Consider the following 576716-nt stretch of genomic DNA (forward strand, 5'->3'; position numbering starts at 1 on the left):
CTAAAGCAAACAATGACCACACCTGGAGTACTGCATCCAGTTCTGGGGTTCCCAGCACAGGAAAGAAATGGACCTGTTGGTCCAGAGAAAGGCCATAAAAAGGACCAGAGGGATGGAGCACCTCTCCTGTGAAGAAAGGCTGAAAGAGTTGGGGTTGTTCAGCCTGGAGAAGAGAAGGCTCCAGGGAGACTTTACTGCGGCCTTACGATATGGAAAGGGGGCTTATAAGAAAGACTGGAGAAAGACTTTTTTACCAAGGCCTGTAGTGACAGGACAAGGAACAATGTTTTTAAACTGAAAGAAGGTAGGTTTAGATTGGATACAAGGGAGACATTTTTTACACTGAGGGTAGTGAGGCACTGAAACATCTTGTCCAAAGAAGTTATCCATGCTCCATCATTGGAAGTGTTTGAAGTAAGGTTGGATGGGGCTCTGAGCATCTTTCACTCTGGTCTAGTGAAAGACGTCCCTGCCCACGTCAGGGGGATTGGATTAGATGATCTTTGAAGGTACCTTCCAAATCAAACCATTCTATGATTCAATGACTCTACGATACATCTGGTTGCTGGAAGCAGAGGAAAAACTCCTTGTAACTGCTGAAGTCAGCAAGCTACCATGAGACATATACAGCACCCACAGCTGTATGTGACCATGTAGCTAAAGGAGAAATCTCTACATTATTTCTACTGGTTCCTGACCTATTCAGTTTCCCTGCATAATTTTTTCCCCACCAAAAGTTGCAGCAGTAAAACTCCAGCTTGCTTTGTCCTCCAGAGGTGTGGACATTGCCCAGTAGGCATGGGAATGCTGGAGCCCAGCCCGGGCACCTCAGGCTACCACACAGCTGTGTTAACATAGCACACATGGTGACTGCTTGTTTAAAGGCATCCACTGGCCTCTTGTTTTCCAAATCAGATGCACATTTGTTTCTCTCTGAATAAAGGCAGAATAAGAGATGCTGACGTCCCTTTCAGATCAACTATGCATTTTGAAATGGAATGAAATAGGCTTTTAGTGTCTCCTTTACATGCAGCTCACTATGTGTTTTCCAAGAGCACATTTGAGTTTTTACGCTTTCTGGCAACTGTAAATTTTACTCTTGCTGACAGCAGCAGTAAATGCTTTATGCAGAACAAAATCAACTCTGTGAAAAGTTGAACTCTGTTTTCTTGCTCCATAAAATATCTCTTGGTGCTAATGCAAACAGAAAGCTTCTTTGCTCTCAGCGAAAGGTGAGGGGAATAGAGGTGCTAGTTTCTTGTAGACTGCATGCTACTGCTTTTAGTGGAATTTTGCAGGCAATAAAAATGCTATTTTTCTTTGTAAAGTGTACTCTTGCTTTACTTAAAAAAGTAAATCTAATGCACTTGTGAAGTAAAAGCTGCTCACAACAACCCATTAGATGCTTTTCTCTACGTACCAAACTCTATGTGCGTGCTTTAAGTTAACAAATGATGTCACTGGGACCTGTATGTGTATGCTTATGTGGTTTTCTTCACAAGACCATTAAGCACATGCTAATATTAAGCTCCTGCTCCTCTGCAGGCTTTTTTATGGAACAGGGCTAGAATGCTTAGCTTTGTGAAGTACGGATGAAGTCATCGGGGACTGATGCTACTTCAACTGAAATCAGTTACAGAATTCCTTTAGTCTTTGTACAGAGAAAAACATTATCCTCTTTTGGATATATCTGACTACTGTCATGATTACAAAAAAACAATGTCCACTGATTTTGGTGGAAGTGATGGAACAAAAGGGGCAATAGTCATCGTACCATTACTATAAGAAAGAATAATAGAAGGGGCTGAATGCAGAATACAAGTATGATCACACTTTAAAAATTAGACCTGGTTCTATACTTTACATTATACTTCACTATAAATGACCAAATATTTAAATGTATACACCTGAAATAAACACTTAAGTTTTCATTTTTTTCTTTTGGGGCAGGAAACACTAAAGAAAAGGAGGTAAAGATCATACATACATATTTGGCACTTCACAGGTCCAACTATAATTAATGCACTTCATAAACATTTAATGAAAAATTAATTTATGTCACTTAGCCAAATTTATTTGTGTTTGCATTTTCAATCTTTCTAGATTTTTTGTGTTCCATATTGCTGAAAGGCACAAAATTTTCTCAAATTTATTCAAGCTGTTAGAAAAGAAATGCACACAGAACATTAAGTAGTTGCTCAAATGTTGCTGAGCAGTAAAATACTATGATAAAGTGGCATCTTGCTGTGTCTCTATTACTTCTTCAGCACTAAAATTAATTTATGATCAGTCATCAATTCATTTACATGTCATTTTATGCTAAATCCATCGTTGCTGATGAATGCATATCCCTAGATCCATTAAGCTAGAGTAAAGTCTGTGCTTTATAATATGACCCTGCTAATTGTTGCATTACCATTTTTATGAGATACAAAAAGTAGCAGTTTCTTATTTTCTGAGCACACATTTAATCCATGAACCACATTCTTCCTATTAAATGCAATCTGTCTAAATGCTAATAAAATAGAATCTTTTGCAATAGGTATCCCTAAACAAATCAATATAAATATTGAACTCTGCCATGGTAAAATATGGCTCATCAAAATGATTTTGTGTAATTTTCAAGAATTATTCCATTTGTGCTCAGACACAATGAATGAACAACTTTTACCATACAGACAGTGATCAGTGATCCTTTTAATCAAGAGTAAAACATGCCAAATAAGGGATTTTCTTCCTTGCTGAGCTATACAACACATGGAGATCTTTCTAATTTCAGATCTATATAATTTTATTGAAAAAAAATAATTATCCATTTGCAGTGTCACTGTTTACAAGAATATCTCTCTACCTACATCAGCTTGTATCAGTTAGGTAGAAAAGGGCTGGTTATAATTTCCATGCTACTTAATGGGTGTAGCTCTCCCCTAAGTCAAAAGGACCAGAACTGAAGATAGAACAGCTCTCATGACAAGCTTTGCTGGTGGTGCTGGGGAAGGAGAAGATAAGGAGAGGGCAAAGAAAATCCCAAAAGCATAATACTTTGATCTGAAAAAATCTATTGTTGTTGTTAGGGTAATTTCAGTGAGAAGGAAATTCATTTCTTATACAGTCATCATATGCAATTAATTAAGTCTATTAAAGTAGAATAATATAACAGACTCTTCATGACCATTCATGCCATAACTTTGCACAGCAATTCATTATAAAGCCAAACATTAAACATAAGCAAAAGAAAAAAAAATATCATTGTGTCTCTGAAAGCTCAGATAACCCTGAATAACGGTGAATTAAAAGTCAAGTGAGCAGAAGTTTTACAGCTGCTTTTCAGTTTTCTTCTTTTTAAAAAAATCAGAATCAGTAACTCGGTATCCTAACAAACCATGCTGGGAATGAAGCAAAACCTTGGCCTTAATTTCATGTTCCATCCCATAAACGTTCAAATCTAAACCTCCCTCCTTGAGTTTTCTTTGCAATATCTGGAAAATGTTAAGATATAGTTACTGTGCACTCCTCCTTTCTTTTCACATTATTATACATGTCAACATTATGTCTCTGCCACCTGCAAAGAGAAAAGCTTAATAGCGCAGATTAAACCCTTGTCTGAATCTTCAGTTAGCTGTAACTAAAACTCAAGGGCCTGGAAGACAACCTGACTTTTAAACAGTTTAAAGGAGCAACATTGTGGTTTCAGAGGAATTTAGCAGTTGGAGCTCAGCTCACACAGTGCCAGTTTTCCCCCTCAGAGAATCCCACATTTGGAATTGGATGAAAACTTTGGTCTCGGCTCAGCCATAAAGAACAAAGTACCATTTCATTCCAAGAGTGGGTATCTTCAAGTCATCACTGAGGCATGGAAACAGTACAGGGTGAAGCAACTTGCCCTGCTCACCCTACAGCAACTCCATCCAGAGGAAGACTGGACCGAGGGATGTCAATTTAGATTTCTCACAAACACTTAACTCACAGCGCACGCTTCAAAATGAACAGAAATATTGCTTCATCTGGGTCAGCTGTTCTCATTTGCCTCCATTTTTTAATATGTTTAAAGAAGTGAAAACATGGTATATAAATTTCTAGGAAAATACTGATTTAAGTCACGACAAGCCCTGTGAAAAGAAGTAGCTTATATATTCTCAGTGCAAGAAAGAACAATTTAGTTGTTCTACAGCATTCTAAAAGCAATCAGATTAAAGAATGAGAAACAGCTTAGATACAATGAATGCAATTTGTTATATACCCTTCTTAACACCAGTAAATGCAGCCTGGAAGAGTCAACAGGAACAGATACAAAAAAATTAAAATTCTCTTTTGAAACAATTCGCCCAGTATAATAAGCACTTTCCTTCCACCCCCAGAAAAAAACACAAGCCTAAAGCAAGCCCTCAGAAAATCGAGGTTTTACCTATATAGCAACTGAGGAAAACATAAGTAGTTTTGTTATTTGGAGAATTTGCCATTTTACAGATCATTTACACTAATGCTCTGGCTGTATTTTTGTAAGGTTATAGTTCCGTGATTGTTTTAAGTCAATCTGAGCGTTGGCTATACACTATGGGGCAGTCTGTCATTTTGCTTCCCTTACAGCTGCACGTTCCCTTCCTGCAGTGCTGGCAAACACCTTGCCGTGCGGTGAACCAGATCAAGGAACAGATCCCGCTAGTAATTAAACAAGAAAAAGCAAAAGCAAAACCTTAATTTTCAGCTGAATGAGGTCACATCAAGATAGTGGTGGAAATGAGCGAGAGTGCATCTAGATTACCCTAAGTACACTCCCAGCCTATGTTACCAGGTTCTGCCCAATTTCTTCCAAAAAAATACACCAGCAAAGTTTTTAACACTCCAATAATTAAACATTTAACAATCCAATAATTAAACAAGTTTTTAAACTATTAGAACAAGCTTGAATGATATTCATAAAGGAGAAATTGTAATAAGCACAAAAGTCTATGAATTGGAGCAAAAATGCAGATACTCCTTATATACTTCAAACCGGGACAGCTATGTAGAGTGGTCCAAAATATTAGGTGAAAATGCAAATGTGAAAAACATTAATTTTCTGATTTACAGATATATCAACATTGACATATTAATATATACCAAATGGAAAAGATCGTGCCACCTGATTTTGTATTTATTTATTTATTTCTGCATTACCAGTGCAAAACCCTTACTGCATTCCTAATGGAAAGGCTTCTGAGCCATTAGTGAGATATGCAAAAATATGCAGAATTGTAGCCCGAAGGAGATTACACTAGAAATTCAAGCGAAGTGACTTAACGTACTTATGCACTAATAAGTTAACCTTCTCAATTCAGGGATTTAAACTTTAACTCTATGGCCTTCAGTTGGATCCGGATTTCAAATCACAGCAGCAGAGATACAATTCTTAAATCTTAATTAGATTGGCAAGCAGCCTGGCCCTAGGGTGAAGGAAAACCTGGAAAGTGGGATTAAGCTACACACTATTTAATTCAAGGGAAAAAGAAGAAAATTATAGGTATTGATGCTCTGTCACTGTCAAATTCCTGCAGTGTTTTCAGAATAGCAATGTTTAAGTAAGGGTGCAAAATCCTTAGAATTTCAAAGGTCCAGGACAATGAGATGAAATTTAACAGTGCTATGGTAGTAAATTGTACTAAGTGAGTCTCCCTTAAGGTACAACTAACAATCAGTGTTCTTCTGCTGAGATCAAAGACTGAGGAAGCACCCACTAGCTTTTATGGACTATCGACACTATGTACATTTGGGTCTCCAATAAAGCTCTACTCTATGGATCCAGAACGGTATATAGAGGCCCAAGTTTAACCTAAGGGGAAATATGCTGATGCCTACAAAAAGTTCATTACATCCATATAAAATCTGTATTTTTAAAAAAATATTTTTCACTGCCTACATTTCTTCAACAGCAATTTTATCCAGTCGGATTCTGTGCATGAGTATAGCATGCCTTTCTAGGTCCCCCTTGATGATCCGTGTTGTAACTTTCCAAGGCATGCAAAAGACAAGAAGCAATGAAGGAACGAGTGTCAGAATAATTAAATGTCTTCATGGAAAAGGAACAATTACTACATTCAGCAATACAAAGTAGGTTCAAAATACACTTTTTCCTACATAAATGTTGTATTGACTCAACAAATAAACGTTGTGCTGATCTAACTACACTTATTCTGAAGTCTTTTAACTTCCCTGTGTTCATCTGTGAAAGAATTTACTCAACAAAATATCTAAAAGTGCTTTAAGACAGCATTTTTATGCTGCTCCTGATTTATGAAATATATGTTCCTAAGCCAAAGTCTTCCCCCTCCTTTTTGTGTAACTGGCTTGCTTCTCCAGTAGAGTGAACTTTTCATGAAAGCTAGGATATAATTGAGTTTGCTTTCAAGTCTTTAAAGCTTTTTAAAATTCATGAATTTTCTTATCATTTTGCAGCAAAGCAAAGTATTTTCAAATCCTTCTTTAACTTTAGAGTTTAATATTAACACATTTTAAATTTTACAGAAATAGAGTGGAATAAATTTTCACTTAGAAAGTGTTTGATTGATGATGTATTTTACTGTTAGGAACAAGTTGGTGTCACTGTTAACTGTGTTTGGTTACCTGTCACAGAGCTGTCTAGATTGTCCATACTGGAGCCTGGAGTATGCTCTAGACCTCTTAGTGGCCTACTGATTTCTACAGTTTCTTCTTCAATATCATCCTCGTCATCATCATCATCTGGAACATCTGTTTCCAAATCTGAAATAAGGTTTCCAGATACATATCCTAGGGGTGGAACTGGAGCCTGAGGAGGTTGTGTATTGCTTTGGATGTGCCTACACAAACAAACAGGAAAACATCATCAGAATGGATGAGACTTCGTACCACTTGGTGAATAGAAGATAAGCCTTCCCATAAGTCCTGAAGCAGATTTACAAAACGTGCTTGTTAGGTCAAACTCAAGAAGAGTCAGTTCAGTTATTCACCATAGCTTCTAATACCAGAGTAGCTATGCATGTTCAAGTCTTATAGATACTTCCCCTTCTGAAAGATGGGGAACGTCAAGATTGTCCTTTTACAGATGAGGAACAATGTACACAGAGGCTACATAAATCAGGTAGGAAGTCCACAGAAAACACAATTCTGAATCCCAACCTAGCATATAAGTGTCTCACCCAATATTCTACCTTGCAAATTACACCTTGAGCCAAAATTAAATCTCACTCCTTCTGCTTAAACAGATTCAGTACCCTTAAGCAGAACTCACCCTAAAGAGGAGGAAATGACCAGTGGGACAGAAGAAATTTTCAAGTCCAATGAACCTATTATCATCGAGGCCTTTTTTATTTTGCATTATTCCAAGTAGTTTAATTGATTTAATTGCAGCAGTATTAGGGCATGCATGTGTGAAATTACTGCATGCAGCAATCACAATTAAAAAAAGAAAAACAAAGATAAAAACCACCCACAGGATAGTTAAATGGCCAAAGGCAAGCACAGGAATTGGAGTTTCATTTGTGTGGTCTCTGAGAGACTAGAGAGGAAAAGAACAACCATCAACTTTCAATGCAGCGTTCTCCACAGCACTACAGGTACACAGCAAGCTGTGCCAGGGGACCCAGGAATGACTGGCCTTGGCATGAGAGCATGTACCATGCTTGAAATTGCTAACTTAGGCACGTGGGAATCCTTGCGTGGCTGTTCATGAGGTGCCGTGACCTGATTTGAATCGGCAGCACTCTGGATGGGATCCAGGATTCTGCTGGTCTCTTGCTTGGACAAAACAGAAAAAATTACAACTGTCACCTGTTTGTTTTCCTAGCTCTAATATCATTTCAGTGAAAATTTTGTGCTGTATTATTGCCTACATTTGATAAGTGCAGTAATTCTCTTTATTCAAACAGCTTTTTATTTTTCATAATGTAAATCTTTTGGATCTGAGAATGTCACAGTAAATGTTATGTACCACTGGAATCTCTCTCCACCTTGGTGTAGGTTTTAAATTACTGGTTATTCTGAAGCTTATTTGCAGAGAAAATGCTTCCCTTCTGATATACAACCCCCTTCTGATTAGTAGTTCTTGAATACTTTTCTGTCTGGCCACCAGATTCTTAGTTATGCAGTCTTCAGAACACTGTACTAAAGGGCACTACCATCTAACTAACCCTCAATAAACAGTGTGATTAGCTCCCAATCAAGCAAAATACTTAAGTATATGCTTAATGTTAAGCATGTGATAGAACAATTGAAGTCAATTTCTCATGTACTTGTAGTTAAGCATATACTTAAGTGATTTGCTGGATCAAGGCCATAACGATTATGTACTGTTCCAGTAATCTCTAATGTGCTCTTTCTTAAATTTCTAGCTGGCTGGTCTCTACATTTCTCTTCTGTTACTCCTACAGTAACCTACCTGACAGGTCTCATCTTGTTGTGTTTCCTCCCCCCTCTACACAGGGGGAACAGGTTAAGTATGTGAAAAGGAAACTAAGAACTCTTCCTTTCCACTTGAGACAATGGAGGACTTTCCACTGACTTTGCACACCATTGGCTAAACAGCATGATATGTATCTAGCCAGCCATGTCACAACTACTGCAAAAATAACTTGTATTTGCAACTCTCAGTATTTACCCCAGTACCTGCTATAAGGTTCTAGTATGAAAATAGGGTTTATTTCCTCTATATTTTTTTCAGAGTTTCATGCTCAATTACTGTGACCTTACACAGGAGCAATGTTAAAATCTGTATATTCCTAAGCACATCATGAAAGTTTCCAATCAATTTTCATTTCTCCAGAAAGGGAACAAGACCTTTCCTGTCAGCTGCAAGAGGCTTTGCTACAGAGTCCTACTACATTATCCACTCCCAGACTGGCACCCGTGGTTTGTAGGGTGTAGAAAGGGTAACAGCTGCAAAATGCAGTAGCCATTGACTGCGGAGACAGGGTATGCATCTGTGTGATGGCTCAGAAGTCAGTTACCTTCAATAGGCCAGGTCTAGCTGCTGCCTGGGATTTGGGTCTGTCCCACAGGCAGCCCGGGGTCTGTGCTTGGCAGCGTGGTGCTGCAGCGGGACCAAAGTACCCTGTTGATTGAGTGCAGATTGCAGACAAGCCTCCAGGCTTCGAAGGTGTCCAGGGAAAACAGCTGGCTTTGATTTGGCACCGCCTGCCTACCTGCCTGATCTATTTATGGTAGCTCAAGCTGAATAACTTTGTGGCTTTATTTACCAGAGAAGAAAGGCTACTCCTTTGCTGGCAGCACGCCATTCGGTAACTAGCTCTGCTCCTCTCCTCTGAGATTCACGGGCTTTGTCTGGGTAGAAAAGTTGTAAAAGGACAACTGCCGCTTAGGGAACATCCAGAAAGCAACTGACCTTCACCGTATCCCCAGCCTGGTGCAGTTGACAAGTTCTTTTTCAGTCCCTGAAGAGATTGCTTCTGTTTGTTTTGCACGGGAAATGTTACTGTGGTATTTGCTTGCTCTTCCCTTAAATAGGCATAAAGCACTCTAAAAGGCTAGAGCCATTTTGTACATTCTAACAACTTCCTGCTATTTCTAGGTTTTTCCCTATGAATCAGAAATTTCCTTGGGATTTCAAACTACAGTCAGAGATGCAAATGCTTCATTCTCATGTAACACAGGGGGAAAGCTGCTACATTGCTGTTTCAGGTGGCTAGCATTATTTTTAACCAGGAATTTAGAACCTCAATATTTTTGAAAATCCTAAAAAATTTGTATCTTTTGTTAGCCTGAAAAGAGAGTATTCTGAACTGTATAGAAGTTGTTAGTAGGTGGGTGTTAACTACTTAGTTGAATATATGTAAAACTCCAGAGGAATCTTATTTTTACATGATTTAACACATTACCAAGCATTATGGTTTAAATAGCACCTACTAATGATTAAGGCCTTCCCACTGTAGATACAGTTTTGCTATTTCTCCTTCCATTTCACTGCTTTGGAAACATTACTGAAATGTTGTTGAACACAGATGATATTTATGTCACCAAGGAATAAATTATTATTTCCGAGACCGCAGTGCCCCCTTCAAACATTTACCATGTCTGCTTTGCTATATCAAACTGGTAAGCCCTAGTTAATTCATCAAGGTGGGCTTGAAGCATTGGCTGCATCTCCTCCCGTGGAGAAGGTGTGAGGGTTGCAGTTGACTGTTGCCCAAAGGAGATCGCAGGTGATGAAGCTACTCCTCGGACAGGAGGCGTAGGGACACGATCATCATCTTCTTCGAGCTCATCCTCCATGCCCTGATGTAGGTAGGTCTGAACTGGCAAAGGCGGACACCAACCATCACTGTCATATCTAAAATAAAAACCAAGTAAACTTAATATATGTTGAATCTCATCTCTGACATGCAGTAGAGGGTAAACAGGACTTCTGCTACAGTTTGAACCTTCACATGCAGTGTGAGCTTTAAAATGTACTGAAAAAGAGGGTCATAATTGCTTAAATTCTCCTGAGTGTTTAATTTTTCCCACAACAGTTAAGCAACTTGAACAAGATGTGCAACAAAAAAATTACTGATCCATTATCATGTTTGTTAATGGTGATTAGATAATGTTACGCCACAATCAACAACAAAATGAACTAACTCACTTCCTGGATCATTAACCTAGGAGAACGTGTTGAAGATTGACCCAAATATGAAAATAGCAGCATTCTTAAAAGGCAGAGCAAGTTTTATGTAGTTGCACTTATGCACTTCCTTACTCCCATCCTCCCCTTAACTTGTCTACAAATGTACTATTGTTTTTATTTTGTAGCTTAAATACAAAGTGACATTTTCCACATAAATTCTGGTCTTTTCACACTGCATATAGGTATCTACTATGATAGGTAATACGTTCGTGTCGCCGTAGTACTGACCCAAGGCATATGCTATGTCCCAGCACCAGCTGATAAGATACATAAGTACACATGTTGACAGCTCTGCCAGCACCCCGCCTCCTAACCAATCTTTACTGGGACTTACCTAGGCAGTCCTGCAATTCTGAACACTTTCAACACACCTTCCCAAAGTAACTTAAAAGATTAACAACTACCAATATTCTTCAGCAGCGAATTCTTCTCTCTTCATATATGAGCTGTTCTGATAGGTTTCTGTGGCTCAATTTTTAGTCTTATACCAAAGGTGTAAGAGGTGATGCTCCATCTGATAAGGGCTAGAAACAGAAACCTTATATTCTATTACCACTTCTTATGCAAGCTTTGCCAGCAATTCAATCCTTTTCTGTCTCTGTCCTCATCACAGTGCCTTTCAATTCAGTGTTGTATTACAGTATCATCCCAGGACCCTGTCCCTTAGAGACACCAGCACCACTCAAGACGCATAGGCCCTAGTGACTGTGGTCATTCCCTGTGCATTATCTCCCCAGAGTAATTCCCTAATCGGAACACAACTTCAGTTCTGCACAGCTCTGCTGATGATCACACTACTCAGATCTCAACACTGTCTACTCTTCCCATCTTCAAAACATCCAGTCAGTCTGCAGTCCCTTGAGCATCTGCACACATTTCTTCTTAACTCCCAGTGTATTCCAAAATACCTCAGGATAGACAGCTCTTTTCAAAAGGCAACCAGACAACCAAAAGCTCTCACAGCTCCTTCACTGTCAATGCATCTCACACTCTAAAGGCCATTCCCCAAGTATCATCTAAGTCACTTTATCTTTCCATCTTCAGGGACTTCTGACAAGGTACACCCCTTTTTTCTGCAGTGCAGGTAGGCAATGCATTGCGTTATACAGTTAATTTCTCAAGCCAGTTTAAAAATACTCCTTTAAGGCTTCTGAATTATCAATTTCCCAGAGAAAAATGAATCACTGCCGGTTTTCTCAAGTGTGAAGCTGGGTTACAAAAAGGCTAGGAATGCTGAGACAGAGAAGTTTCAAAATCTGTATTATGAACAGAACATTTACTTTAAGCAAAACCCAAAGATTACTAAAACTAAACAACTTTTTCTTTATTCAAAAGTCAGTAGCCTGTATTTAAATGTACAGATCCAGCATAGCTAAACCAACCTGACTTAATAATCCAAAACTTGGTGGAAGACATATCTGGTAATTAAGGCTGGTATCACTTCAAATCTATATCTAGATATAACCATATATAGATACACAAAAATACGTATATGTGCAGAGGTGCAAATAAATGCTGCATCTTAACACTTGGCATTTAGGAGCTTTTGAGTGATTGATCATTACCATTTTCATAACACAAAGATTTAAGAAAATGTTATATGATACATATTCAATTCCTTAGGAGACAATTAAGATATGACTAGCTCTAATTTGCCTTTCCTTGCAATATTCACTCATGACATTGCCACCCAAGGTTGAAGGGACCATCCTAGCTCATGCTGCTAAAAATGTACAGTGCAACAGCTCTGTCACTTACTTTTACCCTCTCAATCTCATGCTTTGGTATAATGGCTTCTGCTTTAAAAGGGACAGGGCAGAAAGATGCTCCCTAGTGACTTTTCAGTAATGCATAAATGAGCTTTGGATGTGCTCGCCTTTTGACCCTACTTGCTTCAAATCCCCAAATGTTCAGCTTGATAATAAAAAGATTTCTTAGCAAAAAAGATTTCTTAGTAAAAAGATTCTGCACAAGTACTCTATCTTTATCTAGATTTTGTTTGAAATGGAAAGGAGCCTAAGCCTGAAGTTCAGGACATTGAGATTCAAGATTTCAGGTACTTTTGTCGTCATAATGTAGGATGACCGACAAGCCACCAGTTCTAACCTCCATTTTGCAAAAAAAAAGACCCAAAAACATAGTAACTACACCTCATATAAATTATACAGTTACTGAAAGTTCTGGAACCAGCATGGTGAATATTTGTCACATCCATGTTCTTTTGGTTTTCTGAGTAAATACAGCTTGGCGAAAATGCAACCTTTTTCAAATACTTCTTATTAAGATCTAGGCACCTTAACTTCACGAAGGATCTCTGATTGTAATTTCATGATAATTAAGTCCCTAATAAGTTCTGGTTAACAAACATGACTCTCTATGTTTCTTATCTTTTTTATTCTATTCTGAGCGCTTTTATTCTATAGTAATCTTTTGCTATTAAAAAGCTTGGTTCATTGCACTGATATTTTTTTTTTCTTCAAAATAAAAAATAGAGGTAATAGATAAGGGCTACATTCTATAACAATTCTGTTTCATTACATACATTGTTGCAACAAAGAAAGCTTCCCTCTCTAGCCTTGCCAGAAAGGATTTTTTGATGCAAAAGGTATTATCCTTTTCACTTTTCTGAAGACAGAAAATGACTGTCAAATATATTGACATCCAGCAGCTAATATGCCATTTCAAGGTGTAATCAATAGTAAGAAATAAAAATAACCAATGATAACAATATGGAGATTGTCTTAACTGGGATTGGCTCTAGATCATGTATATTATTGGTGAAAAAATATAAGTAGATGATAATGAGTAAGTAATAAGCATTTCCTTACTGCCAAGTTTATTAGATAAAAACCAAGCAAAAAGCGTCTTCTCTGACAAGGGTGTGAAAGGGAACATGTTTGGTTGGGAGCTACTACCAGAAAAGAAAAACTTCAAAGACTCTGTGGTATATACAAGAGAAAATTAAGGAAGACAATAAGGAACAAGCACAGAGTTTGTAGAAGACCACAAAAAGGGGAAAGTTTCACAGGAAAGAGCTTGCTAGGAAAACAATAGTATAAACAGACTTTCAGCACAGGTTAAACAGGAATTTAAGACATGCCAAAAGCTACCACATTATATAAAATGGCTGCGTGGATGTTAGGTGACCTTTTTTTTTTTTTTTTTGTACCTGCTGCTATTGTGGATTTCATTTTACAATTTATAAGCTAATAGATCAACAGTGTTAATTTCTAGTATGCAAAATAAGGTGTCAATATTGTTTAGTTTGTTTGGGATACTCATGCCAATGAAACTCACACTTGAATTCAAGAGTTATAGGAAGACACACACACACAAAAAAGTTTCTGTTTAGATGCCAACTTCCTTGTTTTATTGCTCTAAACATTCACCTTTCATATCACATTATGAGAACTTTAATAAAGTTTTCAGTTTTTCTAACTGGAAGTTCATTTTTCAATTGTAATTCACAATGTAATTACATCTGCATGTAATTAATTCTAAAATTAAAACACATTGAACTTGTCATACATAGTATACATCAAAGCAAATAAAGAAAAACAAAACAGTTTAAAAAAATTGCTTGCTTCATTTTTTTTACTCAATGTGTCAATATTAAAGGCAACATAAGGAATGCAGTCTATAATTCGTTCCATTTTAGCATGTTGAAAACCATAGAAACAAGATCAACCCCCTGAACACAGAATAACCATTAGTATTGAATACATCCTCAGGAAGTATGGGCATTGCAGATTCATTGGGTTCAGCGAAGTTGGTTGGAAATTACTGTGGTTCAGGATAACCCAAGTCTAATCTTCAATTTTTTTTTGTGTTTGGTAAAATGTACAATAGAAGGTCTTGTTACAACCACTATTAATGAGATACTACAAAAACCAGAAAAGAGTAATTCAAAAGATAATCAGAGGAAAAACTAAGTCTGAATTGTTGAGAACCTGGAAGGCTGGTGATTACCTTATCCTTAAATAACCAGTGTTGTCTTGGTGACCAACACCATTCCTTCCAGCTAAATAACAGATACTTATGCAACTGAGGAGTCAAGCCCTATGTCACAAGGGATTTCTCTAGAAGGTATTTCTGTTTATCTTTTATGCTATTCATTGTCCTGAAAGAAAATCCAAGTTGTTTGCCTTCTAAAGCGTAATTACTTTAGTGAAATGGCTGCACATGTGTTTTAAGGATATAAACTGATAAAGACAAATATTATACGGTGAAATCATCTTAAATTTATTTTAGCTTTTTATAACAGAACACAGAACGTAATGATTATATGCAGTTTTTGCCTTGAGATTTAAACAACACTCACAAAATGTTACTCATTTTCCTTTATATTTGATTTGAAATTCTAACTATAATACAGCCTGAATGGACCTTTATTTTAAAAGGAACTCCACTGACTTAAACAGTTAATTATTATTAATTTGAAGAGTTGAAGGACTTCATATAAACTCAAATATTAATATTTAATTCTTCTAATTTTCATTATAAAAGTAGTGATGATAAATTCATGCTAACAGCAGAGAGAACGCTTGAAATATCTTTATTCAGTAAAGCTATTACAATAATTTTTAAAACATATGTTTCATCCTTAGGAAATATTGATTAATCCATGTATCTAAACAGGCAGGAGTTTGTCCCTGACCGAACACTGATTCTCCAAAGCTCCAACAGAGCTGACCACAGTACACTATTTTTCTATATACTCTATATACTCTGATTTTCCTCCAGAGTTTGATAACCTGGTATTTCGTATAATTCAACTTTATAAAAATCATTCCATAATTGTTCTCTGTGCAGGAAATGTCTCTTTCCTCTCATTTCATGCTTTTTGTGTGATTTTGTGTCCTTGAGAACAACTTTAAGATATCCAAAAATAAGTGTAAGGTTCCAGAAATTCAAGAGTTGTTTAAATAACAAAATAAAAGGCCTGTAAATAGGATACTTTCCTCAACTGAAATTTCTTCTAAAAGCTGATGAGATTACTATCCACTGGTTGATCTTCTAAAATTAATCCAGTTTAGTGTGGGGGTTTTGTGCAGTTGGTTCTAATATTTTTAAACATCAAAGTAGTGAAAAAATACAAGGAGCCAGATTATGTCATCCTTACTCATTTTGAGTCCCATCATCTGCAAGCAGTTCCAACAAAATTCAATTAAACTACATGTGAAGTGAGATACATCTCAGCATGAGTAAGCGGAGAAGCCCTACATGATGATGAAGCAAGGTCACTTTTATTTCCATCTTCAGTCACTATCAAGAGAAGCTATTCAAACATTCCTCCTCCATAGCCTTGAGTAAGTCTATAGGACAAGGTGCTCTCTCTCTCTTTTTTTTTTTTTTTTAAACAAAACAGAATAAAATTGTCACTTAGCAAAATTTAAAAAAAAACCAACAAAAAAGCTCATCTCTGCAAACCACCGATTTTTCCTCAAAAGAAAAGGAAAAAAATTACCCTGCTTCTTGCTGATCCACCCCATAGTGTTCCAGCTCTGTGCCTGGAAGGGGCTGCACGGGAGGGGGTGGGAGGGGAACACTGGCCCAGTTTGAACCATTATTTTTCTGGGGCTTGGCAGCATTTTTGTTTTTCTTCTTTTTCCCTCCTTTGCCACCTGCAAATCCAAAAAGAAAAATAAAATGTTAGAGATATAATGTGGGGAAAAAAGCTAGCTATTTACATTTCTTTGAAAGAATTCTGATTCCAGATGGCATACCCCAAAAAAGAAGATGTATTTATATCTCAGCAGAATCAGCATCAACGTGCTAATGCTGTTACAAGGTTATAAAGAATAATAGAATGGAATGGAAAAATATTCTGAATAATTGCTGAAAATCACTTCTTTTTAAAACTCCATACATTTGCACTACAGTAGTGCACAACCAAGGAAAGACATGTTTTGCTGTATCAGAAATATATTTACTGATTTATTCATGACTTCTTGAATTCACTGTTAGATAAAAATATTACAGACCATAGCAAATTGTTTCAAATGTCAGAATCCGATGTGCTTATAACACTGTTTTGCATAATCTCTTTCTGTGGAAAACACAGAGGTTAAGGACATGATCTGAAAAAAATGTCATTAGACTCAATATTTTTCAGCCAGAATGACAACTCTAAGTTGTCAAAACAAAAAGAAATAGGGTTTTGCTGGTAGGAATTTACTAAGCTCCATTTTTTAAAAACATCAGGAAGTCACCTGCAATGTTTTAGGACTGTCTGTTTCACGGCATTCAAATATCTTGTGCCACTACGGAGAAGAGGTTCTATTTCTGACGTACAACTTTAATGGAGGAGGCTGTTAGAAATCAGGTGAGCAATGCATTTTGCTTAACCCCACTTCTCTTTTCTTACTGTCCTTGTACCCACTTCTCCAGTTGAGACACTTCCATTTGTGGGAAAGTGATCTAACAGAAAAAGGTCTCTTCACACTTGTTTACCTTCCTTTATTTTGCCCTGACTCCTTTTTCTTATCAGGAATTCATTAAGATGAAGAATGGCACAAGATTTCAAATCCCTTGACTGCTATTTCCATATATTTCTTGCCATTTTGTTGTGGCTTTCAAACTCTCTGGATTGTTGGGTGGAAGAACAGTTTGCCATATGCATTTTCAGTGGGGTAGCCAGATGGCAGTCAGTCATCCTTTGCCTGGTGCAGAAAGCACAGTGTAATCCATCTTACCCACTGACATCTCTTGCTGATTTATAAGGATCAGTCAAAAAAAAAAAAAAAGCAAAAAGTTCTCATCAGTAATGAATCAAAACCCCACAAGTGACTTGTAAAGCAGGGGGGAACAGTGTGTACTGGAAGGTACCACCCTCTTTGCCATGGCTCTAGCTTTAGGCACAGAGACATCCAGAAGGAAGTGCAATTCCAGCAATAGAGAAAAGAACGTGTCACAGGACTTTTCATCTGAGAGACAGTGGCTTGCTTCTGTTATGCCCAAATGTCAGCTGGACCAATAGAGAGGGAAGAAACAAGGTGATTCTGTGACTCAGAAGCAGCCAAGACTTCTCTTTTCACCTCCTGTTGTGGCTGCTAAGGACAGGCAATAAGTCCAGCAAAGTTTCTAATCCTCTTGGCTGGCAGTATGTTGCAAACAAGACTTTGCTTTTCACTACTCAATTCCAGACCAAAGCTCTTCCTTCCTTGTCTTGGAGTATTTACAGTAAGTCCAGCCAAGATCCTGTCATTCGCTATGTTGGAACTAAGTTGATATTTCATCTATTAGGATGCAAGACAGGTTCTTCCCTCCTTTTGTAGCCTGGCAGAGAGAGAAGCTTTCTTGAAAAGGGAAAGAACATCTTGATCAACAGAAAAGAAACCCCAGTGATGGTGGCAATGGTGGAACAAATACATGAACCCTTTGGATGGAAAAAGAAGCTTTCAAAGCACAGGTATGGGGGAAAGCAGAGTTAGAAGTCGGGTCATAGAACAGTACAAAGGAAGTATGTTCATTTTAATTTGTGGAACATGGGGGAATTTTTGAAAAGTCAGCAGGAGTAGGAACGAACAAGAGCTAAGGCAGGAGGGGCTGCTTTAGGAGGAAAGCACATGCATTAGAGTGTATGTGTGTGTGTGTGTGAGTGTTGCAGGGGGATTTAAACTAGGAATACTCAGAGAAGAGAAATGCATAGAAGAACTTCAGCTTAAAGATTAGTTGAGGTGGAGAGGAACATTTTGGAAGTGTAGTATCTTGGTAATCTTAGGAGACTGGTAAAACAGAGGTTGGATGTGTAGGGTTCCACTACAGAGACGCTTGGATTTGGGAGATTTTGGAAAGAAAGGCCAAAGGTAATGGAGCTGTTAGAAAGAGTGAAGCAGAGCTGAGGGACTGTTCAGATGAAGAAATAAAAGTAAGGAACTCCAAGGTCATTACTGATAGGGAAAACAGCCTACACTGTACAGTTGGGCAGGAGATTTCTCTTCTGTCCCCATGGGCAGAGTTACTCCACTGTCAGACTAGTGGAACAGACACCTCATACATAATGCCTGATTTGTGTTTGAAAACTGTTGCAGCGAAGCCTTGTTTCCCCATAGCAATGATGCTTGATGTTTCAATGTCTCCTCACACTGAAATTCAATTATATTGTTTAAATCTCTAGATGAATTGGGTCCTGGAAAAAGAATTTGCCAGTCAGGCTGATGATCATAGCACTGACATAAGCTGGGAGCTGTGCAAAGTACAGCCACAAAATTTCTCTGCCTCACAAAGCAGTTGAGTTTTTAGCTATTTTCCATTCCACAGTGGGATAGGATTTCTCATGATACTTATTTGAGAGAGACAGAAACTTAGTCAGAATAATAAGTAGTACTTAAAGTACTAACCAAGGAAGTGAGAGAACAAGTCCCTGCTCACCCTGATGGGGACTAGGTAATCAAAGCTGGTCTCTGATTCTAGTGATGCTCTAATTATCAGTCTATTTGAAGGTCTCCCCCAGTTTCTCATGTATTACAGACATAATTAGCCTGTATTAAAGACATAATTAGTGGACAAGGGAGAGCAAAATACTCACTCTGCAGTCCAATAATCTGACGCTCATCTGAGCATTGGGGCATTCAGGTGTGAGCTGCTCTGATCACAACAGGAGTGCCCTGGCCACAGAAAGACTAGCTAACCTGAAGTTTCTGTGTGTCGTCAGAAATTTTACTTCAAACTGAGAAACACTACACAAAACATACTTCACTTGAAATATTTGTTCAAAGTCCAGCTTTTGATCAACTGGTATTTTCCAATGAAACTTCATATTTTCTGAGAAAGTTCTTAGGCAGTTGTAGCTGTCAACACATCTAAAGTGGGATACTGCCCTCTGATAACTTGCACATATGTACCTCAGCATATCAATTTCTACATTTCCATGCAGCCAGAGGAGCAAGCTGATTTCCTGAGCTACTTGCCAATACATCTCATATACAAGGAACAAGAACCTTTTTTGAACTATCTTATGAATTTAGCTCCCAGATACCTCTCTGTCAATGCCATAAGCCTATTTTTCTGTTTCACTCAAATCAGCTGATACTCCCATTGAGAACACAAGACTTGCAAACACATTTGACTACTTGAGTTATGGGCCAATGATTATAGGCTTCTAATCTCAACATTCAATTTGAATAGTCATTTAAATTGGCATAAAGAAGCCACTTCTATGGTTAATCTGTTACTGTTACAATTACTCCAACTTATAGTGGAAATTCAAAAGGCTACAGATATAGTATGAATTTGAAACTGAAGTCCCTTCAGCTCTTTCATATGTCAGTTAAGGGAAACAGCAGACTTTAATTTTAATTGCTGGCTTTTCAGTTTTTGTCTTAAAAAAAAAAGACATAGTTATACATAACATAAGCAACAAGTAAGCAAAATTAAAGAAATCAAGAAAAAGGTGTGTTTAAATATAATACACAACCACACGTACTACAATAATTTTCATTCAATGAAAATGCATCATGTTTCCAATATAACATGCAGCACACACATAAAATTTATATTGTGTTTGTATGCGGACTTAGCACAATTTTTGAAACCGCAGTCATCTTGCAGGGCCCTACATTTATTTCTGAGCTGCTTCACTGAGAAACAGCATTTAGAAACAGCTTGTGGGAGTGGGGAATCTGTTAACAACTCAAGAAAAATATTAATCTTCTCATGAAGTTCAGTGTGGGGAGATCTATAAACTGAGGGTTGATACAGAAATATATGTGGTCCATGAACTGTGCTGTCAGGGGAAGCATGTGACAGGGCAAGGTTTGCAATTGAGCCCACAAACGCTGGTTGAGAGGATTCCCTGATTATCTAAGAGGTTTTGCAAAAGACATTTTGAGTTGTTTCTTTTCAGCAGAGGCCAACGTGAGGCTGCTCTCTGATGTTCCAGTGGGCAGGCACCCTCATGCCTATCCACAAAACGCAGCTGGGAGGTTTTCTGCCTCCCTGGCGAGCTGCTCGCCAACACCCCTCCGTCCCTCTCCCACCCACGGCGGTGGAACCAACCTGAGAGGCTGCCACTCCTTTCAGAGCTGTTGTGGGAGCTGGTGGTGCTGAAATCCTGTGACTGGTTGTGTGGCAATCTATTAGCCAATCCCTCAGCCACGCGGTAGTCAGGGATGTAAAGCAAGGCTAAGGGTTAAAGGGCAAAGGTCACAGTGGCATCGTGTGATTAGTTGACAGCACAAGCACATGCAACACATGCAGTTAGCGAGTCAACGGCAGATGTGGTGGGGCAGCAAGCTGTAATTTTTTCTTTTTTTTTTAATGGATACCTATCCTAGTCTAATGGAAGGCAGATGGCCTGGTGATTAGCACAAGACAACAAGAATTAAAAGCACAGAACAAGATATTTTGTGACTGTGTGAGGTTCAGCATGCATGCAATGTCTATAAGCATTAGTTACCGTTAATATGAGCCGTGTTTCACATACTAAAAAGATTTTTCTAATTCATGCATCGATGATACAGTATAAAGTCAAGGGCTCTGGAAAATAAGAGCTGTAATTACCATTGTTGCCTTTGCCTTGGTCTGGGAGAGAGTAACCAAATCCCATCAGGTCATTTTTTTGCTGAATTGAGCTTTTCCACTGAGGATCAGGTAAGTCGACAGCCAACTCATGGATGCTGTTGGAATGCAGTATCTGGGTGGTGGCATATGGCGTGGCTTGCGTTATTTGGCTGGAACTGTTGTAACTAGTCTTTGTGGTGAAGTCAATGCTGCTGTAAATGGCTCCATCAGAAAGCATAGTAGCAGTTTTATCTCCTTGCCCTGGCACTGGTGGCAGCACATCTGTGGTGAACACAGGGGAATGAAACAAATCACTGATGCACAGGAAGCCTGAAAGTATCAAGGTTTAAGATGAAAAATAAATGTGTCATTTTGCACGTTTGCGTTTCAGCTGAGACAGGTCCATGAGCCAATGAAGGGAAGATGATGTACAACCATCGCCAAGCTATCAGCATCTGTGACAGGCCTACCACTTGTCCTTCACGTCTCACTGCCTAAAACCATCTTTTTTTTCCCTATACCTTCAACTGTGAAAGTGCAGTTTGGAATATTGCTGTACTGAAGAATGTTTTCAATTGTTCACTCTATGTGAGAACCAATGAAACTGTCTGGGCTTCAGGGAAATGATGAAAGGAGTGAATCTACAAATTGCACAGGAAACTTTCCCAGCAAAGTTCTTAAATGGATGCCAAAGCTCTCAAAGTAGTTTTTTAAGGGCATCACCTTGACTTTCTTGAAGTTTTACACATTAGCTTACTTAATTTTCTCTTTGACACTGGCTAGTACATTTCTCCTTTTCAACAAAAAAAAAACCACCTGACAAAACCAAGTTGTTCCTGAAAGGTGAAAGAAAATCTGTTATTCTGAAGGGATTTAAGTGATCAGTCTCTTAAAATGGCAAAGCAGTGTTGATAATGGAGAACAACTTGTTCAAATACTCCCGAACATTTACCTGAAAAACAGTACAGCATATTTAACTAAATATCTGTTCACTTTTCTACATCTTTTGAATCCTATCACACACTGCAGTTTGTATCTTTAATCAGTTAGACTGGCAATCTCTCCTTACTAAGCATTGCAGTGACCTTTGCTGGTGGAATACTATATTTAGAAGCTGAGACTACTGAAGTGTGAAGAATCTAATGATGCCAGAATCTAATGATGACTGGCATGATGTCCCAAGAAGAACCACAGCTCAGCAGATAACCCTCTTCCTGCACTCTCAGAGGTCAATATATCAAATGGTACTATTTTTATAATTTATTTCAGTTCTGAAAAGTTGAATCCATTCTGGAATTTGCTTGTTAGAAAAATGCATCATTTATATGCCATTTCATTTTATATAGCTGGATGGCAGATTTGGACTCCAACTGTTAGATCGTACTTGAGATAATGCATACCCCTATAGTGAAGATGTTCAGATCCCATTCTAGGTATCACAGACATCTTTATATACCTTAAGCCCCAAAGAGAAAAGATGATTCTTGCACCCAGACAAGAGTTTAGGCTCAATTTCAGGCTCAGACATGGGCTTTGTGAAACCTTAGGGAATACAGTTGTTCTCTGACTGTCTCAAGACTTCCAGCAATGAGACATGATACCTCCCACTATTTTTTTTTGCTTGGTTTGTTTGGTTTTTTTCTTGGGATGAGCATTTAAGACCACAGAACCATTTTCTACTGCATTCATGTGTGCAACTGAACATTTTAATATGGACCCTAACAACATCTGCAGTCTCAGGGCAACAACATAATATTAACAATAAATATGGCAATAACAAGGGCTCAGTAGAGAGACTGCAGAAACAAAGATTAAATCTGGGTCTATCAGTATGATCTGTTTTTGCAGACAACAATAACAGGGAAATAGGCACAATCAAGTATTTAAATGCCTTAATTGTATTAACTTATATCTGCAGATAAATTGTAAGTGCAAAAAAAAAATAGAATCAATGCAAACTACAGGTCATATTTCAAAATCAGGTTATTATTATCTATCTGCACATATCCAATGTGCTTCCTAAGGGTAGTACACAATCATAAAAACATCTATGGGCAAATACAGTATGAGATGTAAGAGATAAGCAGTCCTATCTTTCTTGCATTTCATCCACAATAGGAAGATTTTTCCTTTCCACAATTGGTTTCATCAATGTCTAATGGATTGAAGTTCAGTAAATAAATTCTGTTGTTGATGTATAAAATGAAGTAAGTCCAGCTCAACATGTCTGTGTGGGATTTGCAGACTCACGTAAGTAAAAACTAGCAAAATGCTCACCTCTCAAGTACTCAGACACACATCTACCTTTAAGAACAGGTTTCTGGCAACTGAAGAGGTAACATCTCTATACAGTCATTTTAACATGCAGAACTATACATTTGCACACACTTGACAGGAAAGTTGCATAGCTCCCCACCAGCCAAGAATTTTCAGTCACTCTTACTAATAATCTGAGTTTCTCCAGACATTCTGAGAATTTTCAGTTCAACCACAGATTACGTTTTTGACCTCAATGAGATGTATACACTAAGCACTCAAAGAGCTATTAAAGTGCCATTTTACAAAGTGCCATAATCACTTAGTAAAAATCAAGTGTGATTTTCCCACCAAGTTGTCATAGCAAAAAAAAACATGCTGCACACTTCAGACCACAGATGAACACACATTTCCCACTGGACACTTCCCTAGAAACTCTCCAAAATCCTACTTGTTTTTTAACTTTTGAGATAAATGAAATCGTGCTGAAGTACTTCCTGAGGGAGACTCTTTCTTGCCACTTTGTGAGATGCAGTACCATTTTGTGGCCTTATGTGACTCCAAACCTAACCTGTGCTTTCCACTTACAGCCTTGCTCTCAAATGCCTATCTAGGATATAACGTGGATTTCACTCTTAAAGGCAATGTTAGAACTGCCTGCCTCAGCTTCTGAGTTTCCAGGGTGGTTGACTGTCACCTTACTGTTTTCAAAACTCTTACAGACCTTTTATATTATCAGAGACCTTTTAACCCCTAAAAGAGGCCCAAGTTCTATCCATACAGTTAATTTATGTTTAAAGACATCTGACTTTTAATCCATCTTTAATGCAGAAGCAACCAAACTCAACTGCTGAAACAGATAGGGATAAGTGGTCCCAAACCAGCCAGAATAAAAGTGTCAGCTCAACTGTAAGGATCATGGGTGGAATTAAGCTGCTGAAATTCCAAATATAACGGTTTCACCTCTTGGAAAAATTTGGACCCACGCCTCATCCACAATGAAGCTTTAAAACATGCTTCCAATTTCAGTCGTATAAAGCCAAATGCTAAAAGAAAATGGTAATTTTTCTGTAGTATGTGAGTTTACGGAAAGATGGAAAAGTACTGAAGAGTTTTATTTTCAAGATATTCACAACAAAGAAGCTGGCAGATATTCAGTTGCCTTCTAAATATTATAAAAAATTTTGGTTGCTTTATAGTATTTTTCTAAGACAATAGTTTTACAATATTTTTATATGGAAAATAAATCCAAAGTATCTTGTAATTTGAAGTCACAGTAGTCAAATCACAGGCAAGAAGTTTTGCACAGGAATGTATAACTGATGTGAGGGATAGTTTTCAAAAGCACATTCCGGTACAGTTCAAAATGGAATTCTTTTCACATTTACCACTTTGATGGTTTTATAGGTATTTTGCATTTTAATGTATTTTTGATCTATAAAGTTGCCTTGATTTTTATGTACTTATTTGTGTCTTAAAATTATTTGCTATACTCATTTGCAATTGGAAGTCTTGTTCTGAACACCACTCTGCAGAACTAGCTGTGTTATAACATCACAGAAACCAAAGAAGTAACAGAGATGTGAATATTACTATGACTTTTAAAAATCCCAATCATACATCTTGAAATTCCCATTTGAATAAAATGTTTGAAAGAAAATAACCCCTCTAAAGATTCATCACCATAATTATAAATCATTACCTCATGTCCCCAAAGGGCCTCCCTCAGTTCAAAATGGTAATAAAAACCTAAAAAAATTGAAATAGTTCCCTCTTATGTATTCTTTCCTCCAGTAAGAAGAAAAGTTTCTGAAGACCTTTGAGGCCTTCTTCATGGATTATGGTTGAGATTGAGAGCAGTTCCTCAGCAGGAAGGGGACGGGTAAGGTGACAGCAACAATGTTTTTCTGTCTTCTGCTTAAGGAACATCCTTCCTGCATACTCTGAGTTCTTCTCTGCTCTATGGATATCCTCTATCCTTGGCTACATTGCCCTGCACAGCAGATTGCTCATCTCCACAGAAAAGGTAATTAGTTGGAGCAACAAATACATTTCTCTTGAGATGATAAGACTCTCTCTCACCACTGTGGGGTAAATTACAAACTAGATCTAAATTTTAAAGACAAAGCAAAATGAATGTTTTAAAGTCCATTTAAAATCAAATCTTCAGTCAATCATAGAAAGAAATATAATGATAAAAAATAATGCAGAGTGCTTATCACAGATGTTAACTAGCAGAAACTTATTGCATACTATACGGTGACTTAATAAAACGAAACCTACCCCCACGACCGAAATTGCCAAGATCATTGGGTCCACTAGTGCTGTTGTTTACCGGCAGACTTGTGGCAGGCCAAGAGTCTGCAAGCCAAGGATAACTGGGGTCACTTGCATTCAACAGACCTGGTCGACTGAAGCAGAATAAGAAAAAAAGATATACATATGTATATTTATATATATATTTTTACAAAATTAAAATATCTGTGACACAACTAGTGACTGAAGAGACCGCATCACTGTTCTCCTAACACCGTAGGTAACAAACAGTTTAGGAGACTTTAATTTATTTCAAATTAAAATTGTGTAGCCTTTGATGATTTAAAGACCTTGAGCAGTTAATTAAGGATATATACAAATCAACTCTGTCAGTAGAAATGAGACTAGGCATCCTTCGTGATTCTGCCAGAATCCAAATGAACTCAGTTGTCTGTGTGAAACAGGGGTTGGGCAGTACCATCGTGGGATCCTGCACCAGGGCTGCATGATAAATTACCACCTCAAGGGAGCCATCACTCAAACTGATTGCTCCGTATCAGCCATTTCCAGGACTTTGGGATACTATTTCTTCCTTCCCTTGCATCCCAAATGCACGCCTGTCATCTACAGGCTGGTAACTCTTTCTTTGAGCACTCTTGGATGGTTTAGAGGCAAACAGGTTTGAGTAGGATTAATGGAAAGTCCACAGCTACCTTTATCTGCCACTACTGCATGGCTTTTATATCGCTCTAATTCCCAGCTTTGAGAGCAGTATTAAACAGCGAGTATGTTGAAAGAGAAGGTACACTTGGGCCATAAGGCACCGTGCCTCTCTCACCCCAGGATAAACAGCCAGGAATTTAGCAAGGCAGGTGGATTGTTTGTATTTGTATTTAACAGGGAAAACAAATCATTTCCTGCAGACACCCCCTTCCCCCAAACGAAAAAGAAAAGAAAAACATCCACAGTTCTGCAGCTTTTTAAGTTATTAATGCACTCATGAAGTTGGAGCAACATCTCCGATCACTGTGTGTTATAGACCCCTGCCTGGTACAATCCCTAAGAGAAACATCGGTTTCTATGGAAACGGCAATAAGAAGACCCAGCCGCTTTCTTGCCACATCTACTCGCTCTCATTAGGCCTAATCTCTTTTTGCTAAAATATTGATTAAATGGGAGATTGGAAGTTATTACCAGGGCCTAATTACAATCTCCATATTGGCAAAGGGAAAATAGATGAGGATATATGGGCCCGTTATCAGCTTTTATCAATTTCAATTGAGTAGCCAAAGTTGTGGAATCCAGTCCTATCAATCTACAGCCTATTCATCATCCATGAATCATTTATTTCGTGATCGATTAAGTGTAATTGTTCACTCACAGCAATTTAGGGGGAGCCAATAAGGAGTCTTAAACAACAGCAACTTCATTTGCTAATGTCTAATTAATGCAATAAACATCCCGGTAACAAATGAACACATTCTTTGTGATATTTACTACTCATTTCTTCCAGGGCATCTGGGAGATATGAAACATCTGGGCTTGATTCCTCCAAAGTGCACAACAGATAGGTCATTAAACCTTGTGGTAAGCTACTTAACTCCTCCTAGCATTGTCAATCTTCCAAACGATCGGTTATTACCCAAGTGCATCACCTATAGCATTTTTCAGATCCCTAATTTTAAAAATAAACAGGATGGAAAGACCTTTATACAAAGAAACATACCTTCCATTGCTCATTAGTCCTCCATCTCCTCTTTGGAAAGTGACTGTGTTTTGGTTGGAAAAACGAAACAAACAAACAAACATACACACACACGCACACACATATAAGACAGGGAAAAATCAATTAGTAATAATTAAAAGTAACAATTCAAACTGCTCAGTGTCTGACATCGGGGGCCTCTTGGCATCACCACATAACAAAGTGCAGAAAATATGAGAAAAGGATCAAACACATTAGGGTTACAATTTGTTTAGGATTTCACTGCACCTTATTGACTAACGTCAATTTGCTCTGTAGCTTGCAAGGCAAACCAGCTGCCCGGGTAAAAGGCCTGAATTTACCACAGGCCCCTTCATATGACTTTGTGTTGTGAGACTGTGCCATGAGATGAAATTGTTTTCTTGGCATGCTTTTGCTTCAGTACATAATGACATTGCACCAGTGAGTTAATAACATCATGTCGTAATACAGTAATATAATGTCACCACACAAATATGCCATTTCCCAAGACAAATACAAAGGTGGCAGCTCTATTAGAGCTGAAGAGGTGAAAAAAAAGCATACAGCTGCACCATTTCCATTAAAAGTACAGTATAAGAACCAGCATCCACACATAAATGCATAAACATCAGTATCACTGGGAGGAAAAAGTGTTTCCACTCTTGCCATGAGGGATGCCAAGGATATGTTCAGAGGGAGACAATTGTTTTTATGGCTCCATTCATGGGTGTTTGACAAAAACCAGCCTATCCCTTATCTATCTTATTAACAGGATTACATTTCAGGGCAATATAGGTAAACCCACATTACTGGTGAGATGCTAATTGACAACATTTGATGGTCCTTTTTGAAGCACTGGCAGATCTTTTGAATCAAGGCCAACAAACTACTCTGGTTCTCAGTGGCAATATCCCATTATTTATTGTCAGACATAGATAAGGCAGACTATTAAATTATATCAATGTTCTGGACACCTGCCTCCTTACAGGCCCCTGACAAGATGAGGGTTCGAATTTCAGAGAGGAAAGGAAGAATCTGTGGCCAGTTTAATTTGAAATAGGCCTTGGTTTGGAAATACTATTTACTTTTGCAAGACAGACATTCCCATCATTAAATTATAGCTGCCAGAGTATTTGCAAGATTTTCCAAATATTAGTCCAAACTACACTAGTTCAAGATTAGGCGTTCTATTATACACCATTCTAATCAGACAAAATTACTACACCCAATAGAAATGCTGCGATCATGAAAAAAAATTAGTAATGACATAAATCCACTGGGAAAATACTTCTGATACCATCTAGAATCCTTGTCACTTTATTAACTCCCAGGATAATTTCCCAGTCTACATTCAGCAAAGGGAGCAAAACTGGCCCCTCTGGAAGCCCTCTGGAAGAGTGCTTGGGTACGGTGATTAATTATCCTTCACTGCAGAACAGACTAATATCAATATCAGAAAATCACTGCAGTCATATGTCACATCAAAATGGTTAATAGCTGAATTTTGAAAGGATGTAATCAAACCAATTAATGAAAAGAAAATCAAAATGCAAGTATGGGAAGTATTAAATAAAAGTCTGCTTTGAAAAACAAGACATGGTAAAACATTGCAGCTAATTAATTTTAGAGTCGATGCTACTTTCATTCACGTTGTTTCTAACAGGCTGTCAAATGACTGTACCACTCGCTGCTTAAAAGTGAATAATCTGAAGTGCTATGGATATCATGTGCAAATATGCAAAGAGGTGGGTACTGTCTGGCTGTGTTTCAAAGTATGTTGGTCAAAAGTACATTAGATGCTATTTCCTTTCTCCTCCTCCTCTTCAATTGTAATACTCCATTTTGCCAGCTTTCTGCATTTGTCAAAGTGACAAGAAATAAGGAAAAATGAGAAACAAAGACGCAGTTTGTAATAACCCTTATAAATAAAGTTTACAGATTTAAGGGAATTGCACTAAAACACACTTTCTGAAAATTTCTAGGGATTAATATTCTTGTTTAGACTATCATCTACCACAAATAATTTTAAAGTGATATTGTCGCCACTTTTATAGCACATACAGGTGTATGAGATTTTAATTGTGCATGTCATGTGGAAAAAAAAATAAAAACCAATACTTGTGGTCTTCGAAATATTTATATCCCTTGTGTATAGCAAAGCTAAAATGGGGGAGCTAGTAGGAGATTGCAGCAATGTTTGCCAGACACATTTTATTTTCCGTGTAGTGAGGTATGGAGAAAACTCCCAGGCATGCTGTGAGAAACATATCAAGAAGACATGACATCGAAACCTCTTCTCTAGAGCCATAATTGCTGCAGATTGGCTGTGGCATATGAGCTTGTTGCAAGAGACAGGTATCACAGCATTTACTCTTTTTTCTTCTGTCTGTGTATCCTGGTGGTAGTAACCGTTTCCTGTTTTTTTCCTGCATCAAATAATCTTACGCCCTCCCAATATAAACACTGTTTTTAGAAGAAAGGTTAGGCTTAGTTTATTAAAAAAAGAATTTGCCTTGCAGTGACATTCTTTTTCCTGGGGAAGGCTGTGCCTGGCTTATGTGATGTCTATGGAACCTGGGAGGAATACAGGTTCTTTCGTTTACCCTCCACCCTGTATACCAATGCACAGATGGTTATAATCTTCATGAGAAAATAAACAAGAAAATATTTTATTTACTATCCTTGATGGAAAAAGATCCAGAATATCAACTAAGCTAGCCAAAATTCCTCCTGAAGTTTGGACATGTCACCAGGATGTTACAGAAAAAAAAAATCATATTCCCGATGCCAACCATAAATGGGCTACCTGAGGCTGGATAGAGAAGGTGCCTTTCTTTTAGCATCAATATTGTGAAAGGAAAGACAGCTAACAACAGAAGATATGGTCAGGCTGCCAACACAAGCACTATGTTTATCATTCCTGCCGTACGTTTTGTCAGCATTTTTGCCTGCAGTTTGATTTCTGCAATTACAAAACAAGTCTAAATGCCTGAATAGGAGCATACTTAATGCAATGCAGGCTTGTAGATGTCACTGTAAAAATAAAACACACAGACAGCTGGCTTTATTCATCCTGTCTCCACTTCAAAAAGAAGCAGAGCAATTTCAAGGGGCAATGTAAGAGGAGGAAGGGAAGGATGTCCCTATCAGTGACCCACCCATCTCCCTTGCTTTTTATCACTGAGGAAGCAAAAAAGCTCTTTCAGCACTCTTTGCATCTGATATATGTTCTTAGGGAGGCTGAAGACCTGCAGGGATGAGATTAGTTTTCAAAAGAAGATGCAAAAATAACCTCTGCATAGAGAGATTTTGAAGGTATCCCCAACAGCTTACACTTCAAGGACTGTAAAAATGCAGAAATATAATCCAAAGTGCATTTTAAATGCATAAATATTTAAGGAAATTATATTGTATATATTTGTATGAAGAACAGCATACGATAAGGAGCTTTTCACATGCTTTTTATTAAATATATAAGGAGGTACCCAAATCATTTACTAATATTATCTGACAAGGTTAAACTTAATCTTCATGCCTGCTAGAATTGGAAAAATAAGAATGTATAGTAAGTTGACATTCTGAGGCAAGAAAGCTTTAGAAAGCTTTCTGTATGCCTATCTCTAGTAGGCCACATTTTCCTACCGCAAATGAAAACTTTAATGTTGCCAGCCTAGACTCATTCCTTTTTCTGATAAGCTGTTCCTCAAATATGAATGTAGATTAATCCTCTTTTAATAAGCATTAACTCAGAACAGATAATCAGCATATAAAAATTCCATCAAATCTTCTGTCTACTTTTGGATGATTCCGTCAAATAATTTGTCCTCATTTAACAGTTTCAGGAGTTGCACACAAAATTTGTAGTATTCCATAATTCTCTATCTATTTTTAATTTGTTTTTGTTTACTCAGTTTCATGAAATCTTTTATCCCAAGGAGGACTAGTCACTAAATAAGCTTACCTACTCGTAAGTGAAAATACATATTTACTTTCTTTGCATGACTGATGGCCTAGACACTTGAAAACACCCGAGTATTCAACTGAGTGGGTACTGGCACAACAATGAATTTGAGGGCACAGGAAAGACAAGCAGATTTCTCTTATTTCTACAAGTGGATTCCAGGCCTTTGTTGTATGACTCCTTATACCACAATATGAAAAGAGAATTGCAACTTCCAGTACAAAATAAACACATTCTGTTCTGTCACTGTAATACAGGAATGAAACAAGTCATCTATTATACAAGAAGTGGTCAGATATCTTTTTTTTGCCACCTGTCTTTTCTTGTACCATGTAGAAATCTACAGTGCGTCTTTATATCCAGGCAATCTGAGTAAAGGATAACCTAAAAATCCAGAAACAGGGCAACAGTACTTTAGATTTTACAGAAACTCACAAAATTAAGACCAATACACCCTTTACATCACAGAACAGATGACTGAAAAGGGGTAGCATTTGTATTTAGTGTCTCGGTGCCAGATTTGGTTTTGCTAATAGTATGCATGGTCCCAAAACCATATACTTCTTGTATAGCTGCAGAGGATGACACTAGTACTTACCAGTAGGAATCTAACAAACATAGTCAAAAATCATATGTTTTGTAGTACTGGTATTGCCGAGAATCAATGCTTGGTGAGCCATGATGGGGAAAAGGGAAGGGGAAGAATAGCGACGTACAGAATTGTGGCTCGGTAACTATTAGAGTCAGTTCAACCGAAAACAAGTAAAAAGATTGAGCTATGATTTTCAATGTCGCTTTATTAGTGACCATCTGAGAAATCAATCAGTGCTTATGAAAATATTCACAAAGTCAGAAAGCTTAATGGATTTAACTCAATTATTTATCAATTATTCTTCTGTGGCACCAAGCTTCACCAATTGCCTGACATTTGCTGTTTACCGTTCTCCTACACAGAGTGTTACAGTAGTTTATAGTCACACAGCAGAAATTATTCCTCTTAGGAGCCTAATAACAGAATACAAATAACAAAGTCCCAGTGAATGGCCCATAATCTGAAAATGACCCGAAAGAACATTTTTAGCAAGTAATTATGTAACTGCAGAATCTAAACTTTTAAACAACTATTTTTAGTGTTTTAAATTCTACATATATGCCAATACCACTAAAACCAAACCAAAACAAAAACATTTACATCACAAATAACTGAAAAAATAGGTTTTTGGTTTATGTCTGAAATAGAGTAAGTGTATCAATGTTCCAATAATACATTCTCTTTATTACACAGCCAAATCTGCACGTTCTACAACTTTCTGAATTTAAAAAATTGAACAAAAAGTGTGCACCTCCTAAAATCACTGTATTAGGATAAATTCATCTATGGTAAAACTTTATTGACAGCTGTCTCTGATGCAATTCTGAAAGCTACATACCACTGTCTAAATATCTAGATCTGAAACTAAATTATTTGTGAAATTATAACTTTGAAGGGAACAACTCACAGTTGTGAGTGTCATCAAACCTCCACAAGCATAGATAAGTTTGTCTAAGTGATATTACCAATGGCAAATTCAAATATTAGAGAACTAATGATGTTTTTAGGGAACTCTGGGTATAAACATTAAAAACATGGACTATGTTCTTTCAGAAGAACAACATTTTTAAAAAAAAATTAATGATTTTTTTTTTGGACTTGAATACTGGATGACTTACATTCTCAGTGCCTCCAGAAATTATTATAGGACAGGAAACAGAACTATGTGCTGTTATAGTTCTATAAAGTCCATGAAATGTCAAAACTATTTTTATAAAAGCAAATTTTTGGCAGTGCCTTTGACATGAGCTGACAATGTGCACTTGCAGTCCAGAAAGCCAACCGTATCCTGGGCTGCATCCAAAGAAGCGTGGCCAGCAGGTCAGGGGAGGCGATTCTGGACCTCTACTCTGCTGTGGTGAGACCTCACCTGTGTCCAGCTCTGGAGCCTTCAGCATAGGAAAGACATGGACTGGTTGGAGCGGGTCCAGAGGAGGGCCACAAAGATGATCAGAGGGCTGGAGCACCTCTCCTATGCAAACCGGCTGAGAGAGCTGGGGTTGTGCAATCTGGGGAAGAGAAGGCTCCAGGGAGACATCATTGTGGCCTTTCAGTACTTAAAGGGGGCTTACAGGAAAGATGGGGACAAACTTTTCAGTAGGGCCTGTTGTGATAGGACAAGGGGTAATGGTTTTAAACTAAAAGAGGGTAGATTTAGACTAGATATAGGGAAGAAATTTTTTACAATGAGGGTGGTGAAACACCGGAACATGTTGCCCACGAGGTGGTAGATACCCCTTCCATGGAAATCATGAATCATGTACAGTCACTCTGGCTCCAGCACAACCCTGTGTCATGCCAATGTATGCTACAAAGACATTGGAAAAAAGTCACGACAGTTACAGACAGCTGCCAGTGGCATAATGTAGGAACTGAATGCAAATATGCATTATTTCATTTTGGAAAAAAATGTTTTGTTGTGTCTCAAAGAAAAGCAAGTAAAGCATTTAGGGTAGGATGTGTTGTGCCACATCTTACACTAACTTGACCAAACCTGCCCAGAAGCCAAAGGAGCAATTCCTGAGCCCCCAGAGCTTCTCCACAAGGACACTTCTCTCTCACAATGTCACAAGGCCCTGGAGCAGAAATCACCACCTTCAGTCAATCTGCTCTTTCCTCCTAAGCTAAACACTGTTGTCGTTTAACCTCAGCTGTCAGCCAGGACCACTCAGCCATTCACTCACTCCCCACCCCCCAGATAGCAAAAGGAAAAAAAAAAATTAAAAAAAACTCATAGGTTGAGATAAAGACAGTTTAATAGAACAGTAATAGAAGAGAAAATAATAATAATAATAATGGCAAAAGCATATACAAAAAGAATGATGCAATACAATTGCTCACCACCTGATGATCGATTGCCCAGCCTGTCCTGAGCAGTGATCACAGATTCCTGCCCCCTGGCCAACCCCCATTTATATACTGAGCATGACGTCTATAGTATGAGATATGCCTTTGGCCACCTTGTCCTGTCTATGCTCCCTCTCAGCTTTATGGGAAACTGAAAAAGTCCTTAATATGAACACTACTTAGCAACAACTAAAACAATATGTTTTATCAACATTATTCTCATGCTAAATCCAAAACACAGCAGCTACTAGGAAGAAAATTAACTCTATCCCAGCTGAAACCAAGACAACACTCAAGCTGTGGTTGAAGATAAGCAAGAGCAAGAAAGCAGCTAGCTGAGCACAAGGGCCAACTCAGCAGTGCAGTGGGAAGGCTGGCCTGTATCACATGGATGGCAGAGGGGACAGAAGAAAAGCTTTGGTAAGTGCAACTGAGGGGACAAGCTACATGCAAAAAACTTTACAGACTTCTGTTGGAAAATGCTATATCAGCCTTTTCCACTGTAACACTGAGGTATAATTATTTTTGAGTTTTTGAATCTCGAGTTTAGGTATGAGAGCAGAAGCTAATTATTTGTATTAATTATTAATATTAATTGTATTCTCTATTTTTCATGACTATCTATATGTTGACTAAGCTGTTTGCAACCTGCTGTTCCAGCCACACTTCGTTTATTCTTCACATATCTTTAATCACGGTTACAATAATGGTCTACTGTATGCTATGTTTATTAAAGATATGAAAACTAGGATATCATGTTTGAATTGGGTAGGCAGAAAAAACCCAAATGCTTCAATTTCAAAAAACACTATAAAGACAATGCATGCATAGGTTAATCACTAGATTGCTTGAAGATCTGAACACCTCACAGTAAGACCAACATATATGCAACTAACAGCTAAAGCGGAAGAAAGTTCCATTTCTCCAGTTAGATCTTAAAAAATGTTCAAGATACCTTTTTCTTGAGCTTTAAGATAAAAAATGAGTTATATACAACTAACTCTTGTTTATGTTAAGCTAGTTCAAGCATTTTGTCCTGCAAATTACTTTCAAAACTGTGTTATTTTGAGGAGTTACATGAGTAAGTAGTATGCAGAATTATAATGACAGGGACATTAATGCTGGTGGATTTTATGTGCCCCTGGAATCACTAGGAGAAAGAATGCTACACTTTCATCACAGATAGGCAGCAGAATTATTTCTCCTTGTATTTGGTTTTAATTCTGCATATCTCACATGTTCATAAACACTTAAATAGCTAATGTTTGCAATGATGTGTTGGTGAGGTAAGAGACAGACTAATGGACAGTACCTGCAGGGGTGAAGGTGAAGGACTGAACTGCAAAACAAGAAAGCAAACACATTGTGAGTTACACACCCTGATAACAAGTGTTAATTGCAGGGTACGAGTTTCTTCTGGAATTAACTTAGTTGTGGTTGAATAGCATAAGCAGGACATAACAGTTGAGCTTAAAGCACTGACCAGCCAGCAGCCAATGAGAAATGATGGTTGGAAAGGCGAGCAGTGAATTTTGACAGTCAAATTTGAAGACTTTCTGTGTGGACATGCTGTTCTCCAAATTATGAATTCTGAAGCATGATCTGTTATGAACTTTCTTTGCCGAAAGCATACATTATTTCGTAATTCTGATGATGGGAATTCTGTGTCATGATGCAATGTTCACATCACACTTAGATGCAGCAAACATCATGAGAAGGAATGAGTTGCAGGAGACACACTGTTTATAATGAGTATTATAATTATTTACAGCTACACATTTTAAGGTATAAAAGGCTTTGCTCTCCATCTCACACCCACAACATGCCAACTCACATTCAGGGCTAATAATTCTGCTTTCAAAAAAAAAAGACTAGTCTTAACTTGTGTCCAAATTTTATGTATAGGGCTCTTTCCTAAGAGGAATAACAATACAGCTGTCTCTTAACATAAAAAATCATGGGGTATAGACTGATATTTCATATAAACATATGCGCAGGTGTGTGTATTATATATTAGTTTCTCAATCAACACCATTCCACCTCTGGGAGAGTAAAAGTCATTGCTATCACAGGAAAGAAAAAAACACCTCATCAAAAAGCATAACCTATGAATGATACAGGCCACATGGTGATGCAAAGTGAGGTTCCACGGAAACCGAGTCAGTCTAAGAGCCACTAAAAGGGTCTCTCCTCCCTCTGCTTCCACTGCTTGTCTGATTTCTTCTTAAGCTGCCCTGTTTCACTAAGCCAGTGGAAAACCAATCCAGCAGGTAGGATTGTAAAATAACATAGAATAGTTTCCTTATGGTTTATTGAACCCAATCAGGACATTGAGGAGTCTGATGATGGCTAACATCAAGGTGAGGAGGCATACGACTACTTGGCGGTGAGCAGGGAAAGAGTGTTGGGTTTTGGCTAGTTGTTAGAGATGCTCAGCCACTTAGGGAACCTGTGTCCTTGGGTTCACATGTGATAACTTGTAAATAGAAGAGTACTAGTGTAACTTTAGTGTGATATGTCAACATTAAATATGCTGTGTCCTCAACTGTGCAAATCTTGCTCAAAAAGGAAATGTTTTCTTTTTTAAAATGTTAATAAGCACTATAAGGCAACCTATCCCAATATTTGAAGAACAGCTTTTTTTTGTGTTAAATTAGGCTTCAGTGACCCATTTTATGATAATTCACCTGACTTCCTAAAAATCCATAAGAATCTTGAAGCACAGAATAATACACAAACCAAACAGTTTGGGGGAGGAAGAAAATATCTTCATTTGGCAAATGTATTTATTTTTCCAAATGTAGTTTTCAAAAACTAATTTGCAACTGGAGAAACACATTTGGTGCAAGAAGGATCACACTGTGAGGGCATTCCAAGGTGTTCTACCTTCAAGACAAAACTTTCTGTGGCTTATGCCATAGGTAAATTTTGACCATACTTTTCTATCTAATACTATTCTCCTCCGGCTATAGATATAGAGTCACTGATTAAGTACCTCCGTTCATTTCCCATGCACATGGCTTCAAAGACATGGAAATGCAGGGGAATGAAAAAGGAGAAGACCAAATACTCTTTCTAACCATCCTTGTAAAGGTCTGGTCTAATTCATGTTTGAGCACACAAATGGGGCTTTACTGTTAACAGAGTGCCTTCTGAGCAAGGAATAAGAGGTACAATTAATCCTCTTCATACTTTTTTTATGCTAGATGTGCTGGAGATGTAAAAATAAAGACTGCCTTATGATAATGATGAAATGTGGTACCGAGCAATGCATGTAAAGCTTCCCATACACTAGCATTTTCGCAGCATACATTTAAAACAAGCATCCAAAATTCACCCAGGCCACCTTGGCTGTAAGTTCAACAAGTTTTTTAAGTAGGTTTAACAGCACCTGGTCTCTTCATGATAGAACCTGATGAGATGGTAATAAATAATTACTGTTCTTACCAGCATAATTGCTGAGCCCCTTCCTCTTCTTTCTGCGCCAGTAGAGCCAGATGCTGAAACCCATCAGAATTACCCAACATGCACCACCGATGCCAGCTATAAAGGCGGGCTGTTTGACAACATCAGTGATTTGCTCGGTTATACTGTTGTTATTTTCAGTGATGACAACTTCATTACGACCTCCTGCACAAAAGAAATTCCAGAGAATGTTGTTACTATGGATTCTGTAATACAAGCAGGAACCAAATACTGCAAATGAAAATTAAAAAAAAAACAGTAATGCATCTCAAAAGAATTAACTACAGTAAGAGAGCTTTACTGAGTACCAATGCACACCTGAAAACCAATGTTTCTAGAAAGTAAATCCATAATCCATTGCGATTTTGATAACATATTTGGAAAGACAGTTCTATAGCACTCTCCCAAGTAATCTAAGAGATGAGAGTCCAGACACTTTTTTTAACAATATACATGTTTGTTGGGGTTTTTTTTACATAATTATAGAATGAGAAAATCGATCATAGGAAACCAATCAAAAAAAAAAATAAAAATCAAGCAATCAAGAAATAGCTTTTTCTAAATAAGAATCCAAATACAAAATATATTACAACATCAAATGACAGTTTCTTCTCTCATTGTCAGCATGCCAAAAATTCTTATTTAACTCATTTTTTCTCATGGCATGCTAGAATTTCCAAATTTAAAATAAAAAATATATATTTTCAACTGGGGTAAAGATGCATTTTTCCAGCAATTCTTTCATGGGGAAAACAATCCATACAAATCCAAAGTTCACCAGCTTTGACACAAAGTAGAAAATCACACAGTTAACTGTAAATTCTAAACAATCACAGCAACAGATGCTATTTTTTTTTCATGTAGAACAGGCATGAAAAATTCCTAACATCAACCTGTAAGAAATAATCATGATGTGGAATACCAATTAAAGTGACATGCATCAAAAATTACTATATAGGATCTTAAATAGGATATATTACATTAGAAAACTGCAAATTTCAGTAGATGCTCCCACTGTTTTTTTCTCCCTCTTTCTCTAAAAAGGAACTTTACTGAAAGGAAAAGCTTGGTGTCTGTCTTGAAAACAAATGAACATAAAAAATGTGAATAGAAATTCAGGAAATGCTAAAGCATATTGTTCCAGGGACAGCACTTTTCTACTTCAAACCTTCCACTGTCAAAAATGGTTAGTTTTAAAATTAGGAAATGCGGAACATATTTTTCTGAAAAAAATATGTATATTGATTATATATACATTTGATATAAACTGCCCACATCTGCAGTTTTAAAATTGGTGAAAGAATTATCCATCATTTCCAGTAAAAGCATTTATATAGCTCAATCCTTGAAATGTTTATGCAGTATTACCAGATGCCTGTAAGCATGCTGAAGAGATGCAAGAGTAGCTACTCTACTGAGACAAAAAAGATGCAAATTATATGATTCTCAATTATAAGAGTCTGTCGCACACACATAAAGGTAGTAGAACTCAATAAAACCCTGAAGTGGTCACTCAGAGGAAATTATTAAAAGTATTGTAGCATTATGTCTTGCTGTGAAAACGTGCATATTCCTCTTCTAAAATTCAGCAATGGTTAAATTTACCGCTCACTTCTTTCAACAGCGTCAGCACACCGGCCTCAGCCTAAAACAAATAAACAAATCGTTGGCTTAAGCAGATGCGAGAAGTCTGACACTTCCAGTTTTATTTCCTCAGACACCTCTTTGCAGGAGACCCAGAGTTTACACCAGTCAAGCTGCGGATGAGGATCCCTCCTGGAGGGCTGGTTGGACTGAGGGCACCTTCCCTGCCCAGGCTGTCACCCTACCAAGGGGACCGGCGCTGCCCTAGCCAAGACACAGCTTCAGGCTCTAAGTTATGTTCAGAGCTGGACTGAGACGCTCGGGAAGAAATGCGATGCACTGCATTACATTGCTATCACAATGTTAATGATCTCAGTGATTTTATTAAGCTTTCTCTCTTTCAGCACCATGTCAATATTTAGTAATGATGACCGTCTGCTTTTGCAAACAGACTGCTGAAACTGTGCTAGAGCTTGGCTTGCTTTCAGTAGTACTGTGCAAGAAACAAAACAGACTTCCCGGACACAAAATAGGTCCCACAAGAAGGATGCTGACAGACTACACCGGCTAATGTATAAAAAGGCAGTACACCAGTACTTGGGTCATGTACCAGTCTATACTGGCCATGCTGGTAAGCTTTACTAGTGACAGGGCCTGGTGGCTGCAGCTGTTCTTCAATATTTTGTCTTACTGCTGCCAAAGGACCGATGGTTTCCAGTCCTGATGCAGTAAACGAGAATAAAACTCAGCGAGCACCTGTGACAGGAAAAGAAGGGAGGCGATGACTCCTTCATCAAATCTTCCCCTTTTTTTCTGCCCATGGAACCAATCCATAGGTGCACCCCAGTGCTGAAAGACGAAGTGCTGAGAGTAAAACTAACAGAAAGAAGCACTCTATGGCATGCCCTTCCAAGCCCACAATTGATTTGCTAGCAGAAATCAGCATGGGAGCTGATGCTCTAATTGTCATTAACTTTCGGTTAATTTCTGTGCCCTTTGGAGGAGAGGTAAAAGCAGTGTGACGGTGAGGAAACAGGTAAGGTCAGCACTGCTTCTGAGGCAGCTGTGCTGCTACAGAGAAGAGCGGGCAGGGAAGCACTTCAGAGACATCAGCTTCGGGAGCAGACACTCCCGGACTCAAGAAAGGAACAACTGCTTCCCACTAAAGCCTCCAAAAAGTCTGAAGATCTTGGTTTCTTCTCTAAGGTCAGAAACCAGTCTTTTGAGAATGGAGGAAGTAAGAGCAAACTGCAGAGAGCCTGGGGAGAACTTTCAGTGAACTTTATGCTCTCCCTCTTTTCTAGGGAAGGTGTAATCTATCTATAAATTACCTTCTAAAGTTTGCAGTATAGCTGTTTGCTCTTAATCCTCAGTGTCTAGCAAACGCAACTGCAAAAGTAGCAGTTCATTTACATTTCAAAATAACATATACTTTGTGAATTCGATGAATAAAAAAATAAATGGATACAGATGAATCTTACTCAATGACGTTTGATAAAATTAATATAATCGTTGGGGTTTGGGGAAACAAACACCATGCATTTTGTATTTCTTTATATAATATTTAAACAGAAGTACTAAATATGTCATCCAAGGTACCAGTGTACTATTTCATATACTGCAGCTGTTTCTGTAAAAATGCTGTCAGTTCAACTAATTAGAACATAGACAAGGGAAGTGTGCGACCTGTAACGCTCCATTGTTCCTGAAGACAAAAACATAATGAAATATAATGTCTTCCTCCCATTGGAGAGTAATGAAGAACAAAACTAATTTGTCAGACCAAAAATTAATTAGACACATCAGATTCGATTGTACCTATTACTGTGAAAGTTTGCAGCTGTTCCTCATATTATTATGCCACTGATGGAATGTAAGAGTGAACAGGTTAACTGATGAAGAGAAATAATAGTTATACCATTAACCAACATTGTCATTATCTCCAAATTTATTTCTGGTTTTCCAAGTGAAATTTTTTAGCATATCAAAAGTGATCATAAAAATTTTATTGTTGATTCTCTTTGAGTCTTCCATAAAATTTTTCAATGTCCTGCTTAAAGTATGGGGACAGGATTCCTGTAACAGTGACACAATTTCTAACCAAAGAAATAATATACTTTCTATTGCTCCATATTCTTCTGGTTTTATTTTCTGGATTGTCACAAGTCTGTTATCTAGAATCGGTCTGGGAATTCAGTAGTTGATTATCCACCATGAAAATCAGTTATTTTCAGAAAAAAACCCCACCTTTTTCTTTGAAAAACATAACTTATATTTAAGAATAACATTTTCTTTCTTTTTATACACTGGGCTCTGCATTTCATGATGATTAAAGTCATCCTGTTTAGCAACTTGGCTTAACTCTTCTGCATCACTGACCTGCTCTCTCCATAATTCAGCATTTCTGCAATTGTTCATTCTGTTTGCAAGCTATTAAATAGTATAGCTACAGACCAGATCATATAGGAATCCATTATAATACAATAATTCAATAATGTTTTCCCATCCATGATGATGTTTTGAGGTTTGTTCATTAGCTCATTTTTAATCCATGTGATTTATTTTTGTTAGATTTACCTAAAAAAATAATTTTCTTATTTTATGTTCTTGATTCTCAGTCAAACATCGAGTGGTACCAAGTCAAAGTTTCCAGAAATGATATCACTTAAGCATTGTTACCTTTATCAAGCAAATTTATAGTCTGAGAAATAACTGCCAGCACTTGGTAAGCAATACAAAAATGCTTACAGAAAAGGGAGATACAGACCATACAAGTAATAACCACATCCAGCTTTGGGCTCCCAAAAGGGAAAACAGAAATGAGAACAGAAACACAATCCAAACAGAAAAGACTCTCCTTTACTTTTCCTGCAAAGGACTCTTAAATTTGCAAAGATGCCAGCAGACAGACTAGTTGAAGCAGACATTCTGGGATCATTTAAGCAACAAATAAATATCACCGTAAGTTTAACAATGAGAATTTAAGTCTCTAAATGCCAAATAGCTTTTTTCTTTCTTTTGTACTTTATTTGCATCCTAACATTCCTTTCCTCCTTCCTGCAACAACGCAGATCTCTCTATATTTAACTCTTGATTATAGTAGTCATTTTTTGTAAGGGAAAAATCAGGACGAAGGACTGTACCCAGATGCTGAACGTTCTGGGATTTATCCAGCAAAGCACTTTGGTGTAAGTTTAACTCACACCACCTTAAGTGACACAAGGCTACTCACATGCTTAAAATGCAACACACCTAAATGTTTTGCTGGAACAAGCCAGTGTGTTTAGTGCCTGGCTAGATGGACTCCTTAGTGAAATAAGAAAATGTCCTGCTCAAAGTGAATGCAGTGACAGACTAGTCTCACAACATCAGTTATTTACACAGCGGTCCAAAATTCAGGCCTGTTGGATGACAGGTTTCTTACACTTTCAAAAATCAATTTCTCACTTTCAGTTCTAGAAAGCTTTTTTTCCCTCTTTTTCTTTGGTGTTTCTGTGGCTGCCTTTTTCTAAAACCATTGCTACCTTCACCTCCGGTCTTATATTTCCTTCTCCGGTGACAATATATTCAAAGTTGGTGTACCCCAATCTCTGGTTTGATGCATAGGGAACCTGAATATCATTAAACATTTAAGCAATGCTTAGGGTACGGCCTTTTCTAAAGGTCTCCACATAACAGAATAGTCCATGTTTGGGACATCATGTTGGCAAGATTTTCTATAAAGAAAATGTTTAATAACAAAATAACGAAGAAAAGCCCATTTAAGTAATAACTAAATCAGGCCATACAGATAAAAGCAATAAAATTCCTGTATTACACACTTGAAAGAGGTACTGCTCTGCACAGCTCAATTCAATTTTTTGCTAAATATGATTGCTTCTCCTATTCTTACTTTTCCCATATTGTTCCTGCCTTTATATTTTATATTTGAGAAGAATTTCAGAAGAAACAGAATCCATGTTTCCCTCAGGTCAGGAAATTAATTCAGCATGGAAATCACTAATAAGAAGCAATCCTTTCAAAGGCAGGGATGACAATACTACCTTTGCTCTCTATTTGGACTAGAGGCCACTTATTCTTTGAGAAAAGAAGCTTGTGTGCTTGGGATACCTGAGAAACACTGACTTCAAATATTCAGAAAACCAACTGTAAATAGTGCCTTAGGCACCAACAGTATGAGTAAGGCAACTTCACAGTCATATGAATGGGAGGAAAAGGGAGCTCAAGCTGTTAGTTCCATAAATCCGTCAACCTGCAGAAGTGGTAAATTCATTTAAAAAAAAATATTAAATCAGTTTCACTAGATTATCTGCATTTTCTCATATGGCTTGGGAACATATTTCCCTTCATTGGCTGTGAGAAGTCTGCACAAAGAGAAAACACAACGTCAGCAGGCAGTGGGACGTTAAAAGCTAACTAGCTCTATTCAAATCTCGTCTTTTGCTCCATGGATTTTTATGCTTCCAGAAGCGATTTATGAAAGCATCTCTGAAAGCCAAAACAGGCAAAACAAAACAACAAAACAGACAATCACTTACCAATTATTATGGGTTGTGGCTCACTTTTTACTCCCACACCTGCACTGGTGCTTGCAGCAACTTCCACGCGGTACTGAATACCTGGATATAGGCCACCTATTACTACAGACCGAATGGCTGCATCTACTGTTTTGTTGATATGAAATCGAGTCTCATTACCTAGGCACCAGATCTGGGACAAAAGTTGATGTGTTAAAAAATATGAAATTCTCCATACTTATAAACAATCGTGCATAGATAGATATGACATATCAAGGTACTACATGACAATCACTTATTTTGGACTTCTTAACAATGTTACTGTCCAGGAATAGCTAGAATGGGGATGATTTAGTTTAGTAAAATATCCCAGATTAGCATAGGATCAAACCAGCCGCAAAGACTGCTTGCAAATACCCCTCTGGTCTCTGGTTCTCCATGGAGTGCAAATTCTGTGGTTACACTTCTTAGAAGCACAGACCAGAATCATCCAAGTGAAAAAGAGGCATTATACATTAATTGAAATCTTGTTCAGTAATACGATTAACACCAAACCTTTCCTTAAAAAAACACACATTTTTTTCATTCTTAATTTCTGACTGAATAGCAAAAGGACACCAAATAATACAAGCACAGGTTGAAACACTTCTTAAAGTACTAAAGAAGAAACAATTTTGAAAATTCTTTTTAACTTCCTTTCACTGCATAATAGGGATATGTGAAATTTCTGAAATGGAGCAAGTACAAACACACTTTTTACCGCTGTTTTTGTGACCACTTACATTGTTCAGGAATCCAGATATCAGTTCCTGACTCAATTACTCTCTAATTAAACAGTAAAAACACTCTATAATCTCAATTGGCATTTTGTGATGAGAACAGTCTGTGATTTCAGTGTTACGTCTCTCGTGCATTTTTCCATAGGCTTTTCCCAAAAAGTTTCAAAACTAAGACCATTTAGGGATTCTTCTTCAGTTAATGTTATCTGCATATGCTGCTTCTGTATTATTTACTACCACTCAAGAAAATCAATGCATAAAGATATCACATGTACACTACATAACTACAACAGCAGAAGAAAGCAATACTGGTGGAGCCACTATCAGCAATCAACTGATCTGTCTAAGCAATAGTAATGTTTCCTCTTCCCTTATTTTTTACCCTGCTCGGTGTTTTATCACACCTTATATTTTTTCTGTGGAACACTAAGGAAGATTTGGAGAGCAAAAGAAACCCTTGTTCTCCTAAGCTCAAGTAAATCTTATTTGCAGGCCAGAATACTTTAGAGTGAGAAAGCATTGCATTCATTCTTTCACTCTCTGTCTGTCCCGGTCTTAGGTTACAGCAGCTATGAGATGCCCCTAATTAAAGGCATTTAATTCATAAATGAATTTACAGGCACTCTGATGCTTAAGTGGAATCAACAGATCTACATTCAATTTGCTAGAAAATGTACTATGAAACCTCAGTAGTCATTTTATACTCAAGGAAGTATTAGACTCTTTGCACTACATTCACTGTAGCCAGCTCACAAATCAGGCAACCACCTAATCTCACACAGAAGGGATATAATAGGTAGTGACTCCAGCTGTTTTTATAATCACCCTAGAGGTCTGAGCACTCACCTGGAACATGGCTTTTATTAACCATCAGCCCACTTTGTTTCATATCTACATATTTTGTGGTTTAGGAGTGTGCTTCACTTGTTTTCCTATAAGCCCTTGATGGTTAATATTGACTTACACTGGAGTCAGTATCAAGATTAATTAAGCCAAAAGATAATTATTAATTGATATGAAAATGAGATCAATAAAATACTGCGATTAATAAATCTTGATATTGACTAAAAGCAAAACAAAAGAAGTGCTATGCTAAACATAAATATTGTGAGCATTTAATGCATCCCTCTGACCAAGTGATAAGCTGGAAGAGATTGAACCATTAGTTGATTGAAAAATTCAAGTACTTTCCCCCTTCTCGATGCTGTGTTCCTTCAAGATAGAGCATGGGAAAAAAAATACATCTTTTTGTGTGAAATAAGCTGTATCCACCACTTCCATCCTTTGTGGGACTGTCAAGAAAGCTGCCCTGCTCTATTTCAATTGAAAATTTCACACTAGGTATACAAGCCAGCCACAGCAAAGTTATTTAACAAACAGTGTGTTCCATGGTCACAAGCCTGTGACAATGCTGAACCTTGCCTGATCATTTTCTCCGTAATCCTCCACCCCAAAAACACACCACACTTTTTCCATGTTGTAAAAATATACTTGTGCAAAAGTGAGCTTGGTGGGGAATTACAGACTACAACAAAATTTAAGATGATACATAAAGAGTGGATACTTCAAACCATCATAGCAACAAAGAAGGAGAAAACACAACCAATGCAGGCAATTCTCATATAAAAACTCTGGATATTGTAGTGGTGTTCAACCCGCTCCTCAGAGCAGACATCCTAGCACTTTAAGTTGTGCATCTTGACAGAGACAGAAGTCATATTCTCCCAGAGCCACAGTCCTTGACTTTGACCTTGAAGCGTTAGGATTAGCATTTTTGCAGCAGAAAGAAGAGGTATCTTTCCTGCCAGCTTTTCTGTCAGATTGAAGGCACTCTAAGACAGGGACTTCACTGCCTGTCTTGAGAGTGCAGAAGCCCTTAAGAAAAAAAAACCTTCTTCTTGTTCTGCAGCAGGGAAAAGCAAGAATGAGAAGCACTGTAAACTAGATGGCAATTACAGCTCTCTTCCAGATCTAGCTCATGGTATTTTTGCTTTTAATATGACAGTAGTACTGCTTAAAAAAAATAATAAAAAAAATATTCCATAAGCAGTCAGTCCTCCATATAATTACATGGGCGGCTGTAAACACTGTCAGAATCTAAATCCATACACACATTATTGTTCTGTAATTCAAGCAGGCTGTTTCCTTAAACACACAACCCTCCCATTAAACATCTTTTCTACCTTATACTCCTGGATGACTCCATTTTGGTGATCTGGAGGGGGAGGATCCCAGGAGATGCTGATGCTTGTGCTGTTGTGGCTTCCAACTGTCAGGACAGTAACAGACTGAGGAGGGGCACTTGGAGCTACACCAAGGAGAGGAAAAAAAAAAAAAACAGAAGCAAGACATTAATCCATTTGTAAGAGTATGAATTTTGCTGAAACAGTATAAGAGCAAGCAGACAGTATAAAAAGTTCATGCTCCCTGCAGGCCTTGGTACGCACAATTTGTTAGGCACTGGCAATTTTGAAAAATGCCTTTCTGAAGAGAAGCATAGCACTGGATGACAATGTGGAATTTGTGGCAATGGAGAATCAATACAAATCACTCCTCATTTACTTATATTTAGCATTTCTTAAGTTTGCATTGGAATTATTCTCATGTTTGCATTTGTTTTCCATAATATGCATAGATAGCTATGGATATATCAACTAAGTTATAATGTGAGGCTGCTTCACCTGGCCTGAAAAGTGTTTTGATTCTTTTTTCCCCACATGGTCTAATAATAATATGAGCAGCAGATGTTTAAGGATCATTTTTGGTTTCCTATTTGTTCTCCAGGAAGATATTAACTTAACAGGTTTAAACATAAAGCCTCACAACTCCTAGGTGGGAAAGGGTTAAAGTGTTCAGGGCTTTACATCAAATGCTAGTGAATAGGGGAGGTGCTAAATTAGGTCAGATATATACTTATATCCTCTTTTCCCTAGGCAAATTGCTTTCTCTTCAGAGTCCTGTTCAGTTCAACCATTCACAGCTGTTTGCTTGGTGACTGCGTATCGAGGCCATATCTACAAGACAATTGTTTGCCAGCCCTGCTACATTGGCTAGAAGTGTGGAAAAAAACCAACAACAAACTCATAGCTGTTAGTGATCAGAGCTATGCTGGCAAAGCCCCTCTTGGAGCTACACCAGCAGCAGGGTGCCCTTGTTGGCTCAGGACAGGTTGTTTGGAAAGTGGCGCAGAAGCTCTGCTACAGAAAAGTCCCTTCTGTGAGCATCTGCTGCATCTCCACGTGGGGGCTCTCCCACCATAGCTATAGCTGCCACGGCAGAGGGCTGTGGCATATGTCCCTCCTCAGACACTTAAAACTTCTTATGAGGCCCCCTCTACCCTCCCTTACTTCTAGGCAAGTGTTGAAAATCCATGACAGTGGCAAGCGAAGTAACCAAAGTCGAGTGTATTAAGACTTATAGTAGACCTTGTATCAGAAACTAAAATATTTATCACTCCTCTCTGCACCAATTTCGAATCTAGACAGTGCTCTGCTTTTGGGAATCTCACATCATGTGTCATGGCTCCCTGACTCCATTCTCCTGGTTTACAGTATTCCTATCCAGAGAGGACTCCTTCACTGCTATGCTCTACAGCAACAGGACTCTTGCCTTATCTTTAACAGATATTCATGACTGCATGAACATCTTTGGACCACGCTTCTCGGAAAAGCACAGAGCCATCGGCATCTTTGTATTTAAGTCTGTCAGGTCTAACACAACTAAACACAGCCACAGATATCGGAAGTATTCAAGTTTCCTGAGTCAATTCAGATTTCCTTATTGTTCCCTGTGGCCTCTTTGAGACTGACTACGTTCCCACTTTGGATGCTCCTCAGCACTTGACCTGGCACAGGCTCAAGGACCTCAGCTCAAATCCTTACCCTGATAACCCTGAAGTGGTTGGAGTAGCCTGTTGCAGGAATCACACAACTTAAGACTAGGGTATCAGAAGTGGAGACAAAGGACCATACAAGATTACCTTGAAATAAAATATTTTAGAGGCAAAATGACAAATATATTACTGTCCTGTGAGGCTGCACATTTGACAACTACATTTTCAGATGCTGGTTTAGCTGCAAAGCGAATAGCGCTTGGTAGAGTCCTTGTGACCTTGAATGACGCAGAGGAACAGTGTACTAGAGGGGTAAATGGAGCTGTATTGTGGACACTGACTCTTAGCCAGCTCAAGTGAAGCACAGAGAGGTGGCCTTAGGCTACTCCTTGCAATCGTGCAAAGCATAAAATTGGTGAGGTTAATAAGCGCATTGTGTATTTTATGGCAAGTGAAATAATTTGCCACCCAGTAAAAAAATTAGCATTTTAAAAGTCTTCAAGTTATTCAATAACAACAAAACCATGAATAAATGTATGTGTGCGATATTAACTAGCACAACACTTTATATTAAAATAATAATCATAAAAATGGCAAAGCTTAATGCTGTATAACTCATTTTTGTTTTTAACTACAATGGAACAACTTGCTGAAATGTATTTACTTTCTTCCTCAAACACAAAGGGCATTCAGAAATGTAATTTCTTATATACACATAACCTGGAAATACAGAGAGAGGAGAATAAATTATAAAGAATCTAAAATTAATATCGTACTCTAACATTTAAAGAAAAAACATACTGTATTCATTTGTCTTTGTATTTAAACTGCATGAATATTCTAGTTAATATTCTACCAGTGTGTAGGTTTGGGGTTTTTTTGGTGGATATATGGTACGTTTGAAGCAAAATTAAAATTGCAGCTGATGAATGCAGCAGAAAATATAATTTTAAGAGCTGAACTAAGGCAAGAAGGAATTGACAGACAGCACTGATAAAAACTATGGAGACTTCCATTACTGACTGTGATATTTTTGTGGTGACAAACAATAAGCAGAACAAATACTACTCCACAAAGTTATTCCAAAAGAGATTTAAAACAGTGGATGTAATTGAAAAAAAAAATCATCTATCTTTAGGGAAAGTGTGAAAGAAATAGAGAAAATTCTAAAATAAAATATTTTATTTCGCTCCTTTTTATATGTGTATACACATATATTTATATAACAGTTCTGCTTCCTCTCTCTGATAACATCACTCTGTAAGCTGGCACCATGATATAAATTAAGCCACTCATCTGACACTGCTGCAGTTATTAAATAGACCACATTGAAAAATAACATTTTTAAAACCGTTTTCTCATTTCCCTTGCTGCTGGCTTGTGGAGAACACCTTGCCTGCTTCTTGACAGGTCAATTATTCCAGTGCTCAGCTTCTTCTTACAGATATGAAAGAACCCAAATCGCTGCTCATCTTTTCCAGACGCAGCCAAACAGAATTCCATTTGTTACCTTCACAAGGCCAAAGAGGCAGGAGATGGATGGATACTGAATTGTGACAAATGTCTGATCTAGAGGAAAAGTCTAACTGCAGTAAAATTGATTTTTGGAGGTAGGCCTCAGAAGTAACATTGCATGTAAAATTCAATCCAGCAGAAAGCTGCCACTACGTTTTGGTCACACTTTGCCTTTACCAGGGCTATTCATTTTGATGTCGCAAAAAACTTGCAACACACGTATCAGTCTTCCAAATTATTTCCTAAAAATAGTATACCTGACATTTTTTAAAAGTCAAGTCTAAAAAAGCTCATTTTAGAAATGGAATCACAGGCAACACAGCAAGTGGGATACCTTTAAATAGACTACCATCTTTCTTCATTGGATGAAAAGCAAACCACTGTCATTAAAAATTTAGTTGATGTTATTTTTGAAATATATGAACACTGACATAATTACAAAGATAATGTGAGGAATTAAAGGAAATACCTGTAGAACTCCATCTACTGTATGTCTTAATTTTCTCATGGAAGTACTTAACTTTATCACCCGAGCAAGAGGAATAATTATTTACAGGGGCTGACATTTGTCTGGTGGTAATACTATGTGTTATAGGTTGATGTTTTTTTGAGAGAGACACTTGTAAACAGACTCCTTGAAGGTTATGTTAATCTACAAAGCAGATCTTAGGCTGTGAGTTATACATATCTGTAGGCAAGAAAAGTTTTTAAAATCTTCACTATGTGGAAAGTTATTTCACATTAACAAAATGGCCTTTAAAGTAGGAAATTACCTGGCAGGCTCTGCTGGGAGATGAGGTTTATAAAAGAAAATGTCATTCCTCAAGTATTTTATAGAAATAGACAGGAGGTACAAAATCTCCTCTCTTTTTCAGTAGTTCTGAATTTACCTTTACCAAAAGCCAGTTAGATGAACTACATAAACAACAAAAATCAATTGAAATTGGACAAGGAAAAAAAAAATCTGTTAGTAAGGGGGTAAAATCCTACATTTTAACTCTAGAAAAGGAATTTCATCTGTAGAAAAAATTTTCAGTTTTCTTTTTTTTTAAAAGCTTTGCTCAGACTGCTGCAAAGATATTCTTTACTGACTGATTTAGGCTTTATAGTCTGAACAAAGAAATGGGAACCATAAGGTCCCAAATTCTAAACCAAACTTGAACAATGACTTCCTACATGCTCTTCTACCTGTTGCAGGACATTGAATTTCCTCATCTATAAAGTAGGGATGGCAACTAAGTTATCTTCAGGATTACTTACTAGTGGGTTAATAATAACAAATCAAAGAGAAAAGTGAGTAATAAGTGAGTCTGTTCTAGAATTAAAAAGTACTTGGCAATCAGCACTAAATTAAACCTCAGGAGAATACCGTAATTTATTAAGATGCATCTCTTTAAGAGGAAGAAAAGAGTCCACTCAAAACCCATGGAAACCATAAGAGCATTTTGAAACTTCACTAGTACTTCTTTCCCCTCCTTTGAAAGAAATCAATAAAACAGAGAGAAGATGAACCCTCATTGTTATGATCATCCTTCTACTTTCACAGAAAAGATTCTCCAGGCAAAGGTTGCATTAGATATGTAGAAAGGTAAGTTTCTTGTACAATTCTAAGAGAAAAAGATAAACATTACTTATACCTCACCTCACTCCCTTTACTTTTCAATAAAAAAGCAGTCCTGATGTGCATATGTTTTAGCAAAACTATATACCATGCTACGTGCTATAGATAGAAATGCTAGAAACTTCATTAAACTGTTTACTATGTCTGCATCCTGCATGTTTTACATAGGCTTGAAAGGAACTTAAAGAAACTCTTCAAAAAATTAAATAGGGCAGTTTCCTGAATGGTGTGCTAACAGACACAACAAAGTGGCATGCCCTTGAGACTGGAATTCCTTCAGACTAGTTAAATGTCTGTCCTTCACTAGTCCCCATTTCCCAAACAAATTGTTCATCTACATTATTACCCATTCAGAAAGACATACTTAACATCAAACACTCATCTGCAAAAAGTTTCATTTATTAAATACATTTTCAAATGCAGACCAAAGTCTTTTATTGCAGCAAGACTAGTTACAAAAGAACGGTTGCTGTGTGCACTTTTTGGAAGACCCAAAGCCACCTGCACAATAGAGGGATGTATCAGCCAGAATAATATAGGACTGGCCCAGCATTTTCTTCTGGAATACTTGCAGCACAAAACTGAATATTATGTTGAATTCCAGTACCAACCCTATCTCTAACAAACAGAAATCACGTGGAAGAAATAGAGCTGAACACAGGCATACGCACAATAACCCAAGTGGTCGCTCTTGATTTCACCTCCAGTGCTAAGTAAGGAAGTCTGTCACTTTACTGACTCTTTTACTAACCTTCTTCCGTGGTACGAGCGGACTTTGATTCGCTGTCCATTCCTTGGAATTCATTGAAATAAGGGCGAACTTTAATTTCATAAGTGACCCCCTTCTTCAAGCTGACGAGAACAGCACTGCGCTCAGTTGGGACTTTGACCTCCAAATTCTGCCATACAGCTGGAGAAGGTAGGCCAGATGTTTGGCGATACATTACTCGGTAGCCTTGAATAAATTGGGATTGGCGGTCAACCTAGAAATGGCATTAAATGACATGTCAATAAATATATTAAAGTAACCAAACAATATAAAATGAAAACAAAACATATGCCTAGAATGCCTTTGTCCTTATGACAAAGAGAAAAATAACAGTTGTTTATGCTGCTGAATTTAAAAATTAAACTGCCTTCTTGTAAGTCAGTTGATTAATTGACTATAAAGAACATTTTTCTCACATTACTTGTTAAATAACATTTCTTTCTATTTTCCCCAGCTGTATATATCATGATAATACCACCTTAAATCATAAAACAAGGCCCCACCTGCAACAAATCATGAAAAGAGAACTTTGGCATAATGCTTACTGCATGTAAACTTATTAAGCACATCTTGGCTACTGATGTGCTGAAATATGAGAAGAAAAGAAAACCAAATTTTTTTCAGAAATGGACAAGTCTTTGAAGATGCCCTACATGCTTTCAGTTAGTCCATTACTTGGCTCACAGTTCATCTTTTCATGAGATGCTCAGGAAAGTAAAATAAACATAAGACAGATGCAGAGAAAACAACTTCCAAGGACATTGCCATTTCTTGCGTTCACAGTTTAAGCAGTGTCTTTGCTTCCTGGGGTTGTGATGCTCCCAGGCCATCAGATGGAGATGGAATGTTGGTTTTGGTTTATATTTTATATGTTGCTAGGCAAGCACAATTCAAGATTGGACCATACATAGAAGTTTAACAATTCTAACTTATCATAATTGTAAACAGGATTTTTATTTGAAGGGAAAAAGAAGTGTTTTATCTTGGAGAGGTTACATGCACTTTTTCACTTAGAAAAAAAAAAAAGGGCACAAACCAATGATTTGAGCTATTATCGTGTTTACATGAACTTTGCCTGAAAAAAACAGTCAAAACAATTTGATGGATAAAACCAAACCAAATCCAGCTGCATCCGTAGCCATCAAATAAAGAGCCAAAGAAAGTGCAGCACAAATAACAAAACTATACAACTAGCTGTTCGGTACATTTCTGGGTCATAACTAAGATTCAACAAGTAGGATTTTTTTTCTGTTCTTGGGAATTTGCTAGCTCAAAAATATTTCAGAATTAGAGATACATTTGTTTGACTTCTCTTAAGAATAAATGAATTTAAGGCTGAAAACACAAACCAGGGTCTATTACGCTTCTCCTATAATCTTGTTACAGTTTATTGAGGCATTCAGAGGGGACACAGATTCATAGACATTAAAAAGCAGGGCAAGCAAGAGAAAGCTTTATTTATGAGAGCAAAGTAGAAATGTCTTTCATCAAAACTGTCACTGTTAAAAACCTTGCAACATATGTTACAACAACATTAAGCTTGCATTTTATAAACTTCTCTACATTCACTTTAAGTGAATTTATGCACTGAAAGAGGGGTATAACTCACAATAATAGCTTGTTAATACCGAAAGAATCAAGCTGTGTTTTTAAGAAGAACATTAAGCAGCTGTTTCCAGATGAAGGGAGTCTGTAAATCAGAGTAAATTGTTTTTATCCATGTTTGACTTTCATTAATTAAATGTTTTACGGACATAAAGACTTTATGAACTTCATGTTTACTACAAAATTCAGCAAGAATAACACTTTCATGCACTTTCTAATACATATTATCAACCTAAATTACAATATAAAGCTATGATGTTTAATAATCAAACACTGAGTTTGATTCCTGTTTAACTTCTGGGTTAGAAGCTACACTTAAAGATGGTGTAACTTTGTTAGAACTTTCCATTTTGTCATTGCTGCTCTTTTAAGCTCTACTGACTGCTGCCTAGTGGAGAACATCTGAAAATTCAGAATTGACCAGGTTGAACAGTAACATTCTGTTGCTACAAAATGGTATGGAAACTGTTTTGTACAGCACAGTACAAACACAAATGCACCCAGCAACTCACTAAGAACCGGACCCCTATAGTATACCTATAGCGTACAAATTTTGAGTCCGTCACACTTTGGTATCTACTTACGTATAGGTAATATACAAATTATTCATACACCTCTTTTCCCCCTAGCCTTTTAAGTTCCTAACCTAAAAGACTAAACGATACAAGAAATATGAAAACAGAACGCAGTAGTACAAGGGTATATTATATGGGTGCTATAAACTAGCTTAATTTGGGGCTCACACAAGATTCATAGAGCTTTCAATTAGAAGTTTGATCATAACAGGGCTGAGTGATCTGCCCAAATTTCGGATTATCGACAGTGATTCCATTGTTCAGTAAGTAACCCGGAGGTTACTTACAAAAGAAAATAGTATACATTTTTAAAGCTTTCTATAAACATCCAGTTGCATTCAATAATGAGGAGAGAATACAAAGCTCTCTCTCTCTACCCACTTAAAGCTAGTCCGAATGAACAGGGCCTTTCATATGGTCAAAATGTTGCGAAACCACTCAGAGGACACTTCACTTCTTGAGAAAGGTGATTTTTTGTTTTGAGTTTTCTGAATAGTAAAATGTTGGATAACTTGGTGCAGTTACAGAAACACGCACCGCGATGTGATGAAAGAATGTAATAATTTCTAGCTATTCTCCTTCCTCTTTTTTTTTTGTAAATGGTTGACACTTCCTCACACAAAGTACCTAGCATTATTACAGAGATTGCAGGAACTCTCTGCACTGAATACTGGGATCAGAAAATATTTCTAGTCTTCCTATGACACTCTTAACTACTCTTGAATTTGTACAAGCAGCAGTGACACCCACTCAAAGGAACTGCAACAGTTGCTGATCTAAAGATACACTTTCTCCCTCAAAAGACAGATGGCAGAAAACGCAGATGCTCCTTTAAAAGACAGAAGAGAGCAATGTTCAGCACTGACCTAGGGTTTTAAGGGGACCTACAAGCATAATTGGTCCTATACGCTCCTTCTCACCCTCTTTTACGATGAATATGTAGTGAGGGAGGTATCTACAAAACTGATGATAGCTCTCCATTTTTGCAGAACAAGAAACTTGTTTTCCCTGCACGTTCAAATCTGCATGTCCGCAGCTGAACACTGGACAGGTTCAATGGGTATTAGATCATTCAGTTAGGCTATTAGGTTGTTAAAAAGATGGCAAGAAACTCATAAAGCAGGTTATGCTGCCAATATAAGCTCCTTTCAGGCAAACCTGCTAATCTGCACCCTAAAAACATTTTGCAATATGCTCTTTAGTATGTAAATTTCAAACCCAAAATACCAAGGTAATACTCTGCTCCCACATATACCCACAGTAAGTCTCCATATGGGCAGAACACCTTGCACACTGAGCTGAGCTCACTAGTACAGACTCACAGTAATTTCTGGAAATTCAAACAGCACTAGCATTTACCTGTCCTACAGGAACAAGGTGATGATACACCAGAAGACTGTCTAAAAGACTTGAATCTTGAAGAATCCAATGAAGTGCATTCATTTAAAATCAATGTCAAATTAAAAGGTAGAGGTAAATAAACCATCCTTCTGCTTGGTAGCCTCCTAGAAGGCAGTCAGGAATTCAAAGCAACAATTCTTTTGCTGTATTAAAGATCTGATTTTTGTTCATGCTTGTGCCACAGAGCTCCTTTATAACGCTAGGAAACTTTTCACATTTGGTCACATGAAACTCAGTTTATTGCACAGTGAGGCTAGAAGTGCTGAACTATAGTTCAGGTCAGCTAAAAAAGTGCTTGCAGTACACCATGCACTGTTGCAACGCAAAATGTTTTGATAAAAGTAAAAATAAATCAGGCCCAAGGTTTAAAATTAGCCATCTGATAACAGAGGGCATATCTGATTCTGTAAGTCTCATCAGCAAGAAAATATCTCCGTACCTCACCTCTCTATGTGTAAAGTTAGGATAATGACACATTTTTATCATTGTGATGTTAAATTCAGTATTGCTTGTGAAGCACCCGAATGTTACGGTTGAGAGCATGACAGATAAGCAAGTATGTGAGACAAACTAATAATTTTTTATTCAATGCAAGGTTTCAATGGTATGAATTTAATAAGACCTGGCACCACATAGTGAATAAAGAAGATAAAAAGAGATGTTGAATAGCTCCATGAAGAAAAGATCCTGTATGAGACCAGATAATTACAGCTATGCTTTAATACTTATGCACAAGAGGAGTAAATTTAAGTGACAATGAAAACCTAACTTCTGACATTCCTCTTCTTCTGTTTGACACTGACTTTGTAAGCATCAACTTCTTTTAAAACAGACAAAATATGTGTATATGTATGTGTATATTTTAAAATTGCAATGCAGTAGCAGAGAACTATTTCTGAAATTTTAAACTCAAATTTGAAACAAAAGAGAAAGTAACACCAAAACAATCTCAGAAAGAAGGGAGAAATTGGTGTTAATTTTCTGAGAGTCAGGATGCCAGAAACTCAGTAATCAAGGAAGTTCCTTGGCATTCAGTCTTGGAATTGCAGAAAGTCAACACAGAGTCTTACTACTCTCAAGGAACTTCTGTCCTTTTCTATGATAGCTACACTATCTAACCATTTCATATTAACAGTGTGGACTTTGTTCTCTGGATAGAGTGGCTTTTTTCCAAGAGACTATGGTTAATGAATTCGGGGGTTTTTTCTGGTTGCTGGAAAGTTTCTAATTAGTTGTTCCAGAGATTTTTTTGATGTTTTTTGGTCTTTCTTCTCTTGGGCAATTCTAAAAAGTCTCTACAGAGGCCTGTATGCTTCTCAGGTGGAACAGAGTCACTGCTTTGAGGATCTTCCCAATAAGCTGATATCCATAGCATCCCTAACAATTTACCTTTACCTTACCATGTTTTCTTCACTCGTTCAGTAGGGGCACCAAGAGACTCTTGTGTGTGTATACATATATATATATATGTATACACACACATAAATACATACATGTATATTTTATTATAATATAAAGACACTGGTTACATTGTGTAAAATTGAATTCTGTTTATATTGGGACTTCCTTTTGTAGTATATGCTAAAGCCACTGTATTTCTGACAGCTGCCACACCCAAGACAGGACTTGAAGGAGCACTATGTGGATGTGATCCAGGTTTACAATTACTGGCTGCTAACATCCAAAGTTCCTAAACTATGGACCCATCTGCTTGGGCAAAAGGGTTTGCTACAAATGTTAGCCTGTTCTGGAGTTACGTAGCTGAAACAGACAGCATTTTCAGAAAGGCAAGCTGTGTGTTGACATCATCAATGGCAAAATGTAGCGACACATTTTTCTAAATAGTCTTCTAAGAAAGACAAACTTGTGGGTTTTCTTATGTATTCTAACCTGCCCCCCGACCACTGAAATCTGTCAGAACAAGGATGGTGCGTAAGTCCCCATAAATATGGCTGAGTTGTGCAAAAACAACAGTAAACCTTATAATACACAATCTATCATCACACTTCTTATCTCCTGTTATATAATCTCTTAGCAATTTTACATGTAGAAGAAAAGCCCTGAATATCGTGAATACCTCTTGAGCAGAATTCATCCGATGTAATACAACTGTTTCAGTGGCATGCAGTGCAGTACCATTTCTCTTACTCTTCCACCTGTGGCTCACCTTTCTCTGGGGCAGATACACTAAAAGCAAAGCACTCTTTTCTGTTGTGCAGCACCCTGGGAACTGTCTCCTTCTACAGTTACAAATCCTTTCCTTCAAGCCTCAGGAAGGGAAACATAGCATTTTGAAAGCCAAACACTATATCAGAAATTCTACCCGGTAGTTTGACCCCTCAAATAGAAATGTTGTTAAGTACTGCCAAAAAGATTCTGGTCTTCTATAATGAAAGAATATCCACTCATTGTGGGTAAGGCTTATGCTAGAAAACCAGATGCTACACAGTGGATCGGGTATCAGCACCACAGGCTTCTGACTTCACTACAAGTGCCCTATAGGAAAGCTGGGTTTGCATTTTAGGCTCACCAAATAATAGGGTATTGTCAGAGGTCCCTATGCCTTGAAGTAGAAAGGGCTTTTTCATACAGCAATTTCGTGTTGATATTTAACTTTTATTATTTTTGACATGCACGGTAATGAGTCTACAGATCAATTATCCTTTAGATTATCATGCCAAGCGTATTCATTTTTATAATACTTTTTCTAGTCAGACAGCTAGATCACTTTGAGCTGAACACTGAAGACTTGAACCTGCCTGTCTTGAAAGAGAAAATAAAAAAACCATTTCATTACCACATATATATGCCTGTATACTGCTAGTTTATCAGAGCACTCACATCGGGATCATGACTGGAGATTTTCAGGGTAGTAAAAAACTGCAGGGATAAAAGGGAAAAATTAAAGTGCTGTTAAGGTAATAACAACAGAAGCCTTACCGTCCAGGTGACTTGAACCGTAGTGGGTGTCAGCACAACAGGATTATGCAGTCGTACAATGACATCTCCCAGTTCTTTCTGGACTTGCCTGTGATCCACACCTTGTGCTGGTGGGCTGATATCTGCCAGACCAGGCACACACATGAAAGCATTATTTTAATGGGAAGAGCTACATATGGCATCAATAAGAATTAGTAAATAGCTTAACAACCTGATTTAACACCCTTTTTCTGTTTTTTAATAATAAAAACAATACAGTACTAAGGTTTAAATATGAACTCCAAAGCATATCAAGTAATGCAAACAAACCATTCACTTTTAGCTGCTTAGGAAATAATAAAATACAAAGATTTTTAAATGAGTAATCAGTCTTGATGACAAAGTCTTCTCAGTCTTATAAGAACTGAGAACGGTAAGAATGTGATGAGAGGGGCACAATATTCATGAGTTGCAAAATACTCGGGTAATAATAATGTTGCCCAGATGTCTGGAACCAAATTGGTTAGTATAACTGAAGAAAATCAACAGGTTCATTGGGTTTTTTTTAAATTTTTTTAGACCATACATGACATTAAGTCATTATATGTTTCCAAACTTCCACTAAGCTTCCCATCCCCACATGCCACACACACAAGAAACCAAACACTAAAAATAGCATTTTCTTCTGCAAAGCAATTTTTCCCTTTACAGATATAGATAATGAAATCTAGTGAAATATGAAAAAAGAATTAATTTATGAAGCCAAACTAATTCTGATCCAAGAAAAGGCCAGCAAAAACTCTCTACCACAAAAAATGACTCTTCAAGATTATGTCAAAAATTCCTTCAAACTGTGTGGAGAAATTATTTCTTCTAGTCAAAATCTGAAGGAATTTGATCACTTAATATACATCTATGGAAAAATGTGACTCCATCTCCAGCACCACATGTGGCCTTAGTACTTAGACCCTAGGGATCACATTTGGGTTATAACAGTGTTAAATTGAATTAAGGTCTATTATCTTTGCTAAATAGGAACTGAAAAAACAAAATATGTGTCAGAAAATGAAGAGATGTGCAAAATGTCTTTTTAGTGATAGCTTCTAAAAATCATAATTTTCAGCTACATTGCACCAAAGAAGAATGTTGGGCTACAGCTATCACCTAGCTAATATATCACCATAGTATATTCCTTCCCTCCAACCTCTGGCAGTCAGTGAAGTCTGGATCCATTCAACAGATCCTTCAAGGATCTTACACCACCATTCTTGCTCAACAGTTACAGATGCCCTTACTATGTCAGTTGTCTATGTGGTTTGCATAATATCTGTTAGAAACACACATACTGATTATTTCTGCTGGAATTTGCTTGTAATTTTTCCAGAAGAGAGGATTTGGAACATAAGCACCTGATACATTATGGTCTTGCCTGTCTAGGCATCCGTGAATTCTGCTTGGTTTTGCCATGGGATTCACTTGCCAAAGCCACTTTCCCTCTTTTTGGATCAACATCATGTCCTTGCAAAAAGAATACATACATAAAAGGGTTTTTTCCCCCTCTGATGGTCTTAGATATGGGAGTATGCAGCATGTGATATCTTTCTATCTTCTAAATATTATTAAGAAGAAATAATAGTGCTCTTAAAAATGAAAAATTTAAAGATAACAAATGAGTTTGAATCACATGCCTCCAGATTTTGAAAGAAAGTTTTTGATCATCAATATTTCAGCTTCATAATTCTGGATTATGAATTATGAGTTCTGAGCCAGCAATAAACAACATTGCCACAGGCTTCTATTGATATTCAAATGAAAATGGCTCCATGAATCTCCAAAGGGAATATAATCCAAATACGGATGTTATTGAAGGAGCTTATCTAGCAAATTATGCCTATTCAAAGTGTCCAAGATACAGAGAGATATAATAAAATAAATCTGTAAGACAGCAACTCAGACTGGTTTACATGATGATAATTTATGCTGTTATCCACAAAAAGCTATGAACCTTGGTACAAAATACCTACAGCTACCCATGGCTACATTTTGGGTTAAGTTATCCTGTGGTATACAACCAACAAAATACCTATATTCCCTCAGGAGAAAAGACGTTTCCCCACAGTGTGTTTGTATGAACTGCATTTCATCATTTTAATGTGACATAGGTCCAAAAGTAAGGGAGCAACATGGGCTAATAACAATAAGAAATTAGTATCAAGATGTATATGTGGAATTCTGTTTTCTGATATGTACACTTGGAAATACATGCATATGTGATTTTCACAGTGTAATCCTAGTCTTGTAATGTCATTTTCACATTACTAGGAGACTCCTGGCTGAAAAGTATTTGGTCTCTCTCTAAGGATATAATCAAATACTGGAATAATAAAATCACGGCTCAGGCAAAACTGGCTCAAGAAGCTATATTCTGATCCCAATTTAAAGGTGTCTAAAATTAAATAGGTTATATATTTTCTCTAACCTCTCTTTTAACAGACTCTACTGAACTTCCTATGAGTTGCTAGTAATGTAAATTCCAGTGACAGAATTATATATAGTACCTTTAACGTGTTTTTTAATATATGGCTTGGTCTGTTAATAATCCAAGCAAGAAATCAACTCCTTTCTTAGGATTTACTAAGAAATTAGTAATTACTAAGAATTAGTAATTACTGATTTCTCTGTTCTTATTTGATATGTCATATAAGGTAAACCTTTTGAAAGTGCCTGATTGTCTACTTGTAGTCCACTGGTGAAAATATGTATAAAATCCTATTACTTGTATTTGCTATACTTAATACCAGGAAATTAAATGCTTAGCTATTAAAGCTACCACAGACACCTGTTGCAAGGTAATATTATATAGCACTATTATAGTTGCTTTTTAATTCCTCCATGGCCACTGTGAATAGGCTTTCTACTGTGTGTCAGCTTCCTCTGTGAGCCTGAATTGAATTCAGGCATAATTAGAAATCACATCAAAACATTATGTTAATTTTCAATTGATTTTATGATTTAATTCTATTAAACTGCAGGCTTGCAAAGAAGCTATAAATCCTCTACATGTCTCAGTGTGCTTGACTGCTAAACAGCTTCTGGAAATGGAAGCTGCAACACATGCTGTAGCTAATTAAAAGACATGTTTTTACTGAAATCAAATTGCTTGTCAGTATGTCAGATAAAAAGTCTATACTTGACACTCAAATGCCAAACAAAGTTGTTTTTTTAACTAGGTGATAAGTTATGCAGACTAAAAGGCTGGTGCAACGAAAAGCGTGAGTCACCCTATAATAGTGGGAGAGTAAGAAAGAGAAGAAAACTTGTGATACTCTGTGGATATTAAAGCCATGAAATCCCTGCCCAACCCACTTCTTCAGCTTTTCAGAAAGCAGCTCTGTTTCTCTGTTTACAGCAATAATTACTATTTTGAGGGCGTTATTATTAAGGACAGCTTTATTCAGGAACAGACTGGGATGAGAGAGGCTGGGTGTGATGGTTATGTGATAAAGAAATACCACCCTACTCTTGTTTCTCTCTTTCCACCTAGGACCAGCAAAGGAACCAAACCCCTTACACATGCTGGAGGCTGACACAGGATGCACTCTCCACACACACTTTTGTAACTTCCATAAACAGGGGATCTCATTCTAGATTAACTGTGAGAGAAGGAAGCTATTACTTTGGACTTGAAAAAATTATTATTCGAAAAAATTATTAATTCCTGTATTCCAACCTGTTTAACACAGAACTACACTCTTCAATGAAGTATTCAAGCAATGTGTTGTCAACGCCAAAAAAATCCATGCTGTGAAGAGAAATTTACTTGTGGCAGTTATATGCGGTTAGTGCTTGATGTAATGTGAACAAAATTCAATATTCAATTCAATAGCAATGGAGGATCACAGCTATCAATTACATCACCACCCTATAAATGAGGTATTTCACTTCAGCCTTCCCCCTCTTTGTTTATGCAGTGGATTAATATAAAGAATTCAGAAATCTAGATATATAAATAGAAGACACACACTTTCCTCAGAATAACTTCAAAATATTCTTAGCATGCAGATGACTTAATTTACACGACTTCTCTGCCCAAATGTTGGACTAGATTAATCAATTCAGGTATCTTGTGCAATTTTTTGATTAAAGCTAATGCTAAGCACAGTGTCTGTCTGTCATAAGCACTTGTTACTAGATTTATTTATATACGTATATTCTATTATAATAATATATATTTATGTTATATTAATTATTATATATTATATATTATTTTATTATATTATTTATATTCTATTATTATAATATATATTTATATTATCAGAGGGATGGAGCACCTCCCCTATGAAGACAGGCTGAGAGAGCTGGGGTTGTTCAGCCTGGAGAAGAGAAGGCTCCGGGGAGACCTCATAGCAGCCTTCCAATATCTGAAGGGAGCCTACAGGAGAGCCAGAGAGGGACTCTTTGTCAGGAGATGCAGTGACAGGACAAGGGGTAATGGTTTTAAATTGGAAGAGGGGAGATTTAGATTAGATATTAGGAGGAAATTCTTTACTGTAAGGGTAGTGAAGCACTGGAACAGGTTGCCCAGGGAAGTTGTGGATGCCCCATCCCTGGAAGTGTTCAAGACCAGGCTGGATGGGGCTTTGAACAACCTGCTCTAGTGGGAGGTGTCCCTGCCCATGGCAGGGGGGTTGGAACTCGATCATCTTTAAGGTCCCTTCCAACTCTAACCATTCTATGATTCTATGATAAACTGAAAGAGGGGAGATTTAGATTAGATATTAGGAAGAAATTCTTTACTGTGAGGGTGGTGAAACACTGGCACAGGTTGCCCAGGGAAGTTGTGGATGCCCCATTCCTGGAAGTGTTCAAGGCCAGTTTGGAGGGAGCTTTGAGCAACCTGGTCTAGTGGGAGGTTTCCCTGCCCATGGCAGGGGTGTTGGAACTAGGTGATCTTTAAGGTCCCTTCCAACCCAAACCATTTATTTATAATGGAGAAGAAGGAAGGATATGGAGATAAAATAATACTGAGGAGAGCACAGCATTCAGAGCACTTTTCAGAAAAGCTTGGGTAAATTGCATTACTTTCAACAGAAACTAGGCATCAAGGAGTACACCAAGTCTAAGTGAACTGTGAACCTACAGGTATACAATGTACAAAGAATTAAAGAGCTAACCTATCTCTCCTGAACTGCAAATTGATGCAGCAAACATTGGAGTGTTTTTTATCTTTATTGGTTAAGCTCAATTCATGATACCTTCAGTCAGAGTGCTAAAACCAAATGGCCAAACTGAACTACTGTTCTCAGTTCCTTCTTTTTATTTTAGCTCAAGCATGTAAGCCTTAATAATTACTATTACCTTGTGTTCGGACAGGATCTGACATAGGGCTGGGATCACTCAGACCTTGTGAATTGATAGCTCTCACCATAAACAGGTAGATTGTATTGGGGCGCAGTCCTCTCACAGTGTAGAGAGTGGTCTTCACATGGTTAGCCACTGTTTGCCAACTATTGCTCACAGACTGACTGCAATGAGAAGAGGGTTGAATATTATAGGCTAATTCAAGAGAAAAATAAAGTAGTGAAAGGACCTACTTTTGTAACCCCATATCAAGAATAAATACACGGAAAAAAAAGTAGTAAAGCAGGGTAAAAATAATGATTAAAAAAATTGTTTCAGTTAACTCATCCAGATGGGATAAAAAAAATAACACAACTGTCAAGTGTTTCTCCTTTCAACAGAAGCAAAAGCTTTTGCTATCTCTCTAAAATAAATACCTGCAAAAGGAAAGTATTGAAAGCTGTAAAGTAAGTTCGAATGATAAATGGGGCACTCTTGAACATAAACCTTAGAAAAGAAAATCCTGTTAAAAGAATAATTTTCTATACTGCTAAGTAAATTATGCCAATAAATTGTCATTGGAAGAAAAGTATTCTCCTTGAACTAAATTCATACTTAAAGTTACAAAAAAACCTTCTGACAACATGCTTGTAAATGAAGAAAAGCATATGAATATTTTTTCTGTCACTACATTTTCCATTGGACATTATAATTAGATTACAATCCACTGTATGAAGAGATTTCAAGTGTGATTGTTAAAACAGCTTTTAATGAAAATGTCTGGCTCTTGTTAAAGTTATTGAAAGGATGCCATTAAAGCTTAACTAGGGTGAAATATCACAGAAGTTTAAAAGAAAATTTTATTTTATTGTGCTTTGATGTATTGCACTGATAAAAAAAAAGTCTTTAAATATATTAAAAGGAAAAAGAAAATGGAAAGCTATGGGTTTCATGTTGTTTCAGTTGTTTTATACATGTAATGCATAAAGGGTAAGTTCCAGAACAAAATCAACAACCTGTACATACAGTAATGTTCTTTGCATATTAACATAGCAAGATGAAGCATTATCACTATATGTCCTTAGATTTGCATGCATACTATTTTGACAAATTCTTGCATGTATTTTAATTAAAATATGACCTAAATTATTTGTCATTTGTTGAACATCTTTATTAAGGAAAACATTTAAGAATATGCATATTTTTAAGTCAAAGCGTGTAGTACTGATGCATGTGAGAGGTAGCCCATGCTTAAACAAACTTGCTGAATTGGAGCCCAGGAGTTCTCACGTACCATATATTTATTAATTGCTGCTGTGTGGAAGGGAGCAGCTGGATTCTGTTCAGCCTCAGGCTGCAGGATGAAATCCTAAATTATCAATACTTGCCTTTTCAGTTAAAAGTTTTAATCTGTCTAAAACAGTAAAAGATAGAAATGTAAAGTGGTTTGACTCTTTAATATGTGCTGCTTTAACAAGAACAGGAATTAAAGTATGCAGAGAGGCTTCAGGATTACCCATTTATTTTCAGATTATTTGTACTATGATAGTCAAGATACCACTGGCCCAAATTATTTGACCTGCAGCATTCCCACAGGAGACTCTCACTGATCATCAATGCTAAGGAAAAAGTAACAAACAATGACTGCATTGTCCTGTTATATTCCTGTTGACCTGAAGAAATAGTTAGATGCTCCTTTAATTAATCACTTAGAAAAAAGTGACAAATTAAAAAAAAAAAAAAAAGAATCAATGCCTGCAATAGGAGTTGAGCCTTTTAATGAACTTCTAGTGATATGTGTAGAGTCCTAAAGAACACCACAATACCAAGAGAACAGCTGGTACCAGGGCTCAAGCAAAATTAGAAAGGAAGGAGATTAAAAGTGGAATAATTCACATACCTAAAAGCCTCAATGATATATGCACTAGCTGGTAGGCTTCCAGGGGTCCCTGGTTGCCAGGACAGGGTGACGCTGTTCTTAGTAACATCAGTAACCTGAGGTTTGGATGGTGGCCCAGGGAGGTCATTTATATCATAATTTTTACTGACTGTTGCTCCACCGGATTCTGTTAGGGGCAAATACAAACCAATTACTTTTTATCCTTGATGTATAAATTTGATCAAAGTAGAAGATTGCAGAAGATGCCAAACTTCTGCAAAATCAGCATAACCAATGTTCTTAATCTGTAAAGAACTGTCAACAATTGCATTACCACATATATTTTTGGATGAAGAGCTATCGTTTTTTAGGTACATACTGAAAGAAAAAAACCACAAAACTCAAAAGGTTATATATAAATATATTAAAAAAGAAAAGAAAGAATAACAAAAAAGACCAGCTTTGCTGAAATTTACATAACATACCAAAACCTTAGTTATTAGAAGGCTGAGAAAGTTCCTCTGTCCAAATCAACTCCAGTACTCACAGAGAGCACATTGGATTTTGACAGGGCCTCTGTGTAGGCATAATATTTTTCTTGCCCAAGTCAATGATTCATTGAATTCACAGTTTATTAATACCTCTGTTTAGAATAGTTATAGTATGTCGTTGGCACTGGTGACAAATACAAATTGTTGCAATATCAATAGGCATTTTAAGATAATAGCAATGAAATTCAAGACATGTAAAGGAACCCAGCCTTCCCACCTACAACTCCTCCATCTCAATCCCAGAATTTCTAGAACAGATTACTTGACTCAGATTGCTCCAATACAGTCTACACTTTCATTTTGTGCCAACTGGAAACTAGCCCCTGGCCATTGCTTACCTGTCACCTCCAGCACAGCACTCCAAGATGTCTCCCCACTGGAACTTGTAGCAACGCAAGTGTAAGTCCCAGTATCAGACAACTAGATGTAAAAAACAGTTAAGGGCAGTTTTAACAACCTTTTAGAATCAGCTGACAGCATTTACTCTAATTTTCTCTTCTCAGTGTTTCTTGATAAGAAGGATTTAGCCCACATTTTACACCAGACTAGAGGGCATCAGACATTTTCAAACAATCATTTAATGGTGGCTTACTTTCAGAGAACTATAATAATATTTTTCTAATTGTAATTTTTATATTTTAATGGTACCAGTACAGCATGTAAGCACTACAGAAGGGATGTTTTAGACAGTCAATCTTTGTATTGTTTACAACAAATGCAGGTGAAATCAGGTAACAATATAACAGCAATTAACTTCTTAGAGGATAAAAATCTCACCATTCATTATCCCATGATGACCCAGATATAGAGTCTCCAGTGCCAGGAAATCTGTTACATCATCTTAGACTCTTATGTCAAATGAAGTCATTTTATAAAGGCCACCACACATACAAATACTGTTGCTGAGACTTAATAGTGGTTCTCTCTACACAGACAGTCCTCCAAGCCATTTTCAAATAGCAAAGTTAAATCAGATCCTACACCAGGCTTACCTTTCTTCTGTTTCACATAGGATTTTATTTCAGGTTTGCAATTTCAGGCACTTTGGTAGCCAAAAAAAAAAAGAATTTGTTTAAAACTGTTGTGATTCCCTTGTCAGTTCATATATTTAAAATTTATTTGGGGAAACCATTTTGAATTATATTGTAAATATTAATCTCATTGATGTCTAAATTGCTCTACCGGAAAATTTGTCAAGTGCTTTGCTATTCCTTACTTAAATTTAAAGCAAGATTTCTGAGACAGGAACCAGTGAAGACTAAAGAGATGGGTGGAAAATGGTAACTTTACAAAGCACAAAACATATAGAGGCTCTCCTACTGCTATGTATAAAGCATGGTAATCTGGAGATGGAAGCAGAAGAGGGAGAGTGCTGACTCTAGTGATAAAAGAGAAGAATTATATTCAACATCAGATGACTTGACGGAAATAGGACTGCATCCAAGAAGCTTTATTGGACTTTAAGGAATTGTAATGAGTGTTCTGCTAAATGCAGATTGGCACAATAGCAAAAGTGCTTATACCCCACTCTTCAAGAAGAGTGTCAAGGCAAATAAGTGAGATGCCCTTTAGATTACTTGTTAATATATAATGTAATTGATTTTTAACTTGGTCATGTTTGAATTTTGTTGGTATTTTCTTAGATACACTGGGACTGCAGTGTACCATTCTTAGGGGCAGGAAGCAACTGGTTAATGTCAGTTCAAGAGTCTGAATGACCATGACTTGCATTTTAAGAGGTGCTTTTGCTGTGAAATACAAGTAATAATTAAACCACCCTGACAATGCCTCAGAGACTCAAAATATAGAGGAACTGCTAACGAAATGAGAAAGACTCTTGAAAGGAGACAGATTTTTCAGAGGATAGCGCCTTATTGTATTCTGAAGTAGTGTTTTATTTTGCTGCTTCTGAGCTTTTATTAAATATATAATTCTTCATTATGTGATAATGAAGAATATTTCTTAAGGCTATGGTTCTCAACTTCATTTGTGTACTACCGTGACAGATGGTGTATGGCATACTCAATGAAGTATGTGGTATACACAACAGAGTAACTTGCAGAAGGCAAACTCAACATATAAAGCAAGCTGGAGATATGCTGCCTCTTGCAAGTCATGGTGAATTATCTGACTTCCAGACTGTGGATGGATTAGATACAGACATAGTGTATTGATAATTCAATTATTTATACTTTTTTTGTGCTATGGAAAAACAACAGGGGAGGTGAATGGAAAATCTTTGCTATTCAGTAAAATAAACAGTTTTCTTCCTTAGTGCAGGTGTCTAATTCTGGTGTTGTACAATTTTACAGAGCAGAAGGGAGTTTTCCAGCAGTGTGGTCCCATCTGAAAGGGTACTGAGTGAGTGACATATGTAAGTTTTTAGTTGTCTTCCTCAGAGCAAATGGGAAGGTTGCCTCATCAGAAAAATCACTAGGTTCATGTGTATGACTGTGGCCCATGGTTCATCGTAACTGCTGCAGACTCCTGAATAACTGGATTTACACACACAAAGAGAAGAGGATGGTCTCAAAGGTTTAAATAGTAGTGGCTCATCTTTACCCATATCTTGAAATCTTTTATGATTGCAATAGTGATTATTATTTGTGAGTGGAGGAGATGGCTGAGGACATGTGGGTGATAAATATGAATTTGTTTTGAACTTGAGTATGTAACTGTACTCGGACATATCTCATGGCCATTTTTTGTTTCGGAAACATTGCTAGTCCTTGCTGAGGAAACACTCCAGATTTAAATCCATATTTAATTCATAAAAATTGCAAGGAACATGAGAAATCTGGTTTTTATGGTTGTGTGTGGTTTTTTTTTCTTAAGGCTGAGTCAAACAGTGCACATTACTGCAATCAAGGGGTTTATAAAAAATATCTTTCTGAGCCTTTAAGGAAAATTGGTTACTAGTGAATGAGCCACTTAAGGATCAATAAAAGCTTCATGTCTTTCCAAACCACACTCACTACTAATACTGTTTTCTTCTCCCCTTGCAAGCAATTTTTTTTCCTTTCGTTTACAGACCTTTTGCCTCTAATAGCGAGATTAATGCGCTGGCACGATTCAGAACCAATTTCATTGTTTGCATAGCTGCATGCAGACAGGTATCCCAGGAGCTTCTGCCTCATGGACACTCCACAGAAGCCCATCATTAATGCCTGAAAGTTTGTTTGAAATCACTAAGCTTCCACCTTTAATTGCTGCTTTCTAACACTACTGGGGAATCTTGACTATTCAAGCGCACTCTTTAATCCAGCTCTACAGGAAAAATGCATTAACCTTCATGGCCTAAACCTGCCTTCAGCCCAGGGAGGAAGGATAAATTGTTTACTCAAGGAAAGCTAGCATAAATTTTTTAATAAATTCCATTTTGTTCCAAGGAAGTTAACAATTCATCTATGATCACTGATGAGATGGTATCAGAAAACAAAACTGCACTTTATGTATTGTCCACAGTAGCTATGTTTATTGACATTTTTTTGGATGGCAAAGCTAAGAGCAGAAATTACTGCTGATGAAATTAAATGGTTTCTGAAATCGTTTTTAAGTTCTTGACAAATAATTACATTTACCTTACTATTTTTCCATATAAATGCTTGTCCGCATACACACAAACAACTAAGCATTTTTATCTTTGAAAGGAAAAAATTAAAAGCCCAAAGATTAGTAATGCAATGTTTATCAACAAAATCTGGCATTATACTATTTGGAATATTATAAGATTTCTTTGTACTTTTAAGATATCCTATTATGCGTCAAAATGTAAATATTATGATAGGCATTTCGTTGTGAATAGAAATCTGTCTGCGTATATGTTACAGTATTAGATATCTTCTCCTGTTCGCAGTCTTATGAAACATCTCCAGCGAGCGTAACATTGGAATAAATCAGCCAGCTCAAGACTGCCAAGATTCATTGACAGAGAAAGTGCACAGCCAAATCCTGACGAACTCCAAAATCACTTGCCAGCACAATAGCTCCTTGGAAAACTATGATCAGGTGTTGAAAATGAACTGCTCTAATTTTTAACAGAGACAACTGGCCAGTGGCTTCATGGTAAGACCAACTGAAAAGATAAGGAAGGTCTGTCCTTTTGTATGTCTATGTATCCCCAACTCAGTTTTCTTTATAGCAACATAAGTAAAATTGTAAATATCAATGCTATGTTTAGCGAATTCCAATAGAAATATTTGATGCTAGTTTGTCTTCAAAATTAATTTTTTTATTAGTTGGAGGTTTTTTTATTAGTTAGTAATTATTTTTTTTATTGCAACATAACTAAAATTTTAAATGTCAATTCTATGTTTAGGGAATTCTAATAGTAATATTTGATGCTAGTTTGGCTTTTCTCCCCCCCCCCCCCCCCCCCCGCCTACACAACATCATAGAATGAAATAGGATACAGACTTGGTGAGAATTTAATAGTAAAAGAGACAATTAAATTAATTTTGAAGACAACAGACAGCAAAACAGAAGAGCTGCTTGAGACGCACACCAACAGCTTAACACTAGCCATATACTACTTGTTTTGTTAGCACTACTCACCCGCAGAGTTTTAATCTGAAGTGTACCCTGATCCTGTATGGATGTTCGAGGGTCTCTGCCCAGGAAGGTGAATCCCTCTTTTAACCAGCTGATGACCGGAAGGGGGTCACCCGTTGCCTTGCACTTCAGCAAAGCTGTCCCATCCACTGCCAGTGTCTGATTGACTGGCCCTTGAAGGATGATGGGTGGAGGCCTATCTGTCAAGACTAAACAGTGACACACACGTTGGCATCCACACCTTTAACGACACAGTACCAATTTTAACAGACTGGTTTAAGTTAGCCTCTAAAAGCCCAAAACCATTAGTTTTGGAAGACCCACAGATATATGTTAACAATTAAATAGTATATTAAAAAGCATTTTTTGTAAGAATTTTATTTCACCACTGTGAGATAACACCTAGATATATAAACTTCTGTTAGCAAAGATCATCAGACACATTTGATTAAGACAGGATGAAAATTAAGACCTTGATCCAGAAAAGAACTGAGGTGCATCTCTTATTTCTTCTGATTTAGGAAAGCACTTAAAGCACATGTTTAATGTCACATCAAAATGTGCTTAATTGCTTACCTGATTTAGGGCCTAACAGAGAAAATCTGTTAAAGTTCAAAGTGAAACACTGTAGCCATTCTAGCATGGGTACCAACCACATCCCCCATTCACGCTTAACTTCCAAGTTTTCATCAGCAAAAATATCTAACAAATAATGCAAAACATTTTCATAATCTCAGTGGTCTAAATGACTGCACCACTCTTCCCAGTGGAGAAAAAATCAAACTCCATCAAGCCATTTAACAGCTTACTTATCAAATAATTTCATCAACTTTTAAAGCCATGAGCTCTCTTAATTTTTTCCCCTAATAATTTACATTTGCATGCTTGAAGTACTGCTTAAAGGACTCCACAACCAGTGAGTGAATACATGTCTGTGTATAAACCTCATTCTGTGACCAGTGAGATATCTTGAAGTTGAGGTAAAATGCTCATGTTCACTCTTCTTGAAAGACCAATTTTTCAGAAATAATTTTGCTGTTGAACCTATTCTCTGAGCCATCTGTTAAGCAGCAAAATATATCTCTTTGTTTCTAAAGAATGTGTTTATACAAAATGAATGTGAACTACTTGAATATAAACAAGGCTATGACTCCTGCATAAAATCAGTATAACAGAACTGAGAATTCACTTTTATATATTTACCTGCCACACTGCTGCTGTTTTAAATCTTTGAACAACTGAAGAATTATAAGATTGGTACTAAATATTGTAACAGGAAGGATTAGTTCCTAAACCAGTGTAAGTTAGCCTGCCTCCACTGATGTCAATTGAGTTTGAATCATTTAGTCTAGCTGAGAATCTGGTTCATTATAGTTCGTACACAACACCTGACTTTAACAATGAAGTGAAAATAAATTATTGTGAAACAATATGGCTTCTGTTGTATTTGAGCTGTTTGAGATGCAAACCTCTGGAACCTTCAAGAGATCCAAAGCACTTTCATTATGTTATTTAATAAATAAAAAATATTAATGAGATGTTACTGGTACATTTTATACCTCAAATAATTGTTTCTGAAATTTTAATGTTGCAAAAACACTAACTACTTTCTTTTGTTAACAGTATACACAAAGGATAGAACCAACAGTGTTAGTAGCACCTTGGAGTATGAGTTTGTCACATTTATTGAAATTGAAAGTGAAAATAGAAAGCAAAACCAGACTATTTATTAACACCAGAATGTGAAAGCTATTTTGGAAATTCTGAAATATCACCCACTGAACGCAGAGATAGGACAGGAAACACTGTATTACAAGAAAAGAGAAAATGTAATGCATTTTCACCTTGATATGACTTTTTTTTTAATCTCATTGAGGTTCCTTATGACCATATAGTTCAGCCATTTGGTGAAATAAAGATTGATCTCAGCTCATATGTACTATCAGCAGCACGAGTATATTCAAATAAAAACTCGGCTGTGTAAGTTTTCATTTAGATTTAAGGTAAAACAGCAAATCCTAGTTTTCTAGGTATTCCTAAAAATAAAGGAAGTACTACTGAAGGTGCTAACTATTCCATTGCAGTTATTTGCTGCATCTAGTTGCCTTTCATATGTGCAGCAATGTAGGTATTTTCAAAACCTACTGCATTACAGATATTGTTCTTTGGCACATAATTAGTTTTTTTACAGCCCAAATGAGGAGCTCATAATCCTTTAAATAGCTCTGATCAATAGTGTAATTGAAAGTCTCCTGGCCAGAAGGAATCTTCATTTTCAAGGGTGTTATGGGTGAAAGACCACTACAGGTTTCCATGACACTAAGGCTAAAGGTTAAATGAACACTTAGGGTTTCCACTGATCTGTGAACGACTGTATTGTCTTCACAAGTATGACTTGTAAATCTTCTCTAAAACGTGTATACGTGCCTGTATTCCTACTACAGAGGTCTCCAGTACAAGGATTCAAAACTCGGTTAGAAGTTTAAAAAGATATATAATGAGAATTCTGAGGAACAAGGAGGTAATGAAAAATATGCATAAAAGGGGGATTTTGCTAGTTTCTTTTACAACATTTAAACTTTTTATTTAAATTTTATGTTGCAGGAAACTTTTATATCTGTTGCATAGAAACATTTTGGGTGGCTAAAACACATTTTGCATAGTAAAAGAAAAGTTGATTTCAAAGTTAATTTAATTTTTAAAAAATGCGTTTTTTTATTTATCAGAAACCACATATGCACATATTCTGGTAACTGGAAAATTATCAGGTTCCTTTTGTGATAAAATGCAGCTTAAATTTTGAGCAGAGGATCAGAAAAGAACAAATTATATTTGTTAATGAACAGTTTATTCACTACAAATGCAACTTAGATGAACTGAAACTATGTTTAAATTTGAGTGGAATTTGGTCAAATTACAACAGGAAATTAAAATAAGAGAATGATAAAATGAAGTCTTTACTTTGGCACTTCCAAAGTCAACATTTCAAAAGCTTTCCTGGTGAATTAATGGGGAAAATCAAACACAAGTCACAAAATTCTCATGACGAACACTATCACGGTAGGGCAGGGTGCTCTCCTGAGAGGTGGAAAAGCAGAGACCAACCCTTCCTCTGTCTTTTTTGAGGAAGACCTTCACAGGAGGCTGTGAAGTTGTTCTGATTTTCTCCTATTTGAAACTGTCACACTTGCTATAAAACATATGATATGTTTTATATTTATATTTATTTATATATATATGACAGGAATCACGGTGGCCAGATTTGCAGATGAGTAAACTGTGAGTGATATTAAATTCTTCCAAGAGAGTTTCAGAGAGACATATCCCAGAATATTTAATAGACTTATAGTCAAAAAATAGCAGAGGAGTTTGCGAAAAAAGCATTAGGTGTCTATTCCAAATCAGTGGAGAGGAAGCTGTTGAGGTGTGCTGCCAACTCCTTCTCTCTTGGTTGTTTTTACTTGGCTTTTTTTTACTTCTGTTCTGAATTCTCATTATAGGTCCAGCCTTTTGTTTTCATTCAAAAGTCCATAAATGTGATTTTTTTTTTAAAAATTAGTTGAATATCCTAAAACACTTCATTCTTATATTGTAATCCACTGGGCGAGGTTAAGCTTGCTCCTCCGTTCCAATATTCGTCCTAAACTGCAACTGCTGGGCTGTAGGCTGATCCTACAGTTCAGCATGCAGTGGTTGAAATTTTTATTAATAAGTATAAATAATGACTAGATTTGGAGAAACTGAGATCTTCTCCAAAACACTCTGTGTATGATGGATAAATTTATGGAATAAATTACTAATTGTAAACTATTCTTTTTATCTTGAGCATAGACATAGTTAGGTGTAAGCATTTGGTTTATTTGCATGATCTGTCATTTTAAGACTGTGAACTGCATATTCACTTCTTCAGTTTGAAAGGATTGCTAAGATTGTCTCAATTTTTAAAATGATTTTGCTTTTCCAGATGTGCGTTAGACAGCGGATTATATGATAGCCTTTCAAGAAAATACAAGATTTGAATTTCAAATACACTGAAGGCTCTTAGCACAGTCCATAATCAGCAAAATTATCACTCAACTCAGCACATTTCATCACAGCTAGTAATCTCTTCTCATGTGAACACTTGAGTTAAAAATATTTCCAGTAAAGACTTGTAAGTGCAAAAATGTAACAACTGAAACACTGCTATATATGGTGTAATTAAGCACTTGTTTTTCTGCACATGACATATGTTTTCATTCTGTATTGGAACTTCAATTGGATCTAAATTACTCTGGATCAAACAAAAATGTGTTCAAAATGAAAAAGATGGCTCGCCACTATTATTAAATCATTAACCAAACAGAAAAATTCTGGGCTATGAAGTAAAACTGAAATCACCAGCCAAAAACTAGAACACTAATGCTTAAGTATATAGCTAGCAAGCACAGTGTTTATCTTTTATTATATTTTTAAAACCATTAAATTAGATTTCCCTACTAATAAAAATCATTAGCTTCCATAACTTCTCCTCAGCATCAACTAAAACAGATTATTTAGACGTTTATGGTTAACTTCCTAACTGAAAACAATTAAAAAAATATCTGTGATCTAATGGTACATTTATTTATATAATATCAGTTCCACAATATTGTTCTGGCACTTTTGTCCTGACCTCACCTGCCCTTTGACTCAAGGATGAAATGCTATTTCTATAAAGCAACCTTTTGGGTTGCTTTATAGACAGTGGGTTCTGGAAAGTGTTTGAAGAACGCAGGCCTTGCATTCCTTGAGCAGCAGAGCCACCAGCTAATGCTTTCTCTAGCAATGTGGAATGCACACTGCCTTTAATCAGAATTAATTGTAGTTGAGTTTGCATTTTTAGCAGGGACACCTTTGTGAGCTTTCTGTTGACTCGTTAAATAAACTAATGAAAATTCCAAAGAGGTCATTAGGATTTATTATTTTTTCTCCCCCATAAGAAATAGATAAAGATGGACCACAGACCTTGTCTGTCAAAAGGAAGAATTTCTCATCACTAATATCCTTGAACCTGATTTGATCCTCTCGGTCTCTATTGCAGTAAATCTGTACAGCATCAGCAGGTGCAACCATTAACAGCTCAATGTCCTCTTAGCCAATGTTTGTGTGTTCTATTTATTCCAATCACAGTCATGGCACTGAATCAGGCAGCGCTATGGACAGATATTAAAAAATACTGCCTTTCCATTAATTTTAAATGACCTTTTAATCTACATTTAAATTTGAATTGAATGAAAATGCATCATTTTGTCAGAGACCATGAGAGAAAGGACTTAAAGAGACTGCAGAGCGAAGGTTAGCCTTTAGTCTCCAGAAACTAGTTTACAGAAACGCAATGTGCTTGTAAAGATGCAGGGATAAGGCAGAAATTATCTCCCCTTGACATAAAAATATAGACAGCTTTTGGAAAACAAAGAAAAGGCATCAAATTAATGCTCAAACCTCTATAACATGAGCCTGAACCTCTCTACCTGTCACTTGTGATGAATATGTTCTAGTGAAAAGCCAGATTATTCAGAATCAGACATCTTTTCAAACTTTCATGGTGCAGGCAGGTCTCTAAGGGAACGGTAAAAGTAGACCTCTGCATATAACAACAGTTTTAATGGCAAAAATTCATCAAAGTCTGTCAGGAGATATTTAATGAGTCAGTTAAGATAGGGAATAATGATGTCAGGGAATGCAACAATCTCCTAGTATAAGAGGAATTCTGTTGTTTTCTTCGCTAACGTTAAAGGTTGCAAACTGCCTTCTATCCACAATGGAATGAAGAGGGATATCAACAGGATTCCTGACACATGAAAAGGATTCACGTTTGTAGATGGACTGAGATAAACTTCAAGGCAGGATAACTTTCAAACCCAAAATTTTGAAATGGAAAACATTAAGACAGATCATGTAGTGCTTTGCTTTTCCTTTCCTGAAAACCCTACCTACTTATTTACATGTCTCTTCTCACATCTAACCATACTGTGAAACTCTTAGAACACAGCTCTGAGGTAAGAAAATATCTTGGTGCCTTACTGACACAGGGACTAGAGGGCTACATGTTGTAGCTGTTCTAAACCAACACTACTCCATTAAGTTCAAGGCAACTGTGTTGATTTAATTAAGCTAAGGACACATCCCCAAACTAGCTGCCTAAGATGATGATGAAGACTGGGACCGAGGAAGGAATTGAGCCTGATTTTTCTGCACACCAGTTCACTCCTTTAATCACAAACCTATTCATTCTTCACAATATTTTTTGCAGTCCTATCTTAGCTCTATCGAGCTAAGACACTTGCTTTCTCACCAGCCCTATTCTAAGCTGGTTTGTACTACCTTGTTTGTACTGTTGAGGAACCTCCAGAAAGCAAGCGAAAGGCAAGCTAGATTTTGATGCTTTTTTGATACCATAAAGAATTGCAGAGACCCCTTTTTCATTGTATTTTCAGTAGAAACTTGTCTGGTTTTCTTCTATGAATTATGTGATCTCATATGCCTTTATTTACACTACATTTAAAATACTTTTGACAGGAAAAAACAATAGGAATTTCCATAGCTCACCATCAGTAACCTCCAGCTGAGCTTTTGCTAAAATGCTTCCAGCAACCGTCAGTGCTTGACAAATGTAGTAGCCTGCATCAGACCGCTGAATGTTGGTAATAGTGAGGTCTCCGGTTGGTGACACTGAATACCTGCTGTTGGGTTGAAGAGGCTGGTTTGGGAAGAGTAGATTCTGCAACGACAATTCATCTCACATCAATTCAGAACCCAAAAGCACCACTTTTCCCTCATCGAGAGAGACAATGATTTTTCCCTAAAAGTACTATATATAGAACTAGAAGAAAAAGTAAGTGTGGTTATGACCTTATGAACACATAGAGCTAGCTTTCCCTGCCGTTGGCAAGTTGCAGTTTAAATTAGAAACAGCCATTTGACAGCACACAGTGGTATATTCTGGCTGGGGGTCCAGGCAAGGAGAAATTTTCCAACAATCACACTTGAGTGATTTGTATTTGTGACACATTCATCTTCATTCTGAATGTAATTGAAATAATATATTTTGTTGGCTGTCAAACCATGAGAACACAATACTACAGTAAACATGAGAAAACTAGCAGAAAGAATTGAATCCTGAGGACTTGAGGGAGCACAGTAGTATTGTTTGGCTGCAAGTATGTTCTGGGCAAAGGAAAAAGTAAGAGCATGGCACAGAAGGAAAGCTGTGAGGAAGATACAAACAGGTCATAAAGTAGGAGAAGCTGTCAGAGCATGAGATCTTAAAGAAGTAAAAGGCAATTAAAACTGAGATATACCAAAGGAGAAAAGAGCATGGAGCCTTGAGGGTGAAGAAAAAGGGTATAAATCTGATGTGGAAATCATCAGAGAGAAAAAATAATTTCATGTAGGCTAAGACATCAGTTAGAACAAAACAGGGAGATTAGCTTTTGCCTTTGGGCTGGGTTGGAGAAAAGAGAGATGTCAATAAGAATAACTAGAATGGATGTAGCAGTCATTGCATATGATGAAGGACTGAATGAACCAATAATACAGAAAAGGACAGAGAAGCTTTCAGTCATGACGTCAGTGTTTCCAAGGAAAAAGTTATACTGTCTGGCACAGCTCTTGATGTGAATAAAAAAGAACAGGAAAAGGGAAGCAATGTGAAAGGAAGGGTCAGTAGCATTGCCCAATGTGACAGAAAGGGGAACAGATTAAACAATAATTAAACAACAGTAATTCAAGTCTGGCTTTTATGTCAACTCAACAAGCCTCTTTGAAAAATACAATTGTTTGTATCAGGAATACCCCAACACACTGTTACCATGCTGTGATAAGCTTTCAGTCATTACTTGCAGCTCTGTATAGCTCAGTTGTGCTCTCTAATGATGACTCCCTTCTAACTTTTAAGCTTGTCTGTATGGGCTAAAAAGAAAATCTAAAAGTATAGAGTAGGGTATTAAATTAATTTTCTGTAAGTCTTCTGCAGTAGACCTTAATGGTTCACAAAAAAAATTTATTTGGAACTGACAAGCAATAAACTTGGATTTTAAAAAATTCTGTTTTCAAGTGAAACTCACACCTTTATCTCTCTGGTTTTGGCAATAAGAGGAGAGAGGTATGCTTTAAATAAGATCCAACACTCCAAGTATTGTTATAATTGTATTAACCTACTAGGTTGTGTGTTACCCTAGGGTGAGTCTTTCCCCTTATCCCCTTTCAATGTCAGTGTTCAAGAAATTTTTCACAGCAAATTTTCCTCAAAAATCAATATGCACCCAATAAACACGTCAGATCCAATAAGAAAAAAAGTGTGAAAATTCTGAAAGAATTTCAGGCTACAGAGCTAAGTGGGTCTTGAAAAATTGCCCTGTTTTCTGAATTGTCTTGAAACTTTCAGAATAACATCTGCCTGGCAAAGATACCTACTGAATGAAGGTATTACGAAAACTCCACTAAATATTATGAGAAAGTAGAGAATTTTGATACGGCTGAGCTTGACTCCGTTTATCACTCATTATGCAAAGTGTAAAAAGAAACTCATTATGAAAGACAATGCAAGGATCAAGCTCCTAATTCTTAAGAGGAGAAAGATCTCTTCACTGCATTAGAAAGAGGAGGCTAGTCTTCTTGTTATCTTCAGCATGGTCTTATCTGTTCTTCAGAGGTACCACATCCCAGGGAATATTCCACACTTCAGGAGGAGCTCATCAGTCTCATGACTCCTTCCTTCAAAGACCAGATAACTATGAATTATAACTTGTCCTAAACTACAGTACAATCCCTTTTAAAATGTTTTTACAATTTCACTGGTTTTAACTAGCTGTTAGGTTGCTCATCTGGGCACAATGGTGGCATGCTGTGTTGCAAACAGGGGGATCAGAGTCATCCTGATGTAATACCACTGAATTTATCTCAAGGAATAATTTAATTCAGAGAGTCTAAAGGTTACACATGCCCTGCCCTGGTGCATTTCATTGGTGGGCAGCTGTTAGGCTCTGGGGAAAAGGCTACCGGGTACAAAGGACCAGCTGTTTATGCACAAGTTGGCACAAAAAATGACTCAGGAGGGAACAGCTCCCCTCCCTTCCAGCTGGTTGTGCTCAGAAACACTGGATCGAGAAACGGATTCACAATGAAAAATGCCCTACAATCACTGGAGTGGGCTAACATGACTACATAACATTACTCTGAACACTAACAGCAGTGCTGCTAACAGTTCCTTGAGTGATACCAGAAGCAAGCATCGTAAAGCCAAGAAACAACTTATAGATGGGCATGGAAAGGTGAAAAGTCATGTCTGTTCAGTGGACTGTGCCTAATTTAACCAAAATACCATCCTTCAGGTTTGTATGATGATATACAGTATGTGGAAATTCACCTATTCTATGGCATCTCATTGCAAAATCTGTCAAGTTGTATGCAGACACAGCAACACTAACCTGTGTTACTTCACTGATGCTCAATTAAGATTAACATGAGAGTGTAGTGAATCACATTGAGCTATGTTTCCAGGTTTGATTATAAACCATGTAGGTATCAATTTTTACGTTGCATTTATTTGCCAAAAAAGACCATTCTAACCCTCAGGGATCTGGTTCTCAATATGGTAATTAATTTTCCAGGTTTGTAATTAAACAACTTCAACATGGTACAATCAGTAGGTAATAACATTCAATTAAAGACGCAAGATGCATTTTCACCTTAAAATGTTTTTACCCTTGAAGTGATACCAATGGAAGAGGATAAAATACAGTATTAACACTTTTCAATTACGCTAAATGACTTTAATCCTGCAAATGATGCCCTACTTTAATTAGAAGCTCTTCTCTTTATTACAGCATGATGGATGTCCACTTTATTAGATTCAAGTGTGACACTATAAGCTCACTTTACATAAACATTACCATGTTATTAAAATGCTCTACAAGGAAGGGTTTTGAAATGTTTGCTAGCACAACAGTAGTACTTCCTCCTTTAATTTCAATATGCTATTCTACTTTCCCCTTGGAACAATTTTCACCATAGTGAGACTCACAATACTGTGCTTTTCCAGGATGTGATCCATGGAGGCTAGATGTAAAGTTCTCTGAATAATACACTGAAAGAAACACACTGAAGACTAAGCTTACTCTCATACAAGCTTACACTCATAAAACAATAGTGTTCTATCTTTGTAAGCCACAAATGCAACGTTAGACAAAATGCTGCAAGCCTTGGTCCTGTTATTCTGGACCAGTTATCTGACCTCGTGAGAAGGTGAAGCAGAAGCAGGTGGGGCAGAGCGGGAGATCTGTGGTTCAGTTCTTATTAAACTGAGCTGGTACACATAATGCCTTTAGACAAAAGGCAGACCTGTATTGCACACCACATATTACTGTATGGGGAAAAGTAGCACAGGACTCTGAAAAGACTCACTTAGCCAACGGAGAAGGGTACACAGTATAGATACACAAGAGAGACGTAGCCACGACAGGCTTCATCAGGAGCTGTAGAAAGCACTGTCCTTGGGCACCCATTTACCCCTTTTAATCTTTTCTCAGGTGCAAAAGAGAATCTGACACATAGTTTACAGTGTTCAAACTTAACATACTCACATGAACTGCATGTTGAAAGTGAGAAGGCCTGACTTCTGCTGTAACATAGTACCATAGTAACAGCAACAGCAGTAAAAAAATGTTATGGCATGACATTCAAATATTAAGCTATAGAAGTTAGTATTGGCTGAGGACAACATTGACTGCTACATCAGAAATTTTGCTTTCAGAAAGTGACAATAAGGATTAGGGAAATATTTCCAAAACAAGATTTGGAAATTTCCTCAGACCATGTTACTGAAGAAAGCATCGTGTTCAAAACCTAGATCTGTATGCACTATGAGAATATGCCAATGTAAATCAGCTTGTTAGATATATATCTGCTTGATCGTGTCTAGACAGGTTGTGAACTGTAATTACTGCACTGATTAGTTAAAAATTCAGTCGTATCTTTTTTATCTACTATGTTTGTCTCATCCACCTGTTTGTTGGGGTCATTAGAATGAAAAGTCTTTAAGATACATACTGTTGCTTTCTATATGTTTATACAGCACCTAGCACAAGTTTCACCAACTTAAATGGCCTTTGAGTTCTTCATAATATTTTTTTTTTTTTTTAAAAAAGGCAACAAAATTGTCGGTAGAGAATAGTGATAGTTTAAAAGACAAATACCTGTGAAAGATTAAAAGAATCTATGAAAGGTAAGATAAATAATATTCCTAAAAATTTAACAATATAACTATTTAGAAAGGCTTGAAAGACTTATAGGGTGCTTATAGCTTACCTGGCTTCCTTCTTTTTGCCAGAAAACAGCTGGCTGGGGATTTCCTTTAGTTTCACAAGGAAAAGTCACTGTTCGACCCTGGGCTACAATCTGGTCTCGTGGTCTCACCACAAACTGTGGGGGAGCTACAATGTAAGAAAAACCATGGTGTAAATTTAGGATATTTTGCAAGGAGGATATCAGGAATATTAAAGAAAAGTGACAACATTATGGAGGTTTGTTTTATGCCAGAGGACATAACACCAGAAACATTAATTAGTATAGACAGAACTAATATATAAACAAAAACAGCAACAGCAACAAAAATAGCAGCAATATCAGTATGTGATATCCCCAGTTGTACAAAAAAAAGAAAAAAAAAAAGGAAAGAAACATTACAACCATACATGCTAGAATAAATTCTGATGACAATAAATGCTAAGGAGCAGCAGTCAGGTGTACATGATGTTGGCTGTGGATGTATTCTACCTTTCATCTGGGCAAATACCCTCCACACTTCACAGAGCTTCTTGTTGTGCTGGAGTTATCATGTATCACAAGATATGAGTTAGGATATACAGACTGCCTTTTTCAATCTGCCCCGCTAGACTTGTACAAATGATTGAGAAAGGAGAGGAAGGGTCAAGAGTTCCTTCACTTGTCTTAGGGATAGTGTGGTCAAGAATGGAGTGGGAAGGAGGACTTGCTGTAAAAAAGAATTGTATCCAGATTTCAGCTTGTGTAAATACAAGAAAGAGGCAAGAGTTGATGAGTTAGTAGGCAGCAGTGAGTGGTAAGGAAGAAGGAATAGGTATTCCAGGAGATCAGGGAGAGACAAGGAAAAGAGAAAAGGAGAAAGTGGAGTTAAAACAAGAAAAAAGAACAAGGACTGATTATGTTTTCAAGTAGATGGCATTAACCGTGTTCAGACATAGGGGAATAGGATGCACAGTCAGAAGAGAACAATTTCTAAAAGAGAAGTACAGTTTTACTTGTCTGGGGATGGAGAATAGAGAGTCAACGTTTAGTGGGAATAAGAAGGGAGAGAAAAGGTGTTAATGGGCAGAAGGAAAGTGGGGAAGAAGCAGTGTTGGAGGATTTGAGAGAAAAAACTTGACATCAGCAACTATGTTGAGCATGATGTGATAAAGTAAATGACTTTTCTATGCATGATATGCAAACCTTCCAGTTAGTTCAACAGTGAAGTTCACTTGAATTGGATTTATACTATTTGGCATATCTTAAAAATGCAAGCAGTGTAAGGCTGCTAACTCTTGGGGCAGGCTGAAGAAAGGGACAAAATAATAATAAAAACCCCAACATTAATTTTCTTCTATTACACTATTGGTTTGGTTGTTGTGGAGAGGGATGGTTTAGGAACACTAAGCTTTTAGGTAAACAGAATTTAAGTGTTTTAGAAAACCATATTTTCACCATTATAATTACAAAGTATTTAATTAGGCACGAAGAGCAATCAAGACCCAGCTTCCGATTACACCTGCTGACAGCAACGACATAAATCTGCTAACTGCATAGAAATGTATGCAGATCTGATTTTTTTTAAATACACGAGTTATCTTATGAGGTACTTCCCAAGGCTTTACCGATCAGCAGGAGTCTAAAGAGCACCAGTTCAACAGCTCTGGTCTAATGCATTCTTAAAACAAGAACTGCAAATCACTTAATAAACATGAATCACCATCAATTTAGAAGGCAGAAGGTGGGGACAACACAAGGACTCCTCCTTCTGTCTCATAATCCTAAGCACAGTTTTTGGCCTCTCTGAAGAGAGAAGTATCCACCTCTTCCCCGGGCCTCAGCAGATGGACAAAGGGCTAGATGCCCTGCTGCTGCCTGTTGATACCCATATGTTTTGAGGTTTCTATAAGAGCATAGTTGTTGTTACACATACTCTAGGATCCAAACTCATCCTGTACGATTCCTAAAGTGCTAGACTGAAGAAGTTACTTGTTTTTCCCTCACCTTGTTTTACCTAGCATATCTGTATGCAATCCCTACAGGTGTCAGAAAGCAGTAATGTGGTAATGAGTGCATGTGTTTGTTCAATCAATCATATGGGAAGGGAAAGAGAGAAAGACCTCTAAGTTGTGAATTAGAAACCTCCATTCCTATAGGCATACCTTACACTAAGGTATCTCTACAGTTCTGACTACCCGCTTAATAAAGGTCACCGCATTAGTTCCGTGTTTGCTGCTCAGCCATAGGAGTTCATTGCCCAGGATATTAATATAGAATCAATAGCAACTTCAGGCAGAAGGGAGAGCAGAAAACCTCTAAACTCTTGAGGTGCTATATCTGCATTTGACAAGAACTATGCATGAGTCCTATGCTGCATTATGGGGGTCCTCAAGACCATAATCTTTCTATCATGGCGCTAAAAACCTGGTGTCAGGAGACCATTCCATAGATCATACCTAAGCATTATCAAAGCCTAAGATCACTTCGTAGGCATACTTTGTGCAATGGGGGTATGTTATACAGAGAGTGCTCAGAAACAGCTCAACAGAAAGAAGAAGGGCATGGCGTTTCCATGAGCCTATCTTTCAAATCACATAACCAAATAAATGCAAGGTAGGCAAGTTTAAGTGTTCATCTGAAACATTCTTACACACACAAGGCTGTACTGTAAGTCAGTAATTCAAAGCTCTGAGCAGATGTAATAGCACTGAACTTGTTGCTGTAGCAGACTTTCCAAGGACCAAATTAAGATAATTTGGTAGTCCAGGAACAGAGATAAACATCCTACTTTCTAGTTTTTGACTTAGCCCTAACTTTGAACATCTCTCACTTTCCTAAGAGCAGAAAACTGATCCTTTCTTTTGTAAAAAGAGACAAGGAAAAGAAATAGGAATTAAGGCTGTCGCTCAGCCCAGATAACCCAAATGACATGGACTGACCCCATTGCTCTGTTCTCTCCCTGCCAAACACTAAGTCCCATACAGCATTTGCCATACTAGGTGAACAGAAGATCCATGGCCTCATAGTTACTAGTTTAGACTTTCTAAAGACTCCAGTCAACAATGATATAGTTATGCAAGAGTGTATTTTCTAGCTTTTCTCTGCAGCCATAATTACTAGAAATTCACTATAAAAATAAATAAATGAATCAGAGTTTTTATTTAAATATAATTTCTTGATCTCACAAGGAGATTGTGAGTCACAAGGAGTGACTTTTATTGGTCACTACGTTAATTAGAGCACAAAACCAATTCCTTCAGCCAAACTATATAATACCATAATTTTAAAGAACATGAAAAACGTCGTTTTGGAAAAATAAAACCTTGTATGTGTTTTCTTAATTTATTCAAATTAATCAAAAATCAAAATCAGGGTTCTATAATGAAGGAAAACTTCATTTGTTGCAGTTTATTGTCATATTCAGCTCTGTTTATAGACAGCCTCTGATAAAAATGACCTTGTTTAGAGCATTTAAACAATGTTTACACCATATCAGTTTTGCCTATCAATTTCCACTTGAATAATACAAATTGAAAACTGAAAGTAACAGTTAATGATTGCAGGAGTAATTCTTGGTCAAGTATAACTACCAAAGCGGTAAGACTGCCATTATCCTCAGAGAACACAACGTGACCTTGCTCAGAGACAGCAAGGCTTCTTTGACAGAATAAGCACTTGGGCTCTTCAATTTTCCTAAAAATAGACCTCATTATCTTCATGTATAGATGCTGTTTATAAAGATAGATAAATATTATTACTCCTATTTTGCAGAAAGGTTAACTGAGATCATGACTTCCTCAAAGCCCAGCTTCAGTGGAACGATGGACAAAACCTAATTCAAGCCATTATTGCTTCTCTTGAAGTAGGTCAATTTTTAAAACATTCTGAAAAGGTACTGTTAGAGAAATCACAGCAGGCTTGATATGCTTCAGCTGTTAAAGTTATGTGGTACTTTAATGCTTAATTCTAGCTAAGCATTAAGGTCATTAGAAGAATCTTTTGAAAAAACTGTTATGAAGCAGCAAACTGAGTGTTGTGCCTATCAAACTATTACCCTTTACTGTTTCAGATGTAACATTAACTGGATTGGAATAAACAGAGTGGAAAAAACTCTTGCTTAATTGACATTTGAAAGTCAAAGACAATGGCTCAAAAAGGAAATATATTGCTTGGATTCCAGAGGACTAGACAAAAATATGAAAAAAGAACAATTAAGACCACAGACCTAGTATACGTCTATTGAAATATCTTTTTTCTTTTTTTAGAAATTTAAATAGTACACAGTAAATTAGATTTGATTTCTGGCAAATTATGCTTTGATACTGCATTCAGCAAGCACTGGCTTCAATCAATGTCACACTAAAGCTCTGTTATGCTAATAGCCGCTTGTGAGGCTGAGCGGGATGATATGGAAATCAGATGGTTGAACATGAATAGAAAGCATAGGCCATGTACGAGGGGGCTTTGAGATGAGGGGATGGGGGGACCCTTAGGTTAATCACATCATGTTTTTACAGCACAGAACAATATTCTACTGCAAGAATTAAAATGAAGATAGAAAAGCATGAGCAGTAGTGAGCATTAGTTATGTTGTTCAAAATGGGAAGAGTGCATTCTGTTGCAATCTTTCTAGACGCTGTTTTATGCATGACTGAATGGATCTTTTATTCTATTAATAAATGTATATGAAGGCAGCCTCTGCTCAAGTTTTAAAGAGCTTTAGGAGGAAAAAAAAAAGAAACAAATACTGCAAATTATTTCAAAGGGATTTCTCAACTCTTCTCCAATCTTAATAGTTAGCAGAATCTCTAATCTGATGTGACGGATTGCATATATTTCTTTCCCAGTGTTGTTACTGAATACTAAAGGTTAAGCTGAGTAACCAGGAGCTGATAAAGCTGCTGATGTAGGGAGGCTTGACTAAGACAGTGAGTTCATGCCTCCTAGGTGAACTCTGGTCACCTGCTAAGAAACATGGCAGAAGACTCAGGGAGGGGAAAATTACCCCAGGAAAAAGTGAATTTATAGCAAAAAGTACACTGATCCCATATCAAGTACTAGCAACATTTTCTTCCAGTGACAGTTTTCTAACTTGATCTTGTGATTTGTGGTTATCATTGAATTCAGTGAACCTAAGGGAATTTTATTACCATGACTTCCTCACAGCTCCTCCCTCAGCCCATGTACCCTGGGGTGTGTACATTATATTGCTGTGATTTTAATTAAAAGTAGATACTGTAGCAAGTTTTAGTCCAGTATTGCTACCACAAGCAGAAATAGAATTGTAACCACAGCAACTAATATCAGTGGGATTTTTGCTGTTGTTGTTTGGTTTATTTCTAAACACCCTCAATTACCTAAGGCTGCCACTATGAGATCAAACTCATTTTACATAATCCAAACAATTTCCAGATAATGAAAACTTTAGTAATCTTTTAATTACATGTACTGAGATAAAATGTCCTCACATACCATGGCATATGAGGCTTTATTCAAAGCTCATTGAAGTTGGCAGAAATTCTCCTATTGACTTATATGGTCTTTGGATCACATTGAAAAAATAATATATTACAGGAAAACGGTGACAGCAACAAATATTAAAGGTTTAAATACAGATTTGACAACCTTTAATTGCAACTAATTTCAGTTGATAGTGAACTGCAAATCAAATTCATCGTGAAGATTACTTAGGCAAGCTAAAGTGATAAAGATGAGTGCTTAATTTTAAACTGGAATTGTTTATTACCCATTAACATATTTCTGTGACTGGTTCAAAGGGGGCAAGGGGAAAGATGCTGACTTGTAAATGTTCTAAGCAAAACTCAGATAATGATCACCAATAGGGGAAAAAGATTTGAAGAACAAGCAGAAAAACACTGGCCAGTAAAGCACTAAGACTCTTTAAGACTCAGCGCTGATTCCAGCAGGGAAGAGACAGCTGACCAACCTAATATTCCAATATGCAGTCTTTTTCAGCATTGTACATTTGCAGCAATAAATTAATTTCATATTAATCCTTTGACCAATCAAAGTTACACCTGGTACAATACTCAGCTGCTCGGCCTGGGAGTAAGAAATTCAGTTAGGGTGATAAGATAATGCACCTTCTCCAAATTGTCTTCTGACTTTTAGAACCCCATCAACATCACAATCTTCTTTTGCAAAGCCCTGAAAGACTTGAAACTGGATATCTCAATGCTCATCTCAAACCCTTACCACAGTGACAATATTCATGTGGCCACTTCAGATGATCTTCAATACTTGTTGATACTTTAAGAGAGCAAACTGTTCCAGTCTTACCTAATCCAGATCAATACTTTGTCTCTAAGATGTTTACACAGAGGATAGTAGAAACTCCCAGAGCTCCAGCTGAAGTATTATGTATTTTGAAAAAAGAGGTAACCCTTCATCATCTATGGAGTAGGATTACTTATTTGTTGGATCACTTTGCTGGTTCCAGATACTAGCTTAGACAACAGTTGAAGGCAGTACAGGAATTCTTGAAAGAAAATAATGATCCCTCACCTTTGTGTGTCATTGTTAAATTTGTCTAGAAGGCCTGGTAGATATTGGGCTTTTGGATGCTTTTGTGATACAAATGTAAAAGAAAACTGTAAGACCCTACTTATATAACTTGCTGTAGCAACATTTGCCCTTTGTGTGGCATAAGCTGCCAAAAACTGCAGATATGAAAGTCTAGGAGTTTTGAAAGATGGTTTGCAAGGCTACTGTTGCTGATGGAGTAAACAGAGGAAAACAGAAAATATTTCCAGTCTCAAACACCAGAAACCTTGGCTGAGTCAGCAGTTCTTTCCTCAGAAGTTCAAATCTTCTTAATCAGTACTGAAAGTGATGTGTGATTCTTATAACACAAAGTTATTAGTGCACTATTAGCTACGACTAATGATAAATCAGGAGTGTAGCCTCTGACACAGGAGCCATTACAGAAGCCTGAGAGGATGACAACTTAGGCCTATTACTAATTCAGATATTTCTTGTCAGATAAACTAATGGAAGTTTAGGATGGTCATTTTCTTTAAAGTGAAAAGACTTTTCAATCTTATGATGTGCTCCACTGATTAGGTGTGTTTGCAGACTGGGAAGGAAGTTAACTTTTTGGCATGCTGGTTACAATTGACTTGCCTGGGAAGTTAGTTTCATTTTTTTCTCTCCCACGAGTATCATGTTAGCATAGGAATCTATAACTATTGCCTAGTCTGTATGAGTGAAGCTGGACTTTGAAACAAGGGCATAGATCTCATTTTGTGCTAATTTTTTTTCTCTTTAATTATGTTATCTTCCTTGTTAATTTAGTGTGTTCTCTTTCTTCCATGATTTCTTCTTCATGGGGATGGTTCTGTCAATAAAAATAAGGAATGGGTACATTGTGGGGATAACAAGTGATTCATGAAGCTGCTCATTAGACCTATGATATTATTTTAAAATGACACAAGCGTGGAGGCAGCAAAGCAGGTACTAGGTTTGGATTCATCTGAAAAGCAGCTTCCCATAATCTAGGGGAGTATCTATAATCCATAGCCCAGATACCATCTTTAACATTGACACTGCTTCAAAATTAATTCTCATATGTCCTGGAACAGTAGATCAAATACACAAAATTAGAAGCACAGGGGGCAAGCGGGGAGAACTTTTAGGAAACTGAATGTAAGGAAGCACTGGGGGAGAGGAATCAGGCTACAATGAGGCAGCGGTAGAAAGCAGGGGGAGGTGAGGTCTCAGCAAGATTATTGCTAGAACCAGTTCTGGTATAAGTGTCCTTCACACTGCTCCTGTCTTATGGAAAGCGAGAAATTCCTTTTGTTTTGTTTGCTGTTTTCAGATGAGCCATGTAAAAACACAACAGTGAAAAGATCACACTTCAATCATTTGAGAATGCTAAACCTTCCTTCATACCTGGACTAATTGTTCTAATCTTCAATTTAAATTCAGGTTCTGAATTTCATATATAACAACATTTTTATCCTTCAGTTGTTCTGAAACACTAAAGCAGATAATCTCTGAAAGCGTGGAAGCATAAGCATGTTTTTCTTTCTTTGCAAGAGGTGAAAGAAGTCTAGAGAATCAATAAATAAGAAACACTAACTGTCCTACATATTTTGGCACATAAAATCTCTCTTTTATCCCTGGGCGACCTAAAAGAAAGAAGTGGGATAAATCTGCACAGTGGAAAAAAAAGAGATGGGAGATAAAAAGTAATGAAAAAGAAGGTTTGGTTTATATTCAAAGTTTCCTTGCCAATTTCAATTAACAAAACTGCCAAATCTGCATTTATCATTTTTATAACAAAAGTTGAAGCACAAAAAAAATAAAATTACTACCAAGGATTTGTTCTTCCTTCTTACCTAGGACTCATGACAATAAAACAAAACTATGAGAATAACTATAAAACAATCCAACTGTCTCCTACATAGTAAAAAAGAAAGGCCTCTACTCCCCCCCCCCCCCCCTCAATTTCCAGTGGTATGAGTTTAGCAGCAGCATCTTTCCTGACCCCCTCATCCTCTTCATTTTACAGTACATTTATACATTAAGTTTAAATATCCAAATTAGTTTAAATAGTCCAAATTCCATCTCAACATTAGACTGTAGCCTGCTGTTCTTTAATCAAACATCTATCTTATTATACCTTGTCCAATCACCCCTTTTCAGTGGCCCCTGCACCTTACAGATGCTCCTGGAAAACCCCATCTAGAAAGTCCTTCACTTAATTTTGACACATATAAAGAGAAGTAGCACTGATTCTGTCTGTCCTATAACTTACATTACTCAGGACTTTCTCTATTCTAGACAATGCTTTGCTTTTTTTTTTTTCTCAAGTATCTGAGATTCAGGATACACCTTTTGCTCAGATCAGATAGAAAAGATGTGCTTTCCTAAAATCTTAACACTTTAGACCACTTGTTAATGTAAACCATACCATTAGAGGATGGCTGGTGCTACTATACCTTCTGTGAGTATAGCAAATGAAACAAATTATGCCAACAAAAAGACGTGTAATCTGGCATGATTCCTTTTGTCATGGGAGATAGCAAGAGGGTTTTCTGGTAATGTGTTCAAAAAGGAAAAGCATTCCCCTCACTGATATAGTAAGATTTCATCAAAATAATGAGTGTAATCTGGTTATCCCCTTCAAAAAACCATGAATTCACATGCTGAAGAGAAGAGCTAAGGAGATGATGAGAAGAGTAAAGGGCCTAGATAGGCTAATAGGCTACATCTATATTGAGAAAGATGATAAGTTTCTGGTTTGTTTACCCTTGAGAATAAAAACGGCTGAGAGGAGATATTCTGCTAAACTTGTACCACTGTAAAGTGCAGAGAGGAAAAGGAGCGAGGAAGAGAAAAAGACTATTTATGCTGATTGACGATGCTAGCATTCAAGGAATAGGGCATACAGTCATTTTGCTGTTGAATAATATTGAGATTATATCCAAACTGTAATATGGCTAGCAGCAATTGAGCAAAGGCGGTAAAGGGAAAAGTGAATGGATTAATGTATTGATTTCCACACTCCTCTTGAAGGAAAAATAAGCAATTTCTCTTTTTAGAAAAAGGAAGGGAAAAGTTTGAGGGGAGCAACACATCAAAAGACTTTTTCATACACTAATCTTCAAAGACTTATGGCGAGACTCAGAATCCACTGAAGTAACAAAACAATTCCCACTGATTTGAGTACGCTTCAGGGAAGTTAAAAAGAAATTACACATTAAACTTCTTAAAACTTTCACAAGGTAGAGTTCAGCAATAAAAAAAAGCAAAAAAAAGGGAAAAAAAAAGGAGGCCCTTGATCACTTCCTGTGATCACTTCCTTCCAAGTACTGCTGTGACTGGGTTTGCTGTAAGAGAAACAGTATGAGTACTGGCACATACTTGGTGCTATGGTGGAATGAGCCAGGACATCACAGTATGACTTGCTAAAACTTCAAGGACGTACGCTGCCATCTCTCACACTTATCATTGAAGAAGATGCCTCTGTCAGATCTTCTATGTTTCTGTTCTGATCACTATCTGGCATACCCAAGAAGACTTGGAGCAGCTGGAAATAAAGCTGAGTTTTGTGGCCTAGCACTTAAATACTTGGTGGTTAATGAGCTCAATGTCCACTTGCAGAGCCATTCTGCCCCATACACTGCAAATGTTGTATTTCTATGATATCTGAAGTCATTATAGGATTCAAGTGTAATTCAAGTGTAAGGATTCAGCTAGTGGAGTTTTGTCAAAGTAGAAATGCTAAGGACTTTAGGATTTTTAGACTGGTCTTTAAAAGGCTAAGAAATGTCAGAACAAATCAGCTCCATATTTTAATTTCTTATTGGTATAGAAAGAAATCTAAATTTCTTTCTATGGCAAACTTTTCTCTTTAATCTAAAGAATTTGCCTATTTTTAAACAAGAATGATGCATTATTCTTTCACCTAAGGAAGAAACAAATCCAAAAACCTAATGCCTACTGGTGTCCTTACTCCCTTCTGAAAATTTCTAGAGGTGGTAGCAGCAGGCAGACAGTAAGCATACCACACTTTGATATAGATTTGAGATTTCTGCCAGTGAAAGATGGCACCATAGTGCCAAGCATGATCTCATCTCTTCTGTCACACACTAATTGCCATTACTGATATTGTATAAATCCTCAGTGCCTCAAGCGAAGGTGATAGTTTCATGAACATACTAAAAATAAAAGCATTCATCCTACATAGATGCAAGACAATGAAGAAGAATGGAGATCTTTCTCACTTACCAGTCTGAACCATCTGAACAATATAATTTCAAGCCACAACACCTAATACAACTTTGTTTAAAATACAGCCCCTGCTATTGTATGTTTCTTTCTGCACCACTCTTAATAGAACATTAAGTCATGCCAGGCTGATTTATGACAAGAAAACTTCCCAGAGCAGAGTGAAATACATCACACAGTCACATTGCACACTTAAATGCGAACAGAATGTGTTTAATTAGTCTGAAATTTGGAAAATTCATGATAGGTGTCATCTGTTTCTCTGTTCTCCAACATGGTAGGGAAGTGATGTTTTTGTAACTTGGTTGGTCTCCCCTCACTTCCCTAGTTAATTCCAAATACTTAATTTCTATCCAGGTGGCAAAAGTATCTAGCTATTTGCTGCCTGTCGCTTCTATCTGGGAAGATGAGTCATAGCATATGACAATAAATTAAGTAAACTTGACTTACTGCAAGGCAATTGAAATGCAAAGAACTGTATTTTCACTTGGACGCAGTTGAAATTAATTTGAAAACTGAGTACTCTGTCATCTGAATGACTCTTTGGATGACTAGTAAAAAGGAAACTGAAACATCAGACAGATCACCCTAGGTCTTCTATTTGAACTTTAGGTCTTCTGTCTCAAAGTAGTATAGCAAATGTTTTTGGAAAGAGGGTCAGTGTTGCTTTCAGTAGGACTATATGAAACTTTTGGGCTCCTCCCATCTTTTCCGCTTCTTTTAACAGCTATTCTCCTTCCCAACTCCCATAAGAAATACAGCAGAATATGCAAGTGAGAAAACACTAACTTGCTCATCTGGAATATCCATCTAATGAGTGAAATAAAAACAGAAATGGTCTAAGTAGGGATAAATATCTTGTTTCCTAAATCCGTCTGTTGTAAATCCTGTCGGAAATCTTTTCAAAAGGTTATAAATAAGAGAACATCTATTTTAGAAACAGACAACACATTTGTTCCTAGCAGCAGATCCAAATGTGATGAGTAATCTGGCATAGAGCTGTTAAATTCACCAGCTGCCATCCACCTTGGGCAGAACCATGCCTCATTTTGTCTATGTAGTATATACCATATGTTAATAACTGCTTGAACCTAACATGGCCATTGGTAATCCCACTCCTGAATTTTCCACCCAAGATGAAATTTAAATGAAGTATCACAACTAACAGAATGTAAATACTTGAAACAGGCAAAAACTGAATAGAAAATGAAAATTATTCAGTTTGCAAAAAGAATTGCAATCCTGGAACACTAAAAAACATTCCTCTATTCTTCAGTGACAAGACATTGAAAGAAAATGGTCTGGTCTTGTTTAAAACACAATAAAGACAAAACATGTCTGCTTTGAATTGGAGGTAGTAATGAAAGGTAGAGGTACATAGATAATTCTTAGGTGTCACGAAAGAATATAAACTTTTAAACTGCTCCCTGAAGTTTAACATATACAGAAATATATAAATATACTTCTGTTACAATGTCATCCTCCTAGAGATCTGTGAGCTTAATAACATTAAGTAGTGTTTGCTTTAGCTTCCTTTCTGTAAGGAGAAGTATTTTTACACTGCATTCCAGTTAACTTCCTGAACAAAAAGATGCTGCAAAATTTGACTCACCATTCCTGTCAAATGACAATTTTAACACAAGATTGTTTGGGCTTCCTGGTGGGAAACTTGTGGTGGAGAAGGAAGTTACTTTGTTTTGCTTTACTGGGTGTTACATTTTCAAAAAAACAGGATAAGTAGTCACCTGCTTTGCCTACTCTGGACTGAACCAGAGATATGAACTGTAGAAATCAGTTTCACTTCAGGCCCTTAACCAAAAAACAATAAAGGCATACACTATCATAAGGACAGCATTGCCTTTTCTACAGGTACAGGATCAGATAAAAGTGATCAAAAGAAATTGATCTGCTTGTATACAGCCATCACTACACACACACTTGTATGGGAGTTCTACATGTTAAATATCATTGGGGTTGGACTTATTTACTTAACAATCTTCTTCCAATTCGCAAAGATAATCACTAAATTCAATAATTTCATAAAGACCATATGACCATATAATAATTATTTTAAAGTAACCATTCTAATTTATGCTTCCTGAATAAATAACGTAAAAGAATATTTTTCTTTGTACCAGGTGTTCACTTGTAACAAAATAAAAAAGCATAGGCAGGGTATATGACAAATTGACCACAGCATGGTCACACAAGGGGATCATATACCTGGACAAAAAGTAACTTGAGACCACGAGCCTCTGTATAAGCTTTGGAGATGGAATCATGGATGACTAAACGTCCTGAAAAGTCTTAAAAAAGAATCAATGTTCTGAAATGAGACACCACCAACACCGCTGAAACCTATCATTTTCTTGTGAATCTCCAGTCATTTATTTCATGTGGCTTTCACATAGCCTGAAACAGTCTCTGCTTTGTGATTTTTTTCTTGCCTTTCTTTTAAGAGTGAGCAAAGTGAGAAAAATATCTAGAAGTAAAAAAACTTTTAATCTTGTAGCATTTTTTTAGTGAATGAAGAAGGAGATTTCATTATTAGCCATAAAGCCTCCCCCCTCAACATAAGAGATTTACATTAGAAGCATACTAAATTCATACTATATTTTCAAGCAAAAGAAAATTTTCTTATGAGTTTACTCCAGTTTTATGGTTACAACTCCTGGCAATGAATTTCTTGAGAACTAGCATAATGCCAAAGCAATAAATTAATGACTGGGGTTTAAAGCTTGCTATCAAAATCCCAAATGGAGAACAGTGAATTTCCATTCTGCACAGGGTATTCTCCAGGTATGGATAAACCATGTCATGGCTGCGGCTTGTCTTGGCTCTATGTATGCTAGTTCAAGCACGTGAATAAGCATGGGATCACCTTAGTTCTGGAAAAAGAAGCCTAACCTGGATTTTATCTTTGAATTATTCCAACCTCTCTTCCTCCAACTTGTAACAGTGAGAGCTGACACAAGTTCAAACTCACAAACTTTAGTCAAATGCATATCTAACATAAGTTTTGACAACATAAAGACAGACCAAAGCCCTCAGCAATCTCACCAGTACATGCTTTGCAGACTAATCCATAAAATCAGAGTAACAATATTATTATTCTAAAAAGATAAATCTGAACACAAGCTACAAAAATCAGAGGAGTAGTCCAACTGGTTAAATTATTTAGAAAATTCACACAGGCACAGAGTAAACATCCGTGAATGAAAATTAAATAATATGTTTGGGATATTTCTGAACACCAAAAGCGAATTTCAGCTACCAACAGTTGCAATTTTTCCATTATGTTCAGTTAGATTTTTATAAATTTTCAGGAGCAATTTCAAAGGTATAGGAAGGAATCAAATTTTCAGTGTGTGGAAATTCAAAATCCAGAGGTTGTCTTCCTCTGGACTTGTTATTCAAAACAGTCTGCATCCTATACAATGCATTCCAAAACACATTCCAAGATGACCCAAGGGCAAAAATCAGTGATGAACTTTCTTAACAAGCACGGAAATCTACTCCATCCCCTCTTCAATTTCAGGACTACTTTCAAAACTCTTTGAAAGACAGGACATGCAAAGCCTGTGCTTTTACTGCTATGCAGTAAAAGCATAATGACCTGATCGTTTAGGGCCTGATAGAAGCTCACCGAAGTCAATACAATGCTCTCTGTTGATTTCAATGGCTTTTATACCAGGCCCTTTAAATAGACTGTTAAAAACGTCTGAATGAGTGATTTTGGCTCAGTATCACCACACCCACCCTGTTTCGCTGATTGATATTTGTTGGTGATTTGGCAAATGCGTTTATACATGACACAGCAGAAAACACAAAGTTCGGAAATAGCACTTTGTCAGTCAAAATCACTTGCCTGGTGTTAGACAGTTAAAACTATTAAGCACTGGCTTCCAATTTCAGCCAGTTAAATGCTGTTGCAAATGAAAGATGAAGCATTGCATGAAGCCATGCTAAAATGGATAGAAGGATGGTTACTTACCAACGGGGCGAGCTGTTGACATTACAATGGTGTAGTGAGAACATAAAAAAGAAATTAAAAAAAGAAAAGAATATCTGTCAGAATGCATGACGTGTAATGTTACCTTCCACTACGGATACTACCATGATTGTTAACCCCTCAAATGACAGCCTAAGTAAAATGTTTACTGCTGTTACTGTTTACTTATGTGCCACTATTATCACATTTACTTGAGCATAGCATCTGAACAAGCTGACCGGAACCATTCTCTGAGAAATGTTTTTATTATCTTCACGTGCCATCATCAAGTATCATTGCTAATGCCTGATAAAAGAAAAATCGCATTACATTAGCACAAACTTTTAGATCCTGATGAACATATCAATTTAAGCCGCAGACTGCCAAGTGTCATGCCAGTAGATGCAATGCATTTGCTTTCCGAGTCAAATACCAATTGAATTATAAGCACGGCCAGTCAGTACAGCAGTAAGGGCTACAGAAAGCCCAGGACGGTTTTTCTCATTCAATACTGGGCATGAAAGCTTACAGCACACTACTTTTTCCTCACTGACAGTGCTGATGAAAATACAACAAAGAGGCTGAAATGGCCACAGGGAATTCAACCCAGAACCTCCCAAATTACTGCTTAGATAACTTCTACTTCCTAAAAAAATTGCTGCTGAATGATCGACAGTTTAATACTGTTTCAGGTTGATATCAAGATTGAAAGCTGCTGCTGCAAAAGTAATTTCTTGATTATAGCAACAGCCCTTCGTTATACTTGTGCTGGGGAAGAGGGCTGTCAGTCCTTCTGTTAATAAAATACAGACATCCCCTTTCAGAAGAGCTGAAAAGTTGGATATAAAATTCACTCCAGGTAGCATTTGGGTAGGCCAAACTTCTCTTATCTTAGCAGGAGAAGTTACACATTTCTGAGCAACAGTAATTTTTTTTTTAAAGGTAACCAGCTCTGTATACTTATGTGCAGGCTAGGGTCAAACGTAAGATATGCAGATCCAGAGGTAACACAGTATGCAAGCACTCTCTTAGTTCTCAGCCTTTCTGCAGCTTTATCCTTACTTTGGCATACCCACTTCATTTAACTATTTCAAGACCTTTCTCACCCCTCACCTATTTGAAGCCTTTCTCTCTGCTGGCGTTATGGACATATTCCTTCTTCTACAGAGAGAGAAGGAATAAGAGTGATGTTCGCTTTTCCGAGAGAGGACATGAAGGCTGAGCCACAGAGTTCAAATTCTATTATTGTTTGTGACAGGGTAATGCAAACTCCTTGACTGCATCCCCATCCTCTGCTTTGAGAAGATGGAGCCATGAATGAGGGATCTAGGGATAACGCTGCTGTTGCCAGGTTTGAAGCTGTAACCACATGACACCAGTAACGATTAAGGCATCCTCGAAGTAAATTTTGAAGTGCTAAGTATTTTTGCTCCTCTACATGATGAGTGGTTATGCTAAAAGCAGTTTCAGACAAAACTGGCAAAAATTTAAGAATTCAGAATTAAGGCTTCCTTTAACTAAAAGAACTGCTGTTCGTGGACCCTTAAAAGTCAACGGGTGTTTGCATAGTCCTTTGCTTTCAGAAAATTCAGAGTAATAACATTCTCCATTGAATTTCTTGGCTTTTCTCATTTTCTGTCATATCCTGAACATTTAATATGCTTATAACATCGTGGCTTCCTTTGTGTTGGATAAACACTATGAATTTGACTATAAATGACAAACCCAGGGGGGAAAAATACCCAAGATAATGAAAACCTGCTTTTACTGTAGGAAAATCGATTAAATTATATATTTCCTCAGGTTTTTTTACCTTGATTTCATCAGGTTCAAGCTTCAGTGATTTCAAAGGATTTTTTGCTTGGTTCTAGCTATTGTTTATATCACCAGTCTGGGTAGCAAATCTAAAAGGCTTGCTCCAATAATGTATACACAGTTCTAGGAGTGTTTAAAGGCTATCGAATTGGTTGCCAGATTTATTGGATACCATGATTCTGCCTGTGACAAAGGAACAGAGTGAGAGTATTTCTGGGAGTTCGTTGTAGTGACTATTTTTCTCACATTATGAAATGGAAGAACAATCTCTTACATGTAAGCATGTAGCAGGTAAACCTATTTCTTCAGCTTAAAACAGGAAGAGCTGTATTATCACTCATTGTCTAAGTGAACACTGTGGTAATATTTCAGCAGATGGATTATCACAATACTTTCTTCTCTTTGTTACATACTAACATCTCCTCCCCTACAAAGCCACTCGGTGTTTGGTTTTTTTTTCCCTTTGAATTCAGCAAATTAAACTGAACTGTGTCCATGCATTAAATGGATGGAAATGGAAGCTGGCCTCTTGGGTCAGTTGACCCTAGTTCTAATAAAGCAATCCATTGAGACTTTGAACATTTGATTTAATGTGTATGAAAAGAGAAGAACAGATAAAGCTAAAAATGTTTTTATTAACCTTTCACAGCTCTACTGAAAACCGTCAGCATGCACCACTAAACTGTGAAATAGTGTCTGCATGATATCCATTGTGCCAAATTGCTGCTTATCTTTCGGAATGGAGTAATAACTATTATATTCTATTTACTCATATGGAAATATTAGCCTAAAAACTTTTTCTCTCCCCATAATCTTTAGCATGTCTGTATCTACTGTCACAAAAGACATTTTGGCAACTCATTATTCTACTGGTCTTAAAAACTCCTTACCACATCAAACAGCAGCACATAAACACTGAGTGGATACTAGAGACCAAGAATATTTCAGAAGAGAATATGTTACTCTTTACCTTGTAATAATTACAAAATTTAATTAGGATTTTCTTTTTCCTTTAGCTGGGGTTTATCTTTCAGATAAAGAATAACAGCAGAGAGTTTAATTATGGCACAGCTAATAGCATAATAATACTATGTGCATTATGTTTGGCATTAATAAACAGAGTTACTTACTACACTCCTTATACTTATTGGAGAAAGGAACGTGAATAACAGCATAAACCGATGGCTCACATATTAAAGTCTATCCCCACAGTTACGTAGTGCTTTCTTATGCATATATACACATTGGTTCTTCAATAAAAAAAACATTGGAAGAGTTTTTTAACTGCAGGGAGATACTATCCTATTGAAGTCAATTAAAATTTTGACTGAGATATCAAGAGGACCAGGATTTCACCTTTGCTGTATATCAGTGCCAGCACCCGCAATTGCAAAGGATATGTGAAACCCAAACAATGCCAGGTAAGTATGTGGCCCATTTTGTCAGAAAGCAATTTATCCCTACAGGACACAGGCCCTCCCTCCATAGGAACACTCACCTCGCACAGTGAGGGTAGCAGAGGCTTCCACTTTTCCAACTCGATTCTCAGCAATGCACGTGTAGGTTCCTTCATCTGTGCTCATGGCCTTCTTAATGCGCAAAGTGTAGTCATCTTTGATGTCATACCTGCGTTACAGAAAAAGAATGAAAACTCTTTCTGTAGATAACAGAAATGAATGAAAAATCTCACCTGGTATATGCCAGTCTGAATCTATCTTGCAGCCAACTTCGGAAGATAAATTATTATCTAGCACTAGATAATTCCACCAAGCATTAATCTTCATGACATTTTTATTGCACTCTGCATTAGTTAGAAACTTTACATAAAATTAGTATTGCTATGTTCACTCAGTATTAGGGCTTTATTAATAATATCATTCACTTTGTCCTTGATCTAGAGCAATAAGATAAAATTAAGCTATCAGACATCAGTTATCAATTCATGACAGCTCAGGTTTATCATGCCTTTAACTATGTGAGCTACACATTTTACCTTTTGCTGATTTGGAAATTTCCCTTTATACATAGTTTTTCTCTACTGCAGCAACCCCTTAGGGAAACTGTGAGCATGTTGGTAGGATCTGACACGACACGATTACAAACAATAAAAAATATATTTAAGCTCTGGAGGGTGGCATTTATTGAAGAAGCACATTAAAGAAGATTTATCAGTTTCACAGAAATACTACAAAATGATTCATTAATGGTGGACAATAATGTTTTCTCTTTCTTAAAAGAAATTAGAAACAATTCAGTTATGCTTTGTCCATTTCCTTGTTTTTACTGTTGTAATAATTCTGAAACTATGAGGATGTACAAAACTTGAAATAATGCAAAGTAATTCAGCATGCAGTGAACATTCATTCTCAAGGCATTTAGAGTGCTTACACCTAGAAAAAATATTTTCAGTTAAATTGTTATTATCCTGCAGAAGTCATGCTTAACAAACTATTTTAGGCTCTGATCCAAAGCTCATTAAAGTCAACAGGGGACTTTATTTTGTATGAAATGCCTTTGGCTCCCAAATCAGGAAAACCCTGGTTTTCAGCATGGATATTTTACTCTTGAAATACTCTTTTGTAAAATTATTTTCAACAACCTTTCTTCTAGACATAATAAGCCCATGATACCTTAAGTCATCTTGAATCTAGAGGTAGCTTCAGATTCTCATGTATCAAACAGTGAAACAGGAACGCAAAACTAAAGAAAGATTGAGACTTCAGGTGACATCAATACTCTTTCTCACTATATACACACTCATGACATAACTTCAGAACAACTAATTTATGTTCTCTTTGTTATACGGCAAAGACCTCGTAGACTTGTTCAGCAAACATACTGAAATCATATGGAAGAGCATCCTTAAATGTTTTGATGAATAAGAATGTAATGGAATTAGTTACAGGAATGTTGTGAGTATTTGGGAATCTGAAACAATAAATTCTGTGTACATAATACACATTGCTATTGGTTCCTTTATTATAGATTTGTAGAGAGAGCACTGTGCTCTAACAGACTTTAAAGCATCTTAACTCAAAAGGACCCTGTGTGTTGAAGTATTTAAAGTTCTGTCTAATTAATGCTCACAAAATCAATTAGAGCATTACTAGCAATTCCAAGAATAAAGAGAAGTCAAGACACCTTTTCACATTCACAATACAATACAGCTTCATTCTATATTCAGTAAGTCCATTTTAATCATTAGCAAAAAAAAATAAATATTAAAAAAGACCAAACTGAGGCTAACCATTCTGTCAGAGATAAACATAAACACATATAATACCCCTTTCGTTAGGATTTAAACTTAATTATATCTATATGCAGTACCTCAGATATGCCAAGGGAAAGAATAAGTAGGTGCCATGGCAAACTTCAGAAACTTTTAGGGACAGTTTTTTTACTAGTGTAGTATCATTATGTGTGTTTATGTGTTGGGGGTGAAGTTATTATGTCGGAGAACTTAAGATGCAGTTTCTGGAGCAGTAAAGATCTATTGCAACTACATTCAACAGCCATATGCAGTTGAGGTACATTTCTTCTTGACTGCTCACAAATTATGTCATTTTGCATGCTATGCTGCACTAGTCAATGGCAAATAGAAATCACTGTTTTCATAAGAGAGAAAGGCAAATTGTCTCCCTTTAAAATCTCAAGAATATGACAACAGTATCCCACAATGATGGAGCAGTTATTTGTCTTCGGCGACCACAGAGTTGCAGACAAGAGAAAATGCTTATTTTCTTGACAGGAGGCCAGCCCTAGGGAACTAAAAATATAAAGTTGTATTCAGCTCCTGTAAGATGGATGAGAAAACTACGATGAGCTGTAATATGAGTTTGATACAAGAATCATAGTTATAAAGCTGGACAACAATTAACCATTTATTTAATTGTGTGTTTGTCTGTTGGGTTTTCTTCCCCGGACAAATAACATCCCTGTGGTTCGCTTACCGCTGCCGAGATAAAAACAGACAGGCAGCAGGACTGTATCTGACTGAGCGGCTGCTTGAACTGGGATGCAGGCAGCCTGGGACAGGGCCCTCCAGTCTCCTGTGGGCTGCAGCTGACTCGCTCTTCTTCATCTCACGGATGTGCTGGTGCCGGCATGCCAGCCAGCTGCCTTGGAGGCTTCGGCAGTCTTTATGCTTGCACCTGCCAATCATGCAAATTGTGCAAAGGCTGCTGGGGGAACGAGCCAGCTGCATGGCATGCCAGGACGCAGAGCGAGGGTACAGCCACCATCTCCCACTTGGGTCGTGAAACAGGGGGTGGTGTAAACATGTCACTTTCATGGCCCAGTTATCAATTACTTCAAGGAGAGGTCCAGGTCTCTCAGTCTGCTTCTTCAGCAAGGCCATACTGGGTTTTTGGACCACCCTGACAGAACGGGCCATCTAGCAATTAGATTCATACATAGATGGACCCATGGGACATTACAACCATCTGCTGTCCTGAAGTATTGATACGCTGCCCCTCAGTCATCTGTTCCACCCACATTGTCCCCAGAAGTCACCACGGTTCAGTGAAGAGCTTTGACAGATGAAGCAGGCAGGAAGGAGAAAGGAAGAAGACTGGCTTGTAGCTTGATCCACAGCAGCAAAAGGAGCTTGTGTGAGAAAGGGACCGTGAAGTAACAAGGAGTGAAGCCTCAATATGTTTTCAGTTTCTCAAGCATCCACCTGCACAGTCTTCAACAGTGTCTTGTCTCCTCTCCGCCCCAGAGCCTCATATTCCCATAGCAAGTTTTTTCCATCTAAGTTTCTGAAAAAATTAACTCTCATCTGCATTAGTTCTACTGAACACTTGGGAATCAGGATCAGGGCCTCTCTGACTGCAAATACCAACCACAGAAAGGTTACCAGGCCCCTGGATTGATGACGGAATGGTGGAAAATCAGAGTGTACTGGTTAAGCTGGTCCTTAACGTTGCTAGTGCACTAAAGCAATGCCTTCAAAATATGTGCAGTGTCAAGAAACACCTTCTGACATACTGCCCAAATATTGCTGACTCCTAGCCAATTAATGCCAACATTCAGCTTAAAACATAGGGCTCAGACATCAGTTTCGCATGTTTACAGCCATCTAATTGATTTGAAATACTTCTCTTTGTTAAACATTTGGAGGTGCTTAACCTTTCAGTTCAGCTTAGACTTCAACCATCAGACTGAGCTGGGAGAGGTCTTTTAAACAGCTAGTCAGCCTGTGCCTAGATATAAACCGGCCACTTTTGGGCACCACGTTACATAATTTCTATTCTACAAGTAATAGAGCAGGTCTGCCTTTAATTAACCGAGAAGGAAGGGGTGGGGGCAGGGGACTGGAAAGGAAGAAAGAAAAAGAGAAACAACAAGCAGATGAGAAAACACTGCTGGTGAGGAAATTCTAATAGAAATTGGGTGATTTTGAGTGAAATCTGGCAGTCTCTGGCACATATGAATGCATTCATTGTTGCTAGTTTTGATTAATGACAGTTGTACAATAGTGTGCTGACAGTCACTGCCATACAGACACATTTTTTTTTTGATATGAAACACTGCTGAAAATGCAACCCAATCAGATTTGGCCCCTGAACAACATGTGCTATCATCACTGTACCGTGAATTGAGATTGATTGGTAACCAGCTGTGACAAAGTGGGAAAAAGAGCCTTGTCTATTTCAAGAAAAGAAACGAAGAAAAATAAAAAACTGAATTGTGTCAAAACCATTACCATCTGCTCAACCAAATAACAAATAAAAAAACCCACATTAACTGTTTTTAAGTATCACAAATTAACGTACTGAGGTTGGATTCATGCATTGGCTTAAGCATCTACAAATAATCTTGAATTAAACTGCTTTTGACAGACTTAACATTTTTTTCCGCCACATTCGAAAGTTTATCTGTCCATACTCAGCCACCAATCTTCCATGATTATCAAAAAAAAAAGAAAGGGAGAAAGAATTTACTGAACTTGGAGAGATTTAGCAATATGCTTTTTTGTATTTGAGATATATTTTATTGAGTGCTTCACAGAGCCCCTAGATTTCCAGATTTTCAAAAATGTGCATGGAGCTCTGCATAAAAAAACCATATGCACCTGTTTGTCTTTCACATGCACAGGTAGCAAAACTGTGTCTGCAGCTGCAGCTGTTATGTTCCTAGATATGCAAGTAGGCCTAGCTGGTAATACAAGGATGCACTTGCTTCAGCAGTGTATTTTAAAGTTGTAAGAATGCATTACTGAATTCAACAAAACCAACTCAAAAAGACCTATTACATGCTAAAGGAGTTTGTAAGAGAAAAGGTCACATCTTAACTGTTGTGAACTGATGCCACTGGCCTCAAAAAATTTACATCAATTTAGACCAGGCACCCATTTTCTTCTAAAACATTACCATAAATAATAATAATAAAAATATAATAGAATACTTGTATGTAGGCTTTGTAGGCTGTCCTTTTTTTTTAAAGATGGCACAAAAATTGCTTTGCTCTATTTTCTTTTGCCTGTTTGCCAGGCTATTTTGCAAAACACGCACAAAGCTTCAAGATTACTCACAACATCAATGATTAGGGAGCCCAAATAGAGAGATGCTACTGGCCAAAACCAGAGTAAACAGGAGGCGGTTAAGGAGGCTTAAGCTTCTGTCTCCACTTCTCTTTTGTGGTGCTGGCACTTCAGCTCCCAGCACAGTGCCACAGCTTTTCACTGGCTCCTCGACCTTCTGTGCCAGATGGAGGGAGGCAGAGAAAAGCTGCAGTGAGATAGGAAGCGTGAGATCATTACCTGCTTCAGCCCTGGGTGATCCAGAAGCAGAACAGAGAGCTTCCATTCTCATCAGTGATGCAGCCACCCCGACTGCCAGTTCCCTTACAAGAAACGTTCTTTTTTCACTTCCATCCTATGCATTAATAAGTGGAAGAAAAAAGAAGCACAAACCTATGTGAGTGACAGCTTTCTGAGGGAAAGATAAAGGAGTCTCTGGTTTTCTTTCCCTAGCAAAACCCAAATCAAGGACAGAGCAAGCATGAACGTATATATTTGTGTGCACTGATCTCAAGTTACTGTGTTGTACCCTTGAAATCAAGGCAGCTCATTGCTGGGTGGCTCCAAGACCCTGCTTACAGTTATGATAAATTGACCTATCTGGGAGCTATCCCCAAGGTGCTGACAGGATGGCTGCCACTCACATCCATATGTCTAGATTTCCATTTATTCTTTGGCTGTGCCTTTCATGCCAGAGAAAGGTATAAGGCAATGTGACATTACCTTGAATTTCTTTGTGCGAGACATATATGTAAGCAGTCATATAAAATGGTTCACTGGCCTCATTCCAACAAATGAGAAAAAGAGTTAAGTGATACGGGTTACTATTCACTATTTTGATTTTCTTGAAATATACTGACAGCAGGTTATGCTTTAGTCTAAAATCTTTCATGGGCTGTGATCAGGAGATTATTTGTAATTTCTTTTAGTGGACACTCTCAATTGCAATAATATAAAACATACATAAATTCACAATGTACTGTGCCTTAAAGCAAGGCATTCAATAAAACAGCCCAAATCTCATAAAAGATGTATATAACAGTTACAGTCATTGGGCCAACATTATGAAACCATAGCTATGTCCAAGGAAAGGGAGTTTTTGAACTTCTTTGGAAGCATTACACTATGCAGTACTACTCTTACGTGCAAAAACATGTATATGACTGCACATAACTAGTCTCACAAAATCAGTAGCCAGGTGCTCAGTAGAGAATCAAGAAGGAAAAATGAGACTGCTTTTTTATTCTCTTTGAAATAATTTGGAAACAAACAGAAGTCAAGAACAAAACATATGTTTGGGAATTAGTGACTCAGTAAATATCTGAACTGATGCAGGCTCCATCTTCTACCTCTACATCTCTGTGTGCACAGAGAAGTACTCATAGGGAATTACCACATGATAATTACCCAAAATGGGCTTCTGATTCGATTTTAGTTCCAGACAGAGCTCCACATTTCAAAAACTGGAACGTTGGTGGAAGTATGAGCTAAGAGACCATGTAATGACTTGGCATGGAGACCTATCCTCCTATCACCAGAAGTAGTGCTTTCCCTCACAGATGAGACACATTTGTCAGGCACTTGGGGAGATTTGTATTATTAATGCCTATGTCATAAATTCATCCATCAGAAAAGCACCCTTGATTCTCAGGGTTATCTGCTCAGCACATGTCACTGAAATTAATTTTAAGGAAAAGCAAAATACTGTTTTTGTCCATTTTGGTTTTCAAAAAATTGAAATCATGTTTCAAGGACTGGAACACAGTAAGAAGATCTGAGCCCAATCTGGCATCTTACACTCACTAAATATGGCTTGATGCATTTTTTTTAACATGAGCACACAGATTATGAGTAGTTTGAAATAAACAGAATTTGTGTTGGCTTGTCTGTTATTATTTGCCTTAAGCATGACGAATAATTACAATAAACTTGTCAGAGAACTAACTGAAATATTTTCTAATCTGTATTTTGAATCTGTAACCAACCTTGAAGTGGTAATTAAAGATGAAGTCATGTTAATGTTTTAATGAAAGTGCCTTCAACATTACAGTTGAGCCAGAAGTCATATTATTAAAAAGTACATTTTGCTAATGTTAAGTAATTCTCAACATTGGACTTACCAATAGGAACTGGAAAGTAGTTCTTAGGGTTAAAACTATAAACTTGCAGTGTTTTCACTGACAGTTTTTGTGTGTTTGTTTTTAACTGAGATGACAACTTTTGTATCCCATCCAGGCATGGAATGTGTTAAAGCAGAAGAAATGACAGCAACTCCAGTAGCGTCAATGACCCTATGGTCAGAGCTCTTGAATCTTACTCCCACTTGAACATAACTACCAGCTTCCCTCTCCCTGCTCTCCTGAGGGCTTTACAGAAAAAAAAACTGCATAGTTAACTATCTTTACTTTTTCATTCTATAATTTTAATAGTCAATAAACTAATAACAGTGAGCTTAAAATGGTTGATATCCTTATACTTTTCAAGAAAGCAGGCTACCTCAATATTCTGAAACTTATAAATACAATGTATAAACTATGTGATTAGTAAACTTTTAGTTAGCATGCTCTGCTTTTCTGATACTAAAGAAAGATTCAAGCACTAGAATGAGTATTCTGAGTGAAATTCTACATTAAGTTTTCTTGGGCCTCCAAGAAAGGCCATTTATTTACTTCAGTCTTCTGTGAGTGGAAAATTCAGAGAAATCCATGTTTGAGGCTGGCTATAATTTTTTTCTCAGAACTCTGCTAGTGACTTCATGAATTCTATGAAATTTAACAATTTTAGGATGTTAAATAAGAGACAATTAAAAATTAAAGCATTCTCTTGTCAAAATCCTATTTGGACTACACTGCCAGTGATCACTTCATAGATCACCAGTGGCTCACGTGGCGTAAAGAGAAAACATGTAGGCAGGACTGCTAGTTGACACAATTCCTTTATGGTTGCTGTCCGTGCAGGTGTAAAGCTATTTTCCCAACCTTGACCCTTATGTAAGCAACTGGAGACTGTTTTCATGCATCCCCAAACAGACTGCCTGAAACAATAGCTCTTCTTCAGCTCTGTGGTGAGAACTGACACTTAACATGAAGCCAATTTAAATGTCAATGTTATTAACTGTTTCTCTGCTGATCAGTCTAGCAGAGCCACACATCTAACACTTTCGCTTGCAGCATTTAATATTTCATACAAATTGAATGGCAGGTAACTACTGGGTTTGACTACAGACCTCCAGGGTAACTGTAGGACGATGCATTTACAGGACTTTATTCAATGCCATGCCTTGAGGGATTTAAAATGTCAAAAAATACTCTAATTTACACTTTCACTTGGCCATGTATTCCTCAGAAAACTGTAAGGCATATTTTTCCACTTACAGAACAGGAAGGGATCACTGTCGGGCAAAATATCAATCAGAGAAGAGGTATACTCAGCCAAAAGAACAACAGGAAAAGGTACCCCACCAGCACTGGGGTACTTCATCTTGATGATATATACACAAAAATAAACCAGTCCCTGCCTCCCTATTAGACCTCATCACCTCTCTATCTCTAAATGATATCTCTGGCTTTAGAGGAGAAGTTTCCTTAAATGATTCAACTTAACAGCTAAAAAAATGCTTATCTTGCACTCTGCTGAAATCTACCTGTGTTCAGTGAGGCTACACGGACTCTCTGCAAGTTGCACTTCAGCTTGCCCTGTGCCAGCCTTGCGCTGCATTTAACCCAAAATAACAACATCATCTGCAAACCTCCTCTACTCCCTGCAGATGTAGGTAAGAATACAAATAGCATATTAAACCTCTTTCTTTCACTGTCACCTTTTGACAAGCTATTAAGAACATCCAATCTTCTCCCCTATGCTCCTCATAAAGGGACTTAATCTCTCCTTGATGCTTTAGCTTAGGAAACAAAAGATGGGCACGCAAATCATACTGGATCTAACCAGAGGTGATGAATGGTACATGTGATACAGCTAATATGAAAAACATCCTTTTTCTCTGACCCTTTATTTAAAGCCATTAATTGTTATTAATTGCAACAGAAATTTGCTGATGTAACCAAAGATTATATCCATTACACTACTAAAACACACTCTTTACTCTAATTAATTTTCAATACACATTAGACTGCATTTTGTTACAATCTGCACAGAGATTAACTCGACCAAAGCACACAGCGCTGTAGTGTTATTAACTCATATTTCATTGAAAGGTCATTCTCCCCTTGGTTGTATCTAGAGGAGGCTGTAGTTAAATACCTCACTATCCCATCCACAGAATATAAATAGAATTATGTAACACCATGTTTATTCTTAAAAATTACTGTCTCTCTGGCTTACAGGGCCTTATCGTTTGATCACGGAGAAATACAAATGCAGAATATCTCTGGCTATCAGACCCTTTCTGGATCTTCTCTTAAAAAAATCTAAATTTTATGAGTTTATTTGGATAAAGTTTGCTGTCAATTGCTTTTAAATCCATTTGAAAGATTTGCATCTGGAAGATAGTAAGATATTTTTAGAATTTCATCATCTACCTTTAGTTTTGAGCTTACAAGAAGCCATGGAGGAAAGCACAGAAATTATAGTACTCACTGAAAATGCACACCTATCAGAAGTGTGACAGACAGGATTTCTGCCCAGGCTATGTGTATGCAATTACTTTTCAGGCACAAAGAAGCCAGTTTTAAAAAGATAGCAAGACTAATATTTACACAGATTTTTGTTGTTGGATCTAATACATAACTTTCTAAGTTAAGACTATGCATTAAGAATGCATTTTCTCAAATAATTTTTAATTAATATTCTTAATCTTTAGTAAATAAGAAACCTTACTGTCCTATTTATGATTTTCACTGCTGTGTGTCACTGCTCTGTTTCACTTAATAACCTACAATCTCGTAACACTTAGCAATATACTTTGTGTAAACTACACACCATTTTTGTTCTGAAGCATCACTCTTGGTTTTTCTGCCTACACTTCTATTGCATGGGTGGCACGTAAAACAAATACCTCTTCCTGCTGGTGCAGTTGCCACTTTTCATCTCTAGTACAATATTCATCTAATCAGACAGTGCCTGTAAATGAAACTTACAAGAGCAGGTTGTAATTTCATTAAAGATGTATTTACTGAGCTAAACCAGCTGTTCTGGGCTGGAATGCAAAAAAAAAGGCCCACGTGATTGCTACTCAGTCATTTTTAAGGCAACTGAAAAATACATTTGCTGAGCTAACCTCACTCTCCCAAAGAGCTGGCACTGCTAGCTTCTTCTGTGTAAAAGGTTTAAACAGTTATTATAGTGTATCATAAATTTTAACTTGTAATTGAAAATCTCTTCACTTCCTAAAAAAAAAATAAAAATCTGTATTACTTGCTATGTAATTACAGACTATGCAGCTGCTCTCTTCGGCTTCACTGGAAAATTTGAAGATATGAAATATTCTACAAACGTTATTCAAATTTTTTTAAATTGCTAATCATAGATATGCCACTCCCATACTGGAGACTCTCAAATAATATCACTTTCTTCCTGTTACCAGGACTAAAAAGCAGATGAATCAAAAGTTGATCCAGGCCATATTGAATTCCTCACCACACGGGACACCATCATCTCCTTAGCAGGGAAGTGTAATCTCTATTTCTGCCAAGCAGAAATCAAAGGGAAAGTTACCTGAACATATGGCTGGAAAAAGACTTAAATGTATAAAGACAGTTTTTATTTAATTTTCAATAGATCCTGGTCATTATGCATGGCAACAGTTGTCTGAGTCACTTTAGCACATTTTTTTTGCTATTTCCTTGTGTCACTTAAAATGAAAAGAAACTGTTCACGAAATAGCAAAACTAATATTTCAGCCAAAGGCATAAGACTGGTGACCCCACAATATCCTGTTCACGTCCAATAGTTTGACATGAGTCATACTTGATTACCTATTCCCTAGCCTTTGTGTACTGTGGGAGTTATGGTGTGATGCTGAATTTTTAGAGCAATTAAAATAAAATATACACCATGCACCTCTACCCTTGATTCACAATGCATTTCAGTCTTGGGTCACTGATTCAAAATGAACAGCTTCTGGAAAAAAGCTTTGCACACCCCTGACATCACACTGTACTTTGTTTCTCTCTGTTGGCACTGTATCAACCTTTTTAATAGCAAGTTATTAATTTCCTGAGATTGGTTTAGGTTCTAAAAAGAAGTTTCAAGTCTGAAGAATTTAATTCATTCATTATCAGAACACTGTAAAAGAACTATGAAAACGGTTAGCACACATGAGTCACAATACTGTTTCCACCTTGTCCTTCTTATTGCCTTCTTAATTCCTGCCCAGCCATACACAGAAGAGCTCCATGATGTATAACACAGACCTTGAAATCTCAAGTCAGGTCTAGAGGTTGTTGGACAAGCAACTTCCTTTCACTGCTAGTGAGACCTACTTTTCCTTGACATTTTGAAAACTTCCACCATAAGAACCACTTTTAGATTTTAAATTCAAAATATAGACTATCATAGTTGTTTGGGATCATCAATTCAAAATAGCTAAAACCTGGAATGAAGCCTTAAGTCCATCTGTTCTCAGTTATAAAGCATTGTTATTATAAATTTCTGGTTAATTACATAGACAATTCAACAGAATGGACACAAAATTTTTTTTAAATAGTCATATTTTCAAACATAATAATTTCTTTAGAAGTTGCTCTTTTTTTTCTCATTCAATCCAATTGCAACTGGAGATGCTTACAGTTCACCAGGGACCTTTATAATTAAAAGTGTAACAGCCTGAAATTATTTTCCAATTATTACTCAACACACCAATCGGTGCAGCAATACTGTTTATATTTGTCACTAGAAATTACTGTGATTACTCTTCTCTTTGCTTTCACATGTCACTAAAAAAAGCTAAAAGGAAGTAAGACGGAAAAATAGAGAAGGATTTCTGAAAGACCATGGATCCAGTATCACTGATTCTGGCATTCACCAGAAGCAAATTACGGAAACCAAATGCATACAAAAATTCAGTCTATCACACTTTGCTGTCACTGAACTAGACACTTTTGAAAGCTGAACTAACAATAGATACATTTAAAAATTTGCAGTAATTGTTGAAACAGGTACCTATTGTAATTGTCTTGTAATCTAGGGATGAAGCCAAAAATAAATTATTGAAAAAACAAAAACAGACAGATGTGCAAAGAATGTTGTTAGCTGTAGAAACAGGAAATTGATATTGAAAGCTGTAAGACAAATAGCTGCATAGATCTGCTCAGAAGAAGGATTTATGCATGTAGGAAAAATAACAAAGAGAATTCATTGACGATTTCATATTTTACTGTAGATGTTCAAATGCTTAAAATAAAGGAGTTCATATGCTGAAAGCTAATTTCAGTTTTACCTCAAAAAAGAAAAAAAAAATCCCACTAAATGTCCCACTGCATCAAGGAAGAAAGACTTAGAAATTCTCTTCTTAATTTATAAAATTGCTATATTATAATTTTCTCATCCTTCCATTCATTCAGACCACACCTGGCCATATTTTTCCTTGCTTGCATTAAAAAATCCATAAAAAACAATAACTTTTCATTTAGATGTTTCAAGTTTATCCTCCTTCAAAAAGCATCATGCAGCATGGTTTGGAAATTTCCACTTTTTGGACAGTAAAGACTCTGCTCACATATCTTGCTATACAAACGATACATTTTAGAAAAGAAAACACAGTCCCAATCATCAGAGGTGTTTGCTTTTGAAGTGTAGATGTTAGACTCTACTAGATGACCAAAATACATGTGGCTCAGGTGGTGGTAACCACTACAGGACAGGGGCAATGGTAGTCCTCTATCACCCAAGATGGTCTCCAGCCTAAGATTCTGCAAGCTTGCCCCTTCTTTACTAACCCCTCTGATGTCCTAGGAAGCAGACATAAATGAAGACCTACCCCCACATTCTGCTTTAAAATGTCAAAACACAGTTATGAAATGTTAAACAGCAGTGTAAGAACACTGCAAAACATTGTGAGTAGATTCTGAGCCTGAACTTGATTATGATCAGAATGCATCTGATGAACCTTCTTTTCCTATGCTTCCTGTTACATTTCTTCTTCCTTTGAAATACATCATGAATGAGCAGAAAAAAAATTACCCTGAAGGATATAGTACTATGTTTTTCACAGTAAGATATAAAAGAAAAAGAAGGAACATAGTCATTAGAACAACCCTAATAAAAGCGCAACCTAATCAAAGGCACTGTTTGTTCGTCATCTATTACTTCTGCTTATGAGACCTAGAAGCAGACGGATGTCATGGTTTCGGCCGAATTTACCAAAACCGGACCGACAGATGGCCCTTTCCCCCGCTTCTTCCCCCCCAAAAAGAGGAGAGAGGAGGAGAAAGAGATAAGGAGATTCAGAAGTTTAGAATGAACTAAACTACTTTGATGAAGAATTAATATTAAAATAAAAATAAAGAAGAAAATAATGAAATAGATACAATATATACAAAACCGTATCAAGCTCCCAGGATGACAGTCACATCACCGGCAGGCACTGGGGAAGTCCCAGGCTGGACTCAGTGATGAATGGGAACTGGATTCCAGCTCTGGAGTCAGGAACACACGGATCGGGATCAAAGGCAGATGAACAGACAGAGTCCTCTCTGGACGTCGGCCATCGCAGGAAGGGGGCTGACCCTTTGATCCCTCAGCCTTTATACTGAGCATGGGGCAGATGGGATGGAATACCCCAGTTGGTCAGGTTTGGGTCACCTGTCCTGTCCACTCCTCTCCACCGATGTGACCCCTCTACGTTTTTTCCATTTCCGACCCTCTAAGGGGGCAAATAACGAAATTGGCTGACCTTGGTTGTTATGGCAATAAGTATAAGCAAGGGCCTCCCTGCATACCATTCCTTGGCATGGAGCACAAACATTGGTCTTATCATTCTGAGAATGAGCAGTTTTCTCCACAATGTGCTGTTAATTTCAGAGAGTTAGAGGAGGCCTAGCTAGGATGTAAAGTTACAGAACAGAAAATTGGTTCGGTTTTACTTCAAACCGGGACAACGGAACAGAAGTAGCACAACAGTAAGAATAAATCACAGAAGCACAATGTATTTACTATGGACTACTCTACAATGCATAGTTAAATAGGAAGTAAAGAGAAAAATTCATGCTGCCATCCACAAGTCTGCTCTTCAAAATAATATATTATGTATTACATGCATACACATTGACCAATATAATTAGCAAAAAAGCTATGTAATTTTTTAATTTGCAAGGAAATCAATTTTAAAATGTAAGTATTTCTGTATATATACATATGTATCTGTACTCATACAGAAACATTTTTTCTAGATTATGTATCATTATATTAATATATTTAAATGAAGAATTGTAAGACGTCTTAAAGAGTTGAGGGTGTGGAAACTAAAACAGGTATTCTCCAATTTGAGTTTGGGGATTTTGTTAAAGATTTAGAAATTGAGAAACAAAAGCTATTAACCCAAGATGCAAACATGACTGTGTTGTATGACTCAGGAGTTTTGCCACTGGCTTTCATGAGAGTGTATGTGACAGTAAACACCATATTTAGCAAGTGGACGAAGACTGCTAGATAACAGTCTTACCATATTTTTCACCTTGTTGGGTTGAAGATGCAAAGCATGCTGTGATAAAGAAAGCAGACAGCAATGTCTAGCTTTAGTTAGGTCCAGTCTAGTATTGTGCTCACAGCGCACTTAATATACACTGACACAAACTAGCCGCAAACACCATTGCAGCTGCTCTCTTTTTAAGATCATGATTGGAGAAGCAGAAATAACACTGTCAGCCCACCTATGTAAGTCCGATGTTTAAAACACTTGTTTGAAGAACAGAAGATTTAGATTGGTTTGGGTTTTTTTCCTTTTCTTCAAATTCCATCAGCAACATCCCAGGAATAACCAACAGTGAAGGAAAACAACAATCAACTGTTCTGGGAAACAGTGTGTGTGTGGGGGGAAAGGTGGCACTATTCATGTCTCTCATTGAAATTAAAAGCACTGTGCAAAAATTAATCAGGACTCACAGGGCCAGAAGAATTGGTTGGATTATGGAAACCTAGGTTCTCATTTCTGTTCCCAGAACTATTTCTGTGTTGAGATTTTTTAATCTAATAATGATTCAGCATCAAAACTTCCACAAAGTGAAGACCAAACTCTTGCTCTGTTAGCTGAAATGAGCCAAGCTAATTTAATGTCCTTTTATAGGACAGACTCTTATCCCCTGCTCACTCTGGAATTTTCTCCACATTTGTTCCAGCCTAAATGAATCTTTCTTGAACACAAGGGGCTTATTCCAGATTTCAACTTTGTTTTCCACTTCTGCTAGTTTGGTTTTTTGTTTCCTCAAGAGGAAGGTTTCTCTCTGAGACTTAAAGACATGAGCTAAGGAGCCAGCAAAGCCAACCACAGGGCTCTGCTTCTAATTCATCCTGATAGTGCAACAGGGTGGCTCTGCAACTCTCCAGCCAAGTTTTCTCCCTTTTGGTATCAACGCATTATTATGAAGGCTACTATCACTAGCACATTCCTAAACCATCTTTACTTTCTCCAGCAAATTCAGTGAATACCCCTGTGCTCACAATACCTATGCATCACTTTCCCTCCTTCCACAGGCATCTATTACCTGGACAATTCAACGCAGACTGGGTTTCCATGCTCAGCTGGCTTGGGAACAGGTTTTGTAGTGCCAAAGACAAGCAATACTGGAAATAAATCTTGGTCATGGCATCAAATAACAAACTATAAGTAGTAGGGAGTGATTCCAGTACTAATCAACAACTCAAAGTATGGGAACATGAATGTTACTCTCACCTTCCTCTCGGTAAGTCTGCATCATCTTTCTTCCACCGGACTGTGGGTGTGGGGTCCCCCTGCACCTGGCACCGGAAATCCACGGCCTCCTCCTCCAGCACCACTTGGTTAATCGGTCGCCTGAGAAACGTGGGCCGTTCTTGAAAGAGACATTAAAATTCCTTAGTGAGTCAAAGGGTTGAAATGAACACTTTTGACTTTTCAGCATCTTTTTGTTTACTGATTCACAGAAGGAAGAAAGGAGGCTGAGCTCCACAAATTCAGACAAGTGGAACTGATGATGTGCATAAAGAGCTTGGAAGACGACTGCCAGGCAGGAAAGGCAGGGGCTGTCACCTCTGGCTCTCACGCAAGAGCTGAGTGCCACCAGAAGGAACCCTGTGCTAGCACTGACTGCCCACCTGCCACGTCAGCAGAGATGTCTCCAAGATGGTGCCCTTCCGTGAGAATGTTTTGGCTCTGCGCTGCTGCATATACAGAGCACAATCTAAAAGTTCCTGCCTGCTCTAGCGATATATGAGCTGCCAATGGAGACAGCCTGCCTTTGGCAATAATCAATATCTTGATGCTTTGGAGGAAACTGTAAACTCCGCGTTATGCATCTCAGACAATTGTGGGCTATTGTGCAGAGGTCAGAGCTTCCCTGATACCCATCACTAACTTCACCATGGAAAACTAAATTAAGGTCTGAATAATAAGTTCTGTTTATCCTTGTTATGTTAGCCTGCACGGCTACAAATATTATTAATCATCATAATGTTGCACAGGCCTGCTTAAAATCCAGATGCAGAGCCACAATCTGATCTCAGTTATACTGGTACAAACTCAAAGTACCGGTAATTTCATTTGAAAGGATGTCACTGGGGTTAGTTTCTAAGTTGCCTTTGGATTGTATAAATTTTGTTCTGTCCTCTCCTAGCCATTCCACACTTCTATTGTCATAAATCATTTATGCTAGAGCCAAACCATTATAAGACTGGGTTTATATGAAGCAGTATTTCCACTCGAGACAGGGAATTATTATAAAGATATCTAAAACTGGCTACACACTACATTTCACATTTCATTCTCAGAAAGCTAAAGGGTATGATGTCACTTGAGAAATTGTTCAAAATTCACACAGATGTAAGCAATACCAGATTCTGACTCAGGTAGTTTGTCTTGATAACTACAGAGCTGAGTTTATGGGAGCTATCCATGTTTATTATATCCAAATAATAACAATAATTTTTTTTTTTTTTTAAAGGACATTAATAAGATTGCAAAATCAAGCATGCAGCACCTCAGTGCCAGAACTAAGGCTGTCTGCGTGCTTTTAATCACTTCCTTTCTGTTTATGCCTTATGGGACTGGTTGCAATTATACGATCACGTACTATTTTTTCCCCAAACATCTCCAGATTGTTGGTGTTCATTTAATGAGCAGGTGTTTAATATTTCACTTTAGTTGTACCATTTAGTGGGTGGCCTCCTGTCATACTACTCAAACTTCACTTCAAAGGCAGAATTATTAATTTCCTCATGACCTCCATTACACCTATCTTAATGCTTCATAAACAATTCACTTATTTTCATATCTTCTCTCTGAGGTGCGATGGAGATCTAAGAAAGCAAGGTAAAAAATATCTGCTAAATATTGATGCTTAACCTGAGATACAAAACTGCCATTTTTTTTTTTTTTAAGAATTTAGCATTAATTTTGTGTGTTCAAAGCTCAACTTCCATTGAATTCAGTTGCAGCTGATAAAACGTTCATCGCTTACAAATTGGAATATTAAGACAGAAAATAAGGAACACAAAACCACCTGTTAACAATTATGTAAATGGGTGACAGCACCACATAGGAATTCCATGATACTAGCAGGGGGACCTATTGGCTGGGAAAACATATTTTGTCAGCAGAAGAATAGACATGCTCAAGAATCTATAGCACTTTTCCAGATGCTAGAGATAAAAACATGTCTAAAAGGCAGAGATTCTTCTCTGTTTCTCCCAAGCTATGGCTTTTGTCCCATTCCTAGTCCTGCCAGGGACCTGCAGATTCCAGCAGTGTTTGGGCAAGTGAATTCAGTTCTAGTCTCTCTCTGTACCTTGAAATCTAAGTCTTTATTCCCTGTTTTAAGTCTGTGTGCAAGCCATATATAACCTTCACTATAGCTCCTTGTCCTGAGTGTGTTTCATGAGATTTTTTCTTCCATGTGTATGTAGTTTCCCGACCTTTCCCAGTCTCCAGTTAGGTTTGCTCCTACCCTCACCTATGTGTCTTTGCCAGCCTATGACAGTGCCTCAAGTCCCTCTCTGTTTCAGCCACTGGCTGTGCCAGCTCTTTCCAGCTGTCAGCTGCTTCCTTAGTTGATTTGTCTCCTCCTAGCTCAAAATATTGCTTTTCACAGCTGGAACTCAGCAAGTTCACAAGTCCAGTCTCCCTTCCAGCTATCCACGGCCCTCACTTCTCCGTACCTCACAGCAAACTGACTCTTCTCTGCTGTGTGTTTGAACTACACTTGAACTGGAGCTTCTTTTCTCTGTGTCACCCAGATAGAGCCCATTCACAATATTAACACAAGAAGAATCGGTTGAAGTAACCGAGCATCATCCCAGGAGAGTGACAGCAGCAGGAGTGCAATGCAGTTGCACGAAAATGTTGTTCAGACCTACATTCTGCCTGGTGTCTCTGGCGTATGAATTGATGATATTTTTTTTTTTTTTGAGAAGTGTGTAATTTACTAAATTTAGTGAAATTTTTTTGGACAAGCAAGAAATTACACGTCCACCATAGTGTAGCTATTTCCCATCAAATTTTAGGTCCCTATTATTCAATATGAGCAATCTGCATTTCTCAGGACAAAAAGTTTCCTCCATTCCTCTCCTTCAAATCCTCCCCCATTTCCTTCCAATTACCCCAGTCACATCCAAACTGCAGGAACTTCAACATTCTTGGAGAAGAATTAATTATTTTGGCAATTAAAAAAACCCCACAGATTAAATTTTCCAATTAGGCATGGAAAATTTTGGATAAAGCCTTTTAGTTTGACAAATTTATTGAAACTGGACAAAGTAACAAAAGCATTAGTTGTTAACCTTAATGCAAGCAATGCACTTGGCCTGCCTGTAATAATGTGGATCTAGAAGGGAATATATTAATGAAACTTTCTGTAAGTTTGCAACACTGTCTTACTCACAACTTCTCTCCTAAGAAGAGCTCAGACCAACCTCTGCTCTGAGCTCACACACAATACACTCTTCATTTTGGTATTTGTTTTTCAAGACATGATCCTAAATCAAGAAAATTAGATCCAGATTAGCATCCTTATAGGTGATTTAGAGACCCGGTTCATCCACACTGAATTTAAATAATTCTGCATATGCCTCTATGTTGGCTTGGTCTGCATACAAAAATTATTTTAGACCATGTTTATAAAAGCCGTCTGTAAACAGCTAAGAAACTAACGTATGCATATTTATGAAATTGCTACTTGTGGCTGTACATGCTTCTATACAGGAGATGAGAAAATAAATTCCTATTACATTTGAGGACAGCCCAGCTGATAACACAGTAAATGGCCCAAAGGTCATTAGGTGAATCACTTGATTCCACATCCGGGCAGTTTAGGTGTATACATACGTTTGTTTCAGATCAGCTTTTCAAACTGTGTATTTTCCAAAACAGTTAAGAATTTGCTAGAAAATAAATAGCTATGTAAGTACAGATCCCAGTTAGCAAGGGCCTGCAAATGCCAATAATGGCTATTTCAATTTTTCCATCATCTCTGCATTTTGCACAATGTGAATCAGGAAAGAACAAGTTATCTCTCATGTTGTTTCCTGTATTTGTATCACTCAGACAACCCCTTGAATATGTCCAATAGCTAATTACACAGCTATAAAGTGATCAGAGTGAATGCCATTGCCAATGCAATTAACATTCTTTATGTGAGATTAACTGGATTTGAGTCACCTGTATAACTTGCTTACAATGTTAATCTCTCAGGAGACGGAGCGCTGCTTGCCCAAGCATGCTAAATGAAGAAGGTTTCTTCACACAGCCAGGTCAAATTTAGTTTCAGAGCTAAACTTGAGAAACAACATTTTATTTTTTTCTTTTGATATGGATTGCCCATAAATAAAGCCTTGTGGTATAATTAAACATTGTTACTCTGTCAACAGCATTCAGAACACAATATATTTGAGAAACAACAAGAAAGGGTAATAAATTAAAATCATAGATACATATAAACATTTTAATATAGCTATTTTATAAGCTTTCACGGAGTAAATAAAGTACCCACTTCCCAGATGTTCTCTGATGAATATTAAAAATCTTTGAAGAGAACTATAAAATAGGTCATGGTTATATGTCATGTCAACCAGTCGTGCTATTACTAGGGTGACCTTTATAACTTCAGAATAAACTTTGCTTGCAGTTATAAAAAGGGATTGTTAATGCAATCTGGACACACACCTACAATCTGTTGCAGTGCTTGAGATATGTGCTGCAAGAAAACCTACAGGACTTATCCTAACCAGAAACATAGGAAAATCCTTTCCTTGCTTTAGGTGCTGACACAAGTTAACCTGAGAACTCAATTTTTTCTCTATTTAACAATCAGTCTGAGTATCACAGTTTGTTAGAGAGACTCAGATGACCTTCAGATGTATTACTGCCCTTTCTCTGTTCCTCAAAAAGTTAGACAGCCATATATGGGACCTCAATCTAATTAAAATGATCCTAACTACCTTAATATATTTTCTCTGCTGTGGCAACTGCTAGAGTGAAGGATTTGATGGTCGCCATAATGTAGAGGCTCAATCTGATTTAGAACTGTTTTCTCTGCCTTTGCTGGAGAGAAGGCATTATTTTTAAAAAATGTTCTCATGTTCTAGAAAGAAGTATTAAAACAAATTAAAAGGCTTTGGGGAGGGATTTAAGAGCAAATAGTTTAAAATTAAAAGCTTTCTTCACTGTAGTGTTCTGATGTAAAGGAAAAAAAGAAACATTACATGGTTGGAAGTAAGTTTCACTTCAGAATGCTGTCACTAGTGTAGATATTTCATTAACTGCAACACGATCTGGATAAAGTAAAGTGCTCTGCCAAAAATGAAGATGTGGAAGAAGACAGGATATTAGGATCACACTAAATTCACCTATGTTTGCCAAATAAATGAAAATACAATTACAAAAGCAGATGAGTTTATATGTAAAGACATTTTTCTACTGTCTCTTTTTAGTCACTTTTCCATTTTGTATTTGAGAAATAAGCACTTGTGTAGACATTGCAAATTTCTACACTCTAAATAATACCCAAGATGTGATGAGCTTGCACAGTAAAGGCAGGGAGCACTGTTAAGAGGTGCATACAAATAAAGTAGAATGATTTTTTTAATTGTTAGCGTTTTTCTCCTTTTATATGCATTTACAACCCTGTTAATTTCAGTTTTTACTGAGCATTAGGTACGAGAAAAATCAGACCCTTTTTCACAGCAGCATCATTATCCTGTGACAACTTGCCAGTATCTGTGGATAACAAATATTGCAAAGCCAAAATGGCTTTATGCAAACTGCCACAAGTACACTGCAAGTGGGAAATAGAAGGATTTGAAGAAAAATAGGAGGAGCTTTGCTCTGAAGGACAAAATACATACTGCCAATTTTTCTGTCTTGAACTGTGAATATGTACCCAGTTCTGGTAGATTTTCCACATGGCTGGGAAAGCTTCTGGAACTAATTTTCAGGATACAGTGGGACAAGACTCTCTGCTAAGGCCTTCCACATAGTGAGAGCCCAGGAAAGTAAAATGAGGCACAATGTCTTCATTAAGGGGTTTTTGGATTTTTCTCCTGTAACATCATGTCATCATAGTATACTCTTCCTGGAACTATGGTATCACTTTCAGCCTATTGTCTCTGACAATGTCTAGAGAACATCAAACACAAATACTTCTTCAAGCATCAGACAGAAATACCTCTTCATCCCACAGGACCTTATTAGCTGAAAAAAGGTTCAGGTACTAAAGCTAAAATCAAAGATTAACCCAAAACAATCTTTAATATGTCTGAATTGACATATCTTTTAAGGCATTTTTGTGCTAAGTTATGCTTTATATTCTTTTGAGGCTCTTCTAAATATATTTTTTTCCACTGCTTGATGTCATCCTCTTGAAGTTGATGTATTAAGGCTTTCATTGATTTTACTGAGCTTTAGAATCAATATACATGATATACCTTTGTACATTCTCTTCAAACATACCATTTTAAGTCCAAAGGAACAAGAAGGAGTCTGAAATAGTTAAAACAACTTGAAAACTTATCTGAGAACAGTGCAGTAGTATGGCAAAATAATAAAAGGTTAATTTAAGCAGTAATGTTTACTTTATTTAATTTCTGGCTCCATATTATGTATTCACAAACAAATTGGAATGAAACTGTTTATGTTTTGCATCTCGCTTTAAGTCTGTTGAGCCAAAGGCTATGAGCCCACAAGCAAACCAGCCTAATTTGTATCACTTACACTTCTGAATTTGGCCTTTAGAATAGCGCGTCCATAATAATAAAGTACCATGCTGCCTCTTTTTGGGAAAGTTAGGATTGATGGATTAGTTATTAACTTCCTGTAAAGGCCAACTTAGAGTCTGTGACAGACGCTGCCTTCTTGCTTTACTCCAAAATTACACCTTGGAGCCTCATAAAAGCAAAAACTAGCAGTAGCACTTGAAAGAGAAGACTAGCAAAATTTAATGCATCATTGTCACTATTCAAAACACAGGAATAATTTTGGGAAGCACTGCTTATATAGTCAGTATGCTTTATGATATTTTATTACGAAAGTTTGCCAATTTTCTGCTAGTAGGAAAATCATGACTTGGGAACAAAAGAAATGCAATCTGCACCGATGTTAACAGTATGCTGTTACAGTGCCTAAACGTTGAAAACTAGGTTTCTTATGCAGGCTGCATTGAAAAAAAGTTACTTGTTTTGTGGAAGTTCTACATGTACTATCCGCAACTATCTCTCAGAAAAGATTACTGAATGAGTACCCTGCCAAGTGGATACATTCTGCATATGGGAAACTTTCATTTTCTCCTCCTACTTCTTTCCAAGGTTCTTATTGTCCATTTTATTATTATTATTTTTAAACTCAGGAAAGTTGTAATCTTTTAGGATAGGTTTCCATGCTGTTCCCCTCGGGCCACCAGTTACCACCACACTGACTCAGTTTTTCCAGAGGCAATGCCTCAAGCTAAATTTACTGTACAGAGAGCCAGAGATCTGTCACAAGTCACATGCAGAAATTAACTTCAGGTATTACAGAAAAAACTTGTGAAGCCAAAAGTAACAAGTGGCTGATTCCTGGAAAGGATTGAGAACTAGTATGAAACAGTTCCTTTTCCTACAGGGTAGTGTGTTTACTAAGGCCCCCTTCACACTATGGAAAGGATTTGGGGGTTTGCTATTTGGAAAAGGAATAGAGACATTAATAATCAGCTAATTAATACACATTCCTCTCTAGAATCAGCACCAGCTGTAGGCTTGCCAGCCACTTTATTAAATTCTCCAAGTCTCTTAGCTAAGATATCTTAATTTTAATTATAAAGCCTGTTTTCAAATGTGTTCCAAACAGTTTAAGTTGGGCACATGAATAATATATAAGTATTATGATATATTTAGCATATTTTCCCTCAACGTTTGCACTATTCCCATGTTCCTCAAACCTGTGAGTCCTATAAGTGGACTTAACAGATGACCCGTGGTTCTGCCTGTGTTCTGTAAAGTCTATCTGAACATGCACAGCTAATCTGACATTTCCCAGAATTGCTGGATTTATTGGATTTATTGTGTATGCTTAGACTGATTGGGCTGTCCAGTAGATACATTGCTTCCTGGAAATATCATGGATAATGCTCTCCAGTGCACTGATGCACACACCCACCCACACACAAGCTGCTGCCTGAAGTCCAGGAATGGAATACAATTGTTCTGATGGTGGAACGCAAAGCCAAACCACCTTCTTTTGCACAGAGAGGATCAGGATTAACCTGGACATGTCTATACAGTGAGCCAAATACACCAACACAGAGCTTCTGGGCCAGGTGGTAGCCAGAGAATAGACACATGATAATCGAATTGTTTTGTCAAACAGCAGAACATAACCTGAGCATCTGCTTCCTACATACTGTTCTTATACAGCAAAAAGGAAGATAGGAAGGGAATACCTAGATAGAAGGGGAATTTCAGATAGGAAGATACCCAGATAGGAAAGGAAATTTAAATAAAATTTTCTTTAGGTAGTCTAACACAATTATGAAGAACTAAAATGTCTAATTTAGTTTATTGTATTTTTTGATAGTTTATTGATTATATAGTTTATATTTTTATATATATAATAAATATATAAAATATATATAAATATATATATTTATACTATTGATTGTATAGTTTATTGATTTTTTTCAGTATTCACAAAATCGGCTTAGATTGTATTTTACAAGTTGATTGCTGTGAATAAATCCTGTAAAAAAAAATCAGAATATTGTAATTGGCTATCAAGACAAACCAAATACTTTTTGTAGCTCTGCAGGATATGAAATTGCATGCATATTTCAGTTTTTATTCCTAGTTCAATGCTTTTTAACAAATTATTTTCTTAAGGATTTCTTAAGGCTTTGTAGTTTAGGACTGCAATCTGCTTGCTATCCACAGGGAGTATTACCAGAGATTATCAGTACTTAAACTGATGAAGAAGATATGTCATGTCTCTTTTACATCTGTATAAAGGCACGACTTCAACAGATTGGCTGAAAAGGACATAATAATTTGATAGACATTCTTTCTGTGGTTTTTTGCAAGGTATACTAATTCTGTCTTTAAGTCATATGCTTCCATGAATCCACAACAAAGTAAGTAGAGTTGAAGCCTTTACAGTGTCGTAATGTTGGAAAGCAGCAAATTCTCTGTCTCTCACAGATCTTGTCTAGCAGAAACTTCTCTATGCCTTTTGTGAATCCCATAATATGTTTTTTTAAAGTGGGCAAACAAATATTGAGTTGCACATACATACAAACACATATGTGTGACTGGGCTTTCCAGTGCACCATACTCGGCAGAAGGTGAAAAATTTAGGAGCATCTGCTTCAGAAAGGACCTTCAGATTTCTATGAAAAGTCTTACTGGATTTACAAGCAGTCTTGTTTGGAATTTTGGTATCATATCAAGGATATCAAAGAGGTGTAGCAGGAGGAAACATTAACACTATTTCTCTTTCTTTTTTCTATGTATGTATGTGTTTTCTTTAGTAGTGAGGGTTTTTTTCTTACTGATTTTCTTTTGCTTGCTCAAGACCTCTTGACTAATTCTTACAAAACCACAGCTAATCGTAAGTAGAAATGTCATGACTGCAAGATGTTCCACGGTAGGATTTTGCTGCTTTCCCTCTTATCTAGTTGTTAGCAGGACGTTAGCTCTAGGTTCAGTATTACTCTATTTTTGCTCTAGACCCTAACCATAGGGCAAATGATCCCAGTAAGTACTTGTTTTGCCCATCAGGTCTGGAAGCTCTTTCACACAGGAAACCTATTCATTTTTGATTCATTCAGCAGCACCAAAAACCTAAATGATGCCCTAGCTTACAGGATGAAAAGCTGTTTCACGCCCTTTAAAAAATGAATGACAAAACTATCTCTATATATTCAAAAAGCTGATCTCATGGTTTTCTCCAATGACTTTTTACTGATCCATTGAGTTCTTTTGTGCTCTCCTACAAAGGTTTGATTTCAAAACCCCACAGGAATAAGGAATTATTTAAATAGGTGATGCTGGTCCAAATCTCTGTTAGGCAGGCATTGTCAACTGTATTAGAAGTAGCTTAATTACATTTGGCAATTTTGTGAGAGAGAGCATTATGTCCTGCATTACCGTCTCTGAGTGTATGCATATCACTAAGGACCTCCAATTAGATTGAAACTATGCACTTAGAAGGAAAATGTTGAGCCATCACAGCTCCATAATTATAAATTGAAGGCTTTGAAACCTGGTCTTCTCCAGAAACTGTGAAATGCAGCTTAAGCAGTACCATTGTGTTTTGTTAACCTTGTTTTGTCTCATGTTTTGATGAGTCACCCAGGTGAATTCAGTTTACAACATTGGTAATGAAAAGGAAGCAAAAGCTTGAGTCGCTTTACCAAAGACAGTGAGCTCTGCCGGATCGCTGTCTCGCTCCCCCACCATGTTTGTTCCAACACAAATGTACATGCCGGCATCACTTTTTCTTGTGTTGGAGATCATCAGCTTCCCACCACGTATCTGTTTCAAAACAAGGAATACATTTTTAACTTCAGATAAACAAAAGATATCAGAAAAAAAGCTACCTTCTAAGGCAGTAAGTTCCACAACTAAGGCATTTAAAAGTTCTGTTTGTAAATATACATACAGCTTTAAAATTATCATCCTATATACTTAAATACCTTTAAGCTGTTGTAGAATATATTTATCCTACTGACTGATTTTAAATGCATTCCAGTTTTTTTTCTTTGGTTTTCTTTAGATGCTTTACATTTCAAAGATTACATTTATTGCTGCGTCTTTGGCAATGCAGAGTGCTTGCATTTCCTGCATTATGATATGTAATGCACTCTTGACATCTCTCTCAAGAAAAAAGCAATTTTACTTAGCTTTACTGAGTTCATTTTATTTTACTGTGTCTGAACAGTTTTCTTGTTCACTGATTAAGAGAGATTTTGTCTTTTCCTTGATGCAAACAGACTAAATTTAGCCCAAACTGAGAATTCACCTGACTCCTATAACACAACATTTTCCTGGCTACAAACGGTGCTTATAGAGTGAAAGAGCAGGGTAGCTGAAAGAAATAAAGTAAAAAATTTGCAGCTTGTGAAGTCACAGACAGTGTTAAAAGTTAGACAATGGGGTGCTTCAGAATAACCTATGAATATAGCCAAAGAAATTTGAGTCAGGGAATGATAACCAGTTCCCTTCCACTCTTCCTTCCTCTGCTGTAGAAGCAGAGACAGCCTGGCCCACAAATAGCAACTACTTAGACTTTTTAGCTTGAAATACTTCCTTAGGCATCCAAAGCAACAAACAAGCATCCTGATAGTAGTTTCATGTTGAATAAAGTCAGAACTGAATGAGTTACATATAATTACATACAACATAAAACTTCACTGAAGGAATATTAAGAGTGAAAAGCTAAGCATTTAAAAATTAGGAATTAAATATACCCCCGCACTCTTAATTTATCCCATTTGCTTGCACATCCCATGGTATAATTTTTAATCACTTGATAAGGTAGGTATTTCTGCTGGATCCTTTTTCATCCAGTACATGGAATGAACTGTCACAAAATTCGTCCTGTGTTATTCATTTACTCAATATGTATTTCTATTTAGGAACAATCATTCTTTAGAGTATAACTTCAGCCTCTATTTAGAATACACATCCCAATTACTACACTAAGTACATTATCAATATCATCCTAAGATGTTGGGGTTTTCCCATGGGGCATTTGTGTACCTCATAGATATTACTGGTTAGGTCTTTAAAACACCTCTCTGACATAAGGTCTGATAGTCTCATTTCACTGAATCGAGATCTAGAAAAGGTAAGGCCAAATCGGTCAAAGACATCCACTGAGCCCCCCATCTAACAGAACATCTGACATGACCAAATCTACAGCTCTAATGGACCTCATTGCACTGGTTATACAAACAAAGCCTCAAGAAGTTCAAGTTGGAGACCCAAACCAGAAGGAATAAATAACCTCCCCCATCCACATTTGGGAAAGCTCAGAGAGGCAAACCATCAAGAGTAATGACAAATCTCTGTGGGAAAGGCTAAAAAACTGTAAAGTTCTGCTGCACTCAGCTGTGGGGCTTCAGTGCAGGCCCTGTGTCTGTAGACAACAGCTGAAGTTGTACTCACACTGATCCGCTCTTCCCTGTCATCAATACGGACTTTATCTTTCTTCCAGAAGATGGTAGGCTCAGGGTGTCCACGAGGTGGCTGGCATTCCAATATGGCAGGCTCTCCAGCTGCCACCACAACATCTGTAGGGTTTTGGCGGAAGTCATCCCGCAGTACTAATGCAATAAATGAGGGAAAGAAGAAAAAAAATTACTAGAAGTGATGACATTGTAAGGGGGGCTGGAGGGTGGAATATATGCAGATACATATAATATTAAACAAAAACAAAAAAGTATCAACCATTATTAGGTAATGACTTTGCATCTTATATTTACTATAAAAAAATCTCATAAAAGAAGTTGGTGAGGTGTGACTTTTTGTTCAATGGAGGCAGATTTCACATACATGGGGTTTTATTCCTTGGTTTTTCTCCAGATAAGAACACTGCTCTGCATTTAAATTAGAAAGACCTGTAGCACCCATCACTCTTTTTAACCTCGACAGGGTCACTTCCCATCCTTGCAAATGTAACATCACAGGTCTGATGTTGAGTTCTTTTCACAATAGAAAACAACACCCTGAATATCTGGCTTGCCTGGATCTCCAACTTCAGCATAAGCTAGGTAAAGAGGTGACACGATACCAAATTCCAGAGTTACACCTTGATTAAGGGTATTGCTATTACTACTGTTATTGTTATCATCATATACATGCCGAAGTGGTCACCACTTCTGAAAGATGTCAGAGAAATCAAGCTGATGGTAGCGTGCTTCCAGCATATTTACATCTTCCTGTTATTTTTTTAGTTTTAATATTTCTGTAACTTTGACCAGTGCTGTCCCACGACATTGAAAGAAAAGATCATTTAAATCTCCAAGCTGTTTGAGAACTAAATTAGGCAACACAGGCCAGCTTCTTATGTAAATCAAGCTTCTATAAAGAAGGATTAGGTCCAACTAGTTGGCTTGAGTGTGTTAAAATGATATCCACTTCATTGTTATTCTTCCATGTGAGTCCTAGTCTCTAGGTTAATTGACATTCTTATAAACATAAAACTGAAAATAGCTCTAGATGAGCTACTGAAATAGAATTTAGGGCATTTCCCCTCCTTGAATTTCAGCTACGTATGGCTTTCATTACAGCTTTAAAACAGTTCTCGCCTTTAATGGAACCAGGGCCCTCTGAGAAATTAGAAAACACTGTATCCTAGTGAAGGGGCAAGTCAGGAAGAGTTCAGCAGAAATTGCTCAGTCTCATTTCATAAGCAGAGATAATTTACTGCTTTCAATGTTAATAAAATGTGCCCCATTTTAACATTTGGAACTGAGTATTTTTCTGTTCTGCAATAAGCCAGAAGAAAATATGATTAATACATACAAGAATTGGTCTCTGAATGGGCGAGGTAAGCAGGCTGTATATATGTGGCACTCAAAATGACATATGAGGTAACTTTTATTGTTCCCCATTTTGGGATAGACAGGTAGATCCCAGAGGAAGGAGGGAATTAATTGGAAGTTAATTCCTTTTCTAACACAAAAAAGAGTGATTATTTAGGTCTTGCTCTTAAAGCATAAAATAAATTGACAGGTTGTAGTTGGCAAAGAATGCAGCTCTGGCAAGAACCCGTAGTCTTCTTAGGTGACACACCCAACTGATTTTTTCCAACAGATAACAAAAGACTCAACCTCAAAACATTTCTGATTAATACGAATTACTCACATACTTTTGATTCACAATAATCAAATCGTCAGAAATGGAATTTATAGAATTTCAAGATCAAATGGAAGAAATAACATATGCAATGCACAACACAGAAACAGTACCCGGAAAGTCATGGGCTGCTCACTATTTGGCACTACAACATTTTGCAAAGCCAAGAAAGCTAATACCACAGCAATTTCAGAGTAAGAACCAGAAAAAAATGTCCTACAAAATCACTTATTTTAGGAAGCATCTTCATATGTGTCTGTGATCACTATGACACACAGGAAAAAAAAAATACTTCTAAGCAATGCTATGCCCTCTTTCATATAACTGGCAAATGGATAAATGTCAACTTCTTCCATTATTATTACACACAAAATAAATATTGATTTTTATTGGCTTGATTCTTTTTACAATTATAGAACTTTAGTGGAAAATCCCCAGAAAATCAGCAGATCCTACAACATAATGACTTTATACTCCTGACTCCTAACTCCTGGCAACAATATTAAGGAAAGCATTTTCCTTTAACATTTCACACTGCTATATGAAGCTGACAAATATGGTTTCTTGGGGTGATATACAGCAAATTACATTAACTTTCTCTGAATCATCCCAGCAACTGTGTAAGGTTCCAATCAGTCACAGAATGTGAGGCTAAAAGGTGATTTGATTTTATCACATTCCTTTACCCAAGCCTTACTGCAAATCTGGCTTGAATGGAAGAAAAAATTGATGCTACAGGGCTTAGTTAATCTTGCTCTGTACCTCAACACATATGCGAATCTTGAATAGATATATCTCACCATTTCCATCTGAAGCGTTCTATGTTTTGGAGGAAAACAAAAAATGGTGAGAGAAAAATGAAATAGGGAAAAAATAAAGCAGGGACAGAAAGACAAAGATAAGAGAAAAATGTGTGGAATATAAATTAAAGAGAGAAAACAACTCAGAGAGGAAGTGGGGGAACACTAAGTCTAAGGAGAGTGAAAACAAAAAGCCAGGTAAAGGAAGGAAAAGAGAAAGAATAAAAGCACAGAGAAAAACAAAGCAAAGAGCAGAGGGCACAGGCTGCCATTCCTGTGATTTGGTGCCTTTAATGCAACATAAAACAACAATACAAAGCACAGATGTTGATCTGATCAGCACAGCCAACCAAGCACATCCAAATGTCACACTGAGAGAAGGAGCAGGGAAGAGGAAGGGTGCCTGTGAAGGAGACCCGAGCACGAGCTGGCGAGCTCAGATGTCCAACTCCAGCAGCACAGAAAACCACAGAAGAAGGGAGCATCAACTGGAAGTTGAGTTCACACTTATTAGCACAGTAAGTGGAAAAAGTTGCAGCACAGCTTAGTGCATTCACCATATCTAATGGCGCAATCATCTGTGAAAACAAGAAAAATGGTTGAGAGCTGCAGAATATTCCTCAGCCAATTATCCACAATTGCTGGGTACTTCCAAATAGCTATCAGTGTGCCTGAGCGGATCACTTTCTTCACACACTGGCAAGAGGCTTTTGTTCACTTGAGAAGCCAGCCCTCCTCAGAGCCCTCTTGGCAGGGCACAAATACTAGCGATTTAAAAATTCAGCACAAGCGGCGAAACATTGCCATCAGGCAACTCATCCCATGTTCTTATTTCCCTTTATTCTGATTTTAACATAGGTTACGCAGCTCCCTTTGTGCTTGTATGGGTGTTATCCTACCTTTGACACGGGATGCCAAAGAGAAAGGTGGCCAGCATCCTGCCCTGCCTCGCCCACCCCAGCTGGAACTGCTCCCCTCTGCCAGCCTGAGGGCAGCACAAACATCTTCACGTTTGAGAGGCAAAGCCTCAGAATCATAGAATCGTAGAATCATAGAATGGTTAGAGTTGGAAGGGACCTTAAAGATGATCGAGTTCCAACCCCCCTGCCATGGGCAGGGACACCTCCACTAGAGCAGGTTGTTCAAAGCCCCATCCAGCCTGGCTTTAAACACTTCCAGAGATGGGGCATCCACAACTTTCCTGGGCAACCTGTTCCAGTGCTTCACTACCCTTACAGTAAAGAATTTCCTCCTAATATCTAATCTAAATCTCCCCTCTTCCAATTTAAAACCATTACGCCTTGTCCTGTCACTACATCTCCTGACAAAGAGTCCCTCTCTGGCTCTCCTGAAGGGCAAAAGCTTCTGGATGGCTACAACTCACTGTCTGGAAAGGCATCGGGGGACCGGAGAGCTGGAAAGGACAGCTAAATCGTACACGCCGCCTACAACGGTGCTGCGGACAAAAGTTAATTAAAGTTTGATCGGTCTCTTTGTAGCTCGAACAAGCTGATGCTGCTCAAACAAGATAGATGTCTGCAAGCTGTCTTGTCGGTCTTTAAGGCATGCAAAGTCCTGTACGGCCATTTTCAGGTACCTACAAGCATAATGATGGCAGGCAAGCCCGTCTCGCAAAGGGCAGTGCTGAGGCAAACACTCGCGGGCCACGCACCTGCCACAGCGAGGGAGAAAGAGGGAAAAAGAAGTCCCCGCTACCAAGGCAACTGCTCACCAGCACCTGCCAGCTTAGGCCCAAATCCAGGACTCGCTCGTAAACTCAGGGAATTACATGGAAGCTGAATTAATTTCCTCGACCGCGGCTCCGGCAATTTGTTTAAAGGAAGCAGAGATAAAGCCACGACGTTTATGGGGTAGGAGGGAAGGTGGTGGGGTCAAAATTATTCTAGGGTAGATATCCATGCCTTAATCCTGCTTTCCACTACAACGGCTTTCAGGCCCTTAGAAAGAAAACATTTTTATAGGATTTACATTTACATGATGATTACAAATAACCATCTGTCTGCTTCCACTTTTTCAATCTGGTCCATGTCCCACGAGCCCCCAGCCTGTGGTCAGAGCAGCTAAGCTGGAAGGAAGAAGTGGATGCCCGTCAGGAGGCTTTGGGATAATTGCATTCTTCTCCCACCAGCGCTCGGCTTGCCACCTCCTCCCCCCGGCGTGCACGGCGAACATCTGAGATTACCAGGGATGGGAGGGAGGGAAAGACTATCTTTTTTGCCTTTTTCAATGAATGATAATGTCTTAAAACACAGCTACATCTGTCATGTTGACTAGAGGGTATAAAGAGATATTGAGGAAATATTAATGTGCTTCTGTAACTTGAGTCCTGGTAGTTTATCTTCCCCCTCCTATTTTGTTTTGTGCTTATCTCAGGATAATATTATTCTCATATAAACATTTTACACAGCCACATCAGTGGCTGGTTGGTCACCTGCCACATGGAGGTAGGTCTCCTCTGATCCAAGGCACTACCCCACAGGCATTTTCCTAAATCCTCATCTCTTCACCACTGCTTTGGCACTTCTCTCCTCTGATGCACACTGATATGCACAATCAACATGAATTATTATGTCAAATAAATGCCCAGATGTCATGCAGTCGACAGATTAAAGGATTATTATACTTTAAGTAGCGTATGGTGCAGGGGGGTATTTTAGAACTTGGTTAATGTGTATGATCTACTGAAATCATCCCTGAGCAAGCCAGCACTACCTGCTGAAACAAGGTGACAGAAAAAACCCAAGGGGTCACAGACAACCTTCCTCATGAAGAATAATACACTTTGTTTGAGGATGTTGCTGCCGCCCTACCTCTTTGTTTCAGCAACTGCCTCTGTCACATTTTGTAAGGAAAATCGAAAAAAAATAATAATCACAACCAAGGCAACAGTCCTAGCAAGACTCCCAGGGAGTTCCTGAGCTCTTTTTCCACATGCACCGCCTGAGAAGAGCTGCCATCTTTTTCTAAAAAAAGATGATAAGGAACTATACATTCTTTTCCTCCTGTTCATTTTTCCATCCTTCACCTATCTTCTTATACAGATATTGCCTAGGAACATGAAACAAAGCTCATTTACCATGACTCAAAATGTTCAGACTTGACTTTAAAATGAGGCCCTAGACTCACAAGATTCATTTTCAGAGCTATTAGGTATTTTCAAAGAGACCAGTAGCTTCAACAATGTTTGATTAGTAGGGTCCCTAGAAATCAAAGTGTGGAAAAGAGGAGTAGGGAGATACCTGCATCAGGTAACAAGGAGAATCTTCTTCCTTTCAGATTCAGCAGCTTTCTGAGTCTTCATCCCTTTTCCTCACTCAGAATTTCATGTGTCTCATGTAACTCAGTAACCTACTCAGTACTTACAAGTTAAAGGTAGCTTGGTCTTTATTCTCATGCCTCAGCAAAGACCAAAATGTGGAAAAAACACTCCATTCTGACACATCCTCTAAAACTTCTAACAGCTCACACATACAGATATAGACATTTATAGAATTTGGACTTTGTGATGAGCATTAATTTCTAAACATTAAAGTGGAGACAAAGTTCTATCACCTGTCTTCATTGCAATGAAGCCCCTTTTCTAAACTCCCGCCTCCTTCCACCAACGAATTCTGAATACTGCAGTTAACAGTCAGCAATCTCATTACCCATCTGCTATAAATCTTCAAAAGCATCACTGTGTTTTGACAGTCAAGGAAGGCAAAGGGAAGTAATAAGCATAACCAAGTATTCTTTATGAATGCAAATATCCTGAAGACCACATTTAAGTAATTTCAGAAATCTAAAGCTATAGAATGTAATATGTTGAAAAATTTTCTCTAGGATACAGAGCAGATTTCTTTTTTCTTATTCTTAAAGCATAATCACTCTTGATGAATGCACTGCACAGATTGCTAGTGCTAACAAGGGACACGTTACCAAGAGTTTTATTTCATTGAAACTAAAAACGCTATTACTTGCTTAAAAGTTCAAAGACATTCTAGAAGAACTGACACCACAACTGCAGACAAAGAGCTTTAAAAATTGTGTATGGTCTGTTGTAATTTTTAAGATTTAACAAGGATCAGACATTTAGCAGTTTACTAGTACAGTTATTTAATGATCCTTTAAACTCAGGTTCGACGTTAGCTTTTACGTGCTCTTCACATTTAATGGACTACGTATTCAGAAAATCACGGGCAAGTAATTTATTTTTTCCCAACTAATGGGAATATCAGATGTAGAGCCAAGCACAACTTGAAAAACCACCACATCACAACTGAAGTAGTGTACTTTCATTGTCCACTTGTATGCCAGCACATCTTCTTTGCAGCAAGAATATGGGACTGGTTTTACCAAAATCTCTAGAGGACTCTTCAAATGACATTGACTATGTTTCTCTCCCAGTGATGCAGTAGGAAGGATCGTGTTCAATAAAAAAGGCAATCCTCCAGAATCCCTTGTAGGCTACTGTCAGAAAAAGGGTAGAGTGGACTGGATAGACCTTTGGTATCCTGCAGTACAGCCATTCTTAGGTTCTAAGCAGCAAACTTTTAAAAAACACACCCCAAACCTAAAGGAGTTAGAAACATATAACCAATTTTCAAAAGCAATGGCATCCAAAAAACCCTCAAATGTTACTGTCAGGGATATACAAATGAAATTCAGGTGGGAGCTTTTCATGTGCTCAGAAAAGCACACAGAAACTGCACCGTACATACTGAGCACAGCACAGAGATTCCCCAGAAAGTACAGATTTAATTAGCAAGTTCAGAAAGCACAGTATAATAGCATGCAGTTTTACTGTTGTGAGTACAAAAGTAGTGCTGCCAGGTACCTGCAGCACTGTGTTCAACCTAATGAATGCTACCTAGAGTTTAACACAGCATTGAGCAATTGTATTTTTAGTGTTTCCAGACTGAAGTTGGTTGTCCCGCAACCACTTTAGCTGCTTCAGTCCCCTGGGCTTCCAGTTCAAGCCCAGCCAAAACATCTAAAATGTACATGAGCCCTCAGTCAAACAAAGGAATGAGAACAGATGAGAATCACGAAAACAAATACAAATGAATGAATATTTCTTGTATGAGAAATATAGAATGTTATATGCTTCATTTAACCAATATAATACAGACGGCAATCTCTGAGCTCCACTGAAGTGTGAATAGGCTCTAATAAACTTCTTGTGTACACATGCACAACACATACACAACAGCTGGGATGCTTTCCCATCTTGGCAGGGGGTCACTGCCACATTACCGCTATACTTTAGCCACATTAGGCAAACCATCAAACGAAACAGGCTGTTGCCCAACATAGGAATTCTCTTCCTTCCATCCCCCCCAACCTCTGTGCCTAACCTGGGTCTCTTTCAAGCTTTATCTGTTAGTTATAAGCTAAAACTCATCTATTAATTTTTGTGAACAGGATTTCTTTTTGTCAGGGCTTTTGTGTTGCTCCCTTCAGAAGTCAAGATTGAAACTGAGACATTTGAGCAGACATAGAAATGCACACATTTCTTGATAAGCTTTCATAACTCCATTGCAAAGGGACTGTGAAGCCACACTCATCTGATATGGAACATGAGCTGCATCCACAGCTGGTAAATAGAACCAGTGGGAGCCGTCTGCTGCTTCTTGAATACCTCACTGCAAACTGTCCTCATGTCAATAGGCCATTTTGGGGTGCTTGCCAGGTGCTGTTTTAAAAAGGCCTGCTGTATAGACCTGGCTGGCCTGATATCCTCTGTCCCGTAAGTGCGCATGACATTGCACACAGGCTCAGCAGTCGCATTTCTTGCTGGACCTGACCCTAGTGTGCCTTCTTTAATCGTTAACCTTCTGAAGGGCTCAACTGTTTTCACATTTTTTAGAGTTTGTCCCAGCAAATTCAGACTGGAAACTGGAAATGCATAAAACATGTTTGCACGGCTGTCACTGAGACATGCCCAGTCCAAGAAGTTATGGATGCCTCAACACTGGCAGTGTTCAAGACCAAGCTGGATGGGGCTTTGAGCAACCTGGTCTGGTGGGAGGTGTCCCTACCCATGGCAGGAGGGTTAGAACTAGGTCCCTTCCAACCCAAACCATTCCACCATTCTATGATTTGAAGCCAGTGGAAAATAAGAGCCGTGGGAAGGAGGAACTGTGTATACAGGGAGCGGGACAGCAGAAGGCTACAAGTCACCAGTATGTGTGCTCACTGCTCCAGTCGTATTTGGCACCCCCACTCCAAGAATTTACAAAACCCCACCCCCCAAAACTCTTCTACCACTTCTCGTTGCATATTATTTTAATACTCTACAATAAATTAAAAAAAGCATGGATGTATGGTCCACACATTGTTCATTAAAACTCCAACTCCACCTTCCCTGTGGACAATAGTAACATCTTTTTCCTCCAGTGTTCAACTGTTAGGTTTTTTTGAAGCTCCATCATTGAATTTTTCCTTCATAGAAGTCTCCTTTCAAATTTAACAACTGACCAAAAATGTTAGATGACATTTTTTAGGGATTGTCTTGAGCAATGCAAAATAATTTATCTGTCACTTATCATCGTATCATTCTGCAAAATGAATTGAAGTTTCTAGAGCTCTAAAGAAATGAAGGAGCAATGTGATATGTAGACCCTGTATTAAATGCTCTTAGGAGACAGTCATTTGAATTCTGTCAACATGCTAACAACTAGGAAATGATCCACAAACAACTAGATAAAATAGTAGTTTTGTACAGTCTAAATACATAAAAGAAGCCCCAGATTTGTGATTTTATGCAAAACAAATAACAGAATAGTGTAATTTGCAGGAAATCTTCTGCAGTTTTGATCTCCTCAAGTAGTGTAAGGAACTACTTCTATACAATATGAAATATAACTCTCTCATTTTTAAAAGAGAAAAAGTATATGAGAGTTCACATTGCCCTCATTATTATTCACTACATTGTGCAAGAGGAAAGAAAAAAATTAAAGAAGCAGGAGCAAAGAACAACCTTAATAGCCCAAAGCGAAAATTTTGAAAGGGGAGCTTCAGCACTCAGAGGGAGACCAGAACCTGGGTGTCCAGCTCCACCCTCCAGTCACACTATGCTGTACCTGAGACTCAAAATGACCTTCAGCTGAGTGGTTACACCAGCTCCCAGATACACTGTTGAAAATGTAATAGCATAATATTTTGAATTGCAGTAAAGGTGAAACAGTTCTTTTTTCCAAACTAATACCACTTTCCCAAAGTGTTATTTCATGTACAACAAATTTTGCATAATAGAAAAACAAACAGTACAATAAAACTAGAACAAAATAAATCCTCCACATGCCACACATCCTTCTAAACACTTGGTGCTGAATATTCCTCTGGCAGTTCAATATAAGAGAAAATCAGAGTAACTATGCATCTGCTGAAGGCTTTAAAATAAAACCGGCAAACACACAGCTCAAATAATTGTTTACCTCAGACTGTAGAGAAGAAACAATCTGAGATGTGCCTGTAAAACAACCTTTAACAGGTGTATTACTCAAAAGCTGGAGCAGCCCTTCAGACGAAGGGTTCGTATTCCTCTTAAGTGTCTGAAAGACCTCTGTTAATCCCACAATTAGAACATAAAGTCATTTTTACAGTTTTTCCTCTTCCTTTGGCTTTTTGTACACAGACTACTAGTGTAACAAAGATTCCATTCCAGCACAGGCACATATAATAACTAAATATTGAAATAGGTATTATTTTAAATGGGAACCTCCCAGCACATTTAAGTCATTCATTTCACTCCTCCTTAGCGTAGAGTTTAACTAGACACATAGTACCTGTGTCTGTAACTCCCACAAAAGATTTGTGTACATTTATATAGTTACTGTCATTCTTCAGTTGCATTAGAAAACAAGAGGCTATACTGACAAGATAAAGTATTCAAACGCCATATGATAGACAAAGTATAATATTGAAATAGGCAGATTAGATTATTAGACTAGACAGGATTGGACGGAGGGAATTTTTAGCCTGCCACAGTATTCACCTGGGATAGATTCTAGGCCAAGTAGTACAAACATTTTCTTCCATGCCAATTACAGAAGAAAAAAAAAAAAAGAAAAAGAAAAAAATCTGTTTGGAGGATTTTTAACCCAGATCACTCAACTGACCCAGTTCACAGCCTGGATCCATAAGCAACTGAGAGAATGACAAGCTATTACAAGTGGTGGGAATAAGTGGCCAGGAGAGAATAGCACTACTTAAACCAGATTTTCCACCAAGGAAAATGTATTGTTAAACTACGCATTATACTTCCCTATATTTAGAATAAGGAATATATAAAATACAATAGCTCATACATCCAGCGCATGCTGTGGGATTTCTCTGAGACCAGGAGAACTGGAAACATTCTCTAGTTTTCTTGTGCAGCTTCAATTAAGGCAAATTGAATTAAACTCTCCCTTGAGGAGGACCTCTGTAGCTCTGCTCCTCCTTTTCTGAACAATTCCAGATGTAGATGCGGAACATTTTCTATTTCTCTCTGAAGACTTCCACATGCCTGGCTGTGCTGCCACATTCATACAAAGAGGTGAGCTTCTGGAGGAGTAAACATGGGGCACTAAACAATGCTCAGCCAATAGTTGGCACATATTTTGATTTTTACAATTGAATTTTGTTCATCGGGGCTTCCTTTCTTACTTCGCAACAGATGGATCAGCTGGAAACAACTCAGAAGAGATGGAAACACTTCTGCTGCTGAACAAAGGGAAGTTTAGTACAACGTGCTTCACAATTACACATTCAGTGGCACTTTGCTTCCTTCCTGTCATATCCAGAATTTATTACCTGCTTAATAGCTCTTCTTTGGCACTTCCTTTTGGGCACCTGTGCAGTCCAAGGTACTAATTAGGCTTTCTTTTTGAATACCACCATCACCCTCACTTCTGTTCTAAGAAATCATCCTTTAAGGGTAGGTCTGCAGGTTTACCTTCGCATTTTGAAGCTCAGGAATCAGAATTGACATTCTCAGGGCACACCTTTGGATCTGACACATGCAGGAGTGATGGAACTCCAGCAGGTCCAATTGCTGACCACAGCTTATGATTTTCCTCTCTCAAACAGATATTTGCTAGAATGCTCTTTCCCCTACGACAGTACTGGAGATCAACTCTGTTTCACTGAAACTCACGCAAGCTTTAAAGCCCCAGAGGCTTCCCTCACCCCACTAAAAGGCTGGGACATTAACAAAATGCATATTTTAAAAAAACTAAATAGCAGGTCACAGGGCTATCATATGAACAAGAGAGCACCATACTAATTCAGTGCAACTAATAATTTGCTTAAAATTTTAAAATTTGTTTTGTGTTCTTTTCTAACTAGACACCTCAGGCCACTTAGCTACAACCATCCATACTTTTTCAAATGGTTAATCCGAAATGCCAACGTTGGCAGATGCAAAGCAGTAAATCCAAGGTGTAATTGAACTTAATGAGCACGAGCAGTTTAACTCCACATTGTGAAGGGCCTGAACATCTGAATGTACAGTATAGTCAACATAGAGCTGTTGTGTGCAGGGAGTATGGGAATTTACCTGCAATTTCTGGACATTGAGGAGCCTAGGCTGCAGACATTCAATAGATCACTGTTAGTCAGTAGTGCTGGCAGTTGAGTCAGTCTCTACCAGTTCTTTTATTATTTTTTTTATATTTTAAAAATAATAAAGCCAAGACATTTATTCATAACCTGCCTTCAGATCCTACTAGCAATGGTAAATCCATTAAACTTTGCTTTCACTATCCATGATGTTTATAAAAATTGTAGGTGGAATTACAAACCAGTAATACAAAGCTTGGTATTTCTTCTCCTCAGATGTAATAATGAGCTGGATAAGAACAAAGTTGACCCAGGGATTTCACTACAGAAACTTTCATTGGAAATCCAAGCAGCAGTGTGAAAACCCATGTTTTTATGTCAATATAATAATGGCATTTCTACACCTATTAATACGTATAGTTCTACTGCTGGATTCTTGGTTGATGGGACACCATAAGATGAATTATATTTCTTCTTAAACTATATAATTAACTCTTAATGAACCCTTCCTTTTTCCCAGTAAATTCAATTTTATCTAATCCTTGGGTTTATGGTAATGTTGAGCTCATTAAAATGTTACTTAAAACTCATTAAAATGCACACTGAGAGGTAACAGCTTCATTACAGTAATATGTTGTAAAAGAAAAAAGAATGCTTTATTATCATTTAATTGTTTCCAAAACTGAATACATTTGCATAGTGATGAGGTTCATAGGATATTTTCAGTAGTACCCAATAATTAAGCAGTTCAGTAATTAAAAATGCATTTTCTAAAAATAATTTTATGTTATTGCTTACTCCCTGTTGTTTTTTTCAATTGGGAGAAGTGTTCACGTAGATACAGTTTACAGAACTCAGCAACAGTGATACCTGCATTGACATTAAAAGATATAACAGTCTAGCCCTGGCAAATTTTTCTCTCAAAAGAGTAGAGTAAAAATTGCCACCAATATATTTTACAAGTCATACTTTCTAACAAAGTCATATAATATTCCTCCTATCATTTTTGCAACATCAGGGACAACCAGGAATTTTGCAGGGGCCTTTCAAGTACAAAGCCTTATTATAATTTATCATTACTATATGCTTGTGCATGATAGAATACCTGAGCAGAGGTCATCAGGGACCTAGACCTAGAGGACATCAGAGTAACTATGAATCTGCCCTAACTCATGTTCAGAGGCAGAAGCCCTCAAGCCAGGGTACTGATTATACAGCAGTGTTATAGCTTCACCCCTGCTTTTTTGCTTTCATTCTTGACAGGGACTGTCCTACCTCTAAGGCAAAAGCACTTCCCTTGCACAGGGCTGCTAACTGCATGCCATCTTCTTGTGTTTCACTGCCAGCATAAGGGTGAGAGTACCAATAATGAAATTCTGATCAAGTACGTGCATCAGGAGCAGGATTTGTCTGCACTATAATGGTAGATATTATTATGGTTAGGTATGTGATTAATAGATTTATACGTAACATATAAGCCTGATCACATTTATTTTAACAGTTTCTACTGGAGTAAACTGCTGTGCTGGTTTAGAGAAATTCAATGTGAAAGTTAAAGGTCCAGGCTTGTTTTCAATATATCTCCTCACAGTAGCAAGAAAAAAATGTATTAACAAAACAGTCAAAAGCTAAAGATAAAAGTTACAACTTCTCAGTAACCTCAGCACTAAGAGTGTCTATTGTCCATTATTTGCCATATGACATTAGTGTGGAAGACATTTTGCCAACTTTCATTTTAACTGCCAAAGAAGGGTTACTAGAAAAACTGTCATACCTTGCCAGGTTATTCAGCCTAGACTCTTAGACGGGAACAATACAACTTTGAAGCCTTGAGTCATTCAAGGAATGGTCTAATGTGATATGATTTAAGATTTCTTGAAGTATTAATTTAATACCTATCACTGTCCTTTTCTGTGGCTTTCAAACGTTATTGCCACTTCCATAAAATAGATACTCTTTTTTGTAACATACATGCCTCACAATGGACCTAATATGGATTTTTCCAACTTGTTAAAGTTGACTAGCATGCCAAAGAGATAATTAAACTTAAATATGGATGCAGCAGGTTAGACATGCCAGTGTATGGGGAACAACAAAGAAAAGTGGTCTGTGCTCTTTTAACCTCTATACCATTAGTAGGGAATAACAGACTAGAACAAAAATAATCTAAAGAAAAAAAGTGAAATACTAACCAGATTTAACATCTTCAGCAGCTGTTGAGTGAATCAACAATTGTTGCCTTCCCAAACCAGTCAAAAAATCCACTTACATGTAATAGGACAGCATTCTTGTGGTACCAGGCTGATACAAAATGAAATCAAGTTCTCAGGTTTACCATAGTTTTCCTGGGTGAGTCTGGACAATTAACTGATCTCAATTCCCAGAGATCCAGTAAATGGATGATCAAGACTTCTTTTGCTCATTTTTTTGATTATTTAAATAAAACAATCTTCACATATTTTTACAATCTCCTCTCTGTACTTTGCATAATTTCTGGCACAGTGGTCCAAATCACAATTCTAAAATGCACGTCTAAACAAAATTAAAAAAAATAAATCCAGGACAGTTATTCACTGAGGTATCAGTGCGTAGGCTGAAAATTGTTATTTAATACAATAAGTCAGGTCATATTTCTAAATTTGCTTTTGATACTCCTTTAACATTCAAGCCCTTCTGAGGGAGATGCATATTGCTTTTTCTACACTAATTTGCATGTCATGTTCTCAGCTATTTCAAAAGAAAACAAATAATGTGTCTTTTTAGCCAAGTAAACAATCTCTCTTTTTATCTTTATTGCACACACTAGCAGATAAGTTAAGTCATTTCCCTCAAACACTCAGCAAGATGGCTGGAAATATATTATTCTGAAAATAAATAACTGGCATAATAATTATTAATGTTGAAAACCCTGTCCATTACATTTCCCTGTATTGACCAAGTAAAATTAAATGAGATACTATAAATGTAAAATAGAAGATAGATGATGTACTGAGGGAAAAAAAAAGTCGTTACGTATTATATTTACTAGTTTTTCCCTACATAAGCACTGTATAAATTGAACAACCAGCAACAAAGGCTGTAAAAAAGTAAAAAAGTGTCAGTTTTCAATTGCTATATATGGGAGGGATGACTACTCTATTAAGTCCAATGTTTAGCAGAAATATGTAAGGACAACTGATATTAGTGCAAGATTTATGAAATCATGGCCGTGCATATCCAAAACTCAAAAGCGGAAGCACTTTTATAATGTTAATTTTATAAACATGTAAGCAAACAAAATTGATACCATTTTAATTCAGAGCTGACATAATAATTTTAAGAAGAGAAACAAAGCAAAATAGTGCTTTCTTGCTGCCTGAGTCGTTTTGTTCACTGCATCCCCCTGCTGCTGCAGGGAGAGAAAAGCCGTAGTGAGATGAGATACGCTCACCAGCAGGACAGGATGGGAGCTTTAACGCAAGTGATGTGCTGCTGTGAACTGAAAATGCTTGAAGCATTTAAACTAACCATTTCAGATTATTTTATAACTTGTAGCAAAATAGCTGCCGGATACAAGCAGTGTTTTTTACTCTCTTGTAGTATGACACAATGGTCATTTCAAAGCGTATCAAATCTTTTTCCTGTTAAAACACTGTATAATGCATTCTTATGTAGTGCCTCCCTGCTGAGGTTATACTACATGTTGCTGTTTCCAACCGGATGATGGCTTTTAGCCTAATAAATTTATTTCTCAAAAGGACACCAGAATACCTTGTGGGAGATCTAAGGAAAATGGAAGACTTGAATAGGGATATTGGGTTTTGTTTTCATTTTTACACCATGTCAAGACTAAAGACACTTGAGTGATACAACCTTCATTCCAGGGAAGAACATTTGTTCAAAAGTCCTTCCATTGCCTGCTTGGAATTAATATCAATCATAACGATGGTTGCTAGAGCAGAAATACATAACCTGGCTCAGTTTAAGACTTGGGCTTTCACTGTCTTTACTCAAAGCGAAACCTTGGAAGAGAAAAGCTGAACTGTATGCTCCCATATTCCATTGTAAAATTTGTAAAATAATAATGAAAAAACTCAGAGACAGCAGAAAGAGAAGAAAAAACCCTCGAAAACCAAAACAGCAGAAAGAATCGCAAACTGGATCTCTTGCTATGAAAAACAAAACTATTTTTACATTTCTTTTTTCCTAATATTTCTGTGCAACAGTTGTAAAATGAGGTTCATTGGTGAGCAAGAATACTTGCCCTCAGATTTTATTTCAAAACACATGCAAAAATACGAACTGTTTTGAATTTTTTAATTATTACAGCGTACCTGTATCTTGTTCTATATTTTACGTTTCTTTTATGAAACACCTATTCTTATACTTTAGGAGTTAACTCTCAGAGGCATTTAACATTGCCACTGAAAACGCGTATGCTCAAGGCCACACAGAAGCTTTACTGGTGTACTCCCTAGCAGTATATTGTTTCACAGCTGCTAGAAGCTTATATATAAACACAGTGACAATTACATCATATTCTACTTTATTCTTTAAATATCTTTATATCCCTGAATATTTACAAACTCTCAAGTTTCCCAAGCTGCACAGTACTAAGAATTTCTATAAAAGTGTCCTCAACTCAGCCCAGATCATGACAAGAGGGGCTGTCCATGACCAGAGCATGCTCTGAAAAATGACTGCCCAAGATTTCCTTTCACTTATGAAACACTAACCTGATTTCTTCTCTTTACCAACTGTCTAGATTTCTTTTGTTGAGATTTATATTTATTGCTTCTTTCAGACTTTGTAAAATGGCATATCTGTCAGAGATTTGTTTCAGAAATAGGGAAAGGAAGGAAAGAGAAAGGAATGAATGCCAAACAAAGGAGAAAGCTACTTTGGGTATTTTTGCCAGTTCTCATTTAAAATACTAAAAATCACCTGTTCAAGTTCCCCATCCTCCACCTCCTAATGAGAGTTGTTAGTAAAAAGAAGCAGTCCAGCCCACCCCCTGACGTCTTTAATTGACTTCATAGCGAGTGTTATCAAGAGCTACTCAAGCAGTGCTAATGGTGCCTGCAGATTGCTCACACATGGCATGGCTGGCATTCCTTGGACCTTAAAAGGGCTAATAGGAGAGTGTAATCTCCACTCAGCATGGGAGCAAAGACCATGAGTGATCTGGAAAACAACAAGTAATTAGAAAGTATTCTTCCCCAGATGGAAGGGAGGTGGAAAATGAAGATAAAGCTGGTACCCAAACTTGGAGTCTCCTATCTTTGCTATTACGGAACTTCTAGCAGAAATATCACTTCAGAGTGATATTTCAAAGAGTGTGACATTCAATTATCAAAGGAATAAGTCTGTCACCTAGAAATGTGGGCTTCTAATTTTTACCTGTGATTGAATACTTCACAGAGAAATATACAACAGGGGTTATGATTTTTTTTCTATCAGCATTTCTCCAATAACTTCCTTAACTTCATCATATTTTTGACTAACTTATTAGCAATGGTAAACTGAACTTTGGATATGTAAAATGTTTTTGTACTTAAGACTCTGAAACATTCACAAACTCTGAACAGGCCTCACTGACTCCTGGGAAGAAAGAATAAATACGTAAGGGTTGCTTCACTCCTCCCTAAAATGAAATGGCGCAAATTGTGTTTAAAGGCATGCAGAAGTACTACTTGAGAGTCTAGATAAAAAATGCAATTATGCCAATACATGTTGCAATAGGAAATTTGATGGTCAGTGTAAAAGAACTACTGCATAAATTGAAGTCTGGTAAGGAAATAAAGACCAAGTTGGCAGAAACTCATGCAGCTACCATGTGGAAGGCAGTGATACAGCTATGAAGATGCTGCAACATCATGTGACACAAAGCTTGCAAGTAGCCCTGAGGAATGCTGCAAAGCAGCTGGGCTAGATGTCCCCTATCCTTTTCTGCTCTGGTAAATTCCACCCTTCCTACCATAATATACCTATAGCAACAATGCGTAAGTAGAACAGGATTAGAGGGACAGGATGAGCACTTGTGGTCTCCACACAGTGCTGATCAAAGGGAGTATCTTGAGTGCAGAGAAGAGAAATGTCTTTGCATTCATTTTCACTAAGGAAAGTGACAGGTATATTTTTATCCCATAGGTATTCCTAAAATATGTTTAATAACTAAAATATTTTAGAAACAACATTTAAAAAGTGTTTTCAAGAAAGATTAAGAAAAACAGAAAATCAGCTGTGATTTCAACTTGATCGCCCCACTGTGAAGGTAGTGATTGATCAATATTAAAGAGTGCATCTAAATAAAAAGGCAGAAGAGGTGCTGTCACAGATATATATCTATCTATGCATTTAGGGAAAAAAAAAAAAAGAAAAGCAAAAAGCAAAAAAACTCCACAACATAATGTAAATCTTTAAGAAAAAGAAACTAAAGACACTGTGGACATGACGTCTCCATTTAGCTGTAGAGTAGCTGATAACATACGATTAAGATCAGAATAATGAAGCATTTCTATAATACACATTGATAAAGCTGGACCTCCCTGAATGGATAATACTGCCTCTGCCTAATTTGAATTGTTGAACATTGTTAATGAAACAGGGAGAATGGAGGGAGATTTGGTAGATATAACTTACTTGGTTTGACAAAAGCCTGTGATAAGATCCTTGACAAGAAACTATTAGGGAAAATAAATAACCATAGGGTAAGAGGTAAATACTTGTTGTGGATTAAAAATTAGCTAAGTGATAGGAAACAAAGAGTGGTAATTAATGGCTGCTTCTCCAAGTAGAGAGAAGGTAAGAATTGGGTACCTCAAGGGATGTGAAACAGGACAGGTGTTCAATACCTATATTAATGGGTTCAAAGCTGAAATACACTGAAAGTAAAGGAAAATCAGTGAACAACACAAAACTATTTTCCAAAGGATAAATATGGTTGAGATATGCCACAAGGATCCATTCAAATTGGAATACTGATACTGAAACAGCAGACAACATTTAATTTTATGTAAGGATGAAGGTATAAACATCTGGGAGGAATATTGAAGGTCATCTCTGTGCTCCAAATAGTTCTGCAATAACAATCTCACTGGAGATAAAGGGGTGAAAAAGTCAGGAAAGATAAAAGCAATGAGGTTCCAGAAATACAGCAATATGACTTGCAGTCAATTTAGATTATTTTTGAACTCCAAAATCGTATTTTACAGTTGACACCCAAACTTTCAGTTCTTTTTTGTTCGAATACTTGTGCATTGTCTCAGCCTAATCACTATACTAAAATAAGCAGAACTTTTCACAGCTTTTTATTTTCAGTAAATACAGTTCAACCAGCTGTGCTCACCCTTTCCTTTAGCAGTGCCAAAAGTACCATACAATTATCAACATCTGTTAGAAGTGCTTTTCAAATTTGATTCCAAAAACATGTACTTCTGCCTCCTGCCTTGAATTCAAATATAAAAAGAATAAAGCACGGCACAAACAAAGAATCTATCATACACCAGCTGCAATTACAGGGCACAGCTACAGAGATGCATTAAGAACTAAGTGTAATACATCCTGATGTATTTACATTAGACTAATCTAGCTGGCCCAGTCAACTGCACAGTCAAGATGAACAGTGTGAGTCAGTACTCGGTAGCAACACTGGATTATTTGCCAGGAGTCCTGGGAGAGTTTACATCATGTTGCTACCATAAACTAAAGCCTTTGTCATGCAAACATACCCAAAGAGGACAGCTGGACTAAGACTGATTGTTTAAAAATTAGTGTAGACAGTTAATGAAGTTACAGTACCAAATGTACAGAACACATCCAACTAACAATGTTAATAACTTGTTTGATTAACATTTCATTTTCACTACTTGGCGATGACCGATGCTTAGAATGATCAAATTTTTATCTAGCCCTCTCCCAAAATACAGTACTGTCTCCACGTTAAATAGAATCATGAAAACAATAGTACTACTTTTCTTTAAACCATAATATATGAATATTTTCTCCACTCAACCTCTTTACAGTCATACAAGTAATCTTAACAGTACACCTCCCCATCCAGTAATCTTAAAATAAGAGACTGGAAAGACTGAGAAGGGTGTGGAGTTAGGGTGGGTGCACTGATCAGATATGGTAACCAAGGTGGAAAGAAAACTGCTTGCCTAAAGGGCCCAAGTAAGTTATCTAAAAAAAGCAGAGCTCCTCCTAAAGCAAGACTGCCAATGCCTTCCAGGTGCCTCCTTCACAGAGAGCACTGAAGTAAGACTCAGTTTAAACCATACGCAAAAAATTATTTCTTTTTAGTTCTTTCCCAAATTCCTCTCCAGAAATTAAACACTCAGTTATGTGCGTTTCAATGAAAATAAAAATTCTGTAATTCTCCATCCATTTAGGTTACCCTAAATTCCTCTGGTATTCCTCTGGTAGCACAGTCGTCACATATGCTCTGCCTTTCCATAGACCCATTTGCACGTATGCCTGATGACATAACTCCATGCTCCAACCTGAATTACAATTTTCTTCCCTCTATAAAATCTGTGTACCCCAAATTCCAGAAAAGTGGGCCTCAGCCTCACCCTACCATCAACTTGCATCCTAGGCCAGTACCTGCTTCCCTGTAGCAAACTCAACAGGTTTCCCCAGGAGGTCAAACTGTGGCTGCCCTCTTGCAGCACTTTGTCAGCTCCACTTGCTGTTGCCTATGGATGAGGGTGGACATGCTGAAGAAGAGGCAACCACAGGGTAGAGATCCAGGTTTGGGCTTACCTGATTCTTGTATTGCATTCCCAAGGAATGTGGATGCTATACTGTTCATGCAGATACCACAAAGAAGAAGGTAAGAAAGTGGAAGTAAAACAGAAAGAGAATGGGGTGAGAAGGGAAGCAAAGGAAACGAAATAGACTCCTCAACAGGGTATGTTCTTCAACCTTTTTTGAAAAGACTGATTTAATGAGCAAGTGACTATGTGAAAGTAGAGAAACCAAATCCTGTTTTTGTCTAGGTTAATGTCTAAACACAGTGAGAATAGTATTTGCAGCACTGGGGTGATCCGGTTACACAAGAATGAAGTATCAGCGTGTGTGTTTTTACAGAATATTTTTAATTAGCTTAACACTTCACCTTCTTGTTATTTTTTCTTACTGTTTTAAAAAGTATTGTAATGAAATATTTTAATATCCTTTTTTTCCTGTATGATTTAGCAAATGCTACCAATTACCAATGGAGCTTGAAATCAGAATCTTTTCTTTCTGCTATTTAACTGTTTCAACTGAATGAATGTCTCTGTGGATATTATTTGTTAATTGTATATTCTTCCTGATCACTTTAAAGATACATGGAATTGAGCCATTTCTTTTCTTTCAGTAGAAAAATATAAAAGAGTAACACACTTTAACTCAGTATTTAGAAACTGATAATCTGTATTATGTTCCTGTATTCTGCCATGGAAAAATGATGAGTGTTCAAGACTACAGCCCTTGCCATTTTGTGTCTTATTCTCACTTCTCAAGGGCATTTGACCATAGACTACAGGCTGTCTCTGGTACTAAGTGAGAATTATATTCTTTCTCCATGTTTAGTATAAGAATTCAAATATCATAATATCCACTTTGCCCTTGAAGAAATTGCCAGGGAAAAGAGGAATAACAGTAAATAAAAGGATAAAAAGCTGATGTAGATTTTTGGGGTAGAAAAGAGGTGTTTTGATACTTACCAAAACTTGAAATAAAGAGAAAAAAACCCCTCAGCTCTGCTTTACGTGAACATTTAGATTTTTTAATCTACCTGTTATGACCCATTTAATTAAGCGCTCTGCTGGAAACAAATAGTTTTTTGTATGATAAGCCTGTATTGTGAAATTCAGCGTGAGAGGCTTTCAGTCTCTACTTTTTAGAAGTCATAAACAGTAAAACGGAGTTTATTAAAAAATAAATAAATTTAAAACTACAAACTGATTAATTTTAGCATTTCATTCCAAGCATCTTGCCATTACTTGAAAGATTTTAAGCCTGCCCACACAGGTAGTCTCAGATGCTTTGTATTAAGCAGCTGAGTCAGCAATTGCCATGCTCACAAAATATGACAGTACAATTGATTACTGCCTTTTTTTTTCCGCCTCTCAGATAACTGTTTTCCTTTGAAGTCAGAGGCCAAGAGATAAAACATCTGTTATTCCAAAGCACTCTTTTTAACTGGGGGTGTTTCCCTATGGCCAAGGAAACAGTGCTGTAATTACTATTTTGTTCCTAATAATTATAAAATTGTTAAATAGATGCTGTAAGTATAGAAAAGCTTTTTAGCACATACAGATATGAGGAAATACATAGGATTTAGTCACTTTAGCATTCATTTTGCAGCAACGAACAGCAGCGTTGAGCTAAAAACTAGCTGCGTTCAACCAACCAAACATATACTGATGTATGTGTTGATGTTTATCATTGGAATGTGTCATCCAGCTAATGAAGATAATGTATAGTAGAGTAACAACTCTACATTTACTGGAAAAGGGACAAAATTTTCCTCTTACTAAAGTGAAATACAACAGTATTGTACTGAAATCAGAGGAGCAACCCTTTGTAAAAAGGGTACAAGTGCAAAGGAAAAGCAGGCGTAGGAGACTTGCGTGTGTACTTTGTTCTGTTATGTAGTACTACAGTACTACTCAGAGAGGAATGTTCTGCATATTAGGCCACCTGTGCTGTGAAGTTCGGTGGTTCACAGAAAAAATGTGTAATCTCCATTGCATAAGAGAACTTGAAAACCTGTCTTCTCTAGTCATCAGTGTACCTGAAAAGAGAACATTAGAGACACAAAACAATTGCGAAGAAAAAAATAAATTACTGGTTGACTGAACACATCAAGAGAAAAATTAAAAATTTATTCTTTGCCAACTGCCACCCCACGAGGGATTTGAGATGCTTGAGTTTTCTCCATCTATATAAAAGATGCTTTCCTGCCCCCATATCTCAACTCCTGATACAGAGCATACGGTATCACGATATAGATATATATATGGTGTATATATATATACACGGTATATATACGGTGTATATATATATGGTGTATATATATACACAGTATATATACGGTATATACAGGTGTATACTCATCTTACATTCAGACCTGCCAGGCTCTTGAAAGAAACTAGTGAGTTACCTATTAAATAAATATGTATTTTCCTTCTTTTACTTTCTTTCCTTCTTTCTCCCTTTTTCTCATCATTCAGTTCCCCCTACAGATCCTAGGTAGGGTGGAAGCACTGTGCAAACTGCTACTGTGCTCCCTTCGTTTTATCACTTCACCTTCTAACTTGGAAATAGCTGGCTGGATCTGGAGACACGTAATCGGGGCAAGAAACACTCTGCTAGGGACTGTTCAACTACCCGCTTTGACAGCTATTATATTCCCTTGTGATTTAGACAACAGAGGAGCAAGACAATGCAGGAACAGAAAATGATCAAAAGTAGGAGTGAGGAAGGTGAGAGCTGAAAGAAGAGTAGGTAAGTCCAGTAGCTAAGCAAGTGCATGGCCCGTATGTGATTGACTCTTTTTAAATAGCAAGGCTGTGTTTGTAGAAGGGGCACACTACTTGTGAATTATTTGATGTGGCATAAAAGGTATATCAAATATACATCAGAACCTCTACCACTGCTAGGCCAGAGACCAGCCTTCTTATCCACAAAAAATATAATACCTATTACTAAAGGCATTATCTTACTAACAAGAAAGTTATATCATCATTTCTTTTTTCCTCTAAGTAGTACTTTTCCTACTACTACAGTAATTTCAGTTTATTTCCAGGATCTTAAGTTTGTGCTTTTTGAATGTGCTCACTGGCATACAACAGTAGACCTAAATTTACCATGTATAGATCTTTATCTACTCTGGAGAACTCATAAAGACTAAACTTAAAAAAAAAAAAAAAGTTTGGAAACACTTATTGTAAGATCTTTTCAATAATTAAGAACTAACTTTTATCCACTTATGCTTTCCTAAAGTTCAACAGTTTTTTTCACCTTTCAAGCACCTAAATCTTTTGCAAGATTATTGTTTCCCCCCCCTTCTCTTTCTCCTTCCCAGTTCTTTAATATATATGTTAAACATTGCTGCAACTAGTATGCAACTCAAGGCAATTCATTTTTAATCTTGTCATTGTGATGAAAAATAATTCCTTATTTCTAATCTTAGTTTTAGTTCTCTTTCCTAGTTTGTACTCCAGGACAGTATTTTGTCTTTCACCCCAAGACTATAGGCGTATTTTAAAATCCTACCACAAAATGCTTTTAAATTTTGCCCTGCCACTCAGTAGCAGATTAGAGAGGCAGGGCTCTCCTCAACAGAAGTCATGATTATCTGTCATTTACACATGCTTATTTGGGCATTATGTTATATTTCCATCACTATTTAATTTACTTTGTTAGTACTGAGTTAAGGCCAACTGTTCCCCAAGATCATTCCAATAACAGTATTACTGACAGTCACAGTATCTCACATTTTATTCTAAACACAGTAACAGTTGTCCTCAAATGCTGCAGGGGCATGAGAGAACATACCCCAGATCTCCCAGGGTATGGCAGCATTTCAGAGCAGTTGTCTGTTCTTCAAGTTCTGAAACTCAGCCCCTTTTTTCCTCAACTCTCACCTTAATATCCCCCCTGTAGAGTGCACCTGAAATCCATTCCCGGATGTAAACTAGAAGTGCTGGCACATACATATGGTGAATCATTCAGAAACTATAATCACATCATAATTAGAAAGCAGTTATCTTCTAGTAAGTTTAATGAGAGTCATACTAGTCAACTTCCACCTAATATTTAAGTAATGTAAGTAGTAAACAGATAAGGGTTTAATCCATATCTGAATCAGTAACATATCCAATGTGGAAGGCATAAGATAACCACTGTTTTTGCTTCATTTTCATTACTATAGGGGAAAAAATTGGCATATAAAACAGCTTCCACTGAAAATAAGCTCTTTAAATTAAAGTACTCCTTTGAGACTTGCTGTTTAAACTATCTATTGCTCATCCACAAGGAAGACTTGAAAAGGGAAATCTAGAATTGCAGCAAAATGCTAGCTAGACAATAGCACTTTGGCAGAAAAGCCCCTCCAGATTTTGTATTGCTCTGAGACAAGAACAGATTTAGCAGACGCTGTAGCAGCCATTATTGCAAAGCAGTCTTTTATAACATGATGTTAAAGAAGAATAGACCCAGAAAAGCATAAGAAAGCTTAACAAAAAAAAATGGAAAATATTGAAAAAGAAGCGATTTTCTTCAATTGGAAAATAAAAAAACCCAACTCTACTAGTAAAAACATCCAAGAAAATTAAATGCAATGGTTTCAAAAAACACTGATCAGAAGCAAAACAAGAAGACAGCAGTTATAGTAGTCTTTATGTAAGAAAGAGGGGAAAAGAGACTGATTTTATGAAAATCACTGCATATATAAGACAATAAGGGACGAGAAGCATCTAGATATTTTTTTTGTTCTGTTATTTTCAATTTCAAGATAAATTGCAGAGTTTAATTTGTTAAAATATATGCAGTTTAAATACAAGAAGGAAAACTCTTCCTGGTCTTCCAACTAAAAAGGTTTATTTCATATATGGCTTAGGTTATTAGAAACACTGCCCCAAACTTCAACAGGTGCTAAATGCCTTCTTTTTTTAGAATTAGAAGTTTATGGTCTAAGTCATTCTCATTTTGACCACGGAAGGCAAAGATTCAGCTACTGTAATAGTTAACACCAATTGTTAGCAGGTCATGATACGTCTCCTTCATTCTAAAGTGTGAAGAAATTTGTAAAATATGGCCATAGATTAAACATTTAATCAGCATCATATTGAACAAAACTACTTTTTCCTTTCATCTTTACACTATGATCTTAACACATACATACACATTCAGGGGTGGCAGCTGAAAGAACAACTTGAGTGCAGCTTCATACAGGCAATGTGAGGCAGAAGTGCTCCTTTGCCCCATCACATCCCACACTGTGTCAGCAAGAGTGCAGCCAGCAGGTCAAAGGAAGTGATCCTTCCCTTCTGTTTGGCACTGGTGAGGCTGCATCTGGAGCACCGTGTCCAGTTCTGGGCTACCTGGTACTTCCACAGACAGGGATGTACTGGAATGAGTCCAGCAAAGGCCACTGACCTGGTGACAGGGCAGAGCCCAGGGTACAGGCGGAGAGGAAGAGAGGCTGAGGGAACTGGGCCTCTTCAGCCTCGAGAAGAGAAGGCTCAGGGGAGACCTCATTGTTGTCTATAACTGTCTGACCAGAGGATACAGAGAAGACAGTTAGACTCTTCTTGGAGGTGTACAGCAATGGGATAAGAGGCAACAGACATAAGTCGGAATGTGAGAAATTATGATAAGCTATGAGGAAAAAAATCTGCCAATGAGAATGGTAAAACTCAAGTTGCCCAGAGTCTGTGCAACCTCCATCCTTGGAGGACTTGAAGATTCAGATAGACATGTCCCTGAGGAACTTGACCTATTTAGACCTGCTTCAAGCAGGGGGCTGGAATAGAGAGCTCTAGAAGGTCCTCATTGATTCTCTATTGGAAGAATGGACTTGTCACTATGAGGACAGACAAATCAGAATAACCATGCTTTATGAATCTCTAGGAGAACATAGGTGATAAAAATCCATGGATACTTGAAAGGAACAAGCACTCTGGGTAGACACTGACATCCCATAGAGTGTTTAAAACAAGAAGAGAACAAATGTAGGAAAAATGGATGTAGAGGAGTAAGGTCAGCCTAAACACTTCCAGTCATTAACACATCAGTGTCCTCACTGAACATGGAAGGAATTGATCCTTCTGCTCTTTGCTTTGGAAGTGTAAACCAAACACTATATTCCTCCTGCCTTAGTGCACCTAATAAACACATCAGGAATTCTTTTGTTTGAAAAGTTATGAAACAGTCAACTCTATAGCAGGTAAAACGAGGAGGAGGAGAGGAAGGACTGATTAAAAAAGAAGTTTCCTGTGCTTAACTGGGAAATCCGCTTAAACGGGATGTCTCCCAGGGAACTAATTTAAACCCGATGATACTTAATAGCTATGATTGGTGCTTAGTAAGTAGGGTAATTATGTTTAATGGGGATGCCTTAAGGCAATTGAGTGGCACTTAAGTCTTTTGTATGTCTCAATCTCATGGTACTTCTCTCCATTTTCTCCTCTAACAGCTTTCTGACCCTCTGTAACAGCTATAAATGTAGAAAATGTATACATCACCACCTGTTTCTATGAGTTTGTCCCTTCTGTGCTAAATACAGGGTCACCATACAAGGCATACATTTCTTGCCTCCTCTGCTCCTATCACTGCGTGAGCCATAGTACCTAGCCAAAATATTGGCTTCTCTTATCATTATAGGCTTATCTAATAACATGAGACTTGATACTGTAAACTAATGGAAGTTTTCCAGAAGCAGAATCAGATTCAAGCTGAGTTTTGCTCAACCCCTTGCATCAATGCTGTGCTCTGCAGTAGGACTTCCTTTCAGCAAAATGGAACAGGAATATTGTAATTTTTTTTTTTTTTTTAAATTCTTCATAAATGTAAAGAGGATGTGAAGTTTGTGGATAGTTTTCTCTGGGATTTAAATTAACTATAGTTTTTGCTTTATTATATGTGGTGGTCTTCAAGGCTCAAGTTGGAATGTTGTGTTTGTTATAATACAAAATCTGTAACTGTTCCTGTAAAAAAAATAGGGATGAAAAAAGCTACTGGACCTAACTGGACCTATACTGGGGGGGTGGGGGGGGAGAGAAAGTTATAGGTTTGCCATAAATAAGTTTATGTTGGAGATTAGAAAGCCGCTAGCTACTAGAGCTATCAGATCCTGAAATGACTTTCTAACAAGCACAGTGGAGGAATAAAACAGATTTTCAGATGGAGCTCGCTCAATATCTTTGTGAAAGAGATGATATAATGTCATGTCCAGAATAGCTGGAGAATAGATTTATTGATCCAGAATGTGGGTCTCAATCCTATTTTCCTAAAATCATTTTGAGTACAAGAGTGAAGCCATCAGAGAAAGCAAAATAAAGCATCTTTAATTCAACTTACTGTTGTCACTATCTCAAGGAACCTGACTGCATCCTTTCAATACTAAGAGAGAGGAGCAGGAGAGCATCTGTCACTCATCTCACTGTCCAGTCCAGCCCAAACCATGACCCTAGATTACCAACAGTCTTTTGTTTCTTGTCTGAGGGTCTAGTCAGTGGACTACAAATATTCACCATTTTTTTTCACAGCAATAACTTTATATAAATAAATTGAAATGTTGCAAGCTAAGCACATGGATGTTGTATTGAACACTTGCAGTCACAGGCTATAAGCATTTGAAATTTAAACAGCAAAAAAATTGCAAGGCTCTTAGTGTTAAAGGGCACCAGCAAGGTGGTTTTATGAGGCTTCTTACTCGTACAATTAAACCACAATTTTAATAAAAGATACAGAATTACCATTAAAGAGAATTTTTAAAAAATACATACATATTTTACGATTTTCAATGTATCGTTGCCAGATGGCTAAAATACACAATTTCCCACTCCAAATCTGAATTGTAGAAAGGTCAGTTCCCAACTAGGGGGTAAAATTACCTTTTATAAATCCATTTGCAGACCATATCCTGACCCTACATAGACCAACTTCCTAGTCAATACATTATTTTTTTTAATATATGTATTTTAGTAATTATAACATATGCATATTCCTTATCATACTTGTCTCTCTAAAACACGTAGTAAGAGATTACAGACATAATCTGTTACTGTCTTTAGTTCTCATTGATTACAACACTGTTAAGGGTTGGATTTTATAAGGATCTCTCAGCTTCCCAGTGTTCCATGTCTTAGAATCAAATATTCTTTTGGCAAAGTCACTGTGTTTTTAAAGTATCATTAAAAACAACAATTATATTTTGAAATATTTCAAACTCTCCAGTTACCAATTCTTAGAATATTTAATATGAACAGGACATTAAATAGTTGTATTTAATCCTGAAACTACAAAAGACTATCTTAGCAGTAGTGTGTTCACACAGCTCCTATGGAAATAAGTTTGTGCAAAGGAAATCACTCATACAATGAGATTTCTCATATTGGATTGTTAGATTTCCCCTTTAGCAATATTCCAAAGTAAACCAATTAAATCAAAATGCAGTTCATTTTTGGATAGGGATTGGTAAAACTGGTTACTATTGCTGTCAGCTAGTAAAATTAGCAAGTTACATTAATGTTGATATCAATATCTGTATTCTTTTCACAGTGAAGCACAAGTATTTGAACCATTTCACATCTCTGAGTTCACTCTTACTGCTTTTCTGTATAAGAAAAGTAGACTCACTGACAGATTAAATCACTTGTCAATGGTTGCACTGCATGCAAGTGGCAGATCTATCCTCAGAGCCTGAACCTGCCTTCTTATTCTACCAACCCTACTGGTTTCCTCTAGTATGCTTTAAATTTACCAAGCAGTCAGAATCCTCAGCTTTTATACATGTCCAGAAATACTTTTCTTGCAAGCAGTACTATGCTTTCAATTGAAATAATGAGTAAAATACAATTTAACATGATCGTGATTCTATCAAGCCCTAAGTTAAAATCAAAGTTCAGAAAGCTAAAAAAAGATATACTTGAAACATTCCTTCCTGAGGCACCTGTATGATAACTTTAGCCTTTTACTGTTATAGCCTTTGTTTCTGTACTTCTAACTCTTCTGGGTCACAGGTTAGATTAAAAAAAAAAAAAAAAAAGAAAATGTGAATGATGGGAGAAAATTTAGCTGAGTGGAAATATAACATAAATTTTAAGACATTGTTTCTGTGCTTGGGGTTTTGCATTTTGTTTTTAAGAGATTTTAAGTTTGAATGCACACATACAGTTCACTAGTAATGACTCTATAGGAAACAAAAGTATCTATGAAACAAAAGTAGCAGTTGCTCAAAGCAGATAATGCAGAGGAAAATGGTATCAGACAGAACTGGATTTGGATGCTGCTTCCTGCATCCTCTGTTAAAAAAGCATCAGCTCTCCAGAAGAAATGAAAAAGCACATCTAGAACTTCCCAGAGGTGTCTATACATTTAAAAAATGGTGTGCTCTCAGAACAGTTCAAAGCATGCTGAAAACATCGATGACAACTGTAAATAAACATGAAATCACCAATATGAAGACACTTTCCGTAAAACCATAAAGTAATAGGAATAATTTTGGGGAAGAGTTGTGTGTATAAATACTGGCTGTTTCCTCCTCTAACATGCTCTAATTTATGTTGCGTTAACCTATAAGAGGGAAGGGACTAGAATAGAAAAACATTCACAAAATTTGGTGCAATTCTTCTCTTCACTTAACTCTGAGGTAAATCACGTTATATTGATTGATCCTCAAACTCCGCTGTGAGCTAAGGATACTCAACAACAGCCTAGTCACAGGTTCTTCTGAGTGACAGTGTAATTCATTTTGGGACAAACTAGTTTGTAAATGTCACAATATCCGACTCATTTCCTGGCCAATGTCCTCCAAAATATAAACTACAATATAGGCAAGAACGTGCTGTAAAGAGATAAAAATAGATCTACCATTGACTAAAACTGTTTGCCCCACATGTCCTTCAAAGCAAAGAGAAGTGTTACTGCATAAGAAAGAAATCAATACTGCAAGTATAAAGGAACGTCCTCAGTTGTTGCAAATAGCAAGAGTTTACCAAACAACAGTATGTATGTTCTTACTTTGAATTTTTCCAGCACCTTCAGATACACTTCAGTCAAATGGTGTATGAAGAAAAAGTGACACAAACGTCATTACTAAGCATCCAAAACAAAAAAATATGTGATGAGCTCCTGATGTACATGCAGTGAACTGGTGTGCGCTAACACAGAACAGTGAATATTTTTAGAGCATACATAATAAGGCCCCCACTAATAGCCTGGTCACTAGTGCCAACAGTAAAGAACCTCATATACTTTTTGTTAAATGAGTGCACTGCCTATTGCAAATCAAACACAACTGAGAGAACCAGCTCCAAAACAGATGTGACTTAAACAGCCTTGTTCTTTAAGGTGGAAAATCTACGTTCAGTGCAGTAAATACAGATTTGTGCACAAAGACTTAATACAGCCAGACCTGAAAAAAATACCAAAGTGATCCAAGAAAACAAATGACATCTGACTGGCTTGTTTACACATCCTCATTTCCCCAAACCATTTTGGTTCATTTACTACACTTTGTAACTATGCGAGTGTTCGGGGGATTTCAAATGGACTCATTCTGTTCTAACAGATGTCAAAGAAGAGGTACATTGGTTTTAATGCCTATTTGGGGACATATGGGAATAGCTTTTTTCCCTGTATAAAAAGTCCGCAGCAGTCATCCAGCAGGATCTGTCTCCATTCTTTCCCATATTTATATCCTGCTAAATTTCCTCAAAATTATCGTCACTATTGTTTACTAATGCACTGCTGCTCATGTATTATTTTCTGAAAGCACTTTGTTGTTGCAATACCAGTCAGATTACAAGAGTGAATCTGCCACAACTTTACAACCACCATAACTCTGAAGAGAGCAAGCCATTTGTCAACAGCAACCACTTCTGTTTCTGAGGTAAAACAGACAAAAAACCAAAACTAAAACTTGTATGCACATATACACATATATATGAGTTTCTATGTAAAACAACATTAAGAAATGCTCTGCTACAAATCATTACTGTAATTAACCAAAAAGGTAAAACTTTTAGAAGTTGAAACTAAATGGCATTTTTGGGAGAAATTCTTAAATGTGTTAGTAAATAACATATCCCACTGCTACAGAAACACGTTATGCTTTGTGTATATCACATATTAAGAGGCTGTCGCTTGCATTTTTTGCCAAAGAAATGTGAAAATTAGTTAAATTTCTAGGCCATAAGCTAATATTTTCCTTAGGTATAAGAATAGAAATCACAACAAAATAAATTAGCACATGGAGTGCATGTAAGAGATGAATTCGTCTTCAGTTTAGGCTATTACTGTGAGCTAGTATGTATTACTTCCTCCCTGACAACCCTTTACCAGAGAAAGCACAAGCCATCAAAACACGCAGTCTGCCAGTTGTGTGTCACCACATAATGTATTTATTTTTCTGGCTTTAACTCCCACTTTTTTTTTTTGTCTTCCGAAGAGCTTCTTTAGCACTAAATGCTACTGAGAAATAGCTAGTGGCCTACCGCCAGACACACAAACAAAAAAAAACAATATAAATTTTTCTCACAGTTAGCAAATAATTCAGCGATCTCTTTTTGGTCTTCAGAAAGAAAGGCAAAGATATCTTTCTGTTCAAGCAAAGATCCTTTGGATCTACTTTAATAAAAAGCTTATCTCACCAACTTGATGAATCAAGACACACCCCCAAAGAAGACAATACCTTGGGTTAACTGCGTTACAGACCTGATTACTCTAACTTATACTCAGTAATTCTATAATCTATGTAGATGTTATACTCTTCAGATGATGTCCTCTCTTTTTTGCTATTCAAAAAATGTCCTGATTGTGCAGGTTTCATCTACTTGGCAGCGTAATATCAAGGGAGAGTAAAACAATAGTGCCTGGTTACTTTGGATCATGAATGAAAAGGAGAAGCCCAGCCTGTGGCCTTCATCAAGCCATTAATTGGAGCAGCATCTTCTGCTGTGTTCAATGGGTCTTATTTGCATGCACTAAATCTTCCCATTATTTCAGTGGCTGCATGCAGAAATGAAAAGGGGCAAGACTGGGTGAGGACAATCATCTTAAGCTGCTTGGCATGTAAGATTATCCAAAAAGCAAGCTGTGTGGGGATCCTCTGAATGTGAGGATGATTGCTTACCAGTGTCCCTTGGCAAGAAGCAGGCACGATTATTCAGAGCATTTAAGGTGATTAGGAATTCAGTATCCTCTATAAGGGTACAGGACACTGTATTTCCTTAAAACCTTTTTTAACATAGCTATAAAGTTCTAAACATCGTTATGGAGCTGCAGTGGGGAGGAGGAAGAAGGTCGAATTGCAGGCCATAGTTCTTTCTCTGTAACGTCTGAGAATTATGGCAGTGGCATAAAATGCTACATTTCCTTTGAACACTACCGTTTCATCTTCAGAATTTGTTATGCAACTCATATTTGTACTCTACTTCTCATTTCTTTTATAACAAATTATTCTGTGCCTTTTTATGATCTTGTAGGAAGTCAAGGTTGAATCAAAGCCATTGTGACTGCCAAAGTGCATGTATCAAATTATACCACTAAGCGTTAACCTTGCTTTGTAGGCTCACTTATACTTTTCAATTAAAAGCTATCTCTAGTATTGAAGCAAAGTACTTTATAGTTTTTCAGTTAAAAGTCACCTTTAGTATTTAGGCAAAACCACTTTTATGGTAATTTGCACTTGCATTCTCAAAAAGCTCTTCTGCCTAAAATGGCTGTACAGTGACCTTGTTTCATCCAAAGTTTTAAAAGAACACTGAAGAATTAGTAAGTGACATTTTACTTGTATTCACTTAGTCCATATAGTAAATGTGGGAAAAGGTAAAAATCAATACGTTAAAAAAACCTCCGATCTCCCCAAGGAAATTATATAAATATTGTACATGTGGGCACGTGGGCCTGTGTGTGAATATATACCTGAGTGTATTGGTACATTTTTAAAACCAAATTCAGTAATTACATTATTTTTTTCTCTCTCAAAATGCCAGTTAAGCCATCGAGAACTGCCTATGTTTCATGTATAGGCTAAAATCACATGCTAATTGTTACACCTACATTTGCAAAATAAATATTCTCTTAACTATTTAAAAAAAACTGTTGAAATTGGAAACACAAATCACTGTGCTCCTGCTTTGTCCAGAAGCCTCAAACAGTGAGGATAAATGAGCTTCTTCTGAGCTTCCACAAAATAAACCTTAAAGTGCTCAGTCATAAACAGGGAAAATCCTGAAGACCTGTATGCCCCAAAGATTTATGCACATGTTTAACTATACTCATTGTCAGTAATCCCACTGAAGTCAATAGGAATACTCACAGTGCATAAAGCTACGTACACACATAAGACTTCAGCCTCGGGGGCTGATATTTCAATAGTTACTTTGCTTGAGTAATACCCTGAGGATCTGGCTCTGTAAAGGCTGTCCAATTCTTTCACTGGTTCTCAATGACTTCTCTGGAGAATAGTTACCAGTCACAACTCTGTTCTTTTTTGGGAAAACCACTGGCCAACTCTTTTTTTTTTTTTTTTTTTTGTCCGTAGTACTTTCACTGATGTAAGGCTGATTTCAATTAAATAAACATCCTGAATTACTCTTTGAAACAGCTTACCAACATGCCTTAGTACACAGAAGTAAGTGACACTAGATAATTCAGAAGAGAAACAGTGGAAATGATTAGGCAGGAAAACAAGGTCCTGTGTGTCTGATACAATATGGGATTTTCATTTACAGAGTAATAGGGATGGTATTAAGACTAAATCACCACAGTGTCAGAATGTGCATAGTGATGATAAAAGATTATATGCTTTATACATGACTGATGATGACACATTTAGAAAATATCTGGAAGGGAAAAGACAAAGTGATGTCTCATGCAACTTATGAAACTGCAACATTTACAACATGTCACCCTCAAATTAGTGTACAACAGGAAAAAAATGACCCCTTCAGTATCAATGCCCCCAGCTCTTCTGTTACAATGGCCTTGACAAGAAACCCATTTATTTTCTTCAGAGAAATTGTTCCGAGGTGGTTGTTAGGCGCAGTAGAGGCTTGACTCCTTAGACCTGGGCTGGATTAAACCGCCCCGATAAGATAAAGCAGAGAACAATGTTGCGTGTTTGTCTCTCTCACACTTTGGAAAGGTTATGTATCTTCTCTGGGAGAGGCGTTCCTAATTTAATTTGCATTGTAGGGATTTTGAATCCCAAGACTGTGGCAGAAGTTAGAAATTATGCCAAGATAGATAACGTTTTCTTAATACTGTAGTGGGAGTGTCTCATAGGAAGGGCAACCTAATTAAAAAGTTATAACAAAACAAACATTTTAATACAAGTTACAGCATATACTAATTCTCCATGCAGAAATAAGCTAGCTGCCACCTGGTTTCCAGAAAATAAACCTATTTCAACTTTATCTGTGAAAGCATAATTTGGAAAAGATTTGCCTATACCTGCTGCTATTTTTCTTTAAATAACTAAATAAATAGAGACATATATAACTCTTTAAACAAAATAATTTTACGTCACATTAATTTTACTCACAACTCAGTAATTAACTTATAATAGTAGCTTTTTTAATTATAATTTTCTGCAAAAGAAGGCTTGTTTTCTGATCCATAAAATTATATAAGCCAGGAGTATAGAGAACAGGAGTCTAGCAGTAATCAAGTAAATCCATACTCACAACACATCTAAATAAATGTTTGAATCTCTTGTACTGTTGACTAGCACTTTTTAAACTCACCCCAACAAAAGGAGATGTAGGAGCTAACTTTTAGGTAACAAGCTTTGAAAACCTTTCATCAATAATGTTATATTCTTTTATGCAAGATACAATATATTTCAAGTCTGTATGTAAAAATGCCACACTACGTTAGTAGCCTATCTGCTGCAGATGCTTTTTATACTGGTACAAAAATAAGTATAAAGTATAGCTGTCCTCGCTGTTTGGAAATACACTGCACTGGACAAATACACTGCATTGATTGCACTGCTCCCACTGAAGTTGCACGAATTTATTTGTACCAACAGCATTTGAGAGAGAAGGGAACAACAATTCTAGAGGATCTCAGTAGCAGGTGAAAAGGCCAGTTTGTGTATCAGTCTCCTTTCCCAAGACACCTGTGACTTATCAAAGCCCTTTATCACATATTGTCATCTAACAGAGTCAGCTGCTTTGGGAGGTAGATAAAGTTCCTAGGCAGTTACAGTGATAAGAACAGCCTCGTCTGCTGAAATTCTAGAAAGAAAGTTAATTGCTTGTTAATGATTTACAAGATTTGACTAATTTGTCATTATTAAAGTAAATGGTTGTCAGCCAGCTGTAAATAGTGTAATGTATTCTTCTTCATTTACACATAATGGATGTATGAGACCAGGTTCCTAAATATCTTTTTCTACTCAAAACACAATTTCATCAGGATAATATAAGGGCTTGGGAATTTGCTCACCAGCATCTTCCCCCCAGTTTCCACAGGATGTTGTTTGGGATTAACTGTTCCCACACTGCCTAATTTCCATCCTTTAAAAAGAATAATTAATTCTGCGGATTTCTATGCAGAGACCAGGCTCCTTCTCTCCCTCTTTAGAATAAAGTATATCTTCTCAATCTGAGCATCTACTCTGAAAAAGTAAACTTAATACTACGAAAATTTTTCTCCCTTTTTGTCAAGCTTAACTGAAATGATGAGGATCAGAGAGCAAAAAGGTCAGTAGGCAGACACACATAGTGACTAATGCTGGTAACAGAAGCCTCATTTCCGTAAGAAACCAGGATCAAAACACTTGATTAATACTTTTTTTTTTTTTCAAATACAGTGGCCTGCCACAAAAAGATACTGAATACACAAAAGACACCGAATTCAGTAAGAACATTTTAGTTCCTCATTTTAGGTACAAAGGGACACGTTTAGTAACTCTGAAGAGTGTCAAGGTGAATATATCTGTAACGTTAATAATTATCTATAAGAAAACCCTGCCAGCAAAGACTGAAATTATTTGGAAAGATGTTCTGTTTCCTGAAGTCAGTAAGAGTTGGCTTTAACTCACTCCCACTTTACATATGTAGGTAACTGCTTACGGAAATTTGGCATTTTGAATTTGGGTTCTCAGAAACCTTCACTGTGGCATAGAAGTCCAAGACCTACAGAAACATCAGCGCAGAGTAAGGCTCAAAGCTGTATCGGAGCATGTATGCCATCAGACCATGTTCATCTGATATATATCTGTCAGCACCTCCAGTGCGCATTCACAGTGAAGTCAAGCCCCTGTTCTTTCTTTCTCTTACAGTCCTGGAAATTTGCTGTGCAACTTAAAGGCAAAAACTCCAGAATAATTGCTTTCACTCACAGGAAGAGATACAAGTATTATTTTAAATAAATGTCAGTTATTTTATACAAGAGAGATCAGATTTCTTGATTCCTCCATCAGAAACAATATAGAAAACACGTACTTCTATTTTGTGCTATTTAGCCAACTTGCTCTTGATCTCAGTGGATTAAAACTTGAAAGTTACCAAGTCGTCCTGTGAAATGAGTGAAACAATTAACTCGTAAGAAAGGCAGTGATTTTTAGGGGGGGTCAGCACCTTGCAAAATGGAATTTAGTTAATATTGTCATTCATGACTGCAACAAAATGAAAGAGGAAATTACAAATGAAAACACAGAAATTTTGACTGTGTTTTAAGTCAAAATCTTCTTAATGTTGATGAAAACTTCCCAGTAACTTGAAATACTGAACACTTAATGTGCCATAGTTTCATTAATCATTTAACTCAGTATGTATAAATCCAAACCCCTGGGGAGACAGATTTTGAAATGATCGTTTCAGACAGTGTGTACCTCTAATGAATGCATTATTTGGGATATTTCCAACATGGTTAATAAGGTAATGTTCATAAAAGAGACAAATGAATGGATATTTCTGGCCTACCTTATATGCTTGGACAAATTGTGATGAACACCGTGCATACAAATGACAAAGGATTAATCATACCAAAAAATTGAAATTCACTGTTTATTCCAAAGGCAACTGGAGTACATCAGTAAAACAAAGAATAGGCACTATGCCTGATTTTGCATAGGCAGTGAACTTCAAAACTGACCAAGAGGCAAAGCAGTGATTTCAGCATCTTTTTGAAAACTTCTACAGGATTTTGAAAGAATAAGAACTGATTTTCCAATTATGACTAGGCTGAAAACCACAAGTCAAAACTAACAGCTCCTTGAAGAACTCACCTATTGTTTCTATATCTATTTCTTTAAGGCAGAGGTAGGATACATTCTAGGGACAGGAATTTTTGCCATAAATATGTGCATTATATTAAGTAATTTTTAATTCAGCTAGATTGTCACTGTTGGTATCCAGTGCTGTCCCAGAAACATTTTTCTTTAAAACTTAAATATTCCCTTTACATTGTCTTGACAGATCACATCTGACCATCTTAAAGACCTGAAGTCCCCAAGGTATTCTATTGTGAATAATTCATATTATAACCAATTTTACTCTTAAAAGCAGTTGTACTAAATGCTGGAGTAGCACATCTTCCATAAAAAAGTATCTTGTCCCAGAAGACAAAAAAGAGGGATTGAGATAAAAGGTGCAGATGTTGTTTCCCTTGCTGCAAAGCCACTCTGAACCAAACCAGCTTATACGCTTTGGAGTGACACAGTGACTATGCATCTATAACTCTAAACTGTGCTAAATCTGATTCCTCAGAGGGAAGGCTAAAGTGGCAGTGTGGTGAACTGTTCCTTTGCGAATATGTTAGAAGAACATGTACCCTCAACCTCTCATCACCCAGTGTTAGACACTTAGCTACAAAATATGGTAAAACCTAAGGAAATCATTGCATTGATGTAAAAATGTGGATTAGAAAGCTCTGAAAGCAATTTTTTTGAATGACACCTATTCAGCAGGTCTTAAAACAAGGCAGCAGTGCCGATTAAACATTAATTTTGGGGATTAAGCCCTAAATTATAATACTTGTGTAGAGCAGACATCCCCCTCATCGTAAAAGTTAAATTTCTAAAGCAGAATGAAGAAGGATTTAGAAGGCATGAAAGCTGTAAGGGATTAATCATATTACAGTAGTGTTCCTCCTTATTTAAAATATAAAGCCCTTCGTCTCTGAGGACATCAAGGACGGAAGAAATACATGAATGAATAGCACACCGTGGCACAAGTACACTTCAGTGCAGTTGTTGAATTAAACCGGCCCATACCTACCTTTTCAATGTGGAAAGCTGTAATTTAATAGAACTAGAATCTCTGTGCACTGTAAAATCAGCAATAAACCCTATCAAAATAAGGGAGTGAAGTTTTTAAGGGATCAAGAATTTCTGAATATTTGAATATTAAAATGTTCTACTATGTTGGACAAAGACTAACATCTCAAAGTGTAGCTTTCACTTTTCACAAACATGTACAGCTGTAAGCAGTTTATTATTTCAGTCTTGTAAGACTCCTTGCAGTCAGCAAGTTACTGAGTACACTCTGAATCCTCCTTAACTCTCTTAAACAGATCGCAGCTAAAGCTAATTGTAAAACAGAATATATTATTCCTATCTTACATGATAAAACCTATTACTGGTGGATTCCTTTACAAATACCAATCAGGTCTACTTTATGATATGTTCATTTCATTGTCTCCAATAATCTGGGACACCCTGTTCTTTTACTGACCTTTGGTGACCCTGTCTCATTCTTCTGGTCTATACTGCACATCTACATTGATCTGTAGACAAAGCACTGTCAGATGGAATCAATACATCATTCCTTCAGCAACAAGACTGGCTTTTACTCAGTTTACTTTCATTTTTTTAACAGATCAATAGTGCTAAACTGATGTATTGTAAATTGGGGTGTAATTAGTACCTGTCTGCAGGCCTGTTAACAAGCTGCTAAAATATTATGCAGACTTTTTTAGTTAAGCAGAAGGTTTCAAACTCTCTCCAATTGTGAGCAGGTGGCTATTTTAAAGACATTCAGGGGACAACAGATTGCATACAAATCATGCTCCCAATGGTTACCTAGAAAGTTTTCACTTTGTATTGATAATGAAAAGACACAGTGATCAGAATGAAACACATAACAAAATTAAACCATCAAACCTAAATGTCACCAATGAATACGGCTAAAATCCCCCTCTCCTTCAATTTAGGTGAAGATGATAGGACATGGACCTGTTGGAACAGGTCCAGTGGAGGGCCATGAAAATGATCAGAGGGCTGGAGCACCTCTCCAATGAAGACAGGCTGAGAGAGCTGGGGTTGTTCAGCCTGGAGAAGACAAGGCTCCGGGGAGACCTCATAACAGCCACCAGTACCTGAAGGGGGCCTACAGGAGAGATGGAGAGGGACTCTTTATGAGGGACTGTAGCGATACGATGAGGGCTAATGGTTTTAAACTGAAAGAGGGGAGATTTAGATTAGTTATTAGGAATAAATTCTTTACTGTGAGGGTGGTGAGACGCTGGAACAGGTTGCCCAGAGAAGCTGTGGATGCCCCATCCCTAGAAGTGTTCAAGACCAGGCTGGATGGGGCTTTGAGCAACCTCGGCTAGTGGCGGGGGGGTGTCCCTGCCCATGGCAGGGGGGTTGAAACTTGATGATCTTTAAGGTCCCTTCCAACTCTAACCATTCTATGATTCTATGATAATTTGACACCTAAAATACGACACCTAATTTTATGCTAAGATTTCACATATGGTTAAGACCATATGATAACTCATAAGTTTCTGAAGACAACATGACTTAGCAATTATCAATCAGATGTGTTTGATACCATCCACTGCAAAATTTTAATTGCAATACACTAATACGAGCTTGCTAAAATTAAAATTAAGATGACCTACTACCACAGTCATTTATAGCAAAGCAGACCTGCTAAAATCTATAAGCACCACTACATCACAGGCAGAGAAGCAGCTGAGGAGTAACATTTATGGGTTTGTAAAAAAGAGCAACAGAAAAGCTCCAAAACCTACGTTTTCTTTCTGGACTATTACTTTTTCAGGTCAAGTTCCTCACTGAAAGAGCAAAGAATCAGCACAACCACAAACCCTTTGCCACTCATCATGCACAACAGCTCTCAACTGAGCCTTGTGTCTAAAACCTTTATGCCTGTTGTGGGTTAATGGAGGTTATTGTTACAGAACTTTATTCAGGCTCTGAGTTCAATGAGAAAGACTTCTGTTCGGGCACTGGCATTATTCTCCGCTTCTTCCTCTCTCCTACTATGTCTTGTCTGCTTTTTTCTATTTCCCTCTCTTACTTGGTTGAGGTTATTCTGCTGACTGCTTCCCTGGTGTCCTGCTCCTATGCTTTCCTGGGAGCATCCTTTAAACATCACCTGAAACCTCTAATTTCCTTACACATGACTATATTATTGGTCCATGCTGTTCTTTCCCAGCTTCCTTTTCATAAGACAGTGGCCTTGCTCTCCAGAAGCTATTGGTTTGAGGAGCCCAGCTTGACACAGAGAGAGAAGCTCCGTAAAGAGAGGGGCCAGGCTCAGCAGCTCCACAGGAACAGACCCACTCAAACACAACATGTTCAGTACCCAGAAGAAGAAATGTGCCCCAGTATTGAAATTCACAAGCAAACTTATACATATTCTAGTTTAGTGTGAGTGCACTGCTGACCCAAGAGATGTCTTAAATGGATTGTCTTTGTCCTTTCTTATCACCCATCATTATGAACTCATCTTTAGGTATCACATTAATTCAGGTCCCAAGCCCACAATGTTTACTCAAGTCTACGAAAGGCTGCATTAAGAGGCATAGGGAATATAGTAAAATGCTAATCCATGAGTCATGTAATTACATCAGACTCTCCACTCACATTGAAAAGCATAACTCTTTAATAACTGTTGAGGAGGGAAGAAAAACATAAGCTTCATGTTATTAAAAAGAAGTGCCTGCTTGAGTCTGAAGACAACCTGAACAAAGAGGATAAAAGTCCTGGAGCAAAAAAAATATATATATAGGTAGAACAGCAACTCCACTTCTTTTTTTCCCTTTTAATAAAATATGACATATTGAAGGGAAGATCCACAAAAAAAAAAAAAAAAAAAAAAGTTGCCTCTTTCCATCAGTTAAAGGGTATACATAAGAGAGATAGTTGTGCACTAATTTTTTGTCAAGATTCAATTACACAAACTCAGAATGAACGACATCTTACTTCAGGAGTATTCCTACTAGCTTTGAGAGAAACTAGCTGTGTGGCAAGGCTGTACACGGTGGAACAAGGATATCCAGTTCCCGTGTAGGAAGTAACAGATGTCTGAAGGTGAGCAGTCAGCAGCGGCGCGGCTGCAGGTCCCGCTGTGCTGCGTGCTGCTCTGAATAGCATATGCTGCTCTCACGCAGATGGCGAGGGCCAGCAGCCTCCGGAGTGACAGAGCTGCAAATCACCATCCCTCCACGGGGCCTCAGGGCCTGTGACGAGGCCCACACCTGGACTTTTGCAGAACTTAGCTCCCATACCAGAAACAGCCCAACTGCACTGGCCTCGAGAGGCAGGTGATCAACCCAAGAAATCAGGACATCACTCTTCCCGATTTTGAAATTTCAAGCAACTTGTTCAAATCCACCTATGCCTCCTTATCAAGAACGGTTCTTGCTCAGACCTCCCGCTGCTCTTTCATCACGGCCCTTGAAGACCTCACCCCTTGGGGTGGAAGAATGTCCAAGCTCCAGTACTCTGTAAGGAGCTGCAGGATTTTGGTTTGGGGCTGTTCTTTTCTGTAAGATTTTGTGGGGCACAAGAGCATACAGACCTGCTGTAATTTCAAATAATCTTGTCTGTGCAACGTTTGCTTTGTGAAAGCAAAATTCTTAGGGAAAGTAAGAAAAAGATCAGGAGAACTAATGAAAGCAAATTTTCGTGTAGAACATTGTCCTAACAAATAATCTGAAAATTGTAAGTATCCTGCCCAGTCTTTTCCACTCTGGAACCTTATAAATTTGAGGTTACCCTTACACTTTTCAATGTCTTTCTATGTCTTAAAAATTATTAATTAAAAAATCTCCTCTATGGTGTGATTAAAATATACGGACTTTACAAATTCTTATTTTTCACAGCATTATCAAAACCCGACACATTTCTCAGTTACACTTCCTTCTTTTTTTTGGTTACAGATAGTCCATGTGCTGCAACAATAGATCAAATATAGTCAAGCTGCTTTTTATCATTCAGTGTTATGCTTTGAAAGTTTCATGCATCAGTGGAAACGACCCCATTGATTTCATCTCTAGTCTTTTGGTTGGGGGAGGGAAAAAAACCCCCAAAACCAAAAGAGATAAGACTCTAAAACTGTATGCATCTGTGCATGAAAAAACATACCTGGACCTCGAGAGAATCCGAATTTCTTTATTTTGTATCTCTGTCCAGAAGCACTCCTATCTCTTTGCACAATATTCTGAAACACATTTTCTTTTTCTTATAATGACCTTCTGTCACAAATTGCAAAAGATGATTTTATGTCTTGATTTTTACTTCAATTTAGATTTGGAAATAATATACAGGAAATAAGATCCTTAAACATCCCATGTGTGAAATACTCTTGGTTTCATTTAATCCTGCTTGGGTACTACTCTTCCTTCTGCCAGAAAATTTGAAAGACACCAAACTAGATGCCTTTGGAAGTGGTTCATTTTTAATTCTCCCCTGTGAAAATGACAATGTTTGTAGCAGCACATACCCGTATGTATGTGTGAAGTCCTAGATTTAAAGAAAGGCGGGCAGCACAGTACAGCAATTCTTCCATTTCATTCTAAATCCAAAAAGTATGACTCTCTGAATGTAAGAATGTTTATTTCCTCTATAATCTCATCTTTTATCCTCCTCTTTCTGTGTCTAATAAACATTCAGCTTCACTTGTCAACATTCAGGACTACAACATAAGCTCCAAAGCTTCTAGCTACAGAGAAAGAAAATCTGAACTGCATATGTTACTTTATACATTACATACACACACTTCTACAGTGCAGGTCTCCTGTGAAGCATTCCTAATTCTAATCCAGTCAAATACATTATGTATTTTTAGCAAAATACAAAGGCATGACCCCATCAGTGCCTGCTGTTCTCTGATACTGATCGCATCCTTTCCTACCTTTATCTGTCACCCTGTTCACTTGGTGGGGACCACAGCGTGCCCATGAGGCAGCTCTGTATGGAGCAAGAAGCTCCAGGAGGAACGTGGTCTAAAACCAGGGCAGCTCCACCAACCTTCTGCCTCACATCAGTGTTGGGTGGCTAGCATGCACAGCGGTACCTGTCTGAGCAACTAACATGCTCTTTCCACTCTTCCTCCTTTCTTTGTATTTCCTCTGTATTCCCCGCCCCTCCCCCTTCCACCCCCGCCCCATATTTAGTGCCATTTAGTCCAGAACAGTTGGGCGCAATTGTGGTACAGAGGTGCCTAAATAATCACAAGGTGGTTTCAGCCAACCACAGGCAATAAAATGGCACAGCACAATAACCCAATTTGCCTTACGGAGTATTTGAGGGCAGATTCTGCATCTTCTCTGTCCTCAACAGGGATGAGTTCATTGTCCTTGGTTCAATAAAGGACATGGGTAACTGAGCACATGTACGCATGCAATTTTGTCTTCACTAGTCCTCCTTTTATTACGTTTATTCCCACTGGAGTGACCTCTAATATTACCAAAGTCTGAAAAGATTCAAGCCTCTGCCCATTAAAAGCAAATGTAAAGAGAAATTTAAAAAAAAAAAAAATCAGAAGAAGAAAATCAATAAATGTTTCCTTCTTAAACCTTTCAGATTAGATTTTCCTCCTTTATGTTTTAGTCTCTGTTGCTAAAAAAGACTGTATAGATCTTCCAATGTTATGAGACTAGTCAGTGCAACCATGCATAATAATCAGTCTTGAGAAATACAAGGCACAAACAGCAAAAAGAATAGTTTAAGCAACTCATATTTTTTTTCCTATTTTAAAATATACCTAAAGGAGTTAAAGGTGCTAAAAAACTTATGCTGTCTGCCCAAATGTAAATGCTGATCACTGGAATTCATATGTTTAAGTTTGTTAAACAGAGAAAACAAAATCACTTCTTTTGCCTATTAAGTTATTAATTTGGTGCAGTACAGATGTATTCAGGAAAAGGATTTAATGTTTTGTATTCAAACTGAAAACTTAAACAGATACAAGCTGGCTGTTTGATTCAGGTGAAATGAGTCAACAGAACACCAGATGCAGAGACTGCAAGTGTGACAGTTGGGGAGCAAATGTTTTATGGATCCAAAAACCTGCTGTGCTTTTTTGTCTATTCTTCTTTTTGCCAGTACTCACCATCCAGCTTCTATCTACAGGAAATGTCCATGATTTGAGCCTTGGGTATCTGCTTTCCCTCGCACGCAGCCAACCGTCAACAAGCAACATTTCCTCCTGCTGGGAGGATGCTACATGCAACATATTTCATGACTGCCAGCAATGGGGTTTCATTAATCAGCCTGTAGGAGGTGCTGAAATAGGCACGAACAGACAGAAAATGAGAAGAATAGCAGAAGCCTGAACTGAAGATTTAGAGTAATCCAAGGTCCTCTCTCCAGAAAGTAATCTCAGTAGTTTTGGGTTAACACATCAGTTAAAGCCCAAATACCTTGGTGTTATTTCCAGGTTTAGACTTCAAATGAAGTTTCTAACAACTTTGCTCAGACCTATGCCTTGCTTCTAAAAATGCCTTCTCCCCTAAAAGGAATTCCTGATGTTTGGAACAGGCTATTTGGGACCAGAGGTGACCCCAGAAAGATACTAAAAAATTATTATTATAAATGAGTCATCATGAATTGCTGCCAAAAAGATTGGCTACTTAGTTGCTAAAAAGGATGTAACTACAGGTATTGAAAAAATGCAAGCTTTCTGTAGCATGGTTGAGACATATTGGTTGAAATATTAACCTGTTTTAGTGCTTGTCTGTGGTGACTGTTACTGTCCAAGATAGGCAGGATCTGAATAGGCTGTGTTACCTTCATGTACGTACATTAGCAGTACAATTTAATCGTTTCACCTCTACTGCATTTTACTTGGGTTTACATGCTGAAGTCAGAGTTGAACTTTGCTCCAGCATCCAAGAGCACTCTGGGCTTCTTTCAGCTGCATAATCCCTAAAGCAATCCTTCTCCAACATAAACCCCAAAGCAATCCTTCTCCAGCACAGTGACACTGACAATTTCTGCCTATGCTACTATATTAACCAGAGCCAAAGAATATTCCCGAGTTCTGGAAACCAACAGTCTGTACTGCTACATTTTTTGAATGGTTCACAAACTTCTGCTGTCTACTAATTACACTAGCTCAACCTAGATTTCTAATTTTATATTTTTATTTGAATAAAATAGAACAGGCTTGCTCAAATCTAAAGTTTTCTCAGAAACCTAACATTAAAAAACCCCTACATTCATGCATTCATTCACCTTTCCTCTCAAATTTGAGATTCTGGTGTATTCAAAGTAATTCACACCAATTATTTTTTAAAGCATCACTTTAAGATACGTCCACTAAGTTAACATTCCGATCTTCACTGAAGGATTAAAAAGCATAAATAAATATAATAAACCTACTTTTTTATCTTCAAATTTTTAAGGTTAAGTAGCACATGATTTATTTCTTATATTAGCAGAAATTATGAGTGACAGCAAAGTCAAAACCTTAATTACAGACAGTATAAACCTAAGATTCTGATATCAGCAATAACTCAGCACAGCTTAATTACACTCCTTTTTTATATTTTCATCAGGAATTAATAAAAGCTCCGTCATAGTACAGCTACATATATGGCACTAAAAATTAAAGACATATCTTCAGATAATCCAGATTGTAAAAGATATTGAAAAAGAAACAAGAAGATAAGCTGCTTCAGATATTACTGTCGTTCATTTAGTTTACTAATAGACACGAAGGAAATACTGTAATTGGCTGCATCTGGTGAAACAATTTCACAGTCCACCCAGACTCACATACTGGCATGGGCATTTTTTCAGGAGCACTGTGAGCCGTATTTTCATTAATACCAAACAATTTTGAGATGCTCCAATACCTGGTAAAGTATAAATATTAAATTTTATCTTTTTGTACATTACAAGAGGAAATGAGTAGACTGTGAATGAGAAGCTGTGGATGTTAGCTTGTCTCTGCCAGCTCACCTGCTGATTGGGCACTGGAAAGATTTATTTACCGGTGCGTCAGGATTCCTATTCCTAAAATGGAAAAAAGACACTAACTTCTTGAAAAGTGTTTGGAGAGTCACCGTTTGGAAATGAATATATTCTCATATAGCACCTTCACAATACAAATGGAAGGAATACCTTGTTAAAGAAATACAGAGACTTTGGTCACATCTGCCTAGTAACCTGCTGTTACTTTTATTTTGAAAATTTAACATTCTTGCTTATATTTTTAAAGACAGGTTAAATATTCTTAATGTACAAAGCAGCTGGCTGGCTTGAAACAGATCACATTTTCCCTGCACAACAACTGCTAATAATGAATAATCCTCTCCTTTGCTTCCCGCAGCTCATCTTTCTAGGGGGTTTGTTTTGCTGAAGGCTGGCGGTGAGAAAGAGGTGGAGCAGTCACGGCGTGGAATAATAAAGGCAACACGCAGCAAATTTCTGACTAATTGAGTGATATCTCCACAGGAGCATTGGCTATACAGGAGGAATACTTGAACAGAAGAATGAACAAGATACGTTTTCCTTCAAATTCACAATAATAAAAATATCTCTCTACTACCACTTAGTTGCCAGGCATAATTTAATTTAGCCATGTTCTATGTGAAACTGTTATTTCTGAGACTAAATAAAAAGCAACCTAAAGTGGCCATAAAAAGCAGAAAGAAGAGCTGGTTTGGCTGCAATAAGGAAGCACGCTATCTGTTCAAGAAAAGCCATCCACAGCAATAACATTAACACCTACAAGTCGCTCAGATAATGTGGCACCTCCAAGAATTACAAGTAGGGTCTGACTTGGAGGACCGGCTCTAGAAAAGAGAGCCTACCTCCCTGTCTCTTCTTATTCATACTATGGCACCTCCTGGGATCATCACAAAAGTGGTGACTACATCAGTGTCTTCAGAAAAAAGTTTGTGCATACTCATGTTCCAGTAACAAGACAGAGCCTACTTCTTCATTTTGTAGGCTTCATTTTGTAACGACCTTGATGCTGAATTGGATTTAAGCAGATAATGTGGAAGTGAAAGACTATTTGACTAACATGCTTTCTCCTTACATTGCTTTTGATATGTCAAATAATTTTTATCACAAATAGTACAGCCAAGCTTGGGAGCAACTCTACTTAAGAAAAAGCTGTGATTCACCTGATGTATCCTTCTCTAACATTTGTTCTCATGGCTATTAATTTCTGTCTTACTCCATGTGTATTCAATGATAATGACAAAAAGGAATGTGAACGTAGACGCTGTCTTTTATTCTGGAAGTACTGCAAGAACTTCCTATTTGAATATGTATGTGCATGGTGAGGCCAACAGAGGATTTCCCACAGAAATAGATGCCTTTTTTTTTGGTTATTAGTTGTGTTACAGTAGTATTCATTCACACTTTTACACAATAAAGCCTTTTTGTACTTGATATAGCAACATTTAATGTTAAGTACTCCACAGTTCTGCACTGGCATCAGAGACCCTAGAGATTATACAAAATAGGAAACAGTATCACAGCTCCATGCCAGCAAGTTAAGTAGCTGGCACCTTCAAACACACAGTGTAAAGTACATTTGCCCTGGAGTTCAGATCTTTTGGGAATAAATAATTACACCCAGCAGACATAGCCTAGGCTATACAAAAAAAAAAAATACGTACACTGTTCTTTGTGTAGCAAGCAACCATATTACTAGCAAGACCAATAGTTTACTAGTATTGAACATACAGAATAAATAAATAACAAAATCACCTGCCCAACAACTACTGTGGCATTACCAGCAAATAAAAATGTATATCACCAGTAGATTGAAAAAAATAAATGCCATCATGCTACTACGAATGCCTCCCTGAAGAACAAATCTCATTGTAAGTGTAAAGACTCAAAGCCAATGTTTTCAGCCTTAGATATCACAAGCACAGAGGACAGTTTTCTGCATAACATCCTGTTAATTTCAGAGAGTCAGGAGAGGCTTAGCTAAGAAGTAAGATTACTGAACAGAAAGTTGGTTCTGTTCTACCACAAACCAGGACAAGTATAAACAGAGACACTTCCAGACTTCACTTTTCTTAATATCAGCTTTAAACCTCAGCAATTTTTTTCTTGGATTATTTCAAAAATCCCAACTACCATAGTCACGTGAACTCCTGAACCAAAGCACTAACCTTAGTTATGGGATGCTTGAGCTGACTAACCACTGATAATAACAGAATGCAAAGAATTAAATGGTGAAAGAACAATTTAAAGAATTAGAATATAATCAATCAGCTTTTAAGATGACCAAGAATGCAAGTTGAAAAAGCTTAAATTTTTTTTTACTTTTTTACTAAGTCTTTATGACCTGGGCCACTGTTTTATATTTAACCAGGAAAGTACCTCCAACAGCTGCCTGTGTTAGTGAAATACTACAAAATTAATTTCAGGCTACCAGGTGGAACTGCTACATACTGAACTTGAGTCTATTCCTTTTTTTGCTTAAACTTTGCTCAACACAATGAATCCGAATTATGATTTATTCTTCTAGCACTTTCACACACCCTACTAATGAAACGCGTCCCAAGCCTCATGTATGTAATATTAACAAAACACTAAAACATTTGGAGCTGTAAAGTGGGAAACAGTCTGGATCAATGCAAGTGCATGAACATTTTCAGATGCCACTTGAAAGTATTAACGATGCGCAGTCATTTGCTGACGATACGTCGATTCCTTCTCCAACAAAAATTACTGGCCATAAATCAGGCAAACATTTACAGGAATCTGCAAATGAAACAGCTAAATCCATGATGACAGGGAGCCTCATAAAAGCAGCCCATTTATTCCCTCTGAGCACTCATCCCCACCAGAGGGATCAATAGCAAACCTCATACAATATACTTCTAAATGTCATGCTGCAAATCCTCTTTGCATTTATGCAGAAAGAAAAGACCCTCCTCCAGTTTTAGAAGCTGAAATCAAGTAAAAAGCATATTAAATGTTTAAAAAACAATAAATCTAAGACAGAACCTTTTATTCTTAGGCCTGTGACTTTAATACCCCTTTTTCTAAACTGTAAGGATTATGACACTGAGAAAGATACAGATTCCAACTAGAAAACCAAAATGGATGACAAGGAATTGAAGAAACTTATCCATCTACTCTCCAGCACTTAAAAAACCCCACACAGTAATCAGGGAAGTGATAATGAATAACAGTCTCGATTTCCCTGACTTCTGAAAACTGAGGAAGGCAATATTAAAAAACCAACCAAACAAGTTGTTAATATGGAGTCTGTTAATACAGAGCCTTAGATTTGTTAAAGTCACTATCAGGTACTTCAAACTGTATGGCAGAGTTGAGCAACACACTACATTTGGAAAAGCAGGGGTGAATGACCGAAGTGCAATCATCAACATCTATGTCAGTTTTAGAATTAGACAACCACATGCCAACTGAGGGCAAAAACACTCTTCCATAAATTTTGAATGTTACATTTTGACTACGTCTTCCCACTCTTTTCTTAATTTATTTTCTTTTTTCTTACATGGAGTTACATGGAACCAAGACTATTGAAGATGACTCCAGTACAGGAGTACAGGGATCTATATTCTTCCCCAGTATAAGATACAACTCAGAAACACTGTACCAGGTTACTACACTTGGGAAGTACAAAAGAAACAAGGGTCATTGGTTGACAGTGTATTCATACTAACTTGCAACTAATTAGAAAACTAAGTTGTTTTATCTGACACGTGACTTAAGATCGTACAGCTAGGCTAAAAATTTAAAAGCCTAATAAAATGTCTTCCGGGATGAATACTTACCTTATTATTAGTTTAAAATAAATCTGTTGCATTTTCTATTAAAAGGGTGAGCCTTTCTGTGTAGTTAGACATACCTAACGAGCAGTTAAACCCATTCTTTCAATAATAAAATAATCTCTAGCATCTGAAATATTCCTCATGCAAATGGAATATGCATCCTGAAGGACACAGATCAGACATAACTCAGCAAGGCCTCTCAACTGCTTCATGAAAGCCAAACTGTTTCTGAGGAAAAACACCCCTATGTTGTTCTGAGGCAGCTCTTCCAGGTACCACCATACATCTTTTAATTTATATCACACTGGCACGTCTGTGCACGAACTCATCTTCTAAGGGTGCGCACCCCTCTCCCGTGTCGACAAATGTAAAGCATTAAAAAAAAAAAAAGAAGCTCCACACAAGCAGTTGGAAACAAGTGTAGAGTACAAATTTAATCCCCCTAATCCCTTGTCAATTACAAGAAATGTCCTAGCATAGAGTTGTATCAACAGCGCAGTTTTCAAACCCATAGAAAAATAAATGAAGCCATCCTTTCTCCCTTTCCACTTGGACCATATTCGCTGTAGCTCCCTTAAAGGATTAGGAACACTGTCTGTAATAAACACGGGCATCAATTTTTAAAATCTGCTCTGAAAATGGCAATATTTCACAAGCTGTGAAAATGCTTTGGTTTAGGGCATGGCCTGAGAGGCAATAGGCCAGCAGGATAGCACTGGGATTAGCCCTAATTACCTCATGTTTCACCTTAATTAACTACTGATACAGAAGGTAAACTCTGCAGGATCTGTGGCGAGACCTTAGGCCAGTAGGCAAGATATCTAAGCCGTTATTGTTTACACATGGTAATCTCTCTTTTGAATTTGCTTTAATTGCTCAAAAAGATTAGCTGAAGGATATGCATTACATATTGATTAGCAATGCTAACTAGATACTATATAATTTTCATGTGTGCTCCACACATGCAGTCTAACAGTTTTAGAGGCACATTCTTTATTATCCAATTGTCAAAGGATCAACATTTAACTTTGGTTACGACAACATCAATCATGAAGAAGAAGAAAAAAACCCCAGCCTTTGGTAACATGAATGGAGGGAGAAAAATACAAAAAAGGATCTTCACTCTGTTCTAGTAGACACCATTGTGCTACTCCATTGTGAGAGGTAATCCTCTCCCACATGCATCCCTGCTCAGAGAACAAGCAAATTGGGAGCAGAGGGGGAGCAGCAATAAAGCAGACAGAATATAATATATATTTTAAAAATAGATCACAAGGTTGTCTTGTTTCTTGTCCCATACACTCTTCATTATTCAGACTCTGCTTTCTTTTTCTGTTTTATCAGTTCTCATCTGCCTTGGCAGGCCTTGAAGATTACCAGATCATCAGATTTTGTACAAAACTAAGCAAAAGCTGATTACAGAATCTGTATAAAATATAATACTCAAACCAAGGAAAGAAGTTCTCTGCCATGTGCTACTACTCTGTCTCCTGGCAGAGAAACCAATTAAAAATATGCCTTTTCAGTTGTTCTGTGCTTTATTAATACAAGCAAAACAAAATATGAGCTTTCAAAGCTCCTCTGACCTGAAACACATTTGAAAAATTAGGAATATATTTCCTTAGGTAGGTAACCTTGATTTAATGTAACACATAAACTGATCAAAACAAAACTTGGCAACAAATTATAGTGCAGTATAAAGGATTAGGAAATATTTATGTCAAAACCCTGGAATGTTAAATCAAATGCATCCACTGAGGTCTTAATTCAGCTTTAAAGTTCAAGACCTGAGATTTTATCTGTACTGCAAGGGTCAATTAAATTTATGAAATAAAGTTGTTAGTGTAAGAGTTTTACTTTAACTGTACGGATGGAAGGGCATATAATAAAAATTCAAGTTTCTGTGGAACTACTTTTGCCATAGCCTTGTTTCTACACAGCATTTTACAATATTTGCATCCTTAACTAACTTCCAGGGCTGCCCTGCCTTCTTAAGAGACACCCCAGAGAGTTTTCCTAATTCCTTAATGTACTTTTTTCATTTGCTGCTTCATTTAATGCTTACAATGGCAAGGAAATGCACGCTGCCTGTTTGAAAAAGCTCCCAGACCACTTGCTACTCATTGGAGGTGGCTGAAGAACTGAGAACTTTCCCTGGAATCTCACTTTCTTTGCACGGATGAAAAACTGCCATTCAGGGCAGGACAGTGTAATTTCACTGGTGACTGGTGCCTATTCCAGATCACTGCTTCATTTCACTTGTGGTGTCATCTTATGCCCTGAGCAAAAATTTTTAACTGCTTATTTGACTGATAAGGTTTTGGAAAAAATTTAAATAAAAAATTGAATACATAATGAAAGTTTGTCAAAGGCTGTTTGACAACCCCCTTCGCTTTGCAGAAGGCTAATATTGAGACAAAGGCTGCAAACTGTTGTTTTTACTTGTTTGTTTTAAAAATATATTTCAGCTGTAACTGCTCTGTGGGGTTTTCAGGATTCTGGACACATTTGTGTTTGCTGGTCAGAGACAACACTGCAAGGAAAAGTAAAAAAAAAAAAGTTGTATCTAGTCATATAGCATGTCCTTCTGTAATTGATTTTATAATCAAACCATAAAAAAGGTCTGAGTCTTAAGAAAATTAATATTGCTATACAGGCAGTGAATGGGAAAAAAAGTCCTACTTTTTCATTGTAAATAATACAATACAAAGTGGAAGATTTTGCTTTCCCCAAATGACAACCTCAAGATGTTTTCAATCTGTATGTTAAAAGTTCCATACATATCTCTATATAAAATACCACATTTTTCTTACATGATTTGGTTTGTTTGTTACTGTGTTAAAAAATGCAAAGCATTCTGTTTATCTGAATGCAGGTATCCTATTTTGTATAAAAGGGCAGAAGGGCTGTGTTTTTATCATATATATTTATGCATAGCCTAATCAGGCCTTTATGATGGTCTGCTCTTTGAATATTTATTACTAGACTAATTATTGAGCTTAACTATAATCCTGCATGCTTTAAATACATTAAAAACTTGTTTGAAAATGTTAAAGCCAAGTTTCATCAGCAAGTAGGGAGTAGTAAGCATGTTTTCAAATAAAAAAAACAAAACTTTTTTTGTAAATAGATCTTGACAGTGAATTGACTAGTTACATACCTATAAGGTGAAACCTTGCCTTCATTGGATTTAGAAAAGTTGGGCTTTCTTCCAGCGACCTATATAGCTGGGTTATTTATCTTCTTAGAGAATATTTGGCCTGCAGTTATCTGATATCAAGCTGTGATCTCATCAGCTCTCACACACTCAGCAGGGAGGGGCTAAGAAAATACTTCAATGTGAAATCTCTCAAAGCACCCTCAGGGCACCACAGCTATGGAAGGCCGTGTTTTAGCTGCTGAATATTTTCCTTTGGCAGTAATACTGACCCAGTGCCCCACAATGATGCCCATATGCCACTGGAGGGTCATTTGTACAAATGAAAGACAAACTAATGATCTCACTATGTGGATTTGGAGAAATTAAGTATTTCCTAAATTAAATGTTCTTTCATTTTTGTGTGTTCTTGCAGAGATTTGAGGTAACCACTTTGGAAGAAATATCTTTGCAGTTCTAATCTTTTCTAAGACTAGCAGACCTGAATATTTTGTGGGTCAACTACTGTTTGCAAAAGGTGGTATTTGTAAGAAAATAAACCCCTTGATAATTCAGCATATGCATATACCAAGTCAAAGAGCACACTTTAGAAACACAATTGTATTTTTTGATACACCACAGGGTTTGTTTATCATTCTTTTCCTTCTTTTCCCCAATTCACTGCTTTGCTATTTAAGTGAAAATATTTTTACAAAGAGGAAGAAAAAAACCCACAACTATTTAAAATGCTGTTTTACTAAAAACTGCCTGGCTGACTGATAAGCTGCCTGCCTAGGTTTCTCGGTCACCTGGAAACAAGTGGAACATTTGTAAAATATCTACCAGTTCTCAATGGAACATTTTTAATGAATCCAGGATCTTCACATAGCACAATGACATTTGGAAAGGATCAGCTCAGAGTTAAAAAACAAAATAAGGAAATTCACAAAGGAAAAAAGTGATTTTCATTAACCAAAGGACAGAAATTCACCTTTAAGTATGAAACTAGGAGTGCCTTTGGCACAATGAATTAGATTCTTTGCACAGTACAGCTAGTGGCACAGATGTGTACATTACTAGACCCCAAGAAAATAACACCTGACTTTTACCAGGGTACATGGGAAGAAATAGTCAGAACCAAAATACCAAATTGCACTAGCAAATTGAATCAAGCCCTTTAAAATCTGGAAGCTTTTATAAGCCTCTAGTGAATTCAAATTAAGGTTTTATGGTCTCTTTTACTCCTACTGAAGTCAATGGCAGAACTCAACAAGGAACTTTTATTGTGCCTTTCAGCTTTTGGTATTCTGGTCTCACTTTGAATGATGCTACTTTGCTACTCAGCAACAGAAAATAAGGAGAAAATGAACAAAAGACTTCAAATAGCAGTAATGTACAGTTTTATCTCCAGATGCTGTATTGGAGCGTTTTCCTAAAATGTGCTATTTTAATATAAATAACATTTTCTGGAGGACCTGCATGAAAATAACATTGGCAAGATGGAACACATACTGTGCATTTTGTTACTTTGTGTTCGGTCTTTGCAAATATTCTTACTTTACCAGTATCTTGGCCTGTAAGGAAACCAGAATTTGTATCTCAGTTCAAAACAAATTACTTCTCCATGCACGATTAGGCTTGTTCCTACAACAGATTAAATTTACACGATGCACTGTTGAAAATACATTTTCTCTGTGCCAGTGAGTGGTCCAAGGCATCCAAGCATGGACTTTTCATCACCTCATTGGCCATAGGCATGTCCACAGGGCTCTTCTCTCCTACAGCAATAGCTAGAACAGAAGTGTAAGTAGGTCCAAGGAAATATTTAGATGGTGGGAAAATACTAGCTATAGAGTAATATAACCAGATTCAATTATTTTGGCCAGTTCTTCCTTCTTTGCATGAAATTAGGTTTAGAAATGTCAGATCTTGTATTTCCACTTCTGTGGGTGGGAGACATAATATTTAAGTATGTCTTATCTCCATGAACAACTTAATGTTTATTATGTTTTCCTTTCCCTGGCTGTTAGCTGATGCAAAACCTGCAGTGCTGAGATTATCAACAATTTAAATGTGCATGCAGTATTGCATTTTTGGAAATTGGACAGGATTTGCAGCACATAATATCCAGCCAATATTCAAATTTCACTCATATATATATCGGATAAGAAAAATGGAGATTTATGACTTCAAATTGGTTTCTGGAGTAGAAATCCCCTAATATTACTGATAGGGTGATATTGCTACCACTATACATGTTCAAATGGATGAAACGAGAAATCATGGAAATCAAGTTCTGTTGATCAATTTGAAACCACAAAACATAAAACTTAAATAACAGTTAATCCCATACCATGATGTTCTAAACACCAAAAAAACCAAATAGGATTTCCTTTATATTGCTGAACAAGGGCTTGCTTACTGATCACTTCAATTTGGTGACTGGGTCAAGAATAAATACAACCACTTTGCTGTTAACTTCAGTTGCTAGAAATACTTTGTAAAACATACTCTTTCTAGTGCCTGCATTATTACACAAGTAATTTTAAATGCCTCTCCATTAAAAACTTCAACAACAAGACATTCAACATTCAACAAACATTCAACAACAAGATTCTTATATTTTTCCTAATTTCTTTAGCAGTAAGTTCTAAGAGCAGCCACAGAAATCAGAAACTCCGAAAATTTGGCTTGGCCGCTTAGGATAGAATAAATAAGACAAACAGTGAATGATTCCTAGAAAGGCAAGGAAAAAATATTCAGTTTTAATATTGAACAACATACTGCAGGGGAAATAATCTAAAATAAGTAGGCATACAGGGATGAAAAAAATGTTTAAACCACATTAATACACCAAAAGTTAGTCAGACATTTGAAGAAATGTCTACAGAAAGTTTAACACAGTTTTTGTTACACTAAGATGTGCCAAGTGGCAAAGCCAGATGGTTATAAATCCTCTCCATACTGCTGTGCTGGGGCATCACCAACAAATCTACCTTACTTTCAGAACAATTTTTAGAAAAAACCCATACTGATAAACTTGATAAATCAGAGAAAGATTATTTGGGCCTGTAAAAGAGTTTTTTAAAGTTTTTTTAAAATTAGATTTAGAAGCTACAAATACAAATAAAATTCTAAATATATGCTATAAATGAAAAGCTCATCTATTCATTATAAAACATGTTCAAATAGCAATTACATTTATTATAACATAACTAAGAGTAACTGGGAAACAAAAAGGTAGGGGAAAAAAAAAAGTCTTAAGAAGAAGAAAGACCACCAATCAAAAATGCTGTCAGAAAGATACATTAGACCAGTCTCTCAAGGGATGTAGTAGAAACCCAGGCCCTGCAACTTTTAAGAGCAGAACGGACAAATCACTAGAAAATATACAATAGGGAACAATCCTTCACAGGTAATGAGAGGGGAGAAAACCAACAGAGGTTTTTTTTTTCTGCCCTTACTTCCTATCATTGATCCCATACCACTTAGTGTTGTCCCCAGAAATTGATCTGAATCATTGTTTAATTAGGAATGCTGGAGAGGGGCTAGGAGGAGATATCAAAAACATTACAGTTATGTAGCAGTGCTTATCTACAAAGGGATTAGCTGGGTTTTGCATCTGTGGCAAGATTTTACTTGCATATCTCTCCACAGAGACAACAATTTTATCTTTGGTCAATGATCTCTTTCTAAAGATCAATATAGGTCAGATGCCCATGAGTTTATGAGAGCTATCAGTTTCTGATGCAAATACTCATGAGCTATTGCTGACTCATGTGAGAGAGAACCGGCAGATTCAGCTGTGAAATAACTGTTCAGCGTCTCACAGGGCCTCCTGATACAGCATCCCAACAGAGCTACCAAGCCTTAAAGGAGACAGCTAAGGCTGAGAAGAGTTTAGATTAACACCACATTAAACTTACAGATAACAAGTCCACATGCCTTTTTGGCAGCTCTGATACAGACAGTCCTATAAAGCTGTAGTAGGTGGCAAGTGAACGACTTCATGCTACATAGACATGTAACTCCAGAGTCCAGAATTGCCTCAAGAGGATATTGGCAGACTTTGCCAGTAATTAGCTAAGAAACACATGTGAATGGAACAAATTCGAAGCCCAGAAAACAGAGAACAGATGATGTTTGGTAACAGCAGCAAGAAACTTAGGCTTGCTGTAGTTTCAAATGCTGTATTTATCTGCTCTTTGCAAAGAAACATTAGCTTTTCTTCAGTGACAGTCTAATCAAAGGAAATACAAATTTCTGTCATCTCAAATACTCTCTGCTGTGGTACGGTCTTCTCAAAATTGCTCTTAAAGTTCATTCAGAAGCTTCAGATGATGAACAAGGCTGTGGACAAAAACTGCTAAAACTGGTAAGGACCTATTGCACCTACAGGTGAACTGCATTATCATCTCATTTGCTTCTGGGATGGATGCCAGGACAATTATAAAATAATTTAAGACCAGCATCATTTATAGAATGTTTCCATAGATACTTTCACTTGGGAACTAGACAACTCTTTTGTCTGAGGAGTTAAACAAGATATTTCTTCTTCCAAAACATCTAATAAAATAGAATTAGCTTGCAGAAATTATACACAAATACTTTATTCTTAGCTATCTGTGACTATGTATATCAACCCAGAAATGACCAAGTTCAAATTTGTGTATTGCTGAACAAAATATAATCCAAGTATCATTGAACAGAACACAATCTATGTTATTCGCTTTGATGTTGTAAAAAAAGATAGCACAGGAAAAACATGGAGCTGTTCTTAAACTCTATGCAAATAACACTGAGTTACGATTTTTTCCTGATTACACTTTCTAGACTGCATTTAGGTAAAAATGACTGACACACAAACTTGTTTCTCATTTTTGTCACTTTAAAGTCTGATGGTTGAGACCTGCCACCATTATGTTGAACTGATTGCCTCTCATAGAACAGAGAAGAAAATCTTCATCCTTTCGCTCCCACAGCATTACAACATGGCTTTGACCAGAAAAGTGCTTCCATTTTCCTTGGTTGCCTCACAACATAAAATGAAGTTGGCAAGATGAAGACAAATGGCCCAATAGCCTACTGCTGATTGGGTAAAGTATTTTGTATATGTTGGAAAATTCAGGACATCCATCCTAATTGGCGGTGGACAGAACACTTTAGTAACTGTGACTGTGCAAGACAGCAATCTATCCATCGTGGGGTCAAAGGGTGAGGTCAACAGGATAGGATGGTGATGTTATTATCTGACATATGGGTTATCTTCTATAAACTCTGTCTATAAGACATATGACATGTGGTGAACTCTGAGATAGATATTAAAATCAGAGCTCAACATGCTGAGTGGGTTGAACAAGCGAGAAACAGTTACTTACAGCATAATTAAGTGCCTGTGTGGTAAAATAATTGATGTGAACACAATAATAGAGATGGAATTGGTAACACCAGAATCAAGGTTTGATACTATATAAATACAGAGGGCAGACAACAGACAAAAAAAAATAATTACGAATTAACAGAACTTTTCATGCATACGTAAACTTCCTCTTTAATAAAAAGTACATTAAAATCAGAGTTCAGAAATCCAGATCTGAATCATTTTGGCATCCTTTAAAATTTCTAACAGATGCTATCCTAAAAATCCTTTCAGTTGCACTACAATTAAAGAATTGCTGGTAGAAACCTGAAAGTGCTAATTCACACTTGTTGGTTCTAAGCTCCCCAGTTATGTACATGACGGTTGAATAGTTTTAAGAGCCATTCACATGGGAACATAACTACACAGCAATCAGGAAATACATGTAACTATCTATAAACACACAAAGAGGAAAACCAAATATATGTATAGAAACAGAATATGTTTTGTCACTGTCTGAAAGATTGCTTATATGAAATAATTGAGTTAAAAATAAGATGCTTAGACTTTTACTAGTACCATTCTTAGGGCCAAGAATGATTTACAGATACTGCAGTGGAAATTCAGATTTAAGAACTACTACTGAAATGATTTTTAACATTCTGGTTATTTGAGTTAGGCAAGAAAGCCCCCTTTACTAACCAGCACTTCACTGTCAATGTGAGCATTCCAAAATATCTAAACTTATGCTAAAATCACAGAATTTTCTTGAAAATTGTGAAATTAGACATTATATATAAAAGTTCCATAAATGAGACAGATGAGAATTAATAAAATGCTGTATGCTTCGAGTTCACATTTTCAAGCTTTTCTTCACAGTTATGATTGATTGGATTTTTGTTTGTTTGTTTCTTTGTTTTTAAAGATCTAGCATTAAACAATAAAAGGAGATCAAACTGCTTTAAAGGCATTAAATTCATTACACTAGTATCTGCCCTAAAGACAAACATAAAACTACAGTAGTTAGTAAAGAGATGAAAAAGATATTTAAATAAAGGCAAAGGTTATCATAAATACGTTTCCTTCAGAGATTTGAGGAAATAATCAGAAAAATAATCTGTTTCTTCATAATAGCAATAATTTTCAGAGTGTTTCTGTAACGTTGTTAATAATTTGATTATAGATATTGGGCTAACTTCCTACCATGCTATTTATTGCATCCAAAATGAAAGGACGAGTGTGAGACATCTGCAGATGGAGAAAAACCTCATTTGAAAACTTAGACAAAACTTTGCTGGTACAAACCTAGAATTGCAGTAACTTTGCTCTCAGCAGATTGTTCCTGCACGTAGAAGCTATCTTTAGCTTCTCAGTTTCTACAACTGCTGATGAGATTCTTCAGCTTCCCCTGATCTTACTTCTAATGTTTCAAAGAGCAGACGCAGCTTCATTCTTGCTTCCTTTATACAAAGTGAACAGTGCTATACTTAATTAATGAAACAAAAATACTTAAAAAAAAAATAAATACTGCCACCTCTATTATAAAAATGCTGCTACTTTGCTTTCAAAGGTATGAAATATAAAATTAACAAATTAAAAATCCTAACACTTTAGGGAGCAACACACTTTTTCAGTTCAAAGTCTATGCAAAGAGCTTTTACCATTTATACAAAATACCATCATAGTTATTTCCCACAAGTAACATCTCAAATGTAAAAACAAAACAAAACAAAACAAAACCAAAAAAGAAAATTGATGGCAAGAGGCCTATAGCAAATTTTCCCTTACTGGTGACAAAGACTAAGGGTAGGGCTGTCACAGTCTGATTTCTTATTGTAAGATCTGGAGAAGGATGCCTGTTCCTCCAATGTTCCTGTCTCGACAACTCATCACACACAGCCAGTTCCCCAGGGGCTACGGCAGCATCTGGCACTTCTGCTCTCTGGTGGCAGCTGCAATCATTTTCAGGATAATCTCCTAAAGGCGGCGTCTTTATTCAGCTACAGATGTCTTCATTTTACATCCTGTTGGATTCCTCAAGCCTAGCATTGCCTCTGCATTCTGGTTTTATCCCTTTGGGTTGGTTTTTCAGTCATATCCTTATTTGAAAGGTACTGACAAGCATTCAAAAGATGCTGGGGAAGAATTTTTCTTATGGACATTCATCTGTTGATTTCCAGCTTCTTTTCAACAGTACAAATAAAACCGTGAAAAACGATCTAAAGATCCAGTGTTTAAGTGGACAAAGCAATAGGAGAAATTTTCTGGTTTATAATGAGTTCTCTCTCTTGTTTGTTTCCTACTTGCGACAAGAATTTAATTGGTTTCTCTGGCTTCTCTCTTGATACAGTTATTACTTCGTTCTGTGCAGAGCCAGACAGATTATTTATGAGGAACCCCAGTGGCAGGAAAGGAGAATATTTCATATTTCATATAGTTATACATAGCTTAACATAAATCATTTTTTCAAAAGTTACTTATTTCTGATCTCTTCCATGTGCACTGCTGTAGATCTAGTCTTGCATATTTAGAGGTGACTGGGGAGGAAATCATACATCAAAAAATAGCTTTCCAAGGGACATGAATACAATAATCTCATAATCCAGAAAACATTGGTACCTGCATGAAGGCCTGTTGTAGTATGCAAAAAAAACAAAAATGGTTTTGTAGATCTTCAACATCTTAAAAGAAAACAGATACTACCTGTTTCAAACTGTCTGCCTTACAGTGGCGTTATCCTACTGAAAAACACCAAAATTACTGTATTTGGCAAAGGAATCCACTCATCAAGATGTTTTAGCTAAGAAACAGCATTACGGCCGAAAGTTGTGGGGTTTTTCTTTTCTTTTTTTTTTTTTTTTAGATATCAGATTAAAAGGATCTGTTACAGGTACATATTCTAAATTATTTTGCTGATGGTTTCCCCACCATAAAACTGCTTTTTATACCATGTTGTTCTCAGATAGCTTAAACATATACTCTTCATAAACAATCCTTCCCCCTTCTTTGTTGGTAACAGGCAGTTCAAAACCATCAATTTTCTTCCAAACAATGTATGTTTCAATTTCATTAAATTGATTTCATCTTATTAAAGGAAAATGTGGGTTTAATTTAAAAGTCCACGTTAAGTGATATTCAGTTTTGGTTATTAAAACCAAATACTAGTTCTACAAGTATTCTTTTTTTCATTTGCTTTAAAAAGGACATCTGATATTATCCTGATGCTTTCTTTGTGGTAAATAGAGACACCTTTTGAAGATTTTTGTTTATTATTATTATTATTTTTGGCTAGGACCTCCATCCGTCACCCTTCTTTAACTGACATTTTTACCCCGTTATTATCCCTAATATATTCCACTGAGGGTTTTCTCTCACTGCAAAGAGGGGGAGGAGATCAGCCAAAGGCATACCCCCAACAACTTCTGCCTTCTAAGCCTGCTCGCTAGTCAGAAGTGGGTCAAATGGTCCTCACATGAAAGCATCTAACAAGGTCCCAAAGGAGGCTTCCCTTTAGTGGCAGCAGTGAAAAACACTATTTCTCTTCAGAGAAGATGGATACCATCTTCCTGTGCACAACTGAGGTACTGATACTTGCCGCTTTGAACTTGTTATATTCATAGATGCTTTCTGAAATGCTTATATCATTTGGGGAATTAAGTCCCTGAGATTAGGGACTCTAAGCCGTTGAAAAGGATCTGTTCAGAGGCTAAAAATTCTGAAAACAATGGAGTAAGGCTCAAAAGTTTGGCACCAATTTCCAAAAAAGCATCAAGGACAGCTTCAAATTACATATTTTTTAAGTTAATAAAAATACGAAGTTTTTTAAAGCACATTCTAAGTGGTTGCTGAATTTTATCTCCCCTGACTGTCCCAGCCTCCTCTTCTTCTAAAGCTACTTTAGCTTGGATTCAGATCTCATAGAAGAGACTTCTTACGGTAATACAACATGAGGGAGTCTGAGGCAAAGCAAAACTAAACTGATAAAAGATAAAGGAGTAAAACAAACTATTTGACTCCTGTAGGATGGATGGATGCCAGGTTTTAGTAATTAGGGTCATATGTAAAGAACAAGGAGGATCAGATCAATTAAAGAAATAAACTGTGACAAAATTGCATCAAACCACTGATCTGCAGCTGAGCCAGAGGCTTTAGTGAAAAGAGTCCTTCACACAAAAGGGAAAATCTAACACTAATCATAGGATAAACCTCACATACACATCTGCATTAACACAGCACACAAGCACTGCATTATCTTATGCACTTTTATGTGCTAGAACACTCGCAGGTTCACTTATTAGCTATACGACTTAGTCTCAGTAGTAAAGCTTTCTGCACCACAGGTCTACTTTCATCAGTTACGCAGACAGTCACATAAATTGGGTAGACTTAAGTAAGCAATAACCTTGGTTTTGAACAATTTTTTCAACCTACTCTGTTTTCACTTATCTTTGTCATCACAGAATTATAGCTTTCAAATATATGTTTGCATATGAGAAAATGGAAAAAGCTAAAAGAAAAGGTCATAAGAGAAAAAGAAAGAGATGCTTCCTCCCCGCCCCCACTTTAAATCCCATGAAATGAATGTTTAGCTCAAGGATTTGCTGTTCATCTCAGTGCCCCTCAAGCCTGAGGCAGGATTAGGCCAGACTCATGTTTGAACAACTGGAGAAAATCAATGGATTTCACCTTATTAATAATTAAAAGACTAATTCAGACTTTCAAGTGATTAAAACTGTGTGCAAAATGTATGAATTATTGTAACTGGAAATGCACATGTGCAAAAGGCATTCTGAAACAAGCAACATACTAAAGGAAGAGAGTAATTTTCAGCGTATAGTATAGTAGTTAGAAGAGAAATAAACCATTTAGCGTAGTGCTAATTAGGTATTTACAGGTAGCTAAACAATACTTTACATGAACTTTAATGGAAACAACTAATTCCTAGGTGATGCTACAACATGCAGGGTAATTGAAAGCTGAATTGCATTCTCTCAACAACCTATCTGTTGATAGCCTATCCTATCATTAAATAGACCAAGGAAAGCATAAGAAAGGAAAACTACAATATGCTGGACTAATGGAAATCTTTTAATGAGAGAAGCCATCAGACAAGAGTTGAAGCAACTACTGTATTCCTTCTTGTCCCCCTATGCACAGAAGTAGCAATAGCCAATGCTGTTACACTGTAAAAATCTTTCCTATTCAGACACTATTAGAACATAGCAGGATGTGTCATGACATCTGAAAGCTATGTTGAAAATTTAAGAAAGCCATTCAATTTCACCACTGAAATATATAGCTGCCCTACTTGCTGTCTTAATAAGCAAGCTATGGAACTACAACTTTGAAAGTTCAAATAGCCTGGTTTGATTTAATTTTTATTTCATTTATATTTTGCCAGTATCATCTTTACATGGCTATCTATGAAAGGGACTTCTGCTATGCCTTTTAGTTTGGCGTTCTTTATATTGCAGGACAAGAAAAAACCCTCCTATACTGCACAGACTTACAAACGTTACTTAAAATATCTCAGCCATTGAAGCATTCAAAGGGTGTGCTACAGACAGACAGCAGAAGGCTCAAGTATACGTGGATATTTGAAAAGCCAGTAAACTTATTAGTTGAAATGTACTTTGATGAGCCCATGAAAGCAAGCCAATGTTCACACTGTCAAGAGAGCCAGAAACTTCCCTTTTGTTGAAGAAAAATTCCTTTTAAACGCCAAGCATGAGAACAAGACACAAACTCAGCACTGAGAGGTTTCTTTGAACAATTTCAGATACATTTTCATTGTGCATCACACACAACTGTAATACAACATGCGGAAGGAACGGCAGTTCCTGAAAGTGAGAAGTGTGGGCTTCATATATATATATGTGTATACGCTATATAAATATAACACACACACACATTTATGTAAGTAAATCAATGAAATACAAAAGCTGGAACTGTTATCACAATTTACCTTACAAACTGTACGTCTGCTCTGCAAGATCAAATTATGCTCTCTCACAAAGTTTCCATACAGTTAAGCTTTGAGCTGTAGATCTAGCCCATATAAATCACCGTGATATATGAAGTCAAACAATCCCCTCAAGCAAGCTGCCAAAAGGAGGACAAACGTTTCACGGAGCAGGAAGCGCTGTTCCAAGTTTTGCACTCAAGCCCTCTCCCTGTGCTAGCTGAACTGGCAGTTTGTCTGCCTGTATCTCATTAGATCAGGATGTTTGAGCAGCTGCTTGAAAAGTTTTTAGAAACACAATTTTGGCTTGATAAAACCCAAATCTGCTTCCCGTGTCAGCAGCCCACATTGCTCTGAACAAAATCTATACTCGCTGCATTGAGGTCAGGCTTAGCCCTTCTGCTCTTTTTCACCAGAAAGCCACGCTTGTCACTCGTCTTTCTGGCAAGAGTTAATGAGCCACTCCTGCCATAATGAATCAGCAGGAATCAGTAAGCATCTCCACAGAGAAGTATAACACTTGCTAACAAGACAGATCTACAGAAGAAACCTTTGCCCTGCTATGCAGTGGATTTTTTATTTATTATTCCAATTTAATTTGGAGTGCACAGATGACAAGAACCTAGGAAAATGGGAAGACTTAAGAGTCTTTATATCCCTCAGGAGAAGCTAGACCTTTTTTTCTTTCTCTTGTACACATCACTAGTGTATTTTTAGCTGTACTATCACATTAAAAAAACCCCAACATATAGGGATTCATGTATTTGAATTAAAGCTAAAGTAAAGGCACAGTAACTTCTCACAAGATTCTGCCTTTCTCCATTTCCCTGCCAATCCCAATAGCATTTGTCAAATCCCTTCTCACTATGCATCCTACCTACTTCTCCTGCCTCCCCCAAAGTATTACCAGCTAGCCCATAATTACCCATCTGGAATTATAAAAACAATTGTGATGTAGGGAAAATTCTATCAAAGAGACAGTCAAGTGAAATTAAAGTTGGCAATTCACAGAATATGTGTAGCAATTACATCTGAGACGCTGTAAAACTGCTCACTTGACAAAAAAAGGAAAATTGGAAAATTAGTATGAAGGAAATGAAACGCATCACTGAGGGATTTGACAGTGAGAAAGCCCAAGTTAATGACAAATGCAGGCAAGATCATCGGGTAGTGGACTTTAAACCCTGCAAGGCATAATTCTGCCAATAGCTAACTCTTGTGCAGCTTTCTAAACGTGGCAGTATCCATTGACATGCAATTCCATTGTTTTAATGCTGACCTAAAACTGCTAAATCCCTCTTCCATTTAAGAGTTACTTTTCAGGAATTTTATTTCTTCATGAAGATTTTTACAGTTTCCATTTGGTATACTGAGAGTTTTTTTCTGATTTACAGTCAATTTACTGTAAAAGGCTGGCTGTAAAAGGACATAAACTGAAGAGCTGTGATAACATCCCAGCTCAAACTGGAGTTTGGCATTTATGCTCAACACAGGAAGAAAGATTACCTATAGACAAGTATTTTCCACAAAACTGAAAGAAACCCAGCTTTCCTCCTGCAGTTTTGCAAAATAGCCCTATTTCTTCCTTATAAAATATAAAACATAGGGAAAACCTGTGACGGAGATAGTTACATTGTTGCTTTGAATTGGTTTATCCTATTGCTGTCTTCACTAGCTGGCTACCAGAAAATAATATAATTTAGGAAATAAAATGAACATTCAGCACATACAAAAAGCTGCAGAATGATTACACTTCATCTTCACAAGCATTAAAAATATTTAAGTAGTGGAAGTTAATTCCTGTACTGAAAGGGTGTCCAAACATACAGTAGGTCATTATAAACAGTAGAAACCTGACCCTACTGAATTAAATAACTGAACTTCCACTGACTCCAACAGGGTTGGATTTCATCCACAAGAAGTGAACAGTCTTTCTTATGCCTTTAACTTCCCACGTTTAAAAGGGCTCTACCTACCTGTGATACCTATCACAGCGTGAGACAAAGAGAACATAAATATTTAACAATATTTTAACACTATTTAACTATAGTTATCCTTTTTCTGTTCTGTGTCTCTCTTATTGTTCTTTAAGTTTATGGATTTACCCAGACAGCCCTAGCCCTGATTTTGCTTCAGTATTGCTCTCTTTGCTTTGGTGCAAATCAGGATTGATTCCAGTGAAGAATAGAACTTTTTTCATACTTGGTAAGTATGTGAATAAGTTACTGCTTAAACAGTATTTAGTGCAAAAGGACCTTATTATACAATTATTTGTCCTTTTCCAGAGAGCGTTACTTAGCAGCAAAACCCCTCATCTGACAAAATCTGCTACTCAGCAGATTCCCAAAAGTAAATCAGCAAACTGTTCAATGCCTTTATGCCTTGTTTTTAACAGCAAGTACAGTGTTATCCTGGTGGAGCGTCAGCAAGAAGGCTCACACAAACACGGAACTAGCCTTTCTTAGAAATGATGAGAATCGATTAATGGGTTATTGGGACAACTTAACTACATTGTTCCAAAAATTCTGGAGCTGAGCAGGAAACAACTAAAAAAACTTTCACGTATAGATACAATCAGATTTCAGATCACCTACATACCATATGGACGCAGCGTGCTACAAAGGCAGCAGGAGAAGCATCCAAAACATATCAAGGAGAAGCTGTCAGGGCCCAGGGCAAGGCCAGCTCCCCACGGTTCCCCCCCAGCAGGGCCAGAGCTGCAAGTGCCAGTCCCTGCCATGCCACAGCGGCCCTGATCCTGCTGCCCATGTAGCCCATTCCCAAATGCGGGCCCTGGCATGGCAGAAGGAAAGGGGTGAGCCGGTGGGAGCAGAAGATGGAAGAGGTGGGAATCGTCATTTTTCTCTTTACAAATTAGTGCTCACTCATACAACTAGACCACATGCCAAAAGGCAGCCAACAGTAAGTCTGGCAATCTGCCACACCTGAAGCTTAAAAGGATTTTGGAAATACTCTATAATATGCAATTCTGCCCACTTAAGGCCATCCTTAAGTACCAAATATCTATGCTTCAGTTCAACAGCTAAAGAGCTTGTGCAACAACCGCTACTTCCCTCCCATTCCTGCTATCGTTTTGCTACCGCAGTTGTGCCAGCGCAGTAGTTTGTGAGACCACACCGTGATGCAGCTCAGGCAACCTAATCTACCAAATCTCCTCTTGTGTCCTTCCTAAAAAATATGCCGAGTGACTGCTTGGTGGAACTGAACCGTGGTTCACAGCATGGGGCCATGAGCATGTCTGCCAGCACACCTGAGGGAGCCGGTGTGTCATAGCAAGAAACGACGGATGCAGCAATATTTTCACAGGGTTCTGCTGCCAAACATGGAAACTTGCTAATAATTACAGGCTGTCTAGCATAGCCTTTCCATATTTCAGGATAAACTGCCTTTGTCGTAGCTCTTTCTCTAGTACCGCCTCCCCAAACTGTAATTTGCCTGCTCTTCCAGAAGTCAAATCTCTGTTCTCTAGCTCCTACAGTTAGAGATTGTAATCATCTTTTTCTTATGCTCTGATCTCCTGCATTCTTTTATTTGCTATGTTTTATCCTCCTTTTTAATTTTAAATGAACTTTTAAAATGAAATAAACAGAACAATTACGTTCATGCACAGAAGCTATGCCATGCTTTAACACTGCATAACAATCAAGCAACATACTGGTGGCTCAGCTTACAGAACACTTGAAATACATGCTGCAGAAAAGGATTCTTAAAAATTAAAACCTTTTAGTAACTACATTCACAGGTGGCATGTGAAAAAAAAAGCATCAGCATTACTCTAAATTTGAAGTTCGCTATATTCTCTCTGGCCAGGTTTATCTTATTGAACTGTGCCGCTTTGTTATGCCAAACCAGTCAGTCATGATTTCTGACTTGTCTGCTCTCTCAGGTTTGAAGCCTGGTGCCACTGAAGAAAATGGCACGAATCCTGCCTTATACATGACCATGTTTTGTCTTCAGGCATGGCAAGAGAGCAGAGCCATCAGGTGCACTAATCGGTGGTCCCGTTAGTCTGAATGCTGCACTGCAGCAACTCCAGACAAGTTGAGGAAAAGGTTAGGGCAGGTGAGTTTAAAAGAAGCTGTCTAAATACAAAAATGGGAAAATGGGAGTTTTGGAAAGACAGTCCTTATGTAAAGCGGCTGTACAGCTGCCTTCCCTCTGATGTTATCTCAGTGCACGAACTACAGGAATACTTTCTTCATTTTTTTTTTTTCTTTAAAAAGACTTTGCTTTAAGTAGTCACAGGTCCAAGCTTGTGATTATCTAGCTGCGGGTGTTGTATATGCTGTAGTACTTGCCTCAAGGGAATGACAAATGTCAGTAAGATGCAAAAAATAGACCCAGTGTGAAATCAAAGGAATACAGGAAGTTTAGAAGGCATCATTTAAGAGCTCCTCACGCAGAGTTGCTCAACTGAAAACAGCTATGCAATATACCTCAGAAGATCTAAGTGAGACACAAGAGACTGAAAATCTGATAATGGCTTTAAGGGCTGGTAGGGCATCCTGAAATACTTTAAACCTCCTATAGATTCCATGGAAACAGGAAATGTAAGGACATCGTCTTAAGTATTTTAAATGTCTGATTTATGAAGAATTCAGGAGAAAACACCGGTGTCTTGTTAGGGAAAAAAAATTACCCTGTGATCTCAAAGTCTTTGAGTTGAGGGGAAAAAAAGGGCATCAAAAGACCAGGGTTTATCACACTTGCCATTTGGGACTGTGCTAATCAGCAGAGGGAAACAGAAGCACATTCATCTTTGCACAGACTCGCCACTGAAATAATCTCTGCAACACCCACTGCTCTGATAAAAAGGACACTTTAGCCTAACACAGCTTTAAGGCCAAACAGTACATGAAAACAAAGCACGGTTATTTCTGTTACTTCTTTGGTTTCCCCAAAATCCCCATCTGCTGGTTTTCTTTATAATTTTTTTCTTTCAACTCGTCTCCTTTGTGTCCCTTTACTTTTCAATTCCTCAATTTTATGCATTACTGAAACCATTTTCCCTTACTTTTCTCTTTACTTCTGCAGCTCTGATCACCAAAACGACACCTATTTCTCCTCTGAAAGAATCTAAATCCAAACATCTCAGTACTATGACATATATAATTAGCTTTTTTTCCCCCCAGAATGAAATATTCAAGAATAATACAATTATGTCTTACAGACTCGATTTCATGACAGATTCAAGGACATAGACTCAAATCAGGACTTTGGCAGTTCATGCCCACTGAAAATCTAACCTCAGAAATTATTTTAGGAGACTGAATATAATGATAAAAACATAGAGAACAGGGAAAAGCCCCCTAAAAGGAGGGGAAAAAAAAACCCAACCAAGCTTGGTAAGAAAACTTCTCACAAAGGGAATGCAAAAAAGAGAACATATGTATTTCATCTTAGTTCGACGGCAAAGCCTATTATCATTTTTCTTTGGCATTACCAGAATGCAAAGGTTCCCATTCACTTCTGCCCTATCATGACCCACTCCATTTACATCCATGTACAAAATAAAATGGAACTCCTTTTCTTGCTTTATCCATTTGTAACTGCTGTCCACAATCCAGAACATAAGCACAGATACAATTTTTACTTCAAACAATATCAAGAAGTTCAAAATAGAAGTTAATTTTTGCATATTAGTAACAAAAAAAAAGTCAGCAAAACTTTAAAGTAAGTTGGCAAAAAAATCATTGGGAAGCTTCATAAAAAATGAATTCCTGCAGTTGTTCTACACATGGATATGCCTTTTCCAATTTGGAAATACAGAATATGGCCTCTCAGTTGCTTCATAAAGCATTTTGGTTGTTTCACTCTATGAGTACTATCTATGAGTAGATTATTTTAGCCTAACTCTTTGGGTATGGAAGAATTATTAAGAACTTTTTCTGCAAACTCATGACATCCTTACTTGGAAATTGTATACAGAAAGCAAAATGCTGCCCATTTTACCCAAACTGGACACCTGACTCCCATGAGCAGCACTGTATGGATGATAAAATCTAACTTTTCCACATCAATTCTTCTCCCCCAGTTTATCACCACGTGATCCTACCTGAAATAGAATATGAAAACTGTCAAACTGGTTTTCATTATGTTTCCTGTCCTATTTTCTAGACTCAAAGGTCAGCAACAAACATTTTTGGAACCAAAACCTCCTGCTAACCAGGAAGCTAAGGTGAACTATAAAATCTTACGTTAAATACTGCAAAGTTTTGATGAAATGCAAAATAAGTGCTCTTATTTGACCACAACTGTTTTCATTTTAAATCGTGACCTTTACAATTATTCAGGAGTTTCAAATTATTCAGAATCCTTTTTTCTTTTTTTTAAAAAAAAAAAAGAACAAGAAGATGCGCTAGACAAAGTACTGGAAATGCTATCACACAGACCTAAGATTACCACACTTTTCACCTTGTTGAACCGCTAATAATCCTTCAAGTGTCTTGGGTACCTTAATTCAAAGTAGTAAAAATGAATGTAGTATAGCTACAAATAAACTGAAGAAACTGTACACATTACTTTTCAATATGCTTCTGTGGTCTGTGGCAGTGTCACTTATCCACAGGCGACCTGTCCAGGACCTATTCATGTACGACATGTACTGACACCTACCAAGGCCATGCAGGTAGCTGCAGGATTCTCTAATCACACAAAGCTACCAGGGATTCAAGGCAAGGATCACAGGGATTTCTGCACGCATACTCCACGAGTGGGGAAAAGCCATAGAGCAGACAGGACAGGCCACGCTATTATTGTTCATCCTTTTATCCAGAGATAGGTTGAATTCATGTCAGTTGCCACCTCTGAAAATTAATCGAAAAGGAAACATACTCTAAAGTTTCTTTTCAGCTGAGTTTTCTTACAGAAAAAATAACCTCCATCCTAAAGTTAATTATCCACATAGCCACTTCATTACATGCTGAATGGCCTTAATAACTATCCTCAGCTAGGACAGCGGAATCAGGAAAATCTGGCTAGCATTTCTGTAGAAAACTTCATCAGGTCTTAAGAAGCTTGTTAACACCATTCAACCAACAGCCGCGAGCAAGCAGAGCTGGCGGGCGGCAACAGCCAGGTGAATTGTTGAGTATCTTTGCAGGGAGCTGCCACAGATGGGAGCACACGCTGCCCTGTTTATGGCTCCAGTGAGAGGTGGTCAGTGGCACACTGACAAAACTGGGTTGAACAGGGCACTGAGCTGATCTGTTCTGACAGTGACCGTGCTCTTAAGACCAAGCGTTAAAGGAACAGCATCAAATCCAAATTGCCCCCAAATATATCTTTTGAAAAAGTCAGTCTTTTCAAAAGCAATAGGAGGAATTACCCCCAAACCTAAGCATATCAAAACTCATCACCACCAAAACCAGCATAAGTGCCTAAAATAAAACTTTTGATTTAAAATCATTATTGCTTTGTAAATATGATGTTTTTAACTCTTATTCGAAATAAACTGTATATGATAGTGGCAGAATTTTAACAACTCGGAGTATCACTCTACAACTGTAAAAAGCATATTATGCTGCTGCCATTTTTGGTCCTACCTCCTTTGGTTTAGTAACTGACAGCATGCTCGGCTAGCCACCTCACTAAATAAGTGAATAAATACTTAACGCTTGTATTTTTGTTGCCAAATTATAGCAACGTGAATGGGAAAAGGCTAGTGAGAGAAGCATGACGCGTTAAAAGTGAAATCTCTTTGTTTCTGTTTTGAAGAAGGATATGCAAACATGAATCATACATCGTGCTTCTGCTACAGTAACTCAATATCCTCTGCTTGGTTAAATAACAGACACTTGGCACATACAAAATTGACATTCTTGCCAAGAACTGAAATTTGCAGCAACTCTGAGCTCTGTTGAAACCCCACTGTTGATACTTAAGTTGTACACAGCACTCCACCAGGATCAGCTGCAACATGTTAAATGAGTATTCAGCATCAGAATGACTATTTAAATCTCTCTTCATCTCTGAAACAGTTGTACTAAAGCGAAAAGAAGGCTTTTGAAAAGATCTTCAGGAGAAGAGATGGTTCTTCTTGCATTGTACTGCATTAAAAAACAACATTAAGGTATACAGAAATGCCAGAACCCGTGCAAGTTCCGAAAATTTGTTTAATAGCAGCATCAATACAAAATAAATCGTTGTATGATGCTCCAGAAAAAGGTGAAAAGTCAGAGGTGTTACAAGTACATCTTAAAATAAATATAAACAAAACACTGTCTTGTGCTTTTTAATCAACCTAACTGAATGTAAGTAAAATATATGAAGAATATCTAGATGTCTAACCCCATTTCTATCGAGTTGTTACAGGAGTCCAAAGAGTTGGCAGTAGTTTCTTCCTGAGTGCCACCAGAATCTAATTTCTGAATTTACATTACCCTTTAAGGAGGAGGAAAACAGGCCTTCATGTAACTGATTCCGTGCTCATATACTTCCTTGTTCTTGTTTAGCTTCAACAGATCTGACAGAAATGACTTTAAGATCCCTTTTTACATATCTATTCACTGTGAATAAACACATCTGTAGCCTCATCCCATTCAAACATACTGTGAGCTTAAAGCTTCATCCTTCCCACAGAGCTAAGTATATAGAGCAATATATACTGCATATATAGACCAATTCACTATTTCCCTTTTTGAGGCAGAACCAGCGTTGCCTTTACTTTGAATTACGGAACTATCCATGTGAAGACAAAAAAAAGCTTAACATACCATTTGGAATAGCCACCAGTTGGAGAGAGAAACCTAGTATAATTTTTCCTCTTGTCCTGATTATGATATTTTATGATTTAACCTAGGACATCATTAGTCTTTGATTAGGAGAAACAATGATTATAAAACCTTTTCATTGCTGATTAAAGATGCTGGAGGACAATCTAGGTAGCCAATGCTGCTTTAGTTTCTCAGCTAGTTGTTCCCCAGCTAGGTAAATTAAGAATCATTGTGTCTTGGAGCAGCTCTAGTTATAAGAATTAACGTTTCCTATGACACTTTTTCTTACTTCTTCTTCATTAAAATGGACTATTTTAATAACAATACATTAGTTTCCCTCCAAATTCATATACCTACAACTTATCTGTCTTATAGAAAAGACCCAGTGTCTTCAGTGGAAGAACAGTGACGGACTTGTATTTGTAACTTACAAAAACAGAAATCACAAGTTAGCTATTACTTTGCTACTACTTCTTCTTTGCAAATACTAGTAAAATAATAAGGCTAGCATACAATTCACTAAAATATGGATGTCTAGCACCATTTTCAGTCCCTGGGGGTATCTAAGACACCTGCATAGGGTGGGCAGATACAATTTAAGGGAAACCCACTCCTGGGTAGGTGGATATTGTGGAAGAGGTGAACATGTGATGGCTTTTAAAATAGTACTACTATTAAATAATACTAGTAAATAATAGCCTATGGTGAGGCAACTAAATCCTGCTGTTAAAGTCAGCTGATGGGATTCAGTGCAAAATATAGACAGCTAAAAGTTGAGGTCAGTGTGTGAGATAGGTGTCTTAGTTCCCATGGTAGTCAACTGAGATCTAGTCAATATAGTTAAAGGGGTCTAGAAATAATCAGTAAGCCAGCCAGATGATATCTGCTTTAAGTTGTTTTCTTGGCTCCATTGGCTTTATTGACTGTAAAGGGAATTTAGATACATAGCTCATCTTAATCTGAGACTCCCCCAACTGTCTCTCTGCATGAGAGACCATCCATCAGAAAGCCATGACCAAGCCTTCGACTTGATTAAATATATAATTTCCCTCCTCATTGTGAAATTGATAAGGGCATCATCATTATACAGGCAGAAGATATTGCAAATGGCAGTATGCTTAGCTGTTCTGAAGCTCTGTCTCTCTGCTTCCAGCTCTGAGTGTAGAGGCTCTATCTGGTATGCACTGACCCCTTCTGGAGACGGGGCCTCGCTGATGCTCTGAAGGACTTGAGCTGGCCAGAGGTGAACCAGGTCACCTTTGCTTCCTCCCTGACTGTCAATCTTTTCCTGCAGTGACACTGCTCGAAGCTATAATTTCTGCAGTTTACTCCCTCAAAATACACATCTGTCAGATACTGCCCTTCTCCAGATGTAGTTGAACAGTAAGGATATCATTCATTTGCAAAATACCCTTTATTACTTCCCTTCAATTTTGCTTTTAAAGCTGTCAATAAATAAAGTAACTGTCACTAATACCTACTAAACTATAGGTCTAATCAAGAATTCTGTAACCTAATGATAAAATTCCATAATGGTGATGTCCCACATGATTATTATTTCTGTTGCAAGAGAAACAGTTTCTAGAATATAAAAGCATAAAATGAAGGGTTAAAGAAATTAGTCAATAGCTTGTGCATGCTTATATTGAAAAAAAAGATAAAAGAGCACTGCATTAAGTCTAATTAAGAAAGTTTGCTGTGTTCAGTTCTTTCCTCTTATAATTAAGACAAATCTGTGGATTTTTTTTTTTCCCACTAAAAAAGTCCTAGGTTTATTACACATTGCACTTTAATTACCCACTTACTCCAATGAAATGCCACATCTGACTCTGATTTAGACACTGTACAACAAATATATAGAACTACTGCAGAAAAATCTCCATCGCATTTAAGCATCAGGGAGGTGTAACAAAGTCTTTCTTAATTCAGTTTCTAAATGCATGTGGTATTTATTCAGGACACCAATGAAAACTTACAGAGATTTCACTCCCTTTAAAGTAAATTTCTTCATCAATTGAACTATGGAAAATCTAGTGAGACACCTTGCCTTACTTCTAATCTTTGAAGAAAAATAAGCCCAGACCTTCTTCCTCACTATCTCTTCCCCTTCCTTTCTCAGAATACTACCACAAATTAGAAATCCTATATAATTTTAGAAAGAATATTTCCTTCATGTGATAAAAAATATCCACTTAGCTGGTTAAAGGAAAAGAAAAATGTAGCTGAAGAGTCCTTAAAGCAAAGTCTACAACTCCAGGAGAGAAGAAAGTAGTAAAATAATAAGCTGCTTTCTTCCAATTGTAAATTTTAAATGAATTTACAAAAAGCACACTTCTGCAATTAGGATTATTGACTAAATGTTGTACCTTGTTTTCATCATCTCTAAACCCTAAGGTGGGTAGGCTCAGAAACAAAGGCTGGTCACATATACTATCAAGGGTTGAAAAATTAGTTGTTGTAACTACCTAATAGTTAAGGAGGGCTTGTTTCTTTACTGCCATTGTGATGTTAAAGCATTTTCAACTGTGAAAAGTGACATGAAAATGGTTATAGGGTGCCATTGTCTTTTTTTTTAAGCATTTCATGGAGACAAATCTGAAGCAGAAGAGAATCCAAACTCAAGCAAGGAATGTGACTATTCTAGAGCAGCACCCCAGCCATGCAACCGAGTACCCTAAAAGAAAACAAATTACGGCTACTGTCCTTGCAACAATGATAAATCCAGACCAGGGACTGGTTAAAGTCTATGTATTTTGCTTTAAAGACTCCATTCCTACTTTTTCTTCTATCTCCATATGCATGCTTCAGTTTATATTCTTAACTTATTCAGAACCAATTTAAGTAAAAAACCTACACTGAAGCAATGACAGAATCAGAAGCACTTAACAGACGAGACCATGATTTTGCGATTCTCACAAGTATGTCCTTAGCTAAGACTGCCTTAAGCAACCAGCCTCAGGCAAACTGACCTACAAGCATACATTTTAGTTGAGTTTAATGAGATTTGGATGAGGCTGCAAAAATAAGGAGTGTAATTCAGATGTATTTGTAATTCTTGAGAGATGGTGATAATACATTTCAATAATTCCACAGCCAATACACCTTCTAAAATGTTTACAGAGGAAGGTGTTCCAATTGCAAAAAAAAAATGTCCTAGTAACCTCACCTTAAAAATGCATGACACTAAAAACTCAAGCAAGTTATTTCTAGCTACATTTCAGAAAAGAAAGAAAATTAGAAAGGAAATATATTGTAGTAAAGGGGAAAAAATGAAGAGCACAAAATAGCATTTGAGGATAAATGTATTACATTTGTATAAAAATTAAACAATTATTTTCACAGTTTAGATAGATCAGTATTGGAATATGCCTTTGCAAGATATTTTACACAAAACAGGCAAAGCCAGGAAGAACATATACCTAGTAAATAAGACTGCAGCCTTAATGTCCTTTCTATGTTCTTGATTCCTGCTTTTCTATCAACATGGGAGGTTAAAATTTGTATGTATCTAGTAGAAATAGTTTGGGTACACAAAGAAGAATCACAATTGGAGCAGTACTGTCTGATATTCATATGACCGTTTAACGTGTACATGCAAGTAGTATACTACTACTCAGTCATGATTTAATAGTCTCATTAACTAAATGTTGGGGAGGAAAAATGATGGTTAACACACAAGCAAGGCTTTTCTGTGTTGCAAGTTGTTCATTAGATTATCTTTCAGCTTTACAGATAAGAAACATTTCTCCCTCTCCATCTCTGCTCTCAAAAAAATCCTGCAGAGATACATACATACACAGAAATACACAGATAATATATCACAAATAACTGTCAAGCACTGGTGAACCCTGGTACTCCGATGGTTAACTGGAATGCAGCATTCCTTTGAGAGGATAAAAGGAATAAAGTTCTGGAAGCCAGAGGTAATATTTCAGCCTCAGATTTTATTAGACACAGTTTCGTTTCTAAGCATAGTATGTCCCATAGAGCTAGAGAAATTACTATCTCTGGTTCTCAAAGACTGGAATCCTTCATCTGTCTCACAATCCCTCAGTAAGAAACAGAAAATCACTTTCAACATCTCCATAACACCTTTAATTTTTCATGTTGAATGTTCTTTTTATTGCTCATCTAAGAAAGGTGCCAAAGTCTCAGTTATTACTTATTAGTCCATACCGGTTTATTACTTCTTTTAAAATATGGTGCTTCCATTCTCCAACTATTTGCTTTACACACTGCTATATATATCAGCCCAGCACTCTTTTCTTTCAAAAAAGATTGGGAGAAGGAGCGGAAAGGGGTTTATGCCACAGCATCCCATCAGTCCAAGAGTCTATATACCCACCTAATTTGGTGTGATCAAATTGAATGCAAATGTCAAGTCCCCCTTCTAAAAATCAGTGAGATGAAGACATGCATTTTAATGACTGATTACATTTCTCAGTAACTTCTCTAGATGGTGAAAGATAAGAAATTTTAAATGGGAAAAATATTGAGGTAAAATGGAAAGATGATGTTACTGTAAATGTTCAATTCTCACAGAACAGAAAAAAACGTAAAAGCTAATGATTTTATTTACAGAAAAATAATAACTATAAAATATATTGTTTGATAAAATAATATATTCCATAGAAGTCCCCCATAATGCTAGTGCTACCAGGCCCCTGGGTCCATATCAGGAAGTTCAGAAGCCCAGATTTTCCCAGATTTTAAACAGTTCAGAGCAGGGCAGGAAAAATAAGTAATTTAGCTGCAAGATGACACACAACAGACGCAAGCAAGGCAGAACTACAATGCTCTGCCATGTTACAGCCTCTATCGCTGAGCACTATTACGCCTAGAAATGTAAAAAACCCATGCACTTCTTTTTCAAATTCACATTCTGAGTTAGTCAAAACTTTCCAGTTTTTTTTTTGTTCCCAGTTTTTCTTTAAACAGAATGGAACTTTCAAACATAGAACGGACTAAAATTCTGTTTATACATTTTGAGACACTGTAGTGTTGCTTGTCATTTTGTATCGGTTTACTACCAAGATGCTTTCCTAAAGTTCATCTCACCTAATATCAAGAAAATAATTTCATTTCTTTTTAAAAGAAAATATTTCAGAAAAGTCAGCTTCCCATATGACACTTTTAATCAGACATTTAAGCCCACTATAACAGCTTATCTTTAATAAAGTCTCTGAGCTTTAATTCGTTTGCTTTTAAAAACATGCACTGTTCAAAAGAAACCGTGAAAAGCAATACAGAAAGGGTAAAACAGCAGCAAAAACATCTGCATCTTCAAGCCCATTTTCGAGCAACATAAGTTAGTAGCTTAGTTTTAATGGCACTGAACTGCTTTACGCTGATGGCCTGCTGTTACTGATCCTGAGAGCATAATGAAGAGTATTAAGTGTTTAAATATAGATGTCAATAAAATACATGACAAATAATGGCAGATAGTGGGAGTTTGCAGAGATCTACTATGCTGATATAAGTTGTAATAGACCATTAATGAGAAACGGACTAGAGAAAACCTTGATAGGAGAGATTGATCAAAATAATTCATAAAGCCTCCCCATTTCTGATAAAGAACTTTTCTAAATGAAGACATTATAGCCTAGAGGACTTGGCTGTGAATTTACAACACACTAGTGACTCCACACAGACTCCATGACTGCACATGCTACACTCGGGCTGGTGAAATCAAGTATGCTTCCTCAGGCCACGTGTCATGTGTTCAAAACAGCGTGAGGGTCAGTGTTAGATATTGCTGTGGATTAGTTGCAATGCTATAAATGCTCCTATGGCTTATTGCAAACCTATATTTCCTTAATTAGAAATGGAAGCCTTTACATCGCTTTTGGTAGCTCTTTCCTGCGATGAACACAAATGTGCTTATGGATATTATTGGAGGGAAATGTTTGGAAAGTATCTTTATGTAGATGCACCTGCATCAAAATCTGGAGATTAATCCATTATATACTGCTTCTACTTCAGGCAAAACTGGTGAATATGAAGCACTGCTTCAGATGAATCTCTCACATTAAACACTGTCTCAGCATCGTGACTTCTCACCTGAGGACAGGGAATGTTCTTTACTGTCTTCACAACGTACAATATTGCCCAGACTCTTGGAAATCTGACGCTTATCATTCAAGAGGATTACTACATGTTCCTCACTAAACTTTCATGGTGTTAATCATGTGTGGCTCTGGAAAGAAACAGTTTTTAAGACTGCTGTGGGAAGGCAGTGCGTTTCAATTCTCTTACTCATAACTATTTTGGCATCTCATAAATTATTTATTAAGACTACAGCTACCAGCAGCAACCAGCCAGTCTGCTAGGGAGTAACCTATCTAAAATGCTATTTGGAAGACAAAATAAAATTATGTGTGCAGAAAGGAAAAGAGAGAAAGGACTCAGCTGTAAGGTAAAAACAACAGGTGATTGCTTGGTATTCAATGCTACATGCTTCTTAATGTTTCTGTGTCTCTCTGCAACACGTTCCTGATGTAAAGTATAATACACTGCAACTAAAGCAAACATATATATGTGCCCACACACACACCTGTATGTATATACACATATATAAATAAAAGTAGTGAATTACAGAAATTCCACATCCAGTAGAATTTTAAGCCACAGGAAAGAAGAGGAATAACCAGAAAGAAATAGTATCTCGTCTGATATCTCATGACACAGAACTCAAAAACCAGCACATGAATACTATTAGCACCTAAGTCCTACTCCAGCTACAAAGTTTTTATGGAATTGAACTGCTGGGCCACGACACAACCTAGAATCCACTATGAGGAGAAAGATGGAAATACTCAGACTGCTCTTACTTGAAGGAGTAGTAGTAATAATAATAGTAATAATAAATCCTTTGTGTTGTATACTGAATTGAAGGAAACAGTTAAGAGGAATATAGAAGTTAAAAATGTTTGCTTGAAAAGATTCATGTCAGTAAACATCAAACATTTTTAACACTTCCCCAGCTTACTTCAGTAAGCTTCAACTGGCTCTGCAAGTTCTCTCCAGACATGATCAGTCCTAACCTTGCATCTTACTTGCTTTCTCTGCCTGTTCAACCAATTTTCCAAGACAAACAGTCCCCTTGTGAAATAGGAAGGATAAATAATCTATTCAGATCCTGCCTAATTTATGAGTTCTACATTTTTTCCCAATTTTCCTGTTCTCTCCTATTTATTATTTTCTCAGAATGATTCCTCTGATCTCCACGATGAGCCAATAATGGTTCTTTTTGCAAGTATCTGTTCCACTGCAACTTCCCTTTTGAACAAATTACTTATTTCAACACTATTTTATGCACACTTCTAAAGTATAAGCTCTTTTTTCTTTGCCCGACCATTCTTTGCAATCCTATATTTTCAGCAAAAAGCATCCCAGATCTTAAATATGATTCTAACATGAAGAAAGATAAAAATACTTTCTGATTCTTGCTAACAGTTTCTCTAGCTTGTTGTGTTGATAGGAAATGTAGACAATTTTGGAAACTCTGTTATTTAATATATACTCACTGAGCATTTTGAACACTGATAGAAGTCACTGATTTCTCTTGAAATATTCACGTTACCATCTATCTCTCTTCAATCTTGGTGTAACAACCTGTGTCATCTTGCACAAAAACCACCAGAAGTTGGTCTGACTCCTTTCTACTCTGTAATGTGTAATCTTTCAGAATTACTGGGCTCAAAAGAAAGATCGCATCAATTCCTTCTCTCTCTGTTAGCCCACCTAGTTCAGCAGACCTCGTGGAGAGGGTGGAACTGTGTAACTCGAGACCTGTAATGTGCATTGCATTCTAGAAGATGTGAAAATGAAAAAAAAAAAAAAAAAAACCAAACCCAGAGACACCTCTCTATTAGCTCTTTGGTCAAAGGACATATTTTTCTAATTCAAAATTTTGCTAGTATTAATTCATCCTGTAGAAGAAAAGATATTCAGAAGTAAGTAAAAAAGTTATTTTCTACAGTTGCCTACTTTCCTTTTTCAATACCCTCCAGAAATAAAATACCCAAGACAATATTGCTGAACATAGTATAAATGGAAAGTTACTGGAAACTTAATGCAAAAAAACTGAAGTGGGGAAAACAGTCTGGTTTAGTTTGCTAAGTGGCCTCACACTAACCTTTTGATCCAGGTGTTGTGGGAATGGAACTGACATATACTACACTTCCAAGATTTTAATGATGCCCAGAGCTTTCATTTTCTTTTACACTCTGACAATGGGAAACATGGCCTCCTTATGTATGACATAAAATCTAATAAAGAAGCCAGCTGTTCTTTCCCTGGTGAACCCTGCAACTCCAGTCTGAAGTACAGTAGTGTCAAATTTTTCAAGAAAAAAAATGTTGAGTAATTGTACTGTACCTGAACAAGTACAATACACTCAACTCTTCTTTCTTCTTGTCTGCATATATCAAATACACTGAAAGAAGTTGTACATCTGACTGGTATAAACCAGCAAAATAATCTATCTGCTTAACAACTAGCAAGTTTTACACAGTTTCTTGGCTTTCCCTGTCACAGTATTCTAAAGTATATCCTTTCTGTCCTAACGTCTCTCATAAACATATATTGTAATAATGCAAACTGATATATCTGTTCTGCCAAATGCTAGCTACCTAGTGAAAACAGGCAAAGAAAATATTATGCAATATGTGTGCTAACTGAGAGACCCTAGCAACATCACAGGCCAAGTTTCGCTCTTGACAACAACAACAAACACTGATATTTTTAAGATCACAACCTCAACAAGAGGATTGCTTGGTTTTCCCATCTTTCTCCTTGCCATAGTCTAAAAAAATTCAAGAAGTCATTACAATATCTGTATCACACGGCATTATACTGCAGCTGATTGTGTGCAGCTGCAGAAATGTTGCCCAGAGTCATGTTGCTCTAATTGCCATCATGGGGACACAGCTACACTCCATGTTTGGAGAACATACAAATGAAGGAATCTCCAGAGTTACTGCTCCTGTATTTGAATTGCAATCATTCATCTCAGCTATGAAGTGGCAGTAACAGCAAAGAAATGTTAAAGAAACACAGCTTTAACCGTCAGTTAAACTCAGTTGTAACTAAGCACAAACATGCTCTTCTTGCAGGTCACCCTTCCACTGCAGCCAGGGTGCTCTCCTGATCCTTCTTGCCAGGACACAGTCAGCTCCTACATGGCAACGCTAGGACATAGCCTGGGCTTGAGGGTGAGGATGTCTGCGAAAATTCAGGTTCAAAGGCCAACTTAAATGTACAGATAGCCCCAGCACTCTTTCCCAGTGTCTGCAAGAGCCAAAATAAACTACACAAATACACAGAAAATCCATATTTACAAAAACAAAGAGCTTTGCCAGATTTTTTGGCAAAAAAATTGATAGGTGATATAACACTAAATATGATAGTTTAAAATCTTCCATTAGCTGTGGTATGAAGTATAGGTTGTTTTTTGTTGCTTTTATTGTTGGGTTTTTTGTTTTCTTCTTTTTCAGTATATATTCTCATTCTGCTATATATGCAGGAAAGGCTACCTCAAGAACTGTCTGGACATGGAATAATCTTAGTAAGCATCTAAATTCTCAGGAATACCATTTTGCTATTATCTATATTGTCACATTTAACCTACAAAGAAACAGTCAATAGCACTGTAACTAAGGTATCCAATGGACACTTACCCACTGGACAGAGTGATTTCAGAAAACAGTTTTTCACATGCCTGTACCTTGCTTTGATGCCCTTTCTCAATCATGTTCATCATCAAGAGCTTCCTAGCTCAATATATATAAACATCACTGATAACAGAAGACTTCCATAATTTAGTGGCTGAAGAGAGGGTTTCTTATCCTTTTTCTTCCCATTCCTTGAGTCTGGAATATACTTTCAAAGACAAAGAATTCCTTTCCCATTGTAACTCTTTCTTCATGTTTTACCATGAAGATTAAATAAATGCTACACTGTATTTAGTTGAGCAGGTGCTAAATTCATCCTGACACTGAGGCCAAAATATGGTGAGATACATTTTCCCTGGGAATAGAAAGAATTAGGCTGATTTCACCTTTATCAATCCAGTCTGCTGTTTGCTAGACTCAATATGAAACAAATTTTCAATGCTGTTTTGAAAATTCATTTTAAGTCTTTTACAGTCTAAATTTTAAATAAAGATGTTGCAGCAAAAATACTGTAGTAATTTGGTATTATTCACTTACCTATTGAAGTTATAGGAAAGCCAAGCCATTTGCACAGCAGTTCAGATATCCATGTTAGGAATCCATCACCATGTTGAAAGGACAAGAAAGAAAAGGAAGAAAAAAGAAAACAATAAGCTCTCTTGCTTGTTTCCTCAAACAAAAAAGCATTAAAACAAACCTATAAATAACAATGTTACATTCTGCCATGGAATATGTTCATTTAGGCAGGTAAGTTCTAATGCTCTTTTTTTTCCTGTTATCATTCATTACAGCAAGACAGTTGTTAAAGTAGCTGTTAAAAGAAAATGGTGACTAGTGCTTACATTACACATAAATAAAAATTGAACAATCCTGTTATGTTTGATAGCATGCTACATTCAAACAGTTTCACAGCATTTTTGTAAATTACTTGAATGCACTCTTTATCTGAATATCAGCAGGCAGAAGGCCAAAATGGAAATTATGCAATGAGAAGGAAATTGAACAATTCAGATATGTTTATGGAAAGCTCACAAATCAGGGCATCTCATTTGGCACCAAATAAAGCTGTTATTCATGATGTGCAGCTACAAAAAGGAAAGCTGTTCTCTGGTATAAAGTGTAGCTATAGTAGTATGAGCTAAAAGAAATAGTTTCTTAATAGAAGAAATAAAGGGCGACCTTGCCATAAAGAGATACTCACACTAGGTCATATATACTCAGCTGAAATCAAACCAACAAGAAACTACAGTGGTGCACCTCTTCCTTTAACACCATCTCTTTGATATGGTATAATGATCCCAAGCAACAAATTTCATCTCTGAGTCATCCCTTTCTCTGCCTACATAAATATTTTAGTTCCACATCGAACCTGGAAAGGACACAGATGTTGAAAGAATATCTCTTCAGAAGATTTTCTAAGATCATTTGCTGAGCTGCTAGGAAGCTACAGTGACTACACCAATTCCTGTAAATGGGACTCTGATCTCTTCCAAGATGTGGCCTGCTCTGTAGATTTATCAAATTAGATTTCCTCTCATAGACAAACATGCTAAAAAGCTGTTTTATACAGTAGAGCTGTAATTAGAAAACCCAAATCTTGACTGAGCTTTGGCATTTATCAAATAGCCAGCTTTGCCAGAGTCCCACCAAGCCTATATATGAAAGAAAAAACACTTGCTTTGTTAAGTCATTCTGCCTATAGTAAGTAATTTTAAAAATGTAGCAACTTCACCATTAAATAAACCTTTATTATTCATTCACACAAGTCAAAATTTATTCACAAGATTGGAGGAGCATATAAATCCTCAAATACTAGAAAGCGAGATGAACAGACTATTTGAGTTTATTCTGCAGGTAAATATGGACCTTAAAACGGTACCTGTGTTAAGAAGTTACTTCACTTCTCAAAGAATCTGTTTACATGATAGTGTTTTAGCTCCTTTGTAGCTTATGCATTTCACTCAGCCTACCCAGAGGCCTCTAAGCCTAGATGCATGGTAATTTTCTTTGGTGTGTTACACAGATATAGGCCACTTCAATTCATTTAATTGGGAAAATCAAAGGAGAACCCTTGTATTCATATTGTTGCACTGTTTGTGTTCAGTTCAGTCTTTACTAACATGGGCAATACAAACAGACGGCATCATTAATTAAAATGTGCTTTTTTTTTTCCATGCCTATTGATGTGCCAAATATGAGTATATGACCTTGAAGCTGAGGGGTCCACCTTATCCAAAGGGGTCAAGAAAAGAGAATTTCCTTCACTAAGCTCACATTTCAGGGATAGCACTGAAGTAGAAATGGGAAAATGCTACATTCTATCTGTTTCATGGATTGTGGACTTTTCTATCCTATTCTAGTATAAGCACTCCATGATTCATCAATACATATGCTCAGCTGCTTTACAAAAGTCAAAAATTGGTAATATGCTGAGGCTCACAAAAATAGTTTTAACAAACTTCCTTTTCTTAAAAAGAAAATAAATAAAACAAAACATGATTTCATAGCCTCCCACTTCTTTAAAAAGCAAAAAGAGAGGACAACGCTACCTATACTCCTACTTACAGTGACATAAATAGGAAAACACTGGTGTTATGTAACAATACATAACCAAAAAAAACCCCAAATAAAACAATTTAATAAGAAGACACTTATCTCCCACAAAGTCTTAACACTTACTGTTCCCTATCTGCCATGGTTTAAGTGATATTTTTTAACAACAAAATAAATGAAGCCTTTCCCTAGAATCCTTTGGCAGTATTTTTTGCTCTCTCTTCCGACAGCGTTCATGAGTAGCTAAAAAAGCACCATCTGTTGTTGACTTTTGATTTTCTTGTCAGTCACAGGCCAGTTCCCTGATTTCTGTAAAAAGACACAGCTCAGCTGAAGTCAGTAGTGAGGCTTCAGCTCCCCTCGAGTCAGGTACATGACACTGGAACTGTTTGTTATGGAAATTATTCTGCCTATCACAGCCCAGATATTCAGAAAAATGTGGGTGCTTTCCTGAGGGCTGGAAGATATATAAAACTGCCAGCTTACTGGTTATTGTTGCATATTTGAAGTACAATCAAGAGCATCCATTTCCAAAGAACACTGTATTTGTACATCCATTTCTCTGATAACCTGTATCATAACTCAGTGAGGACTAAGCAGCAAGAAGAGATGCACAGAGAAACCAATGGTGCTGCCATTTTTTCTGCAGGCAGAAATTACATTATCTTTTTTATTTTTGGACAGAAAATTACTCTTAAACATTTTTTAGAAGTTTATCTGCTTTAAAGGGGGTCATTCAGAGGTCTCTACTGTTCTCTTTCATTTCTCATGACAGTTGACTGAACCCTTGATCTTTGACCTGGATAGAAATTAACCCTTCACAGTCCACCATCTGAGACATTAATATTCCTAATAATGAGAAGTTATTAAAATCTTAAAAGTTCAGTGGAGCATTTCAAGGACAGTGGAATTAAACTTCAGCAAATACCTACAGATTTATTGCATAATGCAAACCATTTGATTTGTTGGGATATATGCTCCAAGGCAAGGACTCAGCCATCCTTTGCTGGCATGGAAACAGCCACTCAACTAATTTAACTTGATTTGCACTACAAGAGAGGTAAAAATCCTTGTTTTGGTCAATTGCAGCTATAAATTACTCCTCTTATCCCTTTCCCATGCTCCCCCTCAACTTTGTAGTGGAAGGAATATAATTTGTTAAGCAAATTAAAACCGAGAGAATGACAGCTTCTCAAATAGCACATCACACTTCATCACTGGTGTTGTATTACACTCAGGAACCGTGCTGTTGGTGGGGGCAAAACTCTAGAGCGTGCCAGTGATACAGCTACACTGGGAACCGACAGCTGTCGTGCCCCAAGTGCTATGCCAGGTACAGGGGTACATGGAAGAAAGGAGCAATCAAGGTTCCTAATTAACTCGATTTTTCTCAGTCTCTGGATCACTTTATGTGTCCTATGCACTTTAGCCTATAATTTTTGGAATAGTACTTCCACTAGCCTATCGCTGGCCAGCTTTTCTATTCCACTTAACTGAAATTCCCAGGTAGGTCAATGGTAACAAGTCTACCTATATATTTTCCATGCAGTAACATTTTGATTCAAGTTATTCCACTGATGGAGCAGCATCAGCAGTTGAGACTTCCACCAGGAAACCCTTTCTGCCTCTGTGTGCCCTAATCAGATTCAATAAGGTTTGGGAATAAAAGGACTATCGCGAATAAGAGGATTTAGACACAGAGAACAAATTGGGACCAAAGTGAAAAGAAAATTAATATAAAAATAAACTAAAACTAAAATAAAAATTTTCACGCAGGGAGGAAAAGGTAGAAAAGAGCAGAAATGCAAAAGTCACAGGATCTTCTACAACATGAAGCTACGAGACCGGAAGGATCAGCAAATCTGTTTGTGGAGGAAACCAACAAAATTTGTTGCAACTATTATTTTGAGGTCTTATCAAGATTCAGCACACCTCACTGCCATAGGCTGTTGGTCTGCAACAGAGATGTTTCCAAAATATTAGACTTAATGAAAGAGAAACTCTCAGAATGGAAATGCGGCCAGTACATCCACTGACAGTGGATTTCCTGGTTTAACAACTGCACTAAAGTTAAAGAAGAAAGTAATGTCTCCTCTGCACTGGCTGCTGCCATTTTTCTTTGAGTGGTAGCAGGGCGCTGTCAAGTAAAGAGCATCTCCTGAAGAAGAGCATAAACCCAGTGGCAGCTGCCAGCTACTGAAACCTCGTATGACACTGAACGTTATCAGGGGGTTGCAGCCACATGTGCAGAATAAACAAGACAAAATATTAACTACTAGCAATTACCGAAGGGCTGATTATATAAAATTCGCAATGCAATACTCAGTTTGTCCTGTCAATCCTAACTAATGCATAGCCTATTAAATTGGAAAAACAAAGGCGGAAAAGTACCAGGATTTGTGAAACCATTAATTCCAGCAGTAAGCTTCCTGTTTACTGTGGCTGATTCATGGAGCCATTGGCTTTGGCTAAGGTAGATTATAAAATTTCTGAAAGAAAACATTATTACTAGTATGAGTACACTTTTTTTCTTTAACTCACTTTATGATTTAATGGAGGATTTTAATTTTTTTCTTTTTTTTACAGACCAGACATTCATGTTTTGGACAGCAGAATATTTACACCTGTCTGATTAATAACAACGCATACCTAGTAACTGTGAAGGTTACCTAAGGTATGTTTTGATATCTATTTATAACCTTTATTAATGTAAATAGATTTTGGCCAAGCACTCCATGACTTTATTGGGTGGTTTCTGCATTAATCTCCCTTCTGGTGATTAAGCATCACTGCTGTGTTTGTGTCAGACAAAGCTGGAAAGTAGTCCTCCAGTAGCTGGCTACTGCCACCATCAATTCCTGATCACACCAAACCCAAAAGGGTGATTTAGGTTTCATTCACCTCCTTTTCTGGTTGTCATAAAGAAAAAGAAGTTTCTTTGGAATGGATACTGGTAAGCCTCCTATAACACAAGCACAAGTGGGAGGCAATCTGAAGTTGTAGTAAAGTAACACAATACCAGAGTTTTAAAAGGCTGTCCAAATAGACTTTGAACATATCACATAATGTAGCAGGTGTGATATAAATCAATGTGATTACAGAGTTTATTTATGGACTGTCAGAATATTTGCTGTACTTCTGTTAAAACTGTATCTATAGATAATATAATATAAATATATTATCCTGTGAAGATTCATGTATAGAGAATTATGTCTATATACACAAACACTTGCACATATTTTAGCTGTATTCCCATTTCTTTACGATAAAAAGGCTTTTGTTTTCAAAGACTGAGATATTCAAATGACATGACTGAGAAACAAGTCCTAGGAAATCCAGAGTAGTTGAGAATACCAGAGCACCCCTCCAAAGCAGCTGGGATTCTTGTTCCTTAAACAAGCAAACAAGCCAAGTTCAAAATCTTTGTCTGTACTCTTTAGGCATTTGCTAACCTGAGGGGTGAGTGAATCTAAGATTACTTGGAGCCCAAGTTGAAGTCCAATGTACAACTGCACGCATGACACAGTGCGATGTTCTAACACATAAGTAAACATACATATATATATATAATGATATATAGGTAATTTGGAAAGATTCAGATATCTAAAGACCAGAACAAATAAAATAAGGGATATAAAAAGGGATAAAATAAAAACAAAAACTAAAAAAAAAGAAATGTAATCAGTAATGAAATATTTCATTTCTTAAAATGAACTTCTTGTGTTTGGTTACTACTCGTTTATTGTCACATAGCTAACATTATTCTCCTTAAGAAAGGCGTTTTTCTTCTTACCTTCAGGGAGAATAATATACAGTAGCCCTTACTTCTGTTTGCTGTAACAGGCTTATAACTTGGAGGACATATAAACCACGATCAGGAAAATACCCTAGTTTTATTGTTCTTTGTTCTAAGAACTGTGCGTGTCCTCAAAATGTCATCAGCGATAAACTGTAAAAGGCATCACATCAAGTCATTAAAAGACACTCCCTAAGGCAAGAGACCACAAACTGAAATTGCCTACTACCTTATTTACACATTTGTCCCACCTTGGCATGGTAACTTCACAGCCTCTTTATTAAATATATATTTCCATACATTACAAGTGTATTTAATTACTGGCCAGTTGAGAAGAATGGGGGAAAAGGATGTTTCTTTAATCATTTGGTTAGTTTTTCCAGTGCTGAGTGAGCACCCTTGAAATATGATTGGCGGGCTGCTCCCACTGAAGCCCCCAGGGCCGTTCACCTGTCACTTCTGTCAGCAAGGACCGGTGTGATGGCCCACGCCGCTTGCTTTTGACAATGAACGACAGTGACCCAGTCTCAGAGCATACCTGACTTGGTCGTTTCTCCTTTTTTAAAAAAGAGATTGCATGCTATTTACTGGTTAAAACCAGTAACCTCTATGCTGCACAAAGCAGTTAAGAAAACAAAATCATTACCTAACTAAAAAACACCAGGCAAAGGACAGCTTCTAAACAATAACCTGAAATCTGTTCATGCTTTCTCTGGAGTAAACTAGAAAAAGATCCACCAGAAACAACAGAGCTAGAGAGGGCTGCAAAAACAATGCTGAGAAGGAAAAAAAGTACAGTTCTTGAAAGGAAACAATGGCATTACAAGTCTTTTTATAAAAATTCTCATTAAAAAGTGTCTAATAGTTCCATTGTTTTTATTTTTTTAAATATGTTTATATCTCAAAAACAAACAAAACCAACTGTAAATAGGAACTTCAGGTTACCTAGCGAATTGACAAGTGATTATGGAGTAGACATTGTTTTCAATGTTAAGCCATTGTGCTGCACCAAGACAACAAATTACAGTTTTAGGTATGGGAATATCATATTGCATTGTTATTTCCTAACACAACCCCATATATAAAAGCCAGTGGATTCACAGGGCTCAACGTAGCCTCGTGATCCAAAGCAAGTAATATCTCTCATTTTGATACTTCAAATGCACACACAAATGTTCCACAGGAGAAGGTACTTGCTACTGGTAACTCCACCAATTTGAGATTTGATGTTATTTGATGAAGCACTGTTTGTTTTGTAACTGTATTTATATTACATTGCTATTTTCATTTTTCTGAAGCCTTTGGACACTAATCACCAAATTATAACATGTTGTGAACTGCAATGTTGAAAATTATTTCTATGCTTCCAAAGACAACATGTCTTAGTATATAATGCCTTTCTTTCATTGCGATTGGTTTTTAATGTATATGCTTAACTAATCCACTTCATGTATATGTTTAACCTGTCCACTACAACTTGGCCAAAAATCCAAAAAGGTACATTAAGTATAGATCACAAGACACAGGGATGACATTTGGAATGGGATTTTTGCAAAGGTTTCAGTATCAAGATCACCAGCCACTGTAAATTCTCTTTCCTGTGGTCAGTGCAAGTAAACCTGATGATATACATCAATTGATGTCCTAATCCAAGAAACCTACTTTTTGAGTCCATTGGGGAGAGGAAAAGGAAAACTATCTTTAATGGATTCTTTATAAAAGCAGTACCTTTCTCTTTTCTTTCTGTCGAACATCTTTTTCTAAGAAATTCCCAAGTACATGTTTGGGATAATGTTACCGAACTACTAAATCCATCAAAGAGGAGAAATTATCCCAGAGTTCTGGTTGTGTTCAAAAATGTTCTTGAAATGAAACAGATGAATGGAATAGGATAGCAAATAACAGGACAAAAAATATCCAGAAAGAGCATTTCCAATTAATTCAGTCCCATTTAATTTGTGTGAATTATCTACTAATCAAAGTACTTACATAGACACCGTGACCCTAGTGCTGGCCAGCTCCATAATCCTTATTTACAAAATAGTTCTCTGATCTAAAAAATGTAATTATTGCCATTTTACTTGGATGGAAAGATATAAAAAGAAATTGCCAATTCTCACAGTTTAACCATGGATCATCCTTATTCTCTCAACATTCCCTTATTTGAAATGAATGTTTAGATCACCCATACGTGAACATGCGTGTGTTACATAGATTTTTCAATTAGACTATTTCTCTTGCAGGTTTTGAGCTTTGCAATTCACTGCTTGTAGTATGTATTTATTTACACAAGTCACATGGTATCTTTTAGGGTCTCTACTTGAAAGGGTTTTCAAATCCAAAAGGTTTCCTATATGAATGTTTTCTTTTGGAACAGCTATGCAAATATGCACATGCATGAGTATTTTCAACATTTTTTTCTCTCCATTGATATTTCATGACTATTTTTTTTTCATCATTACATGCAAGTTAGGAGAAGAAGAGCAAAGCTTCTGTCAAACTTTCAACTCACAAATCACCCACAGAGCTACCTGTTGTCTCATATGCCAGCCAGAAACAGCATGGTATCTGCAGCTTCCAGAGAAAATTTAGGTTAAGATATTCTGTAGAGATCTGTCAGGTTCTGTTTTGTTGGAGGATGATTCTTAAGTAAAACCATCAAAAATAACCTGCTTTAGGGGATTAAATTCCCTGTTTCCTAACTTAGCCCTGCAAAAGGAAATGATAAAACTTTCGTTGACTTCAGTGCAGTTGAGGTTTGAGAATATGAAGGGACTTCTGCAAAACCTTCCAAGTGATGTCATCCAAAATTAGAAAATGGAGATAGTACAAGGCATCCTACATCAGCCCTTCAATAACACAATAAACAGAGTATGGCACGCCTAACATGGATAGAGAACAGAGAAGTTTCCTCATGATCAGCATCTCAGAAATTGAAATCTAGCATGCCAATGTGACACTGGAGAAAACACTATTTATGCCTAAAGCAAAAGAAAAATTGTTGAAAAACATTTTATGCAGGTGAAAATAAGGTTTATGCAATCCTGCCAAGGTCACTAATGCACAGGCTGATCTACTGTTGAACTGCTGCCATAAAAGTTACAGCTGCCCAAGGGCTTCAGCTACTTAAGCAGTTATTAAAAGATTTCAAAGAAATATGAAGAAAAACATCAGTACAACATGATAGTCTGTACTGTTCACTACTCCTAACACATTTCTCCTTCCCCCTTTAGGATATTCACAGCATGTGGTATTGTCCCTGATGTGCTTCCATGAATGTGCCCTAATATCCTGGAGGGAAATGAAAAAGCCCTATCATACTGCTTTTTCATTCAAATTAGAGAAAAATCTGTATACTGAGTGATCAGAATAGTGTCCTTAATATGTAGAGCAATGAACTGGCTGCCAGTGAAGGCAGGATTCCTGATTTCATGGACCAATGGTCTAATCTACTAAGGCAAATTCTTCCTACATATGACAACTGTGAGCTTTAGCCATAACATTCAAAACAATGAGATCATGAAAATTCATTTTTGAGAGACAGATGGATGATATCCATTATTAATGGAGCCCCAAACAGAACCTTTCCCTAAACAATGCATGTAGAGCCTTTATCAAGATCTCTCAGACAAGAAACTTGACACAATAAAAATTATAATAAAAAAGTTCAGTTTCACAAGGGTAGATATTACAGGTACATGCATGTAATATTACAGTCCACTTATTGGTAAAAATTCAATGAGCAGTTACATAATGGTATTCAATAGATTCAACTAATTAAACTCCCACACCTGTAGTTCACTTTTCATACATCATATAAAAAAAAAATTGTTGTGATGGAAGAGAGAGGTTCCTTCCTTTCTATTTCATAAATATGTCTGTCAAAACAAAATGCTAACTAAGAAAACTGAGGAGGTGATAAAACCACACCTCAGTACAGACACCTGAACAAAATGCTTGTCTTTCAGAAGCCCCACTATAATGAGTGGAAAAAGAGAGGCGCTGGGATAGGCTGATTCAGAACAGCAGCCTATCGTCTGTGTTCTACAACATTCTGGAAAAATACATTGAAGGCCTAAAGCTGGCTTATTTCAACGCATGGTACTTCATCAGAGGGCAACATAAAACACTTATAAACCAAGAGAAACCCAACCACTCTGCCCTCCCTGCCCCAAATCAAATTGACTTTGTTTATGTATCCCATGGGACTAAGAACAGTATTAGATTCCTCCTACAAGTTCTCAACTTGGAGATACCAGTGTAATTTTCCTAGATGCATTATGTGAAAACTAGTGACTCTCATCTCCGTCTCATGTTCCTATTGTCTCAAAATCATAAAAACAACCTGATAGGAGATTTATGACTTCAATCATTGAGCTGAGGAGAATGATTCTGTCTCTCAAGAAAATAATCCAATCAGTATTCCTGGTTTTCCCCCTTTCTGGAGTATCTGGACTACATGAAGAGATAAAATATTGGCAAGAAAAAGAAACTTTTGTAAGGTAACCTTATTTTCCCTTAGACTTTGGAAGTGTTCCGGCTTGTTGAAGATGAATGGTCCATGTGTATGGCATTAATTCCTTGTCCATTCAAACAGACACTGAAATCAGCATGGCCACACCAAGAATAGACAATTTTTAGACAGTCTGATAACTGATTACCAAAAAAAAAAAAATACATTAGTACTTACTAGTATGGCTCTTTTCAAAGCCAAAGAGTAAAAATAAAACTGTCATACATGCAGTTACATGGATAATTGTTTCATGTCCAAACAAGTGCTGTCGTTCTCTTTTGTCTGCCCATTCCGTTCAGTCCCACCAGTATTCTCTCTCTTGCTCCATGCATCTATTCATCTGACCTGTGATAATCTGGCTAACAAATTCCAATGTGTGTTAACTTAACATCTCTTTAAAATGGTGACCATCATCAGTCAAACTTGGAAAGTCCTGGATAGTTCCAATTAAAAAGTAATTCCATTCTGTAATCGCCCTACAATATACCAAAGATAAAGACAGGGAATAGGTACTGGGTTTTAAGTGAAAAAGAGGAAAATGGTTTAAACCAGCCATTCCCTCATTCCTTCCTCACAACTAGCTCAGCCATGTAATGGGAGTTATTATCAATGTTATTTGATAATAAGCTACAGCAAAGGTACTTCTCCCTTTCAAAGGATCCTTTTCCTTCTCTTATTTGTTCTTCCTGCCTCTCACATTTCTTTCAAAACGATGGAGTACAGAGATTTGTATTGAGTCAGAAGACTGTACAGAGATTTGTATTGACTTCAAATTCTGACAAAATTGTCAGGAATAACAAACATTTCCTATGTCTGAATCTTGAAAAGCCAGGTTTGCTAAAGTGACTACAACTGCTCTGCTTCTTCTAGCTTCTCGTGTCACTGGAAGAAAGAAAGTATGCCCCCAGTTCTGATTCCTCCCTTTCCTGTTGCAAAAGAAGCCTGGTATCAGTGAAGTCTCAACGTCTCCTTCCCTGCTTGGCAAAATTTCACTTTCAATAGCTGACAGAAGACTGGAGCCATCTCTGTTCTAGGGTATGATCTTCAGGAAAACAGGTCCAGTAGATCAGCACCAGATTCAAAATCAAGTATCACTAATATATTTAATTACAACTGCAGGTGGTATGAATTGGCAAGTTATTGGCTTTGGACGAACAGTGCACTTAACACATGACTGGAACCCCTTCAATTAGTATACAAGATTGCTTTTACTCAGGCACATCAAAGTGTGTTCACTTTCAGTTACACAACTTTTAAAGCTAATCCCTTGTTTTCCTTTGTTGGTGAGCAATAGCAAAATGTAGCAGAATTTGCCTCATCACCAATACGTTAGTTTTTCTTCCACAAAAAGATTGAGGTAGGTGGCACTTGGCCAAGATATTTAAAATCTCTCACATGTGCAAGTTGTCCCAGACTCAGCAACTACCTCGCTTCTGTAAGGCTGGGGACTGAGCTGAGCTAACACAACATATGAACACTCGCCAACTGGGCACATGCCAAGGATCTCTCCAATTGCTTCCAACTTTAGCTTGTAATTTCTCCCCAATCCAAATTTGGCATTGCAAAGTAGTTCCTGTTAGAGACTATGTAAAGATCAAGTTTCAGATTTCAATCACAAATATTTTTGCCATAGCAGAATAATTTTTATATATATATATTTATCACAACGGTTGTGTTTTTGTTCAGAACTCAAAAATCTGGATGTGTTGAAAAAAGCTAATACTGTCACCTTCTTTCCCCTTTCACAGTTACATGCCACCTTATTCTATGCAATGTCCCTGCCAGTACGAACTGCAGTATAAGAGGAGGAGATCTGTAGAATAAAGCGCTTGGCACCAAGAACCCAATACCCACACAGTACATGATTTTGGTAGAGCCTTTTTAAACTAGACCCGGTCTGCTCCCATATTTTGAGCGTCCACAGGCTGCTGGAACACATCAGAGTTTCTCCTGAAACATGTTTTGATTTAATTCCTTCTGAAAGGAGCATAGCTCCCATGCCTGAATGTCCTCCTGTAAGAGGAGCCAAAGGACAGTAACAGGGGATAATTGCAAGATTCACTTTTGAAGAACAGCACACTCCTGATCTATGCTAAAATGCTGGAGTAGAAGCACCTTTTCATTCCTCCTAAGTTTTTCCCTCAGATTACAGATTGACTTTCTGCACCTGACTCAGAATAAAACCAACCAGGTAAGGTTTCTGAACACCAGCTTCTCTTTGTTTCTACCAGTGTTTACAAGGCAAGAAAGCATTCAGATGAAAGAAAAAGCAGAGAAATCAGTACACACGGGTCTTAAAAAAATGTAGGAAATGAACTCATTAACACTAAAGAATAATAATGATCTTATAAGAAATTTTGAGAAAATCAGAAGGAAGCATTCATTGCCTTTTAGGACTGAACTCCACTGACAGTCAGAAAAGACTGAATTTGGTTCACATACATGTAATAAAGTATCTCATATTATCAAACATTTTAATTCTGAGCCTGTCCTCCAGAGTGAACAGCAATTGCATCACTTTCTACTGTAGCCTCATGGCTAGCACATGACCAGTGTCATCAGATCAGTTGAGGATCCCAAAGAGATGTGGCAAAAAAAGCCCCTTCCAATAATTCAAAGGTGAAATGAAAAAAATTCAGATAGTTTAATATCCACTGAGGTTGTAGAGCTTAAGTTTAGGTCCCCTTAAATAATAGTTATTTATCCTCAAACACATTTGAGGAAAGGAATTTAAATATAAACAAATAACAACTGCTATAATCTCAACTGAAAATACTTTACTGGAAAAAGCTGTCAACATTACAGCATTCTTAATTCCAGCTGCACTTACAAGGCCTCAGATTCAAAATCTTGGCTACCATTCTAATGTTACTTGGAAAAAGTGCAAAGTATTAAATATGAGGCCAGGCAGTGGGGCTTGGAGAGCGTGATACTGTCTAACCAAAGCATTATATTGCTGAAAGTGAAGCAATCCTATTTCCCGTGCTTTGCATATTATTACCCTTCCTCCACAGGTCATCACTCAATGCATCACTGCTTCCATTAGAAACATCTTTGCTCTGATTTCCAACATAGAAATATTCATTTTATTGCAAGTTTAAAGAATTCTAAACTGTTTGATTCCATGTGATATGACTGCTAAAACTTACTTAAAAATTCAGTTCTTAAACAAAAAAAATTTTAATGGGATCTGGTAAACAAAACAAGTAAGCTCTGTGCCTAACACATCACATGGGAGATGCTGAAGGAATTAGCTTGTGTTGAGTTAGTTCATGTCCCCAAAGAGCTGTGTTTGAGCTTTTTGAAGCTGCTCACTCAGAGGGATTATCTCATTCAATCTGCTCTAATCACAACTAAATGCTTTCAATTGGTGTATACTGGGACAGAATTAGAGAATCAGAAGCTCTCAAAATCCATGTGATGGGCTTAGGGTGGGGGGATAGAAAAGAAAAAAAGGAACACCGCCGAGGTTAAAAAAAAATATATCTTTTTTGATATTCCAGATTGAAGCTTACAAGTTTGATTCAGTGCATGGTCATGGAGTTACACCAGAATAAAACTCAGAAAATGATGTGGGACATAGGTAAAACAACTAATAGAGCTTTTGGGTTTGGAATGCAGCATGCTTCATAAATACTCACAGTGAGCCTAACAGCCCATGATTATCTTCCTACTTCAAAAGCCTCCTCTTAAAACAAAATTTTCAAGAAGGCCATTAGTGAAGATAGATGTAATTGCGATTATATGTACAATATTAGATGAAAATGTTACCATTACGAAATTTGCCAAATAAATGTTCAGCAGGAACACAATGGAAACTGCAATGCAGTATTTTCCTAGAAAACCTGCTGGGCAATAACAGCAGCAGTTATACTAGGATATTAAAAGATAGAATCATACACATGGATTTCAGAGCAAAGGCACAGGATGGGCTACAGTTACATATTCTACCCGTGATACATGTATGCAGGCACACCATTCAGTTGTCAATTTTCTCCCTATTGAGGGGCTCAACAATTTGATTTCTAGCTTATTGCTGTCAATAGATTCATACTTTACTCATGATTTAGAGCTATCAAATAATTTTATGCTGACATCAGTTGCCTCCCTGACAGCTCTAAAATATGAAATAACAAGCAGTTGGTGTCAGCACTCTTAAATCAAGCCCAAGGGCCCCCATGGCACCATACTATGGCAGCTTGTTACCGCTAAGCAAATGTCAGTCCAGTCAATGTGTGTAGGAGGTTGTCAACTCCCTGGTTGCATCTGCCCTAATAACTAGTCTCCTATAAGGTGAAATTCATAAAGCTACCATCGTATTCCCTGAAACCTAAGGTGACAGAGGCTAGAACAGATAGTATTGCTTCCCAAGCTCAAGGAATGGTTGCCAGTTTGAAAGACCGGGCTCTATAGCTCTGCCTTAGAGACGTTATTATTCTTCTGCTGCTTTTGCTAGGAAACACAGAGAATATAGTCATTAACATGAAGAGATACTTTTTTTTTCAATCCTCACTTTCTATATTCCAGTGTGAACAGCATGCTACTATTAACGGTGCGATCTAGCCAGGGGCGTAGCTAGCAATTTGGAAAGTATACACACACATTGGCCTCCCTGTTGGTCCCCTGCCCTCACCATACCCATAATCTCCCAAGGTAGACATACCATTATACATATCCCCATCACTAGCACAGCAGGTGCTATTAGGCAGGGGATCTAGCAGCATGTTCATAAAAGGCCTGGCAAAGAACAAAAAAACCATTGCCCGCCATGAAATTAAAATTGTATGCTGTGGCGTACAGAGCACATGCCTGCTTCCACTTGAATAACTTTTGAAACATCTTGCAACACAAAACAAATCAGAAAATACACCACAGAAAAAAGGAGGCAGATTTGAGTTCCATCATCTACAGTAAAATTTCATTTTTTCATCTTTTTAGTACATGAAGCAAGACCTTAAGACCCTAAGAATTATAATGGATATTTCTTTTTATTTAATTTGAAAAAAGGGTTATACCTGCAGCAGAAGGCAGGATTTTCTCTACAGTCAAGTATATGAAAATATATTTCACAATCTTATTTTAAATACAGTCAGTAATACTTTAAGATTAAGTCCCAAGGTTATACAAAGCAAGAAGACGACAAATAGCACTGTAATTTCCGGTAGGCACCTACAATTAAGTATTTGTAATTCAGTTACCTTCTTTCACATAGTTTATTTACATGCAATATTCACTATAATGAATTTATGATTATCCACTCCAGCACTGTATACTGATTAAAATAGTTTTGATTTAGAGGATCGCCTCCTAAAAATGAAAGAGACCACAAAAGCAGGCTTTATTTCCGAACTAAGAAAAAGAAAACACCAAGACGTGCAGAGCGCTGACCCTGAAACTACAGAACTATTCCCATTTTTCCAAGGTCCCCTCCAGGATACACTGCAGCTCACGATTAGAGTTAATCCAATAATACCCTCTAAGCAATGGAGAACGTGCAAGCTGTACCCTTTCACACAGTGAATTTCACAAATACACAAGCAAATCCAGTTTAGGCTTCCCCTTGTACGAGTCCAGCACTGATGGGCAGCTGAGGAGAGGGATCAAAGGGAGAATGCTTTGAAGGCAAAATGCACATGCATTTGAAGAGGCAATTAATCTTTGCAACGACACAGAGAAGAGGAGGAAGATGCCTGTCACCTCGGCAAGACTGGAGACGACACAGTACTCTCTGTATTACTTTTTTATTTTAAATGAAGAAAAGGAAATCTAGCCTTCAGTACTAGGCAGGCTAGAGAGAAAAATGCCTTTAGGTTTAAAATTATAAATGGTACAAGCATTTGTGACATTGTATTGTAAGTGTTTCTACGTCACATTTCCAATACGCCCAAGTGTTTTTCCAATATGCATTTGAATTGACAAAAATATTAGGGGGTGCCATCCTCATGCTAAGTTTGGGGATTTTGTGCTTTTTACAATGTCTTGTAAAATCTCACATATCATGACTGACTGAAAATGCTGAAGTTTTACCTTACCAATCAGGAGACAGGAAAAGGACACAGACAATAAAGCTTAATGTCTTTTCTGTTTCTTCCTTGCTTCCCACCATTTTGACATTTTTTTCCCCTCATTTTCTTCCTTTTCCCCCAGTTGAAAGTTTCTCTGAGTTCTGCTTTGCTTCTTCAAGGAAAAATACTATTTTTCTGCAGCTTAGATGGCAATAGCATGCCTTTCCCATTTGTACAGGACAAATATGTAGGATGTATTGATCACACAAATTGGGAGAATATTGCTGTAAGTAATCTTGGCTCTTTGGAGGCCAGAATTAAAATACCACTTTTCTCCATGAGAGCGTGTCTAATTACAAATAACTCCAAAAAAGCAGCTGAAGAATGCTTTGGCTCAACTGTAACATGCTTTTCTACAAAGATGTCTCTTTAGGCTCCAATACTCTCAATGCATTACCTTTTACAAGAAGGAAAAAGAGAAATCCAATTGTAAAAAAATAGAAACATAATTGATTTCTATTTGACAAAGTGAAGCATGAGAGTTTATTCTTACAAGTACTCTGTGAAGTGCGGCATAAGTAACTACTGCAATTTGTGTCTCTCCAGGGGCAAATGCATGGGAATCTAACATCACCACTGAAATAAGAGGAAAGAAGGCAAGAGAGAGACAGAGACAGAGCGAGAAGCAGTGTCCCAGAGCAATTCTGTTCCTCTGCCATCTGTCACAATCACTGCCATTCCCAAAAGACTGGTTTAGAAAGGCCACTGCGACTAATGAGCACTGGAGAAAGGTGGAATCCTGAATCAAGCTACATATAAACATCAAAAAGCCAAATAAAACGGGCAAAGCTCTTAATAAACCCTCGATACAGCACGACAAAAGTCCAACACTACTGGTCCCAGTGGTAGCTTGTTGGAGCTCACACTAAACCCTTAAGAGATGCACTAGTAGTTAAGCAGAAAGGCCATCAAACTGGAGTTTGATTAGTTTTACCGGGTTGCACGTTTTTTATTTTACACTTTATTTTGGTTTTTGCCGATAAAGAATGCTATACCCTCTAACATTGAAAAAAATAAATCACAGAATCGTAACAGAAATCAGACACTTTTATGCCTGCAATAATAATTTATGTAGTCAGTATTTTAAGATGAGTTTTTTTAATAGAAATTTCAGCATTTCTGACTTCAGAACATAAACTCATGGATTTCTTTTTTTCCTGCTTGTAAGAGGAAAACCAACAAGTATCAGATAGCTGGTTTTCTCTGTTTCAGATTCTATTAAGAAAAAATGAAATGCTATTTTAGGACTGCTATCAAAAGGTTATGAAAATTAACATCATAATCAAAACAGAACATGATGCTTAAATCTTAATATAGCGAGACTTGGTTAAGCTGTAAATCTAGAAGAGGAATCTTGCCTGAGACCTCTCTTTCAGGAATTGAATGACTTTCTGCAATCATGAAGATCTGTAACTATGAAAACCCGATCTGTAGTCCACTAAATGTGACAGAAAGACCTGAACTGACTTTGTCTTATCCTGGGATGATGGTATTGTTATACTGCATTCCCAGGTTGGAAGGAACTTCAAGTGAATGTGATATTTTTGATCTCAAACACTGCAACTCAGGCTTGTTTTCCTAGTGTGCTTGTCCACAATGCTGAGATTAAATTATTCCAACAAACTCCTGAGAAAACTTATTTACCTCATTCATACCTTCCTACGAAACAGAAGCTTTCAAAAAACTGCCAGAACTCACAGCCAGCAAAGCCCCATGAAGGAAGTTGCAAGTTTCTCAAAATGAAAACATCATCATCCAAGAAAAGCTCTGAATTCCAATAAGAGTAAGCCTTTGGACAAAAGCAGATGCCATGGGACTTCTCCACCAGTATCAATTGCACATGAGAAGTCATTAAGATACTACTGCAGTGGACCACAGTTTGAAATCAACAGGCAGTCAGCAGAAGATTAAAGATTCTAAAGAAATGGAAAGGAGAAAGTTTGCACTTTAAATACTGACAGAAGGCTCAAGCTGATTTAATTTTAAAGCTGTGTCTTTCTCTCTGCTTATAGTTCCATATGGTTGTACAATGTCTTATGAAAGTATATAGCAGTTGCTCTCCTGTAAAGCATTTGTCCCCTGAATCTTCATCAAGGTGTGAGTCAGCAACTCACACTCAGCAATGCCATTCTGACTGGCATTAACATAAGCTCGGGGTCAAAAAAGAAGTGTGCTTCATGGTGCATGGGGAAACCCTGCAGAAATGCCAGAACTCAGCAAGCTTCTGACAGCTGAAAAAGTGAGAAACTCAACAGGATCAGTGTGCATGAGCCACAGAAATAGGGACAGGAGGAGACAGAAGGCAGGCTGTATTGGAACCGCCACCACCTCCTTCCACTCCCACGCTTCCTAGGGTCTGTAAAACCCCAAGAGAATCCAGCTATGAAAGGTTGCCTTGGCAGACTGAAGTTGTAACTTTGTAGTGCTTCCCACAACAATTTCAGTTGGAAACCAGCAGAACAGTAAATACCACACCTAGCAAACAACTAGATTTATAAATACCATATATATCATATATATGTGTATGCATATGTACCTGTTTACATATGCGTATATGTACACTTAAAAAAAAAACATCTTTCACCACAGAAAATATTATTATTCTTACCAGAGTTAGAATAATAACAGATATTGAAGGAATTTTAAGGCCCTGGAAAATTCTGTCATCTAGAAAATGATCCCACATACAGTATATTGGCACTTAAGAGTTTCTTACCAATTTTTTTAAAAATCACCTTTTACTCTAAGTAATCTGTAATATCTTTTTTGCTTAGATGAAGAGATGTATTTCATAAAACACATCAATTTAAAGCACCACTCCATTTCTATGTTTTTAAAGTGAATTTTAATGCCTGAAGAAGAAACTGAGATTTTATGCCAACAAACACAGGGCATGGCATGGGCAGCCACAGAGCAGCTTCTCCCTTCTCTCTCTCCCAGTTTTATATCCCAAAAAGCTTACAGCTTAAGTGTCATAACGCTAATGACTATTACGAGATGAAAAACTCCGTATCCTGTGTCAGATTCACGTTTCTGGAGAGGCCTCAGATAAACACGTAGACTTGAAATGAGAATAACATTCTGTTCTGACATAAATTACAAATGCGTGCAGGCAGTGGAAGACAAACTCGTGCCTTAACTCCTGATAGAACACATAAATATAAATGTCTGTATACCTGCTAATATATTTTCAAACAATGTTGGTTTCCAAAATACAATTTACAAAATAAGCATGCAAGTAGATTCAGACTGGCGTGTTGTCCAATAAAAGTTCATTAAATTCACTCTGGCAACTAAGTAAATGAAACCCAGGGAATAAACTCAATAAACAGTCTAACCTATCATGTGACCATTTTACTGTAAAAACACTTGCAGCTTCTTTACATGAACACTTGTTTTTGCAATTCTGTAAGGATTCAGCTCATGATGTCTGGCCTCTGCAATTTACTTAGCAAGAGACCAGTTGGTATGTCAGTGGATTTTGGTACCCAAATAAAATTGGCCATCTCAGACTGCTATCATGATGCCATGTTCCAAAAGTATCTCAGCAGAAGGAACACCTACCCCTATACTTGCACACATCTGAAAATTTAAAATTACTTATTTGTTAAACATGCTCATTCTTATAATTTAATGAATAATAAGAAAGAATGATACTCTTATTTCAGTAATAAAGATCTATTTAATTATATTACTAATAGCAAGAATCTGAACACTGATATTTCTTAAAATAAAATTCTTTGTCCACAAAAGAGACATAATACACGTGGCAGCTGTGCTGCCCTTCCCTGACTTAGGAAAGATCACTTTGTTGTTATCTTTAGAATTGGCTTAACATATATAATGGCTGCTTCCTTAACAATACGTTTTTCTCTTTTGAACTTCAAGAATTTTGGCCAGCTAACACGTATAAAATTCACAGTACCATTTAAGGAAACCTTATATTCTTCCCCCAAAGCTCTATACATAGAAATTGCAGACGGTTATTTAAATGGAAAAGTACTTCCCAGAGGACTGAAACAAAGATCTGCTCTTGCCCAGTAATAAGTAGTTGTGGACTTCAGGTATTGTAATCCTACATTAGTCACTTTTTCAACTTAAAAAGTTTTCCATCTCACTCTTCTGCTTCAGTAAATAGGATTATCATCCAAACAGAAGAAATGTTCTTTCTTTCCTTTTGGTCTGATGAGCAAAGGATGGGATATGAAGAAATTTTATAGAGAGTCTGATGTAGTGTCAAATCATCAGTGACAAACAAACACCTTCTTCAGGGGCAGTATTTTACATACCTTCTGTTCAAGAAAAAAAAACAGTTTCCATACGGGTTACGCACAATAAGTCTGTTTCAACATAGACTTATGTTCATGCATAAACTAAGCATGGGTGTTGATCTTTACAATTCTTCATTATATTAATAGCCCCTTTAGTTCTCAACCCTGGCCACAACTCTGACACACAGATCAGGGAGTCAATCCTGCCTTTCTGCTCTCCTTTGTCAAAGTCTATGAAAACCACACATAAACACCTACTTATTCTATATCTGTAATAAGTCTCGCTAACCTAGAGTAGTTGATGTTCAAAAAAGGAAACCAGTGCAATGTTTTCTTATCAAGGGAAATCATTATTTTATATACAACTGAGATCTGGATATTATTATCTGATTCCTAGTATGGAATTAAATTCTGCATGTCTTTCTACTAAGGTTGCCTAGCAGTAATTGCTTACTCAGGGAGTAACCATGAGAGAATATATGGTATCTAAACAAAACATGGTGATTTATGTACACAGGAAGTTCCACTTTTTTCCTGCTTGAACTGCATTAGATCCACCACCTAGCACCTTAATGACCAATTGTACTTCTTCCTTTATAACTCATCTGTCAACACAGCCTCAGAGATGTCACATACATCGTAACTTCTGAATTTCTGGCTGAGAATGCTTGGATGAGCTCTCCTATCAAACCGGCCCGTGCTGATGCTTTTTTCTGGCAACCTGCTGAGACATGGGCAAGCACTTCATCATTATAAACAGTGAAGTATTTCACTACTGCTTTCCTATCCAGCGGGCAGAAAAGCTAGGAGGAGGACACAAAGAGCAGCCTGCAGTGCTGTGCAGACCTACAATCTTGCTGTCTAACTGTTCTCTTTGCCCTTCAGCTGACACGTTTTAGAACTGGTTAATGAAGTTTCATGAGCTAAAGCTCAGTTGACTTTATCTCTCGCTGCATATAGTTTAAAGGCATATTTTGAAAGTTCAGCATCCAAAAGAACCTTGTAAAATCTAAAAAGGCACCTGTTTTATTTTTGTCCAAAGCTGAATTTCCAACTAAAAGAGTTTATGCAGTAAGACTGCATAATTCTGCCCTTATAATACATAATACCCGTGCATACGCTGAGAAACCATGCCCATTTTGCAGATGTAGTTTAGGTGGTCAAGTATTTTAGCTCCGCTTTCTATGAATTTTATCTTCTTTCAGCTAAAGGAAGCCAGAGTTTTTTATAGCTTTCCTTCACCCTGCTATTTCTCTTTGCCAGTAAGGTCTATTTAAAACTCCCTTGTTGCATATAACAGAAGGAACAGAACCCTGTAACAGAACCCGTCACTTGGCTGTGCCAGAAGCTGGATTTTTTTTTCTTTCATTTTCTTTATCAATTCAAGCACAAACTGTACTTTATAAAAGTGTTTCCTTGGGCCCATTATAGACAAATTTGATATTTTGCTATCTTGCCCTACTTTTGACACTAGAAAAGAGTTCAAAGAAACTATTTCATATCAGTTTGACATTTTTCAAATGCATACATGAATAATTTATAATTAGAGCATATTTTTATATTTACTGGTTTAGGTAGTGATTTATTAAAATATATTTAAGATACATATGAATACCATTAGGTTGCATTATGGGAGCTAATTTCTTTAGCTAGAAAATATGAAGTGATAACATCAATGCATTGACTACAAACAGCAAATGAAGTAATTATGAGAGCTTACTGGAACTTCCCAAAAGTAACTCAGCCACGATTGCCAAAAGATTTGAAGGCCCTTGCATGTGCTCAGCAAATCTAGGGTAGAAAAAGAGACCACATGGGCAGCTATGTCAGGCAACTGAAATCTGATGGGCTTAGCAGCTGTGAAACTCAGATTCCACTGTTATTATTTGCTTGGTTCCATAGAAGAGTTTACTGCTATGCAGAAAAAGTTAATTGTTCTAGGATCTTATGGCTTCAGTGGTGAAAATAATTACCAAATGAATCAAACAGACCATGTTCATTCTGATTTTGATCATTTTTCATGTTTTGGTGTATTCCACACTCTCTGCCTCCTAATGCAGTGCTACCACTCCTGCATTCCTCTGAATTTATTGTCTTTGTAAACCCTACATGCTGGAATTAAGCATTTAGGGAGAAATGTTGAGTGCAGGCAACAGCTGAATCACAGCAACTTAACAAATTACTGTTGATCTGCTGACAGTTTTTAACTATGTCCTCTGTCATTCTGCCACGTATGCAACAGAAAATATGCTACCCTCTCACTTCTTCAAACCTTCCAAGCTTTGTTTGCAAGCTCTAATTTCATACAGATACATAAACAGCAGCATGGAAAGATGTAAAGAGGCAGGAAAAGGAAAAAGGAACAAATGAGGCATTGAAATTTGTAGAAGTGGAAGAAAAGATCAGTAAGAAAGGGTATAAAAGCTAAAGGAATTGTTTTCTGAATTAGTTCGGCACCCATTTCTCCCTGTTAAAAGGGCTTTACGAACCTAAGTCCCAGTGGGCAGATATTCAAGGTCAGTATCTAGGCTAGAGATGCACAACACACAGGCACTGAAAGCAAAAGTGGAAAGATTGAAGTGTTTCATATTAGGGGTGACAAAAAGTCTGTGAATGTACTGGAAAAGAAGGCTAACATGGTAAAATGGTAGTCATCTTTTCTGACAGTCTGGAAGTAAAAATATGAATTTTATGTAGGGGAGGAGAACATTAAAGCAACTAGGACATGAGAAGTATATGACTTAACTTGTCCACTTATTCTCTTTATCCTAGTAGGCGTATTTTACTTCAAGTTCCTCCAGGCTAATTACTCTCTCCTTTTTGGCATCATACACTGTTAATAGTTAAAGACGGTTATCAGATCCCTCTTAGTTATCACTTCATCAAACTTTTCATATTTAACATAATCATTCTTAGTAAATTAGACCCTTTAGCCCTTTAATTTGTGCTATTCTTAGCTGAACTCTCTCCAACACGTCAGTAACTTTCTGGAATTAAACAAAGTTTTCCATCAGTAGTCTCTCTAAAGCCAAAATATTTTCTCTGGACCATTGTGAAATGCTTCCTGTACATCTACAATCAAACAAACCACCAAGCTTCCACACTAATGTTAATATGCACAGTCTGTAGTCCTTTATCATGTTTACAATTCCAAACAAACTCTAAAACCTAAGCTGACCTAAAAGCCACATATAAAAATGCCAACAGTAGTTCCATATTGATATTTACCTCTCTGTCTGGTAGTCTCAGTTCAGAAGACAATACATTTACTTCAAATAAACCTTCCTTCAAATTCCATTTGAGAGCTGAAAGTCATCCTTGTATTTTTCTGTTTCTCATATCATCATTCATGACAAGAGGTTTCCTAAAACAGTTGAGATTCCCTAGTGCAGCTGTGTGATTTCCATTCTGCCCAAAGGGACTGCAATAAAATAATTAATGGAGTTCAGCTTCCCATTATGGACACCTAAATATAGGTGTCTAAATGCAAGTGGCAACACATGAGGTAGGTGCCTAAGCTCTAATTACAAGGCAGTGAAGGGGTGGTCAATAAAATTTGTGTCATCAGGAGAATGACAGGACAGACCTAGTAGCTTTCTGAGCTCATTAACCGCGTTCACCAGATTTTCATTGTTTAAAATGGGCACTTAGACATTTGGCTCACCCACTGCAACCTACAATTAGACACCTAAAGGTATGGGTTCAAAACCTAGTGTTTCATCCTAAACCAATGATGGGACTCAGCTCCCTGGTTGTCTGTGGCATTTCTAGAGGACAGGGCTGGCTGAAAAAAGAGGTTCCGCAAGAGACACTTGTGCTGCCAGAGTAGGAACTGGAGAAGAACATCCTGGGACATCTCAAATGTCACTAGATGCCTATGTTTAGGAAACTGAATCCCACTCTACATGTCTTTTTAGAGATGGCAAAATGCAATAAGGTATAATATAGCCCTAGAGTAGGAAGCTATGGATATATCCACAAAACTCATTACACACTCATCTCCTACCTAGATGCCTAATCCTATTTAAATAACAGAGATGTTAAGCATCTAAAACTCTCAAAAAATCTAACCTATCCTCATCTGTCTTGCTGCTTATAGGGATTTTTCAGACGCAACAATTGTGGGTTCTTTTTAAAGGCAACTTATAAACAAAAGCATTTTAATGAACTGGTTTACTGCACTGACCATGAAACAAACATTGTGGTACTACAGAAACCAGGGACCTGAGTTGATGGGGCAAGACGTCTCAGTAACGATCCTCACCAAAGAAGCTGGCATAGTGGGGATTCATGACAAGGAGTACAGCTGGAGCTGGTGGGAGTTCTGTGATTTATTTCAATGGAATCAGGGTTTGATCACAGTTTTTAAAAAAATTTCCATAAAAGAACACGTTACTGATATAAAAATAAATAAGTAAATAAACCCAGTGAGTCAGCAGAGATCAATAAATATAAGCAAGCATGAAAGTTGATTTCAAAAAGAATAGAAACTGATTGTGTTAACTGCAGTCTTATAAGTAACAGTTCAAAGCAGCCCCACAAGGAAGGATGTTCCCCACCTATAACTTATCATCTCCCCAATTTCTTCCACTGTCGTCCCAGTCTCCTTCCCCCTACAATAAGACAATTCCTAATGGCAAACAAATTTGGAGAAACAAAGTTGTAAATGTCTGGAAAGTAGTACACAGAATATACAGATACCATAATAATGTTGTTCTTTGACTGTATACAGATAAATTGCTACAACCAGAATACACAAGCAGTAAAGTTCAATTTTATTTGCAAAAGTGTGTGCTAAGCAAAAGTGCCAAGTAACGAATACTACCAGTCTTCATAGAAGAATCTATCCCTTGAAGCTATTGACCAGCGTCCCCTAACTACACCATTTCTGAAGTCTATTCCAGCTAAAAGGGGTTGACAGATCCAATTAAAAACAAAGGGAAACCTGACAAACAAATTCCTTGTTATTGTTTTTGTTGCAGCAGTACCCAAGGGTTTCAACTGGGATCAGACTCCAGCATCATGCAACAAACTGCTACAATCCAGTTAGATTAAGTGTTCACATAAAAGAGCAAACCACAGAAAATAAAAAACCAACATTTTTCAAAAAATGTAGTAAATTGACTGTGTTTGTTGCATCTTTGCCCATATCTAAGTACTTGAACCTGACTGCTGTCTCACTACTGTCTACTTAGGATCACCACCTCATCAAAAAATTCAAAAGGTTCCCTCTTCCCCCTCAAAACCAAATACATATTACAAAACTATCAGATGGCTACAAATTCACTGTAACGATCTAAAATGCAATAAGGTCCATCACACCAGATGCTTTGTTATTTCTCTTTTCAGTGGAATTGCACACAAAGGTTATCTTGAGAGGGTTCAGGGAGCCTCTGGGCAGAGTCTGCATCACCACCACTGAAACAATCCTGCTGCTCTCTCCCTTAATCTGGGAGTATGATTTCGTGTTTCTCCCAAGTTTATTTGGGAATACGAAAGGAGCATAAATTATCAAGGCTTTTTTTTTATACTAAGTTTGCATAAATGACTTGGTTTTTTTCTATCTACAAGCAAGTTCTCATTAAACATGGTTGCCCTGTAAAAACATTTAGACTTTTCCTCACTTAAAACCATTATGAAGTAGTTTTATAAGCCAGGTGGGCTTTGCTGCATTCTATTCCCAGAGAAAAATTTGTAAGAGATCTTTTGGCCTCTGAGAATATTGAAATTGTTTATTCAATGCTTTCCCTTGAAACAATGAGATGCTTAACAATGAAGTTGGAGAAATATATCCACTTTTAAGTTAGTAAATCTAAACAATAGTAAAAGTCCATCTTTCTGAAAAGTATTTCCCTTTATGCTTCAGGCGTAATGCTTACCTTAGAGCCCTTTAAGTTAGTTTTAAAGTTTTTTAAGTTTTTAAAGTTTTTAAAGTTAGTTATAATCTGCATAATTTCTAATGGTTCAGCAGGATCCTGAGGATCAAGATTCCTTCTCAAACTCTGCCACAAAACACAATTGGCACTTTGTCTTGCTATCACAGTTTGTAAAGCTGAGATCTTCTTTACAAGCTGACAAAGTTAATGTGACGATGTTTACAATGTGCTTTGAAATACTCGGATAAAAACTGTTACACAAGTGCAAAAATATCATTATTATTCAACTAGTTTTGTCCTCCGCACCCAAGCAAAATGAAGCTGGCAATTTATATCTTGCAAGCAATCTTTTAAATAGGTTTCCATGTTTATGCCACTTGAATTCAATATCAATGGAGCAAGATAAAATAGAGCACTTAGCTCATTCCTGTGGTCCTAATTTATTTTCATCTTGCTGTTTTTTGTTTTCATATCGAGTTCTAACAAGAACGAAGTACATGGATTTTTCCAGCTGACTGACATTCTGTATAATGTAAAACATTTATTTGATAAAGAAAACATACTACTCTCCAGAGGTCTGAAATAATATTTTAAAAATCTGAAACATATTTTTTGCAACTTTTGTAGAAAAATGGTGATGGGAAAGATCATTTTTGTTACTCTTTCCTAAGCTACTTCTATGGGCAATTTGGTGATTTTTCTTGTTTCTTTCAAGATTGCTTCCTTTCTAACTTAGGCACTTTGCCCACTGGAACATGAAGATTCTCAAACTTCCAGTGACAGATGAAGATAACAGACGTACTGATTTTAGAAGAATTCAGTGCTGCTTTTCATGCAGAGATTCAGCAGTAAGCTTTTCCCAAATGTTTTAATTTAATCTTGATACATATGTACCTGGGCAAATTTAGAGTATTAAATTTAATGCTTTAGGACTAAGACAAAAGAAAAAAGAAAATCTGTATTACCTGAATATCAAAGACTAAAATCTACTGCCCTAGACTGCAGTGAATACGATCATTCTTTACAAGCTCCAAAGTACTGCTCTACTTGGAGTCAGCCAAAGATGAAAAGTTAGCAAATTAGATTTTACAGATTCATACAAATAAATACAAATTCCCACTCACTGTGGGCATGGGGATGATTTGTACATGTGGAAAGAAAGTCTGGAAAATCATTACTATTTTAGAGAAGCTTAAATAAGATGCCCCAGAAGGAGAAAGGAGAAAAAGAAAAGAAGGTTTCCTTTTAAATATCCAGCTCACACAAATCAGCTTTTGCTCCATGTTGCAATGGATTCTAGGTGGGTAAAAAATTGAAGTAAGGATGCACTGTATTATGTAATTTACCAACTCTGCTGGAAGCCATAAAGTAACTAGGTACAAAACAGCCAGTACTTAACAAGTTTCAATTTTAATTCTGATTGGGAAGCAAAATAAGATACCAGGGTAGCTAGTAGTGAAGCAACTGCTTAAAATTGATGCCTGGTTATAAAATACAATTTAATCACACATCTCAACAGAGGTCCCTGTTAAGCTAGAAAAAAATACCCAGGGATATAAAATGTAAAAACATTTTTTTTTTTCAGTTTTGCTCTAAAGACCAGTTACCATAAATCCTTCATATAACTTACTAAACTCGAAACAAATGTACCTAAGTTTCTATGTGTAGAGCCCTACTGCTTTACAGTGTATTGGGGAATCACATATTGCTTTTAAAACACATCACTCCAATTTCACAGTAATTAAGGATATGTGCCCTTTCCAACATACAGCATACAAATACAGTCAGTCAGTCCGAAAGACAAGTCTTCAAATTCTCAATACCTGACTTACATGCAATATTTATCACACCGTTATGTGATGAGAGGAGATAAATTTTCTAATGCAAATAAAGTGAAAATGTTTTTTTTCCAAATTGAGGGCCACAAAACACTTATCAAAGATAAAAGCAGGTTATTTGGCTATATTGAACTCTGAAAGATGCAGTATGTGTAAGAGAATAAAATAGAAATTTCAGTGATAGAAAATCATCCTCTTTCTCTCTTGATAGTATAATAACCTTTTAAATCATGTTTGACATTTGTAAGTTGAGTGAGCTGGCAGCCCTGTAAAATCTATGTGGTAATATATGTGGTAAACCCTTTCTGGAGCAGTAATCTCATTGCTTTGTCTAATGGCTCTCACTTCATGTGGCCTACTTGTCCCCAAGAGACTTATTTGACTCTGCCTTTCCTGAGCCACTGGTTGCTAATGTTCCTTATTACGAAGAAAGCAGGAAAGTGCCCGAAGGCACCGGCTACTCTGCTAGTGGTACAACCACCAGCGACCTTCTGCTGAGGCCTTTTCTCCTCCCTTTCTTCCTAAAAAAACCCATAAAATATGCACATGCGTTATAAAAGGATTGCTTTGTGTCTCAAGGAAAAAAAAAGGGAAGGGAAAAGAAAAAAACAATATGACAGTGCTCTTTACGCTGCTCCAATTGCTAATCTGACAAGCTCCATCTGGTAGGCAGACCTTTTATCTTCTCATCACCCTAAATCTCCCAAGGAAAGTGGACACTAGTGGCATATGTGCATTGTTGGTTACTATGCTTAATGAGGTACACAATTTATAGGACTAACTGGAGAAACATTATTTAAACTTGGAAGGAAGGAGTGTGAGGGCATAAAGCAGGCACTGTATATTTTTTCCCTCTTTCATCAGTCGTTCACCTGGACAAATACTGTATCATAAGCAAGACCAAACTGTATTATAAATGCTATTGAATTCATACATCTATACCTGAGTTATCTAAGGAGATTAAAGCAGATTTATCTAAATGTTTTCTTGGCAGTGACCCAACTATCTACCTTATTTAGCTGACTATTTCATACATTTATTTATTGTTCTGTGCTGTGAACTATGGAAACTTTTTTATTTTTAACTTTAAGTTTGAAGTTTAAAGATACAAACCATTTCCTATATTGAATGGCATCACAAGAAGGTTGTAAGATATACTGCTGTAAAATTTGTGATGTACTCATGGTTATATGGTTATATTACTACCTATGGACATACCATTTCAATTCAATTCAAATAAGGTATCCTTCATTTGGGGCAAATCTATCAGGTAGATGTTAAATAAGCACGCTCCTGGTTGACTCATGTATTCTGTAGATACTGTGTGGTATCTTTCAGTTTTGATCTTTTGATATCTAAAAGAAATCTATTTCAAACCATCAATATTTCTTTTTTGTCTGTACTGGTATGTATCTAACTGAAATAGTGAAGTCAATTTTCTATATAAAATTGTTATCAACTGGCTGAACTTTTCGTGTATGCCATAGTCTTACACTTTACAGATGCTTGAGTTAAAAGCATACCTGAATGTTTTTGACCATACACACTTATTCCCTCCAAATTCTATATATTTTAAGAGCTAATATGACACTTCTGAAGTTCCTCCTTCTTAAATGGTATAAAACACAGTATGAAAATAAGATTACGCTTTCAAAACACCACATGCCCTAATCTCCAGCAAGTGTAAATTACTGTTTACCTCATAACACAGAAAGGAATTTAAATTTTTAAAAAGTGTTTGCAGCTGCCCAACACTGAGATCTTTCTTCAGTCTGCTATGTGAGTTGGATGTGGCAATGAGTTGGTGGCCACACCAGGTCTCCAACAAACCTGGAGAGGAGACATCCTTTCAGTTCTAATAAGCTGAAGAAATTTAACTTCAAGAATATTCCTCACTACAGTAACACTAACTGCATGACTTCCATCCTGCCATGAAGCCTCCCCTATAACCCTCCTACGATGTATGTTACATTTACCATCATTTTCAGCCAGTGAATATGATAGAATTAGTCTTTCCAATTGCAAAAGACAGTATTGTTTAAGTATTTTCCCCACTACTAAGCAGCAATGTCCTCTGCACATACACTTGGGGGAACTCCAACAGGATTCCAAGCCCTGTGCAATCACTAGATGGATTGCACTGGATTGCTCCCTAAAAATGAAAAATCCATAGTGCAAATCAGTTCCTACAGTTCTCGTGGCAGCAAAGTCCTCAGCAGCCTCCCAAGGCCTCTGGTGAGCCCTCTCCTCTCAGAGCTCTCAGACTTCTGCCTCTGTATCCTGCTTCATCAAAGGCTGAGGAAACCTCCTCTCTTTGTAGTCACAGACTGAAAGAAAAAAGAGGCTTTAACTACTCATTAAAGAGAGAAGGAATAGGCTTCTTCATACTACGCTTGTCATTCCCTGCTTAATACTCCCCTCACCCTTGCCTTTCTGTTTAATTTTCTTCTTCTTTGCCTTTCTGTTTAATTTTCTTCTTCTTTATATTCTCTTCTACCCTGAGTTTAGCTCTTTCCTGCTCTTTCTTTTTTTCTTGCTCTCTTATTTTCATCTGCCTCTCCTTTCCTTAACCTCTATCTTCTGCCTTGCAGTCCTCTTTATGCTTTCGCTCTCCTTTCTCTGCTGTCTCCTGTGCATAGACTATTCTTGAATCCTCTGCACCATTGAAGCTTCTCATCCATTTCATTATTTTAAATCTCTGTTGTCACTTGTGTTGTTTGCCCTCAAACACTCAGTATTTTTCCATTTCTTACATTTCATTTCCTCTGCAGATAGTTCTATCTAATTCCCAAATTATCTGCTCTTGATATTTTTTCATACACAGCACCTAATATCAGTTTCCCAGAAAAAAAGAGTGGGATGGTGATGCCAATGTAATGTCCAGGGTAGGAAAACATCTAATAGATAACAGCCATTGCTCAGATTCATTTACCTGAGAAATTAATGAAGAATCCAGAAAGATCATCCAAAAGTGTAAAGGATATTTCTCAAAGTGCCTCAAGGTTCATAAGAAGACCATAAAATCTTGTTAACAAAGCTAGCACAGTACAAATATATAAAGCAAGGCAAAGTCCATCTTCTTTCTCTGGAAGTTTTAATATTTTAAGCTACTATTAGTATTAAGTCACAAGATTTCATTTTTCCAAAAGAGAGTTGCTGATGTTTCTGCTCCCAGAGACTCTGGGAATGGGCTGCCATTGCCCCCTGCCTCCAAACATCAGCCCACCAAGTAAAGATTCCAGAAACACAGACTGCCCCAAGTTTGAGCCTGGACTCTGAAATGTGTGCAAGTTCTCTGCTGAAAGGAGTGAGCCTTGACAGGGGCTGTCACAAGGCCCTCAAGGCTTCTAGGCTCCTACTCTTTTTCAGCCACAGAAGCTACTGGCTTGTTGATAGGCAAGCTAGCAGAGCAGCAGAGACACCTCAGGGCCAGGGATACAGTGATTCGAGTTCCTCAGCAGCCCCCAGGCGAAATGGTAGGAAACTAGGCCAGAATCTCACTTGTGTCCAGTGAAAGTTTCTTGAAATCAAAATGCTTATGCATTTTCTGAAGAAAAACTGTTCTGCCAGAATATTCCCAACTAACTCTACTTGCAATTTAAGGAGAGAAGTCAGACAGAAGGTGGTAAAGGAAAGAAAGTGTCATCACTTGCATTTTACATAGTCCCTGTTTCCTTCATTACTTTGCCACAGATGTATTAAAGAATTCCTTCCCCTCCCTAATTACATACACAATAAACTACTTGGGGTTTCATATGCCAATGATATTGCACTCTGAATGATCCATGACCCTTCCCACTGTAGTTGTTTCAGAGGATAACATCCCCATACTCAGGTTGTTTCTCATACATTATTCATAATACTGTCCCTTGCCAGAGATCTGGCACTTAGCAACAAAACAAAAAGTAAAATAAAGATAGGTAACTTCCACCTTGACATATTTGTCTCTAATGCAAACATGAATAACGAAGAAAAGCAATATATGAGGCAAATAAGACCCTAATATAAGGGGCCTTTTGTTCTCTGTCAGAACCATTCAGTATCTTTTGCCTTTGCAGGAACTCAGATGAAAATGTGTTTTCAAGACCTAATGTACTCAATTTGATACTGGCCATAAAGCTGCCAAACTATATGTCATGACCAACAGGCAGTGCATTACTCTGCTCGGGAAATGTCTCATGCATCCAAGAGCTTCTGCCCCTGGACATCAGCACAATAAAGCAATTGTCCACCATCTGACTGTATCATGACTGAGTCGTGCCACCTGTCCTTCCTTGGTCCCTGGCCACAGCAAACACTTCATATTCCACCAAACTCTTGGAGGAGAAAGAAAACCAAACAAACTTGTAAAATATTTACCAGAACCCAGTTCTATTTCATTAAATGTATATGTATATATTATTCAAACTTTGTGATTCTACCTGCTCTATACATTCGCCTCATTTTCACCTCCCAAGCATTGTACACTGTCTTCTTCCAGATGCAAAAGTGCTATGTTGCCAGGGATTTGTTAGAGAAGAGCTAGGACACAGTCTGACCATAGCCACAGGGCTTGTAGGGATGTTTTATGACTTGCAAGGTCCCCATTCCAAACTGGAAGCAACAAGTCCCAAAACAGGAAAGTCAGTTTCTTTTTGGCTTATTTGAGACAAAGCATTTAGTTTAACAGCACTTTTCTTCTAGACTGAAGAGGAGACTGGAGGGTCTGTGCCTTGGAAGGCTTGCTTAGCACACAGAGCTATATACAGCTCTTATCATATATCCAGTTGTATACTGGCTTCCAGTCTGATCACTACAACTTGTTTTGGTAGACAGAAATGCAGCAAATTATTATGGGCAGGAATAAGTTCAAGATTATTCTCTTTTATCCCTCCTATGCATTTACTACTGTTTTTTCACAGGAACTCTGGTGGAATTTCAGTCTTGCTTATACTGTGTGCAAGAAGATAGGATCACATCTGTGTTAGAAAGCATTTTGTACAAATTCTACCGCAGCTAGCAATTCCTCAGCTGATTATTCACAGAGGCCATCAGGCTTGTGGCTGTCACTCGGTCAAACAGGGAAAACAACACAACAGGAATGTTAATTAGTATAGCATAAGCACAGTCATAATGAACTCTAATTGCTTGTCAGTGGCAGTTGCCATAAGGCGTAAGATCTACACCAGTTCTTGCACCTGTGGCTATGGCTACAGGTACATCCAAAGCTAAACATAGGCCCCGATTAGTGTTTATTAATATTACCAGTTTGTCACGCAAGCATCACATACATTTGTATGTGTTATTTTTATGTGCTTTTATGTTTCTGAGCATCAGTTAAAAAAAATCTTCACAATTCTCCTGAGTTTGCTGCCATTTGAACCATCTCCCACAATACTGAGAAACAATTTCATGCTTGACCAGTTTTTTAGTCTCATATTTGATCTCAGTATTATAAGAAAAAAAAATCCAGCAGGAAAAACAAACTAAAAGGGGTTTTATGCACTAAAACACAACTGAATTCAACACGAGCTAATAGTTTGTCACAAATTGTACCCACCAAATTCCAAAATATTAACAGTACTTTTAATCTCATTCTGATAAACTGTTGAAATGACAGTACCTTCCCCAAAAACTTACGTTCTTGTAAACGAGCCTTTGAAATAAATGCAAAATAAAAAGATCACACATTACTTAAGCAGATTCCATTACATTTATGATATCACTCAGACTCTCTTCTAAACAGTGAATATAAATTATGCTGATTAACATCACAGTCTGAGGTGATCTGAAGAGTAAAATGGATTATGATCTGCAAAGGATGAACAGAGACATCAAAGCACTTAGTTACCACATCTGAACTGCAGTCATCTTTTAGAATGACACTCCAAAGTGCTGACAGGATAGTGAAATCTGGGCAAGTTGCTATCTGAAAGACTGCAAATCCCTCTTTCTCAAGACGAAAATAACACACTTCCCTTGTATTTTATGCCTTCCAACCACTCCAATCATGTCTGCATCACAAAGGGGTTTTGTTGTTGTTTAGAATCTCAGATTTCCTCCAACTGCATAGAGGTATGCTTTAACTTGTATTATTACTTCAGATACTAATAATCAGGGGAAAACAGAAGTGCTGTCCTATTTAGAGATGGTTACTTCATCAAATTCTATGTAACATCTACTTTGACATACACTGAATAATATTAATGAAACCTAGCCAAATGCAAATGACAAATTCTACCCATTATAAACACAATCAACTACCCAGTGATTACATCTCAATCACTTTTCATATAAAGGAAGATGGAAATGTAGTAATAGTTCACTAAAGATTATTTTATCTTCTTGTCCTTAGGAGAAGGAGGAAAAACAGTAAGGGAGGTTGTAGGTTATGGAGGACAGCTGTAAAGTGTAAAATGGCATTAAAGTAGAAACACAGTGTTTCACTACAGTTAGCACACCACCTAGTATCCTAGAAGGTATGAGCAGTTCATGCAAGAAAAAAGGAATCACTTCTGAGGGTACAGTTATGTCGCAGGCTGACGTGGCTGGGGTATGCCTAAACACTAGGTACAAACACTTTGTTGTAACTAACTAGTCTAACAGTCGCACCAGTCTCTCACAGACAAGGATGCCTCTGAACAGTGATGTCTTACAAACAATTCTGTGCTTAATGAATGGGATGGTTTTCAGTCTTTCTTTTTGATTTGTAGATAACTTCGTTTTCTTTTCCAGTGAAGGTGCAAACCTCAGCTTAGCAAATGTTAACCTAATGAAACTAAGTTGCTTTTTTTCTGCCTTTAAAGATCTCTTTAAGCTATTAAGGTTTTCTTCCTTATTTAATTTCCTCTCTCCCCTTCCAACCCAAGTGATAAAATGTACAACAGTGAAAAAACCTCAAACAAACAAACAAAAAGAACATTTTCTCTGACACTTCCTACAACTTTAAGTATTTGATATATGCTGTCAATATTTAACACGCTATTTCTTCTTCTTTGGTATTCTTGTTCTTTAGTATTGCAAAAAAACCCATAGCATTGTTCAAATACTCATCACTGAAGACTTTAGTAAATATTTAGTCTATTATGCTAAGAGTTCCACATACGAAGGTCAAATGAAACCACTTTGAAGGACACAGTGAAATCATACATTTTAAACTTTGGAGAACATAAATCTGACACAACATGACTGTATTACCATTTTCCTCATCTTCTTTGAATCTTTGTCTTTCATTTTTCTCTTTCTTCCTCAAGCAAGAAAGCGACTCAGTCTGTAGACTTAATTGCCCTGCTATCTGCAGACACGTCAATCCTTTTACATCTGAATCTCCTTTACCAAAGTGGAGATATAGATGAGCATAACACTACCTGATAGCAAAAAAGAAAGACTGATTGATGTTCTTAATCCATCTCATGATAAATATTAATACAGATTTAAATTTAAGTGCTGTTTTTTCATGCCCCTTCTCCACTTTCCCCTTCCTTTGATTTCCACTTTCAACTGTTCCAAGCATCTGCACAGAAATTATTTTAAAGAAAAATGACCATAATTAGGGTTTTCCCTAATTTCCTTTTCAAAATTTTGTTCTTTCTAGTAGATTTAGATAATTTTCACTATTTTTCACAATGAAGAAATAAGCTTACTTCTACTCTTCTTTTAACTGAAGTTGAGATATTCATTCACTCTCCCTCTACAAGTCAATGACTTTATGAAGCAATCAACATCTAATCAAGCTGCAAAATTGGAAATTATTTTTTGAAAGTAAGAATGTGCATCTCAGTTTGTATCTTAGAAGAACTCACCTAGTAGGCACTATAACGCGGTACTAAAATAGATTTAAAAATTAGCAGAGTTTTCCTGTTTATAATGATTTTAGGAAATGAAGGTGATGAAAGTGAAATTTACACTGAAAGTCAGTCCAGAAGTAACTTAACAGTAAGTTGCTGGTATAATCCACATTTAACCATGGAAAGAGGTTTTGATGAGTCAATCTATTCTATAGGAAAAAGATCATGTAGCAATGTCAACACTCAAAAGAGGGGAAACATTACTATTTTTCCTCTGCTGCATCCCCCATATCTGATATTTAGTTCTGAACAATAACATCTCCCCCACTTCATACAAATAGTAATACTTTTGCTATTGGAGTGACTGGACTTAGGATGCCAAACACAACTCTGCAGTAAGATTACTTCAGTTTAAGACTTCTGTTTTCCAGGTCCTCTGATAAGTAAGACTCCACTAATCATAAAGCCACTTATTGTGGCACAAATTTAATTCCTTTTTGTTGAAGTGATTAAAAAAATAAGATGTTTTGTAAAATTGACAGTGTAGACTATTATTGTGTTAGCTATGCTCATACAGCATCCCATCACACTACTCAGTCGTCTACTCAAGAGGACTAGTTCTGCACCTCCATGAACCCCAGACCCACACAGCCAAATTAAAAAACCACTAACACTCCACTCCTGCTCTCAGTTATTAGACACATATGAAACATAAGAGGTTATAAATCTTCTTATGACATGAAGATTGTTTCAAACCTGCTGCAGTCACTGCTTATGAAAACTTCGTCTCTGAATCCCATTCCCAAAGACAAGGATATGTTTTTAAAAGTATGCGGGATACAAGAAAAAAAGAGCAGTGACATTTTTGTAAATTGTATGCTGTGATTGTCAATGACTTAGAAAGCAGTTTATTTTTAAAACAAACATTCTCAAAATCTTTGATGGCATATTCATCAATCCATCTGCTTCACTGTAAATTCTTTGAAGTGCAGGTGGCTTGTAACGTCATGTTACAGCAATTAATGAAGGTTTTGAATCTCTTGCTCTTTCACGCTCTGTTCAATGGTGAAAAGGGGTTATCATCTTCAATTTTCCATCCCAACAGTATACACAATTAGATATTTTCATACATTTTCATATTTCTTTCAATACATACATGCATTACATGTTTTAGTATAGAGCTACTGAATGTGATCCAACTACATCTTAAAATGATCAGGATGACAGGTCAAAAAAATAGATGAAAATGTAGATGCTGCTGTGCTCCATAAATAAAAATTGAATAAACGAATAAGAAAAAGCCCATGAACCTAACTATATGACAGATAAACTACAAAACTCAGTAAGTTCCTGAAATAAGCCTCATGTTTCATACTGTTCTATAATGAGCTAGCTATTGGATATGTGTTTGACTCTTCTCTCCCAGCTGGAATTAGAACTGCCTAACTCTTTCTTGCAGGCTTTATGCAACTAAATAAGGATTCTCCAACAGCTCAAATGACAGATATTTCTCGAAGAGCAGGTTCAGAGCTCTATCTGATACAGTGATGGTCCTAGAAAACAGCATCCCAAAAACTGTGAAACGTTCATGGCTGTGCGTGTATGAGCAACTCTATATATTCATCCTGACAGTGTTTGATCAGCAGGTTTGCTTTTTTAAAATATATGCTAGAGCATCTTCTCACAATCAAAAGTAAATTTGATAACTCAAAGGAGAGGCCAAGAATAACTGAAAGGTTTTAGGAGCTTCTGAATGCCTGCATTTGTGCTCTGTGCGGATTTAAGACAATACAGTGAGCAGTCCACAGTGAAACTATTGTCTTTGATTTGGTGGTGGGGAGGGGGAGGGTGAAGGGGATGAAAAGAATAGCATCCCTGCATTCTTCCCACTGTCAATTCCACAGCAACTCCTCTTTAAAAATAATTGGAAATCCCTGGGTGGTCTTGTGGATAGCAAGTAAATGGGAACATGCTCTTTAGTATGACAGTTGGGCAAACCATATTCTAGACAGACGGACTTTGAGGCTCTAAATTACAAAGAATAAACCTGCTGGTCATGGTTGTTCCGTAATGCCAGTACATTTTAAGTTTTAAAAATTTCTTTCACTGCTTTAGTCTTTTGGTCTTGTGTTTTCCTTAATCTCTACCGTTTTTTCAACTATGACTGGAAGAAGACTTCCATGCACAAAAGTACACTGTCTAAACATATCCTCAATCCAAATTGGTGTAATACAAATGACAAATAAACAGCACTGAAATAAGTAAAGGTATTCTCAAATGTGGTATTATTTGTTCTGTAAGAGAGCTTTGAATATTCTGTCATCCTCTTTACACATTCATGGATGAAAACCTGAAAAAGACACTCATTTTGCTAAGAAAGTACTATGAAATGACTCTACAAGCTAACTTGAAAGTGGTTGTGCTCTTCCTGTCCCAGATTTAACTTCACTACACCAAGAGGGAATAACTGGCAGTCACATCTCAACACCTACATCAATTTACCTTGCATGCAAGAATCCCTCAGCGGAACCTGTTACTCTGGTTACACTTGCATAGGTATACTGGAAGCTTATTTTGTGGTTCTTTTTTGAGCCTGGATTTTTTTTCCTCAGTTAAATGTGAGAATACAACTGCTATGCCTTCTAGGAAACCTGTGGTAAGACACTGAAAGACTATCAGTTCTCCAGCAATGTCTGTTGCTTCAGTGGCTCCATATACAGGATTAAACCAGAACCTAGCTGCATTTTACTCACAAAATCCAAGCTCCTCGCTACCTTTAAGACCTTGACAGGAAAATTTCTTGTCTAGACCAAGATTGGGGATACTGCATTCTTACTAGCTGCAGCAAGCTTCAGGACTCCTGCCCTCATGGAGACCATGCAATAAATCACACTCCATACCCTTGACCTTTCCTGGACTCTCAAGGCTCCTTGGTTCATGCAATTTCTTCTTGTGCTATGTTCAAGTACAATGAAGACACTAGCAAGGGCACTTGCTGCGCTCACCAAATTTAGGGTTCTTTTGTGGAAGACAGCAGTCAAAAACTGAACTTTTCCTCTGTTAGTACAGCTCCTCTGTAATGCGCTCAGATGCAGTTAGGAATCCACAGGAAATAAGATAACAAAGTCCTGAAGGATTCCCTAATACTCTTGCACTAAGAATTATATGTCCAGAAAATACATGACTATTTCCTAACTAAGGTAACTTGGGAAAGTGTCATTGGATCCCAGCTTATCACATTTGCCAAAGGTGATCACGGACATCTCTTTGTAAAACCAACCTCTTTGCTCAAGGGTAGAAGGTAAGTAATATCCACCCACAGCAGCAAAGGTTTAAAGAAGCACATTAATGCTAAGCTAAAAGGGAATTGAGGAAGACAATGACGAAGACTGTAAACCAGGGTTTACAAGGCAATACTTCTACACAATGTACTGATACTGAACCACAAACGGAATTTAGTTAAATTTATAGGCATTTAAGGAGGTTTTAGGCAGTTGGATTGAATAAATACTTCTTACATTCCACATTCCTTTTCCTTAGCACAACATTCATCTTTTACCAGACTCAAAGCCTACTACCAAACAGTAAGAATGTGGCAGCCAAAGACAGTGGAATTTTGCAATTTGAAAAACTGTATTTTTATCCAAATAGAAAATGTAATTTACAAAACTGAATCCCAGTATTAGTCTCTTGCATAGTCATAGCAATCTCTTTCTCATGCTTGTGAAATCTGATCTACATCTTAGGCAAGAACCAAGTACCAGTTTTGCCAGTATCAGTGTTTGAGTTACTGGATTAAGAATGAGTCAAGTAATTTAATCATAGCACATCTTGATTTACAAGAAATGTTGGCATACATGGTATGGTTCAACCAGAGAACAGAGAAGTGCTACCATTTGCTATATATATATCTGGCTTGTAAGAATACGATGTATTGAATATTAAACCTGGTTACATATAGTGATTGTGCATATTAACTATCCACTTTATAAACTTACATTTAATTATGAATATCTTGGGTAGCCTCCATTTTTTAAAGAAGACTAGATGATAATAAAGAAAAATTTGAAAGTAAAGCAAAGAAAACATGCCCCAGTAAGTCACCTGTGTGATAATCTCTCAGAGAGCAGGTTGCTGAGGATGAAGAAGAAAAAAGCAGAAAAGGAGACTTATCCAACTACTTTTTACAGGTTATTCTTCAAAAAATATGTCCTGTTTTCATCTTGCAGGGGACTGCATATTAACTTTAAAAAGAAGATATTTTATTTTTTTTTTTAACAGAAGAAGATACTGTGTTGTATGAAATGAAAATGAAAAGCTTAAGTACTTTTAATATGCACCAAATGGTGGACGTGCTGCTTCCCCAACCCAATGTTATTGCATATTAAACTTCCTATTTCATTCTTTAGTTTGGTTTATAGTTCAGGAATAAAATCCCACTCTACTGAAAGATGCTTTTTGCTTTTCATTTCCATTTTCCTTCAGCTACCCTTGAGGTTACTCTGATGGCAAAATCCTTACCCTCCCTGATTTCAGGCAGGCTCAGAATTATAGAGCAAGTTTTCAAATCAGGAACAGTATATAATATATGGATTGACATTGCTAATTAGTACTACTGCAAAAAATTATGCCATAACACATCTGGACACAGAAACTACTCCTGTTAACCCATCAAACAACTCAACAGACACCACTTCTGGGTATTTCTGTCAGAGCCCAAACCAAAATCAATGTTTCTCCGAAGCCTCTTGGTAGCTCTCCAATACACAGAAACATTTTTGCCAGCAAAAGAAAGTAGGTATGGTACTCTATTTGGTTTTCTTTCCCAAATACGTCTACTTACTTCCAGGTCTAGACTTTATTCACTAGGCCCTTCACCCTAACGATTGATCTTCTCAGAGGCCATGAAACGCACTGCCTCATTCACCCTCAACATATCTATGATCTCTCTGTTGCCCCAGCAATATCAGGAACTGTCACACCAGCCGCTAGTTTTGTCAAGCTCAAAAAACTTGGTGAAGATCACTTGACAATGATAAAACACATAACACTTTTTTCAGACTGTTGCATATTCCTGTGTCTGAAAAGCGAATAAGCCGACTGTTATTAAACTGCTTTTGACTACTGGTCATTATTCACAAAAATGAAAAATTCACTGGTTTGGTCTCCATTGAGATCTTGCAGCTTAACTAGGTAAGAAGACCTGCCAGTTATTCCTTACTACATTTTAAAGAATTTTAAAATATATTCTTATTCTATGGACTTAACAATGTCTTTTCAAATATAAAATTCAATCAGTTATATCAATAAGGTGGCCATAACAATTATGTAGCCTTAGTAAGTTTATATTATTCATAAAAATGCTGTACAGCTCAGTTAACAGTTTGCATAGTTTGCCGATCTTAGCATAAAAATGTTTTTATCTCTTCATTACAAACACTTTCTAATATGCATATGCTAAAGTCTGGGAAAATACAGACAGATGCTTTGAAAGTAATTACTGTCTCCAAAATAAAATATTCTACTGGCACAAAAATAAAATATTTTCAGGGAAAAAAATAAAACGTAGCTTCTCAAAGAATCCTAAGACATACATTTATTCTATATGAAACTGCACTTTTGCCATCTTCACTGAAAGAGCTATTAACACCCTGGTACTCATGAAACAGAAGAGAAATTATTTGGAAAGAGGGAAAAGATTTTACAGTTATACGCACTGTAAAATTGGCTCACGTTAAGGAACAATATGACTCCCATTAAAAATTTGCCATTTACCAAGTGTTATGACATAATTGATATTCATGATACCATGATATTTCTCTTTTCTTAAGATAGCAGATGATATATTTGATGTAACTGGGCAGTATCGTTACTGAAGAGCAACCACTGTAAACTGCTTCACTTGAAATAAGGTACTACTTGCAATTTTCAGAAAATAAATGATAAATTGGGTGCATACCATTGGTAACCTGTTATTAAACAGCACATTCAGCAACAGAATGTTGTAATTTGGAAAGAGAGTCATAAAAGAATATGCAGAAATAGAGTGCTACAATAGGTAAGTAATTTGATTTTAAATTCACGTGACTGATGAAAAATTCAGAATCAATGCTCTTCTTAGACTCAGATGCCCTCCTTCCTTTCCCTAATGCTACTTTTCTCTTTCAGTTCTTTCCAGGAAGCCTGCTTTAATTTAGTTCTTTTGATCCAGATCTGCAATGGGATCTTCACAAGCCTCTTGAATGGACTGATGCTGTGATGGTTAGTGAATCAATTGTCATTTTCTGATTCTGCTTTCTCAGCTGAACCACCATCTAAAGTGGCTGCTTTTGACCATCTTTTTCCTCTGTCAAGCTGCTTTTGCTTCCTTCTGAGCTGCTAAAGTGTATCTCATTTCTACTAGTTCAGTACAATTTCAGACTCAGTCCCATTGTTTTCTTTGTTCACCAAAGATTAATTAGATGGCTGAGTTACAAGAATAATGGACTTCCAGGAATGAACCATTTACATAATTTACACTTTTGGTTAATTATGAAGTATAAAGTCTTAAACGTCAAGTGGCAGTCAGGTGCTTACAACATCAATGGCACATGCACACTTGAGCACAACATTGAGGGAACACCTCCTGAGCTACAAATAAGACATGAAACTAAGCTGCTCAATTTTGAGGGACAATTTGGCAGGCGTTGTTATCTTTGAAAAGTACTTTTTTTTTTTTTTTTTTTTTTTTTTTTGGTGAGGAAGGCCAATTTTTCACTTTCACTAGTAATCCTGTTGGTTAGTATGACCATTTGTACTTCATTAATATCAATACAGAAATAATGTACTGTTCCCTGTGGATTATCCTAAATGCAACTAATCACTCTTTGCAGCACCACAAAAAAAAAAAAAAAAAAAAAAAAAAAAAAAGACAGACAATTCTCTTTTCAGAACCCATTTAGAAATAAACGTCTTCAGCTAAAATAAAACCTTTACTTTTAGGGCCACACTAACATGATAACTATAAAATTTTGTTTTAACTTCTCAACAACTCCCACATAAACTCCAGTTGAGATGGAGGAAAAGAGTGATTCTATGCAGCACAATAGTCAGCTCATTTTGAATGTAAATGAAATCAGAAATACCCACAGAGAAGTTTATTCTTCTGAGATTTCCAAATTAATCTCAAAACTAAATGGTTTTGGATATGCGCTTAGGTAAGCAAACAGACTTGGAAACTGATGAATGAGTATCTTAGAACTTTTTTCTTTTTTGGTAAACTAAAAAGGATTGTTTTAAGTGCAGTAGGCAAACTGTCACCAGTGAAACAACTTATCTGAATCACTTAATTATGCACAAACTGTATGGCCATTCTTAACTCATGTATTAAGAAAGCTTTAATCTTTCATTAAATGCAGCCTATCTACTGGTTACATAGAGAAGGCAGAGGATTGAGTTTCTCCATTTCTAATTCTTTTTTGAGGTGGTATTTTTCCCCCTTGAAAAACAGGCAGGTGAATTTCTTTGTGCCTCAATTTACCCATATGTAGAAAGGGAATTTACAACAAATCTGGAAACGCACTTCTATGTTCATTTCAAGAGAGAGAACACACACAAAACTCAACATCATTTCAACACCTTAAAGCATAACTTTCATACCTTCCTCAAGGTCACTTAAAGCATGATATCCGGAATGGCCCCATCTTCTATCAGTCAAGCCATCAGGCAAACAACAACACTGGCAAGGGAACGTTCTGTTTCATTTTATCATGAGGTTGTATGTTGCCTCTAGCTATGACTTTCAAATGGCTTTACAGGTCACTCTTTTGAGGTCTTGAAAACACAGCAAAATAAAAATAATTGCAGAATCACAACTAAAACCTTCACGTCTTTTCCCAAAGCAAAGGTCTTCTGGATACCAACCCAACAGAAACATTAAACAGTTTTTCTACTTTTTCTTCCATCATTTCTACACATTAGAAAAGACTATACTCTGTTCTTTATTATCATTACACTTTATTCCTCTGAAGAAAAAATTGGTAATATTCTGAAGGAGGGAAAAAAAAAATAAATCTTTTATCAACTTTTATCAACAGTTGTCCTTTCTTTCCTTTCCCCAGCCTAAAAAGTTATTTAAAAGTATTTAGATGATAGCATTACTTTTGATAATGCAGAACAGTTTGCAGAAACGGAACATTTTCACTCAGTGTAAAATCATAGTCACCTACTCCTTCTCCTGTATCAGTGTTATTATTAACCAAATAAATGCTTAAAATTAAATGCTCCCTTAAGATATCTGCAGGGAAATGTATGAGTTCACTAAATGAGAAAAAAAATAAAGAACTAAAGCCCAGAGCTACAGACTAAGAAAGGTCATAGAAAATAATACTGTGGCCTTACATTATGTTACCTAATAAAGGCATACAGAAGGCAAAAAAGGTCCCCCCAAACCTGGGTAGAAGATTGCATGAATATATTCATTCTATGAAGAAACAATGAGATACTATACTGGGAAAGTAATGGGGAAAACAACATTTTTGCTATGACATTATCCCGTATACCTAAGCTTCCACTACTTGATATAGAAAACACTCACATCCATGAAACAGCTTTTGACATATAGATAATGAATTCTCTATTCTGCCTTCCTATTGTGTTGGTTTCCACTATTTATTAAAGTCATCAGCTTTTCACAGGAACACTAAAATCAGACCAACACAAAAAATAGGAAGATAATGGGTGGATTTCTGTGGCAAACAAACTGTCTAAGAATAGCACATCAAGCAGTGATTTAATCATACAGCGTACCTTTGTTTGCTTTACACAACTCTGCTGTTCCCTTAATTCTTCAGCTGCTTCTTATAAATACTCTTCTGGGTAATGCCTGACACATTAATTTCTATCTAGGGATAAGGCCCTGTTTCGAAACTGGCACACAAACAAATACACATAGGACCCTTCTTTTATACTTCATCCAAGAAAAATATACTGGGAGCTGACTTAATCATGAAGGAAAACGAATTTCTCCTTATTTATACTGTGACAAGCATCACAGTACCGATGAGTATAGCACTAGGTGGTTTATGCGCTTCCAGTATTTTAAACAAAAAGCTAGCTGTAGCGCAGGTTGAAGTGTACGCAGCACCAAAAAAACAACTTTGCAGAACCTGCTCAGTCCCACCTGAGCTCTCCTTATTCCACTGAGACTGGGCTGACTGTTGTAAATAAAACTGCAGATTAAAATCTCTGCGCTAATCAGCAAGAAGAGAACTCTGAAATCAGAGAAAGAGATGATGATGGGTCTCAGTCATGGTCCTCTTGAAATAAATGGCAACCAGCATCAGGCTGTGTGTACTGATTCTATGATTCTACTGAAGTAAAATAAAGGCTAAACACAAAGGATTATCAACAAAAAAAAAAAAAAAAAAACCAACAAACCCAAACCATAGTTAATGCACTAACAGTGGTCATATTGCTGTCTTCCTGACATCCACCCCATTAAGTGCACTTGAAAGCTCATGAATCAGCAAATACAAAACATGGGTGATGGCACTGGTAATTTGTCTATATTCTGAAGATGACTTTTTCAGAAAGAAATCATGTGGTATCATTACTGGAGTTAGAATAAACTCAAACAATCCTTACCACCTCTTCAGTAAATGATGTAAACAGCTTTCTTAGCTTTCACTAGCAATACAGAAGTCTTATTTTCATTATGTGTATCTCAAGTGTACTAAATTGTGTGCCTAAAATTTCATGGAGGGAAGAGAAAATACAATACAATAAAGTGCTTCAGGTTATAATGGTAAAAGACTGATTTATTTGATATTACTTAGCTCTTCTGCTTGTATCATAAACAAAGATTATGGTATAATAAATTAATCTTGAAGGAAGTAGCTGAAGTTTACTATTCGTGTCTTTAGACCCTTTGGTCACAATGGAAATGCATCTGAAATATATTGAGACATAAGCTGTCCTTTTTATTATTTATGTGTGTCAACTTTCTCTTCAAAACCAATTCAATTACTGTTTCTTCAGGATAAAAGCTTGCTGTGAAAAAACTATAATGGGAGATGAAGAACAACAAAAATAAATCTTGATGTATCACTTTTACTAAAAAAAAAATATTTTCACACAAAAAATTTCTACTCTGACTGAAAAAATCCCTAAACAAAAGGGCCTGGTGCAGCCTTTGATTTTATCATGTCTTCTACAGCTGCAAAATCTGTTCATGAGGTCTCTTTCCCTTAAAACTCATAAAATTTGATGATAACAACATCAAGTTTTAGACAGTATGATTCCAATGACATCAGTGAAATTACTCTAAATGTAAAATGGCATAACTGACAATTGTCTTATTTGGCTGAAGGATTTTTTTGGTTTTTTTTCCCAATTGTTCAGCTGACCTGACTGTAAAAGTGGTTTGAGCTGCAGGATAGAGCAGTTTGACCTATTCTCCTTACCTTTTCCAAAGACAAAAAAAACCAAATACAACACAAAACTTTTTAGTTGTGCATTTTATTCTACCAGGTAACAACAAATTTAGTATCAGACTTACCATATTTCAAGAACTTCCTAGCAATAAACTATTTCTAGACTTATACTTTGCTATATTGGAATTATGTGGGTATTTTTGTTTGCTTATATGTCTGGTTATGAGATGGGAGATAGGTAATAGACTTCAACAGACAAGACAGTCAAACTATTTCAGATGAAAAACTCAGGCATCCCCAGAAGCAGCAAATTGCCCAGGATTACATAGCATACCGTGGCATAAGTAGGAGGAGAATTCAGAATTCCTGGTGTCCGCTTTGGTGCAAACTTCAAATCTTCTTTTTTTTTAATCTCCATTAGATCAGTACAAGTGGCACAATTTCACACTGTTGTGCAAACCATAGGTGTGCATCAATTCAAATGCTGCATACAACACCTAAACTGAAAAAGCTGTGCAGTAGCTATCAAAAAATGCACCACCTTGAGCTGGAATTCATTTTAGATTTACGTTCTCTTAATTTCCTTTCATCTGGGAAGAGCATGCAATAAAAATACCTATTCTAAATAAAACTTCCAATGTTAAAAAAATGAGTAAAACCACACTCATTTTTCAACAAGTATTTCTAATGCCCAACCCAAGGCTCAAAAACCCAAATAGCAGTTGATAGAAACATGATTGACAGAAAAGATATCTGTTATTGCCTCTCAAAAACCCAAAACTCATCAAGGAAAGTGCATTTCACTACATGTAGTACAGCAGTGATAATATACAAACTGACATCTGGAACTCAAGACGGTAATGACTTTCACTAGTGTGCCCCCTTACTAACACAATTTATTCTGGGCATCTTACTACAACTTCTTTTTATGATCAGCGGGAGCAAATATCTTTCTCTGCCTTCTAATATTACACAATGACCAGTTCCAAACTTTTTGTTGACACTGACATTTTTCAGAAATACTACTGCAATGCGATAGATGATCTATCTACATAATACTGGAACACTTTCCTCCGGTTTTGTCCAATTTATTTTAGCTGGAAAACACTGTGTTCCTTATCACAGAATATTTTTAGTTGGATGGGACCTTTGAGATCGAGTCCAACGAACAAAAAGAAAAAAAAAAAAAACACAAAAAAACCACCACCAAAAACAAACAAACAAAAAACCACCCAAAAAATCCCAGAATACCAAACACCAAAACCAAACCAAAACAAACGCCCACAACCACACACCATCCCACCCACAATCTCGGGCACCAGAGCATGCCCTGAAGTGCCATGTCTACATGTTTCTTAAATACCTCCAGGGATGGCGACTCCACCACCTCCCTGGGCAGGCTGTTCCAGTGCCTGACCACTCTCTCAGTAAAGTACTTCTTCCTAATACCTAATCTAAACCTCCCCTGCTGCAACTTCAGACCATTTCCTCTGGTCCTGTCATTATTCACTTGGGAGAAGAGGCCAACACCCACCTCTCTACAACTTCCTTTCAGGTAGTTGTAGAGGGCAATGAAGTCCCCCCTCAGCCTCTTCTTCTCCAAACTAAACATGCTCGGTTCCCTCAGCCTCTCCTCATATGACTTGTTCTCTAGACCCCTCACCAGCTTGGTGGCTCTCCTCTGGACACGCTCCAGCACTTCAATGTCCTTCCTGTAGTGAGGGGCCCAGAACTGAACACAGTACTCGAGGTGAGGCCTCACCAGCACCGAATACAGAGGCAACATCACTTCCCTACTCCTGCTGGCCACGCTATTCCTGATACAGGCCAGGATGCCGTTGGCCTTCTTGGCCACCTGGGCACACTGCTGGCTCATGTTAAGCCGGCTGTCCACCAATACCCCCAGGTCCTTTTCTGCTGGGCAGCTTTCCAATCACTCTTCCCCAAGCCTGTAGCGTTGCCTGGGGTTGTTGTGACCGAAATGCAGGACCCGGCACTTGGCCTTATTAAACCTCATCTCATTGGCCTTGGCCCATTGATCCAACCTGTCCAGATCCCTCTCTAGAGTCTTCCGACCCTCAAGCAGATCAACACTCCCACCTAGTTTGGTGTCATCCGCAAACTTACTGAGGGTGCACTCAATCTCCTTATCCAGATCATCAATAAAGATATTAAACAAGACTGGCCCCAAAACTGAGCCCTGAGGGACACCACTGGTGACCGGCTGCCAACTAGATTTCACCCCATTAGTTACAACTCTCTGGGCACGGCCATCTAGCCAGTTTTTTACCCAGTGAAGAGTACACTTGTCTATACCATGATTCACCAGCTTCTCCAGGAAAACGCTGTGGGGGACGGTGTCAAAGGCCTTACCAAAGTCCAGGTAGACAACGTCCACAGCCTTCCCCGCATCGAGAAGGCGGGTCACATGGTCATAGAAAGAGATGAAGTTGGTTAAGCAGGACCTCCCTTTCATAAACCCATGCTCGCTGGCCCTGATCCCTCGGCTGCCCTGCACTTGCCGTGAGAGCTCACTCAAGATGATCCTCTCCATGATCTTTCCTGGTACCGAGGTCAGGCTGACAGGCCTATAGTTTCCTGCATCATCCTTCCGGCCCTTCTTGTAGATGGGCGTCACATTGGCCACCCTCCAGTCATCTGGTACCTTTCCTGTTGACCAGGATTGTTGATAGATAATGGAGAGAGGGTTGGTGAGCTCTCCCGCCAGCTCCCTGAGTACCCTTGGGTGAATCTCATCCGGCCCCATGGACTTATGCATGTCCAGGTGCATAAGTAAATCATTAACTACTTCCTCCTGGATTATGGGGGGGTTGTTCTGCTCTCCATCCTTATCTTCCAGCCCAGGAGGCTGAACACCCTGGGGGTAGCTGGTCCGACTACTGAAGACAGAGGCAAAGAAGGCATTAAGTATCTCAGCCTTCTCCTCGTCCTTGGTCGCAATGTTTCCCCCCGCATCCAGTAAGGGATGGAGATTCTCCCTGACTCTCTTTTTGTTGACGTATTTATAAAAACTATTTTTGTTGTCCCTTATATTAATGGCCAGGTTGAGTTCCAGCTGGGCTTTTGCCTTCCTAATTTTTTCTCTGTATAACCTAACAAGATCTCTGTACTCTTCCTGAGTTGCTTGTCCCTTCTTCCAAAGGTGATAAACCTTCCTTTTTTCCCTAAGTCCCATCAAAAGCTCTTTGTTCATCCAGGCCGGCCATTTTCCCCTCCCTTTAATTTTGCGCCTCATGGGAACAGCCTGCTCCTGGGCCTTTAGGATTTCCTTCTTGAAGAGCGTCCAGCCTTCCTGGACCCTTTTGCCCCGCAGGATTATCTCCCAAGGGACCCTCCCAACCAGGGTTCTAAAGAGGCTAACATCCACACTCCGGAAGTCCAAGGTGGAAGTTTTGCTAACCCCCTTCCTTACCTCACTAAGAATTGAAAACTTGGCCATTTCATGATCGCTAAGATCAAGACAGCCTCCGACCTCCACATCTCCCGCTAGTCCTTCTCTGTTTGTGAAAAGTAGGTCTAGCGAGGCACCTCCCCTGGTAGGCTCTCCTACCAGTTGTGTCAGGAAGTTATCTTCCATACACTCAAGGAACCTCCTAGCCTGCCTGCTCTCTGCTGTGTTATATTTCCAGCAGATATCTGGTAGGCTGAAGTCCCCAACCAGGACAAGGGCTGGTGATTGCGAGACTTCATCCAGCCTCTTATAGAATACTTCATCAACCTGCTCATCCTGGTTGGGTGGTCTATAGCAGACTTCCAGCACAAAATCCCCCTTGTTAGCCTTCCCCTTCATCCTTACCCACAAACACGCAACTTCATTGTCACTGGAATCTAGCTCTATACAGTCAACACACTCCCGAATGTACAGAGTCACACTCCCGCCTCTCCTTCCTTGCCTATTCCTTCTGAGGATCTTATAGCCACTCATTGCAGTATTCCAGTCGTGACTGTCATCCCACCACGTTTCCGTGATGGTGACTACGTCATAGCTGTCTTCCTGCACCATAGCTTCCAGCTCATTCTGTTTGTTGCCCATGCTACGTGCCTTAGCATAGATGCATTTGAGCTGGGCTCCCGATTTCACCCCCATCCTTGGCCCTTTACCCCCAGGCTCATTACCAGTGGGCCTGGTTTTATCCTCTTCCCCCTTCAATTCTAGTTTAAAGCCCTGTCCATGAGCTTTGTTAACTCCTGGCCTAGTATCCTTTTCCCCTTTCGGGATAGGGTTTACCCATTGTTCATAATCAGAAATTTCTAAATGTCTTTCCCTTTTCTCAAATGAAACGACAGAGCAAGAGTCCTCACTAACCCAGCATCCTTCAAGCCTTGGCGTGCTTCCCTTGGGTTTAATCCTGACAGGCCCAGTTAGCTCCCCATCCCCCCTCATATTAGTTCCCCCTTATATTGTTCTCTCCTTATGTTGTTCTATCCTGCTTGTGTATTTTGAGTGAGACTCTGAGGAATGTGAATGATTTGAGCGGCTAGGCTAAGGCAACAAAGACTACTCAACCTCAACAAAGGTGGTCACTACAGAAACATAACTGCATGTGGTATGAAATCGCACCTGGGTACCCGAGTTGAAATGCAAATCAAATTCTGACTGAAGCCATACGAAATGAAATTATAGCCTAGCCCAACTCATTCAGAACATATACTGAAACCCATACACAGATCTTCCATGGAGACTGATGTAGGTAGGAAATTTGAAAAATGTTGTTTTCGACTGCTTCTGGTATTCTAGGCAATAGTAAAGACCTTTGCCCTTGTAAATCCCACTGCCATCGATGTTTTCAATATCATCACTTTAATTGTGAAATAATAACCTCAGGAGGGAATGCTTATCAGTGGCTTCTGGTTACATGGAATACTTCAAGCCTGAAGACTTGTAATAAAATAATGGTGCAGAGCCTACAGTACAGAAAAAGGATCCATATGAATAAAACTGTCAAACCTACGGGTCTTAATACAGATGACTGAAAACAAAAACGTGCATGATTAATGCACATGATTTGTGCTGAAATAACCTCACTTTCTGACTACATCACAAACTGCTAAAGAAGCAGTTTTAAGAGAGGAAGTTATGAATTTATTCATTTACATCAGCTCACCATGAGCTGACTTTTTTTTCATACCATAATAAGTAGTTCAGATTCACTGAAGAACTCCAAATTGCTCTGATTTTTTTTCCCATTTTCTACCTCCAAAGAATCATACACAAAAGAAAGGCATCGCCTGTACTCAGATTTTAAACTACATGATGATGACTACCTAAGTGAATTAAAGTTTTCATACCTTTTCTAAGCATAACAATATATAAAAAATTAACTGAGCACTGCCACAGTGTTTATTCACACAAAACCCTATTATTAATCATAGTTTTTCAAGAATAAACTTGGGAGAATTAGAAAAAGCTGCTCACATGAAACTACTACACAAGGTTTTACCAGTGTAAAAAAAATAGTGTCCCTTTACCTACAAATGTCTCAGCTCTCTACGTAAAGTCATGACCTTGCAGTTGACACTAAAACTCCCACTGACTTCCACCCAGCTAAACTGTCACCTCTCGCTACTTTGCAGTGAAAAGAGAATAGTCATTATCTACCTGGAACAGGTTTCTCCCCCTGCTTTCTGAACTTACTGAAAAATTTCAGCCTGTCTAGTTTCAAGTCAACATTTTAAAGTTGAATCCCTGTAACTACATTAGCTAGGTGTATGGGGTTACTTCTTAATATTTTAAAAGCTATATCATTACTAATCTTACACAGACTGTATGACTGTGTTTTGCTTTGTGCAGCTTGCTCTGCTGCTTTTATAAAAATAGCTTAATGGCAACAAGCAACTTTCTTACAGGGCTGTTTTGTTATATAGCAACCTACAGCTTTCTGCTGCAGACAATGCAGAACCCCAGCCTAGTTGAGGAATAACTTTCAGCATTGTACAGTTTAAGGAATAAAAGATAGTATATTAATAAAAGGCAGCTGTAATTTTACTTCATGTGAATACATTAACTGTTCCTAAGAAAGGGGTTTGTATGAGAGAAAAATGTTGATACATTTTAATAGATTATGGAAAGCTTGTCTACTGGGATGACTGTCTGTCAAATCTCTATGCAACTGAAGACATATGCCTAGGTCATAAAGAATTTACTATTAACCCTATTAGAATATAAAGAGAGGAGCAGCCAAGACAGTAAATTAGAAACGTTAGGTACTCCACTGTGTCTCACTAGTGTTTTTTTTTTAGAAATGCAACTCAACAGTAATGTACATTTAGGACATAGCTCTCCATAACACCACATACAGATTATTAAAGTTTGAGACTGCTCGAAGTGAATTTGGCTTATGCAGACAATTACAAGCCTGAAGGTGTTCGTATTTTATGACATCTTGGTCTTTGATAACTATCTAGGTCATGTAATATTTATTTCAATGAGTGTGAAATATTCAATGCAAAATTATGTGCTCTTTGTATGTAAAGGGTTAAGTTATAGCCTTTGTGAGCCATTAGTTGGAGATTTATTGGGGGAGTTAGTAAGTCTATAGTTCAATATGTGGTGATTGAACAAGGACCATAGGTGCAGAGACAGAGAGAGGAAGAGAACTCAGTCAAATGATGCCTCTGGGGCTTTGCAACATATGGCCCATCAGTCAAGGGTCAAGCCCCCTCACAAATTGCATGCACTTTACATAGCCATCTGCATCAATAAATTACTAGTCTTCTGTAGCACAAGCACTAATGCAGGAGCTAAAGGGACCACCCCACTTACAAATAAATTGCTTTATTATTATTATTATTATTGTTATTATTATTATTGTTATTATTATTCACTTCTTCCACACACACTGACCCAGTCCTTTCCACAATGGGATGTTGCTGCAGACAGATGTACTAACAAACACACCCCAGCTTGTTCTGCCTGCCTTATTTCCTTCCTATGCAAATACAGTCTCCTACCAGGTACCATGGATGAGATGCATCAACTCAGAAGTTGAAAATATGTGAATTTCAGAGGTGGGCTTTAAAAGTCTTATTTTTCATTTGTGCATTTTTACAGATGTCCAGTCCACCATCCTATATTGATGGCTAACAATGTTGGAACTACTGCCTTCAGAAGGTATGTTTTGCTGAAGAGCAGACCCTGACCATTCTTTCACACTTCCACTTACACCACAGGCCAACTTTGTATACATTAGATGACATCACCTACAACAGTAGACTTTTGAGTGTAATCAGTTGTACAGAAGATCTTATCTTGGATCATCACCATCATCCCTTTGTTGCTGTAATGCTACTTTCTCAACTACCCACAGGTCAAAGATAATTAAAATACCTATCTAACAGTCTTAAGACAGACTATGAATAATGCTTAAGATAAATGATGCACCTCTTCAGATTTACTAAGCTGTTTAAGCTTTTATGAGTTATATTGGATCAAAATTTAGCATGCGTTAGTATTTTTATATTTTCAGATAATTTGGTTTCATATTAGTACAAAGAGAGATGGATTGCAGCACTGAAGACATAGGTATTAACTTTTACATCTTTTCATCTAACCACATTATATAAACAAAGCTTTTAATAACTCCTACTTGGTGAACTATATGAAATAAGTGACTATTTTCAGTTAGATTCTCAGTAAGCAGCTTTCTAGAGGACAAAACATTTGCCATGATACCTAGTATTAATCACCACACTATACCAACAAGAATGCTAAAGACTGAGTGAACCCAGAAAATAACGCCTGTGCGCAGTCTGAGACTATCCTAAACCAACACTAAGAATAAGCAAAATACTTAACTCTCCTACAGTAAAATCCTTAATCAAAAAGAAAATTAAATTACTTCAACCATGAACCAAATGAAGTAGAAGATCAAATACTTTACAATATGCCTACTCAAAGGCTGTACTTTCAAAAGTCCTCTTGGTGCAAGCAGTTTTTCTGTCTTTCCTTTGCTCCAGTTCCTGCCTTAGGTGCACTATCCTAACAAAGTGGTTTTCAGCACTCTTTGATTTATTGACATCTAGCTTTTCCCTCTGAAATGGATCCGCAGACCCCTCCTTAGCAAATATACACCTATTAACAACAGATTTAACTCTCTCCGTTTCCTTAAAATACTCATGTGGTCACTGGTTAAACACTGCTATGCTAGATAGTCTTCAAAGAACAAGGACTATAATTTGTATGTTAACTTTAACTGCAGAAATGTGGCAATGTCCCACATAATAAAATAATGGGAAGGCATTTATTTAACCCTTCCCTAGTTAAAACAGATAATATGTGTACATGAATTGACAGAGGTGTACATATAAAAAAAAAGACAATCAAGTGTTACCATCAATTCAAATATACTTTTTTCCTGCAAAATATTTAAGTTTTCTCGGATACAAAGTATTTCTAAAACAGATGAACTTCAGTTCCACCAGTGAGGGGACAATGAGGAGCCAGGAAGAAGACCTTTGAGCTAGTATTGCCTCCAATCCCCCAGATGACAGGCTCATTTATCTCAGTGGGAGACTCACCATATTGAAATAGTTGCTAACGTCTTGCAAGGTCAAACCATAAACCCATACAGAACTTGAGGCAATGACTTCAAATTACCACCAATATGGAGAAGACAATATGAGAGAAGTGATGAGCGAGATGCAGGACACTATAAAAAATAGGCCTGGATATGAAGAACAGCATTTTGTTAAAGAACAATGCAGAGGAGGAGTCACACCATTAACCAGCTGAAGCATCCAGATTTGGAAGTCTCTTTTTGTTAGGATTATCAATGTAAATTCTAATTTCTTAATTCCGCTATCTATAGAGATAGAAACATATACATGTGCACGCACATACACAGAGAATGCTTTCTGGATGATATTACATCCCCCCCAGGATTCTGCCCTTAAGTCCTGAACACAGGTACTACAGAAGGCTGAAGCAGTCATGAATAGGTCTTCTGTTTGCTGTCATTCTTGCTGATGCAAGATTTGTTTCCATGACAGAGCCGCTGTATGCATTACAAAAGTTAGTGAATGTAACCATAATGGTTTTTCAAGATCCATATTTTTCCAGCTAAAGACAGACTGTACAAAATTGAAGCAGTGAAAATTACCACATAGGCAGCCTCATGGCATTATATTTCAGTAGGGCTGAGACGAAGCCAGTCAGAGAAACGGTATTTTACTGAATAACAGTAAACTCTTTGCAAATCTTACTCATATAGAAGATGAAGTCTGAAATGTGTTCTTTGGCACCAGAACAACCTAAAGGAGCTGCTACAGTTTATAGGGTTTCCTATAGATGAGGTAACATATCCTTACTACTTTTCTTCTTTGTGGTTGCCAAGTTCCAAAAAGAAGTATTTTCATGGTCTCTACTTAAGCTACGTTGCTGTAGAGGTTAAACAAGTCTGATGATCCAGTTCCCTTTACTCATTATTTGAAAAAACAGACAGCTTTGTGGTGGTGTACTTTTTTCTTCTGTCAAGGATGATTTTTGAAAAAAGAACACTTTCAGAACACTTTCAAAGATTTTAAAAAGTCTTTTGAAATCTGAAATGCAAAGATTTCAGGAGAAATTTTTGTCATTAGGACTCAGGCACCTTTTCATACATCAGACTTTCCATTCCTTCATACAGGAAATAATAAAGTGATTCCAACTTAGAGAAGAGAGACAGTAAAAGAAGCCTCTCTACAGTAGCCTCCTAAACATGACCCAGACAGACTTTGTCTAAGGACAGGAGGGTAGTTCATCTTGCAGCCTTTGCCCTCTCTTCTGAGCATGAAGATAGTTTCAGATATTTTAATTGGACTTTTGGTCTGTCAGTAGGATCTGAACAGAATGATTGGCTCAGCTCACACTTCAAAAAATACGTCCAAGTTTTTCCTCATGCTTTACTGGAGCTCTTACAGGATTCCCACTTTCTTCCTTAATCTAGCCCATTTTCATATTATCTTAGAAAATAAGCATGTCCTAACTAGACAAGAAGATCTTGAATGCTGTGCTGAAGCACATATCACAACCAACATTGCTCCATTAGAAGGAATATCAGATATAATGGCGATAAGCAGAGAAATGTAAAAAAAAAAGAAAAAAAGTACCAAAAGGTGATGGAGAAAATTAAAATAAATAGACTTAATCACCCAGAAGGAAAAAAGTATGTTGCTGTCCTCCTTTTTAATTTTTTGTTTCCGTGTGGAAGGAGAGGGTTGTCTGGGTTCAGCCCCTAGCAGCCACCTGTCCCCATCTCACACCCCACCAATACAGCTGCCACTAATTGGCACCCTCGGCAGTTGCAGCACACAAGTTGTGAATTGAATGGCTTGTTGAGTTTGCAAAATGAACTGACCTCTTTTTCACCCCAAGGAAGTGTCCTGTAGGTCAGGGTGGAAGCAGGGTGTGGAGAGGCTTGCTCAGCTGCTCTGTCATTACAAAGCACTTTTGCCTTCCTGTCACTGGGATTTGGTGCAGGGTCCAAGTATGATCCATGCTGCTACTCACTGCCAGCTTTGGCTTTTGTTTTTTTTTATAGTGCAGCATAAAGTTTACAAGAGGGCCTTGATCTGGAGAGCTCACTGATATGTAACTTTGTATTACCTTACATTATACAGGCAGTTTTCCAGTACTTTAAGAGAGCTCTCCTCTGAGAAAAGTTCTCCATCACTCTTAATTGTTAAATTGGTCCAGCACTCCAAATTACGTATTTTCTTGAAAGAGAACACTTGCACTACAACACTGAATTTTTGGACATTTTACAATTCCGTGTCAAAGAAGCCTATTCAATTTTGAAGCTAGACATTTAAATTACAGCTACATCCCCCAACATTTCCAGTGGGGGAAAACAGAAAGCAATTAAAGCCACAGAAAATCCTAGTTTAATTTTGTTGGGTTTTTTTTCCTAGAACCTTATCGATGAACAAACTGATGAATACTTTTTTTAATTATATTAGAAGAATGTTTTTAAACATTGCTTTTCTTTTTATTAACTATCCAGTATACCTTTATTCTTTTGATCAAACACTTAGTGCTAAGGAAACACCATCACCTGCTCTGGGAAAAGCTTCAGAGATATCAAATCATAAAGAGATAAAATAATACAATTATGTGAATTGCTTTCAGACAAGAGGCTCCTGATTTTATTTCTGACTTATAAATGATCTTTAGAGCAAAAAATCTACAGCAGATTATGTTTATGTAATATTTAACGCACCCAGTGGCCTTCCCAAATTTCAAGACCAACTGTTCTGTTTCTTTCAAACGATGCATAAATGGAGTTAAATTGCTCTCACTTAAGAGTGATTCAACACAAATGGCATCAAGGATGACAAGGGACTATCATAAATGGTTTGACCCAGTAAACATCCCACGGGCTGTTCCATTGTCCAGCAAAGCAAGAAGTAAAGACAGCTAAGACACAATAAAAGAAAATGTCCAAACACCCAGATGGCACAGCTGTAAAAATACATTCCAAACACCAGCACCTGGATTTTGCAGCCACCAGCTGCCACTGCACATGTCTCCATAAATGCTGGCTCTGGAACTGAGGCAGAGGTCAAACAGAAGTCCCTTTGCCACTCAAAGTAGTGATGCCAAAGTTAAGCATGGAGTAACAGATTTCCATGAAGAGAATACTGTCTGATTTACTAACATTGGATATATAAATTCACCTACTCGCAAACCCAAGATCCTATTTTTGCAGAGTAAGAGTCTTCATTTCCAAGAGCAAGTACCATTATAAAAACAAAACAAAACAAAAACAAAACAAAAAAACCAAACCCAAACAAATTACACTTAAAAGTTTTGTATGTGCTTTCAAAGCAGGAAGTCACATCCTCTAACTTCCTAAATAAATGACAGTATGGTATTGGTTTTGCCTGCCAATACCTAGGCATCCGTGAGCAAGTAAGCTACTGATCCCTTCTTGATCTGAAAAATACACCTTATTCCAAGCCTCATGATTTTCATCTAAGTCACAAAGGAAAATTTAAGGAAGAGAGGAAAGATCACACAGGACACAACTGAACAGGTGATAGGCCACACCAGAGTGCTGCTTAACAGCAGAACTGTGGTAACCACAGCCAAAAAGGAGTAAACCAAAGATTCAGTGGTTTTGGCATGATCAATTTTCATGTTTTTTAATATGTAAAACCACACACACAATCCATATATCTAGGTGTACATTTCTAGCTGCTGTGCATAAAAGATAGCAGCAAATTTATCAGACAAAATATGTGCAGACCACAAAAGTTGTAAGTCAGGCTTATTCTCTTCAAAGAAAGGAGAGAGTGGGACATCATCAACATTGTCCGAGTTCAGAATATTTTCAGTTCTACCTCACCACCTCCGGTTTTCCTCTCAGTTATATTCCAGAATTTACTGGCATCTTTCCTTATGTACAAAAAATGGACCAAATGAGGTAACAGAAGACAGAAAAGAAATACACAGATGTTTATAATCTGACAGACATTACAAATAACTGTTTGAAAATTCTTTATAGAAAAATAGAAAAATACTGATTCAATCTTTAGATCATATTCCATATTTGAAATTACACTAGCACTGCAAGAGTAAATGACTGTAAATTGAATTTAACTTAAATTTGACACTTTGCATTATTATAGTGTTGCTCCAGAGGAATTTTGCCTCAAAAAAAAAATAATAAACCACACAATAGAAATTAAAAATTCAGCAGGGGCCACAGCTGTTACTGGGAAAGTTAAGACTCCTGGAGATTTCAGTCTACTCTCACTACGATACTAAATTTTTTGGGGGATTGAAGATATGTCTACTGAAACTACACCCCATTTTAAAATTCAAACTGAAGAAGAAATTTGAAGACCATGTCAACTGGAGTCAGTCAATAGACTTCAAAAGGCTGGTGTCCTGTTGTGCAGACTGAAATATCTGCATCTTCCAGCAGATTATCTCATTCCAGTACAATCACTTATACAATGTTCAGGAAACTGGATGAATACTTTAGTGGATGCCATCTTCTCAGTTGACTACATTTATTCCTTCTTGTGATATATATGTGTTATTGCTCTCCAGTTCCGGGCAACTAGGAGATAGATTTAATCTGTTGAAAATCCACTGTGACCTTTAAGGAGGGGAAGAATCAGAAGGTCAAGGCAGGTTTGGGTTCTGAAACTGAACAAATGAGGAGACGACCTCTTACTGTTTAATTCAGGTAATTTATTATCACTTTTAGTCTCTGAAATTCTCAGTTTTATAAAAACTCAGTAAAGTTTATTTCCTATGGGACTCGAGGTATATTTATTAGTTGCTTACAAATTTTAATAAGATCAGGATGCTATTATATGTGCCCTCACATTAAATATAATAAATTAAAAATAATAAACTTTTGGAGTTTTTTTTATTAGCATATGTAAATCATTGTCATGCCAGAAAAACTGTTAACAATTTGCTTAACCTAGAAACAGTTCTTCATTAAGAGTTGCAGAAAATGGTACTTTAAGAAGGGGAGAATAGTTTTTGAATTCTACTCAGGAACACAAGAATCAATAATCAATCACGTGGCAGAATTTCTTCCCAGGACAGTGATTTTATATGGTGTATAGTATAAAAGAGACACTAAGACTTTTACTACATTGTATACATATGCCCCATATCTAGGAGTTGTTCATCCTGATGCATTGATAAGGATGTAATGACAAGCTACCATAACTAAGGTAGTAGCACTACCCTTCTTCCTGACAGCATTAGGAATTTAATGGGAAAGGCAGAAAAAGGCATTAAAATTCAAGTGTTACAAAAACCTCTCTGTGAATTTTTTTATCCTAACTTTAGTTCTAATGTAGAATACAATCCCAAAAATTGGTAGATCAACACATGTTCATAGCAAAAAAGGCCATGAACACATTGGAGGTGCTATCCCTTATATCCATCAGATCTCTTAGTTTACAGAGTATAACCTGGAAAAATTTCCTGGGTAGAGAAGTGAATGTTAAGGTATCAGTGTAAATTTAGCTTCTCTGCTGCAAATACCAAGAAGATGCTACTTTATGTCAACATGTTCTGCGTTTATACTGTTAGGAGAGGGCTGTAACCTAACAACTTCTTTCATGTTAAAACCCAATTGGTTTATCTTGTCAAATATTTGCCTCTTCAGTCCCTTTTCCTTTATTTCCCACTCCTTTATTGAAAGAGAAGGGTTGTGGTTTGATCTGTTTGATCAACAGTTACACAACTGCAATTAAGAAACAACAGCAGTAAATGGAACTGGTGGGGGCGGGGGGAAGGGGGGGTTAAAAAAAAAAAGGAGAAAAGGATACACGTTATTCGAATTGTTATCCCTAAAGGATTAAAACTTTCAGCACTTGGAGAAAAGAAAAGCTTGGAGGGCAGCAGTGTCTGATAAGTGCATCTGGTTAGTTTGCCTGCTTCACCTAGAGAGAAATCTCATTTCAATGAGAACATTGCAATTTTTTACACACTTTCTTAGCATCTAAACCAGTCTTCATTTATTCAATGTGCTCTTTGTAGTACTACTGAAGATTCACTGTGTAGCTTAATAATCTCTGCTAATAAACATCTATCCTTTTTCATCCTATGGGGAAAAAGGAGAGAATCAGGAAGTACTTGCTCATTGAAGCAAAACACTGCTGCTTTTTGAGTTACTCAATATACACAAGACAGTTCTTTCCACATTGTCCAAACACAAACTAACATTTATCTAGATACTACCAACTCCAAATGCTCTGGATGCTTCAGCTCACAAATTGTAGCAGCAACCACGCCAAGCTTTAAAGCCTACATAATTTCCTTGCCATACTAGCAAAACCTTGTTTCTTGTTGAATTCCTCTGCTTCATGCAAGTTGTTTCCTCTATGAACCAGACAGCTGCATAGGGAATTCTTCTGGAACCTGCTGTTCCATGAGCATTTAAGGGCACTTTTCCCCTTCTCCTGTAATCCTTTCACAATGGCACACATAGCTTTGGAGTAAAGCAGGACTTGTTTCTGCTTCTCTTCCTATCTATTTGTAGCTTATGATAGCATTATAATGGCCTGCCAAGTGAGGGATACAAAACTTCAGCAACAGAGCTAATGGTTAGTTGATTTTGCGTTACACAAACACTAGGTTTTAAACTTCTCGCAAGATTTCTTTAGAAGTTCAAAATCATAAGAGAAAGATGGTTGGAAGGGGAATGAAGCATCCTTCAACAGCTGAAAATGCTGGAAAAACAGACATACACAAACACATACTTCTGAACTGATGAAAATCATTAAAGAAACCCTTTATTTTATATGCTTATACTATAACATCTGCTACACCACTGTTTCAACTATTAATATCATAAAATCATAAAGTTAGCTCTTGCATTAACCTGCTGATGTCCATAGAAGGATTTCTGCTAACTCAGATCTGCCCACTTCTGATCAAAGGAAAATGTATTTCCTCTTCCATTTCTCTGGCCCTTTCTTCTCCTCAGAATCCCTGTTCTTTTGAAGATCTGGCCTCAGCCAGCTGCTGGTGCCATATACTCACAGAGAAAATAAGCAGGAGAAGGAAAAAACGGGGAGCAGGACGAGAGGAAGATATCCCCTTTACACTTCTTCCCTTCAGGAAAGTAATTTTCCTCTTGCCCCTAGTTCCAACTGCAGAACACTAGGGATGCACGTAATCTGCCTTTTTGTTGCTAAAAGTATGAAATGATTACAAAAGTGTGCTGAAATGAACAGTGATGTTACCATTTTGTCAAAAAGGCCTACAATGTCCAGAACCAACTACTTCTTTCACACAGAAAGAGAAAAAAAAGGACAACAATCATTCCATCAGCAGAGGTGGGTTTTTTTTCTTCCCTTTAAATGAAAGACCCAGGCAAACAAGGCATATTCTGTGTCATGGTTTGTCACTCATGACCAGCAGCTGGTGATTAAAAAACCTTATGGCTTTAAACCTGCTTCCCTGTAAAGAAGAATGACAACATTCGTCCCAACGTGCTGCAAACCTGAAACAATCAGACAGAGCCTTGGTAAGCGGGCAAACAAACGAACATGGAATAGCTGAAAAGGAACATTTGCAAAAAATAAACCCACCCCAAACCCACCACAAACCCACACCTTAGGTTTGCTTGGGCTTCATACTAATATTTAAATTAAAGTTCCTGTTGTGATGGTCATCAGTTATTTTACTGGTTTTCATGTTGCTTCTGACAGACTCTTGTTTAAGCCCCACAGCTCTTTCCTTATGTGGGAAAACAAGCAAGCAACAAAAAGCAAGCAACAAAAACACCTCCATAAGTCTCCAGCCATGGGCTAATTTGCTCTTAGAACAGAAAGAGGCTGTCTCTCAAGGCTGCGCAGCACAACCATCTGCTCAGGTTGTGAGTGAGAGCTAACTGAGCTCAGCAGCAGGCAGCCATACGGTTATTTAACTCTGCCTTGACCACCAGCAGGAGGTCTAGGCACACTACAAAGGTTCAAAGGTAACAGGAGGACTAACACCTGGACAAGGCAGTCAGCTGGAAATGTTTCCACTTGAGAAGGGCAGAAAAAAGGAAGGTTTAGAAACTAGATATCTCTGAAGGAGCAAACTGTATTTGAGCAAACCCCTTCTGCCTTACCCCATCTCCCAGCTATACAGTGTTTTTCCTCTGGCTGGCATTCACTTCAGAGAGCAAAGGAGCCATGCCACAGGGGTAAAAGGGAGATCATATAGCAGCCAGGAACAGATCAAGCGGATGCTTATCAGGGGTCTCCAATTAGAAAAGCTGCTTGAAGCCCTGACTCAGATAACCTCTGTTGGACAGGTCAGCAGGCAGGTACACATCAAGGTGATGAGTGCACATGGTACTTGCCTGCTATGAAAATGCTCCCAAAACAGACCTTTCTCAAAAGGTAACAAACTTACTTCTTCCATGACTCCCATTAAGTGAGTATTGTTTTTTCCATCTCTTACTACAGTATGCCTCCCAGTATGCACAAGATTTGCTGAACCAAATACACTTATAAGTATTCATGTTACTAAACCAGGCAATGAAGAAATATTCCTGTGTCACAGAAGGAAGGAGAAGCACTACAGAATGTCAAACAATTAGTCCGCTCCTCCCCCTCCCTGAAAAATGCGAACAAAGCCATCTGAAAACTACTTTTAAATTTTCTGTTAAAATGCTGATAAAAATATTTATAGTTTGTTTTAAATAATAACTTGATCACAACAAAACCCAAGAGATAAGTTAAAAAAAAAAGAGTCATAATACTTTAAACAGAATGTTTGTTATCCAAAATAATCTGACTAGATGAAATGGCTAATCAAGTAATCTCCAGAGACATTAATGGGTAACTCACCTGGTTTACATTAAGCTGTTCTTAAGTATTTTGATGATCGGCAGCATAATGCTACACAATCTGCCTGATGTGTTTTCTTGATCCACAAGAAAATGCAGTTGTTCCTTCAGCTGCTCTACTTAGATATCATATCCCAGTCATTTGGGGTGATACTGTGATATTCTATGATACATGAAATCTGGCCTTAGTAGGCTTCATGCTGTATCTGCAATGCTCTGTGTATGTTGCTTTAACTACAGGTTGGAGGAAGCATCATCTCTTCTAGTTAGCTGCATAAACTTGGTGCAAACCCCTTACCACATGCTATAATAAATGCAGTAGAATATATGCTCAGCCTTGATTCAAATCAAATAGGCACTGCAAAATAATCTAGCTTAAAAGAGATGGGTATTAATGAACACTGAACCATAACCCCACTTACTATGTTTTATTAAGTCTTTACTCTTTCTACCAAGACTATCAACGGAAGTGCCATCACCTGTTAGCGTGCACTTATAGGGGCTTGAAAAGCTATGGTAAGACTACTTGTTCCTTCCAGGTCGCACGAAAGTCATTCTGAACTGGGCAAGGATACACACAGATCTGACACATCTAAAAACAGGAAGAGATGCTAGATTGAATGCCAAACTTAATTAAACGATGCTGCTTCCTAAGGAATTTGTTAATTTTTTAGATAGGATTTTTTTTTTTTCCTAACAGTAAACTAATGAGAAATAAAGTTAACCAAGATGAATGAATGTTACAACAAATATTGAAAGAGAGGACTTCTAGTTTATATCAATATCAGGCATCCACAGAGTCTCCCGTTCAGGCAATGCCCAGGCCTCAAAATCCTGACTTGGTGAATAGAAACCTTTTTTTCTCCCATTGGATTGAAGAGGTTGATGGAATATTTGATTAGATGTCCCCTTGGGAGGATTTAGTGGTGGTGTTTGTTGTTTTATTTAAATGTTTGCCTAAGTTGTAGCATTTGCACTATTACTGTATCTTACTCACTTTTCCAGTGAACATTTAGGAAATGCCACAGTTAGACTGCACCTCACAAAGGCTGCTGGTCCCACTGCCATCCAGTCACCGAGCCACTGAGGTGCATTTGCTTATTACTTTGAAGAGCTAGTAATCATCACATAGACATAGATCTTTAGAGATTTAAGCTAAGTGAGTCAGTGTGTTAATTATATGCTAAGGGAGTACACACAAGAAATGGAAAGTAGTAGTTTATTGCTTTCCCAAGTTTCTCAGGTAATTAGAGCAGCTTCTGGAGATACGTGGCACCGTACCAGAATCTATCACCACAATAGGCTTCACTGTAAAATGCACAGAATTAATTTTTTAATGAAAATCCTCTACTGAGTGTCAGAGCCAAATTCACCTGATAAATGTCACTGAGCAACGTCATTACTGGCTCATCAACACAGGGTCTTTAAAGCAGATGGTAGAGCAATGCATCTTCAGCACTACAGCCTGTTAATATCAGCCACCTCCCATAAAAAAATTAAAATTGGCCCCCTGTCAGTCAAACATGACAGTACTTTGGATTTCTCCCTCATGATATTCTTTAGCCTTGAGGCAGATATGACAGGCGCCTTATTAAATTCCAAAAATAAAATGTAGCACAAGAAGGCAGTGCATTCCAATGAGACAGCAGACTTGTTAAAATGCAACATGCATAAAACTTACTTCATTTCATTTTAGCTATCATCAGTTTCATCTTTTAAAAATCCCAAATAGTAACTTTAGAAATGTGGTGTTTGTTGTATACAAATTAAAACAACATGTCATGCCGTATATTTCAAAATCGTTAAAAGTCTTTATAGGCGTTGCAGATATTCTGGTTATTTTTATGAAAATAAAAGCTGGGATTTCTATTCACTGTTCTATGTTCAATGCTTGTGTTGTATTATTATTGATCCCAATCTGCACAGAAGGCATGGAAGCCAGCTATCCTGTTATACAATAGCATCAGTATGTCCAGAAGATTTTTGTACAAGGATGGGGACTAGTCTATACATACCACATTCTCCAACTATATAAAACAGGAAAACAAAGCTAATCTCATTGTAAAATCTTCCAAGCTGAATGAAAAGACTGTTGAGAAAGCACAGTTAAAGCACTCATAGGTAAAGACACCATTTAATATTTTACTTTCAATTTAACTGCACCCTGTAATATATACACACTAGTGTATGGGTTAGGATTATCAAGGCATATTAAGGCAGCTTCCAGAGAATCACACTAAAATTTAGACCTGTAAATCACACAGTTTGCTTTGAAATTCCCTAACATAAGGTGGAATCCTAGGTGTTGTAAAATCATTCAGATTTTGCTTCCAATGTACAAAACCAGCATTTTCCTTACAGTCTTACATATATTTCTTAAATAATACCAGACAATCAGGATTGCTCCTACCATCTCAGGTACAAGGTATACTGAGTGAATGCCCATAATAAACACATGAGCAGTGGGACAATTCCACCAGAAATTTAGCATGTTTTCAAGTAGCTCAAGTCATGCATTTGTTGAAATGTTCGTAGGATTCAGGCTGAAGCTGTATATAGCTGTGCCCTCCTCACTTTGAATATTTTTCTTCCTTCCCAGGGCTTATTAAAGGTTACTACGTTCCTCTGCAAATATCCAGAGAAAGTTCATACATGCCTAACTGAACCTCCCGCACCATCATTTTCTGTATCTCAATACTCCACGTCCTTCATACTCAAAAAAAGGCATGATATTCATGCCGAAGTCCCTCTTGCTACAAAACTGTGGACAAATAGATACCTGGAGTGAACACGGTCTCTGTTCTAGTTTATGCCATGCTTGATTTTTAATGTCAAGTGAGGTTTAGATGGTCATGAACTTACTGACAAGAGACTCTTTATTCATTCCCAGGCTTTTGTATGTACTGTACAAACAGCCTCTTCATGTCTGTGACACACTACACCCCCTTTTTCAGCTGCTTTGCCTCCTAGACATTAACTCCTATGGCTTTGCAAAATACACGCCAAAATCTTCTTTCACTTTTGAAATAAAATGGGACTGATTTAAAACAAATGCTTTCATTTTGACAACACATTTGCACAAACAAACTGTGTCAATGTTGATGTGGCAATAACAGAGCAAGACAACTGAGTTCTGCACTTCTCAGGAACTGCCCCCAAAATGTCAGCGATCGTAACTCTTGCCAACATGCTCTGAAAATCAAACAGAAATGGGTTCATCTTTTTCAGCACAAGTCTTTTATGTCTGCTCTCCATGAACAGTAGTTGGTTTCAGATGCTGACTGTACCCTCATCTGAATCCTATTTTAGGAACTGTAACCGAAGTGTTACATGATGCATAGAATGACATTTTCCATTGCCAAAAGCATGCTCTAGAAGCAAAACAGAGCAGGAGGAGGGGGAAAGGGAATCTATTCCCACAAGGCCTAAATGTTGTTATCGCTAAGTGCCAAACACATGACATCTTGCTGCCACTTCAAAGCATTTCTTTAGTTCCTTGTATAGTGTTACTTTTATTTTTTCCTGAAGCAAATGCCAGTTCTTGCAAATTCTATTTAACCTGTGTATGTTTAATACCCTGAGAGGCTGTGCCAATAGCAAACCATAAAGCAATACGTACTTCATAATTTATATACATATATCTATATACACACACATCTCATAAAATCATGGAAAAATTCCTGTTGCAATGCCTTCTGGAGCTGACCTGGTGAGACCCTCTTCTCAAAGCAGGGATAACTTCAAAGTAGGAATCATTTTGCTCATGATCTTTTCCAGATGGGTTTTGACTACCCCAGGAATGGAGATTCCACCACCCCTCTGGGCATCAGTGCCCATGCCACAAAACAGCACTCTCACCATGAAGGATTTTTTTCCCTTATCTAGCTGACACGTTCCTTGCTGCAACCTGTGGCCATTGCCTCCAGCCCTTTTGCTGCACACCTCAAATAGAGCAAGGACTGCCTTCTCTGCAGTCATCCACCAGGCAGTCAAAGACAACAATTAGATTTCCCCTTAGTCTTCTCCTCTTGAGGATGAGCAGCAGTGGGTAATAATTATCTCCCTCAGCCTGCTCACTATACTCTTGCTCTGTATGGGCTTAGGCTTCACTGAAACAGGATCCCAGCATGTGTATATACACACACACTCATAAAGCAAAAGTGTTGAGGGGATCAAAAAAGAACATAAATGACGCACTTATGTTTAAAATATTAAGTAAAAAAACTCTACAAATAACTCCAAAGTATATAACAGAGCTTTGTAAAATATCTGTGTTTATCATAAAATCTCCTGGTAATAAAGAAGGTAGCTTAGCAGTATGTGAAGGTTTTAGATTAATACATCTGTACTTAAAAATGTATAGATAAAACCTGCATTCAGATCAGAGCAAATAGGCAATCTAAATGTATAGTCTCTTCCCAACACTACTTTTGCTTGGCTATTAACATTTGTATTAGGGCCAAAAGAACTGTTAGATAAACATTAGATAATGTGGTTCGTTTTTTCCATATGCAAACGTGAATGATACCACAGTTGTGTGATGAGGCTAAACAGTAGTTTGAAGGACTTACCCAACTGATCAGGTTGAAGGATCATCTGCAATGAATTCGGGGGATCTGACTGATCTAAAATACTCTGTTTTGTTGGCAACTGTAAGTTGAAAAGTCACCTATACTTGCTTTGCGACTACAGCAAGTCTCCCAGTACCAAGGAAACAATGACTTGTCATTTGGGATCCATAATAATACAGTTTTTCTCCAGGAAATCATTCGTACTCCTTTGTACTCCATAAATCTTTTGAGCTGTCCCTCGAACAGGCGCTCTGCAATCCTGTTTTGCCTTCACAACACTTTGGTTTTCAGTGCCTTTAAAGATTTCTGTTTGCTTCTCAGCATTAAAGCACCTGGTTTTAATTAGCTGTCACACCAGCATTGTTTTTGCATGCTTTTATGCACTCACATCATACTACATATATGCTTTTTTTTTTTTTTAAACCTAGATAATGATAAATGGGATGGGTTTGTCTAATGGGAGAAAACAAAGGCACAAGTCTGACACAAATAGTCACAGAAATCATTTGACATTCACCCTTTTCAGAGGAAAAGGACAAAAGCTAAAATTGTTAGTCTCCTGCATGCGTGAGTACAAGCAAAATAACATTTTGAATGTAAAGATACATTGTTACTGAGGGAGTGAAATACTAATGAGATGATGTAACTTGAGTGTGAAACTAGCAGTACCAAAAGCTGTTAAACCTCTAACTGGACTCAAAATTACAATTGTCATCATCCTGAACAGACAGACATGTTAGCTGAGAGATGAAGCTAGAAAGCATTTCTCATTTCCTTTTTCTCCTCAATTGGCTAAAATATTTTAAAATAACACACAAGCTGCATGTAACATTTGCCAACTTGATCTTTCTGAAATACAATGAAAATCATATTGTAGAACCTGATGTCTTATATCTGTGTTGATGAGACTGTATAGTTCATCCCCACATTCATGCTCACCAGGCTGAGGATACAGAAATCCCCATTTCATAAAGATAGGCGTAGAGAAGGGGATTTATCCCAAATTCATGTCAAAGCTAAGAACAGAAATTAGACCTCTTGAAAATACTCCAGTATCTTAACCTCAAGATCTTTATTCTTCTCTAAATGGATTCTCCAGCTATTAAACATTCCAGCAGCTAACTGGATTACCACATCAGCAATCAATCACATTTATAGGGTATTAAATTTACTTGGAAACTTGATGGCTAACTTCAATCTAGAGGGACAAGATCAAATTAAAATTCCTACTACATTGTGTGGAGCACTGTATTTTGTTTTTCGTAGGAAGAAATTGGCAAATTGCATTTGATTTCTTGTTTTGACATGTTACTTGGCATATTAATAAACTAGAAACATTATGCTGCTTAAAGTCATGATCTCATTTTTCCCAAATTTATCTTGAAGCACTTTTTCAGAAGAAAAGAGGAGATTGTTATTCACTTACTAATTTTGATACTGGATTTTTTCTTACTTGAGTGGAATTTACTACAATAATTCACCAGACCAAAACCACTATGACAACCTTTCCCCAAAATACAACAATTACCTTTCCTATTTCTTATTCCAATTTGTAATCTGAAATGCCACCATGGGTTAATATTGCAGTTCAGGTTTCGTAACTGGCAAGGATTACATGTAATCAACTACAAGCTTGTTTAAGAAGAGGGTGCCAATATTTCAATTTTACATCAAGATCAAATACGAATAAGCAATGAGAAATGAAGCAGAAGGGCATAATGGAGAGCGACCACCATTTGGAAAACCAGGCATTTGAAATGAACAACCTTATGTTTGATAGCTACTCATTAAATTCCAACCATTGGTAAGAGTCCTGTGCCCACAGAATTTTCAGGAGTAAAGGTGAGATCTATCCTCACCGCCAGAAAAACTGCTGTAGTAGATTCAAGCACTTTCCAACCTTCCACTCTCATCCACCCAGGTTTTTGGGTTCCTGAGAAAAGGTTGTTCTGTTATAGAAGACTCTTCAGCCAAGTGATCTTGGACCTTTGACATGTTTCCACTAAATGTATCACTCCGTATCAACGAACCAGTGCTAATCACCAGTTACTGAAGACATTATAATTGTAAAAGACTATATGAAAACAGCAGCTATACTAAATTTATTACAAAGACTATCTTTCAAGAGTAGGATTTAGGTACCTAAGCAGCTTGAACTAGGAATGCTAAGTTTTAGCACACCACAAAATACTTTCATTTTCACTGGAGGACAAAACGAAGATTTCACTCTTGAGGAACTGCTGCAAGATATTTCTGAATCAATTAGATTTTTCCTGTTGTCGCCAAAGATGCATCACGTAAAACAGGTAAAATTTTTAACCATGGAACAAATATGTAATGTCTAAGATGGTTAAATCTTCAAATAGGCCATTACACCTTGCCAGACAGAGAGGGCAGGACAACATAAGTAGATGGATGATGCACAAGTGAATGTCCACAGAGCCTTTTTCCTGAAATGGTCAAAATACTGCAGGGATACAAACTGAAGAGCCTATGAGACTTTTAAAAGTTGTACCCTATGCTTCCACTCACCAGTTTTTGCTAGTGAGCACAGAAATCAGTGGGCCCTTGGCTGCACTCTAGTCAGCCCCAAGGGGCACATCTATCATCAGGCAAAGTCTTCTATTGTACTGAAAAGATAAGAGGAAGAAAAATCACTGTGCACCTTTTAGCTGTTTCCAGTCCTGGATAAGAACATGCTATAGCCCCTCCTCTTTTGTTTCCATTAAAGAATAAGAAAAAAAACTTTGAAAGAAATCTTAACCTTCCACTATTAAACATTGACATTTTACACGTGTGAACAAGTAAAACAAACACATAAAAAATGTTTCTAACGATGTAGATGTGTATAATAAATGAGTTTAAAAATAAAACCAAACAACCTAAAAGCTTTAAAATATTCTCACCTCTTAAATGGCATTAGCACTCATCACACAGTACCTCAGGAGCACCTAAACCAATCTGAAACTACAGAAGTGCACAGTGTCCACCTGTAATCACACACTATCTCCTTGTTTCCCAGGAGTGCCTTATGTCATATAAAATACTTGTTAAAACCTCAGTATAAGCTTTGAGAAAATATGAGCATTATATCAATACATACTCCTTTAGTGATATAGAAAAAAAATGTTCTTTCATATTTATAAATACTGAAGTTGATACCTCCACCAATCTAAGTTTCATCAATTAAGTTTAATCAATCAGTAACATAATTCTTATAGAACAAAACTGTAAGAAGTGTATTGATTTGCTGCTGTGTTTTTTTTCCTTTAGTTCTAAAACAAACATACATATACTTATTGAATAGATACAATGACATTTTTAAACTACCAAACCAAGAAAAAAATAATTCTGTATTTAATAATTTTTAAAAAGGTCTCATAAAACGTAAGCATCTGTCTCCAAAGATATGTAACCTGTATTGTTAAAATGTCTGAACAAGACTTCAACAAGATGAAACAGTTGAAAACTGGGGTGACTCTGTTGCTTATACCAATGCTGGTATCACACATCTAAACATTTGGGTAGCCTGTTCAAATCATTCTTGTTTTAAAGCCCTACAATTTACATGGTATGATCAGTGTTGATACGAATTGGATCTTTACCATATTATGTGCAAGTTGTCCACTGACTGTGCATCTTTTGAAATATATTCACTACATTGAATCCCAGGAAGGATGCTTCATGGGAAAAGCACTCAAGTAGGTCACCATAAAACTAGAGAGAGATAGATAAAAGATAAAAAGATAGCAAAAAGTATCATTTCAAGTATCACATTAAAATCACACATATTGTCTGTTTCCACGTCATATCATGTCATACTCTTCTTGGAAGAAACATGTTTTTAACTGGCAAGATAAACTCTGTGTATGTGTATTGTTCATTTCAAGCAATGCTCTTAAGAAAAAAAAAGAAGAAAATGTTTCCTATATATTCAGTCCAACTGACTCACCTACTATATGCCTTTTAGTCATATACGCATTATGTTATCCTGCAGTAACTGTCAGAGCAAGAAGGATCTCACTGCCAGCAAACTATTGTAAGGGGTCCTTTTGTACATTACCACTTAGGATATCAGACTACTTTCTACCAGGGTCCTAATTTCACTTCATTTTATCATAAGCAACCCCAGGGGTTCCTGAGATGGTAACACAAACAGAGCCCCCGAGGGCAGAAAGGGAATGAGAGGGTCAGGTTTGATTTCAGCTGGCAACATTAGCTGTTGTTTCCCAATGAATTCTGACATGGTACCCAAATGAAGGATGAATGCTTTTCAAAGTAAGCACAGACAAAGTAATATTAAATATTTAATTTCCGGAGGCAAAGGGCAAAGTCCCCAAGCTCTAAGGAAGCTAATGGACCTCAAGCTAGATAAGCTGATTTTAAGTAGTAAATACCCATGCAAAATCTACAGCAAACTCTAAGGTTTTATTAGAGGGGGAAAAAAAGGTACTTTACTAAGAAATTCAAACCATGTACAGATATCTGAGATTATATTAAATTAACAAATATGAAAATCAGTCCTAATTCTCCACTGGCACAGTCCTCCTTTAGTCTCCAAAATCAGGGTGGATTAACAGTTAGCACTAAGCTTACAGGAGTAATTTCAGCACACGCTGGAGCATTATGGTATTGCCTTTCATTGCTAATAGGAGTAAAGCTTTTACATGTACTTCACAATTTTAAGAAAACTGGAGACAGCCAGTTAGTTGCATTCAAAAGTCTCCCCAGGAAAGATGAAAAGAGAACTTCAGTTCTCTATCAGTGAATTTCCCTCAGGATTAGTGGTGGTTCTCCTGTTTTTCTCTTATTTAAAGCACAGATGCACACACACATACAAAGACCTTTATTTTCTCCTTTTTGTTATCAAATAAATAGCCATAAAGATTAATGTTTTGGGGCATTGCTAGTGCGGTGACAAAGTAAATCATCAGGGGTTCGAGTCAACAGAAACTTGTGATGTGCTTTGCACGGTGCCTAACACCCACTGTCACCTTTGGAATTTTGACTCAGATTTGAAGAGTTTTGTCAGACCAAGTCTCTGAATGAAATGGGAATTTCAGACTATCTGTATGGGTGACCCAACAGGGAATGGGAGGCAAGCTCTGCAATGCAAGAGACCTGGTAGAAACTTTCCTGTAAGAAGTATGGCAGAAATTCTGAGAAGAATAAAACAAAACTTTGTTTAGATGCACTTTCCACAAACAAAACTGTAAGAGCAAACTGAATACTTCTAGCCAACGCTACATTTTCACCTCACCCCTACTTTCCACTTTTCCTTAAAAAACACCTGGATGAAAACATTTGATTCAGAGACAGTACCGCAGACCTTACGGGTAAGAAAAGGTTTCAGACTCTTCTTGCCTCAGCTGCCTTCATGGGACTGACTGCCTGGCCAGCCTTGCCCAGTGGAGACAGCACAGCTGAGAAAGCGCCTCACTGTCTCCAGATTAATCATGTGTGATATTCAGAAAGTGAAGGCAGATGCTACTTTTATCCAGCTGAGGATTGCCGAGGTAACCATTATTTATCATGTTTTGATATTTATACTTTATCCAATAATTATTTTCCTGTTATGACAGGAGCTAACTTATCATTTTCCATATGGCCAGAAAGGTATTAGACCTTCGCTAATTATAGATAAAGCTATATTAATGGCTACTGAGCAACAACATCATCTGTGATGCTGAACAGCAGCCTATAAGCCATGAAGACTTCCCTCCCACAGCAGATGGATAAATAGAACCTTTCAATAAGTTTCTGTGCACTAAAATACTGAAACTTGTTTATAGAGAATGAGAATGCTCATGTTCCTGGTTCACAGAGCTTATATTATTTGCTTATTTTATGCCTATAAAGCTTGTATGTTTGTCCCAGTCGTATTAGGTAGTCTACTAAAATCTATTGCCACTTCACAAAACTTTTCTATCCTATACCATCACAGCTAGAACAGCCCTTCTATGTATTCTTATAACAACAACAATGTCAATGTTACAGCTGGCCCATAACATCAATGCCTGATAATCATTTGCATCAGAAGAAGAAACACTGAAGCATAAATATTAAGATGACCACAGACCCTTTGGTACATACACAAAAAGGACATGCAGCTGCTGAGAGAGAATAAGTCTGTTTGCATTTCTGCAAACGTCTTAACAAGAGACTTTTTCAGGCGTTTTCTACCTCTCTCTCCATTGCTTCCTTGCAGCCTCTGTCCTATGACCACACTCCTTACCGTCAGAATTCAAGACAGGTATTTCTCCAAAGCCCATTAATTTTCCTCCTTAGCAGACCCAAGGACACAACATTGTGCGAGACAAGTCCCCCACTTCCTCCAGGAGCCCCACATGCCAACAACCTGTCCGCTCACCCAGCTACTAGAACTGAGGGTTAGGGCTGGATGACGGGACCAACTGGAATTCACAGGCATTTGTTTTGAAGCATCCTTGGACAACAGCTGTCTGATAGAGTGGAAATTGATTGCACTGCTAATAGGATGATCTAATTTCTTAAAGTAACCGGTTTGCCAGATAACCAGCAAAATGCAGTGCAACTAGTATGCTCTTATACTGATGCCCACTCCGCCAGATAAAGTAGCTATCATTAAGGTCTTCAGCCAAATAAAAATAATTTTCTCTATGTATTCTTTGTGCTGCAGACTGCTCCTGCCAAACACTGTTCAGAGTTACCCTGTGTGCAACACGTGACACTCGCTAACAACTGACTAAAAACTCTGAACTGTGTTATATTCTGGAAATTGCTCTTGAATTTCCCTGATGTTTAACTTGCCAAGAGATTTAAAACATTCTCCCTACTGGGGTTTGGGAAATTATTGTTTCAGGATGTTTACCTACTATCTGCAACAGACTTCAAGATTTTCTTGACAGCAACTGTAACTCAGGCAAACTAGACTTACAAGTTTGGTGTTACATGAATGGTGAGTGGCCATGTCTTCTTCCATGTGCCTGGATCAATGTGCCGAGAAGTGGAACTCTGAGTAGTTGGGTTCCCTTTCACTTACTAGGTATATGAGTGGGCGAGAGGAACAGATACGGCTTTTATCCAAATTGGACCTGTCTTATGGGTCACCAGTTGATCAGCAGAGGAGCCAGGTCAGCTCTTCCGACGCAGAGAAACCATCAAAGCAAAAATTATTTCCCCAAAGCCTAATTATTTCCCAAAAGCCTAATCCCAACTGCCATTGCTAGATCCGGCTTTATCACCTGTAAAGCAGTGGTATCATCTGAATGGCCCGTTTGTCTTCACTCACCTCTGACTTTCAATTATTAGGCCTAAAGAAGCTTGACCGGCTCCCACACAGTCATATCAGAGTATGATTTTTTCTTCTTGTTTAGAACAATACAAAATGAGTTTTCTCTTCAGAGGACTGAGAATGAAGAGGTCCCAGAAGTACTAAATATTTTTCATTATTAAGTTATTCTCTAGCTGTTTTCTTTGTGCTCAGATATTATATCAAATTTACAGAGAAAATCTATTTTGTATGGTATACTGCAGCAATAATTGCTCCTCTCTCCCTCTTTCAAAACATTTTCCATGAGTTTCAAAATGCACACTTTTAATAATATTTCCTATTCAGAATAATTTTAATTAAACATTAATTTTTTTTTTAAGTATTCACAGACAATGTAATGAGGTATAGATTTTTGGGCAACTTTGTGTAACAGGGAGCCCACAGTTCTATGGCACTCAGCCCCTGTAGTAAAATGAAGCACCGAATATTCACCAGTAACAGATCACATGCAAGCTGCAATGCAACTAATCACAAGTTGCATAATTGCACATGAATGAAATGTTCATAAAATAGATACTCATGTGCTCCCTCCTTCCCACAACTACTCTATCCTAACATCTCTCCAAATGTGTACATTTATTCCACGACAGTAGCAAATATACATCCAAATTGCACCCCATTTAGCTGCAATGAAAGCAGCTTCTCTGCTGAATACGATGGTTTGCTAGGCATGGAATGCATTTGAACATTTACATATGCAATTTCAACACATGTACAGTAACACAGAAAAATCCAGCTGTGCTTTTGAGTGTTCCTGGTTGTTCCAAGTCAAAAACCGCAGAGCCTGACACATCATTTCAGGATTTAAACTACAAAGTGAGCTTCTCAATGCAGCAAAACTCCTACTTCTTTTCATTTTGTTCAATGGACATGCATAGTTTGGGCAGCCACATCCTTGCTCGAGTATTGACCTAAAACAACGCATAAAAATGTATAAGCCTGCTCTATGATGACCTTTATGCTTTTCTTGTTCCATGATTAGTTCTTCCTCTTCTGCCTTCTATATTTTTCTACCCAAGAAACCTATTAGCTCGAATTTATATCTGGTATGGAAAAGAAAGTAGTGTTCAAGTATTTAAAAAGTCTGTTAGGATTTGCCTCAAGGAGACCATAGAAACATAAACTAATATAAAATTCATACATGCCAATCTGCACCTTTTAGCTTTGTACAGTCCCATGCATCCAATTCTATCTCTAATATCCTTTTAATATCATTTCTCTCTCTGCCTTCGGCAAGCCCTACAGCATTCACCTTTGTCCTCAGAGAAATCTAGGTTAACATTACATTTGTGTAGCAGGTTCTACATTTTTTATTTTATTGGAAAAGCAGTCTAGCATGAAAGAGTGAAGGCACAACCTTAGAATTACCTGAACCAGTGGAGAGAGATACTTCCAATCACCAGGGGAAAATCACTTAATACAGTTCAGTCCTCTTATGAGACAATCTATTTGCCAGACAAAGCAATTATTTCATCTGGGTAGCCCCTGCATCACACTACGAACCAAGAGACTGAAGTGAGGTTAAACATTTACACATTTTTTTTTGAGTTTTGGGTAGTAACTAACCTACCAAAATCTGTCATAATTTGATTTTTTCTTATAGGGAAAAAGCAACATATAAACATATAACACACAATTTAAATTATTTTTTAAACTGTCTTGTAAATTTATAAAGAGATTAAACCACATATGCTTACCATAAAATGACAGAAAATCAACCTGAAAATTTAACATACTTTTCCACAGAATGAAGCCTTTGGTAGACTGTTGTATTCCTCTTTACATAAATTTCTCCCAATCCTGAGAAAATACAGGAAAACTCATTTATCTCTAGATGCACAGCCAGTGCTTATCTACATTTTAAATGGAGGGTCAGCAAGAATGGTACTTGTGTAATCATATTTTTCTTGAAAAGCACAACATCTAAAGCCATATATGTTTTTCCAGTTTAGAAATAAATACTAGCAAATTTATGCTTCAACTGATCATTTCAGAGAACTAAAGGGCTAAATTTCATGATGAGAAATAAATCAGTCTTTATGCTAGCTCAGGCCTATGTCCCTCATGGGTGTAACAAAAACACTTAGGTAATTCTCATAGGTTTCTACAAACATCCTACATGTCAACCCGAATTACACATGCATTTTCAGAACAACAAATTTAGGCAAACTCTAAATGCTGAAAGAATTGTTCGTGCACTTCTGGAAACTCTGGTATGAACACTAGACACCATAAAAACTTATGCAAGATGCTCACTACTTGCTTTCCAAGTCACAAAAGATTATTGTCTATTGCTTGTGCATCTTCGACTAATGTTTTATAAGCCTGCAAGCTCAGTTCCTGTGCTGGGAGCTACCACAGATCAGTGTTGACAGAAAAAGCAGCACTGTTTTAAACCTATTTGATTCAGACAGAAACAGCTTCTTTCTATGGATTTATACACTTAAGTGCTTGTGTGTGTGTGTGCAGGGAGGTGTTCATTCAAAGAACCAAGTTAGTACCCAAAGGAAGAAAATATAGTTTATAGAGATGACAAAAGGACTAAATACCAGCCCTAGCATTTATACTTTATGAAAGAAAACAGAATATAAATTCTTTAAAACTCTCAAACTCTGCAGATGCTTGGTCTGTTTCCTGTAGAACTTCTCATTTCATTTTGGTATATTGGAAACACAGAAGTAAGTACAAATGTAAGTAGTAGTTTCAGCTCCCTTTGAATTTATTCCATAAAAATTAATTAGCTGAATTTAAAATAAGCAAATCCCACTAAAGACAGTATTAGTCCCAGCAGAGGAATGCTCTAGAGAAACAGAACTCCCCTGCATCCCTTGCCAGTCTCAGTGCTAGCAGGGGGGTACCAGGATACAAGTCTGCTGCATGTGAATTTAGTACGTAGATGCATCCAGGTCACCTAATGCCATGGCAGTTCTTTGCAGGCAGTCCCTGTTGAGAACTGAGACATTCTGCAATCCTTGGGGGAAAGGAAGAAAGCGACTCTCAGATGACAGGGTCTGCACCAAGCTGCAAGCATGCGCGCAGCCTTCGTTTCCAGCTCACCCAGAACAGACAACCTGTTTGATAGCACCCCGCCTTTCCTCCTTCACAAGGAAAAGAGAAGGAAGAGGCTTTGGGGTGGGAAGGGTCGGGGGGGGGCACTAGAGATGCACCCCGGTATGATCTCAGCATACAGCTGGGAGGCAGGAAGATTTTGAACCTCAGGATAAGGACCCTGCCACAAGGGCTAGCAGATGTTGTTTTACAGGACCAGCCAATGCACGCAGATTGAAACACTTTCTCTAAGCAGATTTTTCAAAAATTTAGCAACAAGCATTATATGTTTTATATATATATGTGTGTGTATACACACACAAATATATGTACATACAAACACTAATTTTCAGTTCAAAATGAACTTCACTTTTACAGTCCAGTGGCACTGCTTTCTTCTTACAATTAGGGGCTCATAAATACAAGTCTTGACTCAATCTTACCTTTAGTATGGTGAACATCTTGCTATAATAATAAAATGAGCACAACATAAAAGACTTATCTGGATATTACAATTCTAGCTGTATGCACTTAGCCTGCAATGAGGGATTGAATTTAAATGTTTATAGCTTTCCAAACACTATTATGCGCTTGCAAATGTTAATTCAGTTTCAATGAAAGAGTCAATTTTTTTTAACAATATAGAATGCATTTTAATACACTATTACGCACAATAGGCCGACAGTGAATGGACTCATAATTGATTTAGAAGCACGTTCTACCATCCTGCTACCTCTATCTCCTTAGTAAATCATTTTTTAATCGGGCTAGTCTAAGCTGACCCATACAGAGCTTTATTTAATTTATTATGGAATTTATATATAAGGTTGACTGGTAATGCATGGCTACAGCAGCATTAAACAAATTGTACAGTGAATAACAAAGAGGAAAAAGAGAATAAGAATTCAAATAGCCTAAGCATATTGCTGAGGTTAAGACAGGTTCCAAATAAGCAATGTTATTCAAATGCTTCAGATCAGGAAAGAGGAAAAGGGCTCTGACACCATTATAGTTTGTACAAAAAAAATGGCCGGGTTTGAATCAATTATTAAAGGAAAGATAAGAGAGAGAAAAATCTCACCAAATGCATTGACTCTTATTCCTCCTAATGTAAAGGAGGATAATAATAATAAAACAAGAAAGATAGGCTGAATAATCACTCCAAAGTTCCAAAGTTTTTCCGTGTGCCTAAGAAACTTACTGAAAACATTAACAAGGACAAGGGACTGAATCAATGCTACAATGAGAGTTTTCCCATTACCGACTAAATGTAAGACAAAGCCTAGCAAACATTCAGAGTGGGGACTACCAACCTATAGCGAGTATTTCATTAAATTATTTGCAGAATATTTTAACTCAAGATGTCTAAATATGTGTACGTATTTCTAATACACATGCACACACATATAGATGCATATTAACATACATATACTATTTTCCCCAGTTTAAAAAATAAAAAATTTGCAATCTTTTCCTTGGAGGAGATGGGAAGCATTTGTCTGGGCATCATTCAGTCTGTGCATGACCTGCTACTGAATGGGGGGAGCTGTCACTGCCACTGTTGCCACATCCGCAAGGACAGGGGAAAGTATGCGCATGGAAGCTCACTGCTCACATGGTGAGGTTCAGCGAGAAAAGAACAGGCTGGTGCATCTGCCATAGCTAAATACAATTCTCCTCCTGAGATATTTGTACACACATGCTAAATTTGCAAACTCCTGATGTAAAACCAATACCTACAATTTTTATTCTTTTTTTTTTTTTTCCAGATACATAGAAACATTGCATTGAAAACCTTATGAAAATAAACACAGAAATGGACAAAAGAAAGTACCTTTTGATAACGAAGAGCACTTGCTCTGCAAGCTAGGCAGCTCAAAAGACCTATAATAGGATGGGAGCCTTTCCCCAGTGACCACTGGCTTGAAACCACCTCCAGGTCATTATCGAGTTGCAATCATTCACAACTGGTTTGGTAGTCAACTCAGAATGAGCTGGTACTCTCAAGCCCAAGGTCCACATCATAAATTGGCAACCTTGATAGAGTCTCGGCAGGGAGGTCAAGGATTGAATGGGCATGGAGACTCATCTCGGAAGATGATCTCCCTAGGTCAGGGTTCAGACATATTTGTAAGAGAAGCATGCCCTGCCACTGTCTCCTGCTGCACAACTTCTGCAGAAAAATACAGGAATTCATCTTCAAGAGCTGTCACAATCCAGCACCTTTCACAAGGATTAAGTGCCTATTAAAAAAATACATTTATCAGCAGGAAGAGAAGCCTGTACATTTTAAATCACACCTGTCATTATAGCAATACTTCCCATTGTAAAGTTAAGAACAAACAAAAAACAACAGAACGAGTATAGTCAGTATAGTCAATCTTATTTCAGCCTTAGAAAACCAAATTACAAAGCTTATAAACAATTCTAATTTTACAGATGCTGCACGGGTTGTCCCCCCGTATGGCAGAGAAATCCATAAACATATAAAGACCAGGCAAAGCCAATTCTGCTAACTCCAAATACTCAAAGAAATGGCAAATGAGTGATTTCAGAAGACCCTTTAGAAACCACTTTCCACTTTAGCTTGTCCACAAGAAAAAAAAAAAAGTATCAAATCAAAAGACATTATTCATTTTATTTGACACAGGCTGTAATTTCCACTGAAAGGGGTATGTTAACATGGCAGGTAAACTGCCACAGCTTGATTGTAAACCCAGAGCCTTTTTTGCATGAAATTCAAATTGCGTGCCATGCCATCCCAAGAGGCTTCTGTTCCATGGGAGTCCAGCAGCAATTCAATCACTAAACTGCTTTAGCTGGCTGATCGAGGATTATCTCAGAGCACAGCACAGCTGGCAGTGCTAGCCACTTGCCACACACTTGCAGACCTTCTTGGCCGCTGAGAAAGTACATGAGTGAAGTGCTGCTCTGACTACCACTGTCAAAATGATCTCCAGGGGACCTTGAAGGCAGGGTGATGCTAAGACTGCTTTCTCCAACACCAGAAGCGAAACTGTATTTACAGAGACTTGAGGCTCTTACAGCCCTCCAGACTGAAGGTCAATAGGATGTCCAGGTACTTCCTTCATAGTGTGTTTTGCATAACCTGCACAGTAAGGGCTGTAGCTTGCCAAGTTACCTCATTACATTCTCTCATCCCTAAGGCCAACATTGCACTGTAAAAGACTGTCATATCCTGTTTAGGGCCAAATAAATAAGATGTAAGAATAAATGAAACTACCTATTGCAAAAGTTACATCCTCTATAATCATCACACTTCCAAAGATTTGAATATATAAAAAGTGCAACACAGACAATGTAGTTGTAGGTATGAGTAGATTTCTCCAGTCCTCTCCAATATGCAAAAAAGGTCAGCGATATATTACACTTGATGCTATTTTGACAGGGTGGATTACTTGAACAACAATTCATGCATATTTAAATAGAAATAACAGAATTGTCTGGAATCTGTAGCTTTAAGTGCCCAAAACACCAGATGTCTGCAGTGCAATGGACTTTCATATTCAGAAAAAGAAAATAAATTTAGTCTCAACTGACTTATCAATGAGATCAGTGCCAACTCTACAACAGATTAAGTTTTGATCATAGTAAGCTTGAGTTTTGCAACACCCAGCTAGATAAAGAATGAAAAGCAAAATAAAATTTAAAAAAGAGGAAAATCAGTGACAATAGCAAAATAATGCTGATGAACTACATTATGGAAATAAATGAACAATCCATATGAGCTTTTTCTTTAATAAACCTTCTCCAAACCACACAAACAAACCCTAAGCCACATACAATTGGTGTGCAGAAAGAGAAAAGCCTTAGGCCAAGGATCTCAGCTACAGGGACAAAATAAAGACACCAACTATATAATCCAATCACGTGAATCCCTCCCCACCTAATCCAATATCCTGTCTAACCCCCTCATCCCCTCTTTGTCACCAAGAATGTTAGAAGAGAGAAGCAGATCCAGGCAGGCCCTGATAGCTTTCCCCAGTTCACAGAGAAATTCAGTGAATGTTTCTACAGAATCTGCAGGAAAAACTTACTACTACTGTGGCAATGGCTCGGAGGCATCCATCAAGGATCAAGATCCCTCATGCAAGAGACTACACACATGCATAAAACATAAAGCTCACTCTGGCTCCAAACTCTTTACATTTACTCAGCTATGACATCTTGAAGATACATGAGTATCTCTGAAGAGTGTAACCCTTAACAGTATCCCTGGTAGCAAAATGACGATAGAAGGCATGCTATTTAGAGGCCAGAGACAGCAAAAGTCCAGCAGTTCAGAGTGAAGGAACCTTTGACCACCATACCTTTCATTTTGTGTATAGCAGCTCAGCATTTTATAACGGGGCGGCAGTAGATATAAAAACAGATAAAAACCATGGGAAGTGAGTGAAACTCCTCAAAGCATAACTTGAAAGTGTTTGTCCTCACTCCCTTTTCTGGCAAACCAGAAGCATAGGTAGGCTGTTGCTCTGAATGTGACTCAAGACATTTATTAATTGAAATATGTTAAGAACTTCCTCATCACTCAAGTTGCAGAGTTATTTATACTTCAACCGGATTATGCCCCTTAGCCATTTAAAATAAAAATGCTGCTGTTTAAACAAGTATTCTCATTATAGATGTAATAAAACTCTGGAGCATTATTGAAAGTTATGCAATAATTTGTCTCTTAGGAAAGATGAATGGTTAAGGTGGGTGTCCAGGATTTAAAATTCATTAATGTCTTAATAGTGAAACAGATATTAATCTCTCTTCATTAGCTCACCAAAATTAGCCAAGGCAAGTTAGAAAATGTTCTGAGACATTATTTGATTTCAAATGAATATGCCTGAGGTATCACTCTTCCAAAAAGCTATTATAAACAACAGGGAAAGGGGAAAATCATTTGAAAAATTACTTTGACATTGTCCTTTAATCATGCATTGTATTCAGGAAAATTATTCTAATGCATCTCTTACATGAATAAATGGTTGCAGTATATAAATAGCATACGCTCCAGAATACCATGCAGAATATCTGATAATACAATGCATTATACAAGAACTAAATTATATTTAAAAGAATGTGGTGATGGAGTGAGATGCTTTTAAAACATAATATATTTAAAGAAAAACGCCCCCCCTCCCCCCCATAGGGTTAGGGCATTCTCTATAGTAAGTTAAAATACTATCCCTTTTAAGGAATGATTATGTTAAAAATATCTCTAGACTATCATTTTATTACTGTTTATTAATTCAAATGTTTTTTTTCTACTGATTTGGCTTTCACCATGATGTCTGAAGGGAACAGAAATGAAAATTTTAATCCCTTATCAGAATTATAAACATGTCCTGGAGAAAAACAGTACAGAACTTTGAAAAGTTTGAAGATATACTCTACTACCAAACATTCTAAGCACAACCAATTAAAGAAATTCTATTTTTGTATGTAATAAAAGAAAACAGAATAAAGGGATTCTTCTACATTAACCAAAATTTACAATTTTATGGCCACAAAATAATCCTCGTTCTTTCCTTCGATCAGGCTCTATGAGATTGAACAACAGTTTATGTCCTCCACTGCATTAACTGCAAAGAGACTGTCATGATGGGAATTTCAGGCAGTGGAAAGTTAGCTTCCATAGGCATTTTGGAGGTGAAAAAATTCTAACTTCTGTTCTTCATGCGAAATGTAAAAATAATCATTAGAAGTCAACAGTGTGCACACTAGACATTGCTTACACAATTGTTATCAATTAGGAATTGGTTGCACAGCATTGACCTGAATGACAAAATAACATGATTTATATCTTTTCTTGACTTGCTACTGCAGCTTTTCAGTTATCTAGTTCTCATTCAAAACTAATTATTTGATTATTTATCTACTGTATCAGGCACTAACCACAAACCTTCAAGACTGAAAAGAAAGACTCAAGTGACTGTCCCAAAAACTAAAAATGAAGATAACTGCTGCAAGATGACATCACTAACTCAAAGTATTACATCTTGACAACTTTGCTGTCAAACTTTGGAAGTGTCAGATTTGGAAAATCTTGATTTGCCTTTTGACCCTCCTTTACAACTATAGCTGGTATTTCTTTTCAATGATGTTACAAACTTCTATATAGTGCTAAAATTCTGTACTGGCAAACATGGCAGGTGTTTATTCTTAAATATAACAATAATTCCAGATGACTGAAGATACTGACATAGGGCAGGGCACAAAGCAGTGAGGCCCACACCATTCATAAGCAAACGTAAGATTGATTGCCCATTTAAACACAAATTATAAGTAGCTTCATGCCATTAATATTAATTAGGTCAAGACTAATAGGGTCTCATGAGTGGACTCTTTAGCAGGTCAGAAGCAATGAAAAGGTGGTAAACAATTTACTGTATATTGAAGCTTGCAGGCACATGGCACGTGTCTCTACCACTGTAACTATGCATCTCACTCAAAGTCAGATTGCCAAAAACTGGTCAGATCATTTGACTACTCAGATAATAAGTGAAACACCAAAATCCTATTTTAAATAAAACAGTTTTAAAAACTGCTTCAAATTCCAGCCAGAGAGCAGTTTCAGTGCATCTGAGAACAACAGCCTGGTGGCAGTGTGGCAGGAGGAACCAGGGAGCATAGGTGTGGCCTTTCCATCTTGTCCTGCTAAGTGTCCCCTCACAGGAAAAAAGGACACTCATAGCTCACTCTTCACATGGATTTATTCATTGCTTGGCCTGTCATTTGTTACCACGCTAGATATTCCTTGGGCAGTACAGATGGTAATGTGGGCATGTATCCAATTAAGAAGAACACTTATTACACAAAGATCAAGTTCAATTTTTTTCTAATTGGATGGTAACACATTCTGATCAACAGGAAACAGATTTCTCTCACTGCAAATTTAAAGACCAGTCATACAAAGAGTATGTCGACTATTTGTAAACAAATATCTTGACAGAAGTATGCAAAAATGTTGGTGTGCATTGAAAATCATTTTATTACTGCTTTATTCTCATGAGCAGAGAGAATTTAAATCTCTCATTTAATCATTTCTATCACAGAGCATTTGCACGTGTCTAAACATAACAGTGTTTGGAAAAAGCACTCTGCATTCATATTCCTTTTCTTATTTGTATTGCTCACGGAAGACAATACAGGCTCCTTCCATGGACTGAATTTCTATTTTTGTGCTATATTATGAAACTGTTTCTGTTGCTACTGTTAAACTCAAAACTGTGCAGAAGGACTGCCCAACACATCCCAACCACTTAAGTTCCACTTGAAATTTCAAAATAGCATTCAAGTGGAAGGAAAGTACGGCAGAGGCCAAGGGTGGGCTTTTTGCAGAGGGATCAATTTCAACCATCAGCAAGAATAACAGGATTTCATCCTGTTCATATCAGAAATCTTTTTCATTTTTAATTTGCCAGTGATTTTGATTGTTTTTACTTCAGGACCTGCTATTCTCCCCTTTTTCTCAAGGGGTATAATTTTCCAGAAGTACTGATCATCTCCTTTTTGCAAATCAAATACTTTAGAGATGCTTCAATTTAGACATGCAAAAATCAAGGCTCCTCCAAAAGATCAGACAATTCTGAAAACTTTGCCTGCATGTTTTTACTTCAAGCATAATTAGAGTAGCAACAAAAGAAGGATGCTTCCTATTTAAAAATAAAATAAAATAAAAATTGTCTAAGACAGAACAGTCATAAGCCTAGTAATACAGAAAAGAGGAAAAAAAATTAAACTTTTATTTAAAATGTATATATAGCTGGTGAAGGAAACATTTTATTTTACTATTATCTATACACAACTGACTAAATTTTACCTTTCACCCTGCACCATTACTTCCCTGCTTTCAAGTTACCTATCGATGCTTGGCACAGCTCAAGACCAGGAAAGATATGAAGGTGCAGGCGTTGGTCCTCAGGCTCACGTGCAGAAACTGAGTTCCTCCCTGGAATATGGTACATTTGAGCCAGCTGAATAATGCAAAAAGGCATAAAAATTTTGAAAATCTAATCTCTAGTAAGGGGCGGGGGGTGGTGGGGTGGGCAACACGAAGATTAAACATGTAGATCTTGCAAGACACAGGCTCTCCATTTCCTTAGAGCTTCCAAGTAAGCACGGTCATTAATCAAAACTGCGATCTAAGAACAATCACTCAAAAAAGGCAGCTTGTATGGCACACAACTTTATGCAATTGTGGTGTGTTCCTGCTCAGCACAAAAACTGAACAGATAGTGTGGGGAAGTCTTCTAATAAGATGGTGGGAAACTGTATCACCCTTCTACATCAGCGGTTTGTATGCCAAAGATGGCAGTACTCCTCAGTTCTACACCTGCAAAATGTACTGTTCGTCACACAGCCTGAACGTACCACTGCCACCCATATTTTCTTTCTCAGTGTGACTATCTTAACTAAATTTCCTCTATCACACTGAAATTCTGGCTCCAGCAGCCACACAATATGCATACCAAAAAGCTGCAAGTGTATATTGACCTTTCATTCTTCACAGCCATGTCAAGACACACATAAACTTTACAAGATGCACGGCCTTGGGCCTACATCCAGATACTGAGTGTTATGGTCATATAAAGACACAGCTTGAAAGAGAACAGTTTTAACACAACCAATATCTACCTACTGAACAGCTAAAAACATAATTAAAACATCTGTTATGACAGAATGTTTGCTGACACAATGGAAAATTATTATATCCTATGACTCACTGTGCTAGGAATCGCTGCGTTCCATTACCAGCTTTTGTTGTTTTACTGCAAACACACCAGAATAGATTAAAATACAAAAAATTTGCATGACATATTAACGTGTTAGGCACAAATGAGACTTCTTAAAATCCAGGCATCAGCATGTGGATGATACGGGGGACAAAAGGTAATTATTATTATTTTTCTGTTTCTTCAGTGCCAAAAGCAACTTTCTGAGGAAATCTATCTGTTCCAAATATCATATAATATGATGCATGTGTGCAGCCAGGAGGAAATCTGCCTTTTCCTCTAGAGTCACTATCTCTAATACAGCCACAGAGCACCTCTCTGCCTAAACCCCACAGACAGGAAAAATGCTTCCCCTAATCCTGCAGATTATGAAGCTGGTTTAAGAACACATGAGGCAACAACTGCTGGCATGAGATCCTGGCACATCCTCATCCTCATGACCACTGTTCTAATTAGACTACTTAGATGTTACGCTTTCTCTTCTGGAAAGATAGTTTCAGCTGGACATTGTGGCTGATCTGTCCTCAATACTTTGCAACACTCGCAATTGTGCTAAAGTCTGTTTATGCAAAAGGAACAGAAAAAAAAAAGAAAAGCTTACGCAAAGGAATGAAAGCTGTGGTTCCAGCAGGCAAAAAAACACATGACAAAAGATACACCCATGCTCTTTTATGGGAAAAAAGTTATTTTCTTCACCACAAAATACTGAAGTTTTAGAAAAAAAAGAATGAAAAATAAGTTCAATTTAATATCCAACGCTTCTGATGCACTGAACAGCTCTGAAGGATGGCTTCAGGGACTGGTCTCACATCCTTTTCTGCCAATGGCTGTGTGGGCCAAAAGACACCATTGCGACCAGCTTGCACCTTACTATACAGCTCCAATTTCCCGATTCTAGCGATACAGACAGTGTCACGGTTCTCTAAGACATTTCAGTCAAATTAAGTCAGCCTAGCGAAGTCCTAAACAGTTCAAGCTAAGGCAGCTCATTTTGCCTCAGACAGGTTAGCACATGGTCACAGAATCATCTCCACCAGGATATCCATCCAAGCTAACAGAGAACCTTCTCATGAGGAGATACCACGGAGCAATTAGGGCAATCTGCTGTGGGCACTGCAACAGGAAAGGATGCATCTGGCGAAGTCTCCAGAGCCTGCCACAGCCTCCAAGTGTCACTGGGGTGCGGCAAAATTGCACCTTACTCCTCAGCAAAAGAATGGCCCACCAGCACCACAGAACCAGACACAATTGCTTTAAATGAACACACAAGGGTATCCTCAGTGTTAGCACAACTCCCTTTATCCATGGAAAACAAATAATAAGTATGGAATACTGCTGAGAGCCTAGGGAGAACCCCCTGTGTGTCACAGAACTGGAAAGGAAGCTCAGAAAGCTAAGGCTTGCTTGAAAAGGTTATAATACTTCAAATCAAGTAACATTTCACCTAACTTAACCGACAAATTTAATCTAAGCATGCTCCAAAACAAACACAGCATTAAAAACTAAAGAGCTATGGCACTGCAGTCACCAGTTAGTTGCTGTTTCAAGCAGCAACACGTACAAAGTGACCCAATACAAGCTCCAGAATAGCAAAATATTTGAGCACTTACTTAACTTCAAGTACATCAGAGTGTAATTTGACCTTGTATTTTCTCTGCCTGCTATGCCAGTTTCCAGAGTTCTCATTATACCTTCTCCCAGCAATGCCCTCCTGTCACTCATGCTGCAGCTTCCTGCCTCCCCCAGTTGTGCTAGTGGAACTGTTTGGGTCCATGATGAAGCTGTGCTCTGAACTGCTGAAGTAATCCAGCAAAACGTAATCAACCAACCGAGCCCCATGCAACACGTTTTTAGCCATCAGCAACAGGAGCTTTTTAAAGCAGCTTTACCGCTAAGGAAACACTACAGTCTCTATATACAATGAATGCTGCTGCCAGCCCACAAAATGTCAACCTCTTCTTAAAGAAAGAAAACAAAACACTTCCCTAAGGGCCATGCTAGACTGAGACCACAGCAGAGTATCTCACCCATTTTATTATAAACATACCACTCACTCTAAAATTAGCCTTGAAGTATTTGTTGTCACAGGGTCGCAGATATTTTGATAAACTCCCCTTTCATCATATACATAGTCAATCACCCTTTGCATATGTAATACAGGGCAGCCAAAAACTGGCACAAGCATGATGACAGACCAGTCTTGAAGCTCCCTTATTTATAACTTCCTAAAGCCTGACTCCTTTAAGAAAGGCTTAGCTCTGCTTATCTGATCGACTAGCAGGACTGCAGACTTTGTTAGATGACTGAGCTCATTCCTTCCCAATCAGCAACTGAAGTTAAGGTTTAATGCATGCAGCGTACTCCTGAACACTCAACAAAAGATCATTTCATTTCATTATATACTACTGTAAGTGTGACAGAAACATTATACAACAGTTATTTTGTAGTGTCTATTTGTATTAAACACTATAAAGAAAGGTTATTTTCAGTTTTAGAAGGGAAATCTTTCCTCAGAGTATTTTTCTTAAGAACATTAAGGGCAAATACACATTAACAAGGATTTTCCCCCTCTCCTGTCCCGTATAAACTCTCCTGAAGGTTCACTAGAAAATATGCTACAAACCATCCAGTACACTACTTCTGCTCCAGTAAGATGGACATGTAATCAACAGAAGCAAATTGATATAACCTACTATAAGGTAGAAGTGCTGTATACTGCAGAAAAAGCATTCATTCCAGTTCACTATATGCAGTCAAAACTAGAGGGAAAATCCAGATGATCAGTAATTTCACAGTTGGCTGACTTCTCTCCTCTTTGATATTATTTGTAAAACCTTTCCTTGGCCTCTGAATGTGTGAGTAAAGTAATATTTCATTCATTTATTTGTGGGTAGGAGAAATTAAAATAACTCACTTTATTGAAGATGCTGAATAGACAAGAAATACATATAAGATTCTTTGAATTAAATTACCAAGATGTCATAAACTATGTTAAAAAAATACTCAACCATCTACAATGCTAAAACAATATAAACAAGAAGCAAAACCTAAGGAAGTGGTTTAAGAAATCCAACAGCGTAGAACATGATTATTCTTTTTCTGGATTAACAATATCTGGATTTTACAGAGGAAAATGAAATAAAACACTAGAAAATACAGGAAGCTCTTTATACAGTTTATCAGGATACCTGTTATGCAAACAACAGGTATTTCCATAAAAGGTATGTCTGGGATTCTAAAAAGAAATCTGTTGCTGAAATTGGTACCTAACCGCCAAGTATTCTAATCTTTTTTATTCAAATGTGAGGTTCCCTGACTGGCCATGACACAAACCTAAATGATCCAAGTAAGTACAGGAGAACATGCCTTTACTTTTAAAAATGTGACTAGTTCTAGAAGTAATTGACTTATGTTGTATCTTCCTGGGTAAAATCCTTAATTGTGGTAAGGTCCTCATGGAGGGCATTTTATTCCTATACTGTTTCAGATCTGTGAAGACAGTTACCACAGCAGCAGCACAGGTAAAGTCACTGAAACTTCTGGGTTAGAAAAAGTCTGCAGCCTAGATGAGTTCAGTGGGAGTTGGTTTTTTAAGGCCATCTTATCCTTTCAAAAATCTGACCCTTAGGCTGCATCTATATTCATGTTTAGAGCAGTAATGCATTTGTGAAGCAAATTCCCTGACTGCTCCTCCCCAGCATGCAGTCACAAAGCAGGTTTGGTGCTCCTCAATTAGGTTGCTTTCAATGAGATTGTTTGAGGCTAAGAAAGCCTGCAGCAGGGAATTTCCTCTCACCCCTCAGTTCCAATCAACAGCTGCCCCGGTTTTTGAGGAAACAAGCCTTAGGTTTTGTTTTGCTTTGTGTTGGTGTTTTTTGGGGGAGATGCTTTTTGTTGTTTGGGGTTTTTTTAGTAGACCACTTCATCAATGCATTATGCTTAAATGAATGTCCAAGACTGGCACTCTCAGCAATTCTTCCCAACATAAAGTGGTTACTCCTGTAGCATAAAGGCTTTCTAAGAAAACACGACCTGGAAGCTGAACTTGCTTACAAGAGGACTAAATCAATGCTCAAAATGAGCAACAGCTTCACATTCTAAAAAGTTGCCACTAGGCATCATTTGCACATCTTGCAATAAAAACAAAGTAGAACACTGCCCGACATATTTATGAACCATTTACTGTGGTCAAAGCATTTAACAAGGAGAGAGCTTTATGAGCTACCAATTAAACATGCTCACTTTCTCCAACACGAACTCTCAGTAGGAGAACCCCAGAAAACAATCCCAGGAGGGGTGGGCCCCCCTGCCAGCAGTGCGGACTCTTAGAAAGCCTCCTGCCAACAACGGATACATTCTTGAAAAGGGCTCTCTTCTAGCAGTGTTAAATTCCTCCAAGGGGAACCTCTAGTGATGTGAACTTTTAGAAGAGGGACACGCTTAGTGAGGTGAAGAAGAAAAAACTTGGGGGAAAACCTCACTGCTTTGCATTAGGGACAAGCTGCTTGCAAACACAATGACTCTGTAATTTCTATGATTTCTGTAAAATCTGTAATTTCACTTGAGGCTATGATTTACACAGATCTTCAGCCTTTACTTCTCAGCTGGACTTATTCCATACAAACAAATTATAACTATTCAAAGACAAACACTGAATAAGGCATCAAGCCGGGCATGTGTGTTACTTTTAAACAAAAGAAATGAAGCCTTTAGATAAATAGATAAATAAGTAGCTAAATAGAAAGAAAGACAGGCAGATGATTTCGATAGGCAGACAAAGATCTCTGCAGAGGGAATTCTTTTCTCTTTGTAGCACAATCACTTAGCCTGATCTTGACTTGACAGGACGGGTGTTACATTATGGTTCCAAATTCACCCCTTTTTGGCTTTTTTATTGCAAAACAACCAGAAAAAAAACTGCAAAAAGAGACAGAAGAATTTCTCATAACAGCGTTTGACTCAATAATAGCTATAATAACACGACATGCTGTCAAAGGAAACCGTCGCATTCCTGTACAAAGCCACACAGCGCCTGAAGGGATCTGCCCACATGTCTGCTGCTTTCCTATTAGTGCCCTAGAGCAATCCAAGCAAGCTGCCAGGAAAGGCTCTAACTATATTTGATTAGTTTCAGGCCTTCATTTTTAGCGAGTCATCACCCTCTTAACGGCAGATGATGCCCTCTAGTTGGAATCAATGTGAGTGACCAGCTCACAATAGGCCGGATTAATGATGAAAAATGTGTAGTCAGCCTGGAGGGCTTTGGACATTTATCACCCACTGGTTCTGCCAAGCGGTGGGCTGCCCCCTGACTCATCAGGACAACACCCACCCTCCCTTAAAGAGCGGGCGCTAGCACCGTGATCCTGGCTTAACCAGCCCTGGGTGAGAGAGGAGGCCAGAGCACAATGCGCTTATGGCATTTGTATCGTGCAGTTAAACACAGCCTGAAATGCCTTTCCTTCTTATCACCTACCTTGCAGACAGTGTACAGCAACTACAGTGACTCTTTCCAACTACAAAATGTTCCTACATAAAGTCTCAGTTGGAAAGCGGAGCGTTTCTTATTCAGATAGAAAACCCAGACAATAAGCTGTGTGCAAAACTGTGCTGTAAAATTTCCCTGTGCTAATTCATCCAAGGGAAGCAACTTTTTGACAGGCGAGTGAAATCTCATTACAATTTCATCAAGATAATGAAAGGTGGGCAAGTAGATTTTGTGTCTGCTTCATAAATATTCATGTCAATTTTACATACCAGAGGAGTAGTATCTCATTAAAAAAAAACGGAATCTGCATCATACCTTATAAACATCTTTCTCTAAACTTCTGATGTTTTAAAGGGCTGTCTACAGCACACAGTTGCATAACATATTTAAATAGAGATGCACTCTAAAGTTCCGGTCACCATGTGAATGCTGCCTCAAAAGTTATCCTTTCAGTTGTCATACAAAGGGCGGTGAGATTTATGAACATGGTAGGCACAAACTGTGGAGGTGCTGGCAAAACATGTGCATTTTCAAAAACATAGCATCACAGGGAAATGAAACACTGCCAAAATGCATACATTGGAAGCTTCAGCTAGAGACCCAATTAGGAAGAATAACCATATGCTGAACTTTGAAAGATTAAATCATGGACCTGAAATTAAGCAGGGGGTGGATGGGAAACATTCTAGTATGTAAAAACAGACTTAATCATGTGGTTAAATGCTTTTCTGTTGAGGCCTGATACCTCTCTATCCATTCTGCATCGATTTATTTTCACAATCTTCAGAGAGTGTTCTGTCAAAAAAAAAAAGAATTAACAAAATGGAGTTGTTAGCACAACTAACAAGCTTGCTCAAGGCTCATCTCATTTTTACAAGGACACGATGGCTCCATCCTCCATTAAGAAAATGTAAGTGCAACCATATGGGATTTCTTTGAAAAGTTGTAACTTTAAGGGAATACACAGCATTAGGAAAACAAAGCATGGTTTTCTTGTAAGGAATTCACCATCCATTCAGACAGCTTTCAGTTCTTGACAGGAAAATAAATTATTATCTCAATCGACTTTTAAATTAAAAAAAGGTATATTTAAAAATGATACAAAAGCCTGCACATCAAATATGAAATGTCTGTAATCTTGCTTTCCATCGCAATCAGATCTGATGAAGTGCTTTGGTTTGGCAAATATCCTAAAGATCCTAGAAACACAGTCATTATGTTTTGAACATTTCAAGAAGATCTCTTCATATTTAATGAAGTTATTTTCTCTGCTACTACAAGAGATACAGTAAATTCCTAAATCATAAGTTAAGGTTCAAGTTGCTAATCATGCTCACTTTAAAAAAGTGAGTTGCAAGATTAGTAACATTATTAAATTACAAAAAAGCTCGTTCAACCTAACAACATAAAAGTCTCTAAAAGCTACCTTAAGCCTCCTCTACTATTCACAGCAGTCTTTCTCATGACAGCCATTCGAAATGCAAAAATGAGAGAGGCATGCCCATTGTTTTGGTTTAAATTGCAGCCTTACCTTGTGCCAAACAAGGAGCAACATCCCCCCACAATGCAATGGGCTAAGACCTGGGATCAGATCAGGCTCATTTCAACAATGGCTCTCTGTAGGCCTCCCCGTCCAGGACAGCCCCACATTGACATGCAAATACAAGAAGGGTCTTGTGTGGTACCTCTGCACCACAGAAAACACATGCTGTGTGAAAACACTTTGGTAGATTCTATATATTAGAATGTAATTCCTTGCAAACTGTTACATCCTCTCCAATCCAACAGTCCTGCTAAATCATCCTTTTTGTCTACCTCACTGCGCATTTTAAAATGAAGAATGATCATTTTCAAAATTAGTGCAGCCATCAATCCTGCATGGAACATATAAGCTAAAATCTTTTAAAACGATTATTTCTTGAAAAAGGCAAACAATAAATTTGCTGAAAAATGAAATGGATCATCTAAAATTTTCTCTCCTCTGTCCATTTCTGATTGAATTTACTGTTCATTTCGTACTATAAAATGTTCTCAAATATTCAACAATACACTTTGTTAAATTTATGTCATCTGTGAAAATTCCCAAATATTTTTGTTCAAGTCATTGCTAAGGTCATTAGCATCATCTCCATTTAAGCAAAGATCTTAGTCACTTAAGTGGCTGCGCTTCGAATCATCACCTTTCAAAAAGGGAAATGCCATTTATATCTTTTACTGTCTTTGTTTAGCACATTTTACCAGTCACTCTTACTGATATCACACTGCAAGAAATTTAAAGATCCACTGTAATTCCTATTATCAAGAATAAGGATCCTTAAAAAACATGTTTTCTGTTTGTTTCAAAAGCTCAGTATTGAAGTTACAGAAAGAATTTTGGGGTTTGCTCAGGTGCTTTCTTTTTGTTTGTTAACTGTAAAAAGAACTGGTCATTGCCTGGATCTCCCAAGATTCATCTGACTACATGGAATTGTCAGAAACGTGTAAAAGTCATCTGTTCCCATAACCGAGTTTTAGAAATGTTTCTTATTCCTTATTTCAGTTTTTTTGGTCCACATTTTCTTATTTTTCTTTGCCATGTAATTACTCTGTATTCACACATATCTAATATTAAAAAAGCCACAAAGCACTAATAATCCTTGATTTTACTGAGGACAAGATTACGACGGGGAGATGGCAGTAGCAGGGCTGTGTATTAGCCTTTTGTCTCTGGAGGCCAACGTTCATGTCTGTCCAAGGTCATGAGTTAAGAGATTTGTGATCTCGCCTTAATCCCTAGTGGACATTTAGCCACATCATGAACCAACTATACAATTAGCAATTTCCACCAAATTTGAGACTTGGGACTGAAACATGGTAGTTTACAAGTCAGGCTAAGGTGCATGAGCTGACCCATATTGCAGTAGTCTATATGCTTTTTCATTGTATAGACATTTTATGCTCATTACATACTTTTGTAAGGAAAGAAGCAAGTAACACAGTTCCTCAACAAAAACATCTTGCAAAGGTGTGAAATTATATTACAACTCTATTTCTTATCCAGAAATCAACACGGTAAAGTTACATTGCAAATGCTCTCATTTTCTTGAACTCATTCTTTTTTTAATTTTTTTTAAGTACTGTTGGTTAAAATTCTGGCACTACTGAAATTAGCAAAGGTAGCATCTTCATTCAGTGTATACTTTGCAATAAAGGAAAAGCAATGGATTTTTTTTTTAAATAGCAAAATATGAAGTGGCATGCACAGTGCTGAAGATGACATTTTCGGGTGAAAGGCACAATTTTACTTTATGGCAAAGTACAATGGTTCTGATCAAAAACTGCTTTTCAATTTTGGCTATTACAATCTACACCAAATAAGCTTATTCCATTGTAAACTTGCTTATTAGCAAAAGAATGCTTTTGTCAGCATTTTTATTTCCTTGTTCAAATGGTAAAAAGTTTGGGTGGGTTTTTTTCTCCAATAAAACTCCAAGTGTATTAGGGGTTAGTAGCACTATGTAAAGGGCACCCTCAATTAACATAACTACACTAGAAAAAGTGCTAAGTTAAGTCTTGAATCTGAAATGAAAAGCATCAAGGCTTTGGATTTATCAGCTCTGGTGAAAGAACACTGGGGAAGAGTCCTGGGAAAGCATGAACCCTGTTATGTAGTTTCTCTTCACAAACAGACCTCTTAACACTCCAGCAGAGCCTCAGCCTGTGACATGACCAGATTCAGACAAATAAAAGATGCACGATAGCCAGGAGGGGGGGAATCTGAACCCACAAGTCAGTTCTGTCAAGGGACTTGAAAATGAGTTGTGGCCACAGAAATAGATACGAGATGGTGAAAGAGCAGAGGAGCAATAAGGAAAAGCCTACGCTTTTTCAAGGATGAAAGATATTGTTTTCTCTGATAATAAAAAGAAAAAAAAAAAAAATCTTATCTGGGTTAGCACATGGGACCATGAATCCAGTTATGTCCCACATTATTGCTTTCGTTCTAATTCCTTCTTTTCCTGTTTTTTTCCTTCATACATATTCTAATTATTAAGGTTACAATGTTGTGAAGTGTCAAGTTGACCTGCACAAAAAAGAACCCCGTGCTTTCTAGAAAGGAGTGCTGAAGGTTAACTAATGGTTCTAACTCTACACCTAACCTATACTTGTTCTGAGCATAAAAATGAAATTTATTTCTCATCTCACCCACACCTACCAATGAGGTAAGGGATAAGAACTGTAGTTACACATCTCTATAAAGAATACATCCTTAGCTTCCAACTTAAAATGGGATCCTTATTCAGAGTTCCCCCCCTTTTTTTATTCCTGCCCTTCACAAAGGGACTGAAACATTTATATAAATTACCCTGGATCAGGCAAAGAAGAGCTGTCAAGTTGTCCTCATTCACAATAAGAGATAGCTTTTCCAGGAGATTAGTATATCTGAGGAATGAACCAGTACTTTTTTGACAATAAATACCATGCACCTGTGGGAAGGACCACCTTAAAGCTTTCAGATACTTTGCAGGAGGATGGATATTCCAGGAATGGTGGCAAAATAAAATTATTTGCATGTTGTCAATTCTCTCTTATCCCTTCTCAACTTACCCCTGCAGCACAGCGTCTACATAACTGTTGGAATTTCTGGGAAAAAGTTGTCTTCTCCATCCCCCTTTCTCATCATTCCTTCCAATAGGTTTCAGGCAGGTCAAAGACCAAAGCACATCTGGCAATAATGCTCTTTCGTTCTATTCAGATTTGTGCCCCTTGTGGATGGCCTTGTGTGTTATAGCAAACGTAGCAGTGTATATCTGCTGCACTCCGAGTAGAAATTATGACAGTCTGTCTGAAAAGTAGAATAGAATTCTTCCCCCTCACCCCACCCCTAGATGAATCATGAGATAAAAGCTTAAAGGAAAAAAAAAAAAAAAAAAGAGGCTAGTAGGTCAGGTTTTGTGTACTTTGCTTTCAGAATGATTATCCTTGTCTTAAGAAATTTCTGGTTCAATAAGCTACAAATCACAGCTCTTTAAGGGAAGCATTGTATGGCTGGGTAGTCACTCTCCTTAATGTGTAACTTCACCTGCTGCAAATGAAATATAAAGTAGCTTTCTGAGCTGTACAATGACATACTTCTCCATAGGATACTTCACTCTGTTTTAAGATTATCATAAAAGTGCATCTGTGTTAAATTACTAAATTTTTGCATTTATATTACCTCTCTAGAAATGTGTAAAATGTTTTCTGTAATACAAATGAAAGATAAGAGCTTAAAGCTTCTTTATGCAAGTTTTGTATTACATGCTCTGATTTTGTTAAAAAACTGTTTTGGAAAGGTTTTGAGGAACAGTTGGCAAAATGGACAAATCAATTATAAAAACCCATATTCTTATATTCAAAATACTGGGAGTCACCAGTTTTTGAAAACGTGTCATGCTTACTTGGCAAACATATTTGAACTATTAATATTAGCTATTTTATTACAAACGAGTAAGTAAATCAAGAAATGCAGAAGTAAAATCCTGAGAAATTCACACTGCACAGAAGAATTTTACATTTTCTTATGACAGTTATTGACTTTCTGAAACAGTTTGCACATCCAGGAAGACAAGCAGCCCTGGAGCCTTGTAGTAAGAGAAGGAAACAGCCTGTGAGCAACCTTTTTGTGTGTATAAGGTCACCTGCTGATCTAATAGCAAAGATCATGGAATTACTTGCAGCAACAGTAATACTGGTACCTCTTTTTGCTGCTGGTCTGTGGGATCTAAAAAAAAAATATTTTGTTACAAGAAAGAGAGCAACAAATGGAGAAAATGCCTATAGCTAAGATGGATTTCTAAAAACATGGAAAGTACAAAATGCAAAGCCCAAGGGCTGCAACACAGCCACACCTCCCTTTTCACAGCTCCTCAGAAAACCAGTAACATGAATTGTGTGGGCAGGATTATTTTGTCTTTTTTTTTTTTTTTATTATACTGTTGATAAGATCAGTTCTGTGAAAAGCCCTCTTGCAATGGGACACTGCATCTACCAGGGCTTTGAAGAAGCACTGCCTGCATTTTTTTTTCCTTACAGAAAGTTCTGTGGAAACACCACAAGGGCTGATAAAACCAAAGTCCAAGTTTCACTAGATTTGCTACCAGAACAGGTAATTTTTAAAAACCAGCAAAACTTTATGACTAAATAAGGAGGCTAGACATAAAAGGAGGTTTCAAACAGTGTCCCCTATCAACTGTGTCTTTAGAAGCAGGTCATTTTCTTTAGGCTTGTCTTGGATCCACAGCTCAATGACTGCCTCAGTTGCAGCAAACTCTACACCTAGCAGTAAGGCAAACCCTTTCAGATAGCCTTTTACTGTCCACGACTCCAGAGATCTAGCCTTATGCCAGCTCCCAGCCTGAGCTCCTGCCCTTTTAATCACTGCCTTTGTGCTGCCCATCAGACACTGGACATCCTTCTGCCTGCCTCCCCTCAGACCTCCTGCAGCATGCTTTTGGGGAGGGAGCAACAGCCCCTAAACTAGAAAGCTGCCACACAGGCAAAAGCATAGCAGCCAGGACAAAGCAGATGAGGAATCTTCCTCCACACCGTTCACTCAGCTATTAAAACTGGTCATATCTGTCACAGCTTTGTTCAGAAGGCTTTAGATTTTAACATGGACATTGGCCAAAGCAGCATTGGATTGATCATGCCAACAAAGAGCCCCCACAGAGTGAGCGCACATGGAGCCTGAGCACAAGGTCATACTCTCTGAGGGCAGCAGCTCCACACCACATGCTTGAGTTCCCAAGAGTGTTGGCAAGAGAGGCGTCATGGCAGCTCAGTGCTGGAGATGCAGTTACTCCCAGCTGCATCATTTTCAGTCAGTTGCCTTCATCTGCACAACTTCAGCTTGGGGAAAATAAAGGTAAGAGCACTTGTGGCTAAATATTTTTTGAGAAGACTAAGTGTCCTGGATTGGAAAGAGTGAAAGATCTTTTTCACCAAAGAAGGAAGCTTTAAATTACATCAGGTGCAAAGGACCAAACACAACCAAATGTGAAATGCAAGCTCCACTGAAATCACTGGCAACAAATCCTACATACTTCAGTGGGGTCAAAATTTTGCCTAGAGACAAAAATTAATACTAGTAAAAGTGATAATAATAACACCAACTTTTATAACAATTATTATTAATAAAAAAGTTAAAAATAAATATTCTTGACTTTTTATGGTCAAAGATAATAAAAACCATCAGCAATATTCAAAGAGTGCAGAACGAGCTGTTCAGTACTGTTACCTAATCTGATATCTTGAATATCCGAACTGCTAAACTTTTTTTTTTTTATTCTTTTTTCTTTCCCTTTTCAACTGAAGTATCTGAAGGTATGATAATTAGTTAAAGGAGTTAAAAAGCTCATGTGGGCACACTTAAATCACATTGAACAAAATTTATCTGGACTTAGCAGAAGTGATTACACATAAATTAACCTAAATCTACACATGGGAACTGTGCCTCCAGAGGATCCACATTGAGATGCACCAGTTTAATTTAAAATCACTGAAAAATTTTGTGGGTAGACAAGGTTATACAGCTTGGACACACAAAAATTTATGACAAAGGTGTATGTTATGATGTTATACTACTTTAGCAGGTGTTCTTATGCCATTAAGTATGAATTTAAATTTTTGCAACAGTGAAGTAATTTACATTAGTTTAACTTTAGATAGTCTGATATCTTCTCATACTGAAAAGTCTTAAAATATCTACAGTGTCTTACTGTAGCTTACGACAAGCAATCTAGCTCACAACTTTACTAGTCAAACCCCTTGAATTCTAAATATACTACTATCTTTATTTTGGACTCATGAAAGTCATTAACAATATTGTTAATCATTGTTTTTCATTAAGGGCTTCTTTGTTATTACTGAAAGTTCTACGAACCTCTTATTTAACGAAATTTTACAGACTCCTGTATTCTTTCTGCAGCAAAGCACTACAATGGCATCAAGCAGCTTTTCTCTTTTCAGGAAAACTGAGCTAGTGATGCAATTTCACCTTCAGCACTATACTGCCTCACATTTTTTGGGAAGGATGTTCACAGAAAGGCACAATTCAGAACACATTCTGTAATTCCAACATGTTCTTTTGCATGTTAAAGAAAATTATATCACACATTAATGATCAGGGGAATTCAGAAGTATGTTTCCAGTACCAATTGCTCTACCTGCATATTATTAATCTCATAGCTGAGCTCAAGGAGGGGGAATAAAAATTGTGTACAGATTTGATGATTAATCTTCACTTGGCTTTCAGTCTTCCCAGGAAACTATAAAAGAATGCAGTTATGATACAGTTTTAATTTTCGTCCTTTGTGCACTCATTACAGCTAGAAACAATTGCCATGCCAGAGGTTTTGCTATGTGCTTAAACTATGTACTTAATTGTTAATTAAACAAAAGACTATTAAAGTTGTAAATACAAAGTCACTCCATCTGCAGGCTCACTTCATAAGTGTCTGCAGTATAGGGACTTCCAGGTGCACTATTTAGCCGACAGTTTCCCTACAAAAAAGCACATTGCACAAAATGGTAAAAAGTCTTCATTTGTAGATCGTATTCTCAAACAGATTTTAAACAGTTAATGTGACTTTGTACTCATCAGAATAATATGCGATACTACCTTTGTGCATTGTAACCAAAACAAATCATTATATGAAGCTCTTTATTAAAGCAGGGCCCTGGAGAGATTAAGAAATAAGAACTCTTAGAAATATTGTACAACCATACATTTTTGATTTTCTGATTTAGTACTGTAACCAACATTATAAGCATTTTATACTCTTTCACATTAAAATTCCCACAATACGTTCCTACAGGAAGATGACAATGACACAGGTCATTTTTCCCCTTCTATATCAAAAGGTTTCGCTGGTGAACAAAATGCAAGAGTTCAGTACTTATTGACAAGATATTTCAAATTAACACACTACAAAATCCAATGGATATTGAAATAAATATGCCATCTGGTATGAATTAGGTCAGTCATCAGTCACCAGTCATCACCAAAAAAATACTGTAGGGTGGATACAGGACAAGAACAAACTAGTATTTTCAGTGAACATGCTGCTTCTATGCTTAACTAGCTTTAGAGTGCACATTGATGGCTGCTTTTGGTTTTTTTTTTGGTGGTGGTGGTGGGTTTTTTTAAGCCCTTTAAGGAAATTAATATGAAAATCCTCACAGTTGCCAGTCTAAAAACACTGAAAGAAAGCTAAATTGCTTGCTGATTTTAGATTTTGCAAAGTAGGCTGATGTAAGCTGTGCAGGGAGAAAAAAAACACACTTTACAATTAATGCCATTGTCTCTTGAGATGCAGGTGTGTTGTCCAGTAATATGGATGCCTCTAGAGTAATTATTCTTTACACCAATCTTAACAAACAGGATCCTAATTACCTATAGGCATTCTGGGCACAGAGTTGTTTAGGAAGATTTAATACAGTTCACTATCACCAAGTTGCAAAAAGTAGCCCTGTAGAGCAGCAGTTGTCTTTTTATCGTTAAGTAAAGCCACAGTCATAAAGGTTTAAAAGAAAATGGACAGCACCTTCACTAGAGATTAATACTGAGTTATCTTTATGACAATTAGATTTCAAAGTTTGTTTTATATGAATCAGAAATTTTAGCAAGGTTTCTTACTCTGCAATTACTGGTAGAAGCTAACTAATCCTACTAATCTTTATTTAAGCGAAAAACTCTCAGTGCTTTAGAGGTACTGATTTACAGGGGAGAGGAGAAAGGTAGGAAAGCGTGAAGGCTGCACTTTCTAGTACCACTGTCAATCCAGTCCAGTCTGCAAGTTTCTAATTTTGCAACCCAAGGGGCACGAACACGGATGTGCATCCTTTCCCCTAACCACAGCATGGCTGCATCTAGCCCAGTGTCACTTGAGCTCCTTCCTTGGCTGTGGTTTTCCTCATAGCCATCACCTCTGGAGGACTGATCAGTTTTCCCACAGGAAATCCTGCTGCACAGCCATTGCTTTGTGGCTGGTTTTGTTCAGCTGCTGCCGCTAGAGCCGCCCTGCCCTGGGCTTTGATCTTCTCAGATCTCACAGGTTTGAGCAAGACCATGCCTCCCCTGTTTGGATGGGAGTCCTCCAAGGAAAACACAGGTGCACCAGGAAGCAGTCTGATGATTCAAAGCTGACACAATTCCCTCCCAGGGACAGATCCAAAGCCCATTAAAAACAGGGGATTTCTTTTCCTCATGAACTTCAATAGAGACTGAATCAGAGACAATGTGGTATTCAGTCTACACCTCAGGCTGGAGTGAGACAGCACTGCATTTCCAGGTGCCCTGGGTTTTTTTTATTAAGTCCTCTTGTTATTTAATACCTCTCAGCATCCAAACCAAATTCCAGTTTACCTAATTACATTCTGCCTACCTCAATAATCTCCTATAGGTTCAATTTATTAAGCACACATATTTACTTCCTGTACAGGTGCTATTACAGAGTTATCTTCCACCTTGAAGATAGCTGTATGCCCGTGGCAAGTGAGTTTTAGTGACCAGTAAGAGTATTTCATAAAGTAAATGTTGTGAAAAAAGTAAAAAAAAAAACAAAACAAAACACTTATGCTACAGTAATAAAATTGTCTACTCATACATTTCTTGCCTGGTATACATAATTATTTACCAACCAGACCTTCAGAAGAACTAGCAGGTTCTATTTAGGCTGCATATCCTTTGATAAGCATATATTTTTTGAAACACAAGTATTTGTATAACTTAAATGATAAAGACAGTTGAAATTTCTTCCAGAAAAAAGCAGGATACTAACCAGAGCACACTATAGCAATGTGGTGAGGGTACCAGCTTGTAATCCAAAAGCACAGATATTTTCTTTCAATCTCCCTGGAAAATCATTAAAAATACAGCAACATAAAACAGCAAAACCAGAAAGTGTCAGAAGCAGCATAAGGACATTAAGTTTAAAATGTTTGCGCCAAAAACTGAGCTGCAATCTACTATGAGAAAAACAAGAAGGTTTCCTGCAGTACTTCTTCTCTTCTCCTTTTTCCTATAGACCCTACCAGGACACAGTTGATCAACTGAGCATGTGATTAATGATTAGCCATTCAATTAAGTCTTATTACAAGCATCAACTGCCGTAAAGTACACAAAAATAACCCATTTGATAAAACAAAAAGCCTTATAACAGCAAAGTACAGCAAGCTAGAAGAAATACCTTCATCTAAACTGATGTTTTAGTCTGTGACTTTTGAGTCTCAGGAAAATACAATGGTCCATCACACATCACTCATGTTCGCAGTGGTCTGAAAAGGTTAACAGAGACCAGTCATCCCTGCCCACCTTCAGTGGCACTTTATCAGGGCATGTTGCCAATCTTGGAGTGTACTACAGCAAATGTTCCCTTACTTTCCCCCAGACCACAGACAGAGGCTTCTGAATACACCTTTATGTATCATTTACTCACGAGAAAACTCAGCCTGGGCAGGCTATGCATCCCCCTAACGTGGTGTCACATCTCTTCACGCAGACTCTCATAGTATTATTCATTACAGCAGTCTTGGCCTAAAAGCCTGCCTCTAAATTCAGTACCATATTACATGCACCCAGAAGAGATTTCAGTGAAGTCCACCTCAACTGCTTTCAGGGCTTTTGTACAGTTAATTTTTACGGAGGATGATCACAGCAGGATGAAGTTTCCCCTCATGCAAGACAAAATCTGAGGAGACATACTGTTTTGATTCTTCCCTTAAATCTATTTTGATAAATTATTCAGTGCTCAAGTACTGTTCTGGCTTAATTAATTTAATTAAATCATTATACCAAGCAGCCATAAGAGCCTGAATACATCTGCATGAGTTTAATATCCCCCACACTAGCTTAGGGATATTCTGTTTTGAGGAAAACACTACCCTCCAGCAAAATGGAGAACAGTATCACCGTTAATCTCACCAGCAGCATAGCAGTGCTATTTTAGTCCATGGCTTCTCTGGTGTATCGCTCTGCATAGGCCCTCTCTTAATTAGAGCTAGCCATCAACAGAAATAAGCTTGTACAACCCACCCACCAAGCTCCTGGAACATTAGTGATGATACCCAAACTTAGATGAGCCTCTACACCAAATGGCAAAATTAAACACACTTGGTCTCAGAAATCCCATCTCTGGATGGGCTCTGTAAGGGCCAGGTTGTACTTTATACTAGCTTATGCAAATGGACACATAGAGATAAAGATAATTTAAAAAACCCCCACTATTGTTCTTGCCTTCACATATGGAAATATTCTCAGAAGTAGACAAAAAAAATCCTTGCATGTATTTCCTTAAATCAGTTTTCTTTCTTGTTCCTGTGAAATATTCCTTTCCCTACAGCAGTGTCTCCAGAATAGTTCTGGATTTTTGTTCTCAGGTTTCTGGACTTTAAAATCTGTCCTTTCCAGTTCTCCATCTCTGGTGACCGTTCCTAGGCTTACAACCTAAACAAGTCTTCTACTTTGAAATCATGCCATATTGCTATTCCTATTCTGCCCTACCCAAAGCTTCTGGGAGCCTCTCCCAGTTTAGACATCTCTTCCAAAGTAACTCTGAAAAGCCCGTGTTAGTCCCAATTCACCCAAAACATGAAAGTAAACATCACGCTTCATGAGACATGACTCTCACTGTGTTTGAATGGTTTCAGCATATACAAAAAACTACAAACCAAAGGCTCTCATGTTAGAAAAACTTTTTTCTTTTTTCAAGTTTTAGATAAATACAGGAACAGTCATTAAGAAGTTATGCTGATGAACTAGACAGAAGATGACTTTTCTCATGCTGAAAGGGCTTGAGCAATTTTAAAGGCAGAAAGAGGCTATTAGCAGACCTACAAGAGGGCTGAGAAAACTGATCTCCTCATGAACAACCTCACTGAGTGGATAGGGTAGTTTAAGCCTGAACAGAATCCCTAGAGTGGCTATATGTTATAAATATTTTCAAATCCCTATCGCATTTAGCTAAAGAAGTATCAACACAAAGGTTTTCCTTAAGCCTGAAGCCCAACTGCAAAATTGGGCCAAACTTCTACCACCTTGCTGCCAGGGTGACAGGGATTTCTGTCACAGAAGTGATCTAAACTGGATAGTAATTATTCTCATCTCTAAACCCAGTCATGCGTCATTAATATTTGGATTATACAAAATAATTTCTTTTCCTTTTTTTTTTTGGAGAGGGCAGTGATAACACATAGGAGATAGGAATTCATAAGGCTCCAAGACTCTGTGTCCAGAATTTGAATCCTGCATTCAAGTGTACCCAAGACTTCCAAAAAATTTTATGGACCAGTTTGGATGCAAGTAATACAAGATGCAAGCAAGAGCTATTTTTATTATCATTTGTGTCAGTTCTTTTGACGTACAGCAAGCCTATGGAGAATGCCTGAACTTCAAGGACTCCTGACAGAACTTCAACGATCTCTCTTCTAACAGCTTAGTCTGTCTTTCAAAACTATTTATCGCACCAAGTCTTCTTCCTACCTGTTGTTTTCCTGAACTTCATCTAATTGACTGCCCCAAGGTGGTTTCACTCTAATACACCAGTTCTGAAGTGAAACACCTGATAGGCACCATAAACTCTGCCACCACTGACAGCAGTGCTAGATACGCACCGACAAAGAAGCCTGACCAAATCCTGTAGCTCTAATGAATCTGTATGGTTAATCAGAATTCATAAGCTATACACAGGTTCCTCAACTTTCCCATGGAACAAGAGCAGAAAAACTTGATTTATTCTCATGCAATAGGAATTACTATACAGGAAAAAACACCTCCTCTCATGGCTAATCCTAAGTGAGGACATCTTTAGGGAGATCGGTCAACTGTAATGAAAATGGCAAGCTTCCTGAAAAATTGCCACTTGATCTCTTCTGAAGCATTTAAACCAGTTAGGGTTACGGATGATTTGGGGAACTCTGTTTGATTTGTCTGTGGTATCATTCTTTCTACTGTAATTACTTACAATTTGGATATTTCATTGCACAGAGGATCCAAATCACCACTGGGTAGCAAAAAAAAAAAATATGCTCTGAATGCATGAAAATCCAAGAATTTAGAAAACCTCATATTCCCTATCAACTAAGCAAACCTATTTATGTACCAAAACTTTTATATGTATTTAGTTCCAGTGGCCATAGGATAGGATAAGATGTCTCTTTTAGGTATTTGAATAAACTAATTTCCTGGAAATAGAACTACAGTGAAGTCACACAAATACATTCCTGAAAGCTATTTTTTTTTAAAAAAAAATCACTTCAGAGTTACATTTCTCCCTCCTCCTATACTTTTTTTTTTCTTTCACATTTGCTGGCTTACACTTGAAGCTGTATTTCAGCTAAAAGTTGTTAGCCTGTAGTCCTGATATAAGGCAAATCACATATCACCACGTTTCAATAGCTTTCTAGAAAAAAAAAAAGAGTATTTCTTTAAATTAAATCACCACATGTATGAATCTAAAAAAGCTAACAGCAGAGGTAAAGTGTTATTGGTAAGAAATCTGTCAAAGCAAAGAGGAGGAGGCTGGCACAAGAGCTCTGGTGCTGCAAATTTCTTGCCATTGGCAGACAGCTGTAGCCATGTGGACCCCCAGCAGTGAGACTATACAAGGGAATAGGTGTCCCTTTCCATCTAGAGCACTTTGAAGAACTGAGACTTTGCTGTAATTTAGAAAATGAATACTGTGTTTTAGTCACAAGGTAAACATCATATATACCTTTTAAAGAAAAAAAATAAAGTCACCCATCAAAGGCTTAACAGATTGCCTTGAGCTACAGCTTACAAAATGAACAATCCTTATCAAGTTGTAGCTTTGAACTGGGTTACAGCTAAAACAAAGCTTTACTGCTGGAAAGCCATCAGAGAGTTACACTTTTGTGGTGCTGCATCCTCGTTACAAGTGGCTTGCTAGTAAACATAAGATTAAATGTTCGCTCTAGATCTCATCAACACTAAACACAAGGCTGAAACGTCTGTGGCTCACTTCCAGGCGGCAAATTAGAGAGTAATCGGTGGTGTTACTCCAAACAAGGCCTGATGCTTTTATCGACTGCATCACCATCTCATGCAAAACCTAATGTTCAGTCAATAGCTCTTGTTGGAGGGGAGCCACTAACTCACTGTTCCTGTCAGTATTCCTTATCTAATTACAAATGGACTGCAGTTAGAGCAACTCTATCTCCTTAGCACAGTCTACCTCAGCCGCAACTTTTAGTGCAGATTGACACACACATACTGCTCTTCTGCAGCTGTCAGGACCTGCTCCTTCTAAAAATTCCCTTCTACTACTCTGTTGGAAATCTCTATTTTTGTGCAAAATATACAGTAATTCAAAACCACCACTTCTGTAACAGCAAGGGAAAGTAACAGTTTCAGAACATCTGGAAACATTCCACATATGGACGGTTCATACAAATTATAAGCAAAGGAGATAATGATCCCGTTTACAGAAGTTGAAATAGGGCAAACTAGTGAGGTATACATTTTGGTCTACTTTATAACTGCTCTATGGTACGGGTAAAGCCAGCAGGCAGAATTGCCTTATATATAATGCCGTATTTTTAGCTGCCTCCTGGCCAAAGAAGCATGTCTCACGTTGTAGAGCCTAAAGCTGGATTTCAAATAAGGCTGAGATTAAGAGGTGGAAAAATGTATCACATTGCTGAGCATTCTTTTGACTAAGGTTTGAAAAACTGATCTCCCCCTCCAGGTAGCAGCTATCGCCCTGCTTTAGGGGAAAGTCTGCCCTCAGACTAAGTGAAGAAAAACAGGAATCAGAGTGGATGGGAGAAACCCTGTATAAGCACAGAGCTATTTAAAACAACCTTTTGTCCACTTTCCACATCACTTTTTTTTTTTTTTCTTTTCCTTTCCTTTTCTTTTCTTATTGTTTTACCATGACTGGGATTATTTCCCTCCACTCCTCAAGAAGACACCACACAGAACTCCCTCAAGAAGTCTGGCACTTCAAACTTCTCTTTCAACAAAAAAACAAGAATTGCAAATTCCTTTCAAAACACAACCAGCAAGAGAAACAAATGTGTTTACAAAAGTGAGATGAGTAACTCAACCCATCTTAAGCCAAGAGAGCTCAGTGTTTGGAGTTTTCATGTGGGAGACAGGACTCCTCTGTTTCCAGTGCCCCTGAGGAGACATTTCGAACCTGCAGCTGAGCTGCAGTGGGGATATATTGCCTCTCTGCCCATAGCTAGGTCAGACCCTCACCTAGAACAGGGGGAAGATCTTCATTCTTGTGGTGGGCTGACCGTGGCTGATCCTCTGTCCACAGGTACACAGGTCCTGCCAGGAGCCTGCTCCAGCATGGGCTCTCAGCCTCCTTTGGGCATCCACCTGCCCCGCAGGGGGGGTTCCCCATGGGCTGCAGGTGGATATATGCTGCCACGTTAACTTTCATGAGCTGCAGGGGGGCAGCCTGCCTCACCAAGGTCTTCACCACAGGCTGCAGGGGAATCTCTGTTCCAGCGCCTGGAGCATCTCCCCCCCCTCCTTCTTCACTGACCTTGGTGTCTGCTGCAGTTGCTGTTGCGCAGCAACTTTTCCCCTTCTAAAATATGTTATCCCAGAGGCACTACCACCGTCACTGATGGGCTCGGCCCTTGTCAGTGGCAGGTCCATCCTGGAGCCAGCTGGCATTGGCTCTATCAGACATGGAGGAAGCTTCTAGCAGTTTCTCACAGAAGCCACCTGTGTAGCCCCACCCCACTGCCAAAACCTTGCTACACAAACCCAGTACAGTTCTAGTTCCTTATTTTTCTCCTCAATACACATCACAGTCTTTGGATGATTCAAGAGTCCTTAATGTAACGGGGAAAGTCCAAAAACTAGTGGTGAAGCAAAGAACTTTAGTGTAGAAAAGCCAAAGGAAAGGCTAAAAATTTCAAAAGTTTTAAAAGTAGCTGGATAGTTTAAATATGCAGTCAGATGCCTTTGAGAATCAAAATGTAATTCAGCAACCAACAAGACTTACAGACCATTTTCTACATGTAATGGTGACAAGTACAAAGGAAAGTACTCATATGAGACCACACAAGTGAAAAAGTAGACACAACAGGACAAAACTAGAAGTAGTAAGATGATTATCTTCCATTTGATATGTATATTTTCCACTAATCTTACCGGGCCTTTGGAAAACTTACTGCTAGGAAAGTGAAATTGTGGTGAATCATCAGAGAGTCTCTTAAATGCTACTGAGTTTGTCCTACAGAACCCTTGATAGGAATAGGTGTAATTATACCATGTTACTGTCTAAACAGGAAAACAAAACAAAAATCTATTTTAAAAAGCCATCTAAATTAATGTGAAAAGTTCTGTACTTTGTCTGCCTTTTTAAACATTACTAAAATCTACAAATTAGTCGATGAAAAGGCAAAGTAGAAATGGCTGCCTAAGTATTATAAGCCAGTATTTTAACAAACTGAGAAAGCAATATTGGCTGTGGAGATTTCTTAATAAAATCAGTGAACCTGGGAAGTGAAGTTCATTTGCTGAATTACGATTTCAACAAACTCAGGCCAAAGATGTGGTGGCCTCTCTTCTCCTAAAGCTGACCAGAAATTAAAAAAAAAAAAAAAAAAAAAAAGGCAGAAGAACAGAGACCTTAATTTACTAATTCAGAAAGCACATTAGCCTCAAGTTCTGCCTTTCTCCAATGTTTCTGTGCTGTCAGGTTAGCCTTTTAGGTAATGTAATGTCCCCCTAAGTTGCATTCAGTGCCTCTATACTTGCAACAGGAATGAGAAAAAAAAGAAGATAACAAACTTAACAGAAGTCCAACTCACCAGGACATTTATTCACAAACAAAGCCAAGAAAAGAGCAAAGGTAAATCACAGATGGCAAGAGCAGGTATAGAGCCCAAGCTTCCAGAACTGCAATACATCTACAACTGCTAGGTTGAACAGACTTTATGATATGTTCAGTCAGTCTCACACTGAGATCTCTATGGTGAAGAGGATAGTACCAGTTTATACCACGGTATTAAAATTTTTGTGATACTGATACCAAAGTAACTGTATAATTTACCTGAATACAGTTATACTATTGTTTTTACTTTAATGTCTAGGACATCACATGAGATTAGCATCAGCCCAGTTTCCCTGCTACTTGGATAACCAAGACTTAATAAAAGGATATTCTTCATTACCATAATTCTCTCCTATTTACCAGCAAAATTACTGATAGAAGATGAAAAGAAAGTGAAGCTTTCTTCTTTCTCACCTTATTTTAGAGCACTGTGCAGACTAATATAGTCCCTTTCCTCTGCTCGCTAGATAGGGAAAAATTATAATCTCCCTTTTACCATTATGGAATCAGAACACAAGAGTGACAGTCAAAGCCTGAGAATTACCAAAAGGTCTGAAACAAATTAAGGAACTGAAATTCAAACTCCCTTGTTACCTGCTATATATATAAGGTAGTGATCCTGAGACACTGACATGAATACGAAGTATCTTGAGAGCAAGAAAGACTCATGTATCCTTGAGTAGCTAAGCAAAACATTTCTTCCAACAGACTTTTATTGCAAATACACAAACTAAGGCTAAACCTATTTTGCTGCACAATGTACATACTATTTTTGTCATGCTATTATAATATTAAAAAATCTTGCTTTTCCAGTTAGTGACAAATTTGTGATCTGCAAAGTACTAAAACATCTTTCTATAAAGAACAAGACTAAGAGCATTCGGACTTCTCTGACATAAACCTCTATCAAACTTCGCTAATCAACTGATCAATAGAAAAGCTAAAGGCCATTTTCAGAAACCTAAGTCAGTCACAAATACATGGCATGTTATCTACATATGAATACACTTCACTGTTCTGTTGAGTATATGGGTTTGTAGAAAGCACAAAGCTGCTACAGTTAATTTAAGAAGGATTTCAAAATTGAACTAAAAAAGCCTGAAACTTCCATTCCATTTAGTGTCTAAACCATTACCAAGTAATTGATTAAATAAATAAATAACAACAAAGCAGCTACAGGAAGAGGTAATCTCCAAATACTTTTAAAAATGCATATGCAAGACAAGCCCTTTTTTCAGCCTCCTGAGGTCTGCTACTACCAAAAATAAATTGGACCAAAAAAATACTTTTTTTTTTTTTTAAAGCACCAGATTATTTTTCACAAAAAACATCAAGTAAAATAATTACAGGATCTACTATTTATGAAGCTCCTTTATTTAAAATACAGAATAATAAACAGTGAACAGTCTTCCACAGAAGCCTAAAATACATAAGGGCTACATTAGAATAATAATCTTAGAGAAGTTTGTAAGAAAACTGGAGTCTCTGTAAAAAAAAATTAAATAACGGAAGGGTTTTTATATTCTTAAGAACTGATATTCTTACAAATTCTCAAAATCTGCCAGATTCTAGGTAGCTGACTCATACTGTGCAGTGCAGCATCCTGTTCTCTTTTTACAGCGTACAGTCAGGGTAGGGACTTAGGCAACTAGCAGCAGAAAAGCAAAGCCATTCTGCAGATGCCTAAAGCCAGCCAAGGGGCAATGCAAAGCCTACGCCTTAGGTCCTGCGCACTCTGTATTTGTCTAGTCAGGTGTGTTCAACCCTGGGAACCCTCTGTGAAACCCTTATGCAATCAACATCAGTTGTTTCAATATAAATATATAATAATAGAGTGTTACAATAGCTAACGTTTAATCTCCCTGTCTGGATATGGCAGAACTCAAATCCTTCCCAAAGGCAAAATGCCAGAGAGCCCAAAACACCCCAGTCACTAGTCTTTCGGCCACTCATCTGCAGACTTGCCTTTTCAAGGTCAGTTTTCTGACAGTTATCTGATGAGAAACTTTTTATATGTATTCTGGGGCCTCAACTATTCCTGTCCAAATTACAGATTTATTAGCTACAACACACTGTGAAAAAAAAAAAAAAAACCAAAACTTTATAGCAAAGCAGAGTTATGAAAAATATCAGAGGCACCATTTCATTTCAAAGCCATGCTTCCTTTACTGCATGTACACATTTCTTTTACTCACTAATATCCTGTATTTGAAAACAGGTATTAAAGGCTAGCTTCACATTCTGAGGCTCAGTTAAGAACCTGGCTAACCTACAGAAAATTGAAATCTTAAGGGTCACCACTAATTTTGGAATGATACTGCTGACTAAAAATGAACAATATGTTATTATATTATAAATGACTGTTGAGATTTGCTGTGATCACAAGAGATAAGCGAAAACATCTACATTTGAGAACATTCCTCTCACTTTCTCTCTCTGTGGGTTTTCTTTTCTTTATAGAAGCAGATTAAAAAAGAGAAAGATCTTCTGTGACCTACAAAAACCGACAAGAGAACTCAAGGCAAGTATATTATTAAACAACAGTTAACTTAAAAAAAGAAAAAAAGAAAAAAAGAAAAAGCCTTTCAGTAGCTATCCCAGACAATGTGGATAGAAAAACATTTTTATTGATTTTTTTTTTTCCCCCTTGTTTTTCTGATCTCTAAAACCCCCAAATTTACTTTTACTGTATATGCACAGGTTAGCAACCTTTCTTCCTTAGAGATTTCTTTCTCATAAAGTCTCTATTTTCAATTTTCAAAAGAATTGGAATTGTAGGGAGAAAACCTTTCTCCTGCTGAGACATTCACCTGCAGCAGAATTTCCAGCAGCAGTAAAATGATGCTTCCTAATACATAGGACAAGTTATAAGCCTTTTAGAGACATAGATAATCTTGGGCTATTAACTCAATTGAGGATACTAAAAGAAACAAGCAAACAAACAGCAGCAGCAAAAAAACCTGTAGAAAAGTGTCTTGTTGCTTTCCAAACCAAATAAAGAAAATCATGCAGTTCTTTCTGGTCAGCTACCTGACCGTCAAGAAAAAAAAAAAAAAAAAAATTACTGTCTCAAACAGGAATAATGACAATAAGGAATATTTCTCAACTGAAGTCTCGTCAGGTAATCTGCATGTGCAATGAACAAGCAACAAACAAGTAATCAATAATTTTTTACTTTCAAATCTATTACTTTTGTGAGAAAGCAACTAGTCACATACAATAGCTTACCTTTTTTCTTAAAGTGTTTCCCTGAAGTCCTGCTAATGAGCTGAACAAGTGTTAATTCAAAATTAATGATTGAAAGGATTTCAAGAACCAAGGCAAGCATTGAAATGAACAATAACACAGCTGATCTTAGAAACCAAAGATGTTTCTTTGAGAGCCTCAAAATTCATTTCTGGGAGCTATACTGCGCTGAATGAGTGGAGATGAAAATGAAAGATCTTGAATGTTCTGATTGCTTAAAAACTTGCAACTGTATTGGTAATTTATTTTAGAAAAAAATGCATTCAAGGAAAAAGGTGCGGATCTGTGTTTCAAACACACTGTGTTTTGTAACACCTGAAGGCTAAGAGCCTGTCCAACGTAGAGATTGTACCGTGTGACTGAAAAATTGATGACTAATTTGTAGGGATAGCAATTTTGTCTGTCAGTTAAGAAGAAAAATATTAAAAGCCTTATTTCAGTTTGGGAAATCTTACAGAAACCCTGCATATTTTACTTTTCAAATTACTTATAAGCTCCACTTACAGCACATGAAGAAAAACTCATTTGGACTTAATCGTTTGAGACATCAATTGCCCAGTTTTCATCACTTTGACCACCTAAAGTTTCCCTAGACTATTCAGTAATTCTAGAATGATGCTCAAATTAGGCACCTACAAATGGCAATTACAAAACCCTGCCATTATTTTTAGCTCTGTTTACAAGTATGGCCATTAAAGCACACCCAATCTTTAATAAAATTACCTGGATAATAACAGAGTAGAACTTCCTCACTGTTTTCCCAATATGTTTTGAGAAAAACATTTACTTACACTGTAAAAGATGTAAAAAAGTCTACTTAATATAATAGAAATTAATATTTAAGAAACACTGTCAATCAGAAATCTGAACTTTCACCTGAAGATGTATTGAGATCATTAAGTGTGAACAAAAATATGTCTTGGATAATCTGGTAATAATAGGGCATTCTGTAAAATTGTCATTTTTCTGTATCACATATAGCTGTGCACTGGAATAGTGCTGCAGATCTAATTGAGGTGAAAGACTGCATAATACTATCATTTTGAAAACTGGTAATCGCTGGTTGCTTCATATCTTTGGTCTTTTTTTCACTTTAACCTTCAAAGTCCCTTGAAAATGAAGCACAAAAGCTTTCAAAACTGCTAACAGCAAGTTCCACATGGCTCAGCCTACAATGTCAGTTTACTCTGTCTCGTTACCTGACATCTCCACTCTATTCAGGGTTCATCAAACACAGCCACTCTTCTGATTAATGGCTAATTTATTATTTGCCTTGCAAATGTTTATCTGCTGGGAGATGAGGTAAATATACTTCAGCTCTGACAAGCACCATGACCACTCTCTCCCTGCCTGATGGAATGGTCAGTTGATTGTGTCCCAGAGGAGTTGTGCCCTGCCTTAGGTTTCCCAGACAGCCCTCTGAAAGGCAAAGTATCTATTTTTAATGAGCACAGTGCAAAATCAATTAGCTGGTGGCTTAGAAAAAGAAATTAATAATCACATTTATTTGGCATTTTCACGAGACCCATCAAAAATAACCTTCCATATTCATCACATGCATTGGTATTTTTCTGAAGGCTGAAGAACCATTTCTTTAAAATAAAAATATATATATAAAAAAATCCCTATATCGCTATATCATAGTTTTTCACATCACCAACCTGAAAAATGCTATAGCATAGCCAAAAAAAGCACTCAAGGAAAATACAATTTCAGAAAGAACAGAAAAAGAAAAGATAAGTGTCTGATGTAATTCTCTAATGCCATTCAGCTGGGAGACATCCAACTTCATACGTCATATTATTATATCTCTGCTGCAGCAGGCAATTCTTCCCAAAGTGCAATTTGTTATGAAATTTTCCTTGTACCTTGAAACTAATAGGTCTCAAATCATGACCTCTACGCTATTCCTCTAAGCTCAGCAATACAACCTTATCTTGGTGGGAAGGAACACTAGATATTCAAGAATCAAGAAAACAAAAGAAACTTGAACTTCTACAAACAGCCATGTCATTAGATAATACTGAAGTATCAACAGTAAGCAAGAAAAATTCAGGTAGCGAGCAAATTGAAGTTTAATATAGATGGATTGTATCAGAAAGGAAAAAACTAGATATCTTTTAATATGCATGAGAGAAGCTATGTTGGAGAGATTATTTGCCCTCACAGACAATGTTACCATTATACCCGTGTGCTATCAGCGGAGGGCAGCTTTAAAATCTTACTGTAACAGTCCTAGTGGCTCAACAGTCTCCATCATGAGCTGTCAGCACCAGAAATGAACTCCCCTGTTAGGAATTGTTCCACTGAGATCTGGAACGTACAACAGAAATAGTCGTACTTCATACCAGCATCTCCTAACTCTTACTTGGCCTGCCGCAATCAGAGGCCTAGAATTCAATAGATGAACCATGCCTGAAAGATACGCAAAATCATTTTGCTGAAGTTTGGACTCTGTTGTTTGAGAGGATCTAATTGCATAAGGGAATCAGAAAGCATACATAAAATCTCTGATTTTCACCATACAGTTAAAACTAGGAAAAAAGTGCAGGTATATAAAACGTTCAGGGAAAAAATGAATGTGGCAGATGTGGAAGAATAGAAAAGAGAAAGAAACTAATATATTAAAGCAAGTTCGTAACCACATGCAAAGAGATTAAAAAGCAAAAAACAGAGAAACAAAGACCTAAAGTAAGGAAAATGAACATATGTATAGCCTTCATACCATACACTACCCACAACTGTGTAAATGTATATTGCACAAGGCACAGACAATAACCGGCACTTAGAATTTCAGTAGGTGTGGAAGCTATCCAAACACTACTGCAATGGGTTTCCTGCAACTGTACCACTTAGCCTGAAAAGCATTCAGACTATCAACTCCTCATTGCAAAGACTCGGTACCATTTGTTCACTGATAATACGTAGGTCTGAAAGGCAACATTCACATTCTGTTAGTGTATCCATACATTTGTCTTTGGAGAAGCATAATTTTCTTGAACTACTGATGACTATTACATTTTTTTCTTAACCCATTATAAGCAGGACCAGAGATATAGGCCTGTGCTAAAAGAACATGATCATTCCTAAAACCGCTGCCTCCATTATCTCGCCTTGTTTCAGAGTAAGTGGCACGCAGGGAGCTGAGTGCTCTTGCCCTCTCCTGTGCTTGCTGCAGGATATCTTGAGAAACAGGCCAGAGAAAAGTCTCAGCAGGACACATATTTCAGGTAAAAGTTTGAAATAAACGTAAATGTACTGTCAAAACAGTAATTAAGGTTTGAAGAGCGTACATCTAAAACACCCTTTGAAAAGGTCCACTCAATCTAGAGCTTCTGGGAGGAGTGGCAAGGAAAGAGGGAAAGAGGAGAATACAGTTGATTGGAGATAAGTCAGATGTGACTGGAGATAAGTCAGATGTGCTTTGCACCATAAATCTAACACTTACATCTATGTCTAAGTCATTCCTTGGGTCTCTTTTTTTCCCCCTCCTATATCGTCATTCTCATCTCAGCTTCCAGAAGCAAGAGAAGTCACAGCTGTTAATGTAACGCACAACTAGATTCGCTGGTTCTTAGTATGCACCACTGAAATCAAAGAAGTTTTACCTGTGGTTTCACAGAAGCAGCAGGACAAAATCTTTTGCATAATGACCTGTAGCTATTACAAAATATTAATTCACAAAAAGTGCTATGTACACCTAGCATACATTTATGTAGTGTAAAATAAGGCTTTCAAGATCTAAAGTTTAGCTTAGTCTGTGTGTTCTGGACTGGCAGGTTAAATACTTAACACGAACACAAAGTGCACACTCAGTTTGATGTCTGACTAAAACTGTTGGGGTAGCATTCAGAAGAAATTCCAACACAGAACTCCTAGAAAGAGCTAGGCATACACTTCAACAGACTTTTAGGCTGATAAATTTGGTATGCAGCTCCTCTGTTTTGAAGTTCTGCAGAAAAGCACTCTTTTTTTTTTTTTTTTCGGGGAGAACCACATGAAAATACAGTCCGTTGAAGCTTTATTCCCAATTAGATTACCAGTGACTCCCAGCAACAGTCAATAACTCTCCCTGGGCTAATTTCTATGTGGGCTGAGGAATACACAGTACAGTATATGTCACTGTCTGAGGTGGGACGCTCTGGCCTTGTTATTCAGACATCATATATGTAACTAGTCCTGACAACTGCTGATTATATCTTTTTTAAAGCGCTGCTGCCTTTTTTTGTTTGCCAGTTATCCTCTGGTGTATATGCCAATGCAGACAATGTCCCATCACTGTAATTGTCACTCAGCTGTCTGTCAGTGATGAGAAGAAAAGGGTGACAGCCTTGACATCCCACCAATCATCCCTCTGGAAAATTGATATCGTCCTCCCCAGTAAACAACAGCTAAAGAATCGACCAGCCTTGCCGGCATGTCCCTGAACAATCAGCTTCCATTAAGGGCAGAAGCCACACATTTATCCCACCGTACTCCAATCAATAGTACGCTGACTTGTTCTACGTTCAAGCACACTGCTGCTCAAGGTCTGCATTTAGCACAGCCTACCTTTCAAACACTTTCCAAGTCTTTCAAACTTATAGGTAGGAAGAAGCTTTTTGGGACTTTGTAAGTTCTCTATTTTCATGTGAAATATCTTACTCGCACCCATTTGGCATATTTACTTCATTTCACTGTTAAAGGAAATGACATTTAATCAAGAAAATAAATCTGCTAAACCTCCTGTGAAATGAAGTCACAGATACTACTTACCCATTGAAGACTTGCATTTATATATAGTCATGCTTTAGAGGAAATGTATGCATATTGTGTTAAAACTGGCCTTGTTTAAAATGAACTACAATGTGTTTACATACTGAAAATGCTGTCTGGCAATCAGAATAGTTATTAAACACGAAGTCCACAATCATTTATACATCACCCAGTAACCTAAAACTGTAGACAATTAGCCTAGTAAAACAGTAAAATGATTGCAAGCTGGCACATGCAGTCTTTCAAGATAAGAAAACCAGTTATTCACAACTCATGGAACATGAATCTTCTGAGACAAAACTCCTCAACATGGGAGGAAGAAAATAGTGGTCAGGAGGTTCACTTTCCAACTTCCAAAACAATTGCAAATCTGCAACTGCAGTTGTAGATGAGTACTTCACTCTTTTACTTGACATGAGGTGCTAAGTCAGCAGCTGTTACTGTCTCATTCATAAACATCTCCTCTACACGCAAGTAATCTAGAAATCAATTGGGGCTATTACAGTACAAGATCTCCTACACAGACCTCAAGAGGGGTGTCTATGCTGCCCTCTGCCTCAAAATTCCTAAAGCCATAGGCCCTCCATTTCTAATTTTGTAGCTTGACTCTCACTTGTGACCTTGTGACTTTTCATCAGCACACACCTCAGTGCTTTTCCTACCGTCTCAAGTGGTCGTCTCCTTGCAGCCTTGCACTGGCAGATTCTGACCACTGTCACAGTGGTTTCTTGTGACAGGCACAGATGCCTGAATTGCTCTCTGCCTCTTGGTTTTTAGCCTGGAAGTCCAGGCAAAGATGTCTTTACTGTTCCCCTCGTGTCTTTTAGCTTAGAGCTTTAGCACACCACAGAAAGCATAGCAGAAATGAGTCCCAAATCCGGCGGGCAGTTTCCTTTCACATTCGCACACACAAAGCTTAGTCACCAACCAACCTGCAAGACCAGCACCTGATCACACGTGCTCTCACCACTGCTACCAGTTATCACAAGCAGGAACACTCACTCAGGAGTTTGAGGGGGGTGCCCATATACTTACTGTGATAAAAGTGCCTGGGGAAACCACCTGTGCATTGCAGAGGATGCTTGTCCAAGGACACACTTCTCTTCCTCAGTAGCCACAAGGAAGAGGTCTTTCCTTCTCCCTCTCTGTCCCTCTTTTTTTCCTCCTTGGTTTGTGGGTTGTTGTGGGTTTGTTTTGTTTGGGGGGTGGGTGGGGGGGTGTGTGTGTGTGTTCCCCTAAGATAACTTTGAAGTTGATGTATACCATCAGCTACACACCCCACTAATAAAGCTTTGCGCACATAACCATGCCTGAACATCTTTTGTGCACCATCACCAACTACTGACACAAGATAATATGCCAGCTGTTGCTAACCAGTAAACAAACACAATTTTCTCTGAGTACAAGAAGCAGAATTTGAATTTCCAAACTATCATCATGATCACAACATTATGTCTCCAGATAAAAAGTTATTTTAAAATTACAGCAATCATTTATGTGATGGGAGACCTTCATTATTATTTGTAGTGCTAAGACCCTTCACCTTTATTTGAACTTGGGAACATTAAATTCTGCATAGATATCAATAAACGCATAAGGCTGTTTATTCTGTTTGTAACAGCTTTTGGACTTCTAAAGAAGCATATTAGCATTAATAGCTACACTCTTAAATTCAATTTTTTAAAGGAAATTTAAGGCTTATCATGATAGGCTTCCTTGGTTTGGGAGTCTAGATTCTACTGGTGTAATTTGTAAACCATTAGGGAGTTCACTGTCCCCTTCACTTTGCTAAATGGACACAATCAATACCTTAATGGGAATGTTTGGAATTATCCATAGGCGGACCAAATTGGCACATTACAACATTTTTTCCAGCCTGTGCATTAAGTTCATTAACTTTTCTCATTTGAATTACAAATTTCATTTCTCTGATCAAGATGAAGACATGGCTCTCATTTACAGGCTCAGATTTTTGCTGTGTTAATGTTTTACAGGGAACGATAAAGTTAATGCAGCGGAGAGACATCATGTCACCCCTATTGGTAGACAATTATAGATAAGGTTCCAAATTCCAATAATCCTGATGGGAGGCACACAGGAACTTCCATAGAAGAATGACAAAAATATTAAGCGAAGAGGCCAAAAGGCTAATCAACCCTCTTAGAAACATATTCACGCTTGTCACAAGAAGAGCACACTCTACAGAACCAAAATGTGTTATTTAATTTAATTTCATTTAATGAGCAAACACAGCCCCATTCTCCGTTGCATTGATCATTAAATTGCTAATTAAAACCTTTTAAAAAGGTTTAAAGTTTAAACTCAACACTTCTCTAATTTTATGATATTGGACTTAAGAGAGTTAATAAAGGTTTGGAAGAGAATTGCATCTTCCCAAAACTTCCTTCTAACTTACTCAGTTCAGATAAAATATAGGGTTATACACTACAGTACAGCACACGTCTTCCAAGAAAATTTAAAACAGTCTTTCAAGAATGTGTTAATATATTTCAGTTAAGAACCAAAATATCTAAACCTGGGTGTTTTTCACCTTGAATTCACTTATTCAAGAAATAAGCCTGGGCAAACTCCATGCACAGAACCATTTATGAATTCAGGAGTTATTAAAAGAAAAATAGATATTAAAATTTTACTCAGAGTTTGTCAGTGAAATAGAAATAACGACAGAACTGATATCCAGGCACTTAACTTGGAGGTAACTCTTACATTTTTGGTTTTCCTTCAGAAGCAGCAAATACAAAATGCTGTTAAATTCCAACATTCATTTCTCATTTCAGTAAGCATACACATTCCTCATCAATATCATGCTATAACAAGGTGACATTCAGTTATGTTGAACTAATGGCAGCTGCACCAATACCTCTCCAAATACGTCAGTAATTCTCTAACTCTTTCAATACTGCAGCTGAGGCTACAATTCTATAATTACTAAATAGCAGATTCATGTTCCTGCTCACAGTTAAATATTTGCTCCAGATCAGCATGGACGCACAGAGGCAGATTGCTGCTAACTCCACTACAGCACACAACATGAAGTCTGCACTGGCCATGGGCTTTCCTGCCAACTGTGGGAAGACTGACAATATGGCATAATGCCTGCTGCTGCCATGTTCACCTATCAAAAATGTTTGGATAAATCTGAATTAGCAGCATAAATTTATACCTAATCTGCACTTTTCTGTCATGTTGGTTTTTTAACAAGAGTTTTTTAACAAGTGAGAAGGACTCTCTTACAATCAAACTCATAGCTCTCTCTTCTTGGCACCTCATACATTCAAAGAGCATATGTAAAACTCCTTTCTGAAACTTCAATGGAGAAACTGTTTTAGTGTCATCTCCTGAGGTTAAGCAGTACGACTTTCAGGCAGTCTGTGTTGAGGGCTAGTAGGAAATGGGTCCTTTTCACATATGTCCACGTGTATAAAAGACCTGTCACAACCTAGTCGAGTGTGAGTACTTACCAAATACTGTATATAGTAGCATCAAGGAAGAATAATTTGTTCAGAAAAATCACACTTGACTGCTCTCTCACACTCTCTTTCATAATCAAGAGTACTAATTTTGAATTTAATTTTAATTTCAAAGTAGCTAGACTGGCCCATTTAAATTCAAAGCAAGAGGTATTTAAGATCATCTCCTATTGTGATTAATAAATTTTGTCTCCCTTAACACAGATGCATGGAAGCATAGAGGGAGAGGCAAGTGTCAGTGGAAATTAATGTGCATGGGACTGCATACTGTTCAAAATCAGAATTTCAGTAGGAATAAACGACCTTTGTTAATTGATTATAGATTTTTTAAAATATATGACATTATAAAATGCAGAGCATAGGGTGTTATACTGCAATATAAGTCACTCCGTTGTTACACTTTCTGTCTATTTTAAGTTGGTGGGTTAATAAGGGATGAAAATCCTCTGCTTGAGACCTCAGATGGTTTTATTATATTTTCTGACTAGTGGGGATGGTCAGTTCTCACTCATATAATATTCATGGTCGTTTGATTTTTAATGGGGAGTTACACTTGTAGGCTTTTGTGCAGGTTCTTCATTCCCAGAGTCAGTTTGAAGACAGAGAAAACAGTTGGACGCCTTTAAAACAATTAAGATGAAGCTCACGTGTATAACACAAATAAAGGGAATGGGGAGGCCAAAGATTAAGAGGATATTCACTTTAAGTTTGAGTAGTTACCTACCTATGACATTAACCAGTGTTCTCCTACTCATACACAGCTATGCATATGCATTTAAGGAGGACTGCTTAGGTGAGCTGCATTCTTTTTGAATGGAAGAATACAAAATACCAGACATATACTTGTATCAAAGTTATAACTACCAAGATGTAGAAATAATATTTCCACTCTGCCTTTGCAAATCCTTCTCCTTCTTTCTGTTAAAGAGACACTAAACATTATCACCTTCACTGAACAGTCTGAATTAATACAATTACTAATGTAAATATCTACAGGTACACCACTATATGAAGCATTTGTTTGACCAAAAGAAATCATTAAAAATTCTTCATACTAAGAACTTAACGTCAAACTTTTTTTTTTTTTTTTCCCCAGCAGGATTTAGAAAATATTTAAGCCTCAAGAAAAAAACAATAGGAACTGATCAAGGCTGTTTGTTGTGTTTTCTATCTAGAATCCATTAAAAGAAAATCTACAACAAAAAAAAACATGATCAAAATATTGTATGAAGACACATACAAGACTATTTTCAGAAATAAGGGAATATTTCATTATTCTCAAAATATTGAATTTTTTTCTTTCAAACAAAGAAAACTACCACACACCAGAAACACTACTCCTTTAGAATTGCCTGTGACTTTTTTTTTTATCTTTCTGGAAATCTGCATAGACTTTTTACACTAATGCTTGCAGCTACCCATGAAAAGGTCAAAACCTTCAGTAATAAATGATAATTACTAAAGTGATTTAAGTTAGAAACATTATGAAGGAAAAATGGTAGCATGGTAGCAGGTAACCTACTCAACAAGTGCTTCGAACAAAGTAAAGTACATGATGCCCATTATATCAAGGTAAGTGCAGTAGTGATTTATTCCAGTTACAAGGCAAAACATATAGGCATTTTTTCTGGCTCACTTGAGCCTTCAAAATGGAGCTCAGGGCCAGAAACAATCAAGAACCCAGGTATCTTCTTGTGCTGCTGTACTCTGGAGAAAAAGAGGAAAATACTGACTCTTAAAACATCCCCAAATCATCAAATACGTATGATGTGTTAATTGAGATCAAGGGGAAGTAAACTATGAATTTTCTATATAAAACTGCATTCATAAGCTTAACATATTTGGTAAATTAACTGTAATAGCATTCCCTGTCAATTGTGTGTCTATATTTAAGTTGTTTTACATTGCTCTGTTAGCAAATGAAGCATTATAAAATTATGCTGGGTTTGCACTTTCATGCAAGGAAAAATTCTGTGATATAGATACAAAAATCCAATTAAAAATACATAATTATTATTATGACAATCATGTGTTTTGAGTTTTTTGGGTTTTTTTCCCCATCAGATCCTAAACAAACAGCTCAAAGCCCCTGGGATCTGCATGCCCTAGACAGTCATGCCTCACTGCCTTTCTGAAGCCAACTTCTTTCAAAGACCATGTGCTAAAATGCTCTATGAAGTAGACTTGTAATTATCAGATATCCCCAGTCCAGAGTACTCTTTCTTTTACTTGTGTAATCAGTTAACCATTCAATCACATAAGATGCTTTAATAATATTTTACATGGCCGTATTTTTTTAAGAAACTGAGAAACCCATACATTTCATCATCTGCTGAGAAATGGAAGTATATACTGTACTGATTTCGGCCCAGAGGAGAGTTATGTCTAACTTGCACTTTTTAGTTAGCCATTGCTAACATGCTACTGCTGTGCAACTACATAATAAATATCCACAAAGAGTATTCATTTCGCATTTCTGAAAATGTATTCTTCTCTACACATTCATTTCTTAGAAATTCTGCCCATGCTGGCCCTTGAATGGGAATACTCTAAGATTTACTCTGGGAGAAGGAGTTTCTCATGGAAATTCTTGTGAATTTAGGTTGATTACTCACCACATACAACTATCTACAACCCAGAGTTGTATTCAGGAAGACAAAGGATTCCATGTTGCATTTTCAATATACATCTACTTCTCTTTAACCAGAAAGCTACTTTCTCTGCATCCTGTGTTCACCTACCTAGCAGCCCCAAACTTCCTCTGTATTACTTACTTCTCTCAGTATTGGATAAATTTCTGATGCATTTAATTTAACCCTTTTTCTACTAAAGGCAATGATAAAGATGCCTAATGAGATCAGCAAGGTAAGAGCAAACCCTCTGTAAGTATACTGGAGTTTGGTTTCTCATGCTTACAGACACATCCATTAATTGTGTTCATGAACTGATAAATCATTATCTTAAATGTAGCGACATTTTCTGGCCCACTACTCATATTAGAAGGGAGCTCCAGAGCGGAACATTGCTGAGGATTATGATCAAAACATGACAAAGTATGACAGAAAAAACTACCAGCAAGTTTTTCATGACAGCAGTTACTAGTGCCACACTGAAAAGAACATCACAGTTCCCTGTGTTTCTCCAACTCATGTGTAGGTGAAAAAGACTGGAAAAAATCCTGACCACGCTTAACTGAACACATGAAAAATTACTTATCCTGCTGTGACAATATATGAGTAATGTATACTCTGTCTGTGTGGGTCTACATGCGTTTGTACATACAAATGTAAAATAAGCATATAAATTATGATTACATACATGTATGTGTGTATAATTGTTTTTAAAACTAATTAATAATGATCTCATGTTGGTTGCACTCATATTATGCTAATTTATATAGCTCTAGAAAGTGAAAGAGTCCTGCTGGATACTATCATCTTTGTCAAGGAGAGTTAAGCCACTGTCCCCTCTGGACTATCTTGAGCAGATTTTTTTGCTGTTTCTCCTGTGTTTTGGCTGAACAAAGTAACAGGACATTGTGGAGAACTGTGTCATCCAACTGATCTTTCAGTCAGGTGGGCTGAAAGATTGGAATATGAAGCAACAAAACAATCACAAAAATATCTACTGCAAACTATGATCATTATGCCAGTTAAAGACTTATTAAACCGTACTTTAGAAGATTTTTATCCTTTAAGACCATGTAAATAATGCTCCCTAGAACAACTTCTTTGAGTGCTAGCTACTGTGGACAAAGGGGGATTCAAAAGATAAGAACCTTTTTTTTTTGCCTATCCTTCCAGCAGACCCTGGAGAATACCTTTCACAGTGAAGAACTTGCCAGAGTCTCTTGAACTCAGAGTACGAAGCAGGATTTTAATGAAAAATTAAATTTTCACCCCAAGTAGTGAGCTACAGATTTATATTTTCTTTTATTCAAAAACTCCTACAGCAGGAATAATGGGAATGCATTGTTCTGCTTTTCTCATCCATTAACTCATTCCTATTTCATAAGTCCTGCTCCTGCAAAATAGCCGCGCAACTTGCAAAATACTGAACACATACTTGGGTGAACATACCCAAAATCTCTGACACCCTGACTGGCATCCAAGTAGGTGTGAGATTAATAAAACACTACACTGTTCTATGCATTGCTGCAAGTTATTTATTCCCATTCTGATACTGCATGCATGAACTGCCACTGTTTGATGAATCACTGAGGAAAATGGGATGTGACAAACAGCTCCTCTTTCAGCAGCTGCGTACTATGACAGCATCAATAGAAAAACACATCATTGGTTCTAAAATGCCACATTTTTACCATTTACATTGAATAAGACATGAAACTCTTTAAGAGAAGCGGCACTATGTTATCATTAAGGCCTGTTGACACTATGGAGGGTGTGCTTTGAACTCTATTCTGTCATCACTCTTAATCTGCAACTAATCACATTCCACTCTAAATAGAGGGAAGGGCCGTCTGCACGTTGACAACAGTGCCAGTGATGAAGTATTGCACCCTTTAAAATCTCATTTACAGATTGGTTTCATTACCACCCACAACTGGCCTGGATCCATGAGGGAACACACCTGCTCTCATTAGGGCCACGTGATGTCTGCTGTTAACAGTATTTCCATGCAAATAGGGTGACACGAAGATGAACGCTCTGAAAACTATCTTTATCTTTCTCCTGATTGGCTTTTCTACCTTCGTTTTGGGAGGTAACACATACTCAATCTGTTGATTACTCCTAGAGTTTACTGATAGGCTTTACTGACAGTTTCACAGCTACAGACTTTTACTGTACTCTTTGGCTTCCCTCTTCCATTATGCAGCATTTCCAATCTTCTTCTAATGGGCAAATGTTTATTATTTTCTACTGCAGATGAGTCCCTTATGCTAGGAAGTCTTCAAAAACTACTGGCTGAAAAACTGAATTCCAGACTAAGAGTATTTAGATGTATAGAGAACAATTATTTTTCCTATGGAGTTTTTGAGTATTTAGCATTAGAGATCCATAGAATCAAAAGAGGGACTGTTGTTTCTAGGCATTTATAGCAGTCAGAATATATGTTGAAGGCCCATTAACAACAGAAATAAATTCAGCATACTATTAAAAGGTTTACTGACATCACATGCATCCAAATACTGAGGTCAAACCATGACTGGCCTTACAGAGTAGCTACTATACCTGCTGCTTAAGTAGAAGATGGATGGAGTATAAAACATCCTGAATTTCTTGTTCCAGGGGAATTAAAATAAGTATTTTATCATAACAAAACCCGATGTCTGGATTGCTCATTCAAGCATTGGTTAGAGAGAACTTCACTTGATTGCGGCTCGACAAGTGGTAATACTTAGCAACAGGAAGAAAAATGTTATCAAAAATCATTATTTCCCACTCTGAGAACCATCGTTACACAGCAAGTAAATATAAAGCAGTAAGCTTGCTCGTAATTTCAGGGAATCATTACAAATTCGTGTAAAAAATACCATTAAGCTGAGAAATTGTGTATCCTTCCACCTCAGAGTAACTCAGATATAGCTTTACTACTCTCCCAGAACCTTGCTTTTATGATGTATCACATACCACGTAAAGGGATATCAAAACTATGATATGCTATATCAAATACCTTCTCATCAGTAAGATATACCAGTGGTGCAAATAAAAACATCTAGAAATGCAGGTGCTTCCAGCCCAGAGACTCCATAACTAAAATCTTTCCAGCTGTAAGTCCATAGCATGTTGTTCTAATTCTAGATTCAGCTTTTCGCCTTGAGTTCATATACAAATCCAGGTACACAATGGCTCAAAAATAAATACTGAATTCCACCTTACGAAGTCAACCTGCACATCATCACTTACAAATTGATTTTTATTTCAGTTTACATATTTACGTGTTTGCATGTATGTGCTTGTGAGCAAAAAAACCCTAATTTAAAGCTGGTTTTCTGTATTATACTTAATCCTCTTTGACAAAATCAAGAATAACATAAATGTTAAGATGTATGTATCTGAAGTGATACTCCTTTTTCTCCTGAAATAATATGATCTTTTTATATTACCCGAATATGTGAAAGAATACCTTTGTCATTTCAGTTAAAGGGGCTTACTGTGGTTGTTTCCAGTCCACCAGACATCAAGGCAAACCAAATACTCCTGTTTAGATTTAAGAACGTTTTATCTCTTTAGTTTAAATTACTTTAAAAATTCCTTTAGGTTAAATCAATAAAACATTGCTATATATGTAAGGCCTGAATGTGTCCATATCAACATCTACAATAGGAAAAAGAAGCCAGGGGAAAGACATAACAGAAAAGAATCAACATTGAGAAAGTCAACTTCTTTGGCACTTTGAGTTTAATATTTTACAAGTGTTAGTTAATCCTTAAGAAAGTTTATGCTCATTCTGAGTTGAATTAACTGAAATTGTTTATAAACAAATGTGCCTTTCTTTGCATATTTTTTTTTTTTATTAAACTAAAATAAAAAGCTGAAAATCATCCCTATTGGCATTCCTGCAGATTTCCTTGGAATTTCATCCAGGTTTCCACTCAGTCAGCTGCACTAAAAACCCATCAAGAAAGCCACCCGGTGTATTAAACCACTGTAACACTCCCTTTGAATAGTCTGCAGTAAGACTGAGCCCAGAATCAAAAAATCAAAAATCCACCTCTTTATCCCTCCAGCTCCAATCTGTGAGATGTGAACTTGTAGCCATGCCATGAAATGATGGAATTTTAGAAATTCTCAGTGGATATTCAAGTGTCTCCACTTTAACAAGCTCAACCCTTGGATATTATGATGACACATTTTACCGGACTCTAATACAGCCTGGCTTGCAGTGAAATAGCAAAAGGATTAAGTGAGAGTCAATGTTATTTATGATACAGTGTTGTAGAGAACCACAGCTCAGAAGAAGGTGGTGCTAAACACACAAATATATGGCATCTGTTTCCAACATCTGTTCTCTTAACAATACTCTTGGCTTGTCCATAAACTCTTCTAAAACCTTGCCATTAAAGTTCACATGACCTTTAAACTATGAACAACTTTTGAAAAAGTTAAATTTTCACACAGGAAACATTCCTGTTCCTTAATTAGTTCTTAACCAAGACAGGCAACACTGATATTATGGCCAGAATCTTCCTTTCATTGCAGGCAACTAATTGGAACATTTTAAGTGTAGGTTACAGTAATGTCATCCCACTTTATCAGCGATACCCTCTCAGATCCGCTGGACACGTCACATGATTTGTCAGAGCAAATCCTTTGCTTTTTTGATAGAGTACCATGTTGTGTTGGATATAACTACAAGGTACACAGCCTCATAAAACGTTATAGACCAAGAATAAATCAGAATAGAGTCAATGTACCTGCCCAGATTTACAAAAGCTGGCAGTCTGATCCTGTGTGTGGTGGGTTGACCTTGGTTGGAGGCCAAGTGCCCACAAAGCTGCTCTATCACCCCCCTCCTCAGCAGGATGAGGGGAGTGGAGAGTGTGGAAATAAGATGGAAAAAATTCTTGAGTCAAGATAAAGGCAATTTAATAAAAGCAAAATCCATGCATGGAAGCAAAGGAAAACAAAAGATTTATTCTCTACTTCCCAACAGCAGGTGATCTCCAGCCATTTCCCGGGAAGTAGGGCTTCAGTACGCTTAGCAGTTGCTCTGTAAGACAAATGTAATAACAAATGCCCCCTCTCCTCCTCCAGCTGCCATTGCTGTTGTGCAGAAACTTTTTTACTCTTCCTAAATACATTACCCCAGAGGTGCCACCGCCGTCGCTGACAGGCTCGGCCTTGGCCAGTCTTGGAGCCGGCTGGCATTGGCTCTATTGAACATGGGAGAAGTTTCTAGCAGCTTCTCTCAAAAACTGCGCCTGTAGCCCCCCATCGTGCTACGAAAACCTTGTCATGCAAACCCAAGACACCCTGTCATTTATTTGTTTCTTTAAGTAGCTGAGTTACTATAGTCACTTGCAATAATGATACAGCAAGCATTTGGTGCCTATAAGAGTATTCTAAACACAACCTAGCGTAGCTAAAAATGGCCCACATGCAATCCTTTTTTGGTAATGAACAATTATGAAATAGTAGTTTTACATATATATTCTTGTTTCTTGCCTAGCTCCTTCAGTGGGCCTTATGCAGTCCCTACACAGTGGATTACAGAGCATCTTTTCTTTCTGCATTCCCCTTCTTTCCGTGTGAGGCACACTAGGAAAACAATATTCCTCAACCCTCTGCATTTAAAACTAGATACTTTTAAGAGCTTAAAGGCCTTAGCACCCAGCTTCCATTTTGAAATTAAGATTCTCCCCATTCCTCCTAAGCTGCTCTAAAAATCCCAGCTCTAGAGTGAGCGTGTGTGTGTTAATTCTAATTAGTTTTTTGGCAGCAGATGAAGCAGTTTTAGGCACAGGGTTATAAAATGCAACTCTCTTTCCAAGAGAAGTAAAACACATAGGCACACTCATAGTTTTGCCCTTTGCAAGTCACACAATCTTCAATCATTTATACTTCTTGTGCTCGCCGCTTCTATGAAATATAAACAGATGGGTTCTAAATGATTTTTCACAGAAATGGAACTTCCATTTTCAGAGCTGACTACCTGCAATATATCCTTTAGAATTCTGCTCCTGAAAGCTTGTAAGAAAAAGAGCTTAATATATCCCCCGCTTAATTTCTGCCAACCACATGCTTTTTCTTATTCAAATCCTCCGTCAAAATCAACTGCTTACATTAGTTCCACATTAGGCCCTTTCCAGTGATATCTAAACAGTCCCTGTTTTCTGTAATGTGCTTTTTTAATTATAAAAATACTGTAAAATAATACCATATATTGTATAATACAAGCTTTATGCAAAATATCGCTTAAGCTTTTTTATGTTTTGTTAAGCATTATTTATATTTGTGATGCTATGTAAATGTTTAACAGCATATGTAATAAAATCAATGAGGTTTTGAAGGGAGTAATTTCTATAAAATTTAAAAGAAATTAGAGATACAGTAATATTAGGAACTAGAGAGCACATTTTGTGTAGTGTTCTGGCATTGGGAACAGTACACAGGAGGTTATGATTCTTGTAGGTATTCTAGACCTGTAGGTATTACCACAACATAAAAAAAGAAGCTTAAGAATAACATTAAAAGGTAAATTTATTACATATCAACACAAACAACTCTATTGCAGAGTACATTCCTGCAACCGCTACCAGCAGTAGTCTGAAGAAAAACTGGCATAATTATTCTGTAGGATTTCACTTGACACCAGGACATCTTATTTTGGTATCTAAGCAATTAAATCTATAAATTCCTGCTTACCAACACTTGACTTCATCACCAACAGACAGGCGAAGACTTCAATGTTGACATTTGCAAGAATGCTCCCCAATTTGCCAATAGTCTAGGGAGAAGCTGACTGTGCTGACCAGCACTCTCACAATACAGTCATTATAGCAATAGTGACTAATAATTAATAGCAAAAGTATTGGGAAGCAGAAGGAAATTCAAAGAGATGAATGAAAATGTAAAGATAAGTGAAAAGGAGAGAAGAAAGAGCTTTCCTAACTGAAGCCCCACAGTAACACCTACTGCCATTCTCTGGCATTTAAAAGGATTAACAGGGGAGTTGATGAATTCATGACATTTATAGGACCCAACAAACAGTAAGCTGTGAATAAGCAGCAGGTGGAAAACGGTGATGAACCAGCACTAAACCTTTGATTAAATATATAAATAATTTGTAACACATTTCAGAAGGTCATTCCTCCCCCCTCCCAAACATACTAGTTCATCCCCAACATACCAATTATTACTTTGTCTTCTTTTATTAACCTATCGAACACATAAACTATATTTAGCATCACAGCATCCTTTGTATGTCCATCCTTCAGGCCAAGCTATGCACCTTTTTACGCTACAAAAATCCTCTCTGAGCTCCTCTTTGCACATTCCTGCCTAAGGGCAGAGTTTTATCAACACCTGAGTTAAACTTACTGACAAATGCAGGTCTCACTCACGTCAGGCCTAGGCGAGTTACTCTGCCCTGCACCCTCCAGTTTCTCAGCCCCATATCCTCCCCTCTCTTGGACCAATACAAGCACTTCTGTGACCTGTTCAGAACCAGCCTGGGAAATAATCCAGTTTAAAAGTGATCTGGCCAAACTTCTTAATGTGGCTAAACACACACATGCACTCACATGCCAAAGAGGATTTTAACCTAGATTAGTTCCCCAGTCTGGGGGAACTCTGGCTATGCAGTTTTGCTGACATTAGAGGGGATCAGTGTAGGTCTGGGAAGACATAACAGCGAATGAAGAGGAAATAAGATGAGACACCTTTGGTTGTTTATGCTGGTTTATAGACTTTGGGAAAGATAAGGCTTAAATCTCTGTACACCAAGATATTTTGGAAGATACAAAGTATTCCATACTAATAAGAATTTCAAAATTAGCGCAATTATACCAGTGCAGTTCATCCCAGTGGCTCCAAGATTTTAATTTCCATTTTCTGCCTAACTTCCACAAATCTTCTCTGTGGGAACCAATCTTGCTTGTTAATATAATCTTAATCAATATGTTAAGATTTTTGAGGAAATTCCAGTAGTGGCTCCAGAATAGGAGTACGTTTGGTATAAGGGCACAGAATCATGAAGCAAGACATAGATCACAGTTACATAACATCAGTGCTGAACCAGTAACAACTCATCAAATCGATACCATCTGCCTCCCCCCAAACAGCATAGAGCTCTCATCTTATACTCTGAATACAGATCCAGTAATAATAAATGCAAAACCATAGCCTTGAGGCATCTCATCTGCAAACACTTGGGAATAAGACACTTAGTGTATCATCCTTCTAAAAACACTTCAAAGGCCTGGGAGAATTTTCCCCATGAGGTGGAAAACATCCTCCCTTAACACATTCTGCAGCATGGAACCTCCTAGTATAGTGTGGTGCCAAATTTACAGCAAGAGAAGGCAGAACAGATTGTGGAATTAAAAAAAAAAAAAAAAAAAAAGCAAGGCAAAGTTATTCCAAGTGCTTGGATGGGTTCAATGAAAGCAGCTACAGATTCCACAAATTACAGTGTTACCTTATTAGAGGCTCTACCAAGACCCATGAGGTACACGCTCTGTGACCAGATCCTCCAAGCCTTTTAGAACATGGAACTCAGAATCAAGGCATCCACATTTATTTCTTGATAAAGCAGTAACTGCTTACAAAATTAATAAAAATAAGAGCAAATTACTAGAAATGATGAAATTCACATCAGACTACAACTTCACCAGTTTGAAAAATCATGTTCTACCAGTTGTATATAGGTAAGCTACATATAGCATGAAGGGGACGTGTGTAAGAAAGGGCAGAAAATCCTGCCTAGCAGTGAGGAGTAAAGTGTGTGAAACAGCCCTGTGAACACCAAGAGGAGAGGAAGAGGAGGGGGAGGAGGTGCTCCTGGAACCAGAGCAGAGATTTCCCTGAAGCACATGGTGGGGATCATGGTAGAGCAGGTGGCTATGCCCTGAAGGAACTGCAGACAGGTGGAGAACCCATGCAGGAGCAGGTTTATCCTGAAGGACTGCAGCCCATGAGAAGGACTCATACTGGAGCACAGGAAAAGCATGAGGAAGAAGGAGCAGCAGCAGAGAGGAACCCTTATGGACTGACCAAAACCCCCCACCTCCCATATGCCCTGCACTGCAGAGGGGGGAAGTTGGGAGTAGAATGAGGTTGAACCTGGAAGGGGAGGTAGAGGGAATTTGCTATTTTAATGTTTTATCTCTTTTTCTCACTACCTAAATCTGTTTTAATTTGCCTAAGTTAAATCAATTTTCCCCAAGTTGAGTCTGGTTTGGCCATGATGGTAATTGGTAAGCAATACCCCTTGTCTTTGTCTTGACCCATGAGTTTTTCAACCCTATTTTTCTCACCCGTCCTGGAGGGGATTGAGAGAGGGTCTGCGTGGGCATCTGGCCCTTTAGCAAAGGTTAACTGACTACAGTGTTTTTTAAAGATATCTAGGATAATGAATGACAATTTGTGACATAATTGCTATACACATTCTGTGACAGTAAAACACAGATTATGGATTTCTATAGGATGAATTCATTAAGTCACTACCTCTACAGTTATATATTGCAAAGAATGAACTTACCGAAACAGAGGAATGATCACAGGCTACTAGCTTGTGATACTAGATCAATAATTTGAAGCCCACAGAAGCAGAGATTTTCTGAACCTAACAGAATGACTGCAAAGGGAACACAATCTGTTGGATCAATAATCCACAATTCAAAATAATTTAATAATATTTTTAGTTAATAATCCATATTTTTAAATGTTCTTAAAGTCACCGTGATATAATCTGCTGTTATAGGGGGATTTTTTTCTTCCCAGTTTGCTTCAAGATTTACAAAATATTCAACTGTATTCTTGTGAAAGAATAGAAGAGACTTGCTGCAAACATCTATAGGAATAAGATTTAGCTTTTATTTAAGAGTGTTTAAATAAGACAGCATATTGCTTTTCTTTCAGAATGATAATAGGCAATCATCATAAGGAGAAAATGAAGAGGAGTAAGGGAGAGAATTCACCATTTCATGAAGCCACTGTGGGCTCACGTGTCTGCATACCACTCAATAACTTTCATATTAAGTCATAAAAAATTGAAGGCAAAACCATATATTGCCATCAATTATGTTTTTGTTAAAACAGAATTAGGAATAGATCTATTTAGATTGTTGGAATACTGATATTAAGGGCTTAGAATCTGTTTTGGAACAGCTGAATAAATACAAGAAACTGATTTAAGACTACAAAAGTATGTCTTTCACACCTCAAAGTTCTGCTAATTTGAATTCTCCTAGCAGTATATTAGTAAGTATAGCACACTACTGTGTATATCTTCCCTCACAGCCAGACGGGTCAGTCAAATATTTGTTTAACACTGGTACTCCTATGTCATCTCATTGATCTTCCATTAATGCTTTTCCAGCGTATACCAATACTACCAACAATTTGGGCAGTTACTACAGGTGTCATTTTCCCATCAAATATCTTTTGATAGTAAAATTTTATTTAACTTCCTAACCACCTGAACAATCAAAGTTTAATCCCCATAAACCAGAATCATCTCAAAGACTATTCGCTTAGAATGGAAAAATAGCCACCAGACATATTCATGCCAAGTAAGATTTCAGAAAAGAGTAAAAGCATTGTTTAGTGGGTCTTATGGGTTATGGGAGTTTATAAAAACACACACACGTTATATCAATGTCAAGCAACCCTGAAACAAAAACTTTATTCTTTTCAATTTCTTTCCTTAAAATGAAATTCTCCTTACACCGACAAATAAGCCATCAGTGTCTTAATGCTGTCTGAAAGTGGCATCAATAAACGCATTCAGAACTCAATAACAAAAAGCAGAAATTGTCATAGAGCACAAAAATTCTCAGTGCTAAACACAAGCACCACTTTCCCCAATATTTCAACATTCAGAACATCCTAATACTTAAAAAATTCTTATTTGTATCTTTAATAATCCAATAATCAACTGCAAGGATTAGTGGCATCTGCTTAAATGGTTTACTGGTGGGTTGCACCTCAGTTAAGAGGATAATGGTGAAATAATGCCAGAGTCTGAAGAACCTGCTTATCTCCCAAATTGTGAAGCTGAGATTCAATTCAAGATGGTCAATGAGGCTTATGGCATGAACAAGTTTACGGCATGAACAAGCCAGCAAGTACTCTAAGTTACATGAAGAGCTGGATGTCAGAACCCAAAAGGCATAACAGATATGATTTTTAAAACCATCTGTTCTACCTTTCATGCTGCGCCACACATTAATATTGCCTCTATTCTTATTTTGTAAGCAGTGGGATGATGATTAAGTCCCTGTACTTCAGTTCCTATTAATAAAATTGAGCACAACTAGAAAACACAACTGCAAGGTACCCTAAGATCACTGAAAAATTAACAAACATTATAAAATAAGGTTATGTGAATGTCCCCACTCAATAGTAGATGTAAAAAGGAAGTAATGAGTGAATACAATGTATTCATTCCCATGATTATAATAATATCATTACTCTGTGAATGAACAATGTTTGACAAAATTATAGCTTTATGTCACATGTAACTTCAGAACTTGCTTTTTGTCCTTGTATTTTATTCCCATGTTTAGTAAAGAGGTATAAAGATAGCAGCTGAAGGCTTGCTACACTTTGCAACTGAAATCTATCATTTTCATCTCCCCCAAAACCAAGACACATAAAACCAAGGTTTATTTTGTCAAATTTCTTTTGACCATATGGGACTGGTGAAATAATGGAATATGGCAAAAATGTAATCAAAATTTTAAAACTTCTATAATGAAGAATGAATACCTGACAACTCATTCAATGACTATAAAGCCATCTGTGCATCTGTACTACGATTAAAATATTTTATTTCCCCAAAATAAAAGCTTGAATAAAACTTGCAAGTATTCCATTCATGAGATTACTCACTTGATGAATGTTCAGTAATACACAGAATTTTGTTTGCAGTCTGTCACAAATACCTTCACGAGTAATGCTTTTGGCAAATGTAACGCCAAAGAAGATAAATGGAAATGTCACTCTAGATTTTGCCAAAATGCCATACAGACTTCCACAGTTTCTCACTGAGACATGACAATCATTTCAGTTACCACAGCAGAGATCAGAGGTGCTGCACCCCATAAATAGAAGAGCCAAATTTATGAGTCTCTTTAAACCATAAGGTTTATTCCCGTTTGTTTTTTAAAAAATAAAATAAAACACACAACAAAACCCAAACCACACCCCCTAACAATAACAACAAACACCCCCCAAAAAACCCCAATAAAATTAGAGCTTGAACAGTGATCTTTTGATCTGTTGTTTGTTTGGTAGTTTCATTTGCTTAAATAAACATTCTTCTAATAAGCACAAGTCTTTTTTTGCAGGGGAACCATCACTGAATCAGAGTTTCTTTCCATGAGGTCTTTCAACACCACCCTCAATTCACATCTTGCACTTTTACATGGAATGGACAAGTATCAGTATCTAGGTTAAAAAACTTTTTTATGTCCACGTAATATAAAAAGTAACTTAGAAATATCCTAGGTTGCAAAGCAAAGTTCCTTAATAATTAAAGATTAGTCTGATGTCATTGAGATGAAATAAAAAAGTCATTAATTTAGTTAAGAGTTTCAGCCAGGTCAAAAACAGAGTAAATAGATTAGAAGAGTGAGCTAGAACATTCACCACTTCCTTAACTTTCCAATTTTTTTTTTTTTTTTTTTTACAAGATTAACCCTGCAAAAAGGGAGATAATAGCAGCACAACACTTGTAACAAAGTGATCTATATTACCTGAGAAGTAAACAAAAATTCGAACTAAAAGCATCAGGACCAGAAGAATCTTCAGTATTTTGCCTCTTATTATTGCCAAACCAAATAATAAACTCCTGCTCAGGTTAACTGTTAAAAATTCTCAGAAATTCTTCATACCTGAAATGACTCTTTCTGATAAAGGAACATTGAATTACAGCCACCTCATCATTTCACTTGAATGTCTTCTACTTATCATCACAACTTAACACATTTCTAGTTGAGATGTGTATATAGCCCAACATTACAGAAGATGTTTCCCAAGGTCTCCAATAAGTTAAAATTAGAGTTGCTGTGGAGAGAACAGTAACAATAAATGTGTACAATAACCCTTCCTAAAAGGTTATTGTACAGATTTGTACCAGAAAAAAAAATTAAAATAAAATCAGGACTGCTATGAATAAAATATAAATGCAAATCTTTGAGTGTTAGCACCAGAACAAAAGCAGAACAAAGATTTAAAAGAATAGCTTATATTGCTAGCGAAGGATGTTATTCCCAGGACGCTGCTCCCAGGAATAAGGATGAGGAATGTGATGTTTATGTTAAGACGAAAGATCTGTCCAAAGACCAGTTTGTTATTGTCAGTCAAGAAGAACTGGCATCCCTTGTCTTGTGTGTCATGCACAAGTGATCATGATCAGACTACGTAGACACAAACATCTTGGTTCATTTGAGTATGTAGCTTTGAAGTGTAAGTGCATAAGAACAACTTGTTTAAACATTTGATAAATAAAGCTCATCCTCCCGTCACAAGATCTTGTCCTGAGTTTAACTATACTATTTTTCCTAAATTATCTTAATATTTTCTTTATAAGTACATTTGAAGCCATATGTGAAAGTAAATGGATCTCCACAACAGCCCAAATTTGATCCCTAAAGGTAAGTCACTTGGTAATTAAGCTACAAGTAGGGAGAAAAATAGATTAAATGCCTTCTTGTTTTAGCTGGTTTAGACTCCAACCAATCACTAACGAACTGACAATAGAATAGTGAAAAATCCTAATTCAGCCTGATACAGGCTGATACATTAACACTGTTTTCATACTAATTGCAAAGAGAAGCTGGCTCACCTTTACATACTTTATCCTCTACCAGTCATGAATTCTTCTCTTTTTCAGTCAGGCAGTTGTCTCTGAAAACGTCTTCAGGCAGGCCTGTTGACCTATACGGGTTCAAATGTGCTACAGAGATCTTAAGAGCACTAGCAGTTTTCTTTCTTTTCAATACCCTAATTTATTATAAATTTGTGACACCTATATATGATGAAGTAATAGAAAGCATACAGTAAGGTAGAGCTTGCTGCAAAACCCTAAACTGAGACTGTGGAAGGGTGAGGTTTTGAAAATTTAAACCATTTACATGAATTTTGCATGTCAATCACATTCTTTGTGATTGAGTACTAACGTATAAAAGGGGATCTGTCTACAGGAAATAAAACTATATGAATGGTTAAAAACAACTTTTCTTCCCCCACCCAAGTCATCCTAGCTTAGAAGTTTTTAAATGATGACTGTGTTCCAACACCAAGAAAATGGTTAACTCTATATACTTCTATATAGAAGTCAACACTATATATTAGCATACCTTCCAAGCCCCACAGTACACTGTGGTACTCCGACCTCCCATTCCTATAAACTTGATGTATTCAAACCCTACGGCATGATATTAGTAATGTTAAAAGAAAAGGGAACCTCATCCTAATTCACCAACAAGCAACTGACTCTGAGGGAAACCAGAAATAACAGTAAAAACAATGAAAGAAAAGGTATTTACACAATAGGCTTCAAACTATTGCTTGAAATGAAGTTCTTGTTCTCAGTATGACTGCCAGTGTTACTGATTTTCACTATTTCTGGATACAGAAGTCCATCGTATCAGACAAGCACATTACAGGCCAGTGAGCCTGAACTAGGAGTCCCACAAGAACAAGTAGAAGAGATTCAGCATCCAAAGGAAAGTCACCTGTTGCTAACCAACAAGTTCACTATATTCCAGTAAACTCCTCAGCCTCCCTGAAGCCACCAAAATCATGACAAGCATCCTTTACTCCTTTTTAGAATAATCAGGGTTTTTTTTGGTCTGCCTTTTTTATTTTTGTTATTTACAGGAGATACCCTGGCAGCATCTGTTGCATTTTTTGGAGGGAGAATCCACCGAGCACAAGTGCATGTAACAGGTGAAGCAGCATTGTTGTCTTCACCAGGTACGTATGCCTTGAAGGTCTTAAAATTGTATTTTTACTCTTGATAAAGACTTCCTCACTTGAAAGTGTTATTTGAATTTTGAATATACCAAGTAATCATATAAAATAATTTTTAATGTTTGAAATAATCCTATGCTGGGGCAGAGAAATAAACTAGATACTCCTCAACTAGACATAATTTGGAAAGCCAGGCAGTTATCTCCTCTGTGGGCAACGTCCCTTCCCCTGAAATATGAATATATTCCATAGCAAGACATGCAGACAATATCCTGGTAGGTGACATGAGAAGTACAATAAGTAAGAGTGACTCTACATGAAACAATCAAACTCTTAAGTAGAGATCTTTTATACATACGGGGTTTATTCTGGTGTAATTTACATCGTGTATTTTATTTCATGCTTTTTATTCACTGTTTAGTTTACTGAATGAGAAGCTGTGAGATTCTTGCAGACATCTTTCCTGGCTTCCAGACCTCAGCCATCTCCGGATACACAACAGCAAACTCTGAGCTCTCAGGCACAAGCCTATAGAAATTACCTCAGTCTTTTTGTCAAAAAGGATGTATGCTGTCCATAAAGCTGTACATTAACTGTGTTCACATTAAAACTCAAAAAAGCAGTTAATATTTAGTGTCCATGCTGGGAAAAGTTAACGTCTTCACCTTACAGATTGGTTATTGAAGGACAAAACGGCTACAGAAGCCTTGCTCAAGGTCAGAGGGACAGTTGACAGAGCAGGGAACTGAAATTATGTACATTTGGAAACTAGTATCTAGCCAAACTGTGACAAGACAGACCTTCATGAAGACACTGAGAAAACCTGAAAATTTGTAGCTTTTGTAGGGGTTGATTCACACTATGCACTGCATATCAGCATGTTTGTCTAATTGTTTTTACTTAAAATAAATGAAGTGAGTGTTCCTCTTTTGACTAAGCATTTCTAGAAAATAGCTTATAATAGCTCAGATCAACTTTTTTAACATGAAAAACATAGTTTTCAAAGAAACCAAGAAGAGGTATAAAAAAAAAATCTGCAAAGCAAACACATACAGACACATTGCTGTAATAAGGTTGTTGTGCTATTAGCTACCCTTGTTAAAATGTTAATGAGTAGCTTGCCATAGGCTTGCTGAATTGCAGTTTATTTCTGAACAGGTCAGCGTTTTACAGTCCCTACCCCTCTGACCCTGTTTTAGAGTACTTTGTTCAATAGTTGAAACTCTTTTAATGACTGCTGCTTCTTTTAAGTGAAATACTATAACGGAGCATGCTGCACAAGGACATATATAAAAATCTCACAACTGGAAACAAAATAAACCTTTTTTAGACTGGGTAATAAAATTAAGGTGTTGAGGGTTAATTTATGCACAATCTCACATAGAAATATACCAAAAGTTGCCATCCCAAATGCCCAATTAGTTTTGAGATTTCAACCATTAACCTTTCGGTAGAATTCCCTCTATAATAGCGGTGTGAAGTATATCTTATTTTGCAACCAAGTGTTATTAGAAAGATATTCCAGTGCCCCTACTCCTACCCACCTATGTCATTTAAGACTAGTAAGTTCCAGATGCAGCCTTGAATGTTATTGAGGTACATAGCAAGAGGGGAATCTGAATAACAAAATTATGGTAATACAATTTGATTATAGTGGAGAAAAATAAGAATAATACTGAAATTCGATTACCTGGGCATCTCTAACTGGGTGCTACTGTGATTTGGTAGCATATGCTCCTAAATCATAACTTTAAAAAAAAAAAAAATTTGCATGGTAAACTGACCACAATTTCTTAAAGAATTTTCTTTGCTGGTAATTTCTTTTCATAAAGGTCTATTTCTGTTGTTATTTATTTCTCTTTCAGTGTTTCACAATGGACTGCATCCTTGAATGATCCTTGAATAAATTCCATTTATTCACATTAGATATGTACATCTGCTCAGTCTCAGAACACATTGAAGGAACCAAAAACATCTTTGAAAAGAGAAAAATTTCTAAAATGCAGTGCATATACATTAATAACACACCTCACTTTTTTTGCCAATTATGCACAGAAAAAAAAGAAAAAACTGCATGGGTCCCATTCAAACAAGTCTACAGTTGTTTTTGAAATCTTCTGTAAATAGAAAACTCAAAAATCTTCATCATAAATTACTTCCCATCACCCACAATATCTTTTAAGCTACCTCTTTCATACACACGTGTGTATATATATACACACACATATGTACAGGTTTCCATATAGAAAGAGGATGTTAACATATTTTTTTCTTCTTTTCTATATTTTAATCTTCTAAATTTCCTTTTGTTCTCAATGCAAATGGTCATTGGTTCATCTTCTCTCAGCCAGGACAGTTATGTCACATCACTTGACTAATATGCATGCATTTGCCACTAAAAGACATTTTAACTGAGAGCTGTCACATCCGTCATCTCCACTCGGGCTGGTTAAAATTTTTATCTGCCTTCTTGAATTAATTTCAGCTTGCCTGAGCCCAGCAGGGGACTTTAGAGTGGTTTAGTTAAATTCTTCATTTTGAAAAAGCATTTAGAGTCCTTCTATTTAGATTTTTCTCTTGCATCTAATTTTTGTTTCACATTACTGAAACAATGAGGTAATTATACATCCAGTGAAGGAGGGAGGAAAAAAAAAGCAGACAGATGAGAGAAAGAAAAGGAATTATCCAATTTTGACATTTTCCTGGGAAAGCATTTTCCCCTTGCTTTCCTGCCTTTTATGGTTCCCCGTTATTTCACAAATTATCTATAACGATAGTTAGATGTGATTAAGCTAAAAAGAAAATATGCAGAATGTAAAGAAAAAAGGAGAAAAGAGAACACTAATTGACAGTCAAAACAACAAGGGAAGGGAAGAGATAAACTAGAAGGGGAATATTCTGTCACCAAAATATTTTATACAGATCATGTCTGTGACAAAGCTGAATGTAACCAAGCCAATAATCCATCCTTTTTAAAGCACTCCTTCAACAGTTTGCTTTTTAGGCAGCAAGTAAATTGGTAGGTGAGGAAGTTCAGGCTGTGAATTGGATGGGATGGATGTTAAAGGCTGAGTAATGGTAGTAAAGGACTTAAAAATCTATTGAAAGATGTATAAAACAACAGTGACCCATGGGAATATATACCCTGTACTTCATATATATATTAAAGCAACCACACAAAAAAACTCCAAATCTAAAAATGCCAGACCATAGAAGCTAAAGTCTTAATATACTGTATGTACCACTGAAGAGTTGCGCTTGCTCCCCCAAGAGTAACAAGATGTACCTCCTGTGTGTCTAAGCAATACTTCTTGATGGCTAGACACATAGCTGAATGTTAGACGATAAGGTTATTTAAATTTTATTATATGTAAAATGGAAAAAGATTTAAACTTATATAAATTGGTTCAGTGGGCTCAAAGTATCCTGGCTAAAAAAAAAAAAAAATTAATAATAATAATATCTATCTAAATGAGTGTATTTGATTTTAAAACAGGAAAACAAAACAAAAATCAGGTGGAAGATTGTTTTAAAACAAACCCATCCAGTATTGCACTGTATCTTGATAACCTGAAGTCTGATTTTGTCTTGGAATCTATAACTGCAATATCCATTGGAATTGTGCCCTTACAGTACAGGAACAGATAGGACAGGGATATAGTGATTCTTTTTCAATTATGAAGCTTATTGAACTTACACTCTGTTCAGACTAGTGGAGACTCATGGATATCTTCATAGATAAACTATCTGCAACAGCTCTCACAGTCTGTGCAACACCGGTAAGGGTGCACTGGAGGACAAACACATGGTCCTCTGAGGCATATTGTGTAAATTCATAAAGGTTGCAAAGATAGCAAAAGTTAGCTCTGGAAATTTTAAATATGTCAGGATTTAAATGCTGCATGAACTCCCAAAGGGAAGTAACTGGTTTCGTATGTAGTAGTTCCACTGGGAAGGGGTCACAATACGGATACATTCCCATTATTACCACTGAATGCAAAGAGAATTCTATACCCGTGCCTTTGAGTTGAGCTATTATATTGCTACTCCTTAAGTATACAGTCAATCTGATGAAAATAGCCATTAAAGAAAAACAAACAAACAAAAACCAAATTACTGAAAGACAACTGTATTATAGTAAATGGTTTAACATGAGAAATAAAAAAAAAAATTGTGGTAAAATCTGATTTAAAAAAACCCCACAACTAAATGTGTTTGTGCTCAAGGAAGACAGGCAAATAAAAAAATCTAAATATTTTTAAGCTTCAAGGCCTTAAAACTTACTAGTCCAACCATCTGGCAACTTTACAGCTATTATTATAAATGCTTATTTAAATAGCAGTAAAATCTGTTGCTGACATGAAATTAGTCATGCGAGGGCCTGCAGATGTACTACCTTCTGGCCAAACACTGAAACTCTGTATGCAAAGTTCGAAAGTGTTCATTTGTTCAGACTGTGTGGGGTACAGAAAGAAAACAGCTCTAAGACTTTGTTGGGCAACACAAGTAAGAGGTGGAGTCTTCCCAGGATTCATTATACATATTCAATTGCAAATGCTACTCTACTTCCTACAGGACTGACAACGTTTTTTCTACCATAGCTGAATGTGCAAAATAGACCACAGGAATGCATCCTGTTCTTTCTTTTTATTTCCCCTTTTGTCAGATAACAGCTGTATGAGACAAAAGACTAGAGGTGAAACACACTGGAAGAAGCTTATTAGAAGCACTGACTGATTTCTCACTAGAAAATAAGCACAGGAACTTCTCTGATGCAATAATGAATTATATAAAATAAATCCACTTTAATATGCTGAAGTACTTACTGAAATTACATTTTATAGCATGAAAAATTTACCTTATGAAAAGGTTTTACAGGAATACTTGAAGTAACAATATGAATATATTAACAGGAGTTCATTTTGGGAATCACATTTAAGACCCGTATCCATATAAAAGAAGCAAACATTCCTATTTCATAGGAACATAAAACTTTGTCATCTTAAATTTGTGTTGGTTCTTATAAAGATATAAAGAAAGCACTAAAAAAAAAAAAAGGAGAGAAAAAAGAAGTGATCAGTATAATGTTTGCAAATAGATATATATTTGGTAGAAAATTCCATTGACAAGGCAAGTAAGATTGATAGTAACTCTAAATTCAAAGAATTAGACTACTTTCAATTTCACCTATTCTGCTGTAGTTCTATGTACCCATGGGTCCTTTGAGTAAGAGCAACATTGCAAAAGTATCCTTGAATCCCAAAACCTACTTTCAAAGGCAACAATCACACAGAGCCTGTGTTCTCAAATCTATTTAGGTGCCTATGTCCCTCTGAGGAGCTACACATAAAACTTAAGCTTTAGGAATTTAAGTCCAGTTGGCATTAACAAAGCCTATATATATATAGGAAATGCATGATCTGAGAACCAAAATTATTCAGGCATTTTCTGAATTATGGCAAAGATTACTTGACATATCTACTGTACAAGACTATGCATTAGCTAATATAGCTAATATCTAGTTATTAAAGAGCCTTTTTCCACAGCACCTAGTTATTTAACTCTAAAACTGAGATCATGTTCCTACCACTTACAAAGAATCACTCCCACCTCAATAAAGCTATATCATAAGTAACAGTAGCCAAATTAAACCTTATCTGTACACAGTGTTTTGAGGCAAAACATGATTTTTAAAACACAGCCTGAAGCAAGGAGGAAAGAAATGCATGGAAAAAAACAACAAAAAGGTTGATCCTGAGAGAAGCGATTTGATCTCTGTGCTTAGGGGAACACAGTCGGTAAACACTGTCTGGGCAGGTACAAATGAGAAAGCAAGAACATGGCCCTGCACCCACTTTTACTGACTTGAGTTGGAACAAGCTTTTCCTACACTTTTCTCAAAACATTGAAAAGACAAGAAATAGCACGTGGAATCTGTTTTCTCCCACATGCTCATATAGGAAGTTCTGTATGGGAAATATCTAACAAGAAAAATTTAAAAAGCATTTGGTGAACAAGGTTAAATGCGACTTCAGCTCACAGTAGTGAAAAATGAAGAGGAGCTTCCTCTGTAACAGTTGTAAACGTATGCCAGCAAGACCCAGCAGACTGGATACATTAGATTTGTTAGCAGATAACCTGCTAGATTCTGTCATCCTTACTCATGCTGAATAGCACTTTTATCAGCTCTTATAACAAAGTAAGGTTCTGTTCAAGAAAAGTAGGGTCTTGCACCATCCACAAATTATGCAATCTTTTCTCATCAGAGATCAAAGCTGAGAATTAAAATAAGTAGAAAAATAAGATGCCTTTCCTCAGACAGTTACTGGTGTGCCATGATCAACTGTCCACATCTATTAAAATGCCCAGTTTATAGTACACTGGTGGACTCTGCCAATGCTTCCTTTGGCTCCACAGCATCATTGTGCCTTGGCTCTTCCAAGCAGCCTAATGAAAAGCGCCTGACAGTGACTTCCCTCCCCCTTCGCCTTCCTTCTCCGTCAGCTATTTGGATTCAAACATGCACAGCTCATGCATAAGCAAACAGGTGCAAGGGACAGGGTCTGCCAAACCCCAAGCAAGCACGAAGTACACATGTAGCTTGCTGATTGTGGCATGCTACTGATAGAAGGCGACAAGGCCAGACAATAGGTAGGGTCAGTAGGTGGCTCTTTGATTTTCCTGGCTCTCTACAGAACAGCAGCATGGGAGTTTGCCTATGGGGGACAAACGCTGCCTTTCCACACAGAACATTAAAGCACTGGGGCTAGAAAACCAACAAGCATCTGGAATATGGACTCTGTTTCTTATCAGGAAAATTGCTAATACAAATCAGGACATATTCACCCACAAGCCTTGTTGTCTGCTTGTGAAGAGATGATTAACTAGGAAAACTTTTTAAATAAAACAAATAGCTGTGTATTATGAGTTTTCCCATATAAAATAAGATCCTCCAGTAACAAAGCATATAAATGGACTCTTTTCCATCAGAAAGAGATTTCAACTACAATCTTACCTTATCACCAATGCTGTTCCTCCTTTTTAAAAGCTTTTTTTTCTTTTTCCTTTCTTTTTGCTTTCTCTCATGTTACTAGACTTGGAGTTAAATCATTTCAAAACAATTCAACAAAAACTCAAGGTTCTACTGTCTCAGAAGTCTTGATTAGGTTTAAAAGCTGGTAAGTGTGCCGGTGTTATCTCCATCTCAAAGCACATGCCCACTTTCAGAGTTGTTATATAGTAAAATGGCAATTTCGTTCAGATTTAAAAAAAACACAAAACAAAACAACAAAAACCACAAACCAACCAACCAACAAAACAAAACAAACAAAAAACCCCACCCCAAATTGGTATGGTATGACAACAAGAATAATTAGCTGAAATACCTGGACTAAAGTCACTACAGAAACTGCATCAAGCTCAACAGCTTCAGTGCAACAGCATCAATTTACAACAGAAAGTAGTACTACCTTTTTTTGCACACCTGCTTGTTTTCAGTCTAATTTTTTTAGCCACATATTCAGTAAGTAACAGACACTTTTAATGGATTGCTCTGAACGACTATGAAACAATTACCAAACTTTACACGATACCATACCATATATTCCAGCTATATTTGAAAATATCAGCTTAAGAACAGCACAGATAGAGTTGAACTACCTAGGTAGAGATGGACTTGACTACTTCACTCAATTAGTTCAAAATGTCCATTCTCAGAAACTGCAAAAACCAGGACCACTTAATTAAAATATTCAAAACTTTGAAATACAAAATAAACATGTGTTCCTCACATGACACAAAAACCCAAACGTTTGGTACATATCATGATGCAGAAGTACTCGGATTGCTCCTTACTCAGAATTGGACAAGGACTATAGCAGCAGCAAAGAATTTCTGAAAATCAAGTAGATAAGATCTTGACATTTAAGTGCTGAACCTCACTTAACTTTAAGCAACTGTATTTGACAATTCTGCTTTTAGAAGGCATAACACTTCTTCACATGTTGAACAATTCTTGCCTCACCTGTAACATGAGCCCTGAATTACCTACCATATGGACTGAAACGACATGGAAACACTATTAAAACACATGCCCAGTGGGGTTGCTGCTGATTCTAGAAACATTTTTAGCCCTGTATTTCTGACATGTACAGTTTACCTCCCTCTCTCTGTTGAGCTCTTAAGTGTAAGCAGTCAAATTCTGACTGATTCATGGACATCTGTGCTGGCAAGGTACACAAACAGTGGCAACTCCTCTCCTTTTGAACCTTTCTCTAAAACACTTCTACTAGATTAAACAAAATGTGGCTTTTCACTTTAAAAACTTTTCTGCAAAATTGCAGTTTTCAAATTATTAAAGCAAAGAATATTTAATTTCTATCTGCTTTTAAGTATCTTCATTAGGTAGACTATTAAGATTTAAACGACAACTATGTGATATAACTCTGACAATTTCTTACCATGACCCATTTTCTAAATGTTTCAAGACAGATTAAGCTAAAACAAAACAAACTCTCCGAGAGGTAACAACAGCTCATTTTTACCAGCATGCTCCAATAAACCAAGGCAATAATAAATAATTACATCCCTCTCACAAATATCACAAGTACTGGAGGATCTGATTTAAATATGTTTGTCATAACATTAAGCATCAAACCACAAAATCAGTTTTTATTTCCCATACAGTTAAATTTATAAGCTTAAATAACACTACAAAACCCTGTTTACAACTCCAGTAACCTCTATGATACTCACATAGTTATCCAGAACCTTATTTACATTCATAACTTCTTTCGCCCTTCACCTCCGCTTTACTTCAAAACCTAAAGCTAATGTCCATTTGAATTCTCCATTATGCAGTTTGGAGGCTGAATAGCAATGGCTTACAAAGCTTTAAAAGCAGGTTATTCATAGTTAGCTTTACTGCAGTGACAAATATTTTTCCCTTCAGTTTGGTTATCTCAGATTTCATGCAGCAGAGCAAGCATTTCTCATAAGGTAAAAAGCAACTTCAACCTCTTAATGTTTTTGTCACAAGGCAAAAACTGGTACTAAGAACAATAGTAAAAACAGCCCTTAAGCTGTGTATGTATAAAACCTGAAAAATCAACAAAGAACTTGATATATAGGTTTCTGTTGCTTTCTTCCACTGCCTTATATTGTCAAGTTTTCTCCACAAATACGGTGTAGAATTAATAATGCAGATATAAAAAGAAATCTAAAATATTCCCCAAGTTTCATCCAGAAGTAAAAGGTGCCTTCCAATACAGGAAGCATCTGGTGATTCTTATGGATAATTGCCAAGTTAACCAAACTATCAAATTTTTATTGAAGTCAACATTTGATATAAATTTGCAACTTTTTTTTTTGAAAGTTTTCATTTCTAGTGCATTCCTACATCACCTTAAGCCTCTAAGCATGCATGCAGAGCAAGTTCTGTAACTCAACTTTATAGCTGTCCTACTTTCAAAGGAAAAAATAAAAGGAAAGGATGCATGAGGAGTTGTCCCGGTTTGAAGTAAAACTGAACCAATTTTCTGTTCTGTAACTTTACGTCCTAGCTAGTCCTCCTCTAACTCTCTGAAATTAACGGCATATTGTGAAGAAAACTGATCATTCTGAGAATGATAAGACCAATGTTTGTGCTCCATGCCAAGGAATGGTATGCAGAGAGGCCCTTGCTTATACTTATTGCTATAACAACCAAGGTCAGCCCATTTCGTTATTTGCCCCCTTAGAGGGTCGGAAATGGAAAAAACGTAGAGGGGTCACATCGGTGGGGAGGAGTGGACAGGACAGGTGACCCAAACCTGACCAACTGGGGTATTCCATCCCATCTGCCCCATGCTCAGTATAAAAGCTGGGGGATCAAAGGGTCAAGCCCCTTCCTGCAATGGCTGACATCCAGAGAGGACTCTGTTCATCTGCCTTTGATCCTGATCCGTGTGTTCCTGATTCCAGAGCTGGAATCCAGTTCCCATTCATCACTGAGTCCAGCCTGGGACTTCCGCAGTGCCTGCCGGTGATGTGACTGTCATCCTGGGAGCTTGATGCGGTTTTGTATACATTGTATCCATTTCATTATTTTCTTCTTTATTTTTATTTTAATATTAATTCTTCATTAAAGTAGTTTAGTTCATTCTAAACTTCCGAATCTCCTTATCTCTTTCTCCTCCTCTCTCCTCTTTCGGGGAGGGGGGGAGAAGCGGGAGGAAGGGCCATCTGTCACTCTGGTTTTGGTAAATTAGGCCAAAACCATGACAGATTTATTGGTGCCCAACGAGGGGCTCGACCCCACGACCCTGAGATTAAGAGTCTCATGCTCTCCCGACTGAGCTAGAGAAACTAGTCGTGAAAGTACACCATGTAGATGCCCACGTACCTATGAGTTGAGCCACTGAGGAACATCGAAACAATCACCAAGTGGACCGAGCAGCTAAGATTTTCCAGACAGATTTAGACTGGGAACATAAAGGTGAATTGTTCTTAGCTCGATGGGCCCATGACACTTCAGGTCATCAAGGAAGAGATGCAACGTACAAATGGGCTCGTGACCAAGGGGTGGATTTAACCATGGACGTTATTGCACAGGTTATCCACGACTGTGAAACATGCGCCGAAATCAAGCAAGCTAAAAGGTTAAAACCTTTGTGGCATGGAGGTCGGTGGTTGAAATATAAGTATGGGGAGGCTTGGCAAATTGACTATATCACACTCCCTCAAAAGATATATATAGATATATATATATCTGTCGGTCTGGTTTTGGTAAATTAGGCCGAAACCACGACAGGAGTCAAGCTGACTAATTTTAGTTTCAGTTTATAAGCTATTTAATCAGACACTGGATGAAGCTGATCACTCTTTTAAAAGTAGTTTAATTAGAGCAGTAAGCCATCAGAAGCAACAAGCAGAAGGAGGCTTTAACCAAGTAGTTGAATGAGGACAACATGACTCCCCTACCACACGAAGGGACAGTATCATTCAGATGTGTGATGCTCAGCAGGCTCTCCTCAGTGTCTTCTGAAACTCTATGCATGCTACAAAATCATACAGCCAGTAATCAGTAAACACTGGATTCGGAGTACAGGGAAAATATGGCGCCATTGGCGCTACTCATGGGATTTTACCCAAGGATGAAGCAGAAATGAGAAATCATTCAGCAAGCCTGCTTGGCCTGTCTCTAATTTATCATGGCTTACATCTCATGCCTGCCAGCAGAGCTGAATTCATATGTTATTGTCCCAAACCTGTCACTTTCTGGACTGCTTTTTAATCTTCCTCCTAGAATTACATTCAGAAAGGTCACTGCTATCCAATTAGAACCTTATCAAAGATGCACATGCAGGCTGGATTCACGCTTATCGAGAATGGGTCATAAATCCAGAAATTGCACATCTCAAAGTACCATTACCATAATGAATAACTCACATGGAAAAAGGTGTCAAAGAATACCTGTGTATTTTGACTGTATTTATCCATATACTACAGCAGGTGAATGACTGAAAGGGTTATTTATAATTCCAGGAATGATGAATATCAGATACCATCAAATCCAATAACACTGTATTTTATATAAAATCCGACATTGTATACATTTCTACAAACAGAGGCTTCCCTGCTCCTTTTCCTTAAGTCTCCAAACATGTATTTTCATGATGATTTTTGAGGACTGCCATCATTAATATAGCAACATCTACAGCCTTTTCTTCTATTTCACCGTCTTTCAAACATTAAGAATGACACATGTAGTCTTTTATCAATTAATTTAATCAAGCTTAGAACTTGAAAGAGGAATTTCCTTTCAGTCTTCCGATTCAGGTACGTCAATCCATAAATACAACCTATACACACATCCATACATTTCTAATACTGATCTTTGTAAAAGGAGTTTTTCCATATGTCACTGCTAACTTGAGAAATACTGTAGTGTATGATCCAGTTGAAAGGGTAATGATTTCGCAAATACAGACTAGGAACATTAAGACTGAAAGACATTAAATAAAAACCACATTTTTATGTTGCTTGTCCTTCCAAGTTTTCATTCAGTTTCCTATTCTGACAAACTGCATTTTCAGTGTTGTCCATTCCAGATTCAGAAAGCAGCACATCTTTGTTACTGAAGGCTTCACTTATTAAATAATCACCTGGAAAACCCAAGCATTTTAAGTCCCTCAACTGTTGTGTACAGGGACTATACTGATTTAGATACAGGATCACAAAGCAATGCTCTCAAGAGGATAAGCAGATGAAAGATGTTTAAGAAGTTTAAGAAGAACCCTTCACTCTTTCTTCCACCACACTGCCCACTTCATTGGTCAACATCTGGGAGGGGTCCAAGTAGGGGAAGAGGCATATGGAGCTAAGTCTCCACAAAGCAATGCAAAGTCTTACTGCTTTACACCCCTTCCAGAAAATCTATATTAGAGCTTCAATATCTAACCACAAGGGAAAACTTAAATTTACAATCACTTTGGCTTTTTCTCTTTTTCCCTACCCATCAGTTTATTCCTTTTCTCCTTCATTTGATTAAGGGCTTTTTTTCCTAACTTATTATGCAATTATTCAGGATTCCAGATGCTCATAACCAACATAACAATGAAAGCAAAGTATGTATGTAACCTAGTCACTCTGGAGATAAGCGTCCAAAGCAAAGTTGTAGATACACTAACAGACTTAGTCCAAACAAACTGCTTTTCCAATATGACAACATCCGTTGCATTCCAAAATTAGAACAGCCATAATTGACTTCTCACACCTGCCCTAATTAATCCTATTTATTCACTATGGAACATACAGTGCCTACAGTTACTGAGCAAGCCCATTCAGTAGACAACAAGGATATTTTTGCACAATGGTGCATCACATAACAGAGACCTGAACATATTTTTGCATATGGATTTATTGCTAGCTCAAGCTGGATCTCAGTACATCGTAAAGAAAAGCAGACAAGGTATTTAACAGCAAAACAGCACACTTCTGCATTAAACCCTAGCCTCTTAACTGTTCTAATAATAATAATAAATACTGCATGTTTTTATATTTATGCAGCAACAACACAATCGTGCTTACTCTTGACTTACAATGAAAACTAAGAAGCAGAAGACTATTTTTAGTGATTTTTCCTATGCCTTCCATATTTTTTCTATGATTTTTTTTTTTTTAAATCAGAACTAGCTTCTGAGTTAGTGTCATAGTTTAACCCCAGCCTGCAAGTAGGACCACACAGATGCTCGCTCACTTGCTTCCCTCCCCAGTGGGGTGGGAAGCAGAATTGGAAAAATTAAGGAAAAACTTGAGGCTTGAGATAAAGACAGTTTAATAAGTAAAGCAAAACCACACATGCAAACAAAACAACACAGGGAATTCATTCACTACTTCCCATCAGCAGGCAGGTGTTCAGCCAACTGCAGGAAAGCAAGGCTGCATCACGGGTAATGGTTACTTGGAAAGAGAAAATGCCATAACTCCAAATGTCCACCACCTTCCTCCTCCTTCCCCCAGCTTTAGATACTGAGCATGACATCATATGACATGGAACATCCCTTTAGTCAGTTGGGGTCAGCTGCCCTGGCTGTGTCTCCTCCCAACTTTTTGTGCACTCCCAACCTACTCCCTGGTGTGGTGGTATAGGGAGCAGAAAAGGCCTTCACTGCTTAGCAACAACCAAAAACATCAGTGTGCTATCAGTAGTATTTCCCATCTCAAACCCAAAAATAGCACTATACCATCTGCTAGTAAGAAAGTCAACTCCATCCCAGCTGAAACCATGACAATTAGGTATGCAATTATCTAACAGCATTCAAGCGAAGACCTCTACAAGGACTTTTTTCAGCTGGGGCATTTGCACTCTTCTAGAATGCAAAATGTACTGAAAGTACATGTTTAATAGCCTGGATATTACTATTCATTCCTGTAACTTAAAATAGGAAATATTTCACAACATAATATATATGTTGCTGACAAAGGCAATTTATTTGAACTACTCCTCCTTTTCCAATTGTTTTCTGTTTGGTTTGGACTACCATACGGTCATGAGGAAGCAAAGGTGAACTCTGGATTTTTATTTTACTTGTTTAAATGTTGACAAGTACATCAGCTGTAACTTTAGTCACACACATAAGAAGCTTTCAGAATCTGCCTTCATTGGAAAGTAATTCACCTTTGTTCATAAATATAAAAAAAAAGGCAAAGAAAAGTGATTTGAGAAAGGTCACTGCTATCAAACTTCATGATGAAGTAAGGAAACTGCAAAGATTTTTTTAAACCCACCAGAGCAAGAGGAATGCCTAAGAAAGCTTTGCCCTGTGGTTGCACATGAAGACTACCAGCTACAGATTTTTTGCATTTACATTATATTAGGGACTTGCTGTTTAGTAATAATCTAAACTAAAATATGAGTAAAACCTGCTTTAAAAAGAGGAAAAAAATTCATAAAACCCACACTAACCATAGGAACCAAGTGTTATGAACATACAATTCAACCCACAATAACCTGAGGGCCTCATAAGGAAGTCTGATTGACAGTCACCTGTAAAAGTGCCAGTGTTCACAGCACAAGAGTTCAAATTTAAGTTCTCTGGGGGAGAGATGGTCTTTTTGTTATACCTTTACACTGTTTACAACATTTGGAAGCCATTTCTCTAGGCTTATAGTATAATATAAATTACAGGTAATACTAATAAAGTCCAACTTTCAGCAGACAGTAATGGATATCCTTATTAGTAATCGTAACAGAAAGGTCATGAATTACAGGGCATGGAGCAAGAATTACCTGATCACACGCAGAAATGTCTCCTCTAGGTCAAGGTTAGAGTGCACGGGAAGCACCTCAGCATTTTTTTTTTCCTGTCAGCAATGTCCTGCTCCTGTGATAAATTAAGGACTCAAGGCTCTGGGTCACTCTTGAACCCTTCATCAGTTATAAATTCTCCTTAATAATAAGCAGAACTCTGTTAGCAAACGTAATGATTTACAGTAATGAGGATGCTTGTACCATTTTTCCAGACTATACTGTCAGTTTATTTTATAATAGCTAGTATTTACAGAGCACTTTACTAACATAAACTAATTAATTATATCCTCAACTGTTTCTATTCAAAATTCTAATGATGTAGTATCATGAACAATCATCAAATGTCCACTGAGACTTCTATGCTTGACTTAGAACATCAGATGAGCTCATAGAAAGCAGCCAGTAAACACAGCAAAGTCTGAAAGGATCTTTGTTGATTTCCACCACCTAGTTATGTTCTTCAACCATTCCTTCAACTCCTTTGTTATAGTGTTAAGTACATCGCTTATTTTAATAGCAGTACTTTTTTTTTACATTATACTGAAGAGTGCATTGTCACTATGAATTCATGTTCATGGGTTTGTAACTTAACCATAGTGTTCTGCTTAGGACCATCAAGTAGTGTCGTGGTTTCGGCTGAAAAAGTTACAGAACAGAAAATTGGTTCAGTTTTACTTCAAACCGGGACAAGTAGCAAAGAAATTCTCAACCTTGATTCACATTAGCCTCAAGAAAGAGAAAAAAAGGATATGTTAGAGTTACTGCTTTGTGTAATCTTACACTGATTATCATTTTTAGCATTCATATGTCTGAAATTGTTCTCTGACATAAATACAGCTTCCTACAAAAGAATTTTTTGCCCTCATACAAAAATGGAGGCATTCATTATTCTTTAGCATACCCCAAAGTTCTAGGGGATTAGGATGTTCTGTCTCTAAAAGCAAAATCAGTGCCTTCTAGCTATGTTTTCTATGATACTTACAGGCACTCTTGTCCTCGGAGTGGTAATTCCAATGGAAGGGAGAGGAATGTTAACTGTTGATACTTAATTCTAGTTGGCTACTGGATTTCTGAACAAGGCGGGGAAATTATCAGTGAACTATCAGACTCTACAAGACCTAAAATATAAAACCAGCATTAAGAGAGCAACTGAAGACCAATTCTACCAAAACACATTGGAATTTTCACTTTGAGACGAAGCTTACATTTTAGCTAACACTTTCAGAAAAAAAGTGTTTATTTAAGTAAGGTATTGGTAATGCAATCATCTCTATACTATTTATTACAGAAACTATTACAGAAATTCTAGCAAGTAAACCATATGCTAATTCTCTTTGTATTAGAAAACCTTAAGATTCAAGTGATGATGAGAAGAGGATGAATATACTAAGCATGAAGACTGTAATATATAAAAAGTAGGTGACAACTGAGGTCATACACTGTCATTGGCAGGTTTCCTAAATGGAAAATAGTTTGGCCCAGAGACATTCTGTATCCTCTATGTACTGTTAAGAGAGATTAGAGTCAACCTAGGAAAAGAACAAGAGAACCCTCTGTATTACTCTAAACTTGGGTTCCCCACGGTCCTAACAGCATTCCAACATCTCCAAATTGCATGAGCCAAAACAATGTACAGAGGACTTGAACAAGAACATTTTATAGGCCTTAAAGAGAAAGGAGCTGTCCATAAAAAGGTTTTATTTAAGTAGATAATTTTAGGGTCAAAATAGTAATTTAAATATCAAATCTTTATTTCCAGCAACCATTGCTACTAAAATAACAAAATAAATACAATGAGATATAAAGCCATAATAAAGAGGCATGCCGAAGAATTTCCTTCCTTTTTAACATTAGGAAACATCATATTCTTATAGCTGATTATTCCACTTTCTAGTTCATATAACCAGATTTTACACATTTAAGCCAGTCTCATAATGTAAATTGCACTGGTATACTTTAGCAGACTGTCTTGCTTCACTTACAGCATAAGCAGCACTACACACTCAGAAGCAACACCAACAGGGAGCACCCTTGAAGCGAAAGTTGCAGTACACTGCCAAGACTGCTTTAAAAAGAATAATAAATCAAATGGTCCAATAATCCAGAATAAAAGCTTTGAACCTGCTGTTCAGAAGGAGGCTGATGACTATATCACATCTCACTATATTATGATCAACACATTTTCATAGAAATGACGTTATATAGACAGTGAAGCATCTGACCACGTGATATCTGCATTAGAAAATTAGCACCATGCAAATTAAACCTGGCACATACTAAGTGGATTTGAAACTGGTAATTGATAAATCCAGAAAACGAGATATCACTAGGGAATCACCGATGAAAAAGCAAGTTCCTAGTGGAGTCATGCTGGCATTGGTTCACACCCTCAAAACAATTCAATATCTGTCAGTAATCGAGAAGAAAATATAAGGTCATTACTAATCCAATTTTCAGACAACACACATTACTGGATAATGAAGTGGTAAGCAATCTATACAAATAAGCATTGCTTGGTAAACGGCACAGTTCAAGATTTGTTGTAAGATCATGTTTCACAACAAACAAAAAACCCCACAAGGACAGAATGGAAGATTATATCCTAGAGGAAAAAGGGAATAACCAAGGGAGCACAAGCTCCTGATCTTACAATGCAGCTAAAATTTACTAAAATGATCTCTTGGTGTAAAAGAATAGCAGCAAAGATGTTTACCCAGTGTGTAACTGCCAATGATTAGGCTGTGTTCCTGTGATATTTTGCCCAATATTACCGTCCATACTTTTCAAGTACACAAAAACACTTGACAGTTTTCACAGAAGGGACATAAGTATAATTTGAAGCTTGAAAATCACAATTCATAATGTGATATTTAACAATTCGAGTTGCTAGATCTATCTAAGAGAAGGCATAGGTAGTAAATATTTATGCAAGTTGCAATTTTTCAAGGCTTTTTCCTTAGGGTGACATTCCCACTATAGGATTTCAGCATTTCATAGCTGGAAGTTGCATCTGCGAAAATAAAGCTAATGAGGGAATAAGTTACTGAAATGGAAGCAACTGGATTTTTTATTTATTTTGTTTGGTGTTAATGAAGCAAGTTTCTCAGAATATGCTGAAAACTGAAAACTTTTAATCTCTCTATCTTGCTTCCCTCAAAACTGCCTCTGGATCCAAAGGCTGTAGACTCCAGGCACTCCAAACCCATCAGACTGCCATCTAATCAGTGCTTGAAAGCTGTACTATACAGTATGAGACAGCACCTGGCAATTTGAATCCCATTTTACCACCATTCCACATAGCTACGCAGGGAAAGTAAATGTCAACTGTATGAAACAGCTGCAATATTTAAAAGACATATGATGTCTCAGAAATACCACATGGTGTGGGCATCAAAACTTTTTCCTCTGCAGAATATTCAGTTTGTACAAATTTAAAAAGAAACGTGAACTGAAGGCTAACCGGAACAGAACAACTGAAAACAAAGTAGTAGTTTTACCTTTGAGTCATCTCAATATTAAACAGCTTAGAGGGAACATGATTTCCCTCACTTGAAATCTTTTTAACTCTACACAGGAATTCAGTATTATTCAGGATAACATGGAACAAATTCAGGCCCTAAAACAAGAACATTTTTCTTTCCAGCCAAAATTATTGATCCTACTACAGAAGTTGTGGCTTGGGTTATGCAGGATGTCAAATTACATATGAACATATTGATTTTGAAAACTTTGCCTTAATTTACTCAGATTGTATAATCCAACACTGAAATCATTGTTTAGTTTCCCTTGCTCAGCAAGAAGGTAATTAAATAGTTTTGAAAGTAAAGCTTCTTAAGGAGATGCCCAGATATGGGTTAGGCAATACTTCTGGAAAAACATTTTTTTGAAAAAAGTCTGCTATGTTCTTACATAATTTTTACTGCAGTTTTAACAGATAAAAATAAACAAGAAAGAGCTAAACCATATGACTGGATCACTTCTTCCCAAAGTTCACCTGCACCTGCTATGTTGTCTACAACTTGAGGGCATTCAGAACAAAAGCTGGCCAGGTGTAGGCTGCTATTACCATGATGTGGAAAAAAAAAAAAAATCCCAGTTAGATATAATGTCTTGTTTTGCTGTTTGGCTGTGCTCATGATAGTCCAAAGAGTTCAACATGTGTAAACAAACATTTATGTGCCTTTATGTGACCATTCCCAAAACTAACAGCACTGACATTTAGGTAAATCTCCTCTCTACTCCCACCCTGCCTCCCCCAAAATTAAATTAATTCGAGTCAATCAAATTTTCTACTGCCAAAAAGCTTAGGGAAAGCAAACAAACAGGTAACCTTGTCAAGAAATGCACTGGTAACCTCTGATTGAAGAGAAGGTCAACATTGCTTTACTTTTGAAATATGGCAGCTTGACAGCTCTCCTTTCCCCTTCTCCCACCTGCTTTAATATTGGCTACCCTCTAAACTATGGCCTATATGCTGCCACCACACCACCACTGATTGCAAGTTGCTCTCCTAGTTGCAATTACAAATTACTGTTCCATCATTTCCTGCATGTAAGGCTGTCAGTAGAGTTGTCAGAAGTACATAACTGCTGTGCAAGACCCTCACAACTGGCTTCTGCTCTGATCTATGGAACCACTCAATTCCACAGCTGTCAGAGTGCTGACACCAACTGCAGTTAATGACACCACGTCATCTCTCTGGCTCACTTACCTACCAACCCTGCAAACAAATGGACACTTGCAGGAAAGATAGGGGAGTGAGCAGCAGATACCATATTTGTCATAATCACTATGATCCACAGTAGAAGAAAATCAATTCCTCTTAATCGAATAGAGTGACTTATTAAGGGTTATAAGTCCTGGCTGGAGAACTGTACTTATTTGATTATACTGGGAGAGAAATTAGCAATGAGCTCTTAAACTACCTTTCCTTTTGTCTTCTGGCTCAGAGTTGCTATTAAGCTGTTATCTTATAAGAATCTTACTAAGCAGGTCATGCTTTGATCTGGAAGAGCAGTAGGAAAAAGGGTACTGAAAAGGTTCCTAAAGTGTTGACAGAGAGGAATGTGAACAAACACGATATGCCCATTGCAGCATTTCTGAATCTTGATTGAAACAGCACAGCAATGGCATGTACCTGAGACAAACTCTTGAGACTTTCCAGAACAATCAATTTCAGTTCAGTAATACCTCAGACACTTTGCGGATTGACAAGGAATGACTTAGATTGTGATGTACTGCAACTGAAAATTAAAACTGACCCAAAATCCAGTTTGCAACAAATCTTTCTCCACTTAAGAAATGTTTTCCAGATTTTAGAATCATCAATATCGGTGAATCAAATGTAAGACTTTACACTACTTCAGAGATTAGGAAGCAAGGAAGTAAAGATAGAGACAGAATACACATTTAAAATGAGAACTGGCAAAACAAAGTTTCTCTTTCCAGTTAAAATGGTAATCCTGCATTTAGAGTATACTGCTGGCTTTTAAGTACTAGATTCAGAATCAGATTTAACCGACATTAATAGGAAGTCTGGGACTGGGGTTTTTGTGTGTTTAAACTGGGGAAAAATATGCACGGAAAAGATGCTTAGTTTGTCCTTTGAAAGCAAGAATCACTGGAATTCATGGAAGTTGTGTACCAGCATGTTCCAGGATCACCTTGACTTCTACAGATACAGTGAAGTTGCACCATGTCTTTTAAAAGCAATGACAGGCTGGGCCATCTGAGATGCATGCATACAGGCAAAATTTAAGTGAAGTAGAAGATACAGGGTCCATGCACATCAGCTAATGATCTTGTTCACTAATCTAAAACCGTTTCAACAGCCTTCTTAATATACTAAGACCAAAAAATTTTAGAGTCTAGGTACTTATTCCATATTATCATAAATCTGTGCTTTACTACAAATTCCAAAGTGGAAAAGCCTTGGAAAATTATTAAAGTTCTTAATACAGTCTATTTGGAATTCTAACTTTTGTACTAAAGTTAGTTTTTATTCCAGCTGAATAAAAGTTAACTGGAAAGAGATTACAAGATCTGGGTCTTCTTTTTCTCTGATACCACAGTAGTTTGTGACTAACATTTGTATTCCTAGATAGTAGAAAATCAGTTCTAATATTTTACATAAAGCTGTACCAATAGCTTTAATCATAATGATTTTGCTACTTATCATGAAAGAACTATTGAAAAAATAAGGACTTGCAGATTGAAGATAGAAGTTGTGCCAGATTCCAAAATGTGCTTATGTTAGTCCCCTAGAAACCCCAGAGACACAGTAGCAATATCCCTGTGACGAATTACATTTATCATGCACCTTTGACCACCTCAACTGCTCTCTGCATGCTCATCCACCACTTTGGGAATTATTCAACTGTTCCAGAGGCCCCTGAGCTTCAAATGAACACCATTAGAAAGAAGTTACGGAAGTTACAATTGCTGGGAATATCTTGTTCACCTGGGCTTGAACAAAACACTGATGAAATCCTCAGGGTACCTAACTGCTTAGGATCTCAGAATCTGGTAATTCACACCTCTAAACAGTGATTGCCATCAAAGTTCACTCAAGAAATGTGAAAAGAAAGTTTCTGATGTATAGGTCTCTGGTCCTAAGTATCTAGATACTGTAGCCTGTTCCAAAACCATTCAAAAGTTTAGAAAGGACACTGGCAGGAAGTATTCAGAGGGCCTTCTTTCATAAAAGCTGATGTTTAGAAAGGGGCAAAGTTTCTACCCTGTTTCTTCCCTTTGCTTTCCCCATCATAGCACGCAGAAGAAGTCTTCCTGAAGGCAGAGTCAAACATGACCTCTTCAAATAAGTGATCGCAACTTGGCTGATCGACAACAGAAAGTAGTCTTGGGAACAAAAGTAAACAATTTTAAAATGACATTAATAATCTGCAATATAATAAAGACATATGTATCACACACAAGCATACACATATTTACAAAGATATATCAATACAGACACACACTTTACAATTCTTCCTGTTTGGTATTTCCTACTATTTTAATAGACTTACTAGTCAATACTAACAGAAAATTAATCAGTATTGCAACGTGCCAAAGAAATCTCCCTACTCTAAATAAACACAGAATTTAATAATCCATTCACTGATCAGACTTGCAGTTCACCCTCTGTTTTCACATGTTCTGGTAAATTAGTATTTCCTCCTATAGCATTAGAGAAAGAGCTTATTAAATGAATACCAGCAAGTACAGCATGCTATTCTATAAGGTTATAGCCATAAGAATCATTTAACTCTCAATACAAAAGCAGTTCTGTCAAAATAGTCCCCTTTGACAGCTGTAACTACTACATCTATTTTAATTATAACTTTGAATATAATATAAATTGACATGTTACAGGAAAAGACCTGTGTTAATCAGAAAGGCTAAGACCAGCACTTGCCAATAAGCCTGAACTTGGATCATTTTATTGCTCTATTGTGCCAAAGCATTCAAGTGCACTGAAGTTAGGACTAGGAACTGCATTACAATACACATTACCACAACATTATTCAAGATCTTGATACATTTTATTCCTGGTTATACAAAACTGTATCCTTTCACCAAATAATCCATCTTATCATAAATAAGTAAAACAAATCAAATACAAAACTGAATTAATTCTCACTTGTAGAATGATGTGAAGGGTGTCACTACAAGAATATATATCTTAAAGAAAATATGAAAACAATGTCCGTTTCTTAGGTGTTAAATCTAGGAACACGTACCAGACAACAGCTAGCTAGCTTCCTTCTCCTTATAGCATCCATGAAACTATTATTTGGCTCGAATAAAACTAAGCTCTTCCAATTAAAATTATACAGCTACATGTGAATAAAAGCACTGCTTTTACATTCTTCCAAGGATATGTCCATATAGGTGGTATATTTTCATAAATTTTTTTCATCGAATCTAAAAGAATAAACTCAATAACATTTATGTTATTAATTGAATTAACACTATTTTTCCTAACATGAGATATTACTTATAAAATGAATGGAAAAATTCATTTTATATTGAAAGGAGTGTTTCAATAAAACATCTTCCAAATCCATCTGCAAAACCGATTTACAAATTAAAACTTAGCTAAAGAAAGACCTGCCAGTCATTTTAGCACTTTCTTTGGGCCAACCTATCTGAGGCAGCTGCAAGCCTACATTTAACGGTCATATATTTTCTTTCAAATCAGCTTCCAAATGCATCTCAGAGAATGGACTATGACAATGGTTTAAAGCTTTATTCCCCTCTGCAGTTACAAGTCATCACAATGCTGACTCTAATCAGGTTACTCTGCATCTGTCTGTCACAAATAACCTAGTAACAACTAAATGGATTGCCATAAATCTTTCAATTAGAATTTATAACTTTATTAGCACAATATTTTTGAACTGATTGCATTACTTTGAAGAGCAGCTTTCATTTATTTTGTCATTTGGGGGTCAAATGTGTACAATGGCTGGAAGCTGCACATACAATAGGAAGCCCTACTCGAACTTCACAGCGGTCTCTGGAATTTCTCTTCTTCAGAGGCTATAGCCAAAATTTTAAAGGAATACTTTGCTTGCTGTGTTGAGGTTGAATGATGATACACCACTTCAGTAAATGTGACCAAGTTTCTTCATGACATGTGAGGGTCATACTGCCACTTTTATGGCCCTGATAAGGCTTCATAAAAGACTAATTTGCCATTGGGTAAGTTTTCAAAGGGTTTTATGTCTTTTTTGTGTTTTGCTTTAGAGCTGCTGAAATCCATGCCAAGGATCAAGTTTCTACACAGGGGATGAGTATCAAGTGATATTCAGTGATCTTCACAAACGTGGCTTCATACATCTGTATCTTGACTCATCAGGTAGGGAAAAAAAAAAGCTAATGGAATTAGTTTCCTAAAAATTTTTTGAGGTATTTGTTTCATTATTATACAAGTACCGTGAAAATTCTTTGCTGAACTATAACAATTCCAAACAGCACACATTACAATTAAGAAAAGGAAATAACCTGAGCAGCTCATTTAGATGAATATATATTTCAGCATCAGCATTTTAAATTAAATACACTGATATACAAACACAAATCCAACTCTTTATTTCCTACAGGACCTTTAGTTTTCTAGAATCTGTTGCAAAGCACCCCAAAGGAATGAAAGTTTACTGACCTGTCCTGTGGCCCAGACTGCTAGTCTGAGAATTTGACAGTCAGTCAGAGCTGTGATAGAACTAGTAAGCTGTTCAAATTTAACTGCTCCCCTTCAGTCTTTGCAATGATCATAACATCAAGCCACACTTCTTCCCTTCCCTGGACAAGCCAGAAGTCACATGAGAGTCATACAAAGACAAAGAATACTCCTGTTAGTCTAAAAGATCCAAGCTCTACATTCACCATTGTCTATTTGGCCAATGCAGCTTAAGTCACAAGTTGGCCCTCTCTTTGTTCCACGTCTGCAAAATATTTCTAGTGCTACTTCTCGTACTCAAGATAAGCACTAAAAACTTGAAGAGGAAAAAAATACAATCCCACTTAATTTAAGACTTCAGCAATACACAACAGTTGAAGTGTGAGCAAAACATTGAACAAACAAGGGACAAAAAATAACTGAGCACCATCCATTTTGGGCACTGACTCAGACTGTGGTCCATCAGAAAATTATGTACATGGTCACGTAATTACACACCACCATAATAAAGCAGGATTATTGTTTGACAGGATACCTTTTATCTAAATAAATATATATATAAATGAAATTTATATATATAAAACACATACTTCCCACAAACATAACTGAGCACTTCACTTTACATTGTCCAAAACAAGTGCATTACACAGGCAAGTGTGCCTCTGCTATATGTGAATTAAGGAAAGAAAAGATCTACATTGTCACATAACAAATGAATCTGGCCTGCTTTTGCTTCTGCTGCCCTAGGCTATTCAAACAGTGGCTTGCAACCTAAGAGATTTGACACCCAAGCATACTTAAGTACCCCAGCAAACAAGTCAGGACTTGATATTTCTATGAGCAACCTAGATCTGGCATGACAGGAGCCACGAGCACCTCTCAAACATGCTGGAGAACCAAAAGTCCAAACCAGCCAGAAATAGAAAATCAGAAGCACAAATCACCTCCCTTCCTGCTTCCACACATTTCTGGGTTTTCTTCAACTGAACCTTCACCCAAAAGTAAATTTGCTAAAGATAGTCCAAGATTCCTTGGCTAGTTCATTTCAACAATGCTATGGAAAGAAGTGTCTGTTAGAAATCACACTGTATTAGTTTTCAAACATACATGCCATAAGGAGCCAAAATAGCTTCTTCTGGTTGCCTCTTACTGAAGTGAAGTTTAGGAAAGAGTCTTTAAAAAACATTAAATAGCTTAAAATAAACCAACAGTATCTTATTCCCTAATAAACACGTGTAGCAGCAAAATAATTATCTTCTACAATAGAACCCTGTTAAAGCTCAAAAGAAAACAGGAAAAAAATAATAAAAAAAATAATATAATCAATACTCATGTATTGTCTAAAAACTACAATTTCTTCTGTTCAAAGGCACCTCCACAGGGACCCATAAAGAAATAGAGTGGTTAACTTTCTTAAACCTAGTAACTTAGAAAGATAGGCCAGTTTATTCAAATTGTTCATAGTTTATATTTAGGAGACAGGGCTGGATTCTCTGTTGCTGATTCCTCTTCAGATTTAGTTATATTTATAAAACCCCACCATTTCTTAGTACTCAATTTCCTGTGGCTCCTGGCTGGTGACCACCACAAAAGCATCCACATTTACCTATGTTGCATATATAGAATGCAATCAATTCAGGCTTATACCAGTCTGAGGACTAGTAAAGTGGAGAAGAAAGGAAGATAAAAGAAAAACGAAATATAGGACACCCATATTGAACTTTAAATCTGCCAGACATGATCTGTGGCGTTATTTCACCAGGATATGTCAGGATGAGAGATAACAAGAATTTTTTTTTTTATTATACTTTAATGCATGTAATATTAGTAAAACACAGTATACTGAACAAAGCCTTGGGTTAGACTATAATATGACATAGTTATAACTATAGCATAAATTTGAGAAAGCTTTGCTTTTTCATCTCTGAATATAAGAATCTAAGCACCTCATTCATTTTTAGGAAGACTTCTTATTTTTGTATTTAGGCGGGAAAATACATTCATACATCTAGATATTAGAGCAAGGAGCATCATCTACCCCAATAACTGTTAAAGATAGTTCTCTTTTGTAACAACAGTTGTCATTGTTAGGCTCACCAAAGGCTGCCTAAAAACTCAGTCAAAACAAACTCTATAAATTTATAAAGATTTAAACATTATTTCTCAATACAAATATAGCATGTTGTTTTAAGACTAACAGACAAAACTTATGTATTTAGTTTCCTTCCTGATTAAATTCCTCTTTTATTTAAAGCTACAAGTTTTTATCAGTTATGACTATATGTTTTAAAAAGCATATTTTTAACTCAAGACCATACAGCTGTAAAAGAAGTACTTAGTGTACCTAAAACCTCATTAGATTGATCTGCATTATACTTAACCACTGAAATGGAAAACTAAGAATATTAATATGGCAGCTTTGACATCACAACAATTGATGCAAATTCTAGGGTCTAACTTGATAATTCCTGCATGCTTCCCCCAGTGAAAGAGCAGAACTATTGTCATATTATAAGCGTATGTGTAGTTTAACCTTACTTCATTTTTGTAACAGGGAAATGTGACAAAGAACTGGAATTCATTTTCTAAAATAATACATCTTATGTGTCAATAAAAAGAAACAAGAGAAGTTACAAGAATTAATGAAGTTGATTATAAGTCAGAGATCTCAAAAGGATATTATCAACTCTAAAGCAAGTCAAATGTCAAACTTGGGTTAAAGTCATTTAAAGTACCACATATATTTTTCCACACTTTGGGATAATCTCCACTAGATTAACGCCTTATAATTTTCCCCCTCTCAATATACTCAAAACACTTACCAAAAGAAAAATCAAGTAGGCAGTTGGAACTAAGGTACCTTTGCGGACACAGAAGAAAATAAGCAGCCATATGCATGTGAGGTGTCTCTGGGCTAAAAGAACAACTTGTGTACAAAACTGCACATGCAGTTAAACACTGATCACATCCAATGGGTAAACAGTGCACTTATATCAACAGGAGCAAAATATCTCAGAGCTGCCTACTGTACTAGCATTATTTTAGCATTTCAGATCCATGATATACTTAGCTTCACAAATTCTTTTGAGATAAAGAAGTATTGGCTAACAATTTGTAAAATAGGGGTGGTAATACCTAGAAATCCATAGCAGAAGAAAGAACTGAAATCATAGCACTTTCTCATCCATTCTAATCAAAGCCTGGAAGGAATACTAGCTAAAAGGAGGAAATAAAAATCTATACTAGCAAATACTTTATACAATGGAATTACAAACTGAATAGAAAGAAGAAATTTTGTTTCTGAGGTCTGTTTCTACAAAGCTTTAACTCAGCTTTATTTTCATAATTATCGCATTTTGAACCCATGAAAGAACTTATGAGCTTAAACAAGACCCATTCATTGGTTAACTGATACGAGCATTGACTGTAAGGTTTGGATCTGACTTTTATTTTAGTACTAGCTATAAAACTGTAGTTTAATCCTCTGGAAAAGAAGAAAAAAAAGAAAAATCAGTCATTTTACCTCCTCTCAAAGCATCTCTCCCCTTTGGCTGCACATGACATTAAAGGTTTCAAATGTCATACTTGTAAACTATTTGGAATTAAAAGATGTCTCTATCGAACTGTTATATTAAATGGCCCCTAAACTTGTTTATGATTTAAAAGAAGGATAGAATGAGGAGACCTAAAAAAGTGGAAAAGTAGTACTCTCTTAAGCCTCCCAGAAATAAAACCCACTAGATTAAGAACTGTAAGAATTAAAGGTTATGACTCCTTTAACCTTAAACATGACTATCAGCCCACTACAGAAGTAAAACAAAAAAATTTGCCTCAATAAAAATATTTATTAATACCTGTACAATGCCACATAGAAGCTTTATCACACTTTAAATGATGAAAATAACACTTCTCTGAAAACTCCGTCTCACCATCTTTTATGAAGTCCAGTGGGTTATAGATTAAAAGTCATATTTGCTCAAAGCCACATACAATGAAACCCCATTCTGGCTGTGTTGTCTGGACTACTTCGCAAGATGAAGAAAAATGACAATAAATAAACTTGAAATTTCTTCACTAATGCTAGATTTCACTTCACTACTACATAGATCATACTACTACTACATAGATCATAGATCAATCAATTGTATCTTTGAGGTCAATATCCCAAAAGAGCATTAGATAAATTTGCTTCACAAGTCACTCTGACTTGGAAGTCAGAGATGTTTGAGGGATCTTCTGTTCAGTGAGCAAGTACACAAACCAGCAGAGTAATAGTCCCACAAGATGAAGAGTGGAAATCTCTTTAGCTTCATAAGATACAAATAAAAATTATAAGAACAACAACAACAGAAATCACCAAGGAGATGAATCTCAAATATTAGAGGAATTTTTTGAGGAATAACTTCCCCAGCATGACAGCCACTTACTTTGCTAACCTTGAAAATGCTCTTCATTCACTAGGTGTCTCAGGTATCCTGCTGTTTTATCACAAATTTCAATATAAGAGGTCTGATTTTTGTAACCTAGAAGTACAGTAGTGCTCTACCTCCAACTGGGCTTGCTCACAGCAATTTCAGGATTGGACTCAAGAAACAAACCTAAACTTAGATAGGCTGTCAGTCAATAATAAGATTTTCTGTGTAGCAAGAATGAAATTAAGAGGTCTCCGAAAATATACCTGTTTCAATATGAATTTGCTAGCTTTACACTTCAAAAATCATTACATATTTTCTGCTTTATAAGTGTCCAGTTACTCTAAAGCCAAAGCTCCTTCAATTCTGAAAAGCACTTTTATTTCTTGAAACACTCCAGGAAAAGACAAATATCAGTGAATTACAGCTTTGTAACTTACTAAGCTTGCTACTGACCCTAGCACACTCTTTAGTAGTTGGTACTAATGAGCTTTTTTTTTTGTTATCTCAAAAAAAGATGCTGCCCTTCTCATTTCTGTGACATCTGTCCTATCAATCCTGAACACAACATTCCCAGTACCTAGATCCATGATCACACAGGTAGCTGAGCGTGTTATCACTCAGGCAAAAGTGTTATGAATTCTCAGATGATGAACCATGCTAAGGCTGGATGTCAGAGGTGATGAAACTGATAATCTATCAGTAATTTTCTACCCACCACAACAGCTCTGACCCATTGAACTAAATGAAAGTATTTAATCACCGACTAGTCAACTGATCCGAGAACACCACAGGATAAAGACAGTGTCTTGGCAAAGAGAAGACCGACACTATCCCAACTACTGTCACAAACAGAAAAGAGTATCTTAGCTCAGCATCCTACCTACAGAGACAGATTTAACTTGAAAAAGTTATAGCAAAAAAAGATTTGTTTATGACAAAGTACAAAACTCCTCTTGTAACATCTTGGTGAAAGATCTCAGACTGTTTTTTTCTTGTAAACAGATTAGGTTAAAAACACACACAAAAAAACCCCCTCCAATCACTTCTGATGAATCATAGCCCAAATAACACACGATACAAGCAAAAGGTACTTCTTTCATAGTAGGTTTTTCAGCACCTTTCTGGATGATGTATTCTACTTCTAGTCTGACAGCTGCCAGCTTCATGACTAAGAAGAACGGCAGGCCAAATCTTGCACCCTTCACAGAAGTCTTAAGCAAACTTTTCCTGGCATGTGAAAAACTGATCGCATAGAAGTGGCACTTTCCCCAGGTGTTCCTATGGCAAAACAACATGCCTCCCCAGCACTGGGTTATTAATGTCTCATTTTCCTGATGTTCTGTGTTGGCAGCCATGACAGAAAGCTTTGAACTTGTTTATTCACACTTGTTTAATCCTGTCTCCACACAGCACATCACAGCCTGTGGGGCTAGGAAGATGGATGAGTGAAACCAAGGCCACAAGGGGGTCAGGGTCATGGTGTCGCTGGATCTCATTAACTCCATCACTCACTGTAGCAGGCACTTCAGAGGTCACCTCAACTGGGGAGTTTGGGATAGACGATGGAAAAACGGCTGGCACAAGTGTACACATATTCCCTGCAGTTGGTGCTACGTATAGAAACAAGTACCAACCCTTACTAACATTGCCTCTTAAGTGCCTATGGTTGTTTTTAGTCTACTTGGTTAGAAAAAGAAAAATAAAAGTTTTTTTACAAATATCCAATAGGTATCACAGCAGAAGCACAAAGGCTAAATAGAGGACCACCAAAAATCAGAAAAAAATATCAATTTAGTATTTCTTCTGTAACTGTTTGCATATGTATTGGACCAATGGAAAGGGAGCAAAAAGAATACACTGTGTCATAGACTGGCTCTAGTATACAGTGAGAGTGGATGGAAATACATACATTTCATACTGCAGTTGTATTGCGCACACTGTGTGCCTGACAAAGAAGCTTCTTTGAAGCACAGACAGTGACAGATGACACTAAAACGCCTTAACTGTCCATTAGTGGGGAATTTTAATGGCATTAATGATAGACCCTACTTTTAAAAAGATATATAGTTATAGTGTATATGTATTTCACACATATATACACATGTATATTATATAAATTATAGTATATAGAAAATAAATATATATGAGAGTTAAATAGCTGTATACTGTACAGGTCCTAAACAATATTGACAAGACTTCATTATAATTTGAAAGTTCCTATTCCTGTAATGATAGCAAATAAATAAATATGTGGTTAATAAATATATTGGTTGTTCACCAGTTCTGTATGTCACTGATAGGAACTTGACGACATGCTGATATAACACTGTTCCTTTCTCATAGCTTTTAACTTCTACTTTTTACTTCCATTCCCTGTAATGAACCATTCTGCAAAAGTGAAATTATTTCCAAGAGAGATGAAAATTAGTATCATTAAACTATCTATAAGCACATCTGCAGCACTGGAATGAAACAACTGTGAAAGGGGTTTGATACGACAGAAACCAAATTCTCATTTGTTCAATATGCAGGTGTATAATGAGAAAAGTGACATTTAAACCTAGATCTGCCCATATGCACAGTGTATTTATGATAACCAGTCAAAATATTTTGATGAATGGCAAAATTAGCAAGTGAATTACACAAGGAATAGTCAATGATAAGCTTTTATTCTAGCAAGTGAAAAACATGTCCTTACAATCTGATCAAGTTAGTTGATAAAAAAAAATCAGATAAAATAATTCAAGGCTCTGTCCCAAACTCCCCATTTCCAATTTCAAAACACATGTAAAAGCATGGGCTTCAGTGGAGATATCATTTAGACTAAGGACATGGATAGAGAAAGAAGTAAATCTACAACAATTTGCAGATCAAACTATACCACCCCCCCCCATTTTTTGTTGTTTTTTTTCGTTTCCCTTTTTTTTTTTTGGGGGGGGGGGGGGAGGGGGCGCGGGGGAGACGTGAAGTGGGGAGGGGGTGGTATTTGGTGATTTGGGGTTTTTTGGGTTGTTTGGTTTGCTTTTTGTTTTGTTTTTGTGAGATGTCAATTTCTTAGAGACAAAGGAAACCTTTTTGTTTGGATTTCTGCAATTTCTTTCCCTATCGTCCAATTTCTGAAAAGTTTATTTATACTAAGTGCTCCTGAGGGAGTAGGGTATTTTCACATCTTTCAATAAGATTGATAGAATTGAATTTTACATAATACATATAAAATTTATTAAAAAGTCCAAAATTTACAGGAACCAATACATTCAGGATCAGATGTTGCTCAAATGGGAACATAATGTGAACAAAAGAATGAAGAAAGTCACCTGGCTTTTACAGAAGGCAGAGGGAGGTAAAGAGAATGAAGACTACCCCTCATGTTCCTACAATATCATACTACCAATCAAAATATTTGGCTTTTGCTTGTGGTTCTGCAATCAACATGATACATGACTTTGAACAGATGGCTCTGATCTCAAAGAAAACATGACTGATGTTCAGTATTGCCACCACTGACTTTTAGGCATGCATCTCTAGGAGTGGAATTTACAGGTTTGAGTCAGGTAATTAAGTTGCTTCTACAGTGGAATAAGAATTGTATATATGCTAATTGAATGAATAGGGGCTCTAAAATATGTATCTTTAGCATCTAGAGAGGCTTAAATCACATTTTTCAGTTGAACGTTCAAACTGCAGGCTATTTATCTCCCCCCTAACAATCCAAAGAGTGAACATAATTTACTCAACCCAAGAATTAGACTACTTGAGGTAGTTGCTGATCCTAGATTTGAAATATAAAAGAAATACATTAAAAAGAGAAGACAGAGTTAGAAGCAACACAGTTCACAAAAGCAAATACTTTCCAAAAATAATTTCAAGTTAAATTTTTTGTCATTTACTCTTTAGTAACCAAGATGCTTTTCTAAAAGAAAAAAATCATCCTGACATTTCTTTAAAAGGTTCATCTAACTTTACAGTTTGCTTCAGTAACTTCTAATTTATACCCAAATTGTGTTTTCATATTGCCTTTGTTACCAATTTTAAAACATTCTAAATATTCTATACTTCAAGAGAAAAGTGAGGTATAGAGAAAGAAAGGAAACTCTTAACTCTATGTACACATCTCTCATAAAGACAATATTTCAGTAAAGATAACAAATATCTCAATGACTAAGGTGACAGTGTTTCGCCCATACCAAATGCTTTCAACTACTACAGGTTTTCCACTACCTGTGCCTTTTTTGTATTCTAACAAGAGAAACAACAGTACTTCCCCAAATCCATGAGGGAAATGAGCCACTTAAGAGTATTTAAACTCATGTGTTCTCCTAAGCATTGTCTGTCTTTGTCACTAACCAAGATAGACCACTGGGCAAGATGGACCAACTGATGTGACCCAGTACAGCATTAGGCCACTGCCTCTGATGTAAATGAGGAAAGGTCTCCTGAAAACTGCGATCACAGTCCCAGCTTTCAAAACTAAGAAACAATAAAGACATATCGTTCTCAAAACCACTGTGTGACCATATCGCAAACAAAATGTCTCTTCATACTAACAGCCGCTAATCGGCATATTCCAAAGGCTATATGTGCATGTAAAATCTGTGAAGAGTTTGCATCTATCATGGAAATAAATTGAAAGCTGTCCTGAGGACACTAATTTCTTTCAACATCACTAATTTCTTTCTTCCATGTAAAATAAAAACTAAGAAATTTTATATAACTACCTCAGTAGTACTCTTCTGGACAAAACACAGGAATTCTTACATTCTAACCACACCTGAAGTTCTGTTTAATATCTGTCTCTGCTAAAATACAAAGTGATCATTACTATCTGTCAGCTTTAGGGGTTTATAATACTGTCAGTCACCTGGTGCACTACATATAGCACTCAATAATTAATTCCAAAAGTTGAAGTCAGAGGGCTGCAATGAATTCTTTTGTTCTTTTTCCATGCCTACATTCGTCTAAATTATACTTGTATGTCTGCACATACACAGCAGATGGGGAACTTTTTGCACGCATTATGATCTAGAAATTAATTTGAAAGATTAACCAATGTAAATTCTTTTGCAAGATTGCTATTCAACTTATCTGCTTAAACTGGGGACATTTTTCCTCAGATTCTCATGTATGGATTGGTGTTTTGAGACTGCTACAGAAGCAGAATCAGTGTCAGTGAAATTATTTCCTTCCCACAAGCAATGTTCATGTGGCTCAACCTTGCTGGGCTGGTATTCTGTTCATAGGCTGACAGAAACTTGGTTCTTTCCCATTTATTTCATCAAATGGTTTTGCATAACAGGTGGGCAAGAGGCATGTTGTCGTGGTTTAGGCTGGATTGGCCCATCAGAATGACAGGTCGCCCCTCCCTCCCTCTCTCCAAAGAGAGAAGAGGAAGAGATAAAGAGATTTACAAGTTTAGAATGAATTAAACTACTTTAACGAAGTATTAAAATTAAAATCAAAAAGGAAATAATGAAATAGATACAATATATACAAAGCTGTATCAAGCTCCCAGGATGACATCACCGGCAGGCACTGGGGAAGTTCCGGTCTGGACTCACCTATGGATGGGAACCGAATTCCAGCTCTGGAGTCAGGAACACACAGATTGGGACCAAAGACAGACGAACAGACAGGTCCTCTTCGGACGTCTGCCACTGAAGAAAGAGAGCTGGCCCTTTGATCCCTCAGCTTTTATACTGAGCATGGGGCAGATGGGATGGAATACCCCTTGGTCAGGTTTGGGTCACCTGTCCTGTCTGCTCCTCCCCACAGGTGGGACTCTTCTACGCTTTTTCGGTTTTGACCCTCCAACGGGGCAAATAATGAAGTTACCTGAGCTTGGTTGTTATAGCAATAAGCATAAGCAAGAGCCTCTCTACACACCATTTCTTGGCATGAAGTACAAACATTGGTCTTATCATTCTGAGAACAAGCAGTTTTCTCCACAATATGCTGTTAATTTCAGAGAGTTAAAAGAGGCCTAGCTAAGATGTAAAATTACTGAACAGAAAGTTGGTTCTGTTTTACCTCAAACCGGGACACAGGTTCAAGTCCTCCAGCAAGATGCAGGTAGATTAAGAAATTGCAAATTTTGAATACCAAGGCCACCTTCTATTTTGGTGTAAAAGATTAGGCAACAAGCCCAGAAGGACCCAACAGCAGGATCACCTTAAACAAGAAGAGATGCATGACACTGAAGGCTAGCGTAGGAGATGCTAGATGAAGTGGAATAATAGAAAGTGCAAGGTCGTATGCTTTCAAACTGATCACAGGGAAGTTTACAGTAAAGTAGAAGCTCATCTGTTACGAATTATAGAGGAAGAGAAAGATCTGCATCAGATTGCTACAGAATGACTATGAGCTACCAAATGTGTAAAAGGAAAGAGTTAAACATGATCACAGGACTGATAGATAAGGGAACAGTGAAAGTAGTTATTAGTTCATAATGCACAGCATGCAAGTCTTGAAACACTATGTGCAATCTCAGAAGATGTATGCTGACTACAACACGTGAAGAATGACTACTAGGATCAAGCAAATATTTTCCAAGAGAACACATGAGCTTTTCTTGTTTAACTTAGCAATAGCAGAGGTGAGAAGTGATACCACTGTAGTCTATAAATACAAAGGAGAGAAAACAACTAAACTAAAGGAAAATCAGATCACAAGAACAAGCATAAATAAGGCATGTTTACATTTATATTGGAAACATTAGAACAATTTTTCTCACCCTTGGAAGATGTAAGTTCCAAGACAGGCTTCCAAGAGAAACAGGGAACAGAGCAAGCTTGGGGATGAAGGGGAAAACAATCAAACCGCTTTTCAAAGCACAGCATGAAATTTTTCTAAATGGAATTACAAAATACAGCTATGTAGAATACACAGGACTCAGTGGTCCAGGGCTCCCAGTTCTTTACATCTCTACACCTCCTTGTACAGTGGCAGACAGAGCTATGAGACAGCAGAAAATGACTGTGTACGCCTCCCTTCTCTAACATGAAGAAGCTATTTCCAAAGTATCAATATACATTCACAACATTCCCACTTGAAAAATTCAAGCAAGAGGAGTGGAACAAAACCACCACTTCATTTCACACATAAATTCCAAATTTTAGAAATTATTTGAAGTATAACATCTGTGGCAGCATTTTAAGTGGAAGTACCACCAAAGCCATTATTAAATTTTACTCCTCTAAAAACAGGAACAGGGGGAAGAACGTATCTGAACAAAGACAAAAAAAAAAAATAAGGAAGAAGGATAAGGCTCAAACAAATATAATGATTATCAGAATAAGAAACTCCTATATACATACATATATATATGTACATATAAAACATCTACCAATCTCACCCTAATAATTACTGTTAATCACCATAGTAATGAACTTTGTTAGAATTGAGGTCATGAAACATTTGCAAAGTAATAGTCTGAAGTACCACTTCAAAGGATTACTTATTTTTAAGCCTGACATCACAGAATAGTACAACATCTGAAGCATATGCCAGCAATAGCTAATATTTAAATTAACATTCAAATATTGCTTATAGGCTCCTGAGTAAAGGGAACAGAGTTGTAAAAATGCAATGTTATCTTGTTCTCCTTCATTTCCCAGATGAACTAAAAAAATCAGAGAAATGTCAACCAAAAAAAAAAAAAAATTCAGTATATGATGACCCACACACTAACAGATCAGCCAACAGCTGATCTCTTGCAAGGTTTCTGTAAAGTCATCAGTAGTTCCTTAGCTGTCACATTTTATCAGGTAGAGCATTCAAAGATATATAAATAGCAGGATTTGATTTAAAAAATAAAATAGAATCAAAGGCAAGGGGAAGAAGGTAGCTGATAAAAATCAAATGAGGAAATGTGCAAGAAATTCTTAGAAGCTGAATAAGATCAAGCGCACTGCAAATAGCTTCTGAAAATGTAACGCTGAAAGTTCTCTTTTAGGTGGGGAAAAAGGACAGATCCTGGTCAGAAGAATTCAAGGAATAAGATAGAGATCCTACAGAAAACTTTTCTAACCGTTTCTGGATATTAGAAACTATTTCTACTACAGGAATGGTAGGGAAGATACTAGACTGTACACAGTGAAGACAGCACACTGCAAAGACATACTAATCTGTTCTGAAGGAATTAATTCACATAGTGGAATCAACTTCCACCTGTTAAAGAAACTTTATGCTGGGCTGGTGTACCCTTCTCAGCACACATAACTATCTGAGATTAAATGCTCACAATGAACACTCTTCTGGTACCCAAGCCTGCCTGTTTTGTGTGAATCTGCATATCTCTCTTTAGAGATCATTGTGATGTGAACACCTACCACAGAATGAAAAGACCAAGGAAAAGAAAACAGAGAACAGGAACAAAGTCTGGAGAAACCTACAGGCACTGTACAGCTTGATATGACAACTGAACTCATGTTAAGTATCTTTCAATCTACCATCAGTGTGGTAGCTCTTAAATGTGGAGAGTCATTAGCATTTTTAGCCTTGAACTCAATATTTAAATCTACGTGTCTAGGTGAAGCTCAAAGGACAAGAAATGAAGATGATGAAGTCTCCTATCTAAATCCTAGTGGATGATGATGGGAAGTACTGGATTTGTCCATGTTGAAGGCATCAATGTTGAAGCACAATCTTAAACAGTTTGTGAGAAATGTGTTAAAGACAGGGGACACAGCTTAGTTTATCCTGATGAAGAGCACCTCTACCACGCAAATTCTAGTTCACTCTGGCTGCTGGTACGACAGTCACACCCTCTCAAATATCTAGGTTTCTTTTCCCAGGTGAATTCAGAAGCATTAGAAACACGTGCTCAGCTAAAAGCTAAACTAAAAAAGTAAATAATCAGAACTACTTTTTTGGCTCAAAAGGAAACTTTGTAGTGACACATCAGTAAGATCTCAATTTATCTGATATGGCTTCACTCATTAGTATTTATTAAACTCTTTAATTTTTAATAGTGACTGTAAGAATTAAATCATGTCCTATACAGAAATGCTGTATTATGTAATGGCTCCTAACAATGATATCCCCAATGTCTTCATCTTTCACAGAAATTGCTTATTGCAAGCTTCAGAAGTACCGAGAAGGTTTGAAGTGTTCCTCCCCATCTTATGCCTTTTCCCTGATTATCTAATCAGATACAATTTTATTTGTTTTCTTCTAAGAGGGGAATTTTATTTTCATTGTGTGCTGTGATAATAACCATGGTTTGTTATATTTCTTCTCAGAGAAACACAGTATAAGGAAAAGCATGATGCTTTTCAATGTCCTGATATGGCTTATCCACAGGAGCACAGTCTCCAGCATTTAAATTTCTACAATAATTACCTCTGTCTTGATGAGAGCAAAAGACTGCCAGCTCAGACAGGAAGCTTTTCACACTCTCTTTAGACAGATGAGGGCGAGAGGGGTATAAGTAGATGAACAGGATGTACTCTCCACATGTGAAAGTAACTCCAAAGCAAATCAGATTTTGAAATTACCAGTAACAGAATTAATAACAATTTTTATCTTCAAGTCATATATTGAACAGAAACTAGATGAGAAAAATTATCCACCCATTTTACAGCCACATACATTGTGCTCTTTTTTCATCCTGTTTTACAGGTGGTCTTTACCCTGACTATCTCAAATGAAATTATTAACTCCATTATTGTGAACATATTGCAGCCTTTTGCACATGCTCCAGCAAATAGCCATTAGCATTATGATACAGAGATGATTGCATAGCATATATTTTATACCTCTCAGCCTTTATTCACTGAATATTAAAACATATCTGTTTTATTTATAAAATTACTGTCTCCTGTGTTTAAGATCTGTCTTATGCTTGCTTTGGAATACACCTGTGACTCCTCGCACTAAACTCAGTGTACTACTCTAACCTCTTTTGTTACAGATAAAAACATAATTCAGTTTTGGATCTAACATAAACAGGATCATTATGTTTGGAGAGTGTTCCAAAGCCTGCTATTCAAGCAATCTGTGACATATAAATAATGCAAGACCTCTTCTTTCTCCAAATGACTTCAGTTCAAGCACAGACGCAGAAAGATGGAAGCCCGAATTTATACTGCCATTACAAAATTCAATCTATTTCTGGTTCTCCAATTGAATTATGACTCAGAGTCTTCCACTGTTTTCTATTAGCACCAACCCACACACTCCTACCCTTTGCCAGCCAATGCAGAAAAGAATCTTATTTGTGAATATTCCTGAGGTTTTTTTCTTATATTAAAATGGCAGCAAATCCCAGCTAATCTGAAAAGCCTCATGTTTTCTTTTAAAGGAAAGTAAGGTAGAAAATTGGTCTCTTTTCCCTCCCTTGACCCCTGACCTTTGAACCACAACCTCCTTGCCACTAAAGCGTTCAACACCTCATTTAATCTGTCCTCGCTGCATTGGCACAGCACTGGAAAAGGAAAAGAGAAAAAAATAATCTGGGGACTTCATCAATTTTTCATGAATTTTCATTTAGGCCAAAGCCCCTCTTACAGTGGTCGATAGATCAAGCTGCTGTCACATATTTAACACCTGGGGCTACAGCTGCTATCTCTTGGGGCTGCCGCTGACTCGGGCTAGATCAGAGGCAGCCTGACTCAATGCGAGGACCCTCATGCTCTTTCTCTTGCTTACACGTGGCGCCCCAGTGCTCACAACTGAAATCCTAGCTAGGGTCGCTATTGCAAATGCGTCTCCTGATATTCCCACTGGAAAACACCACATAAGTTCAATCATGTCAATTCGGACATTGTGGAAAAAATGCTCTTATTTTAAAACCTCTGGCTTTCAAATATGAAAGCAGTTTCATGAAAGATCAAACTATTTTAAGACAACTTCCCTTTCTAAAACCCTCCCAAGAAAATCTGAGCATATTTCTAATAATGCCAATCCTTGTTCAATTTCAACAGAAACATTCTAAAACACAAAATGAAAAGAATGACATTTTACTCTTTTGAATACCATTCTTTGTAGTTGTTTTAGGACTAGAACATTTATTTTTAATGATGTAACCATAAAATATACAAATACTACATCAGAATTTGCCACATACACTGTAGAAGAATGGTTTTGCTTCTGGCATTAGCATTATTTTTAGCTTCTGAGGTAGCTCCTACTGAAAAAAAGTAACCCGCACAAAGCACACCATGGATTAATGCATTAAAAGAAGAATGAAATAGAATAAATCATCTCAATCCTAAACTGTGTCTTCAAATTAACCCTCCTATTTCTTCCTAAATGTCTTCTGGATTAAAGACTTTCTAAATTAAGGCAAAAAAAATTCTAAAAGCACGTTCTGTGTGTTAATATTGTTTTATAAGTAACTTCCCAAATCACAGTTCCTCACAGTTTCACTGGCACAGATAAATTTTTCTGAGGACATACATCAGCACAAAAATAACTGCCCTTGATTGCATGCCCGTGCTCTGAATAGGTATGGATTTAAAAGCTTAAATACCTTGGATGGGCTGGTACCTAAATTCATCACGTTTGGAAAAGGTGTTAACTGCTATATGATCAAAAAGAGCTTAGGGACTTCAGCAACTTGCAAAAATTACTCCAAAAAACCAAGGGAAAAATAATTGCATTCAAGATTGGCCACACTGTGCTCAGAATCACTCTATGCCCCAACTGAATTTCACTTATGAGTTTTTCTTCTGTCTTGGCATATAAATATCGATATATCACAAGATTTTCAATCCCACTGCTTTTGTGGCAGGTGCCCAAGGCGAGGTTGGGGGGAAGCAGGGGGAAGGCAGAAGAGAAAGAACCACAATAAACACTGTTGATCATCTGAATGCATAAGCATGAGCACACTTAAATACATAAAACAAATATTTCTTGTGCACATTGTGCACAAAGTGCACATTGTTGGCGACTGACAATTTAATAAGCAAAGTAAAACAATTACTGATTTTTTCACTAAAACAACAGCCTCAAGCGTTTTAAACCTGTAAAAAGCAGCAGGTTGTCTCTAATGGCACAATTTGAGGCCACCTAGAGTCAGATAATAATCCACACCCCTGTTGTCAGCAAAGGACAACCATCCTTTTTCTGGTGATGAAAACAGCTTGGCTTAGTGTCGAAAGAGCAGTTTTCAACACTGTTACAGATAGCACAAGACCCAATCGCATGCAGCTGTCCCAGCTCCCATGGACAGGGCTGCAGTATCCAGACAACTCAATAGTTTTCAACAGCAGTTGAGCAAGTGAATGAGGACTCACTGTTGACAACAGGCTATCAGCAGCAACTCATTTCCCTAGCATGCAAATGGGCCGCTACAGACCTGACCATCTTCTTCAGTCCAGAAACAACGACATTAGAAAAGCAGCCTTAATGCAACTGTGCTCTGAAAGTTACTTGAAAACTTGATTTAGAACCAAAAATCACACCGACATTAGAAAAGCAGCCTTAATGCAACTGTGCTCTGAAAGTTACTTAAAAACTTGATTTAGAACCAAAAATCATAGTAAGAAGTGTCTCAAAACCAAGGGAAACCAGGTAGTTTTGCTATCATCCTCCAAAGGATGCCTTTGATACATGTCAAGCACTGCCATGTGCTTTTAAAACCAGTGAACATAAAACCAGCAGAATCTTGAAAATTGGGTAAACAAGCAATGTACGTATTATCTACATTTTTCTTCTTTGATGAAGACCTTCCTGTAACCACAACCACAGTATGACTCAAGAAAAGACAAAGCACTGTTCAAGTGGAATAGGAGTGCCTGCTTTAGACTGCTAAACCATTTAATTGGGGAATTCAGTCAGTTAAATTTCTACACCATGAAAACAGTAAAATAATCGGGTGTCAGGTGCGTGTTGCTATTGCAAAATCTTTGGCTGTGGTTTCAGATCTCAGGTTTCACGTTCTGTGGCCCTGCTCTAAAACACCTCTGAGAGCAAAACACAGTTTTACTATTTTTAAAAGTCTTCTACTATCTCCAATAAGCGACAGGACGAGAGGTAACAGTCTTAAACTGAGGGTAAATTTAGATCAGATATTAGGAAGAAATTCTTTACTCTGATGGTGGTGAGACACTGGAACAGGTTGCCCAGAGAAGTTTTGGATGCCCCATCCCTGGAAGTGTTCAAGGCCAGGCTGGATGAGGCTCTAAGCAACTTGGTCTAGTGGAAAATGTCCCTGCCCATGGCAGAGGGGATCTTTAAGGTCCCTTCCAACACAAAACATTCTATGATTCTATGATCTCACATACAGTTCATGCATGACCTGCCACCAGCTACAGTGGTTAAAACAGTAACTCCAGAGACTAAAGATATAGTAACAAGTCTCTCAGCAGTCAATGAAGTAAGGATCAGTGAAAAATGGCAAAATATAAAAAATAATCAGCCACTTTATTTTGATGACTCAAGGTATAACTTGAACAATCTCTGAACTTTGTCAGAAGATGTCTGAATCTCAACAGGACTGCAATAAAGATTTCAAAGTGTTTAGCCTCTCTCATAGGAGGCAGTTTACAGTCTCCTGTAAACAGACAGTTTAAAAACTACAGGTACAAAGACAGAAATAAGCTGGTAAATTTATCTAGAGTCATACTTACCCAGATTCCTGCCCTCCTTAAATTGGTCATCTTCTTGATTCCTAAATACCTAACAAAACTGAATAAAATTCTGTGATGCTTTTATTGGCAGATACATATTTACTCATGCCTTCAATTTGCGCCAAAACTGTTTTCATTTTTTGTTTGAAACAGTTCTGAATCTAGGTTATGACAACTGGAAGATCGTCAACAAGTCTGTTCTACTTGGCTTACAGCATGATCTAATTATCTCAAAAACGGCATTTTCTGCAATTTCTGAGAAGACTGAAGCCTCCAGATCACATCACTTTAGCTACAAAAGACTTCAGACTGAATCAGGAGTAAAGACTTCTGTGCTTTTTTTTTTTTTCCCTGCTTTAAACCAACATACCTTCCAATGTGTACTCAAATCCACTCTTTACCAACTAAGCAATACAAGTTTATGCTAAAGCCCTACTTTAGTCAAACACATTCCAGTGAAACTACTGGCAGATGAAGAACTGTGGGGGGAAAAGTGAAGTCCAGCAAGAGGAGAGCATTCATAAATCTACTACAATACACCTCTATGGGAAGATACACAGCTACCCTTGGTTGATATTCTGAATAAAAAGGTTAGTGTTTATTCAGCTCATATAACTAAGCAGTAAAAAAATAACATGCAACACATGGTAGTTTATGTAAAATGACTTTGTTTGCTGTGTGAATATAATGAATGTCTCTGCTAACTCTAGTGGAAGCAGATCACGCATGCCGGGTGGTCTCTGAAACAGCCGTGACGACTTCTCAGTTAAGACAAAGAGAATCAATAAAGAATAAGACTGCCCTGGATGATATGAGAAATGGCCAACAATTTCACTTGCCATTCACATAATGAATGAGGCCTGCATCAAGTTTATGATGGAGAAGCATACATTGAGATTTCCAGCAGTACAGAACATGAGTCACCAAGAAGCTGTCTGCTTCTGTTAAGGTAACAGATGACTAGATAAAGAGAAACAGACAGTAAACCTTGTATTAAATGATAGGTATTTTTCCACATTAGTTTCAGTATAACCAACTTTAGTCATAATTTAAAAATTAGATTAATCTTCAGAGGACGATTAGCCTTTGTCCACGTTTGTGCCAATCATGATTATACTGGCTAGAGCCTTGCTTCAGTGTAAATCACATATTCTGTACGGTCACTGCTACTGTATAAATGTATGTAAAAATGCCTTGACTAAGAGCTATAGCTAATGACAAAATGCCATACTTATCTGCCTTTGTTATCTCCTAGACTGCTGACTGTATGCAAGTGCTAGATGACAGCGTGAAATCAACTATAGAGTTTTACGCAGTAGTAATCATATAAAACTACTCACATGCCACTTCCAGAGATGCATTGCGACTCACAGCTTCTCCAAGATAGTTCCTTGCTACGCAAACATAACTTCCTTCATCAGGTTTACTCCTGCGTCCATGCACGATACGTAAGAAAAATAAAGATCCGCTGGGCAGCAGCATGCGGTGGGAGCGCGGATCATCCTTGTCCGTTTCCACTCGCTCTCCATCCTTGTACCACTCAATAGTAGGAGATGGCCTTCCTTCAGCTTTACAGTTCAGAGTTGTTGGCTCTCCTTTAGAGACTATCACATCTGAAGGATGTTCAACAATCCGTGGTGGAAAGTCCTCCTGGCGGAGACGGGATCCTAGAGAAAAAGAAGAGGAGAGAAGGGGGAACGAACAATTTGTTTTAATGTTAGGCTTCACAAAGAGTTCTCACAAGTGACTCTTTTAATGACACAAAAATTTTCAGAAAAAAAAATAATGAAAACCTGTATACATCTGATATTGTTTTGCTGATGTCAGACACTCTATCAGACACTTTCAAAGCTAAAAACCTGAGTTGGACTACAGATATACACCTCTAAGGCATTATCAAATCCATACCCCATGCAGACTGGTCTTAAAGGAGGATCTCTTACACATACATGCATGACGGTTTTTTCCTTGTTCCATTAATCTTTCTATTTACATTTGCTTCTAGGTCCCTGTGTACTTCTGGATTCCACTCATTGCTGTTTCTCTCCCATCCTTTCATCTGCCAGACTCAATAGATGGACGTTGAAAAACACTGTGTCTTACCACCCATTCGTTAACAGTTCTTTGTAGTTTTATATTTATGCTTTGTATCCCTTTTCCACAAACAGCCCAGGTATGGAAATAGAAGAAAAAAAATGCCAAAACAAACAAACAAAAACCCTTAACTGAAACCTGAAAAGTATTTCTTCCTTCATAAATTTCTAGTACAACAGTTGGCAACTTTAACTGTTCAAAGTGTCTGAAATAATTAATGAGCTTTATTTTTATTTGTAAATCTCAAATATTAATGGCACTTTAGAAATTTTCAGTGGATTGTATGCATATATGCACACACACAAATACAATATATGCATACATGTGCCTGAAAGTGCGTTGCAAACACCAGCGTCTTGGAAATCATTATAGGTCCATTTCCCTTTTTCTTCTCTCAGCATTCATCTTTTTCTTCACTTTGCTTTTCGGTGTCCATCATCTTTTATCTGCAAATGTACTTTCTAACCTATTTGCAGTATCCCTAAATTCCTACCAATACTGCATCACAACCCTGGTTACATGGTTACTGAGTTGAACATCTCCAGCATTTCTACATAGTGGATCTTACCAGGAATCTGGAACCCTGAATTATCCCTCAGTGTGCTCCAGCAGCTCAGTCTGAGCACAGCATACCTTGGAAAGAATGTGGTTTTTTTCAGTACTAAAGGTTAAGTAAAGAATTTTTTTCCCTCTGTCACTGGAAAATAATACAACCCAAAGCACCTTCTTCTTTCAGTTGCCCACCAGAATACAATTCTTTTCTTTACAATACTGATAATGAACGTGCCATCGCTACACCTTCAAACACCAGGACTACTAGGTATTCACAACACATTTCTAAAATACTGCTTTTTTTACTCTATATAATAGCAACTTTGTGCATTGCCCTGCACTTTTCTGGGCAGTCACTCTGACACACTGTTGTTCTGCCTTTCTACATTTCCTTTACACTCAGTTGCCTTCCCACTGCCTGGGGCAGGGAAGCAGCAGAGCCTGGACATTGTCCTGCACGTTCTTCAACAAATCCTTACCCTGTCACTAAGTCCTGTAATAAGGAAGAGAGGTTCTGGTGGGGGAGAGATCCTATAGAAGCAAGGTACGTGGAAGAGCTTTGTGCTGGGTCCATCACCCTGGAGAAAGTCCCAGTGCCAACCTTCCATTACAGCCTTTACAATGTAGCGCAATTTCACTAAGACAAGTCACAGGGCCCCAAACCTCTGCTGAACTGATTTGTGCTAACAGTTAGGGAGAGCTGACTTCATTTTTATGAGAAACAACGTTGAGGCATGAAGTATTGTGATGTGTTTGTTGCAGAAAAACAGTTTGGCTAATATAGCCTAACTAAATATGCAGTAATGAACTGCAGTGAAAAAAGGAACTCTAGACCATGATCCCATACACAACACTGAAAAAGACTGAAATCACTATTAAAGTAAAAGACTAAAAATTTCACAGTACATGGAATTGAAAAAGCAAACTTCATACATTGACTAGAGACATATATAACACTCTCCATAGAAGTCTACCAACTTACTTCATTCCTTATTCTGAAAAGAAACAAACAAAAGCCCACTAGTTGTGTTAAGAAATTCCTACTAACAGCATTGATGAGAACACCAAAGCTGAGCTGTTTGAGACTTTAGAGACTTAAGACAGAAAAGAGAACAGATACAACTAAATTTTCATAAATGGTTAGCAGTGTAACAAAATTAGTAGCAAAAAATGCAAAATGAAAATCCAAATTATTAGTTCTTATACACAATTTTGTTGATAATGTTCAAAACGAAATAGAACAATTCTACAGAGAATTACAGCCCATGCGAAATCTTTTGAAAAGGGCACATAAAGAGTTCTCCCATAAAGAGTTAAACCTTCCACCTTTTACAGCCCAATTCAAAAGCCCTCCTCAGGTCACAATAGGACTAATTCTTCCTCTTCAGTACTGATGTTTATCACAAAACTAATGTTTACCTCACTCTATCCTAATTAAGCAATTTGTGCACATGAGAGGGTTGAGATGTAGGCAGCAGAGACCATGCCAATCAGCAGGGAGAAAGGGTAAGGAGGTGTTCTGAGGGGGTCTCATACCACACATTCCTGTAATGGCTGGGTGTACCTTCAGCTATCTAGTGCTGCAAGTTATTTCCTTCAACGTGCACTTAAGAGGAGGGAAGAAAAACACACAAAAGAAATCAATCACAGAGCACAGCAGACTCCCTCCTTCAAAACTAAACTTAGTGCCAACAGCTATTCCAGAAGGATACTCTGATTTAGAAAGAAAAAAGGAAAAGCAAAAACTTGACTCCATTGCCTCTCTTCTGGCAGACATAGACACTGTCTATGTGCCAGAAAGTGACAGCCTCAAATGGTGTTTTCCTAGTTAAGTTTTGATTCTTCCACTATGGCTCGCTGAACAACCCCAGCTCTCTCAGCCTGTCTTCATAGGGGAGGTGCTCCATCCCTCTGATCATCTTCATGGCCCTCCGCTGGACCCCTTCCAACAGGTCCATGTCCTTCCTGTGTTGAGGACTCCAAAGCTGGACACAGTATTCCAGGTGGGGTCTCACGAGCGCAGAGTAGAGGGGTAGAATCACCTCCCGCGACCTGCTGGCCACACTTCTCTTGATGCAGCCCAGGATGCGGTTGGCTTTCTGGGCTGCCAGTGCACATTGCTCGCTCATGTTGAGCTTCTCATCCACCAACACCCCCAAGTCCTTCTCCTCAGGGCTGGTTTCCAGCCATTCTCCGCCCAACCTGTATTTGTGCCTGGGATTGCCACGTCCCAGGTGTAGGACCCTGCACTTGGCCTGGTTGAACTTCATGCGATTTGCACGAGCAGGTCCCTCTGGATGGCATCCCTTCCCTCCAGCGTGTCGACCACGCCACTGAGCTTAGTGTCGTCGGCAAACTTGCTGAGGGTGCACTCTATCCCACTGTCCATGTCTCAGACAAAGATGTTGAACAGCACTGGTCCCAGTACCAACCCCTGAGGAACTCCACTCATCACTGGTTTCCAGTTGGACATTGAACCATTGACCACAACCCTTTGAGTGCGGCCATTCAGCCATTTCCTTATCCACTGAGTAGTCCATCCATCGAATCCACGACTTTCCAATTTTGAGACCAGGATGTCGTGCGGGACAGTGTCAAACGCTTTGCATAAGTCCAGGTAGGTGACATCTGTTGCTCTGCCCTTGTCCACCAAGCCTGTGGCAGTATTGTAAAAGGCCACTAAATTTGTCAGGCACGATTTGCCCTTGGTGAAGCCATGCTGGCTGTCTCAAATCACCTCCTTATTTTCCATGTGCCTTACCAGAGATTCCAGGAGGACCTGCTCCGTGATCTTGCCAGGCACAGAGGTGAGGCTGGCTGGGCTATAGTTCCCTGGGTCTTCCTTTTTTCCTTTTTTGAATATTGGAGTTATGTTCCCCTTTTTCCAGTCAGTGGGAACTTTGCCAGATTGCCACGATTTCTCAAATATGATGGAAAGTGGCTTAGCAACATCGTCCGCCAGCTCCCTCAGGACTCGTGGGTGGATTTCATCAGGTCCCATGGACTTATGCACCTTCAGGTTCCTTAATAGGTCTCAAACCTGATCTTCTCCTACTGTGGGCAGTTCTTCATTCGCAGAGCCCCTGGTTTTGCCTTCCATGACTTGGGCAGTGTGGTTAGAGCCCTTGCTGGTGAAGACTGAGGCAAAAAAGTTGTTCAGTAGCTCAGTCTTATCCATATCCTGGGTGGCCAGGTCTCCCGTTTCCTTCCGGAGAGGGCCACAACTTCCCTAGTCTTGCCTTTATCCCTGACCTATCTGTAGAAGTTTTTCTTATTGTTTTTGATGTCCCTGGCTAGATTTAGTTCTGTCTGGGCTTTCGCTTGCCTGTACCCTGGACTACCCATGCAGCTTTCTTCTCCATTAGTCCCTCAAGAATTGCCAATACAGGACTATCTCATGTATGCATAGAGAATGCAAATAACCCCTGAGTTTAAGAGTCCTCAACTAGTCATTACGATGATGGACTGCAATGATTTCAAATTAGCTGTTACATGTTGGGCAAAAACTTGCCTTTCAAAAAAATCCTACAATATGACGACTAACTGAGAGCTGCCATGAAGCTCCACCTACGAAAACGAGAGCATTAACACTTTCTCAGAGTACTCTAATACTTATTCTCTGTTAAGGTTCACATAGCTATTGCAGATGACTGATTATTACGCATCTCAAGATGATTAGTTTCACATATGCCTCATCAACTAATTCACAGAGAAAGTTTTAGGCTCATCTTTTTGCTTATTACTCCACAGAATGACTAAAAACCATTGTTCAAAACCAAAACCTGCAAAACCTACATGAAAAAAGATAATGTGCAAGTCTATTATAGCAGCCTACCTTTAATATTAATATTTCCTTGTTCATACTGCAGCATTAAACAAAAAGTTACTAAGATTACTCCAACAACAGTCAAGACGTAAGCCATCTCTGCTCAATTTATGTCTCTATACTTTTATCCTGGTGTATCTTTAAAACCTCGTCTTATATTTTACAAATATTTCTGACACAAACTGAGCATTTCAGAATTACAATTCATTGCTGAACATAATTCATCAGTAAATAGGATTATCTCATAAAAAAGAAAAAAAAAAAAGAGCAGTGATTCTATTGCACTTCTAGCATCTGCCACAACATGAGATACTCCTACATTAATACTAATACAAAAACAAGGCAAGAAAGCAACAGGTGAAATTCTAAAAGAGTTGGATATAATGACATTCTGTCTTGATGCTATCAGGCAAATCACAACAAACACAGAAAATAGGTACAGCACTCGGCCTAACATCAGTGTCACCTGGAACGCTGCTAATCACACGCTCCAGAAACATGTGTAATTGTTAGTTTTGTGTGTGAGAACCTAAGCCAGAAAAAGATGGATGAGGATGATTTTCAGTATGTGGTGAAGGTACAAACTATCTTACAGTCTTTGGCTTTCAACATTAGTTCATTATAATAGCCGGGGGAGGGGAAGTGGGGGTGTGTGAAAATAAAGAAAAATCATTCTGCCTTAATGATGTTGAAGTTCCTAATAAAGTTTTGCTAAGATCATGCTATAGCCAAAACCACCGCATCTGTTTACGCTACTTCACTAGATAGCTCAATATTCTCTCCTTCAAACAGCTTTTTTTATGGGGATAAGGGAAAGAAGGAAGGAAACAGCATCTGCAGGGTGGCTTCTGATATCTACTGTTTAGAAACCTACCAGGAGAAATAATTCAGACTCTTTCAGAAAATATGGCTTTGGGACAGACGTGAACTGATGTAAATGTAATGGTTCAGTGGATGCTATTAGAGCTAGAAAACCTAACATGGATGAAGTGCTCAGGTAATATTTCATTAGTAACCTAAGTTACTAAGTTTGGTAGCCCTCAATCAGTCCTGGGTAAATCAGAACTACTGCCAAGTGACGGGAGACAACTGATGGAACAATATTAATGCACCACTTTATCTCACATATGAATTTCTCACTAACAGATTTCTAACAGATTAAAAAGTTTTCACTGGTTTCTTCCCAGGTGAACAGCAAAGTATGACTATACTGCTAATTGTTTCCTATTGTTCACCTTCACCCTAGTCTGCTATTGTTCAAATTCACAAGCGAGCACTGAGTTAAAAGAAAGAGATTATAAAACTATATATTGAAAAAAAAAACACCCAGACACCACATTCAGAGCTACTTAGCCAATAACAACATCTATTTCAGTGAAAAACTCCATGAAATTTTCCAGTCACTGCTTGGAATAAATAAAGAGTAAAATATTTAATCAGCTAAGTCTAGCTTTTATATTGTTATTTCATTTTTGCTTCTACTGGTACGTACTAGTACTTCTACTTAAATGCAGAATTCTTCCATATATCATAAAAAAATTTATCTGAAAATCTTATGGTAAAATATAAGTTACAGTCTACAGTTAAAGAAAACTAAAATACAGGACATGAAATCCTGTATTAAATTGTTCACTAAGTTATAATGTTATTCTGTTGCACTTTTATTTGTAAATGAAGTCATCTTCATTTTAAAGTGAACAAGTTTCACTTGTTATCAAGTTATCAATTTGCATTGTCTCAGATACTGCAAGACAAACCCAGCTTTCATTTTCAGATACCAAAGCCTGCTAAGGACTGATAATTGTTGACTAATGGGAAATTCTGTATTCCCATAATAAAAATTGGTGACTTCATAGATTTGTGATAAACTGTCACTTCACAAGTAATGAACACTCTTGCATTCATATTACTTTTACATGAATCATTTCTGCATCAGTCATTGCTAATGTCTATAGAGTTCAGGACACTAAACACATGAAGCCCAGCCTCATACCAGAGATGAGTAAGAGGAAGCTGCTGGAGGAGACATGTTGCCATAAAAAGGCAAGAGGAAGCTCCAGTTATTTAGATGTTCAGATGCAGCACATGCATTGAAATATATTTGCCACCCACTCTTATACTACCCTTCCTGTCTTTGTGAATTTGTGTTCTTACACAAATTACACACTTCCTAATCGAAGTAGTGAAACAAGGTAAAAGGTGAGCAAAAGTTGACAAAAGTAGAAAAAAAAATCTAGACTACATAATTGGATGCAAGAATTTTTATTAATCAAATAAATAGATTTTTTTTTTAATGTGGTTGGACTCGATGATCTCAAAGGTCCCTTCCAACCACTAAGATTCTGTGATTCTGTGATTCTGTGATTTGCCACAGAGACACAACAGCAAGAATAGAAGGAAACCAAAACAAAGAGACAGTATTTTATTCTTTTTCACTACACTTCCACAAAGCCACTACGCAATCCCTATCCTAAGGGTAACGTGCTCCGTGCATGTGTGTAATGTATACACATATCTTCACAGAAAAAGTAATTTGGCAATTCATCTTCTAGTCCTCCTAGACCAGCATCTTTCAAATTTCAAGGAAAATATTTAATTTATTGCACTTCACGCTCCTCCAGTTTTAATTTATTAGCTTCACATCAAGACCAAAAGTTGATTTCATCTATTAAGGCTACTCTTTACATAAGCAGCTGCAAAGCCAATAGTCTGTCATACAAGAAAAGCAACAGTACAGACTATATTCATAGTCATTTTATTCATTTCTCAAGTCACCAAAATATTCGTGGCCACTGGGCTAGTGGAGGTTAACAGAAAGGCTGATGTTTTTATCATAACTACTAAGCAATTTTAAAGAGAAACCAGCATTGTATCAGTTTAAATATCATAATCAGTATTATGAAATACCATATCATGCGATATGGTATTTCATAAAACAGATCTCAGAATTGCCTTCATGAATCTCCTCAACACTCTCTCTTCCTTTCTGACTTTATCTCCACCTGACATTGCTTGCCACCAGTGATTGAGCTCTCTGACATAGCATTTATTTGCATCTCTTCATGTCTTTCCCAGCTTTTTACTTGACTTTCTATATACAGAAAAGCTCTTCCTAAGTTGGTCTCAAAGGATCTTTTTATAACCATTCTGAAGGCTCGTATTTTGATTTCTTTAATGTTCCTAAGACATAGCTTTAATATACTTGGATAAAAAAAAAGAAAGCTGGGACTAGATTTTCAATAACAGGACTAACGGCCATTTAACACTATGCATACCAGACATCACCTCTACAACAGAGCTGCCACCTACTACTCTATCCCCCCTGCTGTTCTCATTTCATTGCTATGCAAAGGGAATTTTAAAATATGATGCAATGTATTCCATTGTGTCGTACTTCTGATACATTTTCAGGTCAATGGCTCTTAGAAGTCATGCTTAACAGGTGTATTACATATTTAGCTCAGAAAAAAAAAATAACGCCTGAAAGATAACCAAACTTGAAAGACAAGTTCACAATACATGCTTTACTATAAAACAGTAGTAGAATAAAGAAACATCAACCAAAAAAAGTCATACTGGCATTTCAAAGCTTATGCCTGCTACAAGTGAAAGCAATCAATATTGTTTCTGAGAGATTATTAGCTTATTCTGTGGTTTTGATAGCATTTTGAACACATTCCTTACAAGACTTGCCAACGACACATGTTCTCCTCCAGACAGTGCAAAAGGCCTGTTTATCAGTACACGAAACAGCAAAACTATAATAAGAAAAATAATAACAGAAAGTTATTCTTAACAGAAAGTCTTCTGCAACAGAAAGTAATAGATGCAGGAAGGAAAAGGCCTGAATATATTGAATTTTACTTAGAGAACTGCCACAAAGATATACTTTAATGCCAAAGAAGCTTCTTTTAGGCTAGATTCTTGGGTTATTTTCGCTGCAAAAAATAAGAAAAAAAATCCAAAAATTAGGCTATTAAAATCACAATTAAAAGAATAATGTGCTTTAAGCACAACACAAAAACGTCTGCAGAATCTTTTCTGGCTATGTAGGATCTGTCACATGACCAGGCTCGGGTTCTTTTTTCTTTCCCCCTTATGCAGACTCTAAGACTTCTGAATGAGATAACATTAAGGTTGAAAAAAGACACTCCTGCGGCTACTTAGTTAAATTTACTGAAAGATAGTCACAGTGACTGTTCATTTTCCTCCTTCTTCATATGCCTTGTTCCACTTAGGAAGTACTTATCAGAAACACTTATTACACATATCTGTTAGATATAATGAATAAGTACGTTGCTTTCACTACCCTTTTAACCACAGAATTGACTGAAAGCAAGCAGAGATCTTAAATAGAGATCCAGTCAGTCACATCCTAGTTTGAACAAAAGATAATGTACAAAAAATTCAAGATAATGAGAAAACTCAACTGGAGTACAGGCTGATGCACTGGCATCAGGCTGATTATCCTAGACGCATTCCTCTAGGCAAAGTGACATGGTAAAGATTACATTTTGAAAATTTATACTTTACAATCTCTCCCCCCTCCCCCGAGATTTGGCAGGTGGGAACAGATGCCAGTGATATGACTGTTTCCAAGGTAAGGTTTTTGTTCAAAGCCGCATCAGCTATGACAAGGTTCTCTGAAAGCTTTTCCTTGAGCAAAATTAATCCATTAAGCAACACATCCTAACTTCCCCAGGACATGTAACTGCAGATAAGCCACCTTTCCTATAGTGCACGTCTGCCAAGAAGGGATAGCAGGCAATGCTGACAAGAGAGATCAATAACTGTTATTAAAAACATTTGACCAAATCTTATTAAAAAGCTGATTCTATTAAGTTTCTCTTGTATAAAACTGTGACTTTGCTAAGGGAGGTGTAATCAACTTTAATCATAAAGAAACACTGCAAACATAAAATTCCAATTTTTTTTTTTTTTTTCTAACATGGACATTCAGTACCACAGTATAAGCACCCTATCCCTCGTATGAAATTATTTCAAGGGAAACATTCTAAAATTGCCATGAAGACTTAATGGAAATTTATTCTAATTCACTTTTCTTCATATTTTTTCTCCTCAAACACCAACATACAAGCGTCACATTTCAACTTTGGGGTGGGGGGAAGCAGAATAATTAAAACCCCCTGATTTGCATTACAGGCCAAAAAAACAGAATAGCCAGCACAGAGCATAACAGTTTTGTGCTGGTTTTCATAGTGTAAATCGCATCTGGATTAAGAAGTTTGCTAATGGAGTAACAAAATCTACCTCCCTTCCTTTTCATACAGCACTTCTCAGAAGTACATTAAGACATAGGAGGTTCCACTCAAATATGAGGAAAAACTTCTTCACGGTGAGGGTGACAGAGCCCTGGAACAGGCTGCCCAGGGAGGTTGTGGAGTCCCCTTCTTTGGAGATTTTCAAGACCCGGCTGGATGCAGTCCTGAGTAATATGCTCTAACATGCTCTAGGCAATCCTGCTTCAGCAGGGGAGTTGGACTAGATGATCTCTATGGTCCCTTCCAACTCTAAAAAAAATGCGGTGAAATTCAGTGAAGACAGGCAGGGGTTCATGATCTTTAAGTTCCCTTCCAACCCAAACCATTTTATGATTCTATGATCATACATATTGTAAATAGGTTAGCTACATTCTTTCACCTTACGTAGCAATGCTTGTGCTCTGTTTGCTTTTTAACTTTTTTCTTTGCAGAGTCTTAGCAGTCCACAATAAATTGTTGCACTCCAGCACACTGCTTGTGGTGGAACTTACCACATCCATGATACATCTATGAGACGAGGAACGAATAGCAGCATGATATCCCTGAAAACTGGTATACAGATTCACAGGCAAATGAATAATTTTTTTCCCAGGTGAAAAGTAATGTTATCAATACAAGTCATCGATTCAATGAGAAAGTGACATTGATTTGTTTGTTGCAAAGCAGTATGGTTTATAGTTCAGTCAAGAAGTAAAATATCTACCATAGCTGTGCTCCCTGGAAGCAAATAACAGACAACTATTTACTTAATAACACACCAACACTCACACAGAAAAAAGAAAAACCCACCAAAAAGCCACCTTTATTTATAGGTTTTCTTTCTCAAAAAAACCCTCTGGCTTTTGAAATTAAAATAGCTATTCCAATTCAAGTGTGGGTTTCATTAATGTTCACTGAATCTAAACAATGAGGTGATAAAAATCATTCAAAAATGAAAATAATAAGGAGAGAAGAGGAACAATTCCAGCTATGAAAAGCAGAATAAATGAAAAGGTTTATGTGTATATGTCTTTGTATTTATATGTTGTGTGTAGATACATACACGTCTATATGTGTATATATATAAAATGTACACACATATAATGCACACAAACATATATGTGCCAGATGACCTCCTGAGGTCCCTTCTAATCCAAATTATTCTACAATATATACACAGCATGTAACAAAAGCATCAGAGAGCAAGAGGTTTTTTTCTCTCTTTTCATCCAGTAGAGCTCAAGCACAACAGCTCTTCCCTTGGGAGCCTTTCAAAATCACTCTGGAATTTAGCAAAGCGAAGCATTAAGGGTACACCCAACTCTACCAAACATCTTTTAGCTCTTTTTCAGGTCAAGGATGGAGGAAAAACAGCAGGCATAGTTTATAGACAGAACAATAACTTCTTATACAACTATCATAATATCATCATAGCACTGGGGAACTAACAGCGGCTTCTTATCAGCCAGTCAAAGGGAAGCTTTTCAGCTTCCCACATACCACTGTAAAAACCAATGGCTAATTAGGAGCAAGTAAATTTTATACTTTTACATAGATAGGTTGATAACCACAGGCTCTCCAAAGTCTAAAACTTTCTATTGATAGATGATAATGACTAAGACATTATTAAAAATTAAATTATTTAAAAGCTTTAAAAATAAGTAAATATGAAAATACATTGATTCTAACAGTATTAAAGTGAAAAAATAGCTATAAAAAAAGCTTTCAAGTGACAATCTGGTCCAGATCCCATCAAGAATCATGAATCAAATAGCTATCAGATTAGGATACAATTGCCACAATCTGTGAAATCAGACTAATTTTTTAAATAATGTGCTATATAAACTCTACAAAATCAAAGAAGTTAGTTCCCCAGTTAAGAACTTTCAACCTGTCTTCAAAAATCCTCTTCAATAAGTCTTAAAGTTATCTGACCATTAACTTTCATATAAATATTTTTACATACAAGTCAAAATTGTCACAATTTTGTGCCATTAGAAAAAATTTCAAATCTTATCTGTTTTTTAGTTATGTTTAATAACTCAACTTTACTCCACAACACTGTTGTAATATAAATTTTGACAATATTTTTAGGCAGGCTTGACAGTTCTGACACCCTAACCTTCACAGCAGGCTGTACATAGAGCTTCTTCACCCAAGGAAACTTACTTTCTTATCTTTTCCTTCGTCTTCACACTCATTAAAACTTCTCTGGTATCACTAATAATCCAATATCCTAAAACTTGAAAATAAGAACTCTGACATCTCACAGCTAGAAAAACACCCTGAACTGACAAATAGACAGACATACCTCAAGATAGTTAAGGTAATACGAGTTTTACAAATCAGAAGCAATACAGTTTGGTCCACTCAGATTTCAAAGCAGCTATCCTCACATAGTGCAATCTAGAAAAATCCCACTCAAGTTAGTAGATGTAAAAAATTAGACGTTTTTTATGGCATGAAAATCAGGTCTATGATTCTAAGTATTACAAAAAGAACATCAGACAACAGTGACAGAAATCAATATAATTTCATCCATCTGAAGCAGTCTTGAAATAATATTTTGAGGAAGGTGGGAGATTCCTACTGTAAGTACAGCAGGCATTAATTTTGGTGTTCTAAATTACATCCTGCAGCCACTGCATTCACTGCTGACACTGGTAAAGACGCCTACTCTGTTCCTCTGAACAACACGAGATGTGAATGTCTAGGGAATTCCAAACAGACACTATCAATACATTATTTAAAACTTGACCCAAACATCCTAAAATAAGTTTTTGTAAAGTTCTAAGTAACTATTAGCCAATCAACATTAATTCAGCAGCAATCCTCAAAATAAAATTGAAAGTAATATGATGGATATCAAAAGCTCATTGTAATCTCTTGGTTCAGAAATCTACAGATTACACCTTGGCTGTTTGTCAAATAGTTTCTCTTTGGAGAAACTAGTTATAGAAAAGTTTTTCCAAAACTCCAAGGATGAAAACATAGATCAAACTCTACAAAGAAAGCTTCTAATCCTACTTTTTCTAACACCATGTTGAGTAAATACACCTTCATATGCTCAAAAGTGGAAGACTTTCGGAATCAGTATGAAACTTCCTCACAACTGTATCTCTGCTACATATGTTAATGTACAAGAATCAGGTGAGGAAGTACAGGTGATACAAGACTTGAGGGGATGTTTGGAAATGCCCTTTCATTTCACCTTTTGCTAGCTTGCATTTTAAAGACTCATTCAGGCACCCGATGTTTGAAAACAAGCAACTTCTAAAGAAAATGCAGTCATATGCTATTTCTACCTGTAAGAGGCACTTTTATGAAACACATTATACCCCAAACACAAAAGTTCACCACAATTTTTATACTGGTGCTTTATGGCATACATTTGTCCCTTAAGATATTTAGAAGTTTGGTGCTTGGGGTTGTTCTTAAGTTTTAAAAAGTAGATGTTGTATTTGCAGTAAAATATTTTTTTTTTGTGTATTGCATGGTTTGATCACCAAAACATCACAAGTTTTTCAGCAATTATCACACTGATGTCCAAGGTCATATTATCAACTCCGTTCTTAATTATAAGGAAGTGCTCATCACTAGCAATTAGAAACTTAACACAACGTTTAAATTTGTGCACAAATACCTTATTGTCTTAATTGTCTTAACAATTGTCTCTCTCGATGCATTTATTGCACAATTTTATAAATATATATATTTATTTTTTTACAGATATATATACACACACATACATGTATCTATCACCTGAGAGAGCATCTTTTGTTAAGAGAATATTTGGACTTCCCCTGCCCTCAACATCAGAAAAAAACCAAATCCACCACACTCCTTTCCTTGTGCCCATTCCTTTATTTTTTTTCTCTGTGCATTTCACAAATGCCTTACATACCTCATTGTGTTTGTTTTAATTTGTCACCTTTATACCTTGCTACCATTATACCTGTAACTAATAAAATAGCATGTGTCTTTATCCAAAACAGTTCATCTACTCCATTTACAAGGTGAAACACTTTTCTTTTCCTTCTCTCATTCAGAAGGCATCCAATTATCTGCCCCATTAGATTACAAAATATAATTCTGCAACTTCCACAACGAAAGTTGGTCTTAACGTTCTGGGGCCTGGTGACAGAGCACAAACACTCCTAGTAACTGTGCCAACTCTTGGATCATTTTTTAAGCAGCCCTCACTTACTTTTCTCTCACCTTTTCTGTTTCATATATTTATACCCAAAGCTGGCACATGGCAAAAAAGACTCCCTTAGTACTTTAGATTGAAAGCACCAGTCTGGTGAGCGGCTTTCTTGGTCCAGTTTCTGACCCAGCCATACATATGTAACCCTGTTGTTGCTAGTGGCAGTCCCAGCTAGGAAGAATCTTGCCTTTCGAGGGATACACATTTCACAGTATCTTTCTGCAGCATTGTTTTACCCTTTATACATTAAAAAGAGGGAGATTTTCTGAAACAGTAAAGTTGAAGACACCAACTCAGAAATCTATAGCATCTACCCGATCTTTAAAGGGATCTCTGTTGATTCTTCTAATGGAGCACGTATTACTGATTAACAACCACCTCTCAGAGCTGTGGAATGGCAAGGGTACTGCTATGACAAAACCTTCTAAAAGCTTATTTCCAATGTATACTTTATTTAATCCATGTTGCTCTAGAGCAAACAGCCCTATGTACAGGCACAGGAATAAGAAGGTGTGGCACCACAGTAGGTGTAACAAACTCCTAGGCAGTTGTAAGCATCTAAATTTGTGAAAAAAGCAGTAGAAGTAGTAAATAGAAAATATAGAGGAAGTAGATTCCACCATCTCAGGTTGTAACCTTTGACTTATCAATCAATGTCTTCAGTAAATATAATGAATGCTGTCCAGACAAATTATTGAAATAAAATTCCATCTTTAAACCCTGGTGGTTGACCCCAGTCAACAGTCAAACACCCACCCAGCTGCTTGCTCGCCTCCCTCTCCCATGGGATGGGAAGAAAGTAGAAGGAAGGCAAGAAACTCATGGATTGAGACAATGGCAGCTAAAAGGGGAAGAAAAAGTTGTACATACAAGCAAAGCAAAAGAAAAAAAAAAAAGTGGAATTCATTCACTGCTTCCCATCAGCAAGCAGATGTCCAGCCACTTCCTGGCAAGCAGCATGTGTAACTGTTGCTTGAGAACACAGATGCCATAACCACGGATGTCTCTCCTTTATCTTCCTTTCCATGAGTTTTTGTTGCTGAGCATGGTGTCATATGGTACAGAATATCCTTTTGATCAATTTCAGTTTGCTGTCCCAGCTATTTTCCCTTCCAAGCTCTTGCCCACCCATGCTATTACATTCTTTGTTTAGAGCTAAAAATCATAAATTTTTCAGGACACGGGGTTTTTTTAATGGCTTTTTTTTTTTTTTTTTTTTTCAGATATAAACCCCTCAAACATGATAAAAGAATCTTTTCTTCTGCAAAACTGTTTTGTGGTGAACCTAACTCCTCCAGAACATATGGGTATAATGTGAGACATTCTTTGGGTTCCATCAGTAATAATGTGTGACACTTTGGGTTCCATCAGTAGAGCAGCAACATGCTTTTATACCTAATACTTTTCTGATTAATAGCTAAAGGACTTCAGCTGCAGTTAGCTTTCTACATGAAGTAGAACCAAAGCTTCCTTCCCATCTAGGAAAACGAATCAAATATTCATAGAAATATATAAAGAAAATTTTAAGGTTGACACTACAACAATGTTCGCATGAAGACTGACATTTGTCAATGTTTGCACTCTATGTGAATATCTTAATTATGATAACCTCACTGCATCATACCTGTGTGTACCTGGGGGAGGAACGAGAGAAAAGCAAGTCTCCTTTTTCATATTTTTACTAAGCAAGCTTCTAACTTATTATCTGACTTCCAGAAGACTGTGGCTCGAAAAAGACTCAGTGCCTTCACATTCCTAGTATATTTGTTAACTATTTTATAGTTGTTTTTTTTTTTCCTTTTGTAATTTTCCCCATCTACTGAAGAAACTCAAGTTATGATTTAATTTCATTTTTCAGAGTTTAAAAAAAACAAACATTTATCTTCTAGAATACACCTTAGGTAAGATAAAGATACTTAAAAGCCAACAGTTTTGTCATTAACCACTTTTGCAGATCTAAGGACAAGCCCCACATTAGGCACAGCACTTTTCTTCCACATAACTTTTTCTAACAGAGACCTTACATATGCACACAGACTTGCAAAATTTTCTGGTTCTCTCCCAAAGAAGATCTGCCTCTCACTATTACTGTCATAGTTATATCTTGGTCATAAAACAAAATGCTATGCAACTACATAAAACAGAATATATAGTACCTTATTAAAACTGTGAGAAGGATGCTTATTACTGGTAGCTACAGATTGGCATGCTGTAGGGATCAAGACAGGACTTCAAAAACTATGCTGCTGGATTTATGAAGAGAAGTTTATTGCAAAACAAAGCCCAATAAATTTCATTTACACCAAAAGCAGCGTCAAGCTTGAGGAAAATGACACAGGTCTAGCATAACAGTCAACTGTAACTAGCTCAGCTAAAGAGAGATTTCCATTTCCTGGCACAGTAACAAATCCTCAAGCAGAGAGGGGCTAGGGGTGAGATTTTTTCCTCTGTAAGTAACTTAATGAATGAAGTACTAATTAACATTATGGCATTGATAAATGGAGAGAGAGATTAGGGATGTACTCGATATTCAGGCCTTCCCAGATGGACCGTCAAAGCCACATTAATTCCTATCTCATTGGAGCATCTGCTTCTCCCATAATCCATTGCCCCTTGGTACAAACAACACAAACTGTTGTGACTCAATTCGATTTATATCAATCTAATTTCTTTTAATCCAATTTGTATTCCAATCTACTACCTTCTAATCACTTAAATCTTCAGCCTCCATCTGGTAAATTTTCTCTCAAAATTAACCGAGCAGATGCCTCTGCAATTGTCTTCCACAGGCAGGCTAATCATGCCCTCGCAGTGGCCTACAGAGCACGCTGAATAGGTACGTGACTTACAGCATTGCCCTTCTTATTACAAACATGGCGATGCAGGAAGGCCATTTTGTCTGTCATTAATTGGTTAATTTGCATAACACTGCCAGGGAAAGATGCCTAGGAAACAAAAGCCAAGAGTAAAAAGCTTCAAGAAGGCAGCATGACATGCTCATCATTTGTCACATGGCCATTACACTTTGAACCATCTATTGTTTGAGGTAACAAGTACGGAACTGGATTACAGCTAAATACATAACAAACATCTACATACAATATTGGATTGCATGATTTTTGGCATTGCTGCCATAGAACTTGGAGAGAGCAAGGGGGCTGTCCAAACAGAACTCTGAGAAAAATCCACAATACTAAGAAAACTAGAAAGCACATTGTTTTGCCAGACCCTAAAACTTCAAACGTTCTCTCTCTCTCTAGTAAATTAACTTTTACACAGCTACAACTACATATGCAAATAGAGCCAGACTTTGTGACTACCAAAAGCTAGAGTCCTTCAGGTTTCCCCAAAACTGTTCCCCACGCAGTAAGTGCCACAGGCTATCAAATACATCATTAGTAAGATAAGAAAAAAAAAATTAAAATTAAGTTAACCATCTCAGCCAAGGACACTTAAAAATTCTGAACCTAAAGTAAAAGGCAGAAAGAGTTGCGCCACTCCTTTAAAACTGGTTGCCTTGTTAAGAATATAATGTTGATCTTTCCCCTTGATCAATGCTACATCATCTCCAGAAAGCTGAAAGTAGGTTCAACACAAAGCCTATACCATTATTCAAGTGTTCACACGATCATGGACTGTCAAAGTTACAGGCAAAGTTTTTTCAAACCTGTTATTCAGGATCCTGGGAGGACAGAAATGGAAGTATTAAATGTGCTGCTTATGTTTCCCAAGCAATGTTAAGTGAAAAGAAATTATAAAAACTCAACAGGTACTTGGTAAATAGCGAGGAAAGCACAAGAAAGAAAAGGCTGGGCCAGTGGAGGAAACACAAGAGTAGCCTCTCTATCACACATAAGTAGGAAAAAGAGGAAAAAAAATTTCCACTTAGCACCCTACCTTGCAATGTGAGCTACATTCTTGTTGGTCTACAACCACTTAGGTAACATCATCTATTAAACAACAGTCTACAGATTCAGAGGGAGGCATACTGCCCTTTTGCCATTACAGCTTCTATATAAAATATGTAGCTCCACATTTGTCAGAACAGTATAAATCAGAATAACATGGAAGTGTCAGCCTCCAACCTTCATCTTAAAAAAAAAATAAAAATACTTGCATCATCCAAATTTTCAGTAGCTGGAAGATGAGCTTACCAGGATGATTTGCCTGGAGTTTGCTACTGCTTCCTCCTCTCAGTCTTTCACATCTACCCCTGACTAAGAGGTTTTGGTTTTCAGCTAATAGGTACCTAGTAAATTTTTTATGACCCAAGGATAGCAAACAGTATAAATACAATGGATCCAAGCCAGAGGATGCTGGAGAAGCGAGGTGTGCTTGGTTAAGGAGGGGGTGGAGTGGGCAGTCTTTCTTCCCCTCCCACAAGCTGTCAAGTCCTTCTGTGCACACCCCCTCCCTCATCACTGCTAAAAACCTTCCTCTCTGTGCCTGCCATGACAGGTGGTCGAAATTTTCACTTAGAAAATCTGGCCACCCTATGTTTGCAACACCTCCCCGCTTAGTATCATCTGTGAATTTAATTAGCATGCAGTTTACCCACTCGTTCAGATTATTAACGAAGATGTTAAACAAGACACAACCCAAATAAAAAGATGCCCGTGGCAAACCAATTGATGCCTTTCTTTAAATCAGTTTATTGTTATCTATTGTAAACCTTTATTTACAGATGTCATCCAATGGTTCATCTATATGATAGCATGAATACCCAAGCAAATTTGTTTGTTTGTTTTCTGAGCTAAAAGGTTGTGATGTACTGTGTAAAGTAGAATTACACTGAACTGTCCCCACCTCCAAAGTCCTAGTTTTTATCTACTGCACATGTTGTTTCATCACACTAAAATATCTAGCCTCTTGCTTCTCCTGTTTCATTTGCCTCTCCTCAGCAACATATACAGAATCAATGCTAAATGCTGGTCAGGAAAAAATCCACACCATTTGTGATTATTTCTAGTGTCATAACCTAAAACCAGTCCACAGAAATCTGGAAGAGGGAGACAGAATCACTTACACACAGATATCAATATATATATTTATATATATAATACAGACACACATAGATACACACACACTTTCATTCATAAATTAAATCAAACTTGTAACTCAGAATGTTAAGCAGAGTCTTCCTCCCATTGCAAAAAGTATCATAATATAAGAAACAAGTGAACATTTGAATGTCCAAAGCCAAATGCAAATCCTCTCTAAAACAGGTAGCCACACATACTACGTAAGTAATAAAAGCTTTCTCTGAGCTTATCTATGGAGTATTTATCTTTCTTCTAGTCCTTTCTTTAGAAAACTGCTGAGTAGTTGCAAAAATTTACCTCAAAGTAGTTCCAGTGAACTTAATTAACACTATAGAGGCTCTCTGTGCCTGTTTTAAAAAATAAACAGGACAGCTCTGGACATTCCATTCCAAACTGTGCTGTAGCACACAGCATAAAGCAAGATGTTCTCATCTTCCCACTAATACCACGAGTATAGTGGGAAGAATATGAGTGAAAGAAAAAAGAAGCACAACAGATTTCTCCCCATAACTGAAGTTATATTCTGACAGAGTGTAGATAGCCTAAGCAGAGACTAAAATAAACTATAAATAGACTAAAGTCTATAAATTCAGTTTACACTGAAGTGAAATTGAAACTCAGCTCTTAAGCAGCGACGTCCTCTTACTGACCAGCGGCACTCTTTCCCACTTCTTAGCAGCTCTTAAACATAACACTCCATACCACGCTATCATACTATATGCTTTTACAAACAGAATAGGAACATCATTTACTTGAAAGATATATTTCAAGTAATATTGTAGTAAATAGAAAACTAGGAGAGGGGAGAGTACATTACACTATGAGAATGCTTAGAAAAATAATGGAAACAGTAATTTTTGCCTGCTAATATTATTCTCAAGTCAGTTTGTACAGATAAATCTACACTAAATACCACTTCTTATCTGTATAATTGTAAAAATTTCATCCAAATTTTATAAAGCAAAGTTCAATTTCATAATGAAAGGCATTTGTAAACTCTTTCTTTTACCCACTTAGGAAGCATAAGACCACATATTTACCCTGAAGACTTACATTATCAGCAAATAAGTGAGCACAAGAATGAGTTTAATTGTGATATGACCCAAGATTTGGTAGAAGTATATTCTTAAATTTATTTTTTTTCTTCTCCTTAACAACCCTTTCTTCTGAAATAAGGTCTTAAACAGAGATCTCAGTTCAGCTGTCTAACCTACACTTATCAGGTTGTTTGATAGTAAATAGAGAAAGAATTCAGCTCCAGAGATTCATACCATCCTAATACAGTTTTTAAGGTCAGTAGGAATACAATGAACCATAAGCACAACTCTCTCCAATAACTACAGAAGGAAACTGACAGCCTTAGATTAGACACCTAATTTTACAGGTCCTGTCTCAGGAGGACTGAATCCACTCTACCATTAGTGAGGTACAAGCAGATTTTTATTCTCTTTCAGATTACTCAATGAAAACTGCCACTTATTTTCAGAAATCAGGTGTGTATGATTTATTTGAAAAACTGAAACATGCATATGTATAAGAGACTTCCACTCTCCAGAGGAGACATCGCTACACACTATTTAAGCCAGCTCAATCTGAAGATATTGCTGATATTCCCAAAAAGAGGAGGGGCTGTGTATCTAACTATTAACAGGAGTGAAAGAACCTACAAAGCATTAATGCCACATCTGCTAGCTCCTCTACACCAAGGAAACAGTTGGTGTTAATGCACGATTAAGAGCTGAGAGGAATGCAACAAAAGTGTATGCAGGTGGCAGAGGTCACTGAGTGATAGTATAAAGGAAAGAGAGGGTCAAGTTATTATCTGGAATGCATCCACAGGGCACAGCCATCTTTTAAATCAGTTTTTATAATAGCAATGCCTGTATTGATTTAATAATATCTTTATGCTACAGATTTACTCAGCACACCATGAAGAAGTACATCAAAGATTGAGTTGTGAAACCTGGCCTTGTTTCTTCTCCTTACACAAGGTAAGGAGAGATTGAAGGCTTTCAAGACAAGACATATTTTATTTAAAGTGCTTTATTAGCCTTGTTTCATATGAAAAGGCAAACATCTGTCACCCAAACATCACCAAGTCTTTCAATTAAGAGCCTTTGGGTAAAATAACATGAACACCATAAAAATTAAATTTGACTTTTAAATGAAAGTGACTAATATGCCTCTGTGTACATAACAACTAACATACCGAGTCTTTTATCTTTAAGCCTATATTAGCACATACATAAAGCCGAAATGGAATGGAGAGAGAACGTCCATGAGAAAGCATGGTTGCATCATACTGGGCAGTGCAACACTTTAGAGTATTAGGCCTCTAAAGACAAGTTCTCAAGAATAAGTATTTACTGTAAATCGCAAACATGAGAAATGAAATACTGACAGCAACTCTCATTAACACACAGAGAAAAAACAGCCAATGCTGATTTAACACCATTAACTTCACTGAAGCTAATGCATTACTTAAAGGAAGGCAAGATCAGGATCACAATCCCCATAGGCAACTGTGCCCAAGTATAGTCGCTTTGCCACTTGCAAAGCAGTTGACAAAAACCTGTTCCTGGTATCTCAGTAATTGCCACTGACTGCTTGTTCCACCATTTGCCTCCCTCCTCCAGAATGATAAGAACAAGAATATAGTTCAAAGGGGCAGAAACAAACAATAAGGGTCATTTTAAGTGCTAAGGTCAGGCTGTATGTTTTGGGTAGGGGAGCCTCAAGTAAAACAGTTGCAAGTTACCAGGGACCCTGGAAAGGAAGTTACTTAATATTCATGTTGACAGAAAAGAAGAAAGGATTAATCATGTGGAATTAGCATTTTCATTGAAGAGCACTGAGGTTGAGTCTTGTGTTCTACTTTGAGAGGAAGATGGCTGCTTCACATAGCATTTTACATCCCTCATTTATCGAAACATTGCAGCTTGCTCCTAACTGTCATTTACTAATGAATAATGAAAGGCTTCTTTACTTTTACTTCAGATTAATCACACAGCTCTCTTGGTCTTTCCATGCCTGACTGTGTGTTCTGAACCTTTTTCTTTTTTTTAATTTCTTTTTATTTATTTATTTTTAAATAATTCATGTGGGATAAAGAAATCTGTTTAATTAGATTTCAATTCTATTGGGGAAATATGGTCTCTATTGAAAGGGCATCACCTAGTACTTTCACCTCACAGTTACAATGTTGCAGTGCCACTGTGCACTATTATCTCTCTTAAATTGTGTCACATTTATGTTAATTTCAAGCTCTCTTATGTCACACAAATTAATGGTTAAAAAAAATAATCAGCACTCCAGTTACCTAGCACAGAGAAAATGATGTAAAAATTAATTGAAACAATTACAATATGCAGATTTTATAATTACTATTCTAAAGTAAAAATACAACTCATTGTGCACGACTAATATATTAATGTCTTAATGCAGTTGTTTTAGAATCACTTGCAATTTTTTAATGAAAATTCTTAAAGTATTTTGCCCCTGCTCTTCCCTTTCCATGTCCTCCTCACATTATGAAGGACTAGATTTGACTTTTCAATTACAGATCTAAAAAAATTATATAAAAATGCTGGTTTTCCCCATAGTGAGTAGCACATGAATTAGTACAGCTATAGAGCTACTTAATGGAGTCAGATAATTTCAAAATTTTAGCCCTGTAAAACTCTCCCTACCACATCAGACCCTAAACACATCATCTACTTTATGATCATACTTTAACAGGGTGTAAAACAACAAACCTGTTGCAGTTGTACAAAACTGCATGTGGACAAAAAAGTTCCCCCACAAACAGCTGCAGGTGATCAGGTTACACCTTGAAGTACACACTTTAAGCATTCCATATTTTATTTGTGTAGCTACAGATGGCCTTCATGGTTAGAAAATCATCCAGTCTTATAGGGGAGCCGGGGGAGAGGGGGAGTGCAGGACAGGACACAGATAGGGTAGGGAAAAAATAAGCAAAATAAACAAATAAATCCGCTCCCCTTCTCTTTCAAAATAATCAGAACAAACGTAACCAATGCTTTGCAAACCTTTTCCTGTTTCTCATGCCTTAAGCAGCCCTTTTTAATGATCTGCATCTTCCTCAGAGTCTATCAGCCTAATAATCATTACAGTACAACACAACATTATTCTTGGTATTAAATGCCTAAAACATTGTGCCTAAAACAATGTTTTAAGATACAGTGGATTTGTCTGCACGTAACCAGTTGAACATGATTACACAAATCAGCATGTTTTCCTTTACTATCTATTAAGCATTTTTATCCATCAGCTACTAAGTGATCTCTTGCTTTGCTCAGTCCACTTTAAAATTACTTAAATAGCAAGTACTTCCCATTATCTTACCAGAAAGAGGGTCCCATACTGAATACAAGAACAGAACATCATGTGCATAGTGCCAGTGCATTATATCCAGTTGAGCCACATTCTGTTACACTTCTGAAACAGGACTTGTAATCATTACAGCCTTTCATTTTAACATTTAACTATGTATTTCCATGCCCTACTATGTTACCTCCAATTTTAAATTTCAAGGTTGAGATAAATCAGTTGCAACATTACATCATGGTTTTTTGTAAGATATAGACATAGTTTAAACTATAATTATCTTCATCTTAAGTATTTTGTCTCGGAAGATGAAGAAACATGTAAAAGATGAGGAAAAAAACCACGAACAATTCACAACAGTAACAGTCCCCCTGATTCTTTTTTTTATCTCCTCTAGCATATTTTCAGTTGCTCATAAAACTTCTTCCAAGTTCTCAAATAATCTCTTGTAATCACCTTTGAGTTTCCTCTAGTTTGCTAACACCATTTTAAGTCAAGAGACCTAGAACCATACAAGTTACAAAGCTAAATGCCCCTAGCTGCAGAAAGCTGGCACAAAGTTTACGTTCAACTGAAGTTTCAGCTTTGCTCTGTTCTCTTGCAAAGCTGATGTAATAGCTTGTATTCCAAAAAACGCAATGCTCTACTAAGCCACACCACTGATCTCTCATGTTGACTACCCTCTGTCTTGCAGTGGCTAACTTAAAATTAGCTCCTAAACTTATGGAGGGTATGCTGTACTAAAGGTAAGTATAAAAATGCTTTTCAGAGGTCTCTGATAATCATGTATTTCTTAATGCATATTATCTGATTATTGAATTTTTCCGGATTACAACCCATTTTGTTTCTTAACCATATCACAAACTTCCTGAGGTCCCTTTGTATTAGTAATTGTGTAGCTTCATCCACTTCAGATCTGAAAGCCTAAATCATCATTTTCTTGCCTATTTTAGTGTAAAATTCACTATTTAAGATTATCTTTAACAAAAAGATTTTCATCCAGGCTAAATTTACACATATTTCACATTAGTCTTTGCTTCTTCCTGCCGCTGCTACCTAAAGGAAGTGATATTATCACAGCCTGCAGAATATGCTCTTTCAAAGCAGGACTGATAACTCTGATGATTTTCAAAGCCTACATTAAAACGTAACAGAACAGGTGAAATTGTGCCTGAAATTGCACGTGATCCTTTCCCTAACAAAAAAAACCAACAACAACAAAAAGAGGAATATAAACTGGATCTTCATTTTTCTGCTATTATAGAAAGTATAACTTCCTTCAACATCATACATATTATTTTGTTTTCAAGTTCTTCCCTGGAAGTATTTTCAAACTTAAACTAGCATTAGATACTGTTTTCATTAATCTTATTTTTGTTCAAGTAAGCTGGACATTTCCTCACAGAAAGAGTGCTGAAATAGAATAGGATTAAGCTTTGATGTTTTTGACATAGCACCATATGCACCAGACACGCAGATTTCCTACCTTATGTATCAAAGTAACAACAAATTCTGTCACTTTGAGAAAGTGTGTCTTATATAAGGACAGCTAAACACAGTGGGAGCTACAAAATAGTGTTCTCTGTTTCTGTCACCCCTTTGTTCTCGCTGTGGATAGCAACATATTTATTTGCTTGGGTTCCACACTGATCGAATTCTTTCCAAGCCAAGTTAATTTTGTCAGGGTACATACACCACTCCAGTACCCATGTACAGTCACGTGTGCTCCTGAACACAAGACATATATATGAGTTCAACTCCAGACTCTATCATCATTATGCTACATGGCAGAAATTTCACTCATCCTTTACAATTTTTCTATCCTTAAAATGCAGATGTTGGCACAACTTCTTTGCGAAACATTTGGAAGTCCACTGATGAAAACCCCACGTAACAATTAGTATTGTCAGCTTACTAACATGTCTTCCTGACCCATACCTTGCATGCACAGATGGCTTACAATGATGTATGGCTGATACTACTCTCCTTCTGCTATGCCACTGCACAGTCATAGGGAAGATTTACCTGCAAGTTCTTGATCTGCTGTGTTTAAGCTTTACCCTCTGTCCTCTTGGAATGCCTGGAAGCTCCAGGTTTCTAGAGCCATTGAGAGGCAATTTCACTTTGCCAGACTTTATGTTTCTACTGTTACTTGAGTCACAAAATGAAACTGTTTCGTAATTTCAAACTAATTTTTCATTCATCACGTGGAAATTCCCAGAGTACTAGTTTTCATTACTACAATACCTTAACCAATTTATACCTTTGCAGAAGTAAAAAGCCCATACAAGAACAAGAACTATATCTATTAATATTTATTTTTAAATATTATATATACACACACAGATTTCCTCACTGGATTAGCAAGATTTTCTGTTTCCTAAAATGGCAAAATAAAAACAGTTTACTTACTTAAAAAAAACTATTATTGCATTATAAGTTTGGAAGAATATTGATAACATTGATGCAGCAGACAAAGACACAGGCTGATGTCAGAAATTAAGATCCTTGATGTTTCAGAGCAGGGCTTATACCCCAACTTGGCATTCTATCAGCATTTGTGTATTATATATCCATATCCCCCATAATCCACAAGGATAATGCAACAATTTTTGTCACATAAAATAACAAAGACATTGACAGCATCACCAGTTATTTTATTTGCTGATGATTTTATTTGCTTTTCTTGTACTGGAATCAATTTATAGGTTTTACAACTGATTCCAATAGGACAGGATTACCAAACAACATCACCTCACTTTACATTGTAGCTTGTTAAAAAACTACCAATCTAAGATGCTTCCCATACTTTATCCCATACTTTAAGAGAAGGCTTAACTTCATACAAGGCCTTTGCTGCGGGTTCTCAACACAGTTGCAGGGTCTCACACCAAAACATCTCAGAATGTAGGAAGTACTAGAAAGATCAACAGCACTATCAATAATTAATTAGTTATGGAAATTCTGTAATTTATATTTCCTTATAAGACCACATATGGTGTTCCTATCATCTTTTTCTGAAAAGCTGAATGTTGCTTTACTGCCTGCATACTATTTCTCAAACAAAAACCAGTCATCTAATTAAATTTCAAGCATCCTTGACATTAAACAAGTTCATTAAAAAAAGACAAATAGAATCTGCTGTCATCAGGGATGACCCCTTAGAGGCAAATAAAGCCCAGCAAATGCTATGCACTGAAAGACTGCTTTCCTAATCAGTGCTTCTTCCAGCACTCCTCCTCACAACAGAGTGCAAATCCTAGCACAAAGTCTCCCAGGCACAGAGTTACTGTAACCCCCAAGAGTATAAACAACTATTTTTTCCCTTCTGTTTACTTTTTGTCTGGTTCTAGCCCTTCTGTTATAACTTCCATATTGTTCTACTATACACCATAGAAGTTTAAGAAAAGCACTGGTCACTTAATGAATTCCTTCTTAATAGTAGAGTGAAGATAACAATTTGACAGAATGTTATAGCCTACAGAAAGCTGGGATACTAGCCCAAATATGTTTTAAGTAAGATGCCATTTTTCCACCAAAACTCAAGATCGGATTTTTGTCAGAATGAACCGTCACCAACTCTTAGACTAGATAATAAAGTTAAGGAAAGAAGGCTCACACCCGCAGTCACACCAAGATCTGCATTTAACACATTACAAGATAGTCTCACATAGCACTCACTCTCCCCACACTGCAACCCTACAGCCCTTCTGTGCTCTTCAGCAGCTCTACAGCTCCCAGTCTATTCCCCCGTGTTGGTATCAAGCTTTTCTTTGAAGACTGCTCAATAGGCAAGATGTCCTCCCTACAAAAGCATAGGGTGATTTTTCTAACTTTCACACAAATGACCCACTTCCTTAAGAGCTTTTGAGCACCTGAGATGAGACCTTATTAATAGGCAGAAGAGGGATGTAAAGCCTCTCCTGGAGCCCACTCCATTAGTATTAATCAATATTAATTTATAATTGGATAAAGGTGGCTTTTCAACTAGAAATTATTTCAACCTCTTGCCCTCCACTCTGCCCCTCAACAAAAAAATCCCACAGCTTTCATTATATTTAGATACCAGGACACTGTGTCTCTGTACAAAAGTAATTTACAGATTATCTTCACATCCAGAACAACTAACCAAGTAGAACTGATCCTACAGAGAACAGCTTGGTGAATGCAAGCTTTCATTTCTTGCCTTGGAAGTGTAAGTGAACAAATACATCTAAGCACAAGGAATAAACTGCTTTGAGAATCAACAAACAAGGGCCAGAAAAAAAGCGATTGCTATCATGGTCAAATGGGAGCAATTGGTTTGCAGTTCAGTGTGAGTTTCAACCAGTTTTATTCCCTTATTGCCTCAAGGAACTTCAGCTTCTGCCGCACCTACAAGATCAATGCTGCTAATTGTGAGGAAAATTATTCAGGACAGCACAGAGCCTCCTATTAATGATGCCTGCCACAAGAAAGTCAGTTTATCGGCTATCCTAAAGGTTAACATCAATATCAAATGCAACAAATCTCAAATGATTATATCACTAACCTTGCAGGCAAAAATCACTACTGTGGTGCAAAAAACTTCGGAAGTGTCTGTATTTTAAAACTTGTTTTGGTGCCCTGCTCAATAGGTGCCAAGCCTATGTTTGTTATTTAACAGTCTTTCATTTGAGTGTAGAAAGAAAAAACACGTCTATGTCAATTCCTTCAGTTCCATCAGTACTCTTTAATAATAACAGGCAAGAGAAATGATCTATGGATAGATATCAGCTACTACTACAGGAACTGGTCTGCTGGAATGATTTTGTTCCTTCTACTCAGAAAGACCTCAAAAAGCAAAGAGCAAATAAGTCTTGGGTTAAAAAAACAAAAACCAACCACAACCAAAAGCAAACAGCTGGCTAAATTCGCAAAACAAGTTAACCGCAAAAAAAGCGCCTGAGGAAGTCAATAAGCCACAAACACTTAGAAGATGGGAATGACTCACAAAGTGCTTGCCTCATTTTTTCCGTTCCAAAATGCATTGTTTAGCTTAGTTTTTTAGACAAAAGACAAGGGGATAATTTTATGTGACCCAGCCGCACTTTAATGATTTTAAAAAAAAATAATTATCAATTGTATATAGTAATGGCTGAGAACTTTAATTAATTTGAAGTAATATCAATAATCTACAAGATAAATGATCTTCAATAATATATAAAAGAAATGCGTACCACATGTATTTTTCTATATACATTGTATAAGAGCAACATTAAAAATTTGTAAGACCAAAGTCACCGAATATACCCAGTATATACTGAAAAGCTAGAATAAAATTATTTTTGAATGACATACACTCTTATTAGTCCTTAATAGCTTACACAGTTTCAAAGATCATACTCTAGTTTCCAGAGCAATATTCTTAAATGACTGTTCACTTTTCTATTGGATCCAATTAAAACAATATTCACAAATATGTTACAAATAACACCTTCATTTCCCTACAAGTAAAATAGACTACCTATATTACAACACCTCATTTAATAATTACAATTATACATGCGGATGTGCATATGTATAAACACATATTAAAACAGCTACCAACAACAGTATATTTTAAAGAGCACAAAAAAGTTATCTCATGGTCTATTTGCCAAAATGCAGACTGCTCCACTTGGGATGGTAAGTGTAAAATACCTTAAAATCTGCTTCAACCCTCTGCAGCAGAGATGAATTTGAAATATAGATCAAGGTGGTCTGTCTCACTACAGAACCTGCATCCAGTATGATAAGAAAGCAAGGGAAGGAATCAGAGGCAACATAGATGTTTCTTAACCTTTTGATACCTGCTTGATCTCTGCCTGCAAAGTTAATGTGTTCTGACAAGATCACAAATCTTTCAGGAAAAAAACGTTTTAATAAAGGAGGTTACCCAGCCACGAGCACCTCCTCCTGCTCTTTCCATCTAATAGATACACAAGTCAGCATTCAGAGACAGACGGATCATGAAGCCAGTTGGCACCAAGTCTTCCTACTTTTCAGTTGAGAAACTTCTTTTTCTTACTTGGGCTTTGGGGTTTTGTTCACTTTTTTAATCTTGTTAATGCTCACCTGGCCTCCAGCTATGAAGCTAACTGGTTGTTTATGGAACGGAAGCAAAGCAGGAGTATTCAATAAAATAAAATAAGTTTTAATTATATTTTTTTGCCTTTTTGTGTTTTTAAGACAAATCCCAGAGAAGATTAGAATTACCTGCATCATCCCTTTGAAAACCAATTATTTACTGGCTCAAGTAGTAGAATCTACTCCTAAGCATATGAAAATGAAGTACCAGAAGAACAAATCCTACACAGATTGCCATCACAGTCTACAGTTTAACTGTCTTGTCTATCTGTCCATAGATTGCAACTTACTCTGACTTCCAGATACTGTGAAACTACCATAAGAGCATGAAGATAAAATATGAGAACAGTATCCCATTACATTTATATAATATACTACTATAAGTAACAAAGAAAAAAAAAAAAAGGGAAAGTGTTTAGGACAACTAGATAGAATGATTTCTTGATAACAATTCACTTTCCTTTCCTTCTGTGTGTTTAAGTGCAATGTCTTCATTAGTAAATCCTCTGTGTAAAGTTAATCCCTTTTAGCTACTTACGGCTTAGAACAGCTCACATCTGCCATTCCTGCCAATAAGTTCTACACGTGATACAGCAAAAGGCTACATGAGATGCATGTTTTAATAAAACCGCTCATCTAAGAGAATTTACCACAAAATTCTATCCATCTACTATCACTAGAAATCACAGTAACTAGCTAGCATGAATCATACGATAAGACAAGTCATTCCACATTTTCTTGGAGAGTATGACAATAGAAGAAAAGGGGTTTTTCCTTTGCCCTCCTCTGCCCTCCCCTCCCATTCACCCAGACACCTGTTATTGAAATAAAAGATGCATACTTTCAAACATATAATCAAATTTGATCTAATATATAGCCCTAAAATATAGCTTAAACTTTACTCAGATTTAAGACATCTATGTTAACTTGTTATATGAAATCCTGCTTTGGACACATCAGGCAGTTTCTCTGATTCCTTTATAAATGCACATCTGTATACTTTATAAAAATTAACTAAACACTACTATGTAAAGTATTTTTCAAGTTCTTAATATAAAAGGACACCTGATAAACTAGAGATTTTTTACAAATAATTTTTCAAAAGCTATTATATTTTATGCACAAAACAAGATTTGTATTTTGTTTTCAAACAGGAACATAAGCAAATCAGCATGAAAAATATGTAATCTTCCCTGAATTTAAGAAAATTGTTCCCTAAATAGCTAAGAGATGTATATGAATAGATGCAAATTGATAGCGTTCCATTTTGAAGTTCCTTCTCTTCTTGGTACCAGAAGAAAACAAACAGAACTCAATGAATCACAGAGTGATATGGGGTTGGAAGGGACCTCTGGAGATCATCTATTCCAACCCCCCTGCTAAAGCAGGTCCACCTAGAGCAGGTTGCACAGGAATGTGTTCAGGTGAGTTTTGAATGTCTCCAGAGAAGGAGATTCCACCACCTCTCTGGGCAGCCTATTCCAGTGCTGTGCCACCCTCAAAGTAAAGAAGTTCCTCCTCTTATTTAGGTGGAACTTCTTATATTCAAGTTTGTGCCCATTTCCTCTTGTCCTATCCTTGGGCACCACTGTAACAAGACTGGCCTCATCCTCCTGATACCCTCCCTTTAAGTATTTATAAGCGTTGATCAGATCCCCCCTCAGTCTTCTCTTCTCCAGACTAAAAAGACCCAAGTCCCTCAGCCTCTCCTCATAAGGGAGATGCTCCAGGCCCCTAATAATCTTTGTAGTCCTCCGCTGTACCTCTCCAGCAGTTGCCTGTCCTTCTTGAACTGGGGAGCCCAGAACTGGACACTATACTCCAGATGGGGCCTCACCAGGGCAGAATAGAAGGGCAGGACAACCTCCCTCGACCTGCTGGTCACACTCTTCCTGATGCACCCCAGGACGCCATTGGCCTTCTTGGCCACAAGGGCACATTGCTGGCTCATAGTCATCCTGTTATCCACCAGGACTCCTAGGTCTTTTTCCTCAGAGCTGCTCTCCAGCAGGTCAGCCCCCAACCTGTACTGGTGCATGGGATTATTCCTCCGCAGGTGCAGCACCCTACACTTGCCCTTGTTGAATTTCCTCAGGTTCCTCTCTGCCCAACTCTCCAGCCTGTCCAGGTCTCGCTGGAGAGTTGGGCAGAGAGGACTATGACTCATTGTCTTCCTGGACATTTTTCCCCAATTCCTGTCCTACATAAATACTTTTTGTGATCCTTTTCTTATCTAAATCTAAAGATTTTGGGAAAGCATGTTCTCCACCTGTGCTAAAACAGCACTTGGCACACTAAGCCCTCATATGGAACACTGCCTTGGATAACAGCAAACAGAATACGTTGGTCAAAATGCAGACACAGCTTCCTTCATTATTGCCCAACACTTCAGTTCACTCTAGGGGTTAAAACTGAGGCACTGGTTAAAAGTTGCGTATTCAATGACTCCTCCAGCTCTTCTGCAAGCAAAAAAAAGTGAGGTACAGGACTCTAGATCCAAAGCTTTAGTCCAGCAGATGCAAGAGCAGGAAACCAACCAAACAAAAACTCTCCAGCCAACAGCAGTATCATATGTATTGCTCTTCCCTTTGAGGAAGGATAGAATCATAGAATTATTCAGCTTGGAAAAGACCTTTAAGATCATTGAGTCCAACCATAAACCTAACACTGCCAAGTCTACCACTAAACCATACCCTCAAGTGCCACATCTACATGTAACAGAATCATAGAATGGTTTGAATTGGAAGGGATCTTAAAGATCATCTAGTTCCATCCCCCTTGCCATGGGCAGGGATCCCTTCCACTAGACCAGGTTGCTCAAAGCCCCATCCAACGTGGCCTTGAACACTTCCAGGGAAGGGGCATCCACAACTTTTCTGGGCAACCTGTTCCAGTGTCTCACCACCCGCACAATAAAAGAGAAGGAATTGTGATTCCTAGAGGAGTGAGGAAGGAAAGCCACATGCTTTCCTTTATTCAAGTTCAACATAGTCCTTAGTAAATAATAACATATTAATTTATATTTGTTTCCACATGTCCATCTTTCATAAAGTTCAAAAGTCCACCAAAGTGTTAGGCTACCTGTCATGAGCAAATGGTAAATTAGGCAATTTTAATGTCTCTCAGCATTTGAATTTCTATCAGATGTAAGAAAATAAGGTCTCATAGTGATTTACTTTCTTTACTCTGAAGTTGTGATTTGGTTTGGTTTTTTTTATTCAAAAAAACAAACAGCTATAGCACTTAAAATATTTTTAACAAATCTTTCAGCTATGGATTATTATCAATAATCTAGGAGGCTGGAGCAGATTTTTTTCACAGATCTGACAATGACATTTACCCTAACTAGAGGGAACACCTAAGCATTAAGAAATAGTTCGCTTCCAATGCCAATTCAGTCCTAAGAGAATGCCAATTATGCCAAGTTTGAAAAACAGATGTATAGCAATTTTGTAATACGGACTACTTTACACCAGGGACAAAGCTAAAACCATTTATCTCAATTAACTTAGGATCTAGGGATTAATTTAAACTGTTGCCTTGGAGGTGAAAGGCCACCATTTCTTCCAACAATCCACCTGTACCTCTTATTTACAATAAATATAAACCTCCTTCTTTCATGTTTAAAATCATATCTTTCAGACTACATGCTTACCCTCAAAATTGTATGCCTTCCAAGTAATACATTAAAAAAAAAAAAGCTAGTGCTATTTTATTAGTGGCTAAGTTTCAGTAGTCCTATTTATGGTTTAAAAAGATGGCCATTTGCCCTAAAATAACAAAACCTAATCAATACGAGGCATGACAATAATTGATTGAAATTCCTCAAATTAGGAGATCACTTCTAGCTTACAAATAACACTAATAAGAGACATCAGAATTCCACTTGCTCAAGTGCTGCTTGAACTGAAAGGCATTTTGAAACACACACATTGGAATAAAATAATAAATGAACAAACATAGAACAGTGAATGAAAGTATTAAAGTAATTCCTCAAAATCATATTGCAACAGACAAGAGTCCTCCATAATTTAAAGGATCAAAAATCTCTCCAAATATACGAAACCAGCATTTGTGCTGTCTCAACCCCACTAATGTGTCATTCAGCCCTGAGGCAAAAACTGAAAAGCCATCACACAGTTCTGTCAGTTTAGAGCCTACAATATCACGGTCTTGACCAAGAGCTGCTGATTAAGAAGAATGCAAAAGGGGTCAAAGTCCGACATGTCTTGTGTCACACAGTAATCATAAACTTACTTCAATACAGAAGTGGACAATTGCCTTCTTCACGTATGGCATCCTATCACAATACAAAAGCTAGGATAATTCACTGTGTATCAATCTTTGCACAAAGCAAATTAATGTGAAAAGATATGTCTAGAGCAGTATTAGCTTATTAAATCCTAAAGTATGCCATCAATATATGGACCAGAATAAACCAGCTTAAGTAGACTTATCAGTATTTTATCATAACTGGGGACCCAACAGTTCATGGAGAATATAGATTAATGTCATCTAATAGTCACCTACACCTTCATCCTCAGGGGCCTTCCAATGAATGGAGTGCAAGCAGACTCAAGATTTATCTTCTTTTATTTGGTATTTCCAGTGCTGGTTTTGAGATACAACACCGATTCTTTTTTAACACTTCGTGTTTTAACATTGCTATATGTTAGTGTCCAGCAAGCAAATAGGATACATTCATGTGCCTAGACACGAGTCTGGTTTTGCTATAACACATCAAGATATGTACCCTCTAATTCTCAATATTAAATAAAAATAAAAATTCAGGGAATTTTAATTTTTGTATTGTTCAAGGCCTAGTTTATGTGGCCCAAAAGATTCTTTGTCTTGGCTATGTAACAGCTCTCAGAATTGCAATTAAGACTTATTAAACATAAACCCCATTCCATTCACTGAAAGTTTTTAACAAAATCAAAGATCCATTATTTGCAAACATGGAATGCTCACAATATTTTGAAAGGGATTTTGAAATCTATTCTTTGCCTGAGGTGGTTTACTTATTTTGCCTATGTTCTTATTTGAATCTGTAAGTATGAAATCGTATCTTAAATTGTAAAATCTGGGTTGGAAATAAATAAATAATTTATTTGCTTGAAAGGAGAAGCTTTCTATAACTAGTGGTAGCTACGCTGAGAGGAAACTTAACTTAGCAAAATGATTTTTCATTAATCCTTTCCTACTACCTATTTTGCTGGTATTCTGCAGCCTCTATTTCCAGGCTAGTCCAATCGCTCAGACTACTTGAAAGATTAAAAATAAACATAAATATAGACTGTAAAGTACATTATGAATCTCTTTGTTTATGCAACCAAAAGTTAAAACTCTATAGCACAAGAAATCAGCAATTGTTCCACCCCCCCTTACTACTATTATTAACTGTTTATATAATAAAGGAACCTCACCAGGTCTAAATGTTCTGAATTTTGTCATATTGAACTTCTTAAGAAGCACTTCTCACTTACCTCCAAAGCATCTCATTGAAGTGAGCAAGAAGTGCCAGATGGCAGGAATATTATGTTTTAACAGTATTTCCCTAAAAGTTCCAAATATTAGATTTATCAAACAGACAAGCATGCTGCCAGACAATAATGATAGATCTGGCTGTCTATCTCATTTTGTCAAGGGAAGTATTCTGAAACATATGTATTGATTTTCCCCCATAAGGGGGAAGAGGAATAAGAGCCAGTGACATTTACATTATATAAGGTATATATTCCATGAACACTCAAACACTTAAGTGGACTGATCTCCTATCCTATTTTTGCAATATTTACTGGCAGTGCACAAAGCCTCCAGAAATCCTTACAAAGCAAAAGTTCTTCCATTACTGGAAAAGAAAAAAAAAACTAGCAAGACTTACTTTTAAGGAAGATATTACTGAAACTGTAGCAATATTTTTCCCAATTTTGACATATTTAGAAAGGAGCAAAAGAAGGTAGTGATACGTCTGTGAGATGGGTATTTATTTTTCTACTATGTTTCTTTTACTTAAGTTGTTTAAGGCAAATCAATACTTACCAAAACTGCTACTCTGATTTATTTATTTATCCCCTCTTGGATCCAGCTTTTTCCACAAAAAGGTAACTCAGAGTATAAGCTTGGAAACTTGGAAAAGGGCTTATACACTCTCTACATAATTTCTTGAAGACATCAAAGAAAAATTTTTAGTCATTTGTGCTGACAATTTATCTACTTGTCCCATCACTCAGACACAAATAACAAATATTTTAACAAGGACATTCATTCTTTTCCTCAAAATGATCTAAGTAAATATCCTCCAAGTGATTTTAAGGTCTGTTAACAACAGCTTTATTTGCCATTTAAAGCAAAAATAAATGCAAGCAAAAGTAATAAGCAATATCTATTTATAAGTCACCAAGAGAGTTGTACCAAGTATATATGCAATAGAATCATTGGCTGATTTATTTCTTTGGCTTACAACATCCAGTTAGGTTTTATTTATATCACATGCATATGCAACCAATTCATACCAAGTTATAAAAAAAGCTTTAATATATGCAAGCAAACTACAGTCTGAAAAGCTTTCTGAACACTCAGCATAGAATGTTAAAGAATCTATTTCCTCTCCAGGTACTCAGTGTACAGGCTGAACATTTTTGCTCCTGCACAGCACTATTCTTTTCTATGCTTCACTTTCTCCACTGAAGCCTGACTTCCAAAGAAACCTGTTCAGAATACTCCATTTCAGCTAGTCCAACTTGTAACCTATCTTCTTTCTAAACTAGGTGTAAGAATTATGACCCTGTGAGGCTTTTAAGTGAAGGAAGCTGGACAAGAATGGTATTTGGACAGGAGACCACTGGCATAGCACTCATAACACTGCAGGATGCGATTAGTGATTCATTAGGTAGGATGCCTCCAGCCGAGCCCATATTAAAACTAACCTTCTCTATGTTTTGTCTCCCCAGCTTAATATATCACACTTGCTAGATGTGAGAATGCTGCCTGTCTGTTCAAAGTGTTAAGCAAAAGTCTGGAGCACTAGGAAATTAATTTCCAAAGGCACTGGGGAAAAAAAAAAAAAAAAAAAAAAAAAAGAAAGAAAGAAGAAAAGGTAGAAAAAATTGCATCTATGTCTGCATGGATATCTGTCTTCAGAAGTTTCAAACTCTCAGGAATCCATCTTCCTGTAAAAATGACCTTAGAATTCTTTCCCTCAACACCCCGAATTGGCATAAGGGTATTCTGGGAATTCAGGAAGACACTGTGCTTTTTTCTAATTGTTGCTAAAATCTGCAATGTCTGCAGTTTCTGCAGCAGCAAAAGCTTCACAGTGCAAGCAATACACAAGAAGCATGCTGAACCAATGGCTCTAAGTCTGTTCCTTCATGCCCAGTGAAGTTGTGGATGCCCCATCCCTGGAAGTGTTCAAGGCCAGGCTGGATGGGGCTTTGAGCAACCTGGTCTAGTGGGAGGTGTCCCTGCCCATGGCAGAGGGGTTAGAACTAGATCCCTTAGGTCCCTTCCAACCCAAACCATTCTATGATTCTATTACTCCACCCTTTTCCCTCTATATGCTTACCTGGGCATGATTGCAAAACCTATCAGGTGGTCAGAAATTATTCCTTCACTCCAGTTAGAAGACAAGCCCAGGAGGCACTGCCCCATTCTCATGAAGCTTTCTTGGTGATTTCCCATAGGAAAAAAGTACTTGCACACTACATTAACAGGAATACCATGAGATTAACGTGATGTAGCCTTTAACAAAGTCTGGCCTAGACTTTGATGACAGTATATATGGTAAAATACAGATTTGGGCCCTTAAGTTACATGCTGAGACCATCTTAAAAATGCTAAAAGTACTGCTGCAGATAGCAGAAGAGACCAAGACTTGCATGCAGTTATTCTCCATTTCCTTCAAATAACTGATAACTTCTGTACCATTCTTCATCCAAAGAGTGCCAGAATTTATTTCATCCTTGTCACTTCTCTGGAAATACCAAGTGGTCTAGTAAGACATCTCATCAAAAATGCTAAGAGGTATGGAAGAAATTTGTTGCCAAATAATGTATCTGCCTTTCTACTTTGCAAATTTATTACAAATTGGGTTTAAAATTGATTTGTGGCTTCCCTAATAGTCGAATCTGTAGCCATCAGGACAGATAGAGTTGAAGGTGCTCTCCATAAGTCAACAGCCAGCCTTCAATTGAACATGAAATGACATAGTTTTCATGGTGTTACAGACTTCTTTCTCAAGCTATTGACTACACTGCTTACTACTAGATGTGTTTTGCATCATTATCTTGGCTCCCCACTAATTCTTGCATCTGTTAACCTCCTGATTACAGCTCTATGTTTACACAAAGCTTAAGAGATTGACTTTAATTAGAAAAAAAGAGAAACAAGAACCAACAAAACTTCCTTCTCTGCTTTAGCCTCCCACATTGCCAAACACTCCAAAAACAAAGCTGTGGCCCCACTGATGCTGATGACAAAATTCCCAGCATCTTCTGCTGAGTCAGGAGTTCATATACATTACAAGTCCTACCCAGTACAAAAAATAACATTTGTGCTTCAATACAGCTAAGGTCAACTGTGAATTAGAAAGAAAAAAAAAGCCAAAAAAACCACACAACAAACAAAAACCTCAAACCAACAACAAAACCCACAACTTAAACTTTCACCCAGATTACCTAGGAAGTTAGAAGTGTTCTCTTACAAGATGTATCGTATAGTATATAATCTATTATGTATAATATTGTATACATTTATCATGTATAGATTATATACATATAAAATAAATTGTCTTTAAATAATATCAATAATTTCAACAGTAGTATCAGCACAATAATTACCTTGAATGCCATTACTATTCAGTTTATGCCTACTTAGTATCTTTTGCCTTTTAATGTTAATTGTCTGTTTATAGAATTTTGTAGAACATTAAAAAATTGATTGCCCATCTATGTATGGATACTTTAAAAATGGATAAAGTTCAACTATTTGTAAGAATAGGAAACCTAACAAATCACTTATAAACGTTATCTGTAATTCTCTCTAAACTGAAGAAGAGGATTCTCCATGACAGAGGAGATTTATGTGTTTCAAAACTAAAAGGTAGACTTAAGGTTAAATGTTCAGGAAGGTACCTCTTTCCAGCTTCACATGAAATTTGGCTTACAACCATAATTTTTTATTTTTTTTTTTTTAATTTGCTCAAGTCACTTGTTAGGGCTGGTAAAAGATTCTGCCTCCGCAGAACGATTATAAGAAACTTCGTTCTTTGGCAGGATTACTTTGTGAATTCTGTGTGCATAGATAACATTCTCCATCACCAACACTGCCTTCCCCCAACTCTTCCTGTTATTTCAGTCCTTTCATTCTTCATATTCAAGCAACATGGTTAGAAAACAGAAACCTAAACCAATCAGAGAAGAACGAGATGAACAGAAAAAAGCTGGAAAAGAAACTAAAACAACTGATAAAAAAACAAGATAGAAAAAACTCTTCAACAAAGAAGGCAAGCTACATGAATGAAACACGGAGCATAGGCAGAAGCAGCAGACAAGCAGCACAGGCAATGAAAATCTGTAAACACAAGAGCATATTTTTCTCCATGGCCTCAAATAAATCTAGAAGTTTCAATGCCAGCAGTTTCTGTGTAGTAAACTAAGGTGTCTCTGATTTTCTGGCCTATGCAGAGGAAAATGTTGTAGAATTTCAAACACAAACCACCAACAGTGAAGAAATTTCATATCTGAAACTTTCCAAGCAAACTACACACATTTTTCATTATAGCAAAAAACTGGGAAATAGATTTAACAGGAGAGGAAAAAGACAGAAAGAGTAAGAAATGGCCTTAGATTTGTTCCATACCACATGACAGGAAAAGTATACATAAATCTGCTTTCATTCCTTACTTCCAACTCCAAAAATTCAGTGAAATTCAGTGAAATTCTCCACTTCAATATTGTAGCTATAGCTGGTCCTTACTTGTATGGATGTATACTACTTAATCTGAAAGGATTTTATTCTACAAATGGATTGGGCTCTGAGGGACAGATGAGTTCTCTGAAGAAATGATGCTTCATTTGGCACATTAAGTTGAATGAAGAAGGAAATGCAAGAGCAGGAAGGTCAGACAGCTGAATGTCACCATGCAACAATAGGTTTCCTCCAATTTCAGACAGGTCCAGGACCAGAGCTACCAATTCTTTCCTAACTCGTTCCTTAGCATATTTAGACTCCCAGAAACACATAGCTGAGGATGGAGGAAAAAGATCAGGAACGACAGCACAGCTCAATGTTTCACTGCACCAGTATCTGCTCCCCCCTAGCCCCTGTCCCAAATCCAGCAGTGCTGAATCATCCTCTACCCTGTTTCTCTTTCATAATGCAGTGCAGCAGGACTAGCAAGTAACAGGAAGGAAAATTCTTACTAGAGGACAGATTCAGTCCATGATTCTACCTTTCTCATGCTCCTGGACCTCAAAAGTTGCTTTGCTTTAAATGCCAGGTAAAGAGATCCAGCAGCAACATCAGTTCAAGTTACCCTTTCTTCCTTCACCATTAACATTAGCATGTCTCTCCCACCATCAACTGTGTTCTTAGAGACCAAATCTCATTCTCCCTTCTGCCATGGAGTCCCTGAGTGGTACTGGGCATGTCCTCCAGTTAATCCAATTTTGCTAACCAACATCCACATGCAGTGACAGAAACGTGTCTGTTTTCCCATGCAAATCTCCGCAGGAAGAAGGACAACAGCACTTTTGGACTAACAGTGAAGAATGACTGAGGCGACTTCTGCTGTAATTTATGAGGGAAAATCCTTGATCTCAGCACTTGCGGCTTTCATGGAAGTAACTGAAAACCTCAGCCGTACTGTAGATGGTATTTAAATTACTCCTAAAGTCTGTGTGGATCCGGAAGAAAAAAAAAACACCACACATAGAAGACCCACACACACACACTCCCACCCCCATCAGCAGACTGTAAGATAGAGCCAGCTCCCTGTAATTTAACTTACAACTCCTCCATCTTCATCTTTCCCCGGGGGCAAATTCAGCCCTGACCTAAACAGACACAAAATCCATTAAATTACATTGGGACTGAATCCAGTACTGCCAGGTCACCCAATACCCTTAGAAAAATGGGTGAAGCCTATGTTGTTCAACTGGAAATAACAAATCTGTACAAGTTGCTGCACTGTTTTTCCAATTACATCATCATTGAATTTCTCTATTATCTGCATGTTGCTAAATTGAGTCAACAAGATATTCTAAATTGGTAATGAGACCCTTAGCCATTCACCACTTATTCCTGTTAAGGAATGATACTGCTCTGTTCACAGGGACTCATCTGTTTCTACAGCACAAATTGTAGTTCTCTGCAGTCACATGTTCTATTTCCCTATCGATAGAACTCACACACATGACGTCTCCAGCAATCTTTCTTGAGATATATAATCATTGTTTTTAAAACTGCTCTTAAACCTAGGTTTCATTAAGCACTTAAGGAAAGAATATATCGTCTATACCTTCATCCTGCAATCAATTTCAAGTGAAATCTGCCATAACTCTCATGATTTCAATAATCGATTAATAAAGACAATATTGTCAAATCACTTATACCTGTTATAATATCTAGCTACATAAAACCATTTTTAACTGCAAAGGTTTAAAAGTAGTCAATGACATTAGGTTAAGCACACTTTCAGATTATTATAGGAGGTGATGGTCAAGTGATTCTTGTCACAGTACACAGTTAATTCAAAAAGCACGTTTTGGAGAGTGAATAAAGGGTTTCACAAACCGGAGCAAGAGTAGCACGATTATTAAGAATTCTCTATTTTTAACAAATGCATACAACATTACTATTTGAATTCTGCAGACTTGCTTCAAGAATACTGCATATACTGAAGTCTGAAGACTGCTTGTAAACAACTTCAATATCTTGCATTAAAACTAGCAGGGCCACTATGAAGACTTTCTGTGTACTTTCTAGTCCTAGCAAAAAACATACGGTATCAATCACCCAGTTTTAGCAGCAGCTGACTGAAGCTATTCATTGAGTTGTGTATTGCTACCACTGTGACCCCATGAATAAGTCTCAATGTCTCCCCCTCCTTTTTTTGTTCCTCTAAGTGGACTCTTAACAGCACAATTTTTTTCCACTATCTGAATGGCTTTGAGACACCAGCTGAAAAGAAACACCATTAGTAAAAACAAAAGTTTTCAAAGAAAAAGTGGGAACAAAGTGGATATATTAGAGACAACTTGTGATTCATGGCCTATACTGTGCTTTGCCCCTCTCTTTACCTCAATACACTCTTCGGTTTTACTGCTGGATAAGAGCAGGGCAGACTACTGCACTTCTCCTAGCAACCAAAAAAATCACTTAGAGAAAAAAGGCATGTTGTCTGTAGAAAGGGAAAAAGAGAAATTTGGGGTCAGACAAAGCCAGACGTATGTTCTTTTGCATTTTACCCTAAACTGAGCAGTTGTCAGAAAGGATTCAGTAAGCAATAATAAACAGTTCTGTTTTACACTGATTCATATTTAATTAAATATCTGCTTGTCTACTTGTCACACATTTCATTTTCTTTTAATTCAGTGTTCTAACAGTTCCTACTACTGTTTACAGTTTTGCCTTCAGGGACACAAATTCTATTCCTTACAGTTTCTAAAGTTATTTTCTTTCATTATAAGTGTATAGAGATATAATTATATCCCTACATAGATAAAAACTTTTTTTTTTAAAAAAACTAGATATACACACACACAGAGGACTATTCTTAGAGGTTTAAAGACAACAGTACTAAAAGACAATTTTATCATAGGATTCCCCTATTCTAGATGCTGGGATTTTACCCCATGAGACTTGATCTTATAGAACAAGCTGTCTGGTCTCATTAGGTAAACATCACATTTCACAGTTTAAGATGATGAATCAAATTCAGGCAGAAGAAAAAAAAAAAAACACACAGAAGTTTTTATAATTCAGGCATACATCTGAAAGGATACATCCCATTCACTAGTTTAAAATCAAAGCATTATATTTTAAAACCCAGTTTGGTAACAGAACAGATGTAATAGATCAAGAGTAAAATGCAGTATTTTTGAGAGTTAATTTTTTTCCACTGGAAGTCCTTTGTTTAATAGCTGTTGCTTTGATGTAAACCAACTATTTTAGTTAGCCCACAATTTCTCTTACATATCATAAAAACATATACAAAAACATCTAGCCACTCTATCAGCTCTTCTGCAGTGCATCAAGTTAAAGCCAGCAAAGACTTTAGTTCACTGCATCAAATCACAATTTAGCATTTTCTTGCAGCCACTGCAAACAAATCTGGATTCAATTTAACAGAGAGGTTTATTCACTTCATGGATAAGTAATGTACAAATGACATAGCCATGATAAAAGCCTAAACATACTGTGTATAAAACAACCTCAAAGTTATTAGGCATCAGCACTATCATGTTAAGCATGACAGCAGTTTTTTGCTCCCCTTTTCACTCCCTATGCTGCCTGACCCAGCCACATGCTCTGTATTCTCTCTCTACCCTCATCCCCTGTTTCAAAATGAGGTAGTCCTTTAATCCATCAAGCTACAGACCTGGAATCAGGCTACTATGTCACTTCTCCCAGCTTACAGCGTCACTTCTCTCCTCAGAAAACTGTCAGAGCAGGGCAGTGCTAGTGTACACGTACATGCAGGATCAATAAGCATGTCCAGGTCTTGAAGGTGGTATCATGCGTGGAGCACAGTATTTCACTTCTGGAAAGTGAGGAGGATGTGCCCACAGATTCTTTTTCTGCAGCTTCCACTATGGAGAGGCAATCCCAAAGAGAAGATCAAGTTGACTAAGGAAAGGAAATCCAGGTGAAGAAAACACATCTTTTTCAACTAGCTCCTAGTTCAACAGCACTGCTATGCCATTTGAATTTTTTGCTAATACCGATATGAAAGAATCATCCATCCCTTAGTTACAGAGTTCTCTTTAGGATACAAAATAAGGTCTTAAAATTGACCACTCCTTTTGCCAGGATGAAGTCATCTGGGCTACAGGACACACGGCCTTTGAAAACTGCACAGAATGACACCTTGAGAAAGCATGATTATAGGGCTCATACAGCATTGAAATACTTCTCATAACTGCTTCTTTCCTCTTGACATTTTCACAGCAGTAAAAAAGTACCTCTGGTACCCTGGCATGAAGAGTTCCTCCATTCACTATGAATGAGAAACAAGTTGACTGATGTTAGCTACCTGACATTTTGGTTTTAAAAGGTTAAATTTTTTCCACTCAGTTTCTCTTGTAATCAATGGCAAGTGATTAACAGAAGTGAACTACAGAGTTTACTGTGTTTTACAACTGCAGGCCATTTATTCTTTAAGTATTTGTACAATCTGTATTTATAACAAGCACATTACAGAGTGACTCTTCTCACCTTGGCAAGTCTACACTAAAGCTATATAGGCAATGCATAAATACAAACTAAAAGACCACATGTTGCAACAGACATTGTGGCACAATCATTTAGGTAAACTCTAATGAGTTAGATCATACTTCAACTCCTGGCATCCCCACTCTTCCTACCAGTTAATTTCCATATATCAGACCAAATAAACTGTTCTACTTAATCTTAGAAAAAGTGATGACAGAAAACAAAAGTAAATTATAACAAAGCATAAAATAGTACAAGAGCAGGCCACTGTCTTTCACTGTAGTCAGACTGAAGAATTCTGCCGGAACTGAAGGAGTACAATGAGGACTCAGTGACAAGAAGGGTAATTCTGCAAGCAAACATCAGATATTATTAAGGTTGCCCCAAATCAAGCTTGGAATGGTGTCTTATGCAATGAGCACCTGCAAATTATGAGATATGAATTTGAAAATGCTTTGTGTTCTTCCAGTAATTGTTCACGTAGCTAGGTAGAGCTAAATGAGTATTTCCACAACCAGATAAATAGCATAAGAAGTTTGCAATACAACCTGGATGCACACAATCTCAATTGGTTCCAAAACAGAGACTGCAGTCACTAGAAGATTGGTGGCCTTCAGTTATCAGTAAGCCAAAGAGACATTTTTTCCTGATCGAAATATCAAGACAAACAAGTAACACTATCATAAAGCAAAATGAAGCTGTGCCTTTTTCACTGGCATTGCTTTACAGTGCAACTAAGTTCAAAGCAACAGTAAGCTCAGGGAAGGATGTCTGTAAAGATATCTAGAACATAACCACAAAGTTAGCTCAAAATGCAGTTAAAGAGATGTGTTAACTCACAGAGATGTGCAGATAATAACAATTATTTATGAGTTTACAATTTGCCTAGTCAAAAAAATAGCTGGAGTAGAGCCGTAAAGACTGCAAATTCAATGCAAATGCACAAGCTCCTTCTGCCATAACATTGTTTAAATTAATACCTTCACATCACGTTTGTCCATAATATGAAGATGAATCTCAATTAGGTTTGGCCACTCGAGCACAGCAGCTCAATATAGGTAACAGCAGGTTATTACATGGGTACTACTGGTTAGTTTGTCTATTGTTGTTCATGAATTTACTGATGAAGGTTATTATTTTAATAAAATTAAGAGCACATCTTGGATCTCTTCCATGGCAGCAAAGCCAAGATAAGCCGCAGAGATGGAATTAAAAAGCCATTTTTTACTTCATGAACTTTTGGCTTGAAAAAATATTAAGAATGAATATCATCACATTTACAACCCAGCACAAGAAGCAGCTTTCTGATTACAAAGGGATACTCTGTACTAGTAAACAGAGCACTACAGGAACAAATGAGGAGTAAGCAGGACTAAGAGAGCAACATGCACTTGCACCCTCTAGTATTTGGAAGCTACCCCCATGGAAGGATGTAGCAAGCCACCTTCATCTTGTAACAAGACTGCATTACATGAATTAAGATGTTAGCCTTTATTTACAGTAAGTTAAGGTATCACCACTGGCTTTCAAGATCTTTCACACAAAGGAAATAAATTTCAGTGGTGCAGAATCAAGTCCTAAATTATCAGGGCCCTGTTTAATTATCCACTATAACAATAAAAAGTGTTAACCACAGGGGATTAACAGTTACTTTGTTAAAGAAAGGGTTTGAGATGGGGACAAGACTGACAACTCAACCTATTTCTGAACATATAACTTCAAGGGCAGAGAGTCCAGAGTTTGCGTTGTATAGTAGAAGCTAGGTGTGAGAGCAAAGATTTAAGACTAAATCCTACACAAATCTTTATTTCTGTGCAATTATTTCGCATTCAAAGATTTCATAGCTAACAGTTTGCATGACTAGTCCTGCATAAAAGGCATCCTCAACACTTTCTCTGAAGTAGTGATGTAAGACCAGATTCTGTATCCTTGTACCAAAACTAAAAAAAAAAAATTCTGAATATACAAGACACGTGTACTATAAAATGCAAGTGCAAGAAAGATTAGATAACAATAAGTGTTCTGTAAAAATTCAGCAGTTACATGTAACAAATGTCCGTTCAGTCAGAACCAGAAAACCAACACATTTATTTATTTGGCAAGAGCAAATACATACTTTCTTCTGCACACAAAACAAAGAGATTTCTATAGAAATGTAGAAAAGAGCACCAGTAACCCAGCCTCTTGGCAAGAAACAGCATCAATATGATTACCAAGTATCCTCCACAAGGTTGGTGTGAGAGATGGTAAGCCAGATGGCAGCCACAGGAAGAGCAACCTCTGCCATGCCAGCTGAGATAACAGATAAAACCTGACAGAAGTATTCCTCTTAGGTGGCTGAAACAGAATGTACAGAACCTGTTAGCAATCTATTTAGCCGAGATCAATATATGAATAGCAATTCAAGGGTAGAAAATGGCTAAAAAGCCATTGCATGCTCTTTAGTAATTTCCACTAAATGGTTCAGCAGCGGACAGAGCATGTGCTGAATTTAGTGCTACGAGGCTACACAGCATTGCTATAGAAAAGCAGCTCCTGGAAACAGAGCTGACTGGACAGACTAGCCAAAGCTTCCATTTCCTCTCACTGAATTTTTTTGGCACATCTCCTTGATGGTTTTTATGCATCCTTAAAAATCTAATTATATCCTTTTGTCTACTTTTAAGGTTACATATCTTTAGCCTGCAGTGCTAAAACTTACTTTCCTTAAGCACTCTCATCATTCCAGAAAGTTCCTAATGGGAGGATTAATGTAGTAAGTGCAACTCACAGAAAAGTTTAGAACCCCCTATTCTACCTTTTCCAAAAGAATTGTGGGGTATCAGACCTTTTGCAGCATACCAAATCAGCAAAGGAAAAAAAAAAGAAATTAAAAATGTTTGATTACCACATCACTTCTCAAACATATCCACCTTTGGAAGGGCAATGACAGGATTTTCTCATTGCCTATTTTTTGCACATAAACATATGCTGTTGCAATAATGACTTACCAGACAGGAAGTAAAGAAAGCAAAACATTAAGACTAATTCAGCAAAATGTTTCATCATGGGCATAAATTCATCCCTACTCAGCAAAGTTTTAAAGCATATAATTAACTTGGAACACATGTTTAAATTCTTATTAACTTCAGTGAGATTCTGGATAAGTTATGAAAGTATACTCTGAAATGCTTGGCAGAAATGGGTCCTATGGAAGAACAAGCTAAAGGAAACAAAACCACAAACTCTTCACTTCAGAATTTTACCCTGAATGCATTAAAATGCACACATTCCACATAACCAAAGGTTATCCATCAACAGCAAAACTCACATGAGAGATCAAGACCCTGTCAGCTCTCATACTCACTGGAAGAATATATTCTAGCTTTATATGTAAGCCATGTTCTCTGATAGGCAACCGAGACCTGCACAAGGCCACAGATGTGTAGCTCACTGGTGTGAAGAAATAAAATTAATTTAAAAAAAAAAAAAAAAAGAAAAAAGAAAAAGGAAATAAAAGATAGAATGCCTGAACCATCCCACCATTTCAGATTCATACTTTTCCTTAAGAAAATAAGTGCTTTTGAAATATAATAATATGGAGATAAAATGCTGCTTTTACAGAATTATTCTCATGTATCTTTAACACCATCGTACACTCAAAAGCACAAGACTTGCAGTTTTCAAGGGACAATGGCTAAAAGCCAGCCCTGACATAAAAGGTTGTCATTTTCATTGAACACACAATTAGTCCTACCAAGGCAGAGTTTGGACCACTAGAACTAGTGTCTGTGGTAACACGCACACACCTGTGTTCACAACAGTTGTGAACTTTTCTGTTAATATTCATTCTTTCAAGCTTTACCAACGATTGGAAGAAAGATAACAAAAAAACCACATAACAATGAAAGAAAAATGAATTGAACACTATTAAAAAACATGTAACCAGTTGTTTTAACTCCAATAGCTAGTGTTTTATTTTATGGTACAGACTCTGTCTAGTAGGGTGGGGTTTTGTTTGGTGTACTTTTTTTCAAGAACAGTAACCAAGATTGACAGCTAAAGAAAAAGGATTAGTTATTCCCTTAACAGACTGCAAGAATATGGGCAGGGCTATAGGAAAATCATAAGCACAATAATAATAGTAATAAAATAGACATATATATGTATGCTTTCTGGCCTTTTCATTGGGCTTTGTAATTTTCAGGTGTCATAACAGCATGGCCAGAGAAAATAACTTTAGAAGGCAAAATTATCATTTTGATCGACACTACTATGCACGGTGTAACACAACTTGTGAATCACTAAACTAAACTAACGTCACAGGGAAAAGGATGGCTAACATGCTTCAAATGCATGGACCTGATGCCAAGAGAACAAAAAAAAAAAAAAAAAAAACCAACCAAAAAAACCTCCAAACCCAACAACAAAACCCCCTCGAAACCAGAAATGCACTAAGAGGTAACTTTTAAACATAGAAAACAAACCAAGACCTCAAGACCTATTAAAGAAGTGGTCTGTTGTGTTTTGCCTTTTTTCTTAAATTAAAGAGTGCTAATGTTAATATATATCTTTTCTAAGCAACTGGTGGTATATGTCACCCTAAGGTGTAATCATAATTACTATGCTCCTAAAGAGACAAAAGTACTGTGTGCCAAGCTTGCATGCCAATATTTCTTCAAAGCTACTTGTTAGTCATTTCAACAATAACAGCTTATCTCTACTTGGTCACGATATGCTATCCACAAGGCTTTTTATTTAAAAGAGTTGTTAATACATACAAACTTGACAGTCTCTGCAATATCTTCCCACAAAAGGGGACGATCACATCTATTCTGGGCAGTTTCTTGGCAATTTTTTCTAGTGGTCCAACTCTAAACTAAGCACTAAGCTATGTGCTTCACCTGCACTCCCCACCCTTGTCCTATAAGGCTAAGCCAGAACAAAGGTTCTACTTGTGTTCCCCATGACAAAACCAGAATACATTATATCTTGCTCCTGTCGTTCCAGCAAGCTGGTTAATTGCATTTGTTTCATATATCTCCAAACAGCCTGGTACATTAATTACATTCTGTAACACCAAGCTCCTCTGATTCACTCTGTCACTTCCACTGAGCACTTTAATTGTATTCCTTCTAGCTACATACAATTTTAAACACTTACTAATAATTACATTTCTACAGCCTGATGTTTTCAGTTTGTATACAAAGATATACCCAATACTGGTGGTCTTAACGTTAAGGATCAAAATACAGTAGGAAAAACAAAGCAAACAGAAAACAAAATCCCTGCAAAACTACAATGGTGCTGATAGATGCAAATGTTCCATTAAATTTTTTCACAGTTAAAACTTCCTACTGTTTAGCATGTACGTACATTACGCAGAAATTTTCTTATCAGTAGACCAAACTGAACATTAAACTGCATAGCATATTATGCAACCAATGTAAAACTGTACTTGAATGTCTCCCTTTTCTCATCTATTTTGCCTCCTTTCTTGCTAGGGGATGGGGGAAGATGAGAGGAGGGAGAGAAATACCCAAAGCAGCCTGTGACTGCAAACAATAAACCTAGAGTCCTTGCTTCAGGACTGATACAGTAAATGCTGTAAGCAGTAGCTTCCTGGAACAGTTTGCTCTAACAGACAGGCAAAACCAGCCAGGGTCCCAGGCATCAAATTCACCTAAAGTCTAAAAGACTGTTTGGAGATGCAGATACTAGGTGGACTGCCAAGCATTTGGTCCCAGCACACACTCCTGTAGACCTGTTACAGATGCTCGCTTCCTAGTTGTGTGCTTGAACTACTGTAATGCATCTAAGGTCTATACTGCAGCACAGCGCCAACCTCTACTCTGAAAGACCATTTACCCTTGCACTGAAGTTTCCGCCCTGCTAAAGCGCACTTCTCCAAGATGCTAATTTATAGTTCCCCATCCATTACTTAAACTTGAAAACCGCAAGAAGTGTTGTAGAGCAGACCCAAAGGGGGCAGTACGGGGGAAATCCACCCTTTTCCCCCAAACGTTGCTAAGCTTCATGACAGCATTCCCCCCGGAAAGCCCGTAAAGAAAGGGTGCGGGGGAAGATGATGGGCAGACCCTCCCGCCCCACCCTCAAGCGGAGCGCCACGATGGGGTGGGGTGGCAGGACGGCCGCGCCGCACCTGCCCGGCCCCGCGGGAGTGGGTGGAGGCGATGCGGGGTGGTGGGTGCTGTGGTGCCCCGCGCCCTACCGCCCTGCCTGGTCTGCAGCTCGCCAGCGCCTGCTCCAGCCTCCGCCTGCGCCGAAGGAGGCGTTTAGGGACTCTGGAAATTCGCCAATTCGCCTCACCTGGAGCCGAGGCAGAGCTAACCTATTTATTTCATCAGCTGGCTCTCCCGGTGGAAAGTTTAACAATAGAAGGAGGCAAAGTAGTATCAGCTACAACAGCTGTCTGCCTTTCCTTTCTTCTTCCCGCTTCCCTCACACACACCCCGAAAGAAAAGATTTTGCACGGTAGTTTTTACTCTTTCCTAGCTACCTCAAGCTGACATTCTTCTATTCATAAGATGCTTTTCCATTACATTAGCAGACGGGAAGGACTGCATATTGGAAACGCATATTCTCCCTCTTCCCCCACTCCACACACCCTCCCCCCCCCCCGCCCCGAAATACCATTTTTATACCAGAAACAAACTTAAGACTGTGTAATGTTAAAGCTTATAATGCCGTCCATGTGCTGTCCCAAATCAGATTCAGATGAAGGGGAATGCACAGAAATGGCATATCTAAAATAAGCGAACTTACCATAGACTTGAAAAAATGCAAATCCAAAGAGCAGGAGTGGCGTCAGCAGACCCATTTTGACATATTAAAAGCAATCCCGAAGGCTTGTGAGACCAATTCCACTGAGATCAAAAAAAAAAAAAAAAAAAAAAAAAAGTATCCAAAGCCAATAAGAGGTAGGTCCAAAAGTTTTCAGTTTCCTAGCAGCTACTTAAAGTGGAAGGGGAAATCTTGAAATCAAAAGCTGCAGATAGAAAGGTCTTGAATGTGACACTTTTAGATCCATACAGATTAGAGCAGCGAGCGAGCTCCGAAGGCTTCTCCTTTGCACACACGCTCCTTCCTAAATTCCCACCAATCCAGCCCAAGCAGAGGAATTATTCAAGTGTGTCTAAGACTCTCTTTAGGATCCATGGCAATCCAAAAGCAAGCTCTTTCTTCGGAAGACAAGGACAGACTCTGAGAAAGGGCCTGATTCCTAGAAAGTGCTCTGCAAACTTCCCGGCACTTTGCAGGAAAATCATTGGCTTGGTTTGGCTATTTTGCTTTCCTCTCGCCCTCCCCCTACCCCTTTCTCCCTCTTTCTCTCCCAAATCAGTTCAAGCTGCAGAGTTTCTCACTTAACTTCCATAATAGGAACGCCTAGGCAACGCGCTACAGGAAGGGAACGGCTTTCTCAGCATCCCCTCAAAATAAAGCCCTGTCCCCCTACACCTCCCTCCTCACTGAAAACCAGAGCGGAAACTGCTTGAGGGCAGCAACTCCAGCGCGGTGCCGCGGCGGGCGGGCTGCTGCCGTGCAGTTGTGGCGGCGGCGGGGGGAGCGCGTGCGGCTGGGGGTGCGGGGGGGCTCCCGCCGCCGCAGCTCTCCCGGGCGGCCGCGGACAGCCCGGCGTCCGCTGCTCCGCTCCGCTCTCTTTCTCTCCTCTCCCCTCCCGCCGCCTCCGCCTCCTGCCGCCGCGGACACACCGGCTGGCAAAGAGAGGGAGGAGAATGAGCGCGGCTCCCGAGGCTGCCTGGGGAAGGGAGGCTGCGGGGTGTGGACTAAACCACTGCGCTCCACACCCACGCGTCCCCCTCTCCTCCCGGGGTAGGGAGATGGGGACGGCGATACGAGAAGACAGCCACAGGACTGGAAACCAGGCTTGCTGCAGGCAGTGCCCCCCTCCCCCCAGTTGGGTATAGGTAGAATTTACATGATTGCTCCTCACCGCCTCCTATTTAATGGGCAGCTAATTTTTCGGTAAGTGATTCGACGGAACTGTTCCCTAATTATTCATGCCCTCTCGCACATACGCAGACACTTTGCTGCGAGACCCTTGAAAGGATCTTCCCCAGACATTTCCCTGCTGACCCGCTCTGTGAGGGGAAGGTGGCAAATAAAATAAAATAATATAGATCACGCGTGACCTACAAAGTCTGTAGGAGCGGCGGGCTCGCTCAGCCGAAAACCAGGAACGAGCAACCTCCCGCCTGGCGCCTCCCGCGCCCTCCCCTGCCCTTCCCCGGGCCCCTGGGCTGCAGTGCAGCTCCCCTCAGCCACAAAGTTTCGCGGAACCGACCGCTGTCCCCGGAGAGGGGCGGTGAGGAAGGAAGACGAGAGAAGGGGCCGCATCCCCCCGCAAAGCGCCAGGGAGAACAGCCCCTCTCCCTGACAGGCGCGGAAACGGCAGAATAAAGAATAAACCCCAAACCACCACAGACAAAAAAAAAAAAAAAAAAAAGCCAGGGATCACCCGAAGGAAGGAGCACCGTGGTGGAAACCGGGGTTTAAAAGGGACGGGTGCCGGGACAAAGCAGGGGGTGCCCGGACAGAGACGCACCGAGCGCGGGGCGGGCGGAAAGCTGCAGCCCCGAGGTGACGGTTAGGCCGGCCGTTGCCGTCGCGCGCGTCCCCGCAGCTGGCGGGAGCGCCGCTCGGTGAAGCTCGAGCGCCCCCTACTGGCGGGCAGCGGCCAGCGCCTCGTGCCCTCCGCGGCCTTTTGTCGCGGCGGAGCCCGCCGCGCGGGGCCCCCTCGCCGCCCCCGCCCTCCCTCCGGCGCGCGGGAGCGCCCAACGGCCGCGGCGGCCCTGTGGGGCCGGCGGTGTGGAGAGGGCGGGTGCTGTGGCAGGAATGACGGACATTCGGGAGCTGTCGAAGACCAGGGAGCTGTTTCAGTGGGCGATAAGTCTTTTCTCCACCAGAGAACACAAACCGAGCAGGATTATACATAACTTTTCCAAAGAAACCTTTTCAGATACGTTGGCATCATGTTTAGCCACTTTCTATTTTTAGCTTTTAGAGGGACATTGAAGTTGAGGATCGTTTTAACACAGTGGTGCTGGATAAAAATTAACTGGTGAATAAAAATGTGGGAGTCAACACTTTGATGCACTAGGATGAGCAAGGCAATTTAAACAGAAAGGACCTACCTTCTTACGTGTTAACCAACTAATCCAAATATTTTTCTCTTATCAAGTCTTGCTTTTTTTTCTTATTTTGCATATACTAGACACTTATTCTTTTAATAAGTGCTTCATATAAAGGATCTTAACCATATTTCTGCAAACTGTATGCTACCCACACATAGTCAAATAAATGGTCTGTGAGTTATTTCTTACTTGATTCTTGTGTGTAATTAGTGACAAATATTTTATCATTGCCAAATGTGACAGTGAGGTGTTTGCAGTTTTTTTAAGTGTCTGAGAAGATTATTGCTATTCCATACAAAGCCAGATGACAACTCCAAAGCCTCTTTATGCAAATCAGGGAATGATGTCCTCCTATACTCACAGTATGCCCTGCAGATAAATATATATTAATGCATCTAAAGACTACCTTGTGAAGAAGGCTATAATTAAGGCTAATTAGGGTAAGGTGATCAAAATGGTATTCTTTTTCAGTGTGCTTGTGAATTGACAAAACCAGAAAACCATAAATCACCTACCTGATGGCAGTATGTGTAACAAGACATGAAATATTAAAGAATATTTCTCTTTGTAGTGGACATTTCAAGGACACATTGTTAGTCAAAATGCTGACTTGCTTAGTACAAAGTTTTAAATTGGTAATATCTATACACTGTACAGATCTTTTTCTGCTTCTCAAATAAATTTACGATAAAGTTAACGATAGCCAGTATAGGTCAGAACACTTTGTAGGTATATACAGTTTTCAAAACCCTTAGGTACAGAGGTACCTGTAAAAGGGTATAGTGACTCATATAAACATTTTGCCCGTATGTAGTTCAGTGATTTTTTTTAATTTGTCAAGAGTTAACAGTCCTCCAAAATGGCTAGCAAAGTCTGCGAGCATTGGGGAACTGGCTTTTGTATTGGTGGTCGTTGAGTAACCTCCTATGACCATGGCCAACAAGACAGATGTTCTTTGCTTGAATAGCAAAGTCTATACAGATGAACGTGCCAACCATTTGTTTGGCCATGAGCAATATGCCACCTGATAAAATACTTGTGTGAGCAGGACGAGGAAAAGACATGTCAGTATCCATGCACATAAAGCTTCAGTTCAAAGAGTATTGTTGAAGTGGAACTTTATAACAGGGAAATGGCACAGTAAGATTGCCCTGATTCATACTAAGGTCAGCCATCAAATGAGGCAGGACTAATTTGGTAAAACAGCAGTTAGATCAGACGTGTATCAGTGGTACAAGTAAAGGTTTCATTGCTTCCCCAGTATGATGTTTCATATCTTTGATTCCCAGACCTGTAAACCTGCATTAAAATATATATTTAGTATATGAAAGATCAGATCCAGTGTTTAACATATGAGTGTTCTGAAACTAGCCTTCTTTTCAGGTGAGCTCTACCATTCACAGCATTTTTGTTCTAAACCAAAGTTACCGTTTCTGGTGTTACAAATGTATATAATATACTCTGTTTCTGAGTTGCCATAAAAACCTCTTGTTATCTTCTTAAAGAGGAGAGGTTGAGCTGAGGTGGATCATATAGAATTTATTGCGGATACTAGAGCTACTCATGCAGGGAATTGCTGAAAGTCACTAGAGATCCTTGATACCCAAAAAGATACACATGATGTGATGGTCATATAATTTAAATGTAGGCAACTAATTTAAGTTACGAGGCTGGTCTTTCTAGACTCTGGAATAAAGCAAACAGCAGACCCAGAGGATAATTCAGAGCATGTAAGCTTAGGTAGCCTCAGAAACACAAAGAGAAAAAGGAAAAAAATGCCACAGTGAGCATAGACTTTCCCAGAGAACATACTTGTGTCTTCCTCTGTGCTATTCTGTTCCAGGTCATCAGGTTCTGATGTCATCTGACTATTGAATGCATGATGAGAGATCAGAATTTATAGGTTTTAATCCTTATGAATGCTGAAGCGTGATTATTATTCCAGCTGCAATCAATAGAGTCTTCCGCAGGAAGACTGGACACTGAGAGGTAAATCAGGAACTCAGTCCAGGAAAAGAAGACGTGTTGCTAGAAACAGTGTAAGCATTGTGGCTAGATCTCTCTCTTGAAGGCCCCTGAAAAATAGTTTTTCTGCTGTCCGTGGCTACCACAATTTTAACTAACTTACTTTCCTAGAACCACTTCTGTGGATAAAGGAAAAAAAGAAAAGGGGGCCAGAAGCATGTGTTTCTTTCTCTGTATCACAGGTGTCTCTCACTTGCAGCAGAGAGGGTCACCTTCTGCTTCAACATTAAAAAATTCCTGAGTTGTGGTATCTGACTTCAGAGTGTTCCTATGGAAATACCAATCAAGCAACACTAAGAACCCTGTTTTGAAACATCCTTGTATTGCTAAGACTGTGTTAGTATGTCTGCTCTATTTTTAGTTACTAGTACAGCTCTAGTACAGCTACAATGCTTACCACAGTTATAAGCATGATCAATACTGTTGGTAAGATAAATATTTGGTAAATTAAATTACTGCAAGTTTTTTGATATACATCATATGCTTAATTTAGGTTCTGCATCCACAGCTCATTAAATGTGCAAAAACTGCTAACAGAAAGATGGTACAGTTTGTTGACAATTTTAAAACAGCCTCACCTAAAATAAACTTTCCTTGATTCTTTTATTTTTAACTGAGATTCAGAGTAGTCAATAAGCACAAAAATTTATATGATAGATATAATGTTACCACATAAAGATTTTGTAGATCCTACTTTCCATTTGTTCTATGGATGTACTTTTACCACCCATAAAAAAAGATGCAGTCTCTTTCACACTTTGCAGCTTGGTCAAAAATTCAAGAAAGCACAGAAATAATTCTTAGTTGAAAAAGCATTTGAAAATGGAATATACATAAGGTCAGATTTCCAAGGTATACATAAGGTCAGATCTGACCAAGGTCAGATTTCTCCCTTCTGGGGACAGAAGGGGGAGATGAAAGGAAGCTTCTAGTTGTGGCAGTCACAAAAGAATTGGTAACTTTACTGCTGTGTGAAACACAGGTCTGTGTTTTCCTGCTGAGTAAAAGATGACAGCACTCTATCCTTTGAGATACCTGGAGCTGACGTTGTAAAAAGCAGCAGCACCTTTATACTAAAGGGATAAAAGCAGCACATATTAGAAATGCATCTGTGACTTACTATAGTAGCAGCTGAAACTCAAAACTTGCAGCGTGAAGATCACAATCATAGGCACTAAAGTTGTTTCAAACCTGCTGGACCTCATATAGACTTGTACAGACTTGCACAGGGTAGGTGGAACTGGACTTTTTTCAGAGGTGTACAGGGATGGGGCAAGAGGCAACGGACACCACTGGCGGCACGGGAAGGTTCTAGTTATATATCAGGACACAGTTTTTTACCATGGGGCCAGTCAAACAGGTGCTCAAGGGGGCTGTGGAGTCGTTGCTAGAGCTATTTGAAACCTAATTGGACAATATCCTGGACATTGAAGGTGAACTGCTTTGAGTTGGACTAGATGATTTCCAGAGGTCTTTTCTGGCCAATATTTTTCTAAGATTCTATGGCTGGCAATATTAACAAAGTTCAGAGCATGTAAGTGTACTTGTTTGACACTGAATGCCAAGATTTCTTAGTAGAGAATTATGTACTATAGTGTTCAGTAGTACTGACTTCTGTTATAAAATTACATAAAACTGCACACACAAGCTATAAATACAAGAATTGCTTGATTTTCCTCAAATTTAAGCCATTCCCATTGCAGCACTAGGAACCTTTGTTGAGTGACTCCTATGTAGACTGAACAATAACTATTACAGGAATAGAAGCGCATTCCTTGCTCTCTTTTGCTTGGGAACACTTCTCTTCAGAACCGCAGTATCTAACATTTATAGCCCTTCTGGTAAGATACACATCAAGCTTATGGCTGTCTCCATACTGTAGACTGTAGCATGAGTTCATTATTTGCAACAGCACACACTGCACACCTTTCTAGAGACTAGGTCTAGCTAGCCTTCTCCATATCGGGAAATTCCTCTCATACACTAATATTTTAATCATATCGGTATGTCTGTACATCCCCCATCCGTAAGGGTTGTGAGTGTTCCTGTCTGCTACATCAGGAACTTGTATTTCCTTTACACGGGAGTCTGTGTAAGTTATGCATTTCTTTGTCTAAGGAAGGAAAAGTCAGTTACTTAATAAGATGAAGGCACTAATTATGGAATAAAGTGCTAATCTATGTAAATAAGAATATCAAAGACATATTCTATCAACTACAGATAGAATAAGACTCCAAGAGTAATATAATTTATTCCTTTGATAAAATAGTCCTCTATCCAGACATTTTTAGTAAAAATTAACAAAACTGCACTCTGCCCTAATTTAAATACAAAACCCAAAACCATTCCTTAAGTGACAAGTTAAGCTTAATTACAAAAGACAGTTTAGGTTTACAAAGGGCCTAAGGTTGTTATTGAATCATTCAAAAAGAGAGCAAGCATTCAAAATGAAGAACTGGAAGAGGATAAAATCTTACCCCACCTACATGAGAGATGCAAAGGTGAAATTCTGACTAGAAAAATGTATGTCATCGTAGCACGATCAGACTGTTTCATATGAAAATTTAAGTGTAGCTACTGCACTCTGACTTTCAAGGATCAGAAAATCAAGCTATACAGCAACACAACATTTATAAATGTATGATACACAAATAAGTCTTAAGATGAACATCATATTCCTACGTAATTATAAATAACATGCTATGCTCTCTTATTAAATGACATATGTCACATTTTCCATAACAAGTGCATATTGACAGCCAGCTACATTAGCCAACAATATTTACACTTTAATTACAGCCTTTAAAATGGAAATATGTAACTATATATGTACATAAGTTGTTAATGGGTCAGAAATTCCTACAAGGAGATCCATATGGAAATGTCCGTTATGCAGATATCCATTTGTAGGTGGGCAAATATTCTTTACAATAGGAATTGTTTAATAATGTAGAAAACAAGATTTATTACTTCATTAACAAGTCAATTCACTTGAATATTCTAATAGACAGATACAGTATTGTTTTTGATCACTGGATTTTATAGTTACTGTTTTGTAGAAGCAGCAGCCAGACTTACTGAGTTGCCTTTGTTATCTCTGGCCTCCAAAGTGTCAACAGCACGGATAGGTTATTGCTTAGCGTGATTTCTGCTGTACTATAGTCCTCAACTGTAATCATATATTAGTCAAACCAAGGACCTGTTGTGGTACCACAGAGCTTCTGATTTATGAAGATGTCAGCTCCTGAGAATCTGGTCCATCACTATGGTGGCAACCCTAACAGCATTAGAGGCTCTTGCATGTTTCTACCAGTGGGTTGTAATGTTCCCATCAGGCTATGATTCTTTTTTGCAATATGGTGCTGTCAACACTGTTCTCATCAGTTATACATATCAGTGGATTATTAACAATATTTGTCAGACTTCTATATTAGTTTTGTCCCAGAACGGCCTTGCCTCACTTCAGCAATAGAATTACATTTTGCATTGTCTCAAGAAATGCTTTTAAATTAGAATTGATGTTTCAGTCGTATGATTTTTCACTGCTGATGTAATTTAGTTTTCTATCTAAATTTTTATATGAGTATATGACTTATTTTTTAAAAGTGTGATCCTATTAAAGGCAGCTGAAGCACGGAGTTCGCACAGCAGAATTTGGGCTAATACCTCTCCCATGCATGGCAGACTAAAAGAGTGGTCAACACTGACAGAAATGTCAAAAGTAAATTGAAAAGAAACATTAAGAGGAAAAAAATGAAACTTCAGAGCAAGACTTTCCTTAAAAAGTATGCATTTAATCAAAATGACAAATAAACAAGTACAAATGTAAACACGAAGTATCCTGTATAATCATTAGAGGAACTATTGTATTTTTTATATTTTGAAGTTAAAGCTATTATAGGATTTAATTGCTTAAATTGTATACAAAATCACCAAACTTTTACCAGGAAAATATGTGGGAATGTTTTTCCTCTATGCTGCATATCCTATTATACTGGGAGCAGCTGTGCCTGTACACAGTCCCTTTAAAGCCAATAAAACTGTACATGCAAAGGGGCCAGCTCAGAATACAGAAACAGAAGCCAATGACTCATTTTAACGTCTGTCTCTGAACTGAAACACAAAATAGCAATTACCTCAAAGCTGCTTACTGCCACAGCTAGGAAGACTCTTTCACATTTAAAGCACACTACCCACACAACAGCAGAAAATCTCTTTTTTTTTTTTCCTTTTTTTTTTTTTTCTTTTCATTGTACAGCTTGCAATACTGTGGCTAATGGTGGAATTTAGCATGTTTCAATCTAAGTCATCAGTTCAAATCTTGCCCGTGCTGGTGGTGACTGAAAGTTATTACTTGATTCTCAGCTTAAATTGTTTTAGAGTCAGCTTTTTGTAGACAAGAGAAACACGTTGTAAGCTTATCTTACCCAGACAATCAGCAATAGTTCAGCCTTCTAGGACTACCTTGAGAAGAATAGGGTATTTTGCACTGCAGTGGCCCAGAAGGTACTTATCTTGAGAATGAAGAAAGAATTGGGTTTCAACAGCATCTACCACAGTGAGATCTTATAACCAGGATTGTGGATCTATGGTCTTCTGTAATATAAATAGTAATTAAATCCCACTGCCACATTACCTGCTGAAAGATTTTCTAAAGAAAATGTGCTTTCAATTATTCTGGCAAAAAAATATGTAAAAAGTTAACTTCTTATCACTTCCCAAGAAAAAAAGAATCTATACTAGCTCTTTAATCTGTAAGTGGCATGTCTGTTAAAATGTCAGATTTAAAGTAAATGAGCCAATATATGGAGCAAGGCTACAAGATCATTTTTAATTAAAAAATTAAAAGGTATGAAATTCAAAGTACTGTAGTAATGCCTGTAGATGCGTAGGTGGCATGAAATAACTAAGATGTGTGCTGGATTTATTATTTTGCTGTTATTTAAAAAGAATATTGCTTACCATTCTGAAGAATAGAAGGAAAGAGGTATTCTCATCTAAATTTGCACAGAATTTACTTGAGAAATTTCCATGAGTGCTTACAGGACTTGAATCCTCACATAACAAAAAGACAGTAGAAGCTGTTTCCAGCATCCCTTGGAAGAAGTAGCACAGTTGATTCAAATAATTGAAATTATGCAGCAGGCCACCTGGGAAATTTTTCCTCTGGGAGTCATAGAGATCCTTGTAAGTGATCTGTATTTCACAGAAAATTGGCTCAAATTCTCATGTACTTTATTATCATCCACCACTGTTCTTTAGTGGTTTTGCAGGGACATGAGATAAAACTGATCATTTGATCATAGTAGTCCTGACGTAGAATTCTTGGGTACAAAATTTTTTTTCCTTCTTTTTTTTTTTTTTTGTCTGTAAATCCATTTACTTTTCCTGTCACATGACCTGGAAGTTGGTTAGTGATTGAACGTATCCTCAATTAGAGCAAATTTGAATCTGTTAATTTTCAAATGGCCATAGATCTACATTGCTCAAATGAAACGTACAACATCATCTGAGTCAAGAAGGAGCTTGCTTTTTAGTCATCAACAATTCACAGGGTCTACCCTTAAACTACTTAAGATAAAAATACCAAGGATTATATTTCTATATCTGTGGATGCCTGAATGGATCAGTGATCAGCGTATTTGCAGAAAAGTCATTTTTTTGGACCCTACATACAACCTTACAGTTACTTAAGCCATGTATTTGAACAATCAATATATAGAAAAACTGGTATAGCCTTCTCTAACACCAACACAACAAAAAGAGAGGAACAATGACTCTGGAGCTGGATGTCTGATACATGCATAGATGTCTCTTCTGCCAGAAATAAGATTATAGATGCAAGAGTGGCACAGGAAGGTTAGGGCACCTCAACTGCTAAATCCTGGATTTGTAAGCAGTGACTTAATCAGAAGACTGCTAAGTCAAATCACAATGGTAGATCAAATGATTGAGGAAAGTATTCCTTTAAAGAGTGTCAAGATGAGCAAAAAAATGAAATGAGGGCTGAGTGATGGCAAGTGAACGTGAAGAACCTCTGGATTTTTATAAGGACGTCTCAAAACATCTTAAAATACAGTGGAAATTTTGGATTTGAATTCCTTTAGTCCCTAGAAATCAAAACTATAGTAATTAATAACCACATTTCATAATCTAAACAAATAGCAGGTGATAGATAGAAGGTTTTCTATGTAGGAAAAGTGTACTTTATTACATTTTCCAAACTCTTGCCTACCATTAACATTTTAGGTCTACATCATATTTAAGATGCTTAAATCAAACTGCTTAATATTCTGGACTGACAGGCTCATTAAGCTGAACAGTAGGATTGCTGTCATAGGCACTTCAGGCAGTTACAGCAGGAAATTTTCTATTTTTAATTCCAAATGTTGAAAGAGAAGTCTTTATCATTACAACTGTAAATATATTTCTTCTCTTTGAGAGGCATTACTATATGTTTGACATCTCAACTCCGATGATATTTTGATTGTCTCTTACATTCTAAACTGTGTGCAACAGCTTTGGTATAGAAGTTACCCATTTTTATTCAATTCATAATCTCTATTAATTTATGCCTTTCAATATTAAAGAATCATCTGCTGTAGCTATAGGTGTTCGAACTGGTGACATTGTATAGTAACTCCCAATTGGTCTATATTATTTTAATACATGAAAAAATACCTACCAAATTTTATTCAATGTTAATAATAAAACAATTTTGCAGAAAAATATTTCTCCAAGGGCAGGTTTATCAAAATTATGTAGAGGTGCTTCACAGCGCTGATAGCATCTGTGTGGAGGCCTCACTAATGTTGCAAGTCAGTGCGAGTTAAGTTTCTAGCAATTAGTTTCTTTTGAAGGGTCTTAACAGGTACCTATCTAAATATTTTTATTCTGGCAGTGTATGAGAACTTCCATTATGCGATCTTTGATCTAGAGATCTAGAACATAAATTAAAGACTGTTTAAAGGGAGTTTGAAGCACTAAGTACTCTTCTTTCAGACCAAATAAAAAGTGCAATTACAACTCTTTCAGTAGTAAGATACCTGGTATGAATAGGAATTACCACCGGATTCACCAAGCAGCATGGCTACGTTTGGTCAGAAGCTATGTCATGTGCACTGAAATAATTATTGATGGAGAAAGCCAAGCTAAAGGCCAGAAGACAGGTAATAAAATTGTAATGAATAACAACTGCCATAAACAGGAGCAGAAAGGCATTTCCAGGGGAAAAGAAGGAACAAGGAACACAAAGTTAGGTTAGCAGATATATGAGAAAAGAAACTACCCCTAATGCTATTTTTGTTGTTTTCACGGAAAAGGAATCACATATAATCTTTGAAGCCAGGAAGGATTGAACTTGCTTCAGTGTCACCCCCTAAAGAAAAAAGTCACAAAATGGAAGTCACAAAATACAACAGTTTGGCACATGTTCTTTTGTATTTGCAGTAATGTAGTAAAATCCCTAAGAAGAGGGATTTCAGCAAATATTTTATCAGAATACCAGGTCTCTACACTAAAATCTAGTCTTAGGTTACAGCAGCAGCTGAAAAAAACATTCTCTTTTTTTCTGTTGTTTCCTCAGGAAGTATGATTCTAAACTCTGTTCAAACAGTCTATTTGGAGGTCATTACCTTCGCCTTTTTTTTTTTCTCTCTTCTAATTATATAGAGGTTGAAATTGTAATATAAATAGTAATTAAATCTTACTGCCACATTAAATCCCACTGCCACAACAAGATGTTGTTGTTCCTACAACAACTGAGCTGTTTATTGTTTCTCTTTCTCCCTTTCTTTCTCTGTTGAGATCCAGCTGAAAAGTAGAGTTCAGCTGAATCACTGTACTGCTTTGGAGGATGACCATATGGTTAGTTGAGACTAGTAAGGGACTTCAGAATAAAACATCCTACTGTTATTCTATTCTTGTCAAAACTTGTTTCCTTGAATACAGCATATAAAGAGGGTTATGATGCTGTTTTTATTTATATAAGCATGCACAATTATATGTTTGCATTCTTGTGTACAATATAGGAGTTTGGACATGATGCTGCCATTTCTCTTATGAACCAGTTTCTTAACTGAGACTCATAGTCATACATGATTTATGTAGGTCCATTCAACTTTTTTTTTTTTGCAATAAAAATAGTCTAGAATTCCTCTAACTGGTGATTATAAAAGGCAGAGACTGCCAAAAAAAAAGTTCTGTTAAAAAAAATCCATTGGTGATCTCAATAACATTGTTCTGTCTACTTATTTTGGCTCTTTTTTCTCAGTGTAAGGTTACATACAGAAGGCATTTCCTCGGAAAGTTAAACAGTGAGATCACTGAAACAATTGTGATAAGATATTCTTTCTGTAGCTTCTGAAATTAGATGTGTCTATCTTATCACCATGTTTGATTAATTCCACTACAGTAGAGGCATCTCTTGTTTTCATATAAGCTCCTTTCAGCTTCCATTTAACTCCTTCCTTTTTAGTTTCCAAAAAAAAGAATACATCTTTTGAAAGAATAATCAAAAGAAAGAAAGAATCCAAGGGGGAACATGTACATACTAGGAGATAAATTTCCAATTTTGCTCTTGAAAAGGGGCAGCTACCTGATAGATCAGTTTCTAATTTTCTTCTCTGATATGCTCAAGGCGAATATTGCTGACTTAAGAAAAGGCCTATGTAATTTGATAAGGTGCGTAAAATAAGTAAACCATTTCATTTTAGCAGATATAAATTCTAGCACCACTAGGTATGATTCACCTTGTTCTCAACAAGAAGCAACTACCTTGAGAGGATTAAGCAAAATAACTCTTGGCTAGGATAGTGTGTATAAAGCAAAGCACTCACTGCATATTAAAAAACACTTTAAAACATAAAACCTTTAACAGTCCACAAATACCATTACAGCCATGTGACAGTACTTGAAAACTTGCTCTGAAGTGTATCTCAAAACTGCAGCAACTCCATTTCATATCAAAGGAAGATATATCATTGTTAAGCCTTGTGTTATATCACACTCAAAGCAGTGGTAAAGTCCAAACATTGTCTGTAATATGAATTAAAACAGGCATCATGGCAGTGAGAAAGTTTTTAACACAAGTTGTTTCACTTTTTCCACCAAAAGTGTAATTGAATTTAAATGTTACCAACTCATACTTCTGAAGAAAATTTAAAATCTAGTTGAAAATTTCTGACCTAGTCTAGCACATGACACAGGTCTGTGAATTAGTCTACTTAGCCAGAAGGAAAAGTTATGGGAAAACTGACTTGGGATTCAAAGGTTTCAATACTGCCCTCTAATTTAAGTCTGCTTTGTTCTCTGTAATAACTAAACATGAAATATCAAGCTAAAAATAGGTCTTACATTTCATAAATATGTTATCATCTGACTGTGGGACGGATGTGAAAAACAAAATTTGCATAGTCTGGCTTTGATTCATGGATAGAAGGAAAACTTTAATATTGCACGATCCTTCAGTAACCTTTGAGATTTTTCAAGGAGACTGTGAATGAAAATGGAGTGTACTGTTAATATATCACTCACAGACAATGGAGAGATGTAATCTCTAATACATTGTAATCTTCTCTGTGTGCGTCTCATAAATTTGGGGCAAACATAAAAAAGCTCTACATTAGAAATTAGTTACACTCTATTATGGGTATTGTCATCCCTCACTCTCTGTATGTATATATGTATGTATATATGTATGTATTTAAAAACCTCACCAAAATAGAATTAGCCATGACTCAACTAAAAACCACATGGCTACAGTAAAGTAATAGCCACACCTTGTAAATTGATTTTGGATTTCCTGATTCATTTATTTTAAAAGTTATTTCCTCAGAATCTTCATAGTGAGCTGAACTGAAAGAAAAAAAAAAAAAAAGCTTATGCCTCAGCTAAGCTTTTCTGTGGTGTACTTAAGAAACTCATTCATTTTGTTTGTATAGTCTTATGACTAATTTTTTAAAAAATCTAGCCTGCTAAAAATACAGTAGAATTAAAATACCTAATTCCCACTGAAAGCAAAAGTAATGTTTTACTTGCATATTTTGAACTACCCCAGAGCTCCTCTCTCTGTCTTTAGCTGCCACAGAATGTCTGACGTCTAGCTCATACAGAGCAAATAAATTAGTGGTGAAAATGATATTTTAAAGCAAGCTATGGTAATATTGATAGATTTCATTAGAGGGGCACCTAATACTTATTTTCTCCTGCTTGTTCTTTACTCTGTGTTTTCTCTGCAAAAAAAAAAACATTCCACATGATCTAAAAAATTAGCTGTAATGTATAACAAATATACAAATGTATAACAACTCACAAGTGGTGTTCCAAAGGACTGTTGCTGTAACATAATGTAGTAGAATCCTGTCTTTATCCCAGATGCTGTTTTAAATTATTTTATTTTATTTTAGATCTGTGGGATAATTAGTTCTTGTCTCAGGATCATTCTCAGAGCCTATGGACACTCACGTTTGCTCATTCTCTAACTGGAGTTAGGAGACTGTAAAGGAACGTTCTTCACGTTCTTCACTACACAAGTAGTTACTCTGTCACCCCAGGAGTTTTCCTTTTCTGTATGAAGATTGCTGCTCTGAAGATCAACATCAAAACTTTTTTTTTTTTTCTTTTAAATAGCCGCACATAATTTCTTCAGGGCAAAACACTTCCTTAGTATGTAGAAATTGCTCTGTGTCTACTAGGAATCCGTGTGATGCAGTCTCTGCTTGAAATGATAAATTAAATGAATGTAGACAACTAAGTCACTTCTTTGTTGAAAGTGAATGCTAATGACATTTATCCTGTGCTTCATGATAAACTCATTTAAAAGACTAAAATGCTGAGGGGAAAAAAATCCTGCATTTTAGGAAATATGCATAAACTGTCCTTTACTTGCTCAGTTACAAGCTGCTGAGAGTAGCATCAATACGTATTTAAATTTTTTTTGAAGGCTTGTGTATATCTGTTATATTTCTAAAAAGGTTTTTCATGAAAGTGTCCTGGTTTACATTTTGAAATTGAAGAACAGTTAACTGTTCATGCTACAGGAATAACTGGTTTTATAAAAAATATATAAGAGAATGCATATATTTAAGCACAATGCAGTGGTCACATACTCAGAGCTACTCACCTAAGAATCTGTTGTTATATGTGATATGATATGTTATATCTTGTGATTGAGCTGATCTACCACCTTACTACTACTGCAAGTGAAGGATTCCCCTCCTCTTTCCCAGTCCTTTGTCTTCCCTGAACACAATCCTGACCATGCAGTCCCCAGCTTTCCTTATCTAGCTCCAAGGCACATATTTTTAGTCTGGATTAATTTTTTGCCAACTTAGCAATATGAACCAACTCTGTACAAGTCCAGTGAGTGCCAACAGCAAAACAGAAGAAGAGAGAGGAGAGGATCATGCGAGCAAGGAAAGCTTATCTCCCTACAGTGATGGGAAGCTCTTACTTCAGCTTAAGTCACATCACCTTATCCACCTTGAGCCTACCATCCCCAGGACTCATAGCTGAGATCACATCTTGTTGCTACAAAGAGAAGTCTAGCAACATTCCTTTCCCCATCTCAGCACTGAACTCCTTTCCTTCTTCTAGCTACATAGCCTTGCTTCCTCCCCTTCCCTGAAAAAATCTAACTCATTAAAATCAGAGAAAAAAAAACCAAAACAACTTTTGTTTCTTTGTGGTTGAGTAATTTTCTGTGATTTTTAGTGAATTAAGGAGGCTTCACAGAATCACAGAATGTTAGGGGTTGGAAGGGACCTTCAGAGATCATCTAGTCCAACCCCCCTGCCAAAGCAGGCTAACCTAGAGCAGGCTGGACAGGAACGCATCCAGGCAGGTTTTGAATATCTCCAGAGAAGGAGACTCCACAACCTCTCTGGGCAACCTGGTCCAGTGCTCTGTCACCCTCAAAGTAAAGAAGTTTTTCCTCATGTTAAGATGGGTTTTCCTGTATTCCAGTTTACACCCATTGCCCCTTGTCCTGTCACAGGGCATCACTGAAAAAAGTCCTCTTGATACCTGCCCTTTAGATATTCATAAGCATTGATAAGATCCCCTCTCAGTCTTCTCTTCTCCAGGCTAAACAGCCTGAGGTCTCTTAGCCTTTCCTCATAAGAGAGGTGCTCCAGGCCCTTGATCATTTTTGGGGCCCTTCTCTGGACTTTCTCCAGTAGTTTTCTGTCTTTCTTGAATTGGGGATCCCAGAACTGGACACAGTTCTCCAGATGTGGCCTCATCAGGGCAGAGTAGAGGGGGAGGATGATCTCCTTTGACCTGCTGGCCACGCTCTTTTTAATGCATCCCAGGATACCATTGGCCTTCTTGGCCACAAGGGCACATTCCTGACTAATGGACAACTTGTTGTCCACCAGGACTCCAAGGTCCCTCTCTGCAGGGCTGTTTTCCAGCAAGTCTACTCCTAACCTGTAGCAGTGCATGGAGTTATTCCTCCCTACTCGGAGGACCCTACACTTGCCTTTGTTGAACTTCATTAGGTTTCTTTCCACCCAACTTTCTAGCCTGTCCAGGTTGAATGGCAGAACAGCCTTCTGGTATGTCAGCCACTCCTCCCAGACTTGTGTCATCAGCAAACTTACTAAGGTTAAACTCTGTCCCCTCATCCAGGTTGTTGATGAATATATTGAGAAAGACTGGGCCCACTACTTACACTTGGGGAACAGAGTCAGTTACAGGCCTCCAACTAGACTCTGCACGCTGACCACAACCTTTGGCTATCAGAGGGCCAAGGAAAGTAGCAGTAAAGGAAAAGGGAAGGAAGATTTGAGGATTGCTAGCCAAAGCTGCCCTGTAAAGCTGTCATTCGCATACACCTCAAACAATCCTATGTTGGTAAAGCCTTCTGAAGCAGCAATCTCAGCTTCACTCCATTTTTATCCTGCTCTCCCACTTTGTGTCTATGCACCATGAACACATGAATATCTGATTAAGCAATTTTTTCCCTTGGTTGTTGTTTGGTTTGTTGTGGATTTTTTTCCTTGGTTTAACTCAGATAAGCCATTTCTTTAACTGTACATTTTGGGGAAGAATTTTTTTTTTTTTTTTCAGAAAACCTGTTTTCTCAATGACTTCCATATTTTTCAGTAAGTACAATGAAGGTGAATAATGTCCACATTTTTCTCACATAGAGACATTAAGAGTTTTGTGAATTTCTATTTTTGCTGTCCTATGCCTTTTCAAAACTCTCCCAGGTTTGGAATTATATAACAAGTTTTTTATATTGTGTTTTAATTTTATAACTGGCACTTTTCCAAACTTTTCAAGTCTGAGAAAGTCACAGTAACAGCAAAAAATAAAAAGTATTAAAAATAAATAAACTGTGGAGGAATTCTAGGATCATTCATTCTGCTGGGCTCAGTATAAAAGTCAAAGATAGGATGGGGAAAATTAATTTTAAAAATAAAATGGCAAGTGTATATGTTCACATGATAAACTTATACTTAGATTTTATATTAAAAATATAAATTCACATTCATGGTAGAAAATCAAACAGCTTTTATTGCCTGTAGATGATTTCAAGAATAGACGAGTTTTGGCAAAGCACATTTTACAGAAGGAATTAATTTCACCTAGCTCTGTGATCTGTTTTGTGTATTGTTGATGTAAATATGAGAGAAAGAGATGGACAACTTGAACTACCACTGATTGTGTTGCACCTGTTTGGTAGTCAACCTGTTGTGCATACTATTATTACTTCTCTTTGCTCTAATCTCAGCTCTACTTGCTAGAGCAGTCAGTCTTTCTATTAATTCATTTTTTTCTCTTAACATCAATGTTAAGTGAATGGGTAAGAACTGTCCTTAGAAATATATAGTATGCTTGAGGGAACTTTTAGCATCTTGTAGATTCCCTCAAGCCCAACTGACCAATGAATTTCAAATAACAGTGGTTTCTTGGAGGAGGAAAAAAACATTGAACAGATCTTTCACTAATAGTGCCACACAATTTAGCGGAAATGTGTTTCTTAGATATGTAGTAATACTGAGCTCCAAAGTAGGGTGCTTGAGGTATGAGGAAACAGGTAGAAGGTTTGCTGGTGTTCTTGTAGTTTGTCAGAATTACCTGAAACTCTTCTGCTGAGTTTCTAAGAGAAATACTCAAGAGCTAATGAACACCTCCTGCCTTGCCTTGCCTTGCTTTCCCAGCTCCTCTCCTTTTCAGATTCCATTGTGCCACATTTTTTCTATACTCTTGTTGAGTTTATTATCTGATCTGTCAGAAAGTATGTTTGTGTTAAAATTCCCTAAAGGACTAATTTCTGAAAGGTAGTATTTAGTTAAGAAACTACTTTAAATATACCGGTGGGTTAATTAGCATAATGTTCAAATGCTAGTCTTTATTCATTTTAAGGGCAGGAACTGTAAGATACAAAATACCAGTCTAAAGGTATACTTGCTTATAAAGTATGTCCAAGTAAGTTTTCTCCCATTTCTCACTCCTCTTTCTTTTGAATAAACCGAGCCTCTCCCGCAGGCATTTTTCCAGCTCTTGCCTGATAGAACATGCAAGCTGAATGAAGTTCTTTTGACTGCACAAATTGAAAAAAAACCCAAAACCAAACAACAACAACAACAACAGCAAAAAGCTAAGGAAATCTGAGATCATACTCCTTTATAAAGGCTGTTTATACTGTTTGAACAAGTGTATTAATCCTTTATTGCCTAGGAACTAAAAATAGGACTGTTATGGTATAGGTAACAAGTAATTCTTTGTTGGCTATGTATGTAACCTATTAGGTAAGATAAGAGATTTGTCGACCATTTAAAAAATTATGTGGGATACAAACAGCAAATAGTAGTGGTCTGTGTTCTTGCATTTGTTTGGATTACTTTACAAGCATATTTTCAGAAGTGCCATAGAACTTCCTGTTCCAGGTTTACCCATTGTAATTGGAGCAGAGAGAGAGTGTGACCCTGAACAGTGGCAAATCCTGGCTACAGAACAGTCTCTTGCCCCCGCAGAGAATATCTTTGGGTCAGTCATGCTTCTTTAATGAATTCCCAGAACTGGCCTGGCATATGACTAACTATTGATCTAAAAGTGAAAAAGATAACTTTTAAGAAGTTAGTCCTAGATGTCTGCTGAGAGAATAGAAACTAAAATTGCACTCTAATTTTAAACATATAATCTTATCAACTTTTTCTATTGTTATTTTTTTCAGCTATGTGTTTATAGATATATTCCAATAAAGGCTGACTCTTTAGTATTGCTGCTATGAATGGCACTAGTATATAATATAAGGCTGATAAATGTAGTATGAAAAGTTAAAACAAACTCTTTACCTCTGATGCATAATAAGATATTTATTTACTTATTTATTTAGAAACCAGTACTAGGTATAGACTGTTCAAATACTCCTGGTTGTACCATGTATGGTATTAAGATGTTATTAAAATAATCTAAAACACAGAAAGGATTTTTTCCCCTTTTTTGCACAGTATTAAAAAAGGAAAAGTCAAAGCAAAGCCATAAGATTGCTTTAATTAAGTTGATTTCTGGTTTCTAAAAGAGAAAGAGAAAAAAAGAAAAAGAAAGAGAGAAGATCTCTAAAAGAGATTTTCTGGTTTTACCTCAAAACTCAGTACAGCTTTTTGAAATAAAAGAGCTGTAGTTTTGAGTAATAACACTACAAACAGTTAACACCAGACAGTGCCCATGTAAGGCTGGAAGCTGCAAGCTGAGATGTGAAAGTAAAGTGGGAGGAGAACAAATGAGATGTCAGCTACATGCTCAGTAGCTTTTCAGGCAGTATGTTTAAATGAACATAATGATATTACCATATACTGAGTTATTATTTGCTATATGATACCAAGGCAAGGATTCATGCATTTGTTTATTATTACAATCTGTCCTATGTAAATCACTTTCAGAAGAAGAGCTATCACTAATATGTGGCAATATATTTGAAGGATGTGGTAAATACTCTTGATTTTATTTGTTAGGCTACGTACTACATACCTAGTGTGTAAGACTGCCTATTGTTGACCAGTACTAATAGCATTGCCAAGACTTACTCTGCACCTGTGTTTTTGAACACCCTCCCTTTTATTAAACTTGCTGGGATCGATGCCAAGTATTGGATTTTAATAAGATTTATTTCACCATCAAGATGCCATCAGATATGCTAATAGCTTTGATCATTTCAGGTCTTAGTGAAAGCCGTATTCTCAGTACTACTATGCTGTAATCAAACCGATCTAAACACTATAAACTAAATAATTTGAAATGTTTAAAATTTAAAATGTTTAAAATAAAAACATTTAAAATATTTAAAATTATGTGTTAGGCCATTCTCACTTTAATTATCTAGTTATGTAATAATTATATACCACCTAATAACATAATACCTCACGTATATAATGCCTTGTTCTATGTGATCAATTCTTAGACTTAAACAACCAGTTAAACTGGGAAATCAAAACACTGCAGAGGCAGGAAATTACAGAGGGGTATGGGTTTTTTTTATATGTGGTCTAAGAATCACACGTTAGTTGCATGATCACTCATAAAGATCACAGATGCCTGTAATCATACAGAATCAAGGAGGAGAGCACTGTTTTATTGGTGTCAGACAGTAGAGTATTGCATCAAGTTTTAGTTTCTGCACTCCTAACTAGGAAGGATTCAGAGGACACTTGCCAGATATTTTGAAGTTAAGATAACAGGTTTTTGGGGAATAATTTAGAAAACTTCAATATAAAGTTTTTAACAAAAATGTAAAGATCAGTATTCATTTACAAATATTTGTATGCAGGAGCTGAAGAAAAGTTAAAAAGTCAGTATCAAGCACTCAGCTATTACACAATAATGTAGGTTATTCCCCATTATTTTGAACCGAGATTGAATGTTCTTCTATCGGACAGCTCATCAGATCAGAAAAACAAGTGACAGAAATTGGAAGATGCGTAATATCTGGTTCATTACAGAAGGTCAGAATAGGCAATGTTGTTTGGGCTTCAGTTCTTTGAGTTTATGGGAGTTTCCCATTGTTGAAAGGGAATTTGGACTGTTATTCCATTTCATACAGGGATTGTTAATTAGATGCATCAGCTGCTTAGGGTATATTTATCATGATTGCAAATATGTGCAATCGCATATTTAGTATGCTGTATCCCATGAAAACGCTGAGCAAAAGTGGCAAATGTGCTATGAAACAAATCTCAGTCTCGGTGCTCTTGCCTCTTTCATTGCTTGCATATGCTTTCAAAGCCTATAGAAAAACTAGCTGAATGGAGATGCATAAGGACAAGATGGAAGATGCATGTTTACACAGCCAACACCCACTTCACTCCAGCTGAAAAAGTTACATTCTTTTTTGTAGCCTTTTTGGTGGTAGCTTTGATGCTTGTATGTCTTAGGTTGACTTTTAAAATTAGAAATAAGATTGTTGTTTCATATTAAGTTAGTTATTGAACAGCAGCAAAAATTGTAGTACCTCATCATATGCAGTCAATGAGGTAGGATCTCTTTCTCCCTACCACATGCATTGTGTTATATATATATATATACACGCTGTGTTTGTAGTTAATTATCTGCTGAACAATCCAATTTTACACATGAAAATGATAGTCCATTTTATGCCTTGTAGGGGAAAAAAACTACTTATTTTCTATGAAAGTATATGTCCATTACTACCACAGGACAATTGGTTTGATAATCTAGTATCATGTCTGCATATAAAAGGTATGACTTTTTCTGCCTTTTTGACCTCACCAAGTCAAATAAAATTTAAACAGGACAGCCAAAATAAATACTTCCAACTGAGGAAATAACACATATTTTTATATGTAGGAGCTTACTGCAAGCTACATTTGATGCTATTCTAAAAATAATTGAATAACCTACCAGCCAAAGAGTGTTGCAAAAGGGAGTCTTACAGTTGAACAAGACAAGTTCACATAAGTGGGGAAAAAAGGAGATTCTCTTTTTCTGTGGTCAACAATTACCATACCACATTTTTGCTGAAAAGAGGACATAAAAGCTCTCGTTATGGAATATATCTGCTTCTTATGTTAATTGTTCATCTGTCTTCATATATTCCACTAGAATATTATAAATATATATATAATATATATAAAGAACGGAAATATCACAGTAATGTGTTCAGTCCGTTAATTAACTCTTTTGTCAATATGTACTTATGACAGACTTTTAAAATTCTAACTCTTTTACTCGAAGCAAATACCACTTTTCAACATGAGTAAAATTATAAGAAACTGTCAGGAACAGATATACCTATTTAATACTAGATAAAATAGTTTTTATATCTTAACTCAATTTTGTACTGAAAAGATCTGTAATCATCACATTGGTTTATCAGTATTCTGGAAATGCCCTTTCACTGGTTCCATTTGTGATACCCTATAGTGAGCAATAGTATGTTTAATCCACACCTCTAGAATTATGTTTACAATCAGAAATTTATTTTAGATTCTGGAAAAAGAAAAGTTCAACTTTCAGTGAGTTGCATGCTGAATTTTTTCAGTGAGTTCAATAGGTCATGAATCATGAACTTGTCTGACACAACTTATGATTCTTTTATTTAAGATCAGAATCGCAGTGTGGTTTGAAATGCATTCATTGTAATGATCACAAAACTATTTTTAATATTTATGGAATGGTACTGCAGATACCACTGTAAATTCAGAGCATATGTTTACCAGTGACAAGAAACAGAGGAATGTGCTAAATTTTATGAACTGTTAATGAGTCAATAAATTGACTGTTTTGCAGCCAGAACTCTGTTACTACTGGCATTGTCCGACATTCCAATCTGGAATTCTTATGGAGAAAGAAGTTCTATTCCAAATTTTAACTCTATTTCCTTCCTTATTTTTCTTCACACTAGGGTCTTGTGTCTTAAGAAGAAATATGCAATTGAATGAGAATCACAAGATATGTTTCTCACTATTGTCAAGGTAGGAAGTTATCAGAATATAGGTCTCCAGCATTACTGATTTAATATCAGAATCACATCACATAATCCCTTTCATTAACTTTTCAAGCTCCGTTTTAGATGTAGTTGGACAGCAAGACAATCCCCAGAATTTCAGTGCTTTAATGTTTAGAAATGTTCCACATTTTTTCTCAGCCATATTTTTATCCGTGTGTTCTGCCAATGTTTAAAGAGCTTAAACAGCTCTTTACTCTTTTTGACTTTTACCCCTTAAGGTATTTATAGATAGGGGGTCATAATTCCTCTCAGACTGCTTTGGTAGACTGAACAAGCCCCACATGGCTGAACATGTGCCAATTCACCCTTCCTGGACACAGGCAGCCAGCACTGTACAACCTATTCCGCTGAGGTCTAACGGTAGTATTAATGATTTTGTATTTCTGCTAAAAATATTCTTCCAGATATATTCTTGGGTCACTTTCATTTTATTCATGACTGAGGCCATTGGCAGATAGTGATCTGCTATATCCCAAGATCAGTCACTAGACTCCTTTTGTTTTGATCCTCAGGTACGTCTGGATAACAAGTGTCATGTTCCAGACAGAAACTCTTGCCTTTTGCGTTACTGAATTTTGTATAATTTCTGTTATTTCCAGATCTTCTTATATGGTACTTCAATTCCCTTCTGTATTAATAATACTGTATAACCATTTCTCATTGGCAAATCTTGTCGAAATGGTCTCCTTTTTAACAGTCCCAAGACTAATTGTGTCAATAATGAATGGTTAAGCACCCATTTGTCTGATACTTAGTTTCTCAGTACTTCTCACTGCTATTTGTTGTGTTTCCAGTTCCTAATACATCCAAAGGGTTTTTTTCTACTAACTCTGACCTTTTCCATTTTAAATAATACTTGTACACATAGTGGTATTAGAATGTTTTACTGTGCTCTACCGAAGGCCTGAAACGTTTGTCTGGAAATAAAATATGGTCTGTCATGGTGTACCTTTGCATTTTATCTAAATTACCTGTACTACCATGTCTAATTTTTCAGAATTTTGCATACTGCTGCAGTCAGATTGCTAGGCCTATAGTTATATACTACTTCTATTCTTTTCCTTATATAAAAAAAGTACCCAGGTTATTCTCATGTGACATAGGGAAATTTTAGTTGATGTTTTGTTTGGAAACGCCATGTGACCTACTGCTCAGGTTTGTTATAATTCTGAGATGAAGACTCTCCTGGTCGCTTACTAAAGAGCAATCAGTACTTCTAAATTGGTTTCCACTTCAACTATGGAAATTTCTCGTGCCCTCATAGTCCTCTCTACTGTTACTCCCATGGTCAAAGTCATCTTCCTGATCAAAAACTGAGACTAAGTAGTTATTTAGTTCTGAATTGTACTGAATTACCAGTGCACAGTGATTTTTTTTTGCTTTCTCCTTTTATGACTGAAGTAATTTTTCTGTTTGTTTTTACATCCTTTGCAAGATATTATTCATCTTGACTCAGCAATTGCCTCCATCTCTGAACCCTGAATTTTTTGCTGACCTGTCCTTTTCCCTATTCCTTTGTACTGTATTTGCATTTTTGATGTGACTATATACTCTGAACTATATCTCCTGCCCTCCTCCTCCTTGTTTAATAAAAGATTCATGATAGTTTTAAGCATTTTTAATCTCAAGTTTATGAATCCCATCACAACCAAATTTTTATCTCTTCAGTTAAGCTATGATTCTTTTAGATATCAGTGGGATGAGCACAGCTAGTAGCCCATGAAAGCCTGGAAACAGAGATATCTACATATAGATCAAATCGAATAACAGAACTGTGAGAGGAACTATGAAATGCAAAACCAAAGTGCTAATCTAGTGTTCTGTTTTGTAATGCTTTCCTATAATTGCTATAAACAGAGTAATACGGACTTTAATTCCATTTCTAAAATTCAAGCAGTTAAAGGCTATCTGAACTATGCTATCAGAATTATACTATCAGTAGTGCTGCCTATTCCTCTTGAAGCACTAGTCAAATGGAAAAGCTAATACATCACTTCATTTTTGCTTATATTTTCTTGTGCTCTGTTTCTCTCAGGCCTCACTTTCCTGCAGCTCAACCACTGTATCTTTAAAATGCATCTAAAGCATTATTCTAGCAGTACTAGCCTGAATAAGCATGCTTGTCAGAGTATTTAATACTGTCCCATTGCAACATTTGTCATTAAATTAAGATGCTTGACCAAGGAGGTAATCTTTTCATTGCCATTTAAATTCACCAGTCGCAAAGATATTTCCAATATGTTCCTAATTAATTGCATCATATACTTTTATGTTTGCTGCACACTAAAGGCACGTTAGCCAGCATATTCCTTATATTCCAGTTGTGTGACTTATAGTTGAGCAAATGCCACTTTGCATATTCTTTTGTGCCACTGAATACAAAGACATAGATTATAGTGTATCTGGATTATGATTATATCTATAATATGTAGAATATGCATGGTGCAAACACACAGGAAAATAGGCCTTCTTCCCAATCTAAAAATAATATTCTAGTCTAAGAGAGAAAGTGCACCCAGAAGAATGGGAGATAAGCATACAGCCATACGTTTTCTGGAAAAGGAAAGTTGTTTAGTTCATAGTACAAAACATGAAGATTCACCTGTCTGCACAAACAAACCAATTTACATTGCCTTTGCTGTGGTAATAAGATATTACTAATATTTTTTCTCCTACTTTATGGTATGTCTCATAGACAAATAGAAAATTTCAAACCTGCCTAAATGTATTGAGTAGAGTGTGTTAGGAAATTATTTTGACTTGCCATTCTAGGAAAGCACAGAGGTCCAGATTAAGTAAAATAAATGTTATTTCAGTATGACGCATTAAACATTTTATTGGCTTTGAGTCAGAGAGATAAAAGAGAATAATACAAACCAAAAAGCTGTGAAGACACCAAAACTGACAGAAACGTGTCAAATGAGGTGGTGAAACAGTATGTGACCTTCTGGAACAGAAGTTAACTGTTGAAACAATCTGCAGCTGATAAACAAGCAGCGCCTCACAGAATAATCATGCCAGTAGTTCAAATTTTTCTACCAGCATTTACTTTTGTATAAACTGAACAATTAAAAGGCAACAGCTTGGGATGCTACGATTCAATGAGAAATGATTTACATCACTTTCACAATCATATGCCAGGACCATCTGCATATCCAGGCTGTCCACAAAACTGCCTGAGTTAAAGTTATGACTCATACCACTAAATCTACTGGTCAACTGGTTGTCTTTTAATCAGCAGAAGAGAGGAAAGTTCTCTCTTCACCCCTAAGGGTATTGGTAAAATTTAGAGACTATTTATGTCCAAAGTACAGACTAAAACAAGAGGAGTAGCCAATACTACTAATAATGGTTTATTTATCTACTCTTTTATAGAGCTTTTTTCATTCTTATTCTGATCAGAGAAGGGCATTTGTACCCATACTTTATATGTTACATTCATCAACATCTCCACAGCAAGTGCAAGCCAACACGAGCAACCTGATCTAATGAAAGATATCCCTGCCCGTTGCAAAGGGGTTGGACTAGGTGATCTTTGAAGGTTCCTTCCAACCCAAACGATTCTTTGATTCTATGATATTTTAAAAGTTTAGTCCTTAATACATGTGCTGGGCAGACAGTGATCCTCCAGGGCAGAGATGTACTTTCTAAGACAAGAAAAACTATAGATGGACAGAACTTACTACACACATTAATTTCAAGAGAGTCTTTTCACAGTGGCTTGCAACATAAAGGAGTTAAAGAAGTAGTTTTTACAGTCACTATTCAGTAAATGTTGCAGTTGTACTCCTTTGTGAAAACTTCACTAGGAACCTGATGGCAACAATTGTTGATGTACCGTGTCTAGAGTTTCAATATCTCTCACTCTAGAGAGAAAATCCTTAGTTTAGAACTGCAGCAAATGACCATGCACCAGCCACTATTTAAGTCTACCGAGAGTTAAACTGCTAAATTCCTACCTCTTAAGATGTGATATTAAAGCTACATTTGTACTTCAAACAGCAAGTTATTGGTTATAAGCCTAACATTTCTCAAATAATAATAACAACATTTATTTGGTGGTCATACCTATTTGTTTTGTCTTGAATAGGTGATAAATCTAGAATTCCAGTAATTGTAATATCTTATTGTGAAACTTATTTTATAAAAATTCTCAGTGTCTAATAAAAAATGGACACCTAACAAAATTAGTTTTGTTTTCTACTAAATTTAGTTTTCTACTAAAGGCACAGGAGAAGATAGAAAGATGACAGACTTCATGTTTCCTCACCTAGATTTTATTTATTTGCAGTCAGAATTAGCAGAAAAAAAAAAAAAAAGAAAAAGTGGTGCTGTCTTGGAGAGCAGACATTGTATAATAAATACTGCAAAGCTCTACTTTGAGGACACTGGTGAACACATTTCTCCTGAAGGTTAAAATTAGCATCCATGGTGGCAAACACCAGGATGCAATCCTGTCCCCACTGACATCAAAGGAAGTTTTTCTCTTAATTTCAGTGGAACCCAGAATGTCTTCTAAGGAGTCCTGCAGCCATGGCAGGAGAGTATTTTCCTGCTGAGCTAGTAAGACAATAATTTCAGCAGCAAAATGGATTTGCACCCATTGTATTTATCTCCTTCTTAATGCTTTTGATTCATTGAAAAGGCTTAAGCCAACACTTTACCCTGCTAAACTTGAAAAAAATTGTGAATGATGGTAATGGAAAAGTAATTTATTTTCAGATTTCTATTGCAATGATAACTTTGGTAAAAATTCCACAAATACCATTCTATGTGCATCCTGTCCATCTCTTCTTAACATACAAATGAAAAGATTATGTAAGAGCTTCTGTTTAGTCTCCTCCACTGTCTGTTAAACATTCCAGAAAAAGAAGCCATTTTTCTTGAAACAAGGAGGTTATTGACCCAGATGGCATAAACCTCACATCTACAATGTCAACAGAAAAAATTATTGCTGAAGGCTTGAAAGTGCTATTTGCCCATGTAAATTCAAAGGCATGGCCCCTTTTTATCTGTATGTTTTTCATGTTCACTGTTATGTGAAAGTCCGATTAAAAGCTTTTCAAAATAACCTGAGTGTGTAATTAGGGGGCACACAACTCCCATCCTGAGGTTAATATCCTCACAAACATGCAAGTACAAATCTAGCAGAGAACCAATCGGTTTCATAATTCAGTTCCAGTGTCTCTCCCCTGCACTTAAAGGCTTACAGTGTTTTGCAGAATGATACATTTATTGCTGGTTTATCAACTTAGAGAATGAGTAGTTGTTGAGATATTCATGTTATACATACTAATAGGTTAGTATTAATATTAATAAGCTGCCATGTTAATTTTTATCTGGATTTGAAGACTAATATTTCACCCTAAAGTCAAGTGATTTTTTTCCTCCCTTACTTTCAACTACTGCATTGCAAAATGCATTGAAAAAAAATAGTGTAAAGATAATCCTGTGCCATGATGTAAAAATATGTTTTTATACAGTGTGCTTTAGTAAGTCATAAAGTAAATGACGATTCTAAAGAAATTAACAGGCTTTGCATTGAAATTGTGTGTTTGAATTCTGTGGAAGCAGTTTGAGGGAAAAGACTGCTGCTGAAAAGACTCACTACTGAAAGTGAGACACAATACCAAATATTGATAGGAATTCAATAACCTATGCATTTCTCCCTTATATTCAGAATAAAGCCAGTATTCTTGGAAGCAACTCTTTATTATTTTTTTTTATTGAAAAATAAAGATGAAAAGCTCCATCAGAATAAGTCTGCAGTCATGAAACAGCAACATTAAATAGAAGTAAGTTCTGGTTGAAAGGAATAGATACATACTTTGATAGCTGTATATATGTCCATAAGATACAGGAACTTAAACATGTCCTCAAGATGTAGTCATGAATACTCATTTTACAAATCCAGACAAAGGGTAGTAGAAAAAATAAAATTCACCCAATGACCTGTACTGAACCATGAAAGATGGGACTGTGGCTTCAGATCATTTAACTGTCATTCAGCTGCCTCTGCATTTTTCTGTATTTTCTTTTCCATCAGCCTGATTACCACAATATTTGTGTATGTATATAAGGTTTCTTTAGTCTAATTTTCCCTCATTATCTCTCACAATACATTCCCTGCTTGGGCCATCAAAGGTTTTGAAAGACAATGAACTTCTGTACACACTAAAACCAGATTAGAACATATCCTTCTGAGGAAGACATAAAAATAGGCAAAGATCAAGCTGTAGAATAATCTTTTTGAAGTTACTTAAGTAAGTTTAGGTCTAAATTTAAATTTAAAAAGTAGAAAGGTAAAAAGGAAGGAGAACCTTGCTCCATAGAAGCAAGAAGGAAGATTGTCTTGATACATGTATTTTCTGTACTTTTATTTCTCCCCAATACCATTTATGTTCCTTCTTTTTTTTTTTTTTTTTTTTCGAGGGGGGTGTGTGAGGGGAGTGTTTCTTTATGTCCTTGACAATATTTTTAACTTTTATAGGTAACTGACATAAATTTATGAGAAAGGGAAATAAATTACAGTAGGTGATGTACATCTTGTACTAAAATGTGGTGAGTTCCGTTAGCAAGAATAAGTAACATGCCATATCAGTAAGAAGATAAAGCAAATCAGACAAAGAATTCTGCCAGAGAGATCAAAACCCCTCCGTCGTGATTATTTCACTTTGTCTTTCCTGAACAGAAGTACTGGGTTTTACATTACACTGATACAGCAGGAGAGATCCTCTTAGCAGTGGGTTTTCTGGGAGCATGTCCAATGCTTGAAAGTGAGCTAGTGGATCAGAGTGCTCCCTGGGCTATATAGTAGGTGAGCTGCTGGAGTTGATGGTATGTTTCCTGCCTTATCAGCCACAGGTTGGAGTGGTAGAGGGCAAGGGCTTGGTGATAGAGGTAGTGCTTTATGAAAAGCTCTGTCACAAAAAAAAAAGAAGAAAAAAATCAAGAAAAATCAAGAAAATGTACATTTGATGACAGGATTCAGGACCAGCTTTGGGGTTTCTCCTGCAAGACAGAGATGTAAAAGCTGCTCCTCTCCGCCTTCACCAGTACAAAATATTCTTCTCTACTGCTTAAAGCAGTGATAAGATATTGGTAGGAAAGTGTCAATGCAGTCACATGAATGAAGACTTTGTTGTGTCACTGAATGATAAGGAGACAAATGACAAGGAGAAAGTGAAGATCTGCCTGAAGGCAAGAAAGCCATATCCCAAATAATGAAAGATTTCAATGAAGAAGAAAAGGCAGACAAAACATGGCTCCTTTCCTATCCTTTGTCCTGTTGCTCTGGGTACAGGAGCAATGTTTATCAAAATGAATAGTATAAATAATTCTATGAACACATGTTCTTCATAAGCAGTAAAGATCTCTAGAGGACAGTGCATTAAATTGTGGATATTATGTATCCAAACCAAAAATCAGAAAAGCATGAAATTAGTAATTGACTCAATTTACCTCATTTATTAGCAGCCTAGACCTCTGTTTGAATTAATATTGCCCAATGGAATTTCAAGTGGTAGTGACATGGCGTAGCATGACACAAATTAATGCCTGTTCCCCCTACTGTACTGCAAACCACCCATATCTCCAATTAGGTTATTTCTAATCTAATATGCATGCTTTCACAGCTTCTATTGACAATAAAATATGACTGTTTCCCCTTTCCTTCTCTGATACCAGACTGGTTTTACCAAGTAGCTGATTTTCTTAATAGCATGCTGGCATTTGCATATAGGGTACTGATTGCATTCTCTTTCTATCTTATACTTTATTGCTGTGTGCTGTACTGTAGATCACATCCCATTACAATTAAATGTATCAGTTTGCACACAAGGTACAGTAATGGCCTGAACAGAGATTTGACTATAACATATTGCCTATCATTTTACAATATAAATGATACAATTTAACACTTCTTACTTATCTACCATTTTCCCAATGTTTCGCGATTTTTCTTCCTAACTAAAGTGAAAGTTTTTTGTTTCTTTACTATGAATTAACCTTGACAATGTACTAGATACTCAAAAAGCATCTTGATTGCTGCCTGTAAACAGGCAGGTGGGGCCTGATCCACAGGCTATCAGAAAAAATAGAAGACTTTCTGATGGTGTTGAAGGGTTTTGTGTTAGATCCCTAGAAATGTCCAAACAGCAATGCCATTGAATTCATCTTACATACAGTATTTTATAATAAATTATTGAAAAGTATGAAATAAAATGAAGGAAATTTTACTTTTTTTTTTTACTTTGAAAAAAAGGATTGTAATAGCAATCATGACCTTGGCATTGGGAATTTCCTGGGGATTTAATAACCAGCCAGAGGGTAATGGCCCTTGGCTTTGCCTCAGGCCATCAGATCTCCCAGCTGGTTATTAATCCCTAGAAAATTCCCTGTATGTCAATTATTAATGTCTAAGTTCTGTGTAGGCACGTTTTTGCTTTATTCAACAATTTTTGAGGAAATACAAGTATAGATTTAAAATATTATAAAATGCCACGTTAAAAAAAATAGTGGCAATTTATATTTTTATATTGATAAATAAACTCACAATATTTTATGTTTGAACTGAACTAGCGCATGGTACCTCTATTTATTCCAGTCAGCTTTTGATCAGGCCCAATAAATACTTCCATGACTATAGATTTTATTACGTTGTAATTGAAATTTCTTGCATACAGATTCCCTACAAAGGCAGAAGACATTATCAGTTCATGTGTTTCTTTCAGGATTCAGTTATTTTTCTTTTTTCACCAGCATTGAATTTTGATAATATTCTTATCCTCAGAATGAAAAAACCCAACAACGACTATCCTATCTACGGCTACATTAACTTTTTGTTTCTTTTTTTTTCCTCTAAGAGAATTAGTTTGAGTCTCAGTTCTGTATATGAAAGCCTAGACAGGCAAAAAAGCCTAGGAGGAAATAGAGGTGAATTTAACATACCTGTTCTGAATCAGATTTAAGTTTTGCTATAAGGAGAAAAAAAATCTTTGAGGAAGATCACAGGTTATCAATTGAACTGCTTTATATTAATATGAAAAACTTCCAGTAACACAGTAAGAAAGTAGTAAAAAGAGAGAAAAAGTGTATTTTCATGTGATATAATGATCTTTCCATCTTGTGTGGCTCCAAAATAAGTAGATCTATGATTGTAATTGTTTATTTGGTTATTTTGTTATAAAATTGAAGATTATATTGCACCAAAATAAGGAGTCATACTTTACATTTTATTTTATAATGTAATACTTTAGGGTTTTTAATATCGGTTTCATGAGTTTCCATTTCCTATCTACAGAATATTTACTGTGTACATTTCATAATTAAGCGATGATATGAGACAAGCAATACACTTCCGTAAGATTATAACATGCCTTTGGCGGTGTTATATGGGACAAGGTCATATCTAGAATTACTTTAATCACCCAAGTATAATAATTGCTTGGAAATATACTCCCCACAGTGTCGTATTGCTAATAGAATTATAGCTGAGTCATACAATACAAACTATAGTTAAGCCTGTGTAAGTAATTCTAATATAAAGACCTTTTTTTTTCCAACTGCTTTCAAACATTGGTCTTTTAGTCTTACCTGTGACTGGTAGAAGTTCTGCATTGTTGAAGTGTTAAAAACTACCTTACAGAACTCATTTTTATTGATAACCACACCCATTAATTTGAAAACAAAGATAAAAATTAATTAAAATCTTGTTTAGTGCAGGAGGCTTTGTGAAGGCTTAATAAGGAAACAAAAGGCAAAACAGTAAATCTAACCCACCAGATCACAAAGCTGAGGAGAATTCATGGGCATCACAAAGATATATCCAAACTTGTATTTCCTCTATCTACAGATTAAGTCAGCCTACTACTGACATCTAGTCAAAACGTGCATTTTCTTGCTGCAGGCTGGCTGACTTTGACCAACGGTAGTTTAGACTCAGCTGCTGGAAAGGGAAGAGCCAAGGAGAAAGCACTGGAGAGATAAAGGCACTGGCATTGTGAAAACTTTGCTGATGTTTCTGAAAAAAGTCGCATCAGATACATCAGGTACATTTTTAACATTAAGGGACACGGCTTCTTACAAGCCAAGAGAAACAGCTTTTTAGATTTGGATAATGCAAGTCTGAAGACTGTTGCTGAGATTTTGAACTAAATCTTTAGATGGAATTAAAACCCATGCACAGGTATGAGATAATTAATCTGTTTTAGAGCTTAAGACAATAACTACTCAGAAGAGTTGTAGTGACATTTCTAGTCACAAAGAACCAGAGTAGGTTAAGTAAAGTGTCCAGGACAGAGGATGACAATTAAAATCCCATATTAAAGAAAGGAAAAATTACAAAATCTAATCTGTCCATCCATGGAAAAAATCCCAACACTGCAAACTAACTAGAAAAGCCACTCTTTCTCTATATGGTAAATAGGTGCTATAATTAAACCAATAGCATCTGATTAATATAAAATCAATTATGTGAGACATATCAGTTTTGATTGCAGCAGAGGAACCACCTGCCTTTCCAGGTGTGCTGTACATCTGCAAGAAAAACTGTAATATTTTTATTTTGTCTAAGTCGTAGCCTACTCATCTTCATGCATTTTTCCTTAAACCTTTGTTTCACAAAGGATACAAAGATCACGGACTATGAGCTGGTTAAACAATGGCCAAGTAACAAATACCCAGTGACAATTCCAACACTGGCAGTGCTGTGTGGTCCAGAGATACACTTAAGAGAAAGTATGGAACATCCTTGAAATCCTCAGGAAGAACAAACAACATCTTCTAGGGATTACATGAACAATGAATAAAGAGCTTTTTTTGCTTTTTAAACCGAATGTTCTTCACAACAAAAGCTCCTATTTATAACTTCATTATCTGTGACTTCCTTTTGAAGAAGCTTCTATGAGGTGAGAAAGAGGCCAGTACTATATTTTATTGTCTAGCTAATCTTCCTGTCATAATCTTAATGCTTCAGCTATTCTTGTCAGGTAGAATTATTATTTCTCCTATTTTAACTTCAAAGGGTGGGGTTTTTTTGTATATGCCTGTAATTAAGAGAACATAGTCACATACTTTGAAACTTTACATGTCAAAATCTATTAAATTTTGTATTTTCTCAGGAAACAATTAGATTCAAGCCACTGGTCTGCCTGAATATAGACAACCTGCACGTCTGTAGCAATATTTATTTGAGAACATTTCCTGAGGTATTTAGACCATTTGAGTTCTGGTGCCTATATTCAATATTCTGTGAGCAAGGAACGATTATTACCATTTTGCAGGTTGGGATATGGGAGAGTTTAAGATTTGATCAACAGGAAGTAATCAAATTTAGGCCTCCTCTCAACAGCTATTCCTTTTTTCTCTCATTCAGCTTCATTTAACATAAAGGTGTGCTTAAACGTGTGCCAGGGACAGAAAGAAGTAGTGAATATGGAGGACAGTAAAGCAATTTTATATTTACCAGTAGTAGTTAAACTTCATCTGGAAACTTTTTGAAATTAGATATTTAGGGATAGATCATGAATTTAGAGAAAAATGATAAGAATGGTCATGAATCTGGAAGACATGTCAAGATTGAAAAGGTGTGAGATTGTTTACTGCTGAGAAAAGAGGAATAACAGCTGTCACAGTAATCGTGTACAAAATAATGATGACATACAAAGTTTCTCACGTGGTAGCATGAGAATAAATAAAATAAAATAAAATAAAATAAAATAAAATAAAATAAAATAAAATAAAATAAAACAAAAAATTTATTCATAAAGACATAATCTGACTGAACAACTGACTGCTGCTGACATCAGGAATGTAAGATTCAGAGACATCTATACAGAAAATAATATTTGGTTATGCAAAATAATAATAATAATAACATGGAAATGAATTATACTTCTGGGTTTAAAACAACCTTTAAGTATAAGCAATCAGTGTCAGATTATCCTACACAAGCCATCTGTTAAGTTATTATAATCTTTCTTAAAATTATTTTACATAGGGTATTGCCAGAAGGGAAAGAACTTGGGTCTGAGCCAGCATTACTATTCATATACTCTTGTACAGAACTATCTGAAGAAGTGAAATCATCACTTCTTACCATGCACCCTGAGAGAACACAACCACACATTTTTGGGAGAGACACAATTCCTGGAAAGATATTGTGTTCCTAAAAATAATAACAGAATGTAGAAACCCAATTTGCAAAAGAAAATAAAACCATCTGTAATGATGGATCTATAAGGATCATATTAGGAAAGGTCATTATTTGAACAATGCAAACTTCTTTTAAAGAGAAATGATAAATAGAAGAAGTATGATCTATCAGACCTGAAAATAACAATTAATCAATTTCAGGTTCTATTTTCTTATACCTTAGCACAGCACAGAAATACTCATATTTATGCTAGTCAAAGATCTATAAATACCATATCAAACTTTTCACAGAAACTTCCCAAGATTTAAACAAATTGAATTTTGCTGGAGTCTATGTAAGTACACCGGTCTTGGGCAGCAAGGATTATTGCTTCTCATAGGTTTAAAATTATTTAAATATGCAAATAAAGGTTGGAGAGACAATGGGATGAAACCTTAACTTGAGATATTAGCAAACAATTGGGTTGTTAACATTTCTGATACAGCAAAAAAATAATGTTTAAATATTACTGTCACTGTACTTCGGCCATATGTTTTCTAGCATAGCCTCACACAGATATGACCACATTCAGGTATGATCGCACACCTGTATGGGGTAAAAAAGGGATGTTCATAAACCAAAATAGTTCCTGGGAGTGGCATAACGTAAAAAGCAATCCTGAGGGCACTGTAGGATATAATGCTATTTTAAGAGCACCCATTACAGGCTTGATTCTCTATTTTTCTAGGCAGCAGTTTCTTTTATGCCACATTTTCAAGCTGAAAAAAAAAAAGCTTAGAATCTAAGTCTCTAAAGCCCCTATTCCTACAAAAAGTAACTCCTCAGAACTACACTCCCTTTAAACACAGACAAGAAAGTGCAGTGTGCTAATGGTTTTTGCAAGTGGTAATTTAAGATGACTGCTTCAGAAAAAAGTGTTCATGTCTAATAGCCATCACCTTCTCCTTGTTGTGGTTATCTGTCTCATTCATTTCATTCCATATGTTTTATTCCATTCCGTTCATGTGCCACGAGAAAATAACTGGCAGAAAGATGCCAAAATATGCAGATGATACAAAATTGTACACCATGCTCAAAGTGGAAACTGTGTATGTAAAACTGAAGAAGAGTCCAAAAAGATCAAATGGATTTAGCCAGTGATAGCTTAACATCGCAATTACAACTCACTATCAATAAATATGAATTAAGGCTAATAAAAACCCCCCAAACTTATACAATGTTGGATTTGATTTAGCTGTTACCAATAGCAGTCAGGATGGCAAAGAAATTGTTGGGAGTTACTGGGAAAGGAGTCTGGGTATAAACAAAGATATATTAAACTGCTTGTAGATCTTTGGTGTGTCCACACTGTAATTACTGTATGTAGTTCTGGCTGTGCTGTCTGAAAAAATTATATGCTACATATAATAAAAACATAGAAGGCTGACAAGTGTGAGAGAGGGTACAGAATAAGTTCTGCAAAGAAAATAGACTAGATAGTCTCCAATTAATACAGAGGTAACTGGAAGGGTACTTGACATTAAGAAAAAACCATTCATAGATGGAGTGAAGTAGATCAATCAAGAACCATTATTCACAATACAATAATTAAGAGGCCAAGTCACAAATTATATAATCGTTTTAAAAGAAAATAAAAGGAAACAATTTTATTTTGCACAGCAATACAAAACTGAAGGCCATACTATGTTTAAAATGTAAAAACCCACAATACAGATAAATTAATGAAAAACAAATATCCTGATGGCAGCTAAACATGACCATCCAGATTATGATCCGGAGTAGGAAGTTCTGATTCTGCTGACTGTTGGAAGTGTATGCTGGCAAAAGATCTAAGTATGACTTGCTTTTAAACATTTTCTGGAAGTACCTTGATCAGTTACTGCCAGAGACAGGACACTGGGCTAACATGAGTCTGCTGACTCGGAAAGGCAGTTGGATCTAAAGACCCACTCCTGTTTTCTTAATATTCAACATCTGAACAAACACAGTTCTAAGTTAATATTATCATAATATTTTAATTATTATTTACTTTATTTTCCTCATGTATTATTATAAAAAAGATTGATTTCACCTATTTGTAAGTGGGCTGGATATAATTCAAGACAGCACCCGAAAACTTGTACTGAAAATTGGGGTGGGGTGGGTTGTTCATAGGCTAAAATTTTTCTGTCATCTGACATTTATAGGATCTTTACACCACATTATTTGAGGGATGAAACATTCTTCTAAGTGTGGGTTTATTTTCTGGCTTCTAACTCAGCTTTTATTCAGCCTTGCCTCTATCTAAGGCTGTTCCCAGCTTGTCTTCCTAAAAGCTTTCACAGAATTGTTTCCAGTGAAAATCTTTCCCCTGCCGCAGGACTTGCTATCCCACACTGTAGTTATATATAGCATGCACAAGGTTGTCAGGGTAATGGAGGTTGAACTGACATGCCTAGAGTTGGCAGATATATTTTAGGCATCTCTACACTGTTCTGCCACTTAATTTAAACTGTGTTCAAAGCAGGCATAACCCCTGTAGCACAATCAAAGTGTGTTATATTCCATGGTAATTTAGTTCCCTGTCTAAGCTAAATGTTACCAAATCCAGCTAGTGAGTTGTATGTACAGCAAATGTTGACCAAACTTCAGAAAATTGTGATGATATCCTCGGACAGATGTCTTTTCCTTTTTATAGTCACTGTTTAATTATAATTAACTTTGGGGAGGAACAGGCGCAAGGAAATATACACACATATCAGGGTCTATTCCCATGGGATTTTTGAAAAGGAGGCAGGCCACAACTTCAGAGGCAAGGTATTGAAAATTAGCCTGAAAAATTAAGATGATTAAAATATTTTGAGCTGGAGAACATAAATTATCAACTATTTCTCAACATTTTTTTGCAACATATTTCTTGGAAAAATTTACATCAATTCAAGGTACACAACAACACAAACCCATTTGATACTAGAGAAATTAAGCTCGTGGAATGTGAACTGCCAGAAAGTTGCAAATTAATGTTATTCTTTCAGAAATGCTCCATAGAAAGTGGACAGTTTGGAAGTTAGAGGGAAATTGCAGTGAACTGAGAATACATACAACCGAATAATTATGAACTCCACTGAAAATGATTCCATTGAAAACCAATTAACAACCTTGTCTATACATCTCTTCCAAAAGCCTGGTAGTAGAAATGTCTCTTTTTGTATTGATTTCCATTGACTCTCATATACTTGCCTGCCATGTAGGCTATTCAAGTAAACGATTTTTTTTTTTCCAGGATCTACTTTTGAACATATTGAAGTGTTAAAACATAGCAGCATTGTCTATTAAACCAAAACACCCCATTAATAATACTAAGTACTACACCTCTACATAAAACAGCAAGAAACGTGTGTGTTTTCATGTGATTCTGCACACATTATTTTTCCTGAGTGTAGACAAACAGCTCTCTACCATCCACCTGGGAATAGTACTATGAGCTAATTACAACTAAGAGGAAAATTCTCAGCTACGAACATGCCTATATATTCAAATACAACAATGAGAAGAAATAACCCCACCTGTGTAATTAAGGCATTTGTAAAAATGAAAAGCAAGAGTGAAGAAACAGACTTTTAAATGAGAAAATTACACAGCAAAAACCCTACTTTCTTTCCAATAATTATGTTTCTGAAGAAAATTTGCTGAACTTTCACCCTGTAGAGCTTATCTGTAAGGCATCCAGATATCAGCTTCTTTTCCCTCCTGTCTTTAAGATGGCAGCATCTCTTTGTAATACTTCAAATTACCCACTGAAGCTGATTTTCAATCCCATCATCTCTTTAATTAAAACCTCAGCACGATAGTAGCAACTGTTAGCAAATGTAAGAATGGAAGGGATGGTTTTGGGGGCAATGGTTGTGATGCAATGCTGTAAGCACTACTGTTCCCAAAACAAAGGGAAACACTGCCAGGCGAATGGCACACCACCTCCCTGCAATGGCTAACTGCTTCAAGACCTACCACAGGAACTGGACAGTACAATACAAAACCGTAATGATTACTGACCCACGTAAATAGAATTAGTTATCGAACACATGGTCTTTAAAGGGGAGCAGGGAAACATTTATTTTTTTTTCTAAGAGAGAAGGCTTTTCCAAAGAGCTCTTTTATCTTTCATTGTTTTGTTACCAAGAACAGCTGCTAGAGTGAAGGCAAGCTTTGAAGACTATTGCATATATTTTAGAGATTATGATATCATAAAGGGAAAGAGTTTTAAAGTTGGTGAAAAGAGATGACAGAATTTTTATCCATATTGCCCCAAATCTTTTTTGTTTAAATTTTTAACTCAAACTCTTGGCATACACTCAGAAGAGAGATCTGTGGGCTTGTTGCCAGAGCTTTTATGTGCAGAATCAAGGTCTCTTGGATTTTCAAAAGAGGACCAAAAAAGCTAGACTGTTCCTGTTAGCTGCAAAATACATACAATGCACCAAGCTGACAAGTGCTTTTACTTCAGCTGGGTTTACAGTGACAACATTTCGTGAAAACAGGAGTCTCATTCCACATCCATTGAGCTAATCAGGGGCAGCCTTTTGAGAGAGAAAAGCCTAAGATGCCTTACAAGAGAAGAAAAAAAGCTCTCTGAATATCAATTTGCTGAAATAATAAAGAACATATAATAATGAGCTAACCCAAATAAAAAGGGCACGGGTAAAAGATCCTGAATACATTAGAGCTGCCAGTTTTTGGCTAAACTATACATCTCCAATAAAGATACCAAGAGATTGTACCTTTATTGATAAAATGGCAAGGGAATATTACTGTGGAAAGCAATTTGTGAATGTTAGTGCTGCTGGCTGGTTTCTGATATAGGTGCAGTCATATCCCACCTACTATAAAATGAAACTTTTCATATGAAAGGAGAGAAAGGAAGAGAAAATCAAATCCTTTAGCCAAAAGTATCTTGGCTGTTTGGTAATTATTTTGACTATGCTTGCCCCTCGCCGGTGCTCCTCCATGTGCTTTACACTGATACTTCAGATTTTCCCTAATGACCTCAACTGATTAATCATTTTCTAGCACTGACAAACTTGTCTTCATTCACAAGGAATGTCTGCTGAGAAAGGTGTTACCCTACCAACTGGTAAATTACAGAAAGATGTGAGAGGGTTAGATATTCTTTAGCCTAAACTCATATTTATCTGAGTGAATATCCAGTCTGTACCTAACAAAGCGGGCACTGTAGAAACTTTGCTCATATACATTGGTTCATTCATTTCCAGCATTTTTCAGACTGTGATTGATTTCAAAAGTGAAAATGCAGATGTTTGTCTAGCCAAATATTTGTGTGCACTTAATATTAGATTGCATCACATTACATAGAAACTCTCACCCTAATTAAACTGAGGTATGACCAATGTCTGGATAAATTTGAAGGAAGGGGCATAAGGTTAGTTTGTACAAGTGCTGAGTGGAACAAGATATACGCTGCAAAAGATCTGAATGGGACTGCTAATGCATTTTTGAGCACTCATCTTGCATTCTGTTTTTCTTCAATCTCTTTTATTCTTTGTTGTTTGTAAGCAGTGGTGGAGGATGCTATAAAGCCCTGGAGAAACTGACTAAGTAGACACCCCCCTAAAACACCATAGGGAAAAAAAAAAAAAAGGTTTGCTTTACAAAGTGAGAGGAATCCTAGTGGACTCAATTTGAATGAAATCACAAAAGCTTACTGATTAATATGCTTAATGGTATTTATAAAACATTATAAGTCTGATGAATACCTTCAATATATAGATTATAAATATATTAGTTGGAGAAGCTACCACAAGAGGATTTCTAGTTAGAAAGCTGTGCTTTTCTGAATTGCAGAATTTTTCTATTTATTCACAAAGCTTTAATCTTTTATGCTGATAAACAAGTGTCCAAAAATATTCAGAATCACTTACAGCAATTGTCTGCCTTTCAGATGTGGAATACAGGACAAATCCTTCTTTGTGAAATGCAAAAAAAAAAAATAAAGAGTTAAAAAATATGTGCAGTTTTCATTTTTATATATAGAAAATTTAAGAACCATATTTATTGCATTAGCTACGCATCTGCTGCACATGGACTAGATATTGACTTGCTTCCTAGAAGGAAGAGTGACTGCCAGTTTGCATTTAGTTCTCCTGGTTTGATCAAGTGGATTTAAGTGAGCTGAAATGACAACTGGACATTCAGCTCTCCCACACAGCCTAACCATTGTCATATTTTGAAAAAGAATAGGAAAGAGCTGCTTGTGGCTGCAGTTTTCCTGATCATATTTGCATCCAGTAAATGTTATTGTCTAGCTTTCAGTTCTTTGTAGTGCATCAATAGCTCCATATCTTTTAATGTGAATTTCCTCCAATTCTTAAGATTGATGTCAGATCAGAAAACTCCGCCAGGGCAGTGAGTACTATGATTTCTCCCAGCATCGTATATCACCAATGCAAATCACGTGGGGGGGTCTTTGTTTACTCTAGCGCACATACTGCTACCAGAGAACACAGCAAATTTCCAAGACTGCCAAACCCAAACTTGTATTTCTATAACCTCCTGAAAAATATATTATGTAAATGCTACGTACCAATCCAAAGGGTAGATAAGGTCAAATCTAGGATGTTTTTCTAAGAATCTATATTTTCACAGAGCAACGTAGTGATAAAAAACAAAGATAGAAAACGTAAATCTACTTAGCTCCCACAGGCTGTCATGAAGGAAGCAAATTTAGCATTTAAAAGGTGAAATTTTAAGAGCATCTTGATTCAATTTAAACATACTTATAGACTAGGGTAAGCCTTGTGTAGTCTTCTTCAGCATGAGGAGGAGGCAAACAAAGTTTTAACATAGTGCACTTACTCTAAACAGTTCTGAAGCATCAGATTTTCTTGTTACGTATTATGAGACCCAGCTAGCAATAAACACTGGTAATTGAGAAGTGGAGAACTATAGAAAAGGAGTTACATAAAGCCTGAACTGACCGAGAACACCACAGAAGAATGAAGAAATGCTCTCCTAGAAGATCTATAGGTAAACAGTGGAAGAGATTAGAAAATACAATCTGAAACACAAACAGCACTAACACCCAAACAATCATCAAACTACTTACATATTTTACTTGTACTAATCTTAAAACGTGCAGGAAACACAACAGAGAAAGTGCTGATTGTGCTGTGCATCTCTCTGGGGAATTTTTATGCTTGGATTTTTAAGGTGTATGGGCAATAATGGGTTGTGGTTCAAATGGGTATTCAACATTTAAATGTGGCTTAAATTGGTGAACTTGTGTTCTGTTGTCTTTCATAAAAGTGCAATTAGTTATGCTATTTGACCCTTTCCTGTGCCTGAAATTCTAGCTGATCTTACAACCCACGACAGTGATGTTCTAAGGGAGAAGTAGGGTCAAAATTTTGCATAAACGCAGCAAGAGATTACTTCAAAAACAAAACAAACAAGTATGTCTTTGTACTATAAATCATTCAAAAAGTGTGGGATGGATTTGAGTTTCATTTAATTGCCTACCAGAGTGAAACAGGGTTGATTCTAGACCTAGATTCTAATTTTTTCTAAAGATTGATGGCTGTGTATATGTTCACAGTTTTCATCAGCTATGTTTGTGAGCTTACTCAAGTGTAATCTATGGGAAGAGCACCAATTATAGGCAAAGATATCCAGAACTCACTGGCTTGCTTTTCTGCCCCTTCTGAGGAGGAGTTGTTGAGTCTGTAGTGGTGAAGACACCTGATGACAGCCCAGAGAAGCACACTGTGCCCAGGTGCCTGAGGCATGTTTGAACAAGGGGATCTGAAATCTGGTGGGTCTCAGAAGCTAGTGGAAGTCTGTGCTCCCAGGTCTAAAGTGTACCTCGTGTCCCAGCTCTGTATTGTTCAAGCAGCAAGCACCAACCAAGGTCCTATCTGCGGGCCCTCATTTCCACACCAAGGAGATCAGGATACATGGACTGGATAAAAGCAGTAGTGATCAGGGCACCAGGACCTGGCAGAGCCCAGTCCTGAGTTGTGATCATATACAGCCCATATTAACTGCAATTATAACGCTAACTCTACTGTAAGGATACAGCTCTCAAAATACTGCACAGAACATGCAAAATACTTAACAAAAGTATTCACTTCATTTGCCCAGATTCAATTGAATATACATTTCCACAGAAATTTTAAGTTATTGCTTACTTCTAGTTCATAGAATCATAGAATTACAGAATTGTTTTGGTTGGAAAAGACCTTGAAGATCATCAAGTCCAACCCTTAACCTAACACTACCAAGTCCACCACTAAACGATGTCCCTGTAGACGCCATGTCTTTTAAATACTCTGGGGGATGGTGATTCAACCACTTCCCTGGGCAGGCTGTTTCAGTGCTTGGCAACACTTTCAGTGAAGAAATTTTTCCTAATGTCCAACCTAAACCTCCCCTGGTGCAACTTGAGGCCATTTCCTCTTCTCCTATTGCCTGTTACTTGGGAAAAGAGACTGACTTCATGTACAACCTGCTATAGGTGGACCTGCTTTGGCAGGGGAGTTGGACTAGATGATCTCCAGAGGTCCCTTCTAACCCCATATCATTCTGTGATTCTGTGACTCCCACCTCGCGATTAGAGAGTGATAAGGTCTCCCCTCAACCTCCCTTTCTCAAGGCTCAAACAATCCCAGCTCCCTCAGCTGCTCCTCATAAGACTTGTGCTGTAGACCCTTCACCAGCTTCATTGCCCTTCTCTGGACACGCTCCAGCACCTCAATGTCCTTCTTGTAATGAGTGGCCCAAAACTGAACACAGTATTTGAGGTGCGGCCTCACCTGTGCCGAGTACAGGGGTATGATCACTTCCTTACTCCTACTGGCCACACTATTTCTGATACTTCAGTATTGCTAGAATGTTTCCAGACATGCAAAGTATGCTTTTACTTTTCCATCAAGCAATGTTTCTCAGACCAAACTAAAGTGTTTCTTTTCAAACAGCAAACATCCTGCATCAGTAAAATCCCTTGAGAGAAAGTACTGATTAAGTAAAACTTGTTGCTTTTCAGTTCTTCTAAAAAAAGATAAACAATACAGCATTCAAACTCTGGCAACAGGATTTGACTTAGGCTTTAGTAGCTTTTGGGGAGAGCAATTAATTTTATTATTGTATTTAATGAAATATTTATCATCTATTTAAGTTTTAGTGTTATCCTTAGTGGTAACATGGATAGCTTCTCTGTAGAAATTGTAGCTAATACTTCTGTGCTCAGTAATCTACCATATGTTCCATGTCAGCTCTATATGGTGTAAGGCATCAAACTATTAGCAGAGGCAAAAATATGGAGATTTGAGACAGCAGGATTGGACTATGACATCAAGATTAAAAGGGAGAAGAACAGAAATTGTGAGAAAGAACAAGACGAGACCAGAAATTAAGTTCTTTCCAGCATGTAAGAACAAGATTTATTTTCCGTTTAGTTTACAAGGTAGCAGTTGCCCATCCATATATATATATATATGTATACATACACGCACACAGACCCATATATATATATACACATACATGCCTATGTAATATATACCCATGTATATGTATGTATATATGTATGTACGTTTACACATGTTTATTTTTACCCCAAGGGAAAGTTAGGACTCAAACACTGTAGGCCAGACCGGGTACTGACAGTTTGTCTTCCTTAAAACTAACCAAATAAGAGTGTTGGCAGAGCTCACTGGAACCTGAGGGCCCCCTTGTGAGAGAGCCCTATCTTTCTGATACTCTCCATACACATTTTTCTCTTTTTCTAACATACTGTGGTGACAACCACTGCTACTTGTACAGATAATACAAAACAGTACATTTTCCTATTTCCCTTTTTTAACAAGCCCTAGACAAAAGGCTCCTTTGGTGAAATCCTGGCCTCCCTCAAACCACAGGTGTAGAAATTTTTTGGCATAGTATTGTGGTTGCAAAGAAAAGGTAGAGATCAACTCTACAAACTCTTTTGAACAACCTGAAATAAATTATTTCTTAGCTGAATAAATTATTTAGATGAGAATTATTTGTATTTAGCAGGTATTTAAAATCAGTCACAAGCTAAAATGTTACAAGCTAAGCAAGACAATATCGCTTAACATTTTTTCCCCCCATATAAACTTGAAAGCTCCATTACAGTGGGAATTTTAAATGGAAAATATGTTACTGTTTTTAATATTGTCTTGTTTGAACTATCTTTTAGTTTGAAATAGTAAGCTGTTAGTTATTTCCTAGAAAAGGAACAGTATTCTCATGTCTTAGGCTAAACAATGCAATTTAAGAAGTCTGAACAACTCAAGCACTAAGCCCCTTCCAGATTTTCATAATGTAGTTTTCTCAAGCAGAAGTCATCTGTTCCTTGAAGTTTGGCTATGATGACAGGATACATTGTGAGGCATATAAACATTTCAGTCAGCTATGTCTTGAGGCTGTCTTGGTTTTAATTCTGAATTCCTTGTGCATGCCAATGCTTCAAAATGCTAAAAATAAGGAGGAAAGTGTCCAGGAAATGGAAGACTGAGCTGTGAAACTCTGGTCATGCAAGTGGAAGCACGCAGGCACATGCCTTCACCTACCCTTTGCCTTCTCGTGTGGCTTGAATCCAGGGACCCTTTGATTGCAAGAAACAGACCTTTATTCTTGCTGGCTTATTGATATCAAATCAAGTATGATATTTATTTTCAGATTGATGCACTTGTTTTTTTTCTTTTTGAAGAGTCATCAGACTCACCAGTTGATTCAGCTGTCCTTTCAAAACATGCTGGATATGAGACAGCAAGATTCAAATCACACTGATTGCTACCATTTACCACAAGAGGCATCTGATATGATACATATTCTCCTAGTTTTATTGTTTATTTCTTTAGTTAAAAAAGAAGACATGTTTTACAACCAGGCCTAGCTAGCTGAAAAATAGCCTTGTAACAATCTCGTATCTGTATCAGATAAACAAGCTGTATTACATTTCCTATTAAAGCACTTAAATTTTCAGTTGCTATAATATAAAAATATTGAACTTACATGTAGTTAACAGCCAAGATGTGATGTAGCCAATTTTAGAATTTACAGGAAAATGTATTAAACAGTTTACATGAAGACTGTTTGTACATTTACACTTAAGGTTCTGAAATATCACTTAGTAGCTTCAGTATTACAAGTAGAGTTTTATATGCATGCTGATGGCAAAATGAGAACAGATAATCTACATGACAAAGTCAGAAACTGCAGGATATGGGAAATGACCAAGCAGTGCATTTGGAGGGCAGTGAACTGCCAAGCATCACACCAGGAGTCATGATATGCTCAACAGGGTGCAAAATAATTCCTGATAATCTCTCTAGGAAGGATATTATGCACATTATGTATTATTATTTATTGTCTTCTGGTCAGCAGTGGCTCACTCAAGGCCATCGGAAGAACGTTTGGCTAAGAACTGTGAGGAAAAAATTTAAAATAAAACTGGCACGAAAAAGCTAGCAGTAAGATTAAAATAAAGTACATTCTCCACAAAAGTGATTCTTTCAGTTAGCCTGAAATAAAACCTTAGCTTCAGAGGTTTCATCAGATTTATTCTTTGCTTTGTTTCTTCTACCTCTGTCAGACTAAATCAAAAGTTGTGAAGCTGACATTTTTAGATTGCAGCACCTCAGGTATGGCCGTAAATCCACATTTAGTTATTTAGTGAAAAATAACTCGATTGTGAATGGTGTTATACCCATTCAAAACTGTTTGCTCCCAATCTTCCATTAAAGAAGTTGACTTCCTTATTTTTAATGATCAAATCTTGATATTCAATGGCTCATTTCTTTGGGCCAAATTCAGCGAAGACGGATGCAAGAGCAACTGCCCTCATTTGCAGAACAAAGCTGAATCTTCTAGTGGCCATAGTGAATTTATCGAACTTAGGAAACTTGAAGACTAACCTTCTTTTTCTCACATACTGTTCAGGCCAAATCTAGTCTTTTTGTAGGTTTTCAGTTCAAACTTATAATATCTTCTGGTTTTTGGTTTTTTTGTAGTGTGTGTGTGTGTGGTTTCTGTCAGCGACCCATGATCTCTAAAGGAAAGAGAGCATTCTGGTAAACAAAAAAAAGCTGGACTAGAAACATATTTCTTGCATGCGTCAGGATATAGCCAGCGTTTATGTACAGTTTGCTTGCTTATGCCGACATCAAAAGGGCCATTTCGGATTCAAAGAACACTGAGGTAAAGTGTAAAGAACAAAGTTTCCAAGCAGTTAGCTTCTGCTGCATAAGCATCAGCAAAAAAGAAAAAAGAAATACAGATAAAGTATTCTTAATGCATCCAGGGTCAAAAGGAAGTACTTATTCACATAACACATAATTAAATTGTGGAACTCATGGCCACAGGATGTTGCGAAGGCCAAAAGGATAAATGAGTTAAAAAAATAATTAGGCAAATAATTAGAAAAAAAATCCATTAAGGGCCATTAAGCACAACGATGTGCATGCAGCCTCTGGCTCAGGAAATCACGATGCCACAGATTTTCTGAAAATGAGAGAATATACTAAGAAAATGCTCTATAGTTAGCCTTTTATGAAACTCTTTTCCTAAGCACTTTTACTGTCTAATCTCCAAGGAGGATAGTGACTACATAACTTAACTAGTACAGCTGTTCTTATATCATTATGCACTAGCTTGATATATATACAGTCTAAATAACTCAAGTGGCAAAAATTTTGTCTCTTACATGTTAAAGTTTTAATACCATAATCATATTATTTTTCTTATTATTTTATAGGGAAAGGCTTGTGACCTATTTTCAAGGAGATCACCTTGCAATTTGCACGTAAAACTATTAAAACTAAAGATAGTTCTTATAGAACGGGAAGAAGTTATTTAGACCATCATACAGCTGTTGCTATAAAATTAGGTATTCTACACTCAATAAGTTATGATTTCTGTTGGTATGATAGTAAGAAGTCAGTGTAATAGATTTCTGTTATAGCTGTATACTCTTTATATATACGTATCTGTACGTATGAGTGCACGTGCAGAGACAGGAAGAGGGATTTATACGTATACAAATATGTAAGTCTTGACAATAGATACGAAAACAGCTTTTCCTCCTACTACAACTGTTTGGAATGATATTTTTTTAGCATTCTATCATCACAGGAATCATAGTCCATATTAAATGAAGTATGAAAATGTCAGTAGCCAGATTGTTGAGGTATATGTATTTAGATTGCAATTAATTTCATATCATCCATTTCTACACTAAAAAGCCAAATCCATAGCTTTTTGTGTGCTCTTTTACTTCTGAACCAAGGAGGTAAGCACCAGGAAAGGATTCTAGGTACTTGGACTATTCAGCTTTCTTCTCAGTGTCTTTTATTGGGTACTTTCAAAGGCAGAGTACTGACTGTATAATCTAACCTGATATTACTCTCCTTACATTATCCATTCAGTGAGGATTTACATACCTTATTGCCCACAACATATCTACATTAATGTAACCATTCCTCCTTGCTCATAGTCCTCATGATTGCAGAGGTTCACATTTGCTCTTCTATTATTAAAATTTTAGTATCTGGTTCAGTGGGTATTCAGGTTGGAGCCCCATTTTGCAATGCACTGTAAAATCATGGCTCCTCCCTGAGAGTGCTTACATTTGACAAAGTGTGACAGATGGATCAGGCAGGCATATGGGATGCGAAGCTGGTAGTGAGAAAGGCTAATGGAGTGTCTGCAGTTGTTAAATGAACCAAATACTGTGCTTTGAACTTCAATGGCAGTGTATAAGCAAATCTGAATATTTTAAATAGGAGGAATCTAGTCAAGTGCTGCATGATATCAACCTACTTAACACTATTTGGATTTCTTTATTTCAGTAGTGTTCAGGCTCGACAGGCTGGGTTGCACATTTTCAGACCTTCACTTTCTACTGGAAGAAAATCTACATAAAAGGAAATAATGGTACACCAAAGATGTAACAGTGTTTCAACCCCGATCAGCCATAAAAGCTTTGGTGCAGTCATGCTCGGATCAAGTCTAAGAAAGGATGAATTCCTTCTGGACTGAAAAGCGACATCACAAATTTTAAATACAAAACTGCTGTTTGTAGTGAATGCCATTATCACCCCTACATGGGGATAGCTTATGCATTGCTAAGCATCTTCAAATGGACTCCAAATGCAGTCACCTTGCATTTCATAGACGATAAATTCATTTATACTAGATGCTAAATCTGTAGTAATTTGGTTGGCTTTATTAGCAGCTACTGATTTAGAATGAAAAAAACCCCCAACAATTCAGACCACTCAAAATGACAGGGACTTGTTATTCTTCTAACTTAGATTTTATGTCTGTAACTTATCTTGCTGATGAGTGATGAATGTACTCTGGGTGTAGGAATGGAGATGTCATGTTTTCAATTACCTTCATATAAATTATTATATTCAATTAATCCTGATTTGTGGCACCAAAGATAGACGGAAATTATATTAAACCACTTATTGTTGCTTTTTTTTTTTCTTTTTAACAACTCAGTAACACTAGAGATGTAGCTGTAGTCACAGCTGGTAGCCTATTTACTAATCAAACTCAAAAGGAGGATGCAGATGCATTAACTTTGCTCACTCTTTTAAGATCATGTTAATCTGGGAATGCTCAGTGCCTCTCAGCAGATCGCTTTTAGTTGTGTTACTCTTAGTTAGGAGGTAGGTATGAATTTAGTAGGACAAACATTACTGGAATGCTGTTGCTATGTACTCATACGAATTCTGCTTTCCAGAAATGTGTTTTCATCAGCTGTCAGCAGTATGACAACTCTTGTTACACACACTATAGAGGACTTATTTTTTCTTGATCCAGCTGTGGCATGGATTTTCTTAGACTATTCTGCATAGTTGATTTGGGAAATATTTTTCTGTGTAGGTAAACTAATAATAAAGCAGATACTTCATTTAGAAGAGAATCCATGTTTGGTTCCATTTAACTATGTTGTTCTTGGTACAAATTAGTGTAAGGTGATCTAAATGTTAGTGGTGTCCAAAAGGGGAATCCCTCCCAACTATCTCTCCCTCTCTCCAGCTTCAAGCTCATGTATATCAGGCACAGAAGAAAGGTCCCCAGATCAACTGCCTGCCCTTCTGTTACAGCTGCCTTATAAAACTGGGCTAGCTGTCATATGAAAGCTGATCCTCAGATGGTGGCTTCCACACTTTTTGGCATGTTTGGGAGTTGCTACTAAGATGGTCTTACCTGTAGCAATATCTGTAATTGCCACATATAGAAGGCTGACTGATTGTCTCCTCTGATGCGGGAGCATGGGCAGCCACACAAAATGCTGAAATTGCTGGCTTACACTTGGCCTCATTTATGGCAACCCAAAGTGCCAAGGTGCAAAGACCTGATCGCCCCCTTGCTTTGACTCCTCACTGGACACACCACGTAGGAACACAGCTGGGCTGAAGTCCAGGGAGATTTTGATATGCAGTGCTCTATTTTTGCTTTGGAAATCTCCCCATATCCAACAGGCTCAAGAAGGCAAGATCCTTATACTTCAGAGCTATGACTCAGATCCTTGACTTGCGTACAGAGGGAAGGTCCGTTTATTTCATACACTGGTAATATCTAGGGAGCAGAAGTACAGATCTATTTCAAAGTATCTGGTTAGCTGGAATTGTTCAAGAAAACAGTTTTGAAAAACAATAGGATTCCAGTTGAGACACACCATCATAAAATTCCTTTAATGATTTTTCTATAGATATAAGATCTGCCTTACTCCTTTTTCATTATCTTGCTGTATATGAATAAATGATTCCCAAAGAATCAATTTCCATCCTTGAAAACATTCAACTGAAATAAAACATTTTGCAAAGATAGTATATATACATGGTATAAAAAATAAGCTGTTAAAAATTTTCAAAGCAGTACTCAAGGTTCAAAAATCTTAAATACCTGAACCGTGAATCCCTTCTTCCATTAAAAGGTATTTTTTATCGAGGGTTGGCATATGAGATAATCAAAATAGCAAACAAAATTTCCACTATGAAAATATAAAATCCTATAAAATTGCCACAATTTTCATGAGAAGAGAAATAATTTAAAGACATGAAAACATTTTCAGTTGGCATACAACCACACAAAGTTGCTAAAAAAATCTTGGAAGAAAACAAATTCCAAAACGAATCAGAACTAAATACTAAATAAAGAACCTTGCTCTAACATGCTCTGGGCAATCCTGCTTCAGCAGGGGAGTTGGACTAGATGGTCTTTATGGTCCCTTCCAACTCTAAAAATTCAGTGAAATTCAGTGAAAATTCAGTGAAATACAAATCTAAAGCGTACTCCATTTTAGTGTACTCCATGTTTAGTGTAACAACATCTCAGTGACACAAGTAATTATTTTTTTATCTCTGTTTCAAAAACTTTATTAATTATACCTCACTACTGGCATCCAGTATGCTAGTAGTATAGCTTCACTTCCGAGCTTTTTAGAACTTGAATTTTCCCATCTTTCTTAACTAAAGGTCATTAAAAAATAGCTTAAATTGCAGATGAGAGATTGTTTCTTTGAAAAATGTATCTTGAATACAAACTTTTACATTTTCATTCTAGTATTTCTTTTTATTGAGTGTGCCAAAACATTTTTAAGCATATTGCTCTTCAGTGCAGTTTTAGTCCAATAAAAATCTAGGACAAAAGATGGTTGTGTTACCTCTGTCAATGTAGATACTGGCAGAAGCATTCACTCTAGATCTGAAAGCAGAGAAATTGCAGGCAGATAGAGGACGTGCCCCCTCCCTCCCCCCCGCCAAGTAATATAGTTTTAAATTTGATTAACTCCCTTGAGGATAGAACATTTCAGTGACTTAGATAGGCTGAGAAATGGAGGTCTAAAATATTTTACTGATTTACTTATATTTATAGATCAATTATATACAAAGTTCTTTGTCCACTGACTGCTTCACTGATGTGGTTTTTTTAGACTTTGGTGTCCATTTTCAAATTAAATTGATTACATATTTGATTCATTCATATCTTTTAAAATACCTTTTTGCTTTGTAGATGTAATTGGATTTAAAAATGGAGCAGACCTAAAGAAAAACTTTACAGAAGTTGCTCATAGCATCACCAGTCTCTGAGTTCTATTGAAATCATATAATTCAAATGAAAGAAAAAGTTCTGTACTGCCTTTCTTTTCAAAAATTTTTTTTAAAAGTAAAGGAATGGGTCCAACTCCTTAGTATTATATCAGAGCACAATTCTATCAAAATTAATAGATAAGCCTCCTTACTCCAGGTACCCTTTTCTGGGAGAAAACAATTCTATACCTCTAATAATCTGAAGAAAGAAAAGGACTATATTCACAAAAATAAAAAGTGATTTTTTGACATACGTAGTTTCTTCTCTCTGCAGCAGTATATATACCAGGTGAAAATAAATAAATGATATATTAATTATTACTAAAGAAGACCAAAGCAAAATCCAGATTTAAATCTGAAACATTTTCAATACATTAATCCAGGAATGTAAGTGACTAAGAAGTGTTTGATTCAAAGTATATGTAACTATGGAAGGTTTTAACTCAGATTTTGTAGTGAAATATTCGTATGCTATAGCTTAATTAGCTGAAGAGGTAAAAGTGAAAAGGCTATTGTAACACACTGGTTTCATTCAAGAACTGTGGAAAACAAGTAGTATGTTTCAAACGCATCACAGAGTAACAGATATTATTTGTGAAATACACAGCAAAGCAGGTAACTCTACTGTCTCATTATTTCTTTCCTAAGATTCAATTCCCAAGATACTTAGGATTTGTACTTTTTGCATACTGTAGCTCCTTCTGAGTTTTATGGAAATTTTAAGCATACAGGAATGTAGGGTCAAACTTTCTACTCGGAATGAGCCTTGTAATAAAACTCTAGTGATTTCTAATTTGCATCAATACAAATAAAAAACTTTTGTTCTGGGAAGTTGTGTGGGTCTATCATTGAAATAATGAACATAATCACAGACCACCAACTATTCATCAAGGCTCCACCTTTTCTGTATATCAAAAATAAACCACATCATGAAAGTCTCAAAACTCAAGCAAAGCCAAGGACTTGGTTTGTGGTTATCTCATAAATCTGAAACAGAGTCCAGATTCATAAACCTTTGGGGAAATTTTGACCAAGTTTTGAGTGAAATTTGGAAAATGATAGTTTTTAATGAAAAAATAATGGTTTTGACATTCTCATTTTTGGACACTTTTTACATATCGATCTTGAAATAAAATTCAAGGAACTCATAATAAGAGATTTACTGAACATCTTAAATTAATTTTCAAATACATATTTATACACACACACACTTGGCAGATACTCTGTATGCTATTTCAATAGTGAAGTGTTTAGAAGATTGTTTTTCTCTTCCACTACAAAGACTAATGTTTAAGAAAGAGGAAAAACATTTCTAGCATTGATTTTTTTAATAAATAATTAAATTGTTGCTGTGGGATGGGAGTAGACTCTTATTAAAAATATTTTGGACATTTTCAATATTTTAAATATGCTTTTATGAACTAAGACTAAGACTAAAATTTTCCTAAAAATACATGTGAAATGTATTCTTGCAGCTGAACCTATGTGGGAAACTCTTTTCTCAGAAAAAGAATTAGGTTTCAAAATTTGTATAGGTCTACGTGGGGATGAAATTTAGAAATATACAACCTAGTGTTCAGGTACTTCCATTCAGGTAGAGAAGCAAATTGGGCATAGGCCTTTCACCTCCAGGAAAATGCTGGGTTATTGACTATATTCTTCTCTCTCAACGTTTTACGGGAAACTTTCCCAATTAAAATTTCTTGCATCTGACAAGTTCCCAGTACAACCAAAGGAGTGACAATATAATTGCCAAAGAGATTTAATGTAGCTTGATGGATCTAGGCAATGGATAATGACACCACATTGTTATTCACTAAAACAAAAATCCCAACTTCAAGTACTTATTATTTGAAAATCTTTCTGACTTCATTTAATATGTTTGCAACTTAAAATCTCAGGAATGGTCTGTCTTGAAAAAAATAAGCTCGTTTCCTACCTTAAAAAATACCAACCAAACCAAACAAACTCAAATCCCCCAAACACTTCAAATTACGTAACAGTAATGTTTTCCAGTAATAGTACTGATACACATGTTCCCTCTCAGATAAATACTCCACAGTAGGTAGTAAGAATTATAAGTGTGTCTTAACAGAGGAATAGTCTTGGATTTCTTTAGGTCATCTTTCTCATAAAAAAGCTATTTCATTTGCCAATACATTTATACTTGTCTTGTATCTCCTTATATTAGATGATTATGTATGTATGTGGGCCTGAATATCTTGTTTGTTTTCACTTCTACGCAGCTCGCACAAGGAGTGGCACTGTTGATACTCAATGAACCAGCCACTAAATTTGTCCTCCACAATGAGCCTGAGATCGATAACTAATTTTGAAAACTGATTAGTTTGCAGCAGGGAAGTAGACACAGTCCGAATCTTGCCAGAGGATATAATCAGCCAGTAAATAGCAACATTAGTGCTGTAGGTAATAGGCTGGGAACAGCAGAGGAATGGAGTATGACCCAACTCTCTAAAATAAAAGCCTTGACACAAAGGCCAATTCAAATTCACTCTTTTCTTTTAAGCTACATGACTTGTAAACTGAACTTTATATTTTATTTTTTTTTGTTGGAATAAAGCTTACTTTTATCACATTCCATGCTTGGTGGCTAAGGAGTGTTTGTAAATACATCCTAATAAAGCTTGCAAGTGCAGCCTTGGGTGTTTATTAAAGAGCTACAGACATTTTTACAGATCTTTGCTGGTTGTGAACTCCAGATGTTTCCAACATGAAAAATGTTATGTTCTAACAGTTAATGTTGTATCACCAGCCATTCAGAAGATGTATCTTCTTATTATAGCTGGAATGTTGCTATGGTGATAATTGTAAAACTGTGACCTAGAAAGAAGAAAACAAATGTATTTGGCACAAAGAGGGTAGGTAGAGTATCAATTAAGACAAGGAATGGGAAGATAACAAAAAGGTAATAGGAAATTAAAAAATTATGCACAAATCTTAGATACCCTATGATATACCATAATTAGCAATTCCTTTTATTTTCCTGTGGAATGCATCCTCAGTTAGCTTTGTGGACAAATAGTACCCTTTCTACATGCAGGTAGATGTCAGTACTGTCCAAAATTACAATGCTTTTCCTTTTCCACAAAATCCATACATAAAAAACATCCCTACCCAAGACTTGCTTATGTATTTATATTCCCCTTTTAAACAACCCATGGGTTTGTAAGATTAATGTTTTGCATCTTGTGTTTTGGTACTGAAGACTGAAGTTGACTACAGGTTTTGAACTATCAAGCCCTGATGAACTTAAAGGATCGGAATAGAAATAGACTTCACACAAGTCTGGCCATGGATTATTTGGGGAACAGTCTATTCTTGGAGATCAACAGGATTCTGCATTTTTGATGAGTCTAGCAACAGTAAATTAGCTCAGGCTTTTCTGGTGAGGAATCGCAGGGCCTCTGGGGCTCAAACCACAGAAGGACCTGATTCCTCTGCCACCTCTCTGGGAGTCTGCTTGTCACCTTGAGCTAGTTTTTCTCTCTGTCTGCTCAACCATTTCATCATTTGATGGGAATAACTCTTTTTACAAAGAGTTTTTTCAGATCGACGGATGAAGCTTGCTGTTGTTTTCTAAGATTGTAAGCAGCCATATATGTGAAAAAACTGTGACTCCCATTATGAGGGTAATGATCAAATATCCCATCTTAAGACAACTACTATTGTTGATGCAAACTGCAAATGGTCTCCAGCTCACAAGCAAAGAAAATTTCTGGTATGTGCTAAAGACATCACTATTATCATTCATCCCAATCAGCTTGATTAGACTAGAAACAAACAACAGGAATCATCTATCTGCTGAATCTATCAGCCCCGTTTCAGGAGTCCTTGTCACTGGAAAAGAGAGTGAAGCCCTGTCACTTGTTCTTACATGTATATTCTCCATAGTTCTTTGCTACGTATCAGGAAAGGAAGGAAATAGAGTAGATTACATTTCTTATTAAATTTATGTGCTACAACAGCATGCAATGTGCTTGGAAATAAATCACACAACAAAGGACAAAATTACAGAAAGAACTGGCACACTGTAAATCTCTTGATGTTTTCAGATAGAAACTGAATGTCTTTCTGCAAGTTATGCATTGGTCAAAACACTATTGATATAAAGGCTTTCAAGTGATATTTTCAAGCCATATTAGTTGTCTTGTAGCTCTGCACTTCACTCAGACTGGAAAGTAGCCAACAAGCATGGCTTGAAATCTGTTAGCTTATGTCTTGAGGGATTTTTTCCAGCTGTATTAAAGAATTAAGATTGAGCTCCCCAACTCTCATTGCACTGCCTGCATGCTGATCTGGGGCAGGAAAGGAAACAGAGGCATGGTGAGGTAAAGGGATTAATCCAAGGTCAGAGTGAAAGTTAAATGTAGGATTTAGGCATAGACGCTTGCTGCTTGATTATGTTGAAGTCAGAGAAAACAGTGAAGCCCTTTTATTTTAACTTCAAAGAAATACAACTGTTTTGCATGTGGAAGAGCAACAGCGTGCTATTGTGGAAGGTTGTACATCAAGGCAAACCACAGCTATGACTCAGACCAAAAAAATCTCACATTAAACTTGTCCTAAACTTTGTTTCTCCACACGTATATACCTGGTTCAAGAGACTTAGACTGAAGAATAAAAATAATCTAGGAAAGAAATAGAAAACACCCGCTGAAAAGGTAAAAATAAACAGAAGGAAAACAAGCATAGCTGGAATAAACATCTCCAGAGGCTTACATTGCCTAACAATTTGAATCAGATTGTGACTTTTTATCATTTTTTTCTCCTTCTTACTAGCTGAGCTAGTGCTAGTGACAGGCATGAAGAGAAACTGTATGAAGGAAACAAAGGTCAGGATAATGGTATTACTGTGCTACTGCAAAGAACGCTTGACTAGACGGCAAAAACTAAAGGTCATTTAATAAATGTGTGTTTCATTTTCTCAATGGAAAAGCTAGAGAAATGTAAAGAATCTGCTGGAAATATAAGCCAATAAGTTTGATTTTTTTATTGATAATGAGGAAGAACTACCCGTTAACATTCTGTTTTGTCTGTATTAGGCCAAAACTTTCTAGTATTTTAAAAACAAAACAAAACAAAACAAAACAATACAATACAACCCAGAATATTAATATTCAAGCAGTCCCTGCTAGAATAAAGACAAACCCACTCAATATATATTCAAAACCATCTGCCTTGTTCCTCTAGATCTCTCATTCTGATTCCTCTCCTCTTCACCCCCCACAGCTGTTAGTGAAGTTACCTTGTACAGTCTTTACACCTGCACCCAGTGATCAGCCTTTTCTTTCTGCACCTGGGTCTTCTGAGAGGGTAAGGGTGACGTAGCCTGTATGTGAGTACCTAGCAAGAGACCAGTAATCACAGATTCCACAATTCAACAGATAAATTACAAGAAATTAAAGTGAATTTTACCTGCCAGTAAAGTTTGAGCAGACACATGATTCATGGGGGCTAGAATATGGCAGCATGCAATGGATGCTTCCTTTAGGTATTGTTCTTTGGGTGAAAAATGCAATGGGAAAGAAACATACCATCGATTTCAAATTTCATTCTATGACAAATCCTTCTTAATAGTGTTTTTGACATCCTTGAATTCCCATTCAGGCCATAAGGTATACCTTTTGTAGACATCAGTTATAGCTTTTATAGACCCACAGAGGAAAAAAGAAATATGCATAACCAGGAGAGTAGAGTAAAACTCTGGGGTTTGTGCAGGGCAGTAAGGACCTACTAAGGCAGCAAGGCAGCAGTGAGGAGCTACTGTACGCCAATATCCTAACCTTATCTAGCTTTGTGATGTCCAAGGAAAGCAGCAAATTCTGGCTCACTCTGAGTAGACTTGGGTGCTTTGACAGCTAAAAGAGCAAAGAAAAAAATGAAAGAGACTAGACAGCTAAAAAAGACAATTATGAACTGTTTAAAAAAGACTGCCTTAATTTCCCTGTAGAAATTTTTGTTATTTGCTATCTCTTGGAAGGTGCAAATGTATCACAGTGGTGCTGTAGCCAGATATGTTGGGATGTCTAGGTATTACTTTGAATTATCTGCACTGAGGAAGTATCTCCACTGTCATACTACAAAGCTTTACTGCCTTAAAACAATTTATAGTAATGATATGGGCATTCAGATTGATTGACGCTGTTACTACAAAGCTTTGTCCCTTTGACACAGGATCCATCTAAGGTAACTCAGCCCTCCCTCAGCCCCTCAAGCCTACTTCCCCCTTTTCTGATCTGACAACTCCCTTTCTTCCTCTTTGCTTCCCAGTGCTTCTGTATATTTACTATATACAACAAAACGACGGTCCAACCAATAGTTGGGTCACAGATTTGCATCTCAGGTCCCTTGAAGTCAGCGACTATGACTCAGCAATAGCTTTTTTTATTCTATTTGGTAAAGGGAAGTTCCTCTGGAGACTCCATGCCAGAATCATAGGCAAAACTGAGCTGTCTTTTTTGTAACTCTGAGCTTCTCAGGTGGGCTTGACTTCAGCAGACCCTGAAGCACTTGCACACATAAGGCAGAAGTACATGTGAATAAGAAGCATGTACCCATGCATCCTCCAGGGACTGATGCTCCACAGAGTGTGTACACAGCACGCAGGAAAAATGTGCCTCAGTGTATTGAACACTCAGTCAGACTCTAGGATAAATTTTATTTATGGCACGAATATGGTGAAAAAAAGACAGAGAAGCAAAATAAAATAGGCAAGAAAGGAGAATAAAGGCATATAGAGAGAAAAACAGGATAACAGTAATGGGAGAAAAAAGAACTGTTAGGCACACAAACTAGCTAAGCATAAGGGAGAGAATGAGAAATTCCTGTCATACTGGTTAAAAAAATATATAAAAGAGAAAAGTGATGCTTAAACATGCAGTAATCCCCTTTTATCCAGTGTATAGGAAACAGTCAACCAATTAAAGTACACAAGTAGCATCTGAAATATTTTACCTATTTTACACTTGAGAAAGCAGAAACAATGGGCTTATATGACTTGTTCAGGGGACATATTAAGTCTGCAGTGAACCAGACGTGGCTCTCTGACCTACCTACATGCAATATTTCTTCTCCGGGGGAAGTAAAAGACATGTTTTCACTCCAACTTTTTCACTATATGCAGCACTTAGGGCCCCCTAAGGAACCATAAATTTTGGCAGTTCCTCATTTAAAGTTTGCATGCAAGTAGATTGAAACAGTTTGCAAATAAAGCAACTGCCCTTGGTTTCATGGTCAGGAAAACCACACCACATCTCACTTTTTCTATGGCTTGACATTCAGTGCACCCTGTTTCAGGTCTTTGGCATTATGTAAGTAATGTAAGGGATAAAGCTAACAAATTTTCTAGTGTTACCTTTGAAACAAGCTATGTGTATTGCAAAACTTTGATAATTACAAGTAAAGAGGCCAACAAAGTATCAAATTCACAATAAACACATAAATTAGCTACATCTTAAGGTTCATCCACTCAATTCCTTGATTTTTATCAGTCAATTAAATGGCTTGTCAGAAGAATGTAACGTAGTCACTCCACATATGTGCTATGTGTTACGTACTGTCAGAACTTACTGATGCACACAGTCTTGGCAGGAATGACAGTTATTATTAAACATCAGCTGGCAGAGGCAAATTGCACCAATTTTAGTCAACTAGTAATGATCTGTAAAATTGGTAAAAACTGTAGAAGGAAAACAATCTGCCACCACACAAATTAAAATAGCAAGTGACTACCCAATGGAATACTGCCTTGTATTTGCTGAAAAACCCAGCAACGAAACAAAACCTGTGCTCATTGACTGAGAAGGCATTGGTACATAGGAGGTATATGATATATGGTATATTTATCCCTAGTACCTGGGAAGTGAGGGCAAACTTTGCAACTATGACTTGGAAATGGGCTAAATGTCAGTACAAGTGAGTTCTTTAAGATGTCACATTACATACTTTACACAGAACAAAATGACCACAACAAAGCAGCAATCCCAGATTTGACCTTCTAGCCCCCAAATGTCATTGTCTTACAGAAAACTTATATCCCATCTGACAGGACTAGGTGACCTTGACCCAGAAGAATAAGAGATATTGGATTAGCTAGGCGTATGAGCACAGACTTTCTGCTTTCTTTGAGAGCTTACAAATGACCGAAGGAGAAAATAAGTAGTTTCTTGAAGCTGCGCAACCAGATTCTCTAGCTTGTTAAGGCTGCTTTGTGCTAATGTCAGTGAGCAGCACACCCTGTGCACAAGAATTCTGTGGTTTCCTTAAGTTTTCTGTAATGGCTTTTCCTGCCAGTGAAACCAGATCCTGCACTGTTTGACCTTGAATGAATTACTTGACCATGATTTGTGTGCAACTTAAACACAAACTAAGAACTACACATAACATTGAAAATGTGAATAACCCAGGGATTTAGCCAGTGGACTAAGCTTACATGATATTTTGGCACGCAGAAGGAATGCATATGTGTGGTTGATGGGCATTGCAAAGGTATGAATAAATATGACTTTTGTAAAAGTATAACTCTATATGTCCCAATCCCCAGTCAAAAGTTGAGCCCAGATATTTCAAAACTACCAGCGTAGTTTATTACCATATTCTACCTAAGATTTTCTGAACCGATAAGGGACTTAAACAACAAGAAAGTATCAAGAGCTTGGATGATTCCTTTTATGAACTGTTTGTTTTTTAAATAAAAAACCTACATCCTGCACTGTTATAGACTATTCCTTGATCCTTTTTTTCAGAGCATAACAGTTTTTTGGTAAAGCCAGGAAGTTTGCTATTCACTTACAGGCATGGGAGTAAGTAATAGTGAGAACCCAAGACAAAATGATTGACGTTTCTAACCGTAAACACATATTTTTTCCAACTATAGAGTGGCACTTCTTGCTGGAGATGTTGATAAAGCTTCTGCCAGAGATAGTGATGAGTGGTGTGCAAAGTCAACTTGAGATAAGGAGGCTACAACATTGTGCAAAGGAAGAATACCCTGAACATGGATCCCATGACACCAAAGCAGCACTTAACCATACAGACCTTCCAGACTCCCTGGGGAATATATTATTAAATAACTAAGAATCACAAATCGCATTAATAAGTTATTGACAGAATGTGTACAAAAAAAAAAAATTAAAAAAAAAAGAAGCCTGAAGCCAGGCTTACTGTTTATATTTTAATTTCTAGCTCTGTTGGAGACAGTTTGGATACAGGATTTGCTCTTTAGTGTAGAGTCAGAGTGGAAAAAGTTAGTTATTACTCTGGTCTTCTGGTCTTTGTACAGTCAGATTTAAAAAAAAAAAAGTTTCTGGCAAATTTATAGTCCTGTCAGCACACTAGAACCAACTTCAGCTATGGGAGAAACTACAAATTTCCATCCTTTTTGTGCACCCATCAATACGTAATTGGGATACATCTACTCTGACACTTTTGTACATTAGTATAGTCATAGCTATTTTAAAGCTATTATTAGCAATGAAACTGTGGTAGCATGGAACTGGGCACAGCCTGCAGAACTCCCCCAAGGAGCAAGAACATGCAGCTCTGTAGTGACTCAGCTGCCAGGTGTACTGGTGTGTTGAACTTTGTTTAACAAACACTGTAAAGACTCAGTTCACACATTAGTTTTCAAACTAATTTATGCTCTTCTTTCATACTGCTTGTAGCTCTTATTTTGGTGGTGCACTGTTGCATTTTCTTCCTACTCCATAACCTGCTATGTCAAAACCAAATCACCACCTCTTCTTGTAATTGTAAGGCCGAGTAATAGGGGGGAAGAAGGTACGACCTCTGCTAGGGCCCTACACCAAAAAGACCCCTTAGATGAGACCCCTGCTAGAATCAACTCACAACTCTGGCCTCCTTTCCTTGTATGCTCCAAGGAATTGATCATGGATGAACAGCACCTGCACAAAATTAAGTCTTCTGTATCAAGGACTAAAGAAGTTAAGATGACTGGCCATGGCTACCACTGTGTAATCTACTTTGCATCTGGAAGAGAAACTTTTCATGAGGGTTTAACCTGTGCACAGCACAGGCCACACCTTCAGATAATTCCCCTTAAACCTCCTAATTGTAGCTGTATAACAAACTTGGGAACAAGTTGTTCCCTGGGTTGAAAATATTATACGACTGGAGGCAAATAATAACTTCCTGCAGAAAAAAAAAACAGATACATTTTAAATATGGCATGGGTGAGGACCTTAGTAAGCAGCATAGACTGTGGAAATTTCCTGAAAATTAAATACTGTATATTGTTAAAGTTGAAAACTTATCGTGGTTCTTTATCATGTAAACAGATATTTGCTCTTTTAGCAAAAACTTTTGTATTTTTGAGGATTATTTCAGCAATTTACATGTAAAATAAAGATACAGACTATACCATAAACTTACAATTACACAAGTGAACTGTGGTGTTATAGAGAAAAGTTTAAAATCAGTCTTCATTGAAACTCATGATTTCAATGTAAATGTTTTCTTTACAGTGGGAATATTTTTTTAATGTAAAAAAACCCAAACAACCTACCTTCCTCTGAATTCACATTGGTTTTAAGTGTCAGCTTATCTAAATTACCAAGCTTCTGGTCTTGGATCCATTAATTCATTAATAGTATGGGCTTGTTTGTGAGGGTTTGAGTAACAATGTACCCTGTTATAAACAGAATTTTTGTAAGATTTGCCTAAAAGTTTGTGAGACCAGAAAAGACATGATTTCTGTTCCCTTGTTCTTTTGTTTGCTGCATCAAATCTGAATTTTAATTGCACCAGTTTCAGTATGAACACATTTTTGTTGTTATCCCTCTGTTTGGAATACTTATGTGATTCCTCACTGTGTAGTATTTAATGGCTAATATGAAAAAGCAATTTCAGTCTTGAAAACTGTCCATTGCAGTCAAATGGCAGTTAGCTGCCTAAGTACCTAGGTCAGTTGGTTTTGGGAAACTTAGACTTTAGCTGCATATATCCAGAAAATATCTACTCCTTGTCAATTAAACCTCAAAATGCTGTCCTCCTTGTTTCTAGTTTCACTTTTTGCATTCCATATGTGTTCTAATCTAGAGCAGATGCAGCAGCTGACCAAAAAAATTCTGTATAAACCTCATTATAACCGAGAAACTTCTACAGTGAAAATTCATAACATTTTGGTGACATGCATAAACATATCAAGGGTTGGCTTTATGGAAAAAAACCCCACTTTAACTTACCTCTTTCTCTTGAAAAAAATTATAATTCTCTTGTCTTAATAAAAGAGCAAGTGGGAGTGATGGGGGGTGGAGGAGAGGAGGGTGATTTCCCCCATTCTATGGGAATCTGATGATTAGTTATGTATGATTTTAACAGAGTAGGATGAGGGCTAGGAATTGTTTAACTTTCTGAACCTCCTTTCTATTCCTTGCTTGCATGCATAAGTATGTCTGTGCCTGTCATTATTTAATCTTAAGAATAAAGAGATGTGATAGCAGGGAGAAAGCTTGAGACTATGCATCATTTGTGTAGCTTTCCAGCACTGGTTCAGGCACCTGACAGACTGGCGATAACATTCTCCCTTTTGGGTTCAGTGTCTTTTATCATGTAGCCCCAAGCCAACTCGCTCTGAGTATGCTGATTTGGGCACAATAGGGCTCTCTCTGCCTGTTCATTCCGAGTTCCATTTTTCAAATGCTAAGGTACCCAAATATTGGGTAAGCAGAAGGCACGCCTTTGTAGATCTGAAGGCAAGTCAGACTACATTTCTGTAAGCACCCTTGGTGTATTCTGAGGGCAGGTACCTAAATTCGAGTAGCACAGGGCTTAAACACTAGGTGGCTAAGTAGTTGTTGCATCTGACCCTAAACATCTTTGAAGTATTTATTGTCACAACAGCTCCACGAGGTAGGTTAGTGCCCTAACAGCTGGACAGCCTTACCACTTCCTCATCCAGCTAATGACATTTCTAAAATTTTCCATGGGCCCCATAATATAAATACCAGACCTTAACAATAACACAGAAATTTAACCATCAGTACCGAGCTCAGTATCTGTGCATAGGATTTGCTCAGCATGTCAGTAAGACAGTATGATTTGGGCAAAGGATATATATTTTTTTTAAATGTCTGGGGTTATGCAGGAAATTGCCTTGCAACAGAACTCCTTTTATAAAGAAGAATTACTCATTTTCAAACAGCAACCTGTTGGAATTTATTACATTGCCAACAAAATACTAAACAAAAAAATTATGCCAGTGACCCTTAATTTCTTTGGCCTTTTTTGAATAAAAAATTATTTCCTGGCCATTGCCACGACAGTCTTGCGTACCGTCATGTGAAGCTGCCTGTTTTACTTTGTGGAGGTAAAAGGCAAAGTCCTTCTGAGTGAAGAACTGTAAGTGGAAGGATTAAGAGTAATGAAGAATACAACAAGTAGGCATGTCATTCTTTCACAGCATTTGCAACAGGAAAAATGTCATGTCTTTGCTTTCCAGTTATTTTTCCAGTGTAAATTTTGGGAGTAGTCCAACTCATAAAAGTTAGCCATACTCAACTCAAAGTACACCTGTAAACTTGTGGATATTACATTTATTGGTCTGGTTCAAGCTCTCTTTTAAACCTAAGTGCAGCCTGAAGTGAGTTTATATATTACAATATTTTACAGATTCTTATAATAGATATGACCAAATTACTTATTTTCAAAGTTGGCCTCAAGCGAACGAGCTCCTTTCAGTCCCACACCTGCCTGGGGGCCCGGCTCAGATCAACAGTTTCACCCTGACTTCCACTGACTTAAAACAATGCGTTCTTCTTGTGTATTGGAAACAAAATGCTACAAGACAAAATTTACCACCCTGTATTCCTCTGCCTTTTACTTGGGGATATTTTTATCTGCTGCTTTTTGAGTTTGTTTCTAAGGTTAAGTTAGAAACCTGCGAAAATAAATATTTTCAGTAGAAATATTATTCTAATCTCAAATTTAGTGGCACAATTGAAACGGCTGTAATACAATAACATTTTTGTGATAAAACTAGCTTGTAGATCTACGTAACTCTGGCACTTAATGTTTTCTGATGTCTGGAAGGTATTAGACTGTGGTTGTAATAATCTCTATAATTGTAACAGTTCATGCTAGCTAGACTGCACATCTATTCTTCATCTGTCTTTAAACTAATTTGTTCTACATATGAATATATCACACTCATCAATTTCAAGTGCCATCCTTTGGCTATGCAGGTCATTAAGGAGTATACATTATGCATGAGTCAAACACAGCAAACTTACACAAATGCTTTTTAGCAATGTGCAAAATAGCTGCTTTCTGTTAGAGTTTTTAAGTTATTATTCTAATCGAAACCCAAGTCACAGCTACAGCTAACCAGCAATCAATTACTTCTCTCCATACGTAATGCTTTGGATGATGAGAGTTATACTGTGTCTCTGTGTTGAATTCTAAAAATATCAATGCACACTTTAAAAAAAACCAAAAACCTTGCAAATCAAGGGATAATAAGTTTTCTCACTCATTACTGCCTATAAAGTTTTCATTGCAATTAATGCAGTGCTGGGTTCTAAAAATTCTTGTTTTCCTGGAAGGGAAATTCCACTCTATATGCAGAGAGCATCTATTACAACGAGATCCCACTGTGTATGTTGTGGGATATATACCTGTCGTCATAAATCTGATAAAGAAACTCTAAGGTAATGATTTCTTGCAGGACATGAGTCCTATCTGAAGACTTAAGACTGTACTCAGCAAAAAATTTCCAGAAAGAGATTGAGAAGACCAAGTAGCACTGTGCAGAGGGCTCACAGTGCTAATCTGTACCAAGAGGGTGGCTCAGATAGCAACACCATTTGATCACTATCTGATTGATGCCTTGTAGCTGACAGGAAATCAAATGCCTGCCTCAGTTATATTCCCAGCAGATGGACAGTCAACACCAAAGTAACACAAACAACACAGAAATGTCAGTCCCCTGCGGAGCCTCAGAGCCTAATGGGAATGTAAAATGAACACCTTTATTTTCAGATCCTTTTCTCAGGGGCCCAGGCAAAATTTATGTGCAGTTTTGCCCAAGCTTCCTTTGTTCTGGATCAGATTTGTGTTCACTTGTAAGATACATTCCTTTTTCCAGGCTGAATACGTAGATGAACAACCAGAACTATCCACATAATGCTTATCCCATGAAACAGAGAAATGAAACTTGGCTTTCCTCACCATCTTGCTGTGCATGCTCAAAGTTACTGAAGAGGAGGATGCACGTAGAAGATAAAGTAAACCATTTCCTGCCAGTACAAGAGGACTGTCTCTTTGGGGACAACATCTCCAGGAGTGATTAAGTGCCAATCACATCATTCTCACAGTTAGGTATAAAGAGCGAAACCTAGCCCTCAGTAAATTAAAACGGTTGACAGCACAGAATTCATTTTGCATGTAGAAGCTGTTAAAAGAAAGAAAAATAGATGGGTGTATGCGTGTGTGCATTTACATGGGAGAGGGGAGGTTGTTCATGGGATGAGACAAACACACCTCTTACTCTTTCAGGCCGGTAGTATATATTTTACTTTTTCAGTGTTTTACAATTACACTAGGCAAACACTTGAGGAAAGCCATTAATAATGCTCTATCACTGTTTAAAACAAACCCCAGACATTACTACAAATCCCTGTAAAAATTGTGTCAAAAGTAGTTGCCAAAATATATATACTTTGCATTTTTCTCAGCAAAGATATGTTTTGCCATTGTATATACCTCTGGGTAGGATACTAAGGCAACAAGTCACACTGATATCATAAATACTTGCCTTCATGTATTGGCATGTATATAGTCTTCATTTCTTTGAGTGCTGCCTTAATACTGCCACTGTATTAGCTTCTGGGTTTTTTTAACTCAGAAAATAGATAGAAATAAACAAAAATAATTGTATCTAATGAATTGAGCTGGGCTTGTTCAGCCTGGAGAAGAGGAGGCTCCGGGGAGACCTCATAGCGGCCTTCCAGCACCTGAGGGGGGCCTACAGGAAGGCTGGGGAGAGTCTGTTTCCAAAGGCCTGCAGTGACAGGACGAGGGGCAATGGTTTTAAGTTGGAGAAGGGGAGATTTAGATTGGATACTAGGAAAAAGTTCTTTACTCTGAGGGTGGTGGAACTCTGGAACAGGTTGCCCAGGGAGGTGGTTGAGGCCCCTTCCCTTGAGATATTCAAGGTGAAGCTCGACAAGGCCCTGGGCAACCTCGTCTAGTTGGGGATGTCCCTGCTGACTGCGGGGAGGTCGGACTAGATGACCTTTGGAGGTCCCTTCTGGCCTGGACCAATCTATGAATCTATGATTTATTAACTACTGATCAGACTATTTTCACCTAATTTATCACGTCATAATCATCACTGAAAAGTTAGTCCTTGAGTCTCTAATTCAATGGCATGATTGCTGCGCTTCCCCATCAAACACACGAGAAGCAGTATGGAGAACATATGATCTGGGAAAACAAGTTGAAAACAATAATTTCACTTTCTGTCTTTTGCAAAGGTGCCAGGTTATCCCTAGAGAATAAGAAACAGCTAAGAAATTATTATCCATCCTCCTAATAATGAAGTTATGTGAGGAACGAAGGAGACCTTTTTCTCCCCGAAAACCAGTAAGTTAAAAGTGGAAGATCCTCAGGTTTTACTTAATGGCATTAGTTCATATAAACTTTGATAGTTAATAACAACTACATAATTTGCCCAAGTATTTCTGTTAGATAAAAGGAGGGGGTAAGTTTTTAATGACATGCTCTGGTTGGAAATGGAAGATAAATTTGGTTATTTGCAGGCACTATGTTCTTTCTGACCAGACACTTGATGGTGTTTTTAGAAAAATAAATAAATAATTGGATTAGGTTCCTTTCTCAGATTCCTTATGATTAATTTTACTTTTACAAAGGTGGTATCAGCTCTGATTTCAAACAGCATAAGAGAACAGATTTAAACCACCTTCAGATTATTTTCTTCATTTTTCCCCATTCCAGCCAATTTCACATTTATTTGCTAATTTGGAAACAGAAACTGCATATCAAAGGAAGGCTGCAGGCAATAATGAAGGCTGCAAATATTTGCTGTTTCAGTAGTTACTGTTTTGATTTCTGAAATAGAGGGAAATTGTCGCTATTAACAAACAGTGGAAGGAATTATAGGAATAAAGAAAAAAGAAATATAAACAGACCTAGGTTTGTTCTTTGAGAGGTAGAGACATGCACATGCTAAGGAGAAAACCTTTCACAATATGAAGTGAAGCATGCTACAAACCTGACATCTGAATCAGAAGCTTGACTTTCCTGCTTGAGAAGTGATGTTTGCTACTGAGGGTTTGTAACGTAGTTACACATTAGTCAAAACGTAGTTAGTGCAATACTTTTTTTCCCATAACAATGGTCTGATATTGAAACTGATACACACATTTGGGAATACAGGCAGGTCAAATCATCCCTTGCTTTCTTAATTTTCCTATTTTTCACAGTGATATCAAATAGCAACAAGTGGTAGCAAATTTACTTCAGAATGGATGTTTGCTTCTTCAACATCTGACTAAATAACTTGATGCACTCCACCAAAAGAAAAAAAAAAAAAAGACGAACAAACCATGTTTTTAAGCTAAGTGAGGAACACAAAGCTTAAATAAAACCTCAGCTATTTCCAAACCTTTAAATGTCATCCCTGCTCTGACCAAAGGCTGATTTGAGCAAACATTTTAAGATTTAAAATGGCCAATATCAGTCCACTATAGAATAGACTGCTACGATTTGTTTTCAGTGTTCATGTGGGATGGATTTGGTTTGGAAAAAGGTCCCTCAAGCTGAAAGATATGTTTCCTGATGTCATGATAATGTTAATGTGCCATAAAAATGATTTAGCAGTTGGGATCAATGTATCGCATTCTAACATGACAATAAAATAGCCCCTATGGTATCCCATCCTTATTATAGAGTTCTATTAAGAAAATGGAAAAAAAAATATTTTTGGTCATATATAAACTCTTTGGATTCTACATAAAAAAAATCTATATTTGAACAGGCTAGTACATTTTAACAGGCTAGAAAAGATCAATATGGTGCCACAACCCTTGTGGGTTTGAGTTGGCTAGACACTAGCATGGTGTTCTTACAGTGTACATGAATATTGTATGTGAATATATGAGGTATGGTTATCTGGGTGCCACAATAGATTTTAGACTTTTATCTGCAGAAAGGGTAAAAAGCTAAAGGAAACAGACAAAGTGTACATATGCAAGAATAAGTGTTATCTACTGAGCAAATGGAACAATTTAAGAATATTTCAGAGCAAAGTTAGTAGTTCTAACAGCATAGATTCATAAGAAATAATTCAAAACATCCAGTGAAATGTTAGTATAACAACATTGCCTTTTCTGTAGAAACTTACTTTTAAGACATTTTCAAAGATTTTTTTTAATAAAGGAAATGCTTAAAGTCTTTCTGTTTAGTAACAGTCCTCCTCTGCCCACTCATGTCAGCTATTTTTGAGACTTGAGTATTGTGCTTTTCAGAAGCTCCCTTCTCCTCTCCAAAGAAATAACCAACAATGTGCCCTTGTCGCCAAGAGGGCCAATGGAATCCTGGGCTGGATAGGGAAGAGTGTGGTCAGTAGGTTGAGGGAGGTCATTCTCCCCCTCTACTTTGCACTGGTGAGACCACAACTGGAATACTGCAACCAGTTCTGGGCTCCCCAGTTCCAGAGAGACAGGGAACTACTGGAGAGAGTCCAGTGAAGGGCAACAAAGATGACTGAGGGACTGGAGCATCTCCTTTATGAGGAAAGGCTGAGAGAGCTGGGACTCTTTAGCCTGGAGAAGAGAAGGCTGAGGGGAGACCTTATCAATGCTTACAAGTATCTAAAGGGTGGGTTAAAGGAGGATGGAGCCAGACTCTTTTCACTGGTTCCCAGTGACAGGATGAGGGGCAACGGGCACAAGCTGGAACATAGGAAGTTCCATTCAAATATGAGAAAAAACTTCTTTATGGTGATGGTGACAGAGCACTGGAACAGGTTGCCTGGGGAAGTTGTGGAGTCCCCTTCTCCGGAGATTTTCAAGACCTGGCTGGATGCAGTCCTGAGTAATGTGCTCTAGGCAAACCTGCTTTAGTAGGGAAGTTGGACTAAATGATCTCTAGAGGTCCCTTCCAAGTCTGACAATTCCGTGATTTCAGATGCTAGAGTACATTAAAATATCAGATATGGTCTCAGATTTCCAGAAATGTGTTGCTAACACTTAGGTGAAGCTGGGATGTAATGCTCTTGCTTTGCCTCTGCCATTATTCCAGCCCCTTATTGACCAGGTAGGCTGTAAAATAAAACTCTGGTATGAATTCAGTCACACTTACGTGGGTGCTAATCACTGGCAACTCTGGACAGTCTACTATTTCTTTATTACATAGAGGTTTGAGATTTGGCTTAGAAGCAAAACTAGCAAAGTAGGTTAAATGAAGAAATTCTGGGTGTGTCTAACAGTCTCAAAAGTATACACTTAGCCAATGTAGAACAATTTACATTCTCTCATCCCAAATATCTGGGAAATGTTTTCCAGGAACCTCATTTTCACAAAAGAAATGGCTGTTAACCTAAGCAATTGACATTTCCTTGGAAATTGAAAATTGTAAGTGCATCCAATATCTCCAAAAATACCATGAAAGGATGAAAAATAACCCGGGAAACAGTTATACACAGAAAATTAAACAACAGAAACTGAATGATATAAAAATGAGGTAAACAAAATAATTAAGAAATGTTTAATGTAATCTTTGGCCTCATTTTAATATATGGTAGTTTCATTTTCTAAGAAAATACTGTTTCTAATATGGTTTCTAATGGTGCCAAGAGAATATTTATCTTCAAATTAACTGTAACTTTACATGTGTATATGCGTAGACTCAGTTTAGGAAACAAGAAATACAAGGCTTTCATTTGATCATTCTTCTGTTCCGTGTGTGTGAGAAATTATAGGTTGACAACTGGGAAAAGATCACATTGATTATAAAAGCCAACTACCTGCCCAGTCAAAATTCAGTGACTCCTTGTGTTATATTTGCTGTAGAAAATTACACTTATTCCTAAGAAAAACATGGATGAAACAAATAAAATATGATTTTTCTTAGAGTTCCTAATCAAACTTCTGTGACAAATACATGGACAACTTTCAAAGGACTTAAATTATTGCTGTTAACATTTACATATACTTTCTTCATACTTTTCTATTGGAAATGCGTATGATATGTTTTTACCTGTAGGGTAATTTTACCCCTGAAGTTTTTCATCACTTCTTTTTCTCTATCTAATAATTTTCAGTCTCTTTGCGGATGCCAGTCAGTCACCAGCCATTTAGACCCAACCAGACCAAATGAAACCGTTTTACATTTCTCGGAGTTAATGTTTGCTGTTAGGTATACAACTCTTTCTCCAGAAATTATATGCCAGGCATGTTGGGAGTCTCCACTTGTTCATTTTGCCCTGGGCTGGTGCAGGGTGGAAATGGGTTGGTTTGGTAGCAGCAGCAGCAACAGCGTACAGGATACTGGAGGCTCATTGTCAAGTGCAGAATGGTGGTGGCCCTCCAGCAAACTCCCCATCAGGACATGGACAGCAGGCTGCCTGTGCCTCCAAAGTAATGCTACCCATAGGAAATAACACAGGACTGAAACCCTGACTGGGATATTGGGAGGTAATCGGCAATACACGGGGAACATGACCAATTTGCTGAACAAACCAGGTAGCCTCTTTGTGCTGCCTGTCCCTGAGTACCTGAAGAGGGGACTGGGCAGTGCACTCATGCCTTTTTAGGGTTCACACAAACATGGAAGAGAGTAAAAAAAAAGCAGCTCTGTCGTCACCTGTCCAAAATATATCCTTTATCAGAGATTATAGTTGGTCCAAGTTGTACAAGGAAATGTATATGCTGTACACCTCTGTTCTTCCCTGACAACCTACTTTACTAAAGACTTTTTTCAGCCTCTTTCAACTCAACACACAGTGCATATTTACTGCCTGTGAGGAGTGACTAGCCTCCTCCAGATGCCTTTTTAAAATGAAAATCAAAAACTATTGAAAATTGAATCAAATTTTAAGAAACCTAGATGCCTAAGAAGCTTCCATTACTTTCTTCAAATTGCTCCCCCATTACCACAGTGCAGAACGGAAACATGGAAAAGTCATTGCTGTTGCACTCTGAAGGGCTCCTATTTCTTTGGCTCCCACAAGATTACTTATAGAAAGAATATACCAGAACTGTAATACAATAAGCTATAATGTGAAACAACTGTAAGCACTTGAAGACTTTTAATACAGATGACATACTGGTCTTTTAAAGAATTAAACCATAATTTATAGAAGAAACTGTCAGATACACAGGACCTAAATGGCATTGAGCACACAGCTTGCTTGCTTATTTGTAGGGATATCAATCAATTTATTAAGAATTAATCTGCACCCCAGTGTTCTCCTAAAACTGCCTAATGTTTTGGCAAGCTACTTGAAAGGGTTCAGTAAGAATTTATAAGGGCAGCTTGGAAACAGGATTTTTTTTTTTCTGGCTCAACAAAGGGGATACTGTTTCCCCTCTGAACGTATCTCTGTTACAGTTTAACACAGTAATGGATAGGTTTGCCAAAAATCACAGTTTTTAATGGCCTTCAGCAAAACAGTAGATTTGTCTTTGCCTTCATACTGTGTCCTGCATTTATGCTGTTAGAATTGCTCTTAATCTGCCTGGAAGTATCAAATGCTCTTGGCCTTGGGAACACAAACTTGTGCACACACTAAAAAGTACAGTTTGTAGAGTAACCACATCTTTCCATGCATGCAGAAGAGTAGGCAGGACTGAAACTAAAGGATCTAATTTCGAGTATTTTCCAGCTCTTGACATAAAAATGGCTAGAAGGCCTGGGCAAATTTAAAATGTGGTATTCATATTGCCTCCATAAAATGTGCTAAAATTGCTTGAATGATGTCACTTGAGCAAAACATCCAAGCTACAGATATTTTTGAACTCTGAGAATATTTAAGACTTGGCACTGACCACAGATACACAGGGTGTGCAAGGCTGCACACGTAAAATCAACTTATAGCTATCTCAAGCCATTAGTAAACAGTGCATGTCTTTGCAAACAGAAGAAAGTGATATCACACGTTACACAAAGTTATTGTGACTTTCTGTTTTCTGATTTTCAAACATTTCACTTTGACAGAAGCAATCAATAAAACATCAAAGTAGTATTTGGAAAACATGAACCCTTACTTGTTTGGCATTAAGTTCAAGGAAAAACTGAATAGATAATGATTATCAGTGGTCTATCAGTTCCAAGGACTTCTCCTTTTTTCTTTTCCTTTTTCTTTTCCTTTTTCTTTCTCTTTTTCTCTTTTTCTTTTTCTTTTTTTTCTTTTTCTTTTTCTTTTTCTTTTTCTTTTTCTTTTTCTTTTTCTTTTTCTTTTTCTTTTTTTTTCATTTTCTTCTTTTTTTCTTTCTCTCTCTCTCACACACACACATCTCCATTTTAGAGTATTACAGGAATAGACTCATTAGAAACAGCTTATTTTGGACTCCACTGATGAGAAAGCTGGTTGGTATGGAGCATGAATTTTGTCTCTGTTTTGTGAAAAATCTCAGGGGAAAGGAGCTTGGCCATTTGCTCAGCCAGCTTCATTGTTTTTCACTTCAGTGACAATGTCCTCTAACACATGAAATGGAAATGGAGGACTTCCATTTATAAAAAAAAAAAAAAAAAATGAAAAATTTGCAGCAGTTGGAAGTCTTTCTTCCTTTAATCTTCTATTAAATCAGTGGCATTCTGCCACTAATTCCACTTCGGGAATTTTAGCTTATTAAAATAGGTGGGTTTTTTTGTTATTTTCTTAAATTTTATTTTTTAAAAAAAATCTGTTTCTATTTCCCTCTCTTCACTCTAGGAATGTATCACTCAAGTGGCTAGTACACTGCTTCCAGATGGTCTGTTTACAAGGTTAGGAACTTATATATTTTATCAGGAGTTTTAGAGTCATGCCAAAACTTCTGAAGAGAAAGACTGTTTTATATCCATGATTATCTTAAACAATGGAACATCTTTTATCTTATCTATTTAAATCCTACAGCTGTCATTTTACTTAAATGACTATTACATTCACCATGTCTTAATGCTAAATGAATAAAATGCACTTCAAAAGTAGGAGAAAACAAATTGACTGCTTAGTTGCATAATGCTGGACAGATAAGGTTGACCTACTATAAAACAAATCTGCCTCTGTGTCTGACTAAAGAAATGTAAGGCCACAACAACTGTGAAATCCTACCTAACAACAGTTTTATTCTTATGTCAATAAAATTAGAATTGTTTTTTTTTTTTTAACAGTGGGTTTCAATGAACACATTTTTGTGACAGAGTTCTTATAGGTTCTTCTAAATTCAAGAGCATGCAAAGGATTTTAAAAGTGAAGCTGTGCCCTTGAAGAGAAGCGCACACTCTCTGTTCCCTATTTCTTCTACCCTATTAATGCAGAACTTTGCATGAAAAAAGTGGCAGTAATTAGCCTTGACATGGACCAGCGCCAGGCTTTTCTATCAAGTTTCTTTCCTGTTTATGTTTGAATTACTTAGGGGCTGCCCCTGCGTGCCCTTTGGTCTCAACAAATGTGTTTTTTTCCCTTACTCTCATGGTACAAAGAATGTAATCTTAGTTGACTGGTGTCTGCTGAACATCATATTATTTCCTTGACTCAGTTGAAGATTCACAAGCTGGAGTGGGGAAAAATGCTTCCGCTGAATATAGGCTGCAACAGTAAGAGGATTTGCACTTCATAGAAGTGTTCCTTTGCCTGAAAGCCTTTTGCTCTGCATTGTTCTAAAATTTTGTCTAAAAGAATCAGAATAGATAGAAGTTGGATGATGAGGCTTCCAGTTGGCAGTTCTCTTCCTCTGCAAATTCGACACATAATCCTGGGTGAGAACCACAGTCCACCTAGTCTACTGTCTCGTTTACACCTCCTACCAGATGCTTATGCCCAGACATACGAGAGTTTTACATTTTTTACTATAACCAAAAACTTTGCTAGAAGTACACATCTAACTAAAAAAACAACAGGCTGTGCACAAAACATTTGATTCAGGAAGAACATGGCATTATTTTAGTAAAGCAAGTTATTAACTTTTGTATCTGTGACTACTCAATGCCCATTTGAGTTGTTATTGGGTTTCACCTGATGACCAAAGATTACGATCATAATGTAAAGGAAAGCACAAGAAAATTAAACTCTCTATAAGCATTATTTTAAATCGCAGAAACTACAGGTGAATTACTTTTCCTAAGCAGTTATCACAATGTACTTCAAGGTAAGTAGCCATACCCAAAGGTTACAAGACACCCTTCCCCAGAAAAGAAAGTCATAATATCCACAGGGATCACGATGGCAATAACCGGAAACACTTTAGGAAACAAGATATCTGATTTCTTAGCTTATGTCTAAACATAAGCCCAAAGGAGAATTCTGAAATCCAAGTTCTCCTTTCTTCATTGTTTCACCGGATGTTTTGTACCTGCAAAGTGATTTGGTTTTCCAAGAACCTAGACCTACCAGGTTATCAGATTATGCATGTAATGGATAAAAAATTACTTGTTCAAATACCAGATTTTTCACATGGCAGAATCATTTCTGAACTGTATAAAGATGGCTACTTATCTTGAAATGTTTTTGAAGTCACAAAACCCTCTGAATCTCTTGAAATGTCATTAGGAACTATTAATTCTTGTTTTTCAGGATTTGGTTTGTCCAGGTCATGATGTCTAACTTGGCAAGTTCTTCCCTGAAATATTTTTAAAATTGGGAGCTGGCCTAAAAATCAACAAAAAGCAAAGCCAGGGAGAAAGGAATAATGTGTGTAATACTGTTTCAATAACTCACTATACTCACTGAGGTGTAAATACATCTAAATCTCAACAAAGGCTCCTGAAACATGACATCAGTATTAATGTATATTTATACCCAAGTGATGTTTTTAGTGCAACTGCAAGCTGTTGGTGTCGTGGTGGTCTCATCTTTATTTTGTTCATGATGTAGTTGACTGAGATATAATCATGGGATACAGAAAGGGCACGAGTTGAGACATCCTGAAACTCTTCTGATAGATATACTCTTAAATGTGTTTTGATTGGATGACCTAATTGAGGACTGAACTAAAGTTCCCTAGCTTCTGTCTCAGTGCTATCATAGGTGACTTAATGGGTCAACAACATGGTCAGAATTGTCATGACACAATTTTTCTCTGAGCAGACACAATTTTTCTCTAATTCCTCTAGCCTCCAGCTATTTACATAGGATCCTATAGATTTTTTGTGTGTGAACTCTAAAACTATCCCTCAGCTATCATTCCATTTTTAAGGTTCACTGATCTCAAAGCTATTCGATATGAAGGCTATTCTGGAGAACATTATGTGTGGAATTTTCTATACATACAAATGCATGCAACTCACAGACACATTCAACATCAGGAAAAGCATATTTGCCTATTTTTCCAGCCATATGGGAAACTGTTTTGCATTTCAGAGAACTAGTTCTGGCTAACTGAACTCTAAGCATGAATTTCAAATTACAGATTGTGAAGGTTAAAATAATAATAATAACAATAATAATAATAATAATAATAATAATAGAAAAACCTAATAAGAAATTATCTTTCCAAGCTGAAACATCCAGAGGTTAGGTGCTCCTATTACTAGGATACAATTGTGAGACTTCGTAACAACAGATTCAAGACAGAATGAGCTTGATGATTACACATTAGTTATTATTGTTCTCCATTATTATTTTATACATTATATTGTATTGTGGTAATAATGGAAGATAATGTGCCTTGGGAATGGAGCATCCCTGAATCTCATTAGAAATTAAATATATAGAATGAGAATGTGAGAGACAAAATTGCTTTTCTGCCTGCCAGTATAAATGGAATGGTGTATGACAGGGATGGAATAATGGGATGCTCTCAGCCCAGTAGTCTGTGTATGAACATCTCCACTACTCACTGAGGAAAATAAAGTTTAACCTTGTACATATGCACATGCTCACACCAAGAAAGGGAATGCAATACTGAGGAAGGAGAGTGGACTAGAATTAAAATTTTTCACTTGGAAAAGATGGTAAATCTCTGTACCAGTTTTTTACCTTTGGGATCATGGCATAAATCCAATCAAAAGTTCTAATTAAAATGAGTTTGATGGTCTCAGCTTAGTTTCTAATTCATGGCAGTTCACACTACAAAACACATAAGAATTCATTACAGTCCTGCTCAGCTGGCAATTTCTGCTCAGAGGGAGCAAGAGGACATAACTAATGTGGATTCCAGCAACTGACTTGCATTTTAGGCAGTGTGGTCCTTTCTGGGCAGTTGAAAAGGGGTCATCAACAAAGCAGTAGGGATCAAAAATCAAAGCACTGCTCTAGAATTAACTAAAATGTAGAATAATAAATGTACTTAGTAGTCATTTCTTTTAAGACTCAAAGCATGGATATGGAAATTATGACATTTTCTAAGGAGAAATCTGCACAATACTTCTTGGTCTTAAATTGTATATCCTGTTCTCAAAATACAATTCACTTCGAACAGAATTTTCTGCTTATACTCTTACAAAAAAGTTTTACTCAAACTCACAAGAAATATAATTTTTTTCTTCCAAAAATGCCGTTTGATGCTTTGTGTCAAGACGGCCACAATTTTTGTATAGATAAGTAGCAAAATACTGATGTCGTACTAAATATGCTGATGAGAAAAAGTAATTGCAAGTTCTAGTGCCAGCCAGTAGAAAGACCTTGTAACTAGTAGTGTGTAGTGAAATGCACAATTTGCCACTTGGTGAAAAACAAACCAATCTTTATATTTGGGTTTGTTTTACTGACCTAATCAGCTCCTTTTCTAAGCTTCTTGGTGTAAAGTTTCCCAGAATGAAAACGGCTCAAATAATCTGCTATGCATTGAAACTGTGGAGTGTTTGTGCAAAGTGACATGCTCCTTCTTCAAAGAGTTTTTATCACTGCTAATAACATATATACTCTCTTACTACCAATGATCTTGGATAGAACAAAAGTGAACTACTACCTATACACGGAGCATTTTGCCTTGTCTTATCCTCACCAGACCCATAGAGTGCCTTTGCTTTTCTTTTGAGGGAGTCTTATCTAATCTTCCTGGAAAAACAATGAAAATGGTCTTGTTGGCCTCAAAATAACAGACTAGATATCCAAGGTTTAAGTTTGGTTTCCAGTTTAGATACAGATTACATACAGGTCTCAGCTGCTGAGCCTCAGCTTCCCTTTTTTCTCTTTTTTTTTTTTTTTTAACAGAAGTAATGAGACTTGTCTATAAAGGAATACATATTCCAGAGAGGAGCACCAGGGAAACAGCCCAACAAATACAACATAATAATCTGAATGTGAGTAATTCTGACAACACAGAGACAAGATACGAAGGACGAAGAGAAGAATCTTGAGCATAACGCAAGGTCCGCTACCCATGCACAATAATGACAAATTACGACCAATAACTTTGTCTGAACTAATTATAAATTTGTAACAGGCCTCTGACATTTTATCTTAATGTTAGAGTGATGTGACTTCATGTCATGTTTTTGAAAACCTAGAAGGCCCTTGTATGGGTTTTATGAAACATCTGCTTTTCTCGCTCTACTTGATTTCCAACCAACTGCTAGAACTCACATGCTGAAATACCTACAGCAATCCAGGATATTCATTCAGGCACCTTGTTCACCCAAAAGAAAAGGAACCTAAAGCATTACTTTGTGCCAGGTGCACTTTTTCTGCTTGGTGAGTGGTGTTACCTGTAGGATATAGAATTTTTCCAGGAACAGTACTTCCTAGCTGCTTCTGAACACAGTTTAAGCTGTTGACAAGGTCTCTGTATAGCTCCGGTCACAAGTCTTGGCAGAAGGAAAGTTAAAGGGGAATGTTCATGATGGTAAAATTGTTTTCCTTTTGTAGTCAAATTAGTCCTATGACTGCAGGGCTTTAAAAAGCACTTTCCCAAGACTTTTTCTTACATTAAAAAGAATGGATATGCAATCACCTGTAAAATAGGATTCTGTGGGAAAGTACTGCTATTTGGGTTTTCAAAATTTTTTTCCTCAGTTTTATTTGATAAACACTTCTGTTCCTTGAGATGACATTCACCTCAGAATGGTGAAGGTACATGTTATTCTTTACTTAGACAACAAATTCTTTACATGGTTTTAAAAACCGTATTCTAAAATATTAAATGCAAAGCAAACATAAATCCCTTACTGTACAGATACTGCACTGTATAAAAAGACAAATAAGCTTCATTTGGTCTTTAAAGAAAACCTTATTGACCTCTTGATACATATATATGAATCAGACCCATATTTGCAAATTGCATGCATTTTGAGATATATTGTGTCCATACAGTACATGCCATTTTAAACGGGTTTGGCATTTTCAAAACATTATTTTGTCTAACATTTGTGTTATAATATCTCAGTGCACTTGAATCATAAGCCGTCCATCCAGAATGTCATCTAGAGGGAAATACTAATGCAACAAAAAATGAAGCAACATTTCTTGTTGCATTATCCCACTGCCCTGGAGCAATGCAGGGTCTATCTCCCACTACCTTCTGACCTCCAATTGCTCCATTTTATTACAACATTAACTTTCCCACTTATATTTCTTTTTAGTTGTTCATATTTTTTCAAAACACTCTTTTACTTGCTAATCACCCCTGAATACTTTTGCCTCAGCTTTTACCTACATATCACTCCTGAATTCAATTTATTTCACAGACTGCAAATATTTCTATGCCTTGAATGTAACTTTTGTTTGCCACACAAGTTTAGTTTCATCCCCGAGGCTGTTCAGAGACCTATACTAAACAAATTAATATTATCCACTGGTTTTTTAAGATGATGGTTGAATACTGTCTACAGTCTGTTAAGAGGGAGAAAACCTACCAGGGCTCATCCTATGTCACATACATGAAGCTTTCATGTCACTTTCATTTCCCATCGTGTGTTTTGTAGCTGTTGTGAAAGTCTTGTAATAAAATTGGACTACTTCACTAACTTCACAGCACAACAGAATTTTTGCTTCTGCAGATGAAGAAGAAAGGCACATGGTAAGATTAAATTACTTTAGTAGAGTTGTACAATAACTCAATTAGCAGACAGAGATTCTAGGTTCCAGCTCAGGGACTTAATGACAATCATACCTAAATGTAAATTTTTTAAAGATATTGAAGCGTTTCACTAATTTTTAATAATTTAAAACTTAAATTTAATTTGAAAGTTTCCTGAAATGCCATTTTAAAAAAAACACAACCTTTTCTTTTCCATTTGAGTTCAATGAAATTCTTTACTCATAAAATCCTGAATTGGACATGATTTATTTTTTTCTCTTTTTAACTGTTTCCATTTTGAGTAAAACAGAAATTAAGCTCTGTTTTTTTGCATCTTAGGCAAAAGCATGTAGTCAAACAACACATCCCAGTGTAAAAAATATCCAATACTGAAATTTGAGCCATAATCCAATCTTCATTAGCCACATACAAAGCATGAGTTGTATAAACTTCTATGTATACATCTAAACACCACACACAGTCTCTAAATTTCTGTGACTCTTTATTTTATGTTCAAAATTAAAACAATTCCTCATCTGCAATCATCAGTTGAATAAACGCATTAATCTAAGAGGTCTGGATATCAAAGCTAAAAAAGCCTGCCTGGCTTTAGTCCCAGTGCTACGCTAATAAGTCTGCAAGGAGGTGGGGAAAGCTAAGGGGTTTTGGTTTGGGTGGGTTCGGTTTTTCCTTTTGGGGATAGGAAGACCATTTGTAGCATATGCCCTACATCTGGCAGTAGCGCACTGATAAACACATGTAGCAGCAGGAACCCAATTATCCCTGTTGCCCTTTTTAGAATTACTATGAGTTGTGTTCTTCTAGGCAGCGGAAATAACACATGAAGGCAAAAGGCTCTGTTCTAAAGTTTCCACGGTTCCTGGCACAAATCCACAAATCACATGCAATAACACTCTCCCAAAGAATCTTATGCTACTTAAAGTGTGGTAGGGTCCGCATCACAATCCAGCTGTATACCTTACTGCATATAATGTTCAGTGCAGAGAAAAACATGTAAAGAAAGCAATTACAACTATCTCAAATCAAACTCTTAATCAACAGTCTATTTACTCTGAAAAGGGATCTTTCTAAATTTTTTCTCATTTTAGCTGCTTTTCACTTTTTGATCCTAGACCCCTCCTTCCCTCAAATCTCTACAGAGATACAGATAAGCTCTACAGAGAGACCTAGATAGATTGGATCATTGGGCCGAAATCAATAGCATGAGTTTCAACAAGGGCAAGTGCCAGGTTCTGCACTTGGGCCACAACAACCCCAAGCAGCGCTAAAGGCTTGGGGAAGTGTGGCTGGAAAGCTGCCTGGAAGAAAGAGACCTGGGGGTTCTAATTGACAAGCGGCTGAATATGAGCCGGCAGTGTGCTCAGGTGGCCAAGAAAGCCAACGGCATCCTGGCTTGTATTAGAAATAGCGTGACCAGCAGAAGTAGGGAGGTGATTGTGCCCCTGTACTCAGCACTGGTGAGGCCACACCTCGAGTATTGTGTCCAGTTTTGGGCACCTCAATACAAGAGAGATATCGAGGTGCTGGAGCGAGTGCAGAGGAGGGCAACGAAGCTGGTGAAGGGCCTGGAAAACAAATCATATGAAGAGCGGTTGAAGGAGCTGGGACTGTTTAGTATGAGGAAGAAGAGGCTGAGGGGAGACCTCATCACTCTCTACAACTACTTGAAAGGACACTGTAGAGAGGTTGGTCCTGGTCTCTTCGCACAAGTAATTAATGACAGAACAAGAGGGAATGGCTTCAAGCTCCAGCAGGGTAGGTTTAGACTGAACATTAGGAAAGAATTTTTCACAGAAAGAGTGGTCGGGCATTGGAATAGGCTGCCCAGGGAGGTGGTTGAGTCACCATGCCTGGATGTGTTTAAGAGACGTTTAGATGTGTTGTTGGGGGATATGATATAGGGGAGAACTTTGTAGTGTAGGGTAGATGGTTGGACTCGATGATCCCAAGGGTCTCTTCCAACCTGGATGATTCTATGATTCTATGAAATCCCTAATCTTCGGCTGTTTCTGGACCACTGAGACCACATTGCTGTGTGTCGCAGATGAACCGCATCAGCATGCTCAGAAATTCAGAGCAGGGGATAGGAAGCACTGAGGTCTTTGTCTTTCCTACTCTCCTGTGCATATTTGTAGGACAGTATAGAAAATAGTCTGTGAGTATTACAGAGACTCTGCTTCTGTGCTAGGTAATTTGAAAAAATCTAAAATACAGAGAAATACAAAATTGTAATTCCTGAATAGATTTTACTTCCACACATTTTCATCTAAACTATTTTTGAAGTGTCCTCCCATTTAAAATAGTTAATTTTAAAAAATTAAAGATAATTCAAAATAAAAAACCTCCATACTTCAGATAGTTACCGTATAATTAACAACTGGCTTTTTCAGTTTAGCAAGTGTTATTTTCATCTGTGTCATTACCCTCTGTTTTGGATTGAGCCATGACAAGACAGCACTATGTTGCTATATAGAAAGGAAACATTCCCCCCAATGAATTTCTCATTATGAAAAAAGCTAGATTATTTTTATAAAGTGTATGTCTCTATTTACTATTTACCTTCCTGCTTAGATGACTGAGTCATGTGAGCAGCATAAAAACGTCCCTCATAGATAAATTGGTGTAAATCAAAAGTTAAGACATGGACTTAATTGTCAACATTTTAGCTGATTTTCTTCAGCATAAAAAGAAAAGGAGGATGTTACCAGTTATAACAGCTTTATACTGACTGGCCCTGTTGCTCGATGTCTGCAGTGCAGCTGCAGGCTTCCAGTGTTTGATCCAGGAATCTAAAAACATACGGATGGTGGAAATGTTCATCCACTGGATCTTAAACTGACCACTGGCCTCTGGGGGAATATGACAAAACCTACACATCCGTGGAAATGTGGCACGCTGCATTTTCTCTCATACCTCCCAAGCTGTATGGTCCCTGTGCCTGGCAAAACCTGCCTCTAGGCGCCCTCACCATTTTTCTGGCAGAATATGGCAAAAATCTCACCTTTCATAATGATGTTAATTGCTGTCAGCTAGCTGGGATGTAGGCCGAATCTTGGGATTTTTTCCCAAAAAATCTTAATGAATAGTTCTGTCCTACTGCCACTGTCCAAGACAGACAGTGGTAGTACTTCCAGGGAGGCCACATAGATAGCCTCCTTGAAATACCATCACTGCTCTTATCTCTTTTTGTCTCCTCTTTATTCTTTTATATAGCAGTTTAAGTGGATGCAAAGAACTTGCCAAAGGAGACAGAAATTTCTTAATTCCTTTAAACGTACTGTACTTACATATTCTGTATGTTCACAAAAATTTAGGCTACTATCAGAAAGCATGAAAACACCAGTGAAATACAGCAACTATACTGGATGGGTGCCATTAGGGAAAGAAATAATATTTAAATGAAATTAGACAGAGATCTCAGGTACACATAACATAAATATTTAGTTTGGAATTTCACCAAGACACTAGGGCTAACACCTTTAACTTGGCACATGCAAGATTTTTAAACGACCACAAATTTTATGAGGACCTCAGATTTCACCTCCCCTTTAAAGGACTGGTTTCCCAGTGGAAAAATACAGTGAGAGGCTGATTCTTTATTAGTTCAGGTGGGAATCTGGACTTTGGTTTTTGTTTCATTAACTTAACAGAAGTGTAACATTCATGCATAGAATTGGTGGTAAACAAAACTTTTCCTGAAGGTTTTATTTGGAATTCATTACAGTTAAGCCGAATGCGTCTTACTTATTAAGTGAATTCAAAAAGAAATGACAAATCACACGAAGGTTTATTAATTTTGTAGGAAAATCTAATTGTAGGAAAATTAAAAATAATCTTCTGCTTTTTTAAACTCTCCTCCAGAACTTTTACCAAAAAAAATCACAAAAAACTTGAAGGGGAAGAGAGTGAATAGTTTGAATACAGTAAGCATCCTATATAAAAACTTTACTTACTAATTAGAATTTATTTATAGTAAATGCTTTTGTCTCTTCTATTTTTTTAGTAGTTAGTGGAAGTCAGAATAAATCCACTAAGTGATAAAAATTCTCTCAGATACAGAGATCCTGAACACTGTGACACCTTATCAGTTTAAACACAGTGGGGTTTAGACAAATAATTTGCAAATCTTGGCAAATCAACTTCAGCGCTGCTGCAAAGAAGACTAAGAGACATTGTTTTGAAACCAGTAGTGCAACCTCTGTCAAATAAATCTTTGCAGGCACTAATAAAAAAATTTTATATACATTCAGTATCTCATTTGTATAGTGAAATGAGGCAAGAGGTAAAATGTACACAATTAATTTTATAGTGTATGGTCTGCAAGTGGTTTTAGGAGGAAGTTCACACTTTTCTTATTAAAGCTGGTTGGGAATATATCTTCTAAATAATGTGGTTTTTTGAGTATTGTGAGAAGTTGAACATCACTGGAAAAAAATGAGCATGAAGGGTTTCAACAATCAGCAACGGCAAGATTTTCAACATGCCACATGTGCATGTGTGAACATCTACACTAGACAATTAACTAATAAATCAGCATCCTCCTCTATTTATGGCACTGATTAAAACTTGGAGCCAAGTTTTTCCCAGCAACATGAGATAAAGCCATTTTTCTAGGGGATGCATCCAGATGGTGATTTATAAAGAGCACGATTTCATTTGGAAAACAACGGCGTCCCAGCTAATGCAACTGTTCTGGTATGGAATGATAACTGCAAGCACAAGTTTTAGTTCAACTTAACATGTAATTTTACTATATGATTATGCAACTGAGATGACATAGGAAATAATGATCTGAACCTCATTGGCATATATTCCTAATTCCCCCAGCAGTAGTAGTTGTGTATCATGATGGCAGACCAGAAATAACAGATTGAGATTCTGACCAAGCACATCCAGACTGGCCCAATGCCAGGTTCAGGAGAAGGAGCTGAAGTTTCCTGTGACTGCACGGGACTTGCACAGTACCAAAAAGACGACAGAGATTTGCTTTGCTTTCTTCTATTGTCTCTCTTCTTATCCCACGTATCCTCACACATATTTTGATCTACTTCCTTTTTCTCTACACCTGAGCTCAGAAGATGGTGTTTGGAAGCTGTGAAAGGTGATCACCACAGTTATTGTGTTAAAGCAACAATGACGGACTCAACAATATACGGCATATGTATTTCAATACAATGTTTCTTTGTTCAATAATAATATGAATAATTAAATATTTCATTGCCTCTCAATATAATGAATGAACAAATTATTGAGAAGAGGTGTACCAGACCAGCCAGGAAAGGGAGGAGAGATAGATGATATATTTTCTAATAGCTCAGCAAATTTTAAGAAGATTCTATTGACTTGTTTTTTTCTCTCAAAGTGGTGACTAATTCTGGTGAACATGAAAATATACTAGATGTTATTTGAGAATGCTAGGGTTAAAAAAAAAAATCACAGCCGCAAACAAATTCAAAAAGCCCAATTTGAAAAGTGTTGCATATTTAATGGTTATATGTACATTATCATTAGAGTATAATGACTAGCTTCCCTGGCATAGAAATCTGCCTAAATTATCCACAGTGAATGAAATTCAGCAACAAAAGTCACTAACTTAAATGGGACAAGAATTGTATTCAGTATGTGCAGAACAGGTGGCAAAATAGGTTCAACCTCTCTATATAATCCTCCTTAAAATACGATAAGTAAGCAGATATTTTTCTTATTTCAGTGTAGCATACCTGATTCTTAAAATGAGACTTTAGCTCTTGGGAAACTTGATGGTATATAATTTCCTCTCATTTACAGAGATTGCTTGGAGAAACATGCTAGCAATAAAGATAAGCTTTATTTATCATAATTATAGAGACTTGTTCTTTTAATTAATTTTCCAATTCATGCTAATGTTTATATATTAAACAATTTACATTACCGCTTAGTGGAAGTAATATTGGTATTACTCTTATTTTTTAAAAAAATAATATCTCCGTTTATGGTATAAATATGCACAGTTGTGTAATACCATTTGGGAAATCTGCTTTGTGTACCGTAGCAGAAATTAGCTCATCAAATGTGTTGTATTTGGTAGAGACTAAACGCTATTATAGCATCATGTCTCTTTCTCATCAACTTACCATATTGTTGCCTGACTGGCATTTCCTGATTACACACTATCTTCTTTATACATTTTCTTACACTTCAGTAACCGGCTCTGTCAGAAAACGACGGCATCTTTAAATTAACATCCATCCATCTTTAAATTACTTCCATTCATAACTCCTTTGAGTCAGAGCCAAATTAAATTCCAAGGAGCCTAGAAGGGGAAGATCTTATGAAGAAAGTGAGGATTAATGTTGTTTAAATGTACGATTCCTTAATATCTCAAAGTTCTGTTGCCAATCTTACTTAGATGTTTACTGTTATTCTGCCAAGTTGCTGACAATTGTGACTTTTAAATTGATTTCATTGTTGTAACAGTCAGATGAATGAAAGTTAAATTTAATTACTATATAATCAGCACCACTATCGGAAATAATGGTGTCTCTTTTCCCTCAGTATATACTTTGTACCACGCCTCAATTAATGATATTTGCAGACAGGATGGAAATTTCATTCCATCCATTCAGAAAGCAATGCAGTGTTTAGCACTGGATGACAGGAAGGGGTCTGAAATGTTTGTAAAAATTCAGTCTTTATGGAGCACTGGGTTCAATGTCTTGCTTGTGGAGGGCAAGCATGAGGGAAACGACCTTGAAAGCGGTGGGAGCAGCTGTGGGGCTTGCAGGGAGAGCTGGTCCCACAGCGCCTACCCTGCCACCGCTGCCTAAGACAGGGCAGGAACTTTCCCTTCACTGGACACACCAGCCTCTTTTTTTTTTGTTTGTTTTTGTGGTGTTCTTTTTGGTGACATGGCTTTCTTTTCTCTCTCCAAAATGTGGGCTGACAATGCACTGCTGACTACCCTAATAATACGCAGAAATAAATGGACTACAAACTCGGGAGTGACTCATGGTTTATATGTCTTTTGCTCTCTCTGTGGAGTGAATGAAAGCATATAAAGTTTATGTTTATAAATATTTTTCTATTGTTTACAGATATCTTCCAAGTAAAATCCTTCTGACTGTTAAATTTATTGACCATGCCAAAATTCACTTTAATATTTATCATTTCCTCTGGTTTTAATACTTTATCTTCTCTCTATTTCTGAGTGATAGGAGCCTCCACAATATGCCCTGTCCTGAAAAAATACTTAAATGGCTTTAAGTAGACTTTTCAGATATTGTGTTGTTGCCCAGCCTCTCCTACCTTTTGGAAGATGTAAGCTACACTGCTCCTTCTGAAATTTTTTTCTTAAAGGGTGAAACCCAGTTCTTACAAAAATTGTCATCAAGTTCAGTGAGGTTAAGATTTCATGAAGAGATGTTTTTTAGTGTTAGAATCTGAGTTGTGGTAAGGACACCTGTCTGTAATAAACTCATCTCAACGGGGATGAATCTTCATACCTGTCCCTAAGTATCTTACGTGACTCACAGAGTCTATACAAGTTTATATGTTTCTATTTGAGGTGTGCCATACTCATAATCACTTACAAAACAGAACAGGACAACCTTATAAACTGTGTTCAGTAGTGTTTTGCCTAGAAATTATAAATAATGTGGAAGGAACCTGACTGAATATAGAGAGACAAGACATGTATGTAACCAGAAATTACATTCATTGTATTTTTTTCCCCATTGTGTTTGACTATCTATGTTCCTATATTAGTGTAGGATAGGAGCACACTCCTTGGAGAAAGACAGGGACTGACAGAACAGGTTTCTCAGGGAACTTGCACTGCATCATCCCCTTTCTGAATTACTCTGAAATGGTGCTTCAGATCTAGAAGTATGACAGCTCTTCCATCCAGGTCTGCTCTCTCCAGTCAACTGCACTGCCATTTTTTGTCTCTGTTTTCTCTGAGAAACTGCATTGTGCTCTCAATTGCACACCCAAAATCAAATTACTTTCACTGTCTGCTTAATCTCTACTCCTGTGCAAAATAGAATATTTCAGGAATGGGTATTAGTCACTTTCTGCTGGCAAATTAGAAACGAGAAATACTGGTCCAAAGAGGCTTTTCATATTGTTTAAAGAGAATAACATTCTTCAGCTTTAGGTTTTCTCTATTTCAACAGAAAATCAAGGGTCACAAAAACAATCACTCAAAAAACACAGAAGGCTAATTTTATCACAAGATATGTCAAATCACTAGCAAGAACAAGCTGCTGGATTTCTATATCATACCTCAAGAGTGGAAAGAATAAGTAGCCCCTCTCTTAGAAGTAAGGGCAAATTTCATATTGTGAAAAACGTATTTTCATTTCCACCACAAATGAAAACTTTGATATTTTTCATTTTTTTCTGTCACTTAGAGCACTTTAAAAATGTGATAACAATCACATGCTGCTTGTAGAGTACAGAAAATACTGGGGATATTTCCAGTAGGTGAAAATAACATGTTTTATTCAGCCACTTTGAGGCCCTTGGGGTGACATGTACAAAAAAGAATAGTGTTCCATGTTACCACCTGAGTGAGAGGAAGAACAAAGTATAGTGGAGTATTGGATTAAACATTGTTTAACTAATTTTGCATCAGTATGGCTCTTGTTTAAAAAGTAATAATATCAGCATCTCATGTTATTCAGAATTTAAAGAAAGAATATATATTTGATTGCAGTGTGCCAGCTTCATAATCAATGATACCTTTTATTTAAACAGTGCTTGCTCACTTATGAAACACCTTAGGCTCTAAGTGCTCTAAATGCTCTAAAAAATGCTCTAAAATACAATCAGAGCTCATGCATTTCAGGACGGAGGGCAGAAGAATAACGAGACTCAGTTCCTTTGTTCCTAAACAGCCTTGGTGGCTAATCAATTTTTGTCATCCTCTGAATCTGTAATTATGGTGTCGCTTTCAGACTGCAACAGAATACCAGGTTTACACAGCACAAGGAGAGATAAACAAGTACTCAGTGCAATTTGAAAGGTTTTGACCTTTAAAAGCTGTTAATCTACATGTGAATTATAATTAATCAATTAAAAGACATTCAGTCTAGTACCAACATAATTAGATACAATTTTACTGCTGAGTAAGCCATGATAACCCCATACAAATGAAGACAGAGTCCACTGCTTCCTTATATTTTCAAATATCCCATATCTCCAGTTTTTGCAAAAATATGTGTGTTTCCCAAGTGGGATTTTATGGCTTTGGATAGCAGAAGTGTTGGATAGCTAAACTGTGTTCCAAGTTCAATTCTGTGGAATAGCATTTGGAAAACTTTTCTTGCTTTAGCCTACATACTGTCTTTAAATATTCTCCCAGAGAAAGAAGGGAAGGAGGAAGATGTGATCCAAGGCACTGCAGTTAATGAAAAGAAGTGATTGCTGATGACTGTTTTCTGGAACCTTTGAGGCCAAATTCAGAGATAAAACAGTAAACAAAAACCACATAATGTGTGTTGTATTTAACCACCATAGCTAATAGTCCTCAACCTAAACCCAATGGGAATATACAGTGATTAGAGACACCTGCAGGTTAATAATTGGAGGCATCTAAGCACAGAGGCAATTAATATAGGAAAACTCTCCTGAGGTTGGAAAGGCAGCACAGTTTAAATAAATAAATAAATGCATATGTATGCATACATAAAAGGGAATGCTTCCAATTCCTCTGAATCACCCAGCTTTCTAGAGGGACCAATGAAGTCACCACTGAGGCATCCTTCAATGTCAGTAGGAGTCTTGTCCCAGAAAAATGGCTAGAATAAAGATCTTTATCTGTTTTCAAAACTTCAGTAGCCTGAAAAGTTATAGTATTTGATTTGGACACATTTTGGAATGGTTTGAAATTTGGTTTTGGAAAGTAAGGTTATGGATCCCTGACTTCGAAGTTTCCCTGTGGAAACTTCACATGAATTTCAGAGGAATTTTTATGCCTTGTTACATTGCATAACAAATATATCCAAAATTCAGACATGGTAGAGAATATTGAAGAACTGTTTTACAAGTGGGAATCCACAGAAATATGAATGATCTGAGATTTCTCATTTACTGGAAGGATTAAGTGCTGTTGAAGCTTAACCATATAGAATAACAGGAAGGACCTTCAGGGGTCTTATTTGGTGGCCACTGTAACAATATGCTGTCCTGCTATATACTCAAAACTGTAATTCCTTTTCTAGCAGCTTGAACAAAACCACTCATTTAAAAAAACAAAAACAAAACAAAACAAAAAAAACATCAAAGAAACCCATATGGCACTTGAATCTTTAGAAGAAGCCTGAACTCTGGTTTTAATATATAAAGTTAACACAGTTGGAATTTTAAGAAATTGCATGCAAACCAGAAGAGACTTTTTTTTTCCCTGGATATTTTCAATCTTTCAGATAAAATTTCTCTCCCAACTATCTGTGATGCAACTAATGTTTCACTATTCATTTTCTATTCAAAGCCTGCTGTTAAAGTAGATGTTTCAAGGGTAAGTAGCAAAGGCTAATGTATTCCTCAGCAAAATGGAAAAATGATAAAGTGAAAAAATACATTAAAGAACATTAAAGGATAGGTCTGACCATGTGACCTGGTCATAAAAAACATTTTCAGAGAAAAAAAAATCAAAAACATTATAGAAATAGAAGGACATGAATTATTTATAGGCATAAAGGTCTCTTGGAAACATACAAAATTTGCCCTTAAATGATTCAGTTTAAGAACTATTCCTGTTGCTTTTCCTTAATTTCTAATGAATAAAAAACTTGCTTCAATCTTCCTACGTATTCATATCTCTCAGCTGATTTTGACCTGACGACAGGTATCCAAGTTATCTAATACTTCTCCAATTTTCTGGTCAGAAGAAGACTACAGTACATACATATTTGGGGGCTGAATAGAGTCTGAATTTATGAATGAACCATATTAACATAAAAAAAAAAAAAAGAAAAGAAAAGAAAAAGAAGTCTTACAACTAATCCCAAACAAAACAAAACACAATGTAACCATCAATTTCTCCTATCAACCTGGGGCACTTCCCCCCCCCCCCCCCCCCCCCGCCTTGTTAGTGGAAAGAGTTGAAGAAAACTCCTTCTCATCTTTCCCTTTCCACATGCAGCCTTAGGGCAGCAAGGCTATAACCTCAGGGGCACCAGCTACCCTGCCCACTGCTGGCCAATACTTCAGCTCCAAAATAAATCAGAATAAAAGCACAGAGCAGACGCAAAGAATATACTTTTACAGAGGAGTAAGAAGCCCTGCCAGGTTTGTCTCCCTGAATTGTCAGGCCATATATATCTTTCTTGCCTCTTACAAAATATGCCATAGCAACCTGCATTCTCCCAACTAGAAGTATATTTTCTTGATTAAGATTAAAATGAAACTAATCAGAAGCATATTCTAAAATGCTGGAAAGAAGGGAGGAGATTTGTTTCCAGCTTTCAATTTAATCCTGCTAGCTGACAGTAAAACTATTCCAGCTTTCTTGGACTAAATTTCCAGAACATTTTAGCTAACACTTTCTAGCATGATGACATGTTCAAATGCACTCAGGATGTGGCAGAAAGGTCTCTCTGAGAAGAAGGACAAGTCATTTTTTTCACATAAATTGCTCATTTTTTGTCCTTTATGTTGTCAGTTTAAGTGGGCCACATTGAATTTAACAGAGAAGATAAGCTATTATTACATTGTGTTCCAAAATCTTCAGAGAAATACCAGAGATAATTGCCTTTAATGTTAATTTAATAAGCAACATTCTTGCATGCAATGTATCTGCATTGTGTATTCCAGAGTGGAATTACTTATTCCAGGAGTAATTTTTGTGTTTACAGAAAGCCAAAATAGAAGCAGCATAATTTATATATAAATGTCCCCTAGTGTAAGTATTTTCCACGTAAAACTAACTTATAAACAAAGAGAAAAAGGACATATGAATTCGCCCAGGGACAAGCAAGATGTGTAACAGAAATGGCTGTTAAGACCTGTCTGTATTCTTCCCTAAATGTCCTCTTGACAAAATAATTTTTCTCCACAAATTTATTCTTGGTGCTTATTAGTAAACAATATAATTCTTATTTACAGTGGTGTACAATCTCAATCAAGGAAGAATCAAAAGAGCTTCAAGTCCTCATAACAGGTGTTTAGCAGAGAGAGAAGCAATAGTTTTGTTAAAAAGAAAAAAAGAAAAAAAGAAAAAAAAGGATGCAATTTGTTTCTTACCTAGTCTATAAACTTTTAGGATTTATAGAGGCAAATGTAATCCTCACTGAAATGTAGACATTACTGAGAAAGTAAGCACTACAGATATATGCCTACCTAATGAAACTGTATGAATAATATGAAGAAGGTAGGAATGATCTCTTGAACCCAAAAATCTGACTTCTACTAGGGTCATGAGGTTGGGGCAAGTTAATGGAGGCCAGTGGCCTGTGTAAGTGCTTTCACATGCCTTCCCACCTTACCAAAGGGATTGAAGGATAGGATATAATCTGGTGAAATTCATGGGGGTAGGACTTTTTCTCTCACCTCTATCAGGGATCATGGATGATTACAGTCCATAGCAGAGATTTTTCCAGTCTCAACTGAACTCTGCCATTTGCCTTTGTTTAAAACCATGAACAGCTACATGGTACAAATCGCCCTGTGGAGTGGTGGAACTGTGAAGTTTTCCAGCAAATGTTTTTATATGTTTATTTTCCCAAAAACTTTAGTACATAAGTTCTTTATTTCCATACCTCTTACAATCTTAACCTGATGAGAAGTTGAGTTATGGGTGACAAGTGGAGAGTAACTGATTTGTCCAGGACCACACACATGGAGCAAGATCTGAATGGGGTATTAGTCCTCAGCCCAAGGTAACACTGTAATTCTAGGACTTTCCTTTATTTTGGGAACAAATGTAACACAAAGATAAACATTAAAAATGCAAGAAGCATCTGGATGCTTTCTCAAAGAAAACCTCTAAGAAGTTGCTCGTCTAAGTGATTTGATTGGAAACGCTCGTGCTCCTTAAGCTAGCTATCTCCGATTTATTTGTTTTCATGTTGCCAATGGGATGTTTTTTCATGCATTCTATAATTTAAGAATTACATGAATGCTGGTGGGGTAATTTATGGGACCTGAGAGATTTAAAGAAGACTGCTTTGTCCAGAATTCTCACTGTTGTTACCACCAGTATTAATTGCATTATATGTACATCTCTGAGATCACTTTCCTCAGGACCTCTCACTCAGTCTGAACCGTAAAGATCTCAATGAAAGGAACAGGAGAATGCAGAGCCTCTGCCCTGTGAGTGTAAATAAAAACCTAGGAGGAAGCTACCTCTCCCTTACAAGCCTCGCACCAGTGCAATCAGTAAAATAGGACATAAGTACACTAGGTGAGCTTTTAGACAAGAGGCAACATAGCAGTCCACAAACAGGCAGAAACAATATTTTGAGAGCTACACATTACTAGCCCAAACTTAATTAAACAGCAGGTATTAGGCAAAAACTATCTTCCTAAGAGTATTTCATGTGCCATTTTACTGTGGCTCTACCCTAAGTATTTTTCACTAATGTACTATACACATTAACAGAGGAAACATTAAACCAAATCTATCTTGCTCTATACAAAGGATGTACAGACAACTAAGTGCCTTAGTGTTTTAACATGTCTTTGTTTTGCTGTCCTACATCAAGTCCAACTTCAGCAAACAAAAATAACAAATTTCAAAAGCGACCTTAGCGTTATTTGACATTTAACAATGTAATATCAATCACTATGGCCTATTTTTGCTAAGAATGTGAAATCTGTAAAGAGATTATAAACTAGACACCTTAAATTTGAAAGAATAGAATACTTATTGCTAATAACGATATCTGGGGTTAGAGCTTTAAAAATTAAAGTTTATAGAGCCTTGGAAACTGGTGTTGGCAAGAAAAATAACTTCAGAATACACATATCTATTTGCATAACATATATTTCTCAATAAGCAGGTATCATAGGTCTCTAATGAATGGATCCAAATTTTAATAAAGTAAATTTTATCACACATTTTCTCTTCCAACTTAGACTACAAGGCAGTTTAGTAAAGTAAAAATACATAACTATTTATTGAAGCTCAACTGTATCCTTTTGGTTCATACCTGAACACTTTGTAGCTTGGAGAAAGTCCTTAAGAAAAGTGAAATACTTATAAAGTGTTTTCCCTTGCCCTGGGAGACAGAAACTTATTCTCAGCAGAGGTTTAACATTTACTAAGTGAGCCATCACCAATGCACATTAATTAGCCTTTGTAATGCTTAATGTGGACCACAAGAGATCTTTGTCTAATACTGCACTCCTGTAAACATTTTCTGGATGCTTGGGATGCTTGTATGGCTTACCAGGCCTATACTACTGAAGGATGGCAATAGCATAGTAATATTAATATAATATGGCATGGTGATGTACAGTGCACATTGGTGTTTCTCACTTGAATATTACAGGGAAAACACTTCTGAGGCTGCAAAGATCCCAAACCCACTTATCTATTGTAATTACTGTAAGGTATGAAGATGGTACCTTTTGGTAAATTGTCAAGAAAGGAAAGAAAATAGAGACAATTAGGAAAGACAAGTTTAATATATTTTTTAAATAAATCTAATATTTTCTGTAACTTTTGTGATTGAGAATTTTGAATGTAATTACATTATAGTAGCCAACAATGGTATGTATGCTGAATGCTGGAAGCAAAACCAGGTTGTGATCATAAAATGAATGGGTAGGTTTATGACATAAGGTTACTCCAGTGTATTATTTACATGGGGTTCTTGGAGCAGAAATTTTGGTCATTTATACACTCACAAAACAACTTGGGTGTTAATTTTGTAAGCAGCCTGTTAATCTGCACCTGCAATCTGCCAAAAAAAATTAGAAAGCTTCTTTTGCTTTGTGGGATGCTCATACAGATGCAATGGTTATGATAAAAATCTAAAAGTATTACTGCAATCTTGCTATCTAGAATGAAAGTTTGAAACTCAGCTATTAAACAATTAATTTTAAAACGTGTAAACAGAATCATAGAACGGTTTAGGTTGGAAGGGACCTTAACAATCATCTAGTTCCAATCCCCTTGCTATGGGCAGAGACCAAGTTGCTCAAAGCCCCACCTCCAGCCTGGTCTGGAACACTTCCAGAGATGGGGCATCCACAGCTTCCCTGGGGAACCTATTCCAACACCTCACTACCCTCATAGTGAAAAATTTCTTCCTAATATTTAATCTAAACCCTCTTTCAGTTTGAAGCCATTACCCCTGGTCCTATCACTACATACCTTTGTTAAAAGGCTCTCCCCATCTTTCCTGTAGGCCCCCTTCGGACATTGGAAGGCCACTATAAGGTCTCCCTGGAGCCTCCTCTTCTCCAGGCTGAACAACCCCAACTGTCTCAGCATAGCCTTCATAGCAGAGGTGCTCCAGCCCCCGATCATCTTCATCGCCCAACTCTGGATGCAGAGGCTCATGTTGAGCTTCTCATCAACCAAGACCCCCAAGTCCTTCTCCTCAGGGCTGATCTCAATCCATTCTCCACCCAGTCTGTATTTGTGCTTGGGATTGGCCTGATGTAGGTGCAGTAATACATATGGCTTGATTGTGGTCTTATCTTTTCATCATTCTTATCCTTATTTATATACAGTTCTAGGTTGTGATAATATTCATTTAGCTCTTCTTAGATTTAAAATTAAGATAATCTTTAAATCGATTTTTTTTAACTCATGGTCATCATTTTGAAAGCCAACACATATATCTTAAATGTGACAAAACTGCATATTGTAATGTTGGAATTTACCCTTCATGTACCTATAAGACCTCACCAAGAAGTTGAATTTTATGTCTGGCCTTGTAATAAGAATAAAACTCCTCTGTGTATCCATTTTTCTGTAATAAATATGCCCATCTATATAAATATGCCGAGGTTCCTACATATATAGGCCATGTATATAGCCAGTCATTATACCTGGCTTCACTTTTGTTGCACTACTTTCTTAAGATCAAACATTTCAAAACTCTTTTCTCTCTCTTTCAAAACTCCAAGCTATTGCCAAATTATATTCTTTACATATGGAACATCTGTAAAATCAACTTGTATTTTCTTTTTCTGCATATTATTTGTCAAATGAAAAGAAAATATTGTTGAGAGATTATTTTTTTTCAGTGTATGTTTCAGTCCTGTGAGTTTCTCTGTGTTTCAGAGGAGTGTTTAGCACTCCTGTCAAAATACACGTATATCTCTTAGACCTTATTGCTAATCAGTTTTGTGGAAAACACACAGTTGAGCCTTACTTTCACACGTTATGATGGAAAATGATAGTCAGATATGTCACTACTCACAAACATTTCCACGGGAAGAAATTATCAGCACTGGGATAACAAAAGCAATTGCAAGTAATATATCTGACTAAATGCAATTAAGTAAACCAAGTTAAGAATCAAATGTTTATTGAAAACTGTGTATGATCAATCCATATAGGTAATTATAACAACAATATAATTCTGATATACCAAATGGAATTCAATAAAATCAAAACTAAACATATTTTGTGAGGTAATACTAAGATCAAATTGATCTTAGCAAACCTGTGAATCTTTTATCAAGATTTGTTCTATAAATTATACACTGCGATGCCTTAAAAAAAAAATATCTCTATCACTGGCTCATACTGCATAGTGTCTCCTCCTCTTTCAGATTTTCAGTGCTGGAAATATTTGCTGTTAGATGAAACTGACTATACCAGTTCTCTTTTCGAATACTGTCTGCAGTTACCGCTATTTCCCAGGTACACCAGGTAGATGTGGCATGGCCAATCTTCTGGACCTCCATCTCTCTATTGCTGTTTTCTAAGATTTGTTTGCAATTCTCATCTGCATTGACTAACAATCCAAAATTATGATCTCTTAAACATACGTAATTGAAACTTCTGTGATACTAAAAGGGCAATAACCTTGAAAAGAGAAGGAGAGCAAGCTTAAAGTTGAATACATAAAGAAGCCCATATAGACACACACCATTTCTCCAGAACACAAGAACCCTTTGCCCAGGAGATCAAAATAAAGTCTAAAGTAGTCAAATAAAGTACCATGAAGACTTAAAAGCTGCTGACTTGCCACTGTCTTGATTAATTAGTTATGGAAAACAGCTGAAACTGAAAAGATAATTCTTTCAGGTAAGCAACTGCCTAATGATTATAAAAAAGTGTGTAAAGTTTGATAAAATAATATATCACAATAATTTGTGGAACATCCCACCTGTCACAGACCTTAACTCTAATTGCAATGTAAACTTTTGGGATACGAGGTAACCTATTATTAGTGTAGGTCAGAATGTTTGAATGAGATGTTGGGATCTAAGACAGGAGGAGCAACAGACCTGCAAAGCCTTAGTGGTTCCTGGCTGAGTCTCATAGTGATGGTGAGAGTACTTGCTTAAACTGCAGGGCTAAATGGTTAAATAAGTTCACAATTGTTTGTAATTTGTGGTATAAAATATATTTGCTAATACTCTGGTCCAAAATTTTTCCAAGTCCCTAGACTTAGCCCATTAGAGACAGTCTAATTGTGAGACTATGAACAAAAGCTCACAGAAGTTACCAAAGGCCCTATGACCTTACTGATCTTCAGATTGGACTATGAAAGTACATCGGCTTTTATTCAACATGAGACCGAAGTGTGATAAAGAGAGAGATTTTACATTTCACACTTTTTTTCCTAAAGTCCAATATTACCTTTTTTTTTTTTTGGTGGTTCTTTTAACCTTTAAAGCTTTTTGTATATGGTTACTTTAGTAAAGGCAGGCTGCCGAAACACATATCCAGCTGATGAAATGATTGGAAAACAAAGGTCGAGAAAGGTGTCCTGTATACTATCAGAAAAAAATCAACATTATTTTTATTTCACTGCTCATATTTTGGGTGCGGTATGGGGGAGAAGCAAATTACTTAGTCTATGCCAAGAAAAAATTCCAGTAACATTTTAGGTTAAGAAATCTGCAAAGAATGAATACTGAAGCTCAACTCATTACCTCCCAGAGATTTTAAACCTTGAAGTAAGTCACTATGACCATGTAGGAAAAAAAAACCCAAGCTGGTCTGAAGATCAGATGAGGGCATCCATGAACTATTTAACCTGCTTAGAGCTTTAAGATCTGGATTAGGTCTTAGAGCTTTAACATCTACTTATATAACTTAAGGGGGCATTTCATTATATATAAATGTCCAGCAAGTACATAATACAGTGTTCAAATATGTAAATGGCTACACACTGGCTCAAGAGGAACTGAGTGAGCATACGTGAGACTAGAAAAGCACAGGGGTAGATTTTATCTGAATTCCATGCTTGGATTAGAGACTACCTTGTATCTACACACTACATGATACCATAGCTGCACTTCAGGGAGAGTTGGCTAAGATGAAGTGTAAGATAGTGAAGCACAGATTTTTTATATTAAATAAATGATGTTATTCAAAAGTATTTTTTTATGATTGTTCAGCAGCAGCTTTTAATTCCTAGAGAATCCAGAGTGTTGGAATGATGGATTAAAAGGAAGCAACGGAAACACAGTTCACAAAGAAACAAGTTGTTAATGAAATATTGCTCTAGCCACATAGTTGAGGTCATTTAAGTCATCCTCTCTTGTAAAACCAATAGGAATGGCTGAGTGATTAACTCATTTGCTAAATGACTGAACTATATCAGACTCTTGAGAAATTCATGGGATGAAGAGTAGTTGTTCAGATGTGCAGGTGCTACTACTCAGTTTCTGGAAATTATCCTCTTCTGGCAGCTATTTAATTCAATCTAATTACATATGCAAAATTCTGTTAATTTTCTTATACATCACTCATTTTCCAAAGTATACTGTTGTAAGGTTTATACTGCATGTATGCCTCAAATACCTGTTGAACAGAAATAGGTTAAACTTATAAAGGAAGTGTAACATACAGCTCAAAATAACAATCTTGAAGATCTAATTTTGCAAATACTCAAAGCAAAAAACCCCAAAATGTCAACAGTTATTTCAAATTGATTCAAATGAAAGTCTATTGCTGTTTAAAACATTGTATTAATATTTCCTTGAACTCTCTGATAAAAATCTACGGGATATTTAGTTTCCTAAAAGCTATTGGTCAGTTTTGAATATAATGCAGTTTAAGCAGCTAAAAAGTAATGCATGATACAGTAACTGTAAAAGGTCAACTGAATGAACTCAAAGATGAAGAGCAGTACACATAATTGTGCTAGAATTAGAGATGTATTAGACCATCCAGGTCATCTTTCTGACAAAACAGAGTTGTTTCCTGGAGTTTATAATTTCTCATGATTTATTCACTTAAAGGACTCAGGAAGGAAGGTACCCGAACATTCATTTTATCCTACAATCTAAAACCAATATTGTTGGCTGAGCTTTTCAATAGATATTTACAGTTTGAAATGTTGTAGTTTGAAAATTACCATAGCTGCTTACCACTAGAAATTCACCTATTACTTTTAAAAAAATTCTTAGAAGGTTGGAGTAAAACAGAGCAAAGATCATTTCCTACATTCTGTTTTCTTACATTCTTCTTTTAGGCATCTTAAGGCTTCTCATTCAAAAAAGTGATAGTGGCTTAAAAAGGCCTTTTTTTCTTTCAGTTTCAGGTTCAAATAAGACTGTTCCTAGAGTTGCCACAGTTGTTAGAGCTCTCCCAAGCATGATTTCTAAAGATATGCACCAGAGGAAAGAGGACATTTTCTCTGTTTTCACTGCTATTGCAAAACAGTGTTCCATGATAATATTCAAGTTGGACTTTTACAGGGTTGAAAATCATAAACGAGCATCTCTAAGAGCATCAGGAAGAGAGCACATCATGAATATTTCTTCCACTCACTGAAGTCTGTTTGTTCACTAGGAAAAAATTGTGCATAAAACCAGGATGTAATTAAAATCAAATCTGTTTGAACCTACATTTATATAAACCTTGTTAAACATCTACAGAGTGTAATAGTGAACCATCTGTGACAAATTTATAACCATGCTACTTTGGAAAAAATCATTCACTATTAAATGCAAGAGAGTGTGGTGACTAATGGGGTTCATACTAAATCTGCACTGCTTGTTCTGGATGGTTGAAATCAAAAGAACACTTTTCACCACTTGGAGTCTGGATGTGCTTTGAAAACCCTAGACTTCCCTCTCTTTGATCCAACGAAATGAAGTGAAACATGTAGCCTCTAGGCAGTTTTTAGGTACTGAAAGATCAAATAGATGCTATTACAGTGCAATTTGCTTGGTGAAGCCTAACAGAAAGGATCTGCTCAAAAGTTACTGTGTATTTTGCAGACCATGTAGAAGAGAAAAAAGTAGCAAAACTGAGATTATAGTACAATTGCAGTGCAGATTCAAATCTTATTGAAAAAATACATTCTTTACTAGCATTGTTAAGGTTCAAGACCTGTACATTTGGCTAAGAAACTTCTCTGGGATTAGATCTAGCTTTGCATTGTGCATAACACTACCATGACTTTGATTCAAAATGTTTTACTTGTTTGTAATTTTGGGGGTTTGTTTTCTGTTGGTTTTATTTTTTTAAAATTTTTTTTTTTTTTTAAAGAGAGTTAATCTGTTTAAGTTGTTCCTCAGAGTAGAATCATATGTTCAATCTATACCTTTTTTGGGTTCTGGCTTCTATGCAGGTATTCCTTATGAATTAAGTAGTTTACGACTTTGCTCTCTCTCCTCTAATTTCATTTTTGTCTCATCTCTAATTTCCTAGAGTTTTGCTGCTCTAGATGGACAATCATTCAATAAGCTTTTAGGATTCACAAATGTTTTCTTGAATGAAAAGGCAGAGTTCTAAATAGTTACACAAGAAAAAAAAAACTAAAAATTTACTTATACAAATATTCCCTCATCATGCTTTGTGTTTGCCATGCTATAATTATTTTGTTACAGAAAAATGGAGTTAATATAGGACCGGTAATTATTCAATCAAGAATGGTATCCCAACTTTTCATATAAGAATTTGATACAGGAAAAAAGAGCTGCAGTTGGAATTCACTGGAATTTGGCACTCTTTACTTTTGAATTGGAAATTACAGCATTTTTCCCTGCTCTCCCATAGAACTTTTTTTGTTCTACACATGTTAATTTGAATAGTTCTAAGAAACCATGCTTAACTAAATGTAGTTAACACTGTCTTTCTTGGCCTGTGCCTCTTTAAACGTGCAGCCCACCCCTACTCTACAGTAGGATAACTTGTGTGGTTGTTACGAGTCAGTACACTTCCGCAAGATTTGCAGTGATGCACTTAACTCCTGCTCTCTGACTAATCCCTGCATTTCCTTTAGAACTGAGTACAAAGAAACTACCAATGAATGTGGTGCAGGGAAATTTAAAAACACCAAAAATAATATTTTCATGGTAAGATCAGCATTTTGTAAAGGGTAAAATGGCCTCAAATCAACTTTTATGTTGTGATATAGAAAGCATGAATTTGGTCCACTGTTCCTGAAAAATTAGTGACTCACCAAATGATCAGTATAGTTCATCTTTTACAAGGTTAATGTGAGAGTCAATATATTCTTTAATTCTATAGAAAATACTAATATATAAGGAAGTATTCTATGAGTCTCAGGAGAGAACTTCTTTTTGGGTCTTTTAGTGAGAACAAAGACATGAAGAACCAGGTCTGAGGTTCTCAAGTAAATCATAGGCTACTTGGAAAAACAGAATTAAGTGCCAGCACACCTTGACTATTCCCTTTTTCTGAACAAAATTGGCTCTCCTTTTGTTCTTGACTATATAAAAATAAAGTTCTATATTTCTGATGGTAAAAACCCGATTTTCAAAAAAGATTAAGAGCAGTCTTATTTCACAAAGATAGCACACACCTTCAATTGCTGTCCAAAGCTGTATGGAAATAAACAAAGATCATATCCCTCCTCAAATATCACCTTCTACAACAATCTATTCACACACCTCAAAAAAATGGTCCTGCAGAGAACACCTTTGTCACCAACATACATTTGGGATCAAATTACATTTGTTAGTAAATCTACTTTAGAACCTTGAAATCTGTGTCATTCTGATAAACTATTCCTAAACATCTTGACTTTTCCTATGCATTTGTATATAAGTAGTATTGCAGGATACCTGACTAATCAAGAAAGATTCACCAACTCAAATGCTAATGTCAGTTATTTTCCAGTAACCCTGTATTTCCAGTTCTGTGTAAGTCAAAATTTTCCCATGCTATGCATAAGCAGAATTACATATTTTGCATTCATTTATAAAACTGTTTCTAGAAAACACATTGTTATTCTTCATGATTGAAACCTAAAATAAAATGCATACGCATATGCATATGTGTGTTCACAGTCAAGTTATGCAAAGCTGCTATTAGGCATTTATGCATCATCAGCTGGATTGATTTGCTTCTTTCTGGAGCTGGAAGCTTTGTATCCTGTTTTCTATTTTCTTGAATGTAGTTTTGATTTTACAGATCTAATTTTAGATCTAATTTTCAGCTATGCCTAAGTGACCCAGTAGCTGTAATCCTGTTTTTAAAACTGACTAAGTCTTCCAAGGAGCTAAGGAATAACTTTAGTTTCATTCATTAGCTGCCAGGTTCTTCAAGTTCTCTTGAGGACAGTAAAAAATCTTTTTTTTTTTAAATTAAATTTCAAGCTTATTTAAAGCTAAGTGTTGTTTTATCTTACTCATATGGTGTTAAAGCCAATAAATGATTCATAATTTCTAAATTCCCTGTGACTGGTAAATTCTGAGATTTATCTGGTCATACTTGAATATTCAAGGTGTAAGTCGTGGCATACCTCTTTAACTAGGGCTAGCACATGGTGTGAAACAGTTGGAAGACTTCCTTGAAAGATACAATTGTTGCTTGGATTGCATCAGCTTCTGAGTCAAAATCCTTTCATGATTTTGCAATAACAGCTCACAACTGAAGATCTCATTAGACTGCCAGCCATTTCTACTATGGAAGGTACTGTTACTATTAAAAGACTAATTTGTACCCTTCATTTTCATCAGTGATGTAAATCCTGTGGCCGGGGCTACACAATGTTTTCTCTGTGAGGAACTCTAACCACACTCAAAAACACTTAATTGCTTACAAACTTTGTCTTTCACTCATGTGTGTTGAAGCATTCATTTTGATCTTATGCCTCCATCAATGATTGGAAGTACACATTTTTATGGCTATTTTACATGACTACTTGAAGAAAAACAGCACTAGAATATTTTTCTTGCCTACATTTACAATAACTTTGGTTTTTTTATCTAATTAAGAGAAAGTATGGAAGCTTAGATTTCCAAAGATATCAGCTAGAAGGTAGGTGTTCAAATATAGTTTATTTCTGTGGGATTTATGTATGCAATTTTCCTAAGATTCTCCCTTGACTCCTAGGCTAAAGTTTGATCAGGAAAAAAAAGTGGAAATGACATTAGTGTGTAAACTAACCAGAGAGAAAAGGCTGAAAAATTAGGATTCTTGCTTCCTTCTAAGTAAACATATTATAAAGATTGTTGCCAGAGGAAAAAAACAAACATATAAACATAAAAAACTTGAAAAAAAAATTTTGCACACTCTTGTCATACATGACTGAGCTTATAGAAAGAAGAACATTAGCTGCAGAAAGCAAAACCAATATGCTAGGTCAGTGGCACAATAAATTTTAAGGACAAAAGTGTTACTTCCTGAACACAGCAGCCAAAATAGTGGTTTATAAGGAGCTACTACAACCCCCTCTCTTTGTTTTCCTGATGACTAAAGAACAAAGCCAGTAGAGAATAAAAAAATATTGGAATGACAATTGAGACAAACTGAATAGAAATATTTTACTGCCTCTCTTCTTCACCCTTTTATGTTATGGATAAACAGTCAAACATTTGGGTAAGTAGTGTGACTGAACAGTAGGAGCTTTTGGTTTTAAAAGGCCCTAAATATTTGTCAAATTTAGAAATAATATGACAGCAAAAGTTTGTAGCTCCCTTTTATCAGGGAGGCATTTTATTTTATTTTTAAATCATCTGTTTCATGTATGCTTATATTCCAAATTAGTAGTTTGATGTCACAAATTACATTAACTTACTCAGCAGTACAATGCTGAGGTATCAATTAGAATACATTAGGAAATACGAAGCATGTCTAAGTTTACTCTCTTGCTAGAATCAAATAAAAATGTCAAAGTACTGCAATCAGACAGTTCAGATATGAATATTCATTGGCAACTGTTCGTGACAGATTTATGAATGCTTTCACCTGCTGGTGGAAAAACATTAAGTTGCAAAATAAAGCTATTAAAGTAAGCGAAAAGAAAAAAAAAAAGGATATACACAGATGGATGATGATCTTGGAATTATGCAATCTTGCAAGAAAAGAATGGTTTTATTTTTCATATTATGAAAACATTTGTTTTATATATGTAGATTGTCAAGGTCTTAGCATCTAACTCACTATCATCACACAACGTTCTCCAAACAGTATTCCCAGTTTATGTGAAATGATGCGCACAGCTATCTAATCACCACCTTGTGGCAGAAACACATGCAAGGGTAATTCTTTGAGGATTTTGACTGCTATGCTGACTGCTATTTTCCTAAACTGTTTTAACAAAAGAGGAAATCTCCATTAAGAGAAGAGCATTTTGTCGCCCAGGATAAAGGGTTTGATTATAAATATTCTAATAATAAAAATGCATAGCACTGCTAGAGTGCTTTCAGCCTGAGGATCTGAAATTGCTTTTAATATATTAAGCCTTAGGATTTTTAAGAGGAAAGCATTAGCCCCACTTTATAGATGGGGATACTGATGAATACAGAGGATAACTGATTAGTTCAATTTAAAAACAAAACAAAACACGCAGGTTAGAGGAAAATAAACTAATTCAGTATTTTATTGATGGATTAAACAATTTTGTGAGTTAAAGGGCTGTTTTCATGGTTTATGCTGGAGAAGCGTGATCTGAAGCTTGTTAAAAGGTATGTAAAAATAAGTACGTGTTTGCTTTGCCATTTGCATCATAGGAGGCTTTGTTGTGCATTTTTTGCATTGCTCTCTTAAATTTTACAAATTTGATTCCACAGCCCTCATTTCCATTGCTTATTGCAAATGTAAGCAAAATATGCCAAAATTCAGATTATTTTAATAAACTGATGCAAATTCAGTTTATTTCAATAAGCTGAAGCAGGCAGTTAAATAAGTATTTGTATCAATATCTATAAATATCATGCTCACCTTTACATATATGTTTATGTTTTTATTTATATTTATGTGTATTTATGTGATACTATCCGACATATCTTCATAAGAATAAAATCAGAAGGTAAAAAAGTAGAAGAAGAGGTAAGGGATCATAACAATAGTTCTTAATGAAACAACAAAGGGGAATCTACTACATGGGGAATAACCAAGCCTTGCTGCAGTGGCAAGGTTTATACATCCCTGAAATAGAAATAAATTTAATAATAAAAAATGGATTAGTCTAAGCAAGAAGGAAGTTCAAGTGGATACCTTAACAAGAATTATATCTGAGACTGGCCAAATAGTGGAGCATGGATGAAAAGAATGAAGAGATTCACAAAGGAAGGTATAATCTGAATAAACTCGCAGAAAATTTTTTTTCTTACTTCAGATATTTATCCATATCTGTGAGTGAAAAGAAAGACTGCACTGCCTTGAAGAAGCTCATTTTACTAAGATGTTTTATTAGCTTGCTAGTCTTTTGTTCTCTGGGAGGAAAAAAAAACCCAAACGACAAAAACTGTCAAAGAGAGTCTGGCAAGACAAGTTAACCTGCCTGCCTAGCAGAGAAAGGATGCTGAAGTGCAATTCCTCTTCCCCTGAGTGATCTATTTACTCATTGGAAGAAAAATAAGACATTTGCTGGAAAGATGTACTCAGAGGAACTAAAAATGGACCAAAATGTGCTGCCCAGCTTTTGAACTGTGGAAACTACGTGTGATCTTGCGTAGTGTTCATAGAAGCCAAATGTGGTGTGATCTTAAAGTACTCTTTGCATTTTTTGGCAACCAGAAATTTGAGCTCTATCCTAAGGCTCTACCTCCCATAAGGGTTTTTTTCTTTAATCCCTTTTTGAGCCCATTTATACATTCATGTCAACAACATCCTCCAGCAAAAATTTACATAATTTAAGTAATAGAAGTAAGAAAAGGACTTCCTTCTGTTTTGAACATGATACTTGGTAATTTAGCCAGGTGTCTCCAAGATGTTATGAGCAAGATCAACTTATTATTCTGTACCTTTTCCCTACTGACCTTTCAAGCTGGTTTCTAGGAGGCACCTACTCCCAGGTGGCTTCCCACTGAAGTCAGAGAAGCTTCGTATGGTCTCATCAATCCAGTAACATACGGTAGTTTACAAGATTTGTAAACTTCTGAAAATACAACCATCCTTGTAAAACTACATTTTTCATTCTGAGGAAGACAGAAATAATCAAGAAACCATTGGCTAATATTTTCTTGGTTTCTTACATATAGGAACTTTAAGCAGTGTGCACGGAAAAGAGAGACAAATCTTTTGTAGTACTTGAGAACAGTAAAGGAATATCAGTTCTGAAGAAGGAAGACAAAAAAATCCTTTTTCTTGCCTTTCATGACAAAAAATTGTAATGCAAGGGCTCGTACTGCATTCACACTGTGATTTTGCAGTGTTGCTGATCTTCTTTTGTTTACTATGTTTTGATGCTGAAGGAGGACTTATTTTCCACAATTTTTAAATTATATTTTGAGGAAAACAACAGAGATTTCCACTATTTCATTCACAGAAAAAAGATTTTAGGAACCTGATCTAATTGTTGAAACTCTCAGTCATAACTAGGTAACTATTACATATTCCCTTTGTAATAACTCGGCCCACATTATTTTACTGTAGTGTTTTCACTCTTAGGACTCCCATGTGAGACTGGTAAGCACTATTATATCTTCATTTTGTGAAAGGGAAACAGACAAAATTCTGATCCCATTATAATCACTGGCAATATTTTCATTTACTTTAGGTTCTTGTTCTAATTATCTTTTCCATTATTCTTCAAGACTGTCAAAAAGCCAGAAATTAAACTCAATTCTTGCATATCCTAACCTATCCCCGACACCTGTTAATAAAAATAATTAAATAAAAACCTCATATAATGATCTGCAGAATAATTTCTCTCTCACTGTATTACAATTATTAAGAGGGCAGAGTTTATTAAAATAGCCAAGAGCTTTTAGCACGAAATGTGTTCTGTTTAAGTCATACTGTGGAAGTTTGTACATGTTTAGGCCTTTTTGTTTAATACAGCTAAATGAACTTCAAAAAAATCTCACTATTAAGACTTTTTTTCTTTAGGCTCCCCTGCCTTCTCCCAAAATACACCAAACACCCACTTGGAAGATTTTAAAAAGAAACAGGATGCCATTCCTGGAACCTTTTTTCACAGCCAAAACACTATCATGCAGAGACACGTGAATAAAGTATTACTACAGAGCAATATGGTGTGTAATTGTATGTATGCTGAATGTGCTCATTTTCTAAACAAGCTACGTGATAACAGCTCTGACACATCTCATTAAAGGTCTATTTTCCGTACCATTCACAGTCTCGATGATTTTCAGATATATTATGTTATGGATGGAAATGTAAATTAAAAAAATATGCTTGAAACAATGCTGATTCAAGATATGATAAATCACTCACCTCTCCCAAATAAGTTAGTTGTCTAGTGATGAATAGCGTTACAAACAAACAAAATCATATTTATTTCTATTATTTAGAACTGTTCTGGCATGACAGCTATAACAACTCAGGGATTTCAAAGATAATACTCTCATCATTTTCTACAGTGGTTCCCAAAAGGAATTGTTTTGATACTTCAGTGAGCCATGATCTATATCATTGTTTTTCACCAGGTTCCCTCTTCCTTTTCATCATGATATGTGATAAAAATAATCCACAGTAACAGTCAGTCTGACTGCTTTGACCTTGCATACATACACATATAAGACAGAGACTGGAGTAGAGGGCCCATAAATTGTTCATGGTCTACACCAAAGTCCAGCATACGTAACTCAAACATTTAACCCCATTCCTGCATTGAGGCAGCTGAGGGGGAATGGGTGGGCATGCTGCTCTTTTTTTCATAAGTGTACAGCCACTTTCCACAAAAAAGGATGGAAAATGGGTGAAATGAAATCACCCAACTTTCAATACTTTGCATCAGAGAAGTGATTGCTGAAAAAGGAGAAGGCAATGGGTTTGGATGAAAGCTTGCTAAATATTTCAGTAAACAAATCAAATTCTGAATCGGCTTTTGTAAAAAAAAACTTAATATTGACACAAAATGAACAAGATGATTTTCATTGAATTAAGTCTGAGGAAAAACAGTAAAAAAAACAGAACACAGAGTCTATAGCAACTTCAGCACAGACAACAGAAAAAGTGTGGAATCTGATTTTAACATGCTGCTGAATCAAGGCCTGCAGAACCCAATGTAGCTGCTGCTGAATCATGTTCTGTTACTCCCATAAACCCCTGTTACTCAGTAGCCACATAACCTGTTTATTTACATATACTGTGAAATAACTACCACTCTTATGAAGTTTTTAAACTTGCAATTTATTTTCCACTTTTTTATTCATTTATTTGGAAATATATTTTATCATTCTTTTACTTCATGCCATTTCCCAAACCCACAAATAAGCACCAGGGCCTTGAAAGAAGAATTAATTCTCAAGCAAATATTCTACTGATTCCACCACAAAAAGTCTAGACAAACTCGCCCTCATCCTTCTATTGACAGTAATAATCTTACCTCATGAGTTATCAGTTCCTGTATTATGCATATCCATATGGATAGAGAGATCAAAGGAGAGATTAAAAATCTTTTTCTTGACCTGACCAAAGGGGATTAGTTCTAAAATAGAAGGTCAAACTCGAGGGTATTCGGAGAAGGTGGCAGAGGTTCTATTTTGAGGACTGTAGTAGAAATCAAATGATGTAATTGTATTTTCACAGCCCCTTTAGAGAAGCAAGTAGCAACAGCTTTTTGTTGCTACATTTCAGTTAATGCTCACATTTATAGAATAGAAATTAAAACAGAGCTACCATGTCAGCTCCTGCTTCTTATCTTGAAACTCCGTTTTGGCTGACTCATTTATGTAAGGACTGTCCCAGGCTTACAGAATATCAGTGAAGCTTTGCATTTAAAGTGAGTTTAATGAGGAATCCCATATGAATCTAGAGTTGCCAAAAGGTACTTGTTGGTTAACTGTGAGAACTGATGTATTCTAGCCAGAAAACAGATGCTATATAGATAGCAGCTTCCTCATGCTGCTCTGCTAATTATCTGGAGGAACAATTACAGAGAAAGAAAAGATCAATTATTATAGTCATTTACAGTCCTGACCTTCTAGTTTGAACGTTTTTTTTTTTTGTACAATGGCTTGGAAACTCAAAATTTCTGCTTAGTTGAACATGAAAGCTTCTTGAACTGAGGGCACTTTCTCTCATTGTCCCTCCTCCAGGTTATGACCCAATTCCAGCTCACCTCAACAAGACCTGAGAATGGTCCAGATTGCAGGGCTTTCTTATTCCAGTGGTAAAACTACAGCCATAATTTCTGCCTGAACTGCCTGATTTAACAAAAAGAAAATATCATTTAATGGGCAACTATCTTCTCTTCAAAAGGCTTGACCTTAAAAGTAGCCCTTGACTCCAAGAATACTGTACTTCAGCTGATTTTTTGTTGGCATTAGGCATAAGTAACTTCTCCAGCATTTTGGTAGCCTTCCCAAATACTGTTAGAGAGGTTTAATTCCAAAACCTTCATTCATAATCATTTAAAAATGTAATATTGGTAAAAGTACAATAGTCAAAAAATTATTTGATAGCCCTGAGATTTAGAAGTTGTCTGCTATCCTAAGACCATCTCAGTGACAGTCATTACAGATAGAGTAAGTATGATATTTAAATCTGAAACAGCAAATTATTTTGATGTAAAAATGAGATAACGGAGCTCTTATTTTAGTGGGCCATAACTTCTTCGCTCTTTTCTCTCCATTCTGGACAATGTTGAGCTTTCTCTCATCCAGGCCACACCAAACCGTTGCACACTATGCTTGGAAGACAGGAGGAAATAACAGCTGGACTTTACCTCCTTAAGGAAAATATTGCTGCTGCTGGACTTTTTTTTTTTCTATCACATCAAATATTTATATTGGTTCGACATAGCTGGACATCTAGGAAGAATGATGTTGCCTGACTGTTTCATGTTTGCCACTCATATTGCTTTGACATATCTTGACTTTTTGGCCTAATTTCATCCATCTTACTGTTCTTCATTTATTGTCTAAGTGCATCTAAAAGTAAGTCTGGAGCATCTTGAGGTCATTAAAGAGTGTAAATCACAATGACAAATTTACATAATGTGTCAGTATGTATCTGGAATGCCCTTATGGAAAAAAGCTTGCTAGAAAGCTCCAACACTACCCACACTTTCTACAAGTTTATTTTAAAAAAATCAAAGTGCATCACATTTTTACAAGTTCCTATGGTTGTATAGCTTTCAGAAAGTTTGCATTTTATTTTATTAATAATAACATTGATCCGTACATACACAATCAAATTTATATCAACTCTATTTTAGGATTTTAACATTATGAAGTGATGTCACACCAATAGATGAAAAATGAATAAGCTCATATCTTGGCTCAATAAAATAAGTGCATTAAAGAACCACTTGCTCACAGACTACATTATGGTTAAAGGAAAATAGAAAATCAGAACAGTCATTGAATAATGAGAACAGAGTGACTACATTCTTTCTACCCAGCTATAGCAGTTGATTTCAATTTGCTTTGTTTCCATGAGAGACATAGATGGAAATTAGTCTTCATATTTTCTGAAAGCAAAAGCAAACTTATTCTTCCCCCTTCTACCCCCAGTTTTCATTTATTCACAAAAAGAGTGCCTTAGCATCCTGTCTTTAAGGCTTTTCCTTAGTATATATATATATATATAAAAAAATAACCCAAAAAAAACCCCAAAACAAAAAACTAGTGACTTTTTTCCCCCAGAAGAAATCTATATTTTAAATTTACAAAAGCAAAAATTTCCTTGCAAGTTCAGAGCAACTTGAAGAGAATCAAGACAGAGAACAGGAACAGTTGTTTGTGTTGTATGGTGACATACTTCATTAGAGAAAAGATGAAAGATTACCATGAAGGCAAGAATGCATGCAGAGATATGTTGGTCATCAAGGAAAGTATTTGCAGATGGAGGTAAAGTCGGGCAATATAAAGCATAGAGCAAAAGGCTCCAGGGAAGTTGCTCTAAATGAACATGTTCAGTGTCACTGCTATTTCTATAGCAGCTAATCAGTGAACAATAAATATATAAGTAGCGAAGAGTATTATTCTCCTCCCAAGGGTAGTGAAAACATCCGAATATGATGCTATATACACCTAGAAGTTCCCAAGGTAGCTACAGAAAGTTCTCTTCTGTCTCCTCCACAATTCAGCTGAATAAGTCTGATTTTAATGTTTTATATTTTTCATTATATCCATATAGTTAGATCTTGTCCATTTTGGGTGAAAATTCAATTCTACAGTGGGGGAGGAATAAAAGAAATATTTGTAATTAGTTTTTAAAGTTAAATCTTTTTCTTTGTAAGATACTTCACTGCACATAACTTCTGTGTCAAAGGTAAAAGAATTGTAATCACGTAGCCAAATGCAGCCCTTACAGTATCAGTATAACTTATTTCTACACTGTTGTCAGTCCAAATATTTATCTGTTTAGTAATTGACCACATGACTTTCTTAAGGCAGAAATACCACACAGCAGTGTTGCTCTACTTGTTAACAAGCACATGAGACGGAATGTTAAAATGTATATTCAGTCAAGAACAATGTATGATGAGCAACCAAGTAGGTGTAAATACTTGCAGAGATGAAAATAGTGAACATACTGCTATTGTAGCAGGATAGTCTTGTAAATAAAATACATTGCTGACACCCAAAAGGCTCAAGGTCTACTGTTGCCTTTGATACATTGTTCTTGTGTCTTATGGCTTCTATTCTGTGAAATGGAGAGTGCTGCAGAAACCCCATATCTAGGAGAAGTCTAGCAGGGCACTGTTTACATCTATTTGGAGTATTAGTCCCATTACTTCTGAAATCCTAACAAATTCACCAAGACACATTTTAAAAACCTCTCTTACTGTTAAAAGTATAGGACAAAAACAAACGAACAAAAAGATAATCATGCAGTCATAATGACTTAACAGAACAAAAATATGGTTTAAGCACATCTCTGTTCCACTCCAGTTCCTAAATAATAAACTAAAACATGTTTTAACATGTTCTTCTAAGGAAGTTAGTAGCCCAATTTTGAGTCAGCAAAGAAAACACATAAAGTTGTTGTAACTGTATATATTCAAAATTTAACGTCAAATCACTATGCCTTAACATGTATGTATATTTTGCCTCCAATTGTGAAATAACAAGAGATTAGAGAATGGTCATTACACTAATAGAAAGAAATACTAGAGGGCTGGTACAAAGAGCTATAGGATTGATTTGTCTAGCTAGTCCTAGAGGTACAGGTTCTGCACAGACTGTAACATTTGAAAGGGATGTGGCTAGCCATAGTGATGACATATTTGGAAAAGGCAAGGGTCACACAAACAAGCTGTTCAGAGAGATAGCAGTCTTGATGCACTATGGTTCTCTCAGCTGTTGCTATAGGATTAATTTGGAGGATTCAAGAGATTATCCACCTACAGGAGCAGAATTGATATCTATAATCCAAGAATAACATTAATATGTACATAAACACTTGCAGTATGACAGAGCTTTCCGCCAAAGGAAACATGTTGCTGTAAGGGTGATGGATTTGAACTGCTGCTTTGTTACCTTAACACGCCAAATACACAGCTTCCCATTTCTCAACAAAAAGTCATTTTGGTTTGTCAAATAATGTTCTGCCTGTATTAGTGATTTAAATTTAGGGCATGCATCGGCTATGCTCAAGGTAGTACAGGTAACACCACAGCATATAGGTGATTTTGGCTGACCAACTGGCCACAGGTATCAGTCAGGAAGAGACCTTCAAGTTCCTACATACACACATCACATTTGCTTGAGTCTGATCCTGTCTTCAACATTTACTGCAGTAATCCTTGAGCTAGCGTCACAATTTACACCAGCAAAAATTGTGAGACTGTTTCCCTCCTACAACCTGCATCCTAACTGCTGCTACTAATAAGTGCAGAAACACAACAGAGAGAGCAGGGATAAAAATCTAAGATGTATGGGAGAGGGGCAAGGGCTATCTTCTTTTGTTCAAAAAATTGGCTGGAGTTGCCCAAAGCTGTAGCAGGTAGGATTTAGTAACATTGCTGGGTTTTTCAATTATTACTATTTTTTACTGACTAGGAGGAGCATGTGCCTACAGCCCACTTGAAAACCTAAGGCTGCCTTTTTCTAATGAATAGCTCCCTTTGGAGGCATATCCTGCCCATATATTTTTGAGGGTTCTATAAAAGAAATGTATTTCTATACCTACAGTGCCTTTTAAGGGGACCAGTAGATGGTGCTCAGGACTCCACGTAGCTCTACTGGGGTTATTGGGACCCAACGGGACTTTCCCTGCACTGCAAATGCCTCCTTCAATTTACATGAAGCTCTTAGCTAATCCTCACTCCCAGGCGATGAGCCAAATTGGGTATGGCAGGGCCCTAGCACTTCTCCTGCATCCTTACCTCTAGCCTATGCCGGTACTCTTCTTGCAAATCGTTCAAAACTCTGAGAGCAGTGCAGGGCAGCGGGAGGCATTGGGCAGGTTGATGATGCCCTGGCCACAGCTCAGAAGTGGAAATGAACCTTTGCAGCTTCTTGCTGCCATCCCTGCAGGGAGGGTCTGAGTTGGGGAGCTGCTGGGGTCTTCTGGGGCGAGTTCAGGAGCAGGCTCCATAGCTGCTAGCCAGCACCAGCCCTGGGCCACCCCAGTGCACACACAGGGCCCAACTGTTAGAGGATGGGTGAAATGCTGCTGCTGGGAAGGATGGTTGAGGAGGCCGCCTGGGCTGGTCTCTTGGTTTCTTTGGGTACATTGCAAGTGGCCTGCAAGTGATACTTCTAGACACATTCTCAAAAGTTGTGGTAGCAAAGTGAAAAATTAGCTGTGGAAGCACTGGCCATTTCCAGAAGGCTCCTATTAGGGTCAATCTAAATTGCATGAATAAATATCCACACTAATCTCTGAAAACACACTTTCCCCTGTGTGGTAAAGAGCAATATTTAGCATTGCAAAAGGTAAAGGCTGTGACAAGAGATGTCTGAATAAATGCCATTTTCAACTGCAGCTATCATATGGAAATATCACTCTGAAGCTTGCAAAACAAAAGCAGCAGCTGTAGACAAAGGTTTGCATTCAGCATTTACACCCTACTGTGGATGTGCCAAAATAACAAACTAGAATTGTTTAAGAAGCACAAATCCCCTAAGAACCACAGTTTCCTGCAAGAGCCCTGTCCCTTGCCTTCCTGCCCCACAGCTCTACCTTGATTGTATGATGGGTTGCATCACCTAAGCGTGATGAGGCTGGAGGCTGGTATGGAGACCCACTGCTGCTGATGCTGCTGCTGCAGCTAATTGCAATGTGTAGAGAATATGCAGCAATTAGCTACTCCTGCTTTGACTGTGGTATGATGTTGTGCTTGTTTTGATCTTATTATTCATCCTTTGTCTTTTAAATCAGATGTTGGACTTGTATACCTTTGAGCTGTGCAGGTTACCATTGGGCCAAAAATGCTCCTTTTTATTTTTTTTTCTTCCTCTCTCCTCTGTAATGGAGGGAAACATCCTTTTTTATTTGTGTGAAGATACAGGCACAACAAAGATGTTGATTAGCTTGGAATATGAATAACAATTTTGTACTGGTACATTGTTAAAGCCTTTCCACACCTAGTAAAAAGCACTACATTTGTACAAAAAATGGACATTTACTCCAACTCATTGCTATCTGCTGGTTCTAAATGTGTGCATTTTTGAGTGAAAAATCCATCTAGCAACACTTCAAAATTTTGTCTCAACTTTCATGTATCATCACATGATCAGATTCACTAAGCATTACTTTTATCTTTAAACGGCTGGAGTTGCTTCACAACAGTGATACTAATGTTAAGGGGCAAGGAGTTAGATGCAATGAAAATTTGTGGTATGGTGCTACGATTGACTTCATGGAGTTTTTCAATAGGGGAGACAAAAATACTGCTAATAACACTTAACAAACAAGTATGATCTCATTCTTAAGGGGGAAAGAACTGAATTTAAAACTACACAGGGCACAGACTTGTCAGTCATACCTTATAGAGAAGTTATATTTTAAAAATGTATTTCTGCTAGTACAATAGCAACATCTTTTTCTTAGCTCAAGGCATTACAAAAATAGATAATGGTTGGATGAAAGGAAAGGCTTTGCCTGGAAGCAGAAAAGGTACTCTTAGGCACTGGAAGTTAAGTCTGAGTGTGGATAAAACAAAATAGTTATTCCCTATTTTAGATAGAAAATGCAGTCATTCATCCTTTCTCAAATTTATTTTTCTGTGACTCAAATATGTAAATAGGATACCATGTGCATAAATTCTGTCTCTATGCAATGAATAGAACTTTCAAGTAATAATTTAAACATCTATTTACATTTTTGTATTACGTAAACTAGTATTTCTAGTTTTATGCTAAGACATGAGAACCATCTATCTCATTCTCAAATGCAGTCATTTTCACTTCAGGAGAGCAATCAATTTGATTAGTTGACTAAAGAATTTAGTGACAGTTCCTATGAAATCCAATCTAAACTCAGTACAGTGTCCTGGACATACAGATACCACAGATGAAGGACAAGATGCAATTTTCTGAATAGGAACAATACAGACCAAAGGATAAGTGTCCTATGTATGTGAAGTACATACTTCTCATACTTCTCATTATTGGCCCTTGGACAACAGTCTTTCAGAGAGACTTTCAGGCCTTCTGACAGAAAAAGTTGATAAAAAAATGGATTTCTGAGGGAATATTGGAGCATTGAGGTATATCCAGTAATAGATGAGAATTCAAGAAACTTTATTGGGACTTTATAACCTTACACACTTGAAAGGTGCCACTTATATTTAAACTATGCTAACATTTTCAATCTGATCATTATAACCCACCACTTCCTTTTTCTCCTTTGTAGTCTTGAAACAAGTCTCAGTCTAGGGAAGAAATATGCTATCTTATTAAACAGCCAAAGTTTGATGGCATATAAGCACAAGACCCTTAAAATTATTCCATGAAAAAAAGGTCCAAATTATTGCAATTTAAATGGTGTTTCCATCTTTCTCTCTAGGATGAAATCCAGATGACTTACACTTTGTATATCACAAAGGAAACTGAAAAGTGTATTTTAGGCTCAAAATAGAATTGATTGTTCTGAGAGCACTATCTGGTTTGTTCCTGTTGGACAGTATTTTGGAGCATGGCTAGTAGCTTTATACACTTCCTTAATCAGACAACACTATTTTAAATGTAATCCTTCTGAAAAGAGTAGATCAAACTGGTGTTACCAAGTGTTAATCATATACTTCAGTAGTTTTTCTGGTTTAAGTACTATTTTCCTTCAGTGATGAAGAGATCAAAAATCTTTTTGTTAATGTTTTTTTTCCAAGTATTTTTGTGAGAGAAAACTCTCTTAAAATACTGCTTTTTACCATGTATATGGATTTCATATTAGAGGGTCAGAGAAGAAAAATGGCTACCCGTATATGATAATCTCTCTAAAAAAGAAAATTAAACTAATTCTTCAGTTCATAATGCAGCGAGTCTTTAATGTACAGGAACAGAAAATTTATAAAAGATTAAATGAATACCAATTCAATGAATTACCAATATGTGCATTGTGTAACCACTGAGAACGGTTGCTCCAACAAACTGCTTAAATGCAAATGAATTCAGCATTTTTGATTAGACATATTTATTAAAGTCTTCACATACTAGAATGAATAGGATTTATTTCATTTATATCCTTTTTGAACTTCTAGATTCATTTTCAATCACTGCAAACCTATATAAAGGTTTTGTTATTAATCAACTGAAATACATAAAGCCAATCTTAATTCAGATTCTACATCTACATCATTAGAGTCTTGTTTTAATTGTATTTTAACTGAACAGTAACTATACCCTAAACCATTTTACTGTTTGAATTAGCTTTTGAGGCTCAAGGCACTGATGTTTCTGGGTTCCTTAGTGGTAGATCATATTTGACAAGTTACATTTTTCTCCTGAGTTCTTTAAAGGGCTGAAGCAATCGTCATAATATTAAAGAATTTGCCAAGTTCACCAGAAGTCATTTTCAGCTGGTTTTACAGCTTGAGTAAGACCTCATTGAGCAAAGCAATCTAGCTCAGGGAAAAAAAAAATATGTTCTTTTGTTCACAGGTCATGTGTCTATTTGACTCTGCTAGGAAATGATTTACTACATTTACCTAACTGAGAAGCTGAGGCATAGTCTTTGTCACTGCTTCATCTGACACAGGTTTCACCCAGTTTCATAAGATGACTTCATCTATTTCTTTATACATTGAAACCCATAGTTTTAGTTTCTCTCCTCTTTTGTGTCCCATCCACTATTTGCCACTTGTAGGTACGTTCTTAATAAATACAAGAGCATAAATGGAGCAAGTCTGCCTATCTAAGCACAATTATGATAAATTAAAGTTAGATAGGAGGAAATTAAAGTATTTCATAGAATCATAGAATCATCTAGGTTGGAAAAGACCCTTGGGATCATCGAGTCCTCTGGAATTAGCTAGCTGTATTACTAACATTGATAAAAACAACAGCAACAAGTACATAACAAGCTCATTTCTAGGTAAAACTCTCTCTCTCAGCTGAGCTGGTGCTGGCACTCTGCATGCAGCTGTTGGAGCTGCTGTGAAACTATTCACAGGTGGAAAGTAGTCACTCCAATAAAATTTGTTAATGCAACAACTCTGCTGTAGAGTGTGTAGCAGTACAGCTATCACACCTGGATATATTTTGTTAGGAAACCAGGAATGAAAGCCAAAAGATCTTAAAATAACCCCCTTTTCAGGGTATAAGTTAACTCCCCAAAGGTGAACATCAAAATATTTTCAGTTAATATTTATACAAACAAACACATACACACGTTACACATGAAGAAAATGCATTACACAGTAATTTTGAGGATAATTGCAGTAATCTTAGAGATGCAATAGGGATACTGACTTAAAAACATTTCAGAAATCTCTAGAATGCAAACATACAACCTGAGACAAGAGAGGGAAGATATAGCATACTTGTAATGAGTAATGATAACAATAATTAACTATTAAACAAGAAAGATATTTGATGATTTTTATGCTTCGTTATACAAGACAGAGAGCAAGAGAATGAAAAGTAGATGCAATTTTAAATGTTATTTTCCTTACGCTTACAAATATCCAAACAGAAAAACAATAAACCCATCAACGCATATGAAGTTCCCACTTCAGGCATTGCAGACAGGCTGTAGTAGTAGTTTATACACTGCCCAAAATAAGAAAAAAAAATAATTAAGAAGTATACTTCCTCTTTGGTGATTTTCTTGACTTGCCCATTTTTCTTGCTACCTTACACAAAACACTTAATACCGTCTCAATTTCTCATTTACCAAATGGGGATAGTAATTCCCACCCTTCAAGAAGAGATGGGATGAATAAATAATTATGAGATGAGTTGCCACCGTGAGCTGGGAAGAGACGATTGAACCTATGAAGGCCTTGAAAGGACCAAAACCTGGTTGCAAATGGATCCAAGGCTTATCACAGCTTCAGCTGTCATCAGACTGAACCAGGAGAAGAAAGCAATGAACAGAGTGAAATGGACTGAGATGTGTGCGGCAAGGTGCTCTTTACTTTGACAAACTTTGATTATGCAATGATAAGAACTATATAGAAATATTTAAGAAATCTTACTTTCGAACAAGTCACTGGCAATGATGTCTTTGACAGTTTTTCTAGACCCTTAACATATGTACCTCACTCATTAAAAGAATCTTAAATTCCATGAATCACAGTGGAAGGAAAAAAAAAAAAAAGATCACCAATTGTAATTTCGTTTGGCAAAAAAACTTGTGATTGCTATTGTTCCCATTACGTGGGAAAGGTCTGATGTTAGGGCACTTTCCAGAAAGTCAGCATTGTTCTACAGAAGTTGCATTTGAAGTCTGTCAAAAATCAAACACCACACACAGTAGGTCTGAAACATTCCTCTCATAAAGGATGCCTTTGACCTCTGCATGAGACAGTATCTCTTGAGGAATGGAAGTTCTGCAACTAAGTCAAACTAAGCTTAAGAGAAACACTGGGAAGCACAGGGATGGGAAAGATATGAAATTGCTAGAATCGATCCACAAACACCTTTAGAGAGAGTATACAAGCCCTTTCATTTGGTGTATTTGCTCCCCAGGCTTCAAAGAGGCACCTGTCACAGCTGCCACTGCTCCTGCATGCAGCTGCAATGAGGCTGGAACCTGAACACAGACAAAAATAATAATTATAAGGGGAGAAAGGGAAGGAAGAGGTTCCCTTGTGATTAAATGAACAAAGACTGAAAATTTAAGTTGTATAGCTGGAGAAAGGAGGAGGTAGGGGATTGACATTATGATAATATTCAGCAAGAGAAAACTTGACTGTTTGACATCCATAGACAAAGAAACTCAGCTATTGTATAACAAAATATTTTCATTTTCAAAAGAAAATTTATATGACACACTTACAAAGAAAATAGTGTGAAGACATAAGGGACAAGTGAACATGACCACAGACTGGCAAGAAACCTAAGGAGGGACAAAAATCTCCCCCACACTACTTCCATAAATAATTCTTGCCATGGAAAACTAAAATGTAAACTGTGAGTAAAAGCCATATTCTTAACAGCAGGCTTAACATTCTTATGAGCAAAAGTTCTTTTAAAAATAAGAAAAAATTGCCTCACTTTTGGCCTGTTTGATTACAAAACATTTTTTACATACTGATTAAATGCCAATATTATATGCCAGTACAACATGCTATTTCATAAATAGCGGACTACAAAATATCTTTTAAATAGCAGAAGACTGATAAAAACTTGAAAAAGCTTTCAAGGCATAATCTTAAGTCTGGCTACTTGTCTTTGTGTATATTCTTGAACATAAATGACTACATGAACAAATGGGTGGAGAATGTGAATCTTTGTGTGTCTTTTTCCTCCTGTAATAACAACAACAAAGTATGTTTATCAAAGATACTGTTAGATAGTACCCAGCAGTTTCTCCATTAAAGAAAGGCCAAAAATCTAGTCAGTATTTGCGGCTGAGCTTGTAGTAATGAAACCCTTGATAGAAATAATAAGTAAAAACATCTCAGTGTACAACGTGATAGCCTACAGTGAGTGAGTGAAAAACCCCAGTCATATCAGCTTCAGATTATACTCAGTGTGTTTCAGGTAAAATATCCATATAGTAATCCAAATATGGACTATAGCACCATTTATAATAAAACACATGCTACAATGATGTTTGCAAAATTGTCACTATCTCCTTCATAAGCATCACATCTCAGCACTTGCTGGGACTGCAAGGACATCAGATGTGCATGTCCAGAGAAGTTCTGAGAAGTAGGATGCAGAGGAAGAGGAACAGCAATAGTTTCCTTTGCTCTGCCTGCCTGCCGTGTCCTTCCTGCTGATTTTAGAGCTCTTTCCCCAAACTTCATCTCCAGATTTGACAGACATTTCAGGGCACAAGAGACTGGATGAAGGACAGCTACTTAAGGAAGTATGGGTTAAAGTTGGAGGGTTAGGGAACAAATTCAGACAAAATGATATTGTCTTAGAACAATTCAGTTGAGAAATACCCCTTAAATTACTATACGTACATCTATTATTCATAGTCAAAGAGGAGTCCAAGTGAATACAGCACCAACTGAACAGCATAAAAGCTACTGTTATTCGACAAAGAAAAACAGAACCAACATTTATGATGATTTTGGATGAGGATATCCCACTGTTTCCCACTGTAGAACATTCAAGGTGCTGAGACTGGGAATGGTAAGAGAAAAGTAGGAAGAACGAAAAGGAAAAGGTTCATTTTTCCATGCTAACTGCTTTCATTCCTTCCCTTGTGCAAGTGGCTTAAGATATATTTACACAGTTCAGTGATAAAACTCTTGAGTTCTTTGTATTTTGTCTGAAAACATGCAGCTTCATGCACAAATTTACTTCCAGCTTGAAGGCATAAGAGGACTCTCCACTTGATTCCAGCAATGACGTTTTCCTCATCTGTAACTAGTGCCTAGAAAAAGTACATATCTACTTTCATGTCCACTTTCATGTTCTGCTTGGGCCTTGAGTCCTTGTTGACTCTTATGACTGCTATTTTGTACATGCTAGATTTTGGCCTTAAATAACAGAATGTCTTATATTTGCAGGCAAAGTGGAGGAGGCAGTAGTTTAGGTTTGGCAATACTAGATTGAATAGGTGGACAGCTATAATGTCATTTGCTTGTAAGAGAGAGAAGACAGCTGCTGGATTTCCCTGTTGCTTGGTTTTACCAATAACACAAATAATTATTTCTTTGGTCAGAGCAAAAACTAAGGTGAATAGGCTTTTTGCGTAATATCAAATACAACATCAGTAGAACAACACTGAAGGATGTATGACACAATGTCTTGGAGGTGAGTGAAAGAATGAAATGACTGCACCATTTACACATATTAATGAAAGAGATGGGCTGTCATTCCTATTGCTCATGGTGAATTTCCCAAGTGTACTGGGCCACTATTGCTCCAATGCATTAATAACAAAATAGATTCAGACCTCATTTGTCGTGGCTCAGTTTCTTCATTTAGATATAGATCCGCATCTTATGGCTGAGGCCTACCTGTTTATGAATTTTATCTAAAACTTCACAGAGAAATTCTTCACAAAAGGTGCTATTGCAATAAATCATGCTATCCAAATAAAATATTCCAAACGTTCCTGATTAAAAAAAAAACTTTTCTGGAGATTACAGCATGATGCTGTCATTCTCTTATGTGGTATCATAATAATTTTCAAACCTATGAGAAGAAAGGAGAGATAAAAGAGCTGTTGTCCAAGCAAAGATGGAGGCATGAAACACTCACTGTCCTTCCTTTTAGGGCTGGATAAGACATACTTGTGAAAATAAGTTACATTCTTAGCAAGCAGATCTTTGGATCAAAGAGTCTTACTCAAAATAAGCCATATCCATTTATTGAAAAATTATTTAGGTACCAACTCTCCCCTGCCCAAAAAAGGTCACAAAAAAAAGAAGACTATCTCCCACAGAAGCCATGGGTTTGTGTTTTTCATTCATCCCTTTTCATGGATTGCAACCTATCAAATTTAGGTGATATTTCCAGAAACCATCAGCAAAGAAAAATGAATCAGTGCTATGAAAAGTAGGCCAGAGAATCTGCCCAACTCAGCCTAGATTCAAGGATTCTAGAAAGCTTTGCATAGAGGAGAAAATAAATAACTAAAGAGGGACAGATTCCCAGTGGACTTAAATTAAACAAAGTCTGTGTTTAAAATGATTCCAGGAGATGGCCAATATAAACACCTCCTGCCTGAACACAGCATACCTAAGATGGAACTTTTAAGTCCAAACGTACAACATCTGGCTCATCAAGTGAAAAGGGCTCAACTTCAGCATTAACTATCCTTTGCATGCTGATTTTGCCTAAACCTCTAGGAATATAATTATTTTGTATAACTCATTCCCGTAGGTGGACATGAAACCATCTTTGAAGCAGTAACACAAAATGTTTTTTATATCTGTTCACATAACTCAAGAAAGAAATTGCCTACACTAGTAAAAATATGATCTGCAAATTAAGAAAATAAATTAAGTCAACAAGAGCCAATAGGTATTTGTCAAGAACAAGTTTTGTCAAAGACAATCCCTTTTCCTCTTATGACACAATAATACGCTTTCTTCGGGGAAGAAGCCGTAAATGACATATACCTTGAGTTTAGTAAAGCAGTATCTTACTTGCCCATCTCATAAACGAGCTACAGAATCTGGTCTAGATAAAATCACTATGATAAAGTTGCACAACATAATAAACCTACAGAAAACGGCAAGTAAACCAGCTTTCTGGTAAAGGTCTGCTCAAGTGAGTGGCTCTCAAAGTTTTACTTTAAATTAGAAAGAAACAATATCAAGCTGGGCTTCATTGGAGTCCACCCCAATCTTGCACTGTTTGATATTTCACAGAAGACTGGAATGATATAAGGGAAAACTGGCTTTAAATTCACATCAGGCTGCAAGGGGTTAAGCCTCTTTGAAAAACAGGCTTAAAATTCAAGAGGAAGTTTATGCTGCTTTTAAGATTTATAGCAGACAATATAAGAAGCAATAGAGTTAAATTGAAGTGTGGTAAATTTAAGGTAGGAAACACATTTAAGGTAGGAAAACCTTTCTAGTTGAAAGAACGGTTAAGCACTGGAATAAATTTCCCAGAGAATTTTTCAAGAATGGTTTGGACAAACAGTCGTGACTGTTTTGGGACATCCTTTATCTTGAGGTCCTATTTTGTTTGTATCCTAAAATATAAAACCTTAAATATTATTTCAAAATAGCCTTTGCATTGTAGTGATAGAAATGGTTTCAGAACAAGAAAAGGAAATGCTTTCTACATCATGATAAATTTGAGTTTGATTCAGATAAGAGGGAAAGAAGTATGCCACTATCTTTTATTCTGTTGTTTCTAATCATAAAACTGAATTCTTTTGTAGATAATCCGCAAGAGTACACGGTTGCTAACACAAACATATGTCATCTGCTCATAACAGTGATTTTTACTGAAGTTTCTTCCCCTATTATGCCAAGAATCATTTGATTTGCAGATTGCATAAACAACAATAAACTTGGACTAAAGTCTCCTGCACATCCTGCATTTGATTGTCAAACAATTTACTTCTCTGTCAAGATGTTTATGTCATTCGTTGCAGAAAGAAATTATATTCTACTTGCAGATATTACATGAAATGTACTATTATCTGGAAACAAGATCTTTAAAATTTTGTCAAAAACTGTTTCTGGGCTGAAAGTTCAATATTTGATTCACATATAATAATCAATACATTCCTTTGTTTTTTTAATGTATCCATCATTCAACCCACCTATCAGCACACATTACAGTTGTTTGCATTTTATCATTCCTTTTAGGAAATGTGTATTTACTTTGTCTAGTATTGATATGAATCAACACAGACTTAACGCAATCCATGGAATTCTTTAAAAAAAACCCGTCCCTTTTACCAAAACTTCACAGGCAGAGGAACCAGTGAGCATTCACCTTCATTTGAAGTGACAAAAGTGGTAAGTTTTTTTATGTTTCTCCCCAGCTGGCAAATAGACCATGGAACTCCATGATGCAGAGTATTTGTGGCAAAACATAAACATTTAAAAAAACTTAGTGCTTGAGTACCACATGTTCAATATATAGTACAGATAGTACGAAAGCAGAGTTGAAATTAAATTACATGCTCTATGTCTTAAGTCAGCTTCTAGCAGATACAGAAGAGGACCAAACACATCTCACACCTGCGTGCTGTGATGATCTATTTCTATGAACTGTATTACTGGCCTCTGTCAAACCCAGGATGATAGAGGAGCTGACCTAGAGCAGTGCTCCCAGTGCTGGTGGGTGGACACCAGTGATGTGGCCACCACTGGCTCTGGCCTTGGTTGCAGTTCCTGAGTAGAAGCACTGGTCGAAGAGCATGCAATGACTGTATATGATGAATAAACCCACAACACTAAAAGGAAAGTTACTTAAGCCAAAACCCTTGGAAGTCTAAATCAAACCACCAGTATTTAATAATGTAAGTTTAAACCACTAGCCTGTTAATTTTTTTTTTTTTTTTATTTGTGATTTGTTTTCTTAATCTCTCTCTGCTTCAATTAAAGGTATGCTACCTGTAAAATAAAGGTAAACACACCCAATTAGCTCATAGCAGATTTATAAAACATGATTATGCTTCAAAAGGCTGACTGAAAACCCAAAGAAAAACCAGGAAAATTATCTTCTTAGTAAACATTTAGTTTCTTATTCCTCTCCCAGTGACAAGAAGAACTGATTTCTGACAGAAACATTTACTCCCAAACTCTGTTCCTGTCTTCATTAATTTATTTGATATTTCGAAAGAACCATCCCATTTAGGTGCAGGTTGATGTCCTATACTTGTGGTCATTTCAACACCTCTTTCATATACCTGTATAGGAAAATAAGAAAATCTAAAGAGAGTGGAACACTTTTCAAAAAAATAAAATAATGAATCTTGCTCCTTTTTCAGCATCATGAATACTGCCATGCAAGAGGATTGTGACAGAAGAAATCAATAATTCATCAACAGCTGAAAGTGGCACACAATGAAAAGGGCATGTGTACATAAAAGTGGAAATTTGTGCGCTTGTAAAGAAAGTCCGAAAGGTAGATGGTTGGTCTGCTGATAAAATTACCTTAGGTATAGCAACTGAAACAGTTGCTCTTTGATAATTCCTCAGTTGCAGTTACCTTATATTTTGATTAATTTCTCACTTTTTTTCCACCCACGAATAAAACATTCAGCATAGATTGCTATGGATATTCAGGTCCTTTACAGAAAGGTCTATATATGATAATGAAGGTTGAACTTGAGAGAATTAAAAGTCTACAAAACAGAGTTTGCAAAGCTTTGTGTTGTTAGAAACTAAGACTTCACAGTGAACAGAAGAGGAATTATTTTTGTATTCAGGGAGACATGACTCTAGACAAATTCACACTCCTAAAAATTCAACAAGATATTTCACAATCATCCATATGGTCTTTGTGCTAATGTCACTTCACAAGCTGGCTTATAGATCTCTTATGATTATTAAAATGTGTTACTGAGCTCCTGAAATTGTGAAGACAAAAAGATCAGTTACTGAACTTGGTGCATTATGAAGGCACATCATTTTAATTCCTTTACCCTAACTGTCTGATTTTCGACTTTGTCATGTAACTTAAGCAAGCAAAAGATGTAACCTTACAGTTTTGAAAAATAAGCTTGTACAACATGGGAAGAGCTTCGTGTGGCCTCCTTCAATAAGGAAAACAGCCTTTTAAGTGTTCACTGAACCAGGAACTGGTAGGAATAAGAGGGACTGAATCAAAACCAACAGAAAAAGTGATAAAAATGGGAAAGTAACAGAGCGCTTTCAACTCGGGAATCAAATGGAGGTTATGGTATGGTCAATCCAGTGACTGAAAGCATCAGGAGGTAAACCACAAACTGGCCACAGTCCTAATGGAGTCCGTGAATTTATGCACTCTGAAACAACAGCTCCACCCCTCCCATCACAGGAATCCCATCTCGCGGATGAGAGGCAAAGTGCCTGTGCAAGCACAGCCCTAGGGATTAACGCAGCAACCTGCAAGGTTAAAGATGATGTGATACGTTTCTACCACTGACCTTGTGCTAGCTGCTCCAAGTCACAACAAACACCAATGTATAGACTCGCTGTGTTTTTAAGTCCTTACAAGGATCACAAGGCTCTGTCAAATTTTGTAGCTATTTAGTGCACTGAGATATTTTACATGGTAACAGAGCAGATAAAACCAGAAGAAGGGCATAGCTTAATTTATGTTACTTCTGAATTGAATTTAGAAATTCTGCTTTTATATGGAATAAAATTTTGAGATTTTTAAGGAAATTTATTGATAACTTACTCCAAAGTAAGACTCAGATGATCAGTCTGCCATGCATTGCAGTAAAAGTACCATTCATTCACATGTTCTGGATTTCTCCCACTTGAAGAGAAGCACCAGCTTCTTGAACCGTGCCTAATGTGAACTAATTAATATAGGATGCAAGTATTCTCTATGTTCTGTAAAACAATTTTTTTTTTGGTACTATACAATGGATCCCCACAATTATGGTGTCAAGCAATTTGAAAAGACCAAGGCAAGCACAGGTCCACACAATGGCATCCAGTCTCCTAAGAGGAAATATGGAGCCGTACGGGGGACAGAAGCAGAGAGAAGAAAGAGGCAGCAAAACAGTATAGACATCAAATGTAAGCATCCTGAAGAATATTTCCATCATCTACCCAGCCAGATTTGTATTTTCACGGTAGCAGTAACTCAGTGATCACAATCTGGAGGGGCCTAAGAAAAACTAGGAGAAAGCACTCTTAGCTGGAGGAAAGTAATACTGCAGCTACACAACATATGTTCTCATTAGAGTCATTCCTTGTTTTCTGGGATATACGTTCATTCTTCCTGTTAGCATCACTACCTATTGTCTCAGTGATGTTTTACAGTACAATAGTGTACTATACTGATAGTTCGATTTCACCACACTTACATCCAGAATGACAAAGGTGGAAGATAAAAGAGGTAGTTAAAAATATGGTCACACTCCTACCCAGCATTTTATGGTTTTCAAAAGCCTTATTTCTAGTTGCTCCAAATAGAAATCAACAACAAAACAAAATCAAGGCAATGCAAGTAAGACAGAAAGAATTTGAGAGGGAGGCAAGAAGGTTTCAAAGGATTTTAGACACAAGTGTTGTACAGATGTTTAGTTAATGAAACCACAAAGTCTAACCAAACAAACATTTTCAGGCAGCTGATAGTCATGGGAAGAAAGTGGAAGGAGATGGGAATTCTAGCTTTGATCATGAAGCTATTATCAATGAAACAGCTATTTTCAATTTCACTGGATATTTGGAAAGCGTTGTTTAGTAGATGTACCACCACCCTTCACTGCCTCCACTCTTTGTGCAAAGGCAGGCTATGGTGCACTCAGACAGAGGAGATCAGGCTTCACAAGACTTTGGGTCTCAAGAGTAAGTGCTTGGTTGACTTTTGTTTGAATAGTATCCTAAAAGTAGGTCTGAAGTTCTGAAACCTTCCAAAAAACCTACAGGATATCATGCCAATCTCCCCCCTATCTCACAAACAAACAAAAAATTCGAACAGAAAACCACAAAACCCCACCTGTTTTACTTTATCCTCTTTTATCTTAGTTAAAACGTATACACAAAATGATCAGCTGCAGCACTGACAACATCATCCAATCACTTCTGTTTATAAGTTTTGCTTTTAGCATCACAGACTATTTATGCTTAATTTCTTTATATAATTTTCATCACTTATGTCTGATTTTCTTTTTCCTCACAACCCAGTATTTTTATAGGAAACAAGTGACAAAGATTACAGGAAAAGTTTCAAAAGCTCCTGTACATATACATAACTGATCAGAAAGATTTTACTTTTGAGAAGATTTGTTCACATGCATTTCATGTTAAGGGTAAAGATATTAGTACCAGGTTCTACCAAGCATTTATGTCTTCTTTTTTTTTTTTTTTTTTTAACTGACTGATCAACATGTACTACAGGTCATTACAAGTGCAGATTCACACCCTATCCATCCTCTACCTTTACCATTTTGAGCAACCTAGCCATTCCAGCTTAATTGGAGGACCCATCCTTCATATGGCTCCCAGGTTGTAGATATCATATTTATAAGAAAGACAGAAAACATGCCATGGAGGAAACCAGATGAATATTGAGAATGAATACATGTTACTCATATACTGTATCTCTGTCAGGACTCAACATCCAAGCTAAAGGTGAAAACTTTTAACAATCAACTCCAGAACCCTTTCAGACCTTTAGCTGCATCGTACAGCACAGCACAACTCTTTCTGCTATTTCAGAAACAGGTAAAAATTCTTGAAGGTTGTATTTCATAAAAAAAAATAATCTATCTTATTGTCCCA

General features: G+C 37.1%; 1 protein-coding gene across 1 annotated transcript; it reads right to left on the reverse strand.

The window, feature by feature from the left end:
• Positions 1-6713: 6713 nt before the first annotated feature.
• ROBO2 (roundabout guidance receptor 2) lies at positions 6714-447047 on the reverse strand. Its single transcript, XM_074148172.1, has 24 exons — positions 446993-447047; positions 395716-396042; positions 128326-128483; positions 126570-126690; positions 116396-116534; positions 100528-100655; positions 97218-97229; positions 82508-82632; positions 77750-77921; positions 71183-71388; positions 66967-67048; positions 66099-66264; positions 64217-64383; positions 58880-59001; positions 52341-52572; positions 46805-46929; positions 43864-44035; positions 37724-37906; positions 27378-27420; positions 25679-25806; positions 21140-21421; positions 16104-16260; positions 10059-10300; positions 6714-6790 (listed from the first exon to the last, which is right to left on the reverse strand). Exons 1-24 carry the CDS (start codon positions 447045-447047, stop codon positions 6714-6716), a joined length of 3621 nt encoding a protein of 1206 aa, XP_074004273.1.
• Between the last annotated feature and the right edge of the window lie 129669 nt (positions 447048-576716).

This window comes from Numenius arquata, chromosome 1 (assembly GCF_964106895.1).
Source record: "Numenius arquata chromosome 1, bNumArq3.hap1.1, whole genome shotgun sequence".
NCBI lineage: Eukaryota > Metazoa > Chordata > Aves > Charadriiformes > Scolopacidae > Numenius > Numenius arquata.

Bases quoted from the DNA above. Each gene is read 5' to 3' on its own strand.
- ROBO2 (XM_074148172.1), bottom strand. From the start codon at position 447,047: ATGGGTCTGCTGACGCCACTCCTGCTCTTTGGATTTGCATTTTTTCAA. The intron at 396,043-446,992 runs GTAAGTTCGCTT...CTTTTTCTCTAG, and splicing joins TGCATTTTTTCAAGTCTATG to GATCCCGTCTCCGCCAGGAG. The intron at 100,656-116,395 runs GTGAGAGTAACA...TCTGTAACGCAG, and splicing joins GCAGACTTACCGAGAGGAAG to GTATGACATCAAAGATGACT.